At 37.5% G+C, this 460,211-nt stretch overlaps 18 protein-coding genes, 1 long non-coding RNA gene and 1 other non-coding gene across 21 annotated transcripts; 14 read left to right on the forward strand and 6 right to left on the reverse strand.

Moving 5' to 3' along the window:
• Positions 1–4,082: 4,082 nt before the first annotated feature.
• Positions 4,083–7,019, reverse strand: LOC134664782 (uncharacterized). The gene is made up of 4 exons (XM_063521527.1): positions 6,952–7,019; positions 6,334–6,437; positions 4,637–5,547; positions 4,083–4,233 (listed from the first exon to the last, which is right to left on the reverse strand). The coding sequence occupies exons 1-4, from the start codon at positions 7,000–7,002 to the stop codon at positions 4,187–4,189; spliced, it is 1,113 nt and encodes a 370-aa protein (XP_063377597.1). The 5' UTR covers positions 7,003–7,019; the 3' UTR covers positions 4,083–4,186.
• A 1,283-nt stretch (positions 7,020–8,302) lies between these two features.
• LOC134664709 (epidermal growth factor-like protein) lies at positions 8,303–13,681 on the forward strand. The gene is made up of 3 exons (XM_063521455.1): positions 8,303–8,310; positions 12,758–12,848; positions 12,948–13,681. The coding sequence occupies exons 1-3, from the start codon at positions 8,303–8,305 to the stop codon at positions 13,677–13,679; spliced, it is 831 nt and encodes a 276-aa protein (XP_063377525.1). The 3' UTR covers positions 13,680–13,681.
• A 17,816-nt stretch (positions 13,682–31,497) lies between these two features.
• LOC134664321 (uncharacterized) lies at positions 31,498–32,191 on the forward strand. Its single transcript, XR_010098237.1, has 2 exons — positions 31,498–31,548; positions 31,873–32,191. It is a non-coding gene; the product is annotated as an uncharacterized LOC134664321 (long non-coding RNA).
• Positions 32,192–45,789: 13,598 nt separating this feature from the next.
• On the forward strand, positions 45,790–49,437 carry LOC134664710 (uncharacterized protein K02A2.6-like). Its single transcript, XM_063521456.1, has one exon. The coding sequence runs from the start codon at positions 45,790–45,792 to the stop codon at positions 49,435–49,437; it is 3,648 nt and encodes a 1,215-aa protein (XP_063377526.1).
• A 1,871-nt stretch (positions 49,438–51,308) lies between these two features.
• Positions 51,309–55,899, forward strand: LOC134664711 (von Willebrand factor D and EGF domain-containing protein-like). The gene is made up of 4 exons (XM_063521457.1): positions 51,309–52,987; positions 53,429–53,464; positions 53,909–54,033; positions 54,570–55,899. Exons 1-4 carry the CDS (start codon positions 51,309–51,311, stop codon positions 54,683–54,685), a joined length of 1,956 nt encoding a protein of 651 aa, XP_063377527.1. The 3' UTR covers positions 54,686–55,899.
• A 1,743-nt stretch (positions 55,900–57,642) lies between these two features.
• LOC134664312 (uncharacterized) lies at positions 57,643–62,862 on the forward strand. Its single transcript, XM_063520882.1, has 5 exons — positions 57,643–57,746; positions 58,397–58,449; positions 59,118–59,156; positions 61,429–61,494; positions 62,675–62,862. The coding sequence occupies exons 1-5, from the start codon at positions 57,705–57,707 to the stop codon at positions 62,799–62,801; spliced, it is 327 nt and encodes a 108-aa protein (XP_063376952.1). The 5' UTR covers positions 57,643–57,704; the 3' UTR covers positions 62,802–62,862.
• A 1,001-nt stretch (positions 62,863–63,863) lies between these two features.
• Positions 63,864–67,300, forward strand: LOC134664311 (uncharacterized). The gene is made up of 5 exons (XM_063520881.1): positions 63,864–63,963; positions 64,644–64,696; positions 65,481–65,519; positions 66,269–66,385; positions 67,169–67,300. Exons 1-5 carry the CDS (start codon positions 63,922–63,924, stop codon positions 67,281–67,283), a joined length of 366 nt encoding a protein of 121 aa, XP_063376951.1. The 5' UTR covers positions 63,864–63,921; the 3' UTR covers positions 67,284–67,300.
• A 9,159-nt stretch (positions 67,301–76,459) lies between these two features.
• Positions 76,460–85,209, forward strand: LOC134664284 (mucin-2-like). Its single transcript, XM_063520844.1, has 6 exons — positions 76,460–76,572; positions 78,242–78,309; positions 79,206–79,247; positions 80,003–81,352; positions 81,765–81,889; positions 82,498–85,209. The coding sequence occupies exons 1-6, from the start codon at positions 76,528–76,530 to the stop codon at positions 82,554–82,556; spliced, it is 1,689 nt and encodes a 562-aa protein (XP_063376914.1). The 5' UTR covers positions 76,460–76,527; the 3' UTR covers positions 82,557–85,209.
• Positions 85,210–86,812: 1,603 nt separating this feature from the next.
• LOC134664278 (multiple epidermal growth factor-like domains protein 11) lies at positions 86,813–93,726 on the forward strand. Its single transcript, XM_063520834.1, has 7 exons — positions 86,813–86,935; positions 87,791–87,917; positions 89,491–89,561; positions 90,709–90,908; positions 91,289–92,678; positions 92,946–93,079; positions 93,582–93,726. Exons 1-7 carry the CDS (start codon positions 86,844–86,846, stop codon positions 93,683–93,685), a joined length of 2,118 nt encoding a protein of 705 aa, XP_063376904.1. The 5' UTR covers positions 86,813–86,843; the 3' UTR covers positions 93,686–93,726.
• A 6,936-nt stretch (positions 93,727–100,662) lies between these two features.
• LOC134664279 (uncharacterized) lies at positions 100,663–109,877 on the reverse strand. Its single transcript, XM_063520835.1, has 8 exons — positions 109,789–109,877; positions 106,934–107,090; positions 104,944–105,024; positions 104,039–104,087; positions 103,300–103,606; positions 102,728–103,013; positions 101,407–102,432; positions 100,663–100,946 (listed from the first exon to the last, which is right to left on the reverse strand). The coding sequence occupies exons 2-8, from the start codon at positions 107,080–107,082 to the stop codon at positions 100,754–100,756; spliced, it is 2,091 nt and encodes a 696-aa protein (XP_063376905.1). The 5' UTR covers positions 107,083–107,090; positions 109,789–109,877; the 3' UTR covers positions 100,663–100,753.
• A 3,857-nt stretch (positions 109,878–113,734) lies between these two features.
• Positions 113,735–122,079, reverse strand: LOC134664261 (mucin-2-like). Of its 2 annotated transcripts, none has more exons than XM_063520809.1 (7): positions 122,031–122,079; positions 121,121–121,247; positions 119,051–119,162; positions 117,075–117,195; positions 115,140–116,728; positions 114,280–114,402; positions 113,735–114,197 (listed from the first exon to the last, which is right to left on the reverse strand). In XM_063520809.1, exons 1-7 carry the CDS (start codon positions 122,042–122,044, stop codon positions 113,905–113,907), a joined length of 2,379 nt encoding a protein of 792 aa, XP_063376879.1. In that variant the 5' UTR covers positions 122,045–122,079; the 3' UTR covers positions 113,735–113,904. The 2 variants fall into 2 exon arrangements, with proteins under 2 accessions (XP_063376879.1, XP_063376878.1); XM_063520808.1 differs by lacking the exon at positions 122,031–122,079 and adding an exon at positions 121,673–121,767.
• Positions 114,444–114,517, reverse strand: Trnai-aau (transfer RNA isoleucine (anticodon AAU)). The gene has a single exon. It is a non-coding gene; the product is annotated as a tRNA-Ile (tRNA).
• Positions 122,080–149,883: 27,804 nt separating the features above from the next.
• On the forward strand, positions 149,884–152,166 carry LOC134664712 (uncharacterized). Its single transcript, XM_063521458.1, has 2 exons — positions 149,884–151,247; positions 152,137–152,166. Exons 1-2 carry the CDS (start codon positions 149,889–149,891, stop codon positions 152,164–152,166), a joined length of 1,389 nt encoding a protein of 462 aa, XP_063377528.1. The 5' UTR covers positions 149,884–149,888.
• A 1,235-nt stretch (positions 152,167–153,401) lies between these two features.
• Positions 153,402–359,888, reverse strand: LOC134664276 (angiotensin-converting enzyme). Its single transcript, XM_063520829.1, has 12 exons — positions 359,262–359,888; positions 336,218–336,376; positions 335,438–335,678; positions 334,319–334,401; positions 333,509–333,715; positions 333,084–333,253; positions 332,540–332,664; positions 316,010–316,253; positions 313,320–313,418; positions 170,034–170,174; positions 155,725–155,913; positions 153,402–154,313 (listed from the first exon to the last, which is right to left on the reverse strand). Exons 1-12 carry the CDS (start codon positions 359,838–359,840, stop codon positions 154,190–154,192), a joined length of 2,361 nt encoding a protein of 786 aa, XP_063376899.1. The 5' UTR covers positions 359,841–359,888; the 3' UTR covers positions 153,402–154,189.
• Positions 217,813–224,690, forward strand: LOC134664262 (uncharacterized). Its single transcript, XM_063520810.1, has 2 exons — positions 217,813–217,959; positions 223,421–224,690. The coding sequence occupies exons 1-2, from the start codon at positions 217,948–217,950 to the stop codon at positions 224,507–224,509; spliced, it is 1,101 nt and encodes a 366-aa protein (XP_063376880.1). The 5' UTR covers positions 217,813–217,947; the 3' UTR covers positions 224,510–224,690.
• On the forward strand, positions 260,047–262,084 carry LOC134664299 (uncharacterized). Its single transcript, XM_063520864.1, has 2 exons — positions 260,047–260,188; positions 260,700–262,084. The coding sequence occupies exons 1-2, from the start codon at positions 260,177–260,179 to the stop codon at positions 261,735–261,737; spliced, it is 1,050 nt and encodes a 349-aa protein (XP_063376934.1). The 5' UTR covers positions 260,047–260,176; the 3' UTR covers positions 261,738–262,084.
• On the forward strand, positions 306,896–308,740 carry LOC134664671 (valine-rich protein-like). The gene is made up of 3 exons (XM_063521416.1): positions 306,896–306,921; positions 307,417–308,507; positions 308,553–308,740. Exons 1-3 carry the CDS (start codon positions 306,896–306,898, stop codon positions 308,615–308,617), a joined length of 1,182 nt encoding a protein of 393 aa, XP_063377486.1. The 3' UTR covers positions 308,618–308,740.
• On the forward strand, positions 328,147–331,917 carry LOC134664672 (uncharacterized). Its single transcript, XM_063521417.1, has 3 exons — positions 328,147–328,209; positions 330,414–330,575; positions 331,712–331,917. Exons 1-3 carry the CDS (start codon positions 328,149–328,151, stop codon positions 331,915–331,917), a joined length of 429 nt encoding a protein of 142 aa, XP_063377487.1. The 5' UTR covers positions 328,147–328,148.
• Positions 346,720–351,330, forward strand: LOC134664285 (uncharacterized). Its single transcript, XM_063520845.1, has 3 exons — positions 346,720–347,098; positions 347,265–347,577; positions 350,521–351,330. Exons 1-3 carry the CDS (start codon positions 346,734–346,736, stop codon positions 351,304–351,306), a joined length of 1,464 nt encoding a protein of 487 aa, XP_063376915.1. The 5' UTR covers positions 346,720–346,733; the 3' UTR covers positions 351,307–351,330.
• A 26,933-nt stretch (positions 359,889–386,821) lies between the features above and the next one.
• LOC134664713 (angiotensin-converting enzyme-like) lies at positions 386,822–458,951 on the reverse strand. Its single transcript, XM_063521459.1, has 25 exons — positions 458,802–458,951; positions 415,452–415,673; positions 414,289–414,544; positions 412,870–413,013; positions 411,839–412,030; positions 411,220–411,487; positions 410,612–410,736; positions 409,473–409,603; positions 408,765–408,979; positions 408,154–408,285; positions 407,519–407,694; positions 407,232–407,288; positions 407,130–407,146; positions 397,207–397,428; positions 396,580–396,835; positions 396,242–396,385; positions 395,402–395,593; positions 394,857–394,954; positions 394,297–394,469; positions 393,858–393,982; positions 393,351–393,478; positions 392,894–393,108; positions 390,433–390,573; positions 389,777–389,952; positions 386,822–386,913 (listed from the first exon to the last, which is right to left on the reverse strand). The coding sequence occupies exons 1-25, from the start codon at positions 458,814–458,816 to the stop codon at positions 386,822–386,824; spliced, it is 3,912 nt and encodes a 1,303-aa protein (XP_063377529.1). The 5' UTR covers positions 458,817–458,951.
• Positions 458,952–460,211: the final 1,260 nt, after the last annotated feature.

The raw sequence follows: 460,211 nt of genomic DNA on the forward strand, positions 1-460,211 counted from the left end.
CACACCGGATGCGTGTGCGTGACGTGCGCGTGCACGTACGCGTCCCGCTGCGTTGTAGAATATGAAAACTCATAAGAGAGGACACACCGCTTGCGTGACGTGTGCGTGACGTGCGCGTACGCGTGACTTGCACGCAACGCAGCTCCAACGAGACAAACCGGCTGCGTGCTGCGTGCACGCGTCCACGCAGCGGAGCGGCAACGTCGCTTCGTTGCGTGCAGTGATGACGTTGTGTTTAACTGCGTTCCCTATGAGAGGGCGAACCGAGCAGGTTCGGACACGCACAGCTCGGTGCTGCATAGGTGCTGTGCGTGTACACGCGCAGCCACTTGTATTTATTTACAACTCGGCCGGTGCGCGTGCTGGTTTTTAATACGGATTCAGTGATAAAAGAAAAACTAATTAAAATATTTCGTTAATATGAATGTATATTTACAATATAGCACAAAGATTACCACAAATACGTCTTAAAAAAAATAATTTGGCCTGTGGGAAAGAATCGATTTTAGGTATTAACGATATTATTGGAAAACAAGGTTGTTGTATTGTGAACTATTTGGCGTCGGTAAACAATATTATGTACTCTCAACTATCTCGATTCAAATATGAGACATTTTTTTCTTCTAATTGCAATGGCGGCATTAGGTGAGCAGCTTCCATTTGCAACGGGAGTTTAATAACATGATGTAGGTACTGTCGCAGGAGTATTTTATTTTACTGCACGCATGACTGAGCTGCAGCGTGCGCCTGCGTGGCGTGTGCAGCACGTTGCGTGGCGTGCGCTGCGTGACGTGCGCGTCACCCGGTGTGACAGGGGTGCTGCGCACGTCACGCAGCGCACGCCACGCAACGTGCTGCACACGCAGCCGGTGTGGCTCGGCCTTAAACCTACTTCTTTTTATTCCATATTTTTCTTACGTAATCTATATTTTATTTTTGTAGAAAAATACAGAATAAAAAATCACTATTTTATTTCAGCTATCGAATTCCTAACCATACCAAAAAATTTTGATAGCTTGTCAAAACTTACTATTGGTGTAAACCCTGAATACATTAGAAAAACGTTTACTCCTCCCGAAATCTTCCGGACGTTTCCGACTTTTCCCGAAGCTCTGATAAACCTAAAACTAAAAGGTCATATCTCAGTATGAAGGTTATAAAAAGATACGACTTTCTAAATTGCTACGCACACCTGATTTCAACTGTAGCTCTACGACACAAAAATCCAAAGGTCTTATGTCACAACCAAACTAGTATAGAGTTATGACTTTTTGATTTACAACGGTTACAGTGTGAGTTTCGTCCGAAGCTCTACGCCACACAAATTCGAAAGGTCGTATTTCATTATGAAACTTGTATAGAGATACGACTTTTGAAATGTTACGGTTACAGTGTGAAGTTGTTGCGTTAACCATTTAATATGGACCTGTTCTCGTCATGGCGCGGGACGTAATAAGTCGGGATTTTTAGAATAAAGGGTCCTTCATATAATGGTTTAAGGTGGGGCATGCGCGGAAGGGTTTCTTAAGGCTGTGTCTACACCGCCGTTTTATTATTTGTATAGTCTGGCAAATAAAATTGTTATACGGCACATAAAACGTTTATTTGAGAGTTAAAATATGTGCATACATCATGTATGCCATCTCAATTTAATCATGTTCATGTTAATTATTCAATTTAGGCACCGAAGCGTTAGCGAAGGTCTCCGTTTTGACTTGGGTATTTTACCTTCGTGTGTCCGGATGTTCTCCTCTACAAGTCGCAATTCTGCACCGATTTTCGTTAATTTTTTGACCGGATTGTATGATTAAATAAAATTTTTTGTCGATCCAGCTTTTGTAAATAAAAAAAATGCGGAAATTTGCAAAAAACGCCAATTTCACGAGCTTCAAATTTCTACCCAGGATTAGTGAAAATGACAATTGCACACTCGTATGCAGAAGAAAAAAGTATCATTATGCACTTATATATGATTTTCATTAAAATTCATACATATTAATTATATTATGTAGTTTTTGTCGATTGTTGCTTATGAAACCCCAAAGGAAAATGCTGGATTTAGTCACTTTCCTAATAACTTTATGCATAACTAAATATACATTTTAGGTTATGATTTATTTGTTAGTCATTTTCAATGGTTAATTGGTTACCCATAGGTACTTATAAGAGTTATAAGGAAATAAATATAATATACGGAAAATTAAAAGGAAATATTTTTTGCAATAACGTTAAAGTGTCTAGGTAATAAATAAATATATACAACAATAGGCAGTTATGAAATAAAAAGAGTATAATAATTTAAGTTAGTTTTATGAAAAATCAACTAGCGATCAGCCCCAGCTTCGCATGGATTTAAACAAAACCTTAACACATTATACACCTAAACCTTCCTTAAGAATGAATCACTCTAGTGATATTTATCCTCCCAGAGACCTATAAAAATGTCTCCTGTTCCATTCTAATTTGAACTTTGTGTTGACAAAATAAAATTTCATTTTGCTTGGCAAGGTTTGACGTATGGACGGCTAGAGGTTATAAGTAATAAGTGAAAACCCCATGATAATCCGTTCGGTAGGTTTTGAGTTTATCGCGATACGGGAGACTATTTAAAAGTAAATACTGGTCGGAACTATAGTTTGTTTTTTTTAGCATTAGAAATCAGGTAAACAATCTTGATGTGTCTTTTAATTGAAAAACACATTTTAAAAATAATTTACGGCAAACATGTCGCCGTGTGCCTGCTATACGGCCACAATTCCAAATTTTTAATTTTCTGGATTATTGCAGATTCGTATTCAAAACTGTTCAATTTACGACCTTATTTCGAGAGCCATAGCAAAAAAGGTCTTTAAGAGCCTTTTTCTGACCATAAATTGTCAGACGATTCCCTGCAATACAGCCACTTACCAGTCTGCCGCCTGCTCCCGCGGCGTTCGCACATGAACTGAGGGACTACCGCGAACCACGTTCGACGTGTTGCCTTCCTGTCACACTTACCTACGAATTTACAAGTGCGACAAAGAGGCAACACGTCGAACGTGGTTCGCGGTAGGCCCTCAGACGGCCCTTTTGAGTTGTGGCTATATAGCACACGTTTTAAATGAAGCTTTTGAGTTGCGTCCTAGAAAATAATAATTAGTTGAGTTACACATATTATCGCGTATAGTGATCTTGTTCCTATCAAAATTGATAAAATAAAGGGATTTTAACTATTTTGGTGTTTTTATTTATATTTGCATGGTAACCTTTATCCAATAATTTTGTGTTTAAATTTGGCCGCATTCCAAAAACTTTAAAAAACGTTTCTGCAATACGGCCACAACTCTAAATACCTGTCTTTAGGGCCTTGTGTCTTAAAAAATATACATTTCTTTTAAAAAGTGGCGTGGTCATAAGGAGGATTATATCATTCCGAGTAAAAAAAGCTAAATTTTAAATTCATAGACCTAAAACTAAAGGAGTAAGATCCTATTAAACACCCTGAACTATACTCTCACAACTTTGAGACGAGATTTCTCGAAAAAACGGTTTTTTGAGATGTGGCAGTGTAGCAGGCACACGGCGATGTAACAATTATGAATCTAATACAATCATTCATATTCTTCTGCTTTCATAAGTAATAATTACTGATTTTTAAAAAGCGTTTTTGAATTAAAAGACATGTCAAGATCGCTTACCTTCTTTCAAGTTCTTTCTAATGCTAAAAAAAACGAACTATAGTCGGAAGCTTAATTCTAGGGGCCTACTGCCAACATTAAACAATGGAAAATAGTTATCTGCCTCTCTATAAATAAAATCACTTTGTTTCAAACAAAAGTCCATATAAAAATATATAATGAACGCTATGTAGTGTTATACACATTTAAAGTAAAAATAAAACAATAAAAATAACATAACTCTTTAACATGTAGGTAATAGTTGCACATTTGTGAAATAAATTACTACGACTTAGAAACTAAAATAGTTTTAAACGAAAGTCTACAGAATTGTTTATTTATACGTATACCTATTTAAATAAAACAAAACAAACAAATTAAAATATTTTCTGAAAATAATTTAATTAGTCCTAATAGGTACTTAGGTACTTACTTCTAATTGTAGATTTGGTACATCTAATTCTGGAGATGAGGATAAATCCAATACAGAAGAGAAGACTGAATGTTTCAGTGACCATAAATCAATTGATTCATGCTAGTTCTGTAAAAGCCGGTGGTCTTGGTGTTTCAGGGATTACTGAAAAAAAAAGAACACTAATTCACAACGAATACCCTACATTGTTTTGTTTATTAAATAGAGAAACGTTACTAGAACTATAATATATGTACTTGATATGAAAATAACCTTCGGAATTCAGGCTGTTCTTAATCAAAGGGATGATTATATAATGTACCTATGTCGTTTTCAGATGGAGAGTAAGATTCTTTAAGGGCATCTAGTCCAGTTTGTTGGAATACTTTAATATAATAAATGGATTGCCGAAAATAATATCTGTAGTCAAGTTCTTGAGAAATGCTGATGATCTCAACAGGCTTTATATAATTTAACTGGTGAGCTAAATCTTTGGAACTGTTGAATATTAGGGTCAACTTAGAGGAGTAACGGGTTATAAGTTTGTAATAGAAAAATCTATACTTACAGTAGCTTCCTGATTGTAAAGCATTTTTCAATCTATATGCTCCAAAAGCTAGGGCCAGTGTTGCTCCGACACTTGCTAAAGAATATCCCAAGATAGCCAAGACATTACTAGAATCAGAAGAATTCTCCTTAGCTGCCTTTACTGAATGAACATCAGTTTTATTATTTAATTCATCTATTTTTGTTGAAGTCGCATTAATATCCTTCAAAACATCATGATGCTCAGTCGTAGTTTTATTGTCAATATCAGCTTTTATTGAATTATGATTATCTTTGAGTTTATCATAAAGGTCTGTGGTAGTTTTAGTTGTAAACACATGAACCTCTGACGAATTAGCTACATGATGAATCAATATACCATAAACTGCTGTGCTAGATTCAGTTGTAATCACATTAGTCTTTGACAAATTTGCGACATCATTTATAAATATGCCATCAATAGATCGGGTAGATTCCGTTGTAATCCTATAACCTTCTGACGAAATCGAAATGTAATTTTTCGATATGCTTTCAACTGCTGCTGTGGAAGATTCGAATGTAAACACATCAGCTTTTGTTGAATTTACAAGATCTGTATTACTTTCATTTGTAAATATATAAACTTCTGACAAATTTCCTTTCACAGCTGTTGATTTATCATAGAGTTCTGTTGTAGTTTGATTTCTCAGTAAATACGACTCTGTCGTACTTTCATTATGCTCCTTTGGATTAATTGTTCGTTTATTAATTATTTCCATTTCTTCACACTCGAGGTAATAAGTCTCTCTACTAATTGCTTTTGATCCATCAAAGCAACTTGTTTCAGTATCACATTCGAGGTAAAATGTGTTATTTAAATAAAGTGGTGCATCAAAACCTACAGCGCAGCCGTCATTGAGAGAAGTTACTAGAGATTCATTATTAATTGTGTACCTAAAATAAAATGCAGATTAACTGTAAGATGTTCTACTAAGACTAAAGTACATATGCCAATTTCGGGATTCATTTGACCCTGGGACTAGGGTTTTAAAAGTATTAGCTAAGGTGTATTCGGGTAATTCCGAATGTCGGATAATTCCGAAATTCAGATGAAATTCACCCAAAATTCCATCATAATAAAAGTCTCTTTTCGGAACTATCCGACAGTTTTTGACATTCGGAATTACCCGAATACACCTTACTTATAAAATTATCCGAATTTTAATTATCAATATTGTGTATTCATGTGTATGAATTTGGTATCTTTCAATGATATTATGTTTTCAAATAAGAAAGATGTCAAAATTCGTTTATAGCAACCGGCGTTACAGACAGTTCTACAAGGCATCGACATCTGAAATTCATTGTTTCAGCGAGGTTCAAATTTTACCGTTAACAAAGCATGCCGGCTCTTTAAGTGTCAAACCTTTGCAACTCTGATTTGAAGAAAAATAATACAAAATAATAATAATTGTAATATAGGTATTTTCGAGCCAACCTGTAAGTATCTACTTTGTGTAAGTTACTACTTACCAACAAAAGAGCGCAAATTATTTGCTTTGTGTTTTCTCCAAATTTCAAATTATTCTATTATAGTTGTTACTATATTAACTTCTAGCCGCCCATACGTCAAAGCTTGCCAAGCAAAATGAAACTTTGATTCAGTCAACACAAAGTTCAAATTAGAATGGAAGAGGAGACCTTTTTATAGGTCTCTGGGCGGCTAGAGGTTAAACTTACATGGTTAGTGATGTCATATTATTGTAACCGCAGTGGGTTTCTTCCACCAGTAGCTGTAATTCCATACAATCTCCGTCTAAATATGCACACTCTTTTAGTGGAATCTGCGAAATAGCAAATACTTATAGTTCCAAATTGTACTTGGCAGCCATTTTCTTTGCCACCATCAGATATCGGAGCGGCCAAGGCGCTCACAAATATCTGAATACGCCTCTATTGTCAAGGCGTTATAGCGCGTGTTCAGATATTTTTGAATGCCCCGGGCGCTCTGATATATCTGATGGTCACTGTACTTACCACGTTTTACTTACTACTATTATGTTGTGCGTAATTTTTGTATTTTTATTTGATTCAAATCTTGTAAGATTTGGTATTTTTTATATTTACGTAATCTAAAAATGTCTCAAGGAGATAGATAGATCTATAGAATACTCTTTATTGGCACACCTCAGTAAAAATACACAAAAGTAAAGAACAATATATATTAAATGTAGAGGCAGACAACAGGCGGAGATATTAGTAGTTCAAAGAACAGTCCATAATAAAAGTGTGTATAAAAATATACTTAATATAAAAGTTGTTCTGATGGCAACTAGGTAAGATTATTAAAATACTTACCATTGAAATTGCAAGATAGTAGCACACAATCCTTTTCATATTCATAGACATGAACCGACACGTCCACTTTAAAGGGATATTTATAACGAAATAATTCAATGTAATAAATACTAATTACTCATCAAGTGTTTTCATATTGTTTATTTTACCTCAAACGTCAATCCCAATGCGTAGAGAATGGTGGTAAGGTCTGCCCTTACCTGCGTTGCATTGCAACTCCGAGGGAAAATGCAACTAAGTATTCTAAAAATACAAGAAGTGAGTCTAGAGCTTGATTCACTAAACTTATTTTTCCATTTTTTTACTTTTTTTTTATTTGAAAAATGTGTACATGACCTTACAGAAACTTAACATTAACTGTAATAGTTATATGTACCCGTTTGGTATATGTTAATGTTATTATTCAAATGAACTCTTTTTTATGAATGACTGGCGAAAGTATCTCTTTATCTCAATTAAAGCGACTTATCATTTGAGAGATTAAATATTACTTACAGGTAGTGCAAGTCATTCTGTATGCGTTAATTGCTTAGACATGTTTCACTTATCGAATGATCCAGGACCATTAATTAGTTAAGTTGCGCCGTAATTCATTATAAATTATATCATCATTCATTATATGTAGAACTAATGTAAGTAAACCCTAAGATAATCATTAGTTGATTCTTTAAACAGTTGTCAACTCCGTATATTTCTTCCAATTTTTAGTGATGTTCAAATGCTTAGGTAAAGAGAAAGTAAGTACCTAATTATACTAGATTACTGACTAGTGCTCAAACTTAGCTACTTTGTACAAGAAAATCACCACGCAACTTCTTAACTACCTTTTAGTGGTAAGCCCTTTTCAGAACTTTGCTATGAAAAAACTCCAGGCGCTCAACAAATCTAACCAACTTCATAATTAACTCGTGAAGTTTAACATAACAATAATATCAAATATGGAAACTGTAGATAAAACACGATAAAACTAACAAAGGGCCGGCCAACTGACATAAAACAAGTCAGCAAAAGTTAATGAAACAGTCAAGAATAGCCCTTAAAGGTTTGTGAGACGGTTGTTATCAAACGCAATTAGATAGCTTGATTGATTACTGTGTGTATAAATATTATAACGGTGGCTATAATAAGTTAGTAGTGATATAATTGAATTATGAAGATAAATGAGCTTTTATCATTTCTGTAATTCATTCAGTACTTACTTTTGACTTGCTTATACTTAAGTAGCCGACGTTGCCGTATTACCTTTTCTAATGCGTACACAGTTGTTTAGTGAAATCCCATTCTCGTTTATACAAGATGCATCAGATACGACTCGTACTTTGGATATGGTTTGATTATTATAGGTGACAACATGATGAGGTAAGAAGTTATAGTTCGTTTTTTTAGCATTAGAAATAAGGTAAACAATCTTGATGTGTCTTTTAATTGAAAAACACATTTTAAAAATAAGTTACGGCAAATATGTAACAATTATGAATCTAAAATGATCATTTATATTCTTCTGCTTTCATAAGTAATCGCTTTTGATTTTTAAAAAGCGTTTTTCAATTAAAAGACATGTCAAGATCGCTTACCTTCTTGCAAGTTCTTTCTAATGCTAAAAAAAACGAACTATAGTATCTTTAAGTTCACTTTAAAGATGTTATATGACCTAGTTGCTTAACCCCCTTGGGTTTGTCTACTGACTGAACTGACCTAATGGTGGAGAGTTGGAGACCGAAGGTGGTCATAAAGATTACGTGATAAATCAATGCTCCATTTAATTAAGGCTCTTTAAAATCGCCTCAATGATTAGTAGAAAGTTTTAAGAAATGTACTTACAGTGGACATAAGCATTAATTTTTATTTATAAACTTATATATAATTATATATATATATAAACTTTTTAATATTAGGTATAGTGTTACAAATTACTACTTTGGTCAGCAAGTAGATTTATTTTGATCATTTAACATCAAAAGTCATAAAGCTTACTTATATGCCTAGTAAATTTGAAATTGAAATAAATAAATAAATAAAAATGCCTTACATACATTAGTTAATTTTCGATTTGATTTTATATGTGGTTGGTCTGCGTTTTCCATCACAAAAACTTTGTACATATAATTGTATAACCTAAACTTGTTCTATACCTATACAGTGCCTACCATACTTAACTTAACATTCCCTGGCTTGAAAAACAGTATTTTTCTTACTTACAGTTGTATGTATCAAAAACCTAATATTTATTAAAAATCAATCACACTTGAAAATAACACGCCTTATAAGTGGTCCAATATTCTCTAAAATTAATAGCTGTTTTATACATAATTACCATGTGGTAATTAAAATTAATGACATCTAATTTGGTACAAAAGCTGAATTGTTCAATACCCATCCTAATTACTCGTAATTATATACATACACAAAACAAATCACGCGTACTCAAATGGCTCATTTAAGACTTTAAGCTTTTACGAACAGGAACCATAATCGCGTGCTCGAAATACTAATGAGGCCTACTGGTGCATTTAAATATCATTAAGAGATAGTGGACACACCATTTTGAATCAGTCGTGACAACTAGAGGGTGTCAATCGGGCATTTCATTAAAAGTTTTCAAATTTCAAGCTTTAGAATTCGAAATTTAAACGTGCCAGTGATAAATTTAAAGTTCGGATAGGATTCGAAATTTAAATGCGTTCGAAATAGTGTGAAGTGTTCCAAAATGAAGTTGTGGTGTATGTTTTGTTTATTTTTGGTTGGTTTGGAAGTTGGATTTGTGGATGGCTTAAAAGCTTCCCAGAAGGGTGTCTGTGTCTCGAAACATACGTGAGTACATATTAGCTAATTTACTATGCATAAATAAATCAATTAAATTGCTTTAGGTTCCATTTTTTTTAATAAAAATACACAAAAAACAAGATCAAATATTTTGCGCTTTCTATAATTTTTAATAAGCACTAATATTAAGAGGTGGATTTATCATAATATTTAGTGACGTCACTAGATAGGTACGTCGCCTATGAAAGTGTAGACATCATGAATGTTTTTTTTCTGAAAAATACTGTCTATGGTTTAAGGTAAGTTTGACTGCTTTAGTTGGCTAGTTACTGCGTATGAATATGGGAATTGTTTGTATATTGAGCTTTTATTTTGTATGCCGTGGCATTACTGTTGCGGTATCGTTGTTGCCGCCGCTGTATCCATCAATTTCCTTGATAAAATAATCACGTGAACGTCATAATCGCGTTAGAAAAGAGGCGGCGAACGTCATTAATTTTATCAAGAAAATTGCATAATAATATACGTACCTCCAGCGGCGGCATCAATGACGACAATGACGCTGCATCAGTAATGCAACAGTTACATTGACATGACCATGACCTTGCCCCTTTATAATAAGGCGAAAAATGTAAACATATCTTTGACGTCGACTGTACCTACTTAAGTCATGAGGTGGTCGTCACGTCGTCAGGATATGCACGTAGATGTAAAAAAAAGTGACTCAGACTCTCGTATCCAGGGTTCCGTAGGTCATATTATTCCAAAAAGAGCGGAATTCAAACTTTAAAAATATGATCTTTATTAGATTTCGTTGCGGTCGTGTAGAGTGCGATTAATGTCAAATACAAGAACAGGTCAAGAACAGATTTTTAAGTTATAAATTCTGCACCATAAAGCGCAAAGTTCTAAACGAATCGGTAAACTGTAGCTAGGTATACTATTAAATTTTAAGTGTTGCTACGAATATCACCGGATGATCTTACTAATTGTTTAGTGGTACTCGTAAGGTTGACGAAAATGTTACCCAGACTTCGCTCCAGGCAACAATGCAGATGGCCGAAGATCGAGAGGCCTGGAGAGCAGTGGTAGAACGAATACCCCATAGGAGTCATGTCTCTCAGACATGAAGTCGCGACCATGAAGAAGAAGAAGGTTGATGAAATATAAAGTGAGCTGATCTCTCGAACAAGATCGGCTCACTTTATATTTCGTCAACCTTATAGCTTTAAACACTCCCATGAGACTCAAACACATTAAAATAAGTTTAAAACGATAGTTCACTTAATTAGTGTTTATCGTTTTCGATTCGGCTTAAACAATTTTAATAGGTAACTTATTATGTAGAGTAAGTGTTAGTAATCAAGTTATGTTACCATTTTAGATGCAGAACCCTAAAGCTCATTAAGCATGCATTAGCCTTACAATGGTGATTCTTCGATATGCATTTAAGCATAGGTATATGATAATAAGTATGTAAGTATATTTAAATGCGTACGCGCTGTGAGCTTGTACGACGACCCGCGACGGAAGTCCACGGATTTAGCACATCCTGTGATACAAGAGAATATAAAGGGGCCTTAATTGTGTTAAAATATAAAATGTAATTGCTTTAAAAACAAGCATTCGATTCATCACACTAACTATGGAACGCAAATGCTTGCGCAACGTGCGGTTTTAGAGGAATTTCTTTCTGCAAACGTTTCGACGAAATCCATTGTATTCCCTGCTGGGATATTCTCAGGGACTATAATATGGGGTTCTTCAAGTAAAACTTACTTACTTACTTCGCTGGCTCAGCGACCCGAAGTGGCTTGGCCTCACTAGATTTCGCCATTCGTTCCAATCGTTCCTAATATCCTGTGCGATTTAACAACATTCAGCCGCATGGATGTCACACAGGTCTTCAAGTAAAACTGATAAAATAATAATAATAATAACTCCACGGCTGACTTCGGCTACGGCGACTGCTGTCAACTCCGTTGCTGTCGTTGGTGTGCTCGCAAGTGGCTGATGTAGCCGATCTTGTTAGTAAAAGTTCGCGAACATTGCGGGCATGTGAGCACACCGTTAACATAGTTATAGGGTATTGCCGCAGGTGGTCTGGCTTTTATTCTATCACGCTTGGCGTCAAGCTCTAAGCGCCGCCGAGATTCAAAATCTGTTATCTTGGCAAAACTAACACGTTTAAGGCACTTGTCCCACCGCCGACGATGAGCGATAAGCGAGTAGAACGATAAACTAGAAACGAGTGGGCGAGCGGCGAGAAGCGGGTGTTAGCTCCAATAGTTTTGTCGCTCGGCTATAGGCGAGTGTTCGAGTGCGACGGGCTATTACTCGCGTCACTCGCTCGGGCGGTGCAGCGTAGCCGAACACGCAGACTGATTGGTCTCGCAGCTTGAGTTCTAACTACGAAGCGAGCATCGCCGAGCGCGTACCGCTGAGCTAGTTTTATCTTATCGCGGCGACAAACTAGTAGAGCGAGTGTTCTCGCCGGCAGTGTGAAGTTGTGAACAGCCAGCGATGAACTATTAATATATGTGTCTCTTATACTAACACAGGATCCTAATCTTTTGTTCGTTTCTTGGGCGAGAAAATCGCCGATAAGTTAATCGCTTACTCGCTCTTGGCAACAAGTGCCTAAATAAAACTAACACGTTTTTAAAAGGTTGTCAACTCGCATATGTGACTCTTGGAGTGGCAAGTATGCGTAAGCTTACAGTAACTTAAATCATCTGACACAAATGAAAAGGCCTATTACAGTAACCACTTATTATTAGACTAATTTATGCCAATTTGCCATCGAACTAGAAAAAATAAAAGTCCACGTTTAGTTTGAGTTTACGATACACACTGTTAACTGTACTTCGGTGGACCTTATGCCTTTTGTCATAAGGTCCACCGATGTACAGTTAGGAGTGGTGCTGTTTGTACAGAAAGAGATAAAAATCTTGTCGCGCTACAACGAGTTAACGTTCTAATTTGTCAGTCTTCATGATAAATGTTTTTTATCTGTATCCCTGTAATGTTTTTTTAATTGCAGAGTGACGAAGACGAGGCCAAAGACGATACTGGTTCCGACGGGAAAATGGTGCGGCACCAAGAAATGCACCGTTAAACAGACGCGTAAACAGGTACAAACATAAATAAGTAGGTAATATAAATTACATAAAGTCGAACAAATACACTATCAAATACAAATATGTATTTCCTAAAACATATCCACTTTTCAGAAATACACCGTAGTAACCAACCAGCTGATGTGCTGTAAAGGCTACGTCTACACCAGCGGCACCGATTCCTGCGCACCGGTCTGCAGTACCGGCTGCGCCAACGGCACCTGTGTAGACCCCGATGTATGCCAGTGCGCAGCGCCACGCTACCTCGACCCTAATACTAGAAACAAATGCCTACTACCCACATGCGATCATGTCTGTGTAAATGGCTTCTGCTCTGTGAATAATACTTGTGTGTGTAATGAAAACTATACTTCTTTTAACGCAACGCATTGCGCGCTGAACTGTGCAGAAGGATTTGAGATGGACTCTTCTTTAAATTGTGTTCGGAAGTGCGATGCGCCTTTATACCGCCATAAAGACAAATGCCTAACACTTACATGCGATCATCCATGTGTGAATGGATTTTGCTCAGTGAATAACACTTGTGTGTGTAAAGATGGTTTTATAGCTTTTAACGCAACACATTGTGCGGTTAACTGTACAGACTCTTTAAATTGTGCTTCTAAATCTACACTTGACAGTGTGTGTGACCATGGATATAAACTTAATAAAGGTAAATGTGAACCAGTGTGCGAACCTCCCTGTGTCAACGGACGGTGTGTAGAACCGAATGTGTGCGAGTGTGATAAAACACTTGTAAAGAAGAATGGTAGAGTGTGTCAAGAGAAAAAATATGGGTGCGGAGAGTGCAGAGCTGATGGGACTTGCTTGATGGCGACCAAGTAAGTACTTATACACTACATCTCTTTAAATTAATTGACCAAGCGGGCAAGTCTTATGGCTCCTCTACACGATGGGCCAGCGCCGGCTACTCTAAGGGACGCATTTATGCGTTAGAGGGAGCAAGTGATATTGCTATCTCATTCTACCGCATGGCTGCGTCCCTTCGAGGGGCCGGCGTTGGCCCATCGTGTAGAGGAGCCATTAAGGGGCCCACACTAGCAGTTTGCCGGACGATATCAGCATGTCAGTTAAAGGCAAAAGGTGACAGCTCCGAACAACTGACAGGCTGATATCGTCCGGCGAAATGGTAATCTGGACTCTTTAGCTCCTTATTGGTACCCATTCTAAAACAATATAGGCCTCAAGTGTGTTAATTTGTTTTAATATTTTTAATATCAGTTTCACGTTTCACCTATTATCCGCTTTTAAGTGTTTATCACTCCGTATTTTATAATGACAAGTTAAAGAGTCAAAAACTAATTACAAATTAAATGTATAAATCGATTGTAAATTATGTAAATAAGCTTTATCACGCAACCAGAATACGTCTTTGAGCTTCCTGGCCCTTTATTGACCAATTCTAAGCCTTATGACAATGAGATAAAGTCCACCATTGGTGATTTAATTATAAAGCCCTTTTTGCAATAGCGATAGTGACGTCCTGCCGCGTTGATAATAGCGATAACCTTTGCTCGGGATGTTCAGCTTGAGATCGCTTCCCTATTGATTTTAATGTATGTAATGTATTGAAAATGTAATGTATTCATAGAAATTCACTGTCTAGGGAAAAGGGAACGGCCGTTACTCCATATAAACGTAGTCTCCATTTTCCTCTCTTACAGTCAGCAGCGGAAGTTGCTAAGCGGGCGAGGTGTTCAAAATTACCTTGACGCGCTCTTATTCTCTGAACAATAAAGTTGCGTCAAGATCATTTTGAACACCTCGCCCGCTTAGCAACTTCTGCTGCTGACTGTACATAATTTGATGTATATTAACCATAGCTATGCCCCTACGTTTGACTTATTTAGATGCAAAAAACAGATTTCATAAAAAAAATTAATTGCTGTTAACTCTTATAATAATAAAAAATCAAACGTAGAAGCATAGCCATGGTTGATATACAACAAATTGTGTCAAAATATTTTCAATAATTTTAATATACAGGGAAGAAAATTAGTTTACGTTTACTACGTTTGTATGAAAAAGCAATTTCGCGCGGGTCCTCCACTCTCGTCTTAAGCGTGAAGAGGTAACATACAGAAAGACAGAGTTAATTTCGCATTTATAATATGAGTAGAGGTTTACAAGCAAGCTTAACTATCTAAAACATAATTAATACCAATAATAACAAATAGCTTTCACGACTATAAATTTCAATCATAAAACTGAGACGTGCAAAATAGAATATATAAATCACAAATCAAATCATTCTCTAATTTACAATTTGTTAGGTATCCATTAACAATGATTTCGACAGGCATTTCCAATTTCATTAACAGCAATTTGTGACAAATATAACATTGCTCAGAATGTTACAGCAGGATTTTAGTTTCTTAAGCCCGACACAGACGGAGCGATAATTTATACTGGCAGAGACCGTAAGATAAATCGGCAGATGCCGTAAGATACCAACACGTACCGACAGATATCTTAGAGTATCGCCAAGCACATACACCAACGATTCTAAAATATGTATCGCTCTGTGTCTAGCACCTACATTGTGAAATACGAATAATACCAAAATATATCATAATTTCATAATTTACCTAGCTATAACATCTTAAGGTGCGATAAGATATCGTAAGATACCAAAATATAATTATATTACTGCTTCGTGAGTGGACTCTGTCAAATAGTAGGTAAGTACAGTAAAAGATATCGTAAGATGCCGTATCTTACGGTATCTGCCGTCTGTGTCTGTGATATTATCGCTCCGTCTGTGACGGGCTTTATGGCTGATTCTTTTAATAACTTGTTTTATTATACTGCTCACATTTATCTCGATAAATATTTAGTAGGGATGTCTACCATTTAAATAAGTAACTGAGGCTGTTGGTAAAAAGTTATTAAAAGTTAATACGCGAAGCTTATTTGTATTAATATTAAGTACCGTAAAATGTGCCTAACGACTTTGCTCAAAAATTCGAAACTTAATTTAAATTATACTGTGGTAGGTATATTGATATTTTTACCGATGCAAAGTAGACCATCACTACTAGTGTCAGACCAAGATAACTATGCAGCGATTTTTGTAGCACAGACGTGCAAGTAAACGTTAAAATTTCATAGAAATATTTTATCTTCATATATCTATCTTATGAATAATATATTACTTACTTACTTACTTGGTTGGCGCGGTGACCCAAAATGAGTCTTGGCCTCCAACACAAGAGCACGCCACTTTGATCGGTCCAGAGCGGTATCCCGCCAGCTTTCGCCGACGCCGAGCTCACGGAGATCTGCCTCCACTCTATCTGCCCAACGGTATTTAGGACGACCAACAGGACGGTGCCCAGTTGGTCGACCCAAGTAGACCTTTTTGGCTGTCCGATCTTCACCCATCCTTGAATAATATATTACCTACTCAATCAGTATTTTCTTATGGCGCATACATACATTATGGGATCTTATTGTATTCCGTAATATCAATTTAAATATGTATCTCCGTCGTCCCGGTTGACTAAACAGGAAAACATTACCGATTGATTCTTTTGCCGTTTTCCCAAGCAAAAGGATATACCTTATCCTGGGTAAGTAATAGAACGTATACAAACCTATAATATATTGCTCAGAATATATAAATTCAATTAGTATAATTTTGAATGGCATAACGTGCAATTAGTATAACGTGTGATACGTATAACAATTAATTCTATAATTTTATATTGTATAATGTACTTTACATATAATATCGTTTATGATAAGTAGGAAAATGTATAACATTGAAATAATATAATATACAAAACCAATATCACACAATAAATATAAGAGATACAATTACGACGATAGCATGGATAGTAAAGTTGCTCCATAAAATGTTTTTCTAATTATGTGTGGGTAAGAAGAGAAATTATAATTATTCACTCTTAAATTTTTTTTGTATAAACAATATACTTTGAGTTTGCCGTGATTAGTACGTAGTTACGTGTTTTCCATAACCTAACCTAACCTAACCCACTTTTCTGGTAGCAGTTTTTTTTCTCTGAGGGGTCGCAGTACTCGCAGTTCAAACCTAACCTAACCCACTTTTCTGGTAGCAGTTTTTTTTTCTCTGAGGGGTCACAGTTCAAACCTAACCTAACCCACTTTTCTGTTAGCAGTTTTTTTTCTCTGAGGGGTCACAGTTCAAACCTAACCTAATCTACTTTTCTGGTAGCAGTTTTTTTTCTCTGAGGGGTCACAGTTCTAACCTGACCTAATCCACTTTTCTGGTAGCAGTTTTTTTTCTCTGAGGGGTCACAGTTCAAACCTAACCTAATCCACTTTTCTGGTAGCAGTTTTTTTTCTCTGAGGGGTCACAGTTCTAACTAGGGATTGCAAATCCGAATCTATTTTACAAAATCCGGATTTTCGGATAATTTTCACGCCGAAATCCGAACTTCGGATAAAATCCGGATTTAGGGAATGTTTTCTTGGTACCAGGAATAAATTTAAAAAAAAACGACTTTCTAATAAGAAATTAGTCTTTTTATTTACTGTAATAGTCTTATGCAGTGGCGTAGCTAGGTGGGGGCGGCGGGGGCGGCCCACCCCGGGTGTCACCCATTTAGGGATGATTTGGTTTCATGGTGGTATCAGATGGGTTGATGTAGGGTAACCGATGGTGACCATGCTCACATAATCTCGTCTGCCAAGGTGTTTCGGCAGGAAAAGCCTTGGCAGACTTATATATTCCTGACATGAGGGTCCATACCTACCGACTGGAATTGGTTTCATGGTGGTATCATCATCATCATCATCATCATCTCAGCCATAAGACGTCCACTGCTGAACATAGGCCTCCCCCTTGGACATCCATTCGTACCGGTTGGAAGCGATCCGCATCCAGCGTCTTCCGGCGGCCTTAACAAGGTCGTCCGCCCATCTTGTGGGTGGACGTTCTACGCTGCGTTGCTAGTCCGTGGTCTCCACTCGAGCACTTTTCCACCCCATCAGCCATCTTCTCTGCGCGCAATGTGGCCTGTCCATTGCCACTTCAGCTTGCTAATCCGGTGGGCTATGTCGGTGACTTTAGTTCGCCTACGGATCTCCTCATTTCTGATTCGATCACGCAGAGAAACTCCGAGCATAGCCCTCTCCATAGCTCGTTGTGCGACTTTGAATTTTGAGGTGAGGCCGATAGTGAAAGACCACGTTTCGGAGCCGTAAGTCATCACTGGTAACACACATTGATTAAAGACTTTCGTCTTGAGGCACTGAGGTATGTCGGACGAAAAGACATTACGTAGTTTCCCGAACGCTGCCCAACCGAGTTGACCTCCTTCTCGAAGTTGGACCTACCTAATTGGACTACTTGTCCTAGGTAGATGTAAGAGTCAACAACTTCGAGTACCGAGTTCCCAAAAGAGACTGGGATGGGCACAACATTGGCATTTGACATAAGTTTCGTCTTGTCCATGTTCATTTCCAAGCCCACCCGTTGTGAAACTCGGTTGAGGTCATCGAGCATCATGCTGAGTTCCTCCATCGACTTTGTCATGACTACGATATCGTCGGCAAACCGAAGGTGAGTGATGTATTCGCCGTTGATGTTGATGCCAAGTCCTTGCCATTCCAGGAACTTGAAGGCGTCTTCCATTACGGCAGTAAACAGTTTCGGAGAGATAACGTCTCCCTGCCTTACGCCTCTTTGCAATGGAATCGCCTTCGTGCTCTGCTCCGGTACTCGGACCGACATGGTGGCGTTACTATACAAATACTTCAACACTTCGATGTACTGATAGTCAATATGGCATCGCTGAAGAGACTCAAGCACCGCTCATGTTTCCACCGAATCGAAGGCTTTCTCATAGTCCACAAACGCTAAGCATGATGGCAAGTTATACTCTTCGGTCTTCTGTATAACTTGCCGCAGCGTATGGATGTGGTCTATGGTACTATAGCCTTTTCGGAAACCGGCTTGTTCGGGAGGCTGGAAGTCATCAAGTCTGTGTTCGAGACGGTTCGTGATGACCCTTGAGAACAGCTTATAGACATGGCTCAGAAGCGTGATGGGTCTGTAGTTCTTCAATAGGCTGTTATCACCTTTTTTGAAAAACAGCACCACCTCGCCTCTATTCCATGTTTCAGGCGTTTTGCCCTCGGACAAGACGGAATTTGTTTACGCACTTAAACAAGTACGGAAAGTTACAACCGTCGCTACCGCAATTTCAACATACCGAGCATACGTAGAATCCACGCTACGATATGGTGTCCTAGCTTGGGGCAATAGCACCGATAAGGATAGGCTTTTTATCGCCCAAAAAAAATGTGTTCGAGCAATTTGCGGTCTCCCACCTTGGGAAAGTTGTAAACCTATGTTTAATAATCTTGGCTTACTACCGCTACCCGCACTATATATGTACGAAATATGTATGTTTGTCAGCAAAAATAAGCATCTTTTTAAAAAGGCAGCTGACCTGAACCAGCGTCCTCGTAGAGACCCTAACAGACTCATATTAGACGTTACTCCAAAACTAGCACTCTACAGTAAAAGTTGTCTCAAAATGTGTGTTAAGCTTTTTAACAAATTGCCTGAACACCTTAAAGAGTTGAATGCCAAAGCACTAAAACCAAGGCTCTATAAATGGCTACATGGACAAACCTTGTATAATATTAATGAAATTTTAAATTGACGGTTCCTTTAATTAATTAAATTTCTTAGCTTTAACATTGACATTTGAATTGTTTTGTATATACCTGTCTATTTTGCTTAATGTATTGTATGTCCTAGAGTTTAAGGTGTAAATTTGCATGCTACTTTGTAGTTAATCATGTGTTACCTAATAACAATAGCATAAGAACCACTGTACCATGTTTATTGCAAATAAATAAAATCTAATCTAATTAAAGAGCTTCTGGAGGACTTTAAGTACCGGTGTTCCACCCGCTCTCAGAAGCTCTGAAGTGATTCCATCTTTGCCCGGCGCCTTGTTGTTCTTAAGCTGCTTCAGGGCCATCCTAATCTCGTACAGACTGATGCCCGTACAGCTTGGCTCTTGGATCTCCTACCAAGCTGTCAACGGGCTTTGCGATCGAAGTGTATAACTGTCCATAGAACCTCTCGATCTCGCCTAAAACCTCCGCTTTGCTCGACGCTACGCTGCCATCTCCCCGTTTCAGCTTCGTCAGCTGGCGTGATGGCGTGCTGGATGGCGTGGCGTGGCGTGGCGTGGTATCAGATGGGTTAAATTAGGGGTCCCGGTGGCCACCTTTGAGAGCGTCTGCCAAGCACTTCCGGCAAAAAAATACTGGCAGATTTCGCTTTTCTGCGTCTACATGTAAATTTCTAACTGCTGCCATAACTATTATTTCGGTATCAGATGGGTTAAATCAGCCCCCTTTTTTCGCACCGGAAGTGGCCTTCTTTTTCGTACTTTCGGCAAGTTCCACCGCGGCAGACTATCGAATTCGGACTTAGCATCACTTTTATGGGAAACCATTGTGCGGAAAATATGCGGCCGGCTCTTCTACTAATCCGGCATCCAGCTTTTATTACACGAGCCTGCCGCGCGCGGAAAAACCAAGCCACGGTGACGCCTGAGCCAAACATCGAACACTCAGTTTAACGTGAAGTCACACAGACACCGCGCTTGTCATGAGGCTGTTCAAGGCCCAAGGCCAGGGAGTGAGCCAGGCAACCCCCCCTCTACCCGCTTGACGCGTATTTGCAGTAATCAGAACATTTTAACAAAAAATCCGAAAATTCGGATTTGGGTTTAAAAATCCGGATTTAGAAACGGATTGAAAAATTGGCGGATAATCCGGATTTTCGAAGTTCGAATAATCCGGATTGCAATCCCTAGTTCTAACCTAACCTAACCCACTTTTCTGGTAGGAGTTTTTTTTCTCTGAGGGGTCACAGTTCAAACCTAACCTAACCCACTTTTCTGGTAGCAGTTTTTTTTCTCTGAGGGGTCACAGTTCTAACCTAACCTAACCCACTTTTCTGGTAGCAGTTTTTTTTCTCTAAAGGTCACAGTTCAAACCTAACCTAACCTACTTTTCTGACAGTTATTATTGGTTAAGTACTATAAACTTTGAAATTCTGAGCTATCCTATCCAAATAATTTTACCAATGTTTTGTTCAGATAATTATATGAAATTCTATTAATTATTTTAATTTATATGCGTAATAAATGTTATATTAAATATAGTTAGTTTATATGTATAGTATACCAAACAACGATATGTATATAGACTGTTATATTATTTTTATGTTATACTTATTGAAAATATATATTTAGTGCATTATACATAAGATGATTATACTTTTTGAACGTTTATAAACTGAAATTATACCAAAAGTGCATATTCATTATGAGACGCACCCCCTTATCCTATTGTAAGTACAAAGTTCTTTTAAGATCGCTTGTCGATAAAGCGGTTCACCCATAAAGAAACAGTTAGAAATCGTCTTTATTGACCCTGTGGTATCTTTTGGTTGAAAACGTCACATTTTGCAGTCACAGAGGGCCTACCGCGAACCACGTTCGACGTGTTGCCTACCTGTCACACTTACGTACGAATTTATAAGTGTGACAGAGAGGCAACACGTCGAACGTGGTTCGCGGTAGGCCCTCAACTCATTTTTATGCACGATTGTTCTCTGTCCCCATTCGATCGGCCTTGGCGTCCTGAAATTCCTCACTTATCTGATTATAGCTTGGCCGTTGTCGAGAACGTTCTCCGTTTTGAATGGGAAATGTTCTCGCGAGACTTTTTGACTTGATAACGTCTTATAAATCGATGAACACCGGTAACATGCACGAGAAAGTGTCACGTTGTGGACACATCTCCATGGTAACGTTACGGCCACGTTTTCTTATGACGTTATCACGCAAAATTATCGTCCGTAAACCGACTTTACAGGCAACCATTTTTTTTTGTCGGTGTGGGAATGTTACGCATCGCCTCCCTGACCTGAGGTGGCCCCATTATGTGTGGGACTGTCACATCCCGGCTCTTTTCATTGAGAAAGCCTACCCACTAAACCCACGCCGGCGTTTCCCACAATATGCCGTTTGGGGAGGCGTCCTGGGATCGCGAACATTCTACCACGACGCCCCCCCCCACTCTCCGAACCACGATGCCCCCCCCCACTCTCCGAACCACGACGCCCCCCCCCCCCCGAAGTACATCATCATCATCATCTCAGCCATAAGACGTCCACTGCTGAACATAGGCCTCCCCCTTGGACGGAGGTCGCATCCAGCGTCTTCCGCATCCAGCGTCTTCCGGCGGCCTTAACAAGGTCGTCCGTCCATCTTGTGGGTGGACGTCCTACGCTGCGTTTGCTAGTCCGTGGTCTCCACTCGAGCACTTTTCGACCCCATCGGCCATCTTCTCTGCGCGCAATGTGGCCTGCCCATTGCCACTTCAGCTTGCTAATCCGGTGGGCTATGTCGGTGATTTAAGTTCGTCTACGGATCTCCTCATTTCTGATTCGATCACGCAGAGAAACTCCGAGCCTAGCCCTCTCCATAGCTCGTTGAGCGACTTTGAATTTTGAGATGAGGCCGATAGTGAAAGACCACGTTTCGGAGCCGTAAGTCATCACTGGTAACACACATTGATTAAAGACTTTCGTCTCGAGTACATAATTACCTACAAATACCGAAGTACATAATTACCTACAAATACCGAAGTACATAATTACCTACAAATACCGAAGTACATAATTACCTACAAATACCGAAGTACATAATTACCTACAAATACCGAAGTACATAATTACCTACAAATAAAGCTACTCATTAATGACACACGGCACGCTAATGATGATCGTTAATTAATTCGCTTCTTTAACGTTAACAATTGCTCGTGACGTCACGTCAATGTACCGTAGTCAGCGAAATGCTATACATGGAAGTATTCTGTCCGCTCAATTATGACCCAACGCAAACTACCCCGCGATAGGCGGTACTTACAAACTGCTCGATTGGCAATCTCAGTACCACCGAGATGACAGTCAGTGACAAATGGCTATATTGATTTATAAAAACAACGTTTTTTTGTAATTAAAAATATATTCATGTGTCTTGAAGTGGTGCAGAAGTTATTTTAGTTCATACCAAGGACAGTGGAATCACTTTTCACTTGTAGTAAACAGATAACTTGAGTAGAATTTGGAAAAAACATGACGATTTGTTTTCAATACTACCGTGCTAAGCTAAAACGTAACAACTGCATACAACTTTCATAACAACATACGACTTTTTAAATTTCGAGGATAATAGGGATGGTGTTATGCTAAATGAAGTAGACTATTTTATTAACTTGTGTTTGGTTTAGGTATTTTCTATATAATTATAAATGTAGTAATAAATTCCTTCTTACAGATTTGTATTTTCCTTTTTTATTTCATGAGATGGAGCTATAAAAAAACTACCTAGTTATTTCAAATTAATAATCAAATTTGGTATTGTCATTTTACATTACTTTCCATTCAGATTCCCACAAGATGCTATTCGCAGAGAACTATGGAAAAGAGCTGTCCAATTAGAGAGATATGAAATTAAGTGGAAGCCTGGCAAGATATCTAGAATATGTTCTATTCATGAGATATAACCCGTGAGATAATCATACCCGGTCTCCTATATGTAGACACATTTTTCCTATCATGCTTTCACTGAATTAATTTAACAAATACAAAATATCTGAAAATGTTGATTATTTGAATCCACCCTCTACTGTCACATATGTAGGTTCTCTCTCAAGCCATTTCCGTCAGTAGAAAAGAGCGGCAAACATATTAACTCACATTATAGACGAGTCTAACGCGAATTATATTCAATTACCTAGATTTACCGACGTAAATCAGTTTCGTTTCGTATAATGTGAGTTAATATATGTTCAAAACGCGAAAGTTTAAAATATTATAAGAGCGGCAAATTTAGAAAATCTAAGCGCGCAAACGGCTGTGGTCCTATACAAAATTTAAATTTTGCACCTTTTTCTACTGACAAACTTGCTTGGCCGGCTATATACATATAAAATATGCTGAATTGAAAGTAGGAATTTATTGTGACTCCGCCTGTTCAAATATTTTTGACCCGATTCGTGTACCCATGTAAATTTTGCAGACTGTATAGCCAGTCCGATTTCTAAGATCAAGTTCGCCATACATTTACTATGGTGTACTTGATCTTAGTAAAAAGGACAGACTATACCTGAACGTGACTTCGCACTGCCATGCAGATTGATAATAAAATATACAAAATACTTATATATTTACTTATGTTGAGTTAGTCTGTCATGTCATAACAACATTTTAACTAGTTATCTTTTAATCTGCATTAAATTATTATACGTGAATTATTTGACTGGTTCTTCACTGTATGGCATAAACCTATCCCTGTCCAAGTCATATTCTAATCAAATATGAACCGCTAACTCTCAGCGGCCAGTACGTACAGCAAGAAGGTTATTAGCGGATTAATGTCGCTGATTGGTAGTTATTGACATTATATGCATTTCATCTACACTTGGCTATGTACCATTAGTGTAACAAAGATGACTATTATTTCGTTTACCAGCTTTGATTACAGGCTCTGTAAACGCGTTATTTGAATGTAGGCGTAATTGTGTATGTGTGCTAATTTGGCCCAAGAATTTGAACGGTAATGTTCCTAAAGGCGGTATCCTTAGTTATATATGATCGCAGACCGTAGTAGGCCAAGAGCGGTAGCGGCAAGCGGAAGCGTTGTGGGGCATCGTGCATAGGTGTACGTTATCATGGCGTTTATTAAAACTGCAGAAATAGCATCAGTCTCTTTTAGTTATTGGCATTAGAAAGGGACGAATGTTTAGTTCAACAGCTAAATGGAATATAAAGTCGAAAACGACGCTGCTCACTCTTAAGCTTTAACGCTCGATACTTAATATTAACTGCCTAATTAATGTAAACGATTCCCGCTCGTGATGTCTTTCGCTCACTGATACAATGTTTTCTGCGTGGTGTAAAATAAGAGTGAGGGCGGTGTGAATAGTTATTTGTTTTACAAGGGGGCAAAGTTGTTGTTTAACCGCTCGTGCTAATATTGATACCCGAGCAAGCGAAAGATTCCAAAATTGAGCCACGAGCGTAGCGAGTGGTTCGAAAAATGGAATCTTGAGCATTGCGAGGGTTTCAAAGCACGAGGGTTAAACAAAATTTGCCCCCGAGTGTAACACAAAATTTTTCACCACACCAACCCGAAGCAAATATTAAATGTAAAATATCCAACAAAATCAAACCCAATCAAATCCAAATGAATGTTATTAAATATTTATCATCCAAAATCATCATTTAAAAGTCAATTCTATCAGCAAACATAAGAAAACAACTCAAAATTTGCATTTGATTACTTTGCCTCACATGTGGATAAAATGCTACTTTGCTATTCGTTTTCGAAGTGCAAAGTAAGCCTTTCCGAGCTGGTGTGGTGAAAAATAAATTACTCAATGATTAGAGTTTTAAAAATACACCGTGGGCTCGAATAATCCGACAGATTTTAAGCCTTTAACGCATTTACGGCCAGGGGGCGTGGCCTAGGAATAAACTTGTATGGCGGTGAACGCACATGTGCCTCGGGGGCAGTGAATGTGTTAAAGATGTATTCTTGACTGCATTTATAGACAGACATTAAAGTTTTAAAGGAAACTCGTAATATTTATAAATAAATAAAAAAATCTTATTCGTTGTAATGTTTTTTTATGCCAAGTTGTAAAAATAAATAGCCTGTCATGTGCAGAAAACACACACACACTTTTTTTGTCGTTACATTATTTTAAACAATAATAAATACTAGGAGCACATAATTACCTACTAGTATATGTTATATGTTGTACATGGCCTACACTAATCACGATTTCGGTGTTGCCGTGATAAACCGAAAGAAAATAAATCGTGATTTTGCTATCATTAACCAAATTAAAACATAAGCAAGTGCGGGAAAAATAATAAAACACGTGCTATTTCTTTTAATAACACCTAGTACAATTTATTTGAAAAATAAAACCACAAAGTGGTTTCAAAAATTTTGTGGCTAACCACGTGTCTACTGCCCTTACTAACATTTTCAGTAATGAAAACTTACATTTTACATCAAAGTTTACGTACAAGTGCAGTGAAACGCTCACTCTTATGACTTAAACCTGTGAATAATGTATTGGCACCAGTTTATGGCCTCCAGGGCTACAGACGGACATAAAACAAAGCTTCCGATTCTGCACCCTTTCAGCGCTGCCATTTGTCCAAATTACTCTTTAAGAAAAAACATGACTGGCTGTGGTTTTTCTTTATTTGCTGACAGAAAATTAGGTTATATATACTAAATTGTATAGAATTTAGCTCTAGCTGACTAGAGGGGTGACTCACGCTAGAACTGTCCGGGTCCGGGCCGAGACGTCCGACACTTCGCGGTTATTAAGTTTGAAAATTATGGTTAAGCTGGTCAGCAACTGATACTGTCGGCCCGAGGTTTGAATCCGCTACCTTCGCTAACCGCTCTGTTATCGTTATATTCATAACTATTTGAATGTACAATTAAGTATTTAAAATTACTTATATGTTTTTTATGAAGAAGTAAAATCGAAAAATTATTTGGAAATTTATAAACAAGTTAGGGGAGTCATGCATGGAGACTTGCCCAGGTGGGAAACTTAAACCGTTTTATAAAAAAAAAACCGGGCAAGAGCGAGTCGGACTCGCGCACGAAGGGTTCCGTACCACAATGCAAAAAAACAAAAAAAAACGGTCACCCATCCAAGTACTGACCACTCCCGACGTTGCTTAACTTTGGTCAAAAATCACGTTTGTTGTATGGGAGCCCCATTTAAATCTTTATTTTATTCTATTTTTAGTATTTGTTGTTATAGCGGCAACAGAAATACATAATCTGTGAAAATTTCAACTGTCTAGCTATCACGGTTCGTGAGATACAGCCTGGTGACAGACGGACGGACGGACGGACGGACGGACAGCGAAGTCTTAGTAATAGGGTCCCGTTTTACCCTTTGGGTACGGAACCCTAATAAGCGTGTAAAAAGTAGAGATTAAATAATGACGTAATTTAATATAGCAAGCTTAATATATGTAAGCTAAATAAATAACAATAGCATATGGAAAATTACAACAGGATGTTTCTTATCAATGAGTGGTTTATTTACTATTTTACTAACTCTATTTTTTATGCCCTATGTAATATAATATAATAAGCTAGCAAACAAGGAAATATACCTTTTAATCTACTGTGTTAAGAGGGGGCATAAATCCCTTTAGTTAGAAGGGGACAAAAGATATGGCACGACGCGCGAAATTTGCGATGGAAGAAATGGCCATCGCGCGATTTTTATTTTTTGGTTGGCGCACTGTCCCTATACAGGGTGGAATATCTCTGACAATGGGCTGAATATGTAGGAAAAGGTCATACTTAACAACTTTTACTATGGGGCCAACCGCGAAATCGCGAAAATTAAAATCTGCCGTCTCATACATTTACTCGTAGGTGGATCAGTCTTTGTTTTCTATAGAACAGCAGATTATTTTTTTCGCGATTCTGGGGTTTGCTCCATAGTACTAAGAGTTGTTCAGTATGACCTACATATCCAATTACCCACCCATGTCATTTTCTAAGACGGTCTGATCGGTGGTGTTTTCCATAGAAAATGAAGCGCCGGAAGCTTCGGCCCAGCCCCGGCCCGGTCTAGCGTGAGTCATCCATAACTATGTCATCTTGTGTAAAAACTACAATACTGCCCCCTCTTAAGAGTGCTGTTATTACTTAATGATTTTCCTTTTCTAGCATTACTAGGACATGGAAGTTGTGTAAGTTAAATGAATTTTAAAATAAGTCCTTCATACGATTCTGCATTCTATTGGTACAACATAAAGTGCTATTTTGATCGACGCGTGAGTTGCATCCCATAAATAACTTTAATACGATTCTGAATTCTATTGTTACAACATAAAGTGCTATATCCCGTAGGTAACATTGAATATTGTTTGTTCCTGTTTGCTGTAACGTGACTGAAAATCACGTGTTTGCTCTATGATAGGGAAACTAGCTAATAAGCATTGCTGAGAGGTTTATTTAGATTTACCTATTACCTTATCCATTATCATCGAAGCGCTGGTGGCCTAGCGGTAAGAGCGTGCGACTTGCAATCCGGAGGTCGCGGGTTCAAACCCCGGCTCGTACCAATGAGTTTTTCGGAACTTATGTACGAAATATCATTTGATATTTACTAGTCGCTTTTCGGTGAAGGAAAACATCGTGAGGAAACCGGACTAATCCCAATAAGGCCTAGTTTCCCCTCTGGGTTGGAAGGTCAGATGGCAGTCGCTTTCGTAAAAACTAGTGCCTACGTCAAATCATGGGATTAGTTGTCAAGCGGACCCCAGGCTCCTATGTGAGCCGTGGCAAAATGCCGGGATAACGCGAGGAAGAAGAGATTATTAGGTCATCATCATCATCATCACCATAACTTAAGAGCTTTGCTCTTATCGGTGGAGTAATCGCCAATCATTTTTTTCTTGTGCCAGTCTTTTAATTTCCTCATACGACTCATTATATAACTTATTACTATGATAACTTTTTCCTAAACATCCTGGAAAGCAGGATTGAAAAGACAAGAGAAGAAGGGAGATCTAGAATTACTTATCTCAGCCATCATTAGGTAAGGTACAGTCACCTGCAATAATATGTTACACAACGAAGGCCGCAAAAATATCTGACAGGATCATATTTGTAGAGCCTTATAGAACGTGTCATATATTTTTGCGGTCTTCGAAGAGTAACATATTATTGCAGGTGACTGTACCTATATCTGTCACCGTATCCATGCTGTTTGAAAAATACGTTACTACGTATATTTGAAATTCGAAACAAGTAAAAAGTAGGACCCTGTGTTTGTCCGTTTTGCGACTCTTAATTTTAAATACACCGTCACAAAACTGACTCTACGTTTTGAATGGAAAACTGATACTTTTCTTTCTCAAACTTGCATAATATTAATTAATAAGGCTACCTACATATTAACACATAGTTACTAGTGCAAAGTCCAAGTTTCCTCATCGTAGTCTTCCTTACAAAAGGTCATATCTCCCATAATATGCTTATTACGATAGGTCTTTTTGTAAACGTTGAACATCCGCCAACCAATCTGACGACCGCCGGAGTCAAACTTCTCATTCACACTTGCATATTTGACGCGAGAGCGAAGGAGATGGTAATATGATCTCAGTTGCTGGTTTGGTTTGTAGATGGTATAAACAACACCTATAACTGATCATTGATAGAGCTTATTTCGTTGCAATAAGGTTGAAATATTGTCAATTAATTGTGGACGGTTGTATGCAATATGTGATAATTAGGTATACAACGTTGGGATAAGTTTTATACGGTTTAATTGTAATTAACTACCATAATAATTATGTATTGTGTATTTGTATAGGATGTTCTAAATACGAGAATATAAGTAAGAAACGTTTTATAGTAAATTAGGAGTACTATTGTTTACAAATCGTGTTATGTGGAAACAAAAACGAATTACACGTAAGTACCTATTATTTAACTTAATTTTGATGAATAACCCTACTTTCGGGAATAAATTTCGGGTAAAAAGATATAGTGTAGGGTTCAAATGGAAGTTTTCAACCCTCATAACTACACATCGGTAACTCGTGGCATTTAGGTAGCACTTAAAAGATTTATTCTTAATTATTATTTGGGTTAATTAGTTAATAACCAGAGCTCGGCAGGGGTGAGCCATTTTGACGTCACTTATGTCATGTGTAGATATTAATATAGAAACACCTTAGAAAAAAATATTAGAATAAAACTTTTTTAATTATAATTAAACTAAAATGACAATGCCTTATATACAAAACGAGTAGGTACTAAGTTTTCTTATTTTTTCTTATAAATAACTATAATAAATAAAATAACACAACAGAATGATAGAATATTGACGTTGTCATAATATTTCACTCAGTTGAATATGGCATCCTTAAACAGATTTATTGGCTATCTAAAGAGGTTTGATATCATATCTTATCACTTGATAAACTTCTTGATACATATTATTTGAAGAGGTTTGCTAAAAAAGCTTGCTATAAAATTCATTTGTTTTAATGGCGACGTAAAAATCGTAGCGGAAAGGCAGCCTAAATAAAATAATTTCTTTAGTTATTAAATTACACCACATATACCATCAAATGACAAGGCATGTCCATGTTGTGCAAACTCTGAAAACAGCTCACCCCCGCCGAGCTCTGTTAATAACATTAAACAAAGTTTAAAATTCATAAACAACACTAATTCCTATACGAGTCGAGAAAAAGAAACCACTAAAAAAAGGAATTCATTAAACTAATCTTTTAAGTGTTACCTAAATGCCACGAGTTATCGATGTGTACACATAACCTAGTCAAAATAGAGTTTGATTAAAAAAATATGTATAAAAATTAAGCTTTACTTTTGTACCGTTATTCGAAATCAACGGTACAAATATTATAAATATAATGTACCGTACAATAAGTATGTAGCTACTTATTCGCAATTATAGATTGGCTGTATCCATTTGCGCGTGACATGAATTTCTAAAACAGTCAGTATCTCACGGACGTTAAAGCTTATTATCCAATAGAATCTGGATTTTCCTAAATATCAATATATTTTATTCGCGTATGATATTTTATTACTTTAAGTTAGTATGCGGCGCACTTATTGCAGTCCCATAAAATACTAGTTTATTTATGTGAGTCCTCTTATAGTAGTGAAATACGTGCGAAAAATTCGCTATTAGGTTTTTGCGCGTACGTTGTGTACAGTTTATTGATATGAATAACAACGGCTTAATAATTAATTTTTTTTTATATGAGGGAAGTATCGGAATTCAATTTAACCAACATTTGGAATATTTTACTTAAATAAACAAATATAATGGGAAAATATGAGTTTGGTCTGACTCTAACATTTATCTACATGCCGGCTATTGTGACGAACCAGTAACCGGTGGCCGGTTTTCTTACATTAAAACTGACTTTATCCCATAAATACATAACTTGATGAAAATATCATGAGAGTACCGTAAAATGGGGTGAGTTGGGTGAAATTTGACTTTCAAACCTCGATAAAATTTTATTTTTACATGTGAAAACTGAATGGTGTATATAATAAGTGGTTCGGACGTTTGTATTTTATTTTGGGTAGTTCCATTTCATAACTTTGACGATAAAGAGGAAAACCCACCTCACCCCGTAGTGCCTCGTATTTGGGGTCAGAGGATTTTTCATACAAAAGTGATTTTGGAAGATTGTTGGATCGATTTTATTTATTATACGTATTACTATAGCTCCATTTTAAATTGGAATACATTATTTTTGTAGCAGTAGCCTTAAAATTTCTTCTCACCCCCCTCTCAAACCTTCTCTCCCCATTCATAACCCACCTCTCCCCGCGAAACCTACTCACCCCGTTTTACGGTAAGTCATTTATAACATCAAAAAAGTCCGGAATAATATTTGTTAAGTAGACTTGGGAACAGACTGAAAACTCAAGCCAAACAGATTGAAATCGGCACTATTGTTCAATGAATATATGCAAACATCCTGTAGTTAAAGTCGTATTAATTCGCGTGATCGCCGTGCGTTCAGTATTGTGTTAACTGCGTTCCGCCGGTCACAATCGTATAAACATAATTCATATTTACATTATACATATTTATACAATAAAGTTATTAAATAAAGCCTGTCTAAGCTAACTGCACCGAAGTTCACAGAACAAAGTGTGTGGTAGTGTCATCACAATATATAAAAAAAAAAAATTACATTAATTATAACATAAATATCCAAACTTTGCTTCTACGAATGCCATGCAAAGTTAGCTTGGTGCGGCTCCAGTAAATTGTCAGTAGAAAAAGGCGCGAATTTTAAAATTTCTCTTGGAGACCGTTTACCTATTTTCAAATGTCCCGCCTTTTTCTCCTTATTGAATTGCTAAATTATTTATAGTTGACCTAAAACGAATGGAACTGTGGGAACGTTACATTTGAAAACCTAGGTGGATCTGTGGGCAGAGGAAGTGATACCAACTTATCGACATTGAGGCCACTGCCATTTTATTACCAGCCAGTGACCAGAGCAGCGGTTTATAACTTTTTAAAATTACTAACCAGTGACTTGCGTATTTTTTTAATTGTTGGTGGCCAGTGTTTTTTTTATAAAATCCGTCAAGTGTGTTTTGTTTTTGTGTTCGTTTGAATGTTTCGTAATGTATTCTCGGACTTTATGGATTTTGGTGCTGGTGATTTTTACTGACGCGATAAAGGTTGGAGATCCTGGTGTTTGTGAAGTGGAAAACGAGTAAATATTATAATTTTATTAATTTATTAGAATTTTTTTTTTTTTTTTTTATTATGCATGGGTTTACTCATGGCCACAGACTAGCCGAGGCGTAGACGTGGCCTACGATGGAGCGAGCTCGCCCAGAAGGTGCCTGTTCACTCTTGATTTGAAGGTTGCCGGGTTATAAGAGCACGGAAATATAGACGCCGGCAAGGAATTCCATTCCTTGGCAGTGCGCATAAGGAAAGTAGAAGCAAAGCGCTTAGTGCGAATTGGCGGAATATCTACCAAGTAAGGATGGAAACCGGCCGTGCGTCTAAAAGTCCGATGGTAGAATGGGGACGGTGGAATGAGCTCGTGTAGCGTCGTGTGTAAATTATGAGCGCTCGAGGCCGAGCGAAAAGGCTTGCGGCTTTCAAATCGGAGGTAGTGAGTTCAAACCCCAGCTGAGGGCCTGGCCAAGGAGACAATTGTGGTACATCGACAAAACAAAAGATTTTTTTTATCGGGGTGACAGAATAGATGCTACTAACAGTAACTATTTCCATACATTAGGTACCTATTCGATTGGCTTTTTCTATCAACGATTAGCATCTTGGCCAGCCCCCTTGATCTGATAGTGAGTCGGAAGGTTTAAAGGAACTTAACACATTCACTGCCCCCGACGCACATGTGCGTCCACGGTCGTACAAGTTTATTCCTAGGCCTCGCCCTCTGGTAGTGAATGCGTTAATTCAACTAAAATTTGTAGCAATATCAAGTTTGATTACATTGAATTAATTTATATGTGGGCAAAAAAATAACTGCATTCCCGTTGCCAGAGGGAAGTTTTGGGATTATACTGAGCAACTTTTACTATGGGAACAACTCCGAAATACACTAATTACTGGAATGTTCTGGTAGATACGTATCTATTACTTTTAGCATGCCAACTTATCGTAGTAGGTATTTATATAATTTTTCTCATACCGGGTGTGGCCTGTAGTATGAGCACAAAATTTAACTGTAGGCTCTACTTCTCATACTGACCAACATTTGTTCAGCGACTTTTAAAAATAACTTGTGGTTTGATTTTTAATACACTTTAAAGTTTATTCTAAGACGCGATGTATTGCGAATTTTTTTATTTTTAAGGCGTGACAAGCAACGTCAATCACAATGATATGGCGTGGCGATGGCGTCCATTGAAGATAATATTTATTTTGTATGAAAAATAGGGAGTCTAAATATGTACTTGTTGTATGTGTTTAAACTGATAGTGATTGGACACACCGAAGGCAGGAGATCACGCGGTCGTTCACCAATAAGATGGACCGATCAAGTTAAAGACTCGTCATCCTCTGCTTTCTACACGGTCGTCAGAGACGCGTTGGACAGAAACCGGTGGAGACAGATCATCCGCTCCAGATGCAACCCAGATACTGACCACGATCCTCAGACATGAGGGACCGACCAAAGAGAGAGAAATATGTACTTCATAATTTTTAAAAGTTGTAGGATAATAGTGTCACCGTTTGAGGACTACAAACTATGTTTTAATTATTTGCTCGTGTTACGGGCCACACCCGGTATATATTTTGTTAATTGGGATATCCCAAAATGCTCCGCACATTGTCAAATCTTCAAACTTCATATGTGGTTTGCATATGTCCCATTTCCGTTACCGTTACAAAAACATAATATTAACTATCTGCTACCGCAAGGATATAGGTATATATTTCATGAATGCTTTCATTCAACTCTGAACTCTGCCGGAAGCTTACAAAGTTGTTTTTTGCTTGTCCTTGTTTAGGATAATTGGGAGTTAAATGAGTTTCAGTTATTTACTCGCGACAATAGCGTGAAACCTTCCTGTGTTGTCGCGTTTACCGAAAATTATATACACTGGCCAATTCGAACGTACCTATACTGGTATCCGAATGACGTCTAACTGATATCATTCAATTATCGTGCATTTCCCTCGTACTTGTCCGTACATGTATTGGCGCGAGCGAGATGTACGATAACTAAATAACATGATTCAAATATCATACTGCCAGATTCTAACTTAAAAGGCTCCTCTTCACGTTGGGCCAACGCCAACGCCAACGAGGGACGCATTTATGCGTTAGAGGGAGCAAGTGATATTATCTCATTCTACCACATGGCTGCGTCCCTCGTTGGCGTTGGCGTTGGCCCAACGTGAAGAGGAGCCTTAAGATACGTCAATTAATAGATCTAGAAACGATATCGACTAGTTGTGTCAGTGTCAAAAGTGACGTTTTTGTTTGAAGATACGACATAAAATTAAACACTGGCATATCTAATCCATATCGTTTCTAGATCTATTAATTGACGTAAGTATCTTAAAGTTCAATCGGGCCGATTCTAATGTCGGTGTACAGTCAAGGAATTTAAATTCCGACCCATTTAGTACTTTGTCACAGTGACAACCGTATGAGGTCTCTAGCGGCTTTCATATTGATTGTCACTGTGACAAAGTACGAAATGGGTCGGAATTTAAATTCCTTGACTGTACATAAGAATTGGCCTGATAGTCGTCACAAGCTAATTTGGCATATGTGTGTACATAATACGTACATTGTAGTAGTCGTATGGTGTTGCTGCCATACCTCTAAATATCAAATTCCTATGGGAATGAATGTAACAATATTATAAGGAGTTAATAGTTCCCCCCTAGTACATTGTCCCTTCAAAGTGCAGTTTACGAAACTCATCCTTAAATATACAAAAATCAATAATTAATATATATTATTTTTCAAGTAGGCCTTGCTCTTTCACATGTCAATAAACATTTATAATCAAGCAGTCTAGTTTTTATTTTTAATTATCACTGATATCCGTACCTTACTTATGTATTTCGTTTTATTTTAGTCTGTCCTCCTTATCAGTTTAAATATCATCACCTACGCTACGAAAATCGTTTATTTTTTTAAGCTATCTCGGCTACACAAAGGTTATCTAGAAGACATTAATAACCTTTGGCAGTGAAACGGCTATTATTGAATTAAATTCAATCATTTATTTCAGACTTAAGCCCATATTAATTGTTAGTAATACATTACACAATTAATATTAATAGAAATACACAATTTAATTATAAGTACAACATAAAGACTACCGGCCGCCTGATTCGAACTTTAATATAATAGGTGCGTCAAAAATAATATTATTATAGCTAAGAAACATAACGCAATCAAACGTATTTACCTATTTAACTTAAGTACTGTAAAATCTGCCCCAAAATATGCTCGCTTAATTAATAATAATTCATTTAATTACCTACCTATTAGGTTTTAGTATGTTGATTTGACATTTATTCCTATTAAAAGTAGACATCACAACACTACTATCATGTTGTAATAACATTAAATAAAAGAGGTTGTGATATACTCGTATATGAAGTATCTGTTGGAGCACAATTACCCAATTAAGTAGCACATTTGACGGTAAGTTAATAGGCAAATAAGTACGGTTACCATCAGTTTGTCACTGACATAAACTCCGTCGAGAACGTAATTTAGTTTCTATACATCCCGTTTGCACTAATATGCGAGTGCGAGCGAGATGTATAGAAAGTAAATTACGTTCTCGACGGCGTTTATGTCAGTGACAAACTGATGGTAACCGTAAAGGTGGTGGTACTAGTGCTCGACATGCTAATGGCCAATAGATGACACCCTGCTGTCACGTCTATTGACAATGACTTAAGTTTCAAGATGACATGTACTGGGACCGCGTCGAGCACCAGTACAGTCACCTGCAATAATATGTTACACAAAGAAGGCCGCAAAAATATCTGACATGATCTTATTTGTCGAGCCATAAGAGCGTGTCACATATTTTTTCGGCCTTCGAAGAGTAACATATTATTGCAGGTGACTGTACCACCACCTTACTAAGCATAAGTATATAATATGTCTATATTTCTACGCGTTATTATTGCGCGGCGTGCCAAAAGGTTTCCTATTCCAACAGTACATTGACCCCATGATACGACTATTATAAAAAACCGGGCAAGTGCGAGTCGGACTCTCGCACGAAGGGTTCCGTACCATAATGCAAAAAAAAAAAAAGCAAAAAAGAAAAAACGGTCACCCATCCACGTACTGACCACTCCCGACGTTGCTTAACTTTGGTCAAAAATCACGTTTGTTGTATGGGAGCCCCATTTAAATCTTTATTTTATTCTGTTTTTAGTATTTGTTGTTATAGCGGCAACAGAAATACATCATCTGTGAAAATTTCAACTGTCTAGCTATCACGGTTCGTGAGATACAGCCTGGTGACAGACGGACGGACGGACGGACAGCGAAGTAATAGGGTCCCGTTTTACCCTTTGGGTACGGAACCCTAAAAACTGTAAGTCACATTAGTAAAACAGATACATGGAAGTCGATTCAAATTATACTATTTTTTAAGGTTTTGAACTGGTTTTAACACGACGTTAACGATCGTCTTAGTGCCGATATAGAAAGACTGCAACCTGACTACAATTTGTATGGGAACTGCACGTGAACTGCACACCAACTGCAACGTCGCCGTGCAGTTCCCGTACAAGTTGCAGTCGGGCTGCAGTCTGTACCAGCTCAAAACATTAACAAATATTAAATCAAAATGCGTTGCTGGCTTATAAGATTAGACAAGGAAGGCCATGAGGTGTCAATGGTAGGTCACAAAAACTCGGATTTCTTGTCCTTGTTGAATAACATAATATACGGCTGTTCGTGTGTCAATTTTAAATTAGCAGCTGCTAACGAAACGCTTTGTGTTTCTATCGCTCTTCTATATTAGTGCGACAGTGACTGCGTTTCGTTCGCTACGGATCTTAAACGATTAGCATGTTGGCTACGCACCCTGTTAGCTATGTTGCAAACACTATAGTTCGTTTAGCTTTAGAAATAAAGACGCGATCTTGACGTGTCTTTTAATTCAAAAACGCTTTTAAAAATCAGTAACTATTACTTATGATAGCAAAATAATGTAAATAGTTAATCGCATATGATTCATATTTGTTACATATTTGCCGTGACTTATTATTCAATAGTGTTTTTCAATAAAAAGATACGTCAAGATTGTTTACCTTTCTAATGCTAAAAAAACGAACTATAGAGTCAGACCAAGCTATTAAGTTTTTTAACTATATAACCAGAGATGCGAAAAATACTTTATAAAAAGTATTTAAATACAAAATACAAATACTTCCTTGATAATACTATTTCAAATGCAAAATACAAAATAGTTTTTGAATTTGTATTTAAATACAAAATACGAAATAGGTATTTTCAAAATACTTTTTTAAAATACAAATACTTTTCGATAAAAGGTACTCTGAATAGTGAATACCTAGTCTGAACTAAAAAGTATTTACTCGGAATTTCCGAGTTGAAAAGACTCTTTATTCTTTGAAATCAATCCTCTATCTCAAGTGCAAATTCTAGTTGTTTGCTCATATTAACCGGTAGGATGTAGGTATAGACAGGGCTCGGAACCGGTATTGATATACCGGTTAATATCGTTCATAAACCGTTATATTATTTCGTTCATTAATAAACCGGTTAATTGATGGAACGCGAACTTTAAAATTTAGTTCTCTCTTCTAACCGGTTAGTTGAGAGAACGAAATGTTTTCGTTCTCGAGGAACGATATAATACCGGTTAATCTCAGCCGTCTACAATATTAATACATTACCCGGCTACCCGCTCTAACGGCTCTAAGTACTCGATCTCGATGTTGACTTGACGGTGCTGCTTGCTGACTGAATTATTTATTTTTTATACTTTTTGGGCGTGTGAGTTTTGACTGTTGGTGTTGGTGGTGTTTTGTTACATTTAAAATTGATTCACAAAGTTGTAAATATGTTCCGGACAGTGAACCATTTTTCAATGAAGAAGAGACCGATAATTTCGATTCTGACAACTGTAAGTAAAATAAGTGGGTACACATTTTTTTTGATGATCCTAGTCTGAAGGGATATAACGCTCTGAATTGTATTAGCAGGTTCTCCTCCTCTCCTCCTTGCATTTTGTATGCAAATAAAAAAGAAAATTAAATGTTGGTGGACGTCATTAAGCAAACAATGCTGACACGCTGGCGTGCAAATTATTTATTGTCTATAGATATTAATTTTGAATTTTGTTAATCCTTTTTTATGACCAATTAGGATAGATTTATATTATAAATTCCAGATGTTCCATTGAAAAGAAAAATGGAAGATCATTTTGTGACCCAAAGACGGACATGTACTGTAAACAAACGAATTTTAAACATGGGGCCACTTTTAGGGGGTCAATGAGAAAAATAAAAAAAAAAAAGTTCAAACTAAATCGTGTTGATATCGACGCCCGAAAGCAAACACGTAGTAACCCACAAAACCCAAATTGTTTACCAGAGACGAAAAACTATTCGAGTTTTGAAAAAAAAAAATCATAACTACGTTGTTTATTAAAATAACTAACTCAAAATTGGGTGCAATATTCAAAATTTTTTTGAAAAATTCATTTAAATAAATTTAGCCGCAAGTAGTTACAAGACCATATTTTGTGGGTTACTACGTTTTGATCTTTTTTACACAGTGCGCAAACTAGTAGTAAATGCCAGTACCAAATGTATGGGATAGCATTTCCTTAAAATTTGTATGGACAGAAAAAACGCAGTAATCCTCCTGAATATGACAAAAGATATCCGTAATAAAGTAGTAAACGTTGTGGTTTAAAAATTTTGGGTGAACAAAATGCTGTAACAGTATTTTTTTTTCTTTTTGTAAGCAATTTAGAATGCATTTAATGTATTGCCAAAAATTTTACCACACCCTTAAAAATGACTTTAATGGCATCTTAAAGTAAATTGCACGACATTTCCAATGTATACTTATAAAATGTGAAGATGTTTTCGGGATTCATAAAAGAACATAACACATCTATTATGATGATTTGAAGTTTTAAAATCAATATAAGCATTCTTAAGACCAAACAAAACACATAACTTTTGTTTAATTTTCAAGAACATAATTAAATCTTATAATGTTATTGTAGAACCAACTAAAAAATAAGAAGTCCACTTTGGAAAAGACATAACGTAATGGGAGATCAAAATCTAACCAAAGTATAACAACGACGTTTGATTAAAAAAAAGTGGTTTCTACATCCTCTTATAAAATAAAAGTCCACTTTAGACAAAACAAACTTCCATCAGATACCATAAGACCAAATTTTATTTAAGTCACATAAAACCATAACCGACAGATACCAAGAGAGCAGGCAGGCTTCGTGAAGGGCAGAGGAACGCGGGAACAAATACTAAACGTTCGACAAATCATAGAGAAGAGCAGGGAATTCAACAGCCCCTTGGTTCTGTGCTTTATTGACTACAAGAAAGCCTTCGACTGCGTGTAATGGGACAAACTGTGGAATGTTCTACTCGAAATGGGAGCCCCTGAACACCTCGTTGCTTTGATCAAGAGTCTGTACGCTGAAAACCGTTCGTTCATTAGAATAGGCACTGAATGCTCCAATATGTTCCAAACAAAAAAGGGAGTGAGACAGGGGTGCATCTTGTCTCCTGCACTTTTTAACATATATGGAGAATACATCATTCGGAAAACCATCGAAAATTGGGACAAGGGTTTCCCTATTGGTGGGAAAAGGTTATCGAATCTCCGATATGCAGACGACACCATTCTTTTGGCAACATCAATGGAAGACATGAGTGAATTATTTCAAAGACTCGAATTAGAAAGTGGCAACGTAGGTCTCGCTGTGAACAGAGCGAAAACCAAAGTGATAGTGGTGGATCGAGCCGGAAAGTTAGCAAATGTCACCTGCAACATTCCTGGCATTGATATAGTCGACCGCTATATTTACCTGGGTTCCCAAATCTGCAATGATGGCAAATGTGTGTCCGAGATAAGAAGGCGAATCGGGATGGCAAAGGATGCTATGACCCGTTTAAATAACATTTGGAAGAAAAGGGGAATTGGTATCAAAACCAAGATCAGATTGATACGAGCACTAGTATTCCCTATCTTCCTGTATGGAGTGGAAACGTGGACTATCCTGGCCAGAGAGAGAAAAAGGATTGATGCATTTGAGATGTGGTGCTGGAGACGAATGTTGCGAATACCTTGGACGGCAAGACGTACTAATGCATCAATCTTAACCCAGCTCCGAGTGAAAACTCGTCTATCCACCATATGCCAACAGCGTATACTATCATATTTCGGACACACAGTGCGCAGAGGTGACGAAAGTTTGGAAAAACTGATAGTGATTGGACACACCGAAGGCAGGAGATCACGCGGTCGTTCACCAATAAGATGGACCGATCAACTTAAAGACTCGTCATCCTCTGCTTTCTACACGGTCGTCGGAGACGCGTTGGACAGAAACCGGTGGAGACAGATCATCCGCTCTAGATGCAACCCTGATACTGACCACGATCCTCAGACATGAGGGACCGACCAAAGAAGAAGAAGAGAAAACCATAAAATCGATACACACACCAATTGCAATTTTACATGCTTACAATTGAAAAAAACTTGCTTTCTTAAATAAAAATAATCACTTTATCCAAAATCCCCGTAATATTTTACTTGATTACAAACACGTCGACTCACTTTCACCCCCCGAACCACACTGAGCGACGGCGCAAACGTTCCAGTAATGGCTCGATAGCCGCGTTAAAACGAAATAAGGTGCACAAGTTTAAACCTTACGCCCTACAACAGTGAAGTAATTATTATGTGGTTAGTTTTACTTGATCCTTGTAAACGTAGTAAAAGACATGTCTCTCATATTTTAATAGTGTGTGAATTTGTGTTAAACCACTACTCGACTAAACATTATTTCCCACCAAATAGCGTAACTGCAAGACATTCACATTCATGAGCGGCAAACACGTAGTAACCTACACTTGCGTCAGACCAACGGAGGTTGTACATGACAAAAGTATAAATTATATGGAATTAAAAATGCTGTAAATACAATGATTTAAATTTTGAGTTTTTTTGCTATTTACTGCGTGTTTGCGTGAGTACTTTTCAAGAAAAAGGAGAACTTTTTGTGTTCCTATTTTCCCCATTTTTCATCGTTTTGGCACGTGGATTCGACTTATCGACGCAGAAAAAAATGGAGATTCCAAAAATGCAATAATTTTTTTTTGCTTATTATTAACCGGACAACTAAAATATTAAACAGGAACTTTCATTGGGCATATAATAGTATAATTTGGCTGTGCATTAATATTTTAGCGCCATAAAAAATATATTAGCCTCAAATATAAGCATCATATTATTAAAAAACTGGCAGCAAAATCAAGCCACCCAAAAAATTATGGGGAACTTAAAGTGGTAGGTTGGCGACTAAAATAATAAATTGGCAACTAATATGGTAAAGCGATTATAAAATTTAGCTTTCATCTAGTTTTTCACACCTAAGTAATCAACTATAGTCATAACTGAGCATGTCGTTTCAGCTAGGTAGTATTTTAACACGAAAGCAGTGAAGCAGTTAATTAATGTTGGTCACATTTTACACAAAACACCTCATATTAATTTACCAATACGTAATGGTCAGTGTACTTATAGTCGAAATTACTAATCATGAAACGCCTAATGGCCGTTATACCACCAGATCTTTAAATGTTTAATTACTAATTTCAATAGTTACCACTGTCTTCTGCTAGAGTCAACAGATAGGTGCGACGACGAGCGAAGCGAGGAGGAGCGTGTTAGGTTGACCGTGTAATGACCAAACAAAATATTTTAAAAGAACTTCATTTTTGAATGAATAGATAGCCGTTTTCTTTTTAAAATATGCTTCACAAATGGTCTTCAATATAATAATTCGGTCGCCAAATAAATACTTGGTACCTGCCTAAAAATAATCAAAAGCTGTAACTGCATTAAAATACAAATCATATTGATATATTTTAAGGCTCCGTTTTTGTTGCCAAACTATTAATTTTAGTACCCATTTCTATTTTTTTAAACTACCCAAATTCAATTATTTAGTTGACCGGTTAAATACGTGCCAAAAATTTTTTGACCTTCTGTGGGTTACTACGTGTTTGCTTTCGGGCGTCGATATGTATCAAATAAAAGAGCTCATTGTGAGAATCCAAATATAATTTTAGGATAAACATTTTAGAAATGTGCAGTCAAGCGTAAGTCGGACTTAATTACTTCATTTTTGATCCGACCCTACGGGTTTTTCACTCGTTTCACATAAAAATACATTGTTAAAAATTGTGTAATTGAATCTGACTCGCACTTGGCCGGTTTTTTTAAATTTTCAAGCAGATGGGTTAATTGATGGTGGCAAATATAAAACTGATTCGTTTTCTTGTATAAATAAATAATTGGTTGATTAAAATAAATAATAAAAATAATTAATAATACCTTTTTCTATAATCATTCTAAAGCTGCTATAAAAAATATTAAATTAAAATTATAAAATAAAACATCGGAAACTATTTATTAACAAACAGGAAAAAACATGTAACAAACATACACTAATTAATTAATAAGTAGAAAAGTAATAAAAAGCAATAAACAAAAAAAAAACATATTTCGGCGCACACAGCGTACTGCAGGACGCAAAATGATTCCTACGCAGCGATACGCTTCGCTTTTTCGAGGAAAGCACTGATATTCTGCCGGTTACAAATAATAATACTCATTTTATCTTGCTGCGACGTTTTCAATTTAACCGGTTTATTTCGTTCCTCAAGAACGAAACGAGAACGTAATTGGTGTAAACCGTTATTTCAAAAGAACAGTTCTTTAACCGGTAACCGCAAACGGAAACGAAATCCATTTCGTTCCCGGGCAAATGAACGAAACCGGTTTGAGCGTTGAGAACGGTTTCCGAGCCCTGGGTATAGATGATGGTTTTTATCGGCCAACTTTTAAAGGATTAATTTGGAATGTTTCACAGCTAGTATAATGCCTCTCGTTAGTGTGATGAAAACGTCTCGTTTGTGTTTCATCAGGGCAGAAAAGTTTGTTCTCCTCTCGTGCCTTGAAACCCTCCCAACAGTCAAGATTCCACTTTTTTAACCACTCGCTACGCTTGTGGTCATGTACGACGTTACTAAACAGATTCAACAGTTCCATGTTAAAAGAATGAGAGAGTTGCCAGGATTGTAACATCAGAAGAGATTGTAATTCCTACCTACATTACCTACCTACTATAAAGTATTTTGTATACTTACGACGACGACGACGGCGTTACACTGCCGGTCTGCTCCGACTTTAAGTACCTCGGTTCGCTCGTACAGTGCGATGGCGATATTGACCGTGACGTGAAAAACCGGATTAGCACAGGATGGATGAAATGGCGACAGGTTACGGGAACCATTTGCGACGCCCGAATGCCTCTTCGGTTGAAGGGTAAAATTTATAAATCAGTCATAAGACCTGTCGTCATGTATGGATCAGAGTGTTGGGCCCTAAAGGTGACGGATGAAAAGAGATTGCATGTAGCGGAGATGAGAATGTTGAGATGGATGTGTGGCGTGACGAGAATGGATAGGATAAGGAATGAGTATATAAGAGGAAGCCTGAAAGTTGCACCCATAACAGAAAAAGTAAGGGTAAATCGCCTAGCGTGGTACGGGCATGTGATGCGGAGGGATGAAAGTCATGTGACGAGAAAGGTATTACGAATGAATGTGGAGGGAAGTACGAGGAAAGGAAAACCGAGGAAAAGGTGGATGGACTGTGTGAGAGATGATATGAAACGAATGCAAGTGAATGATGAAATGACGGGCGACAGAGAGGTGTGGAAGAGAAAGACATGCTGCGCCGACCCCAAGTGAATGGGACAAGGGCAGGAGAATGATGATGATAAAGTATTTTGTATTTTGAAAATAGGTCCCAAAAACTATATCAAATAAAATACAAAATAGTTTTCTTCAAAAGGTATTTAAATACAAAATAGGTATTTTGCATTTTGTATTTGCATTTTAAATACAAGTATTTCAAATAAGTCACATCTCTGTATATAACAAAGTTGAGAAATATCTGTGAAAATATGATGCTTGTTGTGGAACTGCCGCACTTTGTCGATCATCAAATTCAGTGCAGAGTAAACTTAGACGGACTCTAGGACGCTTTATTAGGCCCACTTGCACCATCCCACTAACCTGGAGTTAAGAGTTTAAAACGTTAACCAACAGGCCTATTCGGATTTCGAGATAATCACAAGATCCAGAGACGATTTAGGGATCAACTAGATCTACATTAGATATCGACTAGATGTGACTTGGATATCTAAGTCATGACTTGTTGAAATCGTTCAAGTGGACCTCCAGAATCGCGGAAACGTCAAATTTGACATATCTATCTTACAAATATCTTTAAATTATCCATATCATTAACTTGTTGAAGTCTAGTAGAAATCTAATTCATTTTCTGAATCGAGCCGCTAGTGTCAAATTATACTGGTAACCATGGTAACTCCAGGTTTGACCGGTTAACCACGGGTTAGTGGAATGGTGCAAGTGGGCCTTAGTGTAATAAAATTCTACTATGACAATTTATAATGTGTATGTTTTTTGTTTTCAGTGTATCCGGATCAAGGTCGGAAGAGGTGAGAAAAAAATTGTTTATTAATAAGTACTTACCTATCTAATAAAATATTTATCTTGACAAGTCATTTGACTGCGACCCTGAGTCACAACAACAACAACACAAGTGAGTTTGACGACCGGTCTGGCCTAGTGGGTAGTGACCCTGCCTGCGAAGCCGATGGTCCTGGGTTCGAATCCCAGTAAGGGCATTTATTTGTATGATGATACAGATATTTGTTCCTGAGTCATGGGTGTTTTCTATCTATTTAAGTATTTGTATATTATATATATCGTTGTCTGAGTACCCACAACACAAGCCTTCTTGAGCTTACTGTGGGACTTAGTCAATCTGTGTAAGAATGTCCTATAATATTTATTTATTTTATTTATTTATTTATTTAAAACAACTAAAATAGTAAGTTTTAATCTTATTTAGTACCTGTCATATATGTAAATGTGTGGGTAGACTCTTTTACTTTCTATGATAAAAAGTAACTGAAGGTACTTCACTTATATTCCTATGTAAGTCGTGTCAATATGTGCTCCCTAGCATATTAAAAGTTATTTCCATTTAAACAGTGTTTTATTGGACATAATAGTGGCGACGTACGTAAAGTGGATATATTGTTATCAAGATGTCAAAACAAGCAGTGAAATTTCATGAGTTTAACCCTAAAACAGACTGTTGGGAAAATTACCTGGATAGGTTAAACTATTGTTTTGAGGCCAATGGTGTTAGTACGGACGATGCAAAAAAGGCCAATTTTTTTACAGTGTGTGGCTCACAAGTGTTTGAGACGTGCTTAGCATTAATTACTCCAAAAAAATCGAGTGAAGTGACATTCAGTGAAATTGTAACTATTTTAACTGAACATTACAGCCCGAAGCCCAATGAAATATCAATGTCATATAAGTTTTATAAACGAGACCAAAAACAAGGCGAAAAAGCGTCTGAATATATTACGGCTTTGAGGAAAATTGGTTCGTTTTGTAATTTCAAAGACTTGGAACGAATGCTACGCGACCGTCTTGTGTGCGGTATGAACGATCATAAATTGCAATATGAATTGCTAAAAAAGAATAAACTCAGTTACAAAGACGTTGTTGATGCGATACTTTCGTCCGAGAGTGCGGAGAAAGACGTTCGTATGATCGTGGCAGGTAGTTGCGTTTCCGACGGATCCACATCGAGCGCGACGGCCGGCGGCACCGAGCCGGCGGCGGCGTCCACTGCGCCGGAGCCCATGGATGTCAACGCGGTACATTCCAAGCGCACTTCCGGCGGTACAAGCACCAGGTTGTGCTACAGATGTGGAGATCACCACGGAGGAGAATGTCGTTTTGCTAACGCAATCTGCCGTTATTGCAAGAAAAAGGGACATTTGGAGAAAATATGCCTTGCTAAGAAAAAAGGTGGCAACAGGACCGTTAACTACACACACACTCAAGAAGAGCAAGATGAATACATCGGCGGTATCTACAACGTGGGCGCGGACAGCCGCGTACCGCCGTTCGACGTGCAGGTGGCGCTGAACGGCGTGCAGCAACGCATGCAAGTGGACACGGGCGCAGCCTACTCGCTCGTGAACGAGCGCACGTGGCGCGCGCTGGCGCGGCCGCCACTGACGCAGCCGCCGATCGCGCTACGCACCTGGACGAGCGCGCCTCTCGAGTTGATAGGGCAGACGACTCTTCATGTGCAGTATAAGGACATTACTTGTGATTTAAGTATTTATGTCGCTAAGGGTAAAGGTCCTAACCTTATAGGCCGCGATTGGTTTGCGCCGCTTAAATTCTCACTGAACGTTGACAGTAATGACAGTGTATTGAACTTAGACATCGATCATAATACGGATACGATTATGGCAAGACATAGTGAGGTATTTAAAGACGGATTAGGTACATACCGAGGGCAACCAGTGACCATTCATGTGAAACCGGGCGCTGCGCCTAAATATATTAAAGCGCGACCAGTACCATATGCTATTAAAGATCGTGTGGAAAAAGAAATTGATAGATTGGTCCACGAAAAGGTACTTCGCCCGGTGTCTTTTTCTGAATGGGCGACTCCAGTCGTACCCATTATAAAAAAGTCAGGTGACATACGATTGTGCGGGGATTACCGCAGCACGGTAAATCAAGCTACAGAATCGGATACCTATCCGATGCCGACTGCTAATGAAGTTTTCGCTACCATTGCAGGGGGCAAGTATTTCTCAACACTAGACTTGAACCGGGCATATACACAGGTGACCGTCGACGACGCGACGGCTAAACTACTTACTTTGAATACATGCAAAGGTTTGTACTCGGTTCATCGTCTAGCATTTGGAGTCAAGGCGAGTCCGGGTATCTTTCAGCGATTGATGACAGCATTGTTAGCCGGAATACAGGGGGTGGCGGTCCTCATCGACGACATCATCATATCTGGTCGCACCCTCTCCGAAATGTGGCAGCGCTTGGACGAGGTACTCACTCGTATTGGTAAAGCTGGTCTTCGGCTCAACAGGAACAAGTGTAAGTTAGCCAGACAAAAGGTTGAATTCCTCGGGTACGTTATTGATGCCGTAGGTATACACCCGGCGCCAAGTAAAGTGGAAGCTATTATAAACACTCCGGAACCGCAAAATGTACACGAACTACAGGCTTTTCTCGGTCTTTACAACTTCTATGAGAGGTTCATACCACATAAAGCTACGATGCTTGAACCTCTTCATCGGCTGCTCGACAAAACTCAAGCGTGGAAATGGACAGAGATCGAACAGACGGCATTCGAAAAGGCCAAACACTTACTGTCGTTTGATATGACTTTAGTTCATTATGATTTGAATAAACGTTTATTACTGACATGTGACAGCTCGGAATATGGCGTGGGCGCGGTACTCGCGCACGTGATGGACGACGGTCAGGAGCGCCCTATAGCCATGAGCTCGCGGACGCTACATATTCATGAACGGCGTTATTCTCAACTCGACAAAGAAGCGGCATCGATCATGTTTGGCATTCAAAAATTCCACAATTATTTAATCGGACGTTCCTTTACAATAGTGACAGATCATAAGCCGTTGCTTGGCATTTTTGATCCGAAGAAGCCAATGCCTGGCATGATATCACCTCGACTAACGAGAATAGCTCTGGCTTTGACCGCGCACAGCTACGAAATAATCTACAAGCCAGGACCCCAGATCGGACACGCCGATGGTTTAAGTAGATGGCCACAGCCAGTGCCTGATCAACCGGAACAAGATTTCAGCGAGATTTTACTCATAGCGGAAACACCACAAGATTTCCCTTTTGATGCTGATCAGATAGCAAAAGAAACAAAAAAAGATGTTACGTTGGCGGCAGTCATGAATCACATATACCGTGGCTGGCCTGCTAAGATAACTGATAATGAGTTACGGCCGTATTGGCTTCATCGTACGGAATTATCTCTACAGGAGGATTGTATACTATTAGGCTGTCGAGTGGTGATTCCTCCGGCGTTGCGTAAAGCAACTCTACATGTACTTCATAGTACTCACAATGGCATTGTACAAACAAAAGCTCTGGCAAGGAGTTATGTTTGGTGGCCACAGCTCAATGAAGAAATTGAAAAGCTTATTGGGAACTGTTCCATATGCCTGGAACATCGGCACATGCCACCTAAGACCAGTCACGAATGGATTACGCCTACAAGGCCGTGGTCTAGAATACACGTGGATTTTGCGGGCCCTTTTCAAGGAAAGATTTTTCTGATAGTGGTGGACTCTTATTCTAGATGGCCTGAAGTGTTCATGGTCCCTAACACAAGCTCGGCTACAGTCATTAAAAACTTGCGTGGGTTGTTTGCCACTCATGGTTTATGTGAAACTATTGTGTCTGACAACGGCACAGCATTTACATCGACAGAAATGGAACAATTTCTTCAGGCTAATAAAATAAAACATGCTAAGACTGCGCCTTATCATCCTGCCACAAACGGTTTAGCTGAAAGGATGGTTCAAACGGTAAAAAATAAGTTGCGTAAAATGAATAATATGCCATGGGATGTGTTGATTACTAACATGCTCTTAGGTTTGAGGTCGACCCCTTGCTCGGCAACAAACAAAAGCCCTGCTGAACTACTGATGAATAGAAAGCTACGCACTTTGCTGGACGTGATTCACCCCGATAATATAGCTCATAAAAAAGTAGAACAGCAAATCGATCGAAATGCACAAGTCAAACGGAGAGAAAGCAACATCGGCCAAAAAGTTATGTACAGAAATTATGGAAAAGGCGCTAAATGGTTGCCAGGAACAGTTGTTAGCAAAGGTGGTCCTTCTAGTTACCAAGTTGAAGCTACAGATGGTTCATTAGTTAACAGACACATTGATCAATTGATTAAAACTACAGCAGAAGACTCAACTGTAACCGACAGAGTGTTGCCTGAAGATGAGGTGATAAGGGGAGAAGGTACACCAGATGAAGATAATAATGACAAGTGTACAGATATGGAGAGTGCCAGTGATGCTGATTATAAGGATGATACAATCATTGAAATACCTAGCTCTAATCAATGGGCTGCTATGCTGGGAATACCTCCAATTGAAACAAGTCAATCTGTAGGGAAAGTCAGTAAGAAAGCAAGACAGCATTCTAAGGCTCCCTACGATAGACCAGGGAAGAGTAACAACTAATCAAGTTAAATGATTCATTTAGTTTTGCTATAGTGGAGTTTGATTGTCTGCTTTGGCCAGTTTCTATTTTTGTTAATTTGTCAAATTAGTACATACTTACTTAGGGGGGAGATATGTCATATATGTAAATGTGTGGGTAGACTCTTTTACTTTCTATGATAAAAAGTAACTGAAGGTACTTCACTTATATTCCTATGTAAGTCGTGTCAATATGTGCTCCCTAGCATATTAAAAGTTATTTCCATTTAAACAGTGTTTTATTGGACATAATAGTACCTTTGATTTTTATAAGTATAAATTTTTCTTGAGCATACATTAACGAAAAACGATAGTTCTTTGGGGCCCCAGGCAATTATTGACAATCTTGTGTAGAAAACGCCAATTGAAACATATATATAATGCATGGAAATGAAAACGTCACGTTGGCGTTTTTCTAAATCAAAAATCCTATACAATATCATATTACCTACTCATGATGATAGTCATGATACTCGGCCGACGATTCTTACAGGCCTTGGATGAATTAATGAATTAATGATTTATTGTAAATTGAGCAGGTAAATAGCAGGTACAATTGTAAAATAAATTGGTAGGAATATACTGAAATTTACTAAAAATATAAATACCAATCGAAATCTCAAAATCCTAATTTAGGCAGCAAAGTGTGTCATTAGTCATTACTCATGATTGACTTATCAAAACAACATCAATGGTCGGCGAAGCTTTGGCGGTATTGGTAGCAAATAATGAGTCACTGTGAGTTATAATGTGAGCCTAATTAGTTATAATGACTGCTTTGATATCGTATCGCTGTTCATTTAATTTTTTAATTTAATAGAAGCTGTAAACATTCCGTTTTGATTGAAATTCAAAAATATGTAATTTTCATAAACAGTTTTAGTCATTTTATATACAGTAAAAAGAATACAAAAAATTACTCGTCTTTTGGTCTTATTTAATTCTAGGTATAATGAATAAAAAGTTATGTTAATTTTAATTTATTATGTGTAGGTATTTTACTTTGCAACGTATGCAGGGTTAAGATTATTCATAACATACCAATTATATTAGGGATAAAAAATATAGAAACCATAAAATGAGTTAAAAATCACAACTAAAATTGTTCAATAGCAATAGCCTGCCTTTCCTGGTGTAAAGGTGCCCATTATGCTTGTGGCACTAGCACGCTGGATTACTATGGACAGACTTTGCATCAATAACGACTCGGAGAGGAAATCTTTCCACTTCTTACTAGGTCGCTGAGTCATTTACAAAACGCTTAAAATAAATAGCCTATGTAATTTTTGCATAATATAATAATTAACAAACTTTTAGGATTAATAAATTTTTGTTAAATAACCCGAAACTCAGGACAGACTTCCGTCGTGCCGGAAGATAGGTGGGTGATAATACTTGTATGACTCACAGCCGTATAGATAACCGTGAAAACCGTGATGACGTTACAGTAAAGAAATAAATAGGTACCTACCTAATAACTAACTAAGTTTCATAAAACTATAAATGTAAAGTTTATTAAAACCTTGATCGATATCTTTATTTTAATATTATTTAATTGGGTACACTAAATAGATACCCTTCAAGATAATGAAAAATAAACTAATGAATATGGCTTATGAACAATCTTATGAACTAGCACTAGATCTAAAACCACTGGATACAACAAGTTTTACAAGTAAGCGCAAATGTTACAAAAAGTATCAATAGGTACCATAGCACGGCTACACTGAAAAATATCAAAGATTTTGTAACAATCTAAGCATTACATTATAAAGGGCGTAATAAACTTTACATTTATTAGATATAAACATTCAATTCACAAATGAAACAAACTTAAACAAAGATCGCAACAGATGTCAGCATTTCACGAGAGAAGATATTATCAGACTTTAACGTTATTTTTCATATATTTACAGGCAGAACCGGAGCTAGTGTGCTGCGATCTCTACAATTGGGACGACGATACAGAAGCCTGCGTGCCAGACTGCGAACACGGATGCATACACGGAACATGTGTCGCTCCGAACCACTGCGTGTGCGCACCACCGATGATCCTACACAACAGCACCACCCCTAACACCTGCTTACAACCCGTCTGTGATCAACCTTGTATTAACGGAAACTGTACAGCTAACAACCAATGTACCTGCAATATAGGCTTCAAACCAATAGATTTATACACCTGTGTTCCTCACTGTACCAACTGTACTAACGGTGATTGCGTCAGTCCGAATGTCTGCAACTGTCATAAAGGGTACACTAAGAAAAATGGTAAATGTACGCCTCAGTGCAAAAGTGATTGTAGAAATGGATACTGCTCGGAACCTGATAAATGCACTTGTAATGATGGATACGAATTAAAAGGTGATAAATGCGAGCCTATTTGTGAGACATCTTGCCAAAATGGCGACTGTATAGCACCGAACACTTGTGAATGTAAACTTGGATATGAACCAAAGAATGGACGTAAAGAAATATGCATACCTAAATGCAGTAGCGATTGTAACAATGGATATTGCTCAGAACCTGATAAATGCACTTGTAATGACGGATACGAATTACGAGGAAATAAATGTCAGCCAGTTTGTAAGAAAACTTGCCAAAATGGCGATTGCATTGCACCGAATAAGTGTGAATGTAAAGAAGGATTTGAATCTAAGAATGGACATAAAGAAATATGCGTACCTAAATGCGGTAGTGGTTGTAGCAATGGATACTGCTCAGAACCTGGTAAATGCACTTGTGATGATGGATACGAATTACGAGATAGTAAATGTCAACCTGTTTGTAAAACACCTTGCCAAAATGGCGACTGTATAGAACCCAACAAGTGTAAATGCAAAGAAGGATATGAACCTAAAAATGGACATAAAGAAATATGCATAGCTAAATGCAGTAGCGATTGTAAACATGGATATTGCTCAGAACCTGGTAAATGCACTTGTAATGATGGATACGAATTACGGGGTAATAAATGTCAGCCCGTTTGTAAGAAACCTTGCCAAAATGGCATCTGTACAGCACCGAATATCTGTGAATGTAAAAAAGGATATGTGCCAAAGAATGGACACAAAGAAATATGCATACCTAAATGCAGTAACAATTGTAGCCATGGATATTGCTCAGAACCTGGTAAATGCACTTGTAATGATGGGTACAAATTAAATAACAATAAATGTGAGCCAGTTTGTACAGAACCGTGCAAAAATGGAAATTGTGTAGCGCCAGATACATGCAAATGTTTTAATGGATTTGAAAAAGCTGGAGACACCTGCTCGCCTAAATGTGATTTGTGTACTAACGGAGTCTGCAAAGCTCCCAACATGTGTGAATGCAACAAAGGTTATGATCGTACAGATAAAGGTTGCGTCCCGATATGCGAGAAAATTTGCGTTAATGGCTTTTGTTCAGCTCCAAATGAATGCACCTGCAATACTGGATTCACTCAAGATACATTAGATCCTTCAATCTGTTACGAAAATTGCGGTCCTGATATGGATTTGATCAATGGAACCTGTGTTGTGTCTCTTCCGTGAGTATTAAGAGCAAGGCATTGGCTCCCTTTTTTATAGTTTTGAACAAAGTTATTTTCTGATGTAATTATCCGAGGATAATCAATCGAGATTGACAGCATGAGTTCAACTATAAAACGTCAATAATTTTAGCAGACCTACATAAAAGTTAGTGTAACTTATTCAGAAAGAAAGGGTATTTTTGGCCAGATATGTTGTTTGAATATCTCTGTGCTGGTTGAATAAATTTTGTACAAATCGGCTTGTAGACGACATTATGAGTATTCATTAACCAATGTTCATGATGAAATATGGTAGAAATGTAGTTTATAACAAATTCAATATTTAATTTTGAATATGAGAAGGATCTGCGTGTAGTGGGCTCAAAATATATGAAAATACTCTTGGCTTTGGTTTGTGTCTTATCACAAATGCTGATTTGATCTTTTATTATTTTTCAGACCAAATCCGGAAATGTCGTCAGGAACCACCACGGGGTAAGTTTACTAACCTTATTTTTAGTAGAAGAGTACCAATACCACCAGTTTTGACATTGACATATTCACTTCACATCTAAGTAACTTACTATTTCTATGCATCTCGCTGGTACTTGCATATTAGTGCAATCGAGATATGAGCTAATATGTCAATGTCAAAACTGGTGGTAGTCGTAGAGGTGTACTCTTAGAAAAACACGTGCCTCGAATTTGACAGGTGAAGTAGAATGTAGATATCGATAATGTCGCTTTGCGCCGCTGGTCTAGGAACAAACTTGTATGACAGTGAACGCACATGTGCTTCGGGGGTCGGGGGCAGTGAATGTGACAAGTGATTTTCAAAAGTTTGAAAATACAGTTTTATCCTGCCTCTCCTATTCCTTGTGGTATTTAATAAGTACTGTCACGGTTTTGATATATCCTAATTATTTTATATGTTTGTAGGCTGGCGAGTATGCAGATGACATGGATAGTAGGAGGAGCCGTCCTGCTGCTACTGATCGTGCTAGTGCTGGTGGTGATAAGCCGCCTCTACGCTAGGAAATCACCACAGAAGACACCTGAAGATGGTACCAGTCATTTGCACCTTTACTTCCATATGAAAATCTTGAATTTTTAACGATGAAACTTGCATGTTTTTTTGCATGCAATCCAAGTTTCCACCCGGAAGGGCGTGGTGGAAATAAAATACGATTGAAGTATTTACTATTTAGTGATCCGATCGTTTTCTCCTTCCGGTATTTTGATGTACTTATCCTCTTTTCTATCCTTTAGCTGCTCAGAGGCCTGTTAAAAGGTCTCCCAGTCCATTTTAATTTGAATCTTTGTCTTGACAAATCAAAATTGCATTTGTCTTGACAAATTTTGATGTCTTGGCGTATATTTTTGAAGTGAAAACTTTAGCGGCGCTGTGAACTTTTTGTGATGGGGAAAAAATGTTGAACTCGCGACAGCGTAAGACGTAAGACGCTTCGTAACACGAACACGTGACCTGATCGAAAAACTGTTACAATGTCATTGAGTTTTCACTTTGCCGGTACTCCCGGAGTGCAAACCGGTTTTTTTTTATCTATTATAATTTTCAGTGACATATTTTAAATTGCAGGACCCTACGGCAGCGTAGCGTACACCGTTCCGAACACCTTATTCCGAAAAGACGATCTCATCGAAGAAGAGGAAACGAACGATACTCTCTTGGACAGAGGAACCAGCGCTGTTTAATTACTACATAGATTTAAAGCCTTATCAACCTATTTATGAGGGCCACAAAGACTGTTTTCCCTTGTAGCCCCGAGCCGCAAGATGAATTTGCTTAAAAGTGATTGGATGGCAAGGAACTATACTATGGTCATCTGGCGGCCACCTAAAAAGCTGTAATAAAAGATCTTGAAAATGCCAACTGTCGGAAAAACATGAGTGTATTACATAATCTGACAAATAAACACACATTGTTATTTAAAAATATGACATTTAAAAATATGAGGTCAGTTCATTGGCAGGTATTTAATTGTAAAATGAAGAACTCAACTAAAGACGCAACGAATATAAGTAAGTTTTGTTTAGTGGTGAGATTATCGTCAAGTAACTTAAGCAATATTTTTTGACTATGAACTAAATATGGTTAGTAGAAAAAATTACCCCAAGGCTGATAAATCCTGATTCAAAGATTGTAAAAAGTACACTACTGCCAGCCACGTTCATATCATTATGGAAAATTACTTTTGTCTAATCTTACCCCACTTGTCTTGTCCCTAGTTACCCCACTTGAAATGAAATAAGGCAAAATTAAGGTTTACACTTTACTGTTTTGGTTAATGTTGTATTTTGGTCTAGTCAAAGAAGTATCATCAATTTCTGTTCACGTCTTCACTATTATTAGATAGGTACCTACTACCAAAAAGAATAGATAGTATAGAGGGGTCCTGTCACTGTCAATTTTGTAGTCACGGTACATTTACTGCCATCTATCGACACACGATTAAAACTTAAAACAAAATTGAAAATGTATAAAATAATCAAAATATCTTTACGGATAAATGATTCTTAATTTTTATTGTTTCATACTGACCCATGTTCGTTCACTGATATGTGTTAAAATTGTTAAATATGAAACGGTGTCGTTACCGCCATCTAGCCGAGAATAGGCCAAAGGTAATGGCGCCATCTATTCGAGAGTGACTTTTTCTTGGCCGTCCGAGGCACGTTTTTTTCTTAGACTTTATTTATCTTATACGGAGTTATATATATCTCTGCCTACTACCAACAATCCAACGTGTATAAAACTTCACTATAGGTAATCATCTATGTTGAATCAAAATGAGAAAAATGGTGTTGATAGTTTAAAATAGTTACTTATGTAAGTAGATATTAATAATTTAACAAAGGAGACACGATCTGAAACAGTGATTAATAAGATAAATAAAATTTAATTTTGAGACTGAGTTTTAATACATTTTACCTACCCTATGGATTTAAAAAACGGTGTTTGCAATATTTTCTCTTAAAAAGATTATAATGCTAACAGTGTATTACAATACACATTTATACTACACATTTCATCATCATCATCATCTCAGCCATAAGACGTCCACTGCTGAACATAGGCCTCCCCCTTGGACCTCCATACGTGCCGGATGGGGGGTGAATGCCATAATCGCCACGCTTGGCAGGCGGGTTGGCGATCGCAGTCGAGTACAGCGAATTTGAAGGACGCTGCTGCCTGTCCACTGGTGGTCTTGGACGTATTCATCATTAATACCCGGACATAAATTGTACTACAAACACGCAAAGGACATTGGCAGGAAACTTGTTAGGTAACTATAAGGGTGAATTGCAAAAATGTATGTAAATGTATGATTCCATTATGGCATAGAGAAATATATCAGTAAAGGAAGAGTGGCAACTCTATACATCTGAACCACTACCACCAGTTTTAACATTGACAGATACGCTCGCGTCTAAGTAACTTACTTTCTATGCATCTCGCTCGTACTCGCATATTAGTGCAAGCGAGATGTATAGAAAGTAATTTACGCGAGTTATTTCGTAGTCGACATCTAGCGTCAAGTAGCGGAATTCAGTACAGCTAGTTGACAATAGATGTCGCGGCGAACGAAAACTCTAATGCTCAACAATTTTCAGCTAAAATTATAACCTGATTAACCGGAAGTCTATATTCAACTCCTGCTTATAATATTAGTTGTAAATTGTTTTCTTCTTCGTGGTCGTGACCTCATGTCTGAGGGACGTGACTTCTATGGGTTATTCTTCCTAGTACTGCTCTCCAGTCCTCTCGATATTCGGCCAACTGCATCGTTGCCTGGAGCGAAGTGTGGGTAATATTTTGGACCGCATTTGACCATCTAAATTGTTTTAGTGGTACATTTTTTTTGTCAGTAGCGGCCCTTGTGACATCTGGCCCCTGTTTCACCAACGTGACAGGTGGGATGAATTGTAAAATCACTGTTGCTGACGTCACAGGCATCCATGAACTACGGTTACCGCTTATCATCGGGTGGGCCGTATTCCTGTTTGCCACCATCATTGTATTATTAAAAAAAACTTTATGATATCGGAAAAAAACAGATATTTCTCTTGCTAAGTTTATGACAATTGTCACAAGAAACACTACAATTGTCACGAAATTCCGACATATAACTCATTACCTGTCAAGAATTACCTACAATTCTTCTAAATCTTTGACAATTGTCAGAAACTTCGCAGGAGAAATATCTGTTTTTTTCCGATATAATAAAGTTTTTTTAAATAATACAATGTTGGTGGCAAACAGGAATACGGCCCGCCCGATGGTAAGTGGTAATCGTAGCCCATGGATGCCTGTGACGTCAGCAATAGTGATTTTACAATTCTCCGCACCTGTCACCGATGTGAAATTGGGGCCTGGTGTCAAGTAGCGGTACTGACAGTTCCCCTACTTGACGTTAGAGGTCGCATATGAAATAACTCGCGTCTTGGTAAGAAAACTGAAGTATGGAGTTACCATTCTTTTTTTTTACTTATATTTCCCTATGATTATGGTACGATAATTGAGCAGTTTCTATTTGATATTTATTTTAGTAGTTTTTAGATAAAAAAGGATATCCGTTTCCTTTTAAATGAGTACATAATTCTAAAACCAGCACCTCACAGGAAAATAATTTATCCTGTAAGTGACATACCCAGCGGTGGTTGTGTTCAACGTTATTTAATTTTTATTGAATAAAGTCTTAAATTTTTAACAATGTATACCGGATTCCTTTTCATAGTGGCTTTTGCTATCTTGGTAAGTCTTCTGCCTTTATAATATCAGTAGAATCCACTTAATATGATCACGTTTATAATGTACCATATTCCGTGTAATATTGGCTGCGGGGTAAATGTGGTTTACGCCTTCACATCGGGGCCTGCCGGCCTAGCCAATGTGACAATCGCTATCGCTTCGACAACCAAACGCTTTGTGTCTCTCTATCACTCTTTCAAATTAGTGCGACAGTGACAGTTGCGTTTCGATCGCTACGGAGCGTAAGCGCTTGGCATTTTGGCTACGCGGTCTGGTTACGTAATAAGCTCGAAAACATTACAAAAGGTAATCACGGTCCATATCCCGGTCCCGATATAAGTCTAGTGAAACCATAGACTAGGAATCCTCTAGACCGATTTTAGAGCAATTATTTCATGCAACCGATGATGCCAAAAATGCGGGGGTGCGCGGGACGAGGTGAGCGAAGTCCCGTGCTGCGATTGGTCCGTTCAAAGACACGGACGTCACACAAAGACACTTTCGACTCGAACATGGAGTAAAATTACCGTATGCGTGGCAGAGGGGGTAGCGCGACTATGCTCAGTCTGGAGGATGTTTTGTCTGTGAGTGAAACTAACCGTGAATCATTATCCGGGCCGATATAAGTCTATAATGAGATATATTTGTTTCAGGCCACAACCGCCGTCTCTGACGATTCTCTTTCGGCAACTATAGATGGAAATAAGTAAGTTCATTTTTAACCCCCGAAGCAAAAAGAGGGGTGTTATCTATATGTTTGACGCCATGTCTGTCTGTCAGTCTGTTTGTCTAGCTGTCTGTATTTGGCATCGTTGCTCTCCCACACCACTTCCGCTAGATAAGAGCAGTAGCGTCCACGGAGGGAGTAAAGCGTCATCTAGTAACCAAATATTTAACTTATGACAAGAGTATTTTATTTTAATAACTTCTTCCTCGCTTTATCCCGGCATTTCGCCACGGCACTAGTTTTTACGAAAGCGACTGCCATCTGACCTTCCAACCCAGAGGGTAAAGTATGCCTTATTGGGATTAGTCCGGTTTCCTCACGATGTTTTCCTTCACCGAAAAGCGACTGGTAAATATCAAATGATATTTCGTACATAAGTTCCGAAAAACTCATTGGTACGAGCCGGGGTTTGAACCCGCGACCTCCAGATTGCAAGTCGCACGCTCTCACAGGCGATCAGCGCTTTTTTTACTTTAATAACATGTTTTGGATTAGATCTGGATTAGATAAGGACTCGTCAGTGTCAAAACTGACGTTTTTGGTTGAATAAATGTCACTTTTAACACTGAGAGAACAGATCCAGATCTAATTCACAACCTGTTATTAAAATCAGAATACGCACATTAAATGCAAACATTTGTTTTCAGAATGAGCATACCAACAGATGATCTGTGTAGAAAAGCAGGGTAAGTACCTATATCAAATAAAATAATTTTTCATTCTAAATGTTGACCATATATGGACCAATATTTGTCTTTTATTTACATTAGGTATAACATAAGAGGTCTACCATTTTTGGGGTAGCCACCGGTTAAATCCCAAATAGAGATTAAGCTTGCTTCACTGAGAGAAAAAAGTACAACAAAAACACACTAAGAATTACAAAAATAAACTTAATCCGGGGACAAGGAGAGTTAACTAATAGGAACAAATTGACTTTTGCAATTTCTATTAGTTCTTGCAATTTCTATTATCTGTTTGTTGAAATTATATTTGGGATTACTGAGCTGTTTGTAGAAATAAATAAACTTTACAGAAATAGTGAAACGTCCATAATTATTACTAAAACTTCATTTTTCCCCCAGTATAGAACTGTTTTTTAATTCCTGGTGATGATTTTTCTCTCAGTGTTGATAAAACAACGCAAGACAGGTAATTGTGTTTGGGTTTGTTAGAATTGTCTCGATTGAGATTCGCCTCAAAGAAAAGAGCCAGCGATAAAACCTTTGTGTCAAAATATAAATAATGGCAAAAAAGTTTTGTATACAAAAAAATATCACTTATAGTTCGTTTTTTTAGCATTAGAAAGAACTTGCAAGAAGGTAAGGTTAGGTTAGGAAAAACGCTTTTTAAAAATCAAAAACTATTACTTATGAAAGCAGAAGAATATAAATAATCGTAATTCATTATTGTTACATATTTGCTGTGACTTATTTTTAATTAAAATGTGTTTTTCAATTAAAAGACACATCAAGATTGTTTACCTTATTTCTAATGCTAAAAAAAACGAACTATAGAACAAGTCTGCCTACGACCCAAAACGTCTAAGACCCATTAGCATCCATTCCACTATTTCGGGGTTGACCGGTTAAACCGTTAACCCAATGTAAAATTGTACTGGTAACCATGGTAACCCTAGGTTTAACCGGTTAATCCCGGGCTAGTGGGATGGTGCAAGTGGCGCTAACCAAAAGTTTCACATTATCGTGTTTTAACTACAATTTTGTCAGCAAACTCGAAACGACTCTGTCAAAATCAGGGCTCGGTAAAGTTGTCAAGCCAATTCACAAGCGGCAGCGTTTGAAAAAGACTTTTCACCACACCAACTCGGAAAGGCTTACTTTGCACTTCAAAAACTGATAGCAAAGTTGCATTTTATTGTTGCGAAGTAATCAAATGCAAATTTTGTGTTGTTTTCTTATGTTTGCTGGTAGAATTGACTTTTAAATAATGATTTTGGAATCATCCAAGCGGTGTGCCATCAAAATATTTACATAATAGCATTCATTTGCATTTGATTTTGTTTGATATTTTACATTTAATATTTGCTTTGGGTTGGTGTGGTGAAAAATTTTGTGTTTCACTCGGGGGCAAATTTTGTTTAACCCTCGTGCTTTGAAACCCTCGCAACGCTCAAGATTCCATTTTCGAACCACTCGCTACGCTCGTGGCTCAATTTTGGAATCTTTCGCTTGCTCGGGTATCAATATTAGCACGAGCGGTTAAACAACAACTTTGCCCCCTTGATAAACAAATAACTATTATAGTATATTTCCTTATTTTGCCTACAGTTAGTTATTTATTTAAGACCGGAGTCCTTCGAGTCCTCTGCTGAATCAGAGTCACAAATATCTAATACCTCTAAATGAGCAATTCTTGTTTATTTGTATATATACCGGGTGTGGCCTGTAATATGAGCAAAAAATTAAACCGTAGGCAGTATTACTCCTCATACTGACCAACATTTGTTCACCGACTTTTAAAAATAACTTGTAGTTTGATTTTTAATACACTTTAAATTTTATTCTAAGACGCAATGTATTGCGAATTTTGTTGTTTAGGGCGTGACAAGCAACGTCAATCACAATGATAATGGCGTGGCGATGGCGTCCATTGAAAATAATATTTATTTTGTATGAAAAATAGGGAGTCTAAATACTTCATAACTTTTAAAAGTTGTTCAACAAAAGTGTCACCGTTTGATGAGTACAATCTATGTTTTAATTATTTGCTCGTGTTACAGGCCATACCCGGTATATATTTTGGGGATCTCGGAAACGGCTCTAACGATTTCGATGAAATTTGCTATATGGGGGTTTTAAGGAGCGATAAATCGATCTAGCTATGTCTTATCTCTCTTATTATATAGGTAGGTATATATGTTTTCCGAGCAAAGACCGGTGTCCCAGATATTTATGCTTTATTCAATGTAAGAAATATATTTAATAATCCTTTCAGGTTTGTCAAAAACCCCAATGTCGCCACAAAACACGCCGCTGCAGAAGGCACAAAACAAGCTTCAACGTAAGTATAACTCAACCAATAATTAATAGGTAAATATGTAGGTAATTTTTATTAAATACAAATAGGTACAGAAGTTTACAAACGTATAACTAGGTAAATAAAAAATTAAGGGTATTACATGCTATTAGGCCATAGGTATACCCGGCTAAATGTACCTAGCACGCTGCTGGCGTTTCCTCTTTGCACGGCTAGCGAAATACGCTGGATTAAAAATGCATAGCGATTAAAATATATAGGTATGTGTGTTATTTTGGTGCTTTATAAATCAGCCATTTGTACAGTTTTTATCGTGCAATAAAGTTTAAATAAATAAATAACACATATTATTCTATTTATAATGCTGAAAATATTTTAATTTAAACTATTTATTTATTATTTATTTATAAAAGGGATTACAAAATAAATAAAAATATACTTAGTAAATTTTCTTGACTGTTATCCCAGCGATCGAAAATAAGGATATGTTTTTTTATCATAATATACATTAACATTGTTTATAATATGTACTTTCTCTTGCAACAATTAACAAGACTTGATGGATTTAATATATTCCTTTTCTAAATTTTATAGCAATATACATTATTGGCTGCTAGAATAAGTATGTGCCTTTATTTAGGGCACTGGGCTTTTTATATCTGTCGGTGGCCGATCGAAAGATCAGGCAGATTGCGAATTTCCTAGGCATATCGTGAAACTTGAAAATCTATGTCCCGTTCCCTGAGCCGCATAGCGGGTACAGTTTGTCCTTCAGGGCATCTAGAGCAACCTATCTATCCTATCTATTAGTTTAATGTGACTGCCGTGAAAACATTACCAGCTGCCTGATTTTAGGATCGGCTGCCGTCATATCAAACGTCCCATGGTATAATAATATACTCCGCCTGGTACTCTCTTCCCGTCTTTTCTAGGTCACCTGACTGACCCAAGCTACGTCATCATGCGACAGCGCTATATGATAATATGCGATAGCGCTATATATAGCGGCCATGTTATTGTGACGTAGGCTTGTGTCACTCTGGGAAGAGAAGACCATGTTTTATTAGACTATGAAACGTTCTAAAGCCGACCACTGGCTAACAGGCCGCCGGACGATATCGGCCTGTCAGTTAGAACAATATTTTGACACCGGCCGGCTGATATCGTCAGTGGTCGGCTTAAAAATTGTTGTTTTTTTGTTCAGTGGCAACAAAGATGAGCCAGCGATGTCCGTGACGGCCATCATTCTGACGGTCCTTGGCGTGATGGTCGCTATCCTCGGAGCGGGGTTATTTGCCCTTTATTTGCACAATAAACCGAAAGTGAACTAAATATGTAATAAATATGAATATAATAAATAGTTTAATCACGTCAATACAAAAATAAAAATGTAAAAATTCATTATGTAATAACTTAAGACCAGCTTATGCCTAGTCAAAAAGTAACCCCCCCTCCCCCCCCCCCCCCGAGTTGTCCCTGGCGCAAAGGTACCCATCACACTAGTCGCGTTACTATGTTGAATGGCGATTTAAAATAAAAAATGGGGCGTTATTTATAAAAAGGGACCTTATTGTTGATGGCGCTTACGCTGCACATCGTCGCGCGGCGTTGTACTTATATCGGAGCATCGTTAATAATGGCGTAAGCGCCATCGACAATAAGGTCCCTTTTCATAGATAATGTCACAAATATTCATAATTTTACTGTAGTTTTTATTTCCCTCCTGATTTCACAGTGTCAACTCCGATATTGGATGTCGGATGATGACGACATTAAATACCTTCCTCAAGAATCACTCTAAATACGTAAACGGCATGAAAATTCGTTCAGAAGTTTTTGGGTTTATTACGAACATACATACACACAAACAGACAGAGGCGGCGGGGGACTTTGTTTTATAAGGTGTAGTGATAATTATACCATCGTTATTAGGTTCCTATCAACCCGGTAATGGATAATTTTCAGTGCCAAGAGTCAATTGTAAACGAAAAGTAAAAAAAAGCGGCCAAGTGCGAGTCTGTGTGTAGACCTATCCATAGATACCCACACGTATGGGTTTGATAAAAAAAAAATTAAGTTTCAGTTCTAAGTATGGGGAACCCCCAAAATTTATTGTTTTTTTCTATTTTTGTGTGAAAATCTTAATGCGGTTTACAGAATACATCTACTTACCAAGTTTCAACAGTATACTTAGTTCTTATAGTTTTGGAAAAAGTGGCTGTGACATACGGACGGACAGACAGACAGACATATGACGAATATGCTATGCCCAGACTATGTCTGTCTTGTCAATACGCTCCCGAATCCCACATGTGAAAAGGCCTTAATAAAATATGGGTTTTAATACCATGATTATAATTATAACGTTACAGGAAAATTAATTATTTCGGCCGCGGCAGTCGTGGGTTCAACACGTTATTTATTGCTAAATATTTGTATTAATTATTAAAAATGTACACCGCGCACCTGTTCTTCCCAGCTTTTGCTATTTTGGTAAGTTTTATTTTTATTTATTAATTCAGCTGTAGACATGATTTGTCTCTAGCTTAAGTTTGACTTTAGTTTTGATATGAGTTCTTCATTTCCCACTACCCAAAGGTCGCCACAGATGTAGTGCTGTGTAGTGTTTTCTATCGTATTTTCTCGGCAACGTTCGTATTTTGTCATGCTACTTCAGTCAACCTCCGTACTTTTTGTACCGAGACACTTTCGTAAGTTTCCGTGAAAATACGATAGAAAACAATTATGCACTATTTATTACCTGTATCCAACACATTGTTACATTGCAATTAAGTCACGTTACTAGTAAATGAATGTTGATAAATAGGTAGGTATATATATATTTTTTTAAATAATAATAATAAATTCAGGAGCTAACTAATTATCATTTAAATTAGCGCTCCCCGTTAGTTTAACCAAGTTTAACGAAGCCTTGTCGGTAAATGTGGTTACCTACTATTTACGTAGTACTTAAATAAAAAAATATCACACTAAACGAATTTTTTAGGGCTCGGTTACACGTACCGAGTAGAGTGGCGAGACAGTAAAACGAAGTATGGAATTTTTACTCGGCCGAGTAACAATTTCATACTCTGTTTTACTGTCACGCCACTCTATTCGCTACGTAACGATCCTGGCATTAAGGATTAAAATGCTGACTGATTTTTTTTTAGGTGTCGACAGTTGCCTCTGAGGATTCTATTTTAATCAAAAGCAACGGAGAATCGTAAGTTAACGCTTCTAAAGAGTCTCAAGAAACCCACAAAAAAACCTTGTTGTTTTTAGGGTTTGCGATTTTTGTGGTTATAAGATAATGGAATCAAATGCCCTCACTCTTATTATTAGGGTTCCGTACCCAAAGGGTAAAACGGGACCCTATTACTAAGACTTCGCTGTCCGTCCGTCCGTCCGTCCGTCCGTCCGTCCGTCTGTCACCAGGCTGTATCTCACGAACCGTGATAGCTAGACAGTTGAAATTTTCACAGATGATGTATTACTGTTGCCGGTATAACAACAAATACTAAAAACAGAATAAAATAAAGATTTATATGGGGCTCCCATACAACAAACGTGATTTTTGACCAAAGTTAAGCAACGTCGGGAGGGGTCAGTACTTGGATGGGTGACCGTTTTCTTTTTGCTTTTTTTTGTTTTTTTTTTTGCATTATGGTACGGAACCCTTCGTGCGCGAGTCCGACTCGCACTTGCCCGGTTTTTATAAGGACGTTTAATATATCGACTTTCAGTAGTACATATTCAGTTTAATATACCTACTAAGGTGGTGGTACTGGTGCTCGACGTGGTACATGTCATCAGTACGGCTACCATCAGTTTGATATTGACATAAACGCTATCTTGAACGTAATTTACTTTCTATGCATCTCGCTCGTACTGACATGTTAGTGCGAAAGAGATATATAGAAAGTTAATTACGTTCGCGATAGCGTTTATGTCAATGCCAAACTGATGGTAGCCGTACTTGAAACTTAAGTAACAAAATTTGTTTTCAGAATGTCCATGCCTACAGATGAGTTATGCACAAATGCTGGGTAAGTACAAAAGTAATGCACATAAAACATATTTCATTTCATTGATTTATAACAAAGAATGATGAAAACATGTTACTTTGTATGTAAATTTTCTATTGAGTGTATAGCCTGTACACTTTCCTAAGATCAAGTACGCCATAGTAACTATGGCGAATTTAAAATCGGACAGGCTATAACTAATTTCGTGTTTTGTTTTATGAACTTAAGAAAGAAGTTAGAAAAAAAATACAAATATAAATAATTTTTTCCATTAATATTTACAATCAACATTAGTTTAGATAGAATAGAAATTCCGGAAGCGAAGGACACAGCGAAGGCCACCTTCTTACTTGGACAGCCGTAAGCGCATGTCACATATTTTTGCGGCCGTCGAAAATGAACATATTATTGTATTATATTATTGATATAACACAGCTAAGCTGGTTTTAAGGCCATCCAGCGTCATTAGAGGGTAAATTAAAATGTAACGTCTATGCGCTAGCTATAACTATGAATATTGTATTTCATTTTAATTAGTATACTATATTTTGTTCACCATTAAAGAAAAGGGGTCAGAGGAAGAACATTTTTTGTGTTTATGTACAGTCTGGAATAATATGCTACTCTTCGCAGGCCGCAAAAATATCTGACACAATCTTATTTGTAGAGCCATAAGTGTCACATGTTTTTGCGGCATTCAAATTGTAACATATTATTGTTACTGTATACAAAATATAAAATTAGGAAATAATAAAAAAACATTCTTGCAGGTTTGTCAAGGACCCGAAGCCAAACACACCAAAACTCGCTGACCCCACAACCACGTTCAAACCGAACCACACCACCAAAACCTCACCTACCCACGCCCCCGAACATGAAGCCTCTACGTAAGTAAATAAATAAATTTGTTTTTACACAAATTGACTAAGCTCCACGGTAACTAGTAGATTTAGAGACTTTAGTCCGCTAGATGGCGCGGTTGCACGGAGCAGGAGAGTGGGGTAACGAAAAATATTTGAGTAACGCTAACTGGCACGAACGCACTAGGGAATGCAAATCGGTTATTTTTTGTATGGAAATAACCGCGGTTTCGGTTAATAACCGATTATTTCCACATATAAAAAATAACCGAAAATAACCGATTTGCATTCCCTAGAACGCACACAACACCTCCGCCCGCTCCGTGTACCAGGGATGTTGCGGATGCAGATTTTTTGACATCCGCGGATGCGGATATTTAAAGGCTAACATCCGCGGATACGGATGCGGATGTCAAAATTAGGTAAAATACTTAAAAAACGTCTAATACGTATATTACACTTTAGTGATTTTTATAAAAAACGATACATTTAGTACCTATTTGAACAAGAATATATATAGGTGCGTTGTATGTAATAAACAGTAACTTGGCCGATTTTTGTGGTCTAGACGATTTCGTTATAGGTAATGACGAAATTACGCCGCCGTTAAACCGTTCCTGTACCGACTTATTCGACATCCGCATCCGCATTAAGATCCGCATCAATTTTACGCGGATGCGGATATTCACAACATCCCCGCCAACAAGCGAAAAAAATTTATAGTTAATTAATTTAATTATAGATCAGCCTAAATAAAAATGTAACACTGCTAGGCACAGGCCTTCTCTAAATAAATATCCTTGTTTTCAGAGGCAACGGGATGTCGACAACAGACATCGTGCTGACAGTACTTGGCGTCACCGCTGGCGTCCTCCTCCTGGCGTTCTTAGGGAATTACTTTTATAAGAAACAGAAAACTCAATAAATATACACTGTAAAATATAGTTTATAGTTTGGCAAGCCATTTCCGTTAGTAGAAAAATGCGGAAAATTAAAAAAAAAATGTGCGAAGGGATGTTCTTCCATAGAAAATTTGGAATTCGCGCCTTTTTCTACTGACGGAGTGGGGTCGCCAGAGTATAATTTCAAAATAGTTTTAGTAGACATTGTGCTGACACCGCTCATATTGCTGACAATACTTGGCGTCACCGCTGGCGTCCTCCTCTTGGCATTCTTATTACTTTTATAATCAACAGAAAATTAACTAAATAAATAATGTAAACTAACCCCAAAATTGTTTTTATTTTCCTACGTCGACATTTCAGATTGCAAACGCATGGCAGAAGGTAGTGAACGGTAAATTGTCTCTATCACTCTTTCATATTTAGTGCGAAATAGAGACATATGCAACATGTGTGTATCGTCACAGAATAAATAATAGTACTAGGTACAGAAGACTCACTCTCTAATAAAACGCGTCTGTCACGATCAGCACAGATATGGCCGCTAGGTGGCGACAGCGCCACGCGCGGCTTATGGCAAACCCCAAAATTGGGGTCGAACGGATGTACTTTTAGCTACCTGTAACAAAGCGACGAAATCGCGGAGTGATATGAGCCACACCTGGTATCGTTCGCTACGTTCATTGGCATCTTGGCTAGGCATCCAAGGTCAGAGAATGGTAGGTATAGGTAGATATCTACTTTTAACAACACGGGTACATATACAGACGAACTGCAACCCGACCGCAATGTATATGAGAAACGCACGCTGACTGCACAATTTCCATACAAATTGCAGTCGGGTTGCAGTCCATCTGAATCGGGTCTAAGCTGCATAAGCCATACGTCCGATATACTTAGACCACTTAGGGTTACCAGATACAAATTTAGAATTTCCTGACAAAATTCCTGATATTCGAATATTTTTCCTGATATTTATATTTTTGACGACGAGTGGGGAGGGGGGGTTGAGTCTAGCCGTTAGCGATGGCCACCCGATTGAGCCGCTAGCCGCGTTTTATTAATTTAAGTTTTATTAAATTTATTATTTGTATTCATTTAGGTAAATAAAGAGGTACTTTATAAAAAAACTCTATTAATTCTAAAAATTCCTGACATTTTCGTGCTCCGTCCCCATTCCTGACAAAAGGCCAAAATTCCTGACATGTCAGGAAAATTCCTGTCATCTGGTAACCCTAGATATACTGCCGTATTCGAACTTCAAGATATTCACAAGAGACGACACGTACTAGATCCATTCTAGATACGTTATAGTTTAGATATCAACTAGTTCTCTTTTTCAGCGCAATCCGGGCAACCATTGTCACTTTTACGTTAGATAGAGTAAGATATCTTTTATATGTGAATTAGATCTGTAAGTCATATCCTGTGGAAATCGTTCAAGAGTATCTCTAGAATCGCGCAAATGTCAAATTTGACAGGTTAGATCTTAAATATATCGTTATCGTATCTTGGTGACATCTAAAAGATGTCTAATAGATGTCTATCTCATAATCTGAATCGGGCCCAACCAGGATATAATACTTACTAATAATGCCGTAAGCCTCTCATAGATGGCGTTGTTGGTCATCACGAACAACTTACTATAAGGAACACTTCCTTCCTGTTGTTGGCAAAGCTAAATATACATAGGTAGCTTATTATTATAGGTCCTTTATATAGGTAGCTTATTATTTATCATACACAAATGACATACAATTGTTCTGATTCATACAATGACCTAGTTGGCGGAATTGATAATAAATATTTGACATTGGCCTTCATTTATCTAATCTACTGTTTATTTTTATAATACTCGTATATTTCGGGGATCTCGGAAACGGCTCTAATGATTTCGATGAAATTTGCTACATGGGGGTTTTCAGGGGCGAATAATCGATCTATCTAAGTCTTATCTCCGGGAAAACGCGCATTTTTGAGTTTTCCTGTTTTCCGAGCAAAGCTCGGTCTCACAGATATTTTGAAGCTAATGGATAACTGACACGCGTATTTGGGAAACGAGATAATCACCAGAGCTCGGCAGGGGTGAGCCATTTTGACGTCACTTATGTCAAGTGTAGATATTAATATAGATACACCTTAGAAAGAAATATTATAATAAAACTTTATTAATTATAATTAAACTAAAATGACAATGCCTTATGTACAAATAAACTTTAATAGTAGCATATGGATGGATATACATATTATTTGAAGAGGTTTACTAAAAAAGCTTGCTATAAAATTCATTTGTTTTAATGGCAACGTAAAGATCGTAGCGGAAAGACAGCCTAAATAAAATAATTTCTTTAGTTATTAAATTACACCACATATGCCATCGAATGACAAGGCATGTCCATGTTGTGCAAACTCTGAAAACAGCTCACCCCTGCCGAGCTCTGATAATCACAAGATCTAGAAACGATATAGAGATCAACTAGATTTACAATAGATATCGACTAGATGTGACTTGAATATCTAAGTCATAACTTGTCGAAATCGTTCAAGAGGACCTCCAGAATCGCGGAAACGTCAAATTTGACATGTATCTTACAAATATCGTTAAATTATCCATATCGTAACTTGTTGAGGTCTAGTAGAGATCTATTTCATTTCCCGAATCGCGCCGTGAGAACGCGGGAACGCGGCTTGCGTGATGGATACCTTTTCACTGGGAGCGATGCGGGGTGGGTGGTTCGATTCGTTTTTATTTATGTTTAGTTTTATTTTTCTATTTATAGTTAAGTGCTAATATATTTCTTACTTCTTAGGGCTTTTTATAGGTATTATTGTATTTTCGAGGCTCGGAATAATATTAGGTTTGAACCAATATCAACCCAATTAAAATTATATATACGACGTTGGTAACTGATACGAGTAACAAATACCCGCAAATTTCCCTATATTATAATAGGTAATTATTATTCATTATATTGTAACGGGTTAACTTACGGACGATTACAGACGATTTGGTATTACCGGTCACGTTGCTAGGAAAAACTTGAATTTATTTTAATTAAATAGGTACCTATTCAGAAACGTATCCTATTACTAAACTTAGTATATGTATCTGATAACAGGTCACGTTTGATTTTCATAAATATTGCTTTTTAGAGTGTATTCTACATACACAGACTGAGAGCAAAATCATCACCAGGAATTAAAAAACAGTTCTGTACTGGGGGAAAAAATGAAGTTTAGTATGGAAGTTTCACTATTTCTGTAAAGTTTATTTATTTTTACAAACAGCTCAGTAATCCTAAATCTAATTTCAACAAACAGATAATAGAAATTGCAAGAACTGGGGCCAAATTCGACATGTACAACTGTCAGATTTCGCATCCACGTCAAATCAACAGTTGATTTTATTGCATACTGAGTGTTGATTCCATCAACGGTGGATAATATCATTTGGTACAACCAAAACTCAACTCTAAACTAAGGGTGGTTCGGTTTGGTTTGCTTGTCACCCTAACTGTGGATTGTTAATGTCAAATATTGACATTGTACGTATTCGAGAACTTATGATTTTTCCCACATCAACGGGAGATCAACACGATACGTCAAACGTCGCTTGTCGAATAGGGGTCCTGATAGAAATTGTAAAAGTCAATTTGTTCCTATTAGTTGACTCTCCTTGTCCCCGAATTAAGTTTATTTTTGTAATTCTAAGTGTGTTTTTGTTATACTTTTCTCTCAGTGCATAATTTAAAAACAATATGTGATAACAATATTTGTATATAGTTGTTAGAGTTTAGTTTTAGTTTTAATTTTAATGTTTAGTTTAATTATTTTGTTAATACTTTTATTTTTGTATATTTTATAAATAAATTGATGTCAATATACTAGATATGTGATATTAAAATAAATAATTTATGTCAAAATTGTATTTTTGATACTTTTCTTTCTACAGGTAACAGATACTCAGAGACAATACTAATAACTCATAATTAAGTTTAACTTAATAAAATTTCTTAATCAATGATTACACGGATAAATTCTATATTTAGTTTATTTTATTACCCGTGTTGGATTTACACACTGTATAATCATGCAGTGATGATGATGATGATGATCTTGTGCGTACGCATCCCGGAATGTAATCCGATAGAATACCCATTGAGAGTAAAATCATCACCAGGATTTAAAAAACAGTTCTAAACTGGGGGAAAAAATGAAGTTTTAGTAATAATTATGGGCGTTTCACTATTTCTGTAAAGTTTATTTATTTCTACAAACAGCTCAGTAATCCTAAATCTAATTTCAACAAACAGATAAAGATAATAGAAATTGCAAGAACTGATAGAAATTGTAAAAGTCAATTTCTTCCTATTAGTTGACTCTCCTTGTCTCCGGATTAAGTTTATTTTTGTAATTCTTAGTGTGTTTTTGTTATACTTCTCTCTCAGTGCATAATTTAAAAACAATATGTGATATTAAAATAAATAAGTTACGTCAATTAAATTGTATTTTTGATATATTTTACGTTGACTGTAAATACTTTTCTTTCTACAGGTAACAAATACTCAGAGACAATACTAATAACTCAATAAGTTTAACTTAATAAAACTTCTTAATCAATGATTACACGGATAAATTCTATATTTAGTTTATTTTATCACCCGTATTGGATTTACACAGTGTATTATCATGCAGTAATGATGACGATGATGATGATGATGATGTAAATCATGCAGGTTCTTGTGCGCACGCACCCCGGAATGTAATCCGATAGAACACCGGTAGACAAGCGACTCGACGGCGAATTATATTCCAAACAAAAAATTTAAACCTACTTAACCCCACTTGCAACATCCCTCTAACCCGGGGTTTAGCGTTTAAACCGTTAACCCAGTGTCAAATTGTACTGGTAACCATGGTTACTACAGCTTTACCCGGCTAACCCCGGATTAGAGGAATGATGCAAGTGGCGCTTAGCCATTGATTCTTCGTCTTAATCCTAAAATCAAAACACTTACAAGATTTAAGTCGGAAATGTAACATGTAAATTAATCAAGATAAATAAAGTCCCATGAAAACGGTAACAAGCAAAAAAGGTCAGTTTCCGGTGTTCGATAAAACTCAAATATTAAGGATAATATTATAGGTTAATTATTCTTAATCAATACCTATATTGCTAAACTAACGCCAATTAAAGTTAAACATATTTTTTTTAAGTTTTTATGAAATGATCACCATCATTAACTTAAGAGGTATTCTCTTGTCGGTGGAGTATCTTACAGCTTTCCCTATCCTGTGCCAGCTCTTTGACTTTTTGGTACGACACGACCCCCACTTTTTCTTTCACTCGCTCCAAAAAGCTGCGTCTGGGTTTTCCTCGTCCCCGCTTGTGTCCTATCCGCCCCTCCAGGATAGTTTTAAAGAAGTGGTCGTGTCGTATTAAGTGTCCAATCATTTTTCCGCGTCTATTTTCGATGGTGTTCAGGATAGCTCTCCTTTCATTCACTCTTCTTAGCACCTCCTCATTCGTTATCTTGTCTCTCCAACTAATGCCTTCCATACGCCTCCAGCACCACATTTCAAATGCTTCCATTCTCTTTCTATCTCTTAGGGTCATTGTCCACGTTTCACTTCCATATAGGGCTATACTCCAGATGTACACCTTAATCAGTAGCTTCTTGAAATGAAATGAAATGAAATGAAAATATTTATTTTCAGGCAACTATTGGCCCATAGATAAATACCTTAAAACTAGCATACATATTATTACAAAATATATCTTAAAACTACAAACACATAATTATGCTGCGATGCAGTTCGCAACCCCGCAGTGTCAGGGAGGCCGCGGAACCGCCGGAACTTGACAACCTTCGGCCAAAACTCCTCCTTGGTGAAAGTCGTTAGATGTTCAGTCGGAACGCTCAGCACAAAAGAATTGAAATTCACACTGTGTCGAGATTCCAACTTCACGACCCTCAAGATGAATCCGGACTTGACTCGTACATACTTTACGATCTCCTCGACCTTCGTAAGGTAGTGTAATCGGGACACATACAGCAGCGTCGTCGGTGTTGCCGGACGTAGCAAATGGTTGGGTCCAGTCGGTGCGGTACCGCACTGATTCGGACGAGCTGACTTCTTTCTCCTTTTTTTTTCTTTCTTTCTTTCTTTCTTTTCTTTTTAAGGGTGACTCACGCTAGACCGGGCCGGGGCCGGGACGGAGCTTCCGGCGCATCGTTTTCTATGGAGAGCACCTCGTGATGATCTGATCACCGATCAGCCGTCATAGAAAATTACATGTCTGGTGCCTGTCGGCCTGGGTACCGCCATAAATATAACTTCTTCTTCTTTTAATTGTATCTTAACCTGTCTTATGTACAATAAAGTGTTTACATACATACAAACATACTTCGGGTCAAATCTTGCAAGCTAAAATAGACCCACCTCCCATTATTGAATCGAGATGAATCTTCACATGTACATAGTACGTAGGGTAACAATGCAATATTATGGCACCATAGAGCTGATATGAAGATGGCGCAGACCAATCCCTAGGCGGTTTTCTGATGTGGAAGACGGACATGGCCATAAGAATTCCGTGGGTTTTTAATTGTTATTATACTGTTTGGGTTTGTTATTAATGACCCCGTAAATAATTTTTGAAAATAATAATATATGTTTAGTTAATATAGTTTTAAGGATACTTTATTATAGTTTTTTAAGTGTAATTCTTTGACATGTTTCTCTACATATTATTCTTGAAATAAATATACCTAATTGATTTTTATCAAGTATAGGTACTGAACATATTCGAACTTACATATTAATTATAAAATATTCTTTAAAATGTTTTCCGTGTTGTTTTCCCCAGATGCAATAAATGTTGTTTATTGTGTTAATTAAGTTTTAAAGTTCCTCCTACTGAGTGCATAATTGCATACCTATATTAATTTAGGTAACCGAGGGGATTCGGGATTTAAATGCAGCCGGAAAAAAATATAATGAATAAGAACAATTTTAATAATTATTAAATTTAATCTAGGTGTTACAGACAGTCCCCTATGCCGTGGGTGCATGGAGAAAGAAGAAACAGCCTCTCACGTGGTGTTGGAATGCAGCGGATTGGCCCCATACAGGGAAAAACATCTCGGATCCCCGAGAGACCTCCCCGAGGCAGGCCTATGGAACTCTCCGCGCGAGCTCGGATTAATACCTACGAGTCGGCTCCCGTTCACGGTAGACGTACGCACGTCACCGCGCGCCGCACTGTCAATTTTTACGATAGTTACAATACAAGCTACGTAGTAGGTGCCTTTCTTTAATTAAACATGTAGTGTTTTTTATGTATGACAAATGTATAGTATTAGATGTCTATCTATTTGAAATAGGTTGAAGTAAATGTTTATTTTAACGATAGTAAGTTAACTTTACACCGGAAAGTGCCTACTCATTTTTGCTCTGGTTAACTTATAATTAGTTACCTTTATTGACGGGGTTTCTATTATTTTTCTTTATAGTATAACATTTATCCCTATCTGGTTTTACTACTTACCTAACTAATTCTTGCTGGGATTATTGCGCGGCTTATAAAACGGCGTAAACACTGCGGTTACTGCAGGGACATACGACCTTTTAAAAAGACTATTTTTGCAAACACTAACGCATAATTGGAATATTAGGTATAATTTAAGATTTAGCTTTCCTTTTATTTCACTCGGCTGTTTACGTAGGTATTTATTTATCATTTCTAAGCGTCAGCAACCCTAGCGTTGTGCCGGTGCGCGCGGTGCGCGGAGCGGCGCGCTGAAGGTCACTCCATTGTATTTTTGTGTAGGTATCAAAACGGTAGGTATTTGCGTTTTGTTTGAGAGATAAGTATCTGTTCGTAAGAACTATTATATAATCTGTGCCCGAGGTCCTACTCAACATCGAAGGTTTGATAGGATTCCTCGAGGAGCTGGGCTGGCAAGACTAGTCCACCCCCTATATCACGCAAAATAGGCGCAAGACGTCGAGTTGCGGAAAATCGGCCGAACTACAATACAATACAATACAAACACATATCACTATTATTACACCTTATAAAACAAAGTCCTCCGCCGCGTGTTTGTTTGTTTGTATGTTCGCGATAAACTCAAAAAATTCTGAACGGATTTTCATGCGGTTTTCGTCTATCAATAGAGTGATTCTTGAAAAAGGTCTAAGTGTATAATTTGATTAATTTGGTAACCCGAGTGAAGCCGGGGCGGGTCGCTAATGAATAATGAAACACACTAAAATCTAATATCATTTTTAAGGAGATGGCCACCTCATGTCTCCATCATCAGATCATCTCGATGGTACCGTGATGTTGCATTGTCACCCGACTAACATATGTATGCAAATTTTCAGCTCAATCGGAAATCGGGAAGTGATACATGGGAATCATGGGATATACATGTACTCGTGTCGATTTAAAACACTCCTGGCCGCGTAGCCAAGATGCCAATCGCTTACCTTACGCTCCGTAGCGATCGAAACGCAACTGTCACTGTCGCACTTATATGGAAGAGCGATAGAGAGACGTAAAGCTTTTCGTTGTCGAAGCGATAGCGATTGTAACCTTGGCTAGGCCGGCTGTTTGGGGTTTGAAACTCATTTATTATATAATAAGTGTAATATGAATATAAAACTACACTATATAAAACTAAAATTAACTACAGTTAAGATACCTAATGCCAAAAAATTAAAAATACCTAAGTATCAAAATTGTGCGCTCTTGGTAGGGTGCCCATCGCGCACGCAGCCGTTCCCGCGCTGGATTGCTATGGCCAATCTTTGCGCGAGAAAGCTGCATGCGAGTGACTCATCTGTCCCCTTAGGCGTTTTGTATTTGGTCGTGTTTGTATTTTTCGCCACTCATTGCGAATTTACTACTTTTCACACTTGTATTGTAATGTAACAAGGAGCATTAGTTCATTATTTATTTTAAACCGAATTTTATCTAATTCAACAGGAAACCGCGTAGGTTTTCCCCTCACCGTTGACACTGGCCGTGTCGCCTACCGCGAACCACGTTCGACGTGCTGCCTCTCTGTCGCACTTGTAAATTCGTACGTAAGTGTGACAGGGAGGCAACACGTCGTTCGCGGTAGGCCCTCAGTAAACGGTAGACCACAGAGGTTTCAGTTGAGTGTATACATTGACCATTTGAAATTCAGCCGTTCGTAAAACAGGTTTAGTTTCAAGTTCAAGCGAAAATAAAAATTTTGGGATTAAAAAATTAAGATGTGGGCGATTGTGTTTACAGTGCTTTGCTTTGGAGCGATAAATGTGAGTATTTCTTTATATTTTAGCCACTTGTGTGATAAGGATCGTTACCGAATATTTACTCATCTTTTTGATTTGAGTCTCTATTCTTATCGAGGTTTGAAATATAAATCGGCACGAGTAACATAACATCATTTATTGGTAATATGGTATCGTCGGCCTAACTCGCAAACCGCGTGACTCCATTTCAAGGAAATTAGTAATTATACCTTGGGTAACAATACTTTATAGTCGCAAATCTCGTAACTCCCCGGAGGAGTTACGAAGTTTGCGAGTTAGGCCGACGGTATTTCATAGTATAGTATAGGTATGGTAATTCGCAACCTATTCACATGTGTATTGTACAAGCAGAAATAATCCTAACTGTACATCGGTAGACCTAACAAAAAGCATAAGGTCCACCGATGGACAGTTAACAATGTGGGCGATGGTATTTTTGACCACCTCACACATATAGATATAATACATATAGATATAATTTTCTTGATTTAATTAAAAGAGATATCAAAAATCTGAAAAAGGGGATGTTAGAAGAACAAGAAAGGAATCATTTCACCCAAAACAACAAAAGCGCTGTAACTTAAGTTATATGTTAAGTTGTTGTTGTTGTAGTTGCTGTTGTTGTTGTATTTAACGGCAGATTATCTTCATAATATTCTCCTTTTTCTTTGATACACACTCGGAAACTTTTGTCAAACTTATCAATAATATGCTGCAATAAAAAAAACATTATGTTTTTGGGATACCCCGTACGCCACAGTAGAGTTCTCAAGTTTACTAAATACTCAATAATTTATGGCATATAATGGTTACACAGGTCAGGTGGAAAATAAATATAATTTTTCATCGCACTATGTATCCTGTTGGGCGCAGCAAATAAGGAGAAAGGCACTTACAAATAAATCTAGATTTCACTTAATTCACATTTTCTTCTAAGAACCATTATCACCAGTTTTGGCATTGACAGATACGCTCGCGTCTAAGTAACTTACTTTCTATGCATCTCGCTCGTACTCGCATATTAGTGCAAGCGAGATGTATAGAAAGTAATTTACGTAGACGCGAGCGTATCTGTCAATGTCAAAACTAGTGGTAGCCGTAAAGGTATTCATTTAGTTTAAGGAATAGTATTTAACATTTAGACAGTAAAAATTGTTTCAGCTTGCGGATAAATGTTGTTTCACTTGTTTCTTCTTTTAATTCTTCAGGCAATTTATTGTATTTTATCGACATTACAAACTCAAGTTCAAGGCTTGATGTAGGTACAGTCATATTGAACAGTCACTCACGTATAGTCTTTAATTATTTTCAAAGACATATATAACTTCGTATAAGACGAATAAAGTCTTCGGAAAAAACGTGCCTCGGAAATCAAGAAAAAGTCATTCTCGAATAGATGCCGCACACACCTTTAGCCTATGCTCGGCTAGATGGCGTGACGACACCGTTTCATATTAATTAATAATTTTAACACATAGATATCAGTGAATGAACATGGATCAAAATGAAATAAAATAATAAAATCATTGATATACATACATTTTTTTGATAATTCTATACGTTTTCGTTTTGAGTTTTAGTCGTGCGTCGATAGATGGCAGTAAATTTACTGTGACTACAAAACATACTATGACAGGACCCCTCTATACTATTCTTTTTGATTATTTTACAGGTCCAAGCAGCACCTGAACCTAAAGATGACAAAGTTTTCAACGTCACGATGACAATGGTTAAAGTCGGGTAAGCAAATTATTGGCAGACAAGAAACGTTAATTAATGTAATTTCTCTTTGTTAATAATTAATAAACAAAATAAACTATTGCTCGTTTCGCACGGTTTAAGATATAAATAAAACATGAACAACAAAGTTGGACCACAAAAATGTGATAACTTGATAAGTATGACTGAGTCATATCACATATGGCATCACGTGTTCAGTATTAACAATCATTATTCACTAGGTACAGTCAAAGAATTTAATTTCCGACCCATTTCGTACTTTGTCACAGTGACAATCAATATGAAAGCCGCTAGAGACCTCATACGGTTGTCACTGTGACAAAGTACAAAATGGGTAGTAGATTAAATTCTTTGACTGTACCTAAATGTTTAGGAACCCTGGCAAAAACGAGTACCGTATTATCACCGAAATATAGCCTAAATTTTAACTTCCCATAGTTCTTAATTCGCTGATATAAGAGCTATGGGACAAATTTTTGAGTATTTTTACACTTGACTGTAGACTTACGAGTACATTTTTAATACCTACGTATTGAACTCGACTGTGGACCCTAGGTATTCGTAGTATTGCATATGTGTGTGTGTGTGTGTTATTTGTTTACAAATATTTTACACATTGCCCTAGTTTATTGGCCTAGTGGGTAGGGACCCTGTCTGTGAAACCAATGGTTCCGGGTTCGAATCCCGGTAAGGGCATTTATTTGTGTGACGAACACATATATTTGTTCCTGACTCATGGATGTTTTCTATGTATTTAAGTATTTGTATATTATATTTATCATTGTTTGAGTACCTAAACCACAACACAAGCTTTCCTGAGCTTACCGTGGGACTTAGTCAATTTGTGTAAGAATGTACTTTTAATATTTATATTTATTTATTTCCTTTTTTTCCAGGGTAGTAAACATGGATGTGAACGCTGTTTGCAGAGCTGCCGGGTAAGATTTTTTTACCAATTTACAAAGAAGGGTCACCAGAAGTGCAAATGATAGCCGGGACATAGGGAGACGAAAGATTTATGTCCTAAGGGTCTACCCAAAATGAAGAAACGAAATGAAACCCTATCTGACTCTATCGCACTAATATCGAAGAGTGATAGAGAGAAAATAGCGTTTCGTTTCGTTCACACGCATGTCATCTTGACTTGGCCCCCTGGAGAGCCGAGAGAACCATAACGCCAATCGAAACTTTAAAATGTAAGGTCCTTAATAGTCAGTTAACGGTCCGCTTGTAACATCCTACTTTCCATAAAACTATGTCTTGACCTAGTTATTATTATGTTTCCAGGATACCTAACTTATTAACCTCGGTATCCTTAGTCATTATGGATTGGTTTCATTTCAATAACAGGAAAAGCGCTGAAGGAAATGTTTGTCACGGTTATAATTAACATCAGTAGGCCGTAGGTAATAAAGAATATTTTAGGTTACGAATCCGAATAACCAATTCCTAAAAATGATTTGTTAAAAAAAATCCGTTGCGTTTAAGCATGAAAATCCAAAAAAAAAACGTCTGAACGTCCTCTGGGAACGTTAGATGTCGTATCTTACTAAAAATATTCGTTTATGACCTGTAACTTAATATAAAATACTTAAAAACAAATTTATTACTGCTAAAACTATTATGTACCTACAGCCAAATTTTAATGTATGAAAGTCATATTACTTAAATGTTATTCAAAAATTTGTTACAGATATGTGACTCCGGCCGAACTTGCTGCATACACCACCACTACCGAAGAAAGCGTGACGAAAAAAACCATTAGCGATTCGGGAAAGGGAAGTGAACCCACAACTACGACCGAACATTATACAACAGTTGAAGAAACTACTACTGTTAAAGAAGGGAGCATAATAAGAACGACGAGCGGCATAGCAACGAAAGTATCCGGTACAAGAGCTACTACAGAAGAAGTTACTACTGGTACACTCAAGAACACAGTAACAACGAGTGACATAACAACGAGTGACATAACAACGATAGAACCCGATACAAAATTTACGACAGAAGAAACTACTACTGATACACTAAGACACACAACAATAATGCGTGGCATATCAACTAAAGTATCTGGTACAACTGCTACAACAAAAGAAAATACTTCTAAAACATTAGGGAGCACGTTAACAACGAGTGACATAACAACGACAGAACCCGTTACATTTACGACAGAAGAAACTTCTACTGGTACACTTAGGAACACAATAATAACGAGTGGCATATCAACGAAAGTATCGGGTACAACTGCTACGACAGAAGAAAATACTTCTAAAACACTAGGGAGCACGATAACAACGAGTGACATAACAACGACAGAACCCGTGACAGCATTTACGACAGAAGAAACTTCTACAGGTACACTTAGGAGCACAACAATAACGAGTGGCATATCAAAGAAAATATCGGGTACAACGGCTACGACAGAAGGAGATACTTCCGAAACACTAGGGAGCACGATATCAACAACAGATCGCGGTACAACTGCTACAAACGAAGGGTCAAGTACTTTTACAGATGGGAGTACAGTCTCAATAAACGAAACGACAACATCAGAAACAAGAACGCCAAGCACTTTAACTGGGGCGCCTGAAGAATCCGTAACTAGCACTATGAGCTCAGGCTTCTCTTCCACGAAAATACATGGCGTTTCGACTACGCCAACTGTAGTGGGCGGACCCACCACCTCCTCCGGTTCAACAGAGGAAGCTACAACTTCGAGGGCCGCAGGAGACACATTATCGACAACGGATTCAACTACACCATCTAAAGTAACTAAAACACATAGTGATAAATCAACTACTTCTTCAACCACATCGGTAGAATCCCGAACGTCATCCGTAGTCGACAAATCTACCACGCCTGCAGAAACAACTACAGAAAATTCGTCCGTGTCTCCATCAACTACATTAAAAGAAGAAGCAATCACTTCAGCCATTATAACACCTAAGAGAATAACAAAGGAAGATAGCGAGCCGGCTACAGTAACGGACTCTGTTTCAACGACTACGGAAGAAAATAAAGTAACATCTGCTGATAAGCTTGGGTAAGTAGTTAAGTATTGGATTTAGCGATTAGTAGCTTATGTATGTTCAACAGAAAGGGCCGGGGCCGGGCCGGAGCTTCCGGCGCTGCCTTTTCTATGGAAAGCACCAAGTGATCACCGATCAGCCGTTTTAGAAAATTACATGTCGGACGCCTCGGCCCGAGCACGGCCCGGTCTAGCGTGAGTCATCCTTGACAGTGCTTTGTTTATGGTCAAAATCGCCATACAAAGTAAAACAAATCACCTAATATTTTGGCCCAGTGTAAATATTTTGACCTACTCTCCATCTTTCTTAGCTATTTTACCTCAAATGATGTCAATTGATTGATAAGCCATACGATAAAAAGCACCTAAACGACATTTTTAGTGTCATGTTTGGTTTAACTGTACCTATAATGTTCGTCTTTTGCAGATTTGAGGGTGGGCGGCAGATAAATTACGGTGTCTACGGATACCTGGCTCTGTCTCTCCTGTTAGCTGCCATTATCATCTGGATCAGCTATTTGATATACACTAGGCACCAAGCCAACAGTTATGGTAAGTATCTGGCAAGTTTTTTACTTTACAAATTATTTTATCAGTTGCGAAAGTTTATAATAATTATAATCTACAAAAATTATAAACTGAAATAGATAACATAAATAAATAATTATTATAGGACAATATTACACAAATTGACTAAGCCTCACAGAGACAACGATATTCATTCCTTCAGCTGTGGGAAAGCCCGACAGGCTCGATCAACTTTGATATAAATATATAATGACAATATATTAAAATTCAAAATTGCTTGGCCCCCTGGAACCGTTCACAACTTCACACCTGAGACAATATATAAGTATTAATAAATACTTAAATAAATAGAAAACACCCATGAATTAAAAACAAATATCCGTGTTCCTCACATAAATTAAAGTGTCATTCTATGGATGTCAACAAACCGCCATACTGAAATCATTATCCAGTGACAGTTTCAATATGGCGGTTTGTTTACATAGTTATCAAGTTCTATAGAATGACACTTTACTAGAATACACTTCATAGGCAGGGTCACTAACGCCACACCCTGGTTTTTCAATGGCTGTTATACGAAGTGGGATTATTTTCAAAATTATGTTTGCGTTAATTATACCTATTTTTTTCAGTCTTACCGCCGCCTGCCCCAGAGGCCACGCCACTCAATCACATCACAACTGCCGCGTAGTAGATGGAGTGAGAACTGTAAAAAAGCCAGTTTAATATACCAGGATACAAACATCAGGGATATTATAAAGTAAGATGTTGACCCCTAGTACGAGCGAGATGTATTAGGTTACGCACACGCTAGCAATATGTCAGCGATTAACTGTAACCGTACTGTAACCGTAGTCACTAACAGTGTCAAAACTGACATATAGTGCGTCAAGCAAATCTTGTCAGTAGCAATGTAAAGCAAACTAAAGTAGGGCAACACTCAAAGAGTAGTATTGCGCTAAGAAAAACAGCAATGTACAATTTACATCGAACCAAAACTTTTTTTTCCGCTAAGCGCGCCCTATTACGTACTTACGTCAATTCAAATTGTCACTCGCGGATTTCTCTATTGAAAATGTTTGAAATTGTTATTAATAGATAGACGGACAATTTAAAAGCTGTGTGTGATGTTGATAAAAATATTAACTAATTTGAAGATTTCAATATAAAATTAAAAGTGGATTATGCCGTTAAACAAGAATATATGAATAAAAACATTGTTTCAGCAGGTAGATGTCCTACTGGATTTCAATATTTTATTAGATTTCTCAGTTGGCACTGTAGGCATTGTAGGCACCTTAGCTTTGATTAAACATAATCTTATTTAATATATTGGTATTTAACAGCAGAAATATCTCTTGAAATAGAATCGATTCAGAATGTAAACAAAGATGAAGGCTGTCATTCGCGGTCCACATTCCACAGATAAAACACAGATGACACGCGATTTTCGAATTATTCGAACACAGTGTTGCTAACCCGCGATTTTTCAAATTTGCCGCCGTTTGCTACTGACAAGATTTGCTTGACCCAGTATATAAAACTGACATAATACTCTAACGTTTAATGCTAGCGTTTAATGTCAGTGCCAAACTGTACGGCTACCACCAGTTTTGACGTTGATATAACGCTCACGTCTACGTAATTTACTTTCGATACATTTCGCTTGCACTAATATGCCTGTACGAGCGAGATGCATAGAAAGTAAGTTACGTAGACATGAGCGAATAAGTCAATGTCAAAAGGTGGTAGGCTGGTAGCCGTACTGAAGGTAGTCGTAATGGTGGCGTTAGGTAGTGATCGCTATAGTATTTAGATCGTGTGTACATTTTGGGAATAAAATGTTGTAATTTTAGACCTCAACGATAAATGTTGTAGAGCCTAGTATCACAGAGCAAGTTTTTGCTTGACAGGTGGTTTGCATCCATTTGATTTATTTATTTTAATAGATATCTGCATTTTCAAAATTACTACCTAGGTACCTCACTTTCGAAGTTTTCCTAATCCACCTTAATTACTAAAATTATATAGGTATTATAAGTTATTTAAAATCATAAAGGATAAATATTACAATTTGAAACGATTTCGTCAAGTTATCGAAATAAACGGAAATCGAACACGATAATATTTAATTAACAGAATGATTATGTTAATTATAGTTATCTGACCGAATTTTAAATATCAAGCTTATTTAAATATTTATACGAAGTTCGAGTGGCCTGTGAAAAAGTAGTTTTTTATATATTTTTTTATATTTGGAAGTACGGCAAGGAATAATTAGATTTAAGAAGTCTATGTATGTACGAGTTTCAAACCCCAAAGCACTAATGGTATTTTATATGGGTACATGTACTGCACCTAAGTACGCACCTAAATGATTTATATTAAATGAGTAAATATTACAAAATAATTAAAACGGAATGTTCCGTAAATGTACCATGTACCTAATTCCTCGTATCCCTTGTTTTCATCATCATAGGCCTTTTCGTCTATATCAGACGATTTATGGTGTAACACCGTTTTTGGTGGCTAAATAGACCGATGCGAGATGGACATGGTCTACCACAGGTCTGACAAGAGAAGTTTGCGGAAACCGGTACTTGTTTTATGATTACATCATTTACTGAAAATAATAATTACGCATATAGTTTTACCGTATCGAAAGGTATTATATTTAATATGGGTAAATACGGGGAAACATAAGCTTATCAACTTACCTATAAAGTCTAATAATACATAAGGTTGCATTACAAAATTCCTGTTCACAGATGAATATATAATATTGCAATGTACCTAGCAATGTATGTATTCCAAAATAAAAATATAACAAGGGTTCTACATTGCAATGTTATATTTTATTTTGTGAAAAGGAATTTTTCAGGATATATGGTAAACTAGTGCACTATTGCGTAAAATAGCATTTTTCGTGCGTATGTCAAAAAGTTTAAAGGGCCATATGTACCTACTGTAAAACGTTGTACGATACAAGTGCGAATAGGTAATTCGCAACTCGTGTCGATTTTAATTTATTGCCACTCGTTTCGAACTTCGCTCTTTTCCGCACTTGTATCGTAAATAACTATTGTAATGTAGGAACAGAATAAGGCTAAGAATATTTTTTTACTGTTAAAATAATGTGTAAATATAAGTAATTTATGTTTTCCTTTTTTCTTATGTAGGTTGTAGGTAGAATATCTAGGTTGTGTCATTTTATCGTGTAAAAAATGCTTTTATTTCTCCATTTATAATGCCAAGATAAGTAATTGTTAAATCTAGGTTTCCAAAGTTAACTTTAGATGCATTATTTGTAAGTTTTGAACTGAAATTTATATAATATAATTATATAAACTGTTGCTTATTATTATAATAATACTTGTAAAGTATTAAAATGAGAAATAAAGTTGTTTCTTTTATATTTCATTCCTTTGCTTAAAATTTATTATATTTATAAAATAATCATCTGTTTTACAAGAGGAAAAGTATTAATTTAGCCCCTCGTGAGTATGAATACCCGGGAAAACAAAACATTCCAAAAATAATCTTGAGTATGGCGAGGGTTTCAATGCACGAGGTCTAAAAATTGTCACCACATCAACGCGAGGAAAATACTAACTGTAAAATATTTCAACTCAAATAATGAAACCGGCCAAGTGAGAGTCGGACTCGCGCACGTAGGATTTCGTACCATTACGCAAAAAACGGAAAAATCACGTTTGTTTGTATGGGAGCCCCACTTAAATATTTATTTTATTTTGTTTTTAGTATTTTTTGTTATAGCGCCAACAAAAATACATCTGTGAAAATTTCAACTGCCTAGCTATCACTGTTTATGACATACAGACTGCTGGTGACAGACAGACGGACAGAAAGACGGACAATGGCGTTTTAGTAATAGGGTCCCGTTTGGGTACCGAACCCTAAAAATGAACGTTAAAGGATGACTCACGTTAGACCGGGCCGTGTCCGGCCCGGAGCTTCCGGCGCATCGTTTTCTATGGAAAGCATCACGTGATCGCCTGTCATGTCATAGAAAAGTAAGCTCCGGAAGCTCCGGGCCGGACACGGCTCGGTCTAACGTGAGTCATCCTTAAGTCATTCTACCAGTCATCATGTGGAAGCAAATCAAAATTTGCATGAATCGGGAACTAAGTACTTCATGAATACTGAATAGTTAGTCATGACTTTATCAGAAATGGTACCTACGAGTACAGCGGATGCCACCGTGTGTCATCAATGTTGGCAAAGATAAAAATGATGACCACACTTTCAACGTTTTTCAGGATATTCCTTATTCTGGTATGTTTTTAATTTCAATCACTGTTGGACATATTATTGGCCTGATTATAGTGAGTATTTGAGTAGTTCCATAATATGTACCCTGCGGCGGTGGGTATTATGTATGTGTATATATCATGGTCGCTTTTTTATCACTTGTCATGGCATGCGTCACTTTCGCACTTACACTTACTGCATATTCATAAAAGATTTTCCTGTCATCTATAGGTAAAGAAGTCTTTTGAGTATTTTTTTTTCAAATTTTTAGATCTAGTAGTTTCTACTGGGTTATTTTGAAAAAATACCCAAAATGGTCGGACAGACAGACAGATGCACGAGTGATCCTATAAAGGTTCCGTTTTTTCCTTTTGAGGTACGGAACCCTAAAAACCGTAAAACAATTTAACTATTCGAACATTTCTAAGCTCACTGGGAGCTTATAACCTATTTTGTATTCATAGCAATGAGAAGGACTACATGATGACATTGCCACACTTTGTCATTGATAATGACAAAAATTACCTTGAAATGAAATGAAATGAAATCCTTGGTCCGAGTGTAACTTCGATTATATGGAGGCGGCTAGGTTCGTGTGATTCTTTTTAAATTGAAAATATTGGCCACCCTACAGCTCGAGGGTTATTTACGGACCAGTCTTTGTTAATTGTTCCATAACAACGTTTCTGACAATAATAATAAAAAAATGACGAATAATATGTTGCTAATAAGTGTATTTGTATTTTGTGCGTTTTTGAATTGTGGCGTTAGTGGTCAGATATGTAGGAAAAGGACTGTGTAAGTAAAATTGTTTTGTTTTTCTTTACAAAATAAATTTCGGCAATTTGTTTGCTAAAAACACATTTACCTACAGTACATACGGTCCTATTTTCCCGCACTAGTGCGTAAAATAGCACACTTCGTGCGATGTATAAAGTTTAAAGGGCCGTATGTACTGTAAAACGTTTTACAATACTCGTGCGAATAAGTAATTCGCAACTCGTGTCGATTTAAAACACTCCCTTCGGTCGTGTTTTATTTTATCGCCACTCGTTTCGTATTTGCTCTTTTCCGCACTTGCATCGTAAATAACTAAAACCTAACTGTACGTAGGTTACCTGTAGTTCCGAAGGAACGCGTCAAACGTTTTTCAAGTGCATCCGAACTTAGACGAAACTAATGATGGCCGACTAGCCGAGCAGTCAAAATCAATTGTCAAAACGAAGCATACGACCAATCAATCTCGAGATTGATAGATTAAGTTTTTTATCTCTATTATGGATTGGTTCGATTTCAGTTTCGGTCAAATAGTTTCAAAAAGGCTTTGGTCACTTTCTTTCGTATGACATCTATTTCGTAGTTTATTTTTGGAATGCTTTTGGATATAGCCTATAAATAAATCGTTTTTTTAGCATTAGACAAAAGGTAAACAGTCTTAACGTTTATTTTTATTGAAAAACCCTTTTGTAAAATAAATCACGGCAAATATGTAACAATTATGAATCATACTTGATCGTATGATTATTTACATTATTTTGCTTTCTTACTGATTTTTAAAAAGTTTTTTTCAATTAAAATACACGTCAATATCGCGTAGTATTCTTCTAATGCTAAAAACGAACTATAAAGACAGATGTTTTTTTTTTTTCGCAGTGTGACTAAATTGGAATACGAGCAGTACAAATATACGTACGTAGATCGATACACGAAGAAAAACTGGTTTGGACGGGTGGTTTATAAAACCAGGATCAATTCCGCCGTAGGGACGAAGCCGGTTCAAGTAAGTGAAATTATTTATTATAAAATAGATTTATTTACCAATAACAAATAAAGTGATAATAAAAACAACATTAAAATTAAAACTAAAATTTAACAGAACTTATAAATACAAAATGCTCCCCAGGTCACCTTCGTTTGTTATGGTGCCCAGGAAGCTGGCAGCGTTTCCTTTTTGGATGGCCAGGCTTGTTCTCTGGCCGAGGTAGCTGCCAGCCCTCTGGTCACCTGTGGTATCGATGAGACGCTGGGACATTTCCTTAAATAAGGCTTTTGCGCTAGGCCACGACGGTCCCAGAGCCTCTACGCCAAATGGCGCAAATATGTATCCCTCACCGAGGACAGCATATTTGCGCCGCTTGTTCTGTTCTGCGGTTGTAGCCGCAGCTCCCGCCCTGACGGAGGTCGCCTGTAGGTGGGACGGCGCCAGCGTGTCAACGCAGGTGGCGTCCCACACAAGCGTCCTCCCCAGCCTCCACGGAATAAGTGTCATTCCGTCGGGCCGCTTGCCGTCGTCACGTGCGATACCGTTCGGCTCAAGTATGGCCGGCACGCTAACGGAAGCAAGCGCCCTCCGGATGACATAATTCAGGGAGGCATGGCGAGAGATGCGGCCCGCGCTTCTCTGGCAGGATAAGCCGTGGTGGCCCAGCTATAAAATATTGTGGGAACGTCATCTGTCATCCCATTTTATAAGTATTCATAGGCGTACCCACGGTGGGGCAAGGTGGGGCAGTTGCCCCACCCTGGTCTCTGACCATAAGCTAAGAATTTCTGTTTCAACCGTACCCTGTTACAACGTACCCAGCCTCCCCTACTTCTGCACTACCCCTTAAAAACGCTGCGTACGCCCATGTAAGTATTACTAATGTTGTAATAATTATAGTTCTGTAATATAATTTTTGATAATCTAAAACTACTTCAATCCACTCTTAATTATTATCACTAGGGTTTGCAATCCGGATCCGAAATGTATGAAATTATCCGGATCTGGATCCGGATCCGCGGATCTTCCCATACATTTCGGATCCGTCGTGCAAACCCTAATTATCACAAAATATCTCACACTCAAAAATTCGTGTTTTGTACTCTTATTTACTTTCTTAATGTAGGTATCTCTACGATGACTTCTAGAAAACTATTAAGCTATCACCATTTTCATTATTGGTAATGGGAACGAATGTTAGCCAGGGGCCAAATTCGACATGTACAAGTGTCAAATTTCGCATCTACGTCAAATCAAAAGTTGATTTTATTGCATGTTGATTCTATCAAGTGTTGATTCGATAATATCATTTGGTACAACCAAAACACAACTCTGAACTGGGGGTGGTTTGGTTTGGTTGTCACCTAACTGTGGGTTGCTAATGTCAAATTTTGACATTGTACGTATTCGAGAACTTATGATTTTTCCCACATCAACGAGACATCAACACCATACGTCAAACGACGCTTGTCGAACTGGGGTCCAGGTTATCTTATATACTGAATATTTGAATAATTTGATTTTTGTCTTCTACCGCTCTATAAGACAGTATATAACCCTGAATTAATGCAAAATTTACGCTTATTCACAGAAGCAAGAGGTCGAATTCGTGCCATCATGCTGCGATGGATACATCAGGACTGACAGCGGCTCATTAGCTGAGTAAGTCCCTTATCTATACAGCGTGTTTATATCAAAATACGTTAATATCGGCATAAGGCTAAGGCCTTTTTTTTAAATAGCCATTTGTATCCCACTGCCGGGCAAATGCCTCGTGTCTTCCGCCATTCGTCACGGCTTTGTGCAGGCTCCTACTAGTCACCACAATATAGTCCAGTACGGATATATTATGGTGGCTGTTTACGTCTACATGACAGCGTGATAAAACGGTGTCGGTCCATTTCTAACCCGCGTAGTTAAAAAGTGACAGTTATTTTATCACGTGGATAAAGCGATACATATATACTACGCCTGCAGGTCGTCTCGCCATCTCCTTTTGGCCTGCCTCTGCCTCGGGTGATCTGTGGTGCCCATTCGGTCGCTATTTTGGCGCACCTGTCCGGGTTTATAATATACTAGGTATACAGGGTGGAAAGATAAGTCGGGCCCTGGAGGGAAACTACCTTAAATCATTAAGCTGGCTCATTTTACTTAAAGGAGACATTCCTTTATTTTTAAAAAGAAACAAAACTATATTCAAAGTATTTTTCTTTTTTTCTTCAATTTGGCTTGTCTAAAAAAATCTTAAGTACTAAATATTAGATTTTATGGATATTTTGTACTACACACGAGTGTAAGACCTAATGTTTCTTGGAGAAATGTTATCATTAACATTAACTGTATCGACTAGTAGAATAAAATTGCGAGTTTTTATTTTTTGGAATTTTTAGTCGGTTCGAGTCCCGGGCGAGGCAAGCGAGTTTTAGAAAATCTTTGAATGCAGTTTTGTTTCCATTTAAAAATAAAGGAATGTCTCCTTTAAGTAAAATGACCCAGCTTAAGGATTTAAGGTAGTTTCCCTCCAGGGCCCGACTTATCTTTCCACCCTGTATAATGTACCTATTTTATTCAATTAGGGGACCCAAACCACATCTCTCGGAACCCAAGTCATCCTCACCGGCTCGTGGTACACCCTGCTAAATAACAAACTAGGCTCTGGCGCTCCACCAATCGGCACTGGACCAGCGTGGTGGGCTTACGGTCCAACCCCCCCCCCCCTCCAATGAAATAAAATGGAAATCAAGAGGGGGAGGCCTTTGTCCAGCAGTGGGACATATAGACTTATATAATAATCATTTTTGTCTTTCAGTATAGAATGCACTCCAATATGCACGCCAGCGTGCGAGAACGGGAAATGCGTATCGCCAGGCGAGTGCGAGTGCAACGAAGGATACTTGCTGGACGACGGTAGCCCGCACAAATGTTCGCCTACTTGTGAAGAATGTATCCATGGCAGCTGCGTGGCGCCGAATGTGTGCTTTTGTGACTACGGTTACTCTATACAGAACGGTACGTCCCTACTGATATTGTTAATGCAAAAATAACTATGTTGTCTGTTACCTCTTCATGCTTACATAGCTGAACTGATTTGGTAGGGACGCAGATAATGAATCATGCGGAAGGACGGTGAAGGATAGATTTCATCACGGAAATCATCATTTAAGGCAGACGAAATCGCGAATATCCGTCGCGGTCGCTATGGCACCGCACCTTACACACCGCGTTTGCGTAAAATTGTGACCATGGTTACTTTGAGATAAAATATTTTTTCAAATATAATCATTTACTTACAAAAGTCTTCAACTTTTAGTGCACCTATGTCTAACCATCTTGTCTTACTCTACCCAAGTACTAAGATTTCATTAAACGATTCAGTTTTACATTCACAGGAACTTCATGTCTACCAATTTGCACAGAGCTCTGCGTCAACAGCGCCTGCGTCGCCCCTGACACCTGTCAATGTCACTCCGGCTACAGAAAAACTGACAACAACCTCTGTACCCCCTACTGTTCCCGGGGCTGCCTTCACGGGACATGTACTGAGCCAGAAACTTGCACTTGTAACACTGGCTGGCAGAAATCAGAAACGGGCGAATGTACACCTAAATGTGACGTAACATGTGGAAATGGTACCTGCACTGAACCTAATCATTGTACATGTAATGAAGGATACGAAGCTAATGAAGAACATGATCCGATATGTGTACCGCATTGTGATGTTGCCTGTGGAAATGGTACTTGTGTTGCTCCTAATACTTGCAAATGCGATGGAGGATATAAAGTTGACAGTAATAAAGATCCTAAATGTGTGCCGCAATGTGATGTTGACTGCGGTAACGGGACTTGTGTAGCACCAAATGAATGTAAATGTCATACGGGATATAAAATAGACAGAAGTAGTAATCCAATGTGTATACCACAATGTGAAATTGATTGTGGGCATGGAATCTGCTTAGCACCGAATCAATGCGAATGCAACAGAGGATATAAAGTCGATAGAGAGAGTAATCCAGTGTGTACACCACAATGTGATGTCAAATGTGGGAATGGTACCTGTATTGCACCTAATACTTGCAAATGCATAACAGGTTATAAAGAAGACATAAATAAAGACCCAATATGTGTTCCCCATTGTAATATGGAATGTCGTAACGGGTTATGTATAGCGCCAGATCAATGTCAATGTTATAAAGGATATGAACTTAATATAAGTAATTTTCCAACGTGCGTACCAAAATGTGACGCTTGTAGTAATGGACATTGTGAGGCACCTAATACTTGTGTGTGTGATTATGGATATCGATTAGATGAAGGAAGTAATTCAGCGTGTGTACCCCACTGCGATAACAGATGTGGCAATGGAACATGTGTAGCTCCAAACGCATGTAAATGTTTCGCAGGTTATAAATTAGATAGAGATAATAAATGTATACCAGACTGCGGGAATTGTGAAGGAAATTGTTTTGCTGCAGGCAAATGCGAATGCAATGAAGGTTTTAAACCAACTCGAGTTAAGACTAATGGTGAAAAATGTAAAGACAATAGTGACAACTGCACGCGTATCATTTGCAAAAATGATATAGTTGGAACTACAGAAGGTATATCGTATGGATATGATGACATTGAGACGAGAACTACTGTTGAACTGAGACCTACAACAAATAAATTAAACAGTTTTGCATTTAATGAGTCTGTATATGACTACTATGACGGCTTTCTTAACAATTCAATAGAAGTAGACAATGATGTCGAAAATCAGATACAAGGAAGTGTACATTGGTAAGTACGAAATAAATACCTACATGACTTGTACGTTTACCTACTATTGCTTCCACGTTCTAAGAAAAATATGTAGGTATAACTTAAGTAGAAAGTATTACAAATAAATACTTAGTCATCATTTTGAATTTACCCACAATACAATTATTAAAGAATGGAAGTTACTTCTATCAGAATATTATTCTTTGAAAGTACTGGAATTATAAAGGGGCCTTCATTGGATAACTGAAGTATTAGGAATTTAAACTATATTACAATATTTTTCAGGATGCAGTCAAAATGGGAGTACGCAGTAATATCAATAGTTGTCATAATTTTGGCCATAATTCTTGGTTCACTGATAATTTTCCGGACCAACATAATAAATTGTTGTACAGGAAGCGGGGATTATAAAGTCGAAGGTACTATTTCCATTGATTCAATATATGATTTATTAGAACATATACATACAATACAATAACGCAAATGTATACGCAATGTATGCAAAAAATATAATTTTTGTTTTTCTAAGATCTATGACTCATATTTTTCATCATATCTAAATCAAGACATTTTCCCAAATAAAATCGTTATTTAGAGGGTTTTTGGTCACTAACAGCCGTATTCGAACAATGAGATACGTCAAATGCTAGATATTGAAAAGATATGGAATAGATATGTCAGTGTCAAACAAGTGTCAAAAGTGACGTTTTTGTTTGAAGAAATGTAAATTTTGACACTTGTATTTCACGTATCTCATTGTTCGAATACGGCTGAATATTTCTATTCAATGGGTAATAAACAGATTGTCTCTCTCTGGAAAACAATTATGCACTACATTTGGAACTTATTGCCTCATAAATTGAAGTCCAGAATTCCAGAATGTCCAGATCATTAACTTAATGAAAAATTATCCTTTTTTAGATAGGACAACCGACGACGCAGAAAAAGAACAGATTTCGGAGGGTAAAATGCGGTTGTCTACAATTTTGAAAAATAGAAAAGACGAAAGCGTAAATGAAGTATAAGAATAGATGTGAATATATATTTATACACGAGTATGTGTTTATGTTTTGTCGAATTAATTAAATTTTATGTGAACAATATTTGGTTAGAAAACTTCATCTACTTCTTCTTCCTGCCCTTATCCCACGGTTATGTGGGGTCGGCACAACATGTTTTTCTTTTCCATTCTTCTCTATCTTTCGTCAACTCAGGACCCCTCAGGAGGGAGGAAGAGACGTTTGACGTATCGTGTTGATTTCCCATTGATGTGGGAAAAATCATAAGTTCTCAAATACGTACAATGTCAAAATTTGACATTAGCAATCCACAGTTAGGTGACAACCAAACCAAATCGAACCAACCGATTTAAATTTCGGTTTGATGTTAGGTGCACGTTTGAATTGGCCTATAGGTTGAATCAACTGTCAGCGTATATTTTGGAAAGACACAAAACTTAGTATTTAAATTTTTAGTTATTTATTGAGGACAGTTTTTTATAAATAAGTCTGCAGGCGTATTAGGGATGGATTTATCCACGAGATAAAATAGCCGTAACATTTTAACACCGCGCGGTTGAAAGTGACGGACGCCGTTTTATCACGCTGTCACGTAGACAAGAACGACCATCATATGTACAATGTCGTGGTAGGAAATTGCGACGCAGTTCAGTTTAAGTCCTAAAATTAATCGCGTTATGGCTTCTCTACACGATGGGCCAGCGCCGGCCACTCCAAGGGACGCAGCCATGCGGTAGAATGAGATAGCAATATCACTTGCTCCCTCTAAAGCATAAATGCGTCCCTTGGAGTGGTCGGCGCTGGCCCATCGTGTAGAGGAGCCATTAAGAGATCATGGTAAAGGCCTGAAGGCCTACCGCGAACCACGTTCGACGAGTTGCCTCCCTGTCACACTTACGTACGAATTTACAAGTGCGACAGAGGTTCGCGGTAGGCCCTCAGGGTATGTGCTAAGGATGCAACAAGGGAAATTTATTTTACAAATATTTAAACAATGTTTATGTCTGAATTTAGAAATATTAATAGAAAATGACACGTTAGGTATCTCTGGAGGTAAAATACACCAGTTTTCCGTAATAAACATCATTTAATTATTTATAAGGCTTTTAAATATAAAGGATAAGGTTAATTATGTATCATATATTTAAATGTTCCTGTTATTACATAAGGGTATTCTGGTCAGTTTAGTACAGATTTGGGCACTGACGGGTCAAAATCATCCCGCATGGCCCTTTTGTACTGATTGTGTAGAAAATCCGAAAAGTATACATTTCGAGTTCGTATAATTGTATAGTCGTTAATCAATCATCATCATAGCTTGGATCACTTTCCGTTTATTAAATAAATAGTTTTGGGCCAATTTAATTAAAAATAAATATTCTACGATAATTTAATGGTACAGCAGCATATTTGTAAATTTTAAGTAATTTACCTTCATATTTTATAATATTCCTCCCTTTCAATTTTCTCTGTATTAGGATGCGAAGAATGCGAAGGATACGCTAGATTCTAGCGGCTAGAACGATCCGTGTCGGGGTCAAGGCTTCCGACACTTTGTTTTCTATGACGGGTGATCGGTGATCACGTGATGCTTTCTATTGAAAACTGGAGTGTCGGACCCGGACCGTTCATCTTTTCTTTTCGTATTATTTTATAAAATGTTGTTGTTTTTAGATCAAAGTATGGCCTTTTTTTATTTGTTTTTTAAACTTTGCACATTCTAAGTAAATTATAACCAGTATATTTGATTAGAAAAGTGATGTAAAATGTGGCTAAGGAGTTTTTTCTTGGTGTGGATGTTTTGCATAGTCAACGGTGTCAATATAAAACTTTGCAAATCTACATTAAAACCGTGAGTATTTCATTTCAATGATTTCATCATACCACAACTTTTCTATTTACTGAAAATGAATTTCTTTAAGTTTTCTATTAGTTTTCTTTTTAGATTTACTATTATTTCATTTCATTTCATTTCATTTATTTGCATAATCAGGTACATTACAATACTTAGGTGTTATTTGTAAAGTAGGTGGTACATGATACCCTGTCAGGGCATTGCAAAATCTCTTAAATACTAAATTTTAGATACAAACGTCATGCTATTGTTAAATGTATGGTGGTAGTTGTTGAATAAAATACGTGAACCTGATATAAATTAATTGTAGTAATTTTAGTCTACAGAAATATCATATAAATGGGTGTCAAATAATTTATAATAGTTTTCAATGGTAAAATATATTCCAGAGGGACGCCAGTATGCTGCAAAGGGTACATTAGGACAGATACTGGTTTCGAGGATGAGTAAGTTCTTCAATAAATAACTATTTGACAGACAAACATGTTTTATCAAACCCAAAAATTTTATTAGTACTTCTAGTATTACGTCTAAGACAGTGGTGGTGGGTGGGAGCTTAGGAAATTAAGTGGTGGGCCAGAATTGTGGGCAAAATTTATTTTGATTTGTGATAATCGTGGGCCAATGCCATATAGCCCATGTTCTAAATATTTCATACGACCGGCGGCGGGCCGGATGAAATCCATTCGCGGGCCGCAGATGGCCCGCGGGCCGTACTTTGCCCACCACTGGTCTAAGAGAAACAGTGTTTCAAGGAAACATTGCGGAACAGAAAACATTTTCATCGTGTACCTTTTTTTTGTTTGCCTAATTTAGTTTGTACTACTTATTTATCCATGCTCAATGTCTTGATTTTTTTTTATTCTATTCTGTACTATTCACACTAACGCTAATTATAGTTTCAGCATGAACTGCGCCCCCATATGTGTTCAACCATGCGGCAATGGGACTTGCATAGAGCCAGATACATGCAAGTGTGACACAGGATATACATTTGACAACAAAAGTAACCCAATGTGCGTTCCAAATTGTAAAATTCAATGTGGCAAAGGTACTTGCGTAGCTCCAGACGAATGCAATTGCACAAAAGGTTACATATTTGACAAATACCATAACCCAATGTGTGTACCACATTGTGATCCTAAATGTGGAAACGGAACTTGCATTGCGCCAAATGAATGCAAGTGTAATACTGGATATACATTTGATAACAATAATAATCCAATGTGTGTTCCAAATTGCAAAACTGAATGTGGAAATGGGACTTGCATAGCACCAGATGTCTGCAAGTGTGATGCCGGATATGAATTAGACAACATTCATAGCCCAATGTGTGTACCTAAATGTAATAATGAATGTGGTTATGGAACTTGCATTGCGCCAAACGAATGCAAGTGTAATACAGGATATACATTTGATAACAAAAATAGCCCAATGTGCGTTCCACAATGTAAAACTGTATGTGGAAATGGGACTTGCATAGCACCTAACGAATGCAAGTGTAATACAGGATATACATTTGATAAAAAAAATAGCCCAATGTGCGTTCCGCAATGTAAAACTGTATGTGGAAATGGGACTTGCATAGCGCCTAACGAATGCAAGTGTAATACAGGATATACATTTGACAATAAAAGTAACCCCATGTGCATTCCAAATTGCAAAACTGAATGTGGAAATGGGACTTGCATAGCACCAGATGTCTGCAAGTGTGATGTTGGATATGAATTAGACAACAGTAAAAGCCCAATTTGTGTACTAAAATGTAATAATGATTGTGGTTATGGAACTTGCATAGCGTCAAATGTATGCAAGTGTAATACAGGATATAAATTTGCCAACAACAGTGACCCAATGTGCGTTCCGCAATGTAAAACTGAATGTGGGAATGGGACTTGTATATCCCCAAATTATTGTAAATGTGATACTGGGTATACATTTGACAAGAACAGTGTCCCAACATGTGTACCACATTGCAATACTAACTGTGGCAAACGAACTTGCGTCACTCCAAATAAATGCGAATGTCACGAAGGATACAAATATGACAGAGATAATGATCCAATGTGCATACCACAATGTAATACTGGTTGTGGCAATGGAACTTGCATAGCGCCTAATGAATGCGACTGTGCAAAAGGTTACAAATTTGATAAAAATCAAAGCCCAATGTGCGTACCACAATGCGATATCGAATGTGGAGATGGGTACTGTATGGGTCCCAATCAATGTAAATGCCATACAGGATACAAATTATATGATGACAAAGATCCAATGTGCGTACCACAATGTACCAATGAATGTCGAAATGGGACTTGCGTTGCACCGAATGAATGCAGGTGTCACGTAGGATTTAAATTGGATGCAAAAAATATATGCGTACCCCAATGTGATGTTGAATGTGGCCATGGGTTCTGCATAGCACCTAACAAATGTGAATGTTACGCAGGATATAAATATGAAAATAATAGTAATCCAATGTGTGTACCTGAATGTTATTCAGATTGTGGAAACGGGACTTGCATAACACCAAATGAATGCAAGTGCAATGCAGGATATGAATTTGATAACAACAGTTACCCAAAGTGTGTACCACAATGTCATAAAGAATGCGGAAATGGGACTTGCATATCTCCAAATAACTGCAAGTGTGAAAATAGTTACAAATTTGATAAACATCACGACCCAATGTGCGTACCTCAATGCGATATCGATTGTGGCAACGGCTCTTGTGTATCACCTAATCATTGCCAATGTGACACACGTTATAAATTTACCGAAAAGAGTAACCCGATGTGTAAACCGATATGTCATAACGATTGCGAAAATGGTACTTGTATAGCGCCAAATAAATGCCATTGTAATAAAGGTTACTTATTTGATAAAGATAAAAATACATGTATACCCCAATGTGATATCATATGTGGAAATGGAAACTGTGTGGCGCCCAATGTATGTAAATGCTTTAAAGGGTATAAAGTTAACAAAGATAAAGGTTTAAATTGTGTTCCCGATTGTGGAAATTGTGAAGGACACTGTTTTGCACCAGGTAAATGTGAATGCGATCCACCTTTGATAGCTACACATGTTACTGCCGATGGTAAAGATTGTAGTGCCAATAGTGACGAATGTGAACGTATCATTTGTATAATTGATGGTACTATAACTAGTACTAAGGACCCCATATCGTCTACACACGAAAATGCTTTTAAAGACGAGCATGAGGTTGTTGATGAAAAAGATGACAACTTTACATGGTCCAAGAATAAAATTATCAGCAATAAACGATATGAGCATGAGGTTACAAAAGATGATAAGAAGGAAATAAGAATAATTAGCAATAAAGAAAATTCTGTAAGTGGCAATGGATCTAAATATAACTATTATGACGTTAATGATTCGACAACTGCTAAAGAAAGTACTCAGAAAGTTTTAGATGAAAATATGGACAAACAGAAACAAGAAAGCAAAGATTGGTGAGTAATAAAGATAATATAGGATTTAGCTAATTTATATTAACCCCTTAAAATTTAAAACGCCTTCATTAAATTTTGCCGCTTTCGTTAAAACACGTTTGTCAAATTGATGGACACGGAGTAAGACGCTGCTTAATTTGTAAATAGAGTTAGACCAAGAAAAGTCCGTTACGATTTTGATAGCACACAAGTGTTATTTTAAACGTCAAACTTCTATGAAATTATGACAGATAACACTTGCACTGCGTGTTCTATCAAAATCGTTGCAGATTTCACTTGGTTCTTTTTATTATGTATTACAACTAAATTACCATTTTAATGTTCTCACTCTCTTCTCTAAACGTTTTCTCTTATTCTATGTATTTTGATATGAATATTTTATTTCAGGATGCAATCAGGCTGGATATTTTTACCAATAGTTGGCATCGTTGGATCCCTAATTGTTGCTTCAATAAAAATACTACAAAAATTCACATAAAGTTCGCTGCAGATGGACAAGAAAATTTACAAGGTGCCGTACTTTCTCGGATTTTACAAATAATTAATACTCTTCTACAGTTCTATAATTACCATGTCTTAAAATAGTGCGTTTGTTTTCGACCTCGCCTCGAGTCAAGTGTAAAAATATGGGCGCTTACAACTTATCCAAAAATATGTCCCATAGTTCTTTATTCGCTGACATAAGAGCTACGGGACATATTTCGGAGTATGATGAGTGCACCCATATTTTTACCCTTGACTGTACCATCACGCTCTGCGATTGTTACGCCATTTAGGGCAACTTGCCCCACTCACTTAACCGGTTGAACCTGGAGTTACCATGGTAACCAGTACCATTTGACACTGGATTACCGGTTTAACCTGTTAACCCCGGGTTAGTGGGATGGTGCAAGTGGCGCTTAGGGTCCTAGCTAAATCAGTTGTTTAGTACTTACGCTGTAGAATTTCCACCTATACATAATAATCTCCTCTCAGAGCATGGTCAGCCATAATATACCATTCTGTATATTAAAGGTTTTATTTAAAAGCAAACGGAAGATTATATAATGAATTAAAAAAAGCACACATTACGCTATCATCAATTACTACTTACAATAGTAACACAATGGTGATACTGTTGATTCTCCAATGTATGCCTAATCGTGTATTTTATTGAATTGCATTATACATACTTAATATTAATTTTTTTTCAAACAGTTGTCAAGGCGATGAATGAACATATCCAGAAGCAATTTCTACATATATTTCTCAGTATGAGGATCTATCTGTGTAAGTGATGGAGTAATGATATTCGGTGTGATTATATAAAACATTTTTATTTAGTAACTAGTTGATGATCATAAAACTGTCTCCTTAAATTGTAATTAGATTTTTATAATTTTTATTCAATGTATAATAATGAAGTCAATAATAAAGTATAAAGTGATTCGTTGTGTGTCAATTTGGTAAATGACAAATATCTTTAAATATTTTACATCAATTCTCACAGTGTATATACTTATTTACAATAGTTACATTATGATTACGAGAGCGAAATTCTAATCAGATCTAAATATTAAGTACCTATCTATCCTTATTAATTAAATTTGTGACGATAACATAAGACTTTTAAATAGAGGTATTTATTCATTTATTAAGCATCAAAACATTCGAAAATAAAAAAATCGTCTTAAAATATTCGAGATTGACTCAAAATATGGCACCACCGTTAATGTAAACGTCAGTTTAAACCTACATTTATCATTAATCTAAATCAGGAATCTCAAATACAAGAACATCAGCAACATTGACTGGTTCAGCCGACCGTCTATAACGCTTCACGCACCCCGATCGCCCCTTGACACTGAAGTCCTTGTGGTAGCCCTCTGAGCAGACGCAATTGTTTGGCGACGCGCAGTAACCGTTGAGGCAACCGCCGTGGCAATAGGGAACACACCTGGAAACGAGGAGATTGTTGATACGAATCCGAAGGTTCGCTATGCAAGAGGTGAAAATGAAAAAATATAATGTGGATGCTAAGACGTAAAATAAATTGATGAAGAGAAATTCTGTGGTCAAGAATATAAAGACACTTCTCTATGTCGCTGTGTTTATGTATTTGCTAATTTCAAACTTATTTCAGATAGTTCTGCATTCATGTAGGTTTGACTTCAAAATACATCACTAGAAAGATTTAATGTAGAATTATATGAAATACGTTTGAAATGAGCAAATAAGATGAAGAATAGGATAAATGATGATAAAGAACTAATAATAGATTTATTTGACTGAAACACTACTTCATTATTTATTTGTTGAAACAATAATATTAAATTACATTAAAATATAGTAAACATCCAAAGGAAAATATGAATAGAAAAGATAGAAAACAGTATACAAGAAATAAAAATAAGTACCTGGTGCCAGTAGAATCAGCAGGGTCCAGATTGTATCCTGGTAAGCATTCACATCTATTCTGCCCAACACAGTTTCCATTGACACAGGGTTGTTCGCAATTTCCGAATGCGTTACTTGATATTTGCCCTTCGTTTTCGCCATTCTGACCATGAGGTCCCTGTTGTCCAGGATAAGGATAATATCCTTGCTGATAATGACCCTGACCATTTTGACCTTGGCTGTATTGTCCTTGGCCATATTGTCCTTGACTGTATTGCCCTTGGCTGTGTTGCCCTTGTTCAAATTGACCTTGGCGAAATTGTCCTTGGCTATATTGTCCCTGGTTGGTTTGCCCATGGTTAAATTGTCCCTGACTAGTTTGTTCCTGGCCGTATCGGCCTTGAGAATAGTGACCTCCACCATAATATCCTTGCGTTACGTTCTGACCGTGTCCTGAAGTCTGATCTGATCCTTGTTGCAAGTTAAAGGTGGCATTCTCAAAAGGATTATACGGACGATTCTGGTAAAAGACCTGGCCATCTGTTCTCAGACCTGTCCCGTTGTTTCCTTGATTGGTTTGAGGATTATTGGGATAGTTAGAAGGAAGTTGAGGATATAGATGCTGATGGCCTGGCTGCGGGTTCTGGGTTGAGTATCCCGAATTAATCCCATTTGGCTGTGAAGGGTATGTATGAGGGTACTGATTTGGTTGGCCTGGGTAATATTGGTTTTGCTGTCCTGGGTATTGATTCTGTTGACCAGGGTACGGTGCATATATAGGATTTGGTTGATGCTGACCAGTATGGTTGGCGGAATCGGGATATTGTTGGTTATGCTGATTATTTGGGTTTTGACCGGGATAGGGGTACTGGTTCTGATTTTGTGGGTATTGACCATTAGGATATTGACTCGGGTTTTGGTATGGAGTTTGTGTTGGGTTGAGGTATGGGTACTGTAGGTTGTTATGAGGATGTGTTGCGTTGACTCCAGATCCTTTTGGTGCGCAAACGTTAGGTGCAACGCAATCTTTACCAAGTTCGCAATTCCTGAAAGATAATAATTCGTTGATATAATCAAAATTCAGTTTTAAATACTGACATAATTTACAAGACGTACATAGAGCCACTTGACATGAATCAAATAGCCTGGATAAGGAACGTTTTGTCATTAAATAAGAAACCCTGTAAGGTGGTGGTACTGGTGCTCGACGCGGTCCCAGAAGGTACATGTCACCATAAAACTTAAGTCATTGTCAATAGAGGTGACAGCAGTGTCATCTATTGGGCATAAGCACGTCGAGCACTAGTACCATCACCTTACATTAACAAAATATTCACTTACGGATTGCAAAGCGCTTTACAATCTCCCCTGTAAAGCAAATATCCCGGACGGCAGCGGCATTCTGTACCCGCACAGTAACCATTTACACAGCTACCACATGGCAAAGATTGCTGTGACCCAGGAACGGTCTGTTGTGACCCTGGAACTGTGTGCAGTGACCCAGGAACACCAGGTGCTCCAGGATGCTGTGTCTGGGAATATGACGGGCCACCAGGCCTGCAGGAGCCGTCAGGAGTTGAGGAGTAGCCAGGCCTGCATTCGCATGTGTTTGGGGCTGTGCAGTTTCCTGGAAAGATAATTGTTTTGTGAGACTGTTCTTAAGTCATGAACTCATGATGTTATGGAAGGTCCTTAAGAGCTCCTCATAACAAATCATTAACAAACGAGATTTTTTTACCCTTGCATTTAATATGTGCCTTGTTACGAGTATGTACGTTAGGATATCCTATGATTTACTTTTTTCCCTCCCTCCCTTTCCCTCCCTTCCCTCCCTTTATTTTGACTGAACAAATTGCTACCCAAAATTCAGAGAAATTCCCTACTTATATTCTATGAAGCCATAAGTAACTTACCAATTCCACCACAGTTATCCCTGCAATGCGGCACGCAGAATCTTCCACTGACATCCAACTTGAATCCCTCCTTACACAGGCACTGTTGCCCATTGCAATGTCCATTCTGGCATCCAATAGGACAAGTCGCGACGCAGAACCCAGCAGTATTCCTCACGTGGTCAGGGAAGCACGTGCAGACTTCGGGGGCGGTGCAGAGGGCGTTGACGCATTCGACCGTGCAGACGGGGTCGCAGATGTGGTAGTTGTGTATGTTGCGGATGTATCCGTGGCAGCAGGTGCGGATGCGGCTCAGTTCTGGACGCGACTGGAAAATTAAGATTTTGGTTTTTATTTCGGCCATTCCAAAAACAACAGTAACTTTTCTTTTAAATTTCAATTAATATGTCCTTGAAAAAATTCCAAGCTAATTCTTATGTTACTCACTAACAAAAATAAACGATCATCGTGATCCCAAGGGGCTGTCCATAAATTACGTCATCAATTTTTGACGATTTTGGAGTTTTTGGACCCCCCCCCTAAAATCATCCAAAAATAATGCTTCAATACACCCCGTTTCCTTCTACATCATGCTACCATCATCCGATGTCCAGACCCCCCCCCCCCTAATTTGAAATGACGTAATTTATGAATAGCCCCCAAGTAGCATAACATGAATTAAAAAAATACGCGTACAGGTACCTAAAGAGTAGCCTATATCTTATTTCCAAGATAGTAATTAATTTAGACGGATACTTACGCCATTACCAGCAGGTATATGTTTTGGGTCCCGCACAAGTGTAGAGGTCCTGAAAAATGTTATCCATTTATGTAAAGTTTGTCATGTGTATATTAATAATCTAATTTATCCATAATTCCTTTCATTTGATTCTCACTAAATAGCAATACCATATAATAGTAAGATTAATTTGCTTATTCGTCGCTAAATACTTATTCCCAGTTATTTTCCTATCACATTAAACCACGTTATTTTGGAGTGGATAGGTATATGACTTCCTGTCAAACACATCCGGTCGCCGTATCGGGATATAATTCGCTGTCCAATAATTATTCTGTGGTTTAACGTGTGGAATTACAATTAGGTATGAACTGTTCCACAATTGTTATGCACTTGCCACTTCAGTAATGTGAAGTATAAGCTTTAAAAATATATATCTTAGGAGAACTGGAAACCTTAGGTAAGTACTCGCCATCAAGAACTTAATGCTACATACCTACAATATATCTTATCGTTTTACCCTTCACCATACCATATCGTCAGGTGACAACCAAAACTCACTAATTACTGAAAAGTAACTAAACAAAAATCAACCTTATTATGATACTAATACGGTTCACTATGGCTATAAACTTGTGGAGGTAATTAGTGAGGTTTGATTATCACCTATCTATATCTTATAGGGTAGGTAAATAAAGGTACATACTACCATATTTTATTTAAGACTTTGATAACCAGATTCATATGCTTTTTCGGACATAAAACAAAAGAAAGTGTCTTCTAATTTACATAATTAAATTTTTTACAGCATTAGATAGTTGTATTGAAAACGATTCGATCATTTGTAAGACTGGTGACGGATTTCTAGCTAAGATGATGAGGAATATTTTATATGTAATTATTTTGTTATCTATTATTGTACTTACGGGACCTCTGTGTAGCAAACGCCGACCTCATGGTTGGTCTGGCTGGCCTGCACGTAGCCATGCTGCGTGCGGTTAAAAAACCTGGAACGAAACATAGAAGTTAATAACTTAATTGATAATCATTCAAAGTTAATTTATCTGCTTAGAATGTGGTACCAAAGTTGGTCTTTAATACGTTAGGACCACACATTTTACCGGTAATTGACACGTTCACTGCAACTATTTGCTTAACTCATCAATATACGTGTCCATGTACGAATGTACGGGGTTGGATTAGACCCCGTACCGCAAAGAGCGTGTCAAAAAAGTATAAAACACAAATTTTGTTTTCAAAACTAAAATTTCGGTGAAACGTCTTGCTGTGTAATGGTGACATAGATAGATATACGGGCCCCTCTAACTCAGTCAGATTGCTCACCTTCATAAAGTGTCAAATTATTTCGGTACATATTGTATAGTAATCTCTATTAGAGAAGAATTTACACAAATACTGGCCTTGTGGGCAAGAACAATGAAACCGATTTAATTTGCATCCTTCAGGTCAATTACCACTGATACTAGACTGTTATGACTTTATAATGAATCACGTTATTCACGGACTGAGGTTTGGAGCTACCTACCCATAGTTACCATAAAGGTGGGTGTGTGATTTTGGTATTTACGGTACAAATACCTACTGTAAGCCTATGTATTTTCGTAAAAAAGATCGTCAACACTTAGGTAACTTGTTATTATTATATAAATAAATTATGCGGATTTTCTACGGTTCCCCGAAACAATTTTTCACAATAGGCCATGATGTGTTTGTACGTTTGCTGAATTTTAATATCTTGTTTTTAACCTATTCTAAGACATGGTTTATTTTTATTCTTAATAAAGCAGATTTATCAAGGATGAGCAGTGAATACATAATGGTCGCTTACCATATGCGGAATTTTGTTGACATCGTAGGGTGATTTTCCATCTGCCCAATATGTTGGTCCAATGTCATTGCGTCTCACTCTCTCATTATTCTTAATGAGTGATGAGTGATGTGAGACAGAAAGTCGCCAGCCTGTCGGTATTCTACAGGCTGCACTTCGGGGAGTGTGCCCAAGAGCTACACGAGCTTATACCACCGTCCCCATTCTACCATCGGACTTTTAGACGCACGGCCGGTTTCCATCCTTACATGGTAGATATTCCACCAATTCGCACGAAGCGCTTTGCTTCTACTTTCCTTATGCGAACTGCCAAGGAATGGAATTCCCTGCCGGCGTCTATATTTCCGTGTTCTTATAACCCGGCAACCTTCAAATCAAGAGTGAACAGGCACCTTCTGGGCGAGCTCGCTCCATCGTAGGCCACGTCTACGCCTCGGCTAGTCTGTGGCCATGAGTAAGCCCATTCATAATAATAAAAAAAAAAAAAGACAAAATACACATTGAACAAAGAAATTGGACTAGTGGAATATTACCCTTAGCCATTGCTTATAAGCAATTTAGCGAATTGCGTAAACTTATCGGGTTGTTGCCAAAAATAAAGACAAGATGCTTTCTTTCGTTCTTGATTTCTAAGTTCGTGTACCTAGTCAACTTTAGGGTCATTTATCGGGTGTCATTCTGAATTCTGAATTCCTAACAACGTTTGTCCTAAAGTCAATTGCCCTAACTGGTTTTTCCCTAATGGTCACATGCCCTAACGATCACTTGTCATAACGATTATCTTCCATAATGTAAGGTTCTGAAAAATGGTTAGGTTTTAGAACTTGCTGCCACAAAAGTGGGTTAGGTTAGGGTTGGAACTGCGACCCTCGCAGAGAAAGAAAAGAAAATATGCTAATATAACATTAGGATAAGTAATCAATATTTAGGGAAACCAAAATTAGGGTTGCTAGTGTTGGGACAACTGATCATTATGACAAACAATATTAGGGAATGCAAAGATAGGTGAAAACACTTTAGGGATTCAGATTGTTCATACATATATAAAGATAAGATATGACAGTTACCTGTCAACATTCTGTCCTCCTCTGTAAACGTAGCTGCCGCCTCCTCCTTTGACGTTCTTGATTTCTAAATTCATGTACTGGGCGTCATCTTTGGGGTTATTCGCCAAGCTTACTGTGAGCAGAGCGCTCACCAATATAAAGGTGAACATGGTGATTTCTAAAATAAAACATTTTACATAAAAGTGGCTTAATACAAAGAGGATAATAAAGGATAGTTAGAAACTAAAAAGGATTCTGTATTCGTTCTTACCTAAGAACCAGGAGGCCTCTATTTGAAAAAAAAAACTACTTTCAATCATTTCTATAACTTATACTCAATAAGTAGTTATAGTTATTTTCTTTAACTTATACTTATTTTATATTATTTATATATATTTGGTTTTTGGTTCGAATTCGGCTGATACTTAACAGGATTTGAAAAAACTGGAAGCCGGATTCTTGCGAAAATGGAGTGTTTATAGTTTATAATATAATTTTGTGCCACAGTCATGGTAAACAAGTGGCAAAATAAAAAATCTGTTAATTTTATGTACTTAACTACGTACATAATTTTTTGTCTCCAATATCATTTAACCACAGTCATTAATCGTACCTGTTTATTATAGTTTCCTCTTACTTACTATTTGGGTAAGTTACTTACTATTTGCCAAAAATACTATACTTAATACCTAATTTTATTTTCTTCAAGTACTAGCTGTACTAGTACATTTCATGGTCAAGGTAGGTCAAGGTAAAACACCAAAGACAGACAATCTGCATCATTCACCTTAAGGAAAATTCTATTACGTCGCTAACGTGAGTCATATGTGTATAAATGTTTTTTTACTAGAAGACGTCTATAAAAAACCGGGCAAGTGCGAGTCGGACTCGCGCACGAAGGGTTCCGTACAATAATGCAAAAAAAAAGACGGTCACCCATCCAAGTACTGACCACTCCCGACGTTGCTTAACTTTGGTCAAAAATCACGTTTGTTGTATGGGAGCCCCATTTAAATCTTTATTTTATTCTGTTTTTAGTATTTGTTGTTATAGCGGCAACAGAAATACATCATCTGTGAAAATTTCAACTGTCTAGCTATCAAGGTTCGTGAGATACAGCCTGGTGACAGACGGACGGACGGACGGACGGACGGATGGATGGACGGACGGACGGACGGACAGCGAAGTCTTAGTAATAGGGTCCCGTTTTACCCTTTGGGTACGGAACCCTAAAAAGACTTTTATATTTGACATAATCTGACATTGTAGGAACCACAGAGGTTCTTTGCCATAGAATATTATACTTAATGTTGGCACGTCAGTTTCGACTGTTAGAAAATTCACTTATGTTCAATGCAAATTATTTACGGTTATCTTATTAGTTATATCTAACATTTATTTTAAGTAGGTAGTATTGTATATACATACATATTGTATAAGGTTGATCTGTATGAACTGTTCATAAAAGATAAAATTTACCTATTTAATGGTTTAGATTATATCGTCAGGTGACAAGCAAAAGTCACTAAATGCTAAAAAAATTAAACAAAAATCGACCTTCTTTTAGTACTAATATGGTTCACTATGGCTATGAACTTGTGGTGGTACTTAGTGACTTTTGCTTGTCACCCGTCGATATTGTACATGTAGAGTGTGGAATTATAATTCTATAATTTTTGATTTAGTTTATTTATAAAACATATATTTAGGTTACCTACCTACTTATACCTAGTCTTTTGTTTTTATTAACCGGATCTTCCGTCAAGTGTAGGTATATCACGTTATTATAAGTAGATTCTTATCAACTACTTATCACCGAAGAACTGCATGTTATCGATTATCCAGGATTGCCCTACTTACTTTTATGTAATAATTTGTTTATAAGATATTATGCATTGGAGTAGGTATCTACAAATCTTATCTTGTTGTTATAAATATTTTGTGTTATTGCAATTTACTTACCTACTTGAAGAAAATTTTAATGATCAGTAAGTAATGAGATCACTCATACTGTGGCAATTAAATTAACTTGTTATTATACATGCTTTGACGGGATCTTTCGACCCCGTACCATACAGAACATAATGTTGCACTATGTGAAATAATACGAAATTCTAATTTAACTGCAGTTTGTAATACATAATGATTCTACTGTCTAAATAAACATAATTTAAGTAGAATAAAAAGTTAACTTTAACAAAATAGTAACTACAGCATTACGATAGTAGTGGGAAAAATATAAATTTGTAAGCATAAAGGAAAAAGTGAAACAATTATACCTTTGAATGCCTTGGCTTGAATGACTAAGTACTTAAACCAAAATATAAAACGTAACTCTCTTGGGAGATAAATCCGATTCAACTGACTTGTATGATAATGCATTTTATGAGCAAATGTGATAAAAGATTTCTTATATCACTCAGTTAATTAATCTGAATCAGTTGAGTAATTCATTTATGTTGTTAGTACCTACAATTACTTGTTATATTTGACGAATTTTATGTACTTATTATGATTTATTATTTTGAAGGCTTATGTGTTTTATGGAATATAATATTGAAGGCTTATGTATATAAAGAACACAATTTTGTTGCTGGTTTTGGTATCATGTTTTATTTTTAAATACTGAATCATTTTTAGACTTCGTAAATCGAACTTTAAACTTTTAGACTATAATACTCGTAGTTTATCATTAATTATAAGTTACCTTTTACCTTAAATACTAAATTTAAATGTAATTTTACACACAATTTGCACTTTGACACAAAAATTCAACACTCTATTTAGAGAAGGCCCGTAACTCCTAACATATCCGTACTTGTTTTTATTGATATAATGACATCAACACACGATAATAAGTATGACATAATGCCTACCTTGGTAACTATACTTGTCTCGACGAAGTTTACTTGTACACTGTGCGGACTATAGGATTGTGCTCATCAGATAATATATGCGTGTTTTAGATCACATTTGCGTGGTTCCGTAGATAGGTATATTGGGACATTATCTATGAAAGGGGACCCTATTGTCGATGGCGCTTACGCTGCACATCGTCGCGCGGCGTTGTACTTATATCGGAGCATCGTTAATAATGGCGTAAGCGCCATCGACAATAAGGTCCCTTGTCATAGATAACGTCACAATTATATCATAAAAGTTATACAGTAATATTCAGTATGACCTATAAAGTCACTCTGTAGAGTATGACTGGTGGTTAAAATTTCACCTTATATTATAGGTATGTACATATTTCAGTTTATAATTTATAATGCAGGTGCAGCACCCATTCTTAAGTAATTAATATTATGGAAAATTTAGGTGCTTACCTATTCTATAAATTGTTTTCTACATATTTACAGAAATTACGCATTGAATTGGTTTAAGTTCTAAATGTTGTAATTTACTTTATTTATGTTTAAATAATTATTTAACATTTAAATTACACAGCTTTAATTACTGAGGGGAAAAGTGACTTAATTGAAATCTATTTCTGATGATGATACCTATTTATATGTATTGTTGTTTTTTCCTTTAATTGTAAGTATCAAAGTATTTTTTTATTAATTTGTATTGTTATCGAATGTTATTATTGTATGTTAAATAAAAATATATCAAAGTATTTTAAATACGGCTAGTGATTCTGGAAAACAATTTGTTTGTTTAAATAGCAAAGAATTTAGTACAATATTATTATGTAAATGTAATGAAGCAGGTAGGTATCACATAAGAGAAACAGTTACTGACTAATTCCTGACCTTGCGGTACGCCATAAGTCGATTAGGCTTAAGCGTTTGACTTGCGTAGTAGATTAATCCACATCTAGTGAGATTAACATTGTATAAGTTGTAAACCTATTATAATACCTGCCAAGTACCTATACGATACTGCACCAAAGAAAACCCATCGTTATTTTTATTTAAATTATGTATGTGTAATGTAAACTGGCCGTTTTATTTATGGCTCTAGTGGACATGGATGCAGAATTTGAACTCATTCACACTTATAAATGTATGAAGTCAGCAAACTTAAGAACCTTATAGACCGACCGCTTAAATGAGTCCTCGCCTGTACGGTCCGGGCGCCGTACGCCTGCCGCCCGCACCTTCCCCGCCACCCTTAGTCGTCCTACCCCGTCGCCCCCTTACCGCGCAGGCGAGGACTCGTTTAAGCGGTCGGTCTATACCCAGGGTCACAAATTATGAGCCTATGTGGTTATTTTGTAGAGATGCACCGGATATCCGGTTACTATCCGGTATCCGGCCTATCCGGCCATTTTTTTACTATCCGGCCGGATACCGGATAGAGACTTACTATCCGGCCGGATACCGGATAGTAACATTGCTTGATTTCGGAGTAAACAAATTGGATTTAGGAAAAAGACATGGTCATAATCATACTTGTTTATTATTTTAAAACAATTTAATCATTCCACTGACTTGCACGCGCACTCATTTCGAACCTAGATGTAAGTCCGCGCGAACGTTTACTAAGAAACAGGTCAAACCTGCAGAAAGCGCACCTGAAAAACCGAAATGTAGGTATAGTTCCGCTGGCCAAATATTCGGCGGCCGGATACCGGATATTCGGCCGATGGACAGGCCGAATATCCGGTATCCGGTATCCGGCCAAACAACTATCCGTTGCATCTCTATTATTTTGTATCTTGCAATACCTACTACTGACTCAGATATTTTCACGGCAGATTTAAAGCGTTAGGTGTAAGGTACGTAAATAACTCATATTACCTAAAAATGCAATTATGTCATAGTCACTTTACTCGCTATTTCATTTATTGCATGAATTCTATTATTTCATTACGCAGTTTTATTTACATATACAAGGATTCCTAATCTCTATCTTCACTTATTTATAATATATTCCACGATTCTCGGAACCAACATTTTCGCACATTATTTCCTGTTTGTATCGGCACAGAACCCTGATTCGGCGAAACGGTGTCGTCATATGGAAGTAGGGTTGCCAGATCGAAAGGCGCTATTATCGGGAAAAAATATCAATTCAAATTAAAGTAATTGTATTGAAAACAACGATAATTTACATTATTACATACTACGTCAGCTGCTCTGCCCATGGACGTTTTTATTTAAAAATACATAGTATAATTTCTTTGAGATCTTGAATATACAAAAAAAATTCGCGGCAGCGAGCGGCTTGACGCGGGTCGCTCGCTCGCTCGACGACAGGTCGGAACTTGAAATTATTGTTTTATTACGTGAAGCTGTTTTTCGGGACAATTTTCACTTTGTCGGGAAGCGGGAACACATGCTAAAAATCGGGAGAATACCGCTAAAATCCGACCATCTGGCAACCCTATATGGAAGCGATGCGATAGTGCAATCGTGTTTGCGCGAATTATCTCCTATTCGGATGTCCTCTGGTCAAGGACTGTAGTTGCGGCCGAATGTGGAATTAGAACAATGCATTTGTTAATTATCATAGAGGATTACAGGGGATTTATTCATGAATGCATTATTGCTGACCTATCCTCCCAAGGTCACAGAATAAATAATAGTACTAGGTACAGAAAACTCACTCAAACGCGTCTGCCACGATCAGCACAGATATGGCCGCTAGGTGGCGACAGCGCCCCGCGCTTCTTATGGCAAACCCCATATATTGGGGTCGAACGGATGTACTTTTAGCTATCTGTAGCAAAGCGACGAAATCGCGGAGTGAGCCACGCCTGCCAAGGTCCTATCCTACAGTACTTATTCAGTTCAATGAAATTTAAATCATATTCGATTGGAACAGAGTTGCTTTTGCTTTGTTTCATTCTGTTTGTAAACGACGCAAAATCAAGTCTATTTCCTACACTAAAGGTTCAAATTTCTTTGGTATATTTTGCGTATTTCATTTGTATGGCTGGGCCTTAGAAGGCTATTACGGCTGCCCCATAGCCACAAAGCTGATCTACTGGGACGAGTTTTCTCAAATTTCACGCGATTTAAAGGAATCCTAAAGAAAGCCTAATATTCGAGTCAGACCTAGAAAAGTCTGCAGCGATTTTGATAGCCAACGCAGTGCAAAATATATACGTCAAAATTTGATAGAAGTTTGATGTTAAATTAGGTAACAAGCTTACTATAGTTCGTTTTTTTAGCATTAGAAAGAACTTGAAAGAAGGTAAGCGATCTTGGCATGTATTTTAATTGAAAAACGCTTTTTAAAAATCAATAACTATTACTTATGAAAGCAGGAGAATATAAATGATCGTATTAGATTCATAATTGTTATGTATTTGCCGTAACTTATATTTAAAATGTGTTTTTCAATTAAAAGACACATCAAGATTGTTTACCTAATTTCTAATGCTAAAAAAAACGAAGTAAGTATACTTACTTTATTTATAATAAACAAAATACACTATTTTGTTGTTAAGGGTGGTATTCCACCTGTCCAATTTCTTGGTCCAATTAAAGCATTCTCATTAAGCAATATGAAAGCAAATACAGTAAAAACACATTGGACCAATAAATGGGACAGGTGGAATACCACCCTAAGTAAGGTTCGGAGAGAATAAAAAATTACTGGGTTTCTAACGCCACTGTCAAGTGGTGCCATCTACAATTTTCATGGGAACCAGAACTTTATTATGAGGATTGATAGTTTCAAATCTTTCTATTATTAGGTATACTTATAGTTGCAATTATTATTATTATTTGCTATCAGCATCACCTTTATTTTATTGCAAAATACTACATACAATAAATGGGTAAGTAATAAAATAAAACTTCTTCATATCGCATTCTTTATTACGATTAATGTGTTTATTGAAAAACAACAAATTCACATTATGAAACTATTAATCACACACGCATTTATTTTTCACAAAACAACCACATAAAACATTAATTAATTATTTCAAAACCGTCTTAAAATAAAATCTTTGGGAAAACGCTTAAATTTTATATTTTGTTCCATCTATCGGCCAGTAGTGAAACTAGCTTCTATTCTTGGTGGCTCTTAAGTCATAATTCTGTCACAGCTTCGCCGTTCAAATTGACGACCTCAATTGCGTGTTCTGAAGGTGGTCTCCAACATGGTATTTCAGCATACAGAGGTTCAGATGTAGTGTTATCAATTACGTCTAGCTTAGCTTCACATTTGAGCGCTTCTATAGTGGACTCAGCGAGCGAGTCGGGTCGCTGTTGACGTAGTTCATCACAACCGCTCAGAGATGGCGCTGCTGAACAACGCGTCTGTAACGTTGGATACTCGACGCTTCTTCTGGGCAAGTGGTCGTAATGGCATTCTAGAATTCCTGTAAAAAATATAATTATAAAAATATAATTAAAAATATAACTTATTTCATAAAAAATAGTTTGTAGATAAACTTAACGAACCTCTGAAGTTTTCCAACATCATAGGAGAAATTGTTTGAACAACCACTGGCCTCATAAATTGTTTCAAGTTTCTGTCCAAGGTTGATATTGGCTGGTAATGGCACTTTTCTGTTCTTGGTGGCTCTGAAAAAAAAAATGTTTGAGAAAAAAAGCAAAAAGAGAAGTGGCCCATGAGGGGATCGAACCCGCGACCTTCGCGTTATTAGCACGACGCTCTAACCAACTGAGCTAATGGGCCATTGTGACATATGATGAAATAGTGTATCGGTATCCTAACGTTATTACTTCTAACGCATTGGGTATGTCTGCAAGTAAAGGCCCATTCAGATTATACAAGTTTTTTGTACAAATTGCCAATAATTGTATGATTTGTATGCAATTATTTTGTTGCATAGTATGAATGATTTTGAAATGAATTATTTATTGGGTAGGTAGGTATGCTTAAACCGCTGAACCGCTTTAGATGTAAAGTTTGAGCCTCGGGGTAGGATAGGTATACAATAGTTTTTATCACGGAAATCATATCGGGCAGCACATAGTAGTTTTATATAAATATCTTGAATTACTAAAATGTATAAATTAAGTGGCCACTGTAGTCTATGAAGAATGGAAGTCGCGCATATCCCCTCATTCTTAATGAATTGTTCATTATGAGTAATCTAATCATGACGGGTAACACGGCTGTGGGTAACATTAGTATTAAGTGTTGGTAAGTGTATGTACATGTACAAAGTTTTCACTAGGAAATAAAGACTGACTGATAGATAATGCAGTGTGGCATTGGATCCGCCTTATGTCACTGTAATCTTTTTACTGTGCAATAAAGTTTAAATAAAAAAAATGAGGTAAATAGAACTTACCAGGCAACGGCGTATTAAAGATATTCCTCACATACGGCGGCGGCCCGTCATTATTATCTATCATCACTTGCATCCTGATGCTATTCATCTTATCCTCGTACCTCGGCCGCTTGCATCTCTCCAGCATCACGATCACCACAGCCACGGTGATCACAGTCATCATCACCCCTCCGGCTATACTGATCACCGATATCAAGTCTACTGATGATCGATCAGGTTTATCCATCACAGCTGTTATATGCTCCGGTTCTGTCAAAATATGAAACTCTTCATCAGGCTTTGCAGTTGGTTTAGTAACGTTATCTTTAGCTTGAACAGTAATGTTTCTTTTAACTATATTCTCTGTCACGGTTTCCAAAGTTTTAGTGGAAGTTTTATTAACTATGTTCTCTGCCACGGTTTCCAAAGTTTTAGTGGAAGTTTTATAGATCCGTTTCAATGTTGGATTAGTTGAAAAGATAGTTAAAGGTTTAGCGGTTATGCGCATGCTGTTAGTGGAATTCTTATCTTCTGTAAAGTGTGTTTTAGTGGTATTTTGAAAGGGTTTCGGTGTGCTGGATGGTTTGATAGGTGCTGATGTTGACATCGACCTTGTAAACATTTCTGTTGGTTTCCCAGTTACGTTTTTAGATGTAAAGTACGATGCAGTAGTCAGAGCTATCTTTTTGAACGTAGCGTAAGACAAAGATGTTGGTATGATTGAAACCATTATAGTTCTTGGTGTAGTGTTTATTGTGGTCTCCTTTTTCGTTACATTTTTATGTTTTGGAGGTTCCAAAATTGGTTTGGTTTTCGTTTCAACTAGTAATTCACCTTTTTGTGCTGGTCTTATCCAAATTTCTTTAGGCTTAAACTTGATCGTTGTTGGATGAATTTTGATAGTTGTTTCTGGTCTTCTTGTTGCTTCTTTAGTTGTACGCTCCGTTATTAAGTTCGGTTTAGTAGTTCTCAAATTCATTGTTGACATTTCAAATATTTTGGTTGATTGTGATGGTAATTCAAAAGACTCGGTTGTTGGCAATGATTTTCTAGCCGTCTTTCCTTTAGTAGAAGCTGTAGTAGTTTCGATATTCTTTGTAGAAAAAGTTGGTTGAATGAAAATTGGACTAACCGTGGTAAACGTCATCTTCGTCGGAGGTATCGATTTATCAGTTGATAAAATCCAAGGTGTGGTCAAACTCACGTTATTCCAATGTACTGTATGTTTAGTGGTTATACTTGACTCTTCATTTGGTATTTTAGACTCTACGGTAGCAATCTTTGATGACTGTATAGTAGTTTCTACTGTAGATGTTGGAGTACTAGGCAATGAAGTCATTGCAATAGGTCTCATGGTTGTAGTAGTAGTAGTACTCGTAGTAGTTGTAGTTGTTGTAGTAGGTTTAGAAGTTGTAGGTAAAGTTGTTGTCGTTGGAGCTGCAGTCATTGGAATTCTCACTGTTGTGGTAATTGGTGTTTTTGTAGTGGTAGTACCAGTAGTACTAGTCATAGTAGTTCTTTCGTGATCAGCTCTTGAGGTAGGTATGGTAACTGGCTTGGTAATTGAAACTTCTTCCATCATTGCAGGAGAACTCTGTCTCACTTCACATCTGGAAAACAATGTAATGGTGACTGACTATAAATCTATTAGTGACTTCATTGATTTGACAGAGAAAGAAACAACTGCGAGAGAAATCGAAGCAAAATACGTTGCTTTTTAGATGTTGATTAATGCTGCACGCTGCACTAAAATGTAATAAAAATCAGTACTAGATTAAACCAACTCAAGATAAAATTATACTAAAATCACCAGAAATGTTATGTTGCATATGTTTGCAGGATGTTGATAAAAAGATTCTAAGCATTCTCAACAGTGGATGCGTATGTCTTTGTCTTGCAATGAGATGAGAGTCATGAGACATACAATTTAAGAAGAATACATTAGTGGCAACCCACCTCTCACCTTGCCATCCCTCCTGGCACCGACATTCTCCTGTCACTGCAGAACAGGTGCCATGTTCTGTACATCTTTTGCATTCAGTCACGCAATTCGGACCCCATTTGTTTTTTGGACAGTCTGAAATATTTCGGGATTATAATTTCTGCTGGCTAAATAAGTTACAAAAAGTTATAGGCATCTACAATATTTTCTGGTTCTCATATTTCTGCACTATCTTCATCTCGTGATATTTTATTGTGTATATTGTAACAGTGTATTATGAAAGAAATTAATGGACTTTAGTCTAAAGTAGAGGTTTTAGTTGTTAATAAAGACATTAGATTTTTATAGTCTGTTATTAAGTTATTGGTTTGGAGTTAAGTGGTTAGTAATATTAATGGGTGTAGAAGCAATTGAAAGCTACTTTTTGATTTTATGTCTATTATAAATCAAATATATCTGAAATCATAAACGCTGTATCCGATTAATCCCAGCAGCTATAAATTTTCAAGTTTAAATTACGTATAATTATGATATTTACGACTATTAACATTAAGACAAAGTAAACTGAATCAAGAATTAAGACAAAATCGACGAAAACCATCAATTCGTACAAGTATAAATTACTGAGCCCTTTCTATCCAATTTTTTTTACCGTAGCTTGCTCCCTGTGCTAGGTCCTACTTGTCATCTCAGTAATTTTTTCTTGATGGATTCTCATGAATTATAAGTTAACACGTTCGCTGCGGGACCAAAACTGGCGGTTTTTTATATGGTGCGTTAACTGGCCGATTGGCCTGGTGCTTAGACTCTCCGCCGCGGCGATATGAGGCTTATTGACCTAGTAAGGTATCGACTGATATAAATGACTATAACTAAGCGAAAACGTAAAAAAATGGATACCTACCTATCAATATCTATAGTCGACGAGTTGGTGGTCATAGTGCTGGCTTCGCCCCGGGTTCCTACTATTTACTTGAGAGATATATGCCAAAGTATATGTAAGGTCTTGTAACCCGAAACCGCACCGAATTACAGGTTTATTTCAGGAAGTATTAGTGTTGGGAAATAAGTTATCGACATAATATTTTTAATATCAAGGATTGGTGATATTAATTTCGGTGCGATTTTGCTACGAGTCATTCTTTTTTAAATCATTTTTCACAAACACCGTTCTCCACTTTGATTTGTCTGTATCAGAAAGTTTACTTTCAAGATTTCTATCCTGCTGAAACGATAGTTCCAACATTTTTCAACATCGTTTATTTGGCCGAGACATAATACACAATTAAACTTCAATAACACCATGTAAAAACGTAAACAAACACTCGAATAATGCACTATGCACTATTTACGTCTGTTCCCGCTAATTACGACACAACACTAATCGTAAGTAACTAATTCAATCACCTATAACAGTGCGGGAAGGGGTGGAGTGACCTTGTGTTCTATGACGGGCCTTCCGGCCCGTTACCCGCAAGGAATCGAAAAAAGAATTACTTAGTGCGTTATCAGGCCGGAAAGCCTTAGCACAATTTTCATGCTTTTTTGAGTAGCCCTTAAGGTCGTGAACTCAAACCTATACTTGTCTCTTTTGTACATACAGAAATGCTCCTTATACAGCCGCCGCACCAGGGGAAGTTCACCGTTTCTCGCCTCCGCACAGAGTGGGAGTACATGCATCGGGTTTTTAAGCCTTATATCGCAGCGAACGTGTTAAGATGACAGGAGAAATAGGCACCTAAGTAGTCAGTTATATAAGGCCAACATTCTAGTGCTCGACATGCCAAACAACCAATAGATGAGACCCTACTATCATATCTATTGACAATGATTTGTTTAAAGATGACATTTACAGGGACAGTGACGAGCACTCGGACGATCATAATCCTATCCTATATTACGTTGATTTTTGTATCATCTTTATTTTTTTTATCTTTAAAGCAACATCAACAACAGGTTAACAGGGCAACAGAAACAAAAAGCGTTCTACCCTCAGAACATCCGTTTCCGGTCCTCCCCGGCGGACACACCGGCACACAGGATACATCCTTCATCTTGTAACCGGGGCAGCACACCGCCACCTCCGCTGTTCGCTCCTCCGTCTGAAAACCGAATAGCAACCATGTTATTAAGGCAGTAAGGTATAATTTGGAAAAACGTGTAGAATCATGTTGATACGGTATTGTTTTGGATCAAGAACCAGCTCTAGTAGACCTTGTTGCTAGGATAATAGGGTTTCATTTGGAAAAATGTGTGATGTTATACGAAACATTGCTTTTATATAAGAACTTCCAACTCTGTTACCAAAGTATTAAGGTTTGATTTGGAACGCGGAGGCAAAAGTTCTGCCCTGATTTTGCAGAGAAGATTTTTCTTGTGTTCAAGTGTCGTTTGGAAAATGTTTTTGTTTCCTTGGCCTGATAAAGATGGAGACAATGAAGCGTATTGTTTGAGTTTCATACCATTTTAAGTTATATATTATATGTATAACATAGATATTAATATTATTATGATACTCTTAGGGATATTTTTTCTAACTATTTCTTCCAATTTGGCTTGTAAATACCTAGGTATTGGTAATGTTACCTAGGTATTTAATTCAAGAAATTGTAAATATGAAATAAAATGGTGTCATAAAAAAATTGCTTCCTTCATTCAATTTATCATTTTTCATTCTATAAATTTTAGATGCATCCACAGTATCCACACGTATGTACCTACCTACTAACCATTAAATAAAATACCAGGATTGCCAGTTACTGTCACATGCTCAATGTAATTATGTATGAATGTGACTGGCTTCCAAGATTCTAAAGGTCAAACGTGACCCCATAGCAAATTCTCATTGTATTTAAAAACACAACAACACCAGTAACTTCGTGATTATGAAGTAATATTATGACAGTCACTTTGCTCTGATCTAGATTCACTCAAGGATGGCGAATCGACCTTATAGACAAAGAGCTCGAAATAAAGTTCCACTCCACTACAGAAAACGTTTATTAAAACACAATTATGCTAGTGTACAGAAAGAAACTGACAGTTACGAGAGTGTACTTATATTATGAGAATACCGCATTATAATAGTATCTATACCTACAGAAGATAATTTTTATTAAAATTATTTTTACTTATATACGAGTAGGTGGCCCCAGACCAATTTTTTTACTAAAATACAAGGCTACAGGTTATTCGGTTTATTTCAATAATCTATTTGCTAGTCTACCAATCTTTCTTTACCAACAAACAGCTGCCAGAAACACGGATAAAGCAATAAAACTAGCACATCAAACTAACGAAACGGGTTTCGATGTTTTCCGAAATTGTAAACCTCTTTCTGAAGCCAGCTCTTCGTCTATTAGATTCATATTCAAGTAATCACTAAGACGATTGCCGCCTATAAAGTTATACTTTAATGGAAAAGTGGATTTGTATGTATTTAGCTGGTGGCATTTAATTTCCGCTCCGATGCAAAGTGTGAAATAATCTTAGTACTAAAATGTATTTTTCATTGCCACATACCAAAGCATAAAGTGTTTCAATAATATGACTGATATTTAAAGGATAATTTGTGTTAAATTTTATTATTTCCTGCTAGGTAGGCATTTGGATTTCTTCTTAGCTTTTTTTACCTACCGACATTTTGATTACCTACTTAGTTTTAAATGAAGTTCGTACAAAAGCTTATAGTATGTCTAAAAAGTCTGATGTAAAGCAAATTACGGTGTACCTATGCCCATTGGTTCCCGCCGCATATGACCGCCGCCAAACATGAGGCTAGAGAAAGATAATGATGGAGTTATTAAAGATATCGTTAATAATAATTAAATAAATTATAGTTGAAGTAAATAAAAATAACCCGAGGTTATTTTCGCTTAATGCGATCTGTGCTCTATTTGCAGCATCTCGGCAGCATGGATCACACGTAACGTTGTTAATAATTGACGTGGTTGGGAATGATAATGATCTTAAGGATTATCATGATGTTATTATAGAAGACGATCAACTTGATGAAGATGACGAAGATACTGGTTAATAGTAAATTGAAAATAATAATAACCTCGAGTCTAGTAAGATCCCGCATCTCCGTGCTCCATTTTGAGCATCTCGGTGGCATGGAGAAGCACCACTCGTATGTGCGCACGGACATCGGCGCGCGGTACTTCACCCGCTTCGTGATGTTGTATCTGTAAACACAAACAAATATTTTTTATTTATATTGTCAGTTAAAGCAGTTGCAACTGACTGATTATTTGCAACTAACTGCAAAAACAAACACGCGAATCGGAGGGAGGAGGGGGGAGGGAGGGGTAGAGGTAAGTACTAAGGCTACAAACATTTGGAATAATCGAGTAAAACAAAAATTGAGGTAACAAAGCAAAACAGTCAAATATTTGAAGCTTGTGATTTTTCCTTTAATTCTAAGAATGGTGGTTTATTAACACTACCTAAGGGCAGAGATCTCTTTAGCGGTATGGTCGCCTGTTGTTTTATCTTTGTCTTCATGAATTATTTTTGTTTCCATGTACATTTATTCTGAGGTTGGGTGTATGTAATGGTGGTATCGTTAGGCGTCTCTTCATAAAACGAAGTGAACGACTATATTACTCACTTCTGTTGCACCATGCACACATGGTCCCCGTTCAACCCCACCACCCCCACCACAACCACCGTCACTACCACCGCCACCACGCACCATATCTGAGTCTTTACAATCCACCTTGCTACTGTCATTGCCAATCCATCCTGGCTTATAGTATCATAGTAATAAACACCATTATTACTCACTTCTGTTGCACCATGCACACATGGTCCCCGTTCAGCCCCACCACCTCCACCACAAGCACCGTCACTACCACCACCACCACGCACCATATCTGAGTCTTTACAGTCCGCCTTGCTACTGTCATTGTCACTGCCAATCCATCGTGGCTTATAGTATCATAGTAATAAAGACCATTATTACTCACTTCTGCTGCACCATGCACACATGGTCCCCGTTCAGCCCCACCACAAGCACCGTCACTACCCCCGCCACCACGCACCATATCTGAGTCTGTACAGTCCGCCTTGCTACTGTCATTGCCAATCCATCCTGGCTTATAGTATCATAGTAACAAACACCATTATTACTCACTTATGTTGCACCATGCACACATGGTCCCCGTTCAGCCCCACCACCCCCTCTACAAGCACCGTCACTACCACCGCCACCACGCACCATATCTGAGTCTTTACAGTCCGCCTTGCTACTGTCATTGCCAATCCATCCTAGCTTATAGTATCATAGTAACAAACACCATTATTACTCACTTCTGCTGCACCATGCACACATGGTCCCCGTTCAGCCCCACCACCCCCACCACAAGCACCGTCACTACCACCGCCACCACGTACCATATCTGAGTCTTTACAGTCCGCCATGCTACTGGCATTGCCAATCCATCCTGGCTTATAGTATCATAGTAACAAACACCATTATTACTCACTTCTGCTGCACCATGCACACATGGTCCCCGTTCAGCCCCACCACCCCCATCACAAGCACCGTCACTACCACCGCCACCACGCACCATATCTGAGTCTTTACAGTCCGCCTTGCTACTGTCATTGTCACTGCCAATCCATCCTGGCTTCTTATCTTGGCATGTTGAAATGTGTGCTACCTGTGAGAGAAAAAAGGAGGTTATTAAAACTGTTAAATTAAAATTTTACCTTTTAGAAACCGACTTCAAAAAGGATATAATAAAATACCGTAAAAGTATAAAACTTTGCCCTTAAACGTAAATAAAGAAGAATGTGTATCTGTATCTACTTAAAAGTTTTTAGCAAATTCTTGATGTATCTTAAAAATCTTATCAGGCCGTGTGTCACCTACTATAGTCTCCTAGACATAATATAATGATTTAAGTAATCGCTGCTCGCTTTTGTTAGTATCTGGTTTGGACCAAGCATGACTTGCTAAAGTAATATCTAACACACATAGGGTTGCCATATGGAAGAATTATTGTAATTTAAGAATTGGCGTAGCTTGAACGACGCCCCGGCGGCGCGCTGGGCTCTGAGGTGTACAGAGGGGCTACCGCGAAAACCGAAATTCGCAAATTGCGGGGATTTTTCTCTGTCACTCTAATTACGCCGTCATTGGAGTAAAAGAGAAAGATCCCCGCAATTTGCGAACTTCGATTTTCGCGGTTATAGCCCTGTATCGTGGACCTTTTCCCTTTTCCTCCGCCCGACCGTCCCCCTCCCCGCGTTTTTTTTATGGCTTCATTCCTAAAAATCCTGACACTTACCAAGTCCGGCCGCAAACCGAACAAAGGGTCAAAAATCCTGACAAGTCTGGACAAATTGTAACGTATGGCAACCCTAAACACACATCATAAAGGAATGTCATTCCTCGGCTCCACAGTATGGATTGAACATGAACAGGCCCGCCGGCATTTTAATTATCAATTGAGGGCACTTCCTTTTGGACACGTTATGAAACCAGCTTTGAAGACAATGTGGATTAATTATTATATAGATGAGGATAATTGGAAGGAAAAATATTAATTTTATAGGCACAATAGCATGGAAAATTTTACGAGAAATTGGTAAGAATTGTAATTATTGAATGTTTGAAAATAAATGTGTGATAGGTACCTATTTATTTATAGGTAGGCGTCGAACTTATAATAATGCTAATGAAAAACCTTAAAAACTTGAAAATCATTATTTCAGGTAAAAGTGGCGAAGACTGGCCTATATTTATTATTGGTACCTAGGTATAATATTTATTGGTTTTTAACAAGCACATTACTTGCTACGCATCTGATCCATGAAGACAAACGGTGTCTCCATGGATCAGCTTGATGGTACCATAATATTGCATTGTCCTCCGATTTATACATGTATGCAAAATTTCAGCTCAATCGGAAACCGGGAAGTGGATCAAATTTAACTTGCAAGATTGCAAGACAGACAGACAGACAACGGTCAGGTGAAACTAAATAAAAGCTTGTAAAATAGACATTGCGCAAACGCGAATGCTCGTCACGCTATCGAATGAATATTACATTACGGGTTCTGAATATTATGTCTAATACATTAGATATAATTTTCTCGAACGTTACAAGATATATCCCCTACGATAAAACTGAATTATTAAATTGACAATTAAGTCACCCCTCTGCCCTATCAGTAAGTTAATTGACCTCCCTGGGAACTCACACAACTCATATTGTTATATCGCTGTCCTACTCATATTGAATACTATAGAAAGAGACACAGATATCAGTGGTGTGTCAAGTGTATGAAATAATAATAATTACGTTTCCTTTACACAATTAAAGCATGAGCCTGTTGTTAAGTGAGAGTATGAGAGTATTAGAGATGCAACGGATAGTTGTTTGGCCGGATACCGGATATTCAGCCCAGTGGCGTAGCTAGCATGGGTGGCACCCGGTGCGGAAATTGTGGGTGTCACCCCAAAATTCAATCAAAATTGTAAAATATATTTAAAAAGAGTAATTGTAATTTTTGTTAAATAGCTCAGGATTACTCCATTTTTATAGGTGGCACTACTGATGTTCACGGTCGGGTGTCACCCCTAAATGGGTGACACCCGGGGCGGACCGCCCCCACCGCCCCCCCCTAGCTACGCCACTGATTCGGCCTGACCAACGGCCGAATATCCGCGGAACTATACCTATATTTCGGTTTTTCAGGTACGCATTCTGCGGGTTTGACCTGTTTCCTAGTAAACGTTCGCGCGGACTCATTTCTAGGTTCGAAATGAGTGCGCATTCCACTGACTTGTGGAATGATTAAATTGTTTTAAAATAATAACAAGTACGATTATGACCGTGTCATACTCCGTTGTTTACTCCGAAATCAAGCAATGTTACTATCCGGCATCCGGCCGGATAGTAAGTCACTATCAGGTATCCGGCCGGATAGTAACATAATGGCCGGATAGGCTGGATACCGGATCGTAACCGGATATCCGGTGCATCTCTAGAGAGTACCATAAGGCGCAGGCGTGTCGGGCTATTATCGTCTGTCATAGTGGCCATCTCTTTCTAATAAAACGTGTAAACTATGTATGTGCGAGAGAGACGCCTGACTAGATAGACGGTAAAAGTTTAACCATTATATTCGTACAGGAATTCGACTTCTACTAATGACAAGTCGTGACATTGCGGCTTAGAAACATGACCACATATGTTTTGTAAATAGCAAATTATACAATAAATTAATTGAAAATTACAAGTTTCATGATAGACCAAGTTATAGTGTGTGTAGGTATGTTAAAAATAATGTAACTTGCATACGAGATTGTATCGTTTTAAATTCCAGAGCAATGGAAAACGAGTCACTCTGTGTACCATTCATTCTTTATAAGCGTAAATGAAGAAAGGAATTGTATGGAATCCCTCACAATATTAAACCAGAATTAATCAACATTATTGAGGGGGCAATGGGAAGTGAATTTGACGAATTGTGACGTCCCACTGGTAAAGGTACCTTATGGCGGTTGGCGCTTTCGACGCGTAGCAGCGTATTTGTATAAGAGCGTCATGAATAACAGCGTAAGCGCCAGCCGCCATAAGGTTACCGTGTATCGACATAATTTACTTTTGATGGTGCATCATAATTGGTTCGGTTAGATGTTAATAGGGGAATAAAAGAGCAATTTAACGTTATTTAAGTGATTTATGTCATTTAAAAGGGACTGTTTAAGTCTTGGAGGATATAACCAACGGAGACGCCATGTCTAAAATTTTCGGTACAAAATAGTCTGCCGTTTTTTGCGGGGGAGGGGCACATCAAATGTATAGGTACGTCATGTCAGATAAACGTCAGTCCATACATATGGTTGACATGAGGTTGACCATTGGCCGCCTATTTTCGACAGAGGGGAACGCCTGTTAATGGCGGCTCCATTGTTAATTACTCCGAGGTTTAAGTAGAGAATATCTGGGAGACCGAGCTTTGCTCGGAAAACATAAAAACTCAAAAATGCGCGTTTTCCCAGGGATAGGACCTAGAGTTAGACCAAGAAAAGTCTGCAGCGATTTTGATAGCCCTCGTAGTGCACATGTTATATTAAACGTCAAACTTCTATGAAATTATGACGTATAAATAACACTTGCACTGCGTGGGCTATCAAAATCGATGCAGACTTTTCTTGGTCTAAATCTAGCTAGAACGATTTTTCGCTCTCTAAATCTCTCATATCGCAATTTTTATCTAAATCGTTAGAGCCGTTTCCGAGATCTAAGAAAAATATACCTAGTATCTGGTCTACATATGGTGCTACCATGCTACATGTCTACGAGTTTGTATACTAACAATATGACCTTTTTCAAAATCTTTTTTCAAAAAATAAACTCAACATTTAAGTAAATTAAACAAAGTAAGCAAGCCAAATAAGTAAAATTAACGACATAATACTCGAAAACCAATACCATTCTCTCTGGCGCCACTCAAGTAATTAAAAAGGAGCGTCCGACACGAGGCAGATCTGATGAGCAAATTAAAGCAGAAGCTGTGACGTGCCACGGGTAAAGGTACCTTAGGGCGGTTGGCGCTTACGACGCGTTGCATTGTATTTGTATAAGAGCGTCGTGAATAACAGCGTAAGCGCCAGCCGCCATAAGGTACCTTTTCCCGTGGAACGTCACTCACGAACAAAAATGTAATCAAATTAAGCAGAAGCGGACAGAATAAGGTGATTACTGAAGAAATTTCTTGGAAAATTACTGTTTATTGAGATGTAGATTGCCTTATTTACAGTAATAACTGAATTATAAGTCGACTCACGAAAGCTGTTTTAGATTTTATCTGGTGTTTCGAAAAGACTGACACACAGACAGGCTCATTTAGACGGTGCGAGAACTCGCGTGCGAGTTTCATTACATTGAGGTATTTGATTAGTCGATGACAGGGTCGAGTGGAGAAAACGCGGGGAGGCCTTTGCTCAGCAGTGGGACACCAAAATAGGCTAGAAAAAAAAAACAAAAAAAAAATGATTAGTCGGCTGAATTGGACGTAACCACAATAGTCCTCAATGTAACTAAAATCGCATACGAGTTCAGGCGCCGTCTAAATCAGCCCTTAATTTCGCACGAATAATATTTTACAAGCGGCGCATAAGTATATGCTGTCCTCGGCGAGGGCTACATATTTGCGCCGTTTGGCGTAGAAACTCTGGGACCGTGGGGACATAGCGCAAAAACCTTCAAGGAAATGTCCCAGGGCCTTACTGACACCAGTGACACCTTAGGTGACCGGAGGGCTGGCAGCTACCTCGGCCAGAGGATAAGCCTGGCCATCTAAAAAGGTACCTAATGCTGCAAGCCTTCTGGACACCATAAGGGTAACATTCCATTTCTGACCGCAGCTGTACTTCTAGTACGAACGCGTCAGTGTTATTGTCAATTTCCATAGTAATGCTGCTGTCGTTGAAAATGGACTGTCACCTTAATGCATGAAGGTGACCTGGGGAACATTTTTTATTTTTAAGTTTGCTTGAAGATTTGTTATACTTTGGTTTTAATTTAAATGTTTAGATTTTTTTTTTCATTTTGTTCATTATATTTTTTAGGATAAAAGAAACCATTTTTAAATTTAAACCGTTAGTGTCGTAAATTTTTCTCCCCAACAGAACCCACCAAACTGAATAGATCCGGCTTGTCCCCGCCTGCGCGCGCGCAGGATGCGCCCATTGAAGCTATCAATCGAGGCGACGACCTCTTTCTGGATTCACGAAAGATAGGGCTGATAAAAATGTACATACATTGTTGTTTAACATATATTTGCTATGTAAAACGGGGTATTTACCATGTATGTTAGTTTTTCAGTGTTAACGATATTTCGGCACAGTTGCAGATGCCATCTTCTGTGAGTATTGACCATGTTAGTTTCCAGTAGACGTATGATAGATGGCGTTATCTGCGTGATAAAACGATTGGACGTTAAGTATCACGCTGTCACGTCGATAAGCTCTATTATCTTCTATTTGCGTTAGTCGCGTGATAAAGATGAGATACCTACAATTTCTGGCTTTTGCTATAAAGAAAAATATAAATCCCTTGTGGACCAATAAATTTTGCCAAGACTGTGATTGATTGCCACTTAGAATAGATAAGTATTCAAAATTGTATAAAACAGTAGGTAAATAATAATAATATACTATAAGCAGACATATTGGGCAACGTAATCAAAAATATATATTTTTTTATTAGAAATAAATATTTATTCAGCTATCAGCTGGCATGATCAAAAGACTGATTTCTGATCATACCGTGCAGAGTCACTTTCCTTTCGACTGTTGTAACTATTGGTAAAAACTGCGATACATTATCAAAAATAATGAACATTGACATAATTATCATAATAAATAAAGAACGGATTGATGTTCTAATAGTCATTATCAAAGTCATGAACTGGTGTGACGACCCTACGTCTGCAAATCGTTCAGATGAACCAGACGTTGTAAGGGTCATTGTCGTAAATGCAAGAATTGTCACCACAATAGGCATGAAAGACAGCTAAACTAATTATAAAAAAAAATGATTTGTTTGAAAGAGTATCCTTTTACTTAAAGGTTTCGTGTTTTTTAATTTATGCACTATCATTCTTTAAGCAATATCATATTTATCTTCCACAATTCTTCTAATCCCAACTCAGTTATTAAAGGCAAAAAAAATCTATAGGATTTTATTCTTCTTTTTTAGTGACAGTAATAGTTGATATATGTCATCTCTCTGTCAAAACTTCTGCATCCTGGCCCTTCAACAAACTGTTATCAATCATCAAAGGTCCATGTTTTGTCAGTGAGCATTTACAATAATATTATAATGGGGGGCCCCAACAACGTTCTTCCGTCCGTCTGTCTCGCAATTGGCTGGGACTATCATATCCCTGTCTAGTTAAAGTTAATGTGTAATGTGGTCCGCCTTTCAGCAAGAATTCAAGCTGTGTTTTTGAGGTTTATTTAGTGTCTGTTTAAGTTAACTCTGCAATAAGTTAAGATGCACGAAGTTAAGGGTTCGAAAGCTCCCGTGCCGTGCCACAGTATCCATCATTCGCTTGTCCTTGTTTTGGGAATATTTTTCCACAAATCTCTATCTCCTGTCCGTAAAAGGCAGTATACACAATCGATCCACTTTTCACTTGGCTTCCATTTCCTCTTACATCCCTGGATCTTTGCACATAGTGCACATCCGTTCCTAGTACCTTTTTCTTCACATGACTTTCGCCAGCATCACTTCCCTTATTCATTCTTAATTTGTTTTCCTTACAGTCGCTTCAATTTTCTTATAGCCCTCAAAGGCTACACCTTTTATCATGTTTACATGTTATATAATGCCTCATATCTAAAATGTTATAAGACTTTCATCCCTCACCCCATATTGTGCTGGGGAATTTGCTCTTAATATTTCAAGTATGACTGCAATTATCGTTAAATCTTCATTCCTTATCTTCCATTCCCATTACATCATAAATCCGTCATCGCCGTCACGTGCAATCTCATCAACCGCTTCATCATTCAAAATTATGAAGAAGGTTCTCAATTCGTCAGGATTTTTTAAATATTAATGATCATAGCATACTCCGCGATTACTAAAAGACTGGATCTGCATACAGATGTAGTGCATAATTGTTTTCCATCGTATTTTCTCTGTATTTGTCATGCTACTTCAGTCAACCACAGTATTTTTTGTACCGAGACGGACAGAAAAAGCAAGTCATTTTCGTACGTTTCCGTGAAAATACGATTAAAAATAATTAGGAATGCATTACACCTATAATCACTTTTGTGTTTGTATGTATGTAGTTGTAATCAGGTCCACCCAAAGAGATACCTTCTGTCCGGGATCCCATAAATATGATAATCATCATCATCATCATCATCATCATTTATTAATAATATAAAATTACATGTCAAATAGGTACTACAATATGTAGGAAGGTAATGATTAATGTACCTATGTATGTATGTACGTATGTACCTATTCAGTTTAACAGTTCGTCCTAATTAAATGCCAGTCTGCTTGAAACACGTCTAGGGAAATAAGCCATCCACATAATTATTGGCACTAGTGATTTGGATACTCTAGGGCAATTAAGGTCTCGAGACGCGTTCAGATGCCAGACTAGTTAATTAAGAGGTAATTAGAGAAACTGGAAAATAAAGAAATGGATAGCTGCATAAAAGAAAAGAAACAATACCTTTTGTTTAACAAATTGGGGTTTGAGACCAAAAAAACATCGCAGAAAATTCCAACTGTAAACAATAGTAGATTGTTAACCAAACACTCTAAACACTCTACTCTAAGTCAAACACAAGAAATGTGGGTTGATTATTGGTAATTTTATCATTACATTACATTCATTCTTTCAGTTTTACTTTTTTTAAGGCGCGTATAGTATACATTAAGGCCGTTTCAGATACATTCCAATTTAAGATCGGATTGTCTATGGTTTTCGATATTTATTCGATAAAAATGTAAACGGCGCCAATTTCAATCATGCGGAAGCTAATATGACAGCTTTTAACTAAATAATATGCTGTTGCTCGAAATAAAAATTAAAAAGAAATTACTTTCCACCCTAGGATGGGAAATGAAATTTTCCACCCGGTTATCAGCCTATGAAAGGTGAACTTTCCGAACAGGAGAGATGAAAAAGGGCAGATTTTCATATACCTTATTTCTAGTGATATAATGCCTTTTAGTTCTAGGTACGTATATAGTAGGGCGAAGATAGCGCAGCGTAGCAAAGGATGTGATCTACTTAGATATTACATTTAATTTGTGCGTAATTAATTCAATTTATTGCTACTGTTTTGATATATTTATTGCGATATCAATTAAGAGTAACTAATTGTTTGTATTGATTTGCTATAATTATATTGTCAAACTGTAATAAACAATATTCTATAATTAATATATTATATAATATTCTAACACGTATTATATAATATTCGAGCCCTACACCCCAGCAGGGGGTAACAGGATGGAAAGAAGAAGAAGATTCTAACACGTCTATTTAATGATCAGTTTGACCAGTTTGAAGCTGATGGTGATGATCGAATCCTGAAAAGGATTAATTTTTACGTTAAGAAGTTTTTCTGTTTTAAGATTATACACTAATTGACATTAATTGTGGTTCATTCCTCTCGAACATGAAACCATTTCTGTAAAACTCTTTACGCCCTATTAGTCCATCACCCCATCACCCACACTGTTAACTGACAGTTCGTAAACCTTATTACAAAAGGCATAAGGTCCACCGATGGACAGTTAGGAGCGTTGCTGTTTGTATGTGACATTTAAATGTGTCGGTCCCGTATGCAGTAATTAAGACTATTAACGGTCAAGTGGCCGAAAGGACAGATGTTGTGTGCTAAACCAATTATATGACGCCATATTGTTTTAGCAATATCAAGCTGTGTTGCCAGTTACAAGATATTTAGGAACTGACAGAACAGAGCGGTCAAGAAACAAGAAAAAAAAATGGAAATGGAGCAGACGCAAAATCCCTCACTAAAACTATTGCTCTCGTGTTGTAAAAAATAATAGTACATAGCTCGGTGTCTAATTAATATGATTAATACTATAATTAATATTATTTATATTATAATTAATATTATTTTTATTATAATTAATATGATTTTTATTATAATTATTTGAAAAACTATTTACTTACCACAACAAATTGCAACATCTGAGATCTGTTACTCTGGCCTTTGCAATAGTGCCAAAAAATCGGGATCCCAAAAATAGATAACAAACTAACTATTAACTTTTTTTTTAATAAATACGAAATAAATCAACTTTAAAGCCTGAATATCATATAAGTAGCATATTCGTAACTGTTACTTTTTAAAAACTGTAGGATGAAAGCCGTAATAAACTTGAGCTACGTCGTTAATAAACATTATAATTATTGTCTACATTGCGCGTTTTTCGGAAACCGAATTTACAGTTTTTAACCCAAATATGGTAAAAAATTGTACGCCACCTAATTAGATTTCAAAGGCATAATGCTTAGAAAGCACATATATGGCTGAACGAATGTGCATCCGCCTGGGAGGACTTCTGAAACTACTGGAGCGGATAATTTTCTTCCTGGGGTAGGTAGGTAATAAAAAATAGGCTTAGTAAAATTCACCTAAAAATATTTGAAACATGAAATTAAATACGTACTGGTAACCAGCCACTGTCTTAAAGATAAACGTATAGTTTTTAAGATAAACAATTTCTATATTATGACACTAGTAAACAAACATAATTTCTAATCTAGAAACTTTTGATAAGTACTCCTATTAATAAAAACAGATGGTACCTACATCTTTATATAAAAATAATTCGTAGTTAATATAGTACTGTTATATACTCGTAGGTACAAGTGTGTATGCATGGTTTTACAAAACGGAATTATGATGAAGCATTAATCAGGCAAAAGAAGGCCTCTTTGATACCCGAAAAAGTTTGTAAATATCTGAACTTTAAACTTACCGCAATGCTAAGTCACGTTCAAAAAACTATAACGATTGTTTAATACCAGAAAACCCTAATCTATCCCAATAATAATAATTCTCTAATTTCGCAATATTTGCCAAGTATCCAAAATAAACACACTCCAAATTACACAAAAACACGCACACAATTGTCACGAGAGTACCAGGCTCGCATAGTCGGGAGGAGCGCGCGTCCCGAATGCCGCCGGGAGACTGGGAGTTGATCGGGCACACTAAGGGTTGATTGGGGCATAGACAATGGATGCTGTATGCTTTGGAAGGATTTTTGGCTGATTTTGCCAATTCTGGAGCGAGGTTGTACGATTTCAATAATTAAAACAATTATTGAAATCGTTCAAGTTTAAATCATTCATGTACTTAGCTTTGTTAAGTCTTTGTTTAAATAATCATGAATAATAATGAGTAAAATTAGCATTTTAGAATTTTTCGTTAAGTTTAAATTTCTATTGAATCTGAGTTTAAGTAAGTAAAAAATTGCACATACTTTATTGCACAGTAAAAAATATACAGTGACAAAAGGCGGACTTAATGCTACACGGCATTCTCTACCAGTCAACCTTATTATCTTGTAGAGGTGCATGAAATTCATGTTTGTTTTGAGTTTACGTGACTTCATTCAAGTCTTGTTTGATCGCACATGGAGCTAAGTGAAAACTAGCCAATTTTATACCTGTTCGTGATCTGTATGTAAAAATTGTACAATGGTCGCCAACAGATATATCGGAGCTGTCGAGTTGCTCAAAAACATTCAACACTCTCTCTAACGCCTTGTTAATAGTGGCGTGTTCAGATATTTGTGAGCATCTTGGTGGCTTCGATATATCTAATGTCGACTGTATGTGATCTATTATTCCCAATTTCCCACCAACCGCATTTGATTTTCTACTACCCATTTCGCGTCAATAAGGTTCATTTTACCCATTGATAGCTTCCCCAACTATCAAATTTTCCTGGATAGTTTTCGCCACACACAAGTACCAGGCGGTCAGAAGTATTCAGGAGTTAAAGCTTTCCATAAAGCAGGCGACACGTTGGCGCGAGGGGTGCAACCTATGTGAGTGCAATATACAAACTTATATTTGCTATTGAGGAACTTTAAAACTATCCTTATGTGTTGCAGCCTTAGGTTTAATTTTGGGTATTTAGTACTGTGTTTAATGGTTAGAATAAGTTTGTATGTGTGGTTGTAATATGAGGGTTTATAGTTTGAAGCGGAAATATATATCTGGGGGCACGGCCGTGCCCCCGCCAAGACGAGACAAAGGGCAAAAGGCAGTGCATATCTTTTCTCGGCACGTTTCGTCGTATTTTCGAACCCTCGTAATTTCGGCTTGCATAATGCTAGAGAGCTGAAATTTTTTGTATACTATGTAGTTAGTAAACTTATCAAAACCACCAAGTTTTATTAGGCTACCTATTATACTTAAAATTTTATAGATTCTTTAATTTTCACTGTCCGAACCACATGAAATTCGTGTCATAGAAAATACAGACTACTTCCTGAAGACCTAGAAGGCTGAAATTTGGCATGTAAGAATAGGTCTGTATGCTAACACATCGCCGTGTGCCTGCTACACTGCCACATCTCAAAAAACCGTTTTTTCGAGAAATCGCTACTCAAAGTTTTGAGAGTATAGTTCAGGGTGTTTAATAGGATCTTACTCCTTTAGTTTTAGGTCTATGAATTTAAAATTTAGCTTTTTTTACTCGGAATGATATAACCTTCCTTATGACCACGCCACTTTTTAAAATAAATGTATATTTTTTAAGACACAAGGCCCGAAAGACAGGTATTTAGAGTTGCGGCCGTATTGCAGAAACGTTTTTTAAAGATTTTGAGATGCGGCCAAATTTAAACACAAAATTATTGGATAAAGGTTACCATGCAAATATAAATAAAAACACCAAAATAGTTAAAATCCCTTTATTTTTACCCGACTACGGCAACGCAAAAGGAGGGTTATGATTGTGACCGGTATGTATGTGGGTATGTATGTATGTATGTATGTTCATTTGTTCCCTCATAACTTCTAAAGTACACATTATAATTTGACAAACGATATGTCATTCGAATTATCTTAATCGTCCGCTGGTTATAGGCTATATGAAGTCCCAAAAAATCAACAAGGCGTCCTCTAGAGGTCATAAAGTCACGAACGAAAAAAATAAAAATAAGTAATGATTACGTGATGTATATCATTTGAAAGAGCTCAGTTAGCACATTTCAAATATATAAATATTGTTAGCTTTTGCGACTGGCTTTGCTTGCATGCACCCGATGAAACATTAATTTATCGGGTAGGTAATTCGAACTACGAATCTACAAGCGCTCTGGATTCTATCCGCGTATTACCCGACTACGGCGATACAAGAAGGTATTTGCAAAATAAATTTGTTTGGCCGCTATAAACATAGTGTTTTTTTTAATGACCTGCAATATTTTATAACGTGAATAGGTATAGAAGTCCAGATCAGCCAAAATGTATGAAACAGCCGTACAAGAGACGTAGGAAGCTCGCTGTACGCGTTCCAAAGCCGGGCGCCTTCGGCGCCCTCATACTAGAGGAGTCGGGCGTAGCCTGACGTGCGTGGCGCGCTGCAAGCAGTCCAAAGCCAGGCGACTTCGACTTTCTCATACTAAAAGTGTCGACATACGTGACACGCTGGACGCTTGCCAAATCCGGGCAAATGCATGAAACAGCCGTACAAAAGACGTGCGGGCACGCTGTACGTGTTCCAAAGCCGGGCGCCTTCGGCGCCCTCATACTCAACGCGTCGGGTGTAGCCCGTCGTCGTACGAGGCGCACTGTATGCGTTCAAAGCCGGGCGCCTTGGGCGCTCTTATACTAAAAGAGTCGGGCGTAGCCCGACGTACGAAGCTCGCTGTACGCGTTCCAAAGCCGGGCGCCGAAGGCGCCCTCATACTAAAAGCGTCGGGCGTAGCCCGACGTACGAAGCTCGCTCTACGCGTTCCAAAGCCGGGCGCCTTTGGCGCCCTTATACTAAAAGAGTCAGGCGTAGCCCGACGTACAAGACACGCTCTACGCGTTCCAAAGCCGGGCGCCTTCGGCGCCCTCATAGTAATAGAGTCGGGCGTAGCCCGACGTAGGAGGCGCACTGTACACGTTCCAAAGCTGGGCGCCGAAAGCGCCTCCATGCCAAAGGATAGCGCAGCCCGATATATGTGGCGCTCTGCGTGTATTTCTGTACTGGGGATGCCCTCGAAAAAGTAATATAAAGTGACTTCGAATAGGTAGTTAGTAACGAAGTCATGACCCCAAAATTAATTAAATAAAAAATAAGTTCAAAAACTAAAACCCGACTACTGCAAATCGCGCTCTAAAAGTATGAAACAAGATAGAATTCTTATCTGAAGTTATCAAACAGGAAATATTATAAATGTTATAATTTTTTTTATAAAAAAATACAACGTAATATGTATAATTTACTACATTATTTATATTTTTACAGAGATTCAGAGGATAGCTGTGGTCGTATGCCACTTTACCTTAAAGATTATAATCGTGGCATACGACCATGCACGGCGATCCTTTGAATATCTCTGTAAATATATCAAAAATGTAATACATTTTATTACGTTGTATTTTTTTATTAAAAAAATTATAACTATTATAATATTTCCTGTTTGATAACTTCAGATAAGAATTCTATCTTGTTTCATACTTTTTAGAGCGCGATTTGCAGTAGTCGGGTTTTAGTTTTTGAACTTATATCAACTTTGATAGGAACAAGGGGTGCCCCTTAATACGCCTAACATTAATTGTCATAATATGAATTCGCATAACAGATTTGGCATAAAATAATTGTTCATAACATTAAACAGGCATAATAATAAAAAAGCATAACACTTATTGCGCATAATAATGACTCCGCATAATTTAAATATGCATAAAATTATTAACTATAACTGTAACTGTCATAAAATGAATTAGCATAATTTTATAATGTAAATGGATCAGGACGAAACCAACTTAACCAACTCGGTTAGGTTAGGTTCAGAAGGCCTTAGCCTTCGATGTTAGGTTTTTTTTTATAACAGATCGATAATATTATAGATATATTCACATCCTGATTATCTCCTCAGATGTATTAAATAAATAAAATAATATATACAATCAAAATTACATTTGTCAATACCTCTAACTGGTAAATAGAACTTATACCTATAAATCGGTAGGATAGAAAAAAACCATCCAAACTAAACTTTAATTTAAATTGGCTGCAATTGCCTCCAAATACCGCTTTATGGTGACATAACAATCTGTTACCTTCCTTTTATATTTATACCATTTAATAATTATGCAAAGTAGCGTTATGCTTATTACATTTATACTAAGTCATTGTTATGACAATAAACGTTATGCGCATTAACATTATGCGTACTCAGTTATGCGAAATAATGTTATGCGATTTAAAAGTTATGCGTAATCTGTCTTATGCCAATTTGAATTAGGAGTATTACGTTATGCGAATTAATATAGACCCAGGAACAAGATCACTGTACGCGATAATAATATTATGTGTAACTCAGCTAATTATTATTTTCTAGGACGCAACTCAAAAGCTTCATTTAAAACGTGTGCTTTATAGCCACAACTCAAAAGTGGCTGTATTGCAGGGAATTGTCTGACAATTTATGGTCAAATGCATAAGGCCACTTATGAGAAAAAGGCTCTTAAAGACCTTTTTTGCTATGGCTCTCGAAATAAGGTCGTAAATTGAACAATTTTGAATACGAATCTGCAATAATCCAGAAAATCAAAATTTTTGAATTGTGGCAGTATAGCAGGCACACGGCGACATATGGTGATGAGAAATCTGTAACTTTCACCCTGCAACCCCTTGAAATGGGGGTACCTAAAATTTGCCGTAAACCTGAAAACATGGGTTACTGAAGTACTAGAATCCTGAAATTTTGTGTGGTAGCAGTGATCGGAGTGCTAATAAAGAAACAACAATAAAAAAAAGCAAAAAGTTTTGGAAATGCAGATTTGAACCAGCTTCACGTAAACCAGCCAAGTAGCGCCCTCTATATTGACACTGTTTCTTTTCGTAAACTTTTCAAAACCTTACTTCCTACAAAGCGAATTTGAAATATAGGGGGATTGTCGAAGTGAATTTACTGCCATCTTTCGACAGATGTTTAAAACTTTTAAAACGCCATTTAACTTTGATCCTTATTCTTTCACAGTTATGTATTAAATTTGTTAAATATCAAAAAGTGTCTCCAAGATGATGATCGCTCGAAAAGATGGAGCTACCTTGAACAGGAGAACAGCTGGAGACACTGGAGACAAGAAAATATTTTTGCCGAACTGAAACGGATACGCTTAGCTCGCACTTCGCACTCGCTTGGTTAATACAAAATAGTACAAAATTTAATTTAAAAAATAACCGACCAAGTGCAAATCGGACTCGCCGCGCTCGAAGGGTTCCTACCAAAAAAATGGTAAAAAATTACACGAGAACACAAAATTCACAATAATCGGTTGAGTAAGCTGAATCGGAGACCTTCGTTAACGCTTGGGTCATTAAAAACAATCCCAATTATGTGAATATTTTTATTAAATTTCTATAAACATACAATTTGTAATACATACAATAGGGAGTATTACTGCAATGTTCTGCCGCCAGAGTGCAGCACTGGTGCACCTACTAAACCATAGAGTAACTTATACATATTAGGCCTTAAACAGTTTTTTACAAGTTTTCACTATACTCCGTGCATTTTAAAATGCGTTATTTGACACTTTATGACTGACGTTTATAGAGATGTTAACCCAAATCGATTGTCACAGCAAGCAATTACGATTGGATGGCACCTACCTATAGACTGAGGTATCGAATTGTGACGTATAATGAATTTTTATTTAAGATTTAAATAGAGCTAGAATTATATGGTTTTCCCGCAAGGTAAATGCATTTAATACACCGTCCGAGTAGGTCACACCCATCGTCAAAATCGAAACTAACTGGTGATCTGTTTTAAAGTTTAATTATGTTATTTCTGTATCAAATTTGTTGTCTGTTAGGTAGCGATAAATATATCCATATTTACAGTTAATTATCCACCTTTTCCTTATTTTTATTAAAAGTAGAATGAAAAATTCATATCGATTTACTTAGACGACTACCGATTCATAACGGTGGTGTCCGGCCAACCCTAAAATTAAAAAAAAAAAGACGTAGAACGTAAACGTTCGCAGGGCAATTGTCTTCCTTTGTGATTTCGATGTGCAAGACATTTTACGTTGTATTGTTGTTGTGAGTGACCTGTGTCAAAAAACGCATTTTAAAATACACGGAGTATATGACATTGATGCATCAAGGCGGTTTATTTACATGTGGCCTACTGCGAAACGCGAAAATAGAAATTTCGTTATATATGCCTCTCTATCGATCGAATAGGCAAGAGTGATAGAGAGGCAGAAACCGAACTTTCGACTGTCGTGTTTCACGGCATGCCATGTGATTGAGTTAGTGACGCCCTCTACGCAGAGTTTTCCGTAATATTCCCTTTTGTTCTTTCTCATATCGCTAAAGCGCGTGGTACGAGGCATGCCGTGGTACAGGGACGGGGCTAGAAAACTGAGACAACTATCACAAAATTATTGTCGTCCTTATCATTGCGTTCATATACGGAGGTTCTAATACAGTAATTAAAGAGTTTTTTGTAAACTGTGACATGACAATATTAAAAGTCATCAACACGTCGGGTTGTCAAAGCAAACCAAAAAATTTGCAAAACTTGTATTAGATTTTCTTTAAAATGGGTTACGATGTTCGAGAGTTGTTGATACACGTGGAACTGCAGCTCACGGCTTTATCGGAAACACTTCCCAAATTGACGACATCCACACAATGCTCGCAATGATAACATCGGCTTTTCATCGAGTTCGTGAGAAATGAGAATAGGCTAACCGCCCCTGGTCAGCCTGAAAGGGCCATGCATGGGATCGTGCCAGTGCAAGTTGAGGAAAGGAATATCGAGCACTTCAGACAGGTACCAAACCAACGTTAAGTACTCGTATTATGTGGAGTTAATTAATGTATCTATAAACGAATATGTTATTTCTAACTGGTATAATCACCTCTTACAAAAATGAATGAAATCCCACCAAAAACATTTCATGTAAAGTGTTGCCAAGACTAGGCACATAAAGCTTTTACACTAAAAAGTTATCAGATCCCGTAGTAGGTATACCAAGACTTTTACTCTGTAAGTCCTAACTTTATAAGCTCTAACTGTATAAAGCCAACATCTTGGTCAAACAGTACGGCTTGGCCGTTTCGTTGCTGCCATATTTATGAACACTTTCAGAATTTGTAAGACCTGTGTTACTACTTTGTGCAAAAAATCCACCCAGGGAGTGTTTATGTGATTGCAACGAAACGGCCAAGCCGTACTGTTTGACCAAGATGTTGGCTTTATACAGTTAGAGCTTATAAAGTTAGGACTTACAGAGTAAAAGTCTGGGTATACCTACTACGGGATCTGATAACTTTTTAGTGTAAAAGCTTTATGTGCCTAGTCTTGGCAACACTTTACATGAAATGTTTTTGGTGGGATTTTATTGTACTTTTATATTGTCGCCATCGCCATAAGAATGTTTGGGATTAGTTATTATTGAAAGCAATATTGAGTATGTTGTTATTGTTGTCTAACTTAACACTCGCAGACGGCGTTTTGTCACGTAACTTTGATACTTACGTGTGTACCCTGTCTAAATATTCGATACTCATGATAATAGATTGTTCCTCTTTATTTAAGTCTAATCTAAGTAAAATACAAAAACAATACAATATACATATAAAACCTAACCTAGGGTACGGCCGGCGGAAGGTAGGCCCTACTCGTAAGATGCCGGTGGTTAGGGCTGCAGAGAGAGGATCTGACGTCCTATACGCGCCGTGTCCGAGGTAACCTTCTGCATCTGACCCTTGATGCAGCCACCTAGCGAGTCTCTCTAGGTGTTGATCGAGACTTCGCTATGAGACCGTTAAAATCACAAAGAGTGGAAATATCATCATTAATGTCAAATGTCTATGAAAACATTAAGTTAATTATGACACCCTTTCATTTTGTACTGTTTTGTATTGGCCTGACTGTCCAGTGTCCAGAACCCCTAGCACAGAATAATTAATAGTACTACCGTACAGAAAGGAAACTTCCTACAAAAACGAAGTTTGACAGCGGTTCAGGGTCGAATCGTGCTGTCCCTTTTTAATATATGGCAGTATCCCTTTCGGCTATTTAGGGTTGTCAAAAAACCGGGCAAGTGCGAGTCGGACTCGCGCACGAAGGGTTCCGTACCATAATGCAAAAAAAAAACAAAAAAAACAAGTACTGACCCCTCCCGACGTTGCTTAACTTTGGTCAAAAATCAAGTTTGTTGCATGGGAGCCCCATTTAAATCTTTATTTTATTCTGTTTTTAGTATTTGTTGTTATAGCGGCAACAGAAATACATCATCTGTGAAAATTTCAACTGTCTAGCTATCACGGTTCGTGAGATACAGCTTGGTGACAGACGGACGGACAGACGGACGGACGGACGGACGGACAGCGAAGTCTTAGTAATAGGGTCCCGTTTTACCCTTTGGGTATGGAACCCTAAAAATCAAGTGATTATCTTGTCTGTGGTCGTGCACGCAAAAGGAAGTCAAGCGGTGCCAACCCTAATAATTGCTCGGAGCAATGCTGAGCCGAGCGGAGCCGAGTTTGACCGAATTCAGGAGTTTCGCACCCCTGCCCCTAGTGTATTTGATACGTGACGAGCGTTCGCTTTTGCGTTATGTCTATTTTTGTATGGGATTTTGAACAGCGTGCCAAGCGGGATGTTTTGGAAACTCAAAATCCCTTCTATCATTGCACATCATGACGTGATGACGTTTCTTTGGTCTGTTAGCCTCCACGCGACACGTGACAGACACGTATGCAGTCCGAAGTACCAGGGTGTTAGAATTTACAAGGGGTGTGATATAGGTAAGCCAAGTAAAGCCAACGTCACACTGGTGGTAGAATTAAGAGCGTTTTTACAGCTGTCGTTTCCAATATTTCACTTACCCCCCTCGTTGCACTTATGGTCGTTTCTCAAAAAGTTGGCACCGCCAGGTTAACGTTAACGTTTTTCAAAAATTTTGCATTTTCGCATTTTTTTTTATTGGGATCGTTAAAAGGCAACTTTAACTATTAGAAAATGTGGAAGGGAAGCAATTCCTTCAATTAGTTTAGGAGATATAGGCGTTTGAAATTCAGGTTAATGATATCAAGGACAGGTGAAAGATATTTTGTCTCCAGGTTATCGATAGTAGAAGCAGGTTATCGAGAAATAAGTACAAATTCCAATGAAAATATTGACAGGTTATCGAGAGGCGTCATTAACCTGTTTCCGTTGCCGTTAACCTGGTTTCTTGTCATCGTTCACCTGTAATGAGTGTCATCCACCTGTCCACCACATCATTTTCAATGACTTCTAAAAATAATCGAAAAATGTGTCATCTTCTGTAAAAAGGGACCTTATTGTCCACCACGATGATTAAAATTTTGGATTCTGACCCACCTCACCTTCGATTCGATTCCCAATTTAACAACAAGTTTCTGTGAATAAGTAAACATTCAATCTTACTGTCTATTCACCCTGGCAGTACCTAGTGGAACTCAGGTTTGGTGCAACATAGGCACATGCAGTTTTGGTCATCCAAGTCGTCTTGGTGAGCACTTGGGAGAGCAGAACTCAAGATAGAGCTGATGCTGGACCATCGCAGTACCTAGTGGAACTCAGGTTTGATGCAACATAGACACACGCTGTTTTGGTCATTCGACACGTCTTCATGAGGACTTGGGAGGGCAGTACCCAAGATAGAGCTGATGCTGAACCCTCGCAGTACCTAGTGGAACTCAGGTTTGGTGCAACATAGACACACGCTGTTTTGGTCATTCGACACGTCTTGATGAGGACTTGGGAGGGCAGTACCCAAGATACAGCTGATGCTGAACCCTCGCAGCACCTAGTGGAACTCAGGTTTGGTGCAACATAGACACACGCTGTTTTGGTCATTCGACACGTTTTGATGAGGACTTGGGAGGGCAGTACCCAAGATCGAGCTGATGCTGAACCCTCGCAGCACCTAGTGGAACTCAGGTTTGGTGCAACATAGACACACGCTGTTTTGGTCATCCAACATGTCTTGATGAGCACTTGGAAGAGCAGTACCCAAGATAGAGCTGATGCTGAACCCTCGCAGTAACTAGTGGAACTCAGGTTTGGTGCAACATAGACACACGCTGTTTTGGTCATTCGACACGTTTTGATGAGCACTTGGAAAAGTGGTACCCAAGATAGAGCTGATGCTGAACCCTCGCAGCACCTAGTGGAACTCAGGTTTGGTGCAACATAGACACATGCTGTTTTGGTCATCCAACACGTCTTGATGAGCACTTGGAAGAGCAGTACCCAAGATAGAGCTGATGCTGAACCCTCGCAGCACCTAGTGGAACTCAGGTTTGGTGCAACATAGACACACACTGTTTTGGTCATCCAACACGTCTTGATGAGCACTTGAGAGAGCAGTACCCCAGATAGAGCTGATGCTGAACCCTCGCAGTACCTAGTGGAACTCAGTTTTGGTGCAACATAGACACACGCTGTTCTGGTCATTCGACACGTCTTGATGAGGACTTGGGAGGGCAGTACCCAAGATACAGCTGATGCTGAACCCTCGCAGTACCTAGTGGAACTCAGGTTTGGTGCAACATAGACACACGCTGTTTTGGTCATCCAACACGTCTTGATGAACACTTGGAAAAGTGGTTACTAAGATAGAGCTGATGCTGAACCCTCGCAGTACCTAGTGGAACTCAGGTTTGGTGCAACATAGACACACGCTGTTTTGGTCATTCGACACGTCTTGATGAGCACTTGGGAAAGCAGTACCCAAGATAGAGCTGATGCTGAACCCTCGCAGTACCTACTGGAACTCAGGTTTGATGCAACATAGACACATGCTGTTTTGGTCATTCGACACGTCTTGATGAGCACTTGGGAGCGCAGTACCCAAGATAGAGCTGATGTTGAACCCTCGCAGTACCTAGTGGAACTCAGGTTTGGTGCAACATAGACACACGCTGTTTTGGTCATTCGACACGTTTGGATGAGCACTTGGAAAAGTGGTACCCAAGATAGAGCTGATGCTGAACCCTCGCAGCACCTAGTGGAACTCAGGTTTGGTGCAACATAGACACATGCTGTTTTGGTCATCCAACACGTCTTGATGAGCACTTAGAAGAGCAGTACCCAAGATAGAGCTGATGCTGAACCCTCGCAGCACCTAGTGGAACTCAGGTTTGGTGCAACATAGACACACACTGTTTTGGTCATCCAACACGTCTTGATGAGCACTTGAGAGAGCAGTACCCCAGATAGAGCTGATGCTGAACCCTCGCAGTACCTAGTGGAACTCAGTTTTGGTGCAACATAGACACACGCTGTTCTGGTCATTCGACACGTCTTGATGAGGACTTGGGAGGGCAGTACCCAAGATACAGCTGATGCTGAACCCTCGCAGTACCTAGTGGAACTCAGGTTTGGTGCAACATAGACACACGCTGTTTTGGTCATCCAACACGTCTTGATGAACACTTGGAAAAGTGGTTACTAAGATAGAGCTGATGCTGAACCCTCGCAGTACCTAGTGGAACTCAGGTTTGGTGCAACATAGACACACGCTGTTTTGGTCATTCGACACGTCTTGATGAGCACTTGGGAAAGCAGTACTCAAGATAGAGCTGATGCTGAACCCTCGCAGTACCTACTGGAACTTAGGTTTGATGCAACATAGACACATGCTGTTTTGGTCATTCGACACGTCTTGATGAGCACTTGGGAGCGCAGTACCCAAGATAGAGCTGATGTTGAACCCTCGCAGTACCTAGTGGAACTCAGGTTTGGTGCAAGGTCAGGTCAGGTTAGGTCCGGGTTCAGGTTCAGATAAGAGCCGGGATCCAGGTCCAGGTCCGACTCCGGGTTTGAGTCTAGGTCCGGGTCCGAGTCACAGTCCGGGTCCGAGTCCGGGCCCGAGTCTGGGTCCGGGTCCCAGCCCCAGTCCCAATCCAAGTCAAAATCTAAATCGCCAAACGTGTACTATAGATCTACTGTATAAACGTGTACTATGCATCGTTGAAGAGTTCTGTTCTAATCATCATCAGCAGTTCCACTTCATCAAATGCGACAGTTTTTAATGAAAATGCTTGATTTTCTGATGTAAATCCAAAAGTCACTATACGCATGCCTTTAAGGTTTGAGGAGTTCCCTCGATTCCTCATGGATCCCATCATCAGAACTCGAGATTGACAAAAATGCAGCTTATAAACTTATCTTGCTTAACAAACATAACGAAGAGGACAAATCGCCAAACGTGAACTATGCATCGTTGAAGAGTTCCGTTCTGATCTTCATCAGCAGTTCCACTTCATCCAATGTCACTTTTGTGAATGTATATGCTTGATTTGTAAATAAAAACACAAAAATCACTATATGTATGCCTTTAAGATTTGAGGAGTTCCCTCGATTCTTCATAGATCCCATCATCAGAACTGGGTTTTGACAAGAACGGGACTAATCTGCATATACTTATACTTTTTACAAAACATTTTAATATATGTCTAAAACTAAAAACCCTCATAAGGTACCTTTTCCCGTGGGACGTCACAAATCTAGTTTGAGTATATGTAACGTGGATTTTAAATAATTATCGATCACCTGTCATATGGCAGGTGAAGGACGCTTCGTTCACCTGCCATTGCATCATTCACCTGACTTTTTTGGACAGGTTAACGTGACTTAAGACAAAAGTACAAAAATTTCAATAATATGCAGTTTTAACAGACAGGATAGTTTTTATTCCTAAATTAACACACAAAAGCGATATAACCGCTATATAATTATATAGTTACGAGTATTAGTTGTGGTATCAGTGACATTAACCTGCCGCAAAATCTCATCCACCTGGCAGTTTTAGCCAGGTGGACGATATGCAGGTGATGGGGAAAATGGCAGTTATATCGCGAATACACAAAATGTATTAGCTTGATGAACTCCATACTTAGGCATATAAAACTAAACTATTGTTTACGTTACATATCTTGATAGTAATGCGATAGGTTACATAATTAGCAAGATATCGACTCCAGGATAAAGAGTACTTACCCATTACAAACTCCAATTTCCGATACTTTGTCGTTTGTGTTTTATTTGCGAAGCACAATAACCACGTCTTCGTCCTACCAGGTGATAGCTGATGAGTGACGGCTTCAGCTCGTGCGGAGTGAGACGGGAAAGGTGCGGTGGGGGTTATACAATCGTCGTGAATGTGACGCGCCAGGTGACTGTTAAGAATTGCCTTGGACAAACTTTGAAGCCGAATAACTTAAAATATAAGTATAATATTCTTATGCGATAGTAATACTTTAAAACTTAAGGATATATGTTAATAAAATACGGTAATGCCGTTAAATTAAGTTAATATTTTGTGTGGTTTTCATAGCTCGGAACATCAGTACCTCGCGTTGGGACACGGCAGGTTAACGGATAAACGTAGTTACAATATTTTTTTTTGTAATCAATATTTATTAAATTTTTTTCAAAGTATTAGGCCTCTGTGTAAAAAGTCTCTCTAAATATGTATTAATTTTTTATATATAAAAATAGTACATAACGAAAAAATAGTTCTAACATAAACCTATTTACAGGTGGCGGTGCCAACTTTTTGAGAAACGACCTTATTACTTCGATATCGGAACGGACAGTTGCTATGAATACGCTACATAAGGCCCCATTTGCACGAGGGCTTTTTAAAAAAGCGTTTGAATCTTAGGGCTTTTAATAACTGGAGACGTCATGGCTGTCATTTTCTTTACGAAACAGTCTGCCGATTTTTGCGGGGGAGGAAACGTCAAATGTATTGCTATTTCTACGTGATTTGTACCTAACGCGTACAAATAGCCATGTCAGTCTATACAAATGTTTGCACAATTGTGCAAGTTTTTCGGCAAAGGGGTAAGCTCGGCTCGGTCGGGAGGCGACTCCTGTTATAAAATGCTCAAAGGTTTAAATGACACAAATGGATACATTTGTATTTATTGACACAATAGCGATGGAGCTTTTTATCAATCGTTGTTGTTTTTAGCTTTCAGCGTTAAACGTTAAATCGAACTTAGTTTAGAGAAGCTTTATTAACGCGCATTGAAAAAGCGCTCGTGCGAATTGAGCCTAATGAGGGGTGCTTGTAAGGCCGGCGACACATTGGCGGGGCTTCCCCTATCGTATTTGCTCACAGTTGTCGTTATCGACGGGCTACAGAATTGGAAGATAAATAAACAATCAGTAGAAATGTTTACAGTCTTATCAAATTGTCATCTAGTAGTTGCTTTGTGTCAGCTGCGCTGTCCCTGTTTCTTATACAAAAGCAAAAGGAGGGCTGTGTTTTCGAACGTAGGTATATTTTGCTACATGTTTGCATCTCACGGACGACTTTTTGCGTGCACCAATCAGTGTGAATGATTTTCAAGGTCGTATCAAAATAAGATCAAAACCATAACTCTTCTTTCTTGTGTTGTCCCGGCATTTTGCCACGGGACATGAGAGCCTGGGGTCCAATGGACAACGAATCCCAAGAATGGACGTAGGCACTATAAATAGTCTGTATTTTCAGGTATTTAAATAAAAGTAAACAAGCAATTTGTACAATTTCGGGTAGTTATAACAGTTATTGGTTAACCAACCAAATACAAAAGTGCCTGCATCAGACACTGAACGTACTGACTTTAACCTACATTATTTGATCATGTAATGTTTTCATCTACCCTCAACTGGCTTAAGGAGCCATTTGAGGGTAGATTTTGTTTACTTTTATTTTAATACTTTTATTTTATTCAAATCGTTTTAAAGATCAAAACCACAACAAATCGTACATACAGAATTGGTCTCCTAGCCACACACCAATAAAGGTGAAGGTCAATAATAATTATGCACAGTTTATTTTGGCCGTATCTATCTAGTTTATCCGTCTGTATGTTTATGTTTACATTGGGAGCGTTTATTAAAAGAGCAATTAGATTTTGTTTATGTTTGCGCCATTGAAATTTGACGCTTATGCTTTTATGTTTTAATGAGGGAGACACGGTATTCGTTTAATTAATGTTTATTCATTGGACGAAAACAAATGTATTGGCATATTTTGATTATTTTGTAGGAAGTAATTATTTTTGAATGATGTGTCATACTGCGCTACCCGTCATGATAGCCGTAACAGCCATAGGAAATTACACAAGTTATTTGTTTAAAAAGACGGCAATTTTGAGCTAGCGAAAGATAACAAAACTTGAAAGTCTCGAAAAGTGGAGTCTTGAGCGTTGTGAGGGTTTTGAAACCCTCACAACAATGCGCAAGGTTTACAAACACAAATATGGCTACAGAGTAAAACGACTTTATTAAATATTTATTAAATATTATTTATCTTTCAAAATCATCACTTAAAAGTCAATAAAATAAATAAAATAAAAAAACATACCTTCAGATCTACCAGTCAACATGAGGAATCATTTGGTTAGTTAGGTGGCTGCTATTCCTCAACTCACCAACGGAGTGACAGCTGACGTCCACGAGGGCTCATTACACATTCTCCCAATCACTTTACCGGTTTTCGTCCGGGTCTCAGTCATGGAAATCTCTTCCTGGCCCGTCATCACATGCTGGTCATATGAAATGTAGCATGTCATGGTACTTTATGCTTCTTTAAACTGTTTAAAGTAATTCTCAGAAGGGTCGTGGATATAATCGCCCGCATATTGTTATTAGGCGGGTCGTTAAACTAATCCAATTTGTCCACTCACACAATCGATCAGTAGATGAACCCCGGGTAGAATATTATCCAATGATGTATGATGTATACTGATCTGGTCTGAACTTTTATTTTAAATTACCGTAAAATGGGGTGAGTTAGGGCAGATCCGAAGTTCAAACCTCAATAAAAGTTTATTTTTATATGTTGTCAGCTCACCCTGTAGTCGGAGTTAAAGGGGATAGGAATTGAGTGAGTTGCTAAAATTGACATAATTTACAATAGATTGACCTCTCAAGAGTAACAATGTGATAACTCTGGTCTAAAAATACCTTCTTATCCGCACCATTTTTACTCACCCCATTTTTCGGTAATATAGGTACGCTATTGATTGTAGGTACTTGTAAGGGTTTAGGTTGATGATTATGATAATTATAATAAATAAATTAAAGAAATAAATATTATAGAACAATTTCAATCTCAACCTAGTCCCACAGTAAGCTCTACAAGGCTTGTGTTGTGGGTACTAGACGACGATATATTTAATATACACAGATACATAAATACTTATATACTTACATAGAAAACATCCATAACTCAGGAACAAATATTTGCGATGAACACACAAATAAATGCCCTTACCAGGATTCGAACCCGGGACCTCGTGCTTCATAGGCAGGGTCACTACCGACTAGGCTAGGAGGCCGTTAAAACATAAAATGTTAATGAAACGTGAATTTTCTGTAAAAAAAAGGGCTTTTATTAGCGCAAACTAGCGGTCGATCTAAGGCACCAGTGTAATTCTCTCGGGCCGAGAGGAAAGAGCCGTCATCCATAGCCAGACCGCTGGACTCAAGGACTGCTGGCACTTTAGCATTAACAAGGGCCCGACGGATGACCTGATTAACTGTTGGTGTGGTGGGCATTCTTCCAGCGCATCAGTGGCATGAGACCATTGTGGCCAAGAATGCCCATTATTTATGTCATTAATTACATCAATAATTTTATGTCAGTTATTACGATCGTTATCTGACAGTTGTTATCATAATTATAGTTACATGTGGTTTTAGCTGTTAGTACCATTAACGCACTCACGACATTCAGTCATGCTTTTCAAAATAGTAATTTGTTATTTCATTGATACAGTTTATACGAATGTGGGTGCCGCCACTGGAAATATTCATGTTCCAGAAATACAACAAGAATTAGTGGAAGACTGTATTGTAGATATTATTGCGTCAAAATCTTTGTTTAACTCAAATATAGCTATCATTAACAATGATATTGTCAGCAATGAGTTCATTCGGAAGATTCATGAAACCAACAACGCTCAGCTTTACGTGAAGGATGGTGCGGAGCATGTCGCTACATCGCCCAATATTTTTATAATATTTGGCCAAAACTTATCGTATTTTCAAAGTCTGATTGACGTCATGAGCAGGGATTATTATCGCAAGCCAGAAGCTCTATACATCATAACAATATCAGATACTACTAAAGATAATGTTAAACTAATATTTCAGACACTTTGGAAGTATCATATTATACGTACCCTTATCATTGTTAGAGAAACAAATAATTATTCATCAATATATACCTATTTTCCATATGCAGATGGTGGTTGTGGCCGGAATTATAGTAATGTAATTAAAATAAGTGATTGCAATAGTGTTAAGAAAACTGATATTATGCACTCGATACGTGAACGTGATATTCCTATCCTTAAGAATTGTGTTTTACAAGTAGGAACTCATAATTACCCACCAATAGTTATATCAGAGATAGACCCGAAAAATAAATTCATTGTTGGAATTGAAATATATTTTTTGAACATTTTAGCAAAAATTGAAAATATATCTTTAAATTATGTATTTCTTCCCGAATCTGAATTTGGCCAAGTATCTGATAATTTTACTGTCAATGGAATATTGAGGAAATTACATGATAATGAAGTGGATTTGGTGATTGGGGGATTTGCGTTAAACAGTCGGCGGGCGCTGTTCTTTGACTATATATGGACCCACTTTGCGTATGAAGATAGTTTTGTTACTGTGACTCCTAGTGCCGGTCTCGAAGAACGATGGAAAATTATTTACATAGTGTTCAAACCACTGGTCTGGCTACTATTACTATTCATATTCTTACTTTGTTCATTTCTTCTTTCAATTCATGAATGTAATTACACTGTACTTAATAATAATATATCTTCTGAACTTCTTACTCTAATTGGAAATTGTACACAAAACATTGCATTAAGTCTCAAAGGACAAAAATTTAAAAATTTGATTATTGTTCATTGGCTATGGTTTGCGTTTTTAGTAAATTGTTTTTATCTTACTAAGCTAACAAGTTTTACTACATACCGGATCAGCAATCCACAATTGAATGAATATATGTCTTTATACAATTTCAACTTTACTCCGTGTTTCGCACTTGACATAGCTCCTTTTTTGAAAAGCTCTGGTCAAGTTCCTATTATACATGAAGAATATCTAGAAACAGTTGGTTGTGAAACTGCCGATTTAGCCATGGATATGGTGGCAAAAACGCAAAATAAGTACACAGTCACACACTACTATCGGTACCTTTGGTGGATAGCTAAAAATCCAATGAAAAAGGCACAGATACATCTCATGAAAGAGAAACTGTACAACGCTGTTTATGCCATATTTGTAAAACGCGGTTGCCCACTTTTAAAAGATTTGCAACTTAAAATGTTGCGCTTAGTTGATAACGGTTTTGTGGTTGCTGCTAAAAAAATTCACTTGATTGATAATCATGTAGATACTAATGTTGGTGGATCATTTGAAATTAGCAGTTTAAAATTAATTGATTTTATTGTACCGTTTAGTATTTTATGCACAGGTTCGGTACTCGCATTTATAATATTTGTAATTGAATTAATGTACGCAATAAAAACAAAATGTAATTTTAATTAATCATCGTGCATTTGGTATATTGTGTGTGTATAATAAAGTTAGTCAAAGGAAAAAAATGCAACAGTTGCTCTTTTATTTTGCAAAGTATCACAGCAAATACCCTAAATAGACAGTATATACTAAATTCATGGGGATTTTCAATCATAATAACAATTGTTTACTTAATTATTTTGTCAAATCTTTTTCTAATCGAGATTGATCTCGATCTCACAATTAAAAATGTGACGTTAAAAAAGTGACGCGTGAAATCTCGAATCTCCAATCTTGGTTCGAGGTTCGAGATTGTCTTTCCAAGTGATACTTCGACACCTCACTTAAGAATTGGTGCAAAGTTAGATTAGACAGCCTCATGGTCATGGATTAGATGAGTAGGATCAATGTAGAGAGGACAAGGGCTAAAAGCTTTCGTATTACTACTAAATACTACTACTGCTACTACTGCTACTGCTATACTATTACTGAATAAATTATATGATATATGATATATAAATATGATATTTGTAAAGTATGCGTATTTCGCTCAGATACGGTGGGAAAGGAAGACCTTCCCTGCTTCTAGAATAATTTAACTAAAGCAACTAAAATTTTCTTACTAAGAAATTAAAAAGTACTAACCTCTAAGGTAACTAAATATTACAGAGAATACGGTTCGATTCGAACTTTAAGATACTTCAAATATACGTCTAGATACGATATGGATAAGACAATTATATCAGTATTAAAAGTGTGTTTTTGGTTGAAGAAACGTCTTGATGCTGACATATCTATATAATCCATATCGTATCTAGACATAATATTTGACGCATCTTATGGCTCCTCTACACGATGGTCTAGCGCCGGCCACTCCAAGGGACGCATTTATGCGTTAGAGGGAGCAAGTGATATTGCTATCTCATTCTACCGCATGGCTGCGTCCCTTGGAGTGGCCGGCGTTGGCACATCGTGTAGAGGAGCCACTAAAGTTCGAAGAAGGCCGTATGGGCCAGTTTACTGTATTCCTTATAAATACTGTAATTATATATAAGGGTTACGATAACTGGCGGTAATTTCGTCTGAACTCTTTGAAGTGCAACATGCCACTATCCATCTCATCAAACTGTACTAGATAGAAAGGGATAGATAAAAATGTCGCGTGACAAAGTTGCGCAGGCACATTTGCTGTCTTAGGTCAAACTAATAAGCTTGTTAAAATGTGTCGTTCTCAAGCAAAATGTACCGTTTTTGGTATAAGGCGGTTAGCATTTAAAATGATAACATTTGGGAGACCAAGCTTTCCTCAGGAAACACATAAAACCTCAAAAATGCGCGTTTTCCCAGAGATAAAACCTAGCTATTTATTTGGCCCCGAAAACCCCTATATACCAAATTTCATCGAAAACGTTAGAGCTGTTTCCGAGATCCCCGAAATAAATATGTACATAAATATAAATAAATGATATACAAGAATAGCTCGTTTAAATGTATTCGATTTTGAAATTCGCCCTTACGGATCGGCCACGACATTTCGCGATTTGCGACGGTGGCAGCGATAACCATAGGTTGGAACGAGACGCAGCGATCGGACCTTTCGTTCCTACCTATGGTTGTCGCTGCCGCTTTCGCCGGTCGCGTAATGTCGTGGCCGAGCCGTTATATTATTAGAGTCAGACCAAGCTAACACTGCGTGGCATTTGGAATGATAAAATGTGACAATACATACATACATACATACATACAATCACGCCTATTTCCCGGAGGGGTAGGCAGAGACCACGGATTTCCACTTGCTACGATCCTGACATACCTCTTTCGCTTCCTTCACATTCATAACATTCCTCATACACGCTCAATGTGACAATGTAATCAGTAATGAATTTTTTTTATGAAAATAATATTATTACGTTTATAACGACACTACCTCACTTTATTCTACTCAAATCGGTGCAAAGTTAGCTTAGACGGACTAACAACTGGCAACATTTAAAAAATACAACAATTAGTAGGTAAGGAAATAAATTAAATAAAACATCTATTTTAGTATTATTGTATTTAACATCACAATAAACTATAATATTATAAATCTCGTGATATTATAAAGATATTTACAAAAAAACTGAACTACATACTATTTATTTACATTATTAACCCTGAATATTATTACTTAATAAAACTCCCACCTCTCTTGATATAAACTACGATCCATTATGAAAATTGCCACTTTGATATAAATATTTAACTACATGTCATTCATTTATAAATATTGATAATATCGTTATCGAGGATAAAATTTCATATTAAAATAAAAATATAAAAATTCAATAACCTATAAAATAACTCTAACAAGATCAAAATCCAAAACGGTATAATAGTATAGGTAATTTTGTAATGCTCATTATTAATTAGAGTAATCTTTTCAAGCTACTTATTAAAAATAACTTTTTTCGTGTGTCTTAAAGTTATTATTACATATTATATTTGTGAATTAAAACACTTACACTGCTTCGTTTGTTATTATAATAAGTACTGCATAACGGTCAGTTATAATGGATAATATAGATTTCTTTCTCTCTAATTTTTCTTGCGAATATCAGAAAATAAATCCAGATGAGAAATGTTTATTATCTGCTATTACGTAAAACACGATAGGTAAACACAGAATGAAAATTGTGAAAATAACAGTGAAAAGATAAACAATAAAACAGAGCTAAGCAGAGGTTAGCGAAGTACGTCAGGTCAAATCTAAATCAACACCGCACTCCAAAAGTGATAAAAAAGTTGCTAATCAGGAGTTCAGTGAGAGTGAAGTCATGTCGAAATCACCACCGAATGTAAACGGTGGTGAAGAAGGAGATGAGGAGCAGTCCAGCGAAGTGCTTGAGGTCGTGACGGCTGGCGGCGTTGTAGAAGCCACCGTAGACTTGCAGACCCGCTGTTTCAATGCTGAAATAAAAAATGAAATGAGATTCTGCTAAAAGATGCATAATTACAAGTTTAAAAACTCATGAAATAATAACTTCAATTCCAATTCAGGAGCTCTGTCTATTCTCCATAAGTAGATATTCGAAGTAGTGAAAAAATGTTAATAAAGGCTGTCCGTGGTGATCCAGCGAGGAAATGCTGCGAGCATTATGGGTACCTTTGCACCGGGAACGGCAGGGAGTGGTTTGTATTATTATGATTATTCTATTCCAATAAATTATCACCATATATAGAGTCTGGCTACTGAAATTTTACCTAAGTTATCGGCGGGAAATTCAAAAAATCTCGGGCTGGTCACACTTTGTGTAGTAGGAATTATAGGTTTGATACTTGACAATATTTTTGACAAGTAAGGTAGGTACCTAAGGAAATAAGTTAAATAAACGTTTACGTGCTCTCAAAGTCAGCCCACATAATTTCTACCACTATTTAAAGTACAGTCAATGACAAACACATATGTTTACGTTCCAATATTTAGATTTTATAGATATATTTCAGAACTTTTAGTTTATCCGTTTCTTTATACACTTGTCCTGTTTCTGAGATTCAGGCATTAATAAATTCACGTACTTAAAGTAATAGGCAAATGTTAGAACTAGTATTTAAAGTATCAAAATATTTATAGAGCACCAACCTCATAATTTGTTTACATTTGGTTAGGAGTTGTAAACATTGCAGTTTTTCGTTATACAACGCTACACGTCGAGTTCGCACATTGTCGTAATTATTTACGTGTTTAAATAATAGTTTGCGAACCTCACTCAGTATAGAAATTATTAATATTATTTAAAATAAACCCCTTAAATCCAGCAAACAATTTGAATGAATGACATAAATTGACAACTGACTTTTAGCTTTTTTTAAAATCATAGACAATTGGTGATACAACAACGAAATATCTGTCAACAATTTTTGGCTAGCCAGACTCTAGTAGCCCTTCCTTGTTTAATCTAATAAAAATATAAATTTGAAATCGGTCAAACTGTTTAGAATTTATTAAATGTACAACAAAATTGAAAGCACAAAGTTAGTGACGAACTGGGAGTTTTAATTATACGTAGTCTAGGGTATGATAAATGAAATTACAGTCTCACAAGATAAACTGATGAGCTAAGATCGTTGGAAATGATCATGGGAAGTAAAAACAGGAGAGGTAATCTACTACATTTTTGTGTAAGTTTTATATATTCCCGGAAAATTGAATTTGAAATTGATTGAAGTTTGTATTAATGAAGTTCGTTCGAAATCACTTGAATGCTTCCAAGAATTTGATATTTAAAGAGCGCTATCTGTGTAACAGTGTGTATGTTTTTCGGATTCAGATAATTTTGATATACGTACACACATGTTAAACATCAGTAGTAACTCTTACCTAAACTTGCAATAGTCTCCATCATAACTCCAGCCCAGGTACTCCCCAGTCCTGAGGTTCTCGCTCCTCAGCCACTCCTCCAGGGGTCTGAAGTAGTCCCTGAGAGCTTCTCCGCTGAGGCGGGACTCGCCGATGCTCTCCTGCAGAACCTGGGTCCAGGGTACGGAGGATCCTCGCTCCATCAGGCGTCTGGAATTGAGAGGTTGGTTTTGAAATGCGCTATTTAAAAGTGAAATTTTGGAGGAGTATCCAAAAAAACTACGATACAATTACAAAGTTGAAGTGACATGTGCTATCTAAAATGAAATTCCCATAAATGGTATTTCCACAGCGTCCGGCAAATCATTCAAAGTATAATAAACTATTTTCAGTCAAAACTAGGCTACACTACTAGAAAATGACCCCGAAACTTTTTAGCAATCGCCTGAGATTCAGTGGTATGCCTATAATCTACATATCTAGCAGTATATAATAGGTAGGTACGCTTCATCGCAAGGCTGTAACATGAAATTAAGTTTCTAATGTATTGCATGCACCTACTATTGCATGATCGTCGTTTTTTGTGTATTTGAATTATACTAATCTTTAACACAATCACCATACAAATACCAATTATTCAATTCATTGGACAATACAAAAACGTAAAAAAGGCTAACAAAAACATTCATCCATATTTGTGGTATAATAAAAAAGGTAGGCACTTATAGTAAAAAGACATTACACCAACAGGAAAATGTACCCCAAAACCGTCCCTTGCGGCACTCCGTAACAATAGCCTTATAACGGCATGCATAAAACGCAAAACTGGGTCGAGATATCGGATTTCTAAAGACAGGAACACAAAGCTGTTGAAACTCGTTCTAATAAAGCTTGCGAGTAGCTGTGCCTTTCGCGCCATAGACTGGCTTAAATGCTCCCGGGATGCACATTCGAATCGAAAGCCTTGGACAAGTCCAAAAGGGACTAAGACATATGAAGATTCTTAAGACAACAGACCTTTTTAATTTGGAGGGTATAAAAGTATATTTACCGTAAAAGCGCTGGATCACGTAGCAATGGGTATCCGGGTTACGGTTAACACGATTGGATTTTCTTGTTTCGATACAATCTTTGGGTTTATATAAAATAAATAAGTATTCATATTTTTTGGGTAGGGTTAGGCAAAATTGGACCATTTTTTGTATTCATCTCAGCCATAAGACGTCCACTGCTGAACATAGGCCTCCCCTTGGCTTTTTTGTATTGCATGCGTAGAATCTCAAACTAAAATAAACCTAATATGGAAGCCAACATTAACGAAATATTTGTATCATATTAAATTAAATGGATTGCGGCAAACGTAAAAAGTCGGTAAACTTACAAAGCACTTTTCTTCGTAAAAAGAAATGGGAGGCCAAAAATCTAGTACATATGTGTAAGTAAAATTTGTTTAAAAGTTATTTCTTTACACATTGTCTTATTTAAGTATTTTGTTTAAAAATACTAGGCAGTATAAGATGTAAAAACGATTTATATATGATTTTTACTTTAAGGGCTTTAGTTGCCTGAAAATAAATCATTTATTTTTTGTTTTTTTTCTATGATACGTAAGTATGATTAAAATCAGTTTGTTGTTACTGTCGAGCCAGATAAAATCAGAGTACTTAACAATTTACAAATGCCTTAAACATAATGACCAATAGAAAGAACATGTTAACTAGATTCGGACCAGAAGCCCAGACATTACCTAAACAGTAGTACAAACTGTCCGACCAAACCACTGCTTTAGGCACAGACATATCGCAAGCTAAATTACTACCTGCTGTCGCAACCTTTATGCGGGTCCATTTAACGCGGTAATGTGGGCAAATACAGACAATACCGCAGACATATATCAAGATAGAGAGTTTAAAGTGGAAGCGACTATATTACGGTTTCTATAATACGGAAGACAAAGAAAACCTGAGCGACTACCGTGAACCACATTCGACGTGTTGCCTATGTCACACTTAAGTACACGCCAACATGACGTCACGACATGACATGACATGACGTCATGGTCGTCAGCACGGCAACATGTCGAACGTGGTTCACGGTAGGCCCTCTGGATGGATTCACTTTTACGTTCAGAAACGCCTATCGACGTTGGATGTGGTCAGTGTACAATTATTATTGTAAACAATATTTAAAAAGACGTAGAGTGCCGCTCTTTTTATGCCAATGTCTAAGCGATATTTTATGACTTAGGAAAATTATAAGATTGATAAGCATAGATATAAACTATGGATGAGCGCATGCATACGAATTGCCCGTTGCGATCTTCATGTCAGCAAAAAAGCGCCATCTGTTACACACTGCGTACAACTACGTGAGCTCGACTCTCGCGATAACTTTGTACGGGCGTACAAGGCTTGTTAAGTTTATTCGCGGTTTATATCAGAAGAGCGTCGATTAAGTTTATGGTTAATCAAAATTATTTGTTGTATTTGTTGGCGTTGTTTGATATCCGTGTCGTCGACACTGACGCTCCTTCTTACCTCTCAAGACCCGTGACATATTATCTGTACTAAAATCAGCTGAAGACGAAAAACAGAGAAAATATTCCACGGCCTGTGAAATGCGACATGCAACTTTCACACCACTTGTAACATCTGTTGACAGCGTCTATGCACCCCAAATGTCCTCCGTTATAAAACATATGGCAGAAACCATATCTCAACGTTGGAACCGATCTCTAAGTACTGTACTGGGCTGGCTGAGATGCAGGATCAGTAACGCCGTTATACGTGCCACCACCATGTGCAACCGAGGCACACGCCACCGGTTTAAGTCCCCCGCCAGGTGGCTTGGGTTCGACGACGGTGCCGCCCTTCCACACATCGACTGAAACCCCTTTTCTACCCTACCTACATATGTCTTAACCTAACCCTTTGCCTATGTATTACTTATGATTCTCGTAATAAATGCTTTAGTTAACATATTTATTGTATTAAAATGGGCGAACTTATCCTTATAAGTTTCCGTTCTTCTACGTTATTTCGTGATGTCATTATCGTCTCAGGCGGCAATGCAATATTTTAAACATTCGCGCAGTACGGTGTGCCGTCCTGTGTAAGCCGGCTCTGTCAAGGTCGACAATTTGGCCGAGCTACTAGCTACAGCAGTACAGTTCGATAAGTACCTCCCGAGCTTTCGCGAGTAAAATGCGGCGAACAACTATTTCTGTTAGTTTCTTGCTTGCAAAACAGGTAGAGTAAAAAAGAAGGAAACAGCAATACAAACTAACTATTTTGGCTCAGTGATCCAAAGAGAATCTTGGCCTCCGAAACGAGAGCGTGCCACCTGTCCACAAATATGATGCAAAAATATAAGTAGGTAATGGAAAGTATTAAATACAGCGATGTGAATTAATCGGTGTTTGAAAATGCGCGCTTTGTTTCTAGCGCTCACCTGTTAATTTTTTTTGAGTTTTACCTACAGTTAATTAAAAACTTATACCTGACAAGAATCAATATACTAGGTACCTAAGTCAACGAATAAAACAATAACAAATACTTGATCTTGTTATTTCGAATGTTTTTAATAATTATGTAAAAGAAACGGGAACAAACTCTGTAAGACAGACAATAGGTACTTTAATTTCGGTAATTATATCCGGTAGGTAATCAACTAATCATATTTAAGTAGATTTACCTATACAAATCACGCAGTATGCATTTCTACTTCATAATAACTTCCAAAGAGAAATGACGTCCTTACAAGGTTAATGCATTAGCGCTATGACGTACGAGCGAACATCAGTTGCTCGTGAGAATGAAATAAAATTATCGTTTAAAATTGGTTTTAAGCAATAAATAAACCTAACCTACCCTAACCTAACCTAATTGGAAATTACTTACCGATGATATGAGATCCCATTTTTTTTCTTATACTTCCTATAATGGTTTTTGCACCCTTTTACAACGCAATAAGGCATTTTTGTGTTATGCTGCGTGACAACTTTCTACTGCGCAATTCGCCACACGACTGAGCGCCGGGGTGTGATAAATGCAAATATCACACCCATGTAGCGGCCCCCTTTTTAGTGCTCGTTAGCCGCGTCCTTACGAAGTAATATATATGTCCATGTTGATAAGTTACATTTATAATAATTATTATGTTACGCGAACTTATTTAAAAGTTTGCATGTATAACTTACTGAATATCTTGACAATAAAACACACACATACATATTCACATATTTAAGGTTTCTATTTTATTGTATTGTAGCACGGGCAGGTTTCCGTAACTCGACGACTGTGGTGGCGCCCATTTTGAGTGAAAAAATAACGGTCCTAATTAGTAAATACTAAATACCCTTCTTGGAATCTACCAGAAACGTGTGCAATATGTTTCAGTGTCGCGTGCTCTAGCCACACACATGTCTGTGGCAAATATCCAGGGCGATATAATTAACCGTTATGCTGCTAAATTATTGTATTGCGCTTGAAGCCCGAAGGTTGCGGCTTCATAGATTACTGAGGTAAAGTTAATGAACGGGTTAGTAGCTGTTTTGTTGGCTAAATCCTTGCCAAGTGTTTTAAGAGGGGGCGTAAAGGTAGAAAATTAGAAGGAAACAGCAGATATGGCCCACCGCCGTGGAAATTTGCGACGGAAGATATGGCCATCGCGAGGTTTTTTACCTACTCTGGAAATATGTAGGTACTTCTGTTTAAAATTTTGCTAGTGAGATCCCTCGACTATATTTTTGGCGTTTTTAAAGTTCCGTACCCAAAGGGTAAAAACGGGACCCTATTACTAAGACTCCGCTGTCCTTCTGTCCGTCTGTCTGTCACTAGCCTTTATCTCATGAACCGTAATAGCTATGACAGTTGAAATTATCACAGATGATGTATTTCTGTTGCCGCTATAACAACAAATACTACGAGTAAAAACAGAATATAATAAATATTTCAGTGGGGCTCCCATATAACAAACGTGATTTTATGCGCGAATCCGTTTCGCACTTGGCCGGTTTTTTTTTATTCCATAAAGCCAACTTCAATCTTATAAGGTTATGGATGGAGTTTGCCCTCGCAAATATGGTCTAGCTACCCTCTCTTGAATAACAATTTTATACTTTAACACATTACAAGATCCACAAGAGTCCAAACCCCACTTCCCTATCATGACCACATCATGTGGTTACGATAGGGAAGTGGAACTCCCAACGCTCTACATGTCAACCCGACAGGAAGGCAACCCGACACGGCAACCCGAGACAACCCGAGTGTTGCAACCGTTACGTAACGCGGGAGCTTTGTTCGATTTGCGTAACGCTTATGTAACTGGAGCTTGTATTTCATTTATATACAGGTAGAGATCAGTTCAATAATACAAACTCCTTTGTCCATCAGTTAGCATGGAGTATCCGCGATTATATAGCGAGGCATGTGTTTGTAAATAGCGTGGCTGCAATCCAAAATCGGTCCGTGAATGTCAAAAACGTACAATGTTTAATATTAGGATGCCGTCCATTCTGATGAATCCATTGTAACGTCATCCATGTGGAAGGCTCGTCAGTGGCCTGCTTTAAGAACCAATAGAAATGATCCACTACAGCTGCGGTAAGCGAGGATAGGGTAAATGAAATGAATCTTTTGCGTTTTTTTTCAAAATATGTTGTTAATGACAAGGATCTGACCCAAATCCTTAAGTCATCTATTAGCATTTTTTGGGAACGTTTTTTTATATGTTTGACGAAGTTTGAACTCATGACTTTTAACCATGTGGTTAAAAATCATGAGTTACTGTGCAGTAACCACACACGTATGAAAGGTTAAATTACGCGTGGCGATGATATCTGCACTTACAGAAGGCAATCCCTCCAGACTGTCTGGTGACGTCATCATTTTCAGACGAATTTAAACTTTAGCACTGTATGTGTAGAGTCCAAACTCTATCTAATTATGACACGGGGCCTCACGAGGTTAAAGACAAAGTATCGCGACTTGACGTAGTAATTAACAGTCGTTATTATTCACTTGTCTTTGTTAAAGGGATTAGTAAAGATCAGCTGTGAGGTAATAGAGGTATAGTTTAAAGCTTGCTCGATAAACCGATACAAAATGAAATGTGTATGCATTCTCACGCCCGTATTACGAGGGGGTTTAATGTTACTAAGTGGTGGTTGCAAATTAACGGACTAATTAAGGATAAAATTCTGCTTCAAAGTATCAAATATTCCAGTGGTTGATATGAATGATATGCTAATGCCCAATAGTTGACACCATCACCTCTTTTGCTATAATTTTAGCCAAACTTTTACCAAAAAGTCTGATGACTAATGTGTTAAAAAATCCTACCCTGAATTTCTGACATGTACTTGGCCAAAATTGTATAAACTTTACACATTACTAAGTGTTATTAAAATCTACATAAAGCTATTTTGAAATGAAGTCTTCGTTTACAACCAGCATATACAGGATGGCTAAAAAATAACTGCATTCCCGTTGCCAGGGAGGTTTTAGGATTATTTATACTCAGCAACTTTTAGTATGGGATCAACCCCAAATCGAGAAAAAAAATTACCTTCCCATAGAAAATGCCACCACCATTATTTACACTGTAAATCTGTTATTGTATTTTTCTTTGTGGTGCAATAAAGTGTATTTACTTACTTTACATACTTACTTAAAATGGGTTTCGGGTTGATCCCATAGTAAGTCAGAATAATCCCAAAACCTCCCTTGGCGACGGAAATGTATAATTATTAGATGATATCAATGCATATTATAGTACGCACAGCAAAATCACGACATAAGTGAAACTAACATGAATAATAATATTATTGCATTACGGACATTAGCAATTTAATATATTATATACTGACGTCTGTATAACCAGAAACATCTGTTTCAATTCCCATATCTCAATGCAAATGTGACATTGCACAAACACGATAAAAGCACATTTTATCTACAACTACATTTTCGCAACAAAATCGACCTATATTTATTCCCTATCATAACCTCACATGTACATACCGCATTTCATTCAAAATTAAACCTTATCGGAGCAATATTAGGTCGATATTTGAAATGCTCTGTTAGGTAAGATAGGAGTTTGTAAAAGTAAGATGTGTTCGAAGTCAGTATACTTGCGAGTAGCCTATGGGTGTTTAGTAGTTTAGTAACAAGTAATTAGGAGAGTGAGGGAGTCACGTTTGTCGACCGAATCGGTTTGTACAATGGCGTTTTAACAATTGCGTATTTTGATACACGGAATACACGATAAGTGCCTTCTGGCATTAAGTTCGCCTTTTGTACAATTTTTACTGTGCAATAAGGTTAAAATAAATATATAAATATAAATAAGTACTTACATATAGATAGGCACCTATCCTATAAACTGAAAAAAAAACCTGACCTACTAGTTCATAACGGTTCTTGAGATTAAGCTCTCTTAAAGATACACGGACAGTATAAGTTTAGTATTATAATAGCGTTCTGATTCCCTTGGACACAGAACCCATAAAAATGGCTGACATACATACACACAAGCGTTTATAGGTACCTACCGATTTACGGAACCATAAACCTCAAACCTCTGAGCCTATTTTGATGAATGAGGTGTCATTTGATTTGTTTTTGTAGCTTAGAGTGACAAACATTACATAATTAATCGACTTCCTAAAAGCAGTAGGTTCTATGCGAATACAACATAAATATTTAGGATTTCAAATGCAATTAGGTCTATCAATAAATACAATATCACAAATAATATTATAAATGCGAAAGTACTATATTTGACATATTTTATATAAAAGAGAATTTACGATGGAAATCAGTTATGCACTACAACCACAACCACGCACAACCTACAAGGAGGTGGGACTGATTATTTTCTTCTAAAATGTAAAACAAAGAAATTAAAACGCTTACAGAGTTACGGGTGGCACATAGTATAGTTACAGTACAGATAAAGATAAAGATAAAAAATTGTTTATTCAAGTAGGCATATTACAATGCGCTTATGAACGTCAAATAAACCTAAACCGGCTCCAACCGTACACATCTGCCCCGAGAAGATTTAATTACCCCCTTAATTGGAGGAGGGTATCCCAATATGGGACCGGCAACAAACTCGGCGGGACACATCTTTTCAAAACATTATTACATTATACAACCACTTGAGGTCTGAATAAGCTTTTCCTCAACTAGTCTTAAATCACACCACATTCCTTATTACGCATTCCGACGCTTGCGCATCGCGTAACGTTAAATAACGATACTAAATAACGTCTCTGTTCCGCGATCCTGCAGGTAATTTAACAATTACTATATATATTTAAAAATATAGGTAGGCATATATCTTTTTAATAGTGTTCGTTAAGACGCAAATCCTCTGTACAATTTTATTAAATCGTAACTCTAGTTCATTTCAAGTTGTTAAAGTCCCGAGTGTTTGTGGAATTTGCGCCCTTTTCAGAGAACTCTTATTTTTTTTACAAAAAAAAATGCAAAATTTAATGTGTTCATCTAATACTCAAGGTATACACAAGTCTTAGAATAACGTCTAAATTTTTATTGATATTTAGATACTTAATCTTTCAAATTGTTGATAGGTTCTTTATTCGGAGACTCGAGTCCTATTGAATTTGCTTTAAAATACTCAGTAAAGAAGTTGACTCAAGATTTAAAAAAATCGCTTAAGTTTTTTAAGCGCTGAGTCTGGTGAAAACGAGTAGTTTTTTTAATTTGCCAAAATACTTTTAAAAAGCAGTTTTCTAATTTCTGGCTCATAGCCAGATGATGTAGTCTCGATGTTATTGGTCATAGGTCATTACAATACACAATAGTTTTCATTTTTAATGACACTGTCTAAAAAACGTGTATGTAAGAAAGACATTTCTAAAAATTATTTGTCAACGTATAAGTATTTATGGAAAACTCTGTAAAGACAGTCTGCATATTTATATTTACCTACTTAAAAAAAGAGGAAACTGAGCAAAATACCTAAGGCGGTTACAGACGCCAGTGTGCAAGTGTATTTAACATTATGTAGCAGTGATACTAAAGCATCGCGATCGGCTGCGTCTGCGCACACGAGCTTTTAAATTATTCGCCATTGGCTCATTCCACCAGTCGATTACGAATGCAGCTATTTTCTTTTAACAGGCAAAACGTTTGAAAATATTTTACCTGACTTCGGTCGTCAGATTCCGCCTATAAGTATTATAAAGTTTCAAGTAAACTACTAGTAGTAGTAGTCTACAAAAAATACTAAAGTAAAAACCGGCCTAGTGCGAGTCGGACTCGCGCACGAAGGGTTCCGTAACATTACGCAAAAAACGGCAAAAATAATCACATTGATTGTAAGGGAGCCCCACTTAAACATTTATTTCATTCTGTTTTTAGTATTTGTTGTTATAGCGGCAACAGAAATACATCATTTGTGAAAATGTCAACTGTCTAGCTATCATGGTTCATGAGATACAGCCTGGTGACAGACAGACAGACGGACAGTGGAGTCTTAGTAATAGGGTACCGTTTTTACCCTTTGGGTACTGAACCCTAAAAATGTAAGCGGACATTATGGTACTATTTACCTACGCGGTAAACTAGTGTATTTATTTGTATTGCCTAGCTAGATGATAAAGGCACCTAGGAATCTTGCTACAGTCCGCAGCAGAAGTTGCTAAGCGGGCGAGGTGTTCAAAATTATCTTGACGCGACTTTATTGTTAAGAGAATAAGAGCGCGCCAAGTTAATTGTGAACACCTCGCCCGCTTAGCAACTTTCGGCTGCTGACTGTACCAAAACCAAGTGGCTCTTTCACTGTATGAAAACAAAGAATTTGACATCACCTATATATACCGGGTGTGGCCTGTAATATGAGCAAAAACTTAAACTGTAGGCTGGACTCCTCATACTGACCAACTTTTGTTCAGCGTCTTTTAAAAATAACTTGTGGGGTCATTTTTAATACACTTTAAAGTTTATTCTAAGATGCAATGTATTGCGAATTTTGTTATGTTTAAGGCGTGACAAGCAGCGTCAATCACAATGATATGGCGTGGCGATGGCGTCCATTGAAGATAATATTTATATTGTATGAAAAATAGGGAGCCTAAATACTTCATAATTTTTAAAAGTTGCTGAACAAAAGTGTCACCGTTTGAGGAGTACAATCTATGTTTTAATTATTTGCTCGTGTTACAGGTCACACCCGGTATTATTTCCGATCCAAATTCAAAAAGCATTAATTTATTTGTTCCATTTAAAGCGCATTCAGGCGTTGCACCGCGAAATACCTCAATTTAAAGGACGAAATAATTACCACAGCTCCTTACCAATACAAAATCAACCTTACCTTCTTAGTTATAAGGTCTAATCCCGCTTAGATCGTTAACAAAAATAAAGCATGGTGCACACAATTGGCACCGTCTACGCGGAAGTGAGTAGTTGCCTTAACTACTGGATGCGGGTTGAATATCCTCTTTAGCTACAAAAAGCTGTAAGTGCAGTACTTTTTTCTTACTTACATACGACTTTTTGTAAGTATGCGGGTTGAATATCCTCGCTAATTACAAAAGTCGTAAGTACAGTACATTTTCTTATTAACATACGATGTTTGGTAAATAATATTGTTTGATAATGGCGACCATATTGGAATTAATTTCGTATGATCGATTGAAATTAATGAGTTTGGAAGTTTAGTACGGAATTGGTTAGTTAGGTTAATGGCGATTCAATAAGTTGTGGACAAAACTATGTTCGTGTAATGATAGTTTAAATTAATTAGTTCAGAGTAAAAGCGAACTTCAATAATATTTTGAACTGTAAAAACGAATGTTAATTTTATGAACAACTGTATCGGGGAAACGGCAAAACATGCGTCATATGCTAATGTATGACTTCCTGGACACGTGTTTGCTTAAATTGGCCAAATTTGGCCTTTACTGTACTTTCGATACAGTCAGCCTTAATATCTATCTATAAATAATATCTTTCAGAATTAGTACCTATCACCTTGAAGTTGAAAATCGTGTCTTTTCACGCCGGTTTATGGTAACATATATATAATTGCAGGTGACTGTACCATCTCTGACTTACCTACGTGATAAAGTGCTAAAAAAAATTATACTAAAAACATAGTTATTCTATAAAAAAATACAGTTTTGTGATCCTTTCGTCAGTGTATTCATTCAATGACATTCTAACTGAATTAAAATTATGTACCTACAAACAATAATACAGAGCGGGTTCTCCTAATACAGGTATACATATACTTACAAGGAGGACTCAAGTGTAATTGTATTTAAATTGTACTGTTTAACACAATAAACATTTTATTTTTTCAATGTATTTATGTTATAAAAACAATATTGTTGCACAATCTATCTATGGTCGTATTTGGTCATCGGCCTTTTAAATCAAATTGTAATTGGTCATGGTTGACCAAGGTCTAGGTTATCCGCGGCTTTTGGTCTCGGTTAGGGCAAAATTGTTTTCGTCTTTGGAAGTTTCCAGTTTCATTCAATATGGCCTTATTCAGTCAATCATATGATATTATCAGTTTTTTGATATACATATATTATTACTGTTAATAGGGTGCATTATATTAGAATATATAATATTACGATCACCGCTATGGGATATATTAAACGGTAATTTGGCAGTTAAAGTCATTTTTAATTAGTTTTAGGTTAACGTACACACAAACACACACAAATATGCCCAAAAAATACAAAAAAAAAAGGTTTAATTTTGTAATTGAAAGATTTCATACAAAATATTTAATTATGAAAAGTATTCAAAATTTTTGCATGTGATGTTTTCCGTTTTGGAGAGATTTCTTCAGCACCTCAGTAGTAGTTATGTTATGGTACAAGATTTGTAAGTATATTAATCAAATTACACTAAAGTAGTAGGTAGATTCATAGTAGAGATATGTAGGTAGGTACATTAAACAAACAAAGGGAAACTTATCCCTTTGAGGGATATTACTTCATTCACATTCGGAATTCTCACGTGGGATCCCATGGATAATCCCAAATGTTTCTATGGCAACTTTATTACAGGCCTTTGAAAGCACAAAACTTATTCTTATATATTTAAGCAGAGTATGACGTTAATGCAGACATTATACGTTTTTTTTCTTTGTTTCCGTTTAACTGTACCACCTTGGCTGAACAAGGTTGGAAAGAGTCATTCACTTCATTCCACATTCACATAGATTTAACTGAAACGTTATTCAAGAAAAATATTGGAGAATAGTTGTTAAATAACTAGGTAATTACTAAGTAGGTAACTATTGATTACATAAAGATAAATCAACTTAATAAAATATATTCCGCTTCTACTATCACAAATCAGAGCATATACACAAACACGCACATAAACACATGTTCAACACATATTTAATGTGATAGGTACAAGTACAGTCAAATAATTAGATATCTGTGCTTTAATATTATTGTCACCGCGATACTGTACGAAGAAAATTTCATTCGCCAACAAACTGGTTTGCAGTTTTGCGAAATTCTGCAGTAGATTTTTTAAGTGTTTTATTTTCTTTCTGAGCAATTATCATATTTATCCTGAGCAATACAATAAAAAAATTAGAGACATAGACACAAATAGAGTCTGTGCGGAAAGAGAAGTTGTGGAATGTATGGGAACCAATACATTTCACGATTCTTCTCTTTCCGAACAGACTCTATCGGAAGATCAGCGCTGAAAGTCGCCAGGATCATGCTGAGATGATCCATCTAAAAAAAATAGGATCTTTGACCGTAACAATGTTATAATATATTATTACATGTCAATGAATAATCAAGACAAAGTCATACATAAACTTTATTTTCCATCTGACACAATAAAAGCACAGCGCGGGAAAAACCCAATTCCGCATAATGTTAATGAAAAAGAACAATACAAAATTCCAAAAGAAACAATTAACAATATAGAGCATAGTACTATTGGCCTTGGAGCAAACAATAGTTATTAAAGATTAGATCTGTAGGAACCATAATGAAATAGTGTTCGTGATCGATTTATCGCAATTGAATGTGTTTTAGGGCAGCAATATTGGTTTCCGGTTTGCGACTGTTAAAACTGTTACAAATTAATTTAATACAAATGACACAGACAAAACTGAAGTATTCTAAAACTTAATTTACATTTCGGAAGGGAATGATCAGAATGTAAAAGGGCAAAAAGATATTAAAGAGTAGCTTTTGCCAGTAGATGGATAAAAACTACCCTATGCCCTTCCCGGGCCTCAAAATATCTCCATTCTATACCAAATTACTTTTAAATCGGTTAGCAGTAACAGACAGACAGACAGAGTCAATCAGTGAGTGAATTAATAATCGCATTTTTCATATTAATTGGGATTATGTTGTACTTTTTTGTTTCATGGATACTTATTAAAAATTGTTATTCAGCGCAACAGAAATCTTAGTAACGTTCAAATTGTTGTGAACTCGTTGACATTTTATATGGCAACTGAAATTGACTGAATTTTTTGTGGTATATTGTGGTTAAATAGTTACCTACATATTCTGGTCTATCTGATCCTAAATTTTGTAAAACCTACATCATAAATTCATAATCCTTCCCGCTCTAGGGTTCCTAGATTATCTTTCATATATCAGATATGAACTGGCCTGTTCTTTCACATAAGGCTGTACGAATTTGTTCAAAAACTACTTAAATACCTACGCCAGATTCTCCTTTTTCTGTGTTTCTAAAGATATCACATTTATGTAAAGGTTCTTCTCTTTACGACGTGCTGCAGCTGCGGTCTTCTGCAATCTCGTGATAGTCAGTAGATCTGCAGATTTCTGATGATATTTCACTATCCTTCACCTCCCTTGTGAGCATAGATGGAGTTTAAGGACATAAACGGGACCTAGAACTATTAATCATCAACTAAATACTTACGTCAGAATCCTTCCGGCCTCAGGGTTCCTGTAGATGTCACATTTGTGGAGCGGCCTGGTCTCGTCTCCAGGAATGAACTGGCCTGTTCTTTCGCACAATTCTCGGTGGATCTGATAATAAACTAAAGACTTATGTCAGAATCCTTCCAGCCTCAGGGTTCTTGTAGATGTCACATTTGTGGAGAGGCCTGGTCTCGTCTCCAGGAATGAACTGGCCTGTTCTTTCGCACAATTCTCGGTGGATCTGATAACAAACTAAAGACTTACGTAAGAATCCTTCCGGCCTCAGGGTTCCTGTAGATGTCACATTTGTGGAGAGGCCTGGTCTCGTCTCCAGGAATGAACTGGCCTGTTCTTTCGCACAATTCTCGGTGGGTCTGATAATAAACTAAAGACTTACGTCAGAATCCTTCCGGCCTCAGGGTTCCTGTAGATGTCACACTTGTGGAGAGGCCTGGTCTCGTCTCCAGGAATGAACTGGCCTGTTCTTTCACACAATGCTCGGTGGATCTGGAACTGAAGCACTGTGCTAACGAAGTATCTGTGGACAATGAGAGAACCTGGTTAGTTATGGCAATTAGAAATTACTTATAAAATACTACCTATTGCCCGCGACTTCGTCTGCGTGGAGTTAGTAATTTGGGTAGGTTATTTATTATCCGATCTGCTTTTTATTGATTCCCCATACAAACTTCCACCCCCCTTTTCACCCCCTTAAAGGGTGATTTCTGTAATAAAAACTACCCTATGTCCTTCCTCGGGACTCAAACTATCTCTATACCAAATTTCAACTAAATCGGTTCAGCGGTTTAAGCGTGAAGGGGTAGGGGACTTTCGCATTTATAATATTAGTATGGATTTAATGAAGTAAGTCAGGTATTTCGATTTACAAACCAAATTCACCTTTGAGACTTAAATTAAACGTAAGATTGATAACAAATTATGACTAAGAGTATACCTAGTACCTAAAAATTTAGGAAATGTAGTCAATGAACTTTTAGGTTCTAATTCTAAAAGCTGTTGGACTAAGGTTCACGTAGCTACGATAGTATAAAAGCTTTTTGGCCTAAAAATAAATCACCCCTCCTCGCCATTCACGATACATGACCGTTTTGCCTTTGCGAAGAATTTTCGCTAGTTCCGCCACAGTTTGATCGTTCTACATACCAATGGAGCATATCGCTAACTATGCAAGCACTAAGTAATCATTAAATCAATTCATACAATACGACCATCAATCAGATTCATGAATAAAATTACCTCATACCGTTCGGTGAATTATTTTATATCGTAAGTTATTTGGTAACGGTGTGTAATAGGGCGGGTGGGGTGGCAGTGACGGCGGGAGTTTTTTTTGTTTAAAAAATTACACAATTAACCCTAATGAACTCTGAAATTCATAACATAAGTATAGGTACTTACAGTACATAAAAATAATAAAGTACAACTAGTAATGAGTAAAAATAACTTAATTGATAACCAAAGATTCGTTTGTCCATCCCCAGGACTACTGACTACCAAATATTTTGAAGAACAACATTTTTATTCTGAAAACGCATCATTACAGATAACACAAACATTATTAACATAAAACAGATAAGTGAAGCTTCATAGTCTCCAAATAGGAATACAGACGCACTTTGGTCTAAGGACTCTTAAGGTGCGGCCATGAATATACCGACAAACAAACAATAACAGACATGAATTAACTTTTCACATGTGTGTGGTGGTAAAAAATCGTGGGTTCAAACATCGGTTAAGTATGCTACATTTAGCAGAAAAAATCGTTATCGGAAAAAATGCAAAATGATGGCTAAATATTTGGTCAGGATCCATATCATCCACAGACAAATGGTTAAAGAAGAATAGCGCGCGAATAGTTTTAAATCTGTGGCGACACTTGGTAATCTTAATTGCTAAGTACGTATCACTAGTAAAATCGCTAACGGCTCGATTCGGGAAATTAATTAGAGACTCACTCGATATGAAATAGTAAAGATATGTGACGTACCATTGCAAAAGGTACCTTATGAATTAATATTGGAGCAGCGTTAATAATAGCGTAAGCGCCAACCGCCATAAGGTACCTTTACCTGTGGGACGTCACATATCTTTACTATATCGTATCTAGTTAATCTCTATTTCATTTCCCGAATCGCGCCGAATGTCTTAAAGCGATTTTTACCCGCTATAAGTAAGCTGCACCCTCATGGTAAGCGCGTTGCGATCTCACGCGGCTCTGATTTATAGTGACGGGACTAACGCGCGCAATGCTGTTATGCCGGATTCGCTAGTGTCATACCGGTGACATTATTTAATATAACTTATCCTGCCTTTGACAACTACGAGAAGGTAACATGGTTGTAATCACCTCGGCACTTGATGGTATACACAGTATGTGTCTGACCATGGGGCTTTAATTCCAGGGCTTGATTTTACTCGCTAAACTGAGTTACTTTTACTATGGGACCAACCCTAAAATCGGGGAAATTTTTTTGGCATTTCCATAGAAAACGTCGACATCTGATCAGCCAAAATGAATGAAAAATTAAAAAAAAAAATCGTGATTTCGGAGTTGGTGCCATAATAAAAGTAGCTCAGTTTAGCGAGTAGAATCGAGCCCTAGATTTAAAGCCCCATGGTCAGTAACACCCTGCATATTATTATATCTTATGCTTGAAGACACAAAGATGAGGTGTTGACTATCCAACCGAAGTTTAGGTTTCGGCAGGTTTTGACCTAAAAATCATGTTTCGGCCGAAGGTTCAGTTTCGGTCCAAACTAGAGTAAAACCGAAACTCCAGTTTCGGCAATTTGCCGTAACATAAGTCTGTTGCATTGAAAATTGAGAAAATAAAAACGGAAATTTCATAGTTTTTCAAGTATTTGACAATGACCCGGTGGACTGTCGAAGTAAGAAACTTGATATTAACAAGAGCATTTTGTCACTATTAACATATTAGAAAAACAGCCGTTCTTATTTAATGCAAGGAGGAATGTAGTAATTAAATGAGTAAATAATGAATGCTTGAAAAACAGTATCTTTATAGTTAAACCTTTTATAGGTCAACTAAACTATTGCGCCAGTCTCCGTAAAAGCAGATTCTATCTAGATCGCATTTAGACTCACAGATTTCATTCAGTAAGGAAATCCCGGCCGTCAATGAGTTGTTGCGTGGCAATTGGCTACTTATTAGGGCAGTGAGAGGAATAAATAACGTACGACACACAGATTTCTGCCACAAATATACGTTAGTTTTACTCAATTTTCGAGTCGTGTCTCTGTGTGACGCCTGTGTCTTTGAACGGACCAATCACGGCACGGGACTCGCTCACCTAGCCTCCGCACTCCAGTATGTTCGGCAGCATCGTTTTCATGAAATAATTGCTCTAAACTGCGTCTAGAGGATTCCTAGTCCATGGTACGAGAAGGTATGTTGCGCTGCTAACATGCGAAGTGAGCGTTGAGGAAATTGGTGAAAATTGAAAAATGGTGAACCCTACACGTCAATAAATATTGTGATAATTATCATGATATTTATTATGTATCTTGGGCCGGATCACAGCACACCCTACACCATCAATACGGATCGCGTCAGTACGAAGCGTTCTTTGTATTTACGAGGCAGAGGTGATGGACTCTAGACGGAGAAAAATTACTGACGCGATAAACATCAAACGCGACACTACACGCAAGATAAATGTCATGATCCAGGATCAAGGATCAGATCGCAAGCATTTCCAGAAATCCAGCGTAATATTGTGATCCGTCAATACACTACCCTACACGTCAATAAATATCGTAATCCGTCAATATAATTGACGGACCACAATATGGATCTTGCGTGTAGGGTTCGCCGACACAGATCAGCTCAACTACTACATGAAACAGAACAAGTACTACCAACCAACTACCAACCAACCAACCAATGAACCAAACAACCAAACACCAACGCACCACAATACCAACTAGGCACCAGTAATTTTTAAATTAAAGGAAAACCACCACTTCGCCACAGATCATCATCATCATCTCAGCCATAAGACGTCCACTGCTGAACATAGGCCTCCCCCTTGGACCTCCATAGGTGCCGGTTGGAAGCGACCCGCATCCAGTGTCTTCCGGCGACCTTAACAAGGTCGTCTGTCCATCTTGTGGGTGGACGTCCTGTCTCCTTTAAGTAAAATGAGCTAGCTTAAGGATTTAAGGTAGTTTCCCTCCAGGGCCCGACTTATCTTTCCACACTGTATTTAGATAATCCGCCTCTATACTAAATTCTCTTTGCGTATAGTAAGGGAGGAAGTAATTTGTGAGTAGTAGACATAAGTTCTAACACACGTAATATACTGACTGGCTAGATGGACCGGACAGGATAATCGGGGAGCCATAAAAACTGATTACTTCATCGGTTGCATCTGATCTGACCCACTCCTGCGTTGCGTCAGCGAGATGCTTGCCATCGCACAAGGACTTCGAAAACTACGGATCTTTAGAAATTTAAGCAATGACGGGTCGGCCACGACATTGCGCGACTTGCGATGGCGGCGACAACCATAGGTGAGAACGAGAGGTCCGATCGCTGTGTCTCCAACCTATGGTTCTTGCCGCCGCCGTCGCAAGTCGCGCATATTCATACGTGTACATTCACATTCACCAATGTGGTACATTCATACAAAGTCCATGAAAAATGGTAACAGGAGGGACATAAAAAAGGGGTCATCCATTAATTACGTCACACGAATTTCCAGGTTTTGACCCCTCCCCCGTCCTTGTCACAGTTGGTCGCAAACCCCTCCCCGCCTAGTGTGACGTCTCATTTTTTCTACGAAATCGCCAAATCGAATTAATACCTAAGTATTATTAATACTTTATCAAAATATTTTTGACGATATGAATATTAGTAATTTTATAACCCAAAACTGCTTAGGAAAGAAAATTAAATGAATAAAAACGATTATCGTTTTAAAAACTTGTTATGTAAATGTACCGCGAATAAAATAATTTAAATAAATTTTCGGTTACTGATGAAGTTTAAGTGACGTCACAAAGTTTGTGTCTCCCCCATCCCCCATGTCACAATATGTCACATTTCCTTGACCCCCTCCCTCCCCCTAAACGTGTGATGTAATTAATGGATGACCCCAAACGAAAAATGATAGAATATTACAACATAAATAACTGACAATGTATGATTAATACAAATAAAATGAATATGAATATGAATATGAATAAACCCAACTATTAAAATTTGTAATCCGTACAAAAAGATAACTCATCCATTTCATAGATCTATCAAACGAAGTAATACCTCTTGTAAAATAGTACATAGATAATAAGTTACAAAAACGCTGATTAATCGCCTTAATCATGTTTTAAGTTTTGCCTCATTAAGGACTCATGAACTAAAAAGAAGCATCATAAACTGGTTTGTATATTGATTAATTGAACTAGTTTACACCTAGTGTTACTGTCACGGCTGTTTCCCTCGTGATCGATAGTCAAATTATGGTCTAGATTATATAACTTGTACAGTGCTTGTACATCAATAGTATACATAATACTTACTAGATTGTATAACCCAGCGGTCGGCAACAAGAGCTCACAATTGCGGCCCGCGAGCCCCCCTGAGGATTTTGTATGTAATATTGTCAAACAACAATGTCGGATAAAGTACACATTATTAACAAAAGTGCGGCCCGTTTCAACTTTCTTAACTACTGTGTGGATGTGGCCCTTGGCTGCTAAAAGGTTGCCGACCGCTGGTATAACCAGTAGATATACAGGGTGGCAAAAAATAAGTGCATTACCGTTGCCAAACAAGTAATTTTGATTCCCCAACAGATTGACATTTAATAAATTCCATATTAATGTAATTTAATATAATTCAATTGGAAAGCAGATCAGCACCTGGAACCGCCAACTTAAAAATAGTACACTCAGTTTTAATTATGTAGTTATGTACTTGGTATTTCAGTCAGTCACTTTTTTCCTATTGGCTAGTATTTTTTACAAATGTTTGACATAGTTACTTTTTCTTACCCACTTTTACCAACGGAGCTGCAGTTGATATTCACAAGGCTTCAGTTATGACCCAAGAAAAAAATGGGCATAATGGCTCCTCTACACGATGGGACAACGCCGACCACTCCTAGAGGGAGCAAGTGATATTGCTATATCATTCTACCGCATGGCTGCGTCCCTTGGATTGGCCGGCGCTGGCCCATCGTGTAGAGGAGCCATAAAAATCAGTCGGCTAAAGTGCTCCGTATACGTATTTTAGTGAAATGATCTAAATTCAGTAGAACACCCACGGTTCATTCCTCATTAAAATCCGACCGCGTCTGCATTCCGCCGTCTAAAAAGGTATCTCAGCTTCCTAAATTGCGAAAAATACCTTCCTGATGAATAGGAAATGAGGAACACACCTTATCAAAAAACCAATAGAAGTACGATCGGACTTAAGCGAAAATATGCCTTAAATTGAAGACTGTAAAGTTCTCTATGATGGTAAAGTAGTTGGTTTTGCTTGAACGTGATGCATTTGAATGTAGGTTTGTTTGTATACGTAACTTTACTGAGACGTGTTCAGAATGCTGATAATAGGTATTAGGTAGGTACATTGAATTCGATGGACGTCGACGTCTAACGGCGCGATTCGGGAAATTAATTAGAGATTCACTAGATATGAAATAGTGAAGGACTGAAGGTATGTGACGTTCCACGGAAAAAGGTACCTTATAGCCGGTGCTTACGTCGCATAGCACCGCAATAATATTAGAGCGGCGGAGTCAATAATAACGTAAGCGCCAACGTAACGCAACGTAAGTGCTATAAGGTACCTTTACCCGTGGAACGTCACATATCTTTACTATTTCATATCTAGTGAGTCTCTAATTCATTCAGAGATGAGTATTAAGGGGCTACCCGAGGTTTTCAATTTCATAAATTTTTGACAAGTTTTGAATCGTATCTCCTACTTTTCCACTTCAGATAGAATTATAAGGCAAACGGCTATCGGTTCTTCAATCTTTTATCTCCATTTTGGTCTACCGGATTTTGAAAGAAATGTTTACTTGACTGTACTTTATTGAGAATAAAGAAGGCCCGATTCGAACAATGCTCATAAGAAGTTACAGCGGTACGATACCGAACTGTCAGTGTCAACAGTGACGTTTTTAGGGTTACGTAGCCAAATGGCAAAAAACGGAACTCTTATAGATTCGTCACGTCTGTCTGTCTGTCTGTCCGCCCGTATGTCACAGCCACTTTTTTCTGAAACTATAAGAGTTATACTGTTGAAACTTGGGAAGTAGATGTATTCTGTGAACCGTGTTAAGATTTTCACACAAAAATAGAAAAAAAAAATTTTTTGGGGTCCCCCTTAGAACTGAATTTTTTTTTCATCAAACCCATACGTGTGGGGTATCTATAGGTCTTCAAAGATGATATTGAGGTTTCTAATATCATTTTTTTCTAAACTGAATGCGCGAGAGACACTTCCAAAGTGGTAAAATGTGTGTCCCGCCCCCCCCCTGTAACTTCTAAAATAAGAGAATGATAAAACTATAAAAAATATATGATGTACATTACCATGCAAACTTCCACCGAAAATTAGTTTGAACAAGATCTAGTAAGTAGTTTCTTTTTAATACGTCATAAATCGTAAACCGCAATTTTAATTATGTTACTTGCTGCTACGGACGGAACCCTTCATGGGCGAGTCCGACTCGCACTTGGCCGCTTTTTTTGGTTGAAGAAATGTCACTTTAGACACCGACAGATCGGTATCGTACCGCTGTGACTTCTTATAAGCATTCTTCGAATGCGGCAGAGATACCAGAGCGCGAATACCCCATAAACTAGAAAGGGCCTCAAGGCCGGAGCGACCGAGTGTCGCGGACAATAATTATTAATAATAGCTGTTATTATTGTTATTAACACTCGCTGATTGGCGGATATTACTTTACACTCGTACAAGTGTTTGTTGATTTATTACTTTAACCAAAGATATATAACTCCGTATTAAATAAATAAAGTCTATGTAAAAAACGTGCCTCCGAAAAAAAAAATACTCGAAAAGATGGCTCCATACCTTTGGCCTATACTCGTGTAGATGGCGACACCAATTGATATTAAACAATTTTAACACTTAACCCTTTACCAGGCTAGGGGATATACAGTATGTGTCCGACCATGGGGTTTTCATTCCAGGGCTTGATTTTACTCGCTAAACTGAGCTACTTTTACTATGGGACCAACCCTAAAATAGAGGATTTTTTTTTGGCTTTTCCATTGAAAACGTCGACATCTGATCAGACAAAATGTATGAAAACGTAAAAAAGATTTTCGGGATTTCGGGGTTGGCGCCATAATAAAAGTAGCTCAGTTTAGCGAGTAGAATCGAGCCCTGGATTTAAAGCCCGATGGTCAGTAACACCCTGTATATTTCCCATATACGGCACTTGAAACTTGTGTTCTATTTTAGATGAGTTAGAGTGACATTCCATTTCCAACTGCAGCTGCAATACTGTTCATTTTACTATGGAAATGCGTCGCTGTCATTGTCAATTTCCATAGTAAAATGAACAGTATTGCAGCTGCAGTTGGAAATGGAATGTCACTCTAAGACTGACATTCGATTGTCATTATTGAAATGTCAGCCTGGTTAAGTTAACAGTGAAAGAACAAGGATCAAAGTCAAATGGCGTTCTAAAAGTTTTAATATACTTTTAATCCTGTGTCGAAAGATGGCAGCCTTTAAACTAAATTATCTGTGCTTTAAAACATGTTTCAACGCTTTCAAGACATTTTGAAATGGGTTTCTTATTGTGACATATCACGTATATAGGTTCCGTATCAAAAATCAATAAAACACTGTCAAATAGGGCCGTGCCCTTTTTTGATCCCATCTAAAATTTGAACTTTAAAAATGTTTTTATCTTAATCCAACTGACCTTCCAAATAAATCCTACTAAAAAACAGGTTACGTTACGTTAAAAGTAAATTTAAAGCGTTAAAAAAAACATTAATCCAGTTTCTGTCAGTTCAGAATACTTGGTATTATAGTAAACTGTTAACTGACATATTGTAAACCTTATTGAAAAGACATACGGTTCAATATTGGACAATTAAAAGTGTTGGTGCTAACACCACGGGTCAACTGCGCGTCTTTAAACCAAATAAGTCATTCTACAAGTTATGTGGAACGTATGGAGGTGCTTTTAGATGTCACGATCTCACGATACAATATAATTTGAATTTAAAACTTGATGTCTGTATTTGGTTGTCCGGAAGAGATCGCTTTTTAGCGATAAGACCTTGTCTTGTCAAATACGATTTAGTAAGTAATAACAAAACAATGTTATTAGTCATAATATCGCCAAATACGGCTCAATTTATGTTCCAAAAATTTACCTCCGGCGTAATTTCACATAAGATGACGTAAATACGATATAGACATCGTGTCGTAGTCGTAACTCCATCGTACGATATAAAGACCACATAGGATTCCCGTTTTAATGTGGGCCGGTTTCACAAACTTAAATAACCGTTTGATCAGACGAAATAGCCGAAGTCGTAACGTACTCGTAACCCCGTCGTACCCTATAAAGGTCACATCGGATTCCCGTTTTGATGTGGGCCGGTTTCACAAACTTAAGTAACCGTTTGATCAGACGAAACAGCCGAAGTCGTAACGTACTCGTAACCCTGTCGTACCCAATAAATATCACATTGGATTCCCGTTTTAATGTGGGCCGGTTTCACAAACTTAAGTAACCGTTTGATCAGATGAAACAGCCGAAGTCGTAACGTACTCGTAACCCTGTCGTACCCTATAAATATAACATCGGATTCCCGTTTTGATGTGGGCCGGTTTCACAAAGTTAAGTAACCGTTTGGTCAGATGTAACGAAGATGAAGTTGGAGGTCGCGTTACAAAAGTTCGTTACAAAACTGATTAATAAGTAGATCGATGTTTTAGCGTTTGTATGGACTGACACCTGTTGGGCAATTCGGTGTAGTTCATTCTCAAAAGCAAACAATATAGGGCGCGATTCTGATTTTGAAATAGACATCTTTTAGACATCACCAAGATACGATAACTATATGTTTAAGGTCTAACCTGTCAAATTTGACATTAGCGCGATTCTGGGGATACTCTTGAACGATTTCCACGGGATATTATATGACTTAGAGATCCAATTCACATCTAATAGATATCTTACTCTATCTAACGTAAAAGTGACATTGGTTGCCCGAATTGCGCTGCAAAAGAGAACTAGTTGATATCTAGACTATAACGTATCTAGAATGGATCTAATACGTGTCGTCTCTTGTGAATATCTTGAAGTTCGAATATGGCAGATAGTATGGTTGTGAGATATGCTTTGTATTGTACAGTCTGCGACAGTAAAAGTAAACCAAACAACGAGCCAAAACTAAAAATTACATATAATATGTTATGCGTGTTCAGATATTTATAAGCGCCTTGGCCGCTTCGATATATCTGATGGCGACTGTACTAAACAGCCATGTCAGATAAACGTCAGTCCATACAAAAGTTTGCACAATTGTGCAAGGTTTTCGGCAGAGGGGTAGGCTATTAGAGGCGACTCCCGTTATTAAATTATTTTTATACCATTTTTTATGTTTGACGATCTTTTTGTGAAACTCTTAGTATTAAATCAGTAGGTATAATAATCCAATATTAGGGGTCATCCATTAATTACGTCACACGAATTTCTAGGTTTTTTGACCCCTCCCCCCTCCTTGTCACACTTGGTCACATTTGGCAAACCCCTCCCCCCTAGTGTGACGTCACATTTTTTCTACGAAATCGCCAAATCAATTTAAGTACCTAAGTATTATTAATATTTTATCATAATATTTTTGACGATATAAATATTAAAAATTTCATAACCCAAAACTGCTTAGGAAAGAAAATTAAACGAATAAAAACGATTATCGTTTTAAAAACTTGTTATTTAAATGTACAGCGAATAAAATAATTCAAATAAATTTTCGGTAACTGATGAAGTTAAAGTGACGTCACAAAGTTTGTGTCTCCCCCCTCCCCCATGTCACAATATGTCACATTTTCTTGACCCCCTCCCTCCCCCTAAACGTGTGATGTAATTAATGGATGACCCCTTACTATGGAATAATATACCTATATTATGCAATTACAACTAACCATTCATAAGTGCTTCTTGCTAAGCCTAAATGAATAAAGTACCTATGTTTGAACTTTGAACTAAATGCTCTAAGATAAACTAAATAGTCTATTCTGTTCGAAATACATAGATAGACGGTACAGTCAATGATTTTGAAATGAATACACAACTTGACAAGTAAGTGTGGGAACTGGCAAGCCATGATTGAAACTGACGTTGACGGTATCAATTGACACCTATTAACTGGTGCATATTCCGTTTATCAACTATATCGTTTACCCACGGCGTTACGTAAATCTGCTGTGTATAGATTACCCTCCTATGGAACGAGCATTATGAAGCTTTAACGGTGATACGCGCGTACGCGGTCAGTACGCGGGCAAATGAATAGAAATCCCAGCGCTTTAACCGTTGACTGCATCTCTTACCATAAGTTTAGTTTATTTATTTATTTATTCAACAAATTATACAATATGACAGTTAAAACCAATTCACTGTGGAATTCATATAAAAATATCAACGAATATCGAATAATACTATTTTTAATTATTTATTACATATGATCTAGAGGAGCCTTTTTACTAGGTAAATAAAGATAAACGCGCAATGCTTAACGCAGAGGGCGTTGCAAACATTTTCTTTCCAGTTTTCTTGTATTTAAGTTCCAATTTAAAAATAATAGGGAGTTAATTGGCAACCGGGCGGAGTGAAACACCACAGACTTGCTAAGTTCAAAAACAACAAAAACAGTTGGAACCACTACAACATGTGTGTTTTCAACCTCATTAATTTGAGGGCATCATTGTGTAGTGTTCGTGAGTAGTCTAAACTGCATCTCCTCCTCCTCGCGTCGGTTTCCTCAATACTGAGTGACCATCTCGTCGAAATAGTTTGTCGAAATAGTACAATAAGTCTCTTCTCAAAATCCCGCGCCCAGTTTAAGGCAGCAGTCACAAATGTATATAGAAACAAATAGGTAACTTCTTCCTTCCTATTACATTAGTCTAAGTACATACATAGTATAGTATATTATACATAGGTTCAGTCTCACTTAACATTTGAAATATTGTGAACCGCATGTTAGTTAAGTATTAGGATTAGGTAAGTGGTATAAATATACATATGTTCTCTGTGAGATACGTTTATGGAAGCATCTGTATTTAAGGCCATTTATGTTACTTTAAGTTTTATGTTCATCCCGTGTATGTTTTTTCTGTGTTATCTCCTCAATAAATAAATAAATAAATAAGTAGTTTTGTGCGGACCACTCGGCGCCATACACTTCTATCTGCTGCCTCGCGGAGAGCGTCGTGTACGGTAACTCCATCCACAACAACGTGTAATAAACGGTAACAAACTCCATCTAAAGGTAAGTCATCTGTGCCACTATGTAACTGATGCCCTGTTCGCACGGTCCAGGGTTCAAATCCGAACAATGCGCCAATTTACTTTTCGTAACAAAATGTGTAATACAAGTAAAACATTGTTATTACACATGTGTTGTAAAACTAAGTACGCAAATGACTGGGCCGCGGGCTATGGAAGATAGGCACTTACGGATCAAGTGAGAAAAGCTGACAGATAGTAGATGTCGCAAGGGAGCAAAATGATATATTATATTCACGGTAAGGGGCTATTCATAAATTACGTCATTACAAATTAGGGGGGGGGGGGCGGGGGGCTTGGACATCGGATGATGGTAGCATGACGTAGCTCGTAGGAGGAAACGAGGTCATTCGAAGCATGATTTTTGGATGATTTTAGGGGGGGTCAAGAATCGTCATAAATCGATGACGTAATTTATGGACAGCCCCTAAGGATGTACATTGAATTTTGAATGAAGCGAAGTATTCTGCAATAGAATCCCGATATTCTTGATATTAGCGAGGGATTCTAAAGTAGAATCCTGAGCGAAGTGAGGTTTGAGGAGTGACGTTTCATAAGAATTGCTTTCTATTTAGTAATATTGACGTTGTTGGAACACACGACACAAACGTACCCTCATATATCAACATGTAGTCTGTGCGGAAAGAAAAGAGTCGTACTGCCGTATTCGAACTTCAATATATTCACAAGAGACGACACGTACTAGATCCATTCTAGATACGTTATAGTTTATATATCAACTAGTTTTCTTTTACAGCGCAATTCGGGATGTCACTTTTACGTTAGATAGGGTAAGATATCTATTAGATGTGAATTGGATCTCTAAGTCATATCCTGAGGAAATCGTTCAAGAGTATCTCCAGAATCGCACAAATGTCAAATTTGACAGGTTAGATCTTAAACATATCGTTATCGTATCTCGGTGATGTCTAAAAGATATCTATTTCAAGTAGAATGTATTGGACCCCATACATTCGACGACTCTTCTCTTTTCGCACAGACTCTACATATTATATAAACCGCTATCATAATCCATATTCGGATAAAACTATTATTAGGTATTATAATTTTGTACGAGAATTAAAAATTATGTTACCTACTTCACTTACTACACTTTTGCTTTCAAGCACAAAACAAGACAAATTCACCGGCAGTGTCATCACTTGACCGAATTTATGTAACATAGTGGACGATCATATCATACCATCTCATCTTTATAAAACACACTTTACATCTCTAGTAATAAGGTCTAAATTACAGCAACTAGAGATCCGATGGGTAATCTGACAACTGATCTGTAATGTCTCTACCGCATGGCTGCATCCCTTGGAGTGGCCGGCGCTGGCCCATCGTGTAGAGGAGCCATAACGGTACAGACGAGTTCACAAATATCTTTACAAGCCAAGATTCCAAAAATATATTTACACACACGACCATATTGAGTAAATCAGGCCAATTCCAATGTACATTGACATCAGAATTATGTCTAAATAATGTCTTTTAGTTAATGGTGTAAATTTTGCTGCCGTGTGACAATCTGTTTCTCATATCACCTATTCGGAAAAGGGCTTTTTCTTGCGTGCTAAGAGGGATCAAAGTGGCACTTATCTGTTCTAGGACACTAGGAATTGTATGTTCTTTGATTTTGCATATTTTTTTTTAGCTAAAATAATATTTTGAAACATAATAAATCTCCTCATACGCTATTTGAAAAGCAATATGTCACATTAGTAGCAAAATTAACACCTTGGGAATTAACATTTGAATCCCTCACTACACTATTCTATTCGATTTTAGAATCCTTCGCTTCCTTCAGAATTCAATGTACGCCCTCGCCGTAAATATGTTATTTTGCTCTCTTGTGACACAATCTACTATTGGTGCGTTATTTTATATGCTTCTTTTGATACTGATTGTACTAAAGTAACACTATTAACCATAGATGGACCTTATGTATTGGTAATAAGGTTTAAGTCTGGTCAGTGAGCCAGTGGTGGTGTATCGTTGGTACGAATTTTACTGCCTTAGTTCAAGGTTGTGTCTGGTAGGAAATTGTTACGTGATTTTTGCTTTGACATTTAAATATGTCATAATTGTTAACCTAGTTTATGTTATATACGACTCTAGGATAAGTCGAAGTTGGAATCTCGACACAATGCGAATTTTAATTCGTTTGTAGTGTGCATTCGAACATCTAGCGACCTTCACCAAAGAGGAGTTTTGGCTGAAGAGGGTCAAGTTTCGGCGGTTCCGCGGCCGACTCCCAGACACTGCGGGGTTGCGTAATGCATCGCAACCATAATGTGATTTGTAGTGTTTTGTTTTAAAATATATTTTTATAATATGTATGCTAGTTTTGACCCGGGTATGTCCTTAAACTACGTCCAAGACCACCGGTGGACGGGCAGCAGCGTCCTTCAAATTCGGTGTACTCGACTGCGATCGTCAACCCGCCTGCCAAGCGTGGCGATTATAGCATTCACCCCCATAAGGGGTGGTCTATGTTCAGCAGTGGACGTCTTATGGCTGAGATGATGATGATGATGTATGCTAGTTTTAAGGTAAGTATTTATGGATGGGCCACTAGTTGTCTGAAATTAAAAATTTCATTACATTTCATATAGTTGATGAAATTGAAACTTTTGACAAAAAACTTATTCAATTTCGCTACATTACAAACTGAGGTGCAATAAATTCAATCCATCGATCAAATACCGCAATACAATGAAACACACATATTATCCTATCGTCTAAATGAGCCTTTAAGTAATAATTGAGACTGGTATGTCCGGTATAATAACTTATCTTGCCCCTGTTTTATGCAATAGATCCTACCATGGAGAAAAAATACATAGAATGCTCACTCCATAGTCTCCATACATCAGTTTTAGAGCCAAAACGACTATTCTTTTCATAGTCGACATCTAGCATCGAGTAGCGAAATTATCAGTAGGTATACTGCTACTTGACAAAATATGTTAAAACGACCGAAAAGTGCAATCCTCGAAAATTTTCAGCTAATATTATTATAACCAGATTAAGCGGAACTCTATTTTCAACTCCTTCTGCTTTTAATATTAGTTGTAAATTGTTGTTCAATACAATTGAAGGGATGTTTACAAAAACAACATAACTTGACTACACTGGTTGACACCTGAAACGATTAACAATGTTCCTAAAAAAGTGTCAACCGCTCTAAGCAGTTATGTTCTTTTTATAAACATCCCTTCAATTTTCGTGAGTTGCGACACTAGAGAATTCTAATATCAAGTAGCGGTACTGATAATTTCGCTACTCGATGCTAGATGTCGACTGTGAAAATAATAGATGTTTTGGTACCAAAACTGATGTATGGAGTGAGCACTCTATTTCTTACTATATTTCTCTATGGTCCGGTGTAATGTAATAAGTTATTTTGCTTCTGTTTTGCAATGGATCCTACAGTTTAACCAATAAAATAAACGCTACAAGTAACTTGCGAAATGCGTGTAATAAATTATATTTGAAGCAAGTAGTTCTCTGTATTTTTGTTACACAAAGTGACATATATTAAAGTGTTAAGGCCATGTATATTTCATCAAAATGAGGTAAAACAAGCGTTAATTTTATAAATTTTGTAGCCAAATAAATCTTAGTGGTTGTTTTTACCGTTTTTAATGTCGGAATCCACTTGAGAGATTACCTGCCGATTAGAGATGCAACGGATAGTTGTTTGGCCGGATACCGGATATCCGGCCTGCCCATCGGCCGAATATCCGGTATCCGGACGCCGAATATTCGGTCGACGGAACTATACCTACATTGCGGTATTTGAGGTGCGCATTGTGCAGGTTTTGATATTTATTTATTTTTAATTTGACCTGTTTCCGTGTTCTTAAGGTCGCCGGAAGACGCTGGATGCGGGTCGCTTCCAACCGGCACGTATGGAGATCCAAGGGGGAGGCCTATGTTCAGCAGTGGACGTCTTATGGCTGAGATGATGATGATGATGACCTGTTTCCTAGTAAACATTCGCGCGGATTCATTTCTAGGTTCGAAATGAGTGCGCGTGGAAGTCAGTGGAATGTTTAAATTGTTTTATAATAATAAACGAGTACGATTATGACCGTGACTGTTTCTTAAATCCAATTTTGTTTGCTCCGAAATCAAACAATGTTAGGTACTATCCGGTATCCGGCCGGATATTAGAATAATGGCTGAATAGGCCGGATACCGGATAGTATCCGAATATCCAGTGCATCTCTACTGCCGATGAATGCAATGCATTTCTGCACAAGTAATTAGCGGAATTAGCGGTTTGGTTTAACAAAAGATAACAATGCCATTCATCGTTAGATAGGGCCCGATTCGGATTTGAAATAGATATCTATTAGACATCTTTTAGACATCACCAAGATACGATAACGATATGTTTAAGATCTAACCTGTCAAATTTGACATTTGCGCGATTTCGAAGATACTCTTGAACGATTTCCACAGGATATGACTTAGAGATCTAATTCACATCGAATAGATACTCTATCTAACGTAAAAGTGACATTGGTTGCCCGAATTGCGCTGCAAAAGAAAACTAGTTTATCGTATTGGCATTAAAGAATCGCATATCGACGACATTTGCGGAGGCGTGTCTACCCAATCCTTGACATATCGCGCGGGCGCAGCGCTATTCGAAATGTATAAAAATACAACTCGATTTGATGTTGACACATAGGGAAAAACTTTAGTAGGTAAAGTTATTCTTTTTACACTAAACATATTTGATTTTGAAAACATTGAGTTCAAAAAATAAATGAAGTAACAAATAAATAAATATACCTACTTGTATCTTTCGTACAACCGTTTAAAAAAAAATGTTCCTGTTATGCAAATATTTCTTTCAGTGTGTAGATGTGTAGGGTTTACAAAACTATGAAATATATTACTTGATACTGACTATTATATTCATGAAAATTAAAAGTTTAACATTTATCCACATTCATCAAGATGTCTATTGACTGATATACCTATGTAATATGGGGCCAAATTCGAAATGTATGACTGTCAAATTTCGCATCCACGTCAAATCAACAGTTGATTTTATTGCATACTGAGTGTTGATTCCATCAACGGTTGATGATATCATTTGGTACAACCAAAACCCCACCCTAAACTAAGGGTGGTTTGGTTTGGTTTGCTTGTCACCCTAACTGTGGATTGTTAATGTCAAATGTTGACATTGTACGTATTCGAGAACTTATGATTTTTCCCACATCAACTGGAGATCAACACGATACGTCAAACGTCGCCTGCCGAATAGGGGTCATGGAACGTATATCTGACCTGAATACGTCAAACATTATAAGAGGGCGATTTCGCGACAACCGGCAGAAGTACTCTACGTAAATATGAACGAGATGCACTTCAAATATCAAATAAATATCAAATCGAATTGAGATTTTTAAAGTCCGAATGCGGCGCTAGGTCATTGACATTTGGTTGGTCATAACAGAGTTAATGTGTGTTCCTGCTTCATGAAATATAGTGGTTTTTGTAATTGAAATAGGGCTTGATTCGAACGAGATCGAGTATGGTCTCGTTTTCTGAGAAATAAAGTATGATTCCTACTGACCGGGTAGAGTCACACTATTATATTTTTAGGCTTCTGTACCTCAAAAGGAAAAAACGGAACCCTTATAGGATCACTCGTGCGTCTGTCTTTCTGTCCGACTATTCCCCCCCCCCTCTAACGGGCCTAAAATTTTGAAAAAAAAATACACAAAATAGTACTTTACCTATAGATGACAGGAAAACCTATTAGAAATGTGCAGTCAAGCGTGAGTCGGACTCGCACTTGACCGGTTTTTTTCACATAGCTTGGGTACTGCAACAGCTGTCATACCCATACAATTTATAACCTTAAAAGGCAACATTTTATCGAGAGGACAGCTATCTCCAAACTCCAAGCTATATGACAAATATTATATTTAAAAAGAAAATACGGTAGTTCTTATTATTATACTTATAGTGTACTTATATGTAGGTATAGGTATAAAATTCGAATAGTAGGACCTATATAGGTAATATATTTCCTTACGGGTTGTGCCTAAAGGGCCAATACATACAGCCTTATGGTAACATTCCATTTCTAACCGCAGCTGCACTACCGGTACTGAACGCGTCGCTGTCATTGTCAATTTCCATATTAAAATGAACAGTAGTGCAGCTGTCGTTGGAAATGGACTGTCACCTATAAAGCTAATTAAAGAATAATCGCTCGATTTGTGTAATATTAAACTTTACATTTAAATATGTGCACTACACACATTAAAATTTCGTACCCTTTATTTACTTTTACGTTTAAAGATAAATATATATGTGTACTTTATGAACTGCACTTGTTCTGAACACTCATAACACTGACATTCCACTACAAGACCTCTAAAAAACATTCTAATCACCCAACGCAAATTGACTAACGGCCCGATTCGAACTCTAAGATGCGTCAGTTAATAGATCTAGAAATGATATGGATTAGATGATAGAGATGTGTCAGTGTCAAAAGTGACGTTTTTGTTTGAAGAAACGACACATTTGACACTGACATATCTAATACATATCGTTTCTAGATCTATTAACTGACGTATCTTAAAGTTCGAATGGGCCATATATTTTTTAGATTTGTCAAACCGGTCCCCAGACCACTTAGAACAAGGATGTCATTAATACCCATTTCCGTTTTAGACCCTGACCCATTTTGAGAGGAAATTTCGTCATGCACCTGGGCGCAAAATATATCTGTAATCAGAGACAAATAAATAATACAAGCTGCTTATCTCTATGTCACGTGCCTCACATTTTCGTAAATGGCGCCGCTGTGACAGATTTTATAATCCAAGCGTTAAGATGGTATGTAGCAAATTTATTCACAAATAAACTCATAGTTTAAAACGAAGGCCATAAAGTATAGTACAGTCACCTGCAATAATATGTTACACAACGAAGGCCGCAAAAATATCTGACACGGTAGTATTTGTAGAGCCATAAGAGCGTGACATATATTTTTGTGGCCTTCGAAGAGTAACATATTATTGCAGGTGACTGTACCTAGTGATAATTCTATAAGTAGCAACACTTATTACACTGATATTGATGACCGGTCTGGCCTAGTGGCCTAGTGTCCTTGCCTGTGAAGCCGACGGTCCTGGGTTCGAATCCCGGTAAGGGCATTTATTTGTGTGATGAACACAAATATTTGTTCCTGAGTTATGGGTATGTATGTATATAATTATGTATTTATCTATATAAGTATGTATATCGTCGCCTAGCAGCCATAGTACAGTCGCCATCAGATATATCGGAGCGGCCAAGGTGTTCACAATATCTGAGCACGCGCTCTAACTCCCTGAGAATAGAGGCGTGTTCAGATATTTGTGAGCACCTTGGCCGCTCCGATATATCTGATGGCGACGGTACAATCTTTGCTTGGTTTGGGGCTAGGTTGATCTGTGTAAGATGTCCCCAGATATTTATTTATATTTAAGATCATTAAATAAATAAATATAATAGGAATAAATATAAATATTCATTATTTATCTATAATATAAATATTAGTTATCGTATCTTGGTGATGTCTAAAAGATATCTAATAGATGTCTATTTCAAAATCCGAATCGGGCCCTCTTTCCGAACAGACTCTTCAGTTTATCAGTGGTTATCAAAAATCTTATCTGTGTGACTTAATATGGAGGTTAAGTTGTCTTTACTATTCACCTGTCTTTATTGTAATTAAAAACATAATACAATCAAAAATAGATCATGTAGACTATACATTGAGAAGTGTTAAGATTGATATTTATTTATATGACCTTTATTGACTTAGATCGATAAGGTATATGTTTATCGACGTGATAATCTGTGATATAGTGTCGGCTCGATAAGGTTTTAATTTTAATTATCTCCTGTTACATGCGACATTGCTGTGTCATATTACTGTATGCGCGCGAATTTGTGGAGGTAAGAAATGGTGGATATGACAGTTTTTATATTTGATTAAATTACTTAGGTACAATCAATAGGTCAATTAATAGATCTAGAAAATTTAGATGGCTCAGTGTCAAAAGTAACATTTTTGTTTGTAGGAATGTCACATTTGACACTGACATATTTAATCCATATCGTTTTTATTGACGTACGTACCTATCTTAGGGCCACCCCACATTTAGCGTCTTTCGACTGTTGGCGTCTGGTCAGCGCTATGGAAAATGACGTCGCTGCGCAGTTGCGTCGACGTTGCGTCGAGCAGCGGCCATAGAGTTGTAGACGCCGACGCTCGAAAGACGCTAAATCTGGGGTGGCCCTTAGGCCCCCCCCACATCTGGCGTCTTTCGAGCGTCGGCGTCTGTCGGTGTCGGTCCAGCGCTATGGAAAATGACGTCGCTGCGCAGTTGCGTCGACGCTGCGTCGACGGTGCGTCGACGTCGGCCATAGAATTGTAGACGCTGACGCTCGAAAGACGCCAGATGTGGGGGGGGGGGGGGGCCTTAAAGATCGAATCGGGCCGTAACATATACGGTTTCCACAAGTCGCAAAACTAGCGACCCGCCTCTGCTTCGCTCTGGTTACACAAAATCTTAACAAATTACACACTTTAATCGTCCTCAAGAATCCTATTGATATTGATAATCCTAAACCGCATGAAAATCCGTCAGTATCTATTCTTTTTCTATGGAAAGTACCACGTGATCACCGATGAGGCGTCAAAATGACGAAATTACCTAGCACTTACGCCGCCGCTAAGCCGTTCCTGTTAACCGACTTGGTCGACATCCGCATCCGCATGAGCTCCGCATCGATTTTATGCGGATGCGGATGCAGATGCGGATGTTGAAAATAATGCGGATGTTTCGCGGATGCGGATACGAATATTCGCAACATCCCTGCTATATTGAATGAATCTAGTGCCACTGCCAGACTGCCGCATCCAAACGAAGTGTAGCGCGCCGCTACCGGAACTCGCAGCCGGACCCGTTCGAAGGGCGCGCCTCTCTCTCGTACCAGAGGGCCTACCGTGATCCACGTTCGACGTGTTGCCTCCCTGTCACACTTACGTACGTAAATACAAGTGCGACAGAGAGGCAACACGTCGAACGTGATTCGCGGTAGCTCCCGCGCAAGAGGGACTATGTATCCGTCATTGCGATATACTAATTTGTACTGTGTCATATTTAGATAAAGTCAGGCTAAGCTAACTCTGCAGCGTGTTTGATAACACAGAGCGTGGAAGTGTTATCATAAACGTCAAACTTCTATAAAATTATGACGTTTAAAATAACACTGTGGGTGCGCTATCAAACACGCTGCTGAGTTAGCTTTGCCTGACTCTACATGCATTGCTATTATGAGGCGATTTTTAGGCTAATCTCCAAGTAAATTCGCTGTTGGTCCGGATTTTAGGGCAAATTGCGTATTGGACCAAATGCTTATTGGACAAACAGAGACCTGGACCAAATGCGAGCCGTTGGTCTGGCTAACATATCTTGCGTACCCAAAGGGTAAAAACGGAACCCGGAATAAACACGACATATCAATTTTGAACAAAAAATAATACTTACGTAATTATTCGTTGAAAACCGGATTTCTTAGGTCATGAAAAAGCTGTATACTTATTAGGTCCTGAAAAAGCAAGTTTCGCGTTTTTTCTTGAGGTGTAATAGAATAACGAACTGTATGCAATAACGACCGATTACCGAATAGTTGCCCAATATTCGTCGCATCTAAATATCTATTTATTTATTTATATGAGCCTAGAGTGTCCCACTGCCGGGCAAAGGCCTCCCTCCTCCCTTTCCACGTCTATCTAATCTCAGGTATATACATACTAGTTTCTATAGTTAGTAATAAAAGTAAGTACTTCAATATCGTTACATATGATCAAGTAACCTAATACACGCGACCAGCGTCACACCAGTAGTAAAAGTGCGAAGGACGGAGGCCGGATGTTGCAGAACCGGGGTTAGACCATGTTTTATGACTCACTGTTGCTCCAGTTTATATGTAATTACAGGGGCTGCATTTGTAAATTATAACATATAAAACATTATAATTTTCAAATGCAAATGTTATAATTTTCAAGTGGGATTGGGCGGGACATATCTGTCGGATGCACCCGGACAGATGGGCCAAAATAGCAACCGAATGGGCACCACAGCTCACCCGAGGCAGAGGCAGACCAAAAATGAGATGGCGAAACGACCTGGACTCATTTTGTGGCGACTGGCGGGAGCATGCACAAAGCCGTGACGAGTGGCGAAAGACAGGGGCGGCCTTGTCCCTGTCCCAGCCCTGTCCCAGCAGTGGGACACAATATAGGCAAAAAAAAATGTTTATTTTATAAATCTCATAGAATATGAAGTGTCGGACGCATCGGCTCAGGCCCGGCCCGGTCTAGCGGCGTGAGTCATCCATATTTACTCGGTGCCTACTGGTATTTATCGGAGAAAGAAGCTAATATTTAATAATACAAAATAATTACACAAAAGCGTCAGTATACATAATTTTCATAGATTATAACTAGGCATAAACTCTTAATTATTTAATGGCGAATGTCCCTATAATATTTATTTACTTATTTATAATCGTTTGTGAATGTGGTAGGTACGTCGTAAAAAGTTGTTATGACGTTTTGTTAATGTTCATAATTGGTTAGCCTAAAAATACGTTAGTGGTTAAGGGTTATATGAAGGGCTTAAATTCTCGTAGCAAACCATAGTAGGTATCAACTATTTTAGTACACCAAACGAAAACCAAAAATTGCCAATCGGGGGAAATAATTCGTGTAGTCGCATATTTTGGCATGCTAGTTTGACGTGTTAGTTTTGGAACATCCTGTATAATTGTATATCTATTTTGTAGGAATGTTTATACAGATTATTCACGTATAAGACAATTTTTTTCTATGGGCTACCGTTTACGAATTATTTACGGAAAACTATAAAAAGGGATCTTTAAACCCCGCCCTACCCGTTAGCTTCAACCTCACCCTCCGGTATTTATATGTACGAGTAGTATGTTGTTTAATACACCATTCCCAACTATGCCAAAATACGCGACTACACATATTATTTCCCCCGTTTTTCTTTCGTTTGGTGGCCTATTTAAGTATTCTCACGAATCGGGCGTAGTATTTGCAAAAACCTATTCAAACGACACAACACGTACAGTTTCGTAACTCGGTTATCAGTAGATGCAAATATCAGTTGGTAGCATTTTTGATTGACCCGATAACCTATGGACTCTCGACCTGCCGTTTCGTGACGCAATCGTTCAGACATCGACCTGATATCACGAAGATAATGTGACACACGAAAGGATCAATGGTTTGCCGATACCAAAAGTTGAGATTTAAGTTGCTAGTAGGGATGTACCGACTAGTCGGGAAAGCCGACTATCCGGCCTCATTTGTAGTCGGCGATTAGTCGGAAAAAATGGCCGATTAGTCGGCACTTTATAAGTGACAGAAAAACAGGGCAAAATGAAATAAACAGCTAATATTTAACATTAGCTTTTCACCTATTTTACCCAAATTCATATTTAGGGTGCTTACGAAAACTTTTGTTCGAATTATTGACAGTATGGTCGCTTTTTTTATGTCCGACCGGTTGCCGTATGAAATATAGCCTTAGGTTTTTTTTTTTGGTTTACTACGTTTTTTGCCTTTAGATAGATGAATAGCGCGACGATAGCGGTAAAACAATTGTTTTTAAGTGCATATGTACCGAACTTGGAGGAAACTAATGATCTGGCCGACTAGCCGACTAGTCGGCCGACTAATCGGCCATCCGAGCGCCGATTAGTCGGCTAGTCGGCTAGTCAGCGAAATCAATAGTCGGTACATCACTAGTTGCTAGCGATTACATCTGCGGTAAAAGGACAAAATCTCCTTAACGGACAGTTTTCGATTTAAAAATTATCCAAATATCCAAAAAGGCACAGCCGTACCATCCTTTTCGCGAAGCCATTCAGGCCATTTTCAACGTCCTGTATTTTAGTGATGGCTAAAGCTGGAACTCAGAACTCAGTCTCCATGCCCTTTCAGGTTTTAGCTTGAAAAGGTAATTGTCAGACAGACAAGAGTTACTTACCTTAGTATTTATAATCGTTTTTGTTTAGTGCAGACAAATGATAAGTTTTCTATTTCTATTTTTACAAGCTTTTATTTAGTTTCACCTGACCGTTGTCTGTCTGTCTGTCTGTAATCAAATCTTGCAAGTTAAATTTGATCCACTTCCCGGTTTCTGATTGAGCTGTAATTTTGCATGCATGTATAAATCGGATGACAATGCAATATTATGGTACCATCGAGCTGATCTGATGATGGAGACAGGAGGTGGCCATAGGAACTCTGTGATGAAACAACGCAACCTAACTGTGTTAGGGGTTTTTAGAATTGTCTCGATGAGTATTAGCTGTCTGTCGTAAGAAAAGTACAATCAGCGATAAAAGTTAGTACCAAAAATGAAATTTTTGCCAAAAACTTTTCATATACATTTACATATTTTAAATTTACCTAGTTACCTTACTTCGAATAAAACACTCATGTATTCCCATAGATGTACTTTAAAAATAATTACTTTATTATAGTTTATCTCATTCTCATTTTGCAGCAATATTGGCAACATAGTAGCATATATCTACGAGTATTTATGTAGTCACCACAAACTTTATTACCTCAAAATAAGGCTTAAAATAGCTTGACAGACTGTTTTAGTGGTCCGCAATCTCAAGAATGTCAGTATTAATTTATGGAGTGAAAAATGTATTCGCATTCTAGACTAAGAGTCAAACCCGGAAAATATTATTTACCGTAAAATGGGGTGACTGTGGGAAAATTATGGGTTACATTAAAAATTTTAAAACGGCCACCAGATAAAGTACAATGATTAATTAGTTACTCGAACGGTTCGTGTAATTACTCACATTACTATAAATTAATGTTACCTAAGTAGGCAAATAAACAAACCAAACCAAAATTCCCACATATTTATAAATAACATACTACACACATACATACTATATTAACTATATTAATGTCACTTTTTATGCAATAAATGATTAAGTAAAATTTATAAATATATTATGGCTTAAAATTGTAATTTCAAAGTCCGGTAAGGTAAGTACCTACATGATATCTTGCATCCTTCCAGTGGCCAGTATTCTTTGACCGTTTAGATCCAGTTAAAATGTATGGCAAACTGTAAAGTTTCGTCGGTCTCCTAATATATCCACTTTTCTATATAGCTAGTATGGCGAAGTGGTATTTAAGTTGGGGCACTTACAGTACCATTCTCCGCGGCTACCTCTTAGCCTATTTGCTGCGAATGCGGAAAACCTTGGCTTGCCTTATAGGGGTATAAAGTCAAGCTTTTTAATAGATGCAAATGTTTCTTAGAATAGAGAGCGGGATCCTGGAAAAATCTTGGCCTTTATGAGAACACAAAGGTGGTGTAGCACAAAGTAAAATAATTATATACAATCCAACAACGATAACAATATAGGCGCAATTTATATTATGTATGTCCTACAAAATGTACGTAACTGTATGTACGTAAATGTATGTACGTAATGTATGTATTTTTAGATAGGAAAACGTATAACGTAAACGTACGTACGTTATTTTCGTAACGCAATGGAACATTAGAAAAGAAAAGAAAATCGAAATTATAATTTATGGTACTAGTGGTGTGCTGTAGACCTCCCGATAAGTAAAAAAAATATATGTTTGTAAATTAAAAATAAGTACTTATTTCGTTGAGTCATCATCACAGCAGACTCACAGTGGTCTTAAGTGCCATAGACCTTACTGGCGGTTAAGTTTTTATGCCAATATTGATTTAAAAAAAAAGGCAATAAACTATCTAACCATCGGTAGTTAGATATTTATTTGTCTTTTTTTTGTGAGCAGGTCCGAACCTGCTCGCAACATTTTACGTGAATCGGTTGAAAAATGCGACCGGCAGAGAACATCCGGTCATACGAACGCATTTCTGTCCAGCTGGAATGGAGACCTCCGCTAACGCTAGGTCACTAACAAAATGAACAAAAAAACTACAGCAAAATAAAAATAGACCCATTAAATTTTCCGCGAATCACGCCACGGTGGTACCTGTACTTGGCAGCTAATGCCATGCTCCTGACACTACTGCGTGTCACTAATGTTCTTTCGCAACGACGGAACCCCGATTCAGAGGAAACTGCGCGTTAAAATTCCATACTCTTGCTACATTTCTATCCAAGCTAAAAACACACTAACCATACATGAGTTTCATGGTTATTAAGCCCTTTTTCCTTTGCAAGATTTCTTCTTGCTTAAATTCTTCCGTTGGTAAAATGAAGTAACTTTTCACAGTTGACATGTGTGCTCAGGACTTTTTGGTTTTGAGTGGAAATGACGGTCATGTTGGTTGTACGCGTTTTTATAAGAACTTGAGTTTAGGATACCAGTTTGCCTGGCAGTGAAATGAGTGGAGTTTTATAAATGTACACTGAGAGAAAAATCATCACCAGGAATTAAAAAACAGTTCTGTACTGGAGGAAAAAATGAAGTTTTAGTAATAATTATGGACGTTTCACTATTTCTGTAAAGTTTATTTATTTCTACAAACAGCTCAGTAATCCCAAATATAATTTCAACAAACAGATAATAGAAATTGCAAGAACTAATAGAAATTGCAAAAGTCAATTTGTTCCTATTAATTAACTCTCCTTGTCCCCGGATTAAGTTTATTTTTGTAATTCTAAGTGTATTTTTGTTGTACTTTTCTCTCAGTGTAGGCAAATTATGGTTCTAAACTTAGAGAATATGTGAAATATTCAATTACACAAACGGGTCTACCGCGATATAATTTCATTGTTTTTACCTTTAATTCCGACGTTTCAGCTGAGTTACACCAGCTGTGGTCACGGAAAGTCTTTCGGTAAAAACAATGAAATTATATCGCGGTAGACCCGTTTGTGTAATTGAATATGTGTACAAAACGCGAGAGTTTAAAGTGTAATATGTGAAATGTAGGCAAAAAAATGTACACGAACAGAAGATCCATTTTAACGAGATGAAGATGCTGAGGTGGGCGGGAGGTGTAACCCGGCGAGATATAATTTACTTTATCTACTGCTGTAGGGACATGTTAAAAAGGACACAGAAACGAGCACGATGTACAATTGGGGCTAAATCTACCGGAGCATAATAGCGGCAAAGGCCGCAAACCATCGACTAAAATAAAAATCTAAAAAAAGAGCTTAAGGTGTAAAATATTGAAATAAACAAACAAACAAAACAAAAATAAAAGTAGAAGATAATGGGAAAAGGGATGGAAGAAGAAGAAGTAAAATGCTCGGCAATGAGTAGATAAGAATGACGGCTTCGTGTTTGGCCGCAAAAAAATGTACTACATACAGCAATACTCTTATCTGTCCATCGGTCGACCTTATGCCTTTTGTAATAAGGTTTACAAGCTGTCAGTTAACAGTGTGGCTGGTAATCGGTAGCTGATTTATGTGCGGCGCCTCTAAGATCGAAACCCGTGCAATAACCGCCATACCGGTGTAATAACGCATCATAGATGTCGTTCCGATCGTTCGTCCAGCGCGCGAGTTGATAGCTCCAAGATATCCAATAAAATAAGATCGTCTTATTAGAACAAATTTTTATTTTAAGATATTATGGAAGCCAAACATGGATCTACAACACCCACACAAAAAGAAAAATTGAAACATGCCAGAGAGCCATGGAACGAAGCATTCTTAATCTGAAACTCAGGGACAGGCAACGAAATACCGAGATAAGGAAGAAAACAAAAGTCATTGACGCTCTAACCCACTGCAAAAAGCTCAAATGGAGATGGGCCGGACATGTTGCACGCCACGACAAAGAAAGGTGGACTAAAAGAATCTCAACATGGGCTGGCCCCCCCGGTAAAAGAAAAAGAGGTCACCCTTTAGAAAGATGGGCGGACGAACTTACAAAGTTTACAAACGACGACTGGACAAAAATAGCCCAAGATAGGAAAAAGTGGAGAGAAATGGAGGAGGCCTATACTCGTCGAGAGGTCTTTAATAATAGGTAATAAAAGTTAATAAGTAAATAATAATAATCAAATTTTATATCAACATTAATTGTATAATTGGACGTAGTTACGCGAAAACGTTCCAACCCACAGCGACCCCATTTTGAGATAAACGCAATTTTGTGTTTTAGCGGTACACTTTTTCCCTGTAATTATTTCAGGCAAATACTATTGGTTTTACTGTGGAATGCCAAACTGGTTATTGAATGATATGCATATTTTTTGTAAATACATAATACAAGGGGCATATAAATAGGTAAAACGAGTTTGAAACGTTTTCGCTAAATTTAATTTTGTATGAAACTTGTTAAATAGCAATTATGCATAAACGTTCCAAAACGAATTTAAGTGTATGTAATGAATTTAAATTGACCTAAAGCATATAACATTGTTTTCTTCTTTTTGGTTATTTAAGTTTGATTGGTTAAGTTTTGGAGGAGGAAACAGTCGAGTACGAAGCCTCGATTTTTGAGATTTTTACGCAGGATGTTTCGCCTGTCCTCTAGGCTCTGAGCAGCCCTACGGACATCCGCCTCGTTTTCCCCCAGGAGGGCTAGGTCGTCTGCATACCCAATAATTCGGTGGCTACCGTTCAACTCTACTCCGCCACCAGAGGCTATAACTTTCTTGGTGACATATTCGAGCACCAAGTTGAAAAGTATGGGAGAGAGAGCATCTCCTTGCTTGAGACCCGTACCGACATCAAACTGGTCTGTTAGGCCGACTCCCGTTTTCACCGTCATTTTGCTCGTTGAGGAAGAGGCAGTGAAGGTTGACCTATGAATTAGTCGGGAGAAAACTGAGTACCTTCATATGAAGCGATACAGAAATAACTCTATTCGTAGGAAAGATCTCACTATAGGACAAACCTCTTACAAAGGTGTAGAGAAATTTAAATATCTTGGGTGTATCGTCACAGACAGCAATCGGAGGGAAGAGGAGATCCAAACCCGAATTCAGAACGCGCTCCGGTGCACAGCTGCTCTTCTTAAAGTGTTGGTGTCCACTGTCCAGGCTAATGACCAGAAAGACGAAACTCCGTATATACAAGACTATAATCAGACCGATCTTGATGTACGGATGCGAAGCCTGGAACCCTAACACAAAGAGAGGAATACGCACTGCTGGTGGCTGAACGAAGGATCTACCAGAAGATACTTGGACCCACTCGCGGAGAAGATGGCTCATGGAGGATACCTACGCATGAACCAGGAAATCGAAGATCTAGTGGCCGAGCCCAATATAGTCGGAGAAACGAAAGCCTCAAGACTCCGATGGCTCGGGCACGTGGTCCGTATGGGTGAAGATCGAGCGGTTTGGAGAGCGTACTCGGGCCGTCCGGAGGGTCGACGACCGGTTGGGCGTCCCAGGTATCGCTGGAGCGATGAGGTCGTGAAAGATCTGAACGAGCTCGGTGCCGTCGATTGGACAGAAACGGCGCATGACAGAGAAGCATGGCGTTCCTTAGTGTCAGAGGCCAAGATCCACTTCGGGTCACTGCGCCACGGCAGTAAGTAAGTAAGTAAGTATGTTTCGCCTGTGCTGCAGTTGTACTTATCGCACTAATTTTAAGGGCGGAGTCAAGTTTCTAAATAAGTACACAGACAGAAAAGTGATGGGCAATCGTCGACATTTAATGTCGATAATCTAGTGATGTAAGAAGCGCTGGTGGCCTAGCGGTGAGAGCGTGCGACTTGCAATCTGGAGGTCGCGGGTTCAAACCCCGGTTCGTACCAATGAGTTTATCGGAACTTATGTACGAAATATCATTTGATATTTACCAGTCTCTTTTCGGTGAAGGAAAACATCGTGAGGAAACCGGACTAATCCCAATAAGGCCTAGTTTATCCTCTGGGTTAGAAGGTCAGATGGCAGTCGCTTACTTAAAAACTAGTTCCTACGTCAAATCATGGGATTAGTTGTCAAGTGGACCCCAGGTTCTCATGAGCCGTGGCGAAATGCCGGGATAACGCGAGGAAGAAGAATCTAGTGATGTAAGAAGTTATCGATAAACCGTCTTGTGTGAAAATATCTAGATCATCCTGAGAGACAAGGGGTTTTGGGTTGAGAGGGAACACATTTTTGAAGTTATGTACCTATAAAATCTATTTTGAACTTTTTGATTCTAATATTTCAAAATTGAAATTGATATGAAATTTATTTTATTGCATGGTCATGGGTTTACAAAATTCTTTAGGTACAAGATTGGCGATTCGAAATCTCGCACGAAATATCCGAATAGAGATTGGGTATAATATTTTAATTTTTTGTTTTTTTTTGAGGTTGGGTGTTTCGAGATCTCGAGAGTCACACTTTCGAGATCGAGATTAATATCTCGACGAGATCGAATTTGACAAAGCAACTAAAAATGAGTTATTTTAATCAAAAATCTCTAAGAATTCCATATTCATAAATATGTCGGCGGCACATCGGCATATTTTTTTTTCAGATTCCTGCTACTCTTTTTAAAAAAAAATTGTAATTATAAAAAAATGTAAAATACGTTATTTAGTCTTTTCTACTTTACTCACTTTTTTGTTCGAAAGGGCATTTTTTGTTCTAAAAATAGATTCCTTGTCCTAAATTTATCCGAAAATAATATATTACATGCCCTAATAGGTATAGTTTTAGAGAAATGCAGCTCCAAGTGAAGCGCGGCAGTGTTGTACTTCCCCCCCCCCCCCCCACTAATTGAGAGGTGGCTCTCGATGTCTCCCCGGTCTGTATCTGCTCAAGACCAGCTAAGAATCAACTGTGCCAAGTTTCAGCGCATAGTCACAAAGTGCAAGGTCCCCATACAACGTTGTGCGCTAACAAACCAGCTACATGACATTTAATGACAGGTAGGTCCGCGGCGGCGTTTCGTTTCACATGTGCGTTTCGTTGGTGCTGTCATTTTACGGGAGCAAAGAGTAATAATGTTGCCACCTTTATTGTAAATAGTCCATTGATTGTTTTGACTAAATACATAAACTTAAATATACCATAGTTATTTATTTTGGTAAAAAAATTTCTTTTCTCTCGAACATATTTAATAGCAAAAATGGATCAAGTATACGTGGATCGTTTATAGCAAAAAATTAGAAAATAATATATTATAATAAAATGTTCCAATTTATTTAGAACAGTCTTCGCAGCTTAAAAAAACAGTATGGATTAATCTAATAGGTTTCAAATTACATGGAACATTTTTGCAGAAATAAAAAATGTATAAAGATTTTGCAAAAACGTTCCAACATACATGGATCATTTAAGAAAAAATTAAATGTGCGTTTTATGAATTTAGTATAATGTTTCAAGACAAGTGGAACATTATAACGATATGTTATTCTATAAGGAGTTTTTAACAATATGTTTCAGTATGCATGTAATGTTTTTACTTTATTTTGAGTACACGTCCTTGGTATAATGGTGGGTTGGAACATTTGGGTCAAACTTTATTGATGAAACTAACCTAAAAATACTAGCATCTTTGTGTGCACATGATGTAATATGTCAAAAATAGTACCCTGGTTATGGTAACTCATTTTCGAGTGACTTGTGGGTTGGAACGTTTTCGCGTAACTACGTCCAATTGTAAAATGCATAATTTAAATTTAATTGTATTGTATATATTATAATGTATTATTAAAGAAATAAAAGGCTTAAATAAATAAATAAATAAAATTAGAACAAAGTTTTTATTTTAAGATATAAGAGGCAACCGAGCAGACGAGACACCTGATGGTAAGTGATTATCGTCGCCAATGGACAACTGGAACACCAGAGGGTGCTATTATAAGAACGTTGCCACCCTAAACGAAAACTCCTTCTTTTTCATGATTTTTTACAGAAATTTTCGAGGATGATCCTCAACTTTTTGAAAACTTTTCGCAATAACATAGCCATAACACAAATGTTTTGTAACGTTTAGGTTTCTCGCCTATCCTAGTATCGAAAACATCATTTAAAAATATCGAATAAACATCCTTGTCAATATTTGAACTAAAAATACCTATTTGATTTGATACCTTTTCATTTCTTCGTAATGAATAGTGCACACAAAATTTTCATGAGCAGATTTTGAACGTAGGTCATGTAACCCTGGTTTTGCAGAGAACTAAATTCGACATGTAATACAAGCAATGATAACTCACGGCTATATCACAAAATGTTCTGTAACATTTAGGTTTCCTAACGCCCATTACGCACATTCCAGTGTCGTAAACATCATTCAATACCTGAACCATCTGTGTCAAACATATACAGTGGATGGCTTCCTTAAAATTGTACGTACAGGATGTTAAATCCAAATGTGGAATTCAGGGAAGATCAGGAACTATAATATATATTATGTCATATCTAAATGGAATGGAACGGCCGATGTTAATTTTGCTGTTGTATTTCCTCAACAGATTTCGATAAAATTTGGTGAATAGATTCCCTATTCTAAACAATTAATGCAATATCAGCAATTAACTATTCTATGAAATATCATCGTATATCCTATAAAATCTTCCTCTGAGTAACGAAAATGTATGGAATTTTCGTAACTCAACTAAAAATTACATACACTTCTATTGTTAAATTGGGATTCTGTGTTTATTCCGTTCAGAAATTTCAGAATCTCTTCTTTAAGTCTTCTCTTCAAATGTGACTAAAAAAAGAAATTTTCGGCCTGATTCCTACTTTAAGAAACGTCAAAAATTTGCTAAAGATACGATAATTATGGAGAAAATGTCAGTGTCAAAATGGTAGCCGTCCTCAGAGTCATACAAAAAACTTGTTCTCCAAATCTGTTTTATTATTATTTTACCAGTTATCATGTAGGTACAGGTACAGTCATACAAAGATACGATCCTTTGGTTTTAGCACTTTATGTGCGATGGCGCGTTAATAATTACGTGTTGGTTATATTACGATTATTTCGGTCAGGAATTTTGGTAAGCATTTCAGCCAAGTATATAGGTGTGTGTATATACTGTATATGACATCAACATCAACATCAACATCAACATTTATTCAGCAAATAGGCCACAAGGGCACTTTTACACGTCAACATTGAATTTACATAAAAGCAAAAATAATAACATCAACAATTTTATAAAATAAAACTAACAATTCAATCTAACGTATTACAATTACTAAGAGATGTATATGGTCTCTTAATGTCGAATTACATACAAAATACAGATAAAAAAACACACACAAAAAAAATCTATAATATTTAGAGGTGTAAATGTCTCTAGGTGTCAGAACTATAAGATTATATAGTTTATCAAGTTATCCTTAGAGATGTATAGGGTCTCCAAGAGTCAATATCCTGTATAATTAATACATTCATTAAAAGAAAAGAAACATACGAGAACAGAATGAGGCGTCTCACTGTAATTAATTAATAAAAGTTACTAAGTATAATAGCTCGTGTTAGCTTAACAGACCAGTCTCCACAAACAGCACCCGTTCACGAGTATGACGCGTATCTCAGCCATCGCCTCCCTCAACCTTCATTCGGGAAAGTGGCGACCCGATCAACAACGCCACCGTAAGCAAAGACTTTTAAGCGAGCATGACATGTTCAAGCTACCGGCCTATATTAATATTAAAATAGTAATAACATGTAGCTGTAAGACACGGCATTTTGTGCTCATATGTTACATAAAAAGACAGTAATATAGCTTCACATAATTACGCAGCGTCTTACGTAGGCGACGAACGCGCGAACGCGGCGCGGCGCGGCGCGGCGCGGCGCGGCGCGGCTAAATCAATCCTTTGATGCACATAGAAGTGTCCTACGTAAGCGATCTCGTTGCGAACGCGGCGCGGCGCGATTTGCACGCGAATGTCGGGCGGCGCGGCGCGGCGCGGCGCGGCGCGGCGGCGGCGCGGCGAGAGGCGGCACGAAAAAAACAAACCGTTGTTGCATATGGAAGTGTCCTAGGTGAGCGATTTTGACGCGATGGCGGCGCGGCGCGGCGGCGGCGCGGCGCGGCGCGGATCTGGCGCGATCAATCTATTTGATTTTTAGACGCGAATATGACGCGGCTAGAGGCGTGGCGTATATAGAATTACCGGCTTTGATTTGATTAGTCGACTCCCGTTTGATTTCTTTATAGGTTTTCCTGTAATCAATAGGCACAAAACTAAAAAATATTCAAATTCGCGGAAATTGGTATAAAAGACGTAACTCCAGTAGCGTCTATGGCACTTACGATCCTATCCCGTCGTAAAGCCAATTTTTGCCAAAACGGAATTAATACCTAATAATAAGCAAATTAATTAAATAACCACCCGGGTAATTGTGTACTTAGTTTTTGAAGGCGGTGCCAAATCAAAATGCCAGTAAACCAAAATTTCAGACAACGAAGAACGCTGCACGTACTTGCATAAAAAGACATAGTTTACTCATAATTTAAATACGAATTTTCTAATACACCGTGTCTGCGTGCGGCCAAGGCGGTCGGACTCGGGAGTGTCTCCCTAGTCGGACAAGCTTCGCTGTGGGAGTAGGACAAACCTATACGTATCAACGTTTTGTTTCTTCCTCACCGCGCCGCGCCTCGCCGCGTGTTCGCCGCGCGTTCGCCGCACCGCGCCGCGCCGCGCCGCTTCGCGAAGTGTGAGTAGGACACACCTATACGTATCAACGTTTTGTTTCTTCCTCGCCGCGCCGCGTCGCGCCGCCGCCGCGCCGCGCCGCCGCCGCGCGTTCGTCGCCTACGTAAGACGCTGCGTTACTAGCCTAAGTTGACTTAGAGATGTAAAGGTCTCTAAGTGTCAGAAACATGCGTATGTATATCGTGTAATTGTTGAATGTCCTAATTCCGCCTGATTTACATATTTTCCAAACACAACATATTCATTGGATTTATCAAAGTATTACAGATGATACAGCAAATGTTAATGTTGTTTAAACTAGCGACCCGCCCCGGCTTTGCTTGGGTTAACAAATTATATGTATACAAACTTTCCTCAAGAATCACTCTATCGACAGGTGAAAACCGCATGAAAATCCGTTCAGTAGTTTTTGAGTTTATCGCGAACATAGAAACATAAACAGACAGACGCGGCTGGGGACTGTGTTTTATAAGGTGTAGTTATCAAAGTATCTAATCTATCAATGCCATCTTATGGTCAAAATATTTAAACTATTAATACGAATAGAGATAAAATATACTCAGTTGACTTAATTTAAATGATGACAACTGATTTAGAAATTGTTCCATAATTGACTAGAAAGAACTTCAAGGCAAACTACTAGGCAATTTAGTAGGTAAAGCAAATTAATTGAGTTAAGCGAATCAAGTATTAGAAACTCTTATCTTTATTATAAGGCTAGTTGAAATCACGACTTTATTATGTACCGTTTAAAGTTTATTTTACAATGAACGTAGTGTTTTAATAAGAGATTTATGAGATTACGATACTGTATTTTAATGACTTTTGTTTTACAAATAAAACCTTGTGGGTGATGTGCACAGAATCATTAACTAGAAGAGATGTATTGCTAAACCCTTAATGTAACTTTGATAATTAATGATTCTGTCTTGGGATTAATAAATTAAGCATTTTTTTAACAGAGTGCAAGTTATCGTAATGTGGCTGCGCATATAGCAATATTGCACATTAAAGGTAGACAATTATAGCCTGGACAATTAAACTAAAGGGAATTGGATCGAATAATGTAAAAACGCACTAACAATAGTATGAAGGGTTTAAAAATATATTATAAATTAAGCTGCAGCAGGTGGTAAAGAAAAATACTTACCAAAATTCGTATAAATTGTTTATACGACAACGGTTTCACTCACTTGAATTTTTAGTCGCTATTGGCGACATGTTAAATATGTCTCACGAAAGTTTAATATCGAAAATTCGTATACTAAAGTGTCATTCTATGGAACTTGCTAACTATGTAAACAAACCGTCATATTTAAATTGTCTCTGAATGATGAATTTACTAGTGACTTTTGTTTACATAGTTAGCAAGTTCTATAAAATGACACTATAAAATGAAAATAATACCTCTATATCAGTGGAGAAATGTAAAAATCAGCCAATTTATTTCGACTGATTATGAGGATGGTGATTTCAGTCGATTTTCGTAGAATTGTATGTACTTACAGATACAATTAAGAGCATAGTTACCTGAAACAATAAAAGTTTTTCATTAGAAATGGTTTTAGAAACGCTAATGTGTTGGCATTTTAATGCTAAAATATGTATTTGACAAAAAAATTGATCAGTTTATAACTTATTCAATTAAATCAATTTATTTTCTTAACTACTTTTGATTTGTGTTTTTAAGTACCTAGTTACAATACTACAGATAAATTAAAGACTAAAATAGATGTCAGATAAGTAGGTACTAAAGAATAAATGACCATGACCTCCGAACCGGCGTCTTCAGCTTAACCCCCTGGACCTAAGGGCCCCCCCACATCTAGCGTCTTTCGAGCGTCATCGTCTGGTCAGCGCAATGGAAAATGACGTCGCTGCGCAGTTGCGTCGACGTTGCTTCGAGCAGCGGCCATAGAGTTGTAGACGCCGACGCTCGAAAGACGCTAGATGTGGGGGGGGGGGGGGGGGCTAAAGGCTATCCGGCCAGTCGACACAATTTGTTACGGTAAAAAAAAGTACAGTTAACAAATACATAAATTTTATTACACAACTTCAAAATCTTCAAAGTTTAAGTACAGTCAAGGAATTTAAATTCCGACCCATTTCGTACTTTGTCACAGTGACAACCGTATGAGGTCTCTAGCGGCTTTCATATTGATTGTCACTGTGACAAAGTACGAAATGGGTCGGAATTTAAATTCCTTGACTGTACTTCAACTATTATTACAACAAAACTAGTACCATAAACTGTAATCGGTAACATTTCCAAGCATTTCGTTATGTCCCAACCACAGTAACCAAAGTAGTTTATATATCATTTAAATAACTTTCACAAAGTATCATCTTCATAGAACAGTTGCGCTTTAAAAGCAACTTTGTTACTTGTTGATAAGGTTGATTTTATTAGTAAAGTTAATAATGAGTTGAGAGATTGAATTGAAAGATCCAATTTCAATCGAAAAGCAATTGGCGATTCTACAGTAAATGTATCTTAAAGTTTCGAAAGCGATGCGTAATCAGTAGGTAATTTAATTAGGTGGTTAAGGCAATAAAATATCATCAGGATTCTGTCGAAATTAATGTTTTTTGAGCTCATTATAGCAGGTGAAGAAAATGTAATTGGCAAAGTTGCTAAGTTATGAGCGGTTGTGAGATTTTTGGCGCAAGGTTTTCACTTGATATTTAGGACACCTGACTTGAAAATTCAAATTGGTCGGTGCACACATTGCATTCTTCTATTTTACGTAAAGAAGTTGCGGAAATGTTCCTATTGAAATATTCCTTGGAAAAGTTTTAGAAAATTTCAAGAATATTTCACAGGAAACAAATGAAACTATCATTTTGCAAATTTCCAAAATTTTTAAATCTAATAATCAACTTTTTGGGCTCAATCACACATCCTGAACTAGTTCCAAGCTTGCCAGTTCCAATCTTTGACGTTTCTGATTGAAGAAACGTTACTTTTGATAGTTGTTAATAACAAATCCGGATCGAATTCATAACCTTGTATTACAATCAGAATAAGCCTCTAAGTCTACCATAACATTGGCAGTTGAATAAAGGCTTGTAATAATGTTAACCTCTACCCATACGTCACACCTTGCCAAGCAAAATAAAATTTTATTTTGTCAACACAAAGTTCAAATTAGAATGGAACAGTAGACCTTTTTATAGGTCTCTGGGCGGCTAGAGGTTAATGTTAAGTGTGAAATAGTTTATAGGCGTAAACAATTGAAGACTTATGTAAGACAGCTAAACTTGAAAAGTATAGAGGTGAACATTCATTATTATTGAGTTCTTGAACTTTAAATTATAATGAACTATTAACGCTTAATTAATCGTATACCCAAGTCTAATGGTTTTTCATTACAGGTTCATTAATTTGAATTACAGGATATTTAATTATTAAATATTGTATGTATGTTTATTTACCTTTACGTGTTCAATTCAATTCGTTATACGTCTCCATGTCCTGAGTTGGCATGGGGGAAGCTGTTTGAGGCGTGCCCTCTTTCAGCGGCGATTCTCATCCCGCGAAGGTGGGAAGGTATTTTTGCTTTTGCAGTACGATCGGGGGGATCGGGACTGCGGAGGGGTGGGGGGATTATTTCTTTTAGGGGCCCCGTGAGTCCAAGTTTACGTGTTCTGATGTGATGTGGAGATAACGGCTTCATAGAGCGATTGGTACAAGGAAGAGTGGAGGGAACCAAATCGTGCGGCAGATCACCTATGCGCTGGACTGACCAAATAAAATCCGCAGTGGGAAACCGCGTATCTGACTGTGCCAGACAGTCTGCCAATAGGGAGAGATGGCGGGAGATCGTGCGAAGAGCTGTGTCCGCCTCTACTACTCGTACCGATGACCTCAACGTGACCACGACCGCTCTGTCAAGAGCGATACGACAGAGAAGAAGTACTGATGTGCCATCGGAAAGTTTCCGAAATTGCGAAATTTCCACATGGAAATATTTCGAATATTTCCATATTAGCTAATTTCTGAAGAGTTTTATAAAACCAGAGTTTAATTCTATTTTTTTAACATTTTTAGAACCGCTGAGCTTGCTAAGGTAAGCAGGTGAGGAAGTTAATCCTATCCTGACCTTTTGACCGAACCATTACGCTGGTTGTCAAATAAAACAACATAACATAGACCTTTCTAGAATCTTTCTTCACTGCGCGGGTGATAATGACATTGCAAGTGTTTGAAAACAATTGCATAAAGCAGACCTCGCTATAAAACTAAATGGATAAAGAAAATAACAGAGGAACATTTTCAAATACCGAACTACACAGTACCTTATATTAGCCATATACTCTGTTAGGTAAATATGAAGGTTACGTTTCTACGGGACAGACTTTGAAGGCTTATAAGGCTGCCAGTGTAGTAGTCTATTCTGAGAGTACTCTTCCAGCGCGGTCCCTGGTAGCCTGGTACTGTACCGCCTCTTCCTTTTTTTTAAATGACTACCATAATTTTATGGTGATATCGTCAAATCGCCAAGTCAAAAGACTCAAAAGTGTGTTCGTAGATAATGATGTTGTTCGGCAGTTGCTTTTAAGGGGCCCACTGACTACCAGTCCGCAGGACGGTATCGGCCGGTCATTTGTTCGGAACTGTCAATTTTTTGTTTTAACTGACAGGCCGATATCGTCCGGCGGCCTGTTAGTCAGTGGTCGGCTTTAGTGAAGTGATAGCTGGCATTTCCAAATAGCCACTATAGATTGACGGGTTTTGACTAAAGAATGGACTAAAAACACTTATTAGTTTGTTCACTGGATAATAAATAAGCTATATTACACGTAAAACAACATAATTGCAAAAAAAAAAAAACAAAAACAAAACCTCAGTACGGGCGTCGTCGCCATTCTGAAGTTCAACCGGGAAACTGCTGTTACTCTGTTTCGTTTCTTGACTCCTGCCATAAAACTGTCAAATAAACATGACTTTTACAACATTTCACATGCTCTAATGTGTACAAATTATCGCTCTTTGTTTCGCTCCAAGGTCGGTTGCGTGTACGATCATTCATGAAAACACGCTATTGTTTTGACTAGTTTCTGCCCGCGACTTCGTCTGCATCTACCTGCATGGATGATGATGATAATTGATAGAAACTATCCTATCTGACTGATTCTAACTTTAAGATACGTCAATTAATAGATCTACAAACGATATGGATGGAATATCTTTTCATCTCTTGAGCTTTTTAAGCGTAAAAAGGTAACGGATAGACAGACAGACATACAGATAGGTAGAGTTACTTTCGCATTATTAATATTAGTAGGGGTTTACAAATTATATTATTTTCACAGAGGAAAATTCTCATTATCACTCAAATTAAAATAATGCGTATTTTGATGGCGCTTTCGCATTTAGAAACTTAAGTAATTTGAGTGCGTGGTGTGAAAACTTAATACTTAAGCGTTGAATACTTAATTAACTAATAAACTATCGCAACCATAATAAAGCCTTATCAACAGAACCCGTTTCTCCGACATTGGTCAAACTGACAAGTATTCACGGCCACCTTGACAGTTTGGCAATCGAATAATTCTGATATGGAAACTGTCATTTGGGATTTATTTTTATTGAATGTTCATTTCCTGTAGTTCAAGTTTGTTTAGTGAAATAAATAAATGTAATTTAGCGAAATAATCATAGTCACTGATCCGGTCAATATCTAGACACGCGGTAGAGTGTCCAGCCAAGTTCAAAGGAAAAGGAACTGCATGGCGACGTAGCAATCGTGTGTTATTATGTTGTGTGTACGTGTGTGTGTGTGTGTGTTTCATAACTAAACGTAGCTAAAACAGTTATAGGTAAATTAACGTTTAAAAATCGGCATTTTTGTGACTGACTGACTTATATATCAAAAACCTAACCCACTTCTGGATGGCCTAGAAACTTGAAATTTGGCATCAAGGTAGACTTTTAGGTGTATACGAAGGGGAAAATCTGAAAACTGAAAATTATTGATAATTCGATGCAAAAAATCATATATTGATCATTATTAGATTAATTTAGACTTATAGATGAAAAACGTAACCCATTTCCAGATGATCTAGAAATTTGATATTTGGCATGAAGGTAGGCTAATTAGTCGTATACAAAGGAAAAAATCTGAAAAGTGAAAATTTTTGACAATTAATCGCGTGTCTCCTTTTTAGCTGGGGTCAAACTGCTTTCATGATGAATACAAGTAATTTCTGTACAAAAAGTAATGATATGCTAACAAAAACGTAAATGTGAAATGAGAGCCAAGGTTAATATTAAAAATATGTTTCGTTGTTGACTCGGCGACAAAAAAATTGAGATCTATGGGTGCCAAGTTCTACAGTGCTGTGTAGAAAATCCTGAATTAATAAAGGTTGTCTTGGCTAGTTTTTACGTATAGGTTATTATTGTATAATGCACGGTAGGTAAACCATTGGAACGCGAGTCCGACTCGCACTTGGCCGGTTTTTTTCAAAGGGTTTTGCATTCCTTAACAGTGTTACTTTTTTAATTAAAACAGTAGGTGGGCTAATCATAATTATTTCTTGCACTTGGCCTTTGCTGACCGTTATGGTATTTGTGGACGTAATTGCATTATTAACGCATACTTTATTATTATTACTTTGATAATTTGGACCATTATTAAGCTCGGCCTTTGCATTGACCCACATCGGGGATCAAAACAATAACAAAACTAAGTTTTTTATACTAATGAGTTTTCTGCTACTTGTGGAACAAGAATGATATTATTGACATACTTTTAACTAACTTCAAAACGAGATATTCGTATGGATCCTTTTTTTAGGGTTCCGTATCCAAAGGGTAAAAACGGGACACTAAGGCTTCACTGACTGGCGGTGTCTGTCCCGTCCTTCCGTTTGTCTGTCACCAGGCTGTATCTCATGAACCGTGATAGCTTGCCAGTTGAAATTTTCACAGATGATGTACTTATTTCCGATGCCTCTATAAAATCAAATAGGTACTAAAAACAGAATAAAATTAATGTTTAAGTCGGGCTCCCATACAACAAACGTGATTTTTATGCCGTTTTTTCCGTAATGGTTTGGAACCGGAAATCGCACTTAAAACGATAGGTTCATAAGATACAGCCCGGTGACAGACAGACATACAGATTACAGACGGACAGCGAAGTCTTAGTAATAGGGTCCCTTTTTTACCCTTTGGGTACGGAACCCAAAAAACTGACAGGTTGCAATAGATAATATATGTTAGGTCTAATAATCTAATATTTAGAAAGTTTCAAGTTCAAGTTGTCGTTCGTAGTAGACCTTGCTCTTAATCCAGTAATAAGAAAATTAGCTAAATTACTCAAAATATCATTGTAAAGAACGACCAAGCATTTACTATTGACTAGTTCGTATTACTCTAGATATAAGGTTCAAAATTTGCGTCGCTGTAAAGTGGTTGGAAAAATAACTATAATTACGTGGTTGATAGGAATTATTACTATGCAATAAGTGCCAGTGACCATCAAATGTATTTGAGAGAACAAAATGTTCATAAATATCAGAACACTCTAAGTCAAGGTTCAAGAGTGTGTTATGTTATGAATATTATGATAGTTTTGTATTTAGTCACTTATTTTGATTTGATGGACTATTTGCATTAATGTACACCCACAGTCGAGAATTTGTGTTTTGCCCTATGGTTGACTGGTAGAGAATGCTTTAAGGCATTAAGTTCGCCATTTGTACTTATATTGTGCAATAAAGTTTATATAAACGCGGTTAAACAGGTGTCAAGTACTGGCTTTGCCTTGGTTGTGTTTCAATATACTTACAGTTTCCCCGGTGAAATTAAAGCTGAAAATCATACCACACCTATGTCATACACATTTGATCTATTTTCTTAAATCTGAGACATTGAATAATTTTACGGTTTAGACTCACTTGTTTTTAGTCAAACATGTCGCGCGAGTGACTAAAAACAAGTGAGTCTAAACCGTAAAATTATTCAATGTTATTAGTATGTCTCACAACAGTTTAAATTCGATTATTGCAAATCTGAGACACCTAATTAAACACATTTTATAGTATGGTTAACATGTTCGCGTCTTTCCTGTAGGCATAGCAAAGTAAGGTATCGTAAAGCTAATTTTTATGCTACATCCTTACAGGCGGGATACATGTGTTCAGGGGCCGAATTCGACACGTACAACTGTCAGATTTCGCATCCACGTCAAATCAACAGTTGATTTTATTGCATACTGGTGTTGATTCCATCAACGGTGAATAATATCATTTGGTACAACCAAAACTCAACTCTAAACTAAGGGTGGTTCGGTTTGGTTTGCTTATCACCCTAACTGTGGATTGTTAATGTCAAATTTTGACATTGTACGTATTCGAGAACTTATGATTTTTCCCACATCAACGGGAGATCAACACGATACGTCAAACGTCGCTTGTCGAATAGGGGTCCAGTACTTGAGACTCAAACAGGAAAAACTGGATACATATATACCTGAATTGTCAACTTTTATCATATAGGGTGATAGTAAGGTAAACGTACTAGTGCTCGACATGCGAATGCCGAATAGATGACACCTTGCTGTCACTCTATTGACAATGACTCAAGTTTCAAGATGACATGTACTGGGACCGCGTCGAGTACCAGTACGTTTACCTTAAAACTTCCGAATAATCAGTCCTTACCTAAACTAATTACTTATCTCATTCAGATCAAAGATAACCGCCAACTATACAAAACAATGTCCGACCGACTTATCGCAAATCGCCGAACAAATTGGAAAGGCGACAGCGTTCCGGACACGACCGGTTCCGACGGCCTTGAACTCCGCTGAAAGCGAACTTGAATCCACCAATTATGGATTGTAATATAAATGATATAACGTCTTTGTTGTGGTTATTGACGAAAAAGCGGCGGCGAAATCGCTTCCGAGTTTCCGTTCTTGTAAACATATTTTATTGTATCTATTGAACTTTTTCTAAATTTTTTGACGAATATCGATAAATGCCAAACAAAAAGAAAAAAAATTTAGGGATGACAGGTGGTATTAAAATTCACGTGACGGTAAGCGTTGGTGGCCTAGCGGTAAAGGTGCCCACTGATTAACAGTCCGCCGGACGGTATCGGTCTGTCAGTTAGAACAAAATTTTGACAGTTCCGAACAACTGACAGGCCGATACCGTCCGGCGGACTGTTAATCAGTGGGCCTCTTAAGAGCGTGCGTATTTTAATCCGGCGGTCGCGGGTTCAAACCCCGGCTCGTACCTATGAGTTTTTCGGAACTTATGCACGAAATATCATTTGATATTTACCAGTTGCTTTTCGGTGAAGGGAAACATCGTAAGGAAACCGGACTAATCCCAATAAGCCTAGTTTCCCCTCTGGGTTGAGGTCAGGATAGCAGTCGCTCTCGTAACAACTATTAGAGCCTACGTCAATTCTTGGGATTAGTTGTCATGCGGACCTCAGGCTCCCAAGAGCCGTGGCAAAATGCCGGGACGCGAGGAAGAAGAAGACTAAAAGCCACGTGACTATTTCCTAACATTATTTTAGTTCCAATTGGCGTTTTCTATCAACGATTGTCATCTTCACTAAGCCCCATACTGCCGTATTCGAACTTCAAGATATTCACAAGAGATGACACGTACTAGATCCATTCTAGATACGTTATAGTTTAGATATCAACTAGTTCTCTTTTGCAGCGCAATTCAGGCAACCAATGTCACTTTTACGTTAGATAGAGTAAGATATCTATTAGATGTGAATTTGATCTCTAAGTCATATCCTGTGGAAATCGTTCAAGAGTATCCCCAGAATCGCGCAATTGTCAAATTTGATAGGTTAGATCTTAAGCATAATCCTTATCGTATCTTGGTGATGTCTAATAGATGTTTATTTCAAAATCCGAATCGGACCCCAAAACTTGAAACCGACAATGAACTTGAATTTACGAATTTTGTATTGTGATATAATCGTTTCTTTGTTATTGTTATTGACTAAATGGAAACGGTTATGGAAGAAATCGATTTTTTAAGTAACGGTGGATTTTCTTGCGGAAACATTATTTTTTGATTTTGAAAATTTGACTGTATTTTTTGTTAACTTTATTAAATCTTTATCTGCTAGCGGTATGAGCGATAGAAATTGGGAATCTAGTGGTATTGGCCACTCTTTTTCAATTCTATTAGTAGAATTTAAATGCCTAGTAGTGGAAATATTATTGCGCGAAATACACGAAATCGAGCGGTCGAATTTCAAAAATCGGCCCCGTGTTCTCTTTCCGCACAGACTCTATATAGATATAAAAACGTAGAAATGGGGTTTGGGGGTCGCGAAAAAAATTTCGTGGTCATAAAGGGCCGTGACACCATAAAGTTTGAAAAACACTGTACTAGCCGATATAACCGGTATTTTGCAGCAGCTATCTTATAACTTGAATATCATATTTTTCTATGAGTTTATACATTAATAACAGTTTATACCGGGATTTAAAGTATTATCGTCTGTCTGTCTGTCTGTATATCTTTTAATTGTATCTTAACCTGTCTTATGTACAATAAAGTGTTTACATACATACATACATTATCGTGGTGCATATCTATACACTAAGAAACGTATAAAAATCGAAAGCTGTTTTAAAAGTAAGTATGTCAAACGACTCAAGCAATAATTTCAATATCTCGAAACTGTCCTTGTAAATTAAAAATAGGCTCATCTCGAATTATTTGCAATCGGAGGTTACGTTACTATGACCTTGACCTCTTGTCGAACTTGAGAAGTTTATGTAAACTATTTGCGGTCACAACCATAATAGGCCGGTGACATAATTGTTCCTTTTGTTATTTTTATCGTTTTCCGCTCGGCAACTAATGAACTAGATTGAACAAATAATCAGGTTAACTATTATAACCGATTAGTTTAATATTACTATTATTCAACTAATCGGAAACACTACCTACCTTTACAGATCTTATTATCTTTAAATAAACTTAAAAAACGCCTTGTAACGCATCCTTATTTCCCAATTTTCCCACCCTCACAATAACTTCCCAGCGCGTAATATCACAAAATCCAACCACATAAAAACAAATAACTTGTTTAATTAATCAAAAACGTTGATAATTATACGACAGTATCCGCGTGGACAAGGACTTTGCAGAAAATGAACAAAAAACATTTCCTGGCAGGACACAGAAGCACTTTCAAATGTACAGAAATAACCGAACGCTCCGGTTACGAACTACGTAGTTCTTGCTATAGTATGGTTTCGTGAATGTAGATCAAAAGTAAATATTGTTAGTTCACAAAATAATGCAATACCTACACTCCGTTTAGAAGACGATACGTTTAAAAATAATAATTGAAAAATTGATTACGTTACACGATTTTAATGACTAATAATATAATTAGTGACTTGGTTGACTTGTGGTGACAACAATTTTACCTACCCGATTAAAAAAGGCAAACCCGAGGTTTTACCTACTAAACACGCTTAGAAATGTCAGTTTTGAAATAGGTACAACCTACTTCTTTTTTTTACTTTCAGTAGTGACTGATTTCGAAGTAAATAAAATGTGTAATTTCCTTAGCGTGTTCTTTATATTAAAGTTACCTATATTTTCACAATACGATTAATTTAAAGTTAAATATAAGTTTCATAATATCCTACATAAACCTAACTAAACACGGAACGATAATTATTAACTGTGAAGCAATAATTTTAGACTAGTTGTAGAATATTAGCAATATCCTTTCAGCCATCGTAAACCTGATATTTAGACTAGTGAACCGAAAAAAATAGAGTAGACTAAGTATTTAGGGTGGCATAGTTATATGCTAATTCGTGCATTGTTTGGTTAAACCGGATACCACTAATCGGTTGTAAATGCAAAGATTGATTTAAGTTCCAAAATTGAACTTGTTTTGGCGTGTAACTTTATGAATAACTTAATTACACGTGTATTCGGGAAACGAGATAATCACAAGATCTAGAAACGATATAGAGATCAACTAGATTTACATTAGATATCGACTAGATGTGACTTGGATATCTAAGTCATAACTTGTCGAAATCGTTCAAGAGGACCTCCAGAATCGCGGAAACGTCAAATTTGACATATCTATCTTACAAATATCTATAAATTATCCATATCGTAACTTGCTAAGGTCTAGTAGAGATCTAATACATTTTCAGAATCGAGCCGTTAGTATCAATAGTAGTTCAAAAATATTTAATGTACATTACAGTACACCTAATGTGCTATTCATTAATACTACATATTTTTAGTTTAAATATTGATAAAACACTGATTCAAAGCCACATTTGAAACATCTGTACGTAAGCTTTTTACACTAATTTATAAAAATATAAAGCTACTAAGTATGGAATTGTACACATAATAAAAATGTTTTGCTAAATTACGTGAAACAGAAATTTTTAGTGAATGAATTAGCGTAAATTTAACTTTTATGAATTGACATAACACTGATGCTCTATAGTAAACAATTAAACAGGTTCATGTTGAATTAATTAGATGTTAATCGATGTAGAATCCATCATGTAAGAACTAAAGAAAAGCGAATACATTTACCGGCCAAATGATATCTGGGTCATTTATGCGGGATACTAAGGTAGTATTAATTACAAGAAGTATTTGATTACAATGTATCAAGTGACACAATGAATAATTTACTAATTTGATAAAAATGAATTATTGGAATGTAATTATTAATGTCGTAGGTATTTCTAAAACCTTTTTAATTAAACACGACGTATAAAATCAAGGTAAATGAAACTAAAACCGAATTGTAAATAAACAAACGCGACCGCGAATTCCAAATTCAAAATTTAAATTTAGTTTTTTTTTAACGAACGCACGAGGCGTCTGCCCCCTGTCCGAACGCCGGCCAAATACAAGGACTCTACACACGCCGCGCGGTGCGTTTTTCCCGCCACAGCGAAGCGGGGTCATAGCGAAAGTCACTCCAAATATCCTAGTATAAAAACACAGAACACCAACCACTCTGCATCCAGTCATTCCCGACTCGAACAACACACAAGAGGCACAATGAAAACAGCGGTGAGTGCCAAGTGCAAAGTGACAGTGCAAAGTGACTTCAAAGTGTCCCAAAGTGATGGATTGTACAAACAAAAGTGCGGTGCGTGAACTTTAACTGTGTGACAGTTTTATATCGGCTTATGTCGAGAAGCTATTACGCGTTAAAGTTGGTTCACTTCGTTGCTGAAAACGAATGTGACACAAATCGAAAATAGAAAAAAATCTGACATGACTTATTTTGAAATGTGTCATTGTTGTGTTTAAGTAACGAATGTGAACTACGCACGCATTTTTGTTGTGTTGTATTCTGAAAAGTGCATAATGGGATGTGATGAAGTCAAATTGCTTAAAATCACAAAACGAATATCAAATTATTTGAATAACGATTAGAACAAAGATATTGAACATTAAGTTTTATGGGACTGTTAAACAACCAAGAATAAATTTATGACGTACTTAACGAGTCAGTTAAATAGTTAAATTAAAATTGCCTTAGACTTAGTACTTATATAATAATAAATTTAGCCTTATACTCATTTGTAACATTAAAAAAAAAGGCTAATATACGTGGTATATTAGCACAAACGTTCTAATAAAAGGTCAGGTACATTTTCTTGTATTGAACTTAAGGACTATGGAACGTGTTAACAATTGCCATTTAGGGCAAGATTTAGGTCAAAGTTGAAGAAGAATTTTATTGTTCTTGATGTTAATTTCAAAATCCCAACAAATATATTTTGATCATAAAGCTATATTTTAAGAAATACATTCACATTTACATTGTGTAAGATATAATATAAGTAAACGTTTTAATAATGATCGCTAGAAAAGTATATACGAAAAACGAGCATAATATTGTTTACAATTTTAAAACAAACACTAAAAGGACTTTTCCTCAAAATTAAAAAGTTCCGTCAAATGGGTAACTTTAGTCTAAAACTTACAACTATGGTCCAAATTCAAGTCCCAGTAAAATATGTAGTATTTTACTAATTATATCACTGTCACTAATTTTTCTGTTTAAGTTCTCTATATATCGTAATCGTACGAAAGCACACTTTCCGCATTTTATTACAAACATAGTAGTAGAATAATGTTATCCCTACAAGTATATCCTAACACTCTATGAACAAATTAAATTAATTTCTATGGAAATATTATAGTTTTTGTTTTTCCTAGTAGACACATTACTATAGCAACAAATTAGCAGAATGATTGCGTCACAATGGTTCGAACGGGTTTGGCTAGGAAGCGGTAGGGAATGTACCGTTACATGACCACATGAGAGCCTGATAGTTAAATAACAAGGGATAGGTGTTACGGCGGAGGACGTAATAGGTCAGGAAAAAAACGTTTATCATTAGTTAACGCTAAGCTTATAAACTGAATTAAACTTACTGAAAAAAAGTGACCAAAAGTGCGCCAGGCTGGAATCGAACCAGCGTCCTCTGCTATCGCGGCAGGTGCCTGTGCCATTCGGCTACCGGGCCACAGCGGCTTAGGTCGAATTTTTCCAAGTATATGCACTTCTTATTGAAGGCTTATGCCGTTCCCTAACGCTAAGCTTTTAAGAAAGAAAGGCTAAACTACGCAGGGAAATAATGACAGATAAATTTCCATTGTATCTTTTGAGGTAATGACTGTTTGCTGCCAAAATAAAATAAACTTGACAGAGTAATATTCAGATACCGAGCTAAGTCAATATTAAAACTTTTAATAAAACACTGATTTTACTAACAATACATTTTAGTTAGATCGTTTCATCTCGTTAGAGTAATCTTTTCTAAACTAAGATTACCATATACATAATTAATTCAAAATGTGACCGTTATAACACTTAATCAAATACTTGCTATTTAAATTAGCTGGCAAAGTGACAGCTAAAAATAGTTAGCTTGGAAGTTAGTTGCGAAACTGAATAGCGATGAGATATCCTGAATAACCCTGCTCACCTTAAAAGGCCCAAGTGATTAGACTGAACTATTCAAACTTAGAACTTATACGACTTAAGTCTGAATAACGACTTATTTCAAAAAGAGCGTTATTACTAAGACAACAAGTCTCAAAGTAATTATCAAGAAGTCACACTTAGAACTTGTATGTTTTAATGTGAAGTCCCGATCTAGTCAGTCTAGTCGACTTAACGAGAAAAACACGCAATTTTCTTACGAATGGGCGGAATTAAATATTCTAGGCCTAAGGAATTATTGTAATTGGAAACTGGTTTGATACCTAATAAACAGTTAGATGTTTTAATACTTTTAATCAATCTCAAAAGGTCAAATCAAAATATAAACCCCTTTTCATGTCAAAATCGCCTTTATTAAAATAGAACAATTATAAAGTGTGTAATTTTTACTGATTCTATAAGTATCTCACATTTATGTTGTCATAAATTGCGTCAATTACACTAGAACTATGATTAAATAACCTGTTAGTGGAATAATGATTATGTCAAAAGTGACGAACCTTGCAAACGGCAATTTAAATATAGACACGGGCAATTTATTACAGTTTTTGCCGTAATTAAATGCAGAATATGCAAATCCGTAACAAGCTTGCAGTGACCTATTATAAAGCAGTTACTCAGTTAGGTAAGTACTGTAAGCACTATAAGTAGCCATGCATTGCGACAACAAGAAGAAACACTATCCCACGGACGGTGACCTCGTTCAAATATCGAATTCCGCGTCTGTGTGAATATATTGTTTTATCTGATCCACGAGTCGATTTATCGATATTAAAATTAACTTTGAATAACAGAGCAATTAAAATATGAATATAAAACTTGACAGCTTAAAAATATCCCGATTATCTATTTAATTTTCAATCACCTTCATCAAGAGGAAGTAATGATACTTTACATTAGTAAAACTAAAATACAGGTACATATAAGAATAGTGTGAATAGAACAAGAAAAAAAGAATTAACCAAAACATAAAAGAGGTTAAATAGAATCCAGAAAGTGTTCTGAATAGTAACATGGTTTATGACCGTTATAAAGATACACATAACCTGATGTCATCTACACGTCCAAAGAATCACAAATGATTTTCACTATCGTTAAGAATTTACGAGCAGTTTTCACTTCGGATGTGATACAAATTTAGAATTTAGAATAACGGTGTCTTCAAAACATTGTGAATGTTCTTCAGTTACGTGTCGTTACGCGTTTTTTGAATACGATTAAGGCATTATAAGTTACGTTTAACGCATTAGTAATCAATCAATTCAAGATTATTCGCAGGAACGCGTAATACTTGACAACTAATTTAAATATCCTAGTTTTTCAAATTAATTCACATTTATGTAGGCATTTGAAATAACTGGAAATTAAACAGGTTCAACCTGACTGATTACACTTGTTTGCTAACTAACAGTCATTATTTAAGGACACTTAAACCCGGTAGTCATTACTCCTCAGGACCTATGCTACAAACATTTATAAAATAGGTATTTTATGCTAATTATAACCGTTTAATAGCATCTGAAACGGCAATTAGTATTATAAAAGCATTAATTCTAAATCTGTACGTAGATCGTATCAATGCAGAACAAAGTTAGATAAAAGCTATATAAAAGCACAGATAAAGTAAATCCCACAATGTCGTGACGCGAGACCTGGGAGCGTTACCCAACCCGCCTTGTAATGTCAACTTGAAATGCAACTGTCAATTTGAGACAATGGGAAATACACTATTCCATTGTTTCGTGGCATATTTCGATTCCGAGGTATAAAGGTTCGGTAAAGGGTTTATAGCGAGGCCACTCCAAAAAATAATACGTTTATTTCACTACAGTTTACATATTTTCAACAGTTTTCGGTTTCTTTTTGTTAGTAAGATCGCTTATCTAAACTAATGTAAACATTCCTAGAAACGCAGTTTTGTAAACAAAATTAATAATGCATTACCAATATTAGGTTAATAGATTGTTCGAACGTCTTGCCCTAAGCATAATATGATTATTTCTGAAGTAACACCATAATTCAAATATGTGGTAACTAATACATTCATGATTATAATTATGAATCGAATTACGAAGTCATCCTCGGCAAGGTTATCGATTATATAAACAGAGACGAGAAATTTGATAATATACCAATATGCTTAGGAAATGGAACTAGGCCACTGTCATGTGACTGTCAAAACTGACACGACTATATTACCTTGCAGATTTTGTTGGTTTACTATTCACATCAATTCAATATCAAGAAAAGTTAATGTTGTAACATAATACCGATACATTGTAACGTTATACTATTGTAAATTTATGAGGAAGTAAACACTTTATTGCCCTTTTCTTCAAAAAGGCTTACAAATGGCTACTTTGACTCCGTCGCATTTTGCAACAAAATCATGTTGATGAAACATGACATAATTAATTCATAGCATTACAAGTTACATTGATTCTCCCTATTTTACCCATGAGAGAGCATCGCAATACTCAAATCTAGGTTCAAAACAGCGCATAAGTGCATAAATCAATGTGGACTTACGCCCTTTTAGTTTCAACTGCGCAGGAGTACGCAAGACATGGCAAACTTCGCGCCACTGCAACGCATGCGCGCTGACTCACGACCAATTGCGAATCGGTGCAAACTCAAACAATACAAAACTAACATCAATATTTGCATGATGTATTACGTGAAAATCTTTGGGAAAAGAGTGACTGATTTCAAAATAAGGTCTTTTTTACAATACTAACCTACATTTTTTGTCTTGTAAGCACGCACTGTCTTGTTTGGTCATATTGTGAAGATTTTTTTGTCTATTTATACTCAAGCTTCGTAAAAATAATTGTCTATTGTTAAATTATTGAGAATGCGTGATTTAAGTCATTATCCGTGTAATGAATTATAGGAATTTGAGGAAATTAATCACGCATGCAACATGCACTACCGTTTTATGATACTTTAAGTCACGGTCTGTCTGCTTATTTGACCTTTATGCAACATCATTTAACAGTCTTGTATCATCATGTTTAACCATTATTTCGTCATTTAAGCAAATCCTAGAATGCGTTAAGTCTTTGTTAAATTTTACGGATACTTAAAGCAAGGTTCCATTACTTAGTTTAACTATCCGGTTAAACTCTGTAACGAATGCACACGGATTTACAAGTGCCGTTTTTGTTGTATTTACAAGGAAGCCAGTTACGATATTCGCTTTCCACGCTTTTTTAATTGAATGAAACGCATTACGAGTGCCTATCCGTTATTTAAGCGTTTATCGAATGTAAACGATACATTAAGTCAGATATCTGGTTATTAGTCAGGCTAACGAGCAGGTTATGGTCATTTAACGGTAGCGACAAACACTTCATTAATATCATTTAGTTATAAACGGAATCGCGGAAAGGCATGATAATCAGTATCTTTATTTGATAAAGCTAGTGGAGTTTTACCAATATTAGGTATCCCTGTTTTCAGTTTTCAGTTTCATTCCATTGAGGTGTAATTGATTTTCTTTTTTCTTTCCAGATCTGTTTAGTTTTCCTGCTGGTAGCAGCAGCTGCTGCCAGTGAGAAGAAGACTACAGAGAAAAAGGCAGAGCCTTTGGACAAGAAGTTGGACAAACGTGGTCTCCTGAACCTCGGCTACGGATACGGCATCAGCGGCCTTGATATCGGCCACATCGGCAGCTCTCACGGCATCGGTGGCGCTTACAACTTCATCGACGAAGGCGCCATCGCCCAACACGGCTACGGTATCCCTCTCGGTGAACACACCGATGTGACCAGGACCATCACTCTGGTCAAGGGTGTACCCGTCGCCTACCCGGTCGATAGACCCGTGCCATATCCCGTTGAGAAGCACGTGCCATACCCCGTCAAGGTCCCCGTCCCCCAGCCGTACGAGGTCGTCAAACACGTGCCAGTTCACGTGAAGGAGTACGTCAAGGTCCCAGTCCACGTCCCCGCTCCGTACCCGGTAGAGAAGAAGGTGCCCTACCCCGTCCACGTGCCCGTCGACAGGCCCTACCCCGTCAAGGTGTTGGTGCCTCAGCCCTACCCCGTCGAGAAGCACATCCCATACCCGGTCAAGGTGCCCGTGCCGCAACCCTACCCCGTGGAGAAACACGTGCCATACCCCGTTGAAGTTAAAGTACCAGTGCCCCAGCCCTACCCAGTCGTGAAGCACGTCGGCGTCCCCGTTAAAGTGCCAGTCGACAGGCCTTACCCCGTGCACGTACCTGCCCCTTACCCCGTAGAGAAGCCCGTGCCAGTAGCTGTTCCCGTTGAGAAGCCCGTCGCCTACCCCGTGCACGTTCCCGTCGACAGGCCTTACCCCGTCCCAGTCGAGAAGCCTTACCCCGTGCCCGTGAAGGTGCCCGTCCCTGAGCCTTACCCAGTGTACAAGCACGTCCCGTACGCGGTCGAGAGGCCCTTCGCCTACCCCGTCAAGGTCCCCGTCGACAGGCCCTATCCCGTGCACGTTGAGAAGCACATCCCCATCGCTGTGGAGAAGCCCTACCCCGTGCCCGTGAAGGTGCCCGTATACCTCAACAACGAACACTACGACCATTCCCACAGTCACCTCAACTACGGAGGCTCATACTACGAGCACTAAGTGCTCAAACTATAGGTTAAGATCCATCTCACCGCCCAGCATGGCCGGGACAGCAGCAACAAAAAATTTTTGTATATTTATAACGTCATATGGGCGTCGTGTAGCTAGTGATACAAGGTTACCATTTCTAAGTTAAGACTGTAAAATAAGGAAAACAGAAAATAAAAAATTGTAAAAATAACTTTTGTTTCCATTTTGGAGTAAGGAAGTGAGTGTAAAGATAGAATTGTCGACTTGACCTTCACGCTTCGGCGGGCGATTGTATAATATTTTGAATGGTAGGAACGACCGTGCATTGTTGAACACAATAACAACAGATTGAGAAAAGACACAATGACCACTTAGAACGTGAACTCAAGCAATAGGCGTAATACCTATTTACGAAAGCTTTCATAACGATATAGACATAGAATGCATGGATTACAACCTGATCAAAATAATAGTAAGAATGAGAGCCATAAAGTTCTATATTAAGGATATGCCTTAACAAAATGCCAGCTATGTGGCCGTGCGAGGAAAGTGGCCCTAAGTGACCGGATCCAATTTACCGACATCATAATAAAATTGAGATCTAAATGGATGACAAGTTGTATAGATATTGAGAAAATCAGATACTTCGAACAAATTGTGGCATGACTTAGCTCGTTTTTACTAGTACCTATATTTATTAGAACCTTATATGTTAAACTTATACATCCAGAAAATTAAACGGAGCATTTAGCATAAAAAAACAAATAGATAGTATTTAACCAAAGATATAACTTGTACCTATGTGAAAACTTCAAGCAAATACTTACTTAAATAGCTTTAATATGATTTCATAAATCCTCAGTTATTTCGATAAATCTGAAATACCTAAGTACCTGGGTATTTGAATTAGTCAATTTCCTTTCCATGATCGAGTATAAATCAAGTTGTCTTTCAATAACAAGTTATACTGCATTGCACAACAAATTTATACATTCATTTCTAGAACAAGAAATATAACAACTGCATTTTCTAGAAAACCGATCGGTCATTTACGTAAATAGGAAGTTTTCTCACACGAAGTATACCTATATATGTAAACTTTAAATAACTAACTCAAATAAGAAAGAAACTTATAATCTTATCAAAGGTTAATTCACGGCTTATACTACCAACAAAGAAGATATATAAAATTAAAATAACTAGATATTTAAATGTTTTCCTTTAGCATTAACTGACTGCCAAACAAAGTTTTACTTAGATAATTGTTAGAAACTCAGCCGTTACAATACTTTAAAAAACGATTACGATATAAAGTGACATTCCATTTCCAACTGCAGCTGCAATACTGTTCATTTTCTATGGAAATTGACAATGACAGCGACGCGTTTCCATAGTAAAATGAACAGTATTGCAGCTGCAGTTGGAAATGGAATGTCACTCGAAGGGTCGTAACAATCATAAAAATAGACCTTGGGTTTTTTTTAAACACTATTTATAGTACAGTCAGCATCAATAAGGTAGTGACGGTCAAAGTAGCCAAATACGCACACCACTGTGTTTTTATTGAATTCCGTTAACTTCGGGGTATGATTAAGAACGTTTAAGAGAACTAAATGGCACAGTTAATTTTCCAAAATAAAATATTTTTTTGCTTTTTTCAAACCAAAAAAATAATTTTAATAAGGAATTAAATGTAGCATATAGCGTTGTTGTAACACGGGCATTACATTTAACTCAACCAAACAATTGAAATCTGTGACATATCAATGTCATTTCGAACATCGATCGACCGAGATTGTACTGAAGTTTAGTAGCAAATGTATGAACTCATTCTAAATACTAATCAATATGTAAACCGGCCCTAAGGCAAGTGTTCACGCTTGTAGAGGCCTTATAGGAAAAAAATAAATTATTGATTATCTCCGAAATGGAGTTAATTAGAATATCGGTGTCTTTGAGAAAGTTACTTGATTTAAGCTCAGGAATGCACCCTTGAAATTAACGGAAATAAAAAAAAACACGGTGTATAACACCTTTGTTGCCTTATAAATAAAGCCGTGTACCCATAATTATATTTGACCACTTTGACCGTCACTATCTATTTGATACTGTCGTACAACCATTTCATATTAACAATGTCCCAAAATTTCCATAAACCTTTAGTCAGCAACAGTATGTTCCAGTTTTACCATTATAAAGCACCTTAAAAGCAAATATGCCCTTTTTAAGCAAATTGTCGCAGTTCAACGAGTTTAACCTGTACATCCACTTAACTGACAAATGATATACCTTATTACCATCGCATAAGGTCCAGTAAAGGTCATATAAGTGTTGTTATTAAGCATTGTATGCAATAGTTTGTGAAACGTCTGCTAAATTTGGTAACCTTGTTATGTTCTTATGGCTATTATAAGGCCATTTTATGGTCAAATTGTGGCCTGGGAATGTTGCTGCAAGAGTGGCGAGTAATGGTGATATGTCAGGTTAGTGAGATGGATATTTATAACTGTGTTTAACGGTAACAACTGAAATGATGATTCCGAAAAAACCATAGCGGAGTTAATTGAATTATTATTTCCTTAAATTTGGCAGTAATTTTATGGAAGCGAATGTTTAACCTACCATATGTGTGTGGTGGTCAAAATAGTGGGTGTAACCGGTTGTTAAAAATGGCGGGTTGTGCTACTTGTGCTGTATAGAGGCAAAAAATTCGTTTTGGGGAAATAAAAATTACTAAACATTCGACCAGGATCCATATAATACACAGATTTAAAAATATTTGTAAGTTTGCCCTAAACGTAAGTAGTTTTCATTATTTATTTATTATTTTATGAAACCTAGATGAAACTGGCTACCTACCTATTGTTGCAAAATTACGACAAGTAAATATTATCATTATTTATCTCGTTTATCATGTAATTCGTTCGCAAAAACTTCGTGTTAACGAGCAATCTCATCCATCACCAATCATAATCGTAGTAGATCACGTAAAAAATAGATGCGTCTTACTGCCATATTCGAACTTTAATATACGTCAATTAATAGATCTGAAAACGATATGCATTAGATGTGTCAGTGTCAAAAGTGACGTTTTTGTTTGAAGAAACGTCACATTTGACACTGACATATCTAATCCATATCGTTTCTAGAACTATTAACTGACGTATCTTAAAGTTCGAATTGGGCCGTTAGCTAACTTTGCTCAGAATCGAAGCTTAGAACAAAGTGAGTATCTTAGACTAAGAAAATCATCCTTAACGTCATACTTTTCATGATATAGAGGCTAAACGAACAGACGAATCGCCTGATGGTAAGCGATATCTATGGACACCTGCAACACCAGAGAGCTTGTAAGTGCGTTTCCGGTCTTTAAGGATGACACTCTGCCGTATTCGAACTTCAAAATATTGACAAGAGACGACACGTACTTAACTATAGATATCAACTAGTTCTCTTTTCAGCGCAATTCGGGCAACCAATGTCACATTTGCGTTAGCTAGAGTAAGATATCTATTAGATGTGAATTGGATCTCTAAGTCATATCCTGTGGAAATCGTTCAAGAGTATCTGGGCATTTCTCAGGAGGGCCGTTTTTACGTGTCCGGGGCAGTAATTGATTGAATTTACTGTTCAATAAATCTGAATTAATTTAGGCATGATCTTCAGCTTATATTCTGTCTGGGACACTATTAAATTATTTATTTATTATTTAAATAATACAAGAAAAAGAAATTCAAATGCCAAAAATGATGTTCGGTGGGCGTGTCCCGCACCCAGATTTTATGAAACAAAAAATTATTACTCAAGATGGGGCATTAGATCGGAGTTATTATGGGTATTCACGCATAGGGTATTAGTTAGCTTATCATATTCTTTATATCACAATAATGTGTTTGCTCAACACATTGAATAAAACCAAATTTACGATGTGTCCCGGGCTAGTGACTGATATCGGTGTAATTTGCAAAACATGTCAGTACTCCTTCAAAGTTGTAGACCAGGAACTCAGTGTCTCAAACATAGTATGCTTTAGTTGTGCCTTAACCGTTGAATAAAGTAGAGGTACAGTCACAGTACAATAAAGTGATTTTTTAAACGTTTCTCCGTCCTTCGCTGGGTTTGGTCCTATGTTTTTTTGAGATCGGTGGTGCAATTTACTCCGAAAGTTTTAGTGCAATTATCGTTATGTAAGTGATTAAGAAGTCATCGAAAGTATGTAAATCCACCATTATTACATCTCCTCTGTATCGTTCATGCTATTTCTGTAATTACTAAAAAGCGATTAATTTTGATATCGCTGGTGTTGATTTCCCTGGTTTCGGTGGATTTTTTGACCACCGATATCAAAAAAGTGATCACTGAATTCAAATCCTGCTTTATAAATTAGTTTGTTGTACTAATTTACTGTGTCTAAAAAGTGAAAGATACGTTGTACAAACGTAAAATTATGTTTGTAAGTAAATTATGTCATAGTAGGTACACAAAATCACTAGTTCACTATGAGTAGTTTTTTAAACCAGACGTATAGACCCAATGTTTCTTTCTCTGTCTTGATATTCTTTTCCAACCAATTAAGTAAATTATGTTCGTTGTCCTCTGTATCACCGGAGGCCCTACATCTCGATACCTTTAAACATGTCAGCCATGTTAAATAAATGTAGTCAATTAGATCCCACTTCTTTTAAAATAACTTGTGTATGTAAGTACTATGCAAGGTGAACCCAAGGGACCGGATGTACAGAACAAGGGATTAAAAATAAAATAGCATTCTAATGTCGAGATCGCTTCAAAGGCACTGAGCGTACCTACTGATCGATATTTCTAAAGCATAGCCATAGACACAAATTGAACACAGCAAATGTTTTAACAATCCTCAATGTCTTATGTCTTTGTTAACAACTTTGTTACAATTTAGCTCAAGTGTTTGAGGGTGCTGGAGATCATAATTCATTGGTAATTGGATCTTCAAGCATTACTCGACTACTTCAAATATTATAGTTTTAAATTGACGGAGTTCACGCTTTTAAACTCTTTTATATAAAAAATACTTGTTTTCCGTATTGCATCACATTGCTTTATAAGTACATTAAGTATTTAATGAGCATTGAACACCACTCAAGAGTGTATTGTTTATCGGGTGCAGGTAACATAATTTTTTTTAGATGCGTGTGCGGTCGGATTGCGTGACACAAACATCTACTCCTTCATGGATATAATAATGCAATGAATAAATGATTATAATGTGCGAATTTGTGGTCGACAATGTCGACATGTCTCAAACTCGTTTCAGGACCACACATCACCCTATTATATGAAGCCAGTCATATAGTGTGGGATATCTTCTAGAGATGTTGATTTACAAGCCGTAATTTGGTTATTTTAAAATCTTGAGTCTATATCTATTACATTTATGTAAGCTTTCGAGATCATTAGCCTTGTTACATCGCTTATCAACAAATAGGATTGAAAAATATGATTAAGATAATTATATAATTGAGATATAAAACCTAAATGTGATTTTGTTGTAAGCATTATTGAATTCGGTGACGCAAATTGATTTCAGTGCCTGCAAATGATTTCGGTGTTTTTTAAATCTCAAATATCTTGAAAACTATAAGGTTCTAATGGAGGCCTCCACTACCAATATTTTTTATATTAAGGGTAGATTTTAGGAAATAAACTAGCATATTATATAAGTTAAAAAAAATTTTGGCACCGAAGTCAGGCACCGAATGTCATCTCTTACAATCGCCCATCTCCAGAATCGTGCAAATGTCAAATTTGACAAGTTAGATCTTAAACATATCGTTATCGTATCTTGGTGATGTCTAAAAGATATCTAATAGATGTCTATTTCAAAATCCGAATCGGGCCCACTGTCTAACTTGTGACGTTTTTCGAGTATCGGCGTCAAGTCAACGCAATGGAAAATGGCGTCGCTGTGCCATTGCGCCACCGTTGCGTTGAGCAGCAGCCATAGGGTTGACAAGACGCCGACGACGCTTGGGAGACCAGTATGGGGTATTTCTTAGTCTGAATAAACTCTAGTATTTTTTAATCCCAAAGAGGACTTAAAACAGATTATTAAAGGTAAGTTCTTTATTTTTAATTGCGTTTGCACTGATCCCAAATTATAATATGTACGAGTATTTACTTTTAAAATTCTTAAAACAATGTTTCATTCTATATTCAAATTTTCCACGTCTATCATACAATCCATCTACAGAATTACCCCATATACCCACCGTACATTACTACATACAAAACAAAGCCTTATTGTACTATTGTTAACAGACTCACACGCACACATACACTTTAGGACAAAAAAAGTGTGGCAAAAAATAATTAGAATCTGTTACATGCAGCTATTACATTAGTATGTTTTTTCGTGGTCGGTTGACAGTCGCACGGTTATTAATGATTACATTTTTTGAAGTTATGGCATCATAGTGTAATAATGAGTCATAAATGTGTCGACGCATTTGACAATGCACTACATTTTTGTTACATTTCTTATAAAACTCAATCAATTTCGTTATCATTTTTTATTTCATAATATATCGAGGTTAGTTTAATTTTTAGAGACTTTTCAGAACTTATTTGAAGGCTCGACGATTTTATACCTATAATTAAAACGAAGTTATGAAGAAACATTAATAATTATATTTATTTTAGACATATTTAATTAATTGTGTATGTGCAAAAAAAACTTTGCGATATATTGTTAGAATATTAGGCTTATCGTCATTTATGCCAAATAGCACATTTTAAATTTTTAATAAGTATACGTGTACAAAAAAAATCATCAACAATTCCTCACATACATTAAAAAGAATAAAGCCCGATACAATGTCCTCAAGTTTAAGAAAAATTCTCGAATTGATAACATTTCAAAATGTTAACAGCGAATGGATCTACATATACGTATAAGATTACCCAACTCATTTCAACTTATGGCATCTCATACACTAGTGCGAATATCCCAAATATTTTAATATCAAGGTAAATGGCCCAAAGTGTACCTAATTAACGCATTTTAACTTTAACATTACTTCACAATGGCAATATTTCGTAAAACAGTTGAAGAACCAGCCCTATTTGGATTATAATTCGGTTTCAGTGTAATTCTTTTGTTTTTGTTAAATTTTATAATTTATTATGAAGTAATAAAACTATTTAAAGCAGTGATTAATATAATTTAATTTCATGTAACATTTAAGTATGTAGAAAAACTTATTTATTGTGACACACATTATTCATCATCATTTTTTTTTTTTTTTTTTATAATTTTTATTATCATCATGTCTTTCCCATCACGGAACAATGGTGTTCCGGACCTTTGGGAGGCGTGCGCGGAGCCGAAGCCAACACGTAGAGGCCCTTTTGACACTTTAATGAAATGTAAGGGGTACACCGAGCGGATGCTGCCCTTACCCGTGTCATGGGACGCACGCAGAGGCAGCACCCGCCAGGGTGTAAGGGCTATTGAGAGTTGATGAGATCTAAAATGAACTAGGTTATTGGGTGAAAGCGATGGACTATCATCATTATTATTATATTATTATTATTGTGACGACCGGTCTGGCCTAGTGGGTAGTGACCCTGCCTGCTAAGCCGATGGTCCTGGGTTCGAATCCCAGTAAGGGCATTTATTTGTGTGATGAACACTAATATTTGTTCCTGAGTCATGGGTGTTTTCTATGTATATAAGTATGTATTTATCTATATAAGTATATATATCGTCGCCTAGCACCCATAGTACAAGCTTTGCTTAGTTTGGGGCTAGGGTGATCTGTGTAAGATGTCCCCAATATTTATTTATTTATTTTATTTATTTATTACAAATAAAATTAAAATTAAGTAAATTAATATTAAATGCCAATAAACTTTACCCGGGTAATATGTATAATTACGTGTCCCTTTGATTTTATTTTAGATAATATTTAAATAACAATTTACGACGTAAATAACATTTGTTTGACAGAGGTTAAAGTTAAAAACCCTCCTTTTTAATTAAATCTAAATTTTCTAAATTTCCCAATCCATAAACTTAAATAACAACGCCATCTATCCAACTAGAAAAGCAAACTATAAGCACGTTACCTTTAGATCGATGTGAAGGTTTAGAATGTATTGTGTAGGTTCTAATTCGCACGTTCACCGATAGAGGGCCGAATGTAAACAATATTTTTATTTATTTTTTTATTTATTTAAACTTTATTGCACAAGCACAGGAAAAATGTACAAATGGCGGACTTAATGCCTAAAGGCATTCTCTACCAGTCAACCATTGGGTCAAACAGAGACAAATGTTGGTGCAGGAGATACATAATTACAATATACAATACAATACAATAGGCTTGATCTATTGCATAGCTCTGGGGGCTTATTCCAATTGTAATAACCGGTTATAAATTTGATTTGAATGGTGGTAGAGACATTTCTTCAATTAGAAATTGTACTTGTATCAGCTTACTGATCATATCTATAACGAATAACCCTGAAAGAAATAGTCTAGACGCTTCAGAAACCCTGAAATATTCATCAAAGGCGTATTTTGTTACTACTTACCATAAATTTTTGACAACTTGCTGAAAATTGTCGAGTTTCGTAAAACACAAAAAAATAGAGATGCCACAATATAACCTATTTTATATTAAAAATAAAGTAGTGTTACTATAACTCTTTTAGGTACATTTGGGCAAAGATACCCCTAGGCACAGCAATAATTCTTATTTCTGTGCCTAGCGGCAAAGTTGACAAGTTTGACGGTACAAAAACATATCAACGAGATAACTGACCATTATTAAACTCTATTTCAATATGATATAAAGTCTATTATCAACCAATAAAATGTATCAACATTTACACCATTAGATGCAACCTTTGCGTACACACCTTTAATTACTCCTCGTAAAAACGCAATTTAATTCTAAACTTTACCTTGATCTTAATAAAGCTTATTTTTTAATGTCGTCGTCATTTCTATACTCAGTTGGCTCTTAAGTTAAAAGAATAAGATTGGTTTTCGATTGGCCAAGCTAAACGAAGTGGTTAATATACTGTTTATAATATTGTTAAAATAATTACAGCATGAGTTACTGTTACTACTTTTGACTGTAATTAGTGAATGTTGCAAGCCGATCTAGATATGTATGATACGTAATTATATTTAGTACTTAGTCATCATGAATCTAGAATAGAAATTATGTTTGTTTATTAAATTAATTAAATTATTTACCTATGTAAATTTTGATGAAAATATAACTTGATTATGAACAATGAGTTATTATGAGTAAGATAAGATATAATACATTTTATAGTCATATATATTACTGAAACATTTATAACATGTCTTAAACTATTTATATGCAATATGCAGTAATTTATAAACACTTGAAAGAGCAGTTTTAGAATTAAGGACACTAACTACTTTTAGGCCAATCAGATTAGATCCAAAAAAGCGTTTTGAGGAATTACTTAATTCCTAGCAAGCTGGAATCGTCGTTCTTGATAATATTTATATTATATTCTAAGTAAGATGGTTATTAGATGTATAGAGAAATATAGTAAGAATAGAGTGCTCACTCCATACATCAGTTTTGATAGCAAAACAACTATTATTTTCGCAGTCGACATCTAGCATCGAGTAGCGAAATTATCATTAACGCTACTTGATACTAGAATTATCTAGTGGCGCGACTCACGAAAATTGTATTAAACAACAATTTCAACTAAAATTAAGAGCAGAAGGAGTTGAAAATAAAGTTCGGGTTAATCCGGTTATAAAATTAGCTGAAAATAGTTGAGCATTACACTTTTCAGTCCTCGGAACATCTATTCAAGTAGCAGTACTGATTATTCCGCTACTCGATGCTAGATGTCGAATACGAAAATAATAGTCGTTTTGGTAGGTACTAAAACTGATGTATGGAGTGAGACTCTATGTATTTGCAGAGATATATATAACTTCGTATAAGATAAATAAAGTCTAAGAAAAATACGTGCCTCGGATGTGGAGAAAAAGTCATTCTCGAATAGATGGCGCCATTATAATTTATATCTTTGGCCTATTGTCGGCTAGATGGCGTTGACGACACCGTTTGATATTCAACAATTTTAACACATATCAGTGAAAGAACATGAGTCAGTATGGAACAATAAAAAATAAAAATAATTTATCCGTAAACATATTTTGATTAATTTATACATTTTCAATTTTATTTTAAGTTTTAATCGTGTGTCGATAGATGGCAGTAAATGTACCGTGACTACAAAATTGACAATGACAGGACCCCTCTATACTATCTATTCTTTTTGGTATTTGTGTCTATATGATATAAGTAACATTGAATTTAAAGCCATTACGGCAAGTCATGACGATGTCGGTTTAAATGGTGCCCTTACGTATTATGCAATAAAAACCTTGGCCTAATCTAATTGGGCACCCATGCGTTTTTAAAACAAAGTAAACACACAAATTCGTTCAGAAAAAGTTTGACTCATGGTTTTACCAAGACAAACATTAATAAAACCGGCCAAGTGCGAGACGGACTTGCGCACGAAGGGTTCCGTACCATTACGCAAAAAATCACGTTTGTTGTATAGGAAATAAATATTTATTAATTTATTATATTCTGTTTTTAGTAAGTATTTGTTGTAATAGCGGCAACATAAATACAACATCTGTGGAAAAGTTATCATGGTTCGTGAGATACAGCGTACGTACTGCCAGACGGACAGCGAGTCTTTGTAATAAGGTCCCGTTTTTACCCTTTGGGTACGGCACCCTAAAATGAAACAAAACAGTTGAACCTGAAGTATCCTACAACCAGTAAAATATAACAGGTATGAAAAATAAAAATATTAAGGAAGTAAAAAAGTAAGCGATTTGTCAGAATATTACAGCATATTTTAAATTAAAACTTCGATGTATTCCATATATTCTCCCAAGACATGGTTGACAAAAAATATTTATTGAAAGAAAAAAGAAATGGAATCCATCCATCCATAATAAAATCCAGAATTAAACGTAACACATAATTTCTACAAAGTAATCTCTTAATTTGTCTACTCGAGAAATTCCACCGAATTACTTCACCATTGCATGTATGACAGAGACATGAATGGAGAGATGTATGGCGCTAGACAGAGAAGCATGGCGTTCCTTAGTGTCAGAGGCCAAGATCCACTTCGGGTCGCTGCGCCACGGCAGTAAGTAAGTAAGTATTGCATGTATGACTGACGAGAGAAATAAAACAATACACATTAATAGGTAGCCAGCAATTGTGTATAATAGGGCGATTGCACGTTCCACCAACTTATGTGCATCTTTAAAATTATCAGCAAATTTTACAATACGACTTCCGCCTGTTTCTTACAGTTAAGGTATAATAATACAGGATGTCCCAGAATTCGACGTCAAGCCGTAAACGGATGATAGACCAAGTCATAACAGTTATCATAAAAATACAAAAAAAAATCCAACTCATGTTCTTTAAAAATTATGGTCACTGTTAGTGAATTTTTAAAGACAGTGACCATAATTTTTAAAAAACATGAGTTGGATTTTTTTTTTGTATTTTTATGATAACTATTATGACTTGGTCTATCATCCGTTTACGGCTTGACGTCGATTTCTGGGACACCCTGTATATTATACAGTTAAGGTACATATGTTGAAATAGGTCGTGCTTCAGCGTTTATCCTTTAGAGTCTTATGGCCCCTCTACACAATGGGCCAGCGCCGGCCACTCCAAGGACACGCAGCCATGCGGTAGAATGAGATAGCAATATCACTTGCTCGCTCTAACGCATAAATGCGTCCCTTGGATTGGCCGGCGTTGGCCCATTGTGTAGAGGAGCCATTATATAGCCTACTCATAGTGTCTAGACTATGGTTAGGGTTGCCAGAGCCAACGAGGTTGCGGAGTGTTAGGGACGGCAACGCGCATGTAACACCTCTGGAGTTGCAGGTGTCAATAAGCTACGGTGACCGCTTACCATCAAATTGGTCGCATTATTGTTTGCCACCGACATAGTATAAAAACACACAAGTTTTTAAAACAGGCACCGTACGTTTTTGTTTCAATACGAAACCAATATCTGTCATACTTATTATCATATCAATGTAGGAATGACCATTGCATGCCTACGCGTGATTGAATTCGACCGCAAAAAGTCATCGCAGTAAAGCTTTTTGTAAAACAACTGACTTTATCACTTTTATATGTCTTTCGTCGATCCGATTAGCCATATCCGATGTCCCATACAAGGAGTTTTGTATATTTCTTAAACCAAAGCCATATAGTATTACTAATTAATAAAATATATCCGGGTTAAGCTTTACATAAATGTAATGTATTTTATTTATTTCTCATTTTTTAAACATAATATTAAGCTTACTACAAAGTATATTTTGTGCACTATTTCATGACAAAAGTTAGAGACTAGACTAGAGAGACACTGACATGAGTCACAGGTTTCTTTTTACCTTTCATATGTGTGCTGTGGTCAAAATCGTGGGTTCAAACCTAGGTTGTGCCGTATAGTATAGAGCAAAAAACCATCTTGAGAAAAAATGAAAAAAAAATCGGCAATTATTTGTCTTGTTTGTGTGACAGCCGACCGCAAATTCTCTTAACATTAAGCCAATCGACGCCTCCAAAATTGTAAATGGCACCCAGTTTTTGCTCTTTTTCTCACTTAAATTGGTCGCAATGTGTACTTACATGTTGCGCAACTCAAGTGTCAAGATGGTCTGAATGGTAGAGATGAAATTACGACAAATCGTAAAAACTGCATTAAATTCACCTTTAAGACGAATAAATTGCTCTTTATCGTAATTGTAAGTATATCGTTTATCTGGATTATAATCTGAAATGTTAAAGAATTTGTCAGATTCACCCAAAAGTGTGTGTAAATGATGAAACAAATATTTTTGCAATGCTGAGTGTACTTGTGTATTATATTGACCCAAATTTCGGAATTCAAGGGCGAACTTACGTAAATTTGTATTGGGTTTTCAAATGATGATACTTTTATCTATATCATGACATTGACATTTCGATTGCAGGTTCAAAAGAAGGTATGATTATTACATATTTCAATTTAGTTGCAGCAAAATTTTGTAGTCCGAGCGAGCAGGCTAATTTATGTAAATATAAGTAATTTAATTTCCGTCATATTGCAGATGAATTTTTATAACTATTTTGACACATGCTTTGATGTATTTGTTGAAAATAATGTTGAGACGTGAAATAAAGCAATAATAGTTAAAACTATTTAACCCCCGACGTTCAAATAAAAATTCGTTAAAAAAAACGTTTTATAAATCTTACATGACTGTGTATCTCTCCTAAACTCCCTAACGACAAACATTCCTTTACAAACATAATAAAAAAGGTGCCCATCACGTTCGCCGCATTACCACGCTGAATCACGATAGACAGTCTGCATCAGGAATGACCGGGAAAGGGGGTCATGATCATGACCTCTCTTCCTTAAACCACTGCCCTAATTCGCCCAAGAAAATTTTGGCCTCATTCTTCTTGTAAATTATTTCAGTCACGTAAAAAAAGTGCACCCTAATCAGCAGAACGTTCTTTAAGGTCTGTCGAAACCTCGCATCAAATATTTTTATTAATTATATGGTTATTCTATTGCGACCAAGGTCATTTTGATACGAAGAAAGGAGGTTATTGCCTCGTTAAGTTAAAGTGCCGTATGTAAGTGCAAACAGCAACACTCTTTACTGACCATCGGTGGACCTTATGCCTTATGTAATAAGGTTTACCAACTGTCAGTTAGAAATACCAACTGCGATGGTATGAGCTCCATACATTGTTATTGCTTTTATTCATAAGTTATGCATCCTTGAAAAACTGGTGCGCAGTTTTTGAGAACACTTATAGCGGAAGGGTGCAAGGCCAGAATATTATATGATGGTCAGTGGGGCCCAAAATTTATGGAACAGTAACCACGGGCGGTCAAGAAAGTTGATTTCTGTGCCACTTTATGTGTTATTACACTCACAATGAGTAAGTATGTAAGCTATGGATTGCCATATTATGGTAAGGTATGAAGTTGCTGTTCAAAAATCCAATTCCTTTACTACCAGATATCTAATACCGTGAAACATTGGAAGGTACAAATATGGACGGTAAAAGTTTCAGGAGTAAATTTGCATTTTTGAGAGGTTGAGTAGAACCTCCACCAATGTTTTGGTAAGGTAACCACGTGCAGATTTCATGGTCAACTTGGTAAAAAATAATTACCTTACCTATGATTGTGGTGGATTTCGGCTCATTTTATATTATGTCAGTTGGTTCGCCTTGGACTTTTTTTAGCTGATTATAATTTAATCCTATTTAAGACTACTCGAGATATAAAATGGAATTTTGTGAAGTGATATTTTTCCAAAAGAGGCTCTGCTTTCAGCATTAGCGTTTCAGTTGGACAGTATCACAAGCACCTAGTTAGAGACTAGACTTCTTAATTACTAAAAAAGATCCAGATTCCGATTGTATATTTATTTTAGTTCCGGTAGCAGCTTGTGAAAGGGTACGTCTGTTCGTCTGCTCTCACATGTCAGCATTTCGTTCTTGTTAGACTATTCACAGTTGAATCGAGGCTTGGAAAGAGCCACTGTATAACTTGATCAAGTTTTAGCATTTTTTTAAATATTTTAAGTTATACTTGTGAGGTCTCCAGCTCATATAGCCACTAAATAGTAGAAACTCGTATATGGCATCTTTTTCAGTTTAGAAAAAAGAGTTTTTACAACTCGTTGTACACATATATATATGTACATACCTATATATACTTACAGATGTAGTTCATAATTATTTTTCATCGTATTTTCACGGAAACGTGCGAACGTGTCTTGCTATTTCAATCAGTCTCGGTACAAAAAGTACAGAGGTTGTCTGAAGTAGCATGATGAATACGAACGTTTCCGAGAAAATACGATTCACTACATCTGTATGCGGGAGATAGCACGTACCTAACGTTCGTATTTGTCATGCTACTTTAGACAACCTCAGTACTTTTTTACCGCCACTGAAATAGCAAGACACGTTAGCACGTTTCCGTGAAAATACGATGGAAAATAATTAAGCAATACATCTGTATCCGTGCTATCTCGCGCAACGCCACTGCTAGGAATGGTTCGCCTGTGCTCTCGACTCTGCGCAATATTAAGCGAATACGTGACTATCACACATGACGTAACGAAGATAAATTGTATCATTACGGCGATTGAGTGTTAATAACGAGATTCCCAATAAAACTGCGATGAAAACATTCTGTAACGATGGGAGCCATTTTGAAACGCGAAAGGAGTTACTTTTAGATTTTTTATTGCGATTTTATCGTATCTCCTGACAACATAGTTATGTGCTGATGGTGAGCGATCACCGTAGCCAATGGATGTTATATACGCGTTGCTATAGTTCGTTTTTTTTAGCATTAGAAAGAACTCCACAGAAGTAAGCGTACAGTTTTTATCAGGCTCTTTAATTGTTAATAATGATTGAATTATCTAATGTAGCACGGTCAATACATATAATTTACTTCGAATTATTACCGCTAAAATTGCCGGATTTGGAACCAGACGCTTACTTCTGCGAAGTTCTTTCTAATGCTAAAAAAAACGAACTACAGAACCTGTACACTCCTTTTTTGAACAACCCCATACTGTGGTCCATTGAGAATACTTCAGCAGAGAGCTCATATTGTACCTATACAGCTGGAGGACTCTCCCGTTTTAACTAATAGTAGGTAGTAATAGTTAGGTATAAGTACCAGACATGGAACATTTACGTTAAATTTATGTATGTATGTATGTATTTACTTTATTGTACATAGAAATATAAACACGAGAAACACAGTTACAGAGTCAATTAAATACAACAAAGGCGAACTTATCCCTGAATGGGATCTCTTCCAGTTAACCTTTGAGGAAATGAGTAGAACAGAAGTAACGATGAATGACAAACAAAAGCAAAAGTGTACAATCCCTAAAATAAATAAAATGCACGTTTTGAATACACATTACTCCAAATATACATAAATAGAAATATAACAATACAAGAGTACATATACATATAATATATATAGGTATAAATAAAAATAAATAAATACTCAACATATAATATAAATAGATATATAGATATTAATTCGAACCAGAAAAGTAAAGGAAATGAAAGAAATAGGTACTTTAATTAATAATTTAATTAATCTTTTTCGAATTGTTCTTTAATTTCCCTATATTAGTTATGTGAATTAATATGTTTTGTGTCTAAAATTGTATTGTTGTGTAATTAAGTTAGTTTGTATAGTAGTAGCCTTAGTAAAGTAGTTTTCGCTCTAATATGTATTTCATGATGCGCATACATACTTTGGATGGCATTCCCAACCAAAACCTGTACTAAAAATAATTATTTCATGTAACAAATGTTATTCGTTTTGAGTGCCTAATGAATAAAATAAAAATAAACAAATTTCATAGCAAAAACGAGTCTCTGAATTAACGAAATATCGATAAATCTGTTATCGATAAGTATTAAAATTATAGATTAATAAATAAGAGAGCATAAATAATAATGTGCTAACTTTCAAGTTTCGAAAAGATTCAATAATGCAAATCAATTACAAATCGATACATATTGTCCTTAATACATATATTAAATAGTAGCAAAATATTAGAAAACTACCAATAATATAATAAAGAAGGGTAGCGCACGCAGTTCGAAATGAATATGAAATTTTAAATTAAAATGGCGTTGATGTTTGTATTTTGTAAATTATTATTTACTTTTTATGGTATTTATAATGTAGGTACATTTGAAGATTCAAAAGAGATGGTAAATCCAACTTGAAAAAACAGTTTTTAGGGTTCCGTACCCAAAGGGTAAAACGGGACCCTATTACTAAGACTCTGCTGTCCGTCCGTCCGCCCGTCCGTCCGTCTGTCACCAGGCTGTATCTCACGAACCGTGATAGCTAGACAGTTGAAATTTGCAGAGATGATGTATTTCTGTTGCCGCTATAACAACAAATACTAAAAACAGAATAAAATAAAGATTTAAGTGGGGCTCCCATACAACAAACGTGATTTTTGACCAAAGTTAAGCAACGTCGGGCAGGGTCAGTACTTGGATGGGTGACCGTTTTTTTTCTGCCTTTTTTGCATTATGGTACGGAACCCTACGTGCGCGAGTCCGACTCGCACTTGCCCGGTTCTTTACTTCTTCAAAGTTTTTTTACTTCACATCACTTTATGCATAACGTCAAGATAACATTGATAACGGACATGTTGATACCTATTTTCTTTTGTCAGTCACTCCTTTTTGACAGGAAAAAATAAATATCTGCTAGTTAATATAATTAAGAGAGACGTTCCTAATGTACCTATAGCACGTACTTGTCCACACAAAACTATATATTTTTACCACTTCGAAATATTTACCATGCTCTATTAATTTTTAGTTTGTTATTGACACATTTGCAATACAAAATAAAATAAAAAAAGCGAAACTTATAAACATAGAATACACCAAAATCAGATTTGTTGAGATTTAGTTAGTGCATGGAAACCGTTTCCTCCCAAAATAGAGCTTTATAGAAAAAGTACCGTTATTTCTTTAGTATCTCAAAGCTATTCTTCCCTCTTTAATGTTAATGACAATATGAGCTAGAAATCGTAAGTTGATATTAATTTCAACAAGCGAGAAACAGAGAGAGTGGCCAGTTATAAATGATAGCTGATTATGAAACTGTAACGTGGTTACAATTAAATTCATCTTAAAATACCGCTGCTCATTCTTATTTACCAATCTTGCTATCGCATGTTACAGGCGAGGAGCGATTGTAAGATTTTAACTTACAATTTGGACAGGAACAATGATCACCGAATCATCCTCCTCGAACCCCGAATCGGGATCGAATGATCCTGAGCCCAGATAGGTGCGACGACGAGCGAAGCGAGGAGGAGTGTTAGGTGAACTGCGACCAAAACAATGCCGACATCGTCGGGTGACAAGCAAAAGTCACTAAGTACTATCAAAAAATTTAAGTAACAATGCACTTTATTACACTTGTAACACGGTTTATTGTCCAATAATTTCAATGGTGTTAGTTAGTGACTTTTGCTTGTCACCCGACGACATATTTTATTGGACGATTGGATTGATTTACATTACAAAAATAAGAACAGTCATCCAAATTATGCGAATGGTTAGAAAACCTATCAGGAAAATAAGCTATAGAAAGAAATATGTATACGATAAACAATAAAAAGCCTTTTAAAAACAAAACTTAAAAATAAGTTATATAAAATAAATATGAATAGGAAAATATACGAATTGGTTAGACAATGCTCGCGGGAAAGGAGGCTATTGAGAATAAATAAAGTGGTTAATTTTGCGAATGGAAAAATCGCTTCCATTAAAATTCGATTTTCGGAAAACAATCGCCACCCTCCGCGATTAAATCCCGTTAAAATAATAACATTAGACTTTGTACTACAATTTCATAATCGAATGTCTTTTACTTTGTATCTTACACCACACAGTCATCCTGTCAGTCCGTCTTGCTCCACATACGCCATGTGTCTCACAGGAGACATTGCTACATTTCCTATTCTTTCTACCAAGGCTAACTTACCCAACGATCATAATTATTCTGGTCAACTATCATAGTTATTCTATCTTTGCATATAGGTATACACATACAATACATACTGACCGACGACGAATTATTTTATTTTATTTCCGGCAATATTTTGCGACGTGAATAAGGTCATACTGAGTAACTTTCACTATGCACGTCACTATGGGATCAACTACAAAATCGCAAAAAAATGGGTCTCCCATAGAAAACAACAAATGACCAGCCAAAATGCATGAAACTGTAAATTTTTCGTGACATCGGGGTTGGTACATGTATATGTATGTCTGTCAGTCCGTCTTGCTCCACATACACCATGTGTGTGTATCTCAGGGGACATTGCTACATTTCCTATTCTTTCCACCAAGGCTACTTTACCCAACGGTTATAATTATTCTGTCATTGTTCACACAAAGGTATTTATCAAGATGTAGAAACTTAGTCAATATTGTAATGGTCGGCCTTGGCATTAAAGGTATGAAAGTGAGATTAAAAGTAACTGTAGTTAATGTCAAGAAAACTGGATTATCTAGATCGTAAAATAGTCGAGATTTTGATATGGGAAAACAAAGGTTTTTAATAAAAGTGTCTTGTTGGCTTGGCGGTTGTCATAAGACACTGAAAAAAAAAATGTATGACGGAATAAAATTGTAGGTACCTACTTACAGAGTTCTGTGTTCAGTATCAAATAAAAGCTTGTATAGTTCGTTTTTTTTTAGCATTAGAAAGAACTTGCAAGAAGGTAAGCGATCTTAACATGTCTTTTAATTGAAAAACGCTTTTAAAAGATCAAAAACTATTACTTATGAAAGCAGAAGAACATAAATGATCGTATTAGATTCATAGTTGTTACATATTTCCCGTAACTTATTTTTAAAATGCGTTTTTCCATTAAAAGACACATCAAGATTGTTTACCTTAACTATCTCTAATGCTAAAAAAAACGAACTATAATACAGGACCTTTAAAAGCTACCAATTTGATTCCCATGTTTATTTAGCATAGATGTCATGAAACAGTTTTGAGTCAAATCTGGATAATATTTAGTACATTCTGATTTTCTGATTATTATTTTGTTGGGATATATGTATTGGAGTAGGTAGCATCAAATACAACAAAATACTAGCGACCCGCACGTGCTTCACACGGGTTAACAAATTAAACACCTAAACCTTCCTTAAGTATCACTTAATTTATTGATAGGTGAAAACCGCATGATCCGTTAAGTAGTTTTTGAGTTTATCGCGAACATAGAAACACACAAGCAGACAGACGCGGCGGGGGATTTTGTTTTATAAGGTGTAGTGATTTTCCATAATGTCAATAGATAAGATAAGATAAGATAATATAAAAAATAGTTTATTCAAGTAGCATATTACAATGCGCTTATGAACGTCAAATAAACCTAAACCGGCTCCAACCGTACACCTCTGCCCCGAGAAGATTTAAATCCCCCCTCAATTGGAGGAGGGTATCCCAATATGGGACCGGCAACAAACTCGGCGGGACACATCTTTACAAAACATTATTACATCTTATAATTAACATGCATTACAAGTAATTAAGAAAAATACTATTTAAATTACTATAGAATTCATGCAATTATACTCAGTATACAATAGACAGGAAAATGGGGAATACCTTAATATCCTCTTATGTACCTAAGCGGTGATATCACTATAATTAACTACATTATAAATCCCTACACTAATATTGTCTATATTACTCGTAGACTAAGTTATTGTGTGTTGACAGTTTCATTCTAACGGTCTTTATTATCTTGTAATGTTATAATTAAGCAGTGGTTGCCGAGTGGATATGACGTCTGACTTTCAATCCGGAGGTCGCGGGTTCAAATCCTGGCTCGTACCAATGAGTTTTTCGAAACTTATGTACGAAATATCATTTGATATTTACCACTAGCTTTTCGGTGAAGGAAAACATCGTTGAGGAAACCTGCATACATCTGCGAAGAAATTCAAAGGTGTATGTGAAGTCCCCAATCCGCATTGGGCTAGCGTGGGGACTATAGCCCAAGCCCTCTCGCGCATGAGAGGAGGCCTGTGCCCAGCAGTGGGACGTATATAGGCTGAGATGATGATGATGAATGTTATAATTCATGTCGATAACCATCTCCACGACAGAACATGCAAATGAGGCGCTACAATACAAGTCAACTCCCTTGAAACATGATATTGTTATGTGCAGTCGCCATCAGATATATCTGAGCGGCCAAGGTACTCACAAATATCTGAACATGCCTCTATTGTCAAGGCGTTAGAGTGCGTGTTCAGATATTTTTGAGCACCTTGGCCGCTCCGATGTATTTGATGGCGACTGTACACATTAATTTGTCCAAACTTGTTGGCATTGTGTCACATTCTCATAACTGTATCTTTATAGAGAATCAAGCTAATCTGTTTATTGTTTACTTTTTTAGGGTTCCGTACCCAAAGGGTAAAAACGGGACCCTATTACTAAGACTCCTCTGTCCGTCTGTCTGTCTGTCCATCTGTCTAAAAAAACCTCTAGTGTTGCTGTCGGTGTCCAACCCAAGTTTTCTTGATGAGCTTGCTGTGGGACTTGGTCAAGCTGTGTAAGAATGTCCTATAATATTTATTATTTATTTATTCCTCTCGATGTTTCACTCATCGAAAAAATCGGTAAACATCGAATTATATCTCAGACACATACATACGTTCCACAAAACGCATTGGTAAAAGCAGGGGTGTGAACTGAACTGCGTTTAAATTAGACCTATTAATCTCAATATAGCTAAAATCAATAGCATGTAGCTTTCTCGCTCTTCTAAATATGGAAAAGGCAAAATGAAACGATAAAGACAGATGTGACAGTACCCAAACTGGCTTAGCCAATAGCCAATGGCTTAACAATACGTTGGCGGAAGCATTAGGTAAGGATATTAGTTAATTATTATACCAATTCATTTGATATTTACCAGTCGCTTTTCGGTGAAGGAAAACATCGTGAGGAAACCTGCATACATCTGCGAAGAAATTCAAAGGTGTATGTGAAGTCCCCAATCCGCATTGGGCTAGCGTGGGGACTATATAGCCCAAGCCCTCTCGCGCATGAGAGGAGGCCTGTGCCCAGCAGTGGGACGTATATAGGCTGAGATGATGATGATGATGATTATACCAATTTAGACTAAGAAGGATGATGAGATGATGGGCGAGACAGAGGTATGGAAGGAAAAGACAACCCCAAATGTATGGGATAAGGGCAAGTGAATGATGATTTAGACTAGACTTAAAGTGACATTCCATTTCCAACTGCAGCTGCAATACTGTCCATTTTACTATGGAAACGCGTCGCTGTCATTGTCAATTTCCATAGTAAAATGAACAGTATTGCAGCTGTAGTTGGAAATGGAATGTCACTCTTAGACGTCAGAAACGAACAATATTAAAGCGCCGTAGATTGAGCCAGAATAATTTTGTAGCGCTTTTTTAGATCATAATGATTCGGTTGCTAAAAATATGAATCCTGAGGCCTTTCTCTAGCAACTTCATCGATTCGAAACCAGATTTTGCTGCACACTTATTTTAGTGCCTTAAATAGTTACTATAGGTTACATGTAGGTAAATATAACTCTCCAATGAGGTCAGAGAATCTATCAGAACCTAACTACACTTACAATGTTATCTTACACAGCATCTCGCTCTAAATTGGGTCCCTATTCGATGTCGCCGCGAGCGCCCGGGGCCTGCAGTGTCCTAGTGAGAATATTCCGCGCATAATGTTCCCAGTGCCGTAAACGGCACAAAAGATGGCGTAACTGGCCAGACTTAGTATTCATATAGCAAATAGTAATCTAGCTCTCAGGAAAACTAGGATAACTAGATCCTCAATCTGGTGTCTATAGTTCGTTTTTTTTAGCATTAGAAAGAACTTTCAAGAAGGTAAGCGATCTTGACATGTTTTTTAATTGAAAAACGCTTTATAAAAATATAAAACTATTACTTATGAAAGCAGAAGAATATAAATGATCATATTAGATTCATAATTGTTACATATTTGCCATAACTTATTTTTAAAATGTGTTTTTCAATTAAAAGACACATCAAGATTGTTTACCTAATTTCTAATGCTAAAAAAAACGAAGTATAGGTAGAGTTATTTATTTGTACCGATAGCAACTTAAACAGCAAGATGACCATAAAGTTTCTTTAATTTATTTAATTATATTATCAATATCGTGCACTCACGTATGTCTGTTTATACACTGACATATGTGCTACCCTCCCCCCACTTCGTGCCTCCCTAATACCGTTATTATGATACTTTTATGAATGTCATAATATGGAATACTGTAATCAGTCTCTTGCCTACGTGTATATTGTTTATGTGCGAAGTTGGTAAAGGGAAATACAAGCGACGCCAATGCACGATGTGGGAAAAATAGGAACTTTCGTGGGACGGCGTCTTCATATTATTTGGCAGCTGCCAACTGTCAAAGCAATATGTCCCACGCCCACTAGGGCGGCGCCACAGTCACGCACGGAGTGAATACATTTTCTATGCGCTAGCGCTTGGTAAGTGGTTACGAGTAGAATGACAACTCAGGTAAAACGAGCGTAGCGGACGGTGCTAACGTAAAGTTATGGTTTGGCTATCAATCTTTATGGTTAGACCAAATTGTAATTCTGGATAATTTGCATCATAATGATAATAAATATAAATTGTCGTAACTATCAAATTAATTTCTATTGTAACTAACCGACTATTTATTTGAGGTTTATCTGTTATCACATAACTTTCATGATTTACAACCTTCTTATGATTGAAATGTTTTTAAATTAATTCTAACTAAAAAGCACTCACAAGCAAACCAAGCTTATCTTGATAATCTCGTATGAAAATTGTTCAATACGTGAAGCCGTATAAAGATGCATTTAGAATATGCATACATACGGCTCGATTCAGGAAATGAATTAGACACTCACTAGATATGAAATAGAAAAGATATGAGTCATTCCACTGCAAAAGGTACCTTATAGCGGCTGGCGCCGCGATTAGGGAAATGAATTAGAGAGTCGGAAGATATGAAATAGTGAAGATATGTGACGTTCCACGGAAAAAGGTACCTTATGGTGGCCGGCGCATACGTCGCATAGCGCCGCAATAATATTAGAGCGGCGTTAATCATAGCGTGCCAACCGCCATAAGGTACCTTTACCCGTGGGACGACACATATCTTTACTATATCGTATCTAGTTAATCTCTAATTCATTTCCAGAATCGCGCCGCTACTTGAGACTTTTATTAGGCACTAATGGTACTTTATCAAAAATATAATTGAAGGGAAAGTTGAGGCAACAAGACGGAGGGGGAGACCAAGGAGAACGTACATAGATCAAGTAAAGGAAAAGCTCAACGTCGTGTCGTATCAGGCTGTCAAGGAGAAGGCAGAGGACCGACATACATGGAAATCGCTCCACCGACAAGAGTCTAACTCTTAAATGAATGATGATGAATGGTACTTTAGCGTAATGTTATGTTATGCACAATGTTATGTTACTTAGAGTATAAATTAAGCTATTTTGTATATAAAAGACGTGCTTCTCATTCCATGGAAACTAGTAAATGACACTTACTTTGTACAGTCAGAATCGATTTATAATTAAGTGCAAAGAATTCAATGAATGATTTAAATATACATACATACATACATACATATAATCACGCCTATTTCCCGGAGGGGTAGGCAGAGACCACGGATTTCCACTTGCTACGATCCTGACATACCTCTTTCGCTTCCTCCACATTCATAACATTCCTCATACACGCAACAACAAACAACAAATTAATTAAAAAAGAATAATTATGTAAAAAAAACAATTCGCGCATTTTGGTCGTTGTTACATATTTAGTCTCAGCGCACTTTTTGTAGCTCACATAACAGTCACACCGTCATAAAATCCTAAAACTAACTGATTTGACTACTATGCCTTTATTGGCTCCTCTACACGAAGGGTCATCATACTGGCCCACTAATATGGGCCAGCGTGTAGAGAGGGTAGTGGTGTCGGATGGGTTATGGCGCGGCGGGATGACGATGGCGGCCACGGTGCCAGTATTTCGTCCGCACATCAAATAATTCGAATATATCACAACTGAATGTCGCCATCGTGTAGTGTCGTTTCAACCACAGCATGGCCATCTCGCTAGGCCATCGTGTAGAGGAGGCTTTAGCGTTTCAAGTTACTCGGAGCCTAATGACCTGACCGTCGGAACCTGACCGTCGTTGTCTGTCTGTAATCAAATCTTGCAAGTTAAATTTGATCCACTTACCGGCTTCCGATTGAGCTGAAATTTTGCATGCATGTATAAATCGGATGACAATGCAATCTTATGGTACCAGAGAGCTGATCTGATGATGGAGACAGGAAGTGGCCATAGGAACTCTGTGATGAAACAACGCAAACTAATTGTGTTAAGGATTTTTAGAATTGTCTCGATGAGTATTAGTTGTCTGTCGTAAGAAAAGTACAGTCAGCGATAAAAGCTTGTACCAAAAATTAAATTTTTGCCAAAAATTTATTTATCAAATCAAATGCGTACCTAAGTAACAACACATAATTAGCGTCGACTGTACCGTTGATCAATCGTAAGTAAACCAACTAGTTTCCAGATAAAGCTGTTATGTAAGCGACTTATTTCGCCTAGTTGCGTTTATTATAAATTTCAAGCTAACGTAAGAAGACTAGTTGTTAATTAACACTCGCTTTCCGTAATTTATTGCTTTTACATTTTGAACTAATATACTTAATCTTGAATGTAATTAAATACCAACATTGAATACGAGTATCCTTGTAGGACCTTTCCTCATGATTTTTGCACAACTAATAAATTCTTATTATTTTTTTCACAAAAACGCGCCCAAAAATAATTCTTCGTCGAGAATGTTTCCTCTAAATACAAGTTTTTGGTTATCAAATCGTAAAATTACACAAGTGTCCAATGCAATTACAATACTTTTTTTTCTGCACAGTCTGCATCAATACAAGCGGATGAAACAATGCTCCAAAAGTATCTTCCGATCTGAAAGTATTTTCCAAAAATAAAGATAAGTATATCTTCAGGCCGCGTATTAAACATATTATGGCTCCTCTACACGATGGGCCAACGCCGGCCACTCCACGAGTCGCAGCCATGCGGTAGAATGAGATAGCAATATCACTTGCTCCCTCTATAAATGCGTCCCTTGGAGTGGCCGGCGTTGGCCCATCGTGTAGAGGAGCCATTAAGAACGGTTCACTCACGTATTTTAAGTCGATAAACGCTCACCATGTTTCACTCCGTACCGAATAGTATCATCAGGAGCTTGCGTTGACGGTGACGGTGAGCGTTTTTCGACTTAAAATACGTGAGTGATCCGTTCTTAATATATTTAATATATCTGTGTCTCAAGGAAGTTTTCTTCAGTTCGCGTTTTAAAGTAGGTACTGTCACTGGTAGACACTTTTGACGCGTAGTCTGATGCATTACTTTTGATGCTGAATGTACATATTATAAGTTTTTGGCAAAAATTTCATTTCTGTTACAAGCTTTTATCGCTGACTGTACTTTTCTTACGACGGATAACTAATACTCATCGAGACAATTCTAAAAACCCCTAACACAATTAGGTTGCGTTGTTTCATCACAGAGTTCCTATGCCCCCCTCCTGTCTCCATCATCAGATCAGCTCGAAGGTACCATAATATTGCATTGTCATCCGATTTATACATGCGTGCAAAATTTCAGCTCAATCACAAACCGGGAAGTGGATCAAATTTAACTTGCAAGATTTGATTACACACAGACAGACAGACAGACAACGGTCAGGTGAAACTAAATAAAAGCTTGTAAAAATAAATAATTACCTAAAAGATGACAGACAATAACGGTAGGTACACTAGGTACAGTAACAGAAATACAAAAAAGACAAAAAAATAGCTATAAATAAAACAATTTTGACAGTTACTGAACCATTTCGTATTTTTTGTACTATTTTCAGATCCTTGAAGCACGCTTATACTATAAATAACCCAGTGAAAGGAGCCGACAGTAAGGCGAATGAATTCAAATTTAAAAATCATTACGCTACGTCTTACGTAGGCGAACAACGCGCGAACGCGGCGCGGCGCGGCGCGGCGAAAGCGGCCGCCGCCGCGCCGCGCCGCGCCGCGCCGCCTGACATTCGCGTGCAAATCGCGCCGCACCGCGTTCGCAACGAGATCGCTTACGTAGGACACTTCTATGGGCATCAAAGGATTGATTTCGCCGCGCCGCGCCGCGCCGCGTTCGCGCGTTGTTCGCCTACGCAAGACGTAGCGTTACATTGATTGATCATTGATTGATCAGCATTAGTTTCAGAGAATCGCGCTCGCACTTAAATGTTTGAAAATCTATCATCGTTAATACTATTTTTTTTATTTCTTTTTTTTTAAATACTGTTAACTCATTATAGGCCCCGTGCATGAACTATACCATAGGGGGCGGCATAGGAGCCGTAAGATTTTTGGCGCGGTGCGTAAATGTGTAGTTTATGCTTCCGAACTTCCGATGTAGCCCACAAGATGGCACAAGGAAACGTACCGACGAGAACGATACCAGAGAGAGATGGAGAACCAGTACCATTTGCCACTGGCTAAATGGTTTAACCGGTTAACCTCGGGTTAGTGGGAGTGCAAGTGGCGCTAAAGGGTTAACTGATACGTAAACTTGAGTGCAAAAATATAGTACACCGATGGTAAATTAAGAGGGTTGCAATGAGTTTATTATAAAATCAAAAGTATGTTTCTAAAATCCGAATCCGCCTCACGGAAAGAAGTCCTAACTAGTTAACTACCGGTTTCCAAGGTATTTATTGTGGCTGGTCATCGGATTCTAATATTTCGTTACGCGCCGTGTACATCGTTGCCAATTAAATATGTCCTAGTTCTAAACTAGAAATAGGTACAGTCACCTGCAATAATATGTGACACAAGGAAGACCGCAAAAATATCTGACACGATCTTATTTGTAGAGCCATAAGAGCGTGTCACATATTTTTGCGGCCTTCGAAGAGTAACATATTATTGCAGGTGACTGTACTTAAGTAGCTTGCTGTGTTATTTGGTTTACTGTAAACTCGCCGATCAGTTTATAAATAAAGAAGCGGCCAAGTGCGAGTCGGACTCGGCCATGAAGGGTTCCGTAGCAGCAAGTAACATAATAAAATTGCGGTTTACGATTTATTATGTATTAAAAAAAACTACTTACCAGATCTCGTTCAAACCAATTTTCGGTGGAAGTTTGCATGGTAATGTACATCATATATTTTTTTTAGATGTATCATTCTCTTATTTTAGAAGTTACAGGGACACACATTTTACCACTTTGGAAGTGTCTCTCGCGCAAACTATTCAGTTTAGAAAAAAAACGATATTAGAAACCTCAATATCATTTTGGAAGACCTATCCATAGACACCCCACCCCACACGTATGGGTTTTATGAAAAAAAAAATTCTAAGTATGGGGAACCCCCAAAATTTATTGTTTTTTATTCTATTTTTGTGTGAAAATCTTAATGCGGTTCACAGAATACATCTACTTACCAAGTTTCAAGAGTATAGTTCTTATAGTTTCGGAAAAAAGTGGCTGTGACATACACGGACAGACATGACGAATCTATAAGGGGTTCCGTTTTTTGCCATTTGGCTACGGAACCCTAAAAAAAGCCTGGCTCCCGCGGGCCGGATTGGAACGCTTCGCGGGCCGGATGTGGCCCGCGGGTCGGGGTTTGGAGAGCCTTGACCTAGGCAATAGGGTCCAAGTAAGTAAAATTCCGTTCCATTGCATACCTACTGCCTAACGTAAGTTTATTAGTTTATAGTCCATATAAGTAACATCTAGATTTACAGAAATATAAATCTACATAATATCAATCCACTGCTGGTAAAAAACAACTTCAAACGCAGTTAGACAAAGTTTAAAATCAAATGGCAAAAACCTTGATTGAAAACTACAATTATTAGGTTAATATTGTAATCTACATACCTCTATAATGGCAGGAAGACATTAAATCATGAGTGCATGATGTGCAGGATACTGATTCGTGCAAATCTATGTTTAAAATAATTTTACGATCCTTGATTATTCTCTGATATTGGGATCATAGACTACCTCTAAATTCCTTGTAGGCCAAGCAATAAGAAGGTATAGAGGGAAATGCTAGGAACACAATTTTTGACTCCGTAACTTTGTTTGGATTAGTTAGGAGGTGAACATATCACGCAGAGAAGATGGCCGATGGGGTCGAAAAATGCTCGAGTGGAGACCACGGACTAGCAAGCGCAGCGTAGGACGTCCACCCACAAGATGGACTGACGACCTTGTTTAGGTCGCCGGAAGACGCTGGATGCGGGTCGCTTCCAACCGGCACGTATGGAGGTCCAAGGGGGAGCCCTATGTTCAGCAGTGGACGTCTTATGGCTGAGATGATGACGGACGTCTTATGCCGTCGCCCCGCTGCTGGGGGGGTGGCTGGCAAATTTTATCAGCTTTCGGTTTGTCTAAGTCTAAGTAACTTATGTCGCTAAGACGCAAAGTTTCCAATATATATATATATATACTCGTAGATAGAACTGCCCATGCCTCGCCCATGCTATACAGGGCGTCCCAAGACTATAGGACATCAAGGGAAAGTACCTTAAATATCGTATATAGGATATTTTGCTGAAAGAAGACATTATTTTAATTTAAAAAACAATTTAGACTGCATTCATAGATTTTTAAATAATTACATGGTTGAACCGGAAATCGAACCCGCTACACGAGAAAAAAAATCACCCTATAGTTTTATCATACCGATCGAAAGGATTCATCGTAAGGATTATTTTTTGCTAAATAAAATAGTGTCAGAAATAAAAGGAAGACCATTACTTTTATTTAAATAAATACCTAAAGATACAGAGTATAGATCACCGCGTGTTGCATGCGCTATCTAATAGTAAGTGATCTGTGATTTCAAGAATATCCAAAATAATTATTAGGTAGGCAACAAAGTACTAGTAGCTACTGCGTTTGAACCTTGATAAATCATGTTTTATTCATAATATAGTTTAAGTATCGATTTCTATAGTAAATAATAACACTTAAACATGCGTAGGTACAAGTACTTAACTACCTACACACATAAGTACTTGATACTAGCCCCGATGTGGTAGAATAAGGGTCGGTTGCACCAAACTGTTTGAATCGTTAAAGAGCTCGCTAAATTTTGATGTATGGAAAGTTTCATAGTAAAGGCGCGGGGCGCGCCGGCTGACGGTGATCAGTCTGTCAAATGTGGTTGGTGCAACTGGCCTTAAGTGTAGTGAAAAACAAAAAGCACCTGTACCTATATATTTTAGTATTGTATCAAACGAGTCGATAATGGGACTCATAATTAGCACCATTATCCAGTCATTTTATTCACATGTGTAGTAGTTATTTATTTACGATAGAAGTGCGGAAAAGAGGACACCCGAAAGAGTGGCGATAAATATTAAAACACGACCGAAGGGAGTATTTTAAATCAACACGATTATATTATACTACAGACGTTGTATCATAAAATTCTAACTTTCCTCGAAACAAAACTGTCAGTAGGTCTAGTATTCTCATGACCACATATATTGATTTTTCAGAATATATAAATCATTTATTTACATACAATATATATATATACAGTGGTACAACTAAACGAAATTAATAACTAGCTTAAATCTAAAATAGGCCACTGAGGCATTGTACCAAGGATGCTGGCGGCATTTCCCCGCTGTATCGCAATACTGCTACGTTGTGCGAGGTAGCCGCCAGCTCTTCGGTCACCAGTTACGTCAACCAGACGCTTCGCGATTTCTGCGAACAACTTAAGCGCGCTGGGACCCCATGGACCTAGAGTACATGATTTTTGGAGTACATATTCCTTGTAAACATTTTCTGTTATGATTTCATATCTTCTTAGATTGACGTAACGTCTGTCAAGCCGGCCGCCAGAGCTTAGGGCCCATTTACTCGGGCTGCGGTCTCCACAAAGAAAATTCGCAAACGGTATGTCGACTATAAAGCCATGTAGATTGGTTGAGATAAAAAAAACTGATGAAAAGGGGGCTAGGAAACTTATTTAAAATTAAATTCGACAAAGACCGTGTTGTTCCGTTGCTAGGCGTTTGACGTCCATCACTGCCCTGCTAAGCCGAAAAGCGCTATCTCAAAAACAAATGATTTACAAAATGGAATTCTCAGTTATAGAAACTAAAGTATAAATTAGCAATGGATTTTCTTTTGAGATAGCGCCACTCGGCTTAGCAGGGCAGATCAGTAGGTTGTACATTGGAAGAACCGTGTTCCTCTCCCTGGTAACAGCCCTTTCTATACCTTTCTGCCAAAAATATTATCCGATATTAGGTATTTGAAAAAGAAGAACATTTTTTCCTCTTCGTATGAGTTAATATTTCTTGTATTTTAATCTTATTAGTCTGACGAATACGTAACATTGGAAGGGCAAAAAATGGGACAACCTATCACTAGTCGCGATCAAGTCTAGGCATTTAGACCAAATATAGAATTAAACGGCGGTTGTCCTGTGATTTATGTTTGATGCAGTTGCTTTGGTACATCTTTCGTAACACAAATAATGTGTAAGTATGGATGGTAGGTGGTGGTGGGACGAAGGTGGGTATGTGTAGGATGGCGAAAATGATTTTGAAGACTGATTGAATTTATCTTCCCTCTAGGTATTATAGTAAAAACGTCCGATTTAACCAGGCGGGAGATTCACTTCACTAATAAAACTAAACTATAACTATAATATATTATGATTAAATAACTCTAAAATAACATTATAACACTCAAATGAATCTAAAAACGCCTTTGCGGCATAGTACCAAAGATGCTGGCGGTATTTTCTTGCTAGATTATTAAGCTGCTTTTACTAAAAAAGTGCCTAAACAAAAATATTCTCTCACAAAGTACCTTTACTTAAAGTTGAACTACTCAATTTATACTTACGTCTTGTCAAAGGTCCTGACAGGAATGTGTTAATCTAAAAATAAGTTAACCAAGATAACAATCATTCATACTATTCATATACCGCCAATTTAACATTAATGTATCGGGATGACAAGATATCTTTTATTTAATATAATAATATTTATAACGTACGTTTCGATTGGCGTTTTCTAAATAGATACGATTGTTGCTATAACTTGTCGAATGCAATTTAAAGTGCCATTGATATATTAATATCTAGAACTCGTAATGTTACCTTATATTAGAGCAATGCAATGCACGACTATCAAAACCAATAATCGTATTTATTATCTAACTAATAACCAAACTAGTTATTTATGACAGTAGGTACATTAAAGTAATAGTATCATTTCACAATTTTACAATTAATAGGTTAGAACATATGCCTATTGCATAGAACCAATAACATCTGAAAGAGCTTATTGTGTAGTAGCAACCAGCAATATAGTTAGAGTCAGAGTTAGTGCAAGTGTTATTTTATTTAAACGTCAAACTTCTATGAAATTTTGACGAATATGAGAAATAACACTCGCACTCCGTGTGCTATCAAAATAGTTGCAGACCAAGAGGTCTAACTCTACATGAGTCATTTTGTTTTAATCCCTTGTCTCTTGTCTGTGTATGATAATGATAAGGATCCTGACCGAATTATTGTCATACATTTTGTTAACTTGGTTTTTTTATTCAATTATATGCAAACCCCCCGGGACCCGGGTATGTCCTTAAACTACGTCCAGGACCCGGGTATGTCCTTAAACCACGTCCAAGACCACCGGTGGACGGGCAGCAGCGTCCCTCAAATTCGGTGTACTCGACTGCGATCGCCAACCTGCCAAGCGTGGTGATTATGGCATTCACCCCCCAAAAAAGGGGGAGGCCTATGTTCAGCAGTGGACGTCTTATGGCTGAGATGATGATGATAATGCAAAAGCTCAAACTTATTACTCAGACGACCGGTCTGGCCTAGTGGGTAGTGACCCTGCCTGCGAAGCCGATGGTCCTGGGTTCGAATCCCAGTAAGGGCATTTATTTGTGTGATGAACACTAATATTTGTTCCTGAGTCATGGGTGTTTTCTATGTATATAAGTATGTATTTATCTATATAAGTATGTATATCGTCGCCTAGCACCCATAGTACAAGCCTTGCTTAGTTTGGGGCTAGGTTGATCTGTGTAAGATGTCCACCAATATTTATTTATTTATTTATATTTATTTATTGGTTTATACGAGGTGAACTGTCGAGTTGTGTCAAGGTCCAGGGCTCGATGTTTTGGTGCGGATGACGTAAAATGACGTCGTCTTGCACAAAGGTAATGCGGTAAACAAAATAAGTTTTTCGAAACTTGTTACGAAAATTGTAACAATATTCTTGTGAAGATGACGTTTTACAGCGACTTTTTATACAGTACCTAGTAAATAATACACACTGACACTGCGGGGTTGCGAACTGCAACGCAGAACGCAGCCATAATTGTGTTTTTAGTTTTAAGATATATTTTGTAATAACATGTATGCTAGTTTTAAGGTATCTATGGGCCAATAGTTGCCTGAAAATAAATGTTTTCATTCATTCATTCAATACGACATATAGGTAATTGTGGAAATACAATAACTAAACAATCACAATCGGTCAATTTATTAAATAATCTGAATGATAATGTCAGTCAAAGAGGTTGTGTACCGTAATGAATTTAAAGTGGCATCGTTTATTTAACATAACTAAATACATTCTAGTTTAACTAAAGAGATAAGTGGTAGGTAATTGTTTACGAAATAACTATTTGAAATCATCATATGTGTGGTTTGAAGTCATCGCCACTGCTTTTAGATTGAAAAATTTTCTTATTCTTTTTTTTTCTTTTTTTTAACGCATGTACTAATTAAAAATTTTGGTTTTACCAATTAAATCTTGGAATGATAATTATTCTGACGGAATTTTAATTACATTTTTGCATGTTTTTCTAAAATGATTTTTCATCTCTGTACAGCACAAAGCACTACTGAAGTTTGAAACCACGTTTTTTACCACCACACACATAAGGTAATGGTACTAGTGCTAGACATGCTAATGCCTAACAGATGACACCATGCTGTCACCTCTATTGACAATGACTTAAGCTTCAAGGTGACATGTACTGGGACCGCGTCGAGCACCAGTACCACCACCGTATGAAAGGTTAAATTAGTGTATTAATATAAGGATAACATTCCATTTCCGACCGCAGCTACTAGTACGAACGCGTCGGTGTTATTGTCAATTTCCATAGTAAAATGAATGGTGGTGCTGCTGTCGTTGGAAATGGACTGTCACCTTAAAGGATGACTCACGTTAGACTGGGCCGCGTCCGGGCTGGAGCATCCGGCGCTTACTTTTCTATGACATGACAGGCGATCACGTGATGCTTTCCATAGAAAACGATGCGCCGGAAGTTCCGGCCCGGACACGGCCCGGTCTAATGTGAGTCATCCTTAAAGGTGACATATTTTCTGGCTGGTACTGTAACCTATACCCTATAGAAGTAAACATGCGCAAGAGACATCAGTAGTGTTTGCTGAGAAATGTCGAAATGTGTGTACTCGAACGTTAACGACGCGCCGGGGGTGCTGGGCATGAATGAATTTTAATATTTACATAACTGCTTTAAATACTATTATGTTGGTACACTTGGTACTTATTAGGAAGAAATTGAAGGAAGTATAAATCTTCTTTGGTGCTTTATTTAAAACGAAAATGTTTGCAAACTGTATCATTTTTATTGGCTTTATAATAAATAAATGTTTTTATTACTTCTCAAATAGAATTTTTCACAACGTTAGTTAACAATATTGTAATTTAGAAACCGGTATATACATATTAATTATGTCATTTATCCTCATAATCAATATGAATCTTAATTTTGAAATATTATCATATCTTTTAAGAAGATTACAAGACACTAAATTAACGATTTTAACGGGGAACGTTAGCTTATTACAATCTCAAATTACGAATGACTCAATTATTCAGGGTGTCCCAGAATTCGACGTCAAGCCGTAAACGGATGATAGACCAAGTCATAACAGTTATCATAAAAATACAAAAAAAAATCCAACTCATGTTCTTTAAAAATTATGGTCACTTTAAAAATTCACTAAAAAATCCACACCCTGTAATTATTCAAGATTACACAATAATAAAAAAATTAGAATAAATTATGGAATTTGTAGTAACAAGAGTTAAAGAACCATTACAGGTTGTGGATTTTTTAGTGAATTTTTAAAGTGACCATAATTTTTAAAAAACATGGGTTGGATTTTTTTTTGTATTTTTATGATAACTGTTTAATGATTAGGTCGGGCCACCTTTAATTAATCTCACAAGACAAAATAATCAACTTTTTAATTATACGCTTACAGATGCAGATTATTGTCAAACCAAAACCTAATTAAGCCCGCATTAAACTATGCTTTCTGTTAACAACATTACGATTGTAATGATCAGATTAAAATTTTGCCTTTTAGCTAAAGGTGCACACTTGTATGCACTTTTAGTTTTACCTAATGTTACAAAACAAACTAATTGTGTGTAACTAATTAGTTTAGTTTAATTTAATTGTATACCTAAGTTCATTATGTTACATAGGGAAGAGCGGTGTTACCCAACACGGGCATATTTTTGCTTACAGTGTAGCTCCATCCTCCCTTGCATCATAAATATGTGTATTTTTTTGAAATAAAGAATTTTGTATTTGTATTTGTAAACTAATTAAAATTTTAAAGACCTTTATTCAGATCAGAACAAACCTAATTAAGCCTCAAACTCCTATCCACGGTCCGAACCCCTCGCAAGCGAAAGTGTAACATGGTCCTACTGCCTCCGTTTTTGACGCGCGCGCGCAGCTCACTATATATAGCGAAGCTACGACCAACCACGCATCATTCGCATTCAGGACTTCACTCCAGTCCAACCTACGCGCAGCATCATGAAGCTCATGGTGTGTTCAACTGTTTTTAACAACTGTTCAACTGTTTTCCATTGTGGTTAATTCCAAATTTAAAATAGTGATAGTGACAGTGACTCAGTGCAGTGCGCCGGAGCTTATTCCTTGTTCTAGTTTGATTTTCTCATGCATTTGAATTATGCAACGCGGAAAGGCTTTTGTCGTAACTGGATATCGATTAATGACAGTCTAGTATTAATTACGCTTTCAATTCACTATCACATACGATCGTAGTTGCGTTTACTTTTGTTTGCGATGACAGTCACTTTTAGATTCCCCAAGTGCATTATATTGCGAATTATTGAATATATCATTCAATGGACATTAGCGTCTTTGATGTAAATTTTAAATCAAAGTAGTGAAAAACTGGGGCAAGGGAAACGCTTCCTTATCCTCATAAATTATCTCTTTCCCCGAGCAAAATAAACTGTTTCTCTTACCCCTCATGACTAATACATTTTAATTGCTTTTAAAAATACCGAATTAACATAAGTGATTGTTACAGCTCGTGGCCGCCAGTCTGGTGGCTCTTCTGGCCTTCGCGCACGCGGAGGAGGCAAAGAAAGCAGAAAAAGAAGTGGCAGTGACCGACACCAAAGAGGCGGCGACCGACGACAAAAAACACGAGAAGCGAGGGCTCTTCGACATAGGACTGGGCTACGGACACGGCGGCCTCGAGAGCGGCTGGGACAGTGGCTATGGACTCGGACATGGACACGAAGAAACACACAAAACCATCACCGTGGTCAAGAACGTCCCAGTTCCCTACCCGGTTGAAAAGCACATCCCCTACCCCGTTGAGAAGAAAGTCCCTTACCCGGTTAAAGTACCTGTCCCGGAACCTTACCCGGTTGTGAAACACGTCCCTTACCCAGTCAAGGAGATCGTCAAAGTACCTTACCATGTCCCCGCGCCCTACCCTGTTGAAAAGAAGGTACCTTACCCAGTTCATGTGCCAGTTGACAGGCCCGTTCCCTATAAAGTATACGTGCCCCAGCCCTACCCCGTAGAGAAGCACGTGCATGTCCCAGTAAAGGTCCCGGTGCCCGCTCCCTACCCAGTTGAAAAGAAGGTCCCGTACCCAGTGAAGGTACCCGTCCATGTGCCCGCTCCTTACCCCGTTGAGAAGATCGTGCATGTCCCATACAAGGTGCATGTCGACAGGCCCTACCCCGTGCATGTGCCCAAGCCCGTCCCCTACCCGGTTGAGAAGCCTGTCCCCTACCCCGTTGAGAAGCCCGTGCCCTACCCCGTGAAGGTCCCCGTCGACAGGCCCGTCCCGGTCCATGTTGAGAAACCCGTGCCCTACCCAGTCAAGGTGCCCGTGCCAGCGCCCTACCCCGTCGAGAAGCACATCCCCTACCCGGTCGAAAAGCCCGTGCCTTACCCCGTGAAAGTACCCGTCGACAGACCGTACCCCGTCCACATCGAGAAGCACGTGCCCGTCCACATTGAGAAGCCGGTGCCTTACCCGGTAAAGGTCCCCGTCCCGGTTGTCGTTCATGGTCATGGTCACGAGTATGGACATCATGAGAGCTATTAGAGGCTGCAGGGAGCAGAAACTGAATGTGATATGTAAATTTTAAGCTTAGCACGGTAATACGACGCGCGGGGGCCGAGCGGCGCGCCCTCAGAAGCATAGTAGCTTCCGCTAGATACTTGGAGGTACCGCCGCTCGACCCGCGCACGAAACGCACTGAAAAATACTCCTTTTAGTCTATTTTTTGTTGTGATTTTTGTTTAAGCTTAGCCTGATCGGTGTTATGTTTTTTTAGTCCTGAGTTGATGTACCTGTTATTTTATAGAATTTCCTTCTTCCTTTGTGAAAAGTATTTTTAATTTTTATACGAACTGAGTAATAAAGTTTGGCATTGCCAAAAGATAATTGTATGCACTTGTTTTATTCCCACACTAAAGCATTATTGTTTTGAGCGTTAAGCTGTATATTAGGGGTAATAAAAATACATATTATTAGCATTGTCGAGATTTACGAAATGGCACAATATGACCCAGATCCGTATCGTCGGACGGCGCATGGCGTAATATCGTCCCGACATTATAGCTACGAGATCTTTGTTTTGCGTAATATTTAGTATCTACATACAGCTAGCTATAGTTTAAAAGCAAGATTTCAATAGCACATTAAAAACTGTAATAACACGTCATGATGCATAAAATTGTAAGTTAGTGGCAGCCATTTAGTAAATGGCGGTTACAAAATGTTGGTGGACGGTGATTTAGTCTCGTTTGCGACAGAGCTGAGGATGTGTGTTGCGAAAATGTTAAATAACAAATCACATGTTTTGTTATAAAGCGACGAAATATATAAAGGGGCCCACTGATTAACAGTCTGCCGGACGGTATCGGCCTGTCAGTTTTTCGGAACTGTCAAAATTTTGTTCTAACTGACAAGCCGATACCGTCCGGCGGACTGTTAATCAGTGGGCCCCTTAAAGCTCTGCTCGACCAATGTCACTAGAAATATGCAACAATAGTTAAGTAACTACCTTTTCACGTATATTTATTTCATTAACCACGTTTTAATGACACATATGTCCACAGGGCCTACCGTGAACCTCGTTCGACGTGTTGTCTCTCTGTTATTAATTCGTAATTAAGTGTGACAGGGAGGCAACACGTCGAACGTGGATCGCGATAGGCCCTATAGCTTCTAATGCATGTAAACAAGTCAGATTTAAAATTGAAAACATTATAAATGTTATGTAAGTTTACATGTCAAATATGGAGCTTATAATGATAGATGTGTATGCAATCTCACCGCCAATTTTGTGCAAAGTAAGCGTGGTCAAAGTCTAACTACATATATGTCCCAATGCTGACGGGCTTAGGCCTCCTGGTTGTATAAAAGCCTTTTGTCTCCGCGCTCGTAAAAACCGTATTGTACTTTGTTTTATGTAGATTCGAGACAAAGCGATTATAATCTGTTTTATGGACCCCATTAAAATCGATGTTGTAATCGTGTACAGTCGCCATCAGATATATCGGAGCGGCCAAGGTGTTCACAATATCTGAACACGCGCTCTAACGCCCTGACAATAGAGCCGTGTTCAGATATTTGTGAGCGTCTTAGCCGCTCCGATATATCTGATGGCGACTGTACAAGCATTGCGCATAATCTCAAATAGGGTGTAAAAGATTGATATACATCGGTAACGTACTTGGTTTTATGCGTATAATTATAGAGAATGCGTGCAAAATGTAGTAATACAGCGGAAAACTAGTCAAACTACGGTTATATTAGCCAACCTAACAGAGGGTGAAGATATTGGGAGCTAAATCTTTAGTAACGGATGGATGAGCTTAGTGCCGGACACCTACAAACTAGATGGACGGATAATCTCGTAAGTATACCTTCATAAAATAAAAAGATCAATTTAAAATTATTTCAAATTCATGAGTAATTTGGTTAAACATTTTGGTTTTTGTACATTTTATTTGACTGCTGGCGTATTCAATAGTCGTTTTTGAGGCTGAACGCCGCAGTGAGCTCGACAAAAAACGAGATGAGCTTAAGGCTCGGCCGCCAGCCCCAATTTCCTACAATTATATAGGGTGGTGTGCTGACGTGCCCTAAGTGCGGTCGAGTATTTAGCAAGAAGATAGGGTACGTGAGCCACCTAAGGGCGCACCAGAGAGTGGATCAGCTACTCTTTAATAACACGAGTTAAAAAAAATTGCCTACTCCAGTGCACACAGTCGCTGTGGCCGAAATCAGTCAGGAGAGCATCATCATCAGGCGGTACATCGATTGCAGGATCAATACAAGTTTCATCTATTTCGATAACTTTCATAGGAAACCTAATAAAAAACCTAATTTAAATAAAAGGACTTAGATTTAATTACACTACTTCTCCTTATTATTCAATTAGATCAAATACTCAAAGGTCAAATCTAAATTTAATCATCAATCGAACTTTCTGGAATGCGTATACCACTTTACCAATTCCAAACCAACCCTTATCCAATTCTAATTCTCCAAAAATGAACTTAATCCGTAACTACTTAAGACCCACTTTTAAATGGTACGCAGAAAGACATACAAGCAATTCATGTAGTCATGTTTCTGTTACGCAAAGCCATGGAATCGTAATCTTCAATCGCACAGCTTCTGAGCTGCGTGGCGAAATGTTCTATTAAGCTTATCTATAGTTTCCCAATGTATTTAAATTCTATACGGCAAACGTTCAAACCTTATGATTAAGAGGGGGTGTAAAGTTTGGAAATTAGAAAGAAACAAAAGATATAGCACGCCGCCGCGCCAAACTTGCCACGGGAATGTTTTATGTTCTATATCAATTACTCTGAAAATATATATTATGCGTCGATACTATGACTAACGTAAGTGAATATTGTATAAGGATCAAACTAGGCTACTACAGTGTGGCTAGAGAATTAGCGGTAAAAATATTGACATTACGATACAGCAAACTTTACATTTTCATAAAATAATTTCTAGTTAATAAATCTTTATTAGTAGTTTTGAATTTGCACATTAGTGTAGTTTTGCGTAATTTAATTTAATAGCATATTTAATTGGCTTTCATTTAATAACCCACACGTGTATGTGCCATGCATAGTTTGAGTACAATATGCAATATTCGCAACGAGGCGGGAGTCATTTTGATGGCGTTATTCCGCTGAAGTAGATGGCCGGCGCCGCTGTCTCCTGGCAGTTTTGGAAACCTAATGCCATGCCCAAAAACATACTAAAAGTTAGTAGCGGTTTTCGAATCTGAACTATAAGGCAGTGCACTAATTAGTGGGAACGCTCACCACAAAATAATTAAAATTCGCGTTGTGTCGCGATTCCAACTTCGCGACCCGGACGAATCCCGACTATACTCGTACATCCTATGCTATGTATTATGTGTCTCGACAACGCATTATATTCCCAAATGTGCGTAAAATGTCCCAAGACTCTCTGTTCCCGTGGACCACGACTCAAGTCGCACTCACACACCGTGGCGTCACGCGTCAGTGCAGAAGTGTGACGGGCTTGAAAGTTGCACCACTGACGGACATGGCCTATCAGATCGTCTGCTTGTTCAACCGATTGTTAGCATACCGTAGCCAAGGACGAAGGGCTTCCTATGACGTGATTTTGTAAGATTATTAAATATCTTTACTATATCGTATCTAGTTAATCTCTAATTCATTTCCCAAATCACGGCGTGATTCTTGAGGAAGGTGTATAATTTGACAAGGTTTTGTGTGACCCGTGCAAAGCCGGGTCGGTAGTAATATTGTAAAATGTGCGTAAACCGATCCAAGACTCGCTGTTCCCGTGGCCCTCGGCTCAAGTCGCACTCACACACCGTGGCGTCATACGTCAGTGCAGAAGTGTGACGAGCTCGAAAGTTGCACCACTGACGGACATGGCCTATCAGATCGTCTGCTTGTTTAACCGATTGTTAGCATACCGTAGCCAAGGACGAAGGGCTTCCTATGAGGTTATTTTGTAAGATTACAGCGCTATTCGGGAAATGAATTAGAGATTAACTAGATACGATATAGTAAAGACTTAAACTTCAACTATTATTAACGCCGCGCCGCTCCAATATTATTGCAGCGCTATGCGACGTAAGCGCCAGCCGCCATAAGAGGTACCTTTTGCCGTGGAACGTCACATATCTTTACTATATCGTATCTAGTTAATTTCCCGAACGAGCCGTATTTATTTGCATCCGATAGTCTCTTCTGCTAAGCCGGGAAATTACCTGCCCGTCTTCCAAACATGTTTATCTAATAAATAGTATAAAGTAAAAACTCGAGCCTTTTGAATTTGAATTTGAATAATTTTTTTTATTAGGCTATAGGTGTGTCCCACTGCTGGGCAAAGGCCTCGCCATTGGGTCCTATCCGATGCACACTCCCGCCACTCTTTACAAAATGTCTCAAGGTCGTCCCACTATCTCCGTTTTATTTTTCATTTCATTTATTTCATTTATTCATTGTATAATCATGTACATAAACGCAAACAGGTGTAAATAATTAAATAAAGTCAGTCCATGACGCCCTGCTAGGGCACACAACATAGGTACTTAAAACTAATTAAATTAGGTTAAAACAAATTCGATTTAATTAAAAACAAATAATTTAAATTAAAACAATAAAACAAAATAAAATAAATTGGATAAAATTACAAATAATGCTAATTAAAAATAATAAAATCAATTTAATTAAATTCGAGTCAATTAAGTTAAAACAAATATAATTTCATACAATCAAAATAAATTAATTCTAATAATTTTCAAAGTCAAATTATACTCTAAATACAATTTTATAATTAAATTAGGTTTATAATAAATTGTCATCGTTAATAAAATCCTTTACAGAGTAATAACATTTTTCAATTAATAATTTTTTCAGCTTGTTTTTAAATACTGCATATCGAGGTTCTTGTTTAATGGAATATGGAATTTTATTAGTAATGACTATACAGTTGTAGTGTGGGCTATTTTTATACATTTCTAGGTTACATTTTGGGACCAATAGTTTATTTCGGTACTGCTCTCTAGTTCTCTGCTTATCTTGCTTTACTTCAAATAAGTGGGGATTTTCACGAACAAAGAGAGCAGAGTGCAGTATATAGATACAGGGCAATGTCAATAAACCATACTCAATAAAATATGGGTTACAACTAGTTGGAAGACGTACATTTGCAAGGACGCGTATACACTTTTTTTGCATTACAAACAGTTGCTTGGCTTCGGTGCTGCCCCCCCATAGCACAATACCATAGCAGAGCCATGCGTATGCGTTTGCGTAGTATGCAGATAATGCACATTCAAAATTTGTATTTGATTTTAGTATATGAAGCGCATACAGGAATTTTGACAATTTAGTTTTAACTTGTTGAATATGTGCTTTCCATTTTACTCCGGAATCTATTGTTATACCCAAAAGACTAAATTCCTCAACCTCCTGTACGTTACTTGCGTTTACATTTAGGTATAGTTCCAAAGGTTTTTTTTGCACTGGTTTGAACTGTATAATTTTTGTTTTATTTAAATTTATTTCTAAGTTATGGTCGTTAAGCCAGTCTTTTAGATTATTGTAAATATTTTTAAGGCGGTCGTTGCATTCAATGCTATTTTTGCAATTAAAAAGTAGTGACACATCGTCTGCAAATATTACGCAAGTCGTGTTGGTGTCTAGGACTTTCGGTAAGTCGTTAATGTAGGCTATGAACAGGAGGCATCCGCATACACTGCCCTGTGGAATGGAACATGTCGTGTAACGCATATCAGATGTAACGGGTCTGACTTCATTTGATTCAGTGTCAAAGTAATTTATTTCTACACATTGCCTGCGATTTTTGAGGTATGATTGAAACCAGTTATAAGCCAAACCACGTATTCCCATCCCGTGTAGTTTGTAAAGTAGAATTTCATGGGAGACTTTTTCGTATGCCTTTGTCATATCTAACAAGAGCCCTACGCTATATGATCTATTATTTATGTGATATAAGATGTTAAATATGTATTGGTAAACCGCTAGTGATGTTGAGCGGTGTTTTCGGAAACCGTATTGGTTGTTGTCTAAAATATGATATTTTTCGAAAAATTCATACACACGATTTGTCATACATTTTTCGAATAATTTAGTCTTCTTCTTCCCCGAAATCTTTCCTGTAGGACCTAGTCTGTATAATTAAGTTCTTCAAATTTAAACTCGAAAGAATCACGTTTTTATTGGCAATAACTTTTAACCCTTAAAGGCTTAGTTACAATTATCTACAAAACATAATCATCATCTCTGGCAATAAAATCTTCAATATATATTTAGTACCTCAGTTTATTAAATACCAAACCTTCTGGTTTCACCCAACTAAAAGTGAAGCTAACATTTTTGTAGAAAAAATAAGCTTTTAATAATTGGCATTGACCAACAAACATTTATTGTTCAATTACCTACCTAAATATTTTTTTCTTGGCCACTTTACGAGTAATTTGAGAATCGTGTGAATTTTTCAAGTGGCTTTATAAAATACTTATCACCTTGGAGGATTGAAGAAAATCTACAATCACGATTTTACATTGTCATTGATTAAAACTCGTGTAACTAAATAATTATCTAAAGTTCAATATCGTATCGTTACATCTACATTTTAATGCTTCTATGGTTTTAACACGTGGATCGCCCTAGTATCACACGTGTGATACTAACACAATTTGGGTCGTAGCGACTCAGTATCAGACGTGTGTTACTACAGATCTCTCTTTGGTCGGTCCCTCATGTCTGAGGACAGTGGTCAGTATAAGGGTTGCATCTGGAGCGGATGATCTGTCTCCACCGGTTTCTGTCCAACGCGTCTCCGACCGTGTAGAAAGCAGAGGATGACGAGTCTTTAACTTGATCGGTCTATCTTATTGGTGAACGACCGCGTGATCTCCTGCCTTAGGTGTGTCCATATCACAATCAGTTTTTCCAAACTTTCGTCGCCTCTGCGCACTGTGTGTCCGAAATATGATAGTAGTTATGCGCTGTTGGCATATGGTGGATAGACGAGTTTTCACTCGGAGCTGGGTAAGGATTGATGCATTAGTTACTACAGATCATTATGGGTCAAATAGCTTTGCAACAATTTGCTGTATGATATAGTCGTTGGACAGGTTAAAATTGTAACATAATTAAGTTAAACTCAAGTGTTTCTTATCTCGTGATAAATGACATGATACACTTCAAGTAATTATAAGATAACGGGTTTTCTTATCGGAGTTAACGTAACTAATTTATTTACCATTTCATCATTTTAAATACCGATTCGGGCGATCGAAGGTGTGTCGTTTAAATGATTAACTGAGTTCAAAGTTCAGCTAGAGGTTAACTCATTAAATAAACTCATTTGTATCGTAAAGTAGGTAACTAGGTCTATTTTTACATGTCTAAATTATCGAGATATCAAGTATAAATAAAAGTTATCAAATATTTGGACCAGAAATTAGCAGAAGAAAAAAAGTAAATTAAATGAATCTAAAAATTTATTTTAGTTATATCCTTGACTTTTCGATAAATCTGAACATAAGTTTGTTTATGGTATCAGTATGACCCACTTATTTAGTGCGACCGTTTTGATTCAATTTCTTTCTTAGCCTTTTCTTAAAAATTCTGGAAGGCAGTATTTAAGATACGAGAAGCAGAAGAAAGCCTATATTTACATTACGTATCTCAACCAAGTGAAGAATAATGCCTTGTAAAAGACTGGCCCATGAAAGAAAGAGGATTGGCAATTACTCCATTGAGAGGAGCAGAGCTCATTATTTATTTATTTTCAACTTTATTGCATATAAAAGAAAAGTACAAAAGGCGGACTTAATGCCTTGTGGCATTCTTTACCAGTCAACCATAGGGCCAAACAGAAAAATGTCAAGGTGGGTGCAGTGAGAAACGTTTAGGAGCAAACAAGTATTACAGAACACATAACTATACCTATTTTATTATGATGATGATATGATCTTATTTAGTGCTGTAATTATTATTTGTCTTGAAACTAAACATCGCGAAACTTATTGCGTTGTATTGCAAATTGCACATCAAACGTAGATTAATGATATGATCAGCAAAGACAACCTTCGAATAAACGATACTAAATCATAAACCAACATAACTGCAACGCCGTTGCAACACCATCATTAAAATCATTGTTTCATTAAGATCTACGATCATTAATTCTCGACCAATCGTTAACGATTGCGATGTATTCGAACGTGTCAGTGACCCCGTGGGCATTGTAGTGGTATTACAGTAGCGTATAGTATGCTAATTTTCGATACTTGTTTACTATTATTGGTATGCGTAGGCGCAAGCAAGTTTTGAATCAGTTTTCCGCTAATCTTGTTTGTATAGGTATCCGAGTTTTTAGTCATTTCTATGCATTTTTTCGAAAAAGATTTTTTCTCCTCTCTAGGTACGTCACAGCCTAGCCAAGGTTTGAATCCACGATTTTTGACCACGACACCACATCATAAAAAAAATAAAAATATTTACAATATTTGTTTGTAGTTGTTTTTTTTTTTGACAGAACATTTAAATAAGTGGCATTTTGTAAGTAGGTCATCTCTACCAAACCAAGTTTAAATCTAATTCTAATTCTTATTTCATAATATAAAATGACAAATACATTAATTTACCAAATTAAATCATCACAATACACTTTCTAACCGCGATTGCATAATTTTCAACTTAAATCATGTAACTTTCATCTTCAATTTGATTCCACTCTCAGTTTCATTCAACACAACTCTTAGTTTCATTTAATACTCTCAGTTTCATTCACTCTTACTTTCGTTGCTTACTTTCGCTATCATCGTCATTTCACTTTCGTTGTGGCCTTGAGGTGGATTGAGGTTAGTGGGTAGTCCAGTTATGATCGTGAGATGCATCTTTGAGCGTGCTTCGTGTACTTAATGTGTTGGGCGTTTGATGTAAGATTTCCGAGTGCTGTATAATTTAATAGTTGGAAAAATAAAAGCACTTACATTTTCATCTATTTTAGTTATGTTATAATCTGTCTGTTTGTCTGTTGCCTCTTCACGCTTAAACCGCTGAACCGATTAAGAAAACATTTAATTTAATTAGCCGGGAAAGGATACGGGATAGTCTTTATCCCAGACATCACCTATTTACCCTGCTTAAGGGGATTGGAAATTTGTATTAAAAGGAGTATATTTTTGTATAAGGGACTTAAAGCTTATGTTATATAATAAAAAATTGTGATTTTAGCGTTATTGAAGGTTCGTCCCTTAAGACCCACTTGCACCATTCCACTGACCCGTAGTTAAGCGGTTAAACCTTTAACTTAATGTCAAATTGTACTGGTAACCATGGTAACGCCAAGCTCATCCGGTTAACCCCGGGTTTGTGGAATGGTGCAAGTGGGCCTTAGGGGTCAAAAGGGGTAAATAAATATTTTTTCAAATGTAAGGCTTGCACCTAGCTAGAATAAGAAGAATAAGATTGTAACTCCGTAGAAGGGTATTATAATACAAAGATTAGTGATTTCAACGCTTTTGAAAATTCATCATCTAAGGGGGTTAAAAAGTGGATGAAATTTGATGAAATTTACATATTAACTATTTGTAAGCCAATAAAACCTCGTGTGGGTACTCTAAGTACTAGATACGACCAACATTTCCCGTCTTCATTTCGCTTTCTTACCCGCGCGTAACGGGGTCACCACACGTCTGTTATTATGTCGTTATGTGTGTAACAGCACTTATATCGCGAATCAGCGAATAAACTAATTAAACTCACTGTCGTTATTGAGTGTTAATGTGGTTTTAAGTGTTTTGAAATTCGCATTGTTTAAGCTTCTGAAATTGTAGGTGTGAATGCGGCTTAATAATATATTATTTCTCAAAAATGGACGGCAAAGTCGACTTTGCCTTCTGAAAAATAGGTCGCGAAGCGCATAGTTTATGGTCAGTCAAAAATTAAAAAGTTAAAAACATTGCAGTCTCGATTTTGGGACTGCAATGTTGCATACAAATTCCATTATTTGTCGCGATCCAAACTTTTTAAAAGTTGAAATGACCATATCAAATGAAGGCACAGGCCCATTACACAGCCAAACAGATGATTAGTACCGCGACTATTTAGCTATCTCAAATAGGTTGGCGTATTTTTGGCACAAAAATACACTTCTATTATTTTATTAAAAAAAAAAAGGCGGCAAGGGCTTTTTTCTGTGAAAATATATACGTAAGAACGTTGCTTTTGTAAAATATTTCTCTGATATTTATATTTCTTGCACCATTTTTGAGAAAAGCACTATATATGACTCGGCTAGAAGGCTACTTGCTGGCTTCGGATTCAATTAAACGGACTCCCAAGGTCGTCCGTTTAAAACGAATCCTCAGCCTGCAAGTAGCTACTTCCGAGCCTCGACAATAATGTACTATTGTTTTACTGCACAAGTGCACATTTATAACAACTAAAAATGTTTTTATTAAAAATGCTTAGTACTCATTCTTACAATTTTTTTCTTCAATTGAGGAATTCACAATAGTTAACAGGTAACTAGTGCAAGATAAATTAAAAATAAGAGAAACACATAGTACTTTGCAATCTCAGTTCTTTTATAAAAATATTTATGTTTTCCCATATGATATTATAGAATGAATTTTATGAAATGATTTTATCGCTTACGGATTTGTACAGTCGCCATCAGATATATTGGAGCGTCCGTGGTGGTCAAAATATCTGAACACGCACTCTAACGCTTCGACAATGTTAAGATATTTGTGAGCGCCTTGGGCGCTCCGTTATATCTGATGGAGACTGTACAGCGTCAGCAGTCAGCAGCAGAAGTACCGCGGTGGTCAAAGAGTGCAATAAGATCTAAACAAGACTTTATTGAGATCTGCACAAGATACCATTTTAAACATCAGCCACTACTTCTGCGGTTGTAAGCAGCGTAGGTACCTCATTCTGAGGTCAAAATTTAAATCATATTCACCGCCATCTATGTAAACCTTTATCAACTAGCGATACTGCTCCTATATTATTAAACCCAGTGAAAGGTCCACCTTAGAAGTACCTTAAAATCACGTAACATTATAAACAACTGTAATCACAGTAATATTGGACGCCATCTATTCAAAACTTCAATAACTACTAAAAACCAGACCCTTATAAAAAGTAAAAGGCCCAGTGCATGGTCGCTGACGCTAGGCTAAAACAATTTCCGAGTTATTAGCGCCATCTATGCAAAACCCTTGTTACTAACCTACGTTCGAATATCGAAAAAGAGACCATCTGACCTTTAAAAAGTGAAAGGATCAGTAAATAAGTTCTAAACTTCAATTTGGCGCCATCTATGCAATACATTTGTAACTACCGACCTTACCTTAAAAAAGTGAAAGGTCCAAGCCTGGTCACTCGCGCGCAGTCTAACTTGTTAGTTCCAAGGTTTTCCGCTACGAAAATGGTGGCGTTAGTGTGTTAAACTTACCAATGATGTCAGTTTTTTATTTGGACTTACCTGCAAAAAAAAGAAAGAGTAATTATTTTATATTAATTAGATAATAAAAATTCCACATTATTGCGACATTATGGAAGATTTTTTGTTTTTGAGAATTATCAATAAGTACTTTAATTTTAACATACCATAGTAAGGTATAGAAGGATGCTAAATTTAACGTTTCTAAACACAAGCGTAGCAAGCGCTACGCATATTCGTAGCATGCGTAGAGCTGCTACGATTTTTTACATTCTAACAATAAATCGTTACAGGAGGCTAACATGCCAATTCGAACGGACACTGACATCAGAATGATGTCATTAAAGGCCTGTGCACACCGGCTGCGTGTGCGTGACGTTCGCGTGGGGCGTTGTAGTATACAGATCCTTAGGAGAGACGGCACACCGCTTGCGTGATGTGTGCGTGTGCGGCTCCAACATCTTAGCGCACGCACACGCGCACGTCACGCACACGCAGCCGTGCACAGGCCTTTAGTTATTGTGAGTGGTATTATTACTACATATTACCTCTGACTGCCGTATTCGAACTTCAAGATATTCACAAGAGACGACACATACTAGATACGTTATAGTTTAGATATCAACTAGTTCTCTTTTGCAGCGCAATTCGGGCAACCAATGTCACTTTTACGTTAGATAGAGTAAGATATCTATTAGATGGGAATTGGATCTCTAAGTCATATCCTGTGGAAATCGTTCAAGAGTATCTCCAGAATCGCGCAAATGTCAAATTTGACAGGTTAGATCTTAAACATATCGTTATCGTATCTTGGTGAAATGATATCTAATATATGTCTATTTCAAAATCCGAATCGGGCCCTGAATCTATTGAAATAATATGTAGGGATATGTACCTAGATTATGTAATAACTCAACTTTTGAGTCTATGAGTAAACCAAACCGATACGAATTATAACAAACATAATAACTTAGTAATTAGTCGTAGTAGTTAAGTCGAGCAAGAGTGGCATTCAGATTTCAAAAATATGTTGCTGAATTCGACACTGTGATTAAGTACACTTAGTGCCTCTCGCTTGCGCTCATTAAATATATATTGGCATCAAAAGTGAAGCGTCTGGCCGTGACTTACACGCGTATTCGAAAAACGAGATAATCACAAGATCTAGAGACGATATAGATAGAGATCAACTAGATTTACCCACCCACAAGATGGACAGACGATCTTGTTAAGGTCGCCGGAAGACGCTGGATGCGGGTCGCTTCCAACCGGCATGTATGGAGGTCCAAGGGGGAGGCCTATGTTCAGCAGTGGACGTCTTATGGCTGAGATGATAATGATGAACTAGATTTACATTAGATATCGACTGATGTGACTTGGATATCTAAGTCATAACTTGTAGAAATCGTTCAAGAGGACCTCCAGAATCGCGGAAACGTCAAATTTGACATATCTATCTTACAAATATCTTTAAATTATCCATATCGTAACTTGTTGAGGTCTAGTAGAGATCTAATTCATTTCCCGAATCGAGCCGTTACTGACCGTCAGCAGCAGAAGTTGCTAAGCGGGCGAGGTGTTCAAAATTACCTAGACACGCTCTTAGTCATGTAAATAAATTATGAAATTGAAATTTTCTTAACAATAAACTCACGTAAAGATCATTTTAAAGACCTGGCCCGCTTAGCAAATTCTATAATTTCTAAACAATTTCCAAATTATTTATTATTTATTAATAATTTATTTATTTTTTTAACTATTTATTTTAAATAATTTAAGAAGTGCATATAGTTGGAAAAATTCGACCTATGCCGCTGTGGCCCGGTGGCCGAGTGGTTCAGGCACCTGCCGCGATAGCAGAGGACGCTGGTTCGATTCCAGCCTGGGGCACTCTGCCTTGGTCACTTTTTCTTAGTATATGAGATTTATTTCAGTTTCTACACAATAGTTCATCATCATCATCATCATCATCATCTCAGCCATAAGACGTCCACTGCTGAACATAGGCCTCCCCCTTTTTTGGGGGGTGAATGCCATAATCGCCACGCTTGGCAGGCGGGGGCACAATAGTTATTTTTGCGTATTTCGCGTATCATATCGATAGCAGATTATTTTCATCGTAATGCCGCTCTATTACAGTAACTAAACCATGGAACGGCTCGCTATTGGATTGCTATTTAAGCAGTGATTTAAGCAAATTGTCGGATTCTCGTTTGAGTTTAATAACCTTGTTACACTTGTAAAAATATTTATGTATTTATTCATTTAAATATTAGTTTATACCAGTACTTCCCAAAGTTAATTGGGCTCCGAAACACCTAACAAGAACTGCCAAATTCGGGACCCACCTCCTGGCTGTTTTAAAAAGGGGCATTAAATATCATTGGTAACGTTCAATGAAGCTAGTAATTTCAGGGCCCACTCTATATTCGACCTACTGGAAAAAAAAATGCATTTAATAACAAATTCGAAAACTGAATCGACAAAAAATAGTACATTATTGCAGAGGCCGGGAAAGGGCAATTCGTGGATGAGTTTCGATTTTGTCGGACGACGCGAAGCGGAGTCCGACAAAGAAGACGAATCCACGAATTGCTATTCCTGCCGAGGCATATATAGTGCTTTTCTCCAAACATGCGAGGAAATAAGCTAAAATAATTATTATTTAAGCATCAAGCATCACTCAAATCAAACCTTCACATCCAAAATGTCAAAAACAATTTCCCTCTTTAATTAATTTTTAAAAGTTAAAGGCACAAACTTATTCTGCCATTCAGTACCATTCAATATTCGTTCATTCAATATAATTGCGCAATATAGTTTGTCAAACCAACTTTTCAGTCAGTAAGAACCAGGAAAACTACACCCATCCTTTTCTTTTGGGTGCTAGTACTAGTGTAAGACAAAGATAGTATGATTCTCTTTGTCTATGTTTGAAATGAGAAAGTCCTTTGACAAACTATGTAAGCTTTATGAACACGGATGAGATTTTAAAAAAATATAAAAATAATCTTTGATTTTATTAAGCAGTATTCGCACGATCATACACGTGAAATGATAGCTGATCGGGTCGTGTAGAAGCGGCTCGCGGCAATAATAATTGGCTGTTTGCGTTTTTTATTATTAAAAAGTAAAAAACACTACAGTAATAAGTTATTACTGTAGTATTTTTTTACTTCCCGTCCGCTAGAACAGGACAGCGATAGTTTGATGTTTTTTAGTTAGAGTTTGACATTAACGAAGAACTTCCTGTACTATTTTTGCTACAGTAAGGTGAACATTTCCGAGCATATTGGAGAAAAACCTATTTAATCATCGATCCAGCACAAACAAAATTCACGAGAACCGGTTGAGTATTGCGACAGAGGAGAACATCCGGACATACGAAAACATTTACACCCAAGCTCAAACGCAGACCGATTTGACCGTTAAAGGGTTAACCAGAAGCGGTATCATGGTCCCATTGTTATCACCTGTCATGCCATGCGTCACTTTCGCGCTTACATATTTGTTAGAACGTGACAGGCATGATGGCAAATGATAAAGAGCGGACCACCTTAGGCTTACAGTTATTGTTATTTATAGGTATATTTTTCATACGTTAATCGTAATTTCAAATGACACATCATGCATTACTTAAGATATCTATAGGTAAAGTCTATTTCAATAGAACTTGCTAACTATGTAAACAAACAACGTAACTTTCTTTTATCACTTTTTCTCTTTGAATTTTCACACCACCTCATCAAATACCATTGAAACCATACCTACACATATACACTATTGAAACGGTCCGTTCCGTACAATACATAAATATTTAACTGCATCTTGGATATTTAATTAAAAGTTTAAAATGGTTTCATAAATTAGGTTATAGGACCTGATGAAATGACGGTTTTGTTTCTTTTAAATTCTACAATTATCTATGATGGGTAGTGTTGTGACTAAAGTTTGTGATATAAACCCGTTACACGCTACCCAACCCACGCTCTGTACCTACCGCCGCGGTTATAAAATACATCAATACATCATTCTTAAGTACTAATTTGTCTTCTGATCATGATTAAACATATTAAAAATAAGTAACTACTTGTTTTTGACTTTTGATATTTTATTATTCGATATGGTTTTACATTAGTAAAGTAGTAAGTAGGAGTCTTGCCCATCAATAGTAAATTCATCATTCAGAGACAATTTCAATATGGCGATTTGTTTACATAGTTATTAGCAAGTTCGATTAAAATAGACTTTAGCTCAGAATTACTAGAATCTTTAATTTTTAGACGTACACTCCAACAAGTAGAATAGTTAGCCGTCATATATCTGTAATATCCGTTACACCAACATATGGTTCACTTTCTATATTTCACAACACTTACATATTTTGTCATTGAATTGTAAAAGTATCAAGGCGATTTAATAATAATCGGATTTGGTAATCGAATTATTTTACTAACGGTAGCTATATTCGTACTGATTGCAACACCACTTTTAACATTCCAAGTATTCCGTTTATGAGTTTAAGTAAAGGTAAACAAACAAAAACATACGACTGGTGTGGCACCTCCAAAATAGCAGTCGTATTTCCATTACAAATAAGAAATAAGCAGTTTTGACTTGTTTACAATATGAGTGGTGGTAATTGCTATAACTGTTCCAAATTTTAGGTAGGTATCTTATCTACGTCAAACGGTCTCTGAGAAAAACGCACTTAACTGATTTGCAAGACCGAAGTGATCCCATAAGTGTTCCGCGAACAAAGTTTTGTACGGAACACTAAAAATAACTGTTTTCATTACACTGGGTCGTAAAATGTGTTATTACATCTGGGCGATGCAGTCCTTAAATTCTAAATTTCGCCGTAAGGCTGTAATGTATTTTTTCATTACACTTACTAGGCGATGCGGTCTGTAAATACTAGATTTCAACCTGTGGCTGTAATGTATGTCGAAATTAAATCTAAGTTTTATGTTTTCCCTTTTCTTTCCTTACAAGTGTGATGAAAAATATTCGGCCAGATGTCAAATATTACGTCTACGTTTAGATACGATATGGATTAGATTTTTCAGCGCCAAAAGTGATGTTTTTGTTTGTTCATATCTAATCCAGCCTAGACATAATTAATATTTGACGTATCTTAAAGTTCGAATAAGGCTGATTGTATGTGCCACAGGCGGTACAGGAATTACGAACTCGTGTTAATTAAGCCCTCGCCTTTGGATTCGGGCTTCAACTCACAGTCGTTCGTAAATTCTTTATCACCCTTAATACCCGGGTATGTCCTTAAACTACGTCCAAGACCACTGGTGGACGCCTGAACGGGCAGCAGCGTCCCTCAAATTCGGTGTACTCGACTGCGATCACCAACCCGCCTGCCAAGCGTGGCGATTATGGCATTCACCCCCCAAAAAAGGGCGAGGCCTATGTTCAGCAGTGGACGTCTTATGGCTGAGATGATGATGATGATGACCCTTAATACACAATGTACTAATAATTGCGTGCATGAACTAAGAGCAAGAACGAGATAACTAACGATAGTTCTTATATCTTAATCAGAGCAACGGTTTGTAACGTTAATTAAGCTAATAATGATGAATTTGTCGTGACTACTATCGTACTAACTAGGTTACTATACCAATTCACTAATGAGGAACATAGTAAGTGAGTAAGAACAAAGGGAAATGTCGCACGACGATCGATAAAAAACGGGGAAGCGGTGCGCGGGAGTCGCTCTGTGGACAGTGGCACGCGAAAGTGTTAGTGGCATTTATATAATTCACTGCCCGATTCGGACTTTAAGATGCATCAAATCTTACGACTAGATACGATATGGGTTGGATATGTCAGTATCAAAAGTGACGTTTTTGTTTGAAGAAACGTGACTTTTGACACTGACATATCTAATCCATACGTATCTTAAAGTTCGAATCGGGCCGATGGCTTGCACATGAGTGCTATTTTATGCTTACTTAACACTTATAGGAGTATTAAACATATTTACTGTTGTTGTATTTTTGTCTTTTAATTTTAATATTTTACGCCCGAAATTGTTATGGTACAAATATTGTGACTGCACTTAATAGTCACGGGTGTTTGCAGCAAAAATCACACTAATAACTTAGAAAGTAGGTATGTTTCTGAATGTAGTAGGTAATTCTATTTTTCGCACTCTCTACCCTTGAAACAAGTATTATAAGTAAGTAATGCCACTATAAAAATACGATATATGATATAATAAAATAGGGACTGATTAATTTTTCAATTCACATATATGTATAGTTTTGCTTGGATTTAAGTTTAATCATCAAAATATATTATTTTTTTAAACACAAGACGTTTATTCCTTAACCCGTTAGCTACTCTATTGTATGATGATAGTTTTTTTTTTCAAATAAATATCTTTTATAAACATTCATAACACTTCTGCATTCACCACTACCGAGTTCGCGCTAGTGCTGTGCAATTAAATCGACGGAAGCATCTTACGCAAGCTAGTGACGTCACCGTGTCGATGCCACGCAAGCCGTTATCTGTACGTGTGATTATCTCCGTTATGCTGTGCTCATGCGCATGCATAATGCGGAATGTAGTCAATTAATGTGTCAAACGTGGTTACGATCAATGTATGAAAAGGGGATAAGTAAATTATAAAAACCGGTCATTGGACTTTTGAGATCAAAGAACAAAAACAATAGTGTATTTAATAGCTTATAGCGTTATTTACCTTGACTCTCCTAGAAAAGGAACGAGATGGCGCTATGTTAAGACATTACGCGTAGGACAAGGCCTAAATACTTAATACGCCCTTCTACAATAATCCGGACTAAAGCGATTTCAAATTTGTCCGTATTATTTTATTATCTCTGATTTTATATCGCGGAAAGCAATTAAATTCGTATCACTACGGTTCCTAAATTTTCTAGGATAAATACACTTTATTTCTAGGATAAATTCATTAGTGTTCGTGTGATAATCTGAAATACGTCGATTTGAGATATACGTTGAGTCCGTATAATTATTTAATACTTAACGTAAATGAAACAATATTAAACAAAATAAACTGTGGTATATTGATAAATGATAAACGAATTAACTGCATGGGCCCCGTTTTTAAAGTCATAATAAAACATGTAGGCACCTTTATACAGCGTGTAAAAAAGACACAAAAAGAAACGTGTTTTTAAGTTTTGAAGAAGCTAAAATAACTATTATCCTTATTTTGTGTGCTGTCGTTTTGTAGTACTTTAAATATAGGTACAAAATTTATCGATAGTCGATAAATGTATATAATGGCGGGATATCCCATCACTAGAGTTACGTGATCGTATTATCAAGATGTACACGTTTTTCTCAACATTACCAGCTCGATAATCTGAGTGTTTATTGCTTATTATGTTTTTTTTTCTAATCATATACTGGGTGGCTAAAAACTAACTGCATCCCCGTTGTCAGGGAGGTTTTGGGATTATACTGAGCAACTTTTACTATGGGACCAACCCCGATATTACGAATAAAAAATTGGCTGTTTCATACATTTTGGCTAATCCATTTTCTATGGGAGATGCATTTTCTAAACTTTTTTTTCGCGATTTCGGGGTTGATCTCATACACTATTAAGCGTTTTGAAGTTTACATTAAAACGCTTAATATTGTAGTTCATCAACTCATTAGTAAATTAATTGATGAATATGTATGACTAACATAGTAATAGTAAGTTAATCTCTAATCTTCGAATGATTGTATTTACATAAAAGAAATGTCTATTCATAAATAAATTTAAAATGCAAAATATTTAAATAACCTGAAATGGAGGTAACCTTGACCAGAAGTGTATTTGTTACATAATGATAGATTTAATTAGTAGTTTCATCAAATCTACAGAAATCTAGATTTAAAAATAGATGATTTGATATTAAAATTTAGTCATAGGCAAGAAAAATTTAAATTCATGTAATTAGCACAATTTAGGAATGGAGAGTATTTAGGAATTTGAATAAAATAACAAGTAGTTCTTTAGATTAAAATTATTTCTACTAAATTATAAAATTTATAAACTCAATAAAAAATCTCGATATATTAGGCAAAAGCGTAAACGGCGTCCGCTATGGCGCGGTTTCAAGGAGCGGGTTAACGAAAAATAATATTAATAACGCTCGACGGTTTGCCTCCCTGTCACACATACGTACGAATGTACAAATGCGACAGAGAGGCAACATGTCGAACGCAGTTCGCAGCAGGCCCCCTAAATTGGGTATCTATCTGTAAATTACCAAGTAATTCTACTCACACCTACACCGACATAGTTACATCTATTAAGATCGTTTAGGCGTAACGTTTTGCATATACTACGTAACTGTGAATGCAAAATAACGATAACCGGCTAAATAGTGATAGCCATATTACGCTTGTTAATTCGTATTCAAAGATCTGAGATATTCGCATTTAATAACTGAAGTCGCCTTTAACAGTTGCTGCTATAACAACAAACACTAAAAACTAGAGATGTAACGGATAGTTGTTTGGCCAGATACCGTATATCGGATCCGGCCGCCGAATATTCAGCCAGCGGAACTATACCTACATTTCGGTTTTTCAGGTGCGCATTCTGCAGGTTTGACCTGTTTCCTAGTAAACGTTCGCGCGGACTCATTTCTAGGTTCAAAATGAGTACGCGTGCAAGTCAATGGGATGATTAAATTGTTTTAAAATAATAAACAAGTACGATTATGACCGTGTCTGTTTCTTAAATCCAATTGTTTACTCCGAAATCAAGCAATGTTACTATCCGGTATCCGGCCGGATAGTAGGTCTCTATCCGGTATCCGGCCGGTTAGTAAAATAATGGCCAGATAGGCCGGATACCGGTTAGTAACCGGATATCCGATGCATCTCTACTAAAAACAGAATAAAATAAATATTTAAGTGTGGCTCCCATACAACAAAAGTGATTTTTTGCCATTTTTCGCGTAATGGTACGGAATCCTTCGTGCGCAATTCCGACTCGCACTTGGCCGGTTTTTTGATGACGACTGTACTTAGTTGTCAAAATCAGCTCAACTTTGATATAATCAAATAATAAACTACTAATTCTTAAACAATGTTATGTGTTCGATACAGATTAAATTGATTAGATCAACACTACAGCAAACGCAACCAAGCCCCGGGCTACATATTTATTGAAATTACGCGAGACAAGATAACAAGCGTTTTTGACGTCGTCTACTTCATGGTAACAAATAATATCTGAACATCGGTGAACCTTACTCCTTGGTAATAAGGTTTACGAATGTTCTGTTAAGTAACAGTGTGAACGATAGAGCAAGTGTTGGAAATGTATCAAGCGTTCGAGACGGTTCGAGACGCGGTAGTTGAGTAAGATAGGCTTTATTGCTTGGTTGTGTGGTCGCAGTGGCAGCGATGTCTGTTGTAGGACGTAAAGGTGACTGAGCCTTCCAACAGTCCAAATAGCGTTTGTGAATGGCAAAAACTTACAATTAAATTGTTTATACGACAACGGTTTCACTCACTTGAATTTTTAGTCGCTATTGGCGACATGTTTCGGGCCCGTCGGGGGTCCTTCCTCAGGCTCGAGTGCTCGTGGCAAAAAATATGTCTCACGAAAGTTTAAGGTCGATTAAAAACTTATAATGTTTAATATTTAGGAGGCCGTCCGTTTGGATGAATCCATTGTAACGGCATCCATTTGGAAGGCTCGTCAGTGGTCTGCTTCAAGTACTTTACGAATGAAAGAATGTTGATCTGCGTATCAGATACTTTGTATTTCTGCCAGTATGCGTCGAAAGGCTTTTAATGTGTCCAGTAGAATGGCAGCCACGATAGACATAGCTAAAATTATGTCTGTGGTCACTACTCCATATCTTAACCCTCAAGCTTCCATTTTATTAGCGCTTGGGCAAATTGCTAATGTGAGAGTATTCATCATCATCATCATCATTCTAGCCTTCAGATGCCCACTGCTGAGCATAGGCCTCTCTTCGTGTACGCCACTTATCCCGGTCCTGGGCTAGTCTCATCCAAAAGTGCCCCGCGATTTTCCGAGTGGGAGAGTATTACCTGATATCATGCACCCACAAGATGGACGGACGACCTTGTTAAGGCCGCCGGAAGACGCTGGATGCGGGTCGCTTCCAACCGGTACGAGTGGAGGTCCAAGGGGGAGGCGTATGTTCAGCATTGGACGTCTTATGGTTGAGATGATGATGATATCATGCAGCCAGTTGCGTGTTTATTATTTATTTATTTATTGAGGAGATAACACAGAAAAACATACATGGGATGAACATAAAACTTAAAGTTACATAAATGGCCTTAAATACAGATGCTTCCATAAACGTATCTCACAGAGAACATATGTATATTTATACCACTTACCTAATCCTAATACTTAACTAACATGCGGTTCACAATATTTCAAATGTTAAGTGAGACTATACCTATGTTGTAGAATATACTATACTATGTATGTACTTAGACTAATGTAATAGGAAGGAAGAAGTTACCTATTTGTTTCTATATAAATTTGTGACTGCTGCCTTAAACTGGGCGCGGGATTTTGAGAAGAGATCAAGGTCGAGAAGAGACTTATTGTAGTGGTCGCACAGTCTGTATATAGGTGCACGTTTTCCGGCGTTAGTCTTTGTCTTCGGAAGACTGAAGAGGTGTGTGGACCGCGTTAGTTTAGGAGGAGCTCGAAAGTATATTTTAGATAGGAGACTTGGACAGTCCAATTCACCTGCACATACGTCACGCAGCATTATTGCGTCGGCGATGCAACGTCGGTCCCGTAGTGATAGCATGTTGTATTTAATTAAAAGCTCATCATAAGAGTGCCGCGGGCTCTTCAGACGAATATTAAGGCATCGCAAGAACTTTTTTTGTACCATTTCTAGCTTATTGCAGTATACATTATAAAAAGGGTTCCATGCAACTGACGCGTACTCAAGATTGGAACGAACTAAAGTTTGGTATAGGCAAGTCAGGCTGAGCTTCTGTTTGAAGGGTTTAGTGACGCGCATAACAAAGCCCAACATTCGGTATGCTTTTTTGAGTATATGGTCGATGTGAGTATCTAGTGTCAACTTTGTGTCAAGAATAACACCTAGATCTTTGATTTTATCTACTGTTTCAAGTGAGTATTCATTTAGTTTATAAGGATTACGTAGTACATTATTTTTTCTAGTAAATATTACGTGTTTGCATTTGTTGTATGCTAAACATAACTTGTTAATCTTACAGTAATCATCGAGTCTGTTCAAGTCGTCTTGAATTAGTTGAACATCTTCGTAAGTGTGAACTTTTTTATAAATTTTTAAATCGTCGGCATACAACAGAAAGTTACAATTCTTGAAACACAGTGAGATATCGTTAATAAACAAGACAAATAAGAATGGACCAATAATTGAGCCTTGCGGCACACCGGAAGTTACGATTGTAGATGAGGAAACCAGTCCGTTGATTACAACAGATTGAGTGCGGTTTTGGAGGTAGGACGCGAACCACCTGAGAAGGTTACCCTTTATTCCGTTGTAGGATAATTTTTTCAGTAAAATCAGATGGTCAACTTTGTCAAACGCCTTTTGAAAATCGGTGTATATTGTGTCTATTTGAACATTTTTATCAAGAGTCCTGAATAAGGTGTTGACGAATAGAGCGAGGTTAGTAGACGTTGATTTACCTTTGACAAATCCATGTTGCTCTTCCAGGATATAGTTTTTAAACATTTTAGATATACGACCGTGAACCAATTTCTCAAATGTTTTAGGAATACATGATAAGATAGAAATAGGCCGGTAATTTTGCACATTGTCTTTAGCGCCCGATTTATGTACAGGTGTGATGTGTGCCAATTTCCACCGATCCGGGAATATACCGAAATGCATACATTTATTAAATATTATCTGTAACGGAACTGCTAAAGCCGTACATGCACGTTTGATAAACACAGGACTCAACTCATCGGGACCTGGCCCCTTATTCTCGTCAATTTTCTTTAATGTGGTAAGAACTTCATGTTTTGAAAAAGTCATGTTATTTAAATGGGTAATAGAGTTGTCAGCGTCACTCTGCTCAAGAGCACTTGTGTCGTAAGCGTTTAGTGATGCCGGTTCAAAAACTGATTTAAAGTAATCCGCGAACATGTTGCAAATTTGTGTTGGACAATTCGAGCACATATTATCTAATTTCATAATTTCGGGATAGCCTGTATTCGATTGTCTAAGATTAGATGTGTATTTCCAAAATTTTTTTATGTTAGTTAACAGAGAGGTTTCAGTATTTTTGATGTAGTTTTGAAAGCAGCGGCGTAAGAGGAATTTGGCTCGAGAGCGAAGCAGGCTAAATTCTTGGTAATCTCTTGGTGAATTGTACGTTTTCCATCTTAGCCTAATCTTTTGTTTTCGCCTAAGTGTGCTTATGAGACTCTTTGAAAACCAAACAGGAAAATGTTTAGACTTAGGTTTTAATAAAGGAACATGTAATTTTATAATTGAGTTTATATGGTTGTAGAATTTAGAGACACACGTTTCGGGGTGTAAGTCGCGGAACTCGGTTATCCAGTCAATAGAATTGATCTCGGAAATGATTTTGTTATAGTCAGCCTTGTAAAAGTTGTACCTACGCCTTTGTGTGGATCGAATTGACTTAGGCTCCAACATGTTGCATGAAATATCTAATGGAGGATGGTGTGGAACCGAGTCGAGCAAGGGATCAGCAGATATCGCCAAGTCACATTTTTGTACATTGCTGAAAACTAGATCCAGGGTTCTGCCGTTTTCATTGAGTACATTATTGTATTGCTTAAGATTTGTGAATGCCATGGTGCACGCAAGTAGTTTAGCTACTTCATTGTCAGTATCTAGAGGGGAACTAGGGGGGGTGTTGTTAATAAATGACCAGCTGATTTTCGGTAAATTAAAGTCACCGATTAAGAACAGTGAACACGGACTAAACTTTAAATATGAATTTTGTATACGCGTCATATAGGATTCGTATGTAATATTTCTGGCGGAAGGCGGAATATAGCATGCGGACAGCAGTAGAGTATTCTTGCGATTTTGAAACAAAAGGATTACCTCCTCTAAGTCACTCGCCTCCAACTCCGTTTGTCTTGTGGCTGCAATACCTTTTTTAACAGCAACGAGTACACCTCCGCCAGTTTTCTTGTTAGTCGCCTGAAAATCACGGTCGCGTCGGAAAATGACATAGTCATCAGTTAAAATTTCAGAGTCATGTATGGAGTCATTGAGCCAAGTCTCTACTAGTACAATGACGTCATATGTGCATAACAACGAATTTAAGCGTAGGTTATCCAGTTTAGATTTAAGACCACTACAATTTTGATAGTAAACGGAGAGATTACCGCTATACAGTGAGAGTAGTGCACACTGGCAAAGTATTTACATAATATTTAAGTACATAGCGCCCAGTTTCTAGAAATAATTTGTTTATGCAGCAGGAAAACTTAAATGCAATAATAATGATATTATTTTTGACACACGTATTATTACTTAGGAATAGTCATATTTTCATTAAATCACTATCGTTGCGAATATGGAGTACGCGAGCGTCGTCAGTTTTTCGCAACAAAATATTAGCGTTCTTGACCCAGATATATTTATATTCTTTTTCTTTAGCTATTTTCCGCGCTTTGCCAAAAAGAATCTTTTTCTTTAAAGTGAGGTGCTCGTTGACATAAAATCGCCGTACGCTGGCCACTTCGGCAGCACTAGTGGCAGGCAGTAGGTCGGCGGTGGTCAGTGTTCGGCGAGCGCGGGCCGCAGCAATGACGTCATCGCGCAGCCGTCGAGTGGTAAGTTGCAACACTATGTTTTTCGGGCGATCACTGGCGACGCTGTGAGCTGTTCGATGAATTGCTTGGATTTTTTCGGGAGGCAACTCGACTCCAAGCATACGTCCTATGTCGCTGGCCATTTGCACAAGGTTTTCACCTCTTCTTTCAGGAATATTTTGAATTTCTACATTGCACAGTCGTGCGGACTGGTCCATGTCATCTAATTTCTCTAGGAGGTCCTCCATGTCCTTTCGAAGTTGTTCATTTTCGGCCCTTAGCGATGTGTCATTTTCAGGCGGCGACGTCGAGTCTAATTTCTGCTCTAGTTTTTGTAAGTTTTCTTCACAGGTATTGATTCGTGAGGTAAGTTCCTGGACATCTGCCTTAAAAGTGTCAGTGAGATCACTGATGGCCTCACGGATATCTGCACGCCATTGTTCACTTAACACTTTGAATTTGCAGTCTAAGTACTCAGTTAGTGCATCGTTGTCGATATTTAATATTGATGCGCCAGGCTCTATGGTCTGAATGGTCTGCTTTGGAGAGTTGGCAGATCCAGAGCCCAGTTGCTTTTTGGCTTTACAAGTGAGGCATTTCCATTTTATTTTATTCATCGGCAAAATTTTTTTGAAGTCTTCAGCCGATAAGCCGGCACACCAGTAGTGCATGTTGAGTGTGCAGGATGTACATTTGATTGCATCTTTATCCGCCAGGGTCTTCGTGCACTTTCCGCAGTCCATATTGCACGCCGCAATTTTATCTGCACAAAACCTCGCTGAGGCAATCCACGCTGTTGATCAGTCTACGCGCGAGTAATCTTTGAGCGCCTTATCTCAGTGACGCGCGCGGTATCCAGTCAGTGTTGACCTCCGACGCGCTGCGCTAAACTGGACGTTATGTAATCGGCGCAACCGTGGAATTTGCGTGCGGCTATAGCGTAGCGATAACTGGTTATCTATATCTTGCTGTTGCGGGTACAACGGTGTGAGATGCACAATTTTACTAGTTTTTCGCACTTTTAACGCACTTAGTTACAATATTTAATGTTTAAAATACAACTCACTATCACTTGAACTTGTTCACACGGGAAGTTAGTGGTAAGGAAAGTGTTTACATTGGTTACGAGTAATTATAACCGGGAGCAAATCGTGCGCACTTTTGCCACCCAGCCAGCCCGTCAAAGAATGAGATGAAGTGTTGAGACATGTTGCATGCGGTACACGAGCAACTTAGCGCAATTCATAGCCGAGTGCTTTCAAACGTGAAAATAATGTTAATGGTAATACGTCTACCGTTTAACAGAGATGGTTAGTAAGAAGTTGGCCATGGCACACTACAGACTGGTTAAAGGTTTAGCTGCATAAAAATGATTTGTATTTGTTAATTCAGTAAAAACTAAACTAGTTTCAATTCGAACTTAGCTAACTTCTACTAGAGAATCAACACAATTTTTTTTTACCGATTGCCTAACCTAAAGTGGTAGAGCTATAAAATCGCCTATCGCTTGCACTGGCACCCCATCCCACCATTAGGCCTCTATTTTATCGGCGCTTGGGCAAATCGCTAATGTGAGTGCATTAGCTTTATGAAATCTTGCATCTGCTAGTTGAGACATGGCTTCCGAGCGTATTAGTAGCGAAACTCTTAGCCAAGTGGTCTAAAAAACGTGGAAATAAAGTTTGACGATCTTTAAGCGGCACTTGCACCATCCCACTAATGTTTTGCCACGGCTCATAGGAGCCTGGGGTCCGCTTGACAACTAATCCCAAGAATTGACGTAGGTACTAGTTTTTACGAAACGACTGCCATCTGGGCCCTATTTCACCAACGTGACAAATGTCGCATTTGTCGACATCACTGTTACTGACGTCACAGGCCTCCATAGGCTACGGTAACCGCTTACCATCAGACGGGCGGTGTGGTTGTTTGCCACAAACATGTTAATTAAAAAAAACTCTACTATATCGCCAGTAAATAAGTATTTATTTTGCGAAGCTAATGACAATTGTCACAAGAAATACGACAATTGTCACGAAATTCCGACACAGAACTCATTTGCTGTCAAGAATCGGTAATTCTTGACAGCAGATGAGTTCTGTGTCGGAATTTCGTGACAATTGTCGTATTTCTTGTGACAATTGTCATCATTATCATCATAAACATCACAAGAGAAATACCTGTTTTTTGCCGATATAATAAAGTTTTTTTTAATAATACAATGATGGTGACAAACGGGAATACGGCCCGCCCAATGGTAAGTGATAACTGTAGCCCATGGATGCCTGTGACGTCAGCAACAATGAGACTTGTCGAATTGTCGCACCTGTCACGTTGGTGAAATAGGGGCCTGACCTTCCAACCCAGAGGGGAAACTAGGCTTAGTTGGGATTAATCCGGTTTCCTCACGATGTTTTCCTTCACTGAAAAGCGACTGGTAAATATCAAACGAGACTTCGTACATAAATTCCGAAAAACTCATTGGTACGAGCAGGAATTTGAACCCACGACCTCCGGATTGCAAGTCGCACGCTCTTACCGCTAAGCCACCAGCGCTTCAAGTTATGTAACTGTATAAAATACAAAAACAAGTGATTTTGCATTCGCCAATACCTGATCTGCTTTTACCGAAAATAAGACGTGATGTGCTGCCAAATTACCCAGTAAATACATCACTACATAAACTAACACATTGTTAAGTGAATGCTAAGTTGGCAACGAACTAGAATAATAGCGGAAGCAGTTATAAAGTTGACCCAAAAATTTTTTATTAAGCTATGAGCTTCATCACATATGTTCCTTGAGTAATTCTAAGCATTTCAAGCCTGGGAGGCAATAAGAAATGTGTGTCTACTCGGATTTGTAATGGATTCAAACTTTCAACCCCTTTTTAACCCTGTTAGGGGATGAATTTTACAAAACGCTGAAATTACTTTTCCTGTCTTTTAATAATATCCCCAAATACAAAGATTCAAGTCCCGTGTTCGAAAATTTTTTTGATATCCATACAAACTTTCAACTCCTTTTTCACCACCTTAGGGGATGAATTTTCAAAAACGCTGAAATTAGTTTTCTTGTATTTTAATAATATATCGTTTTACGAAGTTTCAAATTCCTAGCTTAAAATAAAACTTGAACCCCATACAAACTTTCATCCCCTTTTTAACCCCCTTAGGGGTTGGATTTCTCAAAATCGCTTCTTATCTCTTGTACACTTTATAAATGTAATCTAGTGTGCAAATTTCAACTTTCTATCTTTTGTAGTTTCGGCTCCGCGTAGCAAAAATCTCCAACCAAATTTTTCACCTTTTTACGTTTTTCTTGTAAAATTACTATGAAATTGAAAAAACAAATATCAGCAATGAATTCTACGTCTTTGGTTTATACGAAAATGATACCAAACTTGCCCTAGTACCCACCAGGATCAGAGTAGATTTTTTTTAAAGATGACGGATGGCGGCCGTCTTTGTACCCCACCCTCCCCCCCACTTCAGGCTAGAAATGCTTAGAATTACTCAAATATCAGATGTGATGAAGCTCATAGCTTAATAAAAAATTTTTGGGTCATGTATGGCAGCGTTACATAACTGACTCCAGTATAACTATAGGTTTCTGTGCGGAAAGAATCGTGGAATGTATGGGTCCCATCCATTCCACGACTCTTCTCTTACCGCACAGACTCTAGAAGTCTGATCTGACAATGATTACTATACAAAAATTTGATAAAGAGTTAGACTGAGCAAACTTGGCATTGATTTTGATAATAGCACAAACTGTGCAAGTGTTATTTTAAACGTCATAGTTTCATATAACATAACACTTGCACAGTCTGTGCTATCAAAATCGCCGCCATCTTAGCTTGTTCTAACACTATTAAACAATAAGCATACTTAGAGTTAGACCAAGAAAATTCTGCAGAGATTTTGATAGCCCACGCGGTGCACGTGTTATTTTAAACGTCAAACTTCTATGAAATTATGACGTATAAATAACACTTGCACTGCGTGGGCTATCAAAATCGCTGCAGACTTTTCTGGGTCTAACCTTATTTATTTGATACATTACATACAATGAAAACATACATACAATGAAAAAATAAAACCAAATATATCCAGACACCTTCATTGTCATTAGTCTAATTACGTTATCTAACATCTAAATCTACTTGCGCTACCTACGTATGTCTTCATTTGTTTTGTAACATTGACATTCAGTGTTGCACTCGCGATTGCGGTTCTACGAGTATCTGTGCTCTTTTTAGGGTGCCGTTTTCGAACTTTAAGATATTTACAAGAGCCGACACGTACTAGATCCATTCTAGATACGTTATAGTTTAGATATCAACTAGTTCTCTTTTGCAGCGCAATTCGGGCAACCAATGTCACATTTACGTTAGATAGAGTAAGATATCTATTAGATGTGAATTGGATCTCTAAGTCATATCCTTTGGAAATCGTTCAAGAGTATCTCCAGAATCGCGCAAATGCCAAATTTGACAGGTGAGATCTTAAACATATCGTTATCGTATCTTAGTGATAATAGATGTCTATTTCAAAATCCGAATCGGGCCCTAAATCTACTTGCGCTACCTACGTATGTCTTCATTTGTTTTGTAACATTGACATTCAGTGTTGCACTCGCGATTGCGGTTCTACGAGTATCTGTGCTTTTTTTAGGGTTCTGTACCTAAAGAGTAAAAACGGAACCCAATTATTAGGACTCCGCTGTCCGTCTGTCTGTCATCTGTCTGTATCACTGTCATGATTCTCATGAACCGTGATGGCTAGACAGTTGAAATTTTCTCAGATGTATTTCTATTGCTGCTATAACAACAAATACTAAAAACAAAACAAAATAAATATTTAAGTGGGACTTCCATACAACAAATGTAATTTATTGCCGTTTTTTGCTTAATGGTACGGAACCCTTTATGCGCGAGTCTCAGTCGCACTTGGCCGGTTTTATTTTCTTACCATATATGTTTGTTGAAACTTTATATTACATCATTTACAGCTCAGAAACCTGATTTAGAACTAACAACTTGTTTTGATTTTGATCTTGTTTCGATACGACCTTGAATATGTGCAGGCGAAGTGAAGAGAAAGTTGTGCGTGAAATGCAGTGTTGGTTACGATTCGAGTCCTTTGAGTCCTCTGCTCTAAGACTCAACTGACAAGGAAGGGTACCCAATTTGTCAGCTCCGATTTGATTAATTTTTATACATGTTATAGAGTAGTCTAAAATAACGGACACGTATTTTATTTAGCTGCTCTAAACTCTCTACAGAAGTTAGAGCGTTTTGTCACTTTTCAGTACTTTGGAGGCCAAGTTCTCCCCGGAAGTTGAGTATGGGCAGCTAAAAAAAATACGTGTCCGTTATTTTAGACTACTCTATAACATATATAAAAACTCTTTTTTTAGACTCTTATAATTAACAGTCATAGTTAATAGATCTAGAAAAGATATGGATTAGATATGTCAGTGTCAAACAAGTGTCAAAAGTGACGTTTCTTCAAACAAAAACGTCACTTTTGACACTTGTTTGACACTGACATATCTAATCTATTATTTGACGTATCTTAAAGTTCGAATTGGGCCGATAGGCAAGTTAGACTCGACTCAGTTTTTCAGACTTATAATTAAGTCTCATCATGATCATCATCATCATCTCAGTCATAAGACATCCACTGCTGAACATAGGCCTCCCCCTTGGACCTCAATACGTGCCGGTTGGAAGCGACCCGCATCCAGCGCCTTCCGGCGACCTTAACAAGGTCGTCTGTCTATCTAGTGGGTGGACGTCCTACGCTGCGCTTGCTAGTCCGTAGTCTCCACTCGAGCACTTTTCGACCCCATCGGTCATCTTCTCTGCGCGCAATGTGGCCTGCCCATTGCCACTTCAGCTTGCTAATCCGGTGGGCTATGTCGGTGACTTTAGTTCGTCTACGGATCTCCTCATTTCTGATTCGATCACCTAGAGAAACTCCGAGCATAGCCCTCTCCATAGCTCGTTGAGCGACTTTGAGTATTGAGATGAGGCCGGTTTTGAGGTAATTAAGTCTAAACTCGAGTTATTTTCAACTTGGTAGAGACCCGAGTCTTATGTAGAGACTTGAGTCCTTCTCAGAGAACTCTAGATTTTTTCTACATAAATTTCCGAAATGCATTCTTCAAGTATAATTTGTGGATTAGATACACAAATCACACAATAACGCCTAATTTATTTAAGTACTGTTATTTAGGAAAAATCTATAAAATTGTTGACGGAGTCTTTATTCGGAGGCTTGAGTCCTTTTGAGTTGCTCTTAAAAAAGACTCAACAAAGGACTGGACTCGGAACTTAAAAGACTAACCCCCTTATTCATAAACGTTTACTAAAGTTGACAAGCTGATAATAATCGTTTGTCCCTTTCTGACGAATTGGTAAGATGGAAAGGGACAACTTGGCTTGGCTTGGCTTGTCAACTTTAGTAAACTTTTATGAATAAGGGGGTTAGAAGTTTATTAAGCGCTGAGTCACGTAAAAAGACAGAATGAAAGAAAATACATTTATTTACGTCAAACCAAACCAATTACATACAAAATATAGATCAGATGGACGTTAAAAAGGACCCCCCACTCAGCGTAATGCTACGGGAAGCCGCTAAAACGAGTCGAAGTTTTTTTTAAATTCAGACTCAAAGGACTCGAGTTCCTACCAACACTAGTGAGATGTGCACCAATCACCAAGACTATCGTCAATGTCATATCAAAACCAGTTCGAAACCTCAACAAGTTGTTAAGTCCGAATCGGACTAAGTAAATAACATTATTTTTTATGTCAATTGGAAAATATTACCGAAAAAACAAGTAATTTGTGTAGTTTAACAAGTTCCGCTTCAAACGTAAATATAGCAAGTTTATTATAGTTTGGCGTGATTGGTAATTGATATGTACGAGTATTATGTATATTATATAACACAAATTTGATTTGTTTGAGTAAAGAGAGAGCTATTAATTGGTGTGTAAAATATTGCTTATACTGTATCAACTAACAGGCGTATTCGAATTTTAGTTATTCGATCTGTTCCGGACATGACACTGATCAGTGTCAAAAGTGACGTTTGCGGTTGAAGAAATTGTCACTTATGATAATGACCGATCAGTATCATATCGGACACAGATAATACTATATTCGAATGTGAGGATGTAAATGTAATGTAAGTACCTGTAACCAATCGCAATTAAAAACTTTTCATTACACTCGCTCAGTAAATGTGGAATTGCACGCAGGTTTAGCGGGAGTTATAGAAAAAGCGTACCCTAGGGAGTTATGAAGTTTCTAGTGCCATAATTAACAGTTTTTTGTCTTTAAACTTAATTTTTGTATCGCAAGTGTGATGAAAAACATTGTGTGTAACTCGGGGCGTAATAATATTGCAAACTCGAGTCTATAGGTAAATCGCTCCGGCAAACTTACTCTCGTTTGCAATATTCAACTTACGCCCCATGTTGCACAATGTAACATTTTATATTAGAGTCGGTTAATAACAATTACGTTCAGCTTAGTTCCGTACTATGAGCGAATGTTTCCAATATATTATTTGGAAATTTCCAACAACAATTAATCAATCAATTTCAATTTACAACTATTCTCTTCTTCTTTTTCTTCTTTATATTTAAGAGCTGTGCTCTTGTCGGTGGAAGAAGCATCATAGAAGGAAAAATAGAGGGAAAGAGAGGAAGAGGAAGACCAAGAATCAATTACAACTATTCTAATTTGTTGGAAACATTCCCTATACTTAAATGCGAGCAGTTTACGAAAATTTTCTATACGAAAATTTGGGCACTTTGTCCGCACATCGCTGGTGACTTGCATCATAGATAATCTATCATAAGATTCATAAGACTAATGAAATTTTCTGATTACCATTTAATTATAGTTATGTAGAAAATATATTAAATCACAAGCCGTAAAATTACCTAACACGAGGCAACTACATAATTAGATGGTACCTTTACTACATATAGTAACATATAACTAATATCAACACACACACATACCACACGCCAGTTTTTAGGGCTCCGTACCCAAAGGGTAAAACGGGACCCTATTACTAAGACTCTGCTGTCCGTACGTCCGTCCGTCCGTCCGTCCGTCTGTCACCAGGCTGTATCTCACGAACCGTGACAGCTAGACAGTTGAAATTTTCACAGATAATGTATTTCTGTTGCCGCTATAACAACAAATACTAAAAACAGAATAAAATAAAGATTTAAGTGGGGCTCCCATACAACAAACGTGATTTTGGACCGAAGTTAAGCAACGTCGGGCGGGGTCAGTACTTGGATGGGTGACAGTTTTTTTTTTGCCTTTTTTAGGGTTCCGTACCCAAAGGGTAAAACGGGACCCTATTACTAAGACTTCGCTGTCCGTCCGTCCGTCCGTCCGTCCGTCCGTCCGTCCGTCCGTCAGTCCGTCCGTCCGTCCGTCTGTCACCAGGCTGTATCTCACGAACCGTGATAGCTAGACAGTTGAAATTTTCACAGATGATGTATTTCTGTTGCCGCTATAACAACAAATACTAAAAACAGAATAAAATAAAGATTTAAATGGGGCTCCCATACAACAAACGTGATTTTTGACCAAAGTTAAGCAACGTCGGGAGGGGTCAGTACTTGGATGGGTGACCGTTTTCTTTTTGCTTTTTTTTTGTTTTTTTTTTTGCATTATGGTACGGAACCCTTCGTGCGCGAGTCCGACTCGCACTTGCCCGGTTTTTTGCATTATGGCACGGAACCCTTCGTGCGCGAGTCCGACTCGCACTTGCCCGGTTTTTTTATACTACGTCGGTGGAAAACAAGCGTATGGCCCGCCCGAGGTACTAAATAAATTTTTGAGTTTTTTGACTGTTAGTTAAGTACTATTGTCCCTTAAAGCAGGCTCACTCCGCGATTTCGTCACTTTGCTACAGGTAGCTAAAAGTCAATCCGTTCGACCGCAATTTTGGGGTTTTCCATAAGCCGTGGGTGGCGCTGTTGCCACCTAGCGGCTATATCTGCGCTGTGCTGATCGTGACAGACGCGTTTTGTTAGAGAGTGAGTCTTCTGGTACCTGAGCCAACAGGAGTGGTCATTCCTCCATACAAACGTACTCCTCGTTTTCCTCCGTGGTTTTTGAAGCTAGAGCAATGATTTTTTCAACACAGATTAATATTGTCAGTATCTGTGTCGGACCGTTTTGCTTTTTGTGATATTTTTGTTTTTTAAGGCGCTAGAGCCCTTCAAAAATGGCCAAAATGGCCTAATTAACTATGCCGCAATGAGAAGCGTGGTATTCAAAACTGATATCAATTAGCCAAAAAAGCAAAACGGTCCAACACAGATAATTTCATAATCATTTAGATTTCCAAATTTGGTTACGATTGGTTAAGTTTTGAAGGAGGAAAAAGAGGAGTACGAAACCTCGATTTTTGTCATTTTTACGCAGGATTTTTCGCCTCAGCTGTAGTTGTCCCTATCGCACTAATTTTAGGGGCGGAGTCAAATTTCTAAATACGTACACAGCCAGAAAAGTGATGGGCAATAGTCGACATTGAATGTCGATAATCTAGTGATGTAAGAAGTTATCGATAAACCGTCTTGTGTGAAAATATCTAGATCCTCCTAAGACACAAGGGCTTTTGCGTTGAGAGGGAACACATTTTTGTAGTTACATAGGTACAATCTATTTTGAACTTTTTGATTCTAATATTTCAAATTAGAAATCAAAATCAAATATATTTTATTGCATGGTTATGGGTTTACAAAATTTTTAGGTACAGTCACGCTCCGTAATTGTCGAGCAATTTAAGGTCCTAGCTAGGGAATGCAATCTCGCACCAAGATTGGCGATTCGAGATCTCGCACGAAAAATCCGAATCGAGATTGGGTGTTTCGAGATCTCGACAGTCAGATTTTCGGGATCGAGATTAATATCTCGACGAGATCGAATTTGACAAAGTAACTAAAAATGTGTTTTTTTTATCAAAAATCTCTCAGAATTCCATACAAATAGACATCGTAAAATCGGGCGTATCGAGATATTCCTAGGAATATAATGAAACGCCGACATTTCACGATCTACCTAGCGAACATCAGCCATTTTGTGCAAACCTCAAGGTGTGATATTCTGATATTCCTATAGTCTATAGGCAAATTAAACAAAAGTCGTCTCCTTCACGACTTTCGTCGATATCTCTTCTAAATACCTAAAACTGGTATTGACGTGTTCCTCGTGGTCTCCAGAATAGACCGGTTTTTATTTTATGGAGAGGGGGGGGGGGGGGACGTGTCGAAAAAAAGGAAGGAAAAAGTGGGCGGCCGACCAGCATTGATATTTGTTCACGTCTTCAGTCCTATGGGACTGATCGGTTCGTGTGAGATGTCGTTTGAAAGAGTATTAAACGTGCAATTATTGTTTTATAATAACCGTAGTCATAACTGTAGTCATTTACAAAATATTTAAAATATATGATTTTTTACCGTGCATGGATGGCATAAGTACTGACAAAACATGCGTCTAACTCAATAAATTATAACTTTACCGCAATTAATGTTATTATAAAATATACGAAAAATTTCATTAGCTTTCCAAAAAGATAAGTTTTATTGCTGTATGATATTATATAACAAAGTAATGATGAATTTTGTTCCGTCACGTAAATGGCGGGCGACCGACCTCAACTGATCATTATTTTTCGGGTTCTATTTTACTGATCAATTGGTGATGCATACCATTAGAAAGAATATTAAACATACTATAATTGGTTTCTAATAACCGTAGTCATAATTGTAGTCATTTACAAAATCATTGAAAATATATGATTTCTCGATCAATTATTTTACAATGCGCCCGCTATGAAGCTAGGAATATCAAAGAATGCATTGCTCTGATGGATCTGCCGTCTCTTTCATAAGTGATATGCCTGGGTTAATATTAGATCAGGAAATGGTGGCGTTTCATGATACGCCTAGGATTACGATTTTACTATATGCCGCCGACATACTACTTATTTAAGGTACCTCATGTTATATTTTGAAATTAACAACAACAAATTAAATTGACATTTAACATAAAATCACTTTTAATTTTTACTTTACTTCTATGAAATGCTATCGATGTTAAACCACTATTTACCTTTACTTACAAGGAAGGGTACCCAACTGTCCGACTCCGATTTGATTTAATTTGATATATGTTATAGAGTAGTCTAAAATAACGGACACGTATTTTTTTTAGCTGCCCAAACTCAACCTGTTACAAGAAAATGGCCTTCAAAGTACTGAAAATTGACCAAACCTTCTAATTTCTATGTTTTGTCATTTCACCACAAACTCATTTCACTTCCTTGTTAGAAACTGCGTAACAATAATAGAGCTAAAGCCAGACACATAATAGCACTGCCTGAACAACATGAATCTAAGGTCATATATTACTTAAAACAAAGTATTTCACTTTCAGTCTTGTTCGAGATCTCGAAAATATTAATCGAGATCTCGACCGAGATTGCATATATCGAGATTTCCTGTCAACTAGGTTAAATTTCGAAAATACGTGCGAGATCTAACGAGATCTCGAAATTGCGAGATCTAGATTGCATTCCCTAGTCCTAGCAGAATTGGTTGTTTCATACACTTACTCTTACTCTATAGAATGTCCAATCCTGCCTTACAAAGACGTTAATATTTATATGTGTCATGTCTATACTTCGTTTCTGAACATTATTGAAAAAAAAATACTTACTTGATACTAGTATTAACCACTAAGTACATAAATAGGGTAATTCGCCAGTAACAGGCCACTATTAGTAACTGGCCACGCAAAACCAAAAATGAATTCTATTCACCTATAAATAGAATTCATTTTAGTATAAGGTGGCCAGTTATTGAAACCTTATACCTACTAAAATGAATTCTGTATAGAGGTGAATAGAATTCATTTTTTGGTTAGGGCGGCCAGTTACTGGCGAATTACCCTATTCGATATCGAGTTCCGTAAACGTAAGCCGGGTAAGTAAAAAAGTTCAATCGCAATAGGATAATTCGTCAGTGGCCACCCCAAACCAAAAATGAATTATATTCACCTATAAATAGAATTAATTTTAGTATAAGGTGGCCAGTTATTGAAGTTATTGAAACCTTATACTAAAATGAATTCTGTTTATAGGTGAATAGGATTCATTTTTAGTTTAGGGCGGCCAGTTATTAAAAGTGGCCAGTTACTGGCGAATTACCCTACTTAGTAGTAGCAGTAACAAAAAGTGGCAATGCAAATTGCAATCAGTGAGGTGCGCGCCAGCGCGAGTACGGGCGCACCGCACGCGTCAGTGTGCGTGCATTACACACACAAATACAGTCTCTCACGCCGCGGTTACGCCCCGTCAGAGCGACGGGTATATTCAGCTTGAAATCTCAAAATTGACTTTTAGCTCAGCTCCCGTTTCGTCTTAAAGGGACAGAAAAACAACAAGAAATAATTAATCCACTCAAAAGAATTCGAACTGTTACACATACACACATACATGTATTTTTAGGGTTCCGTACCCAAAGGGTAAAACGGGACCCTATTACTAAGACTTCGCTGTCCGTCCGTCTGTCACCAGGCTGTATCTCACGAACCGTGATAGCTAGATAGTTGAAATTTTCACAGATGATGTATTTCTGTTGCCGCTATAACAACAAATACTAAAAACAGAATAAAATAAAGATTTAAATGGGGCTCCCATACAACAAACGTGATTTTTGACCAAAGTTAAAAGCAACGTCGGGAGTGGTCAGTACTTGAATGGGTGACCGTTTTTTTTTTGCTTTTTTATTGTTATTTTTTGCGTTATGGTACGGAACCCTTCGTGCGCGAGTCCGACTCGCACTTGCCCGGTTTTTTTATTATATCCATTAACTCATCCTATTCAAACTATTTCGTACCAAGTAGTTACAAAACTTTCTTAAATTGCACTCAAGGTCTTCATTAATTGACCGTAATATCTTTCACCCACAGACCACACACTACTTCCAACCTTTTCCCTCATATGTAAACTGAAAGAGACATATGTATATTTCGGATATATGTGTAAGTTAGAGATATACTTATGCAATTGTTCCTTTCGATGGCCTTCAATTAAGTACTTATTGGGTCAAGAAAGCTGTAAAACAATACTTTCGTGTACTACGAATGCAACTATGGATTACGACACATGATTGATATTATTGACGGTGATACATCGAGTTCAATCTATCACGGGTATTCGGGAAACGAGATAATCACAAGATCTTGAAACGATATAGAGATCAACTAGATTTACAATAGATATCGACTAGATGTGACTTGGATATCTAAGTCATAACTTGTCGAAATCGTTCAAGAGGACCTCCAGAATCGCGGAAACGTCAAATTTGACATATCTAGACACGCGGCAGCGTGTCAAGCCAAGTTCAAGCAAAGGAACTGGCTAGCCAGCGCCAAGTGTAATATTACACGAACCACTTGGTGCCACTTTTGACCCTTCTATAACTCAAAACATCTTTAACGTAAACACATAAAACTACGTGTGTTTAATTATATCCATAAGGACATCTAGAAGCCCAAATTTCATGAAGCTAGCTCAAACGGTTATAAAGATATGAAGGTCAAAAAGTCGTAAATTTTAAGACTGACTGACATACCTATAGTACCTAAACCTAACCTACTTCCAGATGACCTAGAAGGATTAAATTTGGAATCCAGCTCAGTTATTGTGTGAAAGCGTAGGAAAAAATCTAAAAATAAAAAAAAGTTATAAAATAGGGGGGGTCCCCATACAAAAAAACCATTTTTTATTGTGACTGACATATAAGTACCTAAACCTAACCTACTTCCAGATGACCTAGAAGGATGAAATTTGGAATCCAGCTCAGTTATTGTGTGTAAACGTAGGAAAAAATCTAAAAACAAAAAAAAATTAATAAATAGGGGCGGTCCCCATACAAATTTTGTTTTTTATTGTGACTGACATATAGTACCTACACCTAACCTACTTCCAGATGACCTAGAAGGATGAAATTTGGAATCCAGCTCGGTAATTGTGTGTAAGCGTAGGAAAAAAACTAAAAATTTAAAAAATTAAAAAATAGGGGGGGTCCCCATACAAAAAACCGCTACGCTAAAATACGCGCTAAACAACCGGCCAACGGTGTGTCGTTGGCGGCGCGCGGCACCACATAATTAATACAAAGAACAGAAGTAAAAAACATGCAGCGGAAACACAAGAAAAAACATTAAATCTCAATACTTGCCTAGTTTTCTTTACAAAAAGTATTGATATCCCATCAAAAACATAAATGTAAAAAAGGAGAGCCAAGTTCAATACAAAAATTATGCTTGGCTGTGGGGTTCGCCGCAAAAAGAATGGAGATCTAAATGAGTGCCAAGTTCTATGCAAAATCCAAATATGTATTTATAGGAACAAAATAACATTATAAACAAGTATTAAACTCTATTTCTTTGCTTTATTGGATACCTATAACAATTGCTGTTATTTAAAAAAAATGTGAGATCTTAAAGTAGGTTAGATTTGGCTTGGCCAGTTTTTATCAGAATTACAAAATATATATGTTGAATAACTTTATAAAATGTCTGATGTAATGAAAACTGGCCAAGTCAAATCTAACCTGCTTTAAGATCTCGCATTTTTTTTAAATAACAGCAATTGTTATAGGTATCCAATAAAGCAAAGAAATAGAGTTTAATACTTGTTTATAATGTTATTTTGTTCCTATAAATACATATTTGGATTTTGCATAGAACTTGGCACTCATTTAGATCTCCATTCTTTTTGCGGCGAACCCCACAGCCAAGCATAATTTTTGTATTGAACTTGGCTCTCCTTTTTTACATTTATGTTTTTGATGGGATCTATCTTACAAATATCGTTAAATTATCCATATCGTAACTTGTTGAGGTCTAGTAGAGATCTATTTCATTTCCCGAATCGCGCCGTTTGTTATGTGTGATTACTGAAAAGTACCATACTGAAACTAAACAAATTGACATGGAATTACTTGTCACCACTAAAGGATGACTCACGTTAGACCGGGCCGTGTCCGGGCCGGAACTTCCGGCGCTTACTTTTCTATGACATGAGAGGAGATCACATGATGCTTTCCATAGAAAACGATGCGCTGGAAGCTCCGGCCCGGACACGGTCCGGTCTGATAAGTGAGCCATCCTTTATTCGTAGTTTTTAAATCAACGGATTACCGCGCACTTATGCTAAGTGAGCTTTGTTTTATATCGGCTTCGCACCGCACGGGTAAACCTAAACAAATTATACACTAAAACCTTCCTCAAGAATCACTCTATTTATATGTGAAAACCATATGAAAATCCGTTCAATAGTTTTTTAATATGTCTACAACATACTTACATAAACAGTTACACACAAACAGACAGACGCAGCGAGGGAATTTGTTTTATAAGATGTATTGATGACAAATAAAAAAAAATACCTACCTAAGTGATACGAAGAGTGGAAGGAATTTTACGTCACCCTAGGCCATAGACTAGGAATCCTCTAGAGTCTAGACCGAGTTTAGAGCAATTATTTCATGCAACATGATGCCAAAAATGCGGGGGTGCGCGGGACGAAGTGAGCGAAGTCCCGTGCCGTGATTGGTCCATTTAAAGACACGGACGTCACACAAAGACACTTTCGACTCGAACATGGAGTAAAATTACCGTATACGTGGCAGAGGGGTAGCGCGACTATGCTCAGTCTGGAGGATGTTTTGTCTGTGCCCTAGGCCCGTAAGTGGGATTTTTTCGAAACTGCGCAAAAAATCCCAATTCCTGGCCAAGGGAAGACCTACAACTTTTGACAAACCACGGATGGTACATAATTCGTAAAGCCCTAGATCGCATATTTATCACAAACACCTGCGATCTGGAGCATTCACGAGTTCATCTCCTTTTGCCGTGGAACGTCACATATCTTTACTATTTCATATCTAGTGAATCTCTAAATCATTTCTCGAATCGCGCCGTTAGTTGCATATTGATAATTAGGAACGTGTAACAGTCATATAATTCATAATGTCAAAATACATTTCCTTACTCGTAATTAAGGCAATGTTTTATATGTATACTCTAGCAAATGATAGTCATTCGGACTGAACTAAATGATAGTCATGCATTAGGTATATTACAACTATTTTACGACTGGGTTAGACAACTTGAAGCAGTGAGAGTACAGTCAGCTGCCGAGATAACTGACCCGTTTGCAGCTATAAACATTTTCCATTACATTTACTCCATAAAGAAATGAACTGATGAACGATGTGAAAGGTTATAGAAAAACTGGCCAAGTGCGAGTCGGACTCACACACGAAGGGTTCCGTACCATTATCTATAAAAACGGTCACCCATCTAAGTACTGACCCCGCCCGACGTTGCTTAACTTCGGTCAAAAATCACGTTTGTTGTATGGGAGCTCTACTAAAATCTTTATTTTATCCTGTTTTTTAGTATTTGTTATTATAGCGGCAACAGAAATACATCATCTGTGAAAATTTCAGCTGTCTATTAGCTATCACAGATCACGAGATACAGCCTGGTGACAGACGGACGGACGGACGGACGGACAGCGGAGTCTTAGTAATAGGGTCCCGTTTTACCCTTTGGGTACGGAACCCTAAAAACTACTATTTGTTATCTGACACCCCTGGCACTGACTAAAATAACCGACTTGGTTTCACATAACATCTCAAAACTTTTTTTGAAGTAGAAGAATTGCATTGCGAGACTTGCATCTTTTTACATGTAATGTTTTTTGATGGGATATGTTATATGTCAAAACAAACTTACTTGGGCCTAACCGCAGCGCAGTGCAACTGATCGTTAGCCCGATCATTAAGTTATTACTGCATCGTGTTACTGCAATTCGGAGCGTAATGCGATTACATATGTGATCTAATCTCCGGATAATTATTCAGGAATTCGGTACGATTATTGGAGAATCTGCCGTATTCGAACTTCAAGATATTCACAAGAGACGACACGTACTAGGTCCATTCTACATAGGTTATAGTTTAGATATCAACTAGTTCTCTTTTGCAGCGCAATTCGGACAACCAATGTCCTTTTACGTTAGATAGAGTAAGATATCTATTAGATGTGAATTGAATCTCTAAGTCATATCCTGTGGAAATCGTTCAAGAGTATCTCCAGAATCGCGCAAATGTCAAATTTGACAGGTGAGATCTTATACATATCGTTATCGTATCTTGGTGATGTCTAAAAGATATCTAATAGATGTTTATTTCAAAATCCGAATCGGGCCCAATATGTTTTGGATGTGAAACGTTTTAACCCGTAGAAAGATCCGATCAAAAACCCGCAGCTGTAAAGTGTTATAGCGCGGCTATAATCTCTGCAATTATAGTACCTATATGCATAGCTTTGATACCAATGTATAGAAAAAAGTAGCCATTATTCGGATCTAAATATACCGTTGACATAGATGGCGCTAATCTGCGCTAAAAACGCATTTGGAGCTAAAAAGAACCCTTATGCTTATGTTTATTTAGTAATTACTCATTTCATACATTGTCGATATCGTGAGATGGACGTGATCAAGAAAGAATACTAGTATTATTGGGTGCGTAGCCAACATGCCAATCGTTCAATTCTGTAGCGAATAAAACGCAACTGTCACTGTCGCACTAATATGGAAGAGTGATAGAAAGAGATTAGGTACAGTACCTATCGTTCGCTACGGAGCGAACTATGGCATCTTGTCTCAAGTTGGTTTTTAATTTTGAATGACCATTTAGGATGTATTGTTATTTAATGTTATCGCCATCAAGGGTTATTTCATTTTTAAATATATCTGTTCGTTTATCAGGCTTGTCATCCTTCCAAAAAATCTGATTTGAACAACAGGATGCTCTTTTGCTGTGCAATTAAGTTTTAGGTAGGCAATAAGTATGAAATTTCTATGAAAATATGACTTCTATAATGACACACCGTAACTTTGTTCTTTTAAGGTCGTGCACAGTTAGCTTAGACAGATTCTTTGCCTGATTAGAACTTTAAGGAACGTCATTTAGATATATTCTAGAGACGATATAACTAGATATGTCAGTGCCAAATGTGACGTTTCTTCAAACAGACTATTGACACTGACATATCTAATCCATATCGTTTCTAGATCATTAATTGACGTATCTTACAGCCGTATTCGAACAATGAGATACGTTTTTGTTAGAATCGTCAATTTTGACACTTGTTTGACACTGACATATCCGATCCATATCGTTTCAATATCTAGTAATTTGACGTATTCTCATTGTTCGACTACGGCTGTTAACGTTCGAATCGGGCATCTATGGTATGGTAATCGACGAACGCTTCTACGTCATCATCACTGAGTTCATTGACCTGCCATCCGTCTATACCGACCTGCATCTTACGATGCAAAAGAATTAACGTGGGAATGTGGGACGCCCATATAATTACAAGCTTTTAACTTCCAATGTTTGTACAGATGTAGTGCATAATTCGTATCTTATTTTCTTGGAACGAACGTTTCCATTAGTTGTCATGCTATTTCTGTCAACCTCAGTATTATTGTACTGACACTGACTGAAATAGCATAATACTTTCGTGCGTTTGCGTGAAAAGACGATGGCAAACATTTATGCACTACCTATATGTGACGTTCCACGGAAAAAGGTACCTTATAGCGGCTGGCGCTTACGTCGCATAGCGCCGCAGTAATATTGGACCGGCGTTAATAATAGCGTAAGCGCCAACCGCCATAAGGTATCTTTACCCGTGGGACGTCACATATAGTCTATGTAAGTAGTATCATATCTTGAAAGCGAAATTAGACTCACTTGCCATAGTTCGATTGAGATGAAACTTAATGTAACTAAAAGTAAATTAGCTTGTGTTTTTAATTAAATGTTAATTCTCGTATAGAATGACGGTCTCTATGCCAGTTCATTTTTATAAATTGAAATAAATGTCATAATTATACTAAGAAAAAGCGACCAAGGACCAGCAAGCACCTGCCGCGATAGTAGAGGACGCTGGTTCGTTTCCATCCTTGGTCACTTTTTCATAATATATGACATTTATTTCAGTTTATAATTTAAATAGTAGTGTTTCTACTTGAAATATAAACAAATTAAAATATTTTCTGAAATAATTAAATTTTTTCTAATACTTCTAGATAGATAGAATAGATCGTTTTTATTTAAACAGGGTGTAATAAAAATAGTTGGGTTCCTTTAAAGGAAATAATTATTAAATCTAAGCTACCGTGTTCTTATTACGTAGAAGATAAAAATTTTCGACGATAGGTATTTTTTTCTATGGGTTTTTCAAGCCGGCCAACTCTGCATACAAAGGTAAATGTTTTTCGTGTAAAAAATATTTTCGTCTACTTTTTCTTAATCAGGATACGCCAAATATGCCCTTAAACGGATCCCTACTGTTTTTGGGACACCTCTTATCGAGTAATTGTCACGTAAAATGTTTGTAGGCATTTTATTGAAGTAATTATACATTAATTGCTTCCATAAAATTAAGAATTAAGTAATAAAAATACTGTAAAAACACATTTCTTCAATTATTTTTTAAATTAAGCCCAACCAAAAGACATTTAAAGGCACTGTCGTGCGACCACCGTACAACGCGAGAAATATGTAGGTAGAAAAACGCACTTTATTCATGGACGATTTACAATCGCTCAAACTCATCAACATTTTCATCACCGCTCCATATTAGACTAATTTCTTAATCAAACCAGTTTACCGAAAACCGCCCTAGCATTATTGAAAAAAAAAATCCACGCACGAAACACTCATACAGCGAAAGTCACACCGAGATCAGAGGTTGCACCCACTATAAAACGGCTTAGCGTCGCACGCTATGCACATTCCACCGTCGGATTCGCTGTAAGATAGGCAAAGCGAATATGAGAATATTGGTTAGTAGAAAATTTAATAAGTGAAGTGCTTGTGATGTGAAATTGTGATTTTGAGTTTTAGATTTGGTTATAAAAAAAAAAACGAAAATAATTTAAAATTATTGTATTTAGAAGTGCTTGTCCATATAACATAATAATAAAAGTGTCGTTTAATAACATTAAATAACAAAAAAATTGTGATCTTTTTCTTTATTTTAAAAACAGAAATACTTATAGTGTTTATGATTTTTTAATCGGAATTATTTTAGAGGACAACAATTTGTTTTTTATTTTATTTTAAAGCTTAAATATTTTACTGTTTACAATTTAATCATCAACATATTATTAATTACAATTAATTTTGGCATAGTTATCTTTCAAAAAGCATTAAGTAAATATTTATATCTGTAGGGTGACCATCTTTAACTACCTACAGCAAAAGTGAACTTTCCTTACTCCTGAACTAATGTTCAATTATCGTAAGTACAATATTCCATTTTCTGTTCCAGAAATCCACCCTAATCTTGGCCGTGGCCATCAGCCTAGCCACGGCAGAGGAGAAGGCGGAGAAGAAGGCTGAGCTGACCGAGAAGAAACAGGACAAGCGAGGCCTGTCCAACTTCGGCTGGCACGACTTCGGGGGCCAGGAGGCCCAAGGATACGGAGACAGCCAGGGACACGAGGAAAGCCACGGTCACGAGCACCACGAGGTCCACAAAACTATCACCACAGTGAAGAAAGTCCCAGTGCCCTACCCCGTGGAGAAACACATCCCTGTCCCCGTAGAAAAGATCGTCCACTACCCGGTCAAAGTACACGTACCCCAACCGTACCCAGTCGTCAAAACTGTACACTACCCAGTTAAAGAAATCGTCAAAGTGCCTGAGTACATCAAGAAACCTTATCCAGTTGAGAAGGAAGTGCCTTACCCTGTGAAAGTGCACGTTGACAGGCCTGTAGCCGTCAAGGTCTACGAAAAGGTCCCCTATCCGGTGGAGAAACACGTGCCAGTACCAGTTGAAGTGCACGTACCCCAGCCGTACCCGGTAGAGAAGGAAGTGAAATACCCAGTTAAGGTTCCCGTTAAGGTGAACGTGCCCTACCCGGTTGAGAAGATCGTCCACTACCCCGTGAAGGTCCATGTTGACCGCCCAGTGCCCGTTCATGTTGAGAAGCCAGTGCCCTACACAGTTGAGAAGAAAGTGCCTTACCCAGTTGAAAAGAAGGTGCCATACCCCGTGAAGGTGCACGTTGACAGGCCAGTCCCAGTTCACGTTGAGAAGCCTGTGCCCTACACCGTTAAAGTGCCCTACCCCGCGCCTTATCCAGTTGAGAAGCTCGTGCCTTACCCAGTAGAGAAGAAGGTGCCTATCCCCTACCACACCATAGTGGAGAAGCCAGTGCCAGTTCACATTGAAAAGCACGTTCCACACTACGTGGAAAAGCACGTCCCTCACCCAGTGAAGATCGGAGTTCCCGTCATCCAGGAGCACCATGAGTCTCATCATGGTGGTGAGAGTTCCGGTCTTGAGGGCCACGGTTATGAGAGCCACGGTCAGGAATCTCTAGGAGGAGGTCACCAGGGTCACGAAAGCTCTGGTTACGAATCTCAAGGTGGAGGTCTCGGGGAGGGTCATGGGTATGAACACCATGATTTCGGAGGCTACGAGGGTGGACACCATTAGGACTGATCTCTTTGTTGTTTAGCTTGTAAATGTTAACTTGTGTATAGTCAGCTTAAGTATTGTTTAGTTTTTGCGACTGGTTTGTGTAAATAGTACGGAGAGTATTAAAAACGTGATATATTTTTTATTTTTACGTTTCATTTCCTACTCCATAATATTTGTCAATTTTAGTATTTTCAAAATAGCATGGGTGACAGCTCTCATATCAGTAAAATTTTGCGAGATTTTGCGTTTAAAATTTATAAGTTGTATAGAGATGACAGCTATCACTGTACCCAAGCTATTTGAAAAATACTCTGTCTAATACAGTTATTTCCATTATTCAGTGAAAACATAACACTTTTTCGGTAGTTGAGTAAGAAGAGGTAATATATGGTTATATGGGAAATTATAGCGAGGCGAAGTGATACGATCTCTAACGACTACCGTGCCAGATAGTAATTTAGACGATTGAATGGCTGTTGGCAGTTCGCTCCAGTAACACATAATTTTACGTTAGCATAGTAACCAAACTAACGTTACATAATATCAGAATATTTTAAAATGTGACCCTAAAAGGCCTAATAGGTCTCTCATGCTTGCCGTTTACATACAATAATATTAGTTCGAGCGCAATTAAAAACTAATGTATTTAAAATACCAACAAAAAAGGCATACCTACATACACAGTTAATAAATTCCCGTTTTTAGTTCAAGAGTTCACGAACTACATATTCATTCAAATTTATAAATTTTAACAAAACTATATAAGTGATAGGACAAACGTGAATTTACGTTTGCACGGTTCATCTTAAAGTGCGCTATTTTTTCCTCGAATTAAAAATGTGTGATTATGAACAAGTTTACACGTTGAGTGTTTTTCCTAAAAAGCTTTTATCGTCAAGAATATGTAAAACGCTTATAACTCTTTAATTTTATCGTGCCGTTAAAGTCTTGGGAGCAAAAACATTGCATGCTAGTAACCGCAATTCTCTTGCCACCAAAACGACGTAAAAACCTTTTATTAGACACGCAATTATCAACCTAATTCCAAGGAGTTTACACCTTAGATTAGTCTGAGTCTCTGATTAAACATGTCACATTAGCTTATGAAAATCAAAATTGGCTTTGTTTCTAAAAGGTATACTTTTACATTAAACTTTGTGCGTAGTTGAGCCGCCTTTGAGCTGAGTAGTATAATTATGCATACACATACATAAGTTACGGGTTAGGCTGGATATTACTAAATATAAGGATGTTATATAATATTTACGTAACGCTAAAGTATTCTGGTTTCACAGTGTTGGAATTATAGGTTTATTTATGGTTTAGTGATTGATTAATGATAGGTAAGATCGAAACTATTGTGACATCTCACTTAGAGATAAATAATTGGAGCCAATACACAACAAGATAATCTTTTAAACTTAGGTATTTGGTTCATATTGAAATAGTACATTACCATTCAAGTGCGAAAAGTAGAAAATACGCAACGAGTGGCGATAAATTGAAACACGACCGTAGGGAGTGTTTTAAATCGACACGAGTTGCGAATAACCTATTTGCATGTGTATCGTACAACGTTTTACAGTACATAATATGGCCCTTTAAACTTACGGCATACGCACGGAAAGTGCTCTTTCCCGCAATAGTGCGGAAAAGTAGGAACATATGTTCTGTAATTGTTATTTACGATACAAGTGCGAAAAAGAGGAAATTCGAAACGAGTGGCGATAAATTAAAACACGACCGAAGGGAGTGTTTTAAATCGACACGAGTTGCGAATTACCTATTCGCACGTGTATCGTACAACGTTTTACAGTACATATGGCCCTTTAAACTTACGACATACGCACGGAAAGTGCCCTTTCCCGCAAAAGTGCGGAAAAGTAGGAACATATTTTCTGTAAAAGTTTTTTTAAGCATATGGCGTATATTTTACATACTGGCATCTATATACCTAGATGTTACTTCTAGATATACTTTAACATAACATAAAATATTTTGCTACCTGTTAGTTCTATTTAAATACACTTAATGAGGTACATAAGTCACTCTTAAAATAGTCTAATTAATTCAAATCATAATATGATTTGAAATAATTATGATATTATCATAATGAGTCGTCATGCTAGACATAAACAAAGTAACATAGTTACGTATTTGCAAATGTAATTTACTTAATTCGTATTACATGAACACAGTAATCAGAGGTAACTGCCTTGTTTATGTTTTTTAGCACCAATTGTGCGAATGAGGTGGGGAGTTTATTACCTCAGCTGCTTAATAAAGAAAATTACGAGACGGAAAATAAGCGACATGTGTAATATTAAAATTTTAAAGACCAAAAAACAACGTAACTCGGTCAAGTAAATTCCTGAGAATTCTATTGTGTCCAAAAGAGATTTCATAATTTTGGCGTTGCCTTTTCTAGGTTCCAAATCATACCACTACTCATTATGTTCTGCTATAGATAGGTACCTCGCATGTTTATTATCTATCTTATGTACTGACATACTGGGATCTAGACACGCGGCAGCGTGTCAAGCCAAGTTCAAGCAAAGGAACTGGCTAGCCAGCGCCGAGTGTAATATTACACGAACCACTTGGTGCCACTTTTGACCCTTCTATAACTCAAAACATCTTTGACGTAAACACATAAAACTACGTGTGTTTAATTATATCCATAAGGACATCTAGAAGCCCAAATTTCATGAAGCTAGCTCAAACGGTTATAAAGATATGAAGGTCAAAAAGTCGTAAATTTTAAGACTGACTTATGACTTATAGTACCTAAACCTAACCTACTTCCAGATGACCTAGAAGGATGAAATTTGGAATCCAGCTCAATTATTGTGTGTAAGCGTAGGAAAAAATCTAAAAATACAAAAAAGTTAAAAATTAGGGGGGTCCCCATACAAAAAAAACCACTTTTTATTGGGACTGACATATAAGTACCTAAACCTAACCTACTTCCAGATGACCTAGAAGGATGAAATTTGGAATCCAGCTCGGTTATTGTATGTAACCGTAGGAAAAAATCTAAAAATAAAATAAAGTTTAAAAATAGGGGGGGTCCCCATACAAAAAAAACCATTTTTTATTGGGACTGACATATAAGTACCTAAACCTAACCTACTTCCAGATGACCTAGAAGGATGAAATTTGGAATCCAGCTCGGTTATTGTGCGTAAGCGTAGGAAAAAATCTAAAAATAAAAAAAGTAAAAAAATAGGGGGGGTCCCCATACAAAAAAATATTTTTTTATTGTAGCGTTGGAACCGTTACAAGCAGATATTTGAAACTACTCCAATATATGTATTATTATTATTATATTTGCTATAGTAAAATAAAGTTTAGTCAAAAAATAAGTGGTGTCCCCATACAAAAAACTTGTAATACGCTCTAAACAACCGGCCAACGGTGTGTCGTCGGCGGCGCGCGGCACCACATAATTATACAAAGAACAGAAGTAAAAACCATACAGCGGAAACACAAGAAAAAACATTAAATCCCAATTCCTGCCTAGTTTTCTTTACAAGAAGTATTGATATCCCACCAAAAACATAAATGTAAAAAAGGAGAGCGAAGTTCAATACAAAAATTATGCTTGGCTGTGGGGCTCGCCGCAAAAAGAATGGAGATCTAAATGAGTGCCACTGCCAAGTTCTATGCAAAATCCAAATATGTATTTATAGGAACAAAATAACATTATAAACAAGTATTAAACTCTATTTCTTTGCTTTATTGGATACCTATAACAATTGCTGTTATTTAAAAAAATGTGAGATCTTAAAGTAGGTTAGATTTGGCTTGGCCAGGTTTTATCAGAATTACAATATAAATAAAATGATTGATATAATGAAAACTGGCCAAGTCAAATCTAACCTACTTTAAGATCTCACATTTTTTTCAATAACAGCAATTGTTATAGGTATCCAATAAAGCAAAGAAATAGAGTTTAATACTTGTTTATAATGTTATTTTGTTCCTATAAATACATATTTGGATTTTGCATAGAACTTGGCAGTGGCACTCATTTAGATCTCTATTCTTTTTGCGGCGAGCCCCACAGCCAAGCATAATTTTTGTATTGAACTTGGCTCTCCTTTTTTACATTTATGTTTTTGGTGGGATATTTATTACATGTAACCATTCCGCTTCTTTGAGTAGTTTCCACGGCCGTTAAATATTCCTAAAAATACTTACCTTCATCCTTAATTCATTCATCAGCTTCATTTCATTTTATTTTCATTTTTACTAATTATATCTATTACCTAATTATTTTCGTTGTTCCTCAAATTTAGCACCTTGCATCTTAGTCCCGCTGCGGATCACATTTGACACGTTTTTTATATAAAACCACTCCAGTAAGTAGTTTGTCATTTTGTAACTCTCTACTCTTTTGATATTTCTGAGATCGCTGCAAACCAGACTTTTGGTTTGACAATGTAACAATTTGACAATCTAATTTCATCGGACTAAATATTGATTTCATCGATATCATTTTCCAAATTATCAAAAGTCGCATTCGTAAGCGACATTCCAGTCGCATAAAATACCCTAAATACGTGTGGGTTGTAATATAAAGTGTCTTATGAGAGACGACACACCGCTTGCGTGACGTGTGCGTGTGCGGTTCCAACATGTTAGCGCACGCGCAATTGCACGTCTACGCACACGCAGCCGGTGTGGCCAGGTCTTAAAGATCACTAAGACTTACCTGATGTAGGGAATGTTGGCAGGAATGTGGTACTTGGAACCAGGATCAAAGTCCAGCTCGGAGCGGAGGACTGGCGGCTTGATGCCCTGGTACTGCTCCCTATAACAATATATTATTATTATAACAAGAGATATTTATTACTATCTATGTTTTTTTTAAAGACTTCATCTTTTTTTAGGGCCCATATAGACGGTGCGAGATCTTGCATGCGAGTTTCATTGAGGTGGGATCAGACGGTTCATTTTATGTCCCACCTTTACCTTTAGATTGCGATGGCATATTTGGTCGGTCAGCTGAATTTTAATTGCGACGGCATATTTGGTCGGTCAGTTGAATTAGATGTAATTTTAATAAGGTAAACGTACTGGTGCTCGACACGGTCCCAGCACATGTCATCTTGAAACTTAAGTAATTGTCAATAGAGGTGACAGCAAGGTGTCATCTATTTGGCATTACTTAGCTTGTCGAGCACTAGTACCTTAATCCGCGTTGTCATAATTATTGAGCAGCAAGCAGCGGTCATAATACTTAAACCATTAACATTAACATAATTAAAACCGCAACCATATTCATTGAGAGTATCTTCGCTTTTTTAGGGTTCCGTACCCAAAGGGTAAAACGGGACCCTATTACTAAGACTTCGCTGTCCGTCCGTCCGTCCGTCCGTCCGTCTGTCACCAGGCTGTATCTCACGAACTGTGATAGCTAGACAGTTGAAATTTTCACAGATGATGTATTTCTGTTGCCGCTGTAACAACAAATACTAAAAACAGAATAAAATAAAGAGTTAAATGGGGCTCTCATACAACAAACGTGATTTTTGACCAAAGTTAAGCAACGTCGGGAGTGGTCAGTACTTGGATGGGTGACCGTTTTTCTTTTCCTTTTTTTTTGTTTTTTTTTTGCATTATGGTACGGAACCCTTCGTGCGCGAGTCCGACTCGCACTTGCCCGATTTTTTATAGTCACAATCGATGACACTTTTTGCATCATACTAGTATTCTGAAAATGACATCTTTCTGCATATTTGGTATATGGTATTTTACACAAAAAAGGTGTATCTCCAGTGATACACCATAAATCGTATGCAATAGACGATAAGGCCAATAAGTGAGATATTTTACACATTGTAAAACGTGATTAAACTAAGCAATTAGTGTAAGCAGTGTAAGCCTTAATTATGTGCTTACATATATCGCTAGTTTCACGCAAAGTGATTCCGACACATATAATATTTCCGCTAAACCATATCAAGCTATCAATCAAACCAGATTACTAGACCATCATTAAATTTTTCTTCCATACAGTTGAGTTCACAAACAACTATACACGCCTTTATCCAAAAATATATTTAGACGACCTTATTATCAGTGTCTTAGAGGCGTGTAAATATATTTTTGGAACGTTGGCTTGTAAAGATATTTGTGTACTAGACTGTACAGCTACATCAATCTTTATTGAAATACTTGGCTGACCTACAATCGCGCCTTTAATTATTTGAAGCGTTCAGGCATACACATTATGTCATATAATGATGAGTTTAGTATGGACTAGTATGTTAACAAATTCAGTAAATTTTCTGACGGACGCGCGCTTGGCGACATTAATATTAATGTTTTTTTTTAATTTATAAGACTGAACAACTGTGATTGTGGCCAATTCTTTTGTAGTCACGGTTAATCACCAAACAGCCGAAGGTTGTTAAATAAATATTTTCGTTAAAAGGTTTATTAATTACTTTATACATTGAAAGTAACTTGTTTATACGTAGTTTTGTATGTGTATACGAGTAAAAAGTAATAAAAATGAGGTCCTGCTAGTAAGTATTTAGTAAATACTACAATACATGATAGGTGTAATTGTTATAAATATTTTTAATTATTTTCCAAATGATTCCCTAGTTATAAATTTTAAGAACTAAGAAAGACTGTCCCGCTTACTAAAGCAACATGTGGTCACCCTATTTCTTATGCTTGGTTATCCAACGGATTATGATTTAAATGGCTACCCAAGCCTCGGGGCCCATGATGCATTTACCTCAACGTGATTACTACGTGAGCGCTGCGTGGTGATTTACCCTATAGTTTTTTCTATTACGTTGGAAACTGCTATGATGATTGAACTTCTAGTGATTTCTATTTTGGTGTAAGTGAAAATATGGTTGCAATTTTCTGAAATTAGTAGTTTTATTTATTTAAAAACTGGAAAATTGTTATTTTTGCTGACAAATCATCTTTCGCGACATCATTTCATTCTTTTCTTCAATAACTGTTTCTGTTTTGTCCTTAATTTCTTTAATAGTATGTAGACAGGTGCTGTTTTCCTTGAATAATACTAACTGTGGCTAGCTTTTCTATGCAATCATTCTACAATATTACTACAGTTTAGGATGATACTCTCTATTTTGTATGATTTGAGCTTGGTATGTCTGCCAAAATATTTACGGAGTGGAACCTGGTATATTTATTTTGTATTAAATCAGAAACTTCTGCTTTTGATGCCACAATATTCTAAAATGGGGTGGAGCAGACCACAAAAACGAGATGGTGGGATAACTTGGACGCATTCCACATGAAACGGTGGGACACTAAAAAAATCAGATATCTGAAGTGCCTGTTCTGTTCATGCCCATCATACGACGAAAGACGGTAACCTTTTGCCAACAAATCCCAGCTAAAAATGATACAAACCTCAACCTCCACCAATGACAGTTGTATTGCTCCTTCCTCACTTCGCCCGTAAACACATCCCAGCGCCATCTATCCATCGACAACGCGAACGGTAGGAAGGCAAGCTTGTCCATTGCTTGTGTGAAAAGATAGTTGGTGTCATGGGCCGTGTCGGCCACGGAGCGTTGGACGAGGCCTAAGGTCTGGAGGTGGCGGGGGGAGGAGACCGAGAGGGCGATCGCTTCGCCTACGGCCTCGTGGAATCCTGTGGAAGAAAATTCATTGTAAATATATTATGTTTTGTGTGTACTTTACTGAACGGGAGTGTATTTTTATGACAACAGTTCTGGATGTGGAGTAACACCAAGATATTCATTGCAATTGAAGGCGAAATATCTCCGTTTCAGCTTGGGCAACAATGGGTTCGTATTTTTGTCACTTATTTAATACAGGGGGCCTCGCCAATATGACAATCGTTGATAGAAAACAACACTTTAATAATGTACTTATTGGAAATATTAGTACGTGGATTTTCGTAGCATCTGCCATCCATTTATTTCTTTTTCGTTTCGATGTGCGATTGTCACCTTTGCTAAGCATCTCTCTGGATTTTATTGTCGATTAAATTTTTAGAATTTGTTTCAAAATTACGGAGCTATGGGAATTAGTTCTTACTAATCGTTAAATACCTATGCCTAAGATTGTCTGTTGGACATTAAAACTAAGCATTAAATATAAACAAGAGTATACTAACCAAATTCAAAAAGATGACGAGAATAAGACCAAAGAATAAAACACTACCCAAACTTTAATCTCAATTATTCCAAACATACATATTTCTTTGTGAGCGAGTTTTTCCGTGTAAGCTAATCTATATTCACCATTTGTTATGGTTTCTCAAATGATTTAAGTAATCCAAACAACATACGTCAAATCACTTTACTAAAGCCCTTAATCAAACACACATTACACAGACCGAACAAACGTGACATTACACAACATTTCGTTACTAAACTTTTAAGATAACAAATGAAACAATAAAATTACCACCATTGTATTAACGCACGGTTGCTGTCACAGTCTAGTTGCATCAATTAGTTTAAGGACGCGAATCTGTTGCATTCTCAAAAACTAACGCTCTTATTTTCTGCACTGTGTAATAAACTTTACAGACATTATTAATAGGGCTTATTTCAGTTTATTACGATATACCGTGAGTTTTTAGGCGTCGTCATTTTTAAGAAGGGGCTAACGCAAAACTGTACCTAGTTAATACAGTGAAACCTGGTTAATTGGCACCTGCATAAATGGAAAACCTCAATAATTGCAACCAAAAGTCCGGTCCCGGTCCCTTGAGACCAAAAGGCCTCTATAATTGAAATTTTGGAACCTCTATAATTGCAATTTAGATTTTAGTGTTTTTCGTAATTTTGCCTCTGTAATTGACCACATCGCAACTAAGACCTCTATAATTGACACTGTGTTAAAAAATCCGTAATAATTGCTCTTTTTTTACCTCTATTATTGAAACGAGTCTTACTTATTACCTCTGTAATTAAAATAATGCAGTTGTAGACAGCAGAAACAATATTTTAATAGCAACGATCATTTTATTTATATCTTCATCCAGAATTCAATTTATTTATTGGATATCTATCACAGCCTATAGTAGGTGAAATAGTTTTGTTAAAATCAAAAACAAAGTATGCTTTTCACATTCTAATAAAACTTTCTTCTACAATTCAATAGAATTTTTAAACCCAAATGAAAATAAAAAAATAAAGAAAATAAAGTAGTAATTAATGTAGTGTAAAAGTGCAAGTATTGACAGAAGCTATATATAGCTTTTTTATAGACTAGAAACCCAGAACGTAAGCGTGTAAATCTACTTTCAATGGTTATTTGCACCTCTATAAAAGAAATTTGTCAGCACGCAACCTCTATTAATGAAAACCTCTATAATTGACACAACGATTTTTTTGAACCTCGTTAATTGACACGACCTGCTTAAATGAAAAACCTGGTTAATTGACAAAAAATGGCCGGTCCCTTGAGATTGCAATTATCCAGGTTCCACTGTATTTGAATTTTTTCACGTCTCTGTCAAGGGAAAATGTCATTAAAAAATTCACACCGACACTAGAATACATTTTTAAGGGCCGACATCAATAAAAATGTTTAAAATGTTAAAGTTGGCTCGATAAAGAAAATCATTAAATCATGTGTAATTCTCATTTTATTTTCAATTTTACACCGTTACCCTGCATACCAAAGCAATATAATTTTAGTTTAAACAAGTGCGAGTCGAACTCGCCCACCGAGGGTTCCATACGGTGTTATATTTATAGCGGCAACATAAATACATTATCTGTGAAAATTTCAACTGTCTAGCTATCATGGTTCATGAGTTACAGTTTGGTAACAGACAGACGGAGAGTGCACGGTGTCTTAGTAATATGGTCCCATTTTTAACCTTTGGGTACGGAACCCTAAAAATAGCTAGTGATAAAGCGGAGGGTGTCATTTATCACGCTATCACTTAGACAAATACGATCATATCCGTACTTAAATTGATAGTTCAAATCCAAATATAGACAGAGAAAGTTCTAAGATATTGAGACATTTACTTAATGCAGGGATACAAGTAGTCGTTAAGTTTCACATAAGTATGCGTACTTATGCGTATGTATACAAATGTCACTTTTACCATTAACCATCCGTAATGTCAACTGATACATTATAATCCTTATTGTAACGACATTAGGTCCATTGACAACCAATTAAGTGTTGATGTTGCTACATTGATAAATGTGTGTGTTGAAGCTATGATGGGCTATTGGGCATTACCTGGTGATCTCAGATTGACATCACTCATTGTGCTTCTCGGTTGTACTTATACATATTTCGATGCGCGAGGGATGTCACCCCAGCTTCATCGCTTATCGAGTGACAAATATCCAAATTATAATGTTCAAATTTTTATTGCTTCTTTTGCATTTCATACAGTCGTTTTTGCATTACACTTATAGAATAATCTACAATATAGTTAGGGTTCCGTACCCAATGGGTAAAATAGGGACCCTATTAGGTACTAAGACTCCACTGTCCGTCTGTCTGTCACCAGGCTGTATCTCATGAACCGTGATAGCTAGAAACTTGAAATTTTCACAGATGATGTATTTATGTATGTTGCCGCTATAACAACAAATACTAAAAAAGTACGGAACCCTCGGCTTTTGCTCTGATTCAGTAGTCTGTATTTCTTTAAATCGAGCAGATAAATAGCCCAACAACCAGTTTCCAGTATCTCAGGATTACTAGGATTATATAAGATGGTAGTAACCGTATTAGTTTCCGCGCCGGCCGCTTCCGCGCGCTTTCTCTGGCTTTGTTTACGTGCTTGAGATAATACGATAGGGTTTAAGACTTAGAGCATTTAGCATGGTATAATAATGTACTCCGCCTGGTACTCTCTTTCGACCACGTGACTGACACAAGCCTACGTCATCATGCGACAGCGCTATAACTATGATAAAATGCAATAGCGCTATATAAAGTGGCAATGTTATTGTGACGTAGGCTTGTGTCACTCTGGGAAGAGAAGACCATGTTTTATTAGACTATGAGCATTTAGTAACTGGAGATGTCATCGCTGTCATTTTCTGTACAAAACAGTCTGCCGATTTTTGCGGGGGAGGGGACGTCAAATGTATTGTTACATCTATTTTTACATGATTTCTACCGGACAAATATAGCCATGTCAGTCCATACAAAAGTTTGCATAATTGTACAAGGTTTTCGGCAGAGGGGTAAGCTCTAGGCGACTCCAGGTTATTAAATGCTCTAAGGTTTAAGATTACAAGTATAAGGTGCGCATTGTTATTAGGTGTTTATGGGTGAAACGAATATACGAGATAGTCTTTTATGTTTATGAGATTTGAACAGAATACTTATACGCGCCGTGGTTCTTGGTTTCAATTATGTATTTAGATATTTTATTCAGGCAACAAGGCCCATATTACAAATACCTTACAGACTAACATACATTGTATTGTATTTTATAAACTTAAAACTAAACACTATTTAGACGACAAAACGGCGTGGCTTCGCCACGTGGCGTGGTGGTGGCGATTACTTCCTTCCCCTATTAACTTGGTTGTAGAAGTTTATTTTTAGATTATTCGAAATACTTAAAATACATCTTTTTTTCACATATTTAAATTAATATTTAATACTCAAAAAAAAATTAAATGTCACGTACTTAGGTACTCGCTTTTGACGCGGCGCTCCCATCCAGAAAAAAACGCGCGATGTGCTATTTTCAGCGTTAAATTAAAACTATTAATGATGTGATTAATGATGTGTGCTTTTTCATGTTTTATGTTTCTTTTTGTACAATAAAGTATTTTACTACTACTACTACTATTAAGAATGGACATAGAATGAGTTTTTTATTGCAAATATTCTTCTCGTAAAGTTTCTCATTAATAGAAATCGAATACATTTTTCTATGACATGATATGATATGGTATGGAGGTCCAAGGGGGAGGCCTATGTTCAGCAGTGGACGTCTTATGGCTGTGATGATGATGATGATGACATTTTTCTAGGCATTCATCCAAATCTAATTGGCGTATTTTTAAGAGCAGTATCTCTATTTTTGTTACTGCTCACTTGAGATGAATGGCCCCTGTCTTGTATTTTGTATCGCGTTAGTTTCTTTTAAGGCCCATTATAACATATGGAATATAACTGCGACTCCACACGCTATATCAATAATTATTACAAGCTCACATTTCACATTTCTTATAAAAACTTCAGTTTAATTACTGGCCTTATTGGCAATTAACGAGCATATTATATGGTAGGCAGGTAGCACTGAAAGTTTTTAGGATAGGCCACTCAGAGATCATAATAATATATCTAACAAAAAAGGTATAATTTTCTTTTTAACACGTTCACTGCGGTAGGGGGTCGAAAGACCCTATACAAAGTATGGTTGATTACGAGTTATACTTATACTAATTGCCGCAGCGAAGGTGTTGGTATAAATTTTAATTATTATTATTTTATCAGATATATTTTATTCGGTTGTCATTTGTATTTTAAGGTTGCTGCGAATGTGAAAATTATAGGTACTCGTACTTTTAATTCCAATTTTTGCTCACGTAATTTTGATTCGCGTCATTTTTATTGTGCAATTTTTATAATGAAGACTTGGGAGAATGTGTGAGTGTTTCAGGGTGATTCTATTATAATGAAAGAATGGAAATAATGAAAATAAAGATTGACTGCCTAATTGGTATTGATAGCTAGTGAAGTGGACTGTATGATGAATTGGTGATATAATGGAAACACGTAGATATTATACAAATATTATAATTAAATTATTTATGAAAGAATAACAAGAACTTAATAGATAGGCGGTGACAGGCAGACTGATTGTCAAACACAAATTAAAATACTTCACAAACAATACGTTCGAAGGAGGCCGCGTGCCAGCCAGTCGCCAACAGGTATTATATAAGTAATACAATGTTCTCTGTTCTAAAAACTTCCAGTTCGCCCCTCGTAAGTCTGTTTCTGTCATGAATCTAACAATATTTTAACAAAATACAGGTTCAGTCTTTTTTACTACGGTCAGTTACGTTGCAAGCGCTATAATCACTGGATATACCGGTCTTTAGCTGGACCGATCGAGGTACCTTGTCGCATTAACTATTTCACACGATCGTGCTACAATCAGCCTCTCAGAGGGACAATACTGCAGAGGAGACAAAAGAGGGGAGAGATGACCAACTGGATATACCGGTCTTTAGCTCGACTGATCGAGGTACCTTGTCGCATTCACTATTTCACACGATCGTGCTACAATCAGCCTCTCAGAGGGACAATACTACAGAGGAGACAAAAGAGGGGAGAGATGACCAACTGGATATATCGGTCTTTAGCTCGACTGATCGAGGTACCTTGTCGCATTCACTTTTGATCGTGCTACAATCAGCCTCCCAGAGGGACAATACCACAGAGGAGACAAAAGAGGGGAGAGGTGACCAAAAGAGATGGCCTTATTCGAACGCCTTGAACGTTCAGAGGAGTAGCAGAGAAAGCGCTATTATTGATTGTCCTCATCATAGTCTCAAATTTTTTGTCCTGCTTCTAAAGAGTAAAGTGCAACGTCGGAACGGTGGACAAACTGTTGCTCCCCACCAAGGCTTGGTGGAAAATAAAGAACCTGACAAAACTATGTAGGTTGGTTTTGGTATGGTCTCAGGAGTATACATACGTGTTTTTAATTTGTTCGCATTGCGTATGTTCTGTCCAATAATAAATAGTTAAAATAGTTTTTGTTAGTTAATCTACTGGCATATATATTTATTGTGATAAAGTGCTAACTTGAGCACGAGTTCGTAAGCTGAGTTACTAGATACTTACACGCGTATTCGGGAAACGAGATAATCACAAGATCTAGAAACGATATAGAGATCAACTAGATTTACATTAGATATCGACTAGATGTGACTTGGATATCTAAGTCATAACTAGTCAAAATCGTTCAAGAGGACCTCCAGAATCGCGGAAACGTCAAATTTGACATATCTATCTTATCGAAATCGTTCAAGAGGACCTCCAGAATCGCGGAAACGTCAAATTTGACATACCTATCTTACCTTTAAATTAAATCTCTAAATCTTTAAATCTAATTAAATCTTTAAATTGATTATTATCTTATCTTTAAATTATCCATATCGTAACTTGTCGAGGTCTAGTAGAGATCTAATACATTTTCAGAATCGAGCCGTTAGAGCCAATCGGAAGCTATAAATATGATTACGTGTATAACTTGTCTTTAGTAGTTATAAATATAATATTTATAGTTATACCGCTACCTGTATCTTACAAGTTTATTAAGGGTTCCGTACATAAGTCCGACTCACGCTTGACTGCACATTTCTAATAGATTTTTCTGTCATCTATATAGGTAAAGTACTATTATGTGTATTTTTTTCCAAATTTTAGGCCCAGTAGTTTTAAAGATAAAGGGGGGGGGGGGGTCGGACAGACAAACAGACGCACGAGTGACCCTATAAGGGTTCCGTTTTTTCCTTTTGAGGTACGGAACCCTAAAAACTGCCATTTGACAGTTCACAACTGTGCGTTTAACTATAAACTTGCACAAGTTGCACAGATAACAGTGGAATGAACTGCCTGCGATATTTCCGGATCGAAACGACCTTCAAATGTTCAAGAAACAAACCTACTCTCAGCTTAGGCCGGTAACGCACTTGTAACCCATGCCCATGTGTCCAAGGGCGACGGCAATTGCTTACCATCAAGCGATTCGTCTGCTCGTTTGCCAGTTTGCCTCCTATTTCATAAAAGGGGTCATCCATTAATTACGTCACACGAATTTTTAGGTTTTTTGACCCCTCCCCCCCTCCTTGTCACACTTGGTCACATTTGGCAAACCCCTCCCCCCTAATGTGACGTCACATTTTTTCTACGAAATTGCCAAATCGAATTAAGTAAGTAGGTACCTAAGTATTATTAATATTTTATCAAAATATTTTTGACGATATAAATATTACTAATTTTATAACCCAAAACTGCTTAGGAAAGAAAATTAAAGGAATATAAAAACGATTATCGTTTTAAAAACTTGTTATTTAAATGTACAGCGAATAAAATAATTTAAATAAATTTTCGGTTACTGATGAAGTTAAAGTGACGTCACAAAGTTTGTGTCTCCCCCCCTCCCCATGTCACAATATGTCACATTTTCTTGACCCCCTCCCTCCCCCTAAACGTGTGATGTAATTAATGGATGACCCCAAATACATACCGCGTTCTACATTCTATTAAAAATGTAGAAAGACATTTAAATAAAACCTTTTAGTTTGCTGGTTAATTAACAGGTTAATAAATTACATAGTTTCCTTCCGCGAACGCTCCGGCCGTGGGATGAAATTCCTTTCCGAGGTTTTTTCAAGAAATTATACTGTTAGGTATGTTGCTGTTCTTCATAAAAGGAGTGGACCAGTTATAAATAAATAAATAAAATATTAGAGGATACTTATACTCTGTATCCTTAGGTTCTTATATAAATAAACAAATAATTTGTACATTATCGGGTATAACATTTATTGGTTAACCAACCAAAAACAAAACCACCTGGATATGTCACTGAACGACCTGACTTAATAACCTTCATTATTTGATCATGATGTACTCGTAATGTTTTCATCTAATCTCATCATGTAAAAATGTATATAATTAGAGGGTTTAACGCCCTGGATAATGACGAAAATTAGGCCTTACATTTTTTTATGTCTACAGTAAAGTTGGAAAGGTCTTTTCGTTCCTATATCTAAAAGATTTAGTCATATACGGTCCTTGAATCACAAAATATCGCATTACAAAATAGTCAGGGCCCGATTCGGATTTTGAAATAGACATCAATTAGATATCTTTTAGACATCACCAAGATACGATAACGATATGTTTAAGATCTAACCTGTCAAATTTGACATTTGCGCGATTCTGGAGATACTCTTAAACGATTTCCTCAGGATATGACTTAGAGATCCAATTCACATCTAATAGATATCTTACGATATCTACGTAAAAGTGACGTTGGTTGCCCGAATTGCGCTGCAAAAGAGAACTAGTTGATATCTAAACTATAACGCATCTAGAATGGATCTAGTACGTGTTGTCTCTTGTGAATATTTTGAAGTTCGAATACGGCAGTCAGAACCATTTTTAACGGCTTAAAAGGCCCATTTTCACGATAAAACAACTAGTTAATGAAACGGTAAAATCGGATCGTCATTAACTCTGTGTCAAAACACAGTTCAGAGTGGTACACAGTAAGTTAAGTGGAGTGCCCTGAACTTGGCCGCTTTTGCTCTAGAAAAAACTTGCTGGAAGTGACAGCGGTTATTAATTGATTATTTTATCTACAGAGCGAAGCGAAGGTCTTAGGTTAAACCAAGAGTCACAATTTCACACAAAATAATCACAGGAAATAAAGGAATTAATTTTGGAAATGGAAAATTTTGACTTGTATCGCAAAGAGCTTTAGTGTATTTTTTTCTAATCTATTTATATTTCTTAAATGCGTTGTAACTCTAAAAGCTATTAAAATTCATGTGAATTCTGGTGTCATTTTATTGGCACCACTATTCCGAACCGTTTGCCAACCGTTGAAAGTGGCACAACACAGTATAAATATGTATCTACTTCAGTACTGTTTCTGTATTCTTATTTTTCTCAGTTTTTCCGGGAATTAAAATCCGAAATATTTATACATGCAGCGGCAATTAGTCGGAATATTTCGCGATAGTTTAATTTTATAAATCAATATTTTTGTACCAAAAACGGCACTTTCTGACACAAATGATGGTCAAAATTGACTTGTGATCTGGTTCCTCCCACCAAGCAAAATATTTGCTAGGGATTTTGAAGAGTTATTTCGGCTTAATATCTTTAGTTCATAATTGCTATATTTTTAACGATCAGAAACGTCTGCGAACGATGCTATTAAGCTTGGAATAAATAAATGAAAAAGTGGAAAAATTACTGCCTTGGGTGAGATATGAATCCAGAATCCAGAGGCCATGAGTTCAAGTCACACCCAAGGCAGTGTAGTTATTCCACTTTTTAATTTATTCTAAGCATAAAGAAAACCTACTTAAATTATTGCTTTTTAGCGATAAGATCGCCTGTTGTTTACCTCTGCTTGTATTTCTGTTTTCTTTTGTATTGTCTTCTTTTATTGAGGTGTGCAAAAAAGAGTATTTGTATTGTATTGTATTGTATTGTATTAATATATGCGGCACTTCCAGCCCTGTAGATCATGGGTCGGCGCGAGCGCAGCAAGATGCGCGCGAGTTGCGTAACGCTATCGTAATCGTTAGTATTAATTTCCGTGAACTTTCTATACTGCGACCGACTGATTGTGGTGCGTCGATATTTTATCCGTTAAGAGCCAACAGGAGTGGCCATTTCTCCATACAAACGTACTCGACTGTTTCCTCCATAGGTTTTGATGCTAGAGCAATGATTTTTTCAACACCGATTAATATTGTCAATATCTATGTCGGACCGTTTTGTTTTTTTTTTTGATATTTTTTTTTAAGGCGCTAGATCCCTTCAAAAATGGCCAAAATGGCCTCATTGACTATGCCGCAATGAGAGGCGTAGTATTCAAAACTGGTATCAATTAGCCAAAAAAGCAAAACGGTTCGACACAGATAATTTATAATCATTTAGATTTCCAAATTTGGTTACGATTGGTTAAGTTTTGGAGGAGGAAACAGTCGAGTACGAAACCTCGATTTTTGAGATTTTTACACAGGATTTTTCGCCTTGTCCTTATCGCACTTGTTTTAGGAGCCGCTTCCGTTAGCGAGACGGGTATATTTACCTAAAATATTTAAAACACAGCTCCTGTTTCGTCTTAAGTAAAACTGTGACAAGACATGTCGTGTTGTTAGTGACTAGCCCTCCGATTCGAACTTTAAGATACGTCAATTAATTGATCTAGAAACGAAATGGATTATTGTGTCAGTTTCAAAAGTGTCGTTTTTGTTTGAAGAAACGTCTCATTTGACACTGACATATCGTTTCTGGATCTATTAATTGACGTATCTTAAAGTTCGAATCGGGCCGTTGAGTGGTGTTTGGGAGTGTTAAACACAATGTTCATCGTTAGTATTAAGTTTCTGTGAACTTTTTATACTGCGACCGATCAATTGTGGTGCGTCTAACAGTTAACCATTTCAAGTGAAGTATCTCAATTAATAAGCCAAAAAGTTGCACTGCTATTTAGCGAACGATGTAACACGAAATACATAGGCACTGTCTCAGTTTCCTAATACGCACGTTCCATAAATGTCGAAACAGAAGGCCTACCGCGAATCATGTTCGACGTGTTACCTCGCTGTTACACTTACGTGCGAATTTACAAGTGCGACCGAGAGGCAACACGTTTGAACGAGGTTCGCGGTAGGCCCTCACTTTAGATGGCAATACTGCATCTTAACTTAATGCTATTTGTCTTTCGTGATCTACTTTCAATCAATCAGTTTTTTATTAAAAGATAGACGGCGCGATTCGGGATATGAATGAGAGATTCACTAGATATAAAATAGTAAAGATATGTGACGTTCCACGGCCAAAGGTACCTTATGACGGTTGGCGTTTACGGTATTATGAACACCGCTCCAATATTATTGCGGCCGCCATCGCCAATAAGGATATGTAATGTATGTAGCAATCGCCTGGATTAAGGATGACTCACGCTAGACCGGGCCTTGCCCGGACCAGGGCGTACGACATGCCATTTTCTATGACGGCTGATCGCTGATCACGTCGGTTTTTTTCTAATTTATAACATAGCATACGCTTCGCTCACGATCTTAGAGCATTTAATAACTGGAGTCTCCTTTAATAGCTTACCCCTCTGCCTAGGGTTTCCAATCCGAATCCGAAATGTATGAAATTATCCGGATCTAGATCCGGATCCGCGGATCTTCCCATACATTTCGGATCCGTCGTGCAAACCCTATCTCTGCCGAAAAGCTTGCACAATTGTGCAAACTTTTGTATGGACTGACATGGCTATTTGTTTGTTACGTACAAATCATGTAGAAATAGCAATACATTTGACGTCCCCTCCCCCGCAAAAATCGGCAGACTGTTTCGTACAGAAAATGACAGCCTTGACGTCTCCATTTACTAAATGCTCTACTGCCGTATTCGAACTTCAAGATATTCACAAGAGCAGACACGTATTAGATCGATTCTAGATATTACGTTATAGTTTATATATCAACTAGTTCTCTTTTGCAGCGCAATTCGGGCAACCAATGTCACTTTTACGTTAAATAGAGTAAGATATATTAGATGTGAATTGGATCTCAAGTCATATCCTGTGGAAATCGTTCAAGAGTATCTCCAGAATCGCGCAAATGTCAAATTTGACAGGTTAGATCTTAAACATATCGTTATCGTATCTTGGTGATGTCTAAAAGATATGTAATAGATGTCTATTTCAAAATCCGAATCGGGCCCAGTAACTCCACTAATTAAGTTATACCTGTCCGTCGTAACCTAATTCAAACCAGTGTGTACTATCAGTGGGGCAAGGGCAGCGATGGCGTCCGCGTTTAGTGCAGGGCTCATTTTGGTGGTTTTCGTCAGTTGTGCTCAATATGGTGAGTGACCTTTTTATCTGAGTACTTAAAAACCTATACATTTTGAAGTTTATTTGACATGCTCACTGGGCCAAAAGACCCAACGCAAAGTTAAGTTAGGCATCTAACTATTCATACTTAACTTTGCGTTGGGTCTTTTGGCCCAGTGAGCATGTCAAATTAACTTCAAAATTAGATCCTTTCAATTTATTTCTGAAAGATGAACGACATTTAGTGGATCTCAGAGACACTAAATGTCGTTCATCTTTCAGAAATAAATTGAAAGGATCTAAGTACTTGAGACTTTCATCCACGAGAGCTATTACTTAAACACTAAAAATAATAATTTTAGTGTTTTTTTTTCAAACACTAACGGTCGTCAAGATATAGTAATAAAATATTCTACTATATGAGAATTTGAAATTACTCACATGGACATACATTTTTGATGTTCCACGGGTAAAGGTACCTTATATCGGCTGGCGCTTACGCCGCATAGCGTCGCAATTTGGAGCGGCGTTAATAATAGCGTAAGCGTCAACCGCCATAGGTACCTTTACCCGTGGGACGTATCACATTTGATCCTCACAACAAAATCGATCGAGACCTCAAAAAATGAAACAACTTTAATATAAACACGACTTTGATCTAAATCAGCGGTCGCAAACTTTTTAGCAGCCAAGGGCCACATAGTAGTTAACGGAGGTGATGCGGGCCGTACTTTGTTAATATTTATGACTTTATGAGACATTGTCGTTTGTCACTATTACATACAAAATAGCCAAGTGACAGGTTCACGAGTCGCATGCGGCCCGCGGGCCGCAGGTTGCCGACCGCTGATCTAAATGATCAATCATATAAATAGTGCATATTCATGATCATTAATTATTCATTCTCGATTGCTCATAACTATTAGGAAACCGATAGTATGTAAAATAAATACAAAGAACTATGATCAAATCAAACTGTGAAATAAGAAATTGAATGCGTAAAACGCAGAGGCCTATTTATAAATTATAATATTTTATAACAATGTGTGAAGGTTGTGTAATTTTGTTCTTATTACCTTGAAATCCAGTCAGAATAACTATTGCGTTTATATTGTGTTGGATTATGTCACTTGACCTAGTTACAACTACTCTATTCTATTATTTGTATTTCTTTATCTGTGGGAATGGACTCATCATCAGTCAGCCAAAGGACGTTCACTGCTGGATATAGGCCTCCCCCAAACAGTGCCACATTGGCCGGTCTTGGAATGGTCTAGCTAAATAATATTGTCAGATGTACCTTTTTCACTCCACCAGCTCAATTCGAATTCGCCATAAGGTACCTTTTGCCGTGAGACGTCACATATATTTACTATTTCATATCTAGTGAATCTCTAAAGGTGAAAGTCCATTTCCAACGAGAACTGCATTACTGTTCATTTTACTACGGAAATTGACATTAACACCGACGCGTTCAGTACGAGTAGTGCAGCTGCGGCCAGCAATGGAATGTTACCATAATTCATTTCCCGAATCGCGCCGTTAGTCAATGCCCTGAGGCCCTGTCCTTTGGCGAATAAATTAATGGCTTAAAAGGGAGCAGCCTATATCAAGGAGTGGACTAGAAATAAAATATTGATTGTATGTATCAATACCTACTTTGAATCAAAAATTCCCACGTAATCGATATCGTTACCGTGCAGGATATGTACTGTGTGTGACCCGAATGAAGCCCTACGTGGTGTCGGAATATCGACATACGCTGTTGAACTTGGCTCTAATACTAGTCCATCGTCCAGTAATACATATTATAATATAATCTATTCGTTACGCTAGAAACCGGCTTGACTTCAGTTTAAATTCGGTCTTGCTACTATTTAACAATTGCCAATAAAAAAAAAACTGTATCAACCAAAGGCCTCTAGGAGGCTCTAGGGCCTTTTCACGAGTCATAAAAAAACACATCAACATTTATAAATACAACAGCTAACACCTGGGTAAACATTATCATAGTCTCGATAGCACTTATTTTCAAACGAACATTTTGGTTTTTGTTCGAAAAGTAAGAACCCTGTGTTTTTTAATAAAATATCAGATAATTTTTATCGAGTTTATAAAGAAATTAGTCACCTTTATAACGGCTAGGAACAAAACTATTGTAGAATGACTAAAGTGCCATCTTTAGACATAAACTACCATGGGCATGGAGATGACGATTTTTTTATATATTTCCAGCATCTTCCATCTTCTGCTATGATTGCAACAGCGCGTTTGACCCACGATGCGGGGAAGAGTTCGACCCGTTCAGCCTCGGTGTGGTCAACTGCTCGCTACGTGACCCTCCTGACCATATAAACGTGTCTGAGCCGACCATCTGCAGATCTATTAAGATGGAGAGTGAGTATTATATATCTGTAATATCTGTATAGTGCGAAGGGTTTATAGAGCCCTGCAGCCCAGGTAGGTAGGGTCAACTGTTCGCTAAGAGACTCCTGATCATAATTATCAACTCTGACCGAGGATCTGCCGGTCTATTAAGATGGAGAGTGAATAATTTATCCTAAAATGCAATTCTAATGCAGATAAAACTGTACGGCTCTGTACATAATGCTTTAACGCTGGCTATCAAAAGTTGACTTTTGATAATGATTTTACCCTAATGGCTCCTCTATACGATGGGCCAGCGCCGGCCACTCCAAGGGAGACAGCCCTGCGGTAGAATGAGATAGCAATATCACTTGCTCTCTCTAACGCATAAATGCGTCCCTTGGAGTGGCCGGCGTTGGCCCATCTTGTAGAGGAGCCCTAAAATATATGACGCCGCATAGCGCCGTCTTCTTCAGCTGTCAAAAGTGTACGATTATTTCCTAGACTTTATACATTATTTATATTTCTACTACACTGAACAATTATTTGGCTACATTATGATGTAAAAAAAATGGAAATGTGATCCAAAATTTATACTTGTTAAGCCAGTGTGATCAACTGCTCGCTAACCTATCCTGACTTATAGACATATAAAATATAATCTGTGCCTATACCTACTAAAGAAAATTCGACGGATGTCACAGTGACCCAGGTGGCCTAGGCTTATGGCGACTGGTCTTTAAGACTTTGGTCACTTTTTTCAAAACTCAATAGAAGAGCAACACTCTAACTGTCAATCGGTGGACCTTATGCCTTTTGTAATAAGGTTTACGAACTGTCAGTTAACAGTGTGAGCTAAAAAATGGGTGGTGGCTAAAAAATAAGTGCATTCCCGTTGCCAGGGAGGTTTTGGGAATATACTGAGCAACTTTTACTATGGGACCAAACCCGAAATGCGAAAAAAGAAATTTACGCTCCCATAGAAAATGGAGCAGCCAAAATGTATGAAACAACCGAATTTTTCGATTTCGGGGTTGGTCCCATAATAAAAGTTGCTCAGTATAATCCCAAAACCTCACTGGCTACGGGAATGCAGTTATTTTTTGGTCACCGTGTATTTGGCAGGGATTTCGTCCAGCTCTAAACATCTAATATTTCTATTACAGTATACGGCAAAGTCCGTGTCGTCCGCCAATGTGGCTACATCGAAGACGAAGTAAACGAGAAAAACTGCCAACGGAGGCCTGGCAACGGAGACCTATTCGTCACATACTGCTCATGCAATACTGATCTGTGCAACCAAGCGCCCCAACACGGGTTGGCGGCTGGATTTATTGTACTAACAATAACTGTGTTACTGAAAATATTTTAGCTTTTCAAATAAATATTGCATGTTGCTGTTTAATTTTAAATTTTGTTTACAGAGACCCTTCCTATGCGAGTTTCTTGATCTCTCAGAATGGTTTTTTTGTGATCTCGCCTCGCTCTTATTTTTTGGCAATAAAAGATGCTCTTTAAAAGGTTTGGCATAGTTCGTGTAAAAGGAAATCTTGTTCTGACCATGTTAAACATGACCAATTACTAACAACGCCTCAGAAAATTATCCAGGCAATTTTGCTATGCGTTTGCACCGACCGTTGCATGTTAATAGGGGTTATAAGAATGGCCTTCGCGCGTAAACATATTCGAATGCCTACTGTTAGTGTTAAGAACGAATTATAACGAATTTGGAGCAATTCCCATTTATGTCTGTCTTTCACATTCTACTTGACAGCCTGGGTTATATCCGCGAAAATCGAAGTTCGCAAATTGCGGGCATCTTTCTTAATGTCACTCTAATTGCTCCTACCTATGTCATGATTTTGGGGTTGGTTTCATAGTAAAAGTTGTTCAAAATAACCTTAATCTTTGTAAAATATGGCTATGGTTTGAAAAACAACCATTATGTTCTTCATTAGCTTCTCCGAATAAATAAGTAAATTAATATCACTAACCTGGGTTAGCCCCGTCTCTGAACACCTTAGGCTGGTTCCTGTAAGCCAGGAAATACTGGATATGTGCCATCTCGTGGTGGGCGGTGATCAGGTCCTTCATGTCCACGTGGGTGCACATTTTGATGCTGTAACATAAAGTCAGATTGTGAGCTTCCAGTGGTAGGTAAGTAAAACATTTGAATATATGTACTCGTATTTTAACCTGATCACGGATATTTTTGTACAGAGCCTCTCCCTCATTCCAAGAATAAGCATAAATTATTTGGATATTTCATCTGTTTTAGTTACAAAGTAAGCTACCAGTTGATATTTTATAATATATGCTTATTCATTTGGTTTTCAATAAACGTAATAAATAGGTATATAAAACGACAGTTAAGTGCTTGTAGCAAATCCTACATCAAACACACGTTAAATTATATTTGCTTTAAAATTTACACCTCACGTACACCACCTGCTCGATCACGCCCAAGGGCCAGAAGTCTGCTGGCATGGCAGACATGTTCGACACACTACAGGTCCAACTCAACAAGTTTAAACGTACCGGTAGTCATGTCTGTTGCAGAAGTCCCAAGCTGAAGGCTGGCAGTGGATATGACGGTCTGGGGGCTGTTCGATCACGCTCAAGGGCCAGAAGTCTGCAGGCATGGCGGACATGTTCATGGAGACGAAGAACTCTTCGGCCAGTTGGAACATCGTCAGTGGGGTGAAGCCCTGAAATGTAATTGAATTATACGTTTAATTGAGATTACATGGAGCGGGCAATGCTCGAAATTTTATCTGCGAAATGTACCTAGTTAGATTTTAGAGATTTCTAAGAGAACAGTTACATAGTTCAGAGAATCGCCAGATATAATACTCCGACAGATATAAGCATCAGTGAGTGGGAGTGCATATTGTTTGTACCACCGATGACCGCTGGGATGGAAAGGTTCTTGATTCTTAGCAGTAGGTCTCACGACAATCTACCTGTTGGTTCATTTCAGCTGTAACATCAAGGAGGTTCTTCCCAGGGTATGGTAGTGTGAACGGGACTATGCCTGCCCAGCTCTGTCCCCACATATCTCCAAGAATATGCGCTGGGATAGGGGCCGAACGGGAGATGCGCTCGGGGCCGTAGGCCTCGCGGAGGCGACGGCGGACGTAGGCGTGCAGGACTTCGTAGAGGGGTTTGATCTGAAAATGTTGATTTTTATTTCGTCAAAATTATGAATTTGATAAATTTCGTCACTTATTAGAATAATACGGGTCATATAACAGACAGAAATAAGACCGGAGAATGTATAATTATATGCTGAGAATAAGAGGTTTTATTTTAGCTTAAAAGCTGCTTTAAATTGCCTGAATTTGAATCAGGAAAAAACGTTGCAGCTCATTGAATATTATAAAATTAATTTCTTCTTTTTCATTGTTTAAAAAAAATTACACGTTATACTAGCTGATAGCAAATTATCTTCAATAGCGTCCATGATCGCTAAGGAGCTACAGAGCTCAAAACTCAAAACAGACAGAGTACCTACAGGCGGTGAAAACGCAACACCGCGAGCGAACTTGTTCGTTGCATGTTTGTCCTCATTAAATGAAAACAGATTTTTTATTTATTTTGAGCGATCGTCGGCTGAACAGCCTAGACTTTAAAGGCATGATTTGTTTAGTGCATCAACATTGAAAAAGAAGCATGTTTTGTTTGTACCATTTCAATTATTTGTTCTGTTAGTAAACGTATAAAAGTACACTTATTGTTTTACACGAGAAAAAATATTAATGACGATATTTTACCTGTTCCCAAACTTCATCGACTTCCTGTCTCATGTTCTGTGACTCGTAGGGGAACATCCAGTAAGCAGAGGCGTCAGTAAAATCTGGAAAGGAATGAAAAATATATTGTAATATAAAATGTTACGCATACAAGAAACGTTAACGCAATACTTAAGATGGACATCTTGGCACTGAAATAGCATGACACATTTGTACATTTCCGTGGAAAAGGATTATTCACTAGATCCGCGGGTAGTAGATCCTTGATTCTCTATCTAATATTCCTCCTCCACTTCGTCTAGAAAAAAATGCCAATCTCTTGAGTCTAACATGATATTATATGGAGTTCTAGTTGAAGATGCGATGCCTCACTTACTGTTAAATTTAGCTGCGTGATTCGTCAGCTCAACCAGCTGCTCATAAAGATCTCTAATCCTCCTTCCAGTATTTCTTCTCCACTCGTTCCAGACATGTTGCAACTCGTCCCAGTCTCGTGAGTGTGACATGATGTGTTAGAAATCTAATGAAGATGCTACATTTAAAGAGATTTTAAAATAACTTACTGTTAAGCCTAGCTGCATGATTCGTTAATTCAACCAGCTGCTCATAAAGATCTCTAATCCTCCTTCCAGTATTTCTTCTCCACTCGTTCCAGACATGTTGCAACTCGTCCCAGTCTCTTGAGTGTAATATGATGTGTTGAAGTGCTATTAAAGATGCTACATTGAAAGAGATTAGAAACAACTTACTGTTAAGCCTAGCTGCATGATTCGTTAATTCAACCAGCTGCTCATAAAGATCTCTAATCCTCCGTCCTGTATTCCTTCTCCACTCGGTCCAGACATGTTGCAACTCGTCCCAATCTCGTGAGTGTGACATGATGTATTAGGAATCTACTGAAGATGCTAGGTAGTAGGTACCTTTAAAGAGACTTTAAAATAACTTACTGTTAAGCCTAGCTGCATGATTCGTTAATTCAACCAGCTGCTCATAAAGATCTCTAATCCTCCTTCCAGTATTTCTTCTCCACTCGGTCCAGACATGTTGCAACTCGTCCCAATCTCGTGAGTGTGACATGATGTGTTGAATTTCCAGCAGTTTAAGATGTTACATTTAAAGGGACTTTAGAAACAAACTTACTGTTAAGTCGAGCAGCATGATTCGTTAATTCAACCAACTGCTCATAAAGATCTCTAATCCTCCTTCCAGTATTCCTTCTCCACTCGGTCCAGACATGTTGCAACTCGTCCCAATCTCGTGAGTGTGACATGATGTGTTGGAGCTCAGGTTGGAGGTGAAGACCGCATTTGAAGGGCTCGTTGTACGCGCAGATTTCGGCGTTATTGTAGACTGCCAGCATGTCGTTGATGAGGCGGTTGTACTGGAAATTGTTAATGGGAAATTATAATTTAATCAAAGGGAAGCATTTTCGAATGCTATAATATTTAACATATTGTAAGTAGAGATAATGTGACTGAAAAATTTGTTAAAAGTGTATAACATTTAGAATTGCTTGCATAAGACAAATAGTAAACAATTGAATGAGTTGTTCAATCGTTGTCGGCTGTTATGCTTGGTTGGGCATTACTTTAGCAGTTTTTACGGTCACAATAAATTTTACGAAAAACAAATTATTTCATTAATGATAGGCTTAACGGGGCGTAAAGATAAGAATTTATAGTTGGTCAAGCACATCTTGTCAGTAGGAAAAGGCGGCAAATTAGAAAAATGTAGGCGCAAAGGGATATCGTATCATAGACAATGTTTCATCACCAGGCCCAGAGAACTCCGTTTTTTTTTTCTAAAAAATTATCTACCGACAAGATTTGCTTGACCATCTATAGAAGGTAATGAAAGATGTGGCGCGCCGCGCGTAACTTGCGACGGAAGATTTGGTCATCGCACGTGGATAGAACTTACCCTGTCAAGTTGATCCGGTGGCAGCGCCGCGGGTCCTATAATGGACAGCAGGCGCAGCTGTCTGTGTGTGGGGAAATCCCTGATGCCCCCTTTAGGTATTTGCTGGGCAGTTTCCCAGAGGCCTCTCTGGAAGAGCGTGTAGCGCTGTTGAGCGTCCAACTGGAAAAAAAAAAGAAAAACACATTTCAAAAATCTGTCTATGAATCAACTTCCCATGTTTTGCTGTATGGAGCAAAAAAAAATTTAAAAAAATATTTTTTGAATTTCTTAATTATATTGAAACCGATTACAGTATCTTTCAACATCAAAAACATATAGGTAATTCAATTCTTTTTTTTTTTACTTTTTTTAACGCAAAACCGGTGGAACTTTTACAAGTAGCAGTGAAATATCAGAAATACACCAAAATAAATAGTCTCATATTTAAATATTTTACAATTGGTGCCGTTTTACTGACAGCGGTGTTTTAGAGTGGATTTAATTAATTAATTGTAGATCTGTTTAATCTTATTTTATGTAGTATCTAACGGCATCGTGTAGGTAATGTATATGTATTATTAATGTGTAATTTTTATTTAGGTACTGCTACATGTAATTTTCATATAATATGTAATTTTCAAATAATATCGATAAGCCCTCGATACCTAATATTCTAGATTCGATATTCGGCACGTGACGAGTTACGGTACATCTCAGTTTGCCCTTTGCCATAACAATAACTAGAAGGCTTTTTGCATCACTGCGTTACAATTTACAATAAAAACGCGATATCCACGATGTCACGGCCACCCTTACAATGCCCGACCGTGACGAATACTTGTCAACGTACGTGTCATGACGTTAGGACCATGACAAAATCCTGCCAGAAATGGCGGTCGTTTATGACATCTTTATATGGAGGTGTGAGGAAAATTTGCATGACATTGAAAGGGGCTAAGTAGCGTGGGTAGGTTTAGAAACTTGTCAGAAGCATAGGTAGCTAGTTGTACTTACCGAAACACTAAATAAATTTCAGGTTGTACCTGAATTTTTTAGCTGTTTAGATCTTTGAATGGGATTTGATACAATGTATAGTTGAAATTGATATTACAAAAATAATTATAATAATATTTCACTCAGTCAATATGAAATTATCTTACATAATGTATCACGTAAATCATGTAATCGATCAAGATATTTCCCATCATATTTTGATCATATACTGCAAGTTCCTAAACATACCAAAGTCAAAGTAGAATAATTTAGTGTTCTGATTTGTCCTTCAAAATGTTAAAATCACAAAGATTCTTATTGTCATTTAAAATCCAAGTACTCAACATCAATGATTAACATTGATGACCGTACTAACAACATTTCAAGGCAGATACACAAAAAAAAATGAATCACAGCAAGATGGATGGCACTTGCAACAATGCAATTAAGTTTTTTTTTTATAATTAAGCTGTTTTGATTACCGGTGAGTCAAGATAGTGATCAAAGTGACACGATGAGTCATGACGAGATGACTATACTCTGTATCTTTAGGTATTGAAATAAAAGTAAACAAAATCTACTATCTAGAGAATACGTTTGTGTCATACGCCACTTCCATTGGTTTGCAGGAGAGCAAAAAGAAACAAAAAGAAAATTTCGAAAAGTTTGGCATTTAGAAAATTGAGAACTTACGTATCATTTAGGCACATATATTTACTATTTATTGTACCATACAGATATTTTGAACATAGTGGTAATCTTAAAATAAAAGCATTCTTAATATTGCCATATCCGTTTTTGATGAGTAAGTGTATGATATGACACAAAAGTGTTGGATACGTCACACTTTTGTGATAACTTTCTGTTAAGAGAGTGTAATAATCCTATAGTAAAATACGGATAAGTATGGCACAACATTCTTGAAAAATAACTTTTTTCAAAAAGTTATTAGTGTCATTTTTTTTTATTAATTTGGGAACCCTTAAAAACGATTTTTCTTAAAAATGGATTTGGCACAAACGTATTCTCAGCCGGCGATTACACGATTAAATAATGTAGGTTCCCTTCCACACATCGATTGAAACCACTTTTCTACCCTACCCACATATGTATTACCTAACCCTTTGCCTATGTACTTATGATTGTTTTAATGTACTAAATTTATGTTGTTAATAAAAGAAAAAATATCGACTCGAAAAAATGTAGGTTAGAGTCAGGTCGTTCAGTGACCGATCCAGGCGGTTTTGTAATAATTAACCAATAAATATTATAACTACCCGAAAATGTACAAACTGTTTGTTAACTTTTATTTAAGTACCTAAAGATACAGAGTATATCATTACAAGTGGTCAGTCATAGAAAATGGCTGGATGTTGGAAAAATGTCCTTAACCCTTTAAATTAAATGACACGCCTATCGTGCGCGGCGCGCTATAGTGAACCGTGTTAGAATGCACGAAGGTTGTTTTTGGGCTGTAGCTGGACGACTTTGACAGTCAAAAGGTTAAACATCGAGAATCTTAGAGCTGACACACATGGATGGTTATGTGTGTCAGCCCTAAGATTCACGACGTTATATGACAATTTTCAGGGCTGGTAAATGTAGCAAAGTATGTAAATGTTCTGTTGAGTCATCTTCACTGCAAAATGCAAAAGTAATTCTAACCCAAGTAATTACATGGGTAAGATACCTAAAAGATAACATTTATTTATTTTCAGTTCCCATTGCTTCAGATAAAAACTAAGATTTCAATTAAACTGATAATACGTTTAAAGTTAATGCTGACATCATGGTCTCATGGTTTTTCACAAACTATTGTCTCAAATGACGGATATTACATACAAATAGCATCTTAAGGCATTAAATTATCAATTAAAACTTAATCTTTTGTTTAATAACCGTGACTCAAAGACTGGCACAAAAATCTTAGGATCCTAATCTGAGATGTAGGATTCTTCCTACTTCTTCTTCTTCTCCTAAGCTTTTTTCCCATCATCTGGGGTCAGCTCTCCTTGTCTGTCTTTTCCATTTTTCTCTATCCTGCGCTGTTGCTGCGTCCATCTCGGTTTCCTTCAGATTCTTCGGATTCTTCCTACATCTCAGTTAATTAGAGATTAATCCGTCCAATCCATCATTGGTAGAAACCAAAGCCGGATCTGGGGATAGGATGTCTGAAATTAAATTACGAGTAGAATAAATCAGGGAGTTGTACTGATTTTTATACGTATATGATTAAAAACCAGGCAAGTGCGAGTCGGACTCGCGCACGAAGGGTTCCGTACCATAATGCAAAAAAAGGCAAAAAAAAAACGGTCACCCATCCAAGTACTAACCCCGCCCGACGTTGCTTAACTTCGGTCAAAAATCACGTTTGTTGTATGGCAGCCCCACTTAAATCTTTATTTTATTCTGTTTTTAGTATTTGTTGTTATAGCGGCAACAGAAATATATCATCTGTGAATATTTCAACTGTCTATCTATCACGGTTCGTGAGATACAGCCTGGTGACAGACGGACGGACGGACGGACGGACGGACAGCAGAGTCTTAGTAATAGGGTCCCGTTTTACCCTTTGGGTACGGAACCCTAAAAATTAAGTGATATACCTAAATACCTATTTTAATCGCTGCATTGGGAGAAACATGGTAAGCGGACCTTAATTTATTTATGAGGGAAAATGGGAAAGCCCTAAGATAAATATACATATAACTCGTGGCTTATGTTAAGGGCTCAGCTCATAGACTGTCCTCTCTAAGGAAAACCCCTCAATGCCGCATAATGAAGCGGCCATTAATTCTCATAGCATTGTGGTAAGGACATTCCCACGCGCCTTCGCAATGAAGACGAAATGTGTGTGTGTGACGTTTGACAGTTGTCAAACTGTTTGAATTTGTTTGGTGAGGCAAGATTGGACCACAATGAATGTCTGGACCAGACCTTGACCTCATCTACCCTGACTTCTGACCTTTCAGAGGAAAAACTCATCTTCGCCCATATTAGGTATATGGACTACGCTAGAAACGGTATCATCATCGCACGTCTCATTCGTTTTTTGTTTAGTTTTGTTCCTCATCATATCACTCTGTGTTCTTTATTTGTCATCATTTTCTTTGGTGAAATTTTGTAACTTGCCTATTTTTTAATTCGTCTTATTCGTTTTTCATCTTCTTTGGTCTCGGTACATTTCTGGGATCAATGGACAGCCTGAGATGTAGGTATTGTTTCTTCCGCTACAATCAACTAGAGGTTGCCATTGTATGTCTACATGCAGGGTTATTAGAGAAAATGTTACGCTTTAATATGACGATAACTAAATATTTGACTTAAAAGATCAGCTATGTTGAATTGTTGATCCCTATAATCATAAGAAACCAAGTCGTCGTAAAATCACCTCTCCGGATCTTCAGGGTCCTCTGACTCAATTTAGTGACCTTAAAGTAAGCGCGGAAGAAATCCAAATCACACAATACACGCAAATTATCCAATTGACACAAAAAGTGTTACAATTGTGACACGAACGCTTTGCTTGGTTTAATAATATTATACTTTGTATAAAAACACAGACCATACACCCCTATTAGGGACTGTGCGCGTTGGATGGTCTGCCATCTTGTGGCCTGAATCGGAAACATATGTGCACATGTACATTGCCATAGCAAGTGCTACCATCTGCCGGTCTCGTCGGTACGTTTCCTTGTGCATAGTAAGGTTCTGCCATCTTGTGGGCTACATCGGAAACATTTACGCCTCCCGCCAAAAATCTGACGGATCCTATACTCGTACTGCCCCCTTTAGTTCATGCACGGGGCCTATAGTTATGACAGCCAATCTAATAGTAGTTCTCGGTAATCGGTAATCTTATTAAGGTCACTTGCACCATCCCACTAACCCGGGGTTAAGCAGTTAAACCGTTAATCCAGTGTCAAATTGTACTGGTAACCATGGTAACTCCAGGTGTTAAACCCGGGTAAGTGTAACGGTGCAAGTGGCGCATAATGGTCTATGGAATAATTAAAATTGTTTAGTTCTAGGTATGACGTCACAGTTCTATGGAACGAATGGGAATGAAATTATTTCCTACCTACGTCACGAGAGAAGAGGCTCATCTTTAATCACCTAACTTATGTAGAGTCGGCAGCCAGTTGCTAAGCGGGCGAGGTGTTCAAAATTACCTTGACACGCTCTTATCTCTTAACAATAAAGTCGCGTCAAGATCATTTTGAATATCTGGCCCGCTTAGCAACTTATGCTGCTGATTGTATTTGCGGCATCGTAGGAATACAACAAATTACCCGATCTGAGTGCTTTGTGTTTTAGATAGATAGTCCTGCTTGGATGATCTAGTTCTTAGTTACCTATAGTCGGTGGCAGTTTGTAGGAAGATTATGAATTATATTTTTAACTTTGATTGAACTTGAACCATACGGCTACCACCAGTTTTGACATTGCCATATTCGGTCACGTTTATGTAAATTACTTTCTAAAGGTACCTACACATCTCGCTTGCACTAATATGCGAGTACAAGCGAGATGCATAGAAAGTAAGTTACGTAGACATAAGCGAATATGTCAATGTCAAAATGGCAGTGGTACTTCTGCTTGTGACTTTTTTACGGCAAACATCTTCTAACGGCATTGAACGAGAAAAGCTTCGGGCCTGTCATGACTCCATTGAATCCTTTAAAAAGTCACGCATATAGTGTTGCACAAGTGTAGCATTTGATGCGTCTAGTCCAATATAGATCTGTGGTTTAATAATATGATACTTAGTATAAACAAGTCGTGGGAATGTTATATAATTTGTGTGAATGACGGTAAGGTTAGCCTTAACTAGATAAGTGGCGATTCTGTGCATTTAATGTATTGTATAACAAACCGGGAGGTTATAAATTCTTGTTGAGTACGTTGTTTTGTTACTGTTGTTACTATGCCTTTAATTGGTAAAAGATAAGTTTTTGCGATAGTAAATTGCAGCTTTAAAATAATTATGAGTGATTTTCTAATTTACTTTTTTTTTAACCCACGTTTTTTTTTTGTCACTCGCATCTTCTTAAACAAACAGTTGTGTTTTTTCAGTTTTTTGATACTTACATAATACTTAGTTGAACTTATTGGTTTTAATTAACTGCTAATAAAGTAAAGTTTCTTTTCAATCGCACTAATTGGTATCTTTAATTATTTCTTGAGGTTATGTTGTTTTATCATAATTAATATCGCAACCTTCACTTCAACTTGATAGAGATAATATGTATGTATTGTCATGAGTGTTAGGCATTTAACCTAAATAAACTACTTAATAAATATTACAAGTTAGTTGTAAAAAACTAAAACACCAACCTAACAAAAAGCACTCAAAGAACAAATGGCAACAAAAGTGTTAAACAACTCAACACGTAACGAGTTCAAGTTTACGAACAAAAATACCCAATTCAAAACCAAAAAGGCGTAACCGACATTATTTTACAAAGAAAATAAGCTCTTTCTTCTAAGAAACAGTCGCATACAACACCATTCATTGAGCGTCAATGAATGGCACAGTTCTGTATTTGAACAACTCATTTGAAAGTAAACACAAACAGCATAATACAAATTTAAATGAATACTAGATTAAACCATTTGGAACTTAATTCAGCTAAGAATAAAGATGGTTTTAAATGCAATGCAGTAAGATGGTAGCGAATCGACAAATTACTTTCTAAAGATCTTAACGTATTCGTCAAGAAGTGTTAAAAGCAACCTTATACCGCTAAAATAGAGTTCAGATTTGGTCAAAAGCAAACAGGTGTAGTATTTAAGAAGAAACAACTGAAAATTTACAAACTTAACTCAATAATCAAATCAATCGACTGTGTACCTTATATACTTGCAATAGAGATGTTCAAGAGCGTTTTGTTAGTTGGTTAGAGTGATAGGCAGGTTAAGGTCAGGATCGGTTGTCTAATTGTAATCAATTAGCGTAAACGTTCATAGTATTTGCAGTGAGTAAATGAACATAGAAGTCATTTGTTTACGGTGACCTTTTAAGAGGCTTTATTGTAAGTAATTAATCTTATTCAAAAAAAAAACAAAATACTTGTACTCGCAGGAATTGGATGTTGTATTTATTAATGTTGCCATGTATTATTCATCACACTATATGATTTTACTGTAAATATTTTATTCACTTGTGAAAGAACCCTTAATAAGACCTGCTTACAGAATATTTTTTTTAATTTCAACTTTCGGGTTTAAGAGAGATTTGTTTTGTTCTTTGAGTCAATAAATAACTGTGATTGAAGAATGGCTTACAACAATAGTTATTTCTCTGTTTAACTGCAATATAACGCTTATTGTGTAGGTAACCCTTTAATCGACTTGACGTCAAAGTTATGACTAATAGGAGTAATGAGTACTAGTATAGGTACTAGAAAAACGATTCCGTGTCAAATCACAATAGTATTGAAGCTATGAATCACGTAATAAAGCGTTATGTCATAGACAATAGATCTATTATTAGTACAGTCATAAAATATGAACATACGAGTGAACCCTGTTGACAAATATGTGTATTCATGTGGTATTATTATACACTGCATGTTTAATTTTTTTTTTTTTTTTTATTATGAATGGGCTTACTCATGGCCACAGACTAGTCGAGGCGTAGACGTGGCCTACGATGGAGCGAGCTCGCCCAGAAGGTGCCTGTTCACTCTTGATTTGAAGGTTGCCGGGTTATAAGAGCACGGATGTTTATTTTAGTCGTGCGGCACTTTTGATACGCAGACTCGCAGTGTAAGCGTTGGTGGAGCGGTAAAAGCGTGTAACTTTCAAACCGAAGGTTGCCGGTTCGAACCCCGACATCACGGTAACCCTGAACCCCGGTAACATTGCGTCTAGCAAACTGGACTATTCTGGGTTCTAAAGACTAGTTCACAAATAAATAGTCATTGAAATCCTGACTGATACTATAACATTTTCTTCTTTAAATCCTTAAACCATAATTTGAATGGGAGAAACACAAATAAAATATGACACATATTGATCTTACTATCTTGGTACTTACTATGAATACCAAACAATTTTTGAAATTCTTAAAAAAAATTAACTATGTTTTTTGAAAACTCATTGTTTATCACGTAGTCCTCCTAAATACCAGGATAAGTACCTGCTTTTTCACTGATTCCAAACCAAAAAAATAACATCGCAAGTTTCTTCTTTTCTGAGACGCAACAGGAAATATCAAAATTGATAGGCACCTATAGCAGCCAGATAAATAACAAATAAAAAATATAATAACGGTCGACAAAAGGACCTTATAAAAAAAACTATAACATGGTCAGCTAAAAACGTGACAACAATGGTCTATTTTTTGCAATGTTTTTAATGTACAGAGATTTGGAGATTTTTTGCAATACGTGTCTAACAGATTTCAATGAAGGGGTAATTAATAAGATTTTTTTGCTCAGAAAGTTATTGACTAGGTATTGTGGTCGATAAACTGATTATTAGTATTTCATGCTATTGTTGACTAGATATTATATTTATTTTATCTCAGATTTTCGCTGGGTGCAACAATAATTGCATCAGTAAAAAAATCGTAATATAACTAATAACCTTCGATTATAATGGCAAATATTATTACTCTCAACTCGCCAACAAACCTAATCAGAATATAACCAACGAACCTTATTATTATTATTATATAATTTAACCTTAAGTCACCCTTTTCCTAGGGGACAGAATATAGTTTCCTCACTTTCTTATAACTTATTAGTAAGATAAATCGGTTTTCCCTTAGTTTTTCAGAACTTTCTCAAACTAGTAGCCCCCACTTAATACACCTTACTACACGCTATAATGTACTAACAGCCATAAACTAAACTGCTCAACAGAAAATCATTTGCATTTAGAACATCGCTGTACAAAATTGATAAGGACAACAGCCCAAATATTCTACTGGTCAACCACGAACATCACTACCAAAACCAAATAAACAATAAAATTATCACCACTATGGTCTCAAAGCCGTTAAAATTCTTATCCTTTATATAATGGTCTATACAATACACCAGCCTTGGTAAATGAATTATCTTATTGTTCAGGTCTGTGACACGCGCGGAAGCCATTTTGAATGGGCATCCATTTTGTTTTGAGCTATTGATTTGTCAACTGCATTTGAGATTAATGAGTTTATGAAGATCTGTATAACTTACAAATGAACTTAAGAATTAGGTCACGTTCAAGGTTGTAACGTGTATTTCTCTTTACTGATAGTTAAGGTCGCAAGCAATTCAAATCTGGGTCATATTGACTGATTTGGATTTTATTTTGTGCTTTCAGTAGCTTCCCCAAAGATCTTTTTTATTCATCAACCGATAATACAGCATACAGCATTCATTTTTAAGCTTAAGTATAAGTAATTAATTAAAAAATTAAAAACACGACTGCTGAATTTTAAAGCGAAACCTTTTAAATGAAATAATGCAGTAGGTAAATGAAGGTCCCCCGACTGTAATCGAAACTAAATGCACACGTACCTACCTACAGTCGCGGTCATAAATGTGCATGACCCCTTATGTAACTAACATATTAACATTATTTTTAGCTTTTTAGTTCGCTTTAAAATTCAGCAGTCGTGTTTTTAATTTTTTAATTAATTTATTTTATTTTACACATTTTAGTGACAAAACGAACTAAAACTATTATTTATAAAGATTACCCGGGCATTTAGTTTGTCCACAAAGTTCTCTTTATGTGGATATTAACTCCTGGGACTGGGACCTTTTAATTAAACTCACCGCTCCGGAATACCAGCGTCTTTTCTGTGGATAATATGTGGATGTGTTCACGATATGGGACATTTGACATTTTCCCATATAGCTTCTTAAAAAGAAGTAGAAGTTTTTAACACGTCCATGAGGGTTTGAAGGTCCACAGTAAAGACTCATAGCTTTAACTCCCACTAAAAAAGTTATTGACTCGATTACCTTCGATGCGACTTTAGCAGGACGTACATGGCCCTAGACTAAATAGCACGTTGTTAGCAACAAATCGAACAACAATCATATGCGTCTGATTGCATTTCATTATTCAGTCTACGCGACGCTAACATCTTTATGTGGCAGTAATTACTACCTACTTACAAATGATGAACTGGCTAATATAGGTAGCTATTAGCCGCGACACACTAGATGGCTGAAGGCCGAGCTGTGCGTAGGGCCGAACGCCCAAAACGTTCAAGAGAAGCACGCTTCTACGCGAGGCTGAAAGCCATGCTGCGGGACGTTAGCGGTGAAACACAGAACCATTGTACATGTTTCAAAATACGTAGACTGAAGACCGAGCTCTGCGTAAGGGCCACGGGTGCAATTTCTTCAAATGTCTGACCTAGTTCCACTAGTACTAAACTCCCGCAGGTCAGTCTGCGGCGTCGCGAGGAATCGCGCCTTCCCAATTAAGATACTAGGGGAAATTGAGGATAGCGCATGTACCTGTCCGACGCTCCGGACCTTCGGCTTTACGCGGAGTTCGGTCTACGGGCTTCGCATTAAGCCCCCTCCAGACTATGTGCGCGAATCGCGGCGCGACGTCGCGGAGCGAACATACCGCGACGTTGACGTATGTCTCCACACTCGCACACTTCACGGCGATTTCGCAGTCTAGTTCGCGGCAAGATGGCGCCGAAGCGTCAGCTGATCTGGTTTGCGGCAAAGCAAGAAGGCTGATTCAAACTTGGAACTGTCAAGTGATTTGGTTGATCAAATTCGCACCCGGCTTGAAGATGGACGAATTTGTAGCTACGGCAGCATCGCTGTTGTTATGCGCTGTATCATATTATAATTATCAATTTATAAAATGTACAAAAAAGAGAAAAAGGAAAAGCAGAAGAAGAAGATGGTGGATGACAAGTATCCATCGAAATAGATCAAAGTAAGTACATTTTCGACCGATTTTAAACAAGATAGAAGATGCATTTCAATAGTTTTTCTGTTTCTCTCGTTGCATCGTCAGCTCTTGGTTTAGAGCCCAGGGTTCGCTGATTAACTCTGTTAAAACTGGAGCTTTGTTGCATTCATATTTCTGTGTTTTGTTCCAGTGCATGTATGGAAAAGCAATTGGGTGAACTGGTAGCCGAACCGTCCGGAGAGTTCAAAAAGTTTACCCGCATGTCTGTAATGGATTTCGAATATTTACTTAACAAAATTTCGAGCCAAATATCGAAACAAGACACCCACCTGAGAAAATCCATTCCAGCCCGCATACGTCTCGCAGTAACACTTCGTTATTTGGCCACCGGCGATGACTACCAGAGTCTACATTTCTTATTCAAAATATCACCTCAGTTGATATCAGAAATTATACCAGAAGTTTGCATGGCTTTGAATGAAGCTTTAAAGGATGAAATTAAGGTGAAATAAAAATTATAAATGTTTAATTATGAATATTTATTAATATTACCTATAAACTTAAGCCTTGTAAGGCCCACCATACATTTTTTAAATTTTTTATGTGGACCTTATTCTATAGTCTGTGCGGAAAGAGAAGACTCGTAGTTTGTATTGGTTCCCATACATTCCACAACTCTTCTCTTTCCGCACAAACTATAAGTAGGTAATTTGGAATTAAATTAATTTGTTTTAAAAAGCAATGAAACAAAGGAAATGGTACTTAATAATAGTAGTTCACAAAAGTATTGCAATGAATATGTACATAAGAGCCTTACAAGGGTTAGAATACTGCACATATTTTTGGCCTAATAATTTAACAAATGACCAAAGACCAGAATATTTGTGGTATTTTTTAATTGTTACAGTGACTTCTCATTTATAGACATCCATTATACATATAATACAATATAGAACACAACATACCTATTAAAGAAGATTAAATGCAGATGTAAATAACTACATACCAGGCAATAAGAAGCAGAAGAAGAGGCAGGCAGAAGAGCAATTTCTTCCAAATAACTTTTTAGTAATGTAAAATAGAAATATACAATAAAAAATAAATTTGGATTAATGTGACCATGTATTTTATTTTTTAGAGAAACTAATAGGACAGTTGTTAGTGCTTAAACAGAATTTAAACATGAAATCAAATAAACACTGGAAATTGAACTAAACTAATAAGTTACCTGGAAGAGATTGCTCTTTAGCGATTAGACTGCTTATTGTTTACCTCTACTTTTAATCTTTTAATATATATTGTGTTCTGTATTGTATTTATATATGTACCTATATTGGAATGACAGTTCAAGTGCCACGAAAATTCCGGTCTCTGCAAATAACAGGCGAGAAAGGGAATAACTTTCAACAACATACAAAATATATTTCAAGAAATGAAGCAGAAATAAAAAAACAGTAACCATTTCAGAAACATCTAAATACACCTGTAGCGGCCCAGAGTGAAATACTTGCCATGACAAATGTAATTTTTAACTGTCATGGTAAACATTCAATTTAGAATAGAATGGGAGACATTTTTATAGGCCTCTGGGCAGCTATTATAGGATAAACTATAAAGATGAACCTTCCCTGTTGTATTAACATCTACTTAATACCATGATTTGCAACAAATAAATGATTATGATCTTCTAAGCTACTAGTTACCACCAAAATGAGTTGGTGGTAACTACTGGTAATTATATTTTCATTAATAACCACTAAAATAACAACAAACATTATACAGTACCGGCCAAGATGTATAGAGTAAATGCTATATAAATATATGATGATTGCAGTGGCAATTAAATACCAAAAAAATTAAAATAGAGGCATATTGTCATAGTAAATTTTGTAGCCACAGTCAAGTTATCTTTACACAGATGATTAAAACTTGTAGGATGCTACTTGACTGTGATCCTCATTCTTTCACTGATATGTGTTAAATATTTTCTTAAATATCAAAAAGTGTCGTCATCTACTCGACTACTCAAGTATAGGCCAAAGGCGGCCTCATCGCTCGAAAAGATGGCACAGTACCTTTGGCCTATGCTCAAGTAGATGGCGACACTTTTTTATATTTAAGAAATTTAGCACATAACAGTGAAAGAATGAGGATTAAAGTCAAATGGCGTTCTAAAAGTTTTAATCATCTGTGTAAAGATGGCAGTAAATTGACTGTGACTACAAAATTTACTATGACAATATTTTAACTCTCTATACACTCTATTCTCTTTGGAAACACTGTGAATTACAATAGGAGACAACATATTATTAAATATCCTCTAACAAAAAAATTAAGTTACCTACTCTATAAAAAAAAACGATGAAAAACCATAACATGAGACCAATTTTTCTCATCGCTCGCACAAAGGACTACTACTTGCATAGAGTAATATATATTAAAGTAAAGAAAGAGTGGTAACTCCATACATCAGTTTTTTTGCCTAAACGCGAGTTATTTCGTAGTCGACATCTAACGTCAAGTAACGGAACTATCAGTACCGCTACTTGATACCAGATGACAAGTGTCGCTACTGACGAAAAATGTACTATTAGTTTTCGTTCGCCGCGGCATCTATTGTCAACTAGCAGTACTGATAAATTCTGCTACTTGACACTAGATGTCGACTACGAAATAATTCGCGTTTTGATAAGAAAACTGATGTATGGAGTTACCACTCTTTCTTTACTTATATTACTCTATGCTACTAGACTACCTACTTACAGTAGTGAGGTGGAAATCACTTACAAATTTAAAAAAGGTTCCACTGAAAAAACATGGAGGTGATATATATATATAATTGGCCGGTACTGTAAGTTCAATATTGATATTAGATTAATACTGGGGGACTTTAATATTTAGAATGGGTTTGTATGAGGACGAATGATTTTACTAGATTTAATTATTATAGGCTTGAAAGGTTTATCTATTGATACATCCTTTTGAGGCCTGGAAGGGAGTGTGTTGTTGGAAATTATAGTGAAAGGATTAGAATATGAGGGGGGCATTGTGGAAGTAGCTGTAGCTTGTGATGATGATGACCATGGGTTAACTTGTCTTATTTGAGGACAGGTCAAGAACATACCATCTATTGTATGCATCATTCTCAACCTGTCCTCAATACTAAGTGCTCTCAACTTTTTGGCCAAAAGTTGACCATATAAATCACAGTCGTCTGGATCCTGAGTATCTTTAACACAATGCTTCATAGTTGTGTTAAAGGTACTCAGGGCTTCTTCTACCATACGGCCTGCATGCAGAAGCTCCGGCGGATTTTGTTTTCTTCTGATAGTTTGAGATTGAGCTGGTGGTGATTTTTCAAGATTTTCTTCTTCATTTTCTTTATTCACATTTTCTTTGTCCTCCTAGAAAAATAAATTAATATTATTAATGTTATTTTTTTGCAGCTTCCTTCATGCCCCGAGGAATGGCTAGAAATTTCAAAAGGCTATTCATTGAAATTTCCTCGGGCCATCGGGGCTCTAGATGGCAAGCATGTTGCTTTGCAATGCCCAATTAACTCGGCATCTGAATATTTTAATTACAAGAGAACGTTCAGTATTGTCCTCCTGGCACTAGTAGACAGTCAGTGCAATTTTACTTTTGCTGACATCGGCTGCCAAGGTCGAATCAGTGATGGTGGCGTATTTAGAAACTGCATGTTGTGGGAAAAGATTTGCGACAACCAACTGAATCTGCCACCACCACATCCATTGCCCGGATTAAATAAACATGTGCCTTATGTGTTCTTGGCTGATGCAGCATTTGCTCTTTCGGAGAATGTAATGAAACCGTATCCCGGAAACCTTGAGCGGGGAAATCCACGACGCATATTCAACCAACGATTGTCAAGTGCTCGTGTTACAGTAGAGAACGCTTTTGGTATACTGGTTACCAAATTTCGGGTTTTCAAAAAACCTATACAATTGCAACCAGAGAAAGCTAGCATTGTTACATTAACTTGCATATTGTTACACAATTACTTGAGGCGTAGCAGGACATCGTCGCATATCTACACGCCTCCAGGTTCAATTGATCAATATGACCGGAACGACGTTCTCATCCAACCAGGCTCATGGAGAAACGAAACCGATACGACGTGTGCCGTTCGCAATATGCGGCAAATACCACGCCGATCTCCTCTTAACGCCACACAAATCAGAGACGAGTTTACTACTTATTGTATTCGTTAAAATAAACATGATTATCTTACCGTCGTTATTGTTTTCTTTGGGGTATCCTTATCCCTTAAAAAGCTGTCCAGAACTTCGTACGCGAACCAAGATGGCTTGTATATTTCGTCCGCACCGGCCCCGGACTTAATCGACTTTTTCACTTTAATTTTGTAGGCCCTGTAGCTCGATAATAGGGAATTACGCTTTTGTTGAAGTTTATCTACAGGTATTTCCAATATATCGCTTATTCGCGACCACGCGTCGTATGTGCGTAATTTATTTTTATAGTCTCTTAATGACACATCCCATAAAATGGGCTCAGCCTGGTAGAGCTGTATAAACAACAGCTCTATCTGGTTGTTCCATTGAATATTTTGAATTTGAACATCTTTTTCCATTTTTATTAAAACGCACAGGATACTATCAAACCAATTAGCCGCCATATATAGAAGGTTATGACAATTTATCTTGTCAATGTCAACAGATAGCCAATAAAATAGTGTGTAATGTGGAGTCTTGCAAGTTCGCGCTTCGCGTCTCCTTTGACGCGGGCCGAAATACCGACAAAAAACGGAGAACAATCCGCGAAGGCGTGAACAATCTGCGAAATCGGCGCCACACTTACGTTCGCGGCTTCGCCCGCGATTCACGCGCATAGTCTGGAGGGCGCTTTAGACACTTGTAACATTGCATTGTTCTGTGTTTAAATACTAAAGGTACGTCTCTCTCGGACGCTTCGGGCATTCAGCCCTACGCGAGGTTCGCGGCCTTCGGCCTTCGTATTTAGATACTTGTATTATTGTCTATATTATGGTATGTTGTTGTTGTTTGAATACTAAAGACGCGCCTTTTTCGGACCAATCGGGCCATTGGCTTTTTTATTGCTATAAAACGGGAGATTGCAGCTATACTAGGGGAAATTGCAGTAAGTGAGTTCCACCTGTCAGATGATCCTGGCCTTCGACCCTACCCCAGCTCGGACTTTGGCCTGCGCATCTAGACACTTCTTCTATTGGTCTGTGTTTGAACACAACACTCTTGCAGCTCGGCCTTTGGCCTTCACAATTAAGATATTACTTAAGGGAAAGTTGCGAAAAGCGCGCGCTCTGGCCCTTGGAGCCTACGCGGAGCTCACATTTCTGCTTTTGAATTTAGACAAATGTCTACTACTACTAGTTAGGTTAGGAATGAATAAAGGAAGGTTCGAAGCATTTGAGAAGGAAGGAAGACATAATATGTATAAACATATATGTATTGTCACATAGATACTTTCTTACAATAGGGAATATTACGCGAAACTCTGCGTAGGGGGCGCCACTACTACACTCCATCACAATCTCGGGCTCTACCGCGAAATAAGAAAATCGAAATTTCGCTATCACTCTTGCATAATCGGCAGAACATTGCAGTATCCCTATTATGAATATTAGTTTAGTACCTACGCACGTCTTAAAACAAAACCAATTTTTTTCGCAGGCGGGTTAATTAGGTTTAGTAGGCAAGGGTCATTTTATTCACAAGAAATATAAGAATCCAATAAGCCAGAAATTATTCGAAGCCCATCGCTTAAATAGAATTTCACACGTTTAGATTTCAATAGCGCGAGTTAGAACATGTTTGTGTTTAGTTTCTGTATTTACCTTAGGTATACCATATGATTTACATATATTTTTATGATCAGCGGTAAAAACCCTTACATTTGATAGCTCACTAAATAAGATAGAAGGATTTATTTTTCTTAGCACATTTTGTGGATCCTTATTCTACCAAAATAAGACTTGAACGCGTATGTTGCATATATATTTTAAATCGTCTTTCAAAGCTCTTCATTTTGAGACCCCACTCGATAGGTTTGCAAGATTTTTTTTTCTAAACATCACGCAATATCATGTATTATGTCCGCCATATTGATTTTATTATGACGTCACATAGCCTATGTTAGTCGGGATGACGTAAGGATTCTAATGATATATCATTTATCTAAATCGGTTAAGGCATTCAGAAGTTATGGTGGAATAAAGAAACTCACATACAAACATGAACCCTGAAAACAATACACTCTTTTTGTTTGGGCAGTCGTGTAAAAATACACATATTTGACGCTTATGGTACACATCCACACCTTTGTTGTTGAAAATTTAACCAGCCTGTGAAGAGTTAGCTTGGTCCTACTTTAATACCTATGCTTGTTTTCAATGTTTTCAAACTATGCAGATGAAATCAGATCGTTACCGCCAACATCGAAAAATCGGAAAAGGCTATCTGGCTCACTATCGCTAGCATATTCGAGCAATAGAATGACAGATAAGGACATTCCGATTTTCATTTTGCTGAAAGCTGAGGGCCTACCGCAAAGCCACGTTCGACGTGTGCCTCCCTGTCATACTTACGTACGAATTTACAAGTGCGACAGGGAGCTAACACGTCGTACGTCGCGGTAGGGCCGGAGAGTTGACCAAGGTCCCTCGATGGTTGCTGTTCTGACACGGGTTACAAAAGCGTCTGAATCGTTGACAGCCGTGACATCCGCACAACAATGGCGGACGGATATTCGGTAAGCTTGCGATTAACTAATCATCGATCTATTGATCTACTGGAGTTTGGAAACAAATCAAAGTTATTTTGGAAGTTGAGTAAAAGTGAGTTGGATTAACGTCTCTTTACAAATTTTATTTTGAATTTATATAGGTATCTGGGCCATTTTGTTTTGCACATTGTACTTTTTTAGAAATTTAAAAATATTATATTAAATTTTATAATATTCAATTTATACTCAGATCGTATCCTAATCCTAATAGGTAAAAATGTGCCAAGATTTTCATTTCACTATTTTCATAGACTTCCTATGATGGTAATGAAATTTAGATAGAAGGATACAATAATAAAGTATCGAAAGTTCTCGTGATTCTGAGTAGAAATAACATAAAAATCCCAAAACTTAAAAAAAAAATTTACTCGTAATTTTTCCGTCGTTTGTTTGTTGATGTGTTTCCCGCAATTATACATATAACTTCTAGACCCTTATTTCTTGATCGTTTATAATCACGCATAATACCTACCCTATTCATTATAAACGACAATCATTAAATACAACTACATCCATCTATCAGGCCTATTCGAACGTGCTCCTGACATCTAACTGATATTAGAATGATATTCGAATCATATCAGTTAGCTGTTATGTCATACACGCGTTCATTTCGCTCAGACTTGTCCGCAAGTAGGCATTAGATGGTCTAAGACCTAGCTACGGAAATAGGTTTGCAATTTATAGAGCAACGGCAACGAAATCCCTCTAGTTAGTGTGCCATACTATCATTATTACTTAATCCGGGCGCCTGGCAGCTCTTCTGCGGTGGGTGTGACAGTGGTTGGGCAACAAAGAGGTTGTAAAAACAATTGAAGGTGTGCAATTTATAGAGGGGACCGATTTCACCCTTTGAGTAACGAAACGCGATAAAATTTGACCCAGTAAATGAGATGAATTGCACTTTTTCGCGCATCTTGGACGTCAGCCGGCACTACTTTTACCCCAATTAAAACGCCTGGCAATGTTATATTCGAATTAAATACATAATTAGTTATTATATCACACCAAACTCAGAGCTCTATGAATTGTAAATACACCTTCAATTTATTTGACACCTCTCACCCACCGCTGAACAGCTGCCAGGTGCCCGAATTAATTAATAATGATAATATGGTACACTTACTAGAAGGATTTTGTTGCTCTATAAATTGCAAACCTATTTTCGAAGCTAGCTCTCCGTCTAAGACGCTCGAGGCGCCCGCGCGAATGACAGCTAACTGAGGGCCTACCGCGAACCACGTTCGACGTGTTGCCTTCCTGTCACAATTACGTTCGAATTTACAAGTGGAACAGAGAGGCAACACGTCGAACGTGGTTCGCGGTAGGCCATCTGATATGATTCCAATATCGGTTCGATGTCAGTACGTTCGAATTGGCCTGTATATATCTGCATGATTACGCGCAGATCTTTATCTATATTAATTTGTTTCTTACTATCCGTGGCGTGGGAACTATAATCCATGTATGTACATAAATATGACACGACTGATTTGTCTTTTTTTTGTAAGGTGACCTTTAGTTTTTATGTTTGTAGGTCGGAATAATGTTTTAATTAGAACTGATTATCAATTGTTTATCCTTAATTCCGGCTATTGTATTTTTAATCTTTATTTTGACACAACAGAATTGTATACAAATCACGATGTCATATCGATGAAAACAACATTCATTTTCATCTCGTAGCTAATTAATCTAATATACCTCACAGGTAATATAAGTAAGGCAATTCGCGTTAAAGTAGGCTATTTCTTTAGGTTTTTGCAAGTTCCATTACAACAACAATATGTATACCATTAACTATCTCGGAATAATTATAGTTTAAATAAGTGTGAACGTAAAGTCTATCACAATCGCGAGAAAAGTTCATTCCTAAGTAATTACTCCATTTGTGTCATCTTTATCTAAAATAGACTCTTTTACTTTGTAATAAAGTTGTAATTAAAACAAATACTATTTTATGAAATCTCATTTAAAAGCTTGTTCAAATCTCGTGTTTTAACTAAACCAATCATGATTAACAACCTTATTTCAAATAGCATAAAGTTCACTTTACAAGACAAAGAAATGGTACGACATTAAAGTATTAACTAGAAACGCATTAGCAATTACATTAGACAATAAGACACTCTACCGTCTTATTCATAAAGACGTAAATGACATATAGAACCTCAGTCGATTCAAGGGAAAATAGATCTTATGTTAAAGGCACTTACGTCGAAAAAAATTGTAATCTGACTGAGCCCTGTATAATAATGGTGTAAGCGTCTTGTACTAAGATACCTTTTACTAAGATTTTTTTCGACTAACTTCACAATCCTCTTATCTCTCTTTGGCTGAGTTAATGGATTTTCAACCTTATGTATTATCTGCTAAAGTTGAAATCTCTTCAAAGTGTCTCTTTTAAAGTTGGCGTCTTTAGTCTACGATTTGGCTTTCTGTGTTAAAGTGTAACGATACAGAAGGCCTACCGCGAACCACGTTCGACGTATTGCCTCCTTGTCACACTTACGTGTGAATTTACAAGTGCGACAGAGAGGCAACACGTCGAACCTGGTTCGTGGCCCTCGGCTTTCTTATCAGAAAAACTGGTGAAGACAGAGGAAACGGGTGATATCGACCATTGTGCCGTGGGAGAGACCCGGAAACTTTCCATAAACGCAACTTTGTATGGTTAAATGTATGGCTGGGATAATAACAGGCCTATTCGGATTTCGAGACAATCACAAGATCTAGAGACGATTTAGAGATCAACTAGATCTACATTAGATATCGACTAGATGTGACTTGGATATCTAAGTCATAACTAACTTGTCAAAATCGTTCAAGAGGACCTCCAGAATCGCGGAAACGTCAAATTTGACATATCTATCTTACAAATATCTTTAAATTATCCATATCGTAACTTGTTGAAGTCTAGTAGAAGGGTCAAACAGATCACTGTGTTACGTTCTTTCCTGTAGACATACACAAGAGTTAAGGGCTATAAAGCTTAATTTTCTTATTTAACCCTTACCCACGTAAAAAGGTCCTCATTTTATTTACAGAGCTATGATAAAATCATTATTTACATGCCCACAAGCTGTTAACTATTGCCCACAGGAGATAAAAATGTACAGTTCGCGCGAACACGCTAGTTTTCTCTCCTGTGGGCAATAGTTAACAGCTTGTGGGCATGTAAGTAATGATTTCATCATAGTTCTGTAAATAAAAGGAGGACCTTTTTACGTAGGTAAGGGTTAAATAAGAAAATTAAGCTTTACAGCCCTTAACTCTTGTGTATGTCTACAGGAAAGAACGTAACACAGTGATCTGTTTGACCCAGAAATCTAATTCATTTTCCGAATCGAGCCGTAAGTTAACATGCTGTGCTTTCTTACTAGTTTATGTGGGTGCAAGTTGAGCTAAATGATAGTGGCAAAAAGGATAGTATAGAGGGGTCCTGTCAAAGTAAATGTTGTAGTCACTGTAAATTTACTGCCATCTATCGACACACGATTATAACTCAAAATAAACACGTATAAAATTATCAAAAAAATGAATCTATATGCATAAATGATTTTATCATTTTGATCCATGTCCATTCACTCATATCTAAATGTTAAAATTGTTAAATATGAAACGGTGTCGTCACGCCATCTAGCCAACCATAGGCTAAAAGTGTGTGCGGCATCTATCCGAGAATGACTTTTTCTTGATTTCCGAGTCACGTTTTTTATATCTATACGAAGTTACATATGTCTTTGGCTCTATACAGTTATGTACTGCACTTCTATTAAGATTGCAACAGGGGTGCGCAATGCGCATGCGGCTCTTTCGATGTACAATTACGGCTATTTAAGTCACTTATAAAATTAACTATTGAGAGCTCTTACGTCACTGAAAATAACATTTACGGTCCATTGAGCTAAAACTGGTGATTTCTACTGCAATTATCTTTTCTCAAAAGTTTGCCGACCCCTGGACTACAAACGTCTTAAAACAGCTTGCTTCATATTTCTAATATAGCTCTTAGTAGGTACTTTTAAGCAGGAATCCAGAGGTAGGTAACTCGGGAGACGGTTCTCAGGCCTACATTAAAATCACGTCATTTTCATACGAGTATTGTTTATACGATGATAATCGCGAAAACAAAACGTCGTTAGTTTAATGACTACTATCTGTGAATGACGTTGTCAGTTAACTGACGATTTGTAAACCTTATTCCTAAGACATAAGGTCGACATATGATCAGTTGAGTATTGCTGTTAGATCATGGAACTAGCATTTCGTTTGTCTCCTGAGCCTATTTAAATTTAAGTAGTTAAGTTCGTAAACTAAGCTTTAAGAGGGATGTTCGCGGGTAATTATTCATACAGAAGTTTTTGTAGTTTATGGCGTATTTGCGAAATTTCTATTATATGTTAAGTTACAATAGAAAATTCGCAAATGGTAACAAAAGTAAATATACTTAGAAATAAGACGAACGAAAGATGCTAACCAACAAATTTCAAATATTGCAATAACCCCCGAAGTGTAATTTTTACATGTTTAAATATGAACGATTTGCATAATGCGTTCAGAAAACTTAGTTTGAGTCACGGTGCCTATTGTTTAACTAATTCTTAATTTTACAAAAACCATAAACTTTTTCCATAGTCGCATGCCACTCAAATGCTATCTCATGAGTAAATTTCACATGATATCAATTGAGTTCATTGTTTTATTAACTTTACTAACTACTTGTGACTATATCCGCGAAAAGTCATGAAAAACTACTGTTTTCCACCTCCCTTGAGGTTCATATCAAGTAATAGTTATTTACGATACAAGTGCGAAAAAGAGGAACGACGCCACGAAACGAGTGGCGATAAATTAAAAGACGACCGAAGGGAGTGTTTTAAATCGACACGAGTTGCGAATTACCTATTCGCACGTGTATCGTACAACGTTTTACAGTACATATGGCCCTTTAAACTTTTGACATCGCACGAAAAGTGCTATTTTACGCACTAGTGCGGAAAAATAGGACCATATGTACTGTAAAATATTTTTTATTGGAGCTCTACAATATTTATTTGGTGTTTATTTTTAATAGCCTGTCATAGTGTCCCACTACTGGAGAAAAGCCACTCCCCTTGATTTCCACGACTCTCGTTATTGAGCTTCCGGCCAGTTATTAATGCAGGTGATGATGATGAATGTATCTTTTATGTTCCATCTTCAACGGTTTAAGCTGTGCGTTGTCTGTCAGTGTATATTCACCCCCTTAGTCATAAAATTTTACGGGCTTGATTTAGTTAACTTATGTTTTTTCCCTGTTTTACAAATACATAAGTCAAAATAACAGATAAAGACAAACGATTACTAGCTAATCGAGGTTATATAGAAGATAAAAGGTACTCACCGCAGCATGTTGGGTAGCATCAGTAACTTCAGTCTCAAAGTTCCACTGGGCAGCCACATTATTAGTGCACTCCTTCGACGCCTGCTCATCCGCCTGAGCCAGAAACTCCCTCACTTGCTGTAAATTCACTCTCTCCAACCTATCATCTATCCCGTTCCCTCTTATGTCGTAAGGATTCGCTCCAACAAAATTAGGGTCATTCCGAGCGAAGCCTGGATCGTTCCTTCTAAAATTTGGATCATTATTCACATCTATCCTATCGTCATTGTCATAAGGACGTCCAGTTGAGCTCGGATTCCTTCTATTCCCGTAATCCAGACTAGGATATCCATTATTATTAATATCAGGACTAATCCCCGTATTATAAGGGGTGGAAGACACTGGAAATACTCCTGGAGTGCTCGAAACAGGTCGGGGAGTACTATACTGGAAATTATTTGGCGTGCTTGAGAGGAGACCGTATCCAAAATTCCTCTGCGTCGAAACTTGGGGTATCGGTGGTAAGTCTAACTGAGGATCCGGATCCCCTTTAACTTGAAGTATTAGTACAATAAATAAACAAAGTTCTGCACCCGCCATGTTCGCGTGGTACTGTGATGGTGTCGCGAAGGCAACTGAGCGTGTGAAGCGGGTTGGTTGGTAGAAGGACTAGGTAACGATATAATTGTTTAAGCTAATCAAGTGTGACAGGGCGATAAATTGGGGGTTAAGTGTGCGAAATGATTATGATTAGCTTTGGGGTTTTGAGGGTCGTCAATCGTTTGAGATTCGCTATGCGTTTTAATAAACAGAGAGGCATATAAAGTGCGTATTTATGAAAATCGATGTATTTTTTTGGCTTCATGGTCTGATTTAACTACACTTAATAATTAATATGAGTCGTATGCTGCGAAATGTGTACTTTAATTACTTTGTTGTAGACTAAAAAAGATTAAAACTAAGGGGAAACATAAAAGGACTGCGTAGACCTGCGATTCAGATGAAAATATAGATTTTAATTTCTTTTATTTTGATGTTTACTGAAATTTAAAAGTAACTGAAGAGGTTTTTTCGAATATTTATACAAATAATTAATTTTGCGATTAAAAGTAAGAGGATTTTGACATGGGAAAAGGAAAAACAAAATATTTAAAAGACCACCTTATAGCTACATAAGCATTAGTAGGCCATTCAACTCCGTAATATACCAACTATCTACTTAAGTTTAATTTGGAAATTGTCAATTAAACTAAAATCAAAAAGCGTAGGTAATTTACGCAAAGTGCTATGTTTAACACAAGGATTAACCAGTATACGACTGATGAGCCGTCTAAAATTTTCCAAAATTGCCAAAAACATCGGATACTTCTCGTATTTTTGTACGGGAATGAAATTTTCCATCTCCACAGTGAAAGTTACAAAAATACGCTGAATAACCTTATGTTTCCCTTGTTTCCTGTAAAATATTCCTGATATTTTCTAGAACTTTCCTGACTTTTAGGAAACTTTCCGCAACTTGCACAGTCAGCGACTTACAACCTAGACTTACCTACTCAAAACTTAAAATATTTATCTTACAATTACCTAAATTAACTTACAAGTAAAAATATTTATCGGAACTGACATTGAAAATGATAACAATGTACCACCGTAATATAATAGAACATAAAGCGTGGTAATTATTAATTACCAGTATATCCACGGCATTGTGCTTAATAAACCTGTTAATTGGTACCTTAAATTAATTTCATGGGTTTTGATTACTGTGGAATAAGTTTTACGGGCTCTTTAGTAATGATCGGTAACAGCGTTTTAATTTCATGGCAGCGTTGTTAAGGGAATCTGTAAAGTAAATAGCTAAAATTATTAATTATAAAAGATTACCTAACCTAATACCTTTAAACGAGCAATTCTTGTTTATTATCTTTTTAATTTATTAATTTGCTTCAAGGGGCATTCGGGCGCGATAAATCTAGCTAGGTCTTATCTCTGGGAAAACGTGCATTTTTGAGTTTTCATATGTTTTCCTAGCAAAGTTCGGTCTCCCAGATATTAACCTTTATATGAACCTTAATTATTATTGTTGTCCTGCTTCAAAATTGTTACTTTCCTTTACTTTAACTTGACCACGCTGCCATGAAATTTAAACTTGTTACCGATCACTATCCTCTAGCGGCCCATACGTCAAACTTTGCCAAGCAAAATGAAATTTTATTTTGTCAACACAAAGTTCTAATTAGAATGGAACAGGAGACCTTTATATAGGACTCTGGGAGGCTAGAGGCTACAGTTATTAACCCATTTTAAAAGTAGATTCTCGTACTTGAATAAGGAATAAGTTGGGTGAGCTTAGAAATCTTATGGCGACAGGTTTAAAATAATTATTGAACTGAAGATGTTGATTAAAATAACCTTGTGTTTGTCCTATAGGAAACAAACAGCTTAAAAAATGTATAAAAATCGACTTCACATAACAGTTTATACCTAATTTTATCATTGTAACAAGTAAAACGTTCGAAAAATTAAACACAACTAAAGATTTAAAATTAGGGTCGACTAATTCTTTTTTTTGGAAATTGGTTGAAATTAAATAAATAATAAATAAATATTATTGGACAATTTTACGCAGATCAATCTAGTCCCACGGTAAGCTCAATAAGGCTTGTGTTGTGGGTACTAGCGGACGATATATATAATATATAATGCTGTACTTATAAATACTTATATAAATAGAAAGCATCCATAACGCAGGAACAAATATTTGTGATAAACACACAAATAAATGCCCTAACCAGGATTCGAACCCGGGACCTCCTGCTTCGTAGGCAGGGTCACTGCCGACTAGGCTAAGAGTGACATTCCATTTCCAACTGCAGCTGCAATACTGTTCATTTTACTATGGAAATTGACAGTGACAGCGACGCGTGTCCATAGTAAAATGAACAGTATTGCAGCTGCAGTTGGAAATGGAATGTCACTTTACGAGGCCGTTTAAATTGGTTGGTTGGACCGTAAAGACAAATCGATTCATACTTCGTTCATCAAAATCGGCTTAGTAACAAAACAAGTAACAGCGTGGAACTCACGACATATTAACAACTCATGTCACTGGAGTGATGTGCTGATGTGCCACCGGAAAGTTTCCAAAATTGCGAATTTACATGAATATGTCGGCGGCCGATCGTAAGACCAGGCATATCGTGAAATTCCTAGGCATATCGTGAAACGTGAAAATCTTTGACTCGTTCCCTGAGTCGACGGAGCCCCGCTACGCGGGGCTCCTATTTCTGGGTAGTTTGCCCTTCGGGCATCTGAAGCAACCTAACGAACCTATCCTGCCTATATATTGGTTTAATGTGAATATCGTCAAAACATTACACAGGAACATTACTATCTGACTGATCTTACGATCGGCCGCCGACATATATACAATAAATACATACAATGGGGGTTGAACTCTCCCTTCCCAAAATGAACGTTCCTTTAATTGTTAATTAAATTTTCCTGAAAATTTCGATATGTAGGTACTCGTACATATGGCCCGATTCGAACTCAAACGTCAGTTAATAGATCTAGAAACGGTATGGATTGACATAGGTATCTACCTATCTGCCGTATTCGAACTTCAAGATATTCACAAGAGACGACACGTACTAGATCCATTCTAGATACGTTATAGTTTAGATATTAACTAGTTCTCTTTTGCAGCGCAATTCGGGCAACCAATGCCACTTTTACGTTAGATAGAGTAAGATATCTATTAGATGCCAATTGGATCTCTAAGTCATATCCTGTGGGAATCGTTCAAGAGTATCCCCAGAATCGCGCAAATGTCAAATTTGACAGGTCAGATCTTAAACATATCGTTATCGTATCTTGGTGATGTCTAAAAGATATCTAAAAGATGTCTATTTCATAATCCGAATCGGGCCCTATGTCAGTGTAAAATGTGAAGTTTCTTCATACAAAAAATAGTATTTTATGCAACAGTTTTATAAGAGGGGTAAAAAATGTGAGTGGCGTGGGTAACAATGTGAGCCGAAGGCGAACATTGTTAATAAAGACGCCATGAGCATTTTTTGACTACTTATACAACGTTGCATACAATGCTTTTTCTATGAGTAGGCAATATTAAATAAAATACAAAAAAATATAAACAAAATTTTATTTTTGAAAATGTCAATGTAAATTTTGGATAGTAGGTATTACTATATGTATGTAACTCTTGTCTGCGACAAGCACCCATAATACCAAATATTACTGCAACCTGTAACAAGAAAAAGGAGAATTAAATAATATTCAGTTTCAATGCAAAAATATAAAATGGACATAAATATAGCTCCGTTGTCCTGTGTACCCTATATCAAAATTTTTTGTAACATATACCAACCTTGCTTAAAAGATAAATCTGATCCGGTGCTTCCAATTAGTCTTTGAAAATACACCAAAGACGTTTTCAGAGAATGACGAAGTTTTGTGCTCCAATCTCCACGCCATGAACTTCTCATAAGATTTGTCGTATAGGTGCTGCGATTTAGTAGTTAGGCAACAAATTTTCGGTCGCTGCTTGTGCTGCAGCGGATATTTCTTCAGGTGTAGAAACAATGTTGTCCTCTTTGTCCATTTTCAACACTTTTTATGAACGCAAAACAAATAGTAACGCAAAGTGCTCAAAGAACAAGAAAAATCCCGGGAAACGAAAAAAATCCCGGGCGGGAAACGAGAAACATACGAGTAATGTCTATGGTTGTTTTTTTTAAAGCCGTTACACACTACCGCACCAGGGTCGTGGTGCTGTAGGGTATAAAAGTATTTTTTATTATGTTGGTAGCAATGAACTCAGTACAAATTTGTTTCTTTTTTAATAAAAACCGTATGCATTCAATCGTTTGTCACGTTGGTAGCAATGTACCGGTATGTGGCACCTGCTACCCTGCACTAGCTTACCGTATCGTAATGTCTCTAAAACGACACAAGTGTTTTTTTGGGCAATAGACTATAGACTTTTAAGGAGTATTAATAATGTATGCCCTTATATGTTCGTTCGTGACTATGTAAATGACAGATAAAAGTACACGAGTAGAAAAAGTTACTTTTGACACTACTGACACATCTTTATGCATTTTGCGTGTGCACATGTATCCGGTACACATCATAAGCAATGCCTAAGTATCCCCTGGGACAGTTTCCAAATGTAAATGAGATTGTATAACGCACTTAAGCATTGCGCAATATTATGACACGCTGTGCGCTTGCGCTGGGCGGGAGCAAGTGGATATAGGTAGCCCTAACCTGGATCAAACACATTTTAGGAAATAGGTCACTTTTATAAGCGTTAACGTCTCAGGTGTATGTCATTATTCTCATTTAAGTCTCAATTGAGTACGTACTGAAATAAGTATCCTGTCTGTGAGGGTAGCGTAAAAATAGCGTTAGATTCTTATCTTTGCGAAGTCTACAGGAAAGACGCGAAAGAGATAAGCTTACTATAAAATGTGTATAACTCACCTGTTATTTTTGTGCCTTCGTTTTGGGTAAAATATTAACGGTAAAATTCACAAGAGAATTAAAATAAGTAGGTATTTGGAAATTCACCGCAGTTGATGAATTTGACATTCGAACTCGCGGAACTGCGGAGCGCACCACTCGAAAAAGGTTTAACTATTATCCGAACTTCCTTTTAAATTTTCTTATTTAAAAAATCTTTATTTAACGTAAAAGTAATTTAACAAAGGCACATTGCAGTGAACCCGGCCCTAGGCATAGAATATATTTCTTATTAGAAAAAGTTAAAAATAGGTCACAAAGATAACCAACCACTCAGGTAACCAATGTAGGTAATTAGATAACCGGCAAGTAAGAACAAGTGAAAGTATTGATAACGATAAGAAATGGAACGTGACGGGTTTATGACCGCGGCGTGACCTGCTTTGAGTTTGGGCGACGAAGGTGCGTCCGTTGCGAAATGTTACAAAAACAAAAAGACGCAGTTATTGGTTAGCCCATAGAACTAGTACTTATCTTATTGTTTTCGGGGGCCCTTGCGGAAATTACCCGCGTTTGTGAAATTACACGCTAGAAAAGATCCGTTAACTACTCACGAGCTTTTCCCACCATATCCATGTGCCGGAGGGAAGAAAATCATGTGACGAGAACGGTAGTACAAATTAGTGTGGAAGGAAGTACGAGAAAAGGAAAACCGAGGAATAGGTGGATGGACTGCATGAGAGATGATATGAAACGAACGCATGTGAATGATGAGATGACGGGTGCCAGAGAGGTGTGGTAGAGAAAGACATGCTGCGCCGATCCCAAGTGAATGGGCAAAGGGCAAGAGAATGATTATCCATGTGCCGGATGATTAGGGCATGCTCCCGGGAATTCCCGGTTCTCATATTCCCGGGAATTCCCGGGAATTTTATACTGTCAAAAGAACCGGTACTGAAGACCCGGTACCGGTACTTCCCGGTTCTCATCATATGACTATTTATTCCCATTTCAATAGTAGTAATGTTTTAGTACTTTAGCTCAAGACATTATACAGGGTGATCAATCCAAATGGGTCAGTATGGAGAAGTCAGAAACTATGAGAGATAGCGAAAGCTGTTCTTAGGAACCATGGCTTCGATTTTAGATTTAATAATAATGGCATTCAATTTTTTTTTATCTATCATACATAAACGGGATTCGAACATTGACCAGGTTCGAATCCCGGTTACATATGATAGATTTAAAAAAAAATTGAATGCCATTATTATTAAATCTAAAATCGAAGCCATGTTTCCTAAGAACAGATTTGGCTATCTCTTATAGTTTCTGACTTCTCCATACTGACCCATTTGGATTGATCACCCTGTATAACATTTAATAATGGTGCTATGAAACGGGGGACCCAAATAACCCAACAAACTAACCTAGTAGAGTAGACATTCGTGCAGGTAGGCCGTGCCGTCATAGTTCTGAGTGCATCGACAACGCTACGGCCGTGTGGCTCGGCCCAGGCGGAGGCAAAGTGTGCCGGTTAGTTTCGTAAAATAGGTTGGAACGCCAATTAAGTGTTTGTTTACAATAAAATAATTAATATATTAATTCTTATGCAATTATTTATATGAAAATAAGTCATTCATAAAGATTGTACGCTAACACAAACAATTTCTTAAAAATAATCATAAGATGCCCTGAGAACCGGGAAGAACCGGGAATCCCGGTTCCGGCCATGCCCAGAACCGGGAAATGAAATTCTTGGTACCGGGACCGGTACTGCATGCCCTACGGATGATGCAGCTCATGGGTAGCGTTCTGAAGTCTAAAGCCTTTGGTTCCAGATATCCTGCTCCAAAGTCCTTCTTTGTCTGGCAAGGGCGTGATATTCACACAACAGGTGCTTACTGTCTCTTCCTCTTCGCCACACATACGACAATCGGTGTTGCCAGAGTGTCCCATCCAACGACGATTAGTACTTAATAAGGTAACCTCTTTAATGTATTCCGTGGGTCGGCCTACCTCACTTAGCTAAAAAGCGTACCTCACAATAAGCTCGGATGCCTAACCTCCTAAGTCCCGAGTTCCATTAAAAAGAACAAATTTAAATCGAATTTTGAACATAATGGAATAAAAAAGGATTCAAATTCAAAACTGCAAAAAAGACTCTGGGTCTTAGGACGCTAGAGGGAAAATTTAAATTATTTTCTGTTAAGCAAATATAAAGACCGCATAGGTATATACTATACAGTGTGGAAATATAAGTCGGGCCCTGGAGGGAAACTACCTTAAATCCTTAAGCTGGCTCATTTTACTTAAAGGAGACATTCCTTTATTTTTTTAAAGAAACAAGACTGCTTTCAAATATTTTCTAAAACTCGCTTGCCTCGCCCGGGACTCGAACCGACAAAAAAATCCAAAAAATAAAACCTCGCAATTTTATTATACTAGTCGATACAGTTAATGTTAATGATAACATTTCTCCAAGAAACATTAGGCCTTACACTCGTCTGTCGTACAAAAATTACAAAATACGCATAAAATCTAATATTTAGTACTCAAGATTTTTTTAGACAAGCCAAATTGAAGAAAAAAAGAAAAATACCTTGAATGCAGCTTTTTAAAAATAAAGGAATGTCTCCTTTAAGAAAAATGAGCCAGCTTAAGGATTTAAGGTAGTTTCCCTCCAGGGCCCGACTTATCTTTCCACCCTGTATAGTAGGTAAGTAGGTATACACCGTGGGCCAAATTAAACTTAACAGATTTAACAACGCATTCCTGAGGTCATATAAATAAATATCAGTTTACCTTTTTAAAAATAAAGGAATGTCTCCTTTAAGAAAAATGAGCCAGCTTAAGGATTTAAGGTAGTTTCCCTCCAGGGCCCGACTTATCTTTCCACCCTGTATAGTAGGTAAGTAGGTATACACCGTGGGCCAAATTAAACTTAACAGATTTAACAACGCATTCCTGAGGTCATATAAATAAATATCAGTTTACCTCAGAGGCGAGCAATATAGTAAACTACAGATAAAACAGTAGTAACATTAAGGCATATTATTATTTAACATTATCGCGCCGACTAGCTGCGTCCGCGTCGGTACTTCACGAGAAACTTGCGATATATTTCTAGAGATGATAATACCATTCACTACTGTGGTTAACACCTTGAGTTTCAACATAAAATGACAAATAATATTTTCTTGTTTTTTTTATGATACAAACGAGGAGATGAATCGCCTAATGGTAAGCAATTACTGTCGCCAATGGACATATATGTAGGACATAGGTGTGACTCGAACAAAAGAGGTAATAATGAAGTATATTAATGTATGTAGGTAGGTACCTACCTAATATTATATTACTAATAGCATATTGATATTTTTATATTGTATCAATATTTGTCTTTTTATTTTTCACACGACTTTCTGTAGAGTTATAGTTTGAATAATATTTTTTTCAGTTGGTTATAATATCCAAATCAGGGCAAATCTTTATTTCACATAGGTACGCGAAAGCATTAAAAACACTACGCCATCTTAAACAAGAGTATGTATACGCTCTGTAATTCTGTAACGTTTTTGACAGAAATACACTTAAATGACCAGGGGGCCAATTTTTAAATTTCGGTCGTTCGATTTCGTCACTCGAAATCGGTGGAAAACGGCGAAATGCTAATTTTTGAAATACGAGCGATAGAAATTGGGAATCTAGTGGTATTGACCACTCGTTTTCAATTGTATTAGTAGAGTTTAAATGCCTAGTAGTGGAGATATTATTGAACGAAATACACGAAATGCGATCGAATTTTAAAAATCGGCCCCCTGACCTCAAACTTTACTTGTAACCATTATACATTAAAATGTCGGGGTATTTACCAACTCCATGCCCTCCCAAGGCGTCTTGACATGCGATACGCAATTTTCCCATTGTACCGGTTGTGACTAATTCCCACGGCTATATGTAAATGTATGTGTGTCTGTATGTATGTGTGTATGTGTGAACTTAATTATGTGCCATACGCATATTGTTTCCAGGGCTCGTAGGCTTTCCTTGTGTTGCAAAATGTACCTCGTTGATGTCTTTTACTTGGCCTGTTTCTTATTCCTACATTTCCGACTAAGGTAAACGCACTAGTATTTAGTGCTCGACATGCTAATGCCCAATAGATGACACATTGCTGTCACCTAGTTTGCTATTGACAATGACTTAAGTTTCAAGATGACATCGCCGTGTGCCTGCTATACTGCCACAATTCAAAATTTTTGATTTTCTGGATTATTGCAGATTCGTATTCAAAATTGTTCAATTTACGACCTTATTTCGAGAGCCATAGCAAAAAAGGTCTTTAAGAGCCTTTTTCTCACAAGTGGCCTTATGCATTTGACCATAAATTGTCAGACAATTCCCTGCAATACAGCCACTTTTGAGTTGTGGCTATAAAGCACACGTTTTAAATGAAGCTTTTGAGTTGCGTCCTAGAAAATAATAATTAGCTGAGTTACACATATTATTATTATCGCGTACAGTGATCTTGTTCCTATCAAAGTTGATATAAGTTCAAAAACTAAAACCCGACTACTGCAAATCGCGCTCTAAAAAGTATGAAACAAGATAGAATTCTTATCTGAAGTTATCAAACAGGAAATATTATAAATGTTATAATTTTTTTAATAAATAATTTTTAAGAAAAAAAAACCGACTTCTATGGGGCCCGGTGAAAGATTATGGTAGATGGTGCACTATGTGCACTATGCACTATGAGAAAAAGAGGTAAAACCAGTACCTACTTTCTAGTAGCATTTCGTTTCCGTAAGGGTCGTAGTTATCTAGCCTAACCTAACCCACTTTTGTTCGGTTCTGTGAGGATCGCAGTTCCAACCTAACCTAACCCACTTAACGGCGCATGCGGTGCGGTGTACGGGAGTTTGAGCGGGAGGGGTTTGGCATCATCATACCCACATTTTATGGTAGGTAATCATAGTGGTTTATTTAGTTTAGGTATCATAGTAGTTTTCCGGGTCAAGGTCCGGGTCTCTGAGTCAGAGTCCGGGTCCGAGTCCCGGTCCAAGTCCGGGTCCGGGTCCGAGTCCGGGTCCGAGTCCGGGTCCGAGTCCGGGTCCGAGTCCGGGTCCTAGTCCGAGTCCGAGTCCGGGTCCGAACCGGATCCGGGTATGAGTCCGGGTCCCAGTCCAAGTCAAAATCGAAATTCGAAATCACCAAACATGTACTATGCGTCGTTGAAGAGTTCTGTTCTGATCATCATCAGCAGTTCCACTTCATCAAATGCGACAGTTTTTAATGTAAATGCTTGATTTTATGATGAAAATACAAAAACTTCCATACGTATGCCTTTAAGATTTGAGGAGTTCCCTCGATTCCTTATGGATCCCATCATCAGAACTCGAGCTTGACAGAAATGTGGCTTAAAAACTAAACTTGCTTAACAAACATAACGAAGAGGACAAATCGCCAAATGTTAAACCGTTAACCGAGTGTCAAATTGTACTGGTAACCATGGAAACTCCAGGTTTAACCGGTTAACCCCGGGTTAGTGGGATGGTGCAAGTGGCGCTTAGCGGTTTTTACGACTCTAACAAAAATCGCTATGTAACATATTTATAAGAAAAGATTTTTTTCACACTATTGAAACTAAAATATCATTTCAGGTAATTCCGTAATAGCGGAAGCAGTTATAAAGTTGACCCAAAATTTTTTTATTAAGCTATGAGCTTCATCACATAATATGTTCCTTGAGTAATTCTAAGCATTTCAAGCCTGGGAGGCAATAAGAAATGTGTGTCTACTCAGATTTGTAATGGATTCAAACTTTCAACCCCTTTTTAACCCTGTTAGTAACTTGCTTAACAAACATAACGAAGAGGACAAATCGCCAAAGGTGAACTATGCGTCGTTGAAGAGTTCCGTTCTGATCATCATCAGCAGTTCCACTTCATCAAATGTCACGTTTTTGAATGTATATGCTTGATTTGTTGATAAAAACACAAAAATCACTATATGTATGCCTTTAAGATTTGAGGAGTTCCGTCGATTCCTCATGGATCCCATCATCAGAACTGGATTTTGACAAAAACGGGACCAATCTGTATGCATATACATACAATCAAAAAAATAATTTTCAAAATCGGTCCAGTAATGACGGAGATATGGAGTAACAAACATAAAAAATAAAAATAAAAACAAAAAAAATAAAAAAAAATAAAAAACATACAACCGAATTGATAACCTCCTCCTTTGGGATTTGGAAGTCGGTTAAAAATACAACGTAATAAAATGTATTACATTTTTGATATATTTACAGAGATATTCAAAGGATCGCCGTGCATGGTCGCATGCCACGATTATAAACTTTAAGGTAAAGTGGCATACGACCACAGCTATCCTCTGAATCTCTGTAAAAATATAAATAATGTAGTAAATTATACATATTACGTTGTATTTTTTTATTAAAAAAATTATAACATTTATAATATTTCCTGTTTGATAACTTCAGATAAGAATTCTATCTTGTTTCATACTTTTAGAGCGCGATTTGCAGTAGTCGGGTTTTAGTTTTTGAACTTATTTTTTATTTAATTAATTTTGGGGTCATGACTTCGTTACTAACTACCTATTCGAAGTCACTTTATATCGAGGGCATCCCCAGTACAGAAATACACGCAGAGCGCTACATATATCGGGCTGCGCTATCCTTTGGCATGGAGGCGCTTTCGGCGCCCAGCTTTGGAACGTGTACAGTGCGCCTCCTACGTCGGGCTACGCCCGACTCTATTACTATGAGGGCGCCGAAGGCGCCCGGCTTTGGAACGCGTAGAGCGTGTCTTGTACGTCGGGCTACGCCTGACTCTTTTAGTATAAGGGCGCCAAAGGCGCCCGGCTTTGGAACGCGTAGAGCGAGCTTCGTACGTCGGGCTACGCCCGACTCTTTTAGTATGAGGGCGCCTTCGGCGCCCGGCTTTGGAACGCGTACAGCGAGCTTCGTACGTCGGGCTACGCCCGACTCTTTTAGTATAAGAGCGCCCAAGGCGCCCGGCTTTGAACGCATACAGTGCGCCTCGTACGACGACGGGCTACACCCGACGCGTTGAGTATGAGGGCGCCGAAGGCGCCCGGCTTTGGAACACGTACAGCGTGCCCGCACGTCTTTTGTACGGCTGTTTCATGCATTTGCCCGGATTTGGTAAGCGTCCAGCGTGTCACGTATGTCGACACTTTTAGTATGAGAAAGTCGAAGTCGCCTGGCTTTGGACTGCTTGCAGCGCGCCACGTACGTCAGGCTACGCCCGACTCCTCTAGTATGAGGGCGCCGAAGGCGCCCGGCTTTGGAACGCGTACAGCGAGCTTCCTACGTCTCTTGTACGGCTGTTTCATACATTTTGGCTGATCTGGACTTCTATACCTATTCACGTTATAAAATATTGCAGGTCATTAAAAAAAACAGTATGTTTATAGCGGCCAAACAAATTTATTTTGCAAATACCTTCTTGTATCGCCGTAGTCGGGTAATAAGCGGATAGAATCCAGAGCGCTTGTAGATTCGTAGTTCGAATTACCTACCCGATAAATTAATGTTTCATCGGGTGCATGCAAGCAAAGCCGGTCGCAAAAGCTAACAATATTTATATATTTGAAATGTGCTAACTGAGCTCTTTCAAATGATATACATCACGTAATCATTACTTATTTTTATTTTTTTCGTTCGTGACTTTATGACCTCTAGAGGACGCCTTGTTAATTTTTTTGTGACTTCATATAGCCTATAACCAGCGGACGATTAAGATAATTCGAATGACATATCGTTTGTCAAATTATAATGTGTACTTTAGAAGTTATGAGGGAACAAATGAACATACCTACATACATACATACCCACATACATACCGGTCAAAATCATAACCCTCCTTTTGCGTTGCCGTAGTCGGGTAAAAATCATAACCCTCCTTTTGCGTTGCCGTAGTCGGGTAAAAATAAAGGGATTTTAACTATTTTGGTGTTTTTACACGACTGCCCAAACAAAAAGAGTGTATTGTTTTCAGGGTTCATGTTTGTATGTGAGTTTCTTTATTCCACCATAACTTCTGAATGCCTAAACCGATTTAGATAAATGACATATCATTCGAATCCTTACGTCATCCCAACTAACATAGGATATGTGACGTCATAATAAAATCAATATGGCGGACATAATACATGATATTGCATGATGCTTAGAAAAATAAAATCTTGCAAACCTATCGAGTGGGGCCTCAAAATGAAGAGCTTTGAAAGACGATTTAAAATATATATGCAACATACGCGTTCAAGTCTTATTTTGGTAGAATAAGGATTCACAAAATGTGCTAAGAAAAATAAATCGTTCTATCTTATTTAGTGAGCTATCCAATGAAAGGGTTTTTACCGCTGATCATTAAAATATATATAAATCATATAGTATACCTAAGGTAAATACAGGAACTAAACACAAACATGTTCTAAATCGCGCAATTGAAATCTAAACGTGTGAACTTTACTTATATTTAAGCGATGGGCTTCGAATAATTTCTGGCTTATTGGATTCTTATATTTCTTGTGAATAAAATTATCCTTGCCTACTAAACCTACTTAACCCGCCTGCAAAAAAAATGGTTTTGTTTTAACACGTACGTAGGTAGGTACCTACCAACTTCGATCATTCCTTCTTACTTTAGTAGGTACTAAACTAACTTTCATAATAGGGATACTGCAATGTTCCGCCGAATATGCAAGAGTGATAGCGAAATTTCGATTTTCTTATTTCGCGGTAGAGCCCGAGATTGTGATGGATTGTAGTAGTGGCGCCCCTACGCAGAGTTTCGCGTAATATTCCCTATTGTAAGAAGTATCTATGTGACAATGTTTATACATCTCTTCCTTTCTTCACGAATGCTTCGAACCTTCCTTTATTCATTCCTAACCTAACTAGTAGTAGTAGACATTTGTCTAAATTCAAAAGCCGAAATGTGAGCTCCGCGTAGGGTCCAAGGGCCAGAGCGCGCGCTTTTCGCAACTTTCCTCTAAGTAATATCTTAATTGTGAAGGCCAAAGGCCGAGCTGCAAGAGTGTTGTTTTCAAACACAGACCGATAGAACAAGTGTCTAGATGCGCAGGCCAAAGTCCGAGCTGGGGTAGGGTCAAAGGCCAGGATCGTCTGACAGGTGTAACTCACTTACTGCAATTTCCCCTAGTATAGCTGCAATCTCCTCTTTTATAGCAATAAAAAAGCCAATGGCCCGAATCGTCCGAGAAAGGCGCGTCTTTAGTATTCAAACAACAACAACATACCATAATATAGACAATAATACAAGTATCTAAATAGTTACGAAGGCCGAAGGCCGCGAACATCGCGTAGGGCTGAATGCCCGAAGCGTCCGACAGAGGCATACCTTTAGTATTTAAACACAGAAATAAATTAATTAAAAAATTAAAAACACGACTGCTGAATTTTAAAGCGAACTGAAAAGCTAAAAATAATGTTATGTTAGTTACATAAGGGGTCATGCACATTTATGACCGTGACTGTAGGTACGTGTACATTTAATTTCAATTACAGTCGGGGGACCTTAATTTACCTGCTGCATTCTTTCATCCAAAAGGTCCCCCGACTGCAATCGAAACTAAATGCACACGTACCTACCTACAGTCACGGTCATAAGTAAATGTGCATGACCCCTTATGTAACTAACATAACATTATTTTTAGCTTTTCAGTTCGCTTTAAAATTCAGCAGTCGTGTTTTTAATTTTTTAATTAATTTATTTTTTATTTATATTTGCATGGTAACCTTTATCCAATAATTTTGTGTTTAAATTTGGCCGCATCTCAAAATCTTTAAAAAACGTTTCTGCAATACGGCCACAACTCTAAATACCTGTCTTTCGGGCCTTGTGTCTTAAAAAATATGCATTTCTTTTAAAAAGTGGCGTGGGCATAAGGAAGGTTATATCATTCCGAGTAAAAAAAGCTAAATTTTAAATTCATAGACCTAAAACTAAAGGAGTAAGATCCTATTAAATACCCTGAACTATACTCTCAAAACTTTGAGACGCGATTTCTCGAAAAAACGGTTTTTTGAGATGTGGCAGTGTAGCAGGCACACGGCGACATGTACTGGGACCGCGTCGAGCACCAATACGTTTACCTTAGTAGGTACCTACCTATATTATTAATTTCTGTCACACATGTTACATTACATGGTACATTACTATTACAATGATAGTGAACTACCTCTTTTCCATACAAACGTAGTCCCCATAGTATAGAATAGTTTAAAGCAAATAAAATATCAAACAAAAATGTCTCTAATCTAAGTTTTTAACATGCTCCATTAAATGGCTTCCCGAATACTTCTTCTTCTTCCTAGCGTTGGCACTTTGACACTTCTTTCTTCTTACTTTATTGCTAAGTTTTCCAAGTGGGACGCCTGGAGTCTGCTCTCCTACCGGTTATTAGGTTATCAGTACGCTTTCCTCACAATGTTTTCGTAGCGATTGGTTATCCGAGGACACGTGGTGCATATGTTCCAAGACCCCTAGTGGTAGGCACGATTCGGCTTTCGAACCGGCGGCCTTTTGGCCGAACGCCCGTTCGAATTCACGACCTGTTTTATCCATTGCAAATAAATACTAACTGGAGTGAACGCGCCACTCAAAGAAATATGATGAGCAAACCCTCCTTTGGTGACGCCAATTATTCTACCGTTATATACCAGTGGCCCTCCAGAATCGCCTTGAAGAGCCATTTGCTTTCTGTTCGAACACTTCGGTGCAACACATACCACCGGCCCAGCATCTTCAAAGTTATCGCAGGGCATTACAATGCCTTCACCAATTTGTAGAGGCATCCCAGCGAGCTGAATCGTTTTATTCAAAGAAAACCTTTCAGATAGAGTACCACTCGTTTTTCCAAAACCGGCGAATTTCACTGGTAGACCGAATAAAGACTTATAGTCTATCGCTAATAGTTTCGCGTGTTTCTTTGGGATTTTTTCAACTAAAACCAATCCTATGTCTTCTCTTGGGCCCATGTCCCATCCGTTCTCTGACATCGCCGGAATATTAGACGTCGGTGGAGCGAATGTTTTTATTATATCAGTATTTAATGATGTCTCACTTGGTGGTAAAGTAAAATTTCCATATCTTACAGCCAATTCGAAATCCGTCATAAAGCAGTGTGCGGCTGTGAGCACCCAGGTTTCGGCAATTAGACTTCCAGTACACATTCTAAAAGTAAACTGTGTAATTATTTTTAAATATAACACCACAATAAAAGGGAATTCGTTTTCTGAGTCGGGTTTCCCTTTGTATATACGGAGAGGGCCCGCAGCTAATGTGGCACTTACGAGTACTGACAATATAACAGCGCGTTTCATCATCTTGCTGGGACAATCTTTAGTTATTCTTCTTGAGAAAGTTCATGAGCGAATTGTTGAAAGAATTCCGGATTTTTGCATGACGGATTTGATTCCTAACTACTTAGTTGAGCTAGCTGGACGTAATAATGTTTTCTTTTGTTATATTTTAATGTCCACGATTTTTCTTATCTACGTAGAAAAGGTCTCGTGTTTTCTGGTTTACTATCGATTACCAATATAGTAGGCAATAGGCGATAAGCGCTGAACATGTGAAACAACTTACAACAAAAGTGATTTTTCTCGATTTCTTAATATTTTTTATCAGTCTTTCTCCGAAACGCTGGGCTAGAGGCTATATACTTCGGAGCAGTGTTGGCCGAACGTTAATGCAATTGACCATTAAAAATTAACCATTGAAAAGGTTAATTGCCATTAGCCATTAACCATTGAAGGAAAATTAATTATCAATTGCATTGAACATCAATTTGCATTAACGTTAATTTATTACGAACCACTAACAATTAAAAAGAATTAATGGTTATTGCTTTACAAGCCATTAAAAACTAAAACAATTTTTAATGAAAATTAAACATGTGATTGATAATTAACAATTAACAAGAATAAATATCGTAAGTTTATAAAGACGTCCAAGGGATCAAAGGTCTAGTGCAGCGGTCGGCAACCTGCGGCCCGCGGGCCGCATGCGGCTCGTGAACCTATCACTTGCGGCCCGAGTGCCGCCTTGGCTATTTTGTATGTAATAGTGACAAACGACAATGTCTCATAAAGTCATAAATATTAACAAAGTACAGCCCGCGTCACCATTTATTTTGTTTATTTTTATTTTTTATTTATTATATTTATTTCATTTACTTTATTTACTTTATTTATTTTAATAATTTTATTTATTTTATGAGCACCCATTATAACTAACAATAATGGGTGTATTCCCATTTGTCCCCACGGGGAACATATAGGAAATATATGTGCAGTTTGCATATAAATTATTACCATTTTTCCCCACTTTATTGGTGTGGGGACAAATGGGAACATATCATTATCCGATATTTTCCCATTTGTTCCCGCCTGGAGCAGATGGAATAAGCGCTTCATATAAATGAATAAATCCCATTTGTCCCCGTTTCCCATTTGTCTCCAACTCACATATGACAGGGACAAATAAAAATACACCAATAATGAGTGTATTCCCATTTAATAGTTTCAAGCAAAATTAACATTAATTATTAGTTTATGAAAAAATATTTAATTCCATTAAACGTTAATGCAATTGAGAGTAATTCTAATTAATTTTTTGAAACTTTAATGCCATTAAATAGGCAATTAGATTGACAATCAATGTAATTAAACGTCTCAAGATTCAATTCTAACTAACTTTAATTAAATTGATGCGTAATGCAATTGATTAATTGCGGAATTAATGGTTAATGCAATTGATTAATTGTTAATTAGAATTAACCATTACGGCCAACACTGCTTCGGAGTATACAAAGGTCTAAAAATTTCACTCAATTTCAATCAATCAAAGTCAATTTGTAGGCAATAAAGTCGTTCACATATATTATATATGTCTATCTTTGCCGCCCTCTGATTTTCAAGTTTTGTCAAAAATTAAATTCTTGACAAACTTATTAATGTCATTATTAAACATTCTAGGAATTTCAATTTAATTATTTTAGAAGATTGTATCACATAACTATTGCATTGTTTTAGTCTGTAATATTTTTGCCCTTCTGTATGGTTAGAGGTCACGGGCAAACACAAATCATGTAAACAAAGATAATAATAAATACCTTTTTGTTGCAAGTCTTGGCAAGTTTGAAAATATAGATACACATATTTGGGTAAAATACGTACATTCCCACACCATCTAGGTCAAATTGTGACCAGAATTTTCCATTTAGTTTCAAAACATCATACAGAAGAGCACAAACGTACTTACTGACAGATTTATTTATATGATGTAAGTGCCACTCCCTGAATACTAAACACCTTGTTGACGAAGCTTGGGAATAAAATCATAGTCATTGTCGTAGGTACCTTTATCCACACGGTTAAAAACTGACAATTGTTCAACCTTATTGGAACGACATAAGGTCGACATATGGTTAGTTAAGCGTGTTATTGTTATATAGGTAAATTGAAGGTGAGCAGAATTACTTGTTCCATTTATAATGTACTAGATATGCATAGGTTTAAGATAGTCACGATCATAAGATAATTATATGGGAACGAGATACTGCGAATACCTTAGTGACAAGTAAGATCATCTGATGTAATCCTATCCGCTTGAGGCTCCTTGGTTCTTTTTTATTAGGGTTCTGTACCCAAAGGGACGGGACCCTATTACTAAGACTCCACTGTCCGTCTGTCCGTCCGTTCATCCTTCCGTCTGTCTGTCACCAGGCTGTATCTCATGAACCGTGATAGCCGGCGCATCGTATTCTATGTAAGGCATCGCATGATCACATGTCATGTCATCATAGTAAAGTAAGCGCCGGAAGCTCCGGTCCGAACACGGCCCGGTCTAACGTGAGTCATCCTTTACATATGTATGTAAACTTTTGAAGTTTTAGTTCAATTAAATAATGAGAAGCGGAAGTAATTAAGCGTGCAAGATGAGGCCCGAACAAATATATTTAAAATATACAAACAAACATTGCAAGTTAGATAAAAGCTTGTAAAAAGTTATTTTAGTAGTAAAGGCTATGTGATCATTGATGATGCCAAATTTCTATAAATAATGACACTTCCTCAGTTTGTTCTGTTCAATTCGGTGCGAAATTAGTGACGACAGACTCTAGTTATTAGTTTAGTTCTAGTTATTAGTCTAGTTATTAGACTCTAGTTAGAATTTTCATACGCCCAAGAGACTACTATAGTTTAATAATTATGTGTGCCTTTGTGGCTAGTGAACTTGACCGTCAGAACAATCGGTATTACATTGAGTCCACATAATGCCGTAATAAAACCACTGGGTAGTTACTCGCACGAGTGCTTGCCGATTGCGAAACGGAAGGTCAAGTGCTTGTACGAGTATCTAGACTTGAGAGCTATTTAGTACGTAACTGGCTACCAAGTGCTCTATGTACGTCTATCGGCCCAATTCGAACTTTAAGATACGTCAAATAATACGTATATACGATATGATGATGATATACGATAGGTATCTACATCTAGTGTCTAGAAGATGATGTAAGATGTTCCTCCTTCTCCTTGCGTTGTAATCCTCAGTCTTGAGGATCGTGACCTCCCTTTTGAATCACCTTCTCTCTCACGATCTCTCTCAATCTGGTTCTGTCCTTGACGGTGTGGAAAGCCATGTGAACTGTGGAGTCAAGAACGGTACGGATCTGGTCGGACCAACGTATTGGACTGCGTCCACGTCCAGGCCTTTTCCTATCCACTTTGCCTGTCACAAAAAGCTTTTCGAGGTTGCCACCGTCTTTCCTTACTATATGTCCGAAGTATTCAAGAACTCTGCGTACACATTCAGATGACAGCCGCGACGAGATCTTAAGTTCTCGCAGTATGGAGACGTTAGTCCGAAATGGTGTCCAGGGGATATGGAGCATCTTTCTCCAACACCACATCTCGAAAGCGTCAATGCGGTGTAAGATGTAATAGTCTACCAAATACATTAGAATAAATAGTAGAAGGATTTACTATACTTACATTGTAAAATATAAAGCCAACCTAAGTACGCTGACACTAGAAGTGTAGGCGTACACTATATCTTAGCACAGCTACTACATTTTGTGCTAAATTTCAACAGAATCATCAAGGAACCTTGACATGGCGCATTTTGCCCTGCGCGTCTAACTGTTCTAATTGGGATGTTTAACAAAGTGCATGGACGGAAGAGTATTGACCTCCGAACTAAGATGTTAAAATATACCCAGGTGTTTTGACCTTTATTACGTACGCCTCTGAGTAACTGAAGCTCGAAGTACAGATTCCTGTTGGAAAATATAACATTTACTTATACCTACTTCTTGCGCCGACTGATGGGGCCTATGATAGTTCCTTCATGTCTCTTTTGGCCGAGCTTAATTAAATTATTTAAAAAAAAATATTAAGACAGCTACTCCATACAAAAATGAACTGTCATAAGTACATACTATAATTATCTTATGAGACATACTTTAGTTTTTTATTTAATCATTTAATATTTAATGATACCAAAATGTCTAATATATGCGTCACCAATTTAACTTTTGAATACTTACAAAAAGACATGTACTACGTATTAGTCACATTTAATTGGATAAAAATGTGGCTGAGCTCAAAAATTAAAACAGATGTAGTGCAATATTGTTTTCCATCGTATTTTCTCGGAAAACGTTCGTATTTGTCATGCTACTTCAGTCAACCTCAGTACTTGTACGGAGACTGACTGAAATGGCAAGACGTACGATTTCGTGAAAAAGCGATGGAAAATTATTATGCACTACATCTGTAAGGCAAGGTACACAGATATGACGCCATATGACTTTGGCGTCAAGATTATTAATTCTAATCAAGGCCTATTGACTTCCTTGGAATGACGTGACCCTTCATAATTGTACATGTGTGCTCCGTTTCTAGAGCTGTATTGCCAGAAATTACCATAAAAATATTTTAATACAGCAACATTGCTAGAACTCGCTTTGTCTATACGATTTCTAGGAACAAATCCAATTATTTTATCAAATAAATTTTGATTTTTATTTTATGAAGTAGTCAAAGTCATATGTAACTTATTATTAATTTTTTGAAATATGTAAATTATTATCTATTTCAGTTTGTCTTTGTCTATGTTCATAAAATCTATGAAGGGTAGACGTGCCTCTACCCTCCTTGATAAAATTTAAAAAAAATCTTTGTCAATAGGCCTTTTTGATAGGCCTTGATTTGGGTCTGGCCGGTAAGAACGTAGCCAAGACAAAAGTCTGTAATGTCAATGCTGTCATTTAAGTCATTTAACGCTAAAAATATTAATTTTCATATAAAACGATTTATTCACTTGAAATATATTTATATACCTATTAATTTAAAAATAAAAACTATTAATATGTACGAGCAACATTATCTAAATGCGTCTTCGCACAGACTTAGTTAAATTTTAAACCGTTGTCTCTCTTCCTTCCTTGCTGTATTATGTATCCGGCAATGGCGACTTCATCAACAATTCTTATCCGGATTATGAAAAGCCCTAATGTGTGTGTGGAAACCGTTGTAGTAAACCAGAAACAGCGATAATTTCAAGGTAAGAAATATATCAATCTTTAAATAAAAATGAGCGTACTAATTACCAAATTCAAATATAATAATTTAATCTTACTATCCCCGTAAGTCCCGCGGACGCTATATCGCGTCCGAAATTATAATCTAAATTCATCATAGATGTAAAACCTCTCATTGTTTACGAGTAAGCTGGTAAATTTAGACCTTAGGAATTAGCGACGTTAGTAATTGTAATTAGGAAGTTAGATTATATTGTTTAATTTGTGACTATTTTGTTTTAGAAAGTGAATCATGGCTTGAGCGTGAGATAATAATATAATCCTGGCCCGTCATATGATTTCTTGGAAAAAGCTCAAAGGGCACGTGTCTGCTGCATATACAGACTAGTTTTCCGGTGACCAAGAACGCTGCGTGGAGCTGTGGAGCAGAAATGTCCGATAACCGGATAGATGTAATAACAACTTGTAACCATTTGCCATATCAATGTATGTATTCATATGTATTGCTCCAAACATATGTACAGTAATCCTAATAGGAATGAAAATATTTATATCTTAATAATACGTAACTTTTTGTAACCTTTTATATTTGACGAATTTTTAAATATAGTACCAAATCATTATCTTATAACGTATTTCTTTATTTATTTGTGATATGCTAATTTAAGAGCCCAACAACGTGCACACTAGTACAACGTAGCTAGCACCACTAGCACACTAGCACCACTGCTATAATAAATAATCGTGATTATTTAAATTTAACGACAGGTATTTAAAAAAGGGGCCGCTACTGACTGTATTGTGTATTTAAGTACCTTTTGAATACATCAAACTAGTTTTTATGTTGCTGGATTCGTCAATCTATGAGCTCAAAATAAAAACGGCCGTTTTAGTTTTGAACGGGTAGGTTGACGAATCCAGAAACATAAAAATTAGTTTAATGTATTCAGCAGTGGCGCTAGTGTGCACGTTGATGGGCTCTTAAAAACCTGACCCCAAAAAAAAAATACAAAAAGAAATTCCCTCTCCGGGATTCGAACCCAGGACCATTAGCTTCCTGAACTGGATTACTGCCAATACCCGCTAGGCTAAACGGGTTGTCAATTCTAATTACAATGGTATCCTACCGAGCGCTAGTAGTATAAACGAACTTTTGAAGGGGACATTTTTTTGTATGGAGTTATCGTTCTTCTCCTAGTGAGTATTATATTCTTTGATTCTAATGTCAAATCCACATTCGCTTCCTACTCTTTTGTTACATGTTACTACAATTAGGGTTTTTGTACTTGAAATAACAATTTGTCACATTACCACCCCGCCCACATCGTCAAAAATGACCATCACTGCTGTCGGTATGAGTGGTAATGACTGACAACCTTCTACTGACGATAATTTATATTTTAAACCTTAAGATGGTGGAAATAAGAACTATAAAACTGCATTTAAAGCCTTAAGCTTGGCTTTGCTTGGCTTTAAATGTGTCAAGGTGCTCATAAATATCTGAACACGCCTGTATTGTCAACGCGTTCAGATATTTGTGAACACCTAGGCCGCTTCGATATATCTGATGGCGAATGTGCACGAGAAGAAATAGAGCGGAAAATATAGGACGTGCAAAAAATACAATTCTGATGTACACAAAAACACGTGATGTCATTGTTTATGTATTTAGATTAGAATTTCGTTGGTAAAAAAGGACAAAGCATTTGATAGCGTAGTTTTTGTACGTAACGTGGAATTTTCTTTGTTGGGTCACTCACTTATATCACCATGCAAATTAGTTTGGCTATTCTTCATTTCGCCTTTTTTAGTATTGGTAAAAAATAACAATTTACGGCCAATCATGTGCTATAAATAAACTTTCAATCAATACATTTTTTGTAATTTCTATTGAAGTTAGTTATAATTAGATTCATGTAGGACGTAGGAATTTTTTGTGAGCATCGTAGAATTTACCAGAGTCCATCAAAGATAAACTCTACACAGAAAACATCATAAATTTATAATTCCTGAGTAAATAGAAGCGATAGACTTTGAGCACGCCAACTTTGCACAACTTGTCAGTAGAAAGCATACATATATATGTTTTCTACTAATCCATTTATGCTATGCTATAAGGTCCATATTTGACGTAACACTCGGCATGAAAACTAAGCGTGTGGTCTGACTTTAGCCTTCTGCGACGCTGCGTACAAATTTTTGCACAGATTCTGTAATCGAAGATACTTATTTTGACCTGTTGTTGAATAACTGGTGGTCTATGGGTTCCAAATTCAAAACAAAAGTGCTGCTGGGTCTCAGGATGCTATAGTATTTTTCAAATTCGATGAATAGGATGACATGTGTCATCTCCATATAATTTATAACCTATAGTTCGTTTTTTTTAGCATCAGAAAGAACTTCCAAGAAGGTAAGCGATCTTGACATGTCTTTTAATTCAAAAACGCTTTTTAAAAATCAAAAACTATTACTTATGAAAGTAGATGAATAAAAATGATCGTATTAGATTTATAATTGTTACATATTTGCCGTAACTTATTTTTAAAATGTGTTTTTCAATTAAAAGACACGTCAAGATTGTTTACCTTATTTCTAATGATAAAAAAACAAACTATAAGAACGCCAAAGCTCTCAAGTTGTGTTGAAATGACAGCTGTCATACTACCCATCGAGTTTGAAAATTTTTACAGAGCACTGCTGACCTAAATACAAAACCTGTGCTGTTTATTACCTATTACCAAACATCGTACATTTTATAGTACATTTGGTGCAGCGGAGTGTGTTAACAGAATTGGTATAAACAATTTCAACCATAATGATTAAATAGCGGTAATATTAACCTTAATTTACCATTTCAGTTGCAATTATCTGTACTCCCTGCCGGATCCGAACTTTAAGATACGTCAATTAATAGATCTAGAAACGATATGGATTAGATATGTCCAAGTCAAATGTGACATTTCTTCAAACAAATACGTCACAGACACTGACACAGTTAGAATCGGGCCGCAATTCCGTTAACACACAGACAAAACATCCACCAGACTTAGCATAGTCGCGCTACGTCCTCTGCCACCCATATACGATAATTTTACTCCATGTTCGAGTCGAAAGTGTCTTTGTGTGACGTCCATGTCTTTGAACGGACCAATCACGGCACGGGACTTCGCTCACCTCGTCCCGCGCACCCCCGCATTTTTGGCATCATCGGTTGCATGAAATAATTGCTCTAAACTCGATCTAGAGGATTCCTACTGCCGTATTCAAACTTCAAGATATTCACAAGAGGCGACACGTACTAGATCCATTCTAGATACGTTATAATTTAGATATCAACTAGTTCTCTTTTGCAGCGCAATTCGGGCAGCCAATGTCACTTTTACGTTAGATAGAGTAAGATATCTATTAGATGTGAATTGGATCTCCAAGTCATATCCTGTGGAAATCGTTCAAGAGTATCTCCAGAATCACGCAAATGTCAAATTTGACAGGTTAGATCTTAAACATATCGTTATCGTATCTTGGTGACGTCTAAAACATATCTTTTTCAAAATCCGAATCGGGCCCCTAGTCTATCCGTTAACACTACTCCGCTGCTATAAAATTTACGATGTCTGCCTATTACAGACACCCTGATTTTTCTAGATTGTTGTCCAATGAGTTACCACATGGAACAATGATCGTCTGGCCATTCTGCGAGCCGGTCAGGGCTGTGTCGCCGTTGTGTCACATCCTGCCTTTCAAACATTTAGGACAGGGCAAAAACACGCGTAACAGTATTAAGAAAGGTTGTTAACTTTAAGATTTTTATCGCTGGTTTACTAGTACGCGAACTTTCAGAAATTCGCTAGCGATTGTCAAGGGTTCGCAAACAAATCTTCTCTTCTTCGTCGTTATCCTCACAGCTGAGGGTCGTGACCACCATAAGTAGCTCTGTCTATAAGAAGCCTCCAGGCTGCTCTGTTCTGAGCCTGAAGAAGTGCGGACTGTGTGCCACTATTAATTGCCTCCAGGAGTGGATCCGTCCAGCGAGTTGGAGCTCTGCCTCTACTTCTTGTTCCCTCGACACAAATATACAGGTTGATTTTGTTATCATTGGCCAAACTCTGAGGGATGAATAATGTAGGTCATACCGAACTAGTTTTACTATGGGGCCAACCTCTATAAATACAGAATGTCTTAACGTTTGGATGACTGGCTCGCTATCATGTGAAAGATAAATAAAAACATTCGAAAAATATCTTGAAAACGAGGTCCGCAATTAAGAGAGATGAGGTCAGATGGGGTAAGACAAGACAAATATAGTTTATTTAATTTATTTTACTCGGAGCAAGAGTAACAGTATGAGGATTCCCTACAAGTGTTACTCTTGTCCCAGTGTTTGTCTTACCCGATCTGATATTACGTGAGTATTTATAGAATCCCTCAATTTAGCCAGCCAGATTAAAAAAAAGTTATTTTTTAGGTGTAAGAAATAAGAAATATTAGAAAATTTAAAATAATTCTTATATGACGTTTATGTACAATGATAAATTGATAATAAATTATTCCTCTCGCGGACCCCTCAGCTACTGTGTCTAGTATTGATCTGGAAAAGACGAAAACACAAGAATTAAAATATGGAAAATAAACGCTGCATAGGTACAGTCGACGTAAAAAATATGTTTATTCTTTTGCACCTTGCCCCTTTGTAATAAGGCGAAAAATGTAAACATAATGTCTTTGACGTCGACTCTACATAATATGTATATAAACATTGTGTGTACCCACAGACAAAACATCCACCAGACTTAGCATGGTCGCGCTACCTCCTCTGCCACCCATATACGGTAATTTTACTCCATGTTCGAGTCGAAAGTGTCTTTGTGTGACGTCCATGTCTTTGAACGGACCAATCACGGCACGGGACTTTGCTCACCTCGTCCCGCGCACCCCCGCATTTTTGGCATCATCGGTTGCATGAATTAATAATTGCTCTAAACTCGGTCTAGAGAATTGCTAGTCTAGGTGTGTACCAAACGCCACGTAAACAACATTGTCAGCAATACATTCAATTTAAAATTAGGTTCTTCATTATAAGGGGTCCGTAGTCAACTTTATAGTTTCGCCATGTCCCTCTGTTTGTCTGAGGCTTTGCTCGGTGACCGTTAGGGGCTATTCATAAATTAAGTCATTTCAAATTAGGGGGGGGGGGTCTGGACACGCACGTGTGTGTACTGAGTGTTCAATAGTGTCCATACACCTTCATCTTACCTTCTATACTAATTTTATTTGTTTATTTGTTGCATAGTTTATAACTTTCAACCAAAAGATCAACTAGAAGATGCGTCACTAAGTGCAAATTGCTCTTCACCTCAACCTACATTTGAAATGTAGAAATTTATCAATCTTGTGCTAACTTTAGAACTAATTAATACTATGCTTTGTTACGAGAACTTTTTGTACTTATAAATATGTCGGACACTTACTTATTTTTTCACTTCTTTTTTGACGAGAGTATCCATTTTCTTTGCGAAGTCCGAGCCTTCCATCGCCATCAATTGTTCTTGTGTGCAGTATTCTGTAAAATAAGAAAAAAAAATTAAACCTAACACAAAGACCATTAAAAACATGGTTATTGAAAAAGAAGTTTTTGGCCTGAGATGACCGCTCTTAGAAGAGTGAAAAAAAATGGTGCTTGGGTGGTTATTTTTATGTTCTTCTCGCGGAGGAGACGACAAGCCAGACTGGTGGCTGTTTCTGCTCAGAGGCTCCCTCTCAGAGAGGGAGGGAGGGAGGAAGGGAGAGGGAGAGCTCGGAAGCCGCTTGCAAAACAGGGGCTTGAGCCTCCCTCCGCGGAGCTCCGGGTCATTCATGGTGCTAAGGTTATATCGCGATTCGAGGCGAAAACGCAGGAAACGCGTTGAGCATTTTGGCCACACGCACAGCTGGGAATATTCAATGACTGCTGGCTTCTGTATTAAGGCGCTCTTATAGTTGAGTTTTACGTTTCCGAGGGGGTGAAGCAGACGAGTGGTAGAACAGGCGGGCGGGCGCCCCGCGCGCCCCGCCGCACCATTCCCGCGCAGCACGTCTACATCCTTATTCTGGCGCCATCGGTATTCTGAATATTCTGATTTGTCAGTTCCGGGATTTTTTCCGGCAAATAATATCGAATAAGGTTTATTAGCAAATTCGTAATTTAATGAGTACTTAATGAAATTATATACAATATGAGAGTATACCCCGACAAACTAAGAATCTAATCAAATTATACCCAATTATTATGAGACAGAAATTAGTACTTAAGTACTTACCTTAAAAATAGAATAGAGTTAGACCAAGAAAATTCTTCAACGATTTTGATTGCACACGCAGTGCAAGTGTTATTTTGAACGACAAACCTTCATGAAATTATGATTAACACTTGCACTGCGTGTGCAATCAAAATCGTCGCAGACTTGGTCTAATTCTAGAAGTCAATATCGGGCAAGTAGGTATTGAAAATAAGGAAGAATACTGTAGTTCGTTATTTTAGCATTAGAAAGTACTTGAAAGAAGGTAAGCGATCTAGACATGTCTTTTAAATGAAAAGCGCTTTTTAAAAATCAGTAACTATTAGTTATAAAAGCTTATTTTGTACTATATTAGGACTTTTATTTTATATAAAATCAATCAACATTTGGCATGATGTGTCACATCCCCGTAGCTGCAGGCGTCCATAGGCTATGGTGAATGCGGGTCGTATGCTGGCTTGCCACCAGTGTGGTATATAAAAACAGCATTTTTTGGAATAAATTTCCATATAGCACGCTACGGACTTGGCGGAAATAAGGTAGAAGTACTAGTGCTCAACGCTGCACTAGTATTCGACACGGGCACTTTGTCAAAGTGACAAGAATTAAATTTGAATACAGAAAGATCGTCGCCGTTCAAATTTAACCTATATTACTTTGACATAAAGTATAGTGTGTAGCTTTCAAATAGCGCTCAACGGCTAATCCTATTGTCTATTGTTAAGTAAAACCGCACGTGCTACTTACCTGCAAAAAAGGGTCTTAATTATTTTATTTGGCACCTGAGCGCCGGCTAGGCCAACGCTCAAAAAACCAGTGTAGGTGCGCTCTCCGATAACGCGCCTTTGTGTCATCTCGATGACACATTTTAGACTGGTTCTGTAGCGTTCGACTCGCCGCACTCAGTAACCGGAGTACGTATTTTTTATGCAGGTGGTTGTGGCACGTGGCATGAGCGGTTTTACTTAACAATAGACAATAGGATTAGCCGTCGAGCTCTATTTGAAAGCTACACACTATACCCATGTCGAATACTAGTGCAGCGTCGAGCACTAGTACTTCTACCTTACCTAATATTAAACACAAAACCATTTTAGGCATTTTTCGACCACTTCCCTTAAAACGCATGTAGGTAACTCGGAAACTAAAAGCGGTGAAATGGTTAGGTACCACCATACACTAAACACTCCCACATAGGTATTTGAATCCCGTACACATATGTTTAAAAATGATTCAATTTGAAATAGCCTTTAATAAAATATGTTTACACAATTTATCAATCGTGACTGAATTCCGGATTGGTTAGATGGGTGTGTGTCTTTGCTTCCCAACTTGTTATAAAATGACAATATGACGGGCGAATGTCTGAAATGTCACAGTAATTAAGAATTATTTTGCTTTTCTTCGTAAGAATGTTGAAAAACATTGTGTGTATAACATATTTGCATATTTATACAGTGGTTACCCATTTTATGAAACGTCCACTAAACTAGCATAGGTCCGACGCTGGCAGTGGCCACGAGCGTACTGGCGCGGGGAATGGGCGCAAGGTATTGCCGCGTAGGGTGTAATTTAGTAGGTAAAAGTTGAATTCATAAAATTATGAATGAAAAGATTAACGTATCGATAAAAGGACCAGCAAAAACGATGATTTACTTAAAAGCTATCGAATGAGGTAAGTTTCATATCCATTTTCGTCGTAGTACTTCTAAAATATGGATCAAAAGACAGCTTTAAGCATGTTTTCAACTTAAGATTCTATCGAGAAAATAATGAGCCGTTGTGTTTCTGACAAGCAATAACGTAGTTCAAGGACTAAAGTTATACATACTAGAAAATAATGCATGAAATCCTTGTAAAAGTCTGTAAATATGGTTACAAAAAAGCGCATTTTACTACACACCGCGCCTTAAGCTATGATACTGACCATCAGTGGATCTTATTACGTTGTAATAAGGTTACAAATGTACTTACGGACAGAGCTATCTTTCTGCAGCCATTCATACAGTGGCAGGAATCGCTCTATAAATCCTCTGGCGTCCTCTTATGCTTTCATACGTAGGTACGTCATATACTAACAGAACATACTGACCAGCCATCATGGTGGGTCTTATTACGATGCCTTAAGGTTACAAATGTTCTACTTACGGACAGAACTGGCTTCCCATCCTATGAACTCCCCGGTGCGTTCGTTCTCCTTCTGCAGCCATTCATACAGCGGTTGGAAGTATTCCATGAGACCGCTGGCGTCCATGTTGCGTTGGCCGGTTAGGACTTCCATGGCGTCAGGCCAGGGGCGGGAAGAGCCCATTTGTAGCATTTTACTGAAAAACAATTACATTTTAAATCATAACTGATGACGGACTATGTGGCTCTCATTAGTGAAGGCCAATGGCCGGTGTTGCAGATGGTCACATCACTATAGAGTAACCTGAGCCCTGAACAGACAGATAAGCATCGCCCAATTGCCGGCGTCATAGTGGAGACCCGGCCAAGCTCTGTCTCTTTTCCCTGTATGTATTCAATACTTTAATTGATGATTATTGGTGTACTTTAGTTTAACATTACTTACTTACACAATATTTGAATGTTTATTTGCTTCATCACACTATAAACAGTTGAATATATGTTAAAGCTAGCGTAATCAAATATTGCCCGTTGCAAAACCGAACATAGGTTTTGTGTGTCGATCGACTGATATCCCTAGTGTACAAAACGTTCAAGTTGACAAATAAGATCAAGAGCGGACAGTTCGAAAATTAAAGAAATGTTGCGGTTAACATTATTGAATGATATGAACTTACCCCAAAGCTTCACCAGCTTTCGTGCTGTTATAGATATCGCACTTGGACAGCAACTTGTCAGGGCCACCAGGGACATATTCGCCGGCGAGCTGACAGAGCGCTCGGTGGAACTGGAACTGGATTATGTATGAGATGTAGTACCTGAAATAATAAAGATTAATCAATAGAGTGCGTATTTGGACAAGGCCAAAGAGAAAAACAATGCAGTGACGTATCAGGAGCTCAAAACAGTGGCAGAGAGAATGGAATGGCGATTACTCCACCGACAAGAGCCAGGCTCTTAAGAATTATGATGATGATGATGAATCAATAGAGCTTAAGCTTAAGCACTGGAGGTGGTGGTGGGTGGGTCGCGGGTTCAAACCCCGGCTCGCACCAATGTGTTTTTCGGAACTTATGTATGTCATATTACTTATTTAATATTTACTATTCGCTTCTCGGTGAAGGAAAACATCGTGAGGAAACCGGACTAATCCCGATAAGGCCTACCCTCTGGGTTTGTCAGATGGCAGTCGCTTTCGTAGCTGTGGAAAAAATGCCGGGATAACGCGAGGAAGAAGAAGAATCAATAGAGCTTAAGGATTCAACACGCGGTTGAAATCGATCATCCTCAAAGAAGAGAATTCATTGGATTAGCAGACTTTATAAAAAACAATAGTACAATAAGTTTACAGGATATCGACATCAGTATGAGATGGAATGGAAACCCCTAGTGACAGAAGGATTCACGATGGACACGATATCTATATATATAAATGCAAGTGTCCTGACTGACTGATTCATCAACGCAGAGCCGAAACTACAAAAGCCAGAAAGCTGAAATTTGCACACCAGATTGCATTTATAAAGTGTACAAGAGATAAGAAGCGATTTTGAGAAAATCAACCCCTAAGGGGGTTAAAAAGGGGATGAAAGTTTGTATGGGGTTAAAGTTTTCTTTCAAGCTACGAATTTGAAACTTCGTAAAAAGATATATTATTAAAATTCAAGAAAACTAATTTCAGCGTTTTTGAAAATTTATCCCCTAAGGTGGTGAAAAAGGGGTTGAAAGTTTCTATGGATATCAAAAATTTTTTCGAGTAGTGGAGTTGAATCTTTGTATTTAGATATATTATTAGAAGACAGGAAAAGTAATTTCAGCGTTTCGTAAAATTCGTCCCCTAACAGGGTTAAAAAGGGGTTGAAAATTTTAATCCATTACAAATGCTTTGAAACTTCTTAGAAAGGCATAAATAGCCGATTACAAAAAAAAGTGGTTACAACGTTTTTGAAATTCAACCCCTAAGGGGGTTAAAAAGGGGATGAAAGTTCGTCTTCGGGTGCATATTTTATTTTAAGCTAGGAACTTGAAACTTTGTAAAACAGTATCAAATTCAAATACAAGAAAACTAATTTCAGCGTTTTAGAAAATTCATCCCCCAAGGTGGTAAAAACGGGGTTGAAAGTTTGTATGGATATCAAAAATTTTTTCGAGCGCGGGACTTGGATCTTTGTATTTGGGAATATTATTAGAAGACAATAAAAGTAATTTCAGCGTTTTGTAAAATTCATCCCCTAACAGGGTTAAAAAGGGGATGAAAATTTGTATGGGGTTAAAGTTTTCTTTTGAGCTAGGAATTTGAAACTTCGTTAAAAGATATATTATTAAAATACAATAAACCAATTTCAGCGTTTTTGAAAATTCATCCCCTAAGGTGGTGAAAAAGGGGTTAAAAGTTTGTATGGATATCAAACAGTTTTTCGAATGTGAGACTTGAATCTTTGTTTTTAGGGATATTATTAGAAGACAGGAAAAGTAATTTCAGCGTTTTGTAAAATTCACCCCCTAACAGGATTAAAAAGGGGTTGAAAGTTTGAATCCATTACAAGTGGTTTTGAAACTTCTTAGAAAGACATAACAGGCGATTACAAAAAAAAGTAATTGCAACGTTTTTGGAAATTCAACCCCTAAGGGGGTTAAAAAGGGGATGAAAGTTCGTCTTGGGGTGTAAATTTATTTTAAGCTAGGAACTTGAACTTTTTGCAAAAAAAAAGGTATTAAATTAAAAAATATGAAAACTAATTCTAGCATTTTTGAAAATCATCCCCCAAGGTGGTGAGAAAGGGGTTGAAAGTTTGTATGGAGATCAGATATTTTGTGAGTGCGGAACTTGAATCTTTGTAAGGGCATAGGTACCTATTATGAGAATACAAGAGAAGTAATTTCATCAACTAACATCAAAATCCACTTGACTTAAAAACTTCATACAACGTGATAAAAAAGAAAAGTACTTAATTTCAACATTGCTTGGATATTAAAATTATAGGTAGGTACTAAAGATGTAAAATGTTGAAGATAAGATTCCACGCGGACGAAGTCGCGGGCAACAGCTAGTCATTAATAAAGACACGTTGGATAATTAATGTAATTTATAATTTGAATGCATATATAATCTAAGCATGTACCTTGGAAAATCCTTACCTCATGTACTCAACATCAGCAGTAATATGGTACTTCGCTGCAGGATCGAAGTCATCTTCAGTCCTAGTCACTGGAGGCTCCACTCCCTGCAGGGCCTCTCTTAATTGCCAGAAGTGGCAGTTGTAGTCTCTAGAACTAGTGAAACCTCGGAAGACGGAGTAGCGGAACAAGTCTAGAAGATATCCGAAGGGAAGGAAGACTATCTTGTCAAGACCCTGGAAGAAACAGAACACATTGTCAATGACTGACGTTACTTATATATAAGATGACCAAAACTGTTTGGGTATATTTTTAGCGGGAGTAAGTTTTAGTTTTTGTAATTTCTGAATATATATAGCGCTGTTGGTTTTCCATGTACTAAAATAAATAATAACAAAATTCAATTGGTGGTATTTGGCTCCAAAAATACCATTATGCACGTGAAAAATATCTTGACTAACAACAGGTTTTAACATACCATTTTGAATAGCTGATTAATCTCAGATTCGTCATCATCAGTCTCATCCTTCAGCAGACCTACAACTCGAAGATGCTTCGGAGATGATACAGACAGGGCTATGACGTCACCAATCGCTTCGTGAAAACCTGCAAAATTTGTGTACCTATTAATGCAGGTGTTTTCAGAAAAGCTCACTCCTTAAGTCAGTCTTTCACTGCTGAGAACCGTTACTTCAAAAAAAAGCATTGTACCATCAGTCCATCATCCACAATGTTATCTGACAATTTGTAAATTTTGTAACAACGGCACAAAGTTCAATTTAGAATGTTGTTTATCTATTAAACTTGTTGCGTCTTGAGCTGGTGTCGGCATCTGATTGTAGTTCTTTGGATACCTGGTCAGACCAGGCATCTGATATGACATCTTCTTGGTAGTAACTTGGTGAAGTGCAGGGAGATGCTGTTATCTTTAGTTTTAGTTTAATGTCTTTGACATCCAGAAAATGTTGAGATGTGCTGAAATTACCTGGATTAGCTCCTTCTCTGTATACCACCGGCAAGTCTTTGTATTGCAAGTAATACTGGATGTGTCCCAGTTCATGGTGAGTAGTCTTGAAGAACGCGCTCGTCACTTCTGTGCACTGTCTAATTCTGAAGACAATAAAGTTTAATTTGGTATTAACGCTCACAATCATAATGAAGCTTCATCCCATAGTTTAAATAGCAGATAGTTGGTGATGTTGTAGAATGTTCGTTAAAATAACCAAAGATGTGAAAAGTTAATAAAAGGAATATTTGTTATCGTTAGCAATCGACTAGCTGCGTAAGACTTTCCAATGATGCTTCTTACAGTGCCACTTATTTTGCTAACTCTCTAAGGTATGTCAACGTTTCTGGTTCTTTCCGATCTCCTTTATATTGATTCACACCATACTAAAAAAAATATAAATTACCAAATAGATTACCTGAAATCCTCGCCATCGAAAAAGTCCCAAGCCGACGCATGGCACACCATGTCTCGACCATCGTCCGGCTTCACAATGATGGATTTATCCCAGAACAGATCTGGTAAGCCCTTCAGGTTGAGAGACGTGAAGAACTCTTCGGCAGTCTTGAATATTTTCAATGGAGTGTAGTTCTGAAACAGCGCGGTGACATTTATAGAAGCTGAGTTTACGGTACGAACGTACTCCGAACTCTAAGGATCGTTACGACCGCCTTGTTACTTTTTGGAGGAGGTTAACTTCCTAAAGTTATCCTGGATTTGTCCTTATGGCTCGCTAAGGAAACCTGGGAATTTTGGTAAGATTTGTTCGGTAAGAATTGGCAAGTACCCTGGTTTTTATGAAAGCGATTGTAATTTGATCAGAGGGCCTTCCAATCTGAAAGAAAATCTAGCTTATTGTGGTTTTTGGTTGAAGGCTGCACGCTTTGCCTGCCAGCTCTTGATGCTAAGAATCGTAGGTGTAACTGCTTTGTCACTTTCGAGAAGGGGAAATTGGAAAAAAATGAACAATAAACTTACTTGTTCGATCAATGCAGCTGTTACATCTACGTCAGGTTTATCAGGGTAGGGTTTGGCGTATTTTTCAATGTTGGTCCAGGTCTGGGCCCAAATATTACCTGTAAAGAGCAATGATAATGTAAATTGATAAATAAATAGACCTTTAGGACTTTGAGACTTCCTGTCCTATCCTATGGAGTCTGTGCGGAAAGAGAAAAACCGTGGAATGTATGGGGCCCAATACATTCCACGACTCTTGTCTTTCCGAACAGACTTTAACAGTTTCCATCTGAAAAGAGTGTAACTTCCTTGCATGACAAAACAAGTCGCGAAGAATCATCCATCATTTTCTTCTTTCAGCTGTTTTACAATGAAGAACTACTCAAATCTGGTTCTTAGTGCAGGCTGACAAAGACATTTATTTGGTCGCAATATTGCCAGATTTTTTTTTGACTTGGACTTGTCTTATATTGTGGTAAGCTGGGTTTGGTATTTCTCGCGTTATGGGAAAATAGCATTTTTTTCTATAGAACGTGACGATGCATGTAAGTAAACAAATTGCTTACCTAACAAATGCGCAGGAATAGGCCCTCTAGCCGACACCACATTCTCCCCATATTTGGCTCGCAGTTTGCCTCTCACGTACGCGTGGATCTGTTGGTACAAGGGCTTGATTTGGTTCCAGAGTGTGGCGAACTGCTGCTCGCTGTCTGAAGATTCGTATTCGCTGAGCCACCACTCAGCAACGCTGTCGTATCCTGGTGGAATAAGTAAAAGATGCAAAACTACCATGTACAAACAACTGCAGCAAATATTTAAAGGGCTGTAAAAGAAAAGGTAAACCTTGGAAAAGTTCAAAAGTGGATGGGTTGTGTGGATGATATCAATGATGATAGATAGAGATAGAGATAGAAAAAAGCAACGACAAGTCAACGATGATAATGCCAGGAGATATATCAGTTTTTAACAAGCTTTTATTAGGTCGACCTGTATGTAACTAAACTATGTAATGGCATCTAAGGTAACTAATTTAACCATCTTCCAAGGATCGTAGCGTCATGAAAACTGGCAGCTGTAGTTCTGATGACAATACAATAATATGGTACTGTCGAACTGATCTGATGATGGAGACAGGAGGTGGTCATAGGAACTCTGTGACGAAACAACGCAACCTAATTGTGTTTGGGGTTTTTAGAATTGTCTCGATGAGTATTACATAATTGTCTATCGTAAGAAAAGTACAGTCAGCGATAAAAGCTTGTACCAAAAAAATTTTTTTTGCCAAAAACTTATTTAGCTAGAACTAACCAATGAGGACGCGTTTCTGTCGACGTGTGGGATAATTGGGACTTTTTTTATTCTAACTGCGGAATGTGTGACGTTGTCATTGTATAATATCATCTTACCATTAAGATGAGCGGCCTCGTTGTCCATCTGCACATATTCGGTAAAGTTCCCTTTGGACGGTCTACCTGCAGCGTTATGCCACTCCACCCACGCGTACTTCAACTCCTCAGGGTCGTCACTGTTTGCGAAGATATTCGTGACGTCTGGAACACAATCAATTTTATGTAGGTAGATGACGTGAAGTGAACTTGCTCATACGCTGACTGTAATATTGGCAATTAAAATGTTTTAGCGGTCCCATTTATATTTTTGGGTTTAGGCTGTTGAGCAGTCCTCAGGCTTCCTTAGTGAGCTGTGGCAAGAATATGCAATAAAAGAAAGATGTGTTTCCAGTTACCTGGTTCTACATAAAGGTCACACTTCGTCCTAATCTTATAGTCACAAATCGTTGCCTTCGCGTACGTCGACTGCATGTTGGTGATCGCTTCTAACAACCTCTGATTCAAGTCCTCTGGCAAAGCGGATGTGCCCAGTTCTGTGTACTTTGTGAACATTCTCTTCAAATCTTCGTCTTCAAATTCTTTCCATAAGTACGTCATTGTTTCTTTCCAGTTTTCTTTTTCTTCTTCAGCAACATCTAGTGCTACTTGTAGCTAAAAAAATACAATGATTTATTTAAAACTCGGGTTTCTTGCAATTTGAGAAAGTGGCTATAACTTTTCGTTATATGTGACGTGTAAGGAAAGTTGATATAAACATAACAGTACATCACTCTCCGGAAAAAGCAAAAAACAGTTCAAGGTTGTGAATGTGATGAAGTAATAATAAAATATAATAATTTTAAACTGGGGACCATTTTACAACCATAAATAGACTAATAAACAGGAACACGAAAAAGAATTTGAAAGTTTAGAGACTAATTAATAATATTAGGATAATAGATATATCGTTCCAAGCATTTCCACCCGAAGAACAGTTTACTTTGCAATAAAAATCTAATAAAACTCTTTGGGGTTTCACTTACCATGTGTTCTTCATTCTGTTTCGTAATATTACTTTCATAGTTCCAATTGGCGATAGTCAATCTATTCTTCAACTTGGACGTGATCTCATCCAGTCTCCTCATGTAGTCTCTACCAGCCGCCTCTTCTGCTGCCCTTTCTGCAGCTCGACCTTGAGCTGCTACTATGAAGACGGAGGCTATAGCCCCGACTAGAGCTAGCTCACCTAATATTTTGAGGATCATCTAGAAGGAAATTTTGATCATTTTAAAGATGTTTTATACGAGTGATTTAGGGTGGGTCTAAATCTAAGTTAAGAGGTAGAATTTCTATGCCTTGTTTGTGAGATATATTCATAATAGTTTAGAAATCCAGATGGTCTTCTTCGAACATCATTTTGAGTGTGTATGGAATCCTTAAGCTTGCTGCTTCTAAAGTAAGCTGAATGCGCATTAATAACAATGACCCACCCGCACAAAGACTTTCTGAACCTTGTAGTAATGGTCCTTTCGTAGGACGTTTCGACATCTAAGTCCCGTCCTAAAATTTGGTCTGATATGATTGATCGTTTCGCTAAAAGTCACTATGAGACTTAGTTTTACAATAAGGTCACTCTTTGTCAAGTCTAATGTAAAGAAATAATGTACAATGGAATCTCGTCTCATTAAAATCACGCACAATTCACGAAAACATGGCAATTGATTCACATATTATCAAGTTAAAGATTAAATCCTACTTACTTTGTTATGATTTGCGTTTAAATAATCGTCCAATTCGTTTATCGATCACATTTATAACCACTCAAGAGCAAAAGTAAGATGACAAAAAAGATGCTCTAAGCAAAAGTCAAGGCAATCAATCGACTGTATCATCAGTCTCATGTATCATTAACTTCTAATTTATTAAATATACTAGCCGAAAATTAGTCTTAGTTTTTTAGGGGGATTACTAATATGTTGCATAAAATTTATTGTCATATTTTTCTTTCGCATAGCAACCCTTGCCAGAATCATCATTTCGCAGAATTACTTTTTGCATAAGTTTCATGGCATACTGTTGTTTCGCACAATTTTGTAAAGCAGAATAATGCAATGGCATAATCTCAATTTGGAGAATAATACTATAATCGAATAATTGTTTTGCCGAAAATTGCGTCGCATAATATGTACTTGGCATACTGTCTTTTCGCACAATTTCCTTAGGCAGAATAATTCATTGGCATACTGTTGATGAGAATAATATTTTGATGGATAGTTAGTTTCTCGCCGAAATAGGTATCGCATACAGATATAAAATCGAATAATATTTTGCTAATTCTTGATTGTAATTCGATTTATGTTATAGTACTTTCGTATAAAGTAATGTACATATTCAAATGTATAATAATAAGTTGAGGTTATAATAAAAAAAGTCGGTTCTGGCGCTTCGCCGGCCGCTACCGCGGCACGCTCGCTTCGCTCGCTCGGCTCGCGCGCTGTAGGGTCGCAGTTCTACCTAACACTCCTCCTCGCTTCGCTCGTCGTCGTACCTAACTGAGACCTGCCTTAAGTTCGAATACGTAGGTTGTTATAATAGTAGTAAATATTACAAATTATACCAGTACTACATTATGCCAACTAAGCGTTATATCGAACTTAATTATATACGCTGTTAATGTTAGATTAGAAGTTGTTATATTACAAGTTCATTATACTTGACGATAGTTGGACTCTTTAAGAATATACCATGTATTGTTATAGCAAAAGTGCATTATGTCCCTCAATCGTTATATCGACTAAAAATATATCAAAAGTTGTTATATGGACCGTTACGCACCCTCTTTTGAGTAGGGGTCGCAGTTCTAACCTAACCTAACCTACAGTTCTGGCAACAATTTCTTTTGTGTAGGGGTCGCAATTGTAACCTAACCTAACCTATAGTTCTGGCAGCAATTCCTTTTATGTAGGGGTCGCAGTTCTAACCTAACTTAACCTGTAGTTCTGGCAGCAATTCCTTTTGTGTAGGTTCAGTCAGCGACATGAGTATTATGCGGTAACAATTTCGGCAGAACTTTTATTCTGCTGCATAACATTCTGCGAAATTCAAGTCTACAATATGAGCAATATGCCATAAGAAATTCGGTGGAATGTAATTTATGCTACATACAATTCTGCGTATGTAAAATCGACGATAGTAGTATTCTGCTATTCAAAATTCTGCCAAATGAATGTTATGCGACATGACAGTTATGCTAATTATACAATTATGCAAAAGTATCATTCGGTTAAAAATGTTTCTGCGAAACCTGCTATGCGAAGTGTATTTCGGACAATCGATATTATGCAAGATAAAGGGAAGCCTTTTTAGGGTTCCGTACCCAATGGGTAAAACGGGACCCTATTACTAAGACTTCGCTGTCCGTCCGTCCGTCCGTCCGTCCGTCTGTCTGTCACCATGCTGTATCTCACGAACCGTGATAGCTAGACAGTTGAAATTTTCACAGATGATGTATTTCTGTTGCCGCTATAACAACAAATACAAAAACAGAATAAAATAAGGATTTAAATGGGGCTCCCATACAACAAACGTGATTTTTGACCAAAGTTAAGCAACGTCGGGAGTGGTCAGTACTTGGATGGGTGACCGTTTTTTTTTGCTTTTTTATGTTTTTTTTGCATTATGGTACGGAACCCTTCGTGCGCGAGTCCGACTCGCACTTGTCCGGTTTTTAAATAAATTGACTGTGTTCTACATGGTCAATGTTGTGTTAATTATAGTTGACACATATGAACTATAGTTATAATTATACATATTCAGAAGACGATCGAATGATCAACGGCCAATCCATCTTGTAATCTACATTTATCTTGAGGTCTTTCTACAGATCTACTTCACAATGTATGTAAGTTGTTTGAGTAGGTATGTTGTACCTACTTGATTGTGTGTCTTAGGACACACAATTGAACTTGGATTATAGATGGTATATTGAGAGCACGCTACATAACATAAGCCAGCAAACTTCTTGATAGAATGACCTTGAATAAAGGAATACAATGTGTAAATATTTATTTTAACAAGTTGACCGGTCTGTACCCAAAAAGAAAAGAAAACAAAAAAAATCCTTACAAACGAAACCTTCTTAGCGGTCTCACTGAAATACCCACACGGCATTTTCACAAAAAAAACACTGAAACGCGTCAACAACGCTAAGTAAGCTGGAAAACTGAAAACATTATGTCTGTATATACATTTGTATGTAAATGAATTAGTCCGTCGGTATGTCTGTCATGCTTGTGGAGATTTTGACGTCTTTTGTCGAGAAGCCGAAACTAATGAAATGGTGGATGGTATTATACACTAATATATATGTATTAAGTTTATACTAGGTACTCATTATAACTTAACCATTTTACTTACAAAAAAGTGCGACAAAGTATTTACTATTGACACTATAAGGCCCCCCCACATCTAGCGTCTTTCGAACGTCGACGCAGCGTCGACGCAACTGCGCAGCGACGTCATTTTCCATAGCGCTGGCTAGACGCCGACAGACGCCGACGCTCGAAAGACGCTAGATGTGGGGGGGCCCTAAGGAAGAAAGAGTAGGTAATTATTTATAATTACCTACTTATCTTCTTTAAGTAGGAATAGGAAATCCATAATATTCATATAATTACATTAAAAAATATATATTAATTTCAATATAATATAGTAAGGTAAACGTACTAGTGCTCGACATGCTAATGCCCAATAGACCTGCTGCCCTCTATTGACAATGACTTAAGTTTCAAAATGACATGTACTGGGACCGCGTCAAGCACTAGTACGTATACCTTATATCTTTAGTGGGTTCTGTCATTGTAAGATTATTCATATAACAGCTTGTCCAGAATTATTTGTAATATGCTAATATGTATTTTGGGTCCTATTACTTATTGAGCAAACGTTACTGAGTGACTACACGAGAATGTACAGTCACCATCAGATATATCGGAGCGGCCAAGGTGCTCACAAATATCTAAACACGCCTCTATTGTCAAGGCGTTAGAGTGCGTGTTCAGATATTGTGAACATCTTGGCCGCTCCGATATATCTGATAGCGAATGTACTAGAACATTAATTGTTGGCACGTTTTGCATAACCACGGCCAATTCTTTAACAATTAGAATTTTCTGTTGTTTTAAGCGTTACCAAATCACGCCAACAAAGAACGCTAATATAAAGAACTTAGCTTTATGCTTAAATATTAGTTATATGTGACGTTATCTATGAAAAGGGACCATTTGTCGATGGCGCTTACGCCATTATTAACGATGCTCCGATATTAATACCATGCCGCGCGACGCTGAGCGGCGTAAGCACCATCGACAATAAGGTCCCTTTTCATGGATAATGCCCCATATAATGACATAGTCCAAAACATACATTATTTGCAAGAGCATTTTTATCCAACTGATCAGGGGGGCTAGCCAAGATGACAATCGTTTGCGCTACGACAACGAATAAACGCTTTCAGGCGCCGTAGACAACATGCCAATCGCTAACGCTCCGTAGCGAACGAAACACAACTCTCGGCGCGATTCGGGAAATAGAAACGATATAGTAAAGATATGTGACGTCCCACGGGTAAAGGTACCTTATGGTGGTTGGCGCTTACGCTATCATTAACGCCGCTCCAATATTATTGCGGCGCTATGAGACGTAATCGCCGGCCGCCATAAGGTACCTTTTCTGTGGAACGTCACATATCTTCACTATTTCATATCTAGTGAATATCTAATTTCATTTCCCGAATCGCGGCGCCAGCCGCTATAAGGTACCTTTTGCAGTGGAACGTCACATATCTTTACTATTTCATATCTAGTGCGTCTCTAAGGGCCCCCCCACATCTGGCGTCTTTCGAGCGTCGGCGTCTACAATTCTATGGCCGACGTCGACGCAACGTCGACGCGGCGTCGACGCAACTGCGCAGCGACGTCATTTTCCATAGCGCTGGACCGACGCCGACAGACGCCGACGCTCGAAAGACGCCAGATGTGGGGGGGCCCTAATTCATTTCCCGAATCGAGCCGTCTGTCACACTGAAGAGTGATAAAGAGACACTAAGCAATTCGATGGCGAAGCGCAAGCGATTGTCACCTTGGCGAGACCGCCTGTCTCTCTATCGCACTATAGTAGACTCAAACCAAATGGACGACTGGGATCATATCTCTATCTCTCTCACCCCAGCTTCAACCGTGCGAGTGTGAATGAGAAGTTTTACGACCCCGGTCGTCCGTTTGGTTTGGGTCAACTATAATATGGAAGTTTCGCGGTAGGCCCGCAGCATCTTTCTTTATTTTAATTTTTTAACCCCTGATGCAAAATGAAGTGTGTTATGGCTCTTCTACACGATGGGCCAACGCCGGCCACTCCAAGGGACGCAGCCATGCGGTAGAATGAGATAGCAATATCACTTGCTCCCTCTAACGCATAAGAACGCGCAAGAAGCTAACGGCTAAGCTTCAGTCTTTGGCCCATCGGCGGAAAGTCGCCAGCCTGTCGGTATTCTACAGGCTGCACGCTGCACTTCGGGGAGTGTGCCCAAGAGCTAAACGAGCTTATTCCACCGTCCCCATTCTACCATCGGACTTTTAGACGCACGGCCGGTTTCCATCCTTACATGGTAGATATTCCACCAATTCGCACGAAGCGCTTTGCTTCTACTTTCCTTATGCGCACTGCCAAGGAATGGAATTCCCTGCCGGCGTCTATATTTCCGTGTTCTTATAACCCGGCAACCTTCAAATCAAGAGTGAACAGGCACCTTCTGGGCGAGCTCGCTCCATCGTAGGTCACGTCTACGCCTCGGCTAGTCCTTGGCCATGAGTAAGCCCATTCATAATAAAAAAAAAAAAAAAAAAATACGTCCCTTGGAGTGGAAGGCGTTGGCCTATCGTATAGAGGAGCCATTATATGTTTGAATTGTTTGACGTAAAAGTCTGTCTGTCTGTCTGTGGCGTTGTAGCTCTTTAACGGATAGACCGATATTTATGCGGTTTTTTTTACGTGAAAGTGACTTTCCTTGAGGTGGTTCTTAGCTATTTGATAGACATCTATGCAGCAGTTTGAAGAGATATCGACTTATATTGCAAAACGATGGCATAGGTATAGCATAGGGTTTATTTTTATTTTGTAGGTTTTAGTCGTAGCGATCGTACATATCGTTTCGGCTTCCCGCACCACCCGTCGCACGTAATGTACGAGTAAGATTTTTGACAGTTAGAATTTTTATACAGGGTGATTCATGAGACTTGAGTAGCACCAACTCTACAGACTCAGTAAGTTGTAATGAACAGTGCACAATCATTTAAGTAAGAAAATCAAAGACAAATTTAATTATCTACAATCATTTCACCACCATATTTAAGTAAAAAATGACACCTTTATCCTGTGTTTAACTTTTTGTTAAGGACAAATTTAATGATCTATAATTATGGTCACCGTGGTGAAACACGTACCTATACCTAATTAATAAATATAATTTTTCTTGACCTTTATGACAGCACTGTTACAATAAATTATAATCAAATAATGCAATACGGAAGCCATCACGTAAACTTATGGAAAGCCTGACCAGTAATGGCTCCTCTACACGATGGGCCAACGCCGGCCACTCCAAGGGACGCATTTATGCGTTAGAGGGAGCAAGTGATATTGTTATCTCATTCTACCGCATGGATGCGTCCCTTGGAGTGGCCGGCGTTGGCCCATCGTGTAGAGGAGCCATAATATATGATCACGCGCCACGTTGTGGAAATTCACTGGAACATTTTTTTCATACTATACTGAACTGTCACCCTATACATGAAAATAACAGTGCCCTCTTGATAACACAATGATGAAATGATCATATATCACTGGTCAGTCTTTACATATGAATGCGAAAGCGAAATAGGCAGACTACAAATGATATAAGAGCTCCGCAAACAGTTATGTGCGGAGGTCTAAAAGTGATCCCTAATTTGGTCGCACTTTTTATGTTTGACAGATTGCTTGTATAGGTACAGTTTAGGCCTGGCTGTCAAGAAAACAAAATTCACACTCGAGTGAGATAAGATTATTCAAAAGTAACGAGACTCTGATAGTGATAACATTCAATTTGATAAATGTTATGGATAAAGCAAAGAGTATCGGTATATGATGAAAGTATTTGTACATATATGCATGAAATGTTGTAGGTAAACAAAAAAAAACGTAAGTTAAACTCTGCAGTCAGGTACGAAACAGTAGCTCTACTGAATGCGCAGGGTTGATCCTGCTACGTCTCCCGATTCACCCTGTATAAGCGTAGGTAACAAATAACTACGGATGAGAAAATTGCGCAAAGTTTCCTAAAAGTGCTAAAATTTCGGATTTTCAGGAAAACTTTACAGAAAATTGAAAATTTTGAAACCCTTACAGAAATATAAAAAATTTACTATGTGCAATTCCTTTGTATTATTATAATTATGGGTATTTTCACTTAATTGAACACCTTTAACGGCCGGTTTGCAATCGTTACAAAACTGACGGTCAATGTCAAATACCATACATTTGTCAGTAATGTGACGGTTAGACGTTACTGAAACACGACTTAAGTCGCGCTTAACTTGTACAAGTTAAGTAAATGAAAATGCCCTTATATAAAAAAAGTCATATAAAGAGTAACATCATTTTGTACTTACAGTTGATCCGTATCGAATCCCTTGAGCCACACGACTACTCAAACACAGACAAGATCAAGACTTATCTAGACATCTCAATAAGCCGGTATATCAAGTAATACCCGGCCGTGACAAACAGCAATACTTAACCGTCCATCGGTGGACCTTATGCCTATCGTAATAAGGTCCACAGGGTGGGCGATGGTACTTGATTGATTATAGTGATTATCTAGCCACTTAAAGATGCTGTAAGATAAAAAAAACCGGGCAAGTGCGAGTCGGACTCGCGCACGAAGGGTTCCGTACCATAAAGCAAAAACAAAACGGAAAACAATGCAAAAAGAAAACGGTCACCCATCCAAGTACTGACCACGCCCGACGTTGCTTAACTTTGGCCAAAAATCACGTTTGCTGCATGGGAGCCCCACTTAAATCTTTATTTTATTCTGTTTTTAGTATTTGTTGTTATAGCGGCAACAGAAATACATCATCTGTGAAAATTTTAACTGTCTAGCTATCACGGTTCGTGAGATACAGTCTGGTGACAGACAGACGGACAGACGGACGGACAGCGAAGTCTTAGTAATAGGGTTCCCTTTTACCCTTTGGATACGGAACCCTAAAAATGGGTGGATCAACTGTTTTTTGTTATTCTGTCCCGTCAACCAGGCGACGATAATAGCATAGTTTGTTAGAAGCCTTTTTATACATCCTAATACGTTCTACTAATATGCTAAGTAGTTAAAGTATTAGTAGTCACTTCATTGTACTTAACAAAGGTGAACAAAAAGGCGAACTTAGCCCTATAAGGGATCTCCTTCCAACTAACTTTCGAGCAGACGAGTGGAAAACAGAGATGGGATAGACAAACTTACTAAGGCCCACTTGCACCATCTCAATAACCCGCGGCTAAGCGGTTAAACCGTTAACCCAGTGTCAAATTGTACTGGTAATCATGGTAACTCCAGGTTTAACCGGTTAACCCCAGGTTAGTGGAATGGTCCAAGTGGGCCTAAGTCTTCATCATTCCAGGTATAGGCAATTAGGCAACCATTGAGGGTACATGAAATAAAAATCATTTGTTTAACTTAAAAATGTTTATTATGAATACTGAGCCTATTAGAAATTAGCCTACCGCCAGCTGGGCACGAGATCGTTAACCTGTTAATCGGTAAAAAAAAAAACGTTAAAAACATCGTTATGTTAACTTTAAACGACTTTGTTAACTAGTTAAAAAGATCTATTACAAGAATACGTAGAGATCAATCGTTTAACCTACCTATCATGTGTTACTAATTTAACTGGCATTAAAATATTATTAATTTTGATCTACTTACTCAATGGAAACAGATTTTTACAACAAGCGTTTAAACGTTTTCAAATTACATGTAACATGATATTTAGAGTTAGACCAAGAAAAGTCTACAACGATCTTGGTAGCATACGCAGTGCAAATGTTATTTATACGTCAATGTTTCATAGAAGTATGATGTTTAAAGTGACACTTGCAGTGCGTGTGCTATCAAAATCGTTGCAGACTTTTCTAATCTTGGTCTAATTCTACACGCTATCACTGTCACAAGTGGTGTCCTTGTTCAGATTATTTTGTATAGGGACCGTGCACTTTGGAGGTGCTGCCATCTTGTGACCTAAATTGGAAACTTAAACTTTACATTGACACTTCGCGCCAAAGCAGCAGCTGCCCCCAACAAACTTATAAACACCGTTTACACTTTTGTGCTATTAATCAAGGGGCTCCTGTGTTTAATGCACGTTCCCTATACTTGGACAGCTTAGTAAGGTTTGTTTACTTGTGTGGAAGTGGAAGTGGAAGACTAACGTCTTAAGTTTCGTTCTGAGTATTTCTTCCTTATTGACAATCACGAAGTAATACTGATGTTCCACAAAATTCTTACGACCAAGAACTTAGTTATAACTCAATCTGGATGTCCCGTCTAGGTCATTATTGAGGCACGAATTATAACTGTGGATCTTGAAGCTAGCTGGACCGTTCTATCATTTTAAAAGCAGCTATCTTGAAGAGAATTACCCAGAAAAAGATGCATCTGCGCAAAGAGGCGTCTGATAGAACTCAATTTCATAATTATATATAAAGATAGATGTAGAATGTTTAGACAGTTAAACACTTTTGACTCAACTCAAGAAGAAAAGGAAAGTCAAGTTAGATCAATCTTGCCCTCGAATATTTCTGACGCGCTGCCACTTATAACTAGTAACAACAAAATGACTAGGACGTGACATCCAGATCGAGTTGAAAGTACTTGCTTCCTGAAGTAACCTTTAAAATAACGGTATTAACGATTAAAGTTATTCTGTAACGTTGCCCAGCCGTGCCTAACGTAAGTACTGGCCGCGTCACGTGCTATGCTCCTCCTTCTGCTCTGATTGTAGTGCCGCCTGCTGTTCTGCAGTGCAGTATTCTGGGAACAACAGATATTGCAGCGTTAAAGACATATAAGTAAATAACGTTGCGTACAGAAGGCCTACCGTTAAAAACCAATATTCGTTACGTGAATCTCCATTACTCTTGCCGAGCTAAATTAAATTTATGATGACGTTGCCACACTTTCTCACTGCAAATGCCATACAGAATTATTGCTAAGTCGTCGTCTTCTTGCTAAATTGAAAAGCCTTAAAGTAAAGAACTTACGAATCTTGCTAGACTCCCAACCGACGTACTCGCCGGTCCTCTCATTCTCCTTCTGCAGCCACTCGTGGAGAGGCTTGAAGTACTCCAGAAGACCGTCGGCCTTCATCTCTCGCTGGCCCGTGAGCGCCTCCATCGCGTCGGGCCACGGGTGCGATGAACCCATTTTGAGCATGTTTCTGAAAGAGAGTAATATCTCGTTTATTTTAAGTACTCCAAGTAGCAGTTTTCTGTGATATTCATATAGTGATCATTTCGTCAGTGCCGCTAAAGAACTCTTTTGATTTTCCTAAAAATGCTAGGATGCTAAATGTTGATTGGGCACTGTTTTTTGGCAGCCATGGAACAGAATCACATCATCAGACATAAATCAGCTTCCCGACATTGAAGTATAAATAGAGAATTATTCGTAAGCTCTGGTGGAATACTTCTTTCACCAAATGGTTTATTTAAACACATTGTACAGATTTTTTCCTTCGTATTTTCTCGGAAACGTTCGTATTTGTCATGCTACTTAAATCAACCTCAGTACTTTTTGTACCGAGACTGACTGAAATAGCAAGACACATTCGTACGTTTTCATGAAAAGACGAAGGAAAATAATTATGTAATGTACTACATATTAGTTTAGAACTTACGATAGTGCATTTCCAGCAGCAACGCTGTCTACAATATCGCAGTCGACTAGCTTCTTCGTGGCTGAGTATTCTCCTGCGAGCTCGCACAGCGCTCGGTGGAATTGGAATTGGATGATGAAGGAGACGAAATACCTGAAACGGAGAATGGTTACTGTGTGTTAGTATATTTAAACTTGTTTAATTTTGATAACAACAACAGGTAATCTTTGATATTGGAATGATTATTTATCTAACTGTCACACTCTTTAGGAAGTCATAGAAAACTAATTACTGATTACATCCTAAAGTCTCCAGTAGCAGCATTTGTTCTTAGAAGTAGTATACTCGTAGGTGAAAAGTGGAGGATTCCATGTAAAAAAGCCAGAACTACTTCTCAGGCCTCGTGACTGGAATATCTTAAAGCCTCACAACCGCCATTAGTAGTGGCACTTAGTCTCAGGAGTGGTGGTTTATCGAAGAAAAGAGGCAGGACTAAGATTGGAAAAAGTTAAATCTCATATGAAATGAACGATGCAGTCGATGCAACCTTGAAGTAACCTTTCAAATAACGGTATTAACGATTAACGTTATTTTGTAACGTTGCGTTTACTTCAGGTGGAATATGTTCTCACCTAGCATACTCCACATCCGCAGACACGTGATACTTGGCAGCGGCATCAAAGTCCTCCTCAGTTCTGGTGACCGGAGGCTCCACACCTTGTAACCTCTCCCTCAACCTCCAGTAGTGGCAGTTGTAGTTCTCAGGGGTGGTGGTTCCGCGGAAGACCCCGTAACGGAACAGGTCAAGGGTGTAAGCGAAGGGTAAGAAGACTACTTTGTCTATACTCTGAAATTGAAAGATGACGAAATTAAAGACAAGATTTTTTTTTCAGTCAAGCAAGAGCGGGCATTAATTTACTACAAAGTGTTTGTAGTTGACCATAAGATCACGACAAATAACGTTGTGTATGCGATTTTCTGGTCAATTAGTCGCATCGATATCTTTGACCTTGACTGTCTTGTCCATCGATATCAGTGTACTTCGTACGACTTGAGTTTTCAAAACTTAGGATTTGTTCTTGATACAGATTTTCTATACAAAACCGAAAATGGAATAGTTTTCGCCATATAAAATCAATACCGAAGCATTCCCTACTCAATTTTTATAGCGCAATCGTCGTCAGACAAATCTATATTGATAGATGCTTGGTGCATGACAAAATGAAAGTTGAACGTAAGAAGTAATAAACAAAAATTCTCAGAACTCTTCTTTCCAATAATGTTCACAGGTTTAAAGCTTCTGGGTTCAGTATTCTCATGAAGATGAAATCAATTCTTACCATTTTATACAGCTGATTGATCTCAGTCTGCTCATCTTCCGTATCATTCTTGTTGATAAGTCCGACGCTTCGCAAGTGTTTCGGCGAAGACACTGACAGGGCTATCGTATCGCCCACAGCTTCGTGGAAACCTGCAACATTTATAATGTCTCATGTTCTGTTCATCTCAATGTACATTAAGATGAACAGAACATGGATGGAAGGACGGATGTACGGAATGGCATACATTAAGATGAAGATAACATGAGACCTCCAAGAAGTACCGAGCGACCAGTTGGGCGTTCAGTGGGGCGTACAGCGTCGAGCGTCCAAGAGATTTGAGCAGCGTACACTGAGGCCACTTTCATAGGTACCTACATAGAATACCGTTTATTTCAGTATAAGTACACAGTTATACAATACATGTATTTGCATTTTTTGTTAAACATGGACGCCGCGCCACAAGCCCCGCTGGGCGCTGTCGCTCGAGAGTCGCTTCCCTTAAGGTAATTGATGCAGAAGATTTAATGTATGGTGCTAGAAGTATGGAAAAGCATGTCTTTTGATGATGAAATTGAATAGGTACCTAACTGATTGCCTTATTTATAGCTAGCGATAAAAAGGATATTAGTTAGCGTCAGTGATACTTGAAAATACGGCACTTCAATCATTCAGAAAGTAGATGATACCTGATTAATAAAGCAGTGATATTTTGCTGTGAAGTAAGGAATATATGAAACTAGTGAACAATTAAATTATTGTATATACTTAAACTTAAGTTAGTATTCGTTTATTTAAAATAAATATGAAATAGAACAAATTTACTAACATAGGTAAATATAGTAGTTTCCCAAAATCCCCACATCTGAACGACATTCCAATTAATATTAGGGTTAGTTTATAAATAATAATTTATTCAAATTCAGACATCAGACACACACATGACACAGAACGATCCCACACAAACTCAGACCCAATATTGATTGTTTAGGTGAAGTCACCTGGATTTGCGCCTGATCTGAACACAGCCGGCTGATTCACATACTGCAGGTAATACTGCACATGCCCCATCTCATGGTGGACCGTTCTGAACATCCCAGAATCGACTGTCGTGCACATTTTGATCCTACAAATAAACTATAAATCAATTTTATTATTACCTGGATTAGCTCCGTCACGAAATACGACCGGTTGATGTTTGTATTGAAGAAAGTATTGAATGTGACCCATTTCGTGGTGTGTTGTTTGGAAATATTCGTAATCTACTGTTGTGCACTGCTTGATCCTTGAAATTAAGCCAGATATTAGAAGATAACAGATAATTTTGAATATGGCGTGCATTACCAATCACAAGAATTTTTGGGTCAACATCAGCTTTTCAACCGCCTGATGTCTTGGATACAGTTTTAAGAATTATTTGTTTAGGGAAGAAAATGTTCTAGAAAATGACACAATGAACAAATACTTGGACGTAATTTAGGGGAAATGATCCAACCCACAAAAATTAAATTGTAACTTTCTGACATAAAGTAAAGTGAATCGATCCTTTTCGCTAAATTACGTCCAATTAGAATCAAGAAATACTTCGTCAAAAATTATTCAGACGGTTGAAGCGCTCAAATATTGAACCCATTACATAAATAACTTGATATAAAGAAAGCCATCCTTGGCTTCGCCATTAAGACAGCAAATCGAAACAACCACCACCGTAATGATCAAGCAAAACAAAATATGCATGCATGATTTAATTTTGTCAAATCTGCAATACCTGAAATCTTCACCGTCATAAAAGTCCCAAGCAGAAGCATGGCAAACGATATCCCTATCAGTAGGCTTCTCAATTATAGAATTCTTCCAGAATTTCTCAGGCATTGGGGTCAATTTTAAAGACCTGAAGAAACTATCAGACATCTGGAACATTTTGAGTGCTGTGTAGTTCTGATCCTTCATTGCTTGGGTGATGTCTATTTCTTTCTTGTCCGGATACGGGCGTGTGAATGATTCTATATTGTTCCAGGTTTGAGCCCACATATTACCTGTAAGTATTTATTAAATTTTGTCTATAAGTTAGTGGTCTTTAAATATCAAAGTATTTTCTGGTCAGCGAAATAATTTGGTAAATAATAGTGTTTTATTTGTTACGGAGTAAAACATAATTTTACTATCCATGTAATAAATAATTATCCTGATGTTTAGTTAATTTACTCACATAATGAGTGAAAACCAAAATTGTGAAACTTTCATGATTGGATCTCTCAATTTAACAAAAGGTCCAAATCGGAAATGACTTCCGAAAACACAGTTTGTTTTATTCCCGTGATATTTTGTAGAAGCTTCCGAGCATAAGAAACTCTGCAACTTTGACATGTATTTACAAATGCCCTTACCCAACAAATGCGCCGGAATAGGTCCCCTAGCAGACACCACCTCAGGCCCATACTTGTCCCTCAACTGTTTCCTGACGTACGCATGCAGCTGCTGGTAGAGGGGCTTCACGTCGTTCCAGAGCTTCTCCAGCTGCGCTTCGAAGTCGTTCACTTCGTAGTCGGACTGCCACCATTCCGCTACGTCTTTGTAACCTGAAACATTACGGTGAACTCGTAAGATATCGAGGAACAATATCTTTAAGATAAGTGTTTCTCAAGTTTTCTAGTACTTAGTAAAACGTCTTTTCTTAATTCAAATAATCAAAAAGGAAAAGTTTATGTAAAGGTCTTTACTTTTCGAATCAAATTATCCCATTTACTATCCACTCACAGTTAATTTCATAATTAAAACGGTAGCATGTACCTATGTGTACCTCTTAGCTAATTAATGAAAATGATGATAATGATGATAACAGTGATAAAATATATTGAAAAGTGCTATGAGAAACGTATCATGTCTCCAATGTATTGCTGCCTATCTGTAATTCAGGAATCAATCAAGAGCGGAGAAGATGTGGATTACAACCAATGGTATTGTTTGAGTCATATCATCTCCGCTCGTCTCCACTCTCAGTGAAAAGGAAGCCTGCGGGGATCAACCAATGGTTTTGGTTATCTTCTCTGCTCTGCTGGATGACAACCTGCTATCGGTTAATTCCCTCACGTCTCTCATTTCAGCTCATCTCCGCCTCAGTGTAAAGGCATACAAAGAATTTTGACGACCGGTCTGGCCTAGTGAGTAGTGACCCTGCCTGCGAAGCCGATGGTCCTGGGTTCGAATCCCAGTAAGGGCATTTATTTGTATGATGATACAGATATTTGTTCCTGAGTCATGGGTGTGTTCTATGTATTTAAGTATTTGTATATTATATATATCGTTGTCTGAGTACCCACAACACAAGCCTTCTTGAGCTTACTGTGGGACTTAGTAAATCTGTGTAAGTATGTCCTAAAATATTTTTTTTTTTTTAAGAATAGGTAAGAAGACCCACCATTGAGTTTAGCAGCCTCGTTGCTCAGTCTCACGTATTGAGTGAAGTTATCTTTTGCGCGGGCGCCGGCAGCTTTATGCCACTCCACCCATGTATGTTCCAACTCTGACACGTTCTGACTCTTCGCAAAGATTTCTGTTATGTCTGGAAGATGAAAGGTGAATTGATTAGCTGACATGTCGTTTCTTTTCTCAATTGAACTCATGGACATAAGTATCGCGATCAGGTGCAGATATAGTGCACGTAATTATTTTCCATCGTATTTTCACGGAAACGTGTCTTGCCATTTCAGTCAGTCTCCGTACAAAAAGTACTGACGTTGACTGAAGTAGAATGACGAATGCGAATGTTTCCAAGAAAATACAATGAAACACAATTATGCACTACATGTGTAAGTTTGAAATTAGTATCCTCATGTAGCTTAACTACAGTGCTCTTAAATCACATACACTATGTTTTTCAATTAAGTCCCCAATCCGCATTGGGCTAGCGTGGAGACTATAGCCCAAGCTCTCTCGCGCATGAGAGGAGGCCTGTGCTCAGCAGTGGGACGTATATAGGCTGAAATGATGATGATGATGATGATGTTTTTCAATTATGAATTAACCTTTATAATTGACATTTTATACATATGTACAGTCAGCAGCAGAAATTGCTAAGCGGGCCAGAGATTGGATAAGAGCGCGTCAACGTAATTTGGAACACCTCGCCCGCTTAGCAACTTCTGCTGCTGACTGTATGAGTATACAGTATAACATATTATCATTATTTAGTCAATTAGGGAATTTGTGTATATTTCCGTTCATGCCATCCAAGTTTTACAGATATTGCCAGGATTAGAGGAACCAATGTCTTAATCGCCTTATTGTCTTTTAAAACAATAGCTTAAGTTACCAAGCCGTTTAAAATCGTTTGTGAACGCAAGCGACGTGGTTGGAATGTCATTAAATAACTATTGCATAAAATCATAAAATGTTGCTAACAATGAGAACAATAAAAATATTTCATATAAGAAGTTTTAAGTTTCCCTAGATCTCTTAGAGATCTTTAAGATATCAAAGTTATAAACATTTCTGTTAGTTACAAACAGCAACACTCCTAGCTGTACATCGGTGGACCTTATTACAAAAGGCTGTACTGTACAGTTAACAGTGTGGGCGATGGTACCATTGAACATTTTGAGCAGCTTTCTAAATCGAAAAAATATCCTTGGCTCATTTTATTTAAGCGCGCATTAGTTTTGCGCGATAAGCGCAAGGTTGAAAAGGACTCGTGATTCTAAATAGAAAGAACATAAGAAGTATCAAAAAAAAAAATGCCTCCCTTCTTCCTCAGAGTTTTTCAATGTTCACCTTATTATATTCTATATTATAATTTGACCAAACAAAATTATTGTTCACTTCTGTAACTTCAACTTACCAGGTTCCAACGACAAATCACATTTAGTAGCATCCTTGTACGAGCAAATCTTCGACGTCGCATAGTTCGACTCCATATCAGAAACTGACTTCATCAGCATCGTGTATTTATCGTCAGGCAGCGCTGCAACTCCCAGCTGACTGTACTTCTTGAACATCCTCCTCAGTGTCACATCTTGGAAGTCCTGCCATTTGTACATCTTCGTTTCTTCCCATGCTAACTTCTCTAGCTTTGAGATTTCTAGTTGAGTTTGTATCTGGAATGGAAAGATTGATTCTTATTGTTTGCTGTAAGTTTAAAACTCAGTATTTATGTACAAAGATATGGCAGTGATTGTTATACTTTTCATAAGGGACATAAGGGTGTAGGAATAATATAACAGGTATCATAAGCAGAGGTCGGACAGGGTGAGCTATTTACCTTATAATTTGACATGTATTACGTCATATTATAAAGCAAATAGCTCACCCCCGCCGACCTCTGATCATAAGTATGCTGAAGACCACTTGTGTCAACGTTGGCGCGATACAAAAATGTACCATACAAGTAAGTAGGTATATAAAGTACAAGCTAAGAAATATAAAACTTAGGTGTAAGTCCGGAGTGTACGCGTAATGATAAGAGTACAGTAAACTTTTGCTCTTCATTTTCCTTAGTAACATTAGAAGTGTAGGCCCATTTAAGCTCTGTCCAAGATATATATCTCTTCCTTCATACTCTGAAGCCTCCAGGTCCAGATCCCTTCCTTGCGTGGCTTAGTTCTATCAACTTTAATACTAACCTTCTGCTCTTCATTTTCCTTCGTTATATTAGACATGTACGCCCATTCAGCTTTGGTGGCCTCGATTTCTTCTCTCCCCGGCAGCTTTGTCCAGTTGTAAGATTTATATTCTCTTCCTTCGTGCTCTCAAGCTTCCAGGTCCGGGTCCCTTCCATACGTGGCTACTTAAGTAATATCAACTTTAATACTAACCTTCTGCTCTTCATTTTCCTTCGTTATATTAGACGTGTACGCCCATTCAGCTTTGGTGGCCTCGATTTCTTCTCTCCCCGGCAGCTTTGTCCAGTTGTAAGATATATTCTCTTCCTTCGTGCTCTGAAGCCTCCAGGTCCGGGTCCCTTCCATACGTGGCTACTTAAGTACTATCAACTTTAATACTAACCTTCTGCTCTTCATTTTCCTTCGTTATATTAGACGTGTACGCCCATTCAGCTTTGGTGGCTCGATTTCTTCTCTCCCCGGCAGCTTTGTCCAGTTGTAAAATATATTCTCTTCCTTCGTGCTCTGAAGCCTCCAGGTCCGGGTCTCTCCCTTGTGTGGCCACCACGAACACAGCCACTATTGCTGCGATCAGCACAGCTCCGCCGCCGATTTTCAACATCGTCTGGAATTAAGATTCAAGTTAAGATTTATAGTGTTTAATACTGCGACAGATTGTGTCGAAAAAAACTGGCGTAAACTTAATATCGAAAGTAATGCTCAATTTGGGTAGCTACGCCGTTAGTGACTTTTATACCGTATTGGTGATAAAACTGATTAGGTACTTAAGAATACAATCCTGATATTATAATTATAAGGATTTGCTAAACCTTAATTTGTCCACGACTTAATTAATTCTACTCCCCATATTTTTGGATTTTACCTGTAATGCTAGATTTTTTGTTTATTCTTAGTTTTCTTTCACATCTTTAATTTTAGTGGCAGAAATACAAGTAACATTTTATTTAATTACGTACTTGTCTCATAAAATATACAAACTTTACAAACTATAATATTTTGAAATGTATGTAAATACATTACCGTGAAACGATTTCAGGACTTTTGCCTCATCCTATTGTAAAAAATACACTTATAAAGTAGTATTACAGTTCTAAAATTTGTGTATATTGCTAAAACTTGTAACATCTGTCAATTCGACAAAACGATGTTTTCTTTCACATTGACAGATAAAACGTGATAGAAATATTTTACACACCTCCTTTACAAAATAAAACAAACTTTTTAGAGTTTGACCAAGAAAAGTTTGCAGCGATTTTGATAGCCCACGCAGTGCAAGTGTTATTTTAAACGTCAAACGTCTATGAAATGATGACGTATAAATAACACTTGCACTGCGTGGGCTATCACGGCTATCATCATCATCATCATCATCATCATCATATAAGCCTTTTATCGCCTACTGCTGAACATCTCTGTTCGCCAGTACGCCACTTATCCCGGTCCAGAAGTGACCCGCAATCTTCCGAATGTCGTCCACCCAACGAGCAGACGGACGTCAGCCACTCCTTTCGTCTGAAAGTGGCCACCATTCCGATAACATTTTACACCTGCCATCACTCTGCCTGGCAACGTATCCCGCCCAGATTTTTGGCGCGAGGCGTAAATGTGACGTTTATGCTTCCTATGTAAACCGAACGATACGTGGACGTAAACAGAACGATAGATGGTAGCACTTGTTTTGGCAATGTACATGTGTGCAGTGCACATATGTTTCCGATTCAGGCCACAAGATGGCAGACCCTCCAACGCGCACGGTCCCTATATTCACATTTTAATTTGTCTTATGGAATTCTTAAGCTGATCTTGCCCACGGATGAGACTAATTGTCTTTTCCTTTAAAGCGTCCTTCATGTTGCGGTCGGACACACATGGCTGCGTATGCGACGCCATTTACGACTCTTATGCAAAAATGTCTTAACTACCGATAGATATCCTAAAGACATACGCCCTTTTGGAAGCTAATGGGTATGGGGAAAACTGGCCGAATATAGGTCTTATCGGGTTGGAATAAGGTTTGGTAAATGATTAATGTATTGTGATTTTCTCAAGTTACTTAACGAAGTTCAAGGATGTACTTAAGGTTTTTGGTATTCTCTTAAATAATGAACTTTTAATTATTTGTCATCATTGTCATCAAATGAGCGTTTCTTTATTTTTTTGCCATTTTTATATATTGTGATCTTTTTTGCCACTTTTGTTTATTTCTATTCTGAATCACGAGCTCTTTCGATTCTAATGATATAAAAAATGTCCCAGAGTTTTTTTTCCTATTGTGTTACCATTTCCCCATATACTTTGTATGGCGGTAACAAGAAGGAAAGTTTGAAAAATGTATGGACATTTTAGGACACTTTTTTCTCCTATAAGGTTAAAAAGGGCTCCCGATCCTGATTAGAAAGCTATCACGGTTCGTGAGATACAGCCTGGTGACAGACGGACGGACGGACGGACGGACGGACGGACGGACGGACGGACGGACAGCAGAGTCTTAGTAATAGGGTCCCGTTTTACCCTTTAGGTACGGAACCCTAAAAACAATATTTCAATTTTATAAGTATATATTGTTTTTATTTTTCAATAGGTACTTACATACCTATTTTCAAATCTCCGATTTAGTTACGAGCATAAGTAAAAGAGCAGGTAAAACGCTAAGGAATGCTGAACTGGTTTGCACTCAGGATCCAAGAACCGTTATTAGCGGTCATAATTACCGATATCAGTCCGTTAAGCTAATGGAAGTAGGTATCGGCAAAATATTGATTTTGTTAGGATTATTGGAGTTAGACCAAGAAAAGTCTGCAGCGATTTTGACAGCCCACGCAGTGCAAGTGTAAATAACAATTGCACTAATACGTCATAATGTGATAGAAGTTTGACGTTTAAAATAACACTGGCACTGCGCGGGCTGTGAAAATAGCTGCAGACTTTTCTTGGTCTAACTCTAGTTATGAATAGGGTACGCATTGAAATTCAACCTCAGTTCGAAATTTTAGAATCCCTCCCTCCCAAAAATGTAGGAAATTTGGCACTTGGTACCTTGTCACAGTATGGGACATGCGCTCGCATCGACGGCCGGACGCAACTGAGGCGCGCGCAGGCGGCGCGCACGTATTTACGCAGCGGTTGGAGCGAGATGGAAGACAGGGCGTGCTACTCTCGCAAGCGACATTCTCTGCGGTAGTCCTGAATTGCTGTATTTTCTACTACCCACTTCATGCAACCGGCGATTGTGAGCGGGATAGAAGATATGCCATCGCACTCTAGAGAGGTGCGATTTACGTCAAAGGGTAGATTAGATTCTGTAGTTCTAAGATACCTATCTTTCTATTTTTTCGTAGGTTTAGGAATAGTATATAAGACGACGATACATTTCAATAAATGTTCATTATTTAACTGACTATACCGCTGTTTACACTTGACTCCTCCTGCCTGGACCCCTATAAATGGTGACCCGTCGACGCTTAGAAGATGTCTGACACCGAGGATGGAGCTCAAGGCAAGCGAAAAATGGAGAAAGAAAACGTGCTAGAATCAAATACAGCATCGAATTCGCTACATCTGCAGCTGCCGTCATCAAGCTACGATCTCGCCGGAATCTCCATTCAGTCCAAGTTACTACCGTTTTGGCGCGAGCATCCACGTTTATGGTTTGCGCAGTTTGAAGCTATCGTCGAACCTTTGAAGACAAGCGATGACCAGAAATTTAGATATGCACTCGGCGTTATGCAAGCAGCTGATATTCAACAAGTTAGCGACATCATTCTTAAGCCGCCATCCACGGGCAAGTACAACGCGCTGAAAACTCGTCTCCTTTCTGTTTACGAAGAATCTGCATCCAGGCAATTCCAGAAGCTTATCAGCGGTCTCGAGCTGGGGGAACAGAAGCCGACACAGCTTTTAAGACGAATGCGAGAACTAGGCAAGAATATGGTACCAGACGACGGTTTGAAGGTCATGTGGATGAATCAACTACCAGTACAAGTACGCACAGTTCTTTCTGTCAACAACGAGTCATCGCTAGATATTCTCGCCGCCATGGCCGACAAGATGTTAGAGCACGCCGAGCCAGTCACCGTTGCTGCAGTCACACGAGCCACAGATTTTCAAGCCCCGCAAAGCAGCGAAAACACATTTTTTGAGAAGTTATCCCAGAAGCTCGACAATTTAACACTCGAAATTGCAGCCCTTCGGTCCGGCGGCCGGCAACGCTATCGCCGTCCCTTTCGCTCTCGCAGCCGTTCCCGTTCAAGATCTATGTCGGCGCATGGAACTTCACGCAAGCCCGGTGATCCTGGATGGCTGTGCAGATATCACTTCAGATTCGGAGACAAAGCACGAAGATGTGAATCGCCGTGTAGCAAGAAGACTAGCTCATCGGAAAACTAATGCCTACACCGACTCTGGCGGGCCTCGGTGTACCTCCAGTCAGCAACCGCCTTTGTGTCATCGATCGCAACTCTCGAGAACGTTACCTCGTCGACACTGGCGCCGAAATATCAGTACTATCGTCGCATCACAAGAAGAACCAGTTATCAAGCACCTACAAGCCTTACGCCGCAAACGACACGCCGATCAAGACCTATGGAGAGAAAACGATCACTCTTAACTTGGGGCTACGGCGTGACTACCGTTGGACGTTTATCGTGGCTGCCATCAAGACCTCAATCCTCGGAGCTGATTTCCTTCGGCACTACAAGCTGCTACCTGACCTAGATCAAAAGAAGCTCATCGACAAAACCACTAAACTCCAAGTCAACGCATTAACAGTTCGAAGTACTCAAGAAACCGTCTATTTGATCAGCAGCAATCAAGCCTACTACGAGATTCTCAAACAGTATCCTAATGTACTACGACCAATGTCTTTGAAAACGCCGGCCAAGCATAACGTGCAGCATTTCATCGAGACTACGGGCCCCCCACTCTTCGCCAGGCCACGCCCACTGCCGCCCGACAAATATGCAGCGGCGAAGGCTGAATTCGAACGCTTGATGGAAATGGGCATCTGTCAACCCTCAAACAGCCCCTGGGCAAGTCCGCTGCACGTTGTCAAGAAAAAAGATGGTTCTCTACGTGTCTGCGGCGATTATAGACGTCTGAACGCCGTAACACAACCCGATCGCTATCCTTTACCTCGAATTCAAGATTTTACGTACCAGTTGCACAACAAGAAGATTTTTTCAAAATTAGACCTGAAGATGGCGTATTTTTGGATCCCCATGAACAAAGAAGACGCGCAGAAAACTTCAATAATCACACCGTTCGGGTTGTTCCAGTTTAACTCAATGACGTTCGGGCTCCGCAACTCAAGCCAAACATTCCAACGATTCATGCACGACGTTCTACGAGGCATAGATGGCTGTTTCTGTTACGTCGATGATCTTCTCCTGTCCTCTGAAAATGAAGAAGAACACAAAACACTGCTTCGACAAGTCCTGGAACGCCTAGATAAATACGGCGTAACTCTCAATGTCGATAAATGCGAGTTCGGACGAAGAAAAATCAACTTCCTTGGCTATGAAGTATCACCCGACGGCATCAGTCCCACTCAAGAGCGGATCGAAGCAATATCGAATTACCCAAAGCCGAAGACAGTCTGTGAGCTGAGAAGATTTCTAGGCATGTTAAATTTTTACCGTGACTGCCTACCACATCAAGCGGAACTTCAGTCTCAACTCAACAAGTATCTGCACAACTCCAAGAAAAATGACAAGACTCCTATCGAATGGAACACCGAGTCAGATGAAGCTTTCAAGAAATGCCGCCAAAGCATATTGGAAGCAACTACGCTATCGTATCCAGTTCACGGCGCTCATCATATCATCGGCGGGTATCATGAGTGATGCATCAGACCACAGCGTAGGAGGATTGGTCCAACAGAAAGTTGATAATGTTTGGAAACCGCTGGCATTTTTCTCCAAGGCACTGAGTCCGACGCAACGCCGCTACAGTGTGTATGATCGCGAACTCCTAGCGATTTACATGGCTGTAAAGCACTTCAGACGACTTATAGAAGGCAATGACGTCATCGTCTACACGGACCACAGACCACTTACGCACGCACTTACGCGAGCACCGAGCAGCAGCGACACTCCGAGACGCGAGCGCCAACTGCACTTCATTAGCCAATTTTGTTCGAGCATCCAGTATATCCCAGGCGACAAAAACAACATCGCTGACGCCTTATCAAGAATCGAAGAAATACAATGTCCGTCCGCAATAGATTTCGACAAATTAGCCACCGACCAGCGCACCGATGAAGAACTAACAAAATTGAAAACTCAAGAAAATCTGAAGTTCACTGAAGTCACACTACCAGCCATCAATCGACCAATCACGTGTGAGGTCTCAACTGGCACACCGCGACCGTACCTACCTATCGCTTATCGTTATGCGGCCTACAAAGCGCAACACGATATAAGCCACTCAGGTGTACGCGCAACGAGGAGACTTATGGCATCTAAGTTCTTTTGGCCAGCAATGAACAGAGACGTCGCACTTTGGACTCGAGCATGCATTGGATGTCAACGAGCTAAAATACATCGTCACGTGATTCCACCTATCGGAGAGTTCCCGCCATCTCAGCGTTTCGAGCATCTGCATATCGATATCGTGGGACCCCTAAGAATATCAAATGATTATCGATATTACGTCACAATGATCGACCGCTGCACGAAGTGGCCCGAGGCAATACCAGTACGCGACATAACAGCTGAAGTTGTCGCTAAAGTCCTGTACGAGCACTGGATTACGAGATTTGGATGCCCGCTACGCATCACGTCAGATCAAGGTCGTACCTTCGAGTCAAACCTTTTCAACGCTCTCCTGAAGAAGCTTGGGACCACAAGAATACGTACCACTGCCTACCACCCTCAGGCGAATTCTCAAGTGGAGAGGCTACATCGCACTTTGAAAGCCGCTCTTATGGCAAGGGGCGAAAGTTCAAGATGGTCCGAAGAGCTGCCTACAGTTTTATTTGGATTACGAGCCGCATTACGCAGCGATAACAACCTAAGTCCTGCATTGATGACGTATGGATCCCCACTACGCATGCCAGCTGATTTCTTCGTACCTACAAAGTCGACGATTGAAGATGCAGAGTTTGTACGACGTTTGTCAGAGATAATGTCATCACTTGTTCCTGTAACCCGGACGCACGCCACGCAATGGAGACCTTTCGTGCATAAGGACCTTGCGTCGTGCACTCACGTATTCGTGCGTAATGACACCGTGCGACCCCCGCTCACACCACCATATGATGGCCCGTTCGAAGTCCTCAAACGCTACGACAAGTATTTCAAGATACAAATGCCACAACGAACTACTGTCGTCACTATAGAGCGTCTGAAGCCAGCCAACATCTACAATGAAGACGTCACAAGCGACAGCCAGACTCCTGCATCTAGCCCAAACACTCAGACGTATGTGACGAGATCGGGCAGAGTCACGAAACGTATCCGCTTCGCTTGAGAGGGAGTGCTATGGGACATGCGCTCGCATCGACGGCCGGACGCAACTGAGGCGCGCGCAGGCGGCGCGCACGTATTTACGCAGCGGTTGGAGCGAGATGGAAGACAGGGCGTGCTACTCTCGCAAGCGACATTCTCTGCGGTAGTCCTGAATTGCTGTATTTTCTACTACCCACTTCATGCAACCGGCGATTGTGAGCGGGATAGAAGATATGCCATCGCACTCTAGAGAGGTGCGATTTACGTCAAAGGGTAGATTAGATTCTGTAGTTCTAAGATACCTATCTTTCTATTTTTTCGTAGGTTTAGGAATAGTATATAAGACGACGATACATTTCAATAAATGTTCATTATTTAACTGACTATACCGCTGTTTACACTTGACTCCTCCTGCCTGGACCCCTATAACAGTGACAATATTGAGATCCCTAGAGCCTTTCATAGATTGTCACTGTGACAAGGCACAAAGTGGGATACAAATCAAATAGCAGAGGCAGTTATAAAGTTGACCCAAATTTTTTTTATTAAGCTATGAGCTTCATCACATATGTTCCTTGAGTAATTCTAAGCATTTCAAGCCTGGGAGGCAATAAGAAATGTGCGTCTACTCGGATTTGTAATGGATTCAAACTTTCAACCCCTTTTTAACCCTGTTAGGGGATGAATTTTACAAAACGCTGAAATTACTTTTCCTGTCTTTTAATAATATCCCCAAATACAAAGATTTAAGTCCCGCGTTCGAAATTTTTTTTGATATCCATACAAACTTTCAACCCCTTTTTCACCACCCAAGGGGATGAATTTTCAAAAACGCTGAAATCAGTTTACTTGTATTTTAATAATATATCGTTTTACGAAGTTTCAAATTCCTAGCTTAAAATAAAACTTGAACCCTATACAAACTTCCATCCCCTTTTTAACCCCCTTAGGGGTTGCATTTCTCAAAATCGCTTCTTATCTCTTGTACACTTTATAAATGTAATCTAGTGTGCAAATTTCAACTTTCTATCTTTTGTAGTTTCGGCTTCGCGTAGCAAAAATCTCCAAACAAATTTTTCACCTTTTTACGTTTTTCTTGTAAAATTACTATGAAATTGAAAAAACCAAATATCAGCAATGAATTATACGTCTTTGGTTTATACGAAAATGATACCAAACTTACCCTTGTAGCCACCAGGATCAGAAAAGATTTTTTTTTAAAGATCCCACCCTCCCCGACTAGACGCACGCTTCTTTTTGCCTCCCAGGCTAGAAATGCTTAGAATTACTCAAATATCAGATGTGATGAAGCTCATAGCTTAATAAAAAAAATTTGGGTCATGTATGGCAGCGTTACATAACTGATTCCAGTAAAATTCCTTGACCGTACCAGAGGGCCTACCGCGAAACACGTTTGACGTGCTGCCTCTTAGTCGCACTTGTAAATTCGTAGGTAAGTGTGCCAGAGAGGCAACACGTCGAATGTGTTTCGCGGTAGGCCCTTCTGTGGCAATATCGTTATCGTTGCAACATTACCGTACCCAAAGGCGAGTTCAAATGTCATCGGTAATCAAATGTTGCCGTGTTGCTTGGATATCACGATTCTACGGTACAGTCGCGGATTATAATTGTTGAGACATTTAGCGCCACTTGCACCACCCCACTAACCCGGTGTTAACCGATTAAATCGTTAACTTACTGTCAAATTGTACTGGTAACCATGGTAACGCAAAGGTTTATCCGGTAAACCCTGGGTTAGTGAATGGTGCAAGTGGCCCTTAGGGATTACTTTACATTGGACATTTTGTACCGTTATTGAGAACCAAATTAGCTTGAACCGAAAATTCCCCACAATTAAAGTCCGTGACTGACTGACTGTACACTTGTACAGTCAGCAGTAGAAGTTGCTAAGCGGCCCAGTAACGGATCTGCGAGCGCAGCACGGTTCCATTTTTATCGACTATCACTATGCGCGTCCCTTTCGCACTAACATACTTGTTAGACCGTGACAGGCATGGTGATAAGGGATAAAAACGCGACCGTTCCATTTTTATCGACTATCACTATGCGCGTCCCTTTCGCACTAACATACTTGTTAGAACGTGACAGGCATGGTGATAAGGGATAAAAACGCGACCGTTCGTTCTTGTCTACGGGACAGCGTGATAAAACGGTGTCCGTCACTTTTTATCCCACGGTGTTAAACAGTGACAGTTATTTTATCACGTGGATAAAGATGGATCCATAATACGCCGGCAGGTGTAGTTTTTAAGAGAATATGGTAATTATTAACACCTCGCCCGCTTAGCAACTTCTGCTGCTGAGTGTTGGTACGTAGAGTTTTAAAACGCAAGTTTGTAAATCTAACTAGCAACAATAATAATTATCTGGCCATTTACCGGCGATAAAGGAATTAGCCCGCGATTGAATGGCTTTAATGGCAATTTGCAGGCCAGATAACAATGCCAGATGGCCGGAGATTATCCATATTAGGCGTGTAATACGATCAGCTACACTATCTGACTGGCTGCGAGACAGGCCTAATTCGTAGTTTTGTCAGGCATGCCTCACTCCGAAACTTCGTCGCTTTGCTACAGGTACCTAAAAGTACGTACATCCGTACACCAAATTTGGTGGCTGGCCATAAGCCGCGCGTGGCGCTGTCGCCACCTAGCGGCCATATCTGTCCTGATCGTAACAGACGCGTTTTGTTAGAGAGTGAATCTTCTGTACCTAGTACTATTATTTATTCTGTGGTTTTGTGTGGATGATGAATAATTAGCAAAAATACACCGTGTTTCTTTTAAACTCCGTTAATTTCAAGGTGCATTCCTAAGCTTAAATTAAGTTAATTCCTCAAAGACACCGGTATCCTAATTACTTAACTCCATTAGGTACAAAAAGCTTTGATTTGTACGAAAAATAGGCTACCACCTATATAGCTAGCAACCGAGCGGCGCTTCAAACTTTATTCTGAATCATAATAATATTATGACAGTTAATTAACATTTTATAAACTGATACACTCCGCATAATGAATTTATCACCGTTATATAAACCAATTTCATTACACGAATAATATTACCAACATCCTTAAGAATTTTAATGATCTTGATCAAAACAAACTTATTATACCGATGGTTAATATTGGCACTAATGCTTTCACCTAGTAATTTCTGGTATTGCATAGATGGTGGCGCCACTGTTGCGCGAATAGATAAATTGGGTGAGACTTAACGATCATGATCTAAACAAACTTATAATTACCAGTGGCCAATAATAGAACTTATGCTTTCACATACTAATCTCTGATGTCACGTAGACGGTGGCGCCACTGTAACACGTATAGGTAAGTTGGGTCAGACTTTATAATATAACCTGTCTACCGAGGTGCTTTTCTCACGGATAACTTAAAGGTTGGTGTACACTGGTGTCATTTTAAATCCGGCCAAGTGCGAGTCGGACTCGCGCACGATGGGTTCCGTACCATTACGCCAAAAACGGCAAAAAATCACGTTTCTTGTATAGGAGCCTATTTATACGGCTTTTTACCTGAGTGTCTTTTTTTAACAAACCCAGACCCTCGAAAACACCTACAACGTACAGTCAGCAGCAGAAGTTGCTAAGCGGCCCAGGTGTTCAAAATGATCTTGACGCGACTTTATTGTTAAGAGAATAAGAGCGTGTCAAGTGTTAATTAATTATGAACACCTCGCCCGCTTACCAACTTCTGCTGCTGACTGTACAATGCGCATGTGAAATTTACCACGCAATTTCATTTGTAAAACATTCTCATCGTTGAGGTGTGAATACGAATTTCAATAGGGAATATTACGCAAAACTCTGCGTAGGTAGAGGGCGCCACTACCATTATCCATCACAAAAATTTGTTATCTAACCTCTCTATCACTCTTGCATATTCGAGCGATAAAGAGGCACAGTATGTATAGGTATAAGTTGCTATGGTTTACCAGCTAGCTTAGTGCTGTACTCTGGTGGCAGAACATTGCAGTAATACCTACAGTAATACCCCCTATTATCACAGAATTAATAATAGTACTAGTTACAGAAGATTCACTCTCTAACAAAACACGTCTGTTACGATTAGGACGGATATGACCGCTAGGTGGCGACAGCGCCACGCGCAGCCTATGGCTAATTGGCTAGCCACCAAAATTGGTTAAATTGGAGTGGGACCAGGCGTGTCTCACTCCGCGATTTCGTCGCTTTGCTACAGGTAGCTAAAAGTACATTCGTTCGGTCCCAATTTTGGGGTTTGCCATAAGCCGCGCGTGGCACTGTCGCCACCTAGCGGCCATATCTGTGCTGATCGTAACAGACGCGTTTTGTTAGAGAGTGAGTCTTCTGTACTTAGTACTATTATTTATTCTGTGGTGGGACTGTGCGGGGATCTTTCTCTTTTACTCCAATGAAGGCGTAATTAGAGTGACAGAGAAAAATACGCGCAATTTGCGAACTTCGATTTTCGCGTTTATAGCCCTGTTGCAAAGCAAGCGACAAAATCGCGGAGTGAGCCACGCCTACTAATACTCGCACATGCGAATTGAAATATTGAATTTAGACTGTTGTGAGACATACTAACATTGAATAATTTTACGGTTTAGACTCACTTGTTTTTAGTCACTCAGGCGACATGTTAACTAAAAACAAGTGAGTCTAAACCGTAAAATTATTCAATTGAAATATTCTTGACATCCCTATTCGCGATGAGTCAACGAACGTGGTCTTGCGTTTTTGCAGTCGCCATAACAACATACCTTACTGGGTCATTGCGATATTTATAAGTATGGTGACTAACACATACATTATGTATGACATGTGCGGATTGCCCAGTTCTGTTTAGACTACATACATACAAATATTACTGTCACCTTTCAAAAAGTACAGTCACCTGCAATAATATGTAACACTTCGAAGGCCGCAAAAATGTGTGAGACGCTCTTATGGCTCTACAAATAAGATCGTGTCAGATATTTTTGCGGCCTTCGTTGTGTAACATACTATTGCAGGTGACTGTACCTACGTTTTTTTCTGTTAAAAAATATCCCGACAAAGTGCGTGAAAATGTTCAAGTTTATTTAAAAATAGAACAGATACAATAACAGGGTTGGCAACAATTCAATTTCAATTTCAATTATTTATTCATAAAATTTACATTTTATACGTCATTACGTATAAAATTCATTCGTCATTGCGTATTTTGTGGCAACTGTCAAAGGTTTCATAGATTTTGCAAACATTGTTTCTAGTTTTGTTCTATGACTGTAGATTGTACGCAGTTTGTCAGATAGGTAAAAATATTTGGCTTAGCCATAAAATTTAACATTTTTTTTAAATACCCCCAATTCAATTCTTTTAATCAATTCAATTCAGTCAATTCAATTTCAATTCCATTTTTTTAGTCTACGCCTCGGCTAGTCTGTAGTCATGAGTAAGCCCATTCATAATTTAAAAAAAAAATTACATTATAGATTGAACTTAACAAAAAATTTGATAATATAAAAAAAACTGAATTTGTCACTGTTCGTAGGATTGACAGGTAAAACCTATGCTGGCGCCATCTATAAAATACCTCGACCGGCCAACCCCATTATACAATCCTCAATGACAGTAAACGTGCATGGCTTGCACCCACAGACAATGAACTGTTCCGTGACCAGAGTAATGATACACCATTGAAAAGTAGCACAAACAACTTAGAAGCAAATTAGCTTACAATCTCGTAAATTGTACGATGACATTTGTTTCCATTATTGCGTAATATAAAGCCGACCACTGATTTACAGTCCGCCGGACGATATCGGCTGGTCAGTTGTTCGGAACTGTCAATTTTTTTTTCTAACTGACAGGCCGATCGGATATCGTCCGGCGGCCAGTGTTAGTCAGTGGTCGGCTTTAGGCTGCCTTTCCACTGACGCGGAGATGAAATCGACAAGAGAGGTGCGGGAATCAAACAATATTACAACCAATGTATTGCAACATTTAAATAAATCCACCACAGTGAAATTAAGCCTAAAGGAGCCCACTGATTAACAGTCCACCGGACGGTATCGGCCTGTCAGAACAAAATTTTGACACTTCCGAACAACTAAGGCCGATACCGTCCGGCGGACTGTTAATCAGTGGGCCCCTTAAGTGTGGATAAAAACGAGATTCAGACAATCATGTTTTTAATAAGTACCGACTTTTATTATCCCTAGCAAAATCTTTCCATAGGTAACTGGTAGAAAAGTTGAGAAAATTTTGGTGAAACTCAATTTATTAGAGCCCGTGGCTTCACTTTTCTGAGTTCGCTTCTGCGGTAGTTTTAGAATTGAGGAAAATTATGTGTCGCATAAGAAATAGGTGTCGTAATGATACCTACTATAATTAGTTATTTTTTCTATGTAATGTTCAAATTGAGAAAATAATTGATGTACATGAAAAAAGTACATCATGTCCCAGTAAAAAATCTCATTTGTATGCGCACCGATTGCAGACTTCTGACCTCTCTTCTTCCTCGCGTTATCCCGGCATTTCGCCATGGCTCATGAGAGCCTGGGGTCCGCTTGACAACTAATCCCATGATTTGACGTAGGCACTAGTTTTTTTTACGAAAGCGACTGCCATCTGACCTTTCAACCCAGAGGGTAAACTAGGCCTTATTGGGATTAGTCCGGTTTCCTCACGATGTTTTCCTTCACCGAAAAGCGACTGGTAAATATCAAATGATATTTCGTACATAAGTTCCGAAAAACTCATTGGTACGGGCCGGGGTTTGAACCCGCGACCTCCGGATTGAAAGTCGCACGTTCTCACCGCTAGGCCACCAGCGCTTCAGCGATTGCAGACTTCTGACCAAAAGTAAAAAAATACCAATTTTCTTATTCTTTCTTAAAGTTTTTGGGGTTTTTAGAATTGTTTTGATGATGAAAGAAAAGCATAGCCCGCGATAAAAGCTTGTACCAAAAATGATTTTATGCCAAAAACTTATTTTCAAACAATAAACGTTTTATTTACTGCGTGATCTCTATGTTAAGTGGCACATTATAGAAACTTTCAGTAATGACCACGTATTAACTCAACATGTCAATGTCACGGTTCTAAATCATAGTTCTTATCGGAACGGTCGTGCCAGTCACGTATTGACATTTATATGCATTCCGCTAATGTAATTTGTATGGTAACTGGCATATCGAATCTTATGATTTATGTCATACAATATACATGTTTTATCAGTGGGTACCTGGGTACACGCGTGAATGGAAAAAAATATTACTTATACAGGGTGTTTGGTACCTCGTTTGCCAAATTAAAACGGCAGATAGGTTGAGTCATTTGCTATCCTCTCAGGCCTAGAATCTTTTAATTTGGTGCACATTTTTTTTTCACTTCTATGCCAGTTTTTCGTAAATTTCAAATTTTTACTTGCGTAGTAGTAAAAAAAAACATGACCAATTTTGTTTTTCTAGATATGAGAAAATAGCAAATGACTCAACCTATCTGCCGTTTTAATTTGGCAAACGATGTACCAAACACCCTGTATAAGCGGTTTATTGAGAAGTGTATTCGGATTATTCCGAAAGGAAAAAATACACAAAAAAGTGACGAATAATTCCGAAAAGAGACTTTTATTATGACGGAAAATGAGTGATTTTTTAATGAATTTCAAGACTACCCGATTTCCGAAATTACCCGAGTAAACTTTACATGCTTATTTTTATTGTGATAAGTAGATCGGTGGCAAACAAACGTACGGCTTAATGCGACCTGACAGTCTATATGTTCACAAGCTTAGGGTGTCACAATTACGTTGCCGATTCATTAAAAACCCCTTTTTAAAAAATCCATAATAGTACAGTACAGTCTCATGGGTTGCTTATAATATTATTAAAATATCTTACGTAAAGCTAAAAATAATAGTTTTACGAAAAAAATTACACAAATGAAATAAAACCATATAATTATAACATCTTTAAAGAATTGTAGTACCTATAATAAAAATATGGAATATCATATTTGGAATTGCATTTTGTAATTTTTGGCTATGTTTATTGCTTGTAAAATTTGGACATGTAAAAGTGCCCCCTGTGGCATTTGTTTATCATGAATAGTGTAAACACAAAACAAAATGAAATGCCATTCGATTTTAAATCTTACCAGTAAAAGATAGAATATTAAATGCAATAGCATTTCATTTTGAGTTGTGCCACTGTTAATGATAAGCGTCGATATTTGCTGAATAAATGTTTAATAATCACCCAGCTGGCAACTTTATGGATAAAGTTGCCAGTTTATCGATATCGATATGGAGCGATCTCTTTTAGGTAATGTTGTAACTTGTAGGTAGCAGGAAAAATATAATATAAACTGTTGAACGTTATTTTATTATGATTATGAACCGTGAATGTCAATGGGAATTAACATATTTAACTGTATTTAATAAGCAGAAATAACCGTTATGAAAATTATAGTTTGGAATGGAATAAATTAACTAACAATTTTCCTTGTAATTAATTAATTATACCTGAAGGCCAGACAGGTAGAAAGTTCTAATTTTATCCTAGTCAATTATTCTTAATTTTTAATTCTTTTTTTTTTATTCACGAGAAAACCATTACATATATTAAAAACACAGTATCATAAACATAAATTTAGTATCAACACTAAGGCCCCGTTCGCACGGCAGCTTTTTCAACGCGTGTTAAAAAAGCGTTTGAATGACACAAAAAATGGATACCTAACCATGTATGTTTTCACACGACAGCGGTGGCGCTTTTTATCAAGCGTTGTTGGATTTTCGACTTTAAGCCGTGGTCGTTAAATCGAATTTAGAGTGCGAACAGATTCAAGCGCTTTTTTAACGCGCGTTGAAAAAGCTGTCGTGCGAATGGGGGCTAAAATAAATATTCTGTTAAGGAGCCCACTGATTAACAGTCCGCCGGACGGTATCGGCCTGTCAGTTGTTCGGAACTGTCAAAATTTTGTTCTAACTGACAGGCCGATACCGTCCGGCGGACTGTTAATCAGTGGGCTCCTTCTGGCGTTTGATGTTCCTATGATAGTTACAAACTAAACTATATAAAAATATACTATGTTAATATCCTGAGAAAAAACTATTACCTATCTATCTGGACTTATACTTGTATTAGATTTTTACGAAGAAGATTTATTTTTTGCACATATCCATGCGTTTACCTGACTACCGTAAAAGGAAGGATTGTGATTTTTATGTGTAAATATGTATAATTATTATTTACGTCTGTTCCTGCTACAGTTATGATTGACCAACATCTAAAAAGTGGGAGTTACTAGGTAGGTAAGGTAAACGTACTAGTGCTCGACATGCTAATGCCCAATAGATGACACCTTGCTGTCACCTCTATTGAGAATGACTTAAATTTCAAGATGACATGTACTGGGACTGCGTCGAGCACCAGTACGTTTACCTTACCTATAAAAAAACCCGCGTCAAGTTAGTTTTAAACTTTTTATAAGCGGATCTCTGACACCTTATTTTAATGTGACTGTCTTTTATCACTCATAATATTTCAAAGCACTCTTGAATGTATGTAATGTAACTTATAAGTATAAAAAAGTAGAACATAATTTAAAAATAACGGTATAATTACATTCCAAAACATACCCACCTAATTAAAAACTAAAACAATATGTTCCCAAAACCTCAACAGCTGTGAAAATGCACACAAATCTCTCATCAAAACAAAAGACACTCACCAACAAAACATAACACGATTCAAAATTCGAATTTGGAACACGTTCACCACAACCGTTAGCACGTCCGCACACACTGGCCGTCACTCCGCACTGAACTGTGCAAGTGATGCACTAGCTTAGCGTTAGCGCCAATTCGATTCGAATTCATTTGTTTTTTTTTTTAATTATATGGTTTTAACTTTTAACTGCCAGCTCATTGGATTGTTACATTGTATTATGGAATATCGGAATGTGTAATAACAGTAATATTTAATTGGCTGGTAACATTTATTTTGCATCGCTACGAGGTTAAAGAATGTTATGTCCAGAAAAGTGGCCATTTTAACCGTTAGGATAAAGTATATTTTTGATCTTTCGATGAGTACACCTGCTTGTATTACAAAGTAAATTGTAAAATAAGCAAAGGCAAGATGATGATCAATTAAAAATAAGAACAAATGCTTTCGCTGCAGGCAATTAAGTAATTCATTAAATTATTTACATTATTGTTGTACTAACAATTAACTAGTTAAATAAAAACTTGTAAAAATGAAATGAATACGCTTAACCCGCGCTTGATGAAACAACAATACGAAAATTTTCACTTTTTCAATATAATTATAAACAAATAAATACGAAATTTAGGTGTAAAAAAATTACTTATGTCCCAGCATACAATTACTGGGGATCGAACCAGGGACCTCCCTACTTCAAAGCGAATGTTTGCAAACTCACGACCCCATACGATTAGAAAGAAGGGGAAGGAGAATGAGAACGAGAATGAGGATGAGGATGAGGATGACGGACACGGACACGAAGAACATGAACATAACATAAATGAACCTAAATGAACATATATATGAATATAAATGTATATAAATGAACATAAATGGACATAAATTAATATAAATGAATATAAAAGAACATATATGAACATCATGTGTCCACCCTTTCATAACTTCGTTCCAACCGAGTGTTCCAAGCCACTCACCAAATTTTTATTTTTCACTTAGTATTCTGATGTTTTATTTTTCACTTGAAAATTAACGGCGTCGGATCGGACAGGGACACGCGCGCATCAATGCGCACAAATCGTACGAACTTTAACATTTCTTGTCCTGATATAAGGTAAACGTGCCAGTGCTCGACATGCTAAGGGCCACCCCACATCTGGCGTGTTTCGAGCGTCGGCGTCTACAATTCTATGGCCGCTGCTCGACGCAACGTCGACGCAACTGCGCAGCGACGTAATTTTTCATAGCGCTGAGTGGCGCTGACCAGACGCCGACGCTCGAGGGACGCTAAATGTGGGGTGGCTCTAATGCCCAATAGATGACACCTTGCTGTCACCTCTATTGACAAAGACTTAAGTTTCTAGATGACATGTATACTGGGATTACTGGGACCGCGTCGAGCATCAGTACGTTTACCTTAAGTCTTTCTGTAACATTATATGATGCACAATAAAGAATAAGCACACCTAAATGGAATTAACACAATGGGCTATGTAGACAAATAAATTATTTTATGTTTCCCTATAAAATATATATGTACCTAAATGAATAAAATTCAATAGGCAATAAAAATAAACATAAAAGGATAATTTGCATGCTTCTTTAAGTAAAATGTACGCATTTAAAATTACCTTCCAACAACATTTTTGCAAAGAAATACATATATCTTTATGTATACATCTAAACGAGCAATTCTTGTATATAATGGTACCTAAATATATTTATATGTATTCGGAAATGGCTCTAACGATTTCAATGGAATTTGCTATATGCACTAAATCGATCTAGCCAGGCCTTATCTTTGAGAAAAGGCGCATTAATGAGTTTTTATAATTTTGTTCTCCGAACATAGCTTGGTTTTCCAAATATTAATATGTAACTACGCGTCGCGTCGACTCGCGCGCATGATACTAGATCCCACGCAGCAGTTAAGGAGGTATCGTCTTACGTCGGACCTTGGAAATATGGATCAAATATAGCCAAAAAAATGCATAATGGCCTCTACAAGCGTCACTAGGTAATATTCGTATGCGATTTGCTATAACTGCGGCATTTAATTGATCTTTTGAATTCGTTGCTCCTGCTTATAGTCCGATAAGAAAATGTAGAAAATTATTGAGGGTGCCACCTTCCTACGTAACTGTCACATTTTTTATGGCAACAATTTAGTATGGAGTTTTTTTAGTTTCATTTTATTTAAGTACCACTTTTTTATTTCGTACTTATATCCGGCAATTGTCTTAAATCTCATGCGATTTGTTGCGACATTTGTAGAATAAATTAAAATTTAAAAGTGGAAAAGTTACTGTCTTGGGTGAAATTTATTCTAAGCTTTAGCATAGTTTGCAGACGTTTCTGCTTGTTAAAAATTAACATTTGTAGAGCCTTAAGGTCAAGGGAAAAGATCATCCGGACGAAGACGTAACTCATGGCTCAAAAATCTCCGAACATGGTTCAAACAGAGCACACGCTCATTATTCCGCGCAGCTGTGTCTAAAGTTCGTATAGCCCTCATGATAGCCGACCTCCGGTAGGAGATGGCACTGGAAGAAGAAGAAGGTCTTCACACTTCACGTTGGCTGTTCCACTGCCTGTCATAGTATTTCCTCAACATTGCCTACCAAGCCCAACATTGCCTGGCTTAAAAAAGGTGATATTCTTTGCAAAACAGCTGTCTATATGGCTGTGCGGAAAGAGAAGTGTTTATGGGCCAATATATTCCACGACTCTTCTCTTTCCGCACAGTATACAGTATGTGTCTGACCATGGGGCTTTAATTCCAGGGCTTGATTTTACTCGCTAAACTGAGCTACTTTTACTATGGGACAAACCCTAAAATCGGGGAAAAAAAATTGGCGTTTCCATAGAAAACGTCAACATCTGATCAGCCAAAATGTATGAAGAAGTAATTTTTTTCCGGATTTCGGGGTTGGTGCCATAATAAAAGCAGCACAGTTTAGCGAGTAGAATCGAGCCCTGGATTTAAAGCCGCATGGTCGGTAACACCCTGTATAGAAAGCTGTTTTGTAAATAATGTCACCTTTTATGGGGCCCAATACAATCCACGACACTTCTGGTTCCGCACAGGCTATATCTAATTACTTATAACAATATGGGCACGAGGAAATAACTCAAAATTTACATCAAAATACTTTGCCACTATTGTAGTTAAAATTCAACTTTCTCATCGTACTTTGTAGCATAAAGAGTGGTGGTGTGGAGAAAAGAGTGCGAGCTGGCCCTTATTTCACCAAGGTGACAGAAGCGACAATTCGACCAGTCTCATTGTTGCTGACGTCACAGGCATCCATGGGCTACGGTTATCGCTTACCATCGGGCGGGCCGTATTCCTGTTTGTCACCATCATTGTATTATTTAAAAATACTTTATTATATCGGCAAAAAACAGGTATTTCTCTTGTGGTCTTTATGATGATAATGATGACAATTGTCACAAGATTTCAAAGAACTTTCGGTAATTCTTGACAGCAAATGAGTTCTGTGTCGGAATTTCGTGACAATTGTCGTATTTCTTGTGGCAATTGTCATTAGCTTCGCAAAATAAGTAGGTACAACTTATTAACTGGCGATATAGTGGAGTTTTTTTTTAATTAACATGTTGGTGGCAAACAACCATACCGCCCGTCTGATGGTAAGCGGTTACCGTTGCCTATGGAGGCCTGTGACGTCAGTAACAGTGATGTCGACAAATGTCGCACCTGTCACGTTGGTGAAATAGGGCCCTGGTGTGGAGAAAATAATATATTTCTCTTATCAATATTTTGTTGTTTTGCTAACGGTCTGACCCGAAATCTAGGTAAACCCCCGAGAAAGTACAGTCGGTAAACAACAACACAAACCAGACTGGTAGGATTCGCAGTCGTTCACCTTTTAACCGACATTTTTGATTTCATTGCGGATTTTAAACATAAAATAATGATTTCAATAGGTCAGCGACTTCAAATACAAAGCTTCCGCGAGACTCACAGGCCAATTCGGACATACACTGATATCAGAATGACATTTGAATGATGTGATGACGGATACAGGTTAATGTTTGTTCGAATTGTCTTGATCAGTATTAGTTGCCTGTTGAAATAAATGTTAATAACTGTTGAATTAAACTCAAAAACTACTGAACGGGTTTTCATGCAATTTTCACCTATCAATAGAGGAATTCTTGAGGAAGGTTTTGGTTAAGAGCCAACAGGAGTGGTCATTTCTCCATACAAACGTACTCGACTGTTTCCTCCGTGGGTTTTGATGCTAGAGCAATGATTTTTTCAACACAGATTAATATTGTCAATATCTGTGTCGGACCGTTTTGCTTTTTTTGATATTTTTGTTTTTTAAGGCGCTAGAGCCCTTCAAAAATGGCCAAAATGGCCTAATTGACTATGCCGCAATGAGAGGCGTTGTATTCAAAACTGATATCAATTAGCCAAAAAAGCAAAACGGACCGACACAGATAATTTCATAATCATTTAGATTTCCAAGTTTGGTTAGGATTGGTTAAGTTTTGGAGGAGGAAACAGTCGAGTACGAAACCTCGATTTTTGATATTTTTTCGCCTTGTTCTTATCGCACTAGTTTTAGGAGCCACTTCCGTTAGCGAGACGGGTATACGAGTATTTACCTAAAATTTTAAAACTCAGCTCCTGTTTCGTCTTAGGTTTTGTGTAACCCGTGCGAAGCCGGGACGGGTCGCTAGTTTATAATAAAACAAAGCCTCCCGCCGAGTTTGTTTGTATGTATGTATCTTCTTCTTCCTCGCGTTATCCCGGCATTCGGCCACGGCTCATGAGAGCCTGGGGTCCGCTTGACACCGCTTTGTATGTATGTTAGCGATAAACGCAAAAATGTACCTATGACTAAAAAGTTTAATTTTTTTTAACAATTTAAAGTAAGTAGGTACCTACTTCAATTAAACTAACCGATAGTTACATTTTAACTGCGCACGCGTCGCGACAAAGTGGATCTATTAATAGTAAATGTAACAAGTTCCCAGCTGCTCTGATGGGTCTTTAATGAGTTCTTCGATTATGTCTGCACTAGCTTGTGCCCGCGACTTCTCCTAAATCAAACTTCAACATTTGTGACGCCCCACAGGTAAAGGTACCTTATGGCGGTTGGCGCTTACGCTATCATTAACGCCGTTCCAATATTATTGCGGCGCTATGCGACCTAAGCGCCAGCCGTCATAAGGTACCTTTTGCCGTGGAACGTCACATTTATTCAGCAAATGGGCTGCCTATCCACTGGGGCCTTAGAGTATTTAGAAAGGAGATGTCGTCGCTGTCATGTCCTTTACGACGACAACATCAGTCTGCCGATTTTTGGGGGGTAGGGGACGTCAAATGTATTGCTATTTCTGCATGATTTGTACATAACGTATAGATAGCCATGTCAGTCCATACAAAAGTTTGCACAATTGTGCAGGTTTTTCGGCAGAGGGGTGCCAGTTATTGAGGTGGCGGAGGTGTGTGTGGGGGTTTTATTGTTTTGGAATTAATTGCTTATTCATTTCTTAGTTTTTAGGTATTTATTAATAGGTAATTACATAATTTTTGACATTCCATTTCTATATTTTTGACCTGTGTAATTAATAATTACCTATGTTATGAATAAAAATCTTATTAACTCACATTATAGACGGGTCTAACGCGAATTATATTCAATTACCTTTATTTACCGACGTTTCGACACAGGTTTCACTGGTAATGTGAGTTAATATGTATTCAAAACGCGAAAGTTTAAAATATTATAATAAAAATCTTGTAAATTAAAACTACGTTTTTGTATATTGTAAAACTAAGCGCAATTTACTAATCTATTTTAAACCTTAGTTGATACATAATAAAGTCGTAATTAAGACTGCCGCGGCTAACAAGACACAGCAGGCTTTAAGTTCTGCAAATAAAAAGCTTTTACCATGGGCTTTGTCACATAGCGTTAAGTACAGAGAGTACACTTGATTTGCTATTTATTATACATATTAAGTACATATTCAATCCGAGGTATCCGAGGTGTTAGTGCTTGAGAAAGGGAGACATAGCACTGAAAAATGATGCGCGTGATAAAAAATATGCAAAGCCGTAAAATTAGCTTAGTCCGAGCAAAAAGAATAGATAGTACATAATCGAGAATGACTTTTTCTTGATTTCCGAGGCACCATGTTTCCGTATATGATAAATAAAGTATTACGTAGTTACGTTATTATATCTTAAGTCCGAGGGATGATAATAAAAACCAGTCAAGTGCGAATTGGACTCGCGCACTAAGGGCTCCGTACCATTACGCAAAAAACGGCAAAAAATATCACGTTATGGTAACATTCCATTTCTAACCGCAGCTGCACTACCGGTACTGAACGCGTCGCTGTCATTGTCAATTTCCATAGTAAAATTGACAGTAGTGCAGCTGTCGTTGGAAATGGAATGTTACCCTTAGTTGTATGGGACCCCACTTAAATATTAATTTTATTCTGTTTTTAGTATTTGTTGTTATAGCGGCAAAAGAAATACATCATCATCATCATCAGTGAAAATTTCAACTAGCTATCAAGTTTCATGAGATACAGCCTGGTGACAGACGGACAGACGGACAGAGGAGTCTTAGGGTCCCGCTTTTACCTTTCGGGTACGGAACCCTAATAAGATGGATATGATCTACTTATCATTAATCGATTTACACAGGCACAGAATAAATAATAGTACTAAAATACAGAAGACTCATTGTCTAACAAAACGAGTCTGTTACGATCAGCACAGATATGGCCGCTAGGTGGCGACAGCGCCACGCGCGTCTTATGGCAAACCCCAAAATTGGGGCCGAACGGATGTACTTTTAGCTACCTGTAGCAAAGCGACGAAATCGGGGAGTGAGACACGCCTGACACAGGTGTGTCAATAAAGTATTCTGCCTGTCTAGTGACCTCGCTGCCAATCTAGTCTATGCTCGGGTCCGTGGGATTAGCAGATCATTGACAACTGGTCCTGGGGTCAATGACCTGCCGCCGGTCAATGACCAGGTAACATGAGCTGATTATGTTTCGCCATACATGTTATGTGTTAGTAAGTATATTCTTTTTTAATGAGTAAAGGAAATGGTTTACTTCATTAGTTATTTTTTTAAATATTTTGTGAGTGACTTGTCCAAACGTTCTGTCGGTGTGTGCATGGGTGGTATTCTTTCTGTCCAGCAATATAGGTTTTTGTGCTAGTTTTCGCCCGGCTCTAGTTTTCGTCCCCTTTACGAATTTTGAAACCTTCATTGCTGCACAAATTAGGACTTATTGCAATCCTATTATCTAAACAATTTATCTATCTACATATAAATTATATTTCACAAGTAGCAATTTAAATATGAAGTGTATTATTTGTTAATCCGTCAAGTGGACGGAAACTGACACTGGGCGTTAAACTGACACAATTACCCTATATTAGTCAAATGTGTATTGTGTCTCACATTTTGCTCAATGACATTGGAGAAGTGGAATACCACCCTATGATAAGGGTCGTGACCGAAAAGAATGTGTTTTTATGCTCTAGGGGCCTCGGTGAGTGTCTTTACAGCACCGAGTTTGAATCCACAATTTTTGCCCACCGCTCCCATATTATTATGAAAGGTAACGTTTTCCGGAAAAAAGTTTTAGTGGCCAATAACAGATATTGAATTCATTCATATCAACAACAGTAGCGCGGTCGGTAGCGCTACAGAATATGAATAACAAACTGCCGTATTCGAACTTCAAGATATTCACAAGAGAAGAGACGTACTAGATCCATTCTAGATACGTTATAGTTTAGATATCAACTAGTTCTCTTTTGCAGCGCAATTCGGGCAACCAATGTCACTTTTACGTTAGATAGAGTAAGATATCTATTAGATGTGAATTGGATCTCTAAGGGCTCATTTAGACGATGCGCGAACTCGTCTGCGAGTTTCATTACATTGCGGGTTTTGATCGGTCGGTTGAATTTGACGTAACCCACAGTCCGCAATATAACTAAAATCTCATGCGAGTTTGCGCGCCGTCTAAATTAGCCTTAAGTCATATCCTGTGGAAATCGTTCAAGAGTTAGGTTAGATTTTAAACATATCGTTATCGTATATTGGTGATGTCTAATAGATGTCTATTTCAAAATCCGAATCGGGCCCAAAGTTAACCAAAAAACCGGCTAAGTGCGAATCGGACTCGCGCCCGAAGGTTTCCGTGCCATTACGCAAAAAACGGCAAAAAAATTTTGTTGTATTATACTATATATTCTGTTTTTAGAAGGTATTTGTTGTTATAGCGGCAACAGAAATACATAATAAAGTTTAAACTGTCTAGCTATCACGGTTCATGAGTTACAAGCCTGGTGACAGACAGACCTGTCGAGATTGTAAAATACCAAAGACGTATAACTTCGTATAAGATGAATAAGTCTAAGAAAAAAACGTGCCTCGGAAATCAAGAAAAAGTATTCTCGGCTAGATGCGTCACGCCATTACACACACCTTTAGCCTATGCTCGGCTAGATGGCGTGACGACACCGTTTCATATTTAACAATTTTAACACATAGATATCAGTGAATGAAAATGGGTCAATATGATATAAAAATAATAAATTCATTTATCCATATATATATATTTTTTTGATAATTTTATACGTGTTTATTTTGAGTTATAGTCGTGTGTCGATAGATGGCAGTAAATTTACAGTGACTACAACATTTACTATGACAAGACCCCTCTATACTATCTATTATTTTTGGTAAAAATACTATAAGTACCTAGGTACTTATAGTATTACAGCACTAGTGCTGTTGTGCTGCATACTGACTGTGACTGACTGAACTGAATACAAAAATAGTAAATAGTGCCATCTACAACACTTAACACACAACACATTGAGGATGATAGTCTTTTTTACTAAGTAACCTCTGGTCAGCCTCTGGTATTAGTGACATATTACAATTCAAGGCAGGTGGCGACACCATCTACATAATGATTATGAAGTTAAAACAATTATGTTATAAACTTTACTATTAACTTCTTTCATGAAAAATATACACTTAAGTTAACATTTAAACATAATTATAAAAAAGAAAACATAATTACCTCATTCCTTTTGGCAGCGCCACCCTACGGGACTTGAATGCTACAACAGCGACGCTGTTATCACGCCACCTAGTATCGAGTAGCGAAACTACAAGTAGGTTCCTTATCTTTAGGATAGATGGCGTGTGTTCACAACCCTAATACTACATAAATAATTGTCTATTCAAAAATTTCAAAATGCATAATTTATCTTGTCTTAGTAATAATAATTAGTAAAAACATAAGCAAAACAAAACATACAAAGAATTTAACAAAAAACCTACAATGAAAATTAAATGACCACCATTGGTCGTCAATCATGAAAAAACCACCAGCATGAAAAAAATTAATTTCATGCCAATTATGTCAAATTAATATTTAAAACTTTCGCGTTTTGAACACATATTAACTCACACGAACGTCGTCGTCCTCGTCGTCGTCGTCGTCGTTTAAACGTCGGTAAATAAATAGTACATTGTGCAACATGGGGCGTAAGTTGAATATTGCAAACGAGAGTAAGTTAAATCCCGGCGGCTTGCCGGAGCGATTTATAGACTCGAGTTTGCAATATTATTACGCCCCGAGTTACACACAATGTTTTTCATCACACTTGCGATACAAAAATTAAGTATAAAGACAAAAAACTAGGGAGAACGCTTTTTCTATAACTCCCGCTAAACCTGCGTGCAATTCCATATTTATTGAGCGAGTGTGATGAAAAGGTAATTGAATGAAATTCGCGTTAGACCCGTTTATAAATGTGAGTTAATATCTCAATACCTAGGCCAAAAAGAATAGATGGTATAGAGGGGTCCTGTCATAGTAAATTTTGTAGTCACAGTAAATTTACTGCCATCTATCGACACACGACTATAACGAATAAAATGATCAAAAAAATGTATATTTATGGATAAATGATTTTATTATTTTTATATCATTTTGATCCATGTGCATTGACTGATATCTATGTGTTAAAATTGTTAAATATGAAACGGTGTCGTCACGCCATCTAGCCGAGCATAGGCTAAAGGTGTGTGCGGCATTTATCCGAGAATGACTTTTTCTTGATTTTCGAGGGACGTTTTTTCCTTAGACTTTATTCATCGTATACGAAGTTACATATGTCTTTGTCTAAGCATAGCATTCACCTCTATTCGTCAATATCATTGTAACACCTGACTTTGTCTTATATAATACCTACAACACAAATTTTTTTACAATTCGCTACAAAGTATTAAGTAATAAAAATATAAGGTTGGTTGTAAAAATCGCTATAAAAACAACAATAGCCAATGGAAGGGAATAGCTACTCGTGCATGATCGCAATAAAATTACATGTATTCCAATGCATCCGGTGTGTATTATATTATTTATAATAATTGAGTGCTAACATAGAGAAATGAGAAAAAACACGCTATGTCAGCCGTGGCTCACTCCGCGATTTCGTCGCTTTGCAACAGGTAGCTACAAATATATCCGTCCCACACCAATTTTGGTGGCTAGCCATAAGCCGCGCGCGGCGCTGTCGCCACATAGCGGTCATATCTGTCCTAATCGTAACAGACGCGTTTTGTCAGAGATTGAATCTTCTGTACCTATTATTTATTCTGTGGCTATGTTAAAAGTCACTCCCATACATACAATCGAAGTTACGCTTTGATTTTAAAATGACATGTTATTGGTTTTGACTGTTCAAATCTTGTGGTAAGTGCAAACCATAAATAAGTAATTTAAAATAATATGCCATTCACTTTTTTACGCAAATATTCCTTTCAAACACTAAAACGGACAAGGCAATATTACGTGTATAATATTACCAATCAGAGACCAGTTGAGAATAAAGCTTTGCTCAGAAAACATATAAAAGCATCCCGAATGAAATAAAAGAATGGTATTCCATCGTATTTTCTCGGAAACGTTCGTATTTTTCATGCTACTTCAGTCAACCTCAGTACTTTTTGTACCGAGACTGACTGAAGTAGCAAGACACGTTCGTAAGTTTCCGTGAAAATACGATGGAAAATAATTATGCACTACATCTGCACCTACACATTTCTTCTTTTTCACCTCCGTTCAAAAAGACAGTAACGGCGTGATTCGGGAAATGGATTAGAGATTCACTAGATATGAAATAGTAAGATATGTGACGTTCCACGGCAAAAGGTACTTTATGGCGGCTGGCACTTACGCTATTGTTAACGCCGCTCCAATATTCAGTCGGGGCAATGGTACCTTTTGCCGTATAACGCCACACATCTTTACTATTTCATATCTAGTGAATCTCTAATTCATTTCCCGAATCGCGCCGTAAGTAGATGAGTCAATTTAACTGCCGTCAGCTACTAGAGTCGCGTATTGACATAATACATTGGCCTAAGTACATACATAATAGAACAATTATTATAATTTCATTCAAAATGAGTCCAAATTGGCACACCGTCAACGTGTTTTATAAAAAAATATCAGTCTAACCTTCACGCTCTCCTGACGATGAGATCTATTCGTTTTTGTTGACGGTATCACATTTTCACTTTTAAAATACTTCGGCCGAGCACGTATAGGCGTTTCGACACTTGTTAAAATTATTTATAAGATGATATTGCATTATAATACGTATGCAATGAGTGTTTCAATGTAACTCTAGTTTTCTGTTCACATATTTAATTACACAAACGGGTCTACCGCGATATAATTTCATTGTTTTTACCTTAAATTCCGACGTTTCAGCTGAGTTGCACCAGCTGTGGTCACGGAAAGACTCAAAGAACGACTCGATGACGGGAAGAATCTTTCCCTTATTGAAACACTTATTTAATTACACAGTTAAGTTAAAGATACACTTAGTATCCAGTGTGCTAAGCGCCTTACACAAAGAGTTTCTGAATTATTCTGAATATCGACATAAATTGCTAGAAATTTTCAGCCGGATTCAGCGTCGGCGACGAGATTAATAATTGTTTTAGGTTCTGAGACAAGTTTGATGTCATTTTCAACAAAATTAAAAGATGTAAACGTAGATTTCGTCTAATAATTCCCCATTCAAACTTTCACCTCCTTTTTCACACTTATAAGGGATATTTTTGGGATAAAAACTATTCTTTCCCCGGGACTCAAACTAGATACTAATTTCTACTCTTTTTTGTCAGACTGTACCGTAAAACGGGGTGAGTAGGTTTCGCGCGAAGAGGTGGGTGGGTGGGAATGGGGAGAGAAGGTTTGAGAGGGGGTGAGAAGGGATTTTAAGGCTACTGCTACAAAAATAATGTATCCCAATTTAAAATGGAGCTATAGTAATACGCATAATAAAAAAAATCGATCCAACAATCTTCCAAAATCACCTTTGTATGAAAACCGCTCTCACCCCAAATACGAGGCACTACGGGTGAGGTGGGTTTTCCTCTATATCGTCAAAGTTATGAAATGGAACTACCCAAAATAAAATAAAAACTAAAATACAAACGTCCGGAACACTTATTATATGTATACACCATTCAGTTTTCATATGTAAAAATAAAATGTTATCAAGGATTGAATTTCAGTTTTGACCCTACTCACCCCATTTAACCCCATCTATGAACAGAATATCACTTGATATTTACCACTAGCTTTTCGGTGAAAGCAATCATTCTCTTTAGATCCAGTCGATAGATCCAAAATGGATCTAGTGAGAAAAGTTTTTCTTCTTAGATCCAACTTCTTTCCGATGGATCTATAGAGAAGTTTTTTTAGTAATACATCCAGTTGAAATGATAAATGGATCTAGTGGGAATACATCGTGAGGAATTCTACATACATCTGCGAAGAAATTCAAAGATGTATGTGAAGTCCCCAAACCTCATTGGGCTAGCGTAGCCCAAGCCCTATCGCGCATAAGAGGAGGCTTGTGCCCAGCTGTGGGACGTATATAAGCTGAATCATTTTATATTAACGAGTGATGCCAATGATGCCATGGAATTTTCATTTAAAAACATAAATATTCCTCAGTTATTGTTCTTAAACATATGCCATTGAAATGAAAACAATATAAAAAAAACAAGATTCAGTCTCTATTCTAATTCCCCAAGACAAAGGTGGACTTAAAAACTTTTTCCATTATCTTTGCTCTGAGGAATAAAACCCACCGGTTGAAAAATTAAGCCAACACAACACTTACGCCATTTTTCTTTCAAGAAAATAAAATGTCCATAGCAAAATGGTTCTATAAACCCTATGCATAGAGTCTAAAAGTTGTAACTGCCATCTTAGATAAAATTCGTCGAGATTCAAAGGTTGGGCATCTGAATTTGCACATGAAAAGCATTGAGAGGATTCGATTGGTCGAAATTTATTCTACGAGAGTATGATCGGTATCTTGTTATTCAGAGGGTTATTCAAAGTTTATTTGGTAAAGTGGGGATAGCGATCCTTAGTGTTGGCAAAGAGATTAGATAGTATAGATGGCTATTGCCAAAGTAAATTTTGTAGTCACGGTACATTTACTGCCATCTATCGACACACGATTAAAACTTAAGATAAAATTGAAAATGTATAAATTAATCAAAATATGTTCACGGATAAATGATTTTTAATTTTTATTGTTCATACTGACCCATGTTCTTTCACTGATATGTGTTAAAATTGTTAAATATCAAACGGTGTCAACGCCATCTAGCCGAGAATAGGCCAAAGGTGTGTGCGCCATCTATTCGAGAATGACTTTTTCTTGATTTCCGAGGCACGTTTTTTTCTTAGACTTTATTTATCTTATACGGAGTTATATATATCTCTGGTGTTGGTAATGGAATTGAGTCTTTTGAATTATCTTGTATACTCTAGTCATAATACTCATAATCATAAATTGATAACATTTTGTCGAGATTGTCGAGAGTTTTAAAAGACAAATTTTTGCAACTTTTTGACTTGATAGAGTTATACACCTGGAGCGGTGAATTTTTCCATTATTTTTTTTATCCTTTAGTTATAAAAATGTTTGCTATTTTTGTTATGCACCAGATTTTGTTTATTACGGTATTTTCCTTAAATTTTGTATAGAGGCCTAGAGGGTTGTCCTAAGGTTACGAGAATAACATAAGGCGGAAAAAACTTAGGTTTAATGTTTAGTAATTATTGGTTATTATTCAGTATTATGCATCGCAGTGCGATAATAGGCGGTGCATCATAAACAGGTTTTACTGTAAATAGTTTTGCACTGTTTTGATGATTAAGTAGGTACTTAATAAGGTGTATTCGGGTAATTTATGAAAGAAAAACACTCTAAAAATATCCGCCACTTGTGTTTTTTCTTCTCGGAATCACCCGATAATTTTATCATCAATATAGTTCGCTTGCACTTATCCAGTTTATTCCTTTTCATAGAATTAAAAAGTGTTCAATTCATTTCTTAATAACTCACGAGTTATCTGAAAAATGCGTTAAAATATAGAGTTAGACCAAACTAAGTTTACAGCGAATTTGATAACACAAGCTGTGCAAGTGTTATTTTGAGCGTCAAACTTCTAACTCTAATGGCTTGATTGTACTTAGGTAAGTATGTTTATAGCTGATTAGAAAATATAATAAGCTGCATTCAGGTTATACTGCTACAAAAGCATGTAATTTACTAAATAAATAAAACATATATTTTATATTGTCTCACACAAATTGATTTCATTAGGTAATTCCAATCGAATCGACCGATATCAATCCGATTTTCGTCACGCTTCTATGAGAAGGGCCACTCAGGGTTATACGTAATTATATCTGCCATATGTTTAACATCAAGCTGAGTCCAGGTGACGTCCAGCCAATAATGTGTTGATAGCCAATCAGCCATAATAGGCACAATAGCTGCGCCTGGGTGGGACGGTAATGATGTCATTACCGTGCCATCGCGAATTGACGTTACGTCACAGTTTTATTCGTTTTAGGACTGAAATAATGTAATGTTTACACTCGTATCCGATGGTATGTAATGTACGGAGTTCACAAGCATATTGACAAGCCAACGTTCCAAAAATATAATTGTACCAATGATATTAAATAACCATAGCTAGGCTAGGTTACACTCATACATACATAATGAGCACCAAAAATACTTCCATATGTATATCTTCGAAGAAATCTGATATCATTTCATACGAAAATAATAAATGACTAATTACTGATTTAAGCGTACATTAAAATGTGTATGACCCTATATGTTAGCAACAGGACCTCATGTCGTAATCGTGTCGTAACACGTATAAGTGTCAAATTTGGTCATTGCCCCTGACAGGATATAGGCGATTCGGGGCCCAAAGCAGGGCATTGTAGGGCTCATACTATATACCATTTTGTTGTCAACTACAAATCGGCTAGATATACAGGATGATTCAGGAGACGTGAGCAGGACTAACACTGCGCATTTCGTAAATTATAAGCAACTGTTTCGTATCAGTATTAGTGAGGTTAACGTTAATTTTCTAGTCGTGTTGAAAAAAAAAGTTATTAATTTATTTACGACATGCATGGTCACCCTACAATTAAAATACTAAACTACCGATAATCTGTGTCAAATTGAATGTCATCACGGACTGGTTACTTTTGAAAAATCGTATCTCACTCAAGTTTGACAGTGTATTTTCTTCGTAATCATAATGCTGTCATTACGGTTAAAGAGGTTTTATGTTTATTAATTAGGTCTTGTAGGGTGACCATGATAGTAGAGAATTAAATTTGCCCTCGCCAAAAAGTAAAAAAATAGGAAAAAGTGCGGTTGTTTCACCTAAATACGACGGCGATCGATCAATTATCCATTACTGAGTGTGCAGGATTAGTCCTGCTCACGTCTCATGAATCACCCTGTATAGGTACGAATTATTACCTATTTAATGACCATTTTATTTGAAGTTTTAGGTGAACACCACCTTTTTTAATAAATATGTACTACATATTTTATTTCTAGTCAGAATCACGAGTACAAATTTAATCGACTCTTGCCAAACTATACCGATTTTTCAGTTAACCTTCCAACCTCCCCTCTAGGTTGACTTCACTAATCTAAGAGTGTCAGGAACTCAGGACATGAGTAAATAAAACACTAGCCAATTTATCCTGTTTGCATAGTAATTGACGGGTGAACACCGGCAGGCATATTCCAATAAAAATACTGTTTGAGTTGATAGTCTCGTCGCGCGATATACCGCTTTGTATCAATATTTCCAAATGAGGCTAAATATTGTCATTATTGTCAAGCAAATGTCAAATCGAGATAAAATTTTCAAATTGGAATGCACCCCTAACCCCGGTCCGATTCTAAGTCGAATTTAAAATATGAACTCGATTATATCATTATCCTCTAGCCGCCCATACGTCAAACCTTGCCAAGCAAAATGAAATTTAATTTTGTCAACACAAAGTTCAAATTAGAATGGAACAGGTGACCTTTTTATTAGGTCTCTGGGCCGCTAGAGGTTATACTAGTGACCCGCCCCGGCTTCGCATGGGTTACACAAAACCTTAACTGGAGCCATTTGCAACATCCCACTAACCCGGGGTTAACCTACCACTACAATTTGACACTGGGTTAACGGTTTAACCGGTTAACCCCGGGTTACTAGGATGGTGCAAGTGGCGCTTAGTCGCTAAGTTAAAGTTACCATTAAATCGTGTAATGGGGTATTCCCTTCGAGCAACACGGAAGGGAGGCGGCATTCGCACTATTTCCCCTCTGCCGAGGTACAAGATTAGCGCGTCAATTTAATCTACCGCGGGTAATAAAACTAGTTGCACTTGGATTTTTCACTAGACCGAGTCCAAACGCGCGCGTGAACACTGCTGCCCAAAAACGCCTGTTTGCTCGGTTTTTTGTTATAAAAAGAGGTCGGGGACATCAAATTTACAAAAATAAAGTGTTACATTTCACATGTAATATTTTTTTTTACATATCATACGTTAAATTACATTTAAATACAATTATTATATTTTAGTCTCAAGTAATTGTTGGATTTATCGATTTTGCTCGCTCAGTACAAATTGCGGATCGGTCGAGCGACAAATCCGACTTCTCATCTCTCAAAATACAATGACATACTTCAACGAAAATGTGTTAGTGTGCGTGTTGTGACACTAGTCACTCGTCCGTACACAAAAAGAGATCGAGGTTTGCAAGATTTGTCTTTGACGTGTGTCATTTTCTATGTATTTGTGTCGTCATTACAGATTGGATTTTGTATGTAAGTGTGTGAGAAATGCGACTGTGTGCACCTTCCCCCCCGCGAAAAATGGCAGAAAGATTTGTACGGCGACATATCGCTTGGGCCCCTCCCTCCGACATGTCGGAAGCCGGTGTTGCTCGAAGGGTATTCCAGAAAAGTGTTGGGTATGTAACACTATTTTCTATACACTTCCGATTGAATATCTACTCAAGGTTCAAGGACAATATGACGTCAAACACCAAAAATCAGTCGCCTTGCGCACGCGCATCTAAGATTCAATAAAAACAATCAATTGAAAATTGACTTACGCTCGCTCAGGAGCGGCATAATATAACTACGTTTGTATGATCTGCATTTGTTTTATATTATCTACTGTCAGCTGTAAAGTAAATCCAGATGAAACTCATAGAGTTACACCAAGATAAGTCTGCAACGAATTTGATAACACACGCAGTGCAAGTGTTATTTACTTGTACGTCATAATTTTATAGATGTTTGACGTTTATGCAAGAAAAGTAAAAACCGCCCTAGTGCGAGTCGGACTCGCGCACAAAGGGTTCCGTACCATTACGCAAAAAATGGCAAAACAATCATGTTTGTTGTATGGGAACCCAATTTATTTATTTTTTATTCTGTTGTTAGTACATTGTTGTTATAGCAATAACAAAAATACATCATTTGTGAAAATTTCAACTGTGTAGCCATCACGGTTAATGTGTTATATACAGCCTGGTGACAGACGGACGGACAGACGGGCAGACGGACAGTGGAGTCTTAGTAATAGGGTCTCGTTTTTTCCCTTTGGGCACTGAACCTTAAAAAAAACCGGGCAAGTGCGAGTCGGACTCGCGCACGAAGGGTTCCGTACCAAAAAGCAAAAAAAAAAAACCAAAAAAAGCAAAAAAAAACGGTCACCCATCCAAGTACTGACCACTCCCGACGTTGCTTAACTTCGGTCAAAAATCACGTTTGTTGTATGGGAGCCCCACTTAAATCTTTATTTTATTCTGTTTTTAGTATTTGTTGTTATAGCGGCAACAGAAATACATCATCTGTGAAAATTTCAACTGTCTAGCTATCACGGTTCGTGAGATACAGCCTGGTGACAGACGGACGGACGGACGGACGGACGGACAGCGGAATCTTAGTAATAGGGTCCCGTTTTTTCCCTTTGGGCACTGAACCCTAAAAATGAATATACTTAATGGAATATTTTTATATTTATTTTTTTATCTATAATTTCATTCGATAGCATGACGTGACGTACGAATTTGCCTTAACCACTCAACCGTCCGGCCCGCGAGACTGTTTTCCTGTCAACCGTCCGGGGTTTTTTAGCGACGCACGCCCCGCGCAGCGCATTCACAACTTTCTACAAAAATTATAACTACACTGCCAGCAAATTTTTTTTAGAGCTAACTATTTAGTTAGGCTACGTTGACGCATCAAGAGAACTAGTAAATAATGCCGAAATATTCCGTTAGATGGCTCTGAAATCAAATCTTTCTTCCACCCCTTTGGATAGTAAGGTTCCCGCGGACGGTTACGAGCATATTTTTTTCGGATACTATGCTATCGTCGGACGGTCAAGTGGTTAAGTCTCATTTCGTATGGGATTTTGACCAGCACACCACGTGGGACGTTTTGGAAACTCAAAATCCCATACAAAGACATAACGCAAACGACTAATGACCATTTTCGCAGAGACGCGAGATTTAGTCATTAGTCATTAATTAATGTATCGTCTAATATCAATTGTGAACAATAAACTTCGGCTCGCATGACTGCTTTCAGAGATCTACTGATAATTGTATGTTTCATTTACACTGGTTTTAGTAGCGCGTAAACCGTACCAATTGAGGGGCGACTTAATTCATTTCGAGGCAGAGATGTATAATGTAAGATGTAGATAATGTATGTATGTATGTATGTCACTTTATTGCACATAAACAGGTTTACATAAAATGGACAAAAACAAAACAAAAATAAAAATGTTATGTACAAAGGCGAACTTATCCCTAAAAGGGATCTCTTCCAGCTAACCTTTGAGAAAATGCGAAAGGATCAGATACTAACATCATCATCATCATCATCATCATCAATTATTTATTTATTTATTTATTTATTGACAACTTACATTAACAGGTATACCAAACATGTAAGTTATAAACATAACAAATTATTGTATTACTATATAATATATACATGACTAATACCTAATACTAAACTATGACGGTATAGTCGTAGGTATGGAGATCGACTCCAAATACCGAGTTGCGGTGGCTAGGAGTCTCGGTTCCTTTTGTGAGAATATGTCCGTCAGGGGGTCGAATAGAAGAATATTATTTATGTGATTCAGTGCTACATAAAGAGGGCTAGTGACTAAAGTTACTGTGTTGGTGTTGGGAATTATAAAAAGAGGTGTGGGGCGGGGTCGAAGAGTAGTTCTCACAAATGGCGTAGGTACTTTAAAAGTCACATATTGCAGTAACCACGGATTTGTGATTGAGCCACGTATTAATCTAATGAAGTATTTTATGACTGCAAGTTGTCTCCGTATCTCAAGACTTTGATGACCGACCATTCCTAACACAATGAAAGACAATTTAATATGGACAAATAGCACTATGAGAATTTTGGATACACATAAAGGACGACGAGAGCAAATAAGTACTTAAAGAAAAAGAAAAAAAAAACCAGTACTAGGTACATATTAATAAATAGTATAAATACGCATAAACTATAACATACCTATACATATATATACTTAGACATATACTTACATAAAATACACATATACATATATGTATACATAAACATATAAACTATATATAAATATATATATACATATAAAGTATTCAGTTCTAACTACATCAGGAGTCTAATAACCACAACTTTTTCAACTTCTCCAAAATAATGTTTTGGTAACTATTGCCTACAGGAGAGAAAACTAGTGTGTTCGCGCAAATTGTACCTTTTCTCTCCTGTGGGCAATAATTAACAGCTTGTGGGCATGTAAGTAATGATTTTATAATAGTTCTCTAAATAAAAGGAGGACCTTTTCACGTGGATAAGGGTTAAATAAGAAAATTAACCTTTATAGCCCTTAACTCTTGTGTATGTCTACAGGAGAGACGTAACACAGTAATCTGTTTGACCCATTTATGACAGATATTCACGATTACAAAAAGAACCTGGACAGTCCGTGGCTGCCCGAATACTGAATTTTTAAAACAGAAATCGTGACCGAAGAAACACAAATGGCATTTTGGTGACATTGACAGCCTAGGCTTAAAATAGGAAAATGTAGGGTGGCTTTGACTTGGCACAATTCCAAGTTGTGCCAATTTTAGAACTTTTGTTGTTTATTATGCTTTGTTTTTTTAAGGAAGGTTTGAAGTCTCATCTAGGTTTTAAACTAAACTAGAAGACTAATCACGTAAAACATAGAACTTATCGAATCATTTGAATGGGTCAAACAGATCACTGTGTTACGTTCTTTCCTGTGGACATACACAAAGTTAAGGGCTATAAAGGTTAATTTTCTTATTTAACCCTAACCCACGTAAAAAGGTCCTCCTTTTATTTACAGAACTATGATAAAATCATTACTTACATGCCCACAAGCTGTTAACTATTGCCCACAGGAGAGAAAAATGTACAGTTCGCGCGAACACGCTAGTTTTCTCTCCTGTGGGCAATAGTTAACAGCTTGTGGGCATATAAGTAATGATTTTATCATAGTTCTGTAAATAAAAGGAGAACCTTTTTACGTGGATAAAGGTTAAATAAGAAAATTAATCTTTATAGCCCTTAACTTTGTGTATGTCCACAGGAAAGAACGTAACACAGTGATCTGTTTGACCCGAATACAAGAAAATTGCAATTTACAGTAGGAAAAGGCAAGCACAAAAGCAAAATGCCTTTAATTAAATACATTTTATTGCTTGTCAAAACTGGTACAATAAATAAGCAAAGTTACATAGACTTCTTTAATATTTTAAGAGAAAAGTGCATAAATAAACTACTAAAGTCCCTTAACTTTTTTCGTCTTGACGTCTTCGAAAAACCGCAGTTTTGTTGAACTCGCATCAAAATGTTCTACATAAGACCCATGTTCCATAAAACCTTAACCTAAATACCTGGTATAATATCAACGAAAATAGTTATAAGAACTCTAACGATAATGCTTGACACTTTTCGGAAATTACTAAGGTACTTACATTCGCTTTGTTTCCTTGATACATACTCTCTGTGTTTGCGACACTATTTTACATTGTTATTATAACGAATTACTTTGTATAACTAAAGTATATGACCAAGACCAATCTATGCATATATACATATAATTATAATTAAGTGCTTAATACATTGTATGTACGAAGGTGAAGGTCTTTCACTCGCTTCTGTAACATTTTGATTTTTTGCAATTTTGCCATTGGTCATGTTAGCTTAATGTTGTATGTCTCACAGCAGTTTAAATTCGATGATTGCAATCTTCTTCTTCTTCCTCGCGTTATCCCGGCATTCTGCCACGGCTCATGGGAGCCTGGGGTCCGCTTGACAACTTATCCCATGATTTGACGTAGGCACTAGTTTTCCGAAAGCGACTGCCATCTGACCTTCCAACCCAGAGGGGGTAAACTAGGCCTTATTGGGATTAGTCCGGTTTCCTCACGATGTTTTCCTTCACCGAAAAGCGACTGGCAAATATCAAATGATATTTCGTACATAAGTTCCGAAAAACTCATTGGTACGAGCCGGGGTTTGAACCCGCGACCTCCAGATTGCAAGTCGCACGCTCTTACCGCTAGGCCACCAGCGCTTCTATGATTGCAATCTTATCAGAGCAAATAAACCACTCACCATTGTGTATATTTTAAATGTACCTATTACCATGTGTGATGAATAAATAAACTATTAACTATCTATCTATCAAACCTATCAAAACGAATACAAGTGGGGAGACACTCCTCACTTCGGTCGAACTCGGCTCCGTTCGGCTCAGCATTGCTCCGAGCAATTATTAGGGTTGCCACCACTTGACTTCCTTTAGCGTGCACAACCACAGGATAATCACTTGATTTTTGACAGCCCTAAATAGCCGAAAGGGATAGTGCCATATAGAGGGATAGCATGATTCGACCCAGAACCGCTGTCAAACTTCGGGAAGTGTCCTTTCTGTAGTACGGTAGTACTATTATTTATTCTGTGCGAATACTTCACAAGTTCCACGAGCCATCGGCAAGATCACATTGAGTTATTTCGGTTAGATTCGGCGCCCGTCGCCGCAATTATTTTAATTGATAAAGCCATTGCGTCGCTCGGGGCCGTGGTCGTAACGCTGAAACCAAATTTTACACCATTGATATTAAATCCTGGTGTTTATTTTGTTCTTTTCGCAGGCATGAAAACTCTTCGTAAGATCTGGTGTTGTCTGAATAGGTTGAGAACATAAGTGGGGTTGGAAGGAATCTCCCCCCTTCTAGTGCGGCGAAGAAGAACAAACCACTGAGCACATATTTCGGCGATGCCGTCTTCGCTTCTATCCTGGTCCCAGCTGAGGACCTACCCTAACATCCGACGTAGTCACCTGGCTTGATTACCTCAAAGCTGTACTCTGATTGCCTAAGGGAGATAAGGGACCTCTCCCTTCTTAGTATTGTGGAAACCCTTTATGAAAAGCCGTCGTGAAATGTTCTTACTGAGAATATGACATTGAGATATTCTTTAAATAAGATCAATGCTCTTTAGCTGCTAATGAGGCCTCACAATGACATTCTATATTTGTAATGATGTTGTGAAAAATCAAGCATGTATGTTAGATTGGTATTCCACCTGTCCAATTTCTTGATCCAATGTGCACAGCGTCTCACTCTCTCACTAAGCAAAATGTGGGACGCAAATACACATTGGACAAAGAAACTGGATAAGTGGAATACCGACCTAACATACATGCTAGATTTTGTCTCGACGTTGTCTACAAATAATTTATGGAGTCGTCAATTAACTATCTACTTAGTATCGATTTTAGCGAATACTTTCGAAAATGTGATTTTACGTCCATCACTCTATTACTTTTTGATTCGGTGGAGTTATTTATATCGGAACAAAATTATAATCATCATCATCATCATCTCAGCCATAAGACGTCCACTGCTGAACATAGGCCTCCCCCTTCCCTTTGGCCTTAAACTATAATAAAGTTTTGAAACTAGTACCTATGGCGTGATTATTATTTGATTATTGGCTAGTACCTATGGTGGCAACATGAAATTTAAACCACTCTATTGTCCACCACCTATTTTATAATATTGTAAATACCTGAAGTAATTAAATAAAATGCTTCATTTTAATCAAATAGACCGTCCCTCACGCTAAATCACTTTATTATCAAATTTATCGACCCTTTATCGACCTATAAACGTACAAGATGGACTCATTGACTGTCATACGTGCTCATGATATAAAGGTTTTATATAATAGATCTGTTTTGTACATTTCATAATATAACTAACTACAATAGATCCGTGCTTTGTACATTTCATAATATACCTAATGTATGTCAGTTATACCAGAGTTATACTATGTATTATTATTGGTAAAGATATACCCACCAAAAACATTCTGTAAAAAACTAGCCAAGTCTCGATGGAGCTGCTTGTTTATCTCTAAAAAGTAATGAAATCTAGACAAAGTCGTGCCAAGTCTAAGGTTCCTTACTGCGATTTCTTTATTATTATAGTTAATGTTGTGTGACTTGGCCGTTGAAGGGTACACAAGGGTACAAAACCAGGTGCTCCATGACACCATTGCACCAATCTGCCATTGCACCAAAAAGAAGTGTTTGTTTCAGGCTCGCCCATACATAAGTATTATTGAAATACGCAGCTTTATCAAGCTTACAATTGACTGGTTATTGAATCAACGTTTTCCAAGTGGCAATTTTCCATCGTCAATGTGTAGCGGTTCTGGCGACAGATTGGTGCAATGGTGTCATGGAGCACCTGGTTTTGTACCCTTGTGTACCCTTCAACGGCCAAGTCACACAACATTAACTATAATAATAAAGAAATCGCAGTAAGGAACCTTAGACTTGGCACGACTTTGTCTAGATTTCATTACTTTTTAGAGATAAACAAGCAGCTCCATCGAGACTTGGCTAGTTTTTTACAGAATGTTTTTGGTGGGATTTCACTTCTTTTTGTAGAAACCCCCTGGCACTGATTAAAATAACCGACTTGGTTTCACATTGCATCTCAAAACTTTTTTGTAGTAAAAGCGTTGCGAGACTTGCACCTTTTTACATGTAATGTTTTTGATGGGATCTCATCTTTTTTTGTAGGCAGTCCTTCTTTTCGGGTACTCATACCCATACTATGTATACACATATCATAACTAAACATATCTTCATTCATACTCACATCGTACATCGTAGTGTACCTTTACTTTACTTTACCTACTATTTGTAGGAACTGCAACAGTAACTTTGTAATATCATATATTTATATGGGATTACAAACTTACTTATGCAGTTCTTAGATCTTTAAAACGTGACTGATATTGCAATATTTTTAGGTTTTCCCTTTATGTGGCCATTAAACCCTAACTCTGTACCAAATTTCAGCTCTCTGAGTTTATGGGAAGTACTAGTTCTATTCTGATGATCATGAGTGAGTTTCATAAATGCGAAACTTTGCTTTCGCTTAACTTCGGAACTAAATGACCTACAGACTTGAAATTTTGGATTTTAAGTATGTGATTATAGCTTACTGGATGACCAAAATTTCTGCGTTCTGGTCTTATCCAGAGGTTCTCAAATAGGGGCCTGAAAATGCGGCGAAATGGTTCCAGTAAAGGATGGTACGGCAGTGTTTGCTTCGCGCTCGACTTGGCGGGGGCACTGCCGTGCCCCCCGATGTAGGTAACTCCGTATAAGATTAATAAAGTCTAAGAAAAACACGTACCTCGGAAAATCATGAAAAAATTATGCTAGAATATATGGCGCCATAGTTTTGGCCTATACTCGTGTATTATCAGTGAAAGAACATGGGTCAAAGTCATTATACCAATATTTTTTTTGGCATTTTTATTAATTTTCAGTTTTAGTTATAATCTTGTGTCGAAAGATGACAGTAAATTTACTGTGACTACAAAATTTACTGACTTAATTTCTGTTTAATTACTACATTTTATTAAGAATATACAGGGTACATAAATAATCATACAAATGTAACTTAAATATATCTAAATATTAAAATATTTTAATCTAAAAGGCCTGTTTTAATTTTATTTTATTTGCATAGCATTTTGTTTGTTTTTTGTGTATTTATAGTTCGTTTTTTTTAGCATTAGAAATTAGGTAAACAATCTTGATGTGTCTTTTAATTGAAAAACACATTTTAAAAATAAGTTACGGCAAATATGTAACAATTATGAATCTAATACGATCATTTATATTCTTCTGCTTTCATCAGTAATAGTTTTTGAATTTTAAAAAGCGTTTTTCAATTAAAAGACATGTCTAAATCGCTTACCTTCTTGCAAGTTCTTTCTAATGCTAAAAAAAACGAACTATAGTGATAGATTTCTTTCATTGCTTTTGCAACACCTACTGACATGTGGAAATTTATTAATTTCAGCTACCTAAAGGTTGTCTGGAAGAGATCGCTTTTTAGCGATAAGACTTCCTTTTATTTACATTTGCTTATTTTGCTGTTTTCTTTTGTATTGTTTTCTTCTATTGAAGTGTGCAATAAAGAGTATCTTTTCCTCCTTCGAATAACTAGCTTTTCCTCCTTCGAATGATGATGATTATTGATAAAAACGAACCTAAGTCTTTTCCCTGGCTTCAAACTATCACTATAGATACCAAAATTCATCTAAATCGGTTAAGCGGTGAGCATGAAGAGGTACCTAACAGACAGACACAGAGTTACCTACTATATTTTGTTTAATAATATTATTAGGGGTTTAAATAGTAAACCTGTTTACTTTGATATAGCTTTATATAACCACAATTACGTTACACTTATCTTGAATTTTATTATATGTTTCAGATCGCAATCTCACTTTGCAAAGAACATAGCACCAGATACATCCAGATTCATCCAAGTAATTGAGACGAAACTAAATTTTTCAACTAAACAAACTGTTTTGTTTACTAAAGATAAACACAAGTACACCCTTTTCGCATTGGTGATCATCATTATTATAACCACATCCTGTACACAAGTATTTTATAAATTTCCTAGTATTTCTAGACTAGAACTGTAAGCGGTTATTATATGTAAGTTACCTTGAGTTTTGACATGACTCCAAATAATTTAAAACATAATACACAACACAACACTGCGCGCGTGCGACTCGGCGCGTTGTATAGCAGCGACTGACTTGATTACTTCAGATGACATGATATGAGCACAATATAGGGAATGCGACAGTAACCTATCATTGTAGAATTACAAGCACTCCACGCCAAAAATAAGGGCCCGATTCGGATTTTGAAATAGACATCTATTAGATATCTTTTAGACATCACCAAGATACGATAACGATAATGTTTAAGATCTAACCTGTCAAATTTGACATTTGCGCGATTCTGGAGATACTCTTGAACGATTTCCTCAGGATATGATGATATATGATCTAATAGATATCTTACGCTATCTAACGTAAAAGTGACATTGGTTGCCCAAATTGCGCTGCAAAAGAGAACTAGTTGATATCTAAACTATAACGTATTTAGAATGGATCTAGTACGTGTCGTCTCTTGTGAATATCTTGAAGTTCGAATACGGCAGTAAGCGAGCATCTCGCTCGTTTCTTCCTAGAACTTGCAGAATGTGGAATGAGTTGCCTTCTGAGGATTTCCCTTGCGCTACATGGGATTCTTCAAGAAGCGGGTATTTAGGGTTCTCAACGGTCGTCAAGGTCAACGGTTCAAAAGGGTCGACTACGCTTAAGTGGCTCCATGTCCATGGGCGGCGATGACTAAATTGTACTCAAATTGTGAGATAACTTTTGTATTGTCCACAGAAAATACGCCAGTACCTATTCCAGAACGTTTTAGATCCTTGTAATTTGTATCCTAATCTATGCAAGCGGTAGGTAGGTAGGTACTTTACACCTTTGTCAAATTCTTATTTGTGACGTCCCACGGGTAAAGGTGCCTTATGGCGTTTTGCGCTTACGCTATTATTAATGTCACGCCAATATTATTGCGGCGCTATGCGACGTAAGCGCCAGCCGCCATAAGGTACCTTTTGCCATGGAACGTCACATTTTTCCTTATATTGGTATACTTCCTAACTGTCAAAACGGTCACCTTTCCCGCTCTTTTTCTAAAAAAGTATACATAATTATGTCCTGAGTTGTCTGTGATGTCTATAAATTTTTTTTATTTTTATTTAGGAACCCTGCATTGTTATATTTTGGCGCTCGTTTTATTATTTTAGTTCAAAGATGGATTACTTAAATGTACTCTGGCGATGATAGGTCGACAATTGTCTGCCATGTGATACGGGATCGTAGAAAAAGGACGATATGATGAATGTGGTCACTCGGTTCGTTGCTAAACTAATTCTTGCGGAAGTACGTAGGTAGTACATTTTGAAAAAGGACGATTGAAAAAGAACGTCTAACGATATATTTTGAAAAAGGACGATTGAGGATATATTTTGAAAAAGGACGATTGGCGATATGATGA

The sequence above is a fragment of the Cydia fagiglandana genome, chromosome 5, assembly GCF_963556715.1.
Source record: "Cydia fagiglandana chromosome 5, ilCydFagi1.1, whole genome shotgun sequence".
NCBI lineage: Eukaryota > Metazoa > Arthropoda > Insecta > Lepidoptera > Tortricidae > Cydia > Cydia fagiglandana.

Coding starts and splice junctions, on each gene's coding strand:
- LOC134664782 (XM_063521527.1), bottom strand. CDS start 7,002: ATGTCTATGAATATGAAAAGGATTGTGTGCTACTATCTTGCAATTTCA. Junction 6,438..6,951: donor ACTATCTTGCAATTTCAATG/GTAAGTATTTTA, acceptor GCTATTTCGCAG/ATTCCACTAAAAGAGTGTGC. Junction 4,234..4,636: donor TTTACAATCAGGAAGCTACT/GTAAGTATAGAT, acceptor TTTTTTTTTCAG/TAATCCCTGAAACACCAAGA.
- LOC134664709 (XM_063521455.1), top strand. Junction 12,849..12,947: donor TTAAACAGACGCGTAAACAG/GTACAAACATAA, acceptor TCCACTTTTCAG/AAATACACCGTAGTAACCAA.
- LOC134664710 (XM_063521456.1), top strand. CDS start 45,790: ATGCTACGCGACCGTCTTGTGTGCGGTATGAACGATCATAAATTGCAA.
- LOC134664711 (XM_063521457.1), top strand. CDS start 51,309: ATGTCAGCATTTCACGAGAGAAGATATTATCAGACTTTAACGTTATTT. Junction 52,988..53,428: donor ACCTGTGTTGTGTCTCTTCC/GTGAGTATTAAG, acceptor ATTATTTTTCAG/ACCAAATCCGGAAATGTCGT. Junction 53,465..53,908: donor TCGTCAGGAACCACCACGGG/GTAAGTTTACTA, acceptor ATATGTTTGTAG/GCTGGCGAGTATGCAGATGA.
- LOC134664312 (XM_063520882.1), top strand. CDS start 57,705: ATGTATACCGGATTCCTTTTCATAGTGGCTTTTGCTATCTTG. Junction 59,157..61,428: donor GATCTGTGTAGAAAAGCAGG/GTAAGTACCTAT, acceptor TAATCCTTTCAG/GTTTGTCAAAAACCCCAATG. Junction 61,495..62,674: donor GGCACAAAACAAGCTTCAAC/GTAAGTATAACT, acceptor TTTTTTGTTCAG/TGGCAACAAAGATGAGCCAG.
- LOC134664311 (XM_063520881.1), top strand. CDS start 63,922: ATGTACACCGCGCACCTGTTCTTCCCAGCTTTTGCTATTTTG. Junction 63,964..64,643: donor TCCCAGCTTTTGCTATTTTG/GTAAGTTTTATT, acceptor ATTTTTTTTTAG/GTGTCGACAGTTGCCTCTGA. Junction 66,386..67,168: donor CCCGAACATGAAGCCTCTAC/GTAAGTAAATAA, acceptor CCTTGTTTTCAG/AGGCAACGGGATGTCGACAA.
- LOC134664284 (XM_063520844.1), top strand. CDS start 76,528: ATGTGGGCGATTGTGTTTACAGTGCTTTGCTTTGGAGCGATAAAT. Junction 79,248..80,002: donor GCTGTTTGCAGAGCTGCCGG/GTAAGATTTTTT, acceptor AATTTGTTACAG/ATATGTGACTCCGGCCGAAC. Junction 81,890..82,497: donor GCACCAAGCCAACAGTTATG/GTAAGTATCTGG, acceptor TATTTTTTTCAG/TCTTACCGCCGCCTGCCCCA.
- LOC134664278 (XM_063520834.1), top strand. CDS start 86,844: ATGACGAATAATATGTTGCTAATAAGTGTATTTGTATTTTGTGCGTTT. Junction 87,918..89,490: donor TAGGGACGAAGCCGGTTCAA/GTAAGTGAAATT, acceptor GCTTATTCACAG/AAGCAAGAGGTCGAATTCGT. Junction 93,080..93,581: donor CGGGGATTATAAAGTCGAAG/GTACTATTTCCA, acceptor ATCCTTTTTTAG/ATAGGACAACCGACGACGCA.
- LOC134664279 (XM_063520835.1), bottom strand. CDS start 107,082: ATGTTCACCTTTATATTGGTGAGCGCTCTGCTCACAGTAAGCTTGGCG. Junction 103,607..104,038: donor ATATACCTGCTGGTAATGGC/GTAAGTATCCGT, acceptor TTAATTTTCCAG/TCGCGTCCAGAACTGAGCCG. Junction 100,947..101,406: donor GCTGATTCTACTGGCACCAG/GTACTTATTTTT, acceptor CCTCGTTTCCAG/GTGTGTTCCCTATTGCCACG.
- LOC134664261 (XM_063520809.1), bottom strand. Junction 117,196..119,050: donor CGGAAACGGATGTTCTGAGG/GTAGAACGCTTT, acceptor GAAATATTTCAG/ACTGTCCAAAAAACAAATGG. Junction 114,403..115,139: donor CTTTAATACGCCGTTGCCTG/GTAAGTTCTATT, acceptor TTTTTTTTTCAG/AGCCACCAAGAACAGAAAAG.
- LOC134664712 (XM_063521458.1), top strand. CDS start 149,889: ATGAGCAGGGATTATTATCGCAAGCCAGAAGCTCTATACATCATAACA. Junction 151,248..152,136: donor ATAATCATGTAGATACTAAT/GTTGGTGGATCA, acceptor TTTTGGTTGAAG/AAACGTCTTGATGCTGACAT.
- LOC134664671 (XM_063521416.1), top strand. CDS start 306,896: ATGCACATTCCACCGTCGGATTCGCT. Junction 306,922..307,416: donor ATTCCACCGTCGGATTCGCT/GTAAGATAGGCA, acceptor AATTATCGTAAG/TACAATATTCCATTTTCTGT. Junction 308,508..308,552: donor TCAGGAATCTCTAGGAGGAG/GTCACCAGGGTC, acceptor CTCAAGGTGGAG/GTCTCGGGGAGGGTCATGGG.
- LOC134664672 (XM_063521417.1), top strand. CDS start 328,149: ATGGCGTCCGCGTTTAGTGCAGGGCTCATTTTGGTGGTTTTCGTCAGT. Junction 328,210..330,413: donor CGTCAGTTGTGCTCAATATG/GTGAGTGACCTT, acceptor ATATATTTCCAG/CATCTTCCATCTTCTGCTAT. Junction 330,576..331,711: donor CAGATCTATTAAGATGGAGA/GTGAGTATTATA, acceptor TTTCTATTACAG/TATACGGCAAAGTCCGTGTC.
- LOC134664285 (XM_063520845.1), top strand. CDS start 346,734: ATGTGCGCGAATCGCGGCGCGACGTCGCGGAGCGAACATACCGCGACG. Junction 347,099..347,264: donor ATCCATCGAAATAGATCAAA/GTAAGTACATTT, acceptor GTTTTGTTCCAG/TGCATGTATGGAAAAGCAAT. Junction 347,578..350,520: donor CTTTAAAGGATGAAATTAAG/GTGAAATAAAAA, acceptor ATTTTTTTGCAG/CTTCCTTCATGCCCCGAGGA.
- LOC134664276 (XM_063520829.1), bottom strand. CDS start 359,840: ATGGCGGGTGCAGAACTTTGTTTATTTATTGTACTAATACTTCAAGTT. Junction 333,716..334,318: donor TCGATGAAGTTTGGGAACAG/GTAAAATATCGT, acceptor CAACATTTTCAG/ATCAAACCCCTCTACGAAGT. Junction 170,175..313,319: donor GCCAACATTCCCTACATCAG/GTAAGTCTTAGT, acceptor CATTGTCCACAG/ATACTTCGTTAGCACAGTGC.
- LOC134664713 (XM_063521459.1), bottom strand. Junction 410,737..411,219: donor TATGACGGTGAAGATTTCAG/GTATTGCAGATT, acceptor CTTAATTTCAAG/GATCAAGCAGTGCACAACAG. Junction 409,604..410,611: donor TCGTGACGGAGCTAATCCAG/GTAATAATAAAA, acceptor TAAATGTTGCAG/GTTTCCACGAAGCTGTGGGC.